Source organism: Natator depressus, chromosome 1, assembly GCF_965152275.1.
Source record: "Natator depressus isolate rNatDep1 chromosome 1, rNatDep2.hap1, whole genome shotgun sequence".
In the NCBI taxonomy this organism is placed as follows: Eukaryota; Metazoa; Chordata; order Testudines; family Cheloniidae; genus Natator; species Natator depressus.
Window position 1 is genome coordinate 336,334,252 of NC_134234.1, and position 576,716 is coordinate 336,910,967.

The window sequence follows — 576,716 nt, forward strand, 5'->3', positions numbered from 1 at the left end:
GATGAAGTTTCCTCAGTTTTGGAGGTGTTTAAATCCACAGTTTTGGTTCAGCCTGTAATAAAAATGGGTGCAGAGCTCACATCTAGATTTAAACTGGTGCTCAGTTACTGAGATGATGAACTCTGACAAAGAAAGAAAGAAAGAAAGAAAGAAAGAAAGAAAGAAAGAAAGAAAGAAAGAAAGAAAGAAAGAAAGAAAGAAAGAAAGAACTGCAGGATTGTCTGGAACTAGCGGTTTTGGTTCTGGCTCATCTCTAGTGATGAGCCAAGAATGCAGCTTCTCTTTCAGACATCAGGTTGAGTTTGCTGTATAGAAAAAAGCAGGTAGGGTCTTGCAAACAGAGCTGACTTGCTATGGAAGCCACTGAGTGGGAATTAATATGAAATCCCACAGAGTTACTTTTCGGAATACCAGCACTCAGAGTGATTTCCCACACAAGTACCTTTAGTTCTGCTTCTTCTTTCATAAACTTCAGACATGCACTAAAATAGCCACTTAACCCCCAACTGGGACAGCGCCTGCCTAAAAAGCGTTTACAGAAAGAGGTGCAGTTCCATGAGCACCTCATTGGGGTCTAGTCTGACTTTGGTGTATAACTCCCATTAATATTAGTAGAGGCTACACGTGGGAGGGGAAACAAAGTTCATCGCTTCTGTGTTTTCATCCCCTAGCTGGCAAAAAAGAAAATTCAGTGGTAAAGTGGGGGTGGTGTAGTCAAGCTACTGGCACCAGATCTTTTCATGTTCTAACATCCATAATTCTCTGATTAACTGGTGTTGACAGAAGCAGCACAAACAGTGCAGTTAGTGGACTATAAGCCATTTGTATAGAGCAAAAGAGTTCATTGAAGGCCAACATTATACTTCTGTTTATAAAATCAGACTGTAAAATCTTTTCCATGTCTAAGACCAAAATTTGCCTCCAATGTATTAAATCCCTGCACTAAAAAGCATCTGAACTGTCTCTCATTTACCCTTCCATTATTCCATCACAATCAGGGTAAGACAGAGGCACTGTAGGTCCACGCCTAGGATGCAGTTCCTGGAGTCACAGGCAACTACAATGTCATCGGGCTGTGGCATGGACGTGGGCCCAGGGAAGACCCCATGTGGGTTGAGCCTAGGGCCCCAGATTGCTTTAATTTGTATTCTCTTTATTCCACGGATCCTATACCCAGAACCCTAGACAAGCATATGTCACATATTTTAGCAACTGCAGATCCCAAATTATGTTTGTTTGTTTGTTTGTTTTTACTACTACACAGTTGTCTTGGGGCTTGCCTACACAGGGAATTAGGCCAGAATAGCTCCTCATGTGGACACTGTTCTGGAAAAAGAATCACTTTAATATAGTAAGTTTTATTCCAGAATACAGAGTCAACACAGGGAGCTAGGGGGAGTTATTCTGGAACAGCTATTGTAGAGTAGCTTATTCCAGGCAATTTCATTGTGTAGACAATCCTTTGGAGAAGGTTTTATGCCTTAAGGCCAAATTCTGCTCAAAGTTACAGCAGTGTAAATCCAGAGCAACTCCATTGTGAAAAAGTACTGGGAGAATTGGTGCATGAGAAGGGGAACTGAATAAACAGAAAGTAAACTCAATCATTTATTTCACCCTCCAAGCAGACTGAAATGCCAAAGGGAAACAAAGAGTATGAATGGTGACAAGTCATTAGATTTGCAATTGTCCCTCCATTGTAATAACCTAATAATGCTATCGGCAGCAAAGATAAGGAAAAAAGCTAACTATAGAGGGGGACTTTTATCTGAATTTTATTTCAGCATTCTTCTTCAGCATCCTCTCCAAGAATCAGATTCACTGCACAAATGGAAAAAAAAGCTTAACTAACACCTGAGACAGTGATTGAACAAATCAGCTGTTAAGACAAAATGAAAAAGGGAAAGGGAAGGCCATATCAGCCAACTAAAATTGAAAGGCCTGAACACATCAATGGAGGGACCTTAATGGACATATACTAGGTGAAAGTTCCAACAACAAGGTCCATGCACCGAATAAGGACTGACCTTCATTAATCCAGATGGAGGCTTGAGATGAAGAGCAAAGAACGGCTGATTTTAAATGTCTGGAGGAACATAGAACTGGAAGAAACCTCCTGGGACATCAAGGCTAGTCTCCTGTTCTCTCAGGCAACCTCATTACATAATCCAATTCATAAATTTATCAAGTTCCATCTTAAAACTAGTTAGGTTGTTTGTCCCCACTACTCTTGGGAGGTAATTCCAGAACCTCACTCCTCTGATGGTTAGAAATCTTCTTCCAGTTTACAGCCTGAATTTATTCACAAACAGTTTTTCCCCATTTGTTCTGGTGCCAACACTGTCCGTTAGTTTAAATAGCTCTTCTCCCTCCTAGGTGTTCGCCCCCTGCTGTATCTGTAGAGAGCAATCTTATCATTCACAATCATATAGGCGTTCACTCAAATACTTTTGACTTAGCACTCAAGTAGGTATGGCCTTTAAATGTCTTTAATAGCCTTTAGCCACTTTTTAGCCTGTTTTTGGATGCTACTTGGCTCCACCACCATCAAGATCATCAAAAATCTCTTTAAAAGGATAGGATTTTTTTTTTAAACCAAACAAATGGGCGGACCAGCATCTTGCTGCACTTAGCAGCTACACATCGGGCCAGTAGGGGAACTGCACTCAGATCCCCAAGAAAGTGCCATCCAGTCCCCCTTCAGTAGAAGAGCAGTGGTATTGGGTGGTTAAAAAAGAGGGATGATCCTCAGGGCTTTTTGTGGGACCCAAAATACTTCTCCGTCCTATCCATGCAGCAAAAATCCCCAAACAAACAAACATTAACTTGGCTACTAGCAACTCCAAATCTGAGATCAGATTCCAATGCAAAATTTTCAGCCTGACCAACCTGACCAACCAAAATTTGACCAACCTGAGTTTGGAAGAGCATAACTGGGCCATTGACTATTGAAGGCTACTGACTTTAATGGGATTACTCATATGTTTAAAGTCAGGAATATGCTTAGGTACCTTGCTGAGTGGGAGACTTAGAGACCAATGGAGACCCAATAGAAATCAGGTTGTAAGCAGAGTCAGGATGAGCTCCACCCTGACACCTGGTGGTGAGGTGTGGCAAGTTGTGGAAAAAAACTTCAGGGGCCAATCTCATTTGCATAGGCACACCCACCCCGCCTAGAATGAGGCCATAGCTGCCCATGTGGTCACTTTGGCTGCTGTGGGATCCCCAGTGTCTCTGTTATTGGGGCAGGAAGAATAAATTGTTACTACCCTGATTATGGGAACTGTGCTTGGAACCGTACTTGGCCTTTTGTTATGATGGAGGGACTCACCACCAACTAAGTAGCACTCACTAGGCAAGGGTCATGGGTTCCAAAACTCTGTGAATTGAGAGAGACTGAGGACAAGTATTAATGCTTGGTGGTATGGGCCCCTTGGTGAGGGCCTTACATGCTAATTGCACTTCCTCCTCTCTCTGCTGTGGAATATCAGAGCTAATTTTGATTCTATTAGGAGTCTAGTTACAGGCTGCTGAGCTCACTTTGGGCTAATAGTGCACCAGCGCTGAGGCTCCCCTACTACGAGCTGAATTCACCAAAAAGCTGAACTGACTAAGAGCTGAAATCACTGAGCGTTGTGTTAAGTAGTGGGGGAGCCTGAAGATATATTGTGGAGCAGTTTGTGGGATGGCAGGAGCGGCTTGTGGGACACAGAGCAGTGTGTGGGACAGCGGGAGCTGCTTGTGGGATGCGGAGTGGAGCAGTTCATGGGGCAGCGGGAGCTGCTTGTGGGATGTGGAGCTGGTGGAGCGGAGCAGAGTGGAGCCCTATGGAGCTGCAGGGCAGTCAGCTTCAGATCATGTAAGGTGCCCCTTATCTCTCTTCCCCCCCCCGCCCCCGCCCCCGCCCCAGGATCTCCACCCAGGTTGGGAGGTAAAGCTCTGCAGATAAATTTTCGAACTCTGGGGCTGCCCTGACCAGGGACAGAGACTTTTGGGTCATTGGACTTTTGGGACTTTGGGTGATTTCGGGTTCCTGGACTCAAGAACCAAAGGGAAAGGACACGACCCAATTTGCTTGGGGTGGGTTTTTGCTCGTGGGTTGTGTTGTGAATCCTGTTGGTGGTGTTTCCCCAATATAATGCCACATTGTTTCTCTCTGTTATTAAAAGGCTTTTTGCCACACTCAGACTCTGTGCTTGCGAGAGGGGAAGTATCGCCTCTTGGAGGCGCCCAGCAGGGGTGGTATATATTTGTCCCAGGTCACTGGGTGGGGGCTCGAGCCAGTTTTGCATTGTGTTATTGGAATGGATCCCCTAGATATTGAACCCGGCCCTTGTTGCTGCCAATTCTGACGGGCAGAAGGGTTACAAGGTAATGGATTGCAATACAGTCTGCAGGGATTTCCAATGAGGAAGCAACCAGAGGCTTAGTTATATCTCCATTCTAGGCTTAAGGCTGTGTGATGAGCTGTGTGAACTCTCTTTGAAATGTTCACTGCACCTTCTCCAAACGTAGCACGGCTTCTACACTAGGGTGTGCTCCCCTATAGTATCTCCATATCCCCCCACTTCCTGCCCCTTGCAATGCAGACTGTATGGTAAAAGCCAGAACGGAGTCCATAAACTTAGGATGGGAAGCTCTGAGGCCAGATTCTCATTTATGAGCCTCCCCTTCGTGCCACTCAGGTGGGACAAAGCTGGATGGAATCTGGCCATAGCTAGCCAGCAAGGAATTTCCCTGAAAGAAGAGGACTCCTCACTAGCACACAGCTGGCAGAGCCAATTCCTTCACCAGGGCCACTCCCTCTTCCAATTTAGGGAGCACAATGGAGTGGGAAAGGGTTGTGTTAGGTCTCTGCTATGCTAATCTTCAGCTGGTGTATGGACCCTACAGGACCTTATGCTGGTGGCCTGAGCTAGAGCCACCTCATGTCAAATATGGGGCCAGCATAGACCAACCAGCCCACAGGATCAGGGAGTGGTGACCAGGCCTCCTTACCATTCCCCCTGAGTGGAGTATCTGGTCCCGACTTTTTAAATCACTGACTTTCTAAACCCCCTGCTCTCCCCACCCTGCCAAAGGCAATCAAGCCAGAGTACCCTGAGCCTGGAGGACCTTCTTTCAAAGAGACAGAAACATACATCAAAAAGTTTTGACAGTTAGCATTACAATGAGCCCATTCCAACTGCAATGACCTCATTGCTGCTCGTTTTTCCTGGCTACCAATTGGTTTATGAACCACTTTTAACATTTAGAAAAGTGTTAATGAATCAAGTGTTTACGTATAATGTACTCCAGGAGCCTGTACATTCCAGCCCTGGCATCCTTTGAATTCACATCCCACATTTCAAATGCCCACCTGGTCCCCAGCCACTGCGAGATGGGTGTTCATTCAGGGCCTGAATTTATTATCCACCAATGTATATTTTGGGTTGTGTTGAGCCTTGACTTATCAGCAACCAGCTACACTGTCAGTTGTGGCATAACTGAGATGGGTGAGGAGGGCAGCGCAGACACTGAAAGGAGAGAAAGTAACTGAAGAACCAAGGAAACATTTGTCCATCCAGAGGGGTGAACATTAAAGCAGGGGCACAAAGTGTTCAACTGGCCAATTCGCCTCACTCTCCCACGGCTTGATCCTTCACAGCCTTATTCGGACAAGCAGCCCTCGCCCAGGTGAGTTGCCCTGTTCGTTATATTGTGTCTATGTACGGACTACTTACTTGAACCAGGCTCAGCAGAACTGAACGTCTGGACTGTAAAGGCCTCTCCATCATCCATATACATTTTTGGGTCTGATCGTATTTGTCCACTTGGGGCCAGATGTGATGCAGAAGCAGGCCTGATCTGGCAACCCTGACTCACACAGCCAGTCCTTACTCACGTGTGTAGTTCCATTGCCTTCAAACTCCAGTAGTCATCCTTCCATGGGAACCCCAGTAGAAAGGCTTCTGTGGTAAGTAATGGAGTTGGACGTACAATGCCATAGAAGCAGCATCTCCTCTCCACTTCCACTCGGGCAGCAGGAAAACCCTCTGTGCATGCTACTGCAGAGTACACCCAGCCAATGGGGCCCAATCCCACCCAGCCAAAGTTCCCACTAGCCTCCCAGTGGCCTGATTGTTAGAACAGGCTGCTAGTTGGCCCATCTCTGCAGACACTTCATTCCCAAAAGTTTTTGTGAGAGGAAATCCCTTCAGTGATGAAGAGATGGAACGTGAAAAAAATGAAGGTGGAGGAATAGGAGAGAGAAGCAGGCAGGGAGGCAAGGGAAGATGAAAAGGAAGTGGGGGAACAACAGAGGGAAAAAGCTGGTGAATAATAGGGTGAATATGGAAAAGAAAAGAATCTCTACTTTTTTTTTTCCTGTCATCCCACTTCTTGTTGCTTGCTCTCTTTCCTTCTCTTTTTTTGAACTACCCTCTTTTCTTCTATTTCAGATGTGTTTATTTGAAATTCTTGCATCCAGAAAGAGGAGAAGGAGAAATGGTATGTACAAACTCTAGGAGGCTTCATTAAGGCTTTATCTGAACTAGGAAATGTGGTGTCAAAATTCTGATGGGCTGCTGTTCAACCACGCTAGCTGCTTATCTCAGTCTTGTTTAATGGCTTGGAGGCTAGCTTGGGTTTAGGTAGCACAGGTTAGCTAAACCCAGCCTAAGACGAAATGTCTTTCTAAGGAACATGCTCCAGCTCAACAAGAGGTTATGGGCTTGGAAGATGAAATTCTGTGGCCTGAGTTATTCAGGAGGTCAGATTACATAATTACGGTAGGCCCTTCTGGCCTTGAAGTCTATTCCTTCAGGTATCCAAACTCAACCAATTTCCCTTGTCAATGCAAAGCCCAACAAAACAGCAAGTCAGCATATTCCTCAGCATTCCAACTCCCGTTGCACCTGCAGGTCTGGGGGATGGACACATGCAGCTGAGAGTACAGATAAAACAGGAACGGCCCACTGTACACAGAACCTCTCGGAAAATTGGAACTCAAGTCCTGCCCCCAGTGAAGTCAATAGCAAAGCTCACCTTGATGTAAGTGGCAGAAAACCTCCTATGTTAGAATTCAAGAGGAATTTTTATTAGCACCTGCCCAGTTATTTACATATATGTATCTATTTCTCCATGAATCCACTGAACTCTTGCTCCAGACTAAAGCACTGGCAGGCAGGAAAGCAGCCTATTCAAACCTACTCAGGCTCCAGTGCCTGGGAATCCACACCAGAAACCCAAAAATGACAGAAACAGTTATATATTATTTCAGTAATGACAGCTAAGCTTTTCAGTACTTGACCCAACAACCTTCACCCCTCCTCCCGCCACCCACCCACCCATCCTGCAGGCACTGAACCCACCCTTTCAACTGGACTCGTAAATTTCCATCATAAAGTTGAGTGGCAGCTGACAGACTGGAGTGGAAGCCTCTCTCACACTCATCTGAGGCACTTTTCCTTTCCCCAAGGCCTTAGCAGGGACCTTTTGTAATTAAAGTATTCTAGGTATTGTAATTGAAGTATTCAAGGTCTCTAGCATTTCCAGTGAATATAGACAGATCATGCTTTCCTTAAGTGTAACACTGAGCTCTTACTGCAGAAAAGCTATTGTTTAATTTGCATGGTTTTAGTTTGTAACCAAGGTTATCCATTGCAAGAGAGGAAAATGAAACAGTTTTGAAGCAAAAATACGTAGTTCTGTGAAAAACAGAAGAGACTTACCTTCGCAACTAGATAGTGCCACTGATCTTGCCAAAACAGAAGAGAAAATCTGGTTTCCAGCTAGAAATCATATTCTGCTTTCATTTATACAGATGCAAATGCAGAAACATTGCCTTGGCTTCCATGGATTTACTCCAGAATTACACCAGCTTAACCAAGAGCAGAATTTAGCTTGTTGTGTTATTATTTTCTAACCCAAACAACCTCGTAGTAAAATAAATTTGCTGAAAGACTTATTATAGGGACCGGGGCACCTGTCAACTAAAAGCTTTTTCTGAACACCCACAAAAAGTGAGTTACATTTTCAAATAAAGTCGACAAAATTGAAGTCTTTGGCTAAAATGCCAAAATATCTTTGATAACAAATGTACACACCTATAAAAACAAAAGTTCAGTCAGAAATTCCAATAAATGGACCTAAGGTTCTTCTAGAGCCATACAGCTGCGAAAACATAAAATATATCTGATAGATTTTTTTGAAGCAACAGCCTATGAAAAGTCTTGTACAAAAATTGGACTTGGCTTTGGTTTTGTTTTTTATTTCAATGCTTTACTTTAAAAAAAAATACAGATTTTTCGACTATCGAGTCCTAACGGCAGGTACTGTTCAAATGGGAACATGTCTTATAAATCACGAGACGTGATCAGTGACCCTTCTGCAGTGCTGCAAATAAGGAGATGAAAAGAAATAAAAGTTGAAAAATAAGTGTGAGTGAGACTGAGCCAAAATCAGATCCTAATCTGGTGTAAATTGCCATCTATCAAAGTGCATGGAGCTGCACAGATTTCCACTGGTTGAGGGATTTGTCTCGGTCTCACAGTGAAACCAGAAAAGATATCTGAGAAAGTCTAAAGGCCATCATGGTACAAACATTTTGAGAAAATAAAAAAGATAAACTGAAATAATTAGGGAAATGGGCTGTCAACATTAAACAAAGCCCTGTCATCCATCCAATGAAATCCAAGTTAAATAATGGATTCCAAAGGAACTTATTAGGAGTAGAAAGATTTTCCTAACATTTATGCTCTCATTTTACTGGACAATGTACGGTCTGAGTTTCTATTAAGCCATTATTACATTTTGCAGATGTCATTTTGACACATTTTTGAACCAGCTTGAAGCCCTTGTTTATTCAGCTTTCCCCTTGGGCACATCAAGAAGTTGTTCTCTTGTAATTCCAGTTCTCCTTCGGCTTGGTGCACCTTTAACAGTCCTTGTTTTGTTATTAACGCAACGACTGACTGACAGGGGTGACTGGGTTTTGAAACAGCGCCACGAAAGCCACTCTCTCAAGGCGGTGGTGACATAAAGGTCCATATAAGGGAAGTTCAAAGGAAACAAAAGACTTTTCAAATGCAAAAATGTGATTGCAAATGTGCTGTGGAAAGAGAAAAGCCACCTTTTTTCCAAGTCAACTCAGCCTAGTCTCCGCTTAGCCTTTATTTGAAAATACTGTAGTAGTAATGGTGGAAGTTCTAGAATAGACAAAAGGTCTGTAGTCACAACTCTGTTATTAAGAACCCTGTTGTCTAGGCCTGCTCTGAGCAGTATAATATGACTAAGCCCGGATCCTCAAACATATTTAGGTGCCCTATTCCCATTTTAAATGAATGGGAGTTAGGCTTCTAAATACCTTTGAGGATCAGGACTCTGGTGCTTAAAATGGTTACAGCCACCAAAAGCCTCTCTAAGCTAGCACTCTCCTCATTGCTCCTATTGGTGGAGCTGTGCCCAGTTTTACTAGGGATGGGAATTTGGTGGGTTTTTTTAGAAAAATGCCTAAATGAGTACAAGGCATTGCAGATGAACCCACCTCTCTGGACCGCTCACCATCACCATTACCTTTGCTGAACAGTCTGTGGCACCAGACGGTCCCCTTCATGCTCTCTCTAGAGTGGGTACCCCAGCCTGTCTTAGATCATCTGAGTGCAGCATGGCTCACCACCTCTGAGTTCTTCAGGTCAGCAGGAGTGAATTCTTGCTGCCAATGCAATTTTAACAGCTGCTGTTTCTTCCTTCAGTGGTGGAAATGGGCGAGCCAGAAGCTGGGAATGGATGACAGGGGATGGATCACTTGATGATTACCTGTTCTGTTCATTCCCTCTGGGGCACCTGGCATTGGCCACTGTCAGAAGACAGGCTACTGGGCTAGATGGACCTTTGGTCTGACCCAATATGGCCGTTCTTATGTTCTTATGGTCTCTAATTCCTGCTCCTGCCTCTCTTTTCACTATTTGTTTCCTAAAAAGACTGCCAGATCCTTCTTTCTCTGCGCTTCTTCCTTCTATAGTACATGCTTTCGTTGCTGTTGACACTTATGGCAATTCACACGGTCATATATCCCACATAGGCTGTCACCATATACATCACAGTTTAGGGCAACTGCATCTGTATTCCTCCACCATGGTCCACCAAGGGCATTTATCCTTCGGCTTCCGGCTCCCCAGTCATCACACCCCTTGAGCAGAGACATAGAATCATAGACTATCAGGGTTGGAAGGAACCTCAGGAAGTCATCTAGTCCAACCCCCTGCTCAAAGCAGGACCAATCCCCAATTTTTGCCCCAGATCCCTAAATGGCCCCCTCAGAGATTGAACTCACAACCCTGGGTTTAGCAGGCCAATGCTCAAACCACTGAGCTATCCCTCCATGCGTCTCTTTCTCTCCTAACTGAGCTTTTTCCAGGCTGCAGAGCTCTGTGGCTGCACTGTGATATCCCCAGCAAGCCAGACTGCCTAAACAGGCCAGCATCTCTGCTTTGCTTTCTCTTTGAAGGCCACAAACACAGTAATTGCCCCTGGTTTTAAGTTACCGCATAGCTTTTTCTTGGTAAGCACATTTATCCTTACGGTAAAAGCATTAGAGAGAAAAAATATTTAAAACAACAAAATAACCAACACACGCGCTAATAAGCTTGCCAGAGATCACTCCCCCATCCCATCCCCACAAGGGCTCTGTTTGATGTCAGTCCTCCCAACCCTTCCCTAAGGATTGGGGTCCTCCCTTTGGACAGAAGGTCCTGTCCATTGGCTGTGTCAGAAAAAAGGCCCTGAGTCAGTTTAAACACAGGCTATTTATCCCAATCCCTTTCTTTGTCTGTTGGCCTCTGGAGAATCCAGTTTGAGCTAGTATAGGCAAGTCTCCACAAGAGGTGGTACCTGAGTGAATTTGCCTAATCACCCCTGGGACATTACACCCCATTTTCTTCATAGACATATTGTTATGATATGAATATGGCATAACTAAGATATGTTTTATGAAAGATGGGTCATGTGAGGTATCACTGAAAAGATTATGATCTACTGTATGTGTTTATCCAATCTGTATGCATCTATCATTTCTGCATCTAAAGTTAGGAATATTGTCTATGTAACAATTACAACTGTGTGGGTACGTGCTTGGAAAATGCCCACCAGACAGTAAGCAATCAGCCTTAATGGGCCATTAGGAAAAGACAATGCATCTTTGAAGATGTGGATTCCCCATCTTCCCAGGAGTTCCTTCCTGTAGACCTTGCAAATAAACCTTGGTTGCCCTGACACTGCAAGGTCATGTGATAATGTCACCTGGTACACAATACCACCTTGGACATTGCTGGTACTTTTCCAGTGGAAACAAAGGCTTCCCGCCTTATCTAAATTCTATTTAAGGCAGGGAAGCAAGACAATCTGGGCTCTCCATTTGCCTCCCCACCCGAGAAGGAAGCTCCTGAAGAAACCAAGGAACTAACCTAGGGGAAGGCATGGGCTGAGTCCAGGCTGAGAACAGGGGTCTAGCCTGTAAAGAGACATAAGTCGCACTCTGAGCTGTAGAAACTCTACAACCTGCCTAAACAACATTTAGGGTGAGAAATTACTATGTGTAACCTGTTTCTTTAGTGTATTAAGCTTAATTGCCTGTTCTGTGTTATTTGCTCAGTAATCCGCTTTGTTCTGTTTGCTATCCATTATAATCACTTAAAATTTACCTTTTGTAGTTAATAAACTTATTTCATGTTTATAACATAACCCAGTTTGTGCAATTCATATCTGGGGGGCGGGGGGCAAGAAGCTGTGCATATCTCTATTCACATTGAGGGAGAGGGCAAATTTTTATGAGCTTGTGCTCTGCAGATCTTTCTATACAGTGCAAGACAATATAATTTTGGGCTTATACCCCAAACAAGGTGTGCACGTGAGTGCTGGGCAATCTCTGAGCTGATTTCTTCCACAACGGGCTGATCTCAGTGTCTCTGTGTCCATTTGCAGCTGGGTGTGTCCCTACCTGTGTACGTGTGCTGGAGAAGGCTTGAGGGCCTGGCACAGCGGAACAGGGAGAGGAAACCCAGGCTGGTGGAATGGGAAGAGCCAGTGGGACCCCAGCATATCAGGTGGCATCCGGGAGGGGTGGGGTCCAACCCATCACAACCGCCCACTGTCCTTAGTTCCTGGAGGGCTGTGGTCACCATCCTCTGTGGAATTACATACAATCCCTGGCTTGCAATGATACATAAAGTGAACTCAGTAAAATCTCCCAAAGATATTGCAGGAAATTGTCAGATCTGTCACAGGGCTGGACCAAACTCCCAGATCCAAGCACCCATAAAATTTTGTGTTGCTTGAGATCCAGCGTGAATTTGGAAGCTCTAATGTCAATATTTAAGGAAAGACTGGGTAATAGTTAGCATTACTGTTGACCTGATGTCAGCCAACTTTCGGTATTAATGTTCACCTGATGTCTGCCAAAATATACATATCCCCCAGACAATACATAAGCTGAAACAGCACAACTCCTTCAATGAGTGTAATTAACCTTTTACTGTTTTTATGATCCCCTCCAACCAATAGCACAGAGAGAAGTTATTCGGTTGACTCCCTGCTGGAGCTGGATGCTTCTCAAAGGGAAGGCACAGAACTGGCTTTAGAGTTTCTGGCTACCTCTGCCACAGTTTTTGGGCCTGATTGTTATTTACACTAAGCTCCCTTTACACTGCTCTGGCAGTGTAAAAAGGCCTTCAAGGGGTTTTCAATATACTGGGATATTCATCTCCTCTAACAAATGGTAAAAAAAAAAGAAGTCACCAGCCACTAAACTGGGATATTTCATGTCCCTCTTTGACTACTGAGCGATATTGGGCCCTAGTAGAAGATAATGGAGAATGAAATAGACTCTTATCACTTCTGTGTGTCGCAGGAGAAAGTTATGGATGTGGAAGTATATTGAACATCCCGCCTTCATTCTGGAATCAAGATAGAAAACCAATGAAGGAAACAGAAAAATTAACATGCTGAAATCTGTTTAGTTTTAAGGACTTCAAACCTCTTTCACAATAGTGTAAATCAGTGTCCCTTCACTGAAGCCAATAGAGTTACACCTGTGTAATATTTGTGAAAGCCAGAGCACAATCAGGCACTTAGAGCAAAATTCTGGCCCTACCACTGAAGTCAATGGGAGTTTTGCTATTGTTTTCCATGGAACCAAGATTTCACCCTGAGCCTCTTTTAAAGTATTTTAAGGTTTAGATTCTTTTTTTTTCCTTTGTACTGATTGTAAAGAAAATGTAATGATAACAGCTTACCTGTTTTTATGTCATCAATTTTATTATGTCATTTTTGAAAATGTGAAGGAAGGTAGGAGCCTTCATCCATTGGCTTAAAATATTTTAAGTTAAAATGACAGCTCTATAATTGCTAAACCAGTCTTCCCATTGGGCCTAGAATGACACCCATCAAAGATGCTCCCTAGTTTACCTTCTGCTCATACGACCTTTCATTCCCTTGGCCATAAATAACATCCCAGTGCATCACCCAGTCCAGAAAGCTTGTGTACAGTGTAGTCCTCATACAAATCACTTCTCCCAGCTCCTGCATGTCCTGGACCTGTTTACAGAGTTCTCTGACTATAAAAGCAACCAGGCAAAAGTGCATGAAATGTCATAGCATTTCTGCCCCTTCTCATTCTTTCAGCATGCAGCTGAACCTAGAGAACACACTCAGTATTATATTTGGGCATCTTGCTTTCTTCCAATATGGATAATATAGTCAAACCCCCCCACTCTCAATCTATCTTTGGCTTTTATACCGCCGCCTATCACCATAGTATCTAAGTGGCTTCCGTGTAACATCAATAGCAATACCAAAGTCCCTAGTGGATTTGATGGAGTCTCTGGCACTTCTCCCTTTTAAGGATAAAATCTCTCCTTGGGATAAGATTTAGGGGAATTTTATTAACTTTCCTCTTTTGGGGGTGGAGGGAGTTGGTAGGTGTTAGGGGTAGAAGGTAGTGTCAGTCTGTGAGTGACATTTTTATGGAAGAAAGGCCTTTCTGAAGAGGAAGATTTTGCAGTATTTCCTAAAGATAGCCCTCTGGCTTGGGTAGGTTAGCCACAACAAATCCTTCACCTTAGCCAGGGGTTAGACTAGATGACTCTTGCGGTCCCTTTTAACCCTATGATTCTATGATTCTAAGATGCTCGGACTCTGGATTCACCTGATCTCCTCTGGGCATTGGTTCCACAGCTGGACCCCTGCCACTGACTGTGTTGTGTACCCAGCCCTCACACACTTCACCCTGGGCCTTGTGATCTGATCCATTGCATAAAATGTCAGAGAGGGCCAGATAATTCTGCACCTTCTGACGTACTGAGTAGTAGCTCGTGCTACAAGTAGTCCCACTGAGCTCAGTGGAGCTACTCAGGCAGTAAGGTCTTTTGCAGCAGAAGAAGAACCTGGCCCAGAAATGGAAACGGTAACCCCAGCTATTACTTTATAGTAAAGTCACTCCTTGTGCGCATGGTGGCCTTAGAATAATTTACTTGGAACTAATATTACACAGACTGAGCAGTACCAAATTGAAATGAATCTCAAAATGTTTCGAAAATATCAAAATGAAACATTTCAATATTTCCAAATTGAAATATTTTTGAATTTCTATTTTGTGGAAAAATTTCAGCTTTTCATTCCATTTTGGGATGAAAAAAGAAGGTGACATTTTCTGCGAGATGGAAGATTCCAAATTTTGATCATCTCTACCTTAGACAGATAATAAGCATCTATAGTAGAACCTTGATTTTATGAACACCAGTCTTATGAACGATCAACGGGGGGAACCGAAAAACAACACACACAACAAAATTCATGTGGAGGAAGAACAAGCCAACGTCCCTTCGCATTCCAATACCTCCAGTGCACTGGAAGTCACTGGTTTGAAGGACAAGAAGAAAGCAGTGAGGTGCACCATACTACTACTTCTGCACCAGACTTACTGTGATTTTGAGAGTTCAATTATATGAACTTTGTGATTTTATGAACTCCTCATTCCCCAGTTAGTTCATAAAAAGGGGTTCTATTGTATATGTTTCAGTCACCAGTTGTCTTTCCAATGGCACCTGATACGCACTTACAAAGGCATCCCATGAGTAAACACTAAAGCACCATCAGGCTTTTCCAACCCTATGACAATCAGTATACAAAGGGTTTGGACATTTGTCACTCAACAAGCTTAAACTCAATAGTTGTTCATTATTACAGTTAATCACCTATCTATGGCTGATTTTCCTAGCATTCAGAAATTGCCATTCCTGTGGGATTCCTGGTTAGGCTGTGCAGGATACACATGCCCTCTTCAAGATGGGCTCACCAATAACAACATCAAAATCCTTCCACTTAATAAAGAAATAATGTAACTTGTCAGAGCATGCTGAACTGGAAGTAGGTGCAACTGTAATACTAGATCCAGGCAAGAGTGGCAAAAATAATTGAAATGTTTACCTCAGGGTGAACCCGCATGGCTTCTCATATAATACAAGCAGCTACATCTCCTTATGCCTTCTCGTGCATGAAGAAAATACTGAAACATTCCAATGAGTCTAGCCCAGCATTAAAGTTATACGGCCAGGGGGAGGTCTCCCCACAGAATGAAAACTATTTGGGCCAAACAATCGACTGGTTAACTTTATTAAGGTCAATGGAGTTATACCAAAAGATAATTTGGCCTAGGAACCTAAGCATATGGCATTCTGTTTTACTAGTAAGAATAACTGCATATTAGTACACTGAATACACTGGGCCCTCACGAAAATGTTTAAAGAGAGATGTGATCAAAGGGCCTGAGCACAGGGCTAGGAGCCAAGAGTTCCTCAGTTCTAATCCTGGGTCCAACATAAAGCCTGTTTCTGGTTTTGACTTAGTAAACTCCTCTGTCACAGCTTCACTATCTGTAAAATGGGAACAATAGCTATCCATCCTGAGCACACAGAGGTGTTGTGGAGGTTAATTAGTTAATGTTTGTAAAGCACTTTGAAGATGGAAAGCATTAAAGGGCCTCAGAATGACTATTGATACATGTAGGACATTCAAACTGGGCAACAGATTCTCAGCTCAGCACGCCCAAGGCTGCTCTGAACTGCACCATAGTCAATATAGAATTGGTCCCAGAGCCAGGGAGCTGCCGCAAGTGCCTTTGTGACCTAAGCCCTCCCAAGGATACTGGGAGCAGTGGAGACTCCATCCCTGTATATTTAAAAGGTTATGGTGTACAGTGTAAATCCAGAGTGACTGATGGTAGCATTTGGCCCTCCATGTTCCACTGGAGTTGAGTATAATGGGATTTCTCTCCCCAGGTCTAGGCTGTGTTTCAGCTACAGCATGTTACTGACTGGCTCCTGGGCCTGAAGATGGAGCAGGGATTTATTTATAAGTAATGGTAGAGTTCAGGAGACTCCCTTTATTCATTAGTCCTAGTTGGATTTGGAAGTCCATTCAGAAAAGGATATGGCTCTGTCTACACTAGCACTTTTGTCAGTAAAGCTTTGGGCAGTCAAGGGCGTGAAAAAGCACACCCCGGACCAACATAAGTTGCACCAACAGAAACGCCGAAGTGGCCAGCGCTAGGCTGGTGGGAGATGCCCTCCTGCCAAAATAGCTACCGCTGCTTATTGGGAGTGATTTAATTATGCTGACAGGCGAGCTCTTTCCCACTGACATAGTGCATCTAGACGGGAGACCTTCCAGTGGCGTGGTGGCAGCAATACAGCTGTGTCGCAGTAAGGTCTGTAATGTAGACATAGTCTAAGACTATCCCTTATAGTTATCCAAGGCAACCTGCGCCTCCCTAGTGGTGTTAACTTTGTGATCAGAAGAGATAAGAAAATCTGGTTTGTCTCTGATTTCTTGGGGAAATCTGACACCAGGGCAGAATTTTCCTCCTGGTTACAATGGAGTGACTCCCACTGAAGCTAATGGGAGTTGCACCACTGTGACTGGGTCCTACAACTTTTCAGCAATTCACTCATTAATTCTAATCATGCCTAGTTCATTAAATGAGTTGACTATAAGTTGAGTGTGCAAAGCAGGGTTTCAGACAGGCCTAAAGAAGTGCTTGTGATGATTTTCAATACAGTGGAGCCTAATCCGAAGCCCAATGAAGTCTATAGAAAGAGTCCCCTTGACATCAGTAAGCTTTGGAACAGACTGTTGGGGTGTAATCAAAACCATCATCCAATCAAGGTTTCAGATAAGTGGAGAACTCCATAAGAACATAAGAATGGCCATACCGAGTCAGATCGATGGTCCATCTAGTCCAGTATCCTGTCTTCCAACAGTGGCCAGTGCCAGATGTTTCAGAGGGAGTGAAAAGAACCGGGCAATTTATTGAGTCATCCACCCACTCTCATCCAGGCCCAGCTTCTAGCAGTCAGAGATTCAGGGACACCCAAAGCATGGGGTTGCATCCCTGACCATCTTGTCTAATAGCCATTGATGGACCTGTCCTCCAGGAACCTATCTAATTCTTTTTTTTAATCCAGTTATACTTTTGGATTTCACAACATCCCCTGGCAATGAGTTCCACAGGTTGATTGTGTGTTGTGTGAAAAGTACTTCCTTATGTTTGTTTTAAACCTGCTGCCTATGAATACCATTGAGTATACCACATCATGTGTTATGTGAAAGGGTAAATAAAACTTGCCTATTCACTTTCTCCATACCATTCATAATTGTATAGACCTCTCTCATATCCCCCTTAATCGTCTCTTTTCCGAGCAGAACCATCCCAGTCTTTTTATTCTCTCATCATACGGAAGCTGTTCTATACCCCTAATCATTTTTGTTGCCCTTCACTGTACCTTTTTCAATTCTGGTTTTGTTTTGTTTTTTGAGATGGGGCGACCAGAATACTACAGAGTGCAATATTAAAGATGTGGGTGTACCATGAATGTGTACAGTGGCATTATAATATTTTCTGTCTTATTATCTATCCCTTTCCTAATGGTTCCCAACATTCTGTTAGCTTTTTTCACTGCTGCTGCACATTGATGGATATTTTCAGAGAACTATCCATGATGACAGCTGCCCAAGCTGGCTTCCCAAGGCTGACTGCTCAGGAGAGAAGGATACCATGGAGCTTCAATCCAGTGGCGCTACAAAGCACTCCAGGAGCAGAGCTGCACCATTGCAAAAGTTAGGAGCTCCGTGGGAACACTCAACCCTGCAGAGTTTAGGAGCTCTACAAGACTAAAGCTCCTGAACTGTCCCCTTCTGCCTCTCTTCCGCTGAGCCAGCCAGCCCTGGGAAAGCCAAAGGACACAACAATTACACAGTTAGGGCTTGATCCAAAGCCCACTGAAGTCAATGGGTGTCTTCTTGTTGACTTTGGATCAAGCTTTTAATTCACTGGAGCAATGCATGATAAAACCTGCAGTGTCTGTGGGCCACAAGCTCATTTAAATTATTAGGGAAGATTCAATTTGCTCCATTTTAGTCAAAGCACAGCCCCTGGGCACCTCGCACACTGCCAACATGGCCCTGCACTCGGCACCCCTGCTCTATCTAGGGCACGCCTCGCCATGCAGTTACACTGCAGCAAACTGCCTGAAAAGTCTGCCTGGTCTTCCTACACGCTACTGTGCAACTTCTGGTCAAGCTGGTAGCTGCGGATGTGCTCTCCACATCTGCACTCTGTTGCTTCCTGTGTTCCTAAGGGACTCTTCTCCCCTCCTTACAAGGTAGCTCACAGAATCCTAACTGGTTATGTGATTGTGACGTTCCCCTCTGGTGTCATCTGGACCAGTGATCTACTAGGTCACTCCAATCCTCGCCTCTGGGAGCCAGCCTTACCCTGCTCTGCTGTGAGAACCCCCACTCCTGGGCTGTTCACGCACAGCCTCTGGCATGTAAGCTGCCCCTTGGATTGTGCAACCGAATGACACGAGCCAATACCTCTGGTCCCAGAGACAACCCTAGGAACCTCCATCTTGCAGTGTCCAGTTATGCCCTCTGGATGCTGCAAGCTTATATGAGTTTATCAATTTAACAAAGAAATTGATATGCACCAGGCTTGTTATCCCAAGGGGAGTCTCTGACATGCTTCAAACCAAATGCTCTGCTCCAGGTAGAATAAACAAACAGATTTATTAACTATAAAGATAGATTTTAAGTGATTATAAGTCAAAACATAACAAGTCAGATTTGGTCAAATGAAATAAAAGCAAAACGCATTCTAAGCTGATCTTAACACTTTCAATGCCCTTACAAATGTAGATGCTTCTCACCACAGGCTGGCTGGGTGCTCTTCAGCCAGGCTCTCCCCTTTGATCAGCACTTCAGTCACTTGGTGTGGTGTCTCTAGATGTAGGTGGAATCGAGAGAGAGCATGGCAAATGTCTCTCCCTTTTATCATGTTCTTTCTTCCCTCTTGGCTTTGCCCCTCCCCCTTCAGAGTCAGGTGAGCATTACCTCATTACAGTTCCAAACTGACAAAGGAAGATGGGTGACTCCCTCGAGAGTCTAACAGATTCTTTTGTTGCTCTGAGGCTGGGCTGGGTTTGTCCAAGACCTGCCCCAATGAGGTGTGAACTGCCTCTCTGCTCTTGGAGAGTTTTTGCCTGCGCTTATTTTAATCCATGAGGATACATTTTCAGCCTCATAACTACATACATGAAATTATAACCTATAACATTACTATAACGTTACTGTAACAATTACTATAACATCACCATAACAACAATGCTCAGTGCATCATGAGCCTTTTGAAGACGCCCAAAATGACAAACTTTTAATTGGATACCACACAATCATTTTATAAAGATGAACATGGAGGTGTAGGGTGTTCCCCCGAGGTATAGAGCGTCACAGTGATGGGAGGGTCTTTCTACTGCATTTGCTTTTTACCACTCGGGTGACCTCATTTCCCTCAACTACCCCATAGCCAGCTCATAGTTGGGCTCAACAGGTAGTGATCAATGGCTCAGTGTCTAGTTGGCAGCCAGTATCAAGCGGAGTGCCCCAGGGGTCCGTCCTGGGGCCGGTTTTGTTCAACAGCTTCATTAATGATCTGGATGATGGGATGGACTGTATCCTCAGCAAGTTTGAGGATGACACTAAGCTGGGGGGAGAAGTAGATATGCTGGAGGGTAGGGATAGGGTCCAGAGTGATCTAGACAAATTGGAGGATTGGGTCAAAAGAAATCTGATGAGATTCAACAAAGACAAGTGCAGAGTCCTGCACTTAGAAAGGAAGAATCCCGTGCACCGCTACAGGCTGGGGACTGACTGGCTAAGCGGCAGTTCTGCAGAAAAGGATCTGGGGATTACAGTGGATGAGTAGTGGATATTAGTCAACAGTGTGCCCTTGTTGCCAAGAAGGCCAATGGTATATTGGGCTGCATTAGTAGAAGCATTGCCAGCAGGCCAAGGGAAGTGATTATTCCCATCTATTCGGCACTGATGAGGCCACATCTAGAGTATTGCATCCAGTTTTGGGCCCCCCACTACAGAAAGGATGTGGACAAATTGGAGAGGTTCAGCGGAGGGCAACGAAAATTATTAGGGGGCTGGGGCACATGACTTACGAGGAGAGGCTGAGGGAACTGGGTTTATTTAGTCTGCAGAAGAGAAGAGTGAGGGGGGATTTGATAGCAGCCTTCAAATACATGAAGGGGGGTTCCAAAGAGGATGGAGCTCGGCTGTTCTCAGTGGTGGCAGATGACAGAACAAGAAACAATGGTCTCAAGTTGCAGTGGGGGAGGTCTAGTTTGAATATTAGGAAACACTATTTCACTAGGAGGGTGGTGAAGCACTGGAATGGGTTACCTAGGGAGGTGGTGGAATTCCCATCCTTAGAGGTTTTTAAGGCCCAGCTTGACAAAACCCTGGCTGGGATGATTTAGTTGGTGTTGGTCCTGCTTTGAGCAGGGGGTTGGACTAGATGACCTCCTGAGGTCTCTTCCAATCCTCATCTTCTATGATTCTACGAAAGCTGAACCTCTTAGATCCATTTTGGCTCTTGTGTGTGCTGCAGCCAAACAACATCTGTGCATCTGAATTGCTCAGAAAGTCCATGAGTCTCAGTATTGCTGCCCTCAGGGAATTCCTGGGGATAGATGAGCTGCAATTTCTCTGCAAAGGACAACAGCAGCACACTGACCTTTCCATAGCTAAATCTCACTGGCATATGAACATGTCTCCTCCGCCCCAATCAGTCTCCTAGTCTTCACTCCTGACTCGTAAAAACCTAAGAATGGCCATACTGGGTCAGACCAAAGGTCCATCTAGCCCAGTATCCTGTCTTGGCCAACTCATTGAAGTCCATGGGAATTGTGCTGGAATAAGGGATCCAGGACTTGATTGATAGTTTTTTAATTGCTGTGGGAATGTTTGGAATGAAAGAAACTATAATTAGGTTGGATGAAGGATGCTGTATTATTATTACTATTGCTATTATTACTTTCCAGGTCTTAGTAGGCTTCACGAGAGGACTCAGAGATCCAGAAAGCCTGTCTAGCCTCCAACAGTGTGAAACATGTAGGATCCCTTTGTTGTCTAAATTCTCTTAAGTAGAAATATGTTTTCTAACAGCACAGAAGCTCTGCCCAAGGCTCTTGTAGTACCAGGTTAATCAACCATACATGACAGCAGAATTAAAGGTGCTGGTAGTTTATGTTCTGCATCTAAATGATGTTTCTTTGTGTGTACTTAACAGGCTTTAATTTTATAAAACATGGCGCAACAAGACACCTTGGGGAAGAGCAATTAACTCAGATTATGTTTTCATTTCAGTGACTACCAAATGAGAAACTGAAATACTGATTTATGTAGCCACAAAGTCAAATCACGCTTTTTAATACTTACTGATTTCGGAATGTAGCCCTCTTTAGTCACAACCAGCCCCTTTCCCTCTGATACGTGCAATGACAAAGTTGCTTGAACTGAACTTTCCCTGAAAAACAGACTGGGTTATTTAATAATCAAGGTACAAACAACTAGCCTGCCCCTATTGACATTAATGGCAAAACTCCTATTGACTTCAGCGAGAGCTGGAATAGACCTGCCGGGTACATTTTGCATCTGTGCCTAGCACAGACAGTTGCATTGCAAAGCATTTCAAAGAATAAAGGTATTGATTTACAGTCCAATCCAACTCTCCTTAAAGTCAATGGAAAGAGTCGCATTGAGTTCCAGGGGTAGCTGGATAAGGCCCATTGGGAGCAGAATAAGGCCCCAAAAGAGCCAAGGAACTCACGCATACTTTTTGAGTCTAATTTCCCACTAACACAGACAAATGCTGCTACAGCCCCTGAATCATTATTCATTCATAGGGCTTGATTCTGCCACCTTGACTCACACTGAGCAGTATCTTATTACATGTCTCATCCCCTTGGAATCAATGTGTCTGTGTGCATGTGTGCGTAATCAGTAGAGCTGTTAGGAATTTTCTGTTGGAATTGATTTTCTGATGGGAAATGTCCTCTTTGTAGTATATTGTGGTCCCGTCTCTTTAAAATTGGTCATGCATAATCACCAGGAGGCCTCCCAGGTGAGGCAGACATACCTACTTTCTCAAGGTTCAAAGCCGGTAGATGCCATCTCGCCATGTAACTTTATGTCCCTGGCCTCATTTAGGGTTCTCAGCAGCCTGACCACTTTGGAAAACCTGAGCCTTTTCGCAAAATCAAAATTTTCCATGGGAAAATTTCAACCTTGCCAAAAAAAATTTAATTTCCTGTCAGGAAAATTGAAATGACGCGTCTTGTCAATTTCACCTGACAGCCTGACAAGAGTTTTCCAGGAGGGCTACTGGAGGCTGAGTGCCCTGGCACTCCACCTTCCCAGCTGCCCAGCTGCTTCTGCCTCTCTGAGAGCCAGGCTACAGAGGGGGCAGAGCACACAGCCTCTGGCAGTCTGCATGCAGGTGGAACGTGACATTGGCAAGATCTTTCCAGGCAGGCAGCTACCAAGTGTTTTGAGTCTCCTTGAAATGGAATTTTCTGGAAATTCCTTCCCCTGAAAATTTTCACACTTTTGACTTTTCATCCCGCCTTGGGTGACTTTTTTTTTTTTTTGGCCAAAATGGTGAAACATTTCACAGGAAGGGAGTTCTGTTTTCCAGCCGCTTTAGTAATAAGATGCTATTCAGTGTGATGAAGGCTGGCACCAGTGGGTTGTTAAGCAATTTAATATATTTAAATGCAATTTCTTTATTCTGTGAAAAGTTCATAAAAATTAAATTTGGGAGCCACCAAATGAAACTGGAAATATTCTTTCATGACATTTTTCACAGAGACTTAATTCTTGTGTAGATCTACTCTGAAAAAACACTCCTTTATTCAGTAAACCTGTTGCAGATGTGTTGTCATTGTCTTTTTCTGCCTGCTTCACTGAATAAAATACTTTTTTATTAACTCTGCAGACCCAATCATAGAATATCAGGGTTGGAAGGGATCTCAAGAGGTCATCTAGTCCAACCCCCTGCTCAAAGCAGGACCAATCCCCAATTTTTGCCCCAGATCCCTAAATGGCCCCCTCAAGGATTGAACTCACAACCCTGGGTTTAGCAGGCCAATGCTCAAACCACTGAGCTATCCCTCCCCCCAATAAAACTCAGCAGAATGAGTTGGATTCTATTCTGCCTCACGTATCATCAACAGAATTGATAACTAAATTCCAGTTGTAGAACTCCACTTTTAGTGACATCTGAACCAGAAAGAACCCAGCTTGATTTTCAGATTCCAATCTGAGTCTACCAGTCAAGTATTTAGAAAAATCGCCTTGATATTGAGCAGTTTTAATCCTGAGACATTGGGAGGCAATAGAAATGGGATCCCATCAAGCTGTTTTTAAAAGTCACCTTTCAGAGTAGATCTGCACTTCAGAAGGCTACATTCTGCTGTTGGCTACAACTGTGCAGCCCCATGGGAGATATTCTCCCTTTGCATGGAAAATGAAGAGTTTGTTGGCTCTTCCAGCTCAGATCAACCAAGTGTGAAAGAGGGCTGCATCCCAAACACCTAGTACCATGTAACAGGATACTAACAGTCAAGCAACTAACCCATCAGATAGCCGGACTTTCTCTCTGGAGGTTGGGAATCAAGATTCCTGTGGCCCTTTGTCACCATTGCTACCAGGAGAGCCAAAAAGAGCCTTCCACACTTGCCAAGACAGTAGCAGTGTTGCTGCTCTTGTCTCCAATGGAAGTCACTCACAGCGTATCCTACACACAGTCTGGGAATTAAAAGATAAGAAGTGTTTCCTTGAATAAATAAACTCTGAGTTGTCTTTGAAAATAAAGCCTGGCATTTCTGAGCCTACTGCTGGTGGTGGCATTCTTGCTTATACAAGGCTAAATTGTCACAGTCCTGACTCAGCTATGCATAGGAATAGGTAACAGGTCCAGCCTTAGGGAAAGTGGTGCCCTGGGTGAACTTGTATTTTGGCGCCCTTCCTTTGAGTTTGAGAACAGCAGCATGGGGTGCAGGACGCAAAGATCACCTCCTGACCCTGGAGCCCAGCCAGGCTGCACAGGGAGGAGTTTCTGAGCCCAGGGGCTTCCCCGTCCATACACCCCCTCACCACCTAGCAAGAGGAGAACTGGGGGCAACCACCGCCCCGTGCCTGCAGGAAGGGGGGGGACCCAGGACCTGGGCCATTGGCTCCGCAGGGTGAGCCCTGCTGCCTGCACCTCCCAATCAGGCTAGCGGCTCCTGGCAGTATTACCAGCCCCCGGCTGGTTGGCCAGGAGCTCCAGCCCTGGGCTTCCATGCACTTTCCCCTGCTCTGACAGCCCAGGCCTACCAGCTTGCTGCACTCGGATGGTGCCCCCTGACTATAGTGCCCTGGGCAGTCGCCCATGTCGCTCACCTGTAACAAGGGCTACATGGCTGATCAAATGGACAAGAAGAGGCAGCAAGTGTGAGGAGCTCTACCTTTGCCCCACTGGCCAGAGTCTCTGGTAAGGGACAAGGAGGACAGTAAGGTGCTCCGTGGAGAGGGGCTAAATTAACTTACTCATTCCCTGAGCAAAAAGGGGAGCAGAGGGAAATCTAGGCTCTAACCATTCTGCTCCCTTGTCCCCTCCTAGGGTCTGTGCAGCTACATGCAACACCCTACTCAGAGAAGCAGATTGTAAAACTACAGGCCAATCAAAAGTGAAACAATGTATTATACAAAAAGAAAAGGATTACTTGTGGCACCTTAGAGACTAACCAATTTATCTGAGTATAAGCTTTCGTGAGCTACAGCTCACTTCATCGGATGTAGCTCACGAAAGCTTATGCTCAAATAAATGGGATAGTCTCTAAGGTGCCACAAGTACTTCTTTTCTTTTTGCAAATACAGACTAACACGGCTGTTACTCTGAAACCTGTCAATGTATTATACCAACCGCTTGTGAGCTCTGTTTAAGGAGTGTAGGGTTTACATTGCCCTGTGACGGGGCGTGCCTGGCCTTTGCTGTTCCCTACAGCAGGCTCCACAGTCCTGCTACACCCTGCCCCACGAACCAGCATAGTGACAGAAAAAAGAAGCAGTGAAGGGAGGTCCTCCAGGCCTGAGAGGCCTTATGGAAGCAACCAATCAGAGCCCAGCAGGCTCAGATAAAAGGAGCTGCAGGGTCTTAGCAAGTCAGTTCCTCTCTGGGACCAGAGGGGGTGAGGAAGGGGGCTCGTCTCTTGCCAAAGCTGCTTGAGGGATAACCAGAGTTTGGCTCTGGCTGTGTTTGCTTAAGCTGGGGTTGCCTGGAGAGAGAGAGAGAGAGGGAGGACCTAAGATCCTTAACCCTGAGATAAGGGTGAAGCTACATGGGGCCAGGTAGGAAGAAGCCCAGGGAAGAAGCAACAGTGAACTGAAATCAAGCAGTGCGTAGCTGCTGTTCTTAGGGTCCCTGGGCTGGAATCTGAGGTAGTGTGCAGGCCTGGGTTCCCTTACTGACCACAGTGGCATAAGCCCCAAGAAGAAGACAGAGCTTGTTTGAGAGCCTGAACAAAGGGGGTGAATTTAAAGGGCCTAGAGCCAGAGCTGAAGACCCTAGAGAGGGTAATGGGACTACAAATTTGTTGAACTCTTTATGACCCCCAAAGAGATTCATTTGGACTTTGTGACTTGGCTGGAACGCCAAGCCATGGAAAACCCACCATGGAGAGGACCTGCAGGGGCCTCTAGGGGTGAGAAAAGGACTGCTGTACCACACCCAGCTGCTCGGAGGCGCTGAAGTGATGAGTGTCCACCCATTACACTCCCTCCAATAGCTATTTAGCCATTTCCCTTAAAATATCTCACTTGTGGAACAGCTCAGACCTCCAAAATGCAAGGGCCTGGGTTCTGATCTGTTATGCCTCATTCACACCACGTCCAACTGTCAGTAGTAAAATATTATTTAAAAGAGTCTCCATGCTGATTTGATAACATCACTTAGTATTTGTTTAGAGCAGTGTACGCCCAAAGCTCTGTGTAAACACTAACTAATAACCATTTAACAAACGGAGGGAAAGCATTGAATTGCTGCACAAATGTTCATGATTTTAGAGCCAGATCTTCAGCTGGTGTAAATCCTCACATCTCCATTGGTGCTACATCAATTTACATCATCTGAGAATTTTGTTTTTTAAGCCTAAAGGGCTTGATTCTCAGTTATTTTAGGGCACCCTTTATCCTTCCAGTGTGATGGAAAGAGGCCTTAGTGTAGACAATCAGACTTTTTCTGCACCCCCACTTGAGCCTTGAACTCCTGGCCTTCCCCAGCGCATCAATCACCATTTCAAATCCCACCTTAACCTCTTCCTAGATGTCCATTCTCATACAAATCTATAGAAGCTAATGGGAGTTTTCCAACTGATTTCAGTGGGACCGGGACCCAGCTCTTAAGGTTTAATTGGCAGCACTTGTGTAAACTTTCTTTAATGATGTTTACAACCCAGTCATAAAAACCTGCTCTCATCAAAAGCTAGAGATGAGCCCAAAGCAAAATCCTCGACTGGAAAATTTCCTAGAGCCAGTTGGAGCCGCAAGGCCCAGCCCTGAGCATGGGAAAGTGCAAAGTTGCTCCTGTTCAGGAGAAGCTCTGAGAAGAAATTGTCTCTCAGAGAATCACAGTTCCTACCATACTCTCTCTTTGCTTCAGAGGGGAAGTCATTTACTGCACCCGGCACCTTGTTCCCTGCCTCATTGTGAGAACAGTGGGGGTGGAGCCTTTGCTTAGCCAACTTTCCACCCTTTTCTCTGCCCTCCCCTTCCACCTGCTTGCAGGGAAGGGAGTGTCAGGGATGCAGCCTTTGCTCTCCCCTGACCCTCGATTTGGAATGCAGGGAGCCTCCACCTGGTCATGTGGGATAAGGTCATGTTAGGGCAAGTCACAGTCTGGCCATTCGCTTTGGAGGGGAGGGGAATTCACAGTTCACAATTCACAATTCCAGCACTGAGTATCCAAAGAGTGCAATTATCCACACAGTGCAAATGGCCCAGATCCACGTAAAAGGCTGAACCAAAATCCCAAGGTCAAATTTTAGAGTGTTTGAACTCTAGATCCTGATTCAAATTGTATAGCTTGAGTTTATCACTGTCAGTAATAAGGTAGAGCCCAATCGTGCTCTGACCCTGTCTCCACCTCTGCTATTTCATTGGCTGCCAGGGGATTTCCTGGGTCTAATTGTTGGCAGTTAAAAAAAGTTAACAAAAAGTTGTTACAAGCAGGAGGGTGAAAAATTGCTTTCCTTAATCTCTGAGGACAGGACAAGAAGCAATGGGCTTAAATTGCAGCAAGGGCAGTTTATGTTGGACACTAGGAAAAACTTCCTGTCAGGGTGGTTAAGCACTGGAATAAATTGCCTCGGGAGGTTGTGGAATCTCCATCATTGGGGATTTTTAAGAACAGGTTAGACAAATATCTGTCAGGAATGGTCTAGTTATTTTCTAGTCCTGACTTGAGTGCAGGGGACTGGACTAGATGACCTATTGAGGTCCCTTCTAGTCCTGCACTTCTATGATTCTATGGCAGATTTTGGCCAATACAGTCTCGACTCAGGAATAAATTATTGTTACCAAATGGTTCAAAAGGGAATTATTACATTTAAACTGATTTCTCCTCTGTTACATTCCATCCAAGGGGAAACTGTCTGGATGCAGAACATCTCACTGCATCGGAGGAGTTTAACTGAAGTGACATCTTCTGAACCACACAGACAAAGAATGCAGTGTGTTCCCAATTAAGCAAAGAAAGGACCATGTTGAAGAAAGTAATCTTGTTACAGGGGGCAGATCAAATAGTAATGGTGAGCATGGCACAGTCATTGCCCACAAAACCACAATCCATAGTACTCGCCTTGTGAGAAGACCGCCAACAGACTTCCATTTATATGCACCATATGCTGCATCTCCACTTAGCATCTGGGTTTTGTATTGTTTATCAGTTTTAAATTCCTGCCATTCCTGAACAGTGGTGGGGTGTTTCGTCTGTGGTCTATCAGTAGAAAAGATTCAGGAGAAGATCTTCAGAAATGGGTGCCTAATGTTACGTTCCTGGGGTGTGATTACCACAAGAATTCAGCGCTGGTCTAACTCTGCACCCACGGAAGTCAGTGGGCGTTTTGCCGTTGACTTCAATGGGAGCACAGCTCAGCCAGCACTCAGTGATTTTAAAATGTAGGTCAGTGGTTCTCAAAGCCAGTCCGCCGCTTGTTCAGGGAAAGCCCCTGGCGGGCTGGGACAGTTTGTTTATCTGCCTCTTCCGCAGGTTTGGCCGATTGCGGCTCCCACTGGTCGCGGTTCACCACTCCAGGCCAATGGGGGCTGCGGGAAGCAGCGCGGGCCGAGGGATGTGCTGGCTGCCCTTCCCGCAGCCCCTGTTGACCTGGAGTGGCGAACTGCGGCCAGTGGGAGACGTGATCGGCCGAACCTGCGGATGCTGCAGGTAAACAAACCAGCCCGGCCCACCAGTGGCTTTCCCTGAACAAGCGGCAGACCGGCTTTGAGAACCACTGGTGTAGGTGGTAGGCTGAGAGGAGAATATGGACCCTCGGGCTCTCCCTAGAAAATTCAACTCAGCCAAGACTTAGGTGATTTCTGTGGGAGCTGCTGGATGCTCCGTTTTTGAAAATCAGTCCGTTTATCTATTTTTAGAAGATTTTTAGAAGTGCTCAGCACCAAGAAGCTCTCATGGAGAATAATACTGAGGACTTCTGAAAATCTGGCATTATTAAGTAAATATGGATTTAGGCACCTCACTGTCGATCCCCTTGTTTTTTTTAAAATCCTGACTTAGGTGCCAGCAACAAGACACTCACTTGAGACATCCAGGTGGAAGGAATAATGGCTGATCCAGCCGTGCCACCCTTATTCAGTGCCTAAACCAAAGCCTACTGGAGTAAACAGGAGTCTTTCCATTGACTTCAGTAGGCATTTGATCAGGCTTTCAGCCAACATCCCATTGAATTGATGTCAAAGTAAGGGCTGCAGCACTGGGCACTTAAGACCCTGCTCAGTGCTACTCTCTAGGGGCAGGTCTACACTAGAGCTGGGATCGACGCTCTGAGATCGATCTACCGGTGGTCGATTTAGCGGGCCTAGTAAAGACCTTCCAAATCGACTGCAGATCACTCTCCAGTCGATCCCTGTACTCTACCCCCGAGGAGAAGAGTAGTGTAGACCTCGCGGTAACTCAACCTAAGGTATGTCGAATCCAGCTACACTATTCATGTAGCTGGAGTTGCATAGCGTAGGTCGATTTACCACAGTAGTGTAGACATAGCCTAGGGCTCTGATTCAACAAGGTATTTAAATACTGCCCTAACATACATGAATATTCCCACTGACTCTAAATCAACGGCACGACTCGTGCTTGTAGTTCGGCACATGCTCAAGTACGTTGCTGAATTGGGCCATGTGTTTTTAATGACATGAAGCCAAAGTGGCCTTTGCCAATCTGAAACAGAGATGGTCACAACTGGAATCATTTATCCAACACTCCCTCCTTCCCCTGAGTTTTGGGGTGTTTCAATAAAACAGGACGTTGATCTCAACACCCTTTGGGTTCAATTCTAGCTTTTCAAAATGAAACCCAAGTGACAAGTGTTGAGATATGTTTGTAGAAGATTATAATTTAGAGACGCTCCCTCATAAAGAACAGTATTATGAACATAAGAGTTTGGAGATGTGCCCTGAAGGCAGGGGTTGGGAACACCGCATGGCTGTGTGCAGCAGTTCACCAGAGATGCTCCCCAGTTTCTTTTATTAAAGTTTTATTCCTTTCTCATTCACTGGTTTGATACTTAATGAACCCCAAGATCGTTATGACAAGGTTATGAAAAAACAATATAACCCATTGATTTGCCCATCTCTCTGCCAACCCCAGGCCTGTGAATGGTAGATGGGAATTAGAGCAGCCCAAACTCACCTCAGCCAAATGAAACTGAATGGGATATTGTGGTCACTGACTAGTCCGCAGGTGATCTAGGTCTCGGTGCCCTTGTACCCCTGCCCTAATTGGGGCCACAGAGGGCTGAGGAAATATTCAAAAGCTGCTCTCTCAATATGACAAAATGAGTAAAATCATTGGTGGTTATTTTCACAGGCAACATCAGCATGTTCTCCTGAAGGGGAGAGGACAGTGGCCTTCCTAAGACCTGCCGCTACCAAATCGGCAATGAATGAGTTAAACGGCAGGAGAATTTAGATGAGTCACAGCACTCAGAAATGATTTGCCATCCTGTGTCGTGTCTTCTTCCAGCAGACGTTAGCTGCAAGGCTGACTCAAAGACTCAAAGTGACACAGGTGTGGGCAGTTTCGTAACAGCTTCATCCTGCCCTGGACTAGATGCTCGCTCAAGGTCCCTTCCAGTCTTCTATGATTCCATGAAAACTGGACACACGGCTGTAAGAGCAATGATTCCAGTCTGGGGCAGCACAAATGTTGGTCGGGGTGAGTACTGCAGACATCAAGGAGATGGGAAGATTTCTCCCAAGGAAGCTGTCATTAAAAAGCAGTGTGTCTGCACACCGCAAGGACAATGTCATTACATAGCACAGTGCTCTGGTTATGTCTGTGTCTGCCCTAGGGTCTGGCTGGGGTTCCCCTATTCATACCTCTTGCCAATGTTCTTTCTACGCTTATGCTAGGGGCACTGGAATGGAGGGGTGTAAGGGGCGATGGCCCTCCCACTTTCGCTACCGGCCTGGCCCCCTGCCCCGCCCCGCAAGGCCCTGTCCCCCGGCCAGGCCAGGAGCTGGAGCCCAGCCTGGGTAAGAGCAGCCTGGGGAACCCGGGCAGCTGTGAGGAGCCTCCGATCCTCCTCCTACCCAGCATGGGGGCCCTGAGAGCAGCCCCCGGCCCATGTCACCACCCCCTGTGTCCCTGGCCCAGGGAAGATGGAGGGTCCACGGCACCCCACAGCTGCCTGGGCGGCTCTTACCAGGGCCCGGTTGTGGCTCTTCAGCCCCTGAGGCCCCACCCCCAGGCCAGGCCAGAAGCCAGATCCAGATTGGGGTAAGAGCCATGAGGGTCGCTGTGAGGAGCCACAGACCCTCCACCTGCCCTGGGCAGGGGATCCGGGGACAAGGACATGAGCCAGGGGCTGCTCTCAGTCCCCACCGCCCCAACCCAGGCAGGTGAAGGGGCCCAGGCTCCCCAACCCAGCTCTGGCTTCCAGCTTGACCAGGAGTGGGGCCTCGGGGGGAAGAGGAGGGGCAGAAGCGGGGTCATGCAGGGGGCAGGGCCTCATGCCCCCGACCCACTTTTAGGAAGAATTCTTCGCCCCTGGTTTATGCCCATATGTGGGTCTTATTTTAGTTGTATGTGTCCTGTTTTGCCTGTCCAATGTAAGACTGGCTTACTAAGTTTGTCTTTACTCATTTTATAGACCTGCCTGGTAGCATGAAGAGCTAAGTACTGCCCTGATTTACAATCCCACGAGAAAGCCATATTTACCCCCATAGTGTTAGCTTGATCTGCTGTGTTCTCCTGAACACAGAAGATCCTGGACACTGGGATATAGTGAAATGCCAGAACCAAACGCTTCAACCTTCCGCTCGTCTGAGGTCTTTCTTTGATTACAGAAAGTTGTAAATAGACCTGCTCCCTCCACAATATACAGAGTAATATAAACTAATTAGCTGCTCCGTGAAAGATTATGGATCAGGTCATCAGCTGATGTAAATACTGCACCCATATGCACCAGCTGAGGATCTATCCCATATCACTAAGGAACAAGTAGGACAATTTTTGTTTCACTTCTGTTTCAGCATGTAGTTTGGAAATGTCATTTGTGTCTCCTGCATCAGTCTGATACATACTAGACAGCATGTTGTCGATGTCACAGCCCTACTATGCAGCTGTTTAAGCATAACACTATAAGAGGATCTGATTCTGCACTGCTTAGGGTAGCCACTTACACGGTGCACTGTGGTTGTAAACTGCCGTCGTTCTGACTCGGGAGTTTGTGACACCTACTTTGCACTGGTGTAAGTGACTACACGAAGTGAAGTTTCGGGACCTATGGGACTAAACCTGGGCTGCTAGTGTACGGCAAGCCAGGGTGTGAATCGACAGCAAACCGCTGTTTGAAACGTGAGTATGGCAAAGCACACTATGGAACTTTTAATGCGCCCTAGCGGGGTCCACCCAGGACGTTACTGCACGGCAAGCTAGCGCACTGTAGATTCACATCCTGGCTTGGCACACACGAACATCCTGGGTGGACAAGCCCTTCGTAAAAGGATTCCAGTTGATGACAGCAAGCTTTTGATCATAGAATATCAGGGTTGGAAGGGACCTCATCCCCTGCTCAAAGCAGGACAAACCCCTAATTTTTGCCCCAGATCCCTAAATGGCCCCCTCAAGGATTGAACTCACAACCCTAGCTTTAGCAGGCCAATGCTCAAACCACCGAGTGATCCCTTCCCCCAGGCTCTAGAGGTTTGATTTTTCAGAGGTGCTGAGCTCATGCAGCTCATATTGACTCGAGCTGAAAGTGGGAGTGTTCATCAGCTCTGAAAAGGCCCTCCGTTGCTATTCTCTATTACCAGGGGCTTGGTTAATAAACAGAGGGCTCAGTTCGCCACTCCCAGAAGCCCTGAGATGCAAGTCATGGTGCCAATGAGCTGAGCATTATGGTTCAAATTTCCAAGCAAAAGTGTTAAACTCTGGCCACTTGATCCCATCCCAGGAAGAGACACGACTTGCCAGGATGCTGCTGTACTGCTTTGTTCATACAGAGAGACACAAGAGAATCCTAAAACATGTCCCGTGTTCATTTAACTCCCGTGATCTCACAGTCAGTGGGGTAGAGGGAGGGAGGAAAAGGGGTCTAGTGGTTAGAGCTGCTAGTCAGAACTCGTATGCTGTGTTGTCAGTCCTCCCACTGATGCATTGTGTGACCTTAGCTAAGTCATGTAAATTCTCTACAGGGCTGAGAACTTCTCCAGACTCTTATCCAAGGTCTAGTAGCCAGAGTGAGGGTTTTGGAAGGATTGGAGGGTTGGGGGGAATTCACACTTCCCTTGACTCCTCTGCTCAGTTGAGTAAAACAAGGGCACAATCTAGACCTTTCAGTGTGATTTTTTCCCCCTCAGAACGGCTTGGTACTGACATATTTCTCATTGAAGGCAATGGTAAAACTCACTTTAACTTCAGTGGGAGCAGAGTTAAGCCACTGCTGGGTGGTTTCAGAAATCCCCCACTTAATATTTGTAAAGTGCTTTGAGATACTCAGGTGAAAAGGCACTGAGAAAGTGAAAGGAATGAATAATCATTGGGGATTGTTAGGTACTCTGGGTCAAAGAACCCCCTCCATGTTGAGAAGCGCTTCCATTCCAAAAGCCAGTTCCTTTAACCCCACTGGCCTGGTGTGTCAAAAAATACAAGCCCCTATAGAAATGATTATGGCTTACTTTGTGATTGATACAGTAGGCAGTCACACCTCAGGTACTCAGTTGGGCCCAATAGAGTCTTTACTCAGGCAAATCTCCCATTAAGTCAGCAGCAAAACTCCCATTGACATCAACAGGTTTTGGATCAGATCCTAGCTGAGGACAGGTATTTTTAAAGCTAACCTGGAGTCAATTTCATACTCAAATGTTTGATCAATTTCATCCTAATTTAGATGTTAGGGGGACGGATTTTCATTTGCGGTAGTGTATGACAGTCACGTCCAGAAACTTCATTTTCCAGGCTATGCCCTAATGTGAGATTAATTTCTGAAAATATCCATAGAATTTCAGCTGCGAAACACAAAAAGGAAAATAAATATGTAACTGGCTCTTCTGTAATTCACAGGAAAAATACTTCTCACCATCTCCTGACAGTATATATATTTTAGGTTGAGCTCGTACTGTAAGTCAAGCAGTTATTTGCATTGGAGATTCTTATTGGCCTCCCGTGTGCTAGACCAAAGACTAGACTAAGCCAAAAGAGACGCTTCCCAAAATGGAAGCTGCTGCTAACCTGCATTTTAAAAATAGGTGTGTATCTTTCCTAATAGAGCCTGCAAAAAACATACCATTAGACAGTTACTTCCCTGCTCCCAGGTCTGGCCATATGTGTCTCTGTGCATTACATTTGCATGTGTTTTCTTAAACTTTGCATTCATTTTAACTAAGAACGGGCCTGATTCTGATCTCTCACGCAGTGGTGTAACTCCATTGAGTTCACACTAGTTCATCTTGATTTCCAAAGGGGGGAGATCAGTATCAGGCCCCAAACTTTATAATAGTGAGGCAATAGTTGCTCCCTGGTTAATTTTGAAGCTAGTTTCTCATGAGGACCCCTGATTTTCAAAAATCCCCTGCACTCCCATGCACACACAGATCTGGTAGGAGAGTAGGGCCTGATCCAGTACAATCTTCCATTGACTATAATGAGAAAGGATCAAGCCCATAGTGAATAATGGAGGATTATACTAAGGAACTAGTTGGATCCCTTAACTGTGTCATTTCTAATATATTCATACAGCATCTAGCACAATAGGGATCTGACCTGGTTGGCCCCTAGGTGCTACTGCAATGCAAATGCTAAGTATTTATAAGAATTCATGTTTTAAAGGTATGAGATATTGTAAAGAGGGTGGGATATGTTTTTGTGGAAAGGAGCTGACCATGCTTTTAATGATTCAGGAGGGCAATATTTGTATAGCATCATTTACTCAGAAGGAGCCCAAAGTGCTTTTCAGTTGTAGGCCCCAGTCCTGCCACGGGATGTGTGCGCACAGTCGCCTGAGTCCACATCTCCCACTCTCTCCAGGGAAGCGCCACCTGGATGAAAGGAGACTCTCCACTTGCATCACATGATGGGCTCGGGGCCATGGTGCCTAATCCAGTTGAGTCAATGGGAGTTTTGCCATTGACTTCAGAAAAAGCAGCCTTGCAGAATCGGTATGCGTTTGTCCATTTGCCCAGGGATGAGTATTCTGGGGCCTGAGGGACAAAAGATCTTGAAGCTACTTCATGCACAGAAATGTCTATTGACTCTGGATTAGACCCTAGTCAGGCAAACTCTCAATAACCTACCTGAGTACGGAGCCAAGCGATATTAGCGCTTAGTTGGGCCGTAAGAAAGGACAATGTGGATATTCCCTGATGAATAGAGACATATAACTAAGGTCACATTTCAATGTCCTTTAGTCTCCCAGCTCGTGACCCCCAGGGAAAAAAGGAGCATGTCTCATTGAGGTGCCCTATTATCTGTCTCCACTCACTGGAATCAGAGTAGCCAGGTGGCTTGGCTATCAAACAATCCCATCTTTCATTGCACCAGCTTCTGTTGCATCCTCCCCTCCCCGCCCCCTCCATCCACTTGAAAACTGACCACAAAAATGTGAAGAGGAAATGTTTAAAAGTCTGTGCCGCGGTGACGAAGAATAACAAAGCAAAAGTATTGTCTGTCTGTGAAGGGTGGAAATTGAATTTGGAAAAAAAGAAAACCTTGGACATTCCTTCTGCAAGCCGAATGGACTGAAAAATAAAATTGAATAAACTCTGAGTGATTAATTCATCTTGACTGCTTACAGCAGCCTCCCGCTAATGTTTAAAGTGCAGCTCTACCCAAAAAAAGAGACTCGGGGAAAACCAGCAGCTGCTTACTTAGCTTGTTCTTTACTTGCATTGCACTGGTGCCTCAAGTGTCCTGTTCGTCCTGTTGCTGTACAAACCCATAGTACAGTGGCTACCCCCCAAGGAGTTTACCATTGAAATAGACATGACAGACTGACGGTGGGAGAAATACAGCTGAAGTGGCTTCCCCATGTTTTCACAGCAGGTCTGTGTGCAGCTACAAACAGAACCTCAATCGCTTGTGCCCCAAGCCACTGCCAGATCCACTCGACTATGGTTCAACCCTGGATCTGGCCCCAAAACTGGGTCGCCAGAATGTTTCAAAGGGTCACATGGCAGCTCGTGTGGCTCTTGTCCCTTGGGGCTGGCTGGGCTCGCCTCCCTGCTCCAGGCACTGCAATTTATGGGGTGCCAGCAGCACTCAGGTTTGGCCTAGAGCTCATGATGAGAGGAGTCTGGGTAGGCCAAATTTGGGTGAGTTGCACTGCAAGCCCATGAGCCAGGTCACAGTTTCAGTCAACTCTACTCAAACCTGAGCAGTGCTGCAAACCTGGAGGTTTCAATGCCCAGAGCAGAGACTCAAGCCCAGCCAGCCCCACAGCACAGGAGCTGCAGGAGCCGCCACTGTGGGGTGAGTGCCAGGCAGGACTCAACCTCCAGGGGGCAGGACCCGACTGAAACCACCCCAGGGCCTCCACCTCAGACTATTTACTGAGATGCCATAACATTGACAAATGATTGAGAACCACTCCACTAGCCCACAATGCCTCCCTGGTGGCCAGAGTTATAGTTGCCAGCTTTATTAATTAACAACAAGATTTTATTGCCATCAGCCTCGCAGGATCAGCACATCCAAGAGAGAGCAAGCTGGATTCTTTTCCTTCTTCCACACCACCTCCAGAAGTGATCCAAGCACACTGAAGTCCAGGAAAGATACTCATTGACTTCTGGGGGTGATTGATCAAAACCTGGGGGCCCCATTCTCTCACCCTTACTCCCATCAGGTAGTACCTTACTACCTGAATAGACTCATTCATGCCAATAGTCCCCCTGTTTTACATGTGCTTATGGTTACCATTACTGCTAACCCTGCAGAATCAATGTAGCCATAGGAGAGTGATTTCCATGGGGTTTTGCTGCTTGCTGGGTAAGGTACTACTCAGCAGGAGTAAAAGTGGCAGAACCCTTGGTAAATATAGTAAAAGCTGTGTTATCCGGCACTTTACCAACCGGAAAGCTCTATAAACCAGCATTTCTGATCTTCATTGAAAGTCCAGTTTATAGTCTGGTTGGTGCGGGGCCAGCAGACTCTCTTCCTGGCTCCACGTGGCTCCCCAGAAGCGGTGACATGTCCCTGCTGCTCCTAAGCAGAGGAACGGCCATGAGGGGTTTGGAGTGCAGGAGGGGGTGTGGGGCATGGGCTCTGGGTGCGAAGGGACTCTGGGTGCGGAAGGGAACTCAGGGCAGTGGGTTGGGGCACGGGACGGAGTGTGGGGTGACAGATCTGGGTGGCACTCACCTCAGGTGGCTCCCCACGAGTGGCAACATGTCGCTGCTGCTCCTAGGCAGAGGCACAGCTAGGCAGCTCTGCACGCTGCCCCACCCCGCTCTGCCCTGCCCTAAGCACTGGCTCCACAGCTCCCATTGGCTGGGAACCACGGCCAATTGGAGCCACGGGTGTGGCGCCTGCACACAGAACCGCCTAGCCGTGCTTCCACCTAGGAGCAGCAGGGACATGTCGCCGCATGCGGGGAGCCACCTGAGGTAAGCATTGCCCAGAGCTGGCACCCTGCACCTCCTCCGCACCCCAACTCCCTGCCCTGAGCCCCCTCCCTCACCCAAACTCCCTCCCTCTTAGTTAACCAGAATTTTTTACTTACCGGCACCCACCATTCCCCCAACATGCTAGATTCCAAAGCTTTTATTGTATTGTATTGTATTGTTTAACTTTTGGCGGGAGTGATTGCCTGGTAAGAGGAGGTAAATGTACCTTACTCCTCTACTTGGCCTAAGACAAGAATCAGTCTAGGATATTTGACCAGAACCGATATGAAGAGAAGAGTGCTGCCTCTAGAGAGACCATCATCACATCCTATACCAAAAACAAAAAATTGTTTTTTCACTGAAAAATGTATTTTTCCAGGCCCCACGCTATTTCCTGAATTTTGGTCAGACTCCTTCACAACCTTCCCCCTGCACAATCTCCAGCCAGCATAACAGCCCCTCAAGGGCGATTATGAATCGGTGTGTGCTAGAACAGCCCTGAGGCTGCTCTTAATTTATTCTGGGAGGAGGTCATACTGGGCTCCAGCAGCCCCATTTATCAGGGGAGTACAAAAGCATTTGGGACTCCCAGCCTCCTCAGCTAAGCCATGAAGGGGTCTGGCACAGCTCAAAGTGTGTGCGTGCACCCACATGAACACCTGTGAGTGTGTACCACAGCTCCAGGGGAGCAAATCGAGCCTTGTTACTCATCTAATTCCATGCCGCAGTTAGTCCTTTATTCAGAGTTTTATTTTAATTTTAAATGTGGTGTGGTTACAAACTCATTCCCTTGTATAATTATTCTGTCCAAGTTAATTACAAGATGCTTTAATTAATTATATTTAATGATTAACGTACAAAAATATAAGGAATGAACATAGCTTAGAGAACATTTGCTCTTAAGATAGGTCTAAACTAGTTTCACTTATCGGCGAAAGGCTGAGAAATGAGAAAGAGAGAACACCGTTGGGCTTTGTCGAGAAAACAATTATGTCCAAACAAGAATGTATTTTCCTTCGGAGTTCAATCACCACCTTTCATTTTCTCTCCCACCCAAGCTTTGATTACTTTTAATGGGACTCTGCTTGTGATTTACACTGTTGTTCGTTTGTATAGTAATTAAGTTGAGTTGGTATATATTACTTCAGAGTATATATGATGAAGTCATGCTGCAATTATATGGCCTACTTAAGAGCTCTTGATTAAGAGCTGGCCTGGTACTCAGGAGACCTGGGGTTCTGCCACAGGCTTCCTTTATGACCTCAGGCAAGTCACTTAATCTCCCCATGCCTGTAAAATGGGGATAATATTTCCTTCTCCCCTCATACACACATTTTGTCCACACTACAGCAGCTACAGTGCTGCAGCTGCACTGCTGTTCTTCATCTATGGAAGGAGTTTTTCCATCCATGTAGGTTGACGGAAGAATTCTTCCATTGACCTAGTTGCATCTACAATGGGAGTTAAGGTCAATCTAACTATGTTGCACGGGATGTGAAATTTTTCACAGCCCTGAGCAATGTAGCCAGGTGGATCTAATATTTAGATGTAGACCACACTTTAGTCCGTTCAGGTCTATCTCTCACTATGGCTGTGTCTTCACTACAAAATTAACTCACATTATCTACACTCAAGTCAACTCCTCTTGACTTAGCCTAGCTTGAGTGAGAGCAGCCACACTGCAAAATAACGCTCGATCTGCACAGAAGGGTGAAAGCACCACCACACTCAAATTAAAGATGTTTGTGTGCGAACTGGAACAGGGGCAATACTCGAGTTATAACCCGAGTTAACTCTGGGGTGAAGATAAGCCCTAAAGGTATGTCTTCATTGCGGAGTTAGCCTAGACTCTTACTCAGGTGTTGCCACACACACAAACCCCTCACCTGAGTTTGGTGGTGTTTTCAGGCTGTGACCCGGCTGGGGGCATGGATTAGAACCCCAGTTTCCCTTTCACTCAGGCTGGTAACTCACCCAGTTTGCAGTGAGGACACGGGCTAGATCACTCAAGTGCTGAGAGTTCTCCAGGGCCTTCTCACAATTCCTGCGGTGTGCCCAGAAGGACAGACAAATTCTCCCACAATTCACAGGGAAGAAATCATAGAGCGGCTCAGCTTACTGCCACACAAAGAGCCATGGGATGTGCTCCCTGAAGTCCTAGCCACATGCACGAGGATCTGGTGTGCAGTACCAGTGACTCGAGTGTAGCTTTGCAGTCTGGCTGCTCACACCCAGGCTCGGCTAACCTGGGCTCTCAGACCTGAATGCCGATCCTCCAAGCTAAAGCTGCAGTGAAGACGTACCCTAAGTGGGACCCTGATTTTGACAGGACTCTCCAGATGCTATGGGGATACTACTACTAACAAGAAACACACATTCATATTCAGTGAAAATTAGCTTATATCTGAGGGGAAATTGGCCTCTACTAAGCCAAAGATGTTTTTCAAAGTCAACGTTCAAAAGCTGAAAGTTGAACTTTTGTTTCATTTCAGTAGCTGTATTGTAACATTTTGCCATGTATCTACCTCTGAGGGCCATGAAACTGCTCACAATGCAAAAGGCAAACATTTTGCAGAAGAAAAACTGTTCGTGGCTCTAAATTATAAGCGCACTTGTGTTGTGGAGGATGTAATCAAAATGGGGGTCCCATTGTCTGAACAGTAGTATTATTATTGTTATGATCCGGGCAAAATCTAGTCAGGGAGTGGGCTAAAACCCCATTGAGATTGATGGGTGTGAACCACCCTTCAATTAACAGAATTGGAAGCAAAAGCCCCACCTAAGACAAAAAAGTGTCTGTGTGAACCCGCCCAGGAGCTTTTGGCTGTGTATTGCTTTGAGTAGGTGTGGGCTGGAAGCGAGAGAGAGATCTCCCAGAAACTGTGGTCTGACAAGAACAGATGGAGTAAGAGAGGCAGTCTGATGAAGCAGCTAAACAAAGGACATGGCTGGCCCTGGAAGAAGCATAGGGAGGGGCGTGGGGGGGGTCAGGTGTGCAGACTGAATGGAGTGCTATTGAGCAAAGGAAGGTGTTTCTTGCTATTTGATTCCTTCTGCAGGAAACGCAGGACTTTGTACATTCTTCATAAATAAACAAAATTGCATCGAAGAAATACCTGACCATCGCTGATTTTGACTCCCAAAGGGAACACCCACCGGGCTCCAAATTTTGACTAGCTGCTTGTAGCAAAAAGGGACAACATATTACCATAGTGGCCATGGACCAGGACCCTATTATGCTAGGCTCTGTACAAACACAGTATAAAAAGACGACCCATTATTTGATCCAGCCACTAACTGCTGACGTATTTCAAAGTGCTGAGGGATCCAAATATGTGAGTCTCTGACGCTGCCATTTTACGTTAAAAGAACATGCCAGAATCATGTACAAATTCTTATTTACATGAGCACAATCAGCTGCTGAGAACATGATGGCCACCTTTCATTCAGTGGAGTGGTGAACACCAGAGAGGAATGGAAGCTATTCTCCCACAAGGTCAGGATGGTGTCATCACACCCATCTCAAAGCAGCCTCAAGGTAGGTCATCGAAACACATTGTTTCCACTAAAAACACTGACTCTGCGGTAGCATTTAATACCTTTCACTGGCTACTTAATAGAGTTTTCCTCTCTTGAGACCCATTTCACCACTGAAGGATCTGAGTAAGTGATCACAAAAGTATTACAGAAAGCTAGGGAGAGCTACAGGGGAGGTTGGGCAGAACAGAAAGGGTAAAACCTACACAGTGCTCCAGAAATAAAGATGAGCAAAGTGAACTTGTTGAAGGTAAAATAATTAAATAAATTAATGGTTTTTAAATGAGTTTAAACCCCTGGATCTTTCAGAAGTAGAAGCCTAAAGTTAGGCTCCTAAATCCATATCCTAAACCAGGGCATTTAGGCACAGATCTTCAAAGGTATTGAGACACCCATCCCCCATGGGACTTAGGCACCTAAATATCACTGAAGATCTGGGCCCTAAATCTGTATTGAGGCCAAACCGGAATGGCACTGTGCTCCCAAGTGCGAGATCTCAATGCCACTCACTCAAATTTGGAGGGGGTGGAAGTAGGGGCTCATGGACCAGGCTGGTCAGGCTGCTGGTGGGTGTGGCGGGGCTCCAGACCAAGGAAGAGGAGGATTGAGCTGGGGATAGGGAGGGAAATCTATGCCAGCCCTGCAACACACACACACACACACACACACACACACACACACACTTTAAAGGATGCGCCACCATGCTGAGCCACTTCAATGAATGCTCTGATTTCCAAAACTGTTGAGCACCCAACACTTCCCATTGACTTCAGACCAACTGGAACATCAGACCACTGATTCAGTTGTCTCAACATGGATTTAGCAGCCTAAATTAAGGCTCCTATTTTTTTAAAAACATTGGTCTCTATAAATAATGTTAATTATACCTTTCATTTCTGGAGCCCCTTCCATGAAAGAGTGTCACAAAATCCTCTGGGATTGTCGTTATTGCTGTTCTATAGCTGGGGAAACTGAGGCACAGAGACACTCTGGGCAAAATTTCCAAATTTGGTTTGCCAATGGTAGGCACCTAAATAAAAGACCTGGTTTTCAGAGGTGGTGAGCATCTGAGATTTTTGCCTCAAGTGTTCTAGTTAAAAATAATGTAAGTGGTTTACTGTCTGTGGCAATAATGCTATATTCATTCTGTCAATACGTTACACATCAAATTCCATTTGCATCGCTTACTTTAACTGCCAGCCCAGTCTCATGAAAGCAGAGCTATGCTCTTTCTGACCCCCACGTCCTCCTGACCGGTAACAAGGATTCTGCAGCTGGAAGCTGGCTGACAGTTTTGTTGACAATGCGTGAGGCGGAATGGAATCCAGCTCACACTCCCATAGCTACTTTGACTCCACAACATTGCCAAGAGAACAAACTACAGAGAACATATAACTCAAAGGCACTTAGGGATGTGCTAATGTAACCCATGTGTCAGAGTGTGTTCAGTATCCTTCTCTGAGCCCAATCCACAGAGGACGTGAGTCTGTCACAGCCCCAGCTAGAGAGTCTAGATCAGGGATCGGCAACCTTTGGCATGCGTCCCATCAGGGAAATCCGCTGGCAGGCCGAGACGGTTTGTTTATCTGCAGCGTCTGCAGATTCAGCCGATCGCAGCTCCCACTGGTTGTGCTTTGCCGTTCCAGGCCAATGGGGGCTGCAGGAAGAGGCACAGGCCAAGGGATGAGGGGGGAGGGATAGCTCAGTGGTTTGAGAATTGGCCTCCTAAACCCAGGGTTATGAGTTCAATCCTTGAGGGGGCCATTTAGGGATCTGGGGCAAAAACTGGTGATTGGTCCTGCTTTGAGCAGTGGTTTGGACTAGATGACCTCCTGAGGTCCCTTCCAACCCTGATATTCTATGATCATAGTGTCCTGACCAATGCTATATGTGCACTTCCTTGGATCTTATGTATTCTGCACTTTGAGGAGTCATTTACACCGCTGCAGAGTGAAGGTAGGAGTTAACTGCTGTGGCAGCATTTTACACCTACGTTGCACTTACATTGCATGGTGTAAATGACAGCACAAGACGCAGGGCAATAGAGGATCAAGCCCAATGTCCCTAGGATAACTAGCAAATATCGCTCCTTTGGGTGGGAAACAGAAGAAAGGATTTCAGTCATCACAAATCAAATGGATGGGGGCATTCTCCTATCCCATCCATGTCAGCAATAGCTTGAGAAGAAAGGGACACACCTCAAAATCTCAGCCGACGTTCCACATCCTGCCAAAAACCAACTCGCGCCAAATTCTCTCAGCGGATGTGTGCAAGCCTCTGGAAATCAATGCAAGCCACATATTTGGAGGGCAGCATATTGCCCCCGGTGTCCAGTCCAAAATGAGGGACATGAAACTGATAGAGAGAGAGGGAAAGAGAGCAATAAAAATTGGTCCCATGCAGTGATTGGAACCAAAAACGCTAGTGTTGCGTTGAAGAATCCTCCTGCAAGGCAGAAGTGAAAACAAGAAAGATGGAGGAGTGCGATCTGCATTCATAAAAGGGAGGAGAGCAGAAACAGAGAGTTTGACAGAAGCTGGGAAGAGCGGGGGGTTGTTGGTTTTTTTAATTATTATTAACGAATCCTAAACTTGGGGCAGGGGAGAATCAAAGGGAATAAAGATGGGCTGTCAATCTCCATAGATATATATATTAAAAATAAAACTTTGCTTACTACTAATCCCACTGAAGCCTCTAAACTGGTGTTGTCTCAGCAAAACATATTCTATGAAGAACTTTGAAAGTAATTTTAGCACCTCTGAAGTGCTTTGTCTTTCATTGGCTCATCCGGTATTAAATCATCTGGCAACCAAAAAAAGCATTTAAAGTTAACTTAAGCACAGAACAAATTCCTCTAGAAAACTCTTGTCATTCAGCCCGGTTTACCCAAGTCTGTTAGCACTGATTAGGCTCGGATTTGTTTTGTTTTGTTTTTTTAATTAAAGGGAGTGCAACTAACTTCTTTGGACTTAGGCACATACGTAAAACTGAGAAGCCAGATGCTTGAGATGTTAAGGACAGAGTTAGGGTTAGCCTGGTGGCAGAGCTGTTAATCTGTACACAATCAGATTTTAAGTCTTAAACCCCTCTTCCCCTGGCCGATCGAAGTTAAGAGCATCATGCAGGTGATACTTTCAACTGCAGGGAAGCAAGGAACATCCATCCTAACGGTGAAAGCCCCTGGCTTGGTGCTTTGAAACTGGTTGGGATAAAATATTAAACGCAGTTGGAGCTCAGAAATGGACTAGATGACCTAACAGATCTTTTCTATCTGACTTCTATGACTCTATGACTGGACCTCCCACGTGTCCCTAGTACACCCTGCCAGTGGCATGTCAGGTCTGCTCCTACTTCAAAACACTGAAGTTCTGCTCACCCTTTGATGTTATAAGGGTGCTGCAAGAGCTCCTCTTCAACTCGCTGCGGGGGTCCAACAGCTCCTCGGCATACATCCACCTCCAGCTAGCCCACTGCTTCTGAAGCATGGTTGGACAGCAATGCAGCTCCTCGCCAGGCAGACTGGCAGGCACTGTGAGTTCTCATGATGGGCCAGCATGGCTCCTCCTCAGGTCCACCTTGTTCTATCTGGTCCCCAAGTCTGCTTGGCTCCCATTGCTTTTCCAACTACATTCTTCACCCTTCCTCCAAAGTCCCCAGCAATTTTTTCTGCTGCCCCAAACCTCTGCCAGTGCTCCCTGTTCCCTCACCACTTGGCATCCTCTTCACCTGCCTGCTGGCCTCATCGTCTACTGCCTCTTTTCCCCACAAACCCAACTTCCTCCGTCCTCTTTCCCTGCCCATTTCTGACCTGATTTCCTGCTCCTACCTCTGCTATGCTAGTCCTGTTTATCTCCTCCTAGCCTCAGTCTTGGGAAGCCAACACACCTCAACACATACCTAGTCACTTGTGTGATTCTGTATGTAGGGAGAAATTCCATCCCATCCCCTGAAAGGGGACCTGATTACACCCTAAAACATATTTGAATTCCATTATCTTACCATTCATTAGCTACAAGTACCATTAATGAGCACACAGGCTCATTCAACTGCACATCTACCAATGTGATATATGCCATCATGCGCCAGCAATGACCCTCTGCCACGTACATTGGTCACCGTAAAAGAATAAATGGACACAAATCAGATATCAAGAATTATAATATTCAAAAACCAGTCGGAGAACACTTCAATCTCTTTGGTCACTCAATTACAGACTTAAAGTTGCAATTCTTCAACAAAGAAACTTCAAAAACAGACTCCAAAGAGAGACTGCTGAATTGGAATTAATTTGCAAACTGGATACAATTAACTTAGGCTTGAATAAAGATTGGGAGTGGATGGGTCATTACACAAAGTAAAACTATTTCCCCATGTTTATTTCCCCCCCCCATCCCCCACCGTTCCTCAGACATTCTTGTCAACTGCTGGAAATGGCCCACCTTGATTATCACTACAAAAGGTTCCCCCTCACCCCTGCCACTCTCCTGCTGGTAATAGCTCACCTTAAGTGATCACTCTCATTATAGTATGTATGGTAACACCCATTGTTTCATGTTCTCCGTGTATATAAATCTCCCCATTGTATTTTCCACTGAATGCATCCGATGAAGTGAGCTGTAGCTCACAAAAGCTTATGCTCAAATAAATTTGTTAGTCTCTAAGGTGCCACAAGTCCTCCTGTTCTTTTTATTAATGAGCATATTATTCAGTCTCTTTATTAACCTAGCAGCAGTATTTGATGCAATGACCACCTGATGCAGCTGTCTGATTCTGCGTGCCTGGTTGTTGTTGTTTATTACTATTATTATTATTTTGTAACTGAGAAAAATCCTAGACTAATACAGTGAGGGAAATGGAAATATGGCAAGGAAAAGATTTAGCACATCAGCCATACAAGCAAAGACAAGTTTTGCAAAGAGGCTGAGCTATACTGGACTTACAGGAAAATGAAAGCACGGGGATCTAGCTTGCTAGCTAAATATTTTTAACACGTTCTCTACTCGTGTTTCTGAGATATGTTTGAGTTGGAAACAGTACAGAGAAGGGCAACAAAAATGATTAGGAGTATGGACCAGCTTCCATCTGAGGAGAGATTAATAAGACTGGGACTGTTCAGCTTAGACAAGAGATGACGAAGGGGGGATCTGGTAGGAGTCTATAAAATCATGACTGGTGTGGGGCAAATGAAAAAGGAAGTGCTATTTACCCCCTCACATAACAGAGGAACTAGGGGTCACCCAATGAAATTAATAGGCAGCAGGTTTAAAACTCACAGAAGGAAGTACTTCTGCACACAACACACAGTCAATCTGTGGAACTTGTTGCCAGGAGATGTTGTGAAGGCCAAAAGTATAACTAGGTTTAAAAAAAATTAGATACATTCATGGAGCACAGGTCCATCAATGGCTATTAACCAAGATGGTCAGGGATGCAACCTAATGCTCTGGGGTTTCCCTAAACCTCTGACTGCAAGAAGCTGGGACTGGACAACAGGGGATGGATCACTTGATAATTCCCCTGTTCTGTTCATTCTCTCTAAAGCACCTGACACTGGCCACTGTTGGCAGACAGGATACTGGGTTAGATGGACCATTGGTCTGACCCAGTATGGCCTTTCTTAGGTTCTTATGAGTCCAGGGATCAAGTCTTAGAACTCGATACTGTAAATGCCCCATGTGTAAAATTGCTTTTTACCCCAGTGGGAACTCCATATGCTGAGAGACACAAGACTGGGCTCTTAGTGAGAAATTTTGATTTCTAAATCTTGTAAGAATATATAGAATGGTCAACTATGAAAGCCATTGCTGCCATTCAGCCTAGGGACTGATCCAATGCCCTGTGGCATCAATGGAAAAATTCCCATTGGCTTCAGGTCTTCAGTGGGCCAGGCCTATGGTGATCATATTGTTTTTATAGATCTCTCTGGCTATTATATCCTCCAGTCACCATATGTACCCTTGAATATTTGGTTAAAATATTTACAACATTATTGAGGAGGACTACTCCCATTTTCACTTGCAGTAGCTAACAACTCTGCATAGGATCATGTGGCCTATACTGCTATTAATCTGTGAATTTCATTTCATGTGTGAGTTGTTGTTTCTTGCTCTGTGTTGAAATAGCAGTAATAGTAATTGCAAATAGTTGTCTAGGCCTAATATTTGCTAGTATAAACCAGGCCCCCTGATCAGTCTTGCCCATTAAACCATCTTAGAGCATTTTGCACAAGAGTTGCCATATTTCCTGGCCAAATTCCAGCTTGGATACTTTACACTCTGACCTACCTAAATTCTCCTTGTAGTTTCAGTGAGGAAAGTTGTTGCACTCTTCACTTCCTGGGGTCTGTCATGTCTGAGGATACAAAATGACCTCCACGGTCCACTCCACGAGTGTCTGCATTTCAGAGGTCCTATTTCTCGTCCATTTCAGAAGTACCTACCTGATGGGTACTCATGAATGTTTTGGGATCCTTCTGGATAATTGTATACGGTGTCTATATTATCGTTAGCCTCTGATGAAGTTTTAAGTGCTTTGCATGTATGCAAATGCATTTTAAAAGGTTTGTGTGAGGGCCATTTTACTAATAATTCATTATTCGTGGCTGTGCAGGGGCAGATGAAGCATCGTCATACTAGAGACCTGGATTTAGGAGTTCAGGACCAGGCTTGGGGAGATCAGAGGCAACTCAGTTGGAGAGGTAGAGTCTGCTAATACATCTACTTTTCGGGTCCCCTGACCTATCACTTCAGGAAGCAGCACTAAGTTATCTATTATAATTCGTGCTGTATATAAGGATAGGTAAACACTGGAAGCCTACCTGCCTGTCTGCAATGCACCTCTTCTCCACCAGCCAGGACAGCAAAGTCCCACATCTAACTATCTAATCCATCTCTGTCACTGCACTGCTGAGTCAGCTTGCCATACATGCTTCATCACTAGAGCAAATGTTTGTTGTGTAACACTTTCAATAGCATTTGGAAAATGATCAAAACAATTATAACATCATTAGAGATCATTGTGCCTGAACTTGCCCTCCTGACTGAGGACCGGGTCCCATGAATGGAATTTTGCTTGAATATGGACAGCTGGATCCAGCCCATTCTTTGTAAATACCTGACGCAGCTCAGCTCTCCTCCATCCTTGTTTACATTAGTGTCTGTTTTTGATCCCGTCTGAACATTTCTGAAGTGGATAAAATCTGCCAACCTAAGCACAGCATGCCAAATTCAGAATAGGGTAACCAACGCCAAGTGACTGACGTGCTGATTTTGAAAGCTATTTCAGTATTGCTGTGCTCAGTGTCACAACGCCTAGCTGACGTAGGAGCCTAAATCTCATTTTCAAGAGGGATTTAGGCCCTCCTCTAGTCAAACACCTGCAATATGCAAACACCAAACTGCACTGACAACCTGTTCCACCAGCCATGCGCAGAACTTACACTGGGAATTTCCATGCATGGCGATGAGGCTGGGATCAAGGCCTCATGTCGTCGGACTGCCCAAGTGGGGTTGTCCTGCCGCATGCCTAGTTTTTCTTCTTTTATTTAAGCTATTACCTTTCGGAAAACTGGTGAGTCACTGCGCTTTGTAACAATTCATATTACACCGCAGCTTTCCTTCCAGGGTATGTACTGGAGGTGTTGTTTGATTTAGTTTGGTTCGGTTTGGGGTTCTCTCGCATGAGATGGAGGTTGGAAAAAAAAAATGGAACTACTACATCTAAATCAATAAGAACTGTTGGAAAATTCCCAGTAACTTGCTATCCTACAACCAAAGCTGCCTGGGGTAAATTAAGTCACACTCTGCCATTTAATGAAAATGCTAATGATTTCTCATTTGGAATATATTTTAGCTTCTAGTTTGAACAAGATACATCTCTCCTCCAATCAATTCCACACCGTTTTTCTGCACACCCCTCAAGGGCAGAATTTAAAAATGATCACCCGGCTCTACCCAAAAGGAAAAAGGAATAGAAAGCACACCTTCTGCTGTATGTTGGGGGGGATGGTGTTGGGGGGGGACGGACCATAACAATGAACCTGTTTGTGTCTGATATGAATCAGCATAAAGTCAATGTGGTTGCATTGATTTGCACCATGCAAGGTTCTGGCCTGCAATGTGCAAGTCTCTTGTGACCAGTTTCTGGAGCTCCCTTCCTGAAGAATTAAAAGAAGAAATGAGAAAGAGAAAAGGAGAAAGTCAATATTTCCAAAATGGAACAGCCTGTCTGTCCAGCCTTGTCAAAATTACTTAAAGGCTGTCATTTTAGCACTTCATACTTCCTCCTTCTCCCTAGACACGCTGTGCTGGTGTTTCACTTGTAACAATAAGTGAATTCAATAGCACGTCGACAGATTTGCATGCTCTGGCTCCCCAGCTTTTGGCTCCTTTGTTGTATTTGTATATGTCTACGCCTGTAACAACAACCAATAGTTTAAAAATAAAAGGAACTTCCAAACTGGTTTCAAAAGCAAACAACCATGCTTAGAGCCAGTGTGCTTGAAACTGCTAGACAACTGGGTTGAGGGTGCAGACACGTGAAAGGGGATTTAGAAGACAAACACCTTTCCCTGAAACAAGAGCTGTTCGGAGGGAAGGAAAGAAACATATGCGCTTTGGATGGAGTGGATTTCTTGTAATGCTCAAAAGTGCATCCTCAGACTCAGTGTTGTTTTAACCAACTTACTAATTCTGTAGCATTTTCCTTATGCACTAGATTTTAGATTAGCCTAGCATGAGTTGCTAAAAAGCTTTGACTTAAAAGAAACTTCTGACTGGAAAATCGTATACAATCAAGGCCTGATCTTCATCTGGTGTAAACTGGCATAACTCCATTGATCACAATGGAGCAATGCTGACTTCTACCCGCTGAAGATCTAAACTGTGGGTTCTCAGCATGGGGGCACCAACTCCCAGAGGGTTTGTGATCAGGTCCAAGTGGGTCACAACCATTTTCCCTTTCTTCTGATTAAATGGGAGTAGGCTTGCAGAGCTATGGGAAGGGAGTCGTGAATTTTTTTCTCTCAATAAGGGCTCACGGTATGGAAAAAGTTCAGAACTATTGATCCAGCCCAACATGCTTGTTCTCTTCTGTAGTATCTCCTGACTGGCAAACTGAGGCATAGAAGCACTTGGCCACGGACACATAAGTCAGCAATGGAGCTGACAATAGCACCCAGGAATCTTGATTTCAAGTCCCCTGCTCTAGCCACCGGGCTATCTTGTTTCCCACTAAACAAACTCTCCCTCTAGGTTAGTTTAGGACATTGGTCCCACATTTTGATGGGCTGAAATTGGCCAAGAGCTTCCAAAAGCAGAGTACAAAGTCACACCACCCTCTACACTGGCCCACCATCATAGCACACTATTGATGGTACTGAATATGCAGTAGATGATCAAAGCACAGGGGAGGAGATCTCCATCCCATGTAGGCCAGCAGCACCCCGGGGGCCATCATCATACTTTGTACTCTCATGTGGTCTTGCTTATTCTATGCCAGCACTCTGCAAACAGGCATTGCCAGGCTCTGGATCATGATGGCTGCAACCAGCTTTTCCAATACATAGCTGTCTATGGACTAAGAAGCTGCACCTTACCTAGGGATAAGAACTAGCTGATTTACCTTCTCAGCTTTTACCTGTGCCACCCTCTTTCCCTTACAGTCAGGGTTTGTTTTTCCCATGAACAATCAATATATGCAAAGCCTCCTCTTTGCCTTTCATCCACATAAGGAACATCAAGCACCATGCACATTACTGAGATCTGGTATCTGTCTGCAGCTATGTGCCTACCTCTTGAAGCAAGTGCAACAGTTATGTATGGGCTCCATCTACTTGAGCTGACAATGGGATGGATCTTGTCTCCAACGCCATTTTTGTCACAAGTTTGTATTCTCACAATGCATGTTTGTTGTATGTTCTACCCATTTGAGACTCATGTCTCAAATGACTGGAGTTCTCCGGAGCTAGAGAGGGGAGTTAACCAAAACCCTGTATTCAAACACTTTGAATGTTAGGGGAGTTCAGATCTGGATCTGGACTTGAACTTCACAGTGTTGGCCCATTTCTGCCAGGAACCCAGAATAATATATAGTGTTACCTGTCATTTTGCCATCAACAAGAGCCCAGGGGCTCCATGTAATCATGGAAATAGATGTTGAGGCTCTCGTGTTTTGGCATTGGTGTACCAAGCAGCTCGAGTGATCCAGTGTGGCACCACCATGGTAGGCTTCTCTCAGTAAGGGGCTCCCACACTTGAAATATTCTGAGGCCACCCATTTGAGGTGCCTGGTGACTGAACACCTGTGACCCCAAAGAGGAACTAACAAGGATTCAAGGCCTGAATTTCTTACTCAGTCTTCACTCAATCCTTAATGAAGCAAAGTTCCTATTTAACACGCACTGAATGTGCAGCAGCAGTCAAAAAAAGCTAACTGAACGTTGGGAACCATTAGGAAAGGGATAGATCATAAGGCAGAAAATATCATGCTGCTGCATAAATGATTGATGCTCCCACACCTTGAATACTGTGTGCAGTTACGGTTGCCCCATCTCAAAAAAGAGATATTAGAATTGGAAAAGGGACAGAGAAGGGCAACAAAAATGATTAGGGGTATGGAACCGCTTCTGTATGAGGAGAGATTTAAAAGACTGGGACTGTTGAGCTTGGAAAAGAGACGACTAAGGGGGGATAGGACAGAGGTGTATAAAATCACGACTGGTGTGGAGAAAGTAAATAAGGAAGTACTGTTTACCCCTTCACATAACACACAAACCTGCGGTCACCCAATGAAATTAGTAGGTTTTAAACAAAAGGAATTATTTCTTCACGCAATGCACAGTCAGCCTGTAGAACTTGTTGCTAGGGGATGTTGTGAAGGCCAAAAGTATAACTGGGTTCAAAAAAGAATTAGATAAGTTCATGGAGGTTAGGTCCTTCAATGGCTATTAGCCAAGATGATCAGGGGTGCAACCCCATGCTCTCAGTGTCTCCAAACCTCTGACTGCTAGCAGCTGGGATTGGACAACAGGGGATAGATCACTCATTAATTGCCCAGTTCTTTTCATTCCCTCTTGAAGCATCTGACTCCGGCCACTGTGGGAAGACAGGATACTGGGCTAGATGGACCATTGTTCTGACTCAGTATGGTCATTCTTACATTGACTTCAGCAGGAATTTTGCCTAGATAAAGACTGGAAGCCCAGGTCTGCAACCCTTAAATCAGCTGAGTAATGCCTTGCTCCATGAGCAGCCCTACTGATTTGGGTTAAATCTTCTTATAGGGTGATGATGAAGATGATTTATCAATACAGCTCTGTGGCCCATACAAACACATTGGATGAAATAAATGGGATTACTGGTTTGCAGAAGGAGAGGCAACTCATCCTGGGGAACTATGTCAAAAATTGGTCTTTAGGATTTGGTCCAACATGCCTTCATAACATCTCATGACATCTCATGATCTTTCACTTGTGTAACCCTTGTCCTCCCATTGTTTATCCTTTTTTCTTGCTGGGTTTGTCTCATTTAAACTCCAAACTCCTCGGGGCAGGGGCCTGTCACATAATTTGCTTGTAAAAGACCTGACACACCTACAAAGCTGTATTAATAATGAGCAACAGTATTAAGCAACCTGCAAGCAGATTTGACCCACCGTGAGAGATGTGTTAGGCAAGCACTGTGCATATGACCACAGTGAGCACTCGTGCGTGGAATCAAGAGATTTCAGACGTGTTTGTCTAAGGTGGGAGACCAACCAGCACATGTCCCAGGAATTCTCTTGTGGCTACATGCCTGTTTGTTCTGGGGAAGTGTCTATGTAATTCACCTCTTGTTTTGATTAACTTCTAACAATAAACTAATAGTTTTTCCCCCCCTTTTGTTACCAGTCTCTGGAACTCCCTTTCCAAGGAATTGGAAGGAGGGGGGGGGAAATCTAGAGTGTCCATGGCTGATTCTCTGCCACCTCACACCTGGCATAGTCTTTTACACAAGTGTGTGTAAAACACTACCATCCTGATCTGCATTCATCTTGCACAAGTAAAAATGACCACAGAAGGAGAAAAGCAGTGAAGAATCAGGCACCATACCTTGAACCTGTCTGACCAAAAACACATTGGCTTCCTCTGCCACCATGCAAGTGTAACACCAACAGACCCCGGTAGTCAACGGGCAGGACCGAACCAGGGAACCTCTGGAGCTTAGTGCATGAGCCTCTACTGCATGAGCTAAAAGCTAACTGCCTGTTAGCTAAATATGTAGTCTTGGTGCCACTAGATGGGACAGAACAGCACACCCAGAAGGTGTGTGGATTACACAAGGATTATTTGAGGGGCCTGCTCAGGTCAGGTTTAATAATCCACATTTATTTGCCTTTCCATTTCTCCAAAGGAGCCAACTGCAATAAAAATAGGGCCAGTACAATTTTCCTCCCCCGACTTGACTCTCTGCTAAATAGGTCAGGGCGTGGAACCAGATTGCCAAACCTTTTTGCCTATCACAAAGGGCGTGAAAACGTATTTTGCTGGAAAGCACCTCCAAAAAAACAAACTAAAACGCCCCATCACACTGTGTGATTCTTCGGACATCTCGCAGTCTAAGGAAGAGGGAGTCCCTTATGGAGATACAGCGATAGTCACAAAAAAAGATTTCCTGGGAATAAAACTGAAGCCTATTAAAAAAAAATCTTTATGTTAAAATATTCCACATGGTCCTCTGGTGGGCGGTCCTCCCCACCTATGGAACGACTGTAAGTAGGGACAATCTGTCAAGGCAGAATGAGAACTATCACGGGTACTTACCAAGCAACCAAAAAAAATAAATAAAAAGGACAGAATCAACACACCCCATTAAAAAAAAAAATTCAAAATGGTAGAAGAGGGAGGTGAAGATGAGTTTCAGTGCATAAAAAATTCATGTCGATTGCAGAGTAAATTCTAACAAAACATTGCAAGGTTTTTCAAGCACCCCTGGGAATTACACTGCAGTTCTGGGGGCGCATAAAGACTCGTGTATCATCCAGCTGGGCAGGTTTCACCTGCTGTTATTCAATGAGAAAAGGCACACTAACCACAACACATTGCTCCTACCTCCTCCTCCCACCCCTGACTTGTTTGTGTGTTTCATCCACCTCTTGTGCCTTGTTGTTAATTCGGGCTTTGCTCCTGTAATCCGATGCATGCGGCTGGACCTTTAGTCCCACAAGGCATGCCATTCAACTTGGAGAGGTCGGTGTGGGTCACCCTGCAGGACCCTTAAATTGTGAACTTTTTAGGACAAGGACTTTTCCCGTACATTGGCTCTTATCCTTGACTGGGGTCTCTAGGTATTACTGTGATAAATATAGTGGATCTGATCTCACAGGTACAGACAAATCCATGTATTGCCAGTTGCAGCAAGTGAGTATTATTAAATAATAATAATTCTGTATTGCAGTTGTGCTTCAGAGCCCCCGTCCTAAACCAGGACTCCGTTGTGCTGGGAGCTGTACAAACACGGAACAATATGAGTTTATAGACTCTTTTCAAGGGGTGAAGAGCAGGATGGGTGCGTAGAGAAAGGAAGTGGAAGCCCGTGCTTCTGGCTTTTTATCCCAGCTCTGCCACACCAATCTGCAGTTTGACTTTGAACGAGTCACATAACCTGTTTCTGCCTCACTTTTTTGTAATCGATCCATAAAATGGGTTTCAACCCATTTTCCCCACAGGAGTGGTTGCAAAGCTGTATTAATATGAGCTAGCCATGCATTTGCAGATGAATCTAACTATCCAGATAATTATACCACACTCATCACTGTAGTAGCTGAACACTTAGGTACCTATAATAAAAGAGTACTCTGAGAACAAAGCTTTGCACTTGTTGTTCTTTGTTCACTGTATAATAATATATTTGTGGTGGGTTGCATGAAAGTGAGAGTTTCGCTGGGTGTGACATGAAGGAGTGCCTGGGTACTGCTAGGCAATGCACCAGAGCAGTGATTTCTTGTATTTCCCTGAATCAGGACTCTACATTTTTACCATGTGTTAATTACACCTTCCCTGGGCAACCAACTCTTCCCTCCAGCCCCTGCCAGCGGGGCCGGCTCCAGGTTTTTTGCTGCCCCAAGCAAAACATTTGCCGCCCCAAGCTCCAAGAGTGCAACTGCTCAAGCAAAACAACAAAAAAAGGGCGGCTGGAATGCCCCAGAATCGTGCCTCCCCGAGCTTGTGCTTGCTTTGCTGGTGCCTAGAGTTGGTCCTGCCTGCCTGCTTTCCACACATGAACCCTCTACAAGCTGACACAAGCTCCTATCACTTCTTATTATAATCTATCTGCAAGATCTGCACTCCCACTTTTCATGTTCAAAAAACGAGGTAGGAAAGCCACCATGCAAATCAGTGGAACAATCCTATGCCTACAAATCAGGCCCAGGATGTTTGGAATTAGACATCCCACATTACAGACATTGACTAAGCAACAGTGAACCCTGTATTCTGAAGGCTACCTATTCCCCTCAGCCTGCAGAGGAATTCCTACTCACCCCATTGTGACTGAAGCCAGGAACAGGCCCTGACTCTTCCTGCTATGATTTCAGCTCTGTAGTTGCAGAGAGGGTTTACTTCAGATTTTAAAAGGGGGAAATGATCATGAAACAACAGCCTCCATTCTGGTTTTTGTTGCGAGTGGTGCCATCAGAGAATAGTATGGAGTCCCACCCTGGTTGGGGGTTGGATTAGGTGGCCTCCTAGATCTATTGTCCATGAGAACGGGAACATGATCAGATGAATCAAAGAATCTTAGGACATATATACACTTACCTGGTACTGACGCTGTGGCGATCGATGCACTGGGGGTCGATTTAGCGGGTCTAAGGAAGGCCTACTAAATCGACCGCAGATCGCTCTCCTGTCAACTCCGGTACTCCACCGGAATGAGAAGAGTAAGGGAAGTCGATGGGAGAGCGTCTCTCATTGACATAACGTGGTTTAGACACCGCAGTAAATTGACCTAAGCTACGTCGACTCCAGCTACGTTATTCACGTAGCTGGAGTTGCATAACTTAGATCGACTTACCCCCGTAGTGTAGACAAGGCCTCTGAGATGGGAAAAGACCTTTTAGGTGAACTAGTCCAGTGGCTCTCAAGTTTCCAGACTACTATACCCCTTTCAGGAGTCCGATTTGTCTTGCATACCTCTAGGTTTCACCTCACTTAAACTATTTGTTTACAAAATCATACTATTACTGAAAAATTGCTTATTTTCTCATTTTTACCATATAATTATAAAATAATATAAATATTGTACTTACATTTCAGTGTATAGTATATAGAGCAGTATAAACATGTCATTGTCTGTATGAAATTTTAGTTTGAACTGACTTAGCTAGTGGTTTTTATGTACCCTTTTGTAAAACTAGGCAAATATCTAGATGAGTTCACGTATCCCCTGGAATACCTCTGCATGAGAACCTCTGAACTAGTCCATCACCCTGCCAATGTAGGATTGTTCATTGCAGTACACTTCCTAGTATACTGTCCACTCCTGTTTTAAATATGCCAAGTGGTTGTGTTTCCAAAACTTCCCTGCAAAGATTTTTTTCTCAGCCCAGTAGGTCTCACTGGTAGGAAGATTTTGCTGATATATTGTTTAATCTTGGCCTTAATTTTGCCTGATCAATCCTACTTTGTACCCATCGCCATGGCATGGGTGTGTGGTATCCCTTTACTCCTGGTTTTATACTTTGTGCTACCCTAAATAATCCCTTCTCCTTGCTATTTACAGAGTCAAATATCTGTAGATTATTATCATGTCTCTCCCTACCATCAGTTGTGTCTTGGCCAAGCTAGATGTATTTAGCTCTTTTTCATCTTTCCTGATAAGTCATTCCCTCCAACCCCATCTTACTGTTGTGTAACTCTGAGTATTAGAGGCATCCCTGGGCCCAGGCAGCAGAAGTTATGAGTCTGTGACAGACTTACTTATACAGCTTTAGTTCAAGAAGGTGAAGAAGCAGATGCTTCTCATGCTGAAGGTCCCCCTGGTTCAGTTTCCCATGTATCAGCAAAGATGATGGTTGTCATAACTGCTCTTGTCTGAGCTGGCTTCATGTGTGTTCCAGACAACTGTGGTAGGAGACAGGATGGACATGCGTGAGAGGCAACATTCCAAGTTTTGTGGAGGCAATTTAGCAAAACTGGGAGCTCAAAAATCCCTACAAATCAGTGGGTGCCAAGTCAGAGAAGCCTGTATGACACCCTCTGTTACTGCCATACCTGGAGCAAACATTTTGGATTAATCAAGCCTTCAGAATTTGATCTATGCCATAATCAGATCTATTCAATGGCTTGCAGACTTCTGGAGTTCTTTTCTTGAATGCCTCAGGAAGGCTTCAGTGTGGGTGGGTTTTCATGGAATTTTCAAAGCAGATGTGTAGTCACGTCCAAGCCTCCTGTGCATTCTGGATACTGAGTTCTCCAAATGGGCACAGCAAGGGCATGGTTAGGGGGCTGTATGCTCTATGAGCACTCTCTGGTTCCTGCATGCTCAAGGGGGTGCTTCTGCCTTAGCCATATCAGAGTGCAACTAAGCAAGGAAGCGACTGAGCTGGCTATGCATTGGTTGAGCTGGCCACACCCCCAGGAATCCTACTCTAAACACCTAAACATATAAGAAAGTATAGGTGGGACAGAGATTCAGACAGCCAGTAGGAGCAAGCAGTGGCTAAAGGGTTGGGTGGGGGGGCAAAGCAGAGGGCAAGAGAGATGCAGAGAACAGGATGGGGCAGACAGAGGATATTTGAGGGGGGTGCAGCAAGAGTACTGCAATTCAGGGGGACAGGTGCTGCATAACAACTTTGTGAGGGAGGTACACCACAAGATAAATGCCGAAAAGGAGGAGGGCAAAACTGGCCCTGAATCAAGATTAAGAAATCATCCAGATCACATCAAACAGGGTCCATGCACCAAGGACATTCCATGAGGCATAGGTTATCCAGAGGTATAGGCCATCAAGGACTTCTTTGGTGAGCTAATTGGGGAGCCGGAGGAGATATCATACAAAAGTCACACCCTCTGAGTCCCTGTCAGGGTCACCAGAGCACTGGGTAGTTAGGCACTGCTCGTCTTTTCGAAAGGTGTAACACACTGGCATCAATCAGTCTGCTTATCCTCACCGCTTCAAGGCTTATCTCAACATCAAGGTGATGAGAGCAATGCAGTGTCATCTCATCTATGTAAAGAAACAAACAATTGAATAGGCCACTTTCCCTCAGCGGTAGACATAGCATATTGGACACATATAATCCTGAGGTGGAAAACACTGCCTATGGAAATGGAAAAGATGCATGCTCTATGAACACGTCTTTGTGAGAGGCCAGAAGATGGTTGTGAATTCATCTGCATATGATAATGAACCATTTACATACGCTTATGAGAGGTTTATAATGGGAGATTAAAAGGAAAATCCAATAGAGATCAAGAGAAGAATGAGACCCGGTTGTATAATGTCACCAATTTTATTCAACATTTATAGTGAGTGATTAAATTAATCAAAGAAACAAAAGAAGGTATTAAGATGAATGTAAAATGGGTGAATAACGTTCTCTGGGCAGATAGCACAGTGCTGTTGGCTGATTCAGAAGAAGATCTGATGAAGTTAGTGGAGATTATATATGAATATGACGAGGACTATGGTCTAGAGTTGAATGTGGACAAGACAAAACTACGGTAGGATGCAAGGATTCTGGGAAAACATGCAAGATTCAAACGAATGACACACCCATACAGCAAGTAAGAAATTATTGCTACTTTGGAAGCATCATTATAGAAGATGGAAGATAGGATACTGAAGTCAGCACCAGAATAGCAAGAGTGAGAGACACATTCTGGAAGAATAAACATCTTATGAGAAGGGAAATAAATCTGAAGACTAAATTTGACTTTGTAAAAGGAAAAAGAAAAGGAGTACTTGTGGCACCTTAGAGACTAACCAGTTTATTTGAGCATGAGCTTTCGTGAGCTACAGCTCAGGGTGGGAGGAAGTTTTGTTTCATGGTCTCTGTGTGTATATAATGTCTTCTGCAGTTTCCACAATATGCTATGCATCCGATGAAGTGAGCTGTAGCTCACGAAAGCTCATGCTCAAATAAACTGGTTAGTCTCTAAGGTGCCACAAGTACTCCTTTTCTTTTTTCTTTTTACGAATACAGACTAACACGGCTGTTACTCTGAAACCTGACTTTGTAAAAGCTTACAGTTTGGTCTGTGTTAAATTAGGTCTGGAAATATGGACATTTAAACAATAAATAATAAAGAAACTACAGTCCTTTGAATTATGGTGTTACAGAAGATTTCTGAAAATATCATGGCTAGATCACGTGACCAACTAAAAAGTATTGGAAATTATTGGAAATCAACAAACACTATTAGAGATTGTATGAAAAGAAAGATTTGATTTGCAGGATACATTTTAAGAGGTTCAGTGGGAAATGCATGTTGACTGGCACTGGAAGGGAAGGTTGACAGAAGAAGAACAAATGACAGGAAAAGAAGATCTTTGATGGATCCTGGGTGGATTTAAAAAACTATTCATCCTCCAAGAGATTAGCAGAGGACCATATAGAATGGGCTACCATAGTTGCAAACCTCCAGTAATGGAGATGCCACATAAAAAGAAAAGAGAGGTTTGGGAGTGGACCCACACAGCACTGTACACAAGAAGAATTTGTATAGTCCCCTTCTTCAGAGCAATCAGGCAACAGTTCAGATCAGCCCTGTAAAGAGAGCCAAGGTCAAATTAGTCCTCACTGCGTATCCCAAATGGTGATTGGGCGGTTGGCAGTCTAGCAATTGCCAATGGCTGAGCAGCCTGCCCAGCAGATGAAATATATCAGCCGAGTGTTTGGGGCTCATTAACCTTCTCAATGACTGTACATTTTCACCATACGGATTGTTGGCCGGGCAGGTGTGTGCAGTCCAACAGGGAAGGGTCTTGCTCAGCTTTCCATAACAGATTGTGGATGTTTGCCCCAGAGGAGACGTGGGGGTTTGCCATGTAACTCACATGTAGTTGATGATTTAGAGGTTACCATGAGCCTCCATTGTTTTTGTAGCAAGACACCAGACGACACATCCCATCCACTTCTGCTCTACTCTGTATAGGTTCTTACATGGCACTGATCACCTTGGTACGTGAGCACCTTCCAGATGTGCCATAAGCAACATGACTAAAGACCTGAAGAACTCCTTGGAGTTTGAAAGCTTGTACCTTCCACCAACACAAGTTGGTCCAGTAAATGATATTACCTTATCCACCCTGTCTCTCTCATGACTAATATCTATCATATATTGTGGCATCACTTAGCCAGAGGCCAGAAGCCAGCAAGCCAAAGAAAAGAAGCAACAGTGGTGTACTCTGCTCACAAAGTCTCCATTTTTGGTTGGTTTGCATGTAGAGAATGAGAAGGCATTGTCGCTCCCCAGCTATTCCCCGGGCCTCTCCCATTGTAACATTGGCTTGTCGTCACTGTCATCTAACTTGACTGTTAAAATACAATCAAGTTTATTAAGGAAAACAAATGTAAAGTTCTTCTGTCCCAACCCATCACACGCCTGCTAGTGTGGCTGTGGGCTATCAAAGATTTAATATGGTGCCCTTATGCTGGTACAGCTCAGGGGGAAATGCTTTAACAGAACAGCCTTCAGAGTCTTAAGGCAAGGCAAATATTATTGCGCTTCCCCATCAAGCAGCTTCCCTTCCGTCAGAGCAACCACTTTGGGACTTTCATCTCGGCATGCTCTTGGCATTTATTGTTTTAGAGCTTTTTCATATAGAGAAATTATTATTTTTGTTCTTGCTCTGAGATCACGCCATATTGGTAGCTAAATAAATCACATTTGTGGAGAAAATAGCCAGTTCTTCAGGGGAGTCGGGGGGGAAGCAAATGCTTTAGCAAAATGCACATTTCATCCAACATCTGATCCTGGGTAGTCCAGCTACATACTCCACCTAGAAAATCCACTCAGCTGATTAGCTAGCTAGCTAGATGGATGGATGTGCATTGTGGTGGATTCTCACCAGCCCCAGAGAGTTTAACAGTCACTCTGGTGGCTTGGCCTTCCAACCGTGGCCCAAATCCCACAGCTCTACATGTCACCAAGCCATTGTCTGGTGGTCCAGGAAGCCCTGGCCACCACAGAAAGAGTGGGGTGCAGGTGGAGGGGCGGGAAGGGTTCTAGAGAGAATGTAGGAGTACTTATAAGAGCAGTGGATCAGAATTTACCCATCTACTCCCAAAGTCTTTAGTCCTGTTTCCCCCACAGGTTCTCTTATCTTTCAGGCAAGTTCAAAGTTTGTTAGGCAAGTAGGCAAGCACCAACCTGTGCCCAGTTCTCCACAAACTCAGTACCATTTTTCCACAAGGTGGTTGCTTCTTTCCTCCTGCCCCTTTCTGAGGCTGGTTTTCCCCTTGGCATTCCTTCACCTTCTCAGTATTCTTGGGTTTTGCCTCACCTCCTCTTTCTCTGGAAAGAGCTGGGTCTGGCCTATGTAGACCCCAAGCCCCTCCCAGTCCCAGCATGCCTCTGAGAGGAGTATTTAATTGGAGACAGCTGCTCAGGGGGTTGATTGTTTTGTTTCTTTTTCTCCCCATGTGACAGTTCACCCTGTCACAACTGAATTGTCTCTTTAGACTGGCCTCACACTTGGTAAGACAACTCACATCTTTTTATGTATTTATACCTGCTCCTGTATTTTCCACTCCATGCATCTGATGAAGTGGGTTCTAGCCCACGAAAGCTTATGCCCAAATAAATGTGTTAGTCTCTAAGGTGTCACAAGGACTCCTCGTTGTTTTTGTTGTTACAAACTAACACAGTTACCCCTCTGAAACCAGCCAAACCCAAGTCCCTGTTTGCTGCTGAGGGCAGCCGTGCTTTCCTGAAGTGTGACTGTCTCTTGCCCAGGTGAGTCAGAATTCCCTCTTCCAGGAGCCCTTCACCCCTAAACCGCTGCCTGAGAGCAAATGAAGTTCTGCCAAACCAGTGGTTAAAGTGGACTGAAGCAGAAGGCGGAGCTGTGGAGGAACCATAGGCGCCGACTCCATGGGGGGGAGCACCCACGGGGAAAAAATAGTGGGTGCCCAGCACCCACCGGCAGCCCTTCCCCTCCCCTCCAGTGCCTCCCTCCCTGCAGCAGCCCCGCCGATCAGCTCTTCCCCCTCCCTCCCAGTGCCTCCTGCCCTCCGCCATCAGCTGTTCAGGAAGGGAAGGAGCGGGGGCAGGAAGAGACAGGGAGGGGGTGGGAAGAGTCAGGGCAGAGGCTTGGGGGAAGGTCTGGAGTGGAGGCAGGGCCGGGGTGGAGCAGGGGTGGAGCACCCCCCAGAAACGGAGGAAGTCTGTGCCTCTGAGTGGAACACTGCTCACTGAAGATGGAGGGAGGCCCCCAGCCCACTTCCTTTTACTTTTTGACTTAAATGTTTTCCCCTAGCCACCACAAAGGGAGAGGGGAGGAGATGGGGCCATGACCCCACCCACCCTGATCTGTGCACCCACCAGTAAAGCAAGCCAAACACAGACTGTGAAGGATGCTGGGCCATCCTAGTAGATGGTGCAGAGGGTTCTTCTTGGACCCTATGGTGCTTCCCAGATGCACAGTCCCATCTGGAGCATCCCCTGGGACAAGGTGGCTCCACGCAACCTCCCAAATGCAAAGTCGTGCCTGAATGGCACAGATAAGCCCTCATTTCATCAAGACAAACTCCAACTGATGCCAATAGGTATTTTGCCTGAGCAAGGTCTGAATGGAGAGGACTTCTGGATCGGACCCATGCTGATTACCGGTTTCTCCAGTAGCAGAAAGCTGCATTCAGTGGCATACTTTAAGGGGTGTTTTTGGTTCTCATAGTTCTGTTCACTTAGCAAATTAGCACAGTGTCATCTTATGTAAATAAGAGATCCAATTTCCTTCTGTACATTGAAACTTTTCCTCTGTCTTCACTAGCTAATGTGCAATACTTTTCCTATTGGACTGAGTTTTCATTATTTGCTGCAAGCTTTTGAAGTTACTATATGTATGTACTGGCCAGTAAGCCACATGTATATCAAATATGTGTATGTTTTACTACATATGGAGATCAAAGCATGGCTTTTTCAGATGACTTTTGCTTCAGGATAAGGAAAACAACAAAGAAAGAAAGAACATGTATAAAGTCTGTGTGACAGAGAAGAGAGAGTACACAGTGACTCAGCCCTTAACAATCTGCATCTGCTCTGAAACACAAAATGGCAGCTGCTTCACAGTTTTCTCTAAAGAGAGACAAGATGTCTCTGAAGTTTAAAGGTGCTGTATGTAGAAAAGAGAACGACAGCATTTCCTTTCAGTTACAGATGCATACGCCACAAAGCCTGCTTTTCTGTGGGTCAGTCTAGTATACCAATTATAAAAACAACAAGGAGTCCAGTGGCACCTTAAAGACTAACAGATTTATCTGAGCATACGCTTTCGTGGGTAAAAACCCCACTTGTTGTTGTTGTGGGTACAGACTAACACGGCTACCCCCTGCTACTTATACCAATTACAGTAACTCATTTACAGCACCAACAGAAGAGCTGGTGGTCCAGGGCTGAGCAACTGAGCAAGAGAGAAACAACATGAGGAGGAGAAGAAACAGTGGTGACTCAAGGCAGCAAGGAAGTGAGAGCAGAGTAGGAGGAGGAGAACGGTTGTGGGCAGTTCCTGCGAACTCCTGAAATCAAGGCACTGAGACCAGGTAGTAATATACAGAATTAGGTGCCTTCTTGATGCCTCTTCCCAGCTTCAGTATTCTGACAGCCCTGACTAAAGCCTCAGTATGCACTGAGTTCAATGTCAAACCTGGAGCAGACTGTCCGAGGCAGCTTCTTACGTTTGTTCCAAAGTCCTGGTAAGAGATAGAGAGGGGATGTCTGCCGGATGTGACAGGGAAATCAACTTACAGGTGACTCCTTTGTATTCAGTTCATTTCCACATTGCTAAATTAGGGGTTCACTTATTTACAAGTATCTATCTAAGGATTTTAAATGTACCAACACCAGGAGAGCTGAACACAGTATCAGACACTACTGTAGTGATAGCCACTAAGTCGACAGGTAAATAGATAGACACACCCTGGAATGAAGGATTTACAACAAGGTACATTTGGCCGAGTGCATGCCAGATCGGACACATCACACGTTTAAGGTGGAACACAGGACATCAGACTGTAAGGGACCTCCTGGGTCATCCAGTCCAGCTAGCGTAGGCAACCCCATCATATAATCCTATTTATAAACTTATCTCGCTCCATCTTAAATCTAAAACTTAAAACTTCCTGTCTTTAAATAAAGTGAAGTAGCTTGACTGCATTATGGACTCCCTAATGGTTACAGGAATTTATGTCGGTAAGGGCCCAATCCTGCCAGAGGCTGAGAACCCTTAACTCAATTCAAGTCAATAGGAGCTGAGAGCCCTCAGGATCAGTCCCTAGAACTACATCTGGAAGGATTGGCTGGGAATCAATGCAAGTATCCATAGAGGAAGGAAGGTAAGCGAATTATGACTTACCTCAGTCATATCATACCATGACTCAAGATGTATTTAAATAATAAATAAGCAGTAAGATTCCTTCTGTCAACACATTTCAATTTAGAACTTCAGTTTTGGCAAACAGCTTCATAAAAAAGCTTCTTACAATACCCCAGATGGTGTGAACACAGCTAACTCACGGTCACTCTTCTGGATCCAAGAACACCCTTGCCAACTTAACCTGGGAAATACTTCGTGTAATTTGTTTAAACTTTGAGACTCTTGGGAGGTTTGTCTACCCTTGATTTTTATTTAAAGCAACTATACCGTGCTTCTGTGCTGCACTAAGTCCGTGTCAAAGTGCCCTTTTGTAAAGCCAACACCATATGCCAACATCATTTTTAACAAAGACAGCTTTATAGGAAGCATAGAGTTTCGGAGGAGAAACAGTGCAAATAGGTGGCTGTCACGCTCCTGGTAAATATATTGCTTTATTTGATTTCTCCTCCCCCTCCAGTCCCAGTCTATGGGTCTGATCCTGGTCTAATTAAAGTGAGTGGTAAAACGCTCATTGATTTCAATGAGAGCAGAGTGTTTGCCAGCTCATTTAGGTTCAGAGAAGTACCTGAACATTCAAGTTAGAGAGGGCTCAAGCTTCAAAATTCAGCTGCAGATGTGGCTCCAGATTTCATTTTGGGTGGGTTAGGAGCAAAGATTTTATTTTGGCTTCTTATAGAGATAAGAGTCATTTGCAAAATTTGGATCCAGACCTGGGTTCAGATTTCTAACGCCCTTAAAGTTCAGGGGCGTTTGGATCAAGGGCCATAGGTCAAGCCCCATCTCTAGTTCAGACATTTCTCAAGACCTTATCTCCAGCTCCAAATATTCTGGAGTCTGCAAAAGTGTGTGGGAAACCTTACTAGGCCAGGCTGTCCTTGCGGTATTTCTGCACTTCCTGCTTGCTGTCCTAGCTGGAAGCAGGAAATGCTTGTGTGGGAGGAGTGAAAATGAAAACGTTAATATACTTTACAAAACCTCAAAGTAGTTTTGGTTCAAGGAAGGGGGGGGGGGGAGCAAAACTTTGGTTTGGTTCTTTTTGCATATCCAGGATCATTCTTCTTTCTTGGCAGTGATCTTTTGTGTCTGCGGATGCATACCCCTTATGAAAGAGCCTAGCTTGACAACCTTGGAGACTGGAGCCAGCTAGAATGAAACTCAATAAAGACAAATGCAAAGTACTCCACTGAGGAAGAAACAAGCAATTGCACACATACAAAATGGGAAATGACTGCCTAGGAAGAAGTACTGTGGAATGGGATCTGGGGGTCATAGTGGATCAAGAGCTAAATATGAGTCAACAGTGTAACACTGTTGCAAAAAAAGCAGACATCATTCTGGGATGTATTAGCAGGAGCGTTGTAAGGAAAACACAAGAAGTAATTCTTCCGCTGTACTCCACGCTGATTAGGCCTCAGTTGGAGTATTGTGTCCAGTTCTGGGCACCACATTTCAGGAAAAAATGTGGACAAATTGGAGGACATCCAGAGGAGTGCGACAAAAATGATTAAAGGTCTAGAAAACCTGACCTATGAGGAAAGACTGAAAAAACTGGGTTTGTTTAGTCTGGAGAAGAGAAGACTGAGAAGGGACATCATAACAGTTTTCAACTACATAAAAGGTTGTTACAAGGAGGATGGAGAAAAATTGTTCTTGTTAACCTCTGAGGGTAGGATGAGAAGCAATAGACTTAAATTGCAGCAAGGGAGGTTTAAGTTGGACATTAGGAAAAACTTCCTAAGCACTGGAACAAATTGCCTAGGGAGGTTGTGGAATCTCCATAATGAGGGTGGGGGGTTTAAGAGCAGATTAGACAAACACCTGTCAAGGATCAGCTAGATAATACTTAGTTCTGCCTTGAGTGCAGGGGAGTGGACCAGAAGACCTCTGAAGGTTCCTTCCAGTTCTACGAGTCTATGAATCATAGAATATCAGAGTTGGAAGGGACCTCAGGAGGTCATCTAGTCCAACCCCCTGCTCAAAGCAGGACCAGTCCCCAGTGTTTGCCCCGGATCCCTAAATGGCCCCCTCAAGGATTGAACATGCAACCCTGGGTTTAGCAGGCCAATGCTCAAACCACTGAGCTATCCCTCCCCCCGTATCCTAAGTATGATTCTACTTAGTCACAGCAAAGGCAGCATCAGTGCAAATTTCCCCATACTGTCCTGCCAATGCGTTTCAATCCTCTAGGGGTGAGATAGCACCAAGTCCCCATGCCCTTTCGATCTTTGACCTTTTTCTGAGCTTGTCAGAAACCAGTGTCTGGGAAGCAGTGCTGACAAGGAGTTCTGGGTTTTATCCCCACCTCTGCTACTGTACAACCTTGCGCAAAACACCTAGGCCCAAACCCTCAAAGGTATTTAAGCTTTGAACTTCCTTTGACTTCAGTAGGTGGTAGTTACCTTTGAGAACCTGGGCCATAATCTCCCTCTGCCTAAATTTGCCCATTTGAAGATAACACCTACCTACCTCCAAGTGATGTTGTCATGCTTAACTAATATTAACACCTTAGTTCATTAATGTGCTTTGCGACTTCCAGATGAAAGCTGCTATAGCTTTGCAACATATCTGCGGTAGAGAGTTTTTTATGATGAGTCCTCCAGAGAGAGACCACCAATGCCCATTTCACATAGGCCTCAGAACAACAACTAGATGAGAAGCAATATTGGTTGTTTGTCACCATGGGCTGGATTTAAATCAGGGACCCCAGGAGTGGTTCCCAAGCAGCACAGCTAGGCCGCACCACCTGCAAGGGGAGGAACAGCACCCTCTCACAGCCTCGGCCACACGCCTTCAGTGGCCAGCAGCAGGTCACAAGCCCCACGTGGAGGACACAGGAGCAGTGCCGTGAGATCAGGAAGTGGCGGGGGTCTCAGCATGCAGGGTGGCAGGCCAGATAAAATGATCTGGCAGGCTGGATGTAGACTCTGGGACACCAGTGGCCCATCCCTTTCTTTTGGTCTGGTGGTTGGGGGGCCCCTGTGAGAGGGGGGCCCTCTGCAAGTGCACTGAGTGCATATTGATTAATCTGGGCCTACCTACTCACCCACGGGTTTCAAAGAAGAAGATGGAGTGTTCATTTGCGCAGTGCCAACCTGCATACGAGGTACCAGGAGAGTCGTGTTAACAGAGGTGAGCCCCAAGAGGGGCTCATGGCATGAAAAAGTTTGGGAACCACTAGGTAAGAGACTTTATAGCCTTTGGCCAGTTATCTAAGCCATCCAGCCTCTGCACCTCACAGGGGTTATTTGGATGTTCTGCCAGGTAGGATATCATTGAAGTCGGTGTTTTGACTTTGTCCCTTAGTAAAGAAAAAATAATCTACATGTTACATTTATTTTAAGCTTCCCTTTGGAGCTTTAGGGTCAAATTCTACCTGTTGCTGCCAATGGCTACATACCAGTAAAAGCAGGGCCAGCCACAGACGATGCTGGACGCCTGGATACCACCTTCTGTCACTCACAGAAAGACCTCCTCACAGCGCCACCATAATGTCCCTTGCGCAGCACTTGCCAAACGAAGCACTACAGAAATTCACAAGAGTGCTCCAAAACACAGCACATTACAACAGTGAATAGAGCACTGGACAGAGGCATGCGAGACCTGGGGTTTATTCCCAGCTCTGCCCTTGGTTTGCTGGGTGACCTTTTGGCAAGTCACGTCACTTCCCTGTACCTCAGTCTGCCCCATCTGTAAAATGGACATATTGATACTGACCTCCTTTGTAAAGTGTATTGAGCTCTATAGGTGAAAAGGGCTACGTATTATTGTCATAGAGTTTGGGGCTATTTTAGTAAAATGCTACAGTATATTCCATATTGGGAGGAACATAATGGAGCATGGCCAACAGGCCAGGAGACATGGCCCACATATTTCTGCATGTACACATATGCAGCCACCCTCACCACCTTATCAGTGCATCTGTATATCTAGTTTCAGAGTAGCAGCCATGTTAGCCTGTAAAAAAGAAAAGGAGGACTTGTGGCACCTTAGAGACTAACAAATTTATAAGAGCATAAGCTTTCGTGGGCTACAGCTGCAGCTACAGCTCACGAAAGCTTATGCTCTAATAAATTTGTTAGTCTCTAAGGTGCCACAAGTCCTCCTTTTCTTTCTGTATATCTATCAATTGATCTATGTATTTTATATTTAGTTCCTATCTGTTTATTTATATTAGCATGACAGCTAAGCTCCTGCCTATGCTCAGCTTCCCATGTATATAAGGCCTGGTCTACACAAAAATTTGGCCTGCACAGTTATGTCAGTGAGGAGCATGAAAAAAAAAATCAAGCTGCTAACCAACGTAGCTATGCCAACAAGAGCCCTAATCTACCTGCAGTTACACCAACAAAACATTCCTTTTGCCGGAAGAGTTTGTTTTGTTCATTGGAACCAGCATAAACTGAACCAACAAAAGCACTCTTTTGCCACTAGGAAGGATTACTGGTACAGTTACATCACCAAGGCCTTCCTCATACCCTGAGCAGGACGAGAACGCCCAAGGAATGTAGGGTTGATCTCAGACAGAAATATTTGTAGGACGATTCTGAAGTGTACTAGTGCCCCCAGATAGTGGGGGGATTGGGTTTTATGGCTAGTTCCGCACAGCCAGAATTTGACTGGGTGGAGTCACTGATCTTTTTTCCCCCAACCTCTATTTTTAAACCCGCACTTATTTTTCATGCATGTTGCCCTATCTGTCTCAGGTGTTAAATACAGGGAAGTAAAGTCGAACTGTGTTTTTTTTCTCTCTGTGTGCTGGAACATTTTAAACACTTACAGTCCCGAGGTCAGTGTGCTGGAAGTGTCAGCTTTCTGCTGAGGAGGAAGCCTGTGTACGTGTGCCCGTGGTAGGCCTTGCGAATCACTCTCCAGGGCGACGTACCTGAGAGTCTCAAATTCGGCCTGAAGGCGAGGAGAAACGCAGTTCGAACACCATTTATCACCCCTGTCTTTCAACAGCTCTCACAGAGTCATCCAATATCTGCTCGAGTGCTCAGCGGCTCCTGTCCACATTTGAAAGAAAGGTCACGCGGAGTGCTTCGGCAGAACCAGTCACAGATGTGGAAGGAGGGGGCGTTTTCAACCTTCAGCAGGTTTTTGGAGGCCTGCTCCAGGGGGTGAAATGATTTTTTTTGTGGGGGAAGGAAGGAGTGAGTATTTTCCGTGGTCTTTGTGCGGAAATGATTGTCCAATTTTAAAGGAATTCATGAATGGTGAAGATTATTATTAATAATTAGAGGAGCCCCCAAAAGATCAGGTTCATCTTGTGTTAGGGGCAGCACAAACACATGCTAAGAGACTCTCTCAGCCATGGAGAATTCACAGTCTCAGTAAACAAGGCAGCCAAAGGTGAAGTGAATAGCTGGAGCTCTCTGGCTCAGCCAGGATTAGAAATCAGGTCTCCTGACTCTCCAACAACTGCCTACCCACGAGACCACACAGCCTCTGTTAGCATTGGAATAATTTGCCAAGTGTCATGGGGGATTCGCCATCACAGACAATGTATTTTCTAAAAGATCTGCCCTAGGAATTATTTTGGGGACAGACTAGATGATCACAGTGGTCCCTTCTGGCTAGGGCCCTACCAAATTCACGGCCATGAAAAACACATCACGGACTGTGAAATCTGGTCTCCCCCCATAAAATGTGTTCTTTTCTGTGCTTTTACCCTATACTATACAGATTTCACGGGGGAGACTAGTGTTTCTCAAACTGGGGGTCCTGACCCAAAAGGGAGTTGCAGGGGGGTCGCAAAGTTATTTTAGGGCAGTCACGGTATTGCCACCTTTACTTCTGCACTGCCGCCTTCAGAGCCGGCTGGCTGGAGAGTGGTGGCTGCTGACTGAGGGCCGAGCTCTGCAGGCAGCAGTGCAGAAGTAAGGGTGGCAGTACCGTACCTGGCCATCCTTACTTCTGCGCTGCTGCTGGCAGAAGCTCTGCCTTCAGAGCTGGGCTCCCGGCCAGCAGCTGCTGCTCTCCAGCCAGCAGCCTTGCAGAAGTAATAGTGACAGTACCTCAATCCCCCCTACAATAACCTTGCGACCCACACACACACACCTCCTTTTTGGGTCAGGACCCTTACAATTACAGCGCCATGAAATTTCAGTTTTAAATAGCTGAAATCGGGAAATTTACAATTTTTAAAACCCTATGACCGAAAAATTGACCAAAATGGACCGTGAATTTGGTAGGGCCCCTATTTCTGGCATTGGAATCTATGAATCAGTAGAGCTATTAGAATTAGTAGTAGTAGGGTTGTTATTTATTTATTTATTTATTCTATTCAATTTACACAGTACCTTAAAGCCAAGGAGCTCAGATGGCTTTACAAACATTAATGAGGTAAGCCTCATAATAGCTTGATGATACTATGCTTAGAAGTGTATTAGATGCAAATGTAGTACTGGAATAAGGGTTTTACACTAAAACACAGCTCCACACTTAGACCACACAGGAACCAAAGAAGTATTTGTCATGATAGATCAAACCTTTGATCCATCGAGTTGAGCATCCTGTTTCCAAGTCTCACCAGTACCCAATGCTTCCAAATAAGCTAATATATCATTGTTACAGCCACCCCAACAAAAAAACTCAGAACCAACAAACAAAAATGCATAATTTACAAATGTGCGACATTCACAGATCTTAATGCCAAAAAGAGCCATTTTGATCATCTAGTCTGACCTCCCGCATCAGAGCATAATTTTTGAGCCAGTGATTCCGCCATTGAGCCCAATAGCTTGTAGTTTAATTAGAGCATCTCTCTTAGAAAGACATCCAGTATTGATTTCATATTAGTGTTGCTTCCTAGCACCAACAGGTAGACAAAACCCTGAAGCATGAGGTTTGAGTAGCATTGTCTTCATTTTGAATAGCTGCAAAGGTTACTGATGATCATAAATCTTTTCAAACTAGGTCATAAATATTCCCCATGGCTCCAGAGAATACACTCAGCTATCACACAGCTGGGCGAGACGTAAGAACTAGTATAGAATAGAATACCCATTGGATAAATCTTCTATTAGCCCTAGCCAGTTGACCACCAGTTTAACTCCCCGCTAAGGCTATTTTGGCAAGATAGCCTAGGAGTTCTACATGCTAAAAATCTAGTGGAAAGTGGTGAATTATTACTTGACAGCTTAATTGATAACTATGTAGCTGGAGCCCTTTAGATTTATGTGACCAGTCGAGACCAACTCTTTACTCGGGGTGTGCGTGCTGTTTTACACTGTTATTATTATAGTTCGTCACTGATTGATCATGAATGTGAAGTCTCCTTCCTGGGTGGCGGTCAAAATGTCACTGTTCCATTCACCAAAAAAAATAAAGCTTTCTTGATACTGGGCATGTTCCTGGGGCCTTTCCCTTTACAGCTACATATTAATTTAACCTCTTGACACCTCTATCATCATCCCTGATTAACAGCTGAAGTAAACTGAGGCACGGAGTGTTTAAGGATGGGATTTTCGAAGGCACTCAGTGTTGGCCTACCGAAGGAGAGCTTTACTATTGATTTCCAGGCAAGCAGAGTTAGGCCAAAGCTGAGCAATTTTGAAAATCTTCCCCTCTTGCTTTAAGCACAGAAGAAACCCATTTCCATGACTAGAATAAAACTCACATCAGTTGACACCCAACCCTGCGCCTTTAATCGCAACACCATCGTTCATGTCCCATATTATCTTACACATTCTTCATTTCCATCTTCACAATATCAGCAAAGGAAGTGACTCATTGTGTTTGCTGGAGCTGTATTTATAGGCAAGCACCTTGTTTACGTGATTTAGAAGGGCTATCAATCCTTTGTCTTCAGAAAGCACCCTCCCATAAACGGAGTTCCGATCTGGATTCAAGACACATGTTTTTCCCCCACCACTGTGCAGTCTTGCAATGTTGTCTAGGTGCATTAAGAGGTATTTAAGCAGGACTCTGAAGTAGCTGTATTCCACTGGCACTGGTCAGACACCAGAGTAGATGGACCATTGGTCTGTACTACTGTGGCAATTATTATATTCCTATGCTTATAATTCTGAAGCTTCCAATGCATTATAACTTGCCACCCTGACATGCTATTATTAATAATCATAATCTTTAATATTTGGCACATCTATAATGTTTTTCCTCTGTAGGGATTTGCAAACGTGCATCATCTTATTATCCTCTTTTTTCAAATGGGGAAATTGATGCGCAAAAATATTAAGCCCAAAAATTTAAAAAAACCTGGGTGCCTAAAGTTAAGTCCTTACATCTATTTTCAGCCCTCCCCAAATCAGGTTTCTAAGACCAAACTGGGCAACCAAAAAAGGGAGATGCCCAGAAGTAGAGGCCACTTCTGAAAATCTGAACCTAAAAGACTGCGATTGCACTGTGAATCAGTGGCAGAGGAGGGAATAGAACCCGAGAGTCCTCCAGTCACTTGCTCTAACTACGCCTAAGACTCCTTCGTGTGGTACAATGTCAGAATGAGAGGCAAATAATGAAATTGTTTATGGACATTTCTAAGGCATTTAACATCATCATAGCATCTGAGTGCCCTTTAATTAGCCACATCGATACTAGATTAGATAAATATTAAAATAATTTGAGCCTACAACTGCTGCTGATTCCAGAAAGGCTTTTGAAACCACATCCAGCGCAAAAGTTTAATCATGTAAATTCTTTGATCGTAAAGGGAAAGGGCTAACCAAGAAGCATGTCAAAATGACTTGAAATACTAGCTGGTGCCAGTAAAGATGGGGAAGTTCAGACTTGAAGAGTCAGGACTCTGGGAGTCTGCTGCAACTGAATTGTAAGGAATAGCCCTTTAAGAGAGCAAAGGTCAAGCGACTCCTCCCTCCCCCTTTGCCAGCTGTACTTCATCCCAGAGAAAGAGGAGCTCCCTGAGATGAGCAGATTCACCAACAGACTTGCCTGCAGATCTAGTGCATAAGATAAACCTGGCAATGGGGTGGATGGCCGACAAAATCATCTACAGACTAGGGGCCTGATCCAACTCGCCCTGTGACCAATGGGAGTCTTTCCATTGGCTTTAACGGGAGCTCAGTCAGGCCCTATAAACTGGACATGGACTGAGGATAGGAAGGAGACCTGGCACTTGAAAAGTGACCCTCTTATCAGGCCCAGTTTTCAAACTGTGGCCTACCTCTGTGCAACATTGCACTGACGCAGCCCGGTGTGTGAGCAGTTTCCAGCCCAGGTGGTAGAATTTATCCCTGCCAGACACACTGCGAGTCACACATGGAGACCAGGTTAAGGTCTCTTTAAAAATTTTCCACCTCTCATCTCCCAGCTGCTCCTAAACTTTGGGGAAAGTAACGGGGCTGTCACTCCACCCATTGGTCAAAGGGGACCTAAAGAAAAGCCTCACCTCTGCTGAAATGAGTCCCTAACCTCTGCCTTCAACATAATATTAAGTAACATCAGCTTTAGGGATAGATAATATAGACTCAGACTGTACAATTTAGAATGAAGGAGTAAAAGCTTACATTGGGACCAGACGTATCCACATACAGGTGATTCTTGCATCACTCAGACCAATGCCTGGTGGAATGCAATGTTCAGATGGGATCTACAGTATACACAATGGGCATCCAAATAGCTGGGTGTTTACCTTTGCATAGGGATACAGGCCTGTACATGATGGGGGAAGAGGTGGTACCAAATGAGCCAGCCAGCAAGGTGCACACATTTGGAAAGCTAATGGAGATGGGTAATCAGTCTTTGTAGCTAAGTGCCTTGGCATAATGGAACTCATCATCATCATCACCTCTACCATGGTTTACATATGATTCAGGAGTCCAATCCTGGAACCAGGTTGAGGCGATCATATGACCCTTCAAGAACACAGTTTTTCAAAACCCTAAGTGTCTCGCCCTGGAACAAGGCAGAAGCAGACTATGACTTTGGTGGGTGTAAATCAGGACACGACTTGGCTCTTTGAACTCAGTTCCAACCTCAGTCTGACATGTGTCACTCTGTTGAAAACAGTAATAGCGGGCAGAATTAAGCCTATTTTGTCTATCCAAAACATAAAAGATTTAGTCCAGATTCTAATCTCACACCAGTCCAATTCAGGAGTAACTCCACTGAAGTCAGAGCGATTACATCGGCACAACAATGGCATGAGGGGAGGATCAGGCAGGCCCCTTCTCTTTTCACCGCTTTATTTATTGCAGAACATGCATCCTATCAGCACTTCAGGGAAACAATCCACCACCAGCACCGAATCCCTGAGCATTGAAGAAGTCAGGACATGATCATGTTCCATGCTTCAGGCTCCTTCTACGAGATTCTTTTTAGAAAAGTCGAGGGCTGCAAGGCAAGTGGTGACATTTATTGATCATCTATGACAAGTCATCCATTCCGCCGAGGACCAAAAAGGGCTGTCAGCACATGAAATTCAAAGCCCGGCCCTCGCTTAGGGTCAGATCTAAAGCCCTTTGAATTGAATGGGAGTCTTTGCACCGATTTCAATAGGCTTTGGATCTGGCCCAAACAACAGAGGCTGAGAAGGCAGTGAATTTTTTAGAAGCAGTTGCTTCGGGAGAATTGGCATAAGCAGACTCAGTTGAACCGATTCAGCTTCTCTGAAAACAGCCCATTCCTGCTGCTGAACGCACTGATAGAAGCTGCCGCTGTTGAGCTGAATACAAAGAGCAGTGTCAGCCAGTCAGCATTTGAGCAAGGGAAAATGTAGGCTGGATATCACAGCAAAAATCTTAACAGTGAGACACATTCAGCTGGGGCATAGGCTCCAGAGATAGGTGGTCGAAGCCCCATTTTGGGGACATTTAAAACAGGGCTGGACAAAACACCGTAGGAAAGAATCCTGCATTGGGCTGTCACAGGGGGAGTGGGAATAAATTACCTCATGGGTCTGTGCCATTGCTGTGGGTCTAATTCCACCCTGAGGACCGGTATGATCTCAGTGGGAGTTGGGTTCATGTGTCTGATGGCAAAATCCAGCCCTAGGATTCTATGACCAGTACCGTTGCCCTAGGAGTGTATATTGGTTTTGATCCATTGACGTAACTTCTATTGGCAGCTCCTATTGGGAGCTGCCCACACAATGTTTAGCTAGGCAAATGTGCCCATATTTCTAATCCGTATTCAGACACAGAGTTGGTCAAACTCAGCAGTACGTAGATGTTCTAAATTCAGTGCAGCCGGGTTGTGATCCAATGGACTCTTTCCATTTACTTTAATGGGACATTGGGTCAGGTTCCTAACGTGCCATTCCTCCTGCAGAAGAACCCTGTAGGGTGTGTGGGGTGAGGGGCGGAACATATATGTGTCTAACAGCCAGAAATCAGAACAGAGGCAAAGGAATCGGCGTATTAGCTCTCGAAAGGAAACGTATAATGAGACAATGCAATGTATTTCAAGAACAATGAGACGCAGGCCTGAGATGCAAAGTTTTGATCTAATGCCTGACAGAGGTGTTCAGAGACCCATCATTACAAATGATTAGGCTGCAAGTAATCTTAAATAGATCTTAAATTAGAAGAGGAGGGTTGTGTCTAGCACCCGAGGGGGGGGTAGAGAAAACTCCATGATGTGAGAAAGATCAAAACTCCCACTCAGTTTTTCCTCCTCATTCCAAAAGAACCCCACAACTTAACGGAACTAACCTCTTCCAGTCTGACGTGGGTGCACACTGTGGTCCTGATCCAGAAAAGCACTTAAGCACATGCTTAACTGTAAGCATGGGAGTAGTCCCACTGAAGTCTCTGGAGCTACTTGTGTGCTTAAAATAAAGCACGTGCTCAAGTGCTTTAGTAGATCAGGCTCTCTATTAGTGAACACTCAGTCACAGGGAACTCCCAAGGGAGGACTTTAAAGACCTATTGCTCCCTCCCCTGCCCTCCCCTCCTCCCAACCCAAAAATACCCTAGACACTTGCTATATCTCTTAGAACAGTCAGTAAGCCATTCAAGCCAAATTTCTTTACACAATGGAGGACTGACATATGAAACTTGCTGCAAAAGTCAGCAAGACAAGTAAGTACTATGTGTTTTCAGTTTAATGGGTGGGAGTTGGAAATTCTGGAAACAGTGACTCAGGGCAGAGAGACTGAACTCAAGTCCTGGGGTTAGAAAGATAAAAATTCAAGTCAATTTTGTATTTTAAGAAGTGACAATAAAGACAGGTGTCCTCAATGGACTCTACCTGGCCCTTACATGGCCCAGTGCGAAAGGGCTGCTCTGCCTTGCAAAGATAACAGCAATTCACACTGTGATATCAAATGAAAGACTTACGTATGCAGAGCAGACCCAGTTCCCCAAATAAATATAGCTATTCAAATCTCACAGGAGAACAAAACGTTCACCCCATTTCTGATGACCCATCTGGAAAAGTCCCTAAATAAGGATAGAATCAAAAGGGTTCTATAGACATTAAAATGGTTTCTTTTTAAACTACTCTGAACACCTTTAGAGTCTTACAGAGTAACCATCCTATAGAGAATTATATCCCCATAAAAGAATATATATATATGGTATAAAAATCTTACAGAAAGGTTACCATTTTTTATTAAGTTCTACAGGATTTTTCATACATAAAGACATCCTAGCTGCCTCTGTTCATGAAAGATCCCATGGCACATTTCAGAAATTCATCATTTGTAAGACCTTCTCTCCTCATTTTAGGTTCTACCTTGAGCAGTGGTTTTCAACCTGTGGTCCATGGACCTCTGGGGGTCCGCAGACTATGTCTAAAGGGTCCATGAAAGGTTGTAATTACCACAGAACAGTGGTTTTCAACTTGGGGAATCGTGGACTATGTTTAAGATTTCCAAAGGGATCCACACCTCTATTTGAATTTTTTTAAGGATCCACAAATGAAAAAAAGGTTGAAAACCACAGACCTAGAGTCATGGACAAATTCCCAGTTATGATCCTGTCTACCTGAATTAACCCCTTCTCTTCTTCACTTCTTGTCCCAAACTGTTATACAAAACTATTACTCTACAGATTCTGCATTCCACCCTAACGGTGGGTTAAAAGATATATCACATGATATATATGGTGTTGTGAAGCTTAGTTCATGTTTTTGAAGTGTTTTGAGATCTTCAGACAAAATTACAAAGTATTGTTTTTATTAGCGATAACTCCAAACTGCAGAGTTCAGATAAGGATCCCAACCACCAAAATCCAGCAATGATTGAATGTGCGATTTCTCTTTGGCCATATTATAGATGGGCCCAAACTGTGAAGTTCAGATCTGGATTCATATCCCAGTTTACCCAAAATTCAGTGGTTCAGACCCATGCCTAATCACTATTGTTTCCTCAGAGTAGCTAAATATATTTTATAATTTATCAAGAAATCTATAAATCTACCCCAGAGCGACTTCTCCGGAAGTAAATTCATTTTGATAGTTTCTGAATGCAGGAAGGGATTAACTTCTTTAGCAATGTGTTTGCACTTTTGAAAGATACTGACACCTTTGCTCCTTAAAATGGGTTGTTGCTGGTTTGGGGCCAGGTGGTGGTGGTCAGTCCTTGTGCTAAGGAAAAAACATTCTCAAGGAGGAACTAAAAATAGCTGAGATACCACAGCATTTACAGCCGTTAATATGTGTTTCTCCTGGCATCTTAACTACTTGTAAGCAATGCTTAGCTCTTAAACTAAGCCCTCACTTGATTGACTGAAGTTGTGGCAAGGTGTAACTGAAAGCAGCATTTGAAATGGAGGGTCTGAGCCTCAACTGATGTAAAGTGGCATCAGTCCATTGACTTCAGTGATCTATGAAGTCAATGGAGCTATTGTGAGTTCCACCTGCTGATGATTTGGCGCTTAGTGAAAGAACAAGTTATGGGTCCAACCAGCGTGAGAAGATGGTAATACTTCTAATGTAGGAACCGTTAAGCAAGTAGTTCAATTATAAGATTAATGGTAAACATTAGGGATGGATGAACTAAAAAGGTTCTGGGATTTGTCTTAAATAAGCTACAAGTTCAGCTACTTATCCCAACTAACATCAAAATTGGTCTATAAGTCTCCTGAGAACAAGATTTCTCTTGCTTCCTTCTTCCAATGGAGAACAGGCATTCGTGCAGTATTTTAGCACTTCTGGAATCAGCTGCAACCCAGAAGAACAACAGGCAGAGTGAAAATGTGAAATAATGGGATCAATAACAGTTGACCAGATGTTTTTGCACCTCAGAAAATATTCAACTCAAGCATTAGGCCAAAGCCTGTGAGAGACTCTTATTTTATAGAAAGCAGTTTGACCGTGTCTAGTTGCTATCCTGAAGGCTATGCACAAAGCCCACAAAACAAATTTAAACTTAAAAAGCACAGCATATGCATATAATATAGAGTGGGCCAAAATGTGTCCAGGAAGCCCTATTCATTTCAATGGAGTTGCAATGGAATTATGTGGGCTATTGTTGTATAGATATGTTGTGTGTGTGTTTGTGTGTACAGCTAGTTTTGATACACATGGAGAGCATGTATCTATGACAGTAGGTCCTTGGTTACTTTTTCTATGTGCATTGTGTATTTACACACACACACACACAATACGTCCTTCTCTGATGGTGGATGCACTCTCCATATATATTAAAGACATAAAAATGCTTATAAATAACATAATGAAGGTTGAAAAGTCAAGCACTCAACAGATAGGAAATGCCAGAATTAAAGTTGCCTGTGGAACCTTAATTCAGCCCCTTCGTGCATAAGGATACAGTGTTCAATTACGTGATCATATACTATTTTTCCCCCTGCCTCGTTCAGGTCACAGGATGGAAGGGGCTCAGTATAATGAGAAGTTATTCTATATGTTGTTGCATCATAGAATCATAGAACTGGAAGGAACTTCAAGAGGTCATCTAGTCCAGTCCCCTGCACTCATGGCAGGACTAATTATCTAGACCATTCCTGACAGGTGTTTGTCTAACCTGCTCATAAAAATCCCCAATGATGGAGATTCCACAACCTCCCTAGGCAATTTATTCCAGTGCTTAACCACCCTAACAGTTAGGAAGTTTTTCCTAATGTCCAACCTACACCGCCCTTGCTGCAATTTAAGCCCATTGCTTCTTGTCCTATCCTCAGAGGTTAAGGAGAACAATTTTTCTTCCTCCTCCTTGTAACAACCTTTTACATACTTGAAAACTATTATGTCCCCTCTCATTCTTCTCTTTTCCAGACTAAACAAACACAATTTTGTCAACCTTCCCTCATAGGTCATGTTTTCTAGACCTTTAATCATTGTTGTTGCTCTTCTCTAGACTCTCTCCAATTTGTCCAAATTCTTCCTGAAATGTGGCACCCAGAACTGGACACATTACTCCAGTTGAGGCCTAATCAGCACGGAGTAGAGCAGAAGAATTACTTCTCGTGTCTTACTTACAACACTCCTGCTAATCCTCATTATTCAGGGTATGGCCCCATCCTTTATTTATTGCATGCTTTTTAAACCCCGCTCTGAAGATAGAATTATTCATTTCTTCCTGGGTGTTTCCATGGCACTTGTCACTGTAGCATCTGACTGCTTCACAAACATTAACACCCTGCGAGATGAGGGGATGGTATTATCCTCATTTTACAGGTGGGGAGCAGGTGCACAGAGAGTTTAAGGTCAAAAGTATCCACTACTTTTGGATGCCCAAGTTGAGATGCCTAGGACCTGATTTTACAGAGTATTCAGCATTACATAGTACTTTATATGTTCAAAGCATGGCTCCCATTGACTTCAGGTGCAGTTGTGAGCACTCAGCACTTCTGCAGATCAGACCCCAGGATCTCAGGTTGGGCATCCAGAAAATGAGGAACATACAATTAGTGACCACCTGTGAAAAGTCTGCTTGAAGTGACTTGCCTGGTACCACATAGGAGCTCTGTGACAAGAGGCAGGGATACAATCTCCAGGGGTGCATTCAACTGTCCTAACCATGAGACCATCCTTTTGCTGCCTGCAATCCCCTGCCTCATTCAGTGCAGCCAGAATGTTTTACTGAGGTCCTGGCTGCACTTTTCCTCCTGCTGATCCATTCAGACCCCATTCATGGCCCCACAAAGTCCTGGGAGCCTCCTCCTGGCTCAGGTCAAGATGGCCATCCACCACTTTAGGAGGAGGAAGCTGGACAGGGTGGTCGGAGCCTATTTCTGGTCCCTTGTCTGCTCACTTCTATGGGCAGAGTCCTACAGACTCTCTGGATGCCTTTGAGGAGACGTGGGCACCGTCCAGGATTCTCTGCTCGGTGTCCCCCTCTGCCTCCCTCATTTTTAACCTTTGACCTCACTCCTGATCTTGTTTTTTCATTTGTTGTCCCCAGAAATCAGTGATAGCCTGGGTCTAGAAGTTCCTCCCCTTAGCTGAGGGGGTTAGGCCTTTAGTTTTGGGCAGACCTCGACCTGCTTGTCTCCAGTTCTACAAATAGCACACACCTTCCAGCATCTGCAACAAATAAGGCAGGATTCCACAGGCAACAGGTTTGTTCTTTACACCACCCTGATTTATCCCCAGAATGGGTCCATCCTGTGCACTGAATGCATATGGGGTCTTGTGGGGAAAAAAGTTGTCTTATCATGTAATTAAAGACTGTATCACAAGCACACACAAAAGGGGAGCAAATTAAGGTTGCAACCTTAATTCTGGCATTTCCCAACTTAGCTTTGCATCTTTAAAATTGTTCTTGCATCATAGCTTTATCATGCATACGCACACACACATCTGTGGACTAATCCTGCACCACTAAAGGCAACAAAAGTTTTGCCACTAATTTGAATATGAGCAGAAGCAGGTCAATAAAGCAGGTATTGTGGGAGATGATACTATCACCATTTACCATTACTCAAAGCCAACAATGGGCTTTGGGCCAGGCCCTAAGTAAAGCAAAACTGTTAATGTAGGCTCAAACCCAGAAGTCATTACTCATGCAAAGCTCCTGAGTTTTGCCTGAGTAAGGACTGAGGGATTTGAGCCTCCATAATACCTTCCACGCTGAGTCTTAGGCCACATGTTTTTACAAATAGAATAGTAAACTGGAGAAAGAGTATCTTTACTCTCTGACACACACAAATGATTTCTCATGTATCTGGTAGAGCTGCCGTGTTATTTCAAAAATGAAGCAAGGCCAATTCAAAATTCAGAAGGGATCAGTTTTACTTAGAAATATTGTAGCAATAGATTGGTTAACAGTCCTTGGCCTGTTTTCGTGTATCAAACTAGCTTTGGTATTGCCTTCTTACCTGTGTTATAGAAAAGAAAGTCTAAAATGGATAAATTCTAGAATGTGTATTCTAGAGAACAGAACGTCTCATCACCATGCAGAATAAAGATAATGGGTAAAATCCTGGCCCTGATGAGTCAATAGCAAAACTCCCATTGAGTTCAATGAGGTCCGGATTTTACCCACTTCTATACCCATACCCAATGTGTTTAACATGGTACATGTAATGCTAAAGCATCCGATCTTTCAAGCCTTGACTTCAGTTGGCGTTCCAAGCAAAGAGTGTTTGTGGGATCAGACCTCAAATGACAATATGTTCAAGAAAGAATTGCAGCCAATGTTTTATTACAGTTCCATTAGATAGATAGATAGATAGATAGATAGATAGATAGATAGATAGATAGATAGATAGATAGATAGATAGATAGATAGATAGATAGTGAAGTGGTACAGGATGCAAGTCACAAGCAGAATTTTTCTCCCTGTTCCTCGTGAAAGACTTTTGGTCGTAAGGCCTAATCCAGCTTCCATTAAAGACAATGGAAAGACACCAACTGAGTAGGCATTAGTGAAATAGTCTTAAATCCATGTTCTGATCTCATTTAGACTGGTGTCAGTCAGATCAGAATCAATACTTTAGTCTTTACCTCCAATCCATTGATGAGTCAAAGGAGGGAAAGGTGGAAGTGTTAAGAATTTTTTAAAAGGCAAAAAAATCTCAAGCTTAATATTGCCAAAGATGATGACTTCCTTTGATTAGTCAGACTAATTGAGACTAGCTTTATCGTTAGCAGATGATTAATTAGGAGTCAATGAGATCTCTATTTGCATCACAGTAATCCTCCACTCCATTTTATTTCAACATTTAGTCTTTATGTTTTAAATATTCATTGAGAAAGCAGGTGATTAACATAAATTTGTTTTGATTTTATGTTTACACATTTTTATCAACAGCATAAAAAGGGAACCAGCCAGTGTTACAAAATTGATACTGTATGTGCCATATACATCCCGTTAATTCCTCAGTTGTGATGTAGTCTTATTTTGGCTATATTTATTTGGAAGCAAGGGGAGGAAGAAGCTGAAGCAAAGACAAAACAACAAATCAAAGGCTTCTTTGGCCCACTTTATTTTCATCTTGAAAGTTACCAGCAGGAACCATGGGCCCAATCCTGCAATGCTTTGCTCACATGAGAAATTCCTACTCATGTGAGTAAGCCTATTGCAGTCAATGAACTTGCACCCGTTGCCCTGCACCTTGTATAGTCATGTACCCAGTGCAACACATGCATGAAATATTACCAGATCAGAATGGTATTTTATAGCCCCTTTGCATTGGAGTGAATGGCTACACACAATTCAGAGCAAAGATGAAGCAAGCCCAATGGGTTTAATTCTGATCTCATGTAAATTGGCGTAAATCTTTCAGACCAGTATCACTGAGCGCACAGTTTGGCCCAATGGGACTACTTGAATGAGTAAGCAGTATTCACGTAAGTGGCTGCGAGATGGGGCCTCCACTTTGTAGGTAAAAGGAATTCAGCTATTTCATTGGCCTCAGATGTTGCCACCCTCAGAGCATAATAATTACTTTGTAGGTCATCTTTGTTGAGAGTTGAATATTATTTTTGTTTAATGACAACTATGCGGTCAACAAGCCTGACAGTGTTGCCAACCCTTGTGATTGTCTCACAAGACTCATGATGTTCGGTGCTTTTCTTAAAAGCCCCACTTCCTGGAGTCATGTAATTATGTAAGAATTTCAACTTTCTTTTTAAAGTTTCTTGCCCCCATGTCTGTGGAGAAACACTAGGAAAACGTGAACCCTAAAGACTCAAACACCAGAAAGCAAGTTAAAAGACCCCCCAAATGTATTGATTTATTTTAAATCTCAATATTTTAAAGTTAATCTCCTGAGTTTGGGGGCCTGGCCCATGATTTCTGATGGCTACAGGCAACGTACCCTCTAATTTTTGACAGGCCGTGTGCGCAAAAAATTTCTTCTGTGCAAATTGTTGTGCTTCTGTGCAAATTTTTGTGCACGCGGTGTTTCGCCGTGTGCGCGGAGTTTAGGATCTGTGTGCGTGCGCACACGCACACAGCTTAGAGGGAACAGTGGCTACGGGTTGGAAATATAGATTTCATCATCATCCTTTGTATGCTGTTAGATTCCTGCTTCCGCAGTAAGCTCCATCCACTTCTCTAGGCTCAGCAGGAACGCAGGCTCCGTTTGCATAGAGCTCATTCTAGGATCTGGACTTTAGACTGTAAAAAATGTCTCACTGAATAAAGAGGTGGTTTAGGGCAGCAATCACTAGTACGAAACATGAGGAAAGATAATCACCATACAGGATTCTTTCCAAAGGTCTCGAGGCCTTTTTTTTTAAAGGCCTAAAAGCAGAGATAGGTACCTCTCTGCTAGTGGTATCTTTGAAAACCTCCCCACTAAATTCCTAACTGTACATTTGTTATCATGGTTAGCACAGGGGCTTGAACCTGCAATCTCGGCAGCATAAGCTTCTAGAGCACGAGTGAAAGGAATGATTCGCCTAGCTGGGAGCTGCAGCAGATTCAGATGCTTTGCAAATGAGGGGATCTGTAACAGACACTGAACAGTGGGTCACACTAACATGCACTTCATTTATTTTATTTTATTTTTAAACCACCGCAAACATTGCACTGGCCGTCGAAAGGAGCTGAAAAAGATACACGTCGCCCATACCCAGGAAAGCTATTTAATAAATATCATCAAAACAAAAATGAAAAGAATCCCCCCTCCACACACCGCCAAGCACAAAACGCCTGTAAGTCAACAGAATTTAATCTAGTTTATTCTCCAAAAAAAAAAAAAAAGAGGGAAAAAATATGAAAAACAAAACAAAACCAAAAAAAAAAAAAAAACAGGTCTTAACACTAGCAGTAAATAAATTTATACAACCATTCAGTCTGTATAATAGGATGAAATAAATCTACATCTTTCTTAATTTGGTGCTTTGAATTATACATACAAACAACAATTACAGGAACTTGTTCACAATGCATATAGGCCTGAAGAATGGCTATCTGAAAACCCTCACTGGCAATATATGTTAACACTGATTGCCCCAAAACCATTATTACTTCCTCTGTAAAAGGCCCGGTGCCTTGAATGAATGATCTGCCTACAGCTTTTAGTTAGTTAATTAGTTAATGCATCAAACAACTTGAGCCAGCCAGAGAGAGAGAGAGAGAGAAGACACGACTGGCGGTTTGTCCATTCGTTCATTAGACCTGGTTCTTCTCGGTCGGCATTTTTATTCTCCTCCCCATCCGCCTTTAAAAAAAATTTCCTCTGAGTCCTTCATGCCTGTCTTTACAGCTTACCCAGATGCAATAAAGTCTTCCTCAAATGTACAGTATTCCTTACAATATAAGTTATATGCAATGTTCAGCTTTTTTTTTTCACAGCACTAGAGACCCTGTTAAATAGGGAATATGAGTCTGAATGGCTTATTCACAGATGGAGTCCAGATTCAGAGGTTGAGAATACAGACACCATAGTGAGTTCCTTTAAAAAGTGGCAAACATCACTTTTTTTTTCCTTTTTTTTTCTTTTATGCCTTCAAATAACTTTTTTTTTTTTTAATTTTTATCCATTTGTTTCGGGCTTCAAATGGATAACTGCACGCCTGCAAAAATGCAAGTATATAAAGTAAATCTCATTTTGAGACCGTAAGCATTCAGCAGGGGGAGTCTGTCTCTAACCCATGGCAGTGACCATGCTGGAAGGATGATGAGGTCCGAAAGAGAGGCTGGATGGCGGGTGCATCGGTGTCGGCGTAGTCAGCATGTGGCTAGAGTGACTAAAAGGTGAAATGTGGCTGATGGAGGACATGTGTCTGGAGAGGGCGGCGGGGTTAAAGGAGCTGCTCTTGGGGAAATCTTCCAGGCTGTCGTGGACCTTTTTGCACTTTTTGGATTTGCTAGACATTTTTCGGTTTCTGGTCTGAATTCCTTCTTTCTTCATAGTCAGGGGTCTGTTAATCTAAACAAAAATCAATTATTTTTTTATTGTCTTTTTTGCTGCTGTCCCTCCTCCCCAGATCACCGTGGAACTCATCACCAACACATCATTAAGACCTTGGAAACGGCCAACCAAATTCCAGATCCGAACGAGTCTTTTGGGGGCATGTGGAAAAAAAAGCTGGTAGGGTTTCATGGTTGCCCAGACTAATGTATGTAACTTCCAGTGACCAAAAGGGTTAGGTTACCATGTTCCAGGACACTAGGTAACCGGAGTGCATCTGCAAAACAAGCTAGTGAATATCAGCTCATATATTCCTTAAAGGCACTATCTCAACCCTCAAGGCCTCTCATTAAGGAAAGTTTAAAATCATTAAAGCTAATACCCAGTGAAATAGTTAAATCTCAGTCTCGTCTGCAAAGGACCCAAAATACTCTTGTTGCCATCACAGAACTGGAAAAATACTGCAAAACGTGAGCAAAAAGTATTATTGGTATTTTTTTTTTTAATAAATTTGCTTTGGACATGGTTAGTCCTTTTTGTGTGTGTTCCTTTTCTGCAGACATTTGCTTGCTCTTAGTTGTACTGGCAGGAAGCAAATTTAAAATTCACACACACAAATATTTGCAGAAAACCCAAACATTACATTCTCATGCATGAATATTTGCACCAGCAGCGAAATTCACACATCCAATCAGGGAAGAGAATCAATACCATGTGACTTATCGAACCAACCACAACTAAGCTCAGGTAGGAAATGCTGAATATCTAATTCTCACAGGCTGAAATTCATCTATATTCAGAGGCCAGTATCAGACACATGTCCCACTTAAGTCCCACTTACGGCTTAAGGGCTTAGCTGGGACTTAAGTGATGCAAAGGCCTTTTGCTGACTTCTCTGCACAGGGATGAATTTCACCCACAGCAAACTATGCTCCATCCAGAGAGTTCGCCAAAATATTAACCAGATCATTCTGAATATTAGTATTAACAATATATTTGAGGGAATCACAATATGCTGGTAGATATCGTGCAAGTGGGGAAAGAGGCTAAATATATCTGATAAATTATCCCCTGCAAATTATTCTCTCACCTCTAGTAAATGATGATAAATAAAGGTGTAAAAAGATCATTCCTGCACCACTGTGACCATTATTTATGACTACAGGAAAATTTACCTTCTTGTTTGTAGGCTATTGCATGATGCTCTCCACCATAGCATATGAGTTATTAATTAATGTATGCAATAGCCCACTCAGGTAGGGCAAGTATTATCTCCATTCTCTAGAGGGGGAGCTGAAGCCAGATCAGACAGGAAGCCTATGGAAAAGCCAGGAAAAGGACCCAGCTTTCATGGGTCCCAGTCTAGCACCTTTAACTACAAGACCAGCCTGCTTCTCAATTGCCTTTTGTAACTCAGAGGATTGGAACCTCTGAGAGATGAAGCTTTTCACCTGTGGAATTCTGGCTCAAATCCAGCCCAGACAAGTAGTAATCAAAAGTTGCTATCATCCAAGTCTATTTGATGGCCTATTTTAAATGAGTCAGTGGTGTCACCCCAGTTCCTAGCAGAGAAGTATTCCCATTAGATTGCTAATGAGGCTGCCAATTGAAAATGGAAAGGCCTGGGACTGAACGAGCCCAGAACGTGAGCTACCGAGTTAGTTCTAAGGACACTCCAGTTTGAAGGGTACTGGGGACATTTGCACCATTCCTGACCACACCGTGCGTATTCGGTAGCTACACAGACCACTGCCGTCAGGGTGGTCAATTCTGCGCCTTCCACCAGCACTGGGTGGGGGATTATGTGGCCCCATTTCTCCGAGCAGAGTGAGTGCTCTCGTGAGTTCCGCACAGCAAGATCACGTGCAGTATGCGCCGGGTGCAAGCGTTATACACAGGTGCCCGTGGTGATCCGGCAGGGGAGACCTGAGGCTGAATTTTGGTGTGATCCCAAGGGCAGGATAAAAAGAGATTTTGGTTTTCCACTGACTTTAAAACGTAGTCGCAGTATAATTAAAAGCTCGCCATAGGAACTGAACCCAGGGATCTTTTCTGCTTCCACTGCACATAAACATGAGGTCCAGAGGTTAAGACACGGCTCCCTTTTTGGCAAAATTACCTCTGCAGTAAAAATGCTAAACCCGTGCTAAATAAGAGATTATTTAGAGTAGAATTATAATAGAAATGGGCCACACACTTGTATATGAAAATCATTCATTTCAGATGGATTCCATTAATTATGGGCAGTCCCAAGGAAATACATTCTCTGCTTTACTGTATGCAGCATACAGACTATACTGTTCTTGGGACACACCGCTCCGCTGCCCTGTAGCTTCCAGCTATTGCAAAATAAGGGTCAGAACTTGCACCTATTGAAGTCAGTGGCAGCTCACACATTTCAAAGGGTGCACACTTGAGCGTTCTGAGTCCGATCCTGTGAGATGCAAGGTGCTGAGCATCCTCCACTCCCTTTGAAGTCAATCGGGCCTGATCCTACTTCTAGGGAATATTGCATGTAAGTTCAATGCAGAAAGATCAGCCTCAAAAGCCCCAAATTCAACACATCAACTAGATGGGATAGTCAGAGATGACCCGTGCCTGCCGATAGTGAGGGGGCAAACTGTGGGCAGCCGGCTTCAGCACTGTTACTGAGCATGCTCAGTCTGTGTGAGCATGCTCAGTACAAGCCAAGCAGCAAATCTGGGGGGGAAGGGGGGAAGCGACTCCCCACCCCACCCCACCCCACCCGCCCCCCAGCATCGCCTCTGGGTAGTCTTATACATTATAGGTCTGATCTTGCTCGGACTAAAGACAGTGGGATTTTTGCCATTGACCTCAATGGTGCTCTGTGTCTGCAGCAGATTTAGTCATTATAATGTTCAATTAGTCGCCAGGAGCCCCTGTATCTGAGAAAGCACTTGAGGATCCTAGAAGGCGCCCTATAAATGTGAAATATTAGTAATTATTAATACGATTGTTAATGGGTCCTATTAAAATCAAAAGGACATTTGCCAGTGACTTCAATAGAAGCAGGAATGAGTCCCAAGACTATTATTACTAATATCCTCCAGGCAACTGGGTTTGCTTTACCAGCAGGAATCTAGTGGAATACTAAAAATAGATTAACATAACAGGGAGGGTCAGGGAATAGTGACAATATTATTCCCTTGCTGTATTAGCCAGAACCCAGCCCTGCTGTTATTTCAGCCATAGAATTGGTCTCACTGGGAGTTTTCCCTACAGATCAGTTGCAGGAGTGGGCTCTAAAAAGACATAACCGTTTAAAAGTTTGAATAAAACTCATTAATAAAAACACGAAAATGCAAGAACAATCAAAAACGTATTTCATATATTTGATCCATTATATTCAGTGACTATTCCTCACAGTGCCCATACTAAAAGATGTTGAATGCTTCTTTGGAGGGACAGGAGGCCTTAAATTGCTATTGATCACCACAGCTTACTAGAGACTCTTAGCACCGGTTAAGAAGGAACTTATCTGACGAGACCCGGAGACGTACAGACTTCTGTCCCACTGCTCACTAGAAAATGCACATGGCCTGTGTAAACTGGTGTTCCTCCATCAACTTCAGTGATGTCCCTTTTCAGCACCTGAGGATCTCTACGCTTTCTTGTAAATATATTGGCCTCTAGAGGAAGCCTGTCCACCTGCCATAACTGGCCCCCTTGGTAGCAAAGCATTGACTGAAGGATTAGTCTGATGCTATTCACAAGACAGTTAACACAATCTTATCGATCCTGCCTCCCAGAAAGACAGCAAAGGAGGTGGCCTCCACATGAAGGCGACTCAACAAAACTCCCAATGCTTTACAGCACATCATGGAAACCAGTCACCACATGGGATGCTGCCTTCCTGCCCTCTCCCTCACCACACTCCCAGGTATCTGCTTTCACAGCCTGCCTTCTCCCAGTTATGTTCCTTCTGGTTTGTTTTCTTTGTTGGTATTTGCCTATCTCCCTAACCTCTACAACATGCTAGGGCCTTTGCAGTCAGAGGCTCTTACATTGACTGGGCAGGAGAAAGGTGTTAATAAATAAAACCTTGATCTTCCACCTCGCAGTCAAAGATCTTTAGATCTGGAGGGGAGGTGGTATTTTCAAGTGAAAAACAGTGCTGGGAGTTGCTACCTTCCCTCTCCCATCAGGGCTAAAGACAGAGCTGCAACTGGACATCATCCACTAGGAAAGAGGATCTTATTCATTAAGGGCCAGATTTTGAAACTCTTGCTGATCAGTATCTTACTCCACCAGCGGTCCCATTTAAGCTAATGGATCCACTCAGAGCAAGATGCCACTCGACTTGAGTACCAGAATCTGGCCCATGTACTACACCCGCCACCTGGGTTGTTGTCACCAGCTGAAGATGTTTTTAAAGAATGTGAAAGTGGTTCTAATCTGCTCGGCATGAGCGATGTGCCCCATGTCGCAAATTTCACAGCTGAATCTGGACTTCCCCAAAATTTGGATCTGGGGGAGGGAAGGGGTCTGGATCAGGTCCACAACACACAGGATACATAGTCATAAAAAAATGAATGGGTGGGTGAACCTGCAAAAGCCAGACAGGTTTGGATAGGAACCCGAGTGTTCAGATACACGGGACGGAACTGGAAATTTTGCAAGAACAAGTTGTTTCCTGAGATCCCTGCTACTTTATGGTCCCTCTTGGACTGGAAATACCATGGGACAGTTCAGTGCTTTCACTCCAGATTTCTGGAGCCAGTTGCAATTGGAGGCAATGGCCCCTTTTTCAGTGACTTCAATAGGAAGAGGGTGGTGCCCTGAGTTCACTCCTTGTGACCGAAAATGAAAACTAATGGGGAAAGTTAACCAAACGTTGTTCCGTACTCAATAAGGGATGTATGGCTAGGCTTGGGCAAAGATTTTGGTCATTTTTTGTTTTACCCAAACTGGTTCTCTCATCCCTAGAGACAAAACAGAGTGAAGATGAAATGGAACTGATGGCCCAGCTAATGCCCTCAGCTACACTGAGGTCTGCTCAGAGGGCAGAACATAGCTCAGTATTTCTAAATGAAACATAAAGCAAACAACCACGCCAAAAAAACGTGACATCAAAGCAAATCAATTGCAAGTCTTTGCCCTCTTTCTTGTGTTGTTATTATTAATTATCATTATGATTATTATGCCATGTATGGAATGAATGTAACAGTGTGACTCTTAAGAGTCTATTATTATTATTATTATTATTACTAAATAATAATAATAATAATTGGTATAACTCTTTCCAGATCCCTTTAGCTCTTTCCTTAGGGCATGTGTCACTGGTTTAGGTGAGCTGGCTTTGCATGGAGCTATTAGATTAAATCTACCAGACATTTCATTTCATTTCCCTTTCCTTCCACAAGCAGTGCTTTAAAATTCACAGCACAGGTTTAGCAGACTCTTCATCCCACTAACTAAATCAAATCCTCTTCATTTTAGGAATTGCGTGTGCCATCCTGGGCAATTACAGCTACCTTTCTCAGTGGGGGCGGTTGGGGAGAATGAAGCAAGGAGGGGCAAAAGAAATAATGGCTGGTGTGTTATTTTTTTCCAGAGTTCATATTTTCTCAAGGAACCGGCCTTAGCATCTAAAGCGTATCAGTTTGCAACATGGCACGTTGTCTTTTCCAGGGTGCAAAGTCCAACACAAAGTAGATAATATCGCTCTCTGTGGATAACCTCCTCCTTTCTTGGCTTGCACATGGTAAAGGTATATCGTTACTGATCTGTGGTCCTGTCTTATAACGCTTCAAACCGGGTCCTATTACATCAATTCTGTTTTAATCAAAATCATTAAGGGGATGGGGAGCGTTTCCTCATCCTGGCTCGTGGTCTGATCCCGGCAGGTCCCAAAGGGATAAGTGGGTGTTCAGAACCTCTCAGGATTGGGGCCCTTTAAGTTCGGGAGAATTTTTAATGTACATGGCTGAAACAGAAGCTTCCTTACGAGAGTTCCAGTTACACTTACATTGTGCAGCTTGTAATAGAGCCCGCAGGCGTTACAGACGGGATCACCATTGGCATTTCTCCTCCACAGAGTGGTGGTGGTGGTCTGACAGTTTGCACAGGATGTGCCCGCCCGTCTTGCTGCAGACTGAGGTAGGGTGGGAGAAAAAAAAGCCCCCATATTAAAAAGATTCAATCAGCAAAACCACTGAGCCAACAAACAGAAACTGGACAAAACTACTGCACGTTGCTAAATGACTCGTGAGAACAAATAGTAATTCTGAAAATCCCCAAGATGCATTCATCCCAAATTATATAGGAATGGCACCGGGGGCCTAAGGTAAGGGCCAAACCTCCAGAAGAAACCATCCAAACCAGCAGCTCTGGCAGATCACGTTTCAGAGGGGAATACATTACTTAAATGCCATCAGGCTTTCCCATTTTAAAACTTTCAGGCGCCCGTGGGTCTGATTCTGCATTTAGGGCCCAAACTAACAACCACTGAAGTCAATGGAAGGTCTTGCGTTGACTTCAGTGGGTATAGGATCAGGCCCTAAAGCGTATTCAAAACTCGGACGTCACTGGGCGTTTTGGATGTGCAAAGAAAGCAGGATCAGACCCCAAATAAGGCTCAGTCCTGTAGACTTCACTCACATTGATGCACAGGCCCCAGCTTGTAACTAATATTGCAGCTAAGGGTGGCAGCAGCTGACTTATCAATCACATCATTTTAAGCCAAACCTTTCAGTTTATTTGAGTATTTATACATCTGAAATAAGACTTCACGGTTTTATAGAAACCATATAAGAAAAGGGGGAAAAAAGAACCATTTTCATTACCAGTAAAATAAAAATTTAGCAGGACAGTTGGGAATGTACTCCCTCTTTTATACATATGTTATCATTAACACTCACAACTTTTACAATTTTACTCCACTCTATCCATCTGTGATGGATAAACTGAGCTCCTTGCACTTTGTCATGTGTTAGGCTTTCAAATAAGATCTTTAAAGCCAAAGTCCTGTCTGCCCCTCATGAACATTAAATGGTTATTGGGCTCTGATTCCACACCTATTCATTGACTTCAAAGGGACTGCTCATGAACTGAAAGTTAAGCGTGTGCTTAAGTGCTTTGCTGGAGCTAGGCACCGCTCAGCACCTTGAGGGACTGAGGTTTAATTCTCTTCTTTGTGCCACTAATCTAACCATTTACCCCCACTACCCACTCCAGCTGCCTATTGCAGTACGTACAACATTCAAAAACCACTAAGTCTCTGGACACTGTACAACAAATCTAAAACACAAACGTGGACATTAGGGGTAGTGTTCACTTTAACTGTGAATTTCCTGGCTTTTGGAGGTCATGTTACAACTTAAATAATAATTAAATGTAGTGTGGGGAGTCGAAGCCAGGGGGGAGTGGGCTGTTTTATTGGGCATTACATGTCCTTTATTTATTGGTTGGTTAGGATTTTCATTATTTAGACAAAAGAAGTGTGAAATATAAAGTAAATACATACACACATAATAACCTGCTTAGAACACTCACCATGATCGAATACAAAGGGGCTGCCACGATCTAGGTCAATGGGAGTTTAGGGTATGTAAGCAGTGCAAGGATCAGCTCCTAGCTGTGTATACAAAGTAGGCAAGATGTGCAGCAATTTGTCTGTAGTTCAAGTCATTGAATTTGGTTTTAACTGTTAGTCTGCATGTGATGGGCTATAACTGGAAAAACACTGTGGGTGAAATCCTGGTCCCATTAACTTCAAGGAGTCTTGAGGTCCTGAACCTGGATTTTGCTCAATGGAAACTCCCACAGACTAAAGAATCAAGCTCTAAGGACCTCATCCCAAGCACTGAAAAGATTCCAGTTGGCTTCAGTGGGCTGTGGATTGGGCTCTAAATGTGCTAAAACTAACCTGCAAACACTACATTTTCTGCCTAGTCCAGGCCACCAAAATAAAAAAAAAAGAGTGAAGCCAAGGTGGGATGCAAATACGGCTAGTGATCATGATGAAGGAAAGTAGTAGTTTTGTTCTGATCTCATTAAGGAAAACGAAGATTAATTAAAAGATCTGACTGGCACACTTTTAAACGGGGGAGCCCATGCAGAGTAGTAGTATGTTACGTAACATGTGAAGTAAACAATCAGTTGCAGTCTAGGATCTTGTGTACACTACGGGGGGGAGATCGATCTAAGTTACGCAACTTCAGCTACGTGAATAACATAGCTGAAGTCGATGTACTTAGATCTAGTCACCGCGGGGTCCACCCTATGCAATGTAGACTGGAGACGTCATTCAGGTGGAGTACAGGAGTCGACGGGAGAGCGATCTGTGGTTGATTTAGCGGGCCTTCACTAGACTCGCTAAATCAACCACCAATGCATAGATTGCAGCGTGTCGAACCCCCAGTAAGCATAGACAAGGCCTAGGATTATTTTCTAAATTTGGCAATTCTTTTTAGCCCATCATAACGGATTTTTCAATGCAAAAATTGCAAAGAAGTTAAATGTTAACACTCCAAATTGTTTAAAAAATTATGATAGGGGTCTGCATGTTCTGAAGTGAGTCTACTCAGATTTACAAAAATATGAACGGCAGGCACATACTTGCTAGGCAAAGGGAAAAGTGCGTGTGTGTGCGTGTGTTGATTTCTGATCCTGCAGTCCTCTCTCGGGCAAATCTAAAGCCTCAGTCCTGCAGATACGGAAACTAGCTTAACTTCAAGCATATGAGGAACCCCACTGAAATCAATTCAAGTTAAGCGTGTGTGTCAGCATTTGTAGGATCAGAGTCAAAAACTGACGTGGGGACTGATGCTTCAGTTTCTGCATAGGTTCGTTTCTCATTCACTCCAATGGCCGTTCCATGAGTGGAGTAGGAGCAGCACCAGGCTCTAGGCTTTCAGTGGGAGTTTTACCCACGTCAGGCGTGAAGTATTGGGCCTCTGGGGATTTCTAAAACCAGTGATATTTGACTCAGCCCACGCAAGAGGAAACGTCTCCCTTGGAGACATTTTGCGGTTTTGTGCCCTGTGCCACTGATATTCACAATCAGTCATTCCACTCGACACAAAAATCCTCATGATAAATGTAATTTAAGGGCAAAAAAAAAAGCATTATTCTTGCACAATTATCACTTTCTGAAAAGAAACAGTAAAAAACAATAGAAGTAAGGGTCTTCTCCTACTCCCGTTGATGTCAATGAGAAAACTTCCACTGATTTCAATGGAAACGAGGAAGCCCAAAATTAGTTGTACATATTACAACTGGAGTGTGAGATTACCATGTAATGTCCTGCAGATACAAATCCTCCCTGGCATAATGCACAACAACAATACTTTGCACTTATAGAGCATCTCCTGGTGGAGGATCTCAAAGCGCTTTTCCATTCACTAGTGAATCAAGCTTCTCAGCTACCCTCAAACTAAGGAAATCTGTTTTTAGGCGCTACGACCCCCAAGGGTTATTAGTCTGATCCAACTCTTATAAATGAAGTCTGCATTGATTTGAGTCAGAGCTGGGTGGGGGTGTCCTATCTTTGGCTTCAATGGGCTGTAGATCAGACCCTCTGCATAGGTCTGTAGATCAGACCCTCTGAAACTAGCCCAAGGTCATACAGGAAGCTTGCGGGAGAGAGAGAAATACATCCTAGATCCTGTGCCTTAACCACACACCCAGGCTGTCTCTCTCACTCTCCTTTTGAAAGTTAGAACAGATCAAGTTGAGACACAGATGCCAGTTTTTAATACATAACGAAATGCAAATATAAGTCACAGCTCTGTTGACATCTGCCTTCTTGGGGAAATTTGGCAAAAGCAATGTGGTATCAAATGGAGGCAGAGCGCTTGCTTTGTTCAGTTTATATAGAAAAGGGAAAGGCAAAAATCTAGAAATCTAACATTTATATGTCACCAGTTAGTACAGACCGTGTTCAAACTGCAGGGACTTTTTCTTTTTTGGAGGGGTGCGGGGAAGGCGTTACTTCATTTTAAGGGCACAACACAGGATATATATATATATATATATATATATATATATATATATATATATATATATATATATATATATATATTTGTAAGTGCAGGTTTGGGGTGATTCAGAGCATTCTTTGATGGTGCAATCACACTTGCTTTGAGAGAACACCTTTCAGCTGCCTGGGGGTTTGTTTTGGGTCTTTTCAACCCCCTTCTCCTTCTAATACATTCAAACTCCTTAGTGTTTGGGTTGTGGAAGCAGAGCTGTTGTTTATGAGCTATCTCCAGTGCTCAGATATCCGGCAGCTTTTTCCTAGGAAGTTAGCTTTACACATGAAGAGAGAAAGAAAAAAAAAATAATAAAGACAGAAAAATGTGTGTGTGTTTAAGACAGGGGAATGGAGAGGGGGAGGGGCGTGGAGGCTAGAGCTTCCCAGAATCAAAAGCCCACAAGCACTTCCCTCCCTGGAAAGTTTTTTCCTTTTTCTAATAAGGGCAGGAGGGGTGAGACTCCGTTAAGTTGGACCAACTGTTTCTTTTAAGGGAAAAGTTCATTGTGAGTAGCGGTGCACTGTTGCCTGTACTGTGCAGCGTTTGACAGGGAGAGGAGGATGGACCGGGGAACTTACCCCTCTGTCTCCAAACCTACATGTCCAGGCGAAGACAACTGCATTTCTCCTTGCAGTGTTATCTTTCCTCTGGCCATGTAGAACTTGATCCCAAAAAACACGTAGCAGTTGCATATGTGAATAGTCCTATTCACTGCAATGGGACGAGTCACAGGCATAAAGTTAAGCAAGCGCCTCAGGCCTTGTCTACACTACGGGGGGGGGGGGAGATCGAGCTAAGTTACGCAACTTCAGCTCTGTGAGTAACGTAGCTGAAGTCGACGTACTTAGATCTACTCACCGAGGGGTCCACCCTACACGATGTCGACTGGAGACGCTCTCCCGTCGACTCCCCTTGCGTTTCTCGTTCAGGTGGAGTACCGGAGTCGACGGGAGAGCGATCTGTGGTCGATTTAGCAGGTCTTCACTAGACCTTCTAAATTGACCCTGATGCATCGATCACCGCACATCGAACCCCCGGTAAGTGTAGACAAGGCCTTAGCATTTGCAGGGCTGGGGCCTTAGGTGCATGCGTATCTCTACTCATGTGAGTAATCCCACTGGAATCAATAGGACTAGTCACTTGAGCAAAACTACACACATGCCCTGCAAAGACCTTTTGGCTTACTTACTGTGCATGAAGTTAAGCATGATTTGCAGGATCTGGGCTTTAAGGGGAGTTATATTATTCTGTCTGTTAACTCTGCTGTTAAGTACCATGGGGCGGGAATCACACTTTCCTCTGTGTTTTGAACAGCAGCCAGCATACTGTCAGCATTTTTAATAATAATAATGAGACTAAATGTTCCTTTATTCTAAACATGCACTCACTTCTCAGGGAGGGAACATAATTTTGTCCCACTTACCCCCCACCCCCACCCCCTTGTTGCTTGCATGATTATTTGCTAAGTACATTAGCCATGCCTTCCAGACTTTTTGTGGCTCCATGGGAAATTCACAAATAGATCATTGGGGATGCTAAACGTAGGATGTGTATTACAGTTACAAAACCTGAAACCATTATTTAGTGTAATGAGGCATTTATTTAGGTGCTCCTCTGAGGGGGCTGAGGTACATGCTTAACTTTACACACACCATTCACTCCAATGCGATTACTCACATGTTCTGATATGCTACTGCCCTATACCCTGCATCCTCATTTACACCCGTGGGTGTAAACCTCCTACCGGACCGGAACAGTAGCATTTTACACCTACATTGCACTGATGCAAATGACTATGCAAGGGTGCTGGAGGATGGGGCCCAAATTTAAGCATGGGTGCAGTTTTTTGCAGGATTGGGGCCTAATTCTTGTGGTGGATTCTCCATCACTGATAATTTTTAAATCAAGAGCGGATGTTTTTTCTATAAGATTTGCCCCGGGACTTCTTTTGGGGATGTTCACTGGCCTGTGTTTTCCAGGAGGTCAGACTAGATGATCACTGTGGTCCCCTCTGACCTTAGACTCTATGAATCTATGATCTATCAGGGCCAATTACCAAGGCGATCTGTCGTCCAATCAGCGTAAATTGACCATAGTGGGTGACATGCTCCATCCTAAATACCGCAATAAATAAACTTGGACACTCTTTTGAGGTCAGAAAGGGAGGGAAGGAAAGGATAAGTCCCTGTGTTCCTTTAAAACCCAGCTGTCCCTGTAATCCCGCGTGGGTGGAGGAGAAAGAAACGCACAAATTCCCCCCGCCCCCCATGAGGGTTTCAAATTTAAAAAAAAAAACAAAAAACGGGTTTCAAAATCTCCCTCTTTCAAGGTGAGGCCTCTCAGACCTTGTGCTCTGCCACACTTCCCCTCCAGCCGCTCTTCCCCACCCAAGACCCTTGTAAGAAATTCAGCATCCCTTAAAGTAATTCCTACAGATAGAGATTTGTAAAGGCACAAATATTAAAAAAAAAAAAAGGTACGTAACTTGGCAGGCACAGTGTAATGTGGGGGATGGGCTGAGAGTCTCTCTATAGCTCGTACTTTAAAACCCCTCTTCAGTACAGACTGACATGTCTGTGGGCTCTCCTGCCCTTTCCCTGCAGAAAGCTCGCCATCCTGGGCTGAGGAAATCAAACACAACAACGACAGAAAGTTAGTGCTGTCTGGCTTGACGCTCTGGAAAGGGACTTACCAGCCTTCTCTTGGGCTTAATCAGGGGCCGGTTCTGCCCGTTCATTTTGTGATAGAGTCCACAGGCGTTACACAGATAATGCCCGGTGCCATCTCTCCTCCACAGGGGGGTTGAGGTAGCGCCACAGTTTACACACTCCCTGCCTTCTGGAAACAAGAGGGCACATAGTTCACTTATGGAAAGCAAAGGGGGAGGGCGGGGGGGGACAAGTGTGAAAGGCCTTTGATCTAGCTCAGCCCCCTCTCCCCCAAGCATCGCCTTCCCCCCAAGCCCTCTGCAAAGCCAGGTTGTGGGCAGGGCTGTTTGTTTATTATTTCACACACACGTTGTTGTTCTGGTGCTCAAACAAACTACAACCCCAAAGCTTTAGGGGCCCGATCCTTCCCCACCCTCCCCATCAGTGGAGGCAGGATCAGCCCCTTGCTCGTTTCCTCTGAGCTGCTGGAAACTGTACACTAGCCTGCGCAGAAATCATTACAGTTAGCAAGGGAAATACATCGCGGCCTGATCCTTCAGGACTGGCTAGCACCAGCTGCAATGAGTTACATGGGACTGCTTCTCCCACCAGTAAGGACACACACTAATATCCACAGGCAATCAAGCCACGGGGGCCCAGCCTGGAACCCTTACTCATAGTAGTAGCCCTTACTTAGGGAGTGGTTCCATTGAAGTTAATGAAGCTAGTCCTGCCCGCAAAGTGCTACTTTGAATAAAGGCTCCATAGAATTCCTAACTCCCTTGCCTCAGCGGGCAGGTCAGAAGTCTTTGGTATCGTCCAATGAGTTACAGCATCAGCCAAATCGCATCGATTTGCCTTGACACCACCAATCGATCTTTAAAGTCTGAATGAAAGCCCTAGCCCAGCCCTTGCGCTGCCTATGAAGAGTTCCTAGAGGGCTGTGTTTTCTATTAAGTCAGGCAGCAAAGCAAAAGCATCAGCAACCGGTTCAGTGAAGGGAGAGATTTGGTCGATTTCTGGTGTATTCAATTAACAGGGAGAGTATTTCACTCGACTGGTGGAAAACAAACCAAAAACAAACTCAGATTTGGTGCCTCACCCACACAGGTGCATTGTCACTCTCCTCTGTTGATGAGGCTTTTAATTAAGTCTTCCAACAGAGATACTTAAGGGACCCTGCGACGCACATATGGGGCCAGTGCTGTGGATCTAAAATATTTTGTTTTCTCTCCTTATCAACCTGCTTCCCAATTCCTTTCTTTCTGAAGCAGGGAAGGAAAAGAGGTTGTTGGCTGTCTACTATTTTAAGTTGGATCCTGTATTATTGCCATTTGTTTAACCTAAATAGGCAGTACCTTTACCATTGCCCTGGCCTGTAGTCTGCATTGCGTCCTTTTTCCCCACCGAGCTAAAGACAGGCTGAAATTGTGACAACAAACAGTAGGCTTTGGTTCAGGCAAACCATTTTTAAATCTAGCTGCACATCCCCAGAGCTTTCAATAATAAAATACCCTGGTGCTTATGCTTATTAGTTTGGTTAAAGATGATCACCTACAAACTAATAAATGTGCTCAGGGAGCAAACACTGGGAGGATCAAAGCTGATCACTGCACATAGAAGGGTTATGGCCCAAAGTTTACTTTTAGGTATTTGGGAACAGGAAATATATGGGTTCTTGCTACAGTCACAGGAGTGGTTTTTGTGCTACAGTGCTTTGTTGAACCAACCCAGCCCCTACCAGTACAGGACCCATCCTCCCGCACTGAAACAATTCATTTCCCTTCTTTCTTTGAAAGAAAAGAAGAGCTCGTTTGTAAACCTCCCAGCTGCTTGCGAGCTGAGCCCCGGCCTGCTTTAATAAGCCTTCGATTTCAAAACGAAACGCTTCGGATTCATCATAAAGGAGGGGCCCGATCATGCCATCCGAACAACAGACCCAGAAAGGGGCAGGTGCCAGACCGCCCTTGGTGTGTGTGAAGGGGGTTCTGCCCCCAGGAAAAGGGCTGCCGGTCCCCATAGCATTTGCATATGTGACTAGTCCTATGCACTGCAACGGGATGAGTCTGACCGAGAGCTCAGCTCAGGCAAGCCCCCAGCCAGGGCGCTCCTGTTCCAATCTAGCCGCACCTAACACGCCCCGGGGGAATTAACTCGCGCTCGTGCCTGGCTACACCGCGTTCGAGGGCCCTGTCGCCACGTTCCAGGCAAACAATCCGAGCGTGGCTCGAGCCCGCGGGCCCATGCCCGGTCCCCGCCGTTGCGCTCCGCGGTTTGCTGGCGGAGAGGCCCCGCTGCGGGGGGAGTTGGAAGCGGGGCCTGCGGGAGCCAGGCGGGTGGCTCGCTCTGTGTAGGCAGCCGGGTGACGAGAACCACAGCCTTAAACATGGCACCAGCCCCATGCAAAGGGCTCCCCTCTCCCTCCCTAACACGCTGCTCTCAGGACACTCACTCCCGGCCTCCGCTGAGCAGCCAGGCTGGTCGGGGGGCCGCTGGCGCAGCGGGGAGATGCTGCCGGTTTATTTGATTCGCACCGGGGCCCATTACAATCCGTGCATTAAAGAAGAAGAAAGAAAGAAAGAAAGAAAGAAAGAAAGAAAGAAAGAAAGAAAGAAAGAAAGAAAGAAAGAAGCATCCGCACCCTAACCACAAACTTCAACCGTTTTTCCAAAACGCGGCCGCCTGGTCTGGTTTGTAGAGCATTTGCAAACAGCAAAACCCCACAAAGGTAGCAGCCGTTTCTCCCTCCTTCACCTGCGACACCTCCAGTCCCTTTGCCCACCCACCTCCCCGGCTTCCCAGCTAGCTGAGGTTGAAATGGCAACCCCACCACAAAGCCCGCGCTGCTTTTGGTGATGCAGACCGCAGCTGTCTTTCTAGAAGTAACAGAGAGTGGCAGCAGGAAAACAAAAACAAGCCAACAAAAAAAAGGGGGGGGGGAGCTTTGGAAATGACTGGCCGGGCGCACACACCGGGCAGGCTGTTTGGGGCACGGCTGCTGTTGCAAACGCCACCTCTCCACCATCTCCTGGGCACCCTCTTTGCTAAGCTGCCGGTCCGGGTTTTAGGGCTGGGGGCTCGCCTTTCAGAAAAGGCAGGAGGCGCACGGGCTGTCTAAAATCAAGACAAGAATGCCCCGGACTTGGTTCCCCACACAGTCCATTCGTTTTCCTTCCCCCTTGATAAACTGATCAGTTTGTTCCCCTTAACACTGGACATCACCAGTAAGTCCCTCTTGCTGTTCTATTCTCTTTCCCTCTCTTTTGTTTCACTCCATCTCTCTCTCACACACACACACACCCCCGTCTGCTTTCATGTACAGAACATGCAGGTCTGGGGTTTTTTGTCACTTCTAACCGCATCCGGACCCTATTAAAGTTCCTGGCGTTGGATAAACAATGCAACTGTCGCGTGCAGCAGTCTGAAAATAATTGGATTAGCTCGAACATATCAGCTAAATAGAGACAGTCCCTGCCCAGACAGTCAGAGTAAATGTCACCCTGGAAAAACCCTGAAAACTGATCGCGTTCATGCCAGGCAGCCTCCACGGAAGGGGGAGTGGAGGGAGTTTTGACTAATCGTGCCCTGCTGCACACAGAGGGAGAGAGCATGGGATATATTGGTTTTAAAAGTCCAGCTCGTGAAATCTTTGGGAGTGAGACCCCCCAGCCGGACAGCCTAAACAAAACTCCCTTTGCAGAATGCTTTCCCAACGAGGCTGCAAACTGGCTTCTGGGCTGGGGGGACGAGACGGGGAAGCGGGCTCTTGGGGGTGGATAAATCCTAGCTGGTCTGTTTGCCTCTTTGCCCAGTAAGTCACTGAACCGATAGGTACACGTCGGTTTCCTGAGGGTGCTGGGTTCTGTGACAGCTCCCCGGGGGAAAAAAATAAAGCTGAAGTCCCCTGTTGTCCCCGCCGCTTCAAGCACACCAGTTACAGAGGCCCTGGTTTTAGCAGCTTTGGGGTGGATTGGGGGCCGCAAAAGGGACTGGTACAATTCCTTCTGGTTCTCTTCCTTGGGACCAGAACATCCCCCAAGATTCGTGTCGACAAACTGGTAGGCGGATTCGCTGCCCTAGAAGTAATCTGGGGATGCAAACTTCGGCTGGGACTTTTTACAGCCTTTACCCTGACTGTGTGGCAGGGCAGCTGTGACGTCCTTTTCCCCCACCCCCCTTCACACACACCCCCCCCTTTGTTTTATTACAAAGTCCTCTTGCACATGGCTTCCCACTCCCACCCCCACCCCCTCAGTGTTGCTTGTGATGGGAGGGGGGGCTGATCTGGCCCGCAGGGAGGCCAAAATAAAATGTCCCAAAATTGAAAACACCTTCTCCAGGGTCTGAGCTTTAGAGAAGGAGCGTGTCTGTAGGCCTGCGTACGGGGCTGATCCTTGATCAGGTAGGTTCAGGGCCTCTCCTAATTTCCCCTCCCTATCCCAGGGGTTAATAACCCAAGAACCCTACCTGTACTGGAGCGCGCTTTTGGTCTCGATTTGCACCCAAACCCGGTAGGCGACCCCCCTAGGAGGCTGCTCGGAGGGAAGAGTCCAGAGCCATATTCTGGGACGTAGGGCGGGTAGGTGGTGATGGGGTGGTGAGCGGAAGAGGAGGCCCCGCCTAGCGATGCCATGCTGCTGCGGGCGTGAGAGGACTCCAGCTTCATGGTGTCCGCCAGGGACACCTGGTACTTGATGCATTCCTTCTCGTCCTGCCGGTTGGAGCCGGTGGATCCCGGGGTGGAGATGGAGGGATCCGGGGAGACATCTTTGGGAGGGGTCGGAGGGAAGGTGAAAAGGTGCGGGCTGGAGTGGCCGGCGGATAAAGTGGAGGAGGAAGCCGGCGGGTAGACGGAGAGGGGTCCCGGGGAGCTGTGATGGATGGAGGTCTTGGAGAAGGGACTCAGGTTCCAAGGAGACGCGCTGTGGTGGCTCCCCAGGGCTTTGCTCCCGTCCAGCCAAGGGAGAGATCCGTGGAGAAGCGGTGGGCGACACACCTGGCTCCCTGCTAGGAGAGAACAGAAGCAGGCCAGGTTACACTCCCTCCGGGATCGGCCAGCACATGCAGGACCCCCAAACTAGCTCTCCTTGTCACCCACCTAAGCCCTACTGGTGATAACCTCAAGAAACTTAGCCCACACAGTGCTCTGCTCCCGGGGGTCAAACCAGGAGAGAAAAGGGCAGCAGCCAGGGCACCAAGAGCTATGAACCTGCGGGGCTGAGCAAAACTGAGCGTAGGGCCCGGATCCCGCAAAAACTTACTCTGTGGCTTAACTGTAACCCCCCAGGCTAGTCCCTTTGGCATCAGCCCTATGCCTAGAAGTAAAAGCTATTGCCGGATCGAGGCCCAGAGTGGTGCTCAGGTGTGGTTGGCTGGAGGGCAAAAGGGAGTCAAGTCTTCGGATTTGTCAAGCCCTTAGTAAATTTCCCTCTCCAATCAATCGTACAAGGCCTCGCCAGTGAAGATCCCACACGAAACTGCAAACCCTCCGAGGAGAATCCATTCCGGCTAGTTTTGAGCTATTATTGGGTTCTTCATTCACTGCACTTAAGTAACCATGAACTAGGAGGCACGGAGATATTTTGTCCACAAGAAGAGAGCCAGGAGAAGACAGTGATGTGTTAATAACCTTTTCTCTTTTCACCATTAGTCTGTTTTCACACATGGGTTTGTGTGTGTTTGACTCAGACAGCTTTATAAGGACAATATCACACACACACAAAGTGTCAGTGGTCTCAAAAGATCTTTACATTAGATATGTTCAAACCTTATCTTAAAATATACAGCTAGGCTTCCTAACATTGCACTGGATTTTTGCAAAAAGAACAGGAGGACTTGTGGCACCTTAGAGACTAACCAATTTATCTGAGCATAAGCTTTCCTGAGCTACAGCTCACTTCATCGGATGCATGCAGTGGAAAATACAGTGGGGAGATGAGCTGTAGCTCACGAAATCTTATGCTCAGATAAATTGGTTAGTCTCTAAGGTGCCACAAGTCCTCCTGTTCTTTTTGCGGATACAGACTAACACGGCTGCTACTCTGGATTTTTGCAGTTTCCTTTGACCATTTTATCCTTTTATGTGATTGCAAAAAAAAAACCCGCTTAATGAAATTTACATTATTATTTTTTTAAAAATAGGACGGAAAACTTATTGAACCCCAGGACAGCAGCCAGGTTATGCTTCTTGTGATATTTCTAACGATATATTGATCTCTACGGAGGCATTCAAATCTATAGCTAGCTATTGTGATCATTGTAAATATAAAAAGCTACAGAGATCGAAATAGATACAGATATTTAGAGACAAAGATCGCTAGCTAGGGTGATATATGTGCTCTCTCTATATATATATATATGATCTCTGTGCATGTGTCCCAGGGTTCTTATCATGTTAGCCATTTGTGAACAATACTGAAAGTCAATGAGCTAAAGGAAGGGGAGGTGGGTTATATGAACAGGAAGGGTCAACATTCATTATCTTATCCAGGAAGTAACATAGTAAATAATATTCGGGCTACACCCGAGAGACCGCATTTCCACTTTCTGCTGATAAATTGGGGGGGGGGGGAGGGAATAAAAGCTGCTGATCCTTAGCAATAATTATCTAAAAGAGTCTAAAAGCGGAACAATGCATTTACTGAACAGCGATCAATGCTCACTCAACAAGTGGCTGAGGTCCTGTGCGCTGATCAGTGAATCCGGATTAGCGCCGATGCCCAAACGGTCATCCCTTTTTCCATTCAATTTTGTTTTATTTTAGGGTGGGTTTTTTTTTCTAATTTATTTCAGACCTAGGGTTCCTGCAGAGTGCGCCACAACTGGGATCGCTCCCAGGTTTACCAGGTTATGCCCTGCCTTTTAATCCTAAAGAAAACTCCAGCGCTACGAGCTGAATCGCTTTAATTATTCTTTTTAAACTGGGGGGGGGAGGGCAGGAAAAGATTCATCTTGAAATGTATTTAGGCCCCGTAAAAACAGTACATGTGTCTCCTCGGGATAGCTGTGTGTGAGGCTATGTGTTTGAATTATGATATAGATAGTAAATTCCCATTAAATTCACATTATATATAGCTACATACATAATTACATGTATGTGATGGATCATAACGCAACACGTGATGTATAAGTACACGTACAATAATGTATAAAACACACTATAATGTGGCACAAGACCAGGAAGCCAGGCTTTCCTATCAAATCTATTATTTTCCCATCAAGGGTGAATTTAACATCCCCGCCGTGAACACACCCATCCCCCCTCCCCTGACAGTAACTGATAATGCTACAAAGAATTCTACTGGAAAGGCAAAATAACACTGAAAACCAGATCCCCCCGGAGTTTACTTGCTGGGGCGGTGGGAAAGACTTGCATCCAGTACTTTTTTCCTTAGCACTTATTTGGGACAAGCCAACTCAGAAATTCAGTAGTGGCATCGTTTTGCCGGCGATGGCTGGGGTTTGTATTGTATTCGTCGGCTGGAGGAATACATCGGCTGCTTAGGATTTATCTATACTCTACAGCTAGTCACAGGCCCACACCGAAAGGCCATGCACGCGTTTTACGCCACATGAGGACATTTGCGCAGGTTACAGGTTCCTGGGCTTCCTTCAAGGCGCCCTTGTTAGTTGCTAACAGCTACCGCTTGCCTGCTCCTCTCGCTTATAATGAGCGGTGTATCAGAAGATACACACAAACGCTGTCCTGTTTCCGGCACGAAAGCCTGGCCGCTGCCAACCTGCGCGCAGCTCGCTGGGGGCCCCACGCCAGGGCCAGGGAGGGGAGAACTCACCGTGATGGGCCGGCGGGTACCTCTGCACCGTGGCTCGGACCGAGTTGCCGTAATAGGAAGGGACGTGATTGCCTTGTCCGTCGATGTTAAAAAGTACATCCACCTCCTCGGCCAGCGGGTACTGAGTTGGATCCATATAGGAATGGCCGAGCCCTGGGTGGTGTGAGTCCGGATGCTGCCCATTCAGCACCGCGGGGTGATGGTGGCTCACCCACCGCGGCTGGTCGGTAGTCACCTCCATCGCGCTCTCTGGGTGCGGGGCTGTCTCTCCTCCTCCTCCCCAAACTGGGCAGACTTGCCGCGGGAGGGTAGGCGGCGGGTTGATATATAACAGAGAGATGTTGTCGGGTTTAAAAAAATAAAAATAAAATGATAATAATAAGCGATTCCAAAAAGATGACAAGAAGAGTAGGGAAAACAAACAAAAAAATCTAAGAAGCGAGATCCCAACGGTATCTTCCGCTCTTTGCAGAGGTTTCTCTTCTTTGATCACCTGCAGTGAGAGAGAGGAAAGGGGGAACGAGCAAGAGAGAGAGCGAAACGTGTTTGAGTACTTCTGGGCTTCATCACCAGACTTTTAGGCAAGCGAAAACAAGCCCCTCCACAAACAGCGATCTTTGAAAGTCCACCTATTGTCCTAAGCACTCGACCCACCTATCCGACTGGGACACACGCGCTCTCTTTCTCTTTCGATCTCTGTGCAGCGGGGGAATGAAATCGACCAGAGTTACAGGCGCAGGCGTTGCTGGGGGCGCCTGCAGCGGCGGCTGCCCTTTCCCTCTTCTTTCTGTCTTTCTGTCTTTCCTTTTTTTTTTTTTTGGTAAATGTTTGGTCAGTTTCACCAGCGATGCGCCTACTTAGAAGCGGGTGCAAATTGCTGCCTCGGAGAGCCCGAAGCGTTTTTCAGGGCTTTTATTCATTATTGTGCAATCGAAAGAAAGAAAGAAAGAAAGAAAGAAAGAAAGAAAGAAAGAAAGAAAGAAAGAAAGAAAAAGAAATTCAGCACAAACCTTGGTGGAGAAGGAGTATGTGACCCAGGAGAGATGAAGTTGAAACTGCTTGATGAGATCAGATTGTGCTCTCTCTCTCTCTCTCTCTCTCTCTGTCCTTCCCCCCCCCTTTTTTTTTTTTTTTTTTTTTTTTTTTTTTTTTTTTTACAGGGAAGGCATTCTTTCTGAAAGGAGCAGGGTGGCGCCAGCCGGCTCAATGCTCACAGACAGCTGTGGCGAGACGCAACTTAAGGAGGTTCTACTGTCATCAGCCGGGGTGGGAGGAGCCTGTCATGGGATAAGGAGGGGACAGGGCACGAAACACAAGGAAACGGCAACCCAGATTTACTCCGTTCTACTTTCGCCCCCCCCCCTCCCGCCCCCAATATTCCTTCCCCCCCGGGACCGGAAAGTCTTTGAAAGCATCGCCTCGTTAGGCTGGAAACGCGGAGAAAGCGTTAACACCACTTTTTAAGGGGGAGACTATTCTAATGCACGTTACACAGAAATGTTATTAAGGGCGCATCCAATTGGCACGTGTGTCTCATTATATTATGTTATTAATTATTATTATTTTCTTTCATTCCGATGCGCCATCCCTACTCTTACTTACTTACTTTGTTCCGGAGATACACAGAAACTGAAGACACAACCCGGCCGTCAAGACATTATTTTCTATGGTGACTTCAGGCCACTATCGGAAGAGTTTCAGAGAGCAGGTGAAGGATACGTGGGGAACTCTACATTCTTTGTCAAAGCGGCAAAGAGTCCTGCGGCACCTTATAGACTAACAGAGGTATTGGAGCATAAGCTTTGGTGGGTGAATACCCACTTCCTGGGATGCATGGAGTGGAAATTTCCAGAGGCAGGTATAAATATGCAAGCAAGAATCAGGCTAGGGATAACAAGGTTAGTTCAATCAGGGAGGCTGAGGCCCTCTTCTAGCAGTTGAGGTGTGAACACCAAGGGAAGAGAAACTGCTTTTGTAGCTGGCTAGCCATTCACAGTCAAATTTCAGAGTAGCAGCCGTGTTAATCTGTATCCGCAAAAAGAACAGGAGTACCTGTGGCACCTTAGAGACTAACCAATTTATTTGAGTATAAGCTTTCCTGAGCTACAGCTCACTTCATCGGATGCATGTCTCAGATACTAATGTATCATTTTAAAGCATTACCCCTTCCAGGTCAATTAGTTAATTCCAAGTAGGACTAATCTGGGGGGACAGTTGTACTTTAGAACGTGTGTGAGAGAGTATTTGTTCCTGAAATGTGTCAACGTGCTGGAACAACGTGAAGAAACATTATTTCAGAAATACCCATTCTTTTGGAGTTGTTCCTTTATTACACCCGATTCCATTCAGCTGAGAAGAAAAAGAGATCCAGGAAACAAAGCTCAAGCAGAACGTAGTTTAACGTACAGTACCATTAAAATAGTGAAGCGGGCGCGGGGGACGGCGGAGGTTGTTTGGGGGTGTGGGGTGTTGGAGTTTTTTTGTTCGTTTTTTGGTTTTGTGGTTTTCTTGTTTGTTTGTTTGCTTTTGCTCTGTTTGTTTGTTTTCTGATCGTGAAACCAAGCTACAGAGTTGCAGCTGAACGTGCCTGCTGCGATCTCCTTTCTGGGTCTCAAACTCCACCGGCGAGAAAGAGAAAGTCCCTGCTTTCTCAGCCCTCATCTGACCACTTTCATTTCCACCGCCGGCACAAATAATAATGGAAACATTAATGCCCCATTACGACCCATGTGGCCTGAGCATGCAAACGAAGTGCCCAGAGCCAGCTCAGTGGGCGAAAGAGGGCTCGGGACGAGCCAGCCAGGGACTGGCTCCTGTGAGCGGGGGGTGTACCAATCAGGAAGGAGCAGGAAGAGGGCGCTTGTGAAAGCCTGTCCTGATTGGCTGGGAGCTTTCGAACCGGCGAGGGCCGTTCGGTCTATTGAGCCAGTGCATCCCCTAGTGGTTCAGAGGCAGGCGCTGGCTTTTTCAAACGTGCAACAAGTTACATGGCTGCCCCGGAGGAGATTGCAAAATAGCAAAGTGTCAAGTAAATAAATAATTAAATTAAAGCGTGCACGGATCGGGGAGAAAGGGGGAGAGGGGGGGAACTTCAAAGGCGTGGGCGAAATAAACAGCCAGGCAACAATATATACGTGGATCTATACATGGGCAGCAGATTGATCATGCACTGTAGCCCCATTGTGTGAATACACGCCCCAGCACTTCAGTGAGGAGCGTTTAATTAATGCGAAAGGCGACCGACGCAGTCCACTCCCCAGCGCTACGGGCTAAGTGGAAAACGGCGTCCTTTGAAAAACGTTTCAGCCTCGGGCCTTGTCCCAGCGGGCCAACACCTTATTGACTGGGTCCACAGCAGCACCAAAAGAGGTATACAATCGTTCCGCATATGTCAGTCCTCCAAAGCTTTAATTAGTCAATCTTATATGCAAACTGGAAATTGTTCCGCACACAGCCGACAGAGAGAGAGAGAGATTTTATGATGAAATAGTCATGACAGTTAAATACATTTATTATGCACATGTTTGCACGTATGCAAATTGAATTGTTTGTATTACAAAAATGATATATTCTAATTTGTAGATCTCTTCGTAGCGGATAAATTGCTACCTACATTCAGTTACTTTTCTGAGTTGGGCAGTTCTGAGGTGTAGAGACAGAGAAAACATACCGCCGAACTGTTGTGCTTGCAGGAGTAAACGGATAAATATCGGTTTATCCATCCCGGTTAGAACATGAACTCTGGGGATGCAAGACATTTAAAAGGTGGGGGGGGGCACGGATATAAACAAGTCCAAGGGCTTTTAACTAATGCAGTAAAAGGAGATGAGCGAATCACTCAATAGCTCATCTCCCGGGCTCTCATTCGGATCTGCTGAGTGTACAGCTCCGAGCACCGTGCTACCGGTTTGCCCAAGCAGGCAGGTTTGATTTCTGGGTGCGCTGGCATGGCTTGTTTGTTGCCCACAGGGCGCTGAGCAGTCAGGTAGGCACCCGGGGGCTGAGTCGCTCGAAGGGGATGCTCTGCGTAATGGAGCCGGGGCTGCAAGGAGGGGTATTCAGTGTCTGCTTCCCAGCTTCTCCCCCCGCCTCCCTTGGACTCCTGGATTGACAGTGTGTAATTGGGAAATGGGAGGTTGCTCTTTTGATCCTCTCTGCATTGCCCTTCGCTGGCCAGCCTAGCCGACGCCACAGGGCATTGACGTCAGGAGCCGAGCTCAGAGCCATGCTGCCGAGGGGAAGCCATGCAGCGTGCCAGGGAGCCCATTAGCGGGGCAAGAGGCAGGCAGGCAAGGGGCTGCAGAGAGAGACAGAGAGAGAGGCGCTTCTCGGGGCTGGAGGGGGGCTTACACACACACACGCCAAGAACCGGGCGCTCAAGGAGCGCCGTGCACTAATTAATCTGAGACGCATTAGGTTTGGACCAACTCTTCAATGCTTATAGAGAGTAACGGTGTCAGTGTGTCCACACGATTCCCTTTTCCTCCTCCTCTCTCTCTATCCCCGCTTCTTCTCCCCCCACCCCACCCCGGACTGGGATGGAGGGGGCACAGGGGCAGGATCCCCCCCCCCAGCCTGTAACATTTGCTGGCCTCTCTGGTTCCCTTGCTGTACCTTAGCTTGTTCTCTGCGTTAGCAATTTCACCATCGGAGAGTGGATGCTGCAAAAAGCGTGGTCTCTCTCTCCCAAGACACACAGCAGTCTCCTATAGGTAAGAGGGATTCTACTTGGATGTTCCTTTTTTATTTAATGTCATTATGTATTGCTTAAAGCGATCATAGGAGGGGGAATCCTGCCGGGCTCCATCAATTTCAAGGGAAATTCTCTTTTTTAGCGGAGGAGGCGGGCAGAGGGCCATTTCAAAGGCAGCCCCTTCTCCCCCCTCTGACTGTCCAACGTTGCAGTGGGTCTCATGATGAGACAAGGAACACTTTATGAAGACCCCCCCCCCTTATACAGACCGAAAGCCCCGGAGGGAAACAGGAGATTTCTAGAGCAGATTGCGTTGGACATTTAAAAACCCCTCCCCCCAAAAAAAGTGAATTAAGATGATCATCGTAATAAGATCAGTGTTTTCAAAGCGCAGATGTTAAGATGCCGTGACAGGTTAGGTGAGATAAAATTGTATTTGGAAAGAGTTATAGCCAAGCCCACATAAACTCGCAGGCGTGCAGAGAGACAGTAAAAAGGAATATTCATGTAGAAGTCCTGAAGTTGCTAATCCCAGCAAAGAAAACTTGTGTTTCTGGGAGCCTTGGGCGATCATTAAACTTGTTTACATAAGTGATTTGGAGGAGAAATGGAGAAGAAATGTTTCAATTTGCTGCAAAAACATAAAGATGTGCATTAGGGCAAATATGGATCATATCCGGCACGAGGGTAGAACTGGAAATATGCACTTTATGGAACAATCTGACACTGATTAGGGCATGGACTGGAATGGCCTAACAGGTCTAACTACTATAGCTCTTCGACTGGACTCTGCTTTGTAAAGGACCCTGGACTAATTCCACCTGCATCCCCAACCCTTGTGTTACAAATCTGTCACAGCCTTCTCTTTAACGTCGAATTTTCTGTGCAACTCTTGAGACAGAGGAGGGGGGGACGACGAAAAAATGTGATCAAAAGAATCCCGGAGATTTGGGGCTTGTGGATTGAAAGCAAACACCTCGGATGACGTGTATTGGTCGTTACTATGCAGAAAATACTAGCGAAGTATTTCTTCATTAGTCCTAAATACTCGTCAAACAGTCCCGGGATAGAGTTTAAGAGCAGCCTAAATACCAAAATAACAGCAGTGATAATGGCATGGCAATCTATTTACCTATTTATCTATTTGGTGGCTCCCTGAATCTGAACACCAGCCTTATAATTCCTGGGGAGCTGAAGAGAGTTAGGGATCCCTATGCGTCTATCTGGACAATACAGGCGGCTCATCTCAGCCCGGGCTGTTCCTTCCCCCTCCTTGCCCAGCTGAGCACGGTGTAGTTGACATAATTCCTCCCACCCCAGCAGGGGCTTTAATTGACAGCTCGGTTCAAACAGGGACCCATTGTTGGAGCAATTAGCAAAAAAACAATAGGGGTTGCGGCGGGGGGGGGGCAGTTAATTCGATTTGAAGGTGAGGGACGTGGCACTGAGATCATGCAGGGCGGTCTGTAGATCTTTTCCAGCTGAGAGAGCGAGAAGGAGCCAGAAGTCACAGCGGCTTGGGGCAGGCAGGAACTGGAGAGGGGAGGGAAGGAGGCAGTTTTTGGAGGGGAGGGGGTGGGAAGAAGGGCTCCCTGGCTGGAAAAGGTCCGTCACACACAAAACAGGCAAACAGTGATCACAACCCCTACACTCCCCTCGGGAAGGTTTCTCTAGTACCCCCCATGCTTCCCAGCCAACCGGGGATGCCCGCCCCAAAGCCACCCGCGGTCTCTGAAGGTTGCCGGACCGCTGCAACGGGCATGGAGCTAGCTGAACTAAGCCAGGCCAGTCCCGGTACCCGTGTGAACGGCTTGGCTGAGAAGGGGAGTGGGATCCAGTCGTTAACAGCTGGGGAGCCACTTTCCCGAAAAGTCTCTCTCCCTGTCGAAGCCTCTGCGGCGTGGGTTCGTTCGGTGCCCATCATTATTACCAGCACCTGGTCCGAATTTCTACGTCTCCTTGGGACGGGGAAAGGAAGAAGCAGCCCCCCTCCCCCCACCCCCCAGCCCCTTTAGACTACAGTTGACTGAAAGCGGATTAAATTACGTATGCCGGGTTGGGATTTTTACAGGGAACGAGAGGAGTACAGGTAAAGCTGTCTAAACAGCCTGGGGCTACCGATCGGAGGGTTATGCAAAGGACACGGCCCAGGGCAGAGCTCCGAAGACTTTTTGCCGTGTAAAACAACTTGTGCTCCGTCAAGGGGGATGGGGGGGGGCGGGAAAAGGGGGGAGCGGGGAGCCCCATATTCCAGCCGCCGCCGGGGGTGGGGAAGTGTAAACAGCCTAATGTCAATTCGGCGTTGTCACCCCCTAGGATGAAGACAACAGAAGCCACAACCGCTTAAAGCCAAACAAATCGACCCCCTAAAGCCCGGTGTGTGAGAAGGAGATGGATGGGGACGAGGCCGGATTTGCAGAACTGTTCTGAGTTTAAACAAAGAACGAGAGAGGCGAAAGCTCCCCCCCCCCCCGCACACGCCACCCCCACCCCCTCTTGCAATGAATCAGCCAGAAACGATCTGTTCTCCCCAACCCCTTTATCCGTGAAAAGGGAACCACAAGCAGGAAGCGCTGCTCGGTTCGGATTTTTCTTTGGTTTTATTTTTTTATTTTATTTTTAAAGCAAGCCTGCCCTAATGGACACGGAGGTGCTGCCTCGCGCCCTTGGCTCTGAAAGGAGCCCGATGGGGTTTTTTCGAATAATTTCACCTCTCTCCCTCTTTTGCAAATCAGGAGGAAACACAAAGGCGCAGACACGCACCAGACTGAAAGAGAGAAAAGATCAACGACTGATTACCCCGTTTCCAATGATCTTTCCTCTTCCCCTCTCTTACCCTAATCCCCCCCCCCTAAAAAAAAAAGAAAAAAAATCAGACGAATTGTAGCTAGAGAGGTGGGTGGGTGGAGAAAGGGGGAAACCCCTCATCTGCCCTAAGCAAACAAATTCCAAGAATGAAAATTGGGGGAGAGGTTGGGCCTTTTCTTGCGGGGGGGGGAACACCCCTCCCCCTTTGAAGCTGAGGAGAAGGGCTACTGCCCCAGGACACAAGGTCCGAGAAAGGATCAAAACCGGCTCCGCGAGTCCCAGAGGCGCCCTCTCTGCCCCTTGCACATTCCCAAACTGCACGGCAGAGACAGAGAGAGAGGAGCTCGGGGAAAGAAGAGGTGTCCTGTCCTGTCAGGGTTATTGGTACCCCCGGCTCCTCTCTAGGCCGGGTGATGACACCCACATAGAGCAGGGCTTGTTGTCCATGCAGGTCAGTTTCAAGCTCCGATCTGGTAAGTTCCACTTCCTTTTTTTCTTCAGCATCAGACACATACACACAAAAAAATATTATAATAATATTAGATAACACCCCCCCGCATCTTTCAAACGTAGCTGCTTCGAGATTTAACTCGAATCGGCCCGTATTTTGGAAAGATGTCTGGAGAGAGAGAGGAAAAAAATCCGAGGGTACAGCAAGATAATTCACTGCCACTGAGGACAGGTCCCAGAGAGTCTTACGGCAAATAAAGCGACCTTCTCTCTTCGAATCATCACTTGGACGTTGAAAAAAAATCTGTTTCCCCCCCCCCCCAACCTCATCCGATTGATCTTAATGCCGAGAGTTGAAGAAGTTAATTTATAAACCAGTCCTGCTTAAACCCGCCGATCCTTGCTCTGGTGCTATTGCTGGGCTACATTCGCCTTGAAAGGAGTGAACGCTCACCTCTAGGTAGGAATTCCTAGCTTCTTTTCAAGCAGCCAAAAATATTCTCTGCCCCCTCCACCCTGAAGGAAGTCTACGTGGGTAAGGGTGCATTTAGCGCCTATCCATCCTTCATCGCTTAGGACAATTTTGACCGGTAGATTCAAAGGCGAATTTAAACGAATCTTGAGGGCAGCTGGTAAACCAGCTGGTTTTTAATCCCAAACGACACTTTATTTACCCGGGGAGTCCCACAAAATGGCTACGAATGAAACTATAACCAGGTTTAAAGCCTTTAAAAAAAAACAACATTTGTCAGCCTCGCCTCTGGCCAGAGGCCCGTAACAAAGTAAAACACAATGAAAATACACCAAGGGAAGACGCCAGGGCAGGGGGAGATACGAATGAATTAACAGCAAAATTTCCTTGTGGGGGTGAAAACATTTCTCTTTTCCCTTTACTGAGCAGAGCGTTCTGAATAACAATGGAAGTGACCTTCTTCTAAGGAATGTCTCATTCTCGCTACTGGAAGGGAATCAAGATCTGTGTGTATCCCCTAAACTAAATGATGCATTCCCTAAAATAAATCCCGCTGTTCCTTCATGCATATATATTCTGTACCCTGGGTGTGTATTTTCGTGTGACATACAAAAAACTTCAGACACCGCACGACACACGATGCATACACATCATACACTTCTCCAGATATATACACATCGATGCAGCGAATGGGTTCATATTTTTTTTCATGCAAACAGAAGCCGAAATCTGGTTTAATTTGTCCTTTGCTGAATGTAACCTCGCTGCGGGTGGATCGTTTTATTTCCCCCACCTCACGAAGGTAGATCGAGTCAGGGGAATCGAAGGAAAACGAGACATTTACACCAGCTGTTTTGTCGTGTGATATTCCATCGCTTTCCCTGTTCGGTGGGACGCTGGATCTAAAGGGGATTGTCAGACTGAAGACACATTATCTGCCCTCACAGTAGGGCTTTTCCTCTCTAAAATCTCCCAGACAGAAGCGGGCGTTTGCCAGATAAATCCGTAGTTTTCGAGGCCGGTCATTGCTGCGAAGTGATCTCTGACTGGTGGCTAAACAGCGACTCTCCTAAGCTCTCTTCGGGCCTTTTAGGGGCTCTTGAGAACATCTGATTTTAATTGGATCGATTCTGTCCCCCTACCACACAACTTAACACAGAGACTGAAATACGAACACACAGTCTACAAGCAGGTACACGCTAACACAACACAAAGCTGACACAAGTTAACACAATCCACCTATTGAACTACACGCTAACGCGCAAGCTAACACAGCCTGGGAACCGAAAACCCCATGGGAACCGAAAGACACACAAGCTCACACACTACACAGATGACAACACACACTAACCACAAACTCATACAACACAGAGAGGGAAATATACCTAACAATGCCCAGGCTCGCACAACGCACGGATGGAAACAAACTTAATATACTAAGTAACGCAGTGAAACACATTAACACAAATCCTAACTAACAACACACACACACAAAGGCATAAACCTCGAAATACACAAACTTCACATTCTCTCGGGGACATACAAATACAGGTCTACAACTTGAAATACACACACACACCCCACGCCAAATGACACGAGCCTTACATAAAAGACCCGGGCTACCTAGCTTTACAACTGCCGCCCATAAATAATGAAGAAAACAAGTATATCCAATGAGTATTAATTATCCGGTTACAGTAAAACCCATCACCTAATGCTCCCGCTCCTATTTATGGACAAATGAAGGTAAGAGGAGCTGACATTTTTGAATGAGCTCAATTATAGCTAATGCTCGTTTCTTAACACTCAAATACATTTCCAAGGCACCCAATTACTAGTTTAAATACCCTACACGATCTAGCGGATGGCAAGTTTGGGGGGTGGGGGGAGGAAGGAGGGATCCAGACACGCCTTAGGATGTAGTGAAATCATCATTCTCCATTATACAGGTACCAGTCCCTTCAAGAAACCTGTCTTAAAACAGCCGGACACGTCCAGCCAGACCATTTCCCGTTCTTTAGAAACCAGATTACATAGACAGCCGGCTCTAAATGGATCAAGGCTGCGCTCAGAATACAGCCAAGGAGATTGCTGGGTGTCTGCAGAAGTGTGCTCTGATGCAGTCTGGTAGAAAGCAGTGTCGGATTGTATGTATACGCACATGCAGATGTGTGACAGAGTAGGTTATATGTTTCTGTTCCTGGCACACGTATATGTAGGTGCATTTGTATTTGCTACCGAATATATGCAAGTGTGTGAGAGAGAAAGAGAGAGAGAGAGAGATTAGATATAAAAAGAATAATCTATATTTAGGGGGGAGCGGGTATACACCGATTCGCTCGTTAATTAATTACATTCTAGCAGACAGATCTGTCTAATATCATTACCCACACAACTATAACACACAACACAGTAGACACGCCTAAACCCTTCTTCTCTCATCCCCTCCGTCTACACACGCAGACGTGCGGTGCCATCTGTGAAAGCAGCCCCTGTCCCCGGCTACCCAGCGCCCATAGGCAAAGCAGTTGTTGTCAACCTCTTCCAATGCTTTCCCCCCACGCCCCACCCCTCAGCTCTAGCTTTCAGAGGTAACAAGCTCTCGGGCAAGCTGGGTCTTCCCCCAAGGTCACTGAGAAAAATCCAAATAGCTCCGGCGACTGAAGACAAATAAGAGTGGGGTCGTGTTACATTTCAGCCAGCGTCTGCTGCCCGCTTTGAGCCGAGATCCCTTCTAATTCTCTCCACGTGGAGACGGGAAAGAGTGAGAGTGGGGGGGGGAGGAGGGGGGAGATTCTCAATATTCACTGACCTGGGCAGCTGCTTCTTATTTTGTCCTGATCTGCTGGCGATCTAAAGGCGGCAATGACAGACAGACTCGACTGCTCCGGCAGCTGCTGAGGCCGATGGCATCTCTCGAGCTTCCAGCGAGAAGTAAAACGTGGGTGATCCACATCCTCCGAATACCCACCCAAATCTCTGACCTCCTCCTCTCCTCCTCCTGGCTGTCTAGAAGATCAGAGCTCTTCCGGGTTGGAAAAGGGCAGAGAAAGAGTGAGAGAAATATGATGGGCATGCCATTACACACCCAGCCTGCGAATCACATGGGACGGGGGGAAGGGAGGGTGGGGGGAAGAGGCAGGTACTGGGGCTGGAAGTCGATTGGAACGGGATGTAACTCGTGCCAGGCACGATGGTCGTTGCCTATAACGCCTGTAAAGGTGTTTTGTTTTGTTTTAAGGATACAGTCGGTATAAATGCGACCGGGGTTCGTTCCATTGAGATCAAAAGCTTTCGAGGAAAAGCGGTAACACCGCGTTGATTCCTGTTTGTTTGTTTGTTTTTGGCTTTTGTGAGGCACTTTAGCGCGTGAGTCAAACATCTGGAGAACAAATAAACACGCACAGATCTGGAGAGAAAACTCTTGTGTCGCAGAGAACTAGAGAGAAAACACAAACCCTCTAACACGCTCATACATGGAGATCTGCCGAGAAAACACACACACACACAGACACACACACAGAGCTCTGTGGAGACAACTCCCACCCAGACACAAAGACCCGAAGACAAAACACACACTTTCACGCAAAGTCACAAACACACAACTCTGCAGAGAAAACTCTCACTCACACGATGGCGGATTTTTAATTAGACCTGGATCCCACAGGCAGTGAAGACTGTTCACAGCAGGAAAGAGACTTGCTCAAGTTCTTGCTCCCGGGAGGTGAGATCCACCAGCCGTCGTCAAAAATCCGGTGGTGACCTTCCTAAAACGCAACAGGGCCGGATTCAGCCCCGTCCCCAGCAGAGAAGGGCTGACAGTTTCTGAGTCGGGCCCTGCACCCAGGAAATTAAACTGTGTGCGCTTTAAAAGATGCAAAAAATCACCTATTTTCCCTTCCCCGGAATGATACAGTCAAATGCCGTCGCTGGTGATTTTTAAACACCGTGTGTGTGTGTGTGTGTGTGTGTGTGTGTGTGTGTGTGTGTTGTTAAATACACCTCTGTTCTTGAGCCAGTTAGTTTGTACAAGACCAAAAACAAAACGAAATTAAAAAGCTCTTGATCTGAATGCAGCTATGAAAGGGGGACGCAGGGAAAGCACCGTTTGCGTGAATCGTGCCTAGGAAAGCACCCCACTTCTAAGCCGGTGGCCGCATTTCAAACGTAACCGTGGGCTCTCCGTGCCCAGAGAGCAGCAAGGAGCTAACGCAGAGGGGCAGCCTGGCTGTGAAATCTTCCTTCACTGATGCAGTTGTTGGACAGCAATAACCCACGGCAAGAGCCCACTTCCATGCCCTCCTAGTTCGGGGAGATACGGAACGTGCTAATGTTAACCCTAAACCTTCTGACAGTCAGGAACCAGCACGTGTCTGTTTCAATCTGGCGCTTCCCGAAAGATCCTGGGTAGAATCGTTTCTATTTCGCCGAACTGGGGGGGTGAGAGGGGGGGAGGAGAATCATTTACACCTTGGTAGTCAGTGCACAGCTTTGGTGACAGGAAGACAAACGGCGGGTCTGCCCGGGAGATCCAGCTGTAACGCTTTCGATCGCGTAGCTGGAGCGTAGTTTAAATCGAGACTGAAGTGAGGGTCCAAATCGGATTGAGAACGGAGACCACCGGGCCATTTTCCTGGGGCACGTTTTATGGCGCTACCGTCCAAACCTCACATTGGGGGGCGGGGGGGGGCGGGGAGAAAGAGGAAATAAACCAAACTAAAATCAAGCCACCGATTTCTGCTCCCTGATGCAACTGATCTGGCAGGGCAGCGGCATAGGACCGAAGGGAAGGTTAATTCTCCCGTCAGAGTATTCGTACAGCAGAGAGCTAAACCCCTGCCCGAGATGCTTTTCTTTTGTTGGTGGAAGGAGCTCTATTCATGGACGAAAAGCCTCGGGCATGTCCAGAAAGACAGAATGCCGGACTGACACGTTTCCTAAGGAATCACCTGGAACTGTTGCCCCTAAAACGGAAGCCCAGGGCAGCTAGACTGTATTTTTTGCCATGATGTATATTTCACTCTTAGTACCAGAGAATAGAAGACTGGGGGGGGGGGGGAAGGGGGAAAACCCTCCACTTGAGTTTCGATGTCATCTCTTCCTTCTATACTTCACTAAATGACCCGGTGCCTACAAGGGAGATGTGGTCCCCTGTATAGCGCGCAGCGATCACATCATGCTGTGGGCAGGGCCCCTGGTGCATATATCCCGTGGCAATCTGTTCATTGATTTCAACGGGCTTTGGATCAAGCCTTGGGGCACCGGACAGAAAATGCACCTTCCCTGCCCTGCGGTTGGCTCATCAGCCAAGCGAAGGGTGCCCGGCCTGGACGCCGGCAGGGGGGAGTCAGAGAAGGGGGGTTGGTTTGGTTTGGTTTTAGCCCCGCTGAAACTAGTCTCAATAAATCAGCGAGTAAATTGATCATTTGCGGGGGGAAAAATCCACTCCTAGCTCTGGGTTATTTTTTTCTGCTGACGCTGGCAATCTGCGATCTCCCTTTCTAAAGTGACTCTTTGTAAGGTGACGAGTAACCTGATCGCTCCCCCAATTCTAACTTTAGCGAACGCATTCACTGAAGGCGATAAATTAAAGATAATTAGGACGGCAGAGGGGAGTCGCTTCTCAATTAAATGCAAATAAAAACAGGCAAGCGATGCCGCCGACAGTTTTAATTCGGATCCAGTCGAAACGGACGGAGAGCAGGTAGACTTAATACAGACAAACATGGGCTCGCTATTCACGATCGTGTTAAAACCACGAGGCGCGCGAGTTTAAAAAAGCTTGTATTGAGCCCACAGGAAGAGCCTAGGCTAAATTAGGGAATAATAATAAAGAGCGAAGTGGGAATAAAACCTTAAAATAATTGTTTCCTCCATTATTAACCAATAGGATTATTAGCTGCGGTATATGTGGGTTATATTGTGGTTGGTTAAATGGTTGTAAGTTCAGCCATTAACGCTGGTGCCTACAGAAGCTCATCCCAAACTAAGTTGTCTGCTTGGAAATATGTAGGCGCAATAAACATGACGCTGCAGTATTGTGGGTCTATCCAGGATTGCAGATATTACTGGGGGAGGGGAGGGAAGGGGGAATATTGAGTTTCATTGGATCTAGCTGGATCCAACTTCCCCTGGGCAAGTGAGCAACCTGCGAAATTGCGAAAGACAATCCAGACACCTTCTCTTTTGTTTCAAGATTCAGCCCGTATCAAGCCCTGTTCTGCAGCAGGGACTGGTAGCTGGGCGCGCGCGCGCGCGCTCGCGCGCACACACACAGAGATTAACCCCACACCGTTAAATTCATTTCCAGAGATGATGGCTGGCTCTTCAAAGGTTAAACATCACTAATGAGGTTTTAAATGGCACGCAGGGTTTATCACAAATATCTCAGCCCTCGCTGCCTGCAGTTTCCATCCCAAACTACAGTAGAGCAATATTCAGATAGCGAAGGGTTTTTAAAAATACGACTTGTATTTTCAAAATAAGCCAGCCTTCAGCGATGCTAAATTTGCAGCGTGTGTGAAAATTTGCAGCGCACACAAAGACACGCCTGACATACAGGTGTAGACACACGTTTTATATTTGGAGCCATCGAAATCAAGGACCCAAATAAACAACATCTATCCAGGACCCAGCAAAAGAAGGATTTGCAGGCGGTTCCTCCATAAATATCATCTACCTGGTGTGGTTATCGATAGCCCCACCGCCCTAAGGAATGGGGTGGTTAGCAAAGAGCAGGAATGTTTTATTCTCTATCATGCAAGCTCCTTCTCCTGCTCTTTTTTAAAATGGATCTTCCTCGCTCGCCCCGCCCCAAAAAATCAATAACAGCCCCACTGAAAGAAATACCCTCCTCGGATATATATATATATTTTTAAAACATCATTAGAATCTTTATTTTTCAAGCTAAATAGCTTCATCTAATGTTTCCAAGCCAGCCGCTTCGGCTTTGATGCTGTGCTCTGTGCGGGCAAACTGCATTCCCTTTAAAACGATTTCCAGTCGCTCCAGCTTTGTACATTCATATGATCGACCTAATGACATGGTGGGGAGGGTGGCGGAGAGGGGAAAGCTTTGGAACTGAAAATTCAAAGTTCATTCCCTCCACCCCGAATCAAGGATTTGGGAAGTAAAGTAAGAACTAGAGTCCAACAAATAACCCCGATTGCAAATTCCTATCAATTATAGATGTGATGAGAAAGAAAAAAAAAAGATAGAAAATATATAAAGCACGTGGAAGTGCAGAATTTTAATTAAATCTTACTGCGGCTAGAATAACACAGAAGTGATTTTTCATTCGGAGCTCGCCTCTTGCTTGTGTTTTATAGCGTTTTCTTGCCTCTGACTTTATTTTAAAATATTAGACGAGGTGCAGAATTATAAATGACTCTTTCCTTATCTGTGCTGCTCACATATCCAGGATCAGAGGAGCTGATTAAGAAAGAAGTCAGAGGCACCGTTGGATTCATAATGATTCGGAATAATGAATCCTTATCTCTGCTTTCCAGATTATCAGCCTTTCAGCTCCCAATGTTTTGTAACATGGGATAATTTATTGCATCTAATACATCACAATGAATCTGATGGCAGAAAGCGATGGGCAATGTTGTGAAAGGGGGGCTTTTTTTTTATCCTGGGGGCAGTGCCTTTTTTAACAGTTTTTAATTGGGAAAATATAAGGTAGATCTGATAAAGAAGAAGAAGAAGGAGAAGGGTGGACGCTGCGCTTTAATTAGTGTGTCAATTTCAGGCTGAAATTAACAAAATCGACCTCCAACTAGGGCTTCCTTATTTTCTCATAAGCAGCGAGATCCTAATTTTACAGGGTTTATTTTTTATGAAAAAAGGAGACAATTAATCATAGACATTGAATAAAGCACGGAGCCGAGTTGAGATAAAACGTAATTTGCATCTTTCTTTAAGAGGGAGCGGCCAATAATATTAAATTCTCTCTCCGCCCCCCCCCTTCTCACGCGCATAAGAAAAAAAAATCGATGAGACATTTCTGTTATCAATCGCCTTGCTTGTTAAAAAAAAAAAAGCAAGGGGGAAAAAGCATTTTTCATAAAGTGGAGAAACACCTCCGGTTGCTTTGTGCGCAAATGAACACTTAATTGTGTTGGTTTCTCATTGCAGAAATTAAGGGAGGGGGGTGTTGTTCACCTGAAATTATTTCTGTGTGTGTCTGTGTGTGTGTTTCAGAAGAGGGCAGGATCTGATGACATTTTGCTGCAGCTGGATGTGCTCGTTTTAATCCTGTAAAGAACTCGCCGTTCAAATATCTGCCTCTTACCCTCCCCATGGATACGATGGGATGCAGATAGGATTTCCTGCACTCTGCCACAACTCACCTCCTTGTGCCAGGGGCTGGGGAGCGCAGTGCAACAAGAACTCACAAGAAAAGTGCATCTCGATTTAATTTGGCTTTGTTCTAGCGAAGGCACCATTCAAACTACTCTCAATGGGGCACCTACATAACGTTGCTCTGCTAGACCTGAGGTTAGACGATCATTTGACCTTAATTGGTGGGAGCGGATCAGAGAAAATGGTGTCTAAAAATCTACTCCCGTTCATAGCCCATTTAATATGAGGTGGGTGTTTTTCGGTGGCTACCTTTATCATCTTTTTATACCCCGGGGTAGTTGATTTATACATTAGCTTTAATATTTGGAAAACACAGCTGCTTTGGTGCTCAGCCTCTGCAGCTAGGTCTAAATTTACCTGCGTTGCTCTGACCCCTTCAGTGTCTAAACATTACCCCGGCGGAATACGGTCCTTTTCCCGGGGAAACGCTTCTAAAAGGGGGTCGAATGATCACTCCCTTCCCCTTCCCATCCCCTCTCTTAAGGGAAAGGGTCGTATGTCTTTGATGGGTTTAGATGGACAGGGCTCCGCCCGCTACACCGGGTCACAGCGAATATACACCTGAGAAATCTATAATCGTCGTTTTGTATCTGGTGTTATTTTCCCAGCTCCCTTCAAACGGGAATCTCTGTTTCGCTACTGTACAGGGCATTTCGTGCAATGTTTGTCAAGGGATTTCAGGTCTCGGTTATATCAATCATTTCCCAGCCCCCCATGTGCAGATGGTTTGATAGGAATATATATATATATTCCTATCTAGAAACCGGTTCTGCCCTAGATGAAACCGAATAGTGGAGTTTATTGGACCACCTCCCATACCCAGATGAACATTCAATTCCCCAGCATTATCTCCGCACTTAAACTCGCTTTCCCCGCCGCTATGCCAAGAATAATTTGCATAATATTTGCAGTTGTAATTAGCTGATGAACATCTTCCAGCCTCCCCCTTTGTTTTCTCTGCGTTTGGTCTTCCATTGATGCCACTTTTGATCTTGAATATTACAGTATCCCGATAGAGTATTTTACATCTGATCTGCAGCGCATGAAAGTCTCGCAAGCTGCGGGGCTGGGGGGGACGGGGGGGGGGGACGGAAGACAAGCTGGGGATGGGGGGGTCGGGGGGGCGCAGCTTTTAACTAATCGCAGTTTCCAAAGGTGGCTTGAGAAGCAGGACTCTGTAGGTGCGGCGCAAAGGAGATAAATGTCGGGTCCCATCCCTTTCAAATAACACGGGGCTTGATCAGGTTAAACAAATGGCAGGTATTTGTGCATCCGACACGAGAACGGCAGTTGGCGATGGCTACAAATCTAGTCCTCGCGCCTCAGTTTCCCTTTCCCTGCAAATGCGGCCCTGGGAGAGCCTGGGAGTGGAGGCATGGCCCGGTCCCATCAGCGGATTTGCGGGAGGGAGGGGAACATACGACAAATCTATTTCGCCCTCATGTGGGTCACCCCCGGCCCCACCCCTTCTCCCACTGGATCTGGTTGCTGGGGCGAGAGGTCCGAGCAGCCTCTGAAAGTTTGGGAGCAGGTGACTTTACCTGGGTGGGGGGCCCACCCCTGGATCAAGCTGCCCCCCGAGGGCAGATCGCGACTGCGCCCCGAATCCCCCAAACAAGCGGGGGGTGCTGGAGCGAGCTGCCCGGACGAGGGCCAGGCAGAAGCCTGGGGCAGGCACTTGGAGAGGTGCCGGCTCCGTGGGGCGGGAGGCCAGGGGGTCCTCGGGCCGGGGATGTGATTAGCGGGAAGGGTTATTAAACCGCGCCATGAATGAGTGCCTGTGGAAGGGGCCGGGAGCCGGGCCGGGGGGGGAGCGGAGACTGGGTTTCCATGCCGAGCTCGGGAACAAATAGCTAACATTTAACGTTTACACCCTGCCTGGCGACGAGCTGGCGCTCCACGGACGCCTGATCCGGGCTAAAAGGTCCGGCGAGCCTTTGGAGAGGCCAAGTTTCCAGCTATCAGGTTCTCCTGATCTCGCTCCCCCTTTCACAGGGCTTCGGTTTCAGGCCGGGCTCGTCCCGCGGCCGCCTTACCGCTGCGCGCTCCGAAGTGCGGGTCAGGGAGGCAGGGATCGGGTGGCAGAGGGGTCAGCGCGATCCGGTTAACCGGGCGCGGGGCGGGTGGCTTTAAACTTGGGTGGGACCCAGCCGGGCGGAGCGGGAGGGAGCAAAGGGCCGGCTGGAGGGGAACTAAAGCGGGGAGACCCCAGGACCAGGGACAGACATGGGGCAGCTTCACCCAGGCCTGGCTCAGGCAAACCTCCCCTGGCCTCTGAACTGGTTGCAAAGGCAGGGGAGATGGGAGAGCTCCCCCTGGGGCCCCTGCAGCCAGGGCCAAGGGCTGGGACGGGTCGGTGTAGACAGTGTGGGAGTGGGTGTGATGTAGGGGGGAGGGTGTCCTTTGTGGCTGCATGTGAGGGAGGGATGGGTGTGGATGGTGCAGGGTGGGTGCGGTGTGTTATTTAGGTGTGCGCACGGGTGGTGGGTGGGTGCTGTCGGTGTGCATAGGCCTGATGTGTTAGGTAGGTCTGCAGAAGTGTGGGGGGTGTGATAGAGGGGTGGGAGTAGTGGTTTGTGTGATGTGTGGGATGTATGTATGTGTGGAGTGTGTGTTATAGAGGGGGTGTTATTAAGATGCATGTGTGTTATAGAGGTGTGCATGTGTGTGTGTGTGGGTGTTATAGAGGGGTGTCTGTGTGTGGTGTGTGTATGTGGTGTGGTATATAGGTGTGTGCATGTGTGCGGGGGGGTGCTATAGAGGGGTGGCTGTGTGTGGTGTGTGTATGTGGTGTGGTATATAGGTGTGTGTATATGTGTAGTGTGTTATACAGGTGCATATGTGTGGTGGGTGGGTGTTATATGGGGGGTGTGCAGTGTGTGTATGTGTGGTGTGTTCTATAGGGATGTGTGTGGTGTGGCATTTAGGGGTGTGTATATGTGTAGTGTGTGTTATGCAGGTACCTGTGTGTTATATAAGTGTGGGGGTGTGCTATAAAGGCTGTGCATGTCGTATAGGTGGGTGCACTATACAGGAGTGTGCGTTACATAGCTGTGTGTGTTATAGAGGGATGTGCGGGAGTTATAAAGGCCTGTGTGTGTTACATAGGAGTTTGTGAGTTATATGGGGTATGTGTGCTATACAGGAGTACGTATAGTGTGTGTGAAAGAGGTCTATGTATCGACTGAGGATGTGTGAGTGTGTGTAGGGAGCAGGTTTGTGGGTCAGGTGTGTTTGTGTAGGTATAGTGTGTGATGTGTGTCAGTAGGACATGTGTGTATGTGGCAGAGGGGTATGTATAGCTTTATAGTGTGTGAGTGTGTAGGGAAGATGTGTTGTGTGAGGGAGGCTTTCAGGTGGGGGAGAAGGATCGGGAGAGATGCCCAGGTATATTGTACAAGGGTGTTCGGTTGTGAGTGTGTGTGAGAATGAGGGGTATGTGTAGGGGCAAGGCGTGGGAGAGAGGGGTGGCTACTCTCTGTACAGGTGTGTGAGAGAGAGGTGTGGATGGGTGTGCGGGGGTTCCAGTGAAGGAGTATGAATCTGTGTGTGCGAACAGGTGGAAACCGCTGGGGTGTTTGTGGGGGATGGGTCGGTATTGGGGGTGTGCACAGGGGTCAGTGTGGGTTGGGCGTTGTGAGTAGGCTGAGATGTGTGCAGCCTGTGAGCTGTGTGTGTACAGAAGGTGAGTCTAGAGTGTGCGTTGTGAAGTGGGATGTGTGCATAGGGGTTGAGTGTAGGCCGGGAGCTCTGTTAGCGTTTATGTTTTGAATTGGTACTTCGGAGATGTGAACTTTCTGTTCCCCCACATGGCGAGTGTCTAATCCTCCAAACTCAAAGCAGGCTTGAACCACTCTCTCCCCATATATAGAGGCCTGACTGGATTTAATTTTTATAACAAGGATCACTGGATTTTTAAAATGTATTTCATTTAAGAGAAAGTTTCCTATTATTGAGCTGGTCAAGGAACAGCATTCAAACTTCTCTGCTCAGATTCCTCACTCCTCCTTCCAAATAAATGCTTTATACCACTCACCTTCTTCTTCCAATGTTAGGAGAAAAATCCATACGGATCCCTGGTAATGTAAACCTTAGACAGGATCCAGGAAAGGACTCGCCCTAAGAAAGTGAATGGACACAGAGAGCCTTGTAATTTCTGGATAGCTTTCCAATATCTCAATCCAAATGTTGTTAAAAAGTTTTTAATGGCCAGGCCCCAAACTTTTGTGTTTCATGAACTAGAATTAGAAAAGTGAGCCAAGATTTGTCAAAAATCACCAAGAGATGTCATGCCATTGAAATGGTCCGATTCTGCGTGTATACATTGGTAGAGGGGATCAATTCCTTATATTGGCCTCCTATGGGTGCTGCACAGAAATGACTTCATTTCATATAAGCTACTGGACTCTCAAAAGGGAATTAACGTGTTTGTGCTGCAATGAGCACTTGACAACGCCCCAGATAAAGCACAATCAGGGGAGTTTACACATTAGGTGCAGCAGAAGTGAGAACGTGAATAGAGAGGAAAAGGAGAGAGAGCGTGTGTGTGTCAGTTAGGAGATTTAAGGAATAAACACACTGAATCATTTCTGATTGTTTTCATTTGCACAATGTTTTTCTGATAATGAGTACAATGCTTCTCTCTAGTGTGTGTGTATGTGTATTTGTGCGTTTATATGCCTATGCATATATATAGACGTGCAAAAGTGTGTGCATTTATATGTATGGGGTGAGAGTAAGGTGTGAGGTTTGTGTATATGGTGTGAAGTTGTGAGGTATGTGTGTATGCAGTGTGTGAATTAATAAACTGGTGTGTGGGGGTGTATATGTGTGTGAACATATAGGTGTGTATGCACATTTCCGTGTTTCAATCTATAGCTACGTATATATTATGTAGATTATTTTCGTGTGTGTGTCTATATATATATACACATCTCCACTAAGGTTGTGTTTCCGGAGAAATTCTCAAATAGAGCAGTGTAATTTCTCCGCTGCTTTTGATTGACATGCTGTCCCTGGGATCATGTGTTAATCCCTTCTTCACTCAAGCCTTTTCATAACTCATTTCTCTCTGCTAGATGGAGACTCTGATGGTTACCGAGGCAACGATGATAGCACTAAGCCATTTCCCTCTCTGCAAGGAGACCATTATTCCGCATGCATAGGCCATTTGCAACAAAGGTCGCCACAAAGTCATCCACAACCCAGCACACGTTTATTAAACTTTTATTCTTTTTTTTCCTCCCCCCAACAGAGAAACTCCTTGGCACATGTACATTTTGGGGGGTGGGGAGGGGTAAATCATTGTCATATCGCTAATAATAACTGTAGCAGATATTATTGTACCCAAACGGCAATATCATACAAATCAGGAGCTTCGAGTTCCTGCTCCAGAAAGATCATGTTTAGATGGGTAGGTTTTGCAGCAATGATTTCTATTTGTCTTTTGTTCTCTCAAATAGCAACTTTTATAGCTGTTGGCGAAAACACCCCCCCACACACACACACCTGGGAGAGCTAGGATGTGAAGGGTTAATATAAAAACCACATGGAGATTCAAACCTCTGTTGATCTGTTTGTTACATATCTTCCTATCTATTATAGAAAGAGCTCGCTCTATCTGTCTGTCGCTCTTTCTACAGGTTTCAGAGTAACGGCCGTGTTAGTCTGTATTCGCAAAAAGAAAAGGAGGACTTGTGGCACCTTAGAGACTAACCAATTTATTTGAGCATAAGCTTTCATGAGCTACATCCGATGAAGTGAGCTGTAGCTCACGAAAGCTCATGCTCAAATAAATTGGTTAGTCTCTAAGGTGCCACAAGTCCTCCTGCTCTTTCTACAATCATCTTTCCTGCAACATGTTTTTCTTTTAATTAAATACAAATTCCACCTTGGACCCATACCTGTGCTTCCTGGAGCAGGATATAAATAGCTGGGGATGATTCTTCTCTCAATCTTACTAATTGCATAACAGTGTTGACGTCTACTCTGCTTATAAAAGAACAGCATGTTAATATAGTACCTGGAAGAGGCCCACTGGGAGCTGATGCACTTCACTTTTGTCCAGCAAGGCATTCAGATATTTCCATTTTATATATGATGTCAAACTATTCTCTTCTATCGCTTGCTAGTTCTTTGCGGCCTTCCAGTTCGACTTAGAGAGACGCTCTTTAGCTCTTAGATAGCCCTTTCACTCTGTAGATCTCAAAGCACTTAATAAAGGCATGTATCAGAGGGGTAGCCGTGTTAGTCTGTATCCACAAAAACAACGAGGAGCCCGGTGGCAATTTTCCCTCCCTTGGTATTGACACCTCCTCATCAGTTATTGGGAGTGGACCACATCCACCCTGATTGAATTGGCCTTGTCATCACTGGTTCTCCACTTGTGAGGTAACTCCCTTCTCTTCATGTGCCAGGATATTTATGCCTGTAGCTGTAATTTTCACTCCATACATCTGAAGAAGTGGGTTTTTTACCCACAAAAGCTTATGCCCGAATAAATCTGTTAGTCTTTAAGGTGCCACCGGACTCCTCGTTGTTGTTTTTTAAATAAAGGCAAGTTAAAATTATTAGTCCTATTTCTCAGATGGGGAAACAGAGGGACGGAGAGTTACCAAAGCGGTAGGGCCTAGACCCTAGATCTTGAGTCTCAAGCTAGCTGCCCGAGCCACTTGCCCAGGCTGCCAACAGGAAGGGATGCTATTGAAAACCCTACTTTGGAAGTGTGGAAGTGGTGGTTTTATGTACACATATAATGTCACCATTTTTATGACTTTCTTCCAAGAAAGTCTTGTCCCTAATCTCAAATTCAGCCAATAGAAGGAGCAAGTGGTAATACAGTCCATAGCGTACCATTCAGGCAGATTTTTCTATAGTTCACAAAGTTGATGGCTTTGTTCAGACAAGCTGGTGACAGTTTTCTGCCCACTCGTAATTGCTAGACATACTTCTGCGTCCCTATGCACCTGATGTGATGTCTTCACCTCTGCCTCCTTTATTTCACTGGATAGTCATCAAGGTTTATCAACAGAGACCAACCTCTAAAATGTCAGGCTGATTTCTCTCACCACTGGCCATCAGCTTTACATATCAGTGACCATAAGGCCTTAGATGGCAGGTACACACCAACTCTCTCTAGCTCTCTTTTAAGATTATTATAAAGTTAGACCTGCAAAGATTTTATCCATCTCATGACTTTTCCCCCCCAGAACAAAGAGCTCTTCACTGGCTTCAGTAGTTTTCTATGTAGCGCCATCCTTGAAATAATCCACGGACACTTTTAGTGGCTTAGGAAGACAACATGGTCATTCCAATAGCTACCTTGAAATGAGCCACCTGTTCAAAGGCAGGACGTAAGTGTGAGGATGTGCAACTGCAGAGAGTCCTCAGACATCACGCACTGAATAGGAAGAACATGCGCCCCATTTGCACTCCCCGCTGAATTCCTAAAATAACTCCTCTTCTTTCTGTCCAGATGGCCACAATACCGGTCTAGGACCTTCTCCTCTCTCATTCTGATTCCTGCACCTCCCTCCCACAAGGCCCCACTCCCACTCAGCTTCATACACAACACAGCTGCTAAGGCCATCTGCCTGGCCCATCACTTTGACCACACCATTCCCCTATTCTAATCCCTCCGCCAGCTGCCCTGGTTTCACAAGCCAGAAGGAATGACCAGATCATCTAATCTGACCTCCTGTCTAGCACAGGCCACCAACACTCCCTCAGATCCCCTAAACCCAAATGCAACAAAATGAGACCAAAGCATTACAGCCCACAAGAGTCTAAGCTATTGTTTGCCGCAGGCAGTGAATAGGCAGGACCGAGGTGCACAAGTGTCTGAGGGCCCCTCAACGACAAGGAAATTGGTTACGGGAGATATACCCAGCGGATCCCAGCAAGTGGCCCACAACCCATCCTGCAGAGGAAGGCAAAACTCCCCCAAGGTCACAAGGTGTCAACACATCCAGACTGAGATTTTTGTCCTCACCTTCAAAGCCCTGCACAGTTTGGCCCCACTTGCCTTGTCCCGCCTACTCTCCAGCAATGATGACACTCTCATGGGCCTGTTCGTCAACTTCTCATACAAACACCTCTGCGCTTTCTTCTGTGGCACCCTGTGCGGTTAGATCACGTTCCCTGGGCTGCGGTGAATGGTCACGATCCTCTCCTCCCAGTCTCTGCTGGGCTTCCTATGAGAAAGCGGCCAAATAATGGCGGCTTGAAGGGCCGGCGGGATTAGTTAATTTGTCTATTTATAATGATCAGAAAGGCAAAGGTATACAGGTACATCCTTCCAAGTGTGTGCAGTTATTGTAGCCACCTCCCCTGACTCCTCATATATCATTAGGTATCTTTGACACTGATACCAAAGCATGTGGGACCACTCACGTATTACAACTTCCTGATCCAAGGCCGCATGTCATCAGAGAGGTGGGCCCTGTTCCCATGGGTTTTTTCATTGTCTTTGGTGAGAGTCAAATCTGGCCTGTAACATCACATTCTAGTGGGAGCAGCTCCCAGGAAGACACCCATATGGTTTGGAAAGCAGTTTCTAGGTTACCCAGCACATACGCTGAACCCAAATCCTAAACCCAAACGACCTGAGGATCACAATCATCAGGGGCTGTCTGCTTCCAACTGGTTTGGGTTGTAAACAGAATGACATAGTAAAACAAAAAGGATAACTCATAATACTTTTTACTTACATGCCAGCCACGAAACCCGACCCCATTTCTTTTTCCTCTTCTTGTTTTTAGTTTGCTTTTGACTTTTTAGTCCAGAAAATCGACAGTTTTATAACAGCAAAGTCTGCTTTCCCTGCTGCCACCGTAGGCCCTGACTCAGCAAAGCACTGAAACAAAGTGCTTAACTTTAAGCACGTGCTTACGTCCCATTCACTTCACGTTAAGTAAGTGCTTAAAGTACTTTCCCGAATCCAGGCATTGCAGAGGAGAGTCACTTCAAGAGTGAGGTGAAACAGGTTTTAACCAGGCAATATATTTATTTGCAAAGGAAAGTCTGTTCTGCAAGATCTAAATCGTGCCCTGGCATAAAGAAATCCCGGAGACAAACAGAAGCTTGGATTAAATCTTAAGATTTGCTGCGTACCTGAAGAATTTCCACTCCACTAAGGCTAATTTAGGATTCCCCCCCACCTTCTTCTGGAGAGGGGGAGAGGGATGATCCATTTTATATGTGGGACCTGGCAGCCTGATTTGCAGCTTGGGGTCAGAGGGTTCCTGCGCTGTGATTGATCCAGTTGTCTGGAAAAGCAGCTTCCCATGGTTCGAGATGCTGCTGTTCAAGAGTGGGCCTCTCAGCCCCTCTCGGGCTGCGGTGACACGAGTGAAGTGAGAGTCGCTGCTGGCAATGTGGGGGGGGGGTGAGAGGGGGGAAGCCTGTTATTTTAAACTGTGGAGGCCACCCTGGGGAGTTGTGCTGCTTCTCTGGCTAGTAAAAATGGTCTGAAAATGATGCCTCTGCATAGAACAGCCGGGAAAATGCAGCCATCCCCTGGAGAGTCCGGCTGTAGCCCCACAGTGACGTCTCCGGGCTCGAAAACAAAATCTGGGGCCTGACTCCCTCTCCCTCCGGCTTGATTGCCCAGTAGGGTCATGTCAGGCGTGCAGAGATCGAGGCTCCAAAGGGGGAAGGGGGGAAAGTTCCTCCTAAGATCTTGAGCCATTAAAAAGAGAAAGTTTCCTGGCGGTGGAGCACGGTCACCGGATAGCCTAGAGCAAGTTAGCCCTGGAGTCACGGAGAGCTGGGAATAAAGATAGCATGAGCAGGTGAGGGGAGAACAAAGAATGAAAGTTGCCCCTTCTAAATCTAGGGGAGGCGACTGTGCTAGGGGAGAAATCCCAGGCGGCAAGAACCTTGTAGCTGTAGGGCCCACCAGAGGGAAGACAGGGAAGGTGGTGGTGGGGAGGGGGGGGTAAAATCCAGGCCCTATGAAAGTCAATAGCAAAATTCATATTGACCTCCCTGGGGCTGGTATTTCACTTTGGGTGCCAACTCTGCCCAACCGCTACTGCATGATGACTTGAGATTTCCAGGTGTGAGGGGTCTACTCCTTAGTAAGTGTCATCATGTGCCAGTTCGGTCCTCGCCTCGTAACACTCATGCGTTACTCTGTCCCAGGACTCAGAACAAGCCCGCACTCCAGTACACGCTTACTTGGGCTACTAGTTCAAAGCTGGGAACATTTTCTCAGTTTGGGTTTTTATGAACAAGTATCCATCATTCCTTACATTATTTATTATGATTAAAACAGGATCTTCTAGCTCCAAACACCAATAGCTGAGGCCCATAAAATGCAGTGATATCATTCGTGAAATAAGCCAGGGAAGCTCCTGGGGGTTTGGAGAGAATATATGGCAGGTATCTACAAACCCCTTGCACTAATTGATGGGTTCTCTATATATCATCCTAGATAACGGGCTCTTGTGCAGTAAATGCTGATGTTTAGAACATCCTGATAGTGTTTTGTTAACAAGAAGATAACGGAAGAGCAAGATACGTTTGTTTAGCTGCCTATAGATAAACCCAATAGCGTCTTTGTTAAGTTTTCATGACTGATGGCAAGCACTAAATGCGATAAATAATACCCCAGATCCTGATTGGTGCTACTGTAATACAAATAATAAATAACAGTGTCGAGTCAGAGAACTGATCTTTTAGTACTTGGGACTGGGGGGGAGTTTTTGATTCCTTGTATTGAAGGCTAGTGATTTTATCTATAACAACCCAAAGTTTCTACACCCATACTGATCTTATAAAGATTTTACATACATACACATTTTATATGTAATATACACACTGCATTTCAAATATACTATACATATGGCATATTTATCCATTTATAGCCTAAGACTTTAATAATCCAATTGTTACTGGTGTGTGTTTGTCTGTGTGTGTGGGGGAGGAACCTGTCACAAATATTTGCCTGCCTTTTATAAATGACTCTCTGCTAATACACCAGGAGAAGTAATGTAAAACTTTAAACTAGAGAAAGTGTCTCCCCAAACACACAGAAGAAGATCGTTTACCTCCTTGCAGGCAGACAAGTCTAAACATTAATGTTTCCCCCTAAAGGGAGAAAGCTGAGTCAATGAATAGCTGAAACTCCCTTCTCCGATTTTCTTTAGCTAGGGTGCTTATTATTTCTCAAACCACAATTTGCTAATTGCCAGGTCTGTTGTATGGGACCTGTTACCAAATGAGTGTTATTATTTAAAGGGTCAAATTGTTCTCTGACTCATTTCCAGTGCAAGGCTGGGGAGTTGCAGGTTTTTCTGACTGTGTCTGTTTTACCTTCAAACACTTCCACCATCTCCTTTCTACAGGGTAAATAAGCAGCTGTTCTCTGACTTGATTGGGACTAAACAGGGAGAGGGAAAAAAAAGCTGATTACAAGCGACCAGCAGGGGGAGGCATGGCCAGAAAAGACCTGTCCTGAGCCCCCAAGGTTGCAAACACAGCAAGCTTCCGAAGTCAGGCTATGAAGCAACAAAACTCCTTTCATGTGTTGCAGGGGGCTGTAATTATGACATTCACGACAATGGGATCTTTTGCAACAAATCAGTCATTTGCACTTATTTTATGTGTTTATGTTAGATCTGTTGAATGAGTGGAAGGGGAAAGTTCACTCCATCCAGGGCATTCATACTTACTCTCCACACCAACTGCCATCAGGAGGGATATTAAAGGCCCTAGAAAGCCAGGAGCTAGCAAATTCCCAGGCAGAGAATGACAGGAGATTTACCAAATAGAATACAGGGGAAAATAAGTAGTGGCAAACAGCCCGGATTAAAATGTGCTTTCATCATCTTTCTTTTCCAGGACCAAGGTTGGAGGTGATCAGTAATTTCATTTTATCAGTTTAGTGGTTTAAGACAGACCCTAGTTAGCCAGCCCCCCATAAGTCTAGGCAGCCCCCTCCTATTTGGGTACCCAGGGTTGCATCATGAGAAAGTTGGAGCAGGACACTGGATTTGTGACCGGCTCCTACTTAAGTACCATAGGGTTGGCTGTGTCAGTGTTTGGCCTGGCTGCCAACAGACTCTGCTAGCGGGAAACCCACTTTGATTATGGGACTCTTTCTTTTTTTTCAGGTGGCAAAAAAGTGTGGCTACCTCCCATGTGTTCCTTTGCTCTGTTTGCAAGAGAACGGGTGGCACGAGCTGACTTTACATTCCAGCTGTTGAATTACTGGCAGAGGCAAAAGTTAAGATTTCCACATTTCGTGTAAAAGAGGCTTCACCCTAAGATGAACTGGGTTCTTTAGGGTTTTTACACCAGTTGTTAGTCTATTTTTTTTCTTTTTACAGAGGAGTGAAGGACCAGGTCTCTCAGGGGGAGAGAAAAGGGCAGAAAATGACAGCAAAGACACCCAAACCCCTGGGTTCTGAATTGTTTGCTTTAAGCACAGGGGTTATCACTGCTCCCCTCTCCCCAAGGAGATGCTGAAGGGAAGATGCACCCTGTCAGCTCTCACCTCATTATTGAAGCATTCTTCTTCATATATAGCCAAAGCATTAAACATAAAGCACTCTGCCAACCCCTCAAGCCAGTTAGGCAAAGCTCATTCAGTGTGTAATAATGATAAAGATCTCACATTGGGATCCACCTGGATGAAAGGTGTTATATCAGAGTATTTTACATCTCGAGTCTGGGTGTATATTTTTTACACACACACACATGTGCTTCCATGCAAAAGTAAAATAGGATTCATGCAAACACCGGCGTTGAGAAAACAAGTTCTCTGAAGTGGAGTTGGATGGAAAATTTGGAGCTAAAGAAGCAGGGAAATTTCTAAACTCAGATTTAAAAAAGAAAAGAAAAGGAAGGTTTTCTGTTCAGCTGGTCAGAACATAATTGTGGAAGAATGCCCTCATCTTCTGACCAGCTCCACTTAGAAGTCGGTTGTAGGACTGAGAACAAACCTGCCTCTTGTATTGATGCCTTAAATCTCCGGGCTATCTGAGGTCTGCTGGACACTTCAAATTTTGGTCGACATAACTATGGCCCTCAGGATGTGAAAAATCCACACCCCTGAGTGCCATAGCTAGCTGAACTAATCCCCCGTGTAGACACAGCGAGGTGGATGGCAGAATGCTTCCATTGACCTAGCTACCATCACGTGGGAAGGTGGGGGTGGAAAAACTACATTGGTGGAAAAACTCCTTTGGTCACTGTAGGCTGTGTCTACATTATGGGGTTATGCTGCAATAGCTGCAGTGTCATCACTGTGCTACTACAGTCCCCGTACCGTAATCAGGGCCTTAAATTTAAGATTATTTCAATCTCCGGCCTCTCTCATACTGGAGAGACTAAGAGAGGAGATCACAAATTAATCCAGACTCTGGGCCATTCAAATTTAAACTCAAAACCTGAAAACAACTGAACTGGTCTTTTCCCCTCCACCCCTCTCAAATCTTGGCTTGTTTTATAGATCTCATGGAGACTTTTTAAAAACCCAACCAAGCTTGAGGACTGTATGTGCCCTACTGTATTTTAAGGCATAGAAAATAAAAATCCTAATCTCTCTTGCACTGCCAAGACGCAATAACGATAAAGATTTCATAGGCTAAAGCACTCGAGGGAAAAATTAAGGTTGACCTTTCAACTCTGCATTTCTTCACCTCCGAGTGTTTGATTCCTCCTCTCCCCACCAGGGAATTTACTTTCAAAATAAAATCAGGAAGAGGGGGGTGAAGTCATGAAACTTGTAAATTCCATGACCTGGAACGATTTGGCTTGATGATACTTTAATCCAGTGGGGCCGAGAATCTTTGTAGGTCATTCACTGGGTCCTGCAAGCAGTCCCTGACCCACAGGTACTGCTGCCTATTTGGCCACTTACTGTCCCTCCCCCCTCCTCTAAGGCCTGTTGGAGGGGATCAGCTTAGGAGCTGCTCTGTGCCTACACCCACTCTAGCCCAGCCTCTAAAAGCTCAGCAGAGGATCTCACCCCATTTCTGAAAGTCCAAGCAGGTTCCAGAGCCTTGTCTTGGCTGCTATTGTCATTCTACAAAGGCTCCCTCCTCCCATTACCGCCACTTGGCCTTGTCAAGACTAAGTGTTGCTTTTTAAAAAACCTCACTAGCTAACATTTTAATTAAGCGCTTTTTAACATCTAATCATAGACATATAGGGCTGGAAGGGACCTTGAGAGGTCATTTAGTCCAACCTTGTGCGCTGAGGCAGGACCCAGTAAACCTAGACCATCCCTGACAGGTCTAACCCATCTAACCCATTCTTAAAATCCTCCAATGATGGGGATTCCACAATCATAGAATTGTAGGGCTGGAGGGGACCTCCAGAGGTCTTCTAGTCCAGCCCCCTGCACTCAAGGCAGGACCGAATACTATCTAGACCTCCCAATCTTTCTTGGAGGCCTAGTCCAGTGCTTAACTTCTCTCATAGTTAGACCGTTTCCCCTCATGTCTAACCTAAATCTCCCTTGCTGCAGATTAAGCCCATTATTTCTTGTCCTACCTTCAGTGGACATGGAGAACAATTGATCATTGTCCTCTTTATAACAGGCCTTAACATATTTGAAGACTTATGTCCCCAATCAGTCAGGTTTTCTCAATACTAAGCATGCCCAACTTTTTGACCTTTTCTCATAGGTCAGGTTTTTAAATCTTTTACCATTTTTGTTGCTCTCCTCTGGACTCTCTCCAGTTTGTCCATGTGCTTCTTAAAGTGGGGCGCCAAGCACTGGACACGATACGCCAGCTGAGGCCAAGGGACAGTTACCTCCCATGTCTTGCATACAACGCTCCTCTTAATGCACCCCAGAATTATATTAGCCTTTTTCACAACTGCATCACATTGGCGACACATTCGATTTGTGATCCACTATAACACCAGATGATCCATTAGCACCTAACGGAGTTAACACTTTTACAACATGTTGGTTGGCCATGGCCAACCCTGGGAGAGACGGGGAGGCTGCTCAGACGTTCTCAGGCAGGATGGTGATAGTGTTACTGTATTTTTGAAAATAAATCTTGCTAGAGCATGGGACCTTTGTGAGAGAGGGAGCAGGAAGCAGCAGCCACTCAAACAGGATTATGGTCTTATCACACTAAAATTTGGTGTAAGGTTTGGCTGTCTTGGCTGTCTCTGCTCGTTGGTTGACTTTCAATGCTCCAGAACCTGGCCATTTTGTTACTGAACAATCATCCACAAAGCGAGAGTCAGGCCGAGGCCGCTAGTGAAATGTAAATGTAACTCTAACCACCGGGTCTGCGTGAGAAAACTTTGAACAAACATCAAAACAAGTGAATATGTCATGTTCTAACTGGGCTTGTTCATTAGCTCTCATTGAGAGCTACAAAACAAATCACGGGTCACAATCAATTCAGCTATTGTTCATACAAGCACAATGATTCTGACTTCAGAGAAATTTTGTTCAAGGCATATGACACAAAAACAATTAAAGGAATTTTGATGCCGCTTAAAAACTCATCTCTGGGCAGAGATTAAAGAGACAAACTGAAAACAGCCGTGTGTGTCTGTGTATAATAATGGTGGCCAGAACTCAAATTAAAATGATACCTTTACTTCCAAAAGCTATTAAATATAATTATATTAATTTAACATATTTTTGGTCTGGGAATACGTTAAACTGGAGTTCAGGTTGAATGTAAATATAAGTAATTTAAGGGTAAAAAAATCAGGAATGTTGCAATTTTCCCATACACATGTATTATAAACCTGAGGAAATTTAGAGTTAAGGTGAGACTTAGAAAAGAAATCCAAACATGGTAGATATGGACATGAAAAGTGGAAATGCAGCCAAATGATCTTTACCCGTGTCCTGATGGGAAAAAAATGGAGGGAAAAATCAAATGTACTTTTAAAAATCAGTTTAATATGATCTGGGACCACAAACACTGAAATGCTACTTAATTGTATGGCTATTGAATGACATCACTTCCAGCAGAGGTTGGTAGCAGCTAATCAGGGAGCCTGCACCTCCATGTGAATCATTAGATTGAGGCTTTGCCCACCCACAAACTTGCAATGGTTTTAGTTAATCTGACGCAACCCCCTGTGTGGGCCCTTATTTTGATTTGCGTGGTTTATTTTAAATCTGCTCCAGTCAACTTAAACTAACCTGAATCACATCTTAAAGTAAGCCTGCACAACTCTGTATGTTGGCAAGTCCTGCATACAATCTGGTCATCTGGGGAAGTTCTAGTGATGACATCTCACTGTGTCACAGAGCTTTGGATGGATCCTTGAAGGGATTCCTGAGGGCTGCACTGATAAAGCTGAGACCTTGATGTTCAGTTAATAAGAAGATGCCTACATAGGTAACACCGGATTTACCAAGCAGGAACATACAGTTAAAATCATCAACCGACATCACAACTAAAGCATGGTTAACTGCAAATACGGATATGAAGGGCCAAAAAAGCAGAACCCAGGTTTTGGATGGTTAACATTTCAGAGATTTATTATGATTTTGGATGTGGTTGAACTGCAAACAAAAGGCCACTATTTTGACCTAAAGCTTTCCCAGGGCTAGAATAATCTGGTTAGCTTAGCAACCAGTCTGGAAATCAGAAGATCTGAATTGTAGTCTCGACTTTGATACCTGGGACAACTCACGTTACCACTTCTGCCTCGTTTTCTCCATTTGTAATACAAGTATTAAACAAATTAGTCCTTGGTCATATAAAGCAAGCAACTGTAATGGAGTCCCATGCTCTCTACAGGTGGAACTGATGAGAACTATCATAGCTTTAGCGTTCTTAAGCCATTAAACTAACACAATGGGTGGCAGCAGATCCTTGCCTTGCTGAGGATATAGCAGCTCTCACTGCCCTTAACCATCAGTTAATTTGTTGGAATAAGTTGGTAGCAAGCATAAAGAATTACTCAATGGAGCCCCAGTTCTGTGGAGATAACTGGGTGTGGGATGCAGTATGATAGCAGATAAGTAATGTCCTTTTCTTCAAAAAGGCATGACTCATCATAGAGCCCACTCCAGGAAACTGAAAGGCTCCGAAGGTGTCTCTCCAGAAGATGACTAATCGTAGTCAGTTGTGTTTCACACAAAGGAAACCTGCAGGTCTCAGACTAGTAAACGTGCTACTGGCAATCTCTCACAGCAGCAGCAAAGAAATAAAGTTTTGATAATGATAAGGACACGTCATAGCAGACAGTCATCCCAGAAAATTAAAATAGCTAGGGGGAGAAAAAGTTATGAGCACACAACTCAAACAGCTTGTGCAACATATGAAGCCAAATCTGGATTCATGCCAGAATTCCAAGCAATAACACTCTAAGTGTGTAACTTCACCACCAACATACACAATCCAAAAGCTGCAGAGAGACCAAAGAGAAATAATGCAATCAGCCAGCCATTTAACCACAGCTCTGGTAAAGACAGACCTGTTGTACCAATGTCAAGTGAAATGAAAAGTTGGATGGACATCAAGATCTGCAGCCAGCTGTAGATAAAAGCCTGGGGACCTTTGGTAGCCTCAAACTTGCAAACCAAGGTCTTGCAATGATGGGCATTCAGGTGTGGAAAAAAATTGGCAGGATGATGAAGTCATTAAAGTGGAGCTCTGTCACCACATTGGGAAGGAATCTTGTCCGAGTCCATAGTGTCATGTTATCCTTGCAAAATGTAGTGGAGGATAGATCAGTCACTAGACCATGAGGTTCCCTTGCTCTACAAATAGAAGCCACAGACACTGGAAAGAAAAAATTTGCATGCAAGAAACCTGAGCTGACAGGGATCAAATGGCTCAGAAAGAGGCCTCAGTAGCTTAGATAGACCACAATGATACTCTATAACACAAGGAGCTTCTGGACTTGAAAAGTGGGATTTGAAACACAAAAAGCCCCTCATGAACCTGCCCTGCCCTCAAACACGGGCAGCAAAAAAATAAAATAGAACCTATATTAACTCTGATGAATTAAGAGCCACATTTTCAGAGGTGCTGGGGCACCTGCAGCTCCCACCCACTTGAGCTGGAGTTGTGGATACTGAGCTCTGCTGAAGAGAATCAGGTCCTATATCTGCAACTTAGACAGTTGAAGGGGAACACCACTTGGGAATGATTTGCTTCAGCAATCTCCGACCCACAGGGTCTGTTAGCAGTTGGCCCATCTTCTGTGACCCCAAACAAACTAACAAGAGATTTTGATGGATCCATAACAGGCCTTGTCCATAGTCATTGTCACTGGGTAGTTTACCATGGGCATCATGGCAGACTTGAGTAATCAGAAGTGATTGAAAGGACAGCCATGGCTTTGTGAATTGACTTGAGGAGGGTGTTTCCCTGAAAACCAAGCAGCAGGGAAGAAAGTAACTGAGAAGGAGAAATGGACAGCGGAGACCACAATTATTGCCTGGGTGGAGGAGCTGGTTCAATGTCATGATCACACTGAAAATGTGGAAGTCATTCGTGGGCTTCTCCATCCTAGGCAGGATGTGGCTATGGTCACTAGAAGTTAGAACCTTTCTAAATTGTAAATTGTCCACTGAGCGAGAGCTTCTTTATGGGAGTCCATCAGCAGACGTAGCTCACGAATCTGAGTGGACTGTGGCTGGGCTCCACAAATGTCTCCTACGGAGCGTTATGGATATCAAACAATAAGGAGGACAGTAAGCCCAACATTCAGTGACGAATGACTGAAACATGCTGGGTCTGGCAAATTCTTTTTAGTAAGGTCATGATCAACCTGGAAAGAAGGAAAGCTGATTTTGAGACAACAGCATCCAGGAGGACGGGTGCCAGCCTTGACATGTCACAATTCAAACATAGCAGGAGTCGGCCTGAAATGGAGCAGCGAGTCCTACCATAGTCAATGCCCAGCTGGGTTGCTGGATGCTGAAGCAAAGACTTGTCCATTGAGATCTTCTGGGTTGACTTGGCATTGGGCTTAGTAGAAGCTTCAGGGGAGCATTGGCTGTTTTTACTATGCTCTCACCTAAATACCTAGCAACTCAAAGTGCTATCGCGTAGATTACACAGCCAACAGAGCCACAAAAGGCAGTGATCATGCTCATCTGTGAGGGATATATTCTGACAGACATCACAGAAGCAATTGAAGGCAACGAGCGGCTTCTCGGACATGCCTCAAAAAACAAAACAAACAAAAACCAGCGGTGGAAGATAAAAAAATCACCAACAAAAATAAGATCTCATTGTGGAGCTTAGTCCTACCTGCCTTATTCCACCCAAAGTATCTGAATAAACAGATCTGAAGCAGCAGGACTGATGGACACAAATCCTGAGGAAATATGGTGGAAGATGTCCAGGTATAATCTGAAGAGACACAGGATTCACTGTGGCTCACCAGCAGTGTAAGTGGTTTCCAATACCATCAGCAGTGAAAATGGAACTAACAAAGGTAGGTGCATCCACTGTTGAGCCGGTTCAGAGAGACAGTTCTAAAGCCTGGAGAGTTATATACACAATGCGGAGGCCAGGAGGGATGGGCATATATAACCAAATATTATACCCAAAGGAGGCTTTGGGCATCCATCCCAAATTTGAGATCAGGGCTTGAATGAGCAAGGCACTGTACAAACACATAGTAAGAGCCAGTCCCCAGCCCTGAGAAGTTTATAATCTTAATAGACAAATCACAGAGTGGGGGAAAGGAAGTGTTATCCGCTGTGATGTGGTGTCCAACCCACACAAGGCCTGAAGGGGTTAAGGTGGCCAGGTGGGTTAATTAACTGCCCAGGCTGCACCTGGAGGAAGAGCCAAGGAGCAGGGATTAATTAGATGAGGTTCAGCTGGATGGGAACAGGAGGGAACTGTATAAAGTCCAGAAGCTGAGAGCAGCTAGGGGCTGCAGGGAAGGAGTCTGCAGTCACTCCCTGAGAAAACGGGTGTTTTTGGGACCACAGAGGGTAGTTTACAGTTACTCCCTGGGAAGAGGTATTTCAGGCTGGCAAACCCAGAGAAAGGAGAGAGCCAGAAAGGCTCATGGGAAAAGCAGCAAGTTATAGAATAGGGCAGATCTTGTCTGCTGCTGAGAGGGTCCCTGAGCTGGAACCCGAAGTAGAGGCGGGCCCAGGTTCCCCACCAGTCATGGAGGAAGTGACATAGACCGGGCAGAGAGCAGACTGCCTGGGACAGTTTGCCCCAAAAGGCTTTGTTACCCCAGAAGAGGAGGACGCACAGTGACCTGGCCGGAGGGTCAAGTTGCTAAGGAGCTCCTGAAGTTGCAAAGATGGGTGGAGAGACTGCCAGAGGACGGCACAGCACCTCTGGAAGGAGCTAATCCCCAGACCCGCCAGGAGGAAGCACCCTAGCCTAGTGGGCTCCATGACATCCCCATGCTATAGATGGGGAAACTGGGGAACGGAGATATTAAGTGCCACGTTAACTGTAAATCTGTAACAGAGGCAAGGATGAAGTCGGATTTGCTGAGTGCTATCCTTCCGCCTCTGTAGTCACTACTAAGAGAGAACAGTCACCAGCAGTTACCACATTTAGTATTAAGATAGAGCTTGTCAGTAAATGACTGAAAAGGAAATTTGGATTAAAAAATGGAAATAATTTTGTGCAACCCCCTTTCCACTGCTGTTTTCTTTCCAGCTCTCGTATCAGGAAATATTGTGGTGGTGCCTCTGCATTATTTGGCTCCCACAGATAATGCAAACACTGAACTGAAAAACCTAAGAGTTTAATAAAACAAATAGTGATTGGCCCTGAACATATGGCAGGATGACCCTGGCAACACACCCGCTCACAAGAATCAGTTTAGTTTTCTTATTAGCAGAGCCACTGCAGTTAAGAGTTGTGTATCCAAGACCTCTTGCACCAATCCACTACCAGCACTGCTGGAGTGCTCAGATTACAACAGTGTGGTGGTCCAATGACATGCCATCACACATCTCGCTACAAGAACAGTAAACAACGACTGAGGCTTAACACATCTTGATCTGATATGTTGTCAAAACTACATTTTAAAGGGACATTGCCAGGCAACGGTTTTTATTTCATAAAACAAATCCCCACACGTTTTAGATTATTAGAACTGAAGTTTAAAAATCAAATTCAATTTTCACTAGTCATACTGGTTATTTTTTGTAGCCTTCCCCCAGTTTAGGCAACACAATAGGCTTGATTCATTTTAATTTTTTATTTTTTTTTCTTCGAGTCAGTTTCTGCTGATTTTGCTTTCACGTTTCCACATAATAGCACAACACTGGGAAATGCTTCAACTGACAACATAGCAGGGAAATCTTTACTCATCAGTAACAACTTTCAATCTGAATTTTTAAAAGTATCATGGAAATTTTTCTGCTTACATTTTCCCAATAGCTTTGTTTTACAAAGCCTGTACGGTGGGCAAAATTTTGACATCCCATTAACTCTTGAGCAATGCTTCACTGCTAACATCCCTGAGCACAATCATTATTTGTATCAGGTACAAACACAGGTACAAATCCACAATATCTCTGTGCCCACTGTAGTCTTGTGTTTATGCATCAGCCATGACAAAAATGAAATAATATTTTACATACATTTCCGGGGACCATAGAACTCCATATTACCAGGCTTAAAAATCAATGTTCTAGGAAAAGCAAAATGAATCCTGGGGGATTTAAAGTAATTGTAAAAGTAATCACCTTCATGTACAAAAAGCCCAGTCCTCAGCAGGTGTAAACAAATATAGGTCCATGGACTCCAATGGATCTATGTCAATTTACACCAACTGCGGATCTGGCCCAAACACTGCATCCCAGGAACAGTTCTATGAAGAATCACAGCTGCACCTTGGCTTGTCCCAAGTGAAAGAGCCGAACGGCCAGTTGAAATATTTCACATTTAAATGAAATGCCTCTGCTTACATCCATCAGGTACAAGCTGTTTGGCTGTCTTAAATCTCCCATTACAGCATCCTCTGCTGTACTCCACACATGGATTAATAGATGCTTTATACTTTTTAGGTTACAGCTGATCCAAGATTCCAAAAGAAGAGAGAGAGAGTTTCCTAAATAGAATGACTGACACGATTGTGAAGAGAGACTTTATTCAGAACATTATCTAATTCATTCTACAGTCAAGGAAACTCAGGTACTTTGAGACAAATTTCTAAAGAAAACTGGTATGAACTAAAGAGATTGGGCATAAAACTATTTGTATTGAAAACTTAGCCAGCATGCCTTTAGAGAACTTCATTCATTAACATTCTTTCTGGCAAGGTTTCCATATATCAGTGTTCATTTTATACTTTAATTTGGTTAGTAGGTCTTTGTTTAATCGTCCTATTGAAAGGAGAACAAAGAAGGTTTAGGCAATAGAGTGAAGTAATGCACGATATTTTATCTCTGGAAAGCCTAGGACAAAGTCACAGGCTCTGATACCCTCAATTTTTTTTCTCCTTCCAGGACATTGGGAATCGCAAATCAGCTGAGGAGCATAAAGATCCTCACTGTACTTAACTGCAGACACCTTCGGAAGAGAAACACCTTGTCAACCATGGAAATTATGCTTTGCGTGCTACATATACTTCTGAAGTTAGATTATCTGGGTAAAAGAACATCTCCATAAATCCCCTTCAATAAAATTGCTAGGCAAGACATTTTCTTCATACAGGCTTTTCCATAAGATCTTGCTACTAGGTCACCGATTTTTCTGGGTGCAAAATGTGATTATACAGGTAACGAGTTTGGTTAATTACAAACACACTGGGAGCTAGTTTTTTAGGATTCTGCACTAGCTTTCCGGCACATCCTACGTTACTGATGAACACACTACACACCTGAAACATTTAAGTTTGACTTCATTCAGTTAGAGATCCAAAAAGTGGGTCTTTAAAGCACAAAAGGGCAGGTTTTGAGCTGCTGTAAAATGAAATAGGCTCCCTGACTTAAGTGGAGCTATGCAGATTTACACCATATTAGCACCTGGCCCAGTACTGATAGTGAGATTCAATAGGTTTTTTCCTACTACCTAACTTTTATAAAGTTTTCCTTAATTTTACTATTAGTATCCCCTGCAGTGGCTTAAATCTACTACTTGTTCTGATTTACTGATTAAAAATAATATCCCATCTTGTTTTTTACATATATGTAGAGTTATCTCTCCTTTATTTATTGAAAATTAGTTCTTTCCTCATAGGTCTTTACTTCCCAAACCTTTGGCTATGTTTATTATTGTACTCTGAACAGTTTAATTTACAAGACAGAAACTTGTCCTGTAAAGACAAAGACCAGCAAACTTTCCTCTTTGATAAAGCCTTGCCAACATAACAGGCATGACATTCACCACATGGACACCGCTCCATCAAAAGAAATAAAATTGAAAGCCCCAAAACCACCAACAAAATAAGAATAAAAAATCAAACCACAAAACACAGCAGAAAAGACTCCCAAACAAACATACAGATCAAACACCCAACTAAAAAAAATAACTAACCTCACACCATCAGAGTTTCTATAACCTGAAAAGGGATAATAGCTAGAAATTCCATGAGGTCTATTTGAAACCTTGCTATTGTGAATCTCTTACATGGAAGGAATTAAAATAATCAACTGAGGGGTCGACTACAAAATGCTAATGTAGGTAATTTTAAAATGGCCACTCAACAGCAGTCAGATGGTAGCCACTTTTGGACCCTGATTATTCTCTTACACCCAGTACTAATGCCCTTGACTTCTGATCTATTCCAGTGCAAGTGAAAGGAGAATCAGGCTGTTCATTTCTACTGTCCAAGGCTGGATTCAACCTTGTGACCTGGTGAAAGGCTTCATCTCCCCTTCCTAATCCCATGAGCCATTCAAGCCTTCTGATAATCATTCTTTGGTTATGTTACTGCAAAGATAATTTATAAAAAAATGAACTGAGTTTATGAAAACAACCCTGAAATAGCAAAGGACAAACACACAAATTCCTGAAATGCAGAAGTGGCAAATGTGAGACTTTTCCATTTGTATCTCAGTTGCATAATTTAATCGTTTAAATGTGGGAAGTTCTGATTCACTGAACACAGGGGGAAATTGATAAACAAGTTACCAAAAGCTAAGTTCTTTATTGTGCAACCAAAGCAAAGAGGACCAAAGACAGTATACCTATGTGTACCTATGATACAGGAAAAACAAGAATAAGTTTTAAAACGTCGAATCATTCAAAATTAGAAATTAAAACCAAGAACAGTCTTGGCTAATGTGTTGACTGGTAATTAGGGATAGAATATAAATGAGGTGGCATTGAACAAAGAAGGTAACAGTGCACTTTTAATAAACCAATTTCATCCATATCTCCACTGATTTGCAATTTAACAGTCATATCAGGAAAACCTAATTTCTTTAACTAGACAAGATGTGTTAAAAAACATGACTAATTCATTCTCATTAATATCAATTTAGATAGCATTTTAAAAAAGTAATTCGTAATATCTGTGCAACAGGTTAAATGTTTGCATTCTAAAACTCAAGATGCTTATTACTGTACAGTTCAAAGTAGGAGCACCCCAAAATTAAATAATGAAGGCTGGATTTACCCTATAGCTTTTGAAACATAAGGCATGATACTTAAAATCTAATGCTATATACTTGATTTACCTCTCAGACACACTGTACTAAAATATCTAATACTGTCACATTTTTGTGGCATTCTAGAGAATTATTCCTTTGTTTAAAATGGAGAATAAAACATACATTTCCATAGCATACTTTATTTGTCTTTGCAAGGTAATACTGATTAAAAGATACACTAAAAGAAAACATCACAACAAACACAAAATGGCATAGTACGCTTTCTAGTCTTTATGGAATACGAACGACACTTCCTTTTTCTAAATGCAAGCGCAATCATTTTGACAAACACACAAACACTTGCAAATAAAAGGATCAGCTCCAGCTACAAATTAAAACTCAGTTGTTACCATTAAAACTGCTAGAGCCCATTGCCTTAGGTCCCGATTGAGAAAGGCACTTCAGTACCTGTCTCACTATGCATAAGAACAGTTCCATTCCATGCACTGGGATTACTCCCTTCTTAGGGTACGTCTACACTACCCCGATCGCTCTGTCGTCGATTCCTGTACTCCACCACGGCGAAAGGCGGAAGTGGAGTCAATGGGGGAGCGGCGGCAGTCGACCCCGCGCCGTGAGGAAAGTCGACCTAAGATATGTCGACTTCAGCTATGCTATTCTCGTAGCTGAAGTTGCGTATCTTAGGTCGATTCACCCCCCCACCCACACAGTGTAGACCAGGCCATAGAGTTACACGTATCCTTAAGTACCTTCCTTAATCAGGGCCTTAAGCAGAATGTTGGTTGGTTTCATTAGTGGGCCACCTGGAAAGCTCCTTTTGGGGTGGGTCTATCACAATCCTTTGAAGCCACAGTAATGGCCATAAATCAAATAGAATTTTCATACCTGCTAGGATTAGACACTCAAAAAACCCCAAACCGATAAACCTTAAAAAAACAAAAACAAAAACCCAAACTTTATAAATATCAGGTATTTACACGAGAGAACATCTTTTAATGAGAAGTGTTTTTACATGCTGATGAAATATACAAGCAATGAAAAGGTACACTGACAATAACTAAAAACAAAAAGTATAAAATATATTACAGGTCCACTGAAAACAATTCACATGGAAGAAAAAAAAAACCCTGACACAATAGAAACTTTCTTTTAAAAAATAGAAGATATTTCACAAAAGCTTGAACATGTTTATTTTATGTTAGTACTAAAAATCAAGGAAAAAAGCTTCATATATTCTTATCACAAAAATATTTACCAGCCCACTTTTTTTATTTTCATGTTATGCTTATCTGGCTATGCAGGGATAGAGCTTTGAAAACTGTATTCTGACTACAGAAATCATTCCAGTAGGTCTCCTTAGATTACAGTTACTGCAATTTACATGTTTGTCCTCTCTTTTAACACCTTAATGCAAAGGCTCAGGAGAGAATAAAAACAAATCAAAAAGGACAGAGGAGATATCTTTATTTACAACATTTGTCATTGTTGCTGCCGATCTGCAAGAGCAGGAGCTGTATCGTTAACTATTTAACCCTCGGTATCACTCTATGTGAGTTTCCTTCAGTAAGTGAAAGCCAGTGACAGAACATACTAAAATCTAAACCACTGGGGCCCACATAGTTTGGAAAAAACAACAGTCTAGAGTGGACAGTGTATTTTTGTTCCTGATTCATTCAGGAGTCAATCCATAAAACCTGATGACGGATGATGAGGCAGAAGCACAACGGAGCCGTCTGCCACGGAGTCAGGGCAGAAGTGCTGAAGTGACTGTACGACTTAAATCCACTGCGAAGACTTCAGTGGGCTCTGTGCTTCCGCTTCTTATGTTTTTTATCTTTCTTTTTGCTGGCACACTTAGAACAGAACCATTGCATTTCTTCTGGGGGTGCAGCCGTAATTCCAACACAAAGCCTATAAATTTGACAAAAAACCCACAAGGTCTCAGTAAATCAACGTGTTACTTTTCTTTCTTATCCAAACAGGATGAACTTTTCAGAGGGGAAACAGAATCTGACTACATTTTTTAGCCCCAAACCCCACAGATTGGAAATTTAAACCCTCTTGTTTTGAAACAATGAATTTCTTAGACTGCCACTTATATAAGAAATGGTTTGTTTTTTTTGTAAAATAATATGAGAAGTCTACTGCTTTTGGGTGTAATACCCAGATTTAAAACAATGCCACATCATCATTTAAATTATTTGTGGAAAAGCCTTTCGATTTTGTTTAGCTGTCTGAAAAAAATACCTAGAAAGTGATTCACTTTTTTTAAAAAAGAGAATGTGCTTCAAAATGTTTTTTTTTTTTTTTCATATAATGAGCCCATAACTTGAAACTTTATAGCTATGTTCATGGTGTTTACAGTCCTGTTGTTCTTAGAGTACGTACCAGTATCTGATGTAATAATAGTTTCAAAACTATTATTATTGGTTTTAGCAGAATATTTTCCTATAAGTTCTAATGGAAACAAACGAAGAAACATGGGCACCCTTGCAACTTAAAATTTACTTTTGCAAACTTCCAAAGTAACAAAGATAAAAGTAAAATCTTCCGAATTACTAGTTTAAATAAAAAGGAACTGTCCAAATAGTATTCTAGCTTTTTGTGAATAACCACGTGGTTTCTAGGACAGCAGCAAGGTGTGAAAAAATGGCACAGAAGAAGAGGATACAACAACCTACCAGTGATACCAATCATCACAGTCATCACAGCCTATCATTGGACTGCCATCATCAGCTTTGTTGCAGCCAGGACAGATCCAGATCTGGTTACCCCATTCATCTCGGATCTGGTATAAAAAGGGAAGAAAAAGTTGATTCTTTTTAATGTCAAGTAAGCAAACATACCTGATTTTCTCAAAGTTACATTTCCTGTTTATCAGTCAAAGCTATCTAATGTTCACTCTACTCCTGGAAAGTATACCTAAGAATACTCTAACCACAAGTGCTTGGCAATATCATTCTAATTGATTTTGCTATACTGGATTCAGATGGTAAAAACAAACACTGTTTTACACTGCTCTGTAAACCAGTAAAGCCAGTTAAACCACTTGACCCAAGAGAATAGCAATCACCATGGTTTAACAGTACAGATTCTTAGTTGCTGATACCCTCCCAGTGATCTGGGGACTGATTTCTTTTTTAATTTTACACTGCTTATGGATAGAACAATGGTAGCCCCTTGAATAAGATAATAGTCTTACATGTATGTAATAAATACAGTGCAACATGCATATACTGCCTTATTACTTATTAGCCAAACTCAACTACCTGATAAGATCAAGGATATAAAAAAGTTGTTACTGAGTAACTTTCCATTCCTTTTATGACATTGATGTCACAGTACAATTTACTAAAGGGTAAATGCAATGAGAGAGGCAGATCATTTACAATATTAAGCAATTGCTTACTAAATTCATCTCATTCAATACCTTATGATGGATTTTGGGGGGGTATTATTTCCAGTTTAAACCACATTACAATTTTTAAATTTCAAGATTGTTTCATTAAATAGGTCTTTTGTATTGTTTGGTAAAATCTAAACGTTCACAACTGTCAGAGGATCTACACTGATTTAACCACTTCTGTGACTTAAAAGTATTTAGAACAGGGTTTCATGTATTTTGCTTTCAATATTTCCTAGAACACATGGTCATATATCCTGTATAGTACAGAGAATAACTTTTCTTGCTACCTGTGAGAGGCTTATAAGGATGACATTAAAAGTAAGGTTAAAAACAATAAAGGGTATTAAAAAGAAAAACTAAACACATTTTGGTCTGTAGATCACCATCCAAGGAAATCAGTGAAAAAGCACAAGGACTGCATTCAGTTTATAATTCATGACTGACATCTCTTAGCTTCTTGGAAAGGCCTGTAGTTTTTTTTCATTCAAAACTAGATTGCAATAAGCACAGGAAAATATGATGCAGGGCACTATTCTACATTGACAGGGAGATGGAATTGGGTTTGTATTGAATTGGGAGATGATCTTGGATTGTAATGATCATTCAGATCTACGTATCAAATCTTACTCTGCAAAGTCATTTCGTGTTTGCGCAAAAATGTTTGCTCCTCATGTAAACTGACAGTTTGGACTTTTGGATGTTAGGGTCACACAAAATATTTTCTCTGAAGGAATCAAAGCTAAGAATAATCACACACTGTCACTCGGCTGCAAACAAACAATGCTACGACCTACGGTAGTGAAGATTACAACCAATTATAACCTGTCCTGACCATTCTTGGCAATAAAATGCCTAGCAAAATTAGCACTGCCCTTCCAAGATAGGCACTAATTCTTTGTAGGTGTCTAATCTGGGAAGTTCACTGTTTTCTTATACGAATCACCATTGCAATCACCTAGGCTGACCTCCTGTATAATACAGGCCATAAGATTTCTCTGATTTAATTTCTGGTTGAACTAGGGCACACCTTTTAGGAAAACATCCAATATTGATTTAAAAATTGCCAGTGATGGAGAAAGCACCACAACCGTTGATAAATTATTCCAATGGTTAAATACTCTCACTGTTAATAATTTGTACCTTATTTCTAGTCTGAATTTGTCTATCGTCAACCTCTATCCACTGGATCTTGTCATATTTTTGTCTGCTACATTGAAGAGTCCTCTATTATCATGTCCATATAGGTACTTATAGATTGTGATCAACCTCCTCTTTGTTAAATTGAACAGATTAATCCCCTTGAGTCTTGCACTATAAAGTTTGTTGTCTAATCCTTTAATCATTCTCCTGGCTCTTCTCTGAACCCTCTCCAATTATCAACATCTTTCTTGAACTGTGGACACCAGAACTGGACACGCTATTCCAGTAGCCTAATACAGAGGTAATATAATCTCCCTACTCCTACCTGATATTCCCATTTATACATTCAAGGATCACTTTAGCTCTTTTAGCCACAGCATTGCACTGGGTTCTTATGTTCAGCAGATTATTCACCATGACTCCAAGTCCTTTTCAGAGTCACTGCTTCCCACGATAGAGTCCTCCATCATGTAAGTTCGACCTACACTCTTTGTTCCTAGATATATGACTTTATATTTGGCTGTATTAAAACACGTATTGCTTGCTTGCTTGTGTCCAGCTTACTATGTGATCCAGATCACGCAGTATCAGTAACCTGTCCTCTTCATTATTTACAACTCCCCCAATCTGTCTCATCTGCAAATTTTATTAGTAATGATTTTATGTTTTCTTCCAGGTCATTGATAAAAGTGATCAGCAGTGCAGTGGTTTTCAAACTTTTTTTCTGGGGACCCAGTTGAAGAAAATTGTTCATGCCCGTGACCCGGTGGAGCTGGGGATGAGGGGTTTGGGGTGTGTGAAGGGCTCAGGGCTGGGGGCAGAGGGTTGGAGTGAAGGGGTGAGGGCTGCGGGGTGGAGCCAGGAATAAGGGGTTCAGGGTATGGGGCGGGCTTATGGCTAGGGCAGGGGGTCAGGGTGCAGGAGGGGGGTCAGGGCTCTGGGCTGGGGGATGCAGGTTCTGGGGTGGCGCCAGGGATGAGGGGCTTGGGGTGCAGGAGGGGGCTCTGGGTTTGGGGAGGCTCTGGGCTGGGGCAGAGGATTGGGGCACGGGCTTACCTCAGGCAGCTCCCGGTCAGCGGCGCAGCAGGGGTGCTCAGGCAGACTTCCTGCCTGTTCTGGCACCACGGACCGCACTGCACCCCAGAAGCAGCCAGCAGCAGGTCCGGCTCCTAGGCGGAGGCGTGCAAGTGGCTCCACGTGGCTCTTGGCTGCAAGCACCACCCCCTACCCACAGCTCTCATTGGTCAGAGCCCATGGCCCCCCCGCCTAGGAGCCGGACCTGCTGCTGGCTGCTTCCGGGGCGCAGTGCGGTGTCAGAGCAGGTAGGGACTAGCCTGCCTTAGCCGGGCAGCACCACCAATGGGACTTTTAATGACCCAGTCGGCGGTGCCGACCAGAGCCACCGCGACCTAGTGCCTTACATTCCGCAACCAAGTACTGGGTTGCGACCTGCAGTTTGAAAACCACTGCAATAGTGTATAGCCAAGAACCGATCCCTGCGGGACCTCACTAGAAACATGCCCACTTAATGATTCTCTGTTTACAATTACATTTTGAGACCTATCAATTAGCTATTTTTGAATCCATTTAATGTGTGTCATTTTGCATCGTTTTAGTTTCTTAATCAAAATGTCATGCAATACCAAGTCAAACGCTATACAGAAGTCTGTGTATGTTACATCAGAACTATTACCTTTATCAACCAAGTCTGTAATCTCATCATAAAAGATATCAAATTAGTTTGACAAGATCCATTTCCCACAAGAGTATGTTGACTGGCATTAATCATATTATCCTCATCCTTTTTTACTTCTTTATTAAACTGAGTCACGTATCAGCTGTTCCATTATTTTGCTTCTTACAGTCTTCTGGAATTTCCCCAGTGTTCCAGGACTTTACTGAAAATCAACATTAACAGGAATGGCTCCTTGGCCAGCTCTTTAAAATTCTTGAATACAAGTTATCTGGACCTGCTGATTTCAAAATATTTAACTTTAGTAGCTCCGTTTAACATCCTCCTTAGTTACTGTTGCAATGGAAAGTATTTCATCATCTGATATGACTACACTATCTGGCTTTTCCCAAACAGAGAACAGAAATATTTATTCAACACCTCTGCCTTTTCTGCATTATTATTTACAATTCTGCCATTTCCATCTATTAATGGACCATTACCATTGTTAGGATTTCTTTTGTTCCTGGCCATTGTTTTTTCCTTGAGTCCTTTTGCTTCCCTTATAAATTTTCTACAATTCCTAGCTTCTGATTTATATTCATTACTATCAACTTTTCATTTCTTCCATTTGTTATATAAATATTTTTTAATATCTGATTTCACTACCCCCTAAGCCAGGCTAGTTTTTTAACATTCTTTCTTGATAGTGGCTTTTGAGCATCTAGTAAAATGTTCTTAAGCAGTTGCCAATTATTAAAATTTTTCTGATTGTAATGGGAACACTCTAAGGCACATCCAAGTTTTAACCCCACCTGAGATATGGCAAGCTCACAGCACATGGTGGATTGGCTACAAGCTGTATGCAGGAAGCGTGCAGTGCTTCAGAGTTGCACAAGTATCTGCAACCTTGGTACACTGATAAAAAAAATTAGTAAATAATAGCGTACTGCACAAATTGGAAATTACTGCTAAGTGCTAATTCTAAACTTTTCCTATGTGAGGGGTTCTTTTCCTCATTGAAGGCTACATCTATGGCAAGCATTACAAAAGAATCTGAAAGATCTCAAGGAGAAAAATATTCATGCTCAGACAACTAGAAAATACCCAAATGGAACTGTAGTAGACTTTCCAGAAGAAAGACAACCGTTGGCTGAGAATAAGCATAAGACATTTATGTACAAGCAATTTTTTGAATAAGTTATCAACCCCTGAAAATAGGTGCATGTAGAGAAGGGGCTGTATACATGTGACTAACACATGACACTGTATTGGCACGGCACCTTTACTTTGAAAATGAAAAGTCACCATGAAGAAGAATTCTCAAAAGATTGATCTCAATAGCATAAAGACACACACTGAAGTATATCACATACCACGTAGGTACTGACAGTCTCTGTCACCACACTTCTGACTGGTGCTTTGGAGCCTCCTGCCGCAGAGACCGCAGGAGAAGATGGTGGAATTAGAGCAGGCGAGATGGTAGCTTGTGGAGGAGGAGGAGCTGGAGCAGGAGGAGGGGTCACCAGGACAGGAGCTGGTACTGGGGATGGCACGGGTGGTGGTGTTTTGGGCCGACTTACAGGAGTAGATGGTTTAGCCTCTGGGGCTGACACCACTTTGCTGATGACTCTGCCAGACAAAAAGACAGACACAGAAGAGTTGATGTAAAACAGTAAAATGTTATTGGCTAAATATAAGAAAATACAAAATGGACAATTCACTTTGCCTTTCAGAAAGCAAAAAGGTTGCTTCCACACAGCATTAGAACAGTTTTCATTGCACATCGCTCCCTATCAAACAGGTTGAAATAGCCATTACAAATTGAACTCCAGTGCATGACACAGCCACAACTGCTCTATAGCTCACTGTATATAAATACTCTCTATGGCTTTACAGAAACTAAACTCGCTACAGAAATTGAGATTCCCAGTTAGTGGGAAATATTAGAAAGGGAAGTTACTCAGCTGTGGGCAGCACTGATTTTAATCTTCAAGCTGAGGGGGCAATACCATTCTCTAGGAGTCTACCTTAGAGGTTCTACAAATATTTGAAAATTTGTTACTTCTTTCTTCAAATGTTTATAGAATGAGTGGTGGTTTTAGTCAAGATAAACAAATGAGAGACAGACAATATTATTAGCAGCTAGCATTAACTGCTACCTTCTTTAGTAGTTGAAGTAGTAGACAGGATGTGGCTCTAATAAATATACACTAGACAACAATCATGCAGAGGCAGGAGGATGGAGTAGATAATCTGATTATTATTAAGTAAAACTTGGAGTGCACGGCACTTTACAGAAAGACTAAAGACAAGGTTGCTGCTGTAAGAATCTTACAACCTACGTTAGAAACAAAGTAATGTTGAAACAGAAAGATGGTATCATGAAAGAGAGGGGGTGGTTCACGCAAAAAAGGGTTACAAGACTGCTTGTTTTCACAAGGGCACATCTTGTTGGAACATTTAATTAATTTTTACTTTGCCAAGTTAGTTTGGGAATGTGGGCCACTGTTGGAGAGACTGTGCAAAGAAGTAGGTTTTGAATAAAGGAAGTCACATGGCATACAGGATCAAGGTGAGCATTTCAGGTATAGATGGAAGCAAGGAAAATGGAATGGAGATGCTTGTGAGTGAATACAAGAGGGTCACATAAAGGGAAGTAGAATCAGAGCAGGGCAGTGGCTGGAGACAAGAGACAAACGGTGAAATTCTGGCCCTATTGAAAGTCAAGGGGAGTTTTGTCATTGACATCAACGGACTTACAAGTTCAACAAAAATGCAGACGAGTCAGAGCTGAGTAGAGCCTCAAACTCATCCGGGGGAGCAACTCCCGCTCTAATTTCCACAGTAATAGTGATAGGAAATTATGATAGATCATCACCTGATCACCAGCACAAACAGAGACAAAAAGTAGCAAGAAAATATCTCTTTCTAGGAAATAAGTTGTTAAAAAATACTTACCATCCTACACTTAAAGATTTTCATTAAAAGGGGATAAAGCATTCTTTAATGTCACAACTGATTCCTGTTGACAAGAATGCCCGAAGAGTACACTGCAGCTATTCTCCTGTGATACTCAAAATGCAGTGTGGCTAGGACTGGGGCCATGTCTGCATTCAGCACATAATCTAAGTTAAATTGTACAAAAGATTTGAAACTGTAAAATATTTAATGCTATGCTGAGGTATTAAAATAAAAAGATGTATTGTACTTCTATTGAGATAGCCTATTTGCACTCCTAACTTAGGACCATGACAAGAATCATAGTAAAAATATATATAGCTCACAAAACAAGTTTTGATATAATTAATCACCATACCAACTATATTACCATTCAACAAGGTTCAACAAGGACAAGTGCAGAGTCCTGCACTTAGGAAGGAAGAATCCCATGCACCGCTACAGGCTGGGGACTGACTGGCTAAGCAGCAGTTCTGCAGAAACGGACCTGGGGAATTACAGTGGACCAGAAGCTTGATATGAGTCAGCAGTGTGCCCTTGTTGCCAAGAAGGCCAATGGCATATTGGACTGTATTAGGAGGAGCATTGCCAGCAGATCAAGGGAAGTGATTATTCCCCTCTATTCAGCACTAGTGAGGCCACACCTGGAGTACTGTGTCCAGTTTTGGTCCCCCCACTACAGAAGGGATGTGGACAAATTGGAGAGAGTCCAGCGGAGGGCAAAAAAAATGATTAGGGGGCTGGGGCACATGACTTACGAGGAGAGTCTCAGGGAACTGGGGTTATTTAGTCTGCAGAAGAGAAGAGTGAGGGGGATTTGATAGCAGCCTTCAACTACCTGAAGGAGGGTTCCAAAGAGGCTGTTCTCAGTGGTGGCAGAGGACAGAACAAGGAGTAAGGGTCTCAAGTTGCAGTGGGGGGAAGTCTAGATTGGATATTAGGAAACACTATTTCACTAGGAGGGTGGTGAAGCACTGGAATGGGTTCCCTAGGGAGGTGGTGGAATTTCCAACCTTAGAGGTTTTTAAGGCCTGGCTTGACAAAGCCGTGGCTGGGATGAGTTAGTTGGTATTGAACCTGCTTTGAGCAGGGGATTGGACTAGATGACCTCCTGAGGTCTCTTCCAACCCTGATATTCTATGATTCTATTTCTGCCTGTCAAGGCCTAAACGTGAGAGGAAATAAAAAGAAGACAACCAAAGAGGAGAAACATTAGAAAACTAGCAATGGGGTAATGACGTGGGATTAATTCCTCCAGCATCAGTAACACTGTTTACAGCTTCAGCCTCATGACTGCATTTCCGATGTAAACAACCTGACAATAATAAAAATGAGATGAGAGACAAAAGGCAAACCAACGCGGAAGATAAATTATTGGCACAAGCAAAAGTCCTTTGGATAGTCCAGTGGAACATCTTTATCCTTCCTTTTGTAGGTCTTTTTTTACGGTCCTATTACAAGCCCTTCAGGGCACCACCTTTGCTCTCATCTGTTCTATATAAGTTTTTATACAAGGCTCATCAACATAGTATCTAAGACTCCTCCAGGAGTGCATTAGCAGTGTGACTGCACATCTGTCCTCTGTTGTTTGTTCTCTCATCTCTCCCTTAAGGGAGAAGCACATGCAGTGGAGCGTCTTATTTTGATAAGGTTTTTATTATTATTATTATAAATATATCTGTTGCTATGTGTTTATATTAGAGAAGGCAAGGTCAAAGAAATTCACCTTACACTTGGAGTGGAAAGTGGTGAGGTTGTTGTGATGGTTCTTAGGTCTTGGGGGAGTTCATTCCACAGTCTCATACCACCCCTGGAGAAAGTTCTGTCTTTGGCCTCAGCCTATGGCTAGTCCAGACAAGAAAATAGGTTGCATTTGAAAATGTGTGAGCTAACATGAACACAGCTTTGCACCTAGCACAGACAGAGTTTAGCAACTTTTAATAAATGCGTGAGCTGGTCATGGTCAGCCTTACTTAACATTGAGTTAGCTCACATGTTTCCAAACAATGTAGTTCCCTAGTGTACACAAAGCCAGGCCATGACTCTGAATGGGGCTGTAGGAACGCCTATAACAAAACTAAGTAATAATAATACTGCAGAAACTCAGTACATGGGTATGTGAGGAACAAACCAACACAACTTAAAATATTCACTGATGAGTGCCAAATATTAATCAATTTACTTCTTTGTTTGAAGTGTGCCATTAGAACACGTACATAGTACAAGACTGGCCTATTTGTCTTGGCACAAGTGCCCAGGTATTACAACGGAGAGCTGCATTCTGAAGCACACTAGGGCTTACCACTCCCTTGGGCTAATGAAGTTCAGAGGCAGAAGAGAAATTAATCATTTAGGCTTATGCCACTTGAAGAGATCATAAGGTAATTTCAGATAGGGTGGAGATCCTTGTCCTCCTATATGAAGACAGGGGCTGCATAAGTGGCAATATGTAGGTAGGGAGGACCCAGGGTAAAATGGCAGCCCCAAGACCTAATAATTAATATTACTTCAGACTTATATAGAAACATGAACACAAAGATCTCAAAACACTTTATGAATGAGGGAAAGAATTATCAGCCCCATTTTAACGGTGAGGAAGAGGTTTGCCTAGGGTCACACAGCAAATTAGCGGCACAGGCCGGAATCAAAGCCAGTCCTCCTGGTAGTCAGTTCTGTGCTCTTAGACACTAGATCACACATTAGGCCATCATAATTTGGAAGAAGATAATATTTCACTTTAACATGTTTACCACATAATTCCAAATAAAGTAGGACTTAGTAAACTAAAATGTATCCTTAGTTTCACTTACTCCCACAAAACTGGGGCAGGATTAAATGACTTAAATGATTCTTAGCGGGACTCAGACAAAAACTAACATCAGCCAAGTGAACAAAAAATGCCTAGAGCCTTGAGATCAGAGTTATGTTTCTCTGTGGGCTGCTCTCCTGGCAACATGTCATCACAATTATTTTCTATATTGAAAGATAAATATCAATTGTTAAAGGTCTTATGCAAATGGCTGCCCCAGAATTAAGAAGTGTGAGAAAACCCTTTGACTAGATGTGGTAATGGGAGTCTACATCAATCACATAAATATAAAATAAAAACTATTACCACTCCCTTCCCCAAAGAAAGCAGAATTATTGTAGAGACTCTGTAGTACAGCTGGTTTTACCGCAAATTTAAATAGCCTTTCAACTCTCTTTTATGCTAACAGGAAATATATTTCTTACAAAATATCATAATGCATTTATAATGGAATGGAATATACGTATTTATAACTCTAATACTATAATGTACTTAAAATATACAGTGGAATCCTTTTATAAAGGTAGATTGGTCAATCCCCACTTTGATCATTGCTTTGGACTGATCACTGCATTCAGATCACAAAACTAAACTTCCCAAACCAGACACGCGCACAGAATCAAAGTGTTGATCTTGCAAATGCAGAGCAAGTTCTACCAGGCTTTTTAATGCCAAGGCAGGTTGGTCAGGTTATAATTGGCTCTAACTATCACGAGTTATAACATGCTGCATCTGGAGCAGAGTAAAACTCAAAGGTGTGAAATAATTTCCTCTCTCTAGAAGTAATTGATTTGATTTCAATCTGTTCCTTACAGGTGAAAGACCTATTGACTGATTAGTATAAACACAGGGCAAACCAAAAGGAAATGGCTTTTAAAAGTATGATTTGAACCACAGATTGCTCCAAGTACCAATCACAAAAAATGTCATTGTACTGAGAGGTATAATAGTCTAGTCAGAAATCACAGTCTGATGGTCTTTGTTTTTATAGAGGGTACGGTTTCAAACATGCTGTCCCCCCAAAAGCCCGGTCTAAACTATGGGTAATATTTTCAAAAATATTAGCGACTTAGAAACTTAAGTCCCATTTTCAAAGTGACTTAGGAACATAAGGTCTTGCCTATAAGGGAAAGTTGGGCCACTTTTACTATACCTGTATAGTATCCTATATATAGATACATCTAACAAAGTTCCTTCCTAGAGAAATGCACATCTATATTTTGAGAGCTTGGACACAAAAAACTGTAGAATAAAAGTGTTTTCAAATAAGCAAATAGTTCCACTTGTCTATTCTCTCCGTGTATCTCTACACTGCAATTAAACACCCGCGGCTGGCCTGCATCAGCTGACTTGGGCTCGTGGGGCTCAGACTACAAGGCTGTTCAATTGTGGTGCAGACGTTTGAGCTTGTGCTGGAGTGCAGGTTTGGGACCCCGCAAGGTGCGGCATCTACACTGCAACTAAACAGCTCCGTAGCCCAAGCCCTGCGAGCCCAAGTCAGCTGACTCCAATCCCTATTGCTTTCCCTTATTTTAGCAAATATGCCCAGATACTATGCTGATGAACATCTTACAAGTTTGTGGATGGGAACAGTTCTGCTCCACCATCTATAGTGGGAATCAAGATAGGGCTTTAAGTACCCACAGCTATCAAAAAGTGATCCTACTGCAGTGCAGGGCTTGTCTACCTTTACAGTGCAGCTGCGCTGCTGTAGTGTTTAGTGAAGATGCTACGTATGTCACTGGGAGAGCTTGTCCTGCTGGCCTAGATAGTCCATCTTCCTGAGAGGTGGTAGCTATGTCAACGAGAGATGCTCTCCTGTAAACATAGCGCGGTCTACACCAGGGCTTAAGTTGATATAACTGCGTCGCTCGGGGTATGGATTTTCTGCATGCCTGAGCGACATAGTTATATGGACATAAGTCTGGAATGTAGACCAGGGTGCAGAAAGGCCTCCTCTTGAATAATGAATATTATTTCCACCTTGTCACTGGCTCCCACCTATGCAAAAACTGAGTGATGTGGTCTGTCCGAAACCCTGATTTTCTGCCCGATGATATACTGAGCTACCAGATGAACCACTTGCCTTACAACTTTACTTAGACTGCAAACTTTTTGGAGCAGGCATCACCTTTTTGTTCTGTGTTTGTACAGTGCCTAACACAACGGCCCTGGACCATGTCTGGGTTCCTAGGCACTAAATAATAATAATAATACCTCAAATCTTTGCCTCTATGCAAGCTACTTATTTTTGTTTTAATTTCATTTTGAAACAAGTGAGAGTTTGGTAACAACAACAACAACAAAAAAAGGTATCTTTAAGAGAAAAACTGAGATATCAAAGTTCTTTTCTTTCGCATCAATTTTGTAGTAAAGCCAAGCCTTTTTTGTGTGTGTGTAATGAAGAAGCACCTGCCTTCAATTCTGTTGTGTACATTTGATCAGTTTCTGTTTTGCCAGAAAGGGAGATTGCGTATGCACATTTCCACATGCAATGCTGCTGAAGCAGATATGCGCCTAAATCTGCCTGAAGTTTTTTTCCCCTTTTTAATTGAGGTACACAACACACACATTTTAAACTCTTGCGCAACAAACAGCAAAATCAAAAAATCTCACATACAGTAAGTGGTTTGTTTTTTAATGACTCAAACACTTTTATGGATTCACATTTGGAATCATCACTGAGTGTGATCCAAGTGCAAACTGAAAATAATTTTGCATGAACCTTCCAACTACCAAAACCACGGTGAATAATTGGTGGGGTGGCTTCTGTAATTAAAGGAGAGGCTAGGACTAAGCTTGAGGTTTGAACTAACTCTCACGCTCAAGGGAAAAAAATTCTAGGTCAGCTTAAAAGCACACTGGAAAAACAATGTGATACCCATTCTGGCACTGGGGTCTTATTACCTTCAGAAGCATAGATACTTGCACACAAAGGCCCCAATCCTACAATTAGGTAAACCCTTGTGGAGCCAGAACAAAATCAACTGGACTCTATATGGATGCCAGGGTCCACGGATGGGAGTTTGAGTGCAGGACTGGGGCCAAATATATTATCCCTTTGCCAAATGTTCCTTTGAGTATATGAACCGCACCCTAGACAATGTCTTCAATAAAGAGCACACCCATTTGGTATTTAAAAAGGCATTAGCTCACTGGAGAAGTCCTCCAGCTCTTTATTATAATTTAAATGTAGCGATTCCAGGGAAGAACACACATAAATAGTTAGGCTTGGTCTACTCTTAAAAGTTAGAAGGGGTGTGAAAAATGTTTCTGCCGACGTAGCTACTGTCATTTGGGGAATTGGTGCTCCTAAACAGATGGAATACCTCCTTCTGTCAATGTAGGCTATGGGGATATGCCTGCATAGCTACAGTGATATAGCTATGCCGGTATAGTCTCCGTAGTGTAGACAGACCCTTAGCAAAACTGTAAAGTTCACTGGAGTTCCTAAATCCTACATTACACTTATTACTTGGCTGGAAATTAGATTGTTTTTCACTTCTCTCCCTCCTCTCTCTCAGGTGGTCCATTAATTATATCAGGAATTGATTTAACCAGTATATGTTCTTTCTGGTTTTGTAGAACAAGTTGACTGAGCAACACAAAGCGTTAATTCTAGTATCACACTGTTAACATTTAGCCTTTCACTGCTAAGTGATACATTGTAAAATAATTGGGATACCCATTAGTACTGTAATAAACATAGACATTCACTGCCAGGACTCTATTGTCTGATTTTCCAAACAGTGGTTTACCCTTCTACATTTTTCTCCCTGAAGTATCACTTTTTTCCTCCTATTTAATTCCACCATAAGTTCTCCTCCAGAGCTTTCTGTTGAATAAGCAATGTCTCACAGGGTAACCAACACCGCCCACAGCTGTGTCCCACAATAGCCCCATGCTGCTTGCATTACATCTTTTGGAGGATTTGGTCACGGTGCCTTAACTGCTACAAACACTGGACTCATTCATAAAAACGTGCAGAAGGAGGGGCTTCCAGCAGGATTCCTTTACCTGTTTCCCCACCACAAAACAGTGAAATAAATGGAATGGGTCATGAGCTGCTTGGCCTGTAATGCAAACCTAAAGCTTGACAAGTCAATAAAGAGCCAATCCTTCCCTCCCCAGCCACACAGAGAGCCAAGGTTAAAGGCAAACACAATTTGGATATACCTACACAGGGAGTTTAATGATCCCCATTATTCAGCTATTGTGGGCAAACACTATGAAGCCAGTAATCTAAATTATCAACGTCTGAATAACTTGCCACTAAATGGCACACCAAGTTCAAAAGTTCCTTCACAATGGCTTACTTATTTATCATTAAAAGGAGAACCACCATCCTTAAACAGCCTACAAATTTCCATTAAAGAAGATACCATGTAAAAATTGTAAGTATTGTACAAAATTGTATGGGGCAAATTGTAGTCTCACTGCAGTCTGTGGCAAACTCTTATGTATATATAGGTACTTGTACAACTCCCATCGCTGTAATGTTTGAGCACCTCACATTTAAAAAAAACGTTTGTATTACAGTAGAAACTAGAAGCCTCAACTGAGATCAGGGCCCAATGAGCAAGGCATTACACTGAGACAGTCTCTGTTCTCAAGAACTTCCAATGCAGGCAAGAGGGGAAAACATCTGTAGCCTTATTTCTAGGTTTCTCTTTTGGTTCTCTGATTTCTCTCAATTCTGCTACTTTTTGTGCAACTTTTCCTAGAGATTTTGACTTCACTGGGAATTCCTGTGAGCTCAGCTGTTTTGTAAGTCAGGCTTACACTTAGGAGCCTAATTGTATACACCCCATTTTTGGAAATCTTGGCCTATGGTAATTTTGGTACTTGTCTGTATGCTGCGTGACAAAAGATGAAGCCATATGAAAATACAAAAGCTACATAAATATATAACATGAAGGTATTCTAGTGCAGTATTAATATGCTATTACATATGTACTTTAAATAATTTACAAGTGAATAGGTATACAGGAAAAAAAAACCCTCTATCTTTGCTTAAAAATAATTTCTGCAATAATCTAGATGTGCTGCAGGTAGCCACAGTAGGTTTCCACTTGTTGATCCTTGTAGTTCCTCACCAGAATGTTTTTCCATCCATGCTATCTCATTCCTATGCCTTTTCAGGCAGATGCCATTTGTGCCAGTTTACATAAACGTGAGTGTGTTATGTGAGCTTCTCATGGACGGTGTTGGACTGACAGCTATGGAAACTGAACAGTAACGGACTCGAAAATACGAATACAGGCTTTCCCTCTTTGTTCCACCAGCATGCTTCTAGGTCACCACAGCTCCGTAGAGAGATTACATCTAGTGGTGAATGGATAATTCAGTCTCTACTGCCATTCAGTCCTTAGCCTCTATTGAGATTTCCTACCAGGGGTATCAATCAGTGCCAACTATCGTAGTGGTTTTGGTGTTATTGACATTTATCCACTACGCTAAGCAGTGGAATGAGCCCACCAACACATTTTAGCTAGGTCACTGAATGTCTCTCCCACAGTATTTGGGATGAAACTTCAGTGAAGTCAACGAAATACAAGGAACAAAAATTTCCTCTTTCCATCCATCAATTCTTTTAAGATTTTAGTTCAATAAATAATACCCTTAGATGATATACACACACATTTATATTCTAAAAAAAAGTCACATCTACCCACTTCAAAAAATTCAAGATAAATGGCAATTTAATTAGACTGGGCAAATCAAATTACAAGTTAAATCAGTGCTAAAACAGCTATCCTCCACTCACTACTAACATCAAGGTCCCCTATTGAAAGTAGAGCTAAAATACAATACTGTAAGCCTGGAGTAAGAAGCCTGACATTTTAAGATACAGATTAAAGACGTGATTTCACAAAAATATATGCCTTACTTCTAAACCACAGAAGCCCCGCACTGAAGCTAGATTTTGGTATTTTTGTTTTTTTTATTTGGTTGTAAATATAAAATGAATTTATCACAAATATCAGGAATTACAGTACATAGTTAATTTGAAGTTCATGTCCGTTGCATCAGTAAATGGCAGGCCAATGCATTATCAGTAGATTAGCATTCTTAAACACCATAGGTGTGAAATATGATTATGTTTGGGAAAAAATAACTGGACAATGGACAAACAAGCCACCACATGATGATTCAACAAAACAGCTAATTACAGGAAATTTTAAATTCAGGAAGGGTCCACACCAGCTTTCTCTACATGACTAATCTTAAATGCCTTCCTACACTGAGTCAATTAGCGATCTTATGCCTTGATAACACTGCAGGAAAACAACAACAACAACAACAACTTTCCAACTTATCATTCAAATCATCTCTAAAAGGTGGTCATAAATATTTTAAAACCCAAGCAAACTAATAAGACCTAGGCCCATTAAGGATAAGATCTTTTACAGCAAATTAAATAAAACAATTTATTGAAGTCTGTACTCAAGATAAACTAGATTTACTAGCTGACCTTTTATTCATTTAAAGAACAAAATTAGCTCTAATTGCATTAGAATGGAATCCACTAAATTTCTTTTAATGTGGCATCCATGCAAGTATTGCTGTAATTGTTTACTACTAAAATGGAAATGTTTTGATTATAATCTACTTTCCACTTGTTTTATTGTGCAGTTAAAGCACTTGCAAAAACCTACTGTGTAGCAGTCTTTCCTTCTGTTCTATTTATCCTTCAGTGATGGCTACATTTTAATTTCTACTACTCTGACTTTATACACTATACTTATTTAGGACACTATGAAGACCCATATTCTTGGGATTGACAACATATGCTTATGTAGGCAAAACATGAAATGCAGAGATCACTTTATATCTAGGACCAGCTAATATTAGCATTCACAGAAATATAAAGAATTAAAATTCACCGTCACAATTAACTCTGACTTGCACCTTGACTGTCAATCTCAGCAGAGACTAAGGACTGAAGCGGTAGAGAGAATGAGCTAACTTCTCACCCATACAGGTAGTGCCTCTAAATCAGGATTAAGGCACATGAGTGAAAGCTTGCACTGCTGCTGTCTTGCTGTACTTGTTCTGTGCATGGAGTTTCTATTCCAGCAGTTGACTCAGCAGCCATGCCAGAAGCTCTCTTTACATTAGAGCCTGGCCTCACCCCATCACCCTCAGTGGGGACTAATACTGCAGTGCCTCCACTCAGGGCATGTCTACATGAACACTTACTGTGCGGCAAGCTGGTGTAAATCTACAGTTAGCTCCAGCTAACTACCCGTGTGGACACTGGTGTTGTGCACTAAATGTTCCCTAGAGTGCATGTGCATCAGCAGGGTCCACATGGACAGTTAGTGAGCAACTCGCTGCAGTGCTGTAGATTTACACCCCAGCTTGCTATGCTGTAAACATTTGGGTAGACATGCACTCAGTATGTGAGCTCCGGGATGGGATTAAGATGGGACTGGTTTTAGTGTGCCACCTTCCACAGGCCTATACCTTCTGCACCTTCAGTCTCAGAATGAACATAGCATCTTACTGCTTCTTGCTGGGAACAAACAGTACCAGTGCTCCAGGATTTGTACTGGCTGCCCACTGGCCTCTGGACAGACTTTAAGGATGTTTGTTAATGCCTAGGACTGCTCACCTGAGGGACCGCCTCTCTCCCTGCGACATACTGTCAAAGATGCGGTCAACAAAGGTGCTGAAGAGGCATCCCCTTGTTATAAAAGAAGGGGTGGTTGGCAGGGTATTCTCTGTGGGGCCTCCAAGACTATGGAACATGCTTCCCCTTGTTCCACAATAGCCCACATTTGGTGGTTGGGGTCTTTGGAGAAAGTGGAGAGTATTCTTCTGAGACGCTGAAAGGCATCGTTGGCTGGCTGGCTAGCCAAGTACCTGTGGAATGCTGCTGAGGTTTAATTTAATGGTGTGTACTATATGATTAACTACATTGAGGTGCATAGACCTCGAATAGGCATCATTATTTAAAAAAAAAAATCTTAATAAAAACCAACATGTCCAGTGGCATACTTCATACGCCTTATTTCTTTATGGCCCTATCTCTTTCTGAAATTACACCCCTTCAAGACAGTATTTTATATAAAACTCCCTTAAACACATACCAACTGTTAACTGTTACAGTGCTAAACTGCATATATATCTCAGCAATATAAACTGTAAAAACCAAGACAGTGAGCAGCTAAAATAATTCAAGACCTCGTCTACTTATCACTCACCAGTTCCCCTTCTCAACCTGAAATAAGTCCCTTCCACAGTGTGGCTCATGGTGTCCCCTTCTAGTTGCTGGAGTACATAGAGGTTGATGTGCCTGCTACAGCCTTTGAGCTAACAGAGCAGAGTGTTTTAGCTCAGGCCGTAGAGACTTATGGCTTTAGATCCACAGGTCCAATCTCTGCTACTAGGTGACTGAACATAGAACTAAAAACATGGTCTGAATTAAGGTTAAATATTGTTGTTCAGGTGGAGGGAAGTGATATTATTTGTATTGGAGTAACTCCTAGAAGTCCCAGTCATGGACTGGGGCTTCACTGTGTTAAAATGTGGAAGAATATATAACAAAAGACAGTCCCATGCCCCAAAGAGTTTACATGTGTACTGTGGAAGGGAGATTGATGACACTGAAAAGGGATAATAGTGAGTGGAACGCAGATGCAATGCTAAATTTTTTTTTACTTAAACTCTAGTGTGGTTTACATTGGTGGGACATGCAGTCTATAACAACCTTGACTGATTAAACTTAGTATATGTATGAGGAAATTGCCCAGGCTTTTAAATACATTTGTACCAGCAATGATAGTTACTCACAAGGTTAGCTATCAATACTAATACTGTATGTACCCCAAACAGGGTTGGGAAGGAATTTCCCCCCGATCAGATTGGCAGAGACCCTTGGGGCTTTTTGCCTTCCTGTGCAGCATGGGGAAAGGGTCACTTGCAATTTAAACTAATGTAAATGGTGAATTCTCTGTAACTTGAAGTCCTAATGATCTGAGGACTTCAGTAGTTCAGCCAGAGGTTAGGGGTCTTTTAAAGGAGTGGGTGGGTGAGGTTCCGTAGCCTGCAATGTGCAGGAGGTAAGACTAGATGATCATGATGGTCCCTTCTGACCTTAAAGTCTATGAGTCTAAAAGCATCCTCCTTGTATCTATAAGGAAAGTGCATTGTTAGACTTCAAAGGGACATTCTGTCCAACTGTCCTCAGTCAAGTCATACTTAAGGGGACAGAGAATAATTTTGAAAATATAATACCTGTCATAAAATGATATGACACATGTGAACATTATGAAGGGCAAAAAGGCAGAAAAGATTCAGGAGCATTAAAAGTAGAGGGAAAAATATACTATTTATAACTTTTTAGGTCCCATAGGAACGGAAAGTACTTAATTCACAAAAATTCCCACAGCAACTTCATAACAATATAGCTCCCAGCTAACATAACCCCTCGTTCCAGCATTAGAAAAAGCTTTTGTCTAGGTTTTTCTGGTTGAGAGGAAAACACTGTCAGGCTTAACTCAGTCTTTCAAGACTGCAACAGGTAAGCTCCCAAGTTAAAATGAATCTTTCGGGGCTGGAGCAAATTTTTCAAGTTGGGTAGGCCCCTCGCTAAACAAGGCATCCAGACTGCAGGTCTCTGACTAACCCAAGCTTCCAGGATCCATCGATTCTTTCGAACTATGACAAAGCTTTTTAGTTCCTTTCCCCCACGCCATTGAGTCAGCAATCATCTCGGAGATAGACCTCTCCATCACAATGCCATTTTGTAAATGGATGACAGGTAAGATGACACACTGAATACTGTGTTCAGTACTAGATATCCCATCTGAAATCAGATGTGTCAGAAAAGGTCAAGTAAAGGACAAAGAAAATGACAGGAGGCATGGAAAGACTGCCATACAATAGTAATAATAATAATTGATAATAATACAACTTAGCTCATACATCAAGAGAGATAAAAAAAGATTAGACTAGTTTGGCAATGATTCAAAGAAGAAGCAACATGTCAGAGGTACATAAAATAACGAATGGTAGGGAGAAGATCTGTTGGACGCGAATATTTACCATATCTTAATGTAAGAAATCTGTGTAACTAAAAGGCAATACATTTTGAAAACTGATTAAAGGAAATACTTTCACACAATACATAGCTTTGGAACTTGATGCCTCTTCTTCCCCCCCCTTTCCCCGCTTGTGTTCTACACCCACCTGTTGCATCTTGTCCTTATTTAGATCATATGCTTTTTGGGGCAAGGATTGTCTTATTTATTTATGTTTGTACAACACCCAGCACAAAAGGACTATTGGGTCCTTTTGTATTACTGTACAAGTAATAATAATTAGTGAGCTAATGAACAAAACCAGGATTTAAAAAGGATTAGACACCTACATGAATAACCACTACCAACAGTTTATACTAGCTAAGATAAAAATGTATAAAGGGATGTCAACCATCATGTTTCAATGCACAAAGCTGCTAACTGCCTGGGGCTCTGAAATTTCTCCCTGAGGTATGGTATGGATTATGAAGATTTTCATTGGCTACCGTTGAAGATTGGACATTACTCTAAATTGACCAGTGATTTAAGATTATGTTCCTAGAAGAACATTAGTGGGGAATGCAGCAGGACAGATAATGGAGAAATTCAGAGGGCTTTCCTTGGAAATGCTGAGGTGTTCCGTTCAGAGGTTAAGAAATAAATTGGGTGAGATTTCTTTAATGGCAAGTATTTTGATTTATACTTTGTAATATCGGGAGAAGGTTTCACAGATGCACACCTTTATCAGCCAATATTTTTTAAAGTTTCCTTTATGAAAACAGGATTTATTGGAAGTTGTAAGCAATGAATCTCTGATAAGCATGCACCCCTTTCCACTCGATTTCTCTGTACTTACATCTTGTCTTGGCCAGCACCCACTCTCAGCGTCAGTCTGGGAATAACTGGTGATGGAGCTGGAACAACGGGTTCCACTTTTATCTGTTCAAAGGAATACATTCAATAATAAATACGCTACTTCTCTAAACAGAGATTTAACACTTCTTTACTAATTATACTGGAGATGAGTTAAATTGACAACAGGAAGTTTAGATTATCACTCTTTCCCATACTACATGCCGCAGCATGTAAGGACACTTTGTTGGGAGATCCCTGCAATATCTCATCACAAATCAGTTATGGACTGAAAAGTCAACTTGGAAGTTCATTGTGTTTGTAAACGTATGTGCAGTATGTTAATTACTGCTTTAATATTCTTGTAGAGTTATGAAAAGATTAAGCTGGTCTCAACACAGTGAGGTTATGTCTGCATTGTGCTGCAGTATGGACTACAGGGGTGTGAATTGCAGAGCACACCAAAGTGTTGCAATCTAACTGGCTGTTGCTGGTGTGAACTGGAAGGTACCTTGTTTGCATTAATGCTTTTAAACTATACTATATTAATGCGAACTAGTTATCTTTCAGTTTGCACCAGCAGTGTCCACATGAGGCAGTTACTGTAACACTTTGATGCGCACTGCAATTCATACCATAGCCCACACTATGATGCACTGTAGACAATCCCGGAGACTGATATGATATGACACATGTGAACTGTGGGTCAGACTCTAACACTGTACAAATATTCTAATTGTACTCAATAGGCACACCCAATTATTACGAATCCATCTTGGTATCTGGGCACACTTCACACAGTTTAGATTAAAGCAAATATTTCCCAAATACAGCAAGCAAACATACTGTGACCCCTTGCAGAATCAAAACGTTGAACACAGAGAAGGGAAAAAACCTAAGCCCCTTACCTGCAAACACTTAATTATATGGTTTCAACGGGATTAATGACATGTGCAAAGTTAAGCACATGCGTAAGTGTTTGCAACCTTGGGACCACAGTCAGGATGCTCTGCAATATTGTGAAGAATGGGGCTGAGTTACTAAGGACTAGTGTCTGTTGTGCATCCTAAATTCCAAAACAATACCAGTTAATGGTGCTCAGCGCCCCAGAGGATCAGCTTTTCAACTCAGTTTTTAGAGGGGGAGCTATAGCAACCCCTATATTTAGGCTGGCCAACACTTCCCACAATAAAATATTCTTGTGATTTTTCTTGAAGAGTTCTCACTTTAAATGCATACTTAAATCCATCACTGTTCAACAAAGCACTTTAACACGAGCTTAAGCACTGTGTTGATTCGGGGCATTGAAATCTAAATGAGAAAAAAACAGTTCACACAACAATTCACTGCACAACCAGCTGGACTGATTTAAAGAAAAAGCGATAATTCTTGAGGGAAGAAGCATGGTTTAAAGGAGGTGGTTTAAGGAGGGAAGAGGGGACTAACTGTCAACATGATAAGAGGGCAGTTTTGAAAAAGGCAAAGGCCAGAGTAGAAGGACTTGGAAGGGCAATTAGGTGTAATAATTATATATTTCCATATGTAGAGATGCAGAGATGCGTGACTGAGAAAGCTGCACTGTATATAAAAAGCTGCAACTTCCACCAAAACAAAAACAAATGAAAAAAACCCACTACTACAAACCCAACTAAAATCTGACTCTACATTTCATTTTTTTACACAGATAACCAAGCTGTACAATAGAACTCTCCATGGACTAGCTTCAGACTAGATGACCCTTGCGGTCCCTCCTAATCCTACGATCTTATGCTTCTACCTCAGACTTCTCTCTACTCCTTTGTTTATATATCACAGACTTCTCTCTACTCCTTTGTTTATATATCTCCTTTCTGCCATTCCTCACAAGTTGGTACAAGGCATTTTCTTCTCTGCAGTTCCTGCTGTGTGGAATGGCCTTGCTCTCTCTCTTTCTCTCTCTCTCCCCCTTGTGTCTCTCTTAATTGCTTTCTATCTGTCTCCGTTAAATGCAGTTTGGTCCAGTGGGCAGGGAACTGGACTGGACTCAAGAGACTTGGGTACTGTTCCTGGTTCAGCCACAGATCTGCTGTGTGACCTTGTATAAATCATTGCAATTCCCCATGCCTATCATTTGTCTGTCTTGACTACTTAGAGTGTAACCTATTTGGGGCAGGGACTGTCTGTGTGTGTGCACAGCACCCAGCACAAGAGGGTCCAAATCTTGGTTGGGGTCTCTGGGTGCTACTATAACAAATAAATAAGGGTCAAATCATGGCCTGGATTGTGTGGCAGCACAATCGGGAATACAGAGCCCCTTATTCCTTTGTGCCAGCTACCAGCATCACAGGTAGCTGTGGGGGAGGGGAAGTAGACTCCACAGAGCTCCCCTCCATACCACATAGATCTGTCGGTGTGCAGGATCTATACACAATGCAAGTTACTCCCCCTGGAGCAGTGGGGAAACTAAATCACAATCTCCCTTTTGGGTTACTCCAGGGGCAGCATAACAATGCTCGTGGCAGATCACATAGTCACAATCTAGTCCTAAATAATCATCATCATCATTCCCCCCTCTCCCTCTTAGGACTTGTGACTGAATGCCTTTACTCATTAAGCATGCCAAGTCTTCGTGCTACTTCTTTTTTTGTCCTATATGCAATATACCGTGGACTGCCCTGAATTTATCTGCTAACCATTTTGGCATACAGTTGCAGGAAATAGTTTTGATTTTTATGTATACATATAAATCAAAACTAAGGTATGAAATCACACTTACTTAACAAAAACTGGTTATAACAAAACATAAGTACTCTAAATTAGAAATGCTAATCCCTGCCATATATTGTCTAGTGCTAACACTATTTTTCTAAACACACTAACATTCACTAACTCCTTTATTACATTATCTAACACATTTGACATTTTAAAAAAATAATCAAGTTTATAATATGGAGAGACTTCCTACGAACACCACTCATCTTTCAGGTCATTCTTATTTCTCTTAAATTGACACGTCATGGAATGTTAAGTGTCCAGGCAGTAACTTGATCATTTGCACTTACAGCACAACTGCTGGTTAAGTAAGCCATTGTGTGATCCAAAAGCTAAATTAAGGAAACATGTGATTTTAGGGGTTAAAATGAAAGAGCAGCATTCTGGAGTAATACTGGGAATTGGGGCCAGCAGAAGAGTATTTACAGTGGATTACTAAGCTTCCCAAATCACCAAAGAGGTAAAGTCCAGCAATATAAGACTCCTTTGTAGCTAACTAAAAATACATTGTCAGTGGATTTGTCCAGTTTTATGTATAAGCAATACTTCTTTCACCTGAACTAATACTAGTAGTCATATAAGCCCCTTATTGCCATGTGCTGCATTTTTTTTGCTAATCTTCAAGGATTTAGCTTCTTTGCCACATACCTCAGGGCACCAACTGATAAAGCTCTCACTCTCCATTTTTCCAGGACACCAGCAGTGCGGCCTTGCAAAAAATGAAAATCGCTCAAGAGATTTAAAGGGGAAATTTATTTTTAAAATCCTGACTTGCAGCAAAGAGGTGGATTTAAAAAAAGCTTATCTATCAAGAATCAGTTTAAATTTTAATTCTATCTAGGGAGTCTTTCATGCATTCTAGCTTTAAAGTTTATCTTTTGACAGGGACTTTTTGCCAAGGTAATGGGCAGCTTTGTCAATTTAATCTGACCAAGTTTTTATTACTGTTGAACTCCTTTCCTTAAAATATATACATTATATTTGAGACTATAACAAATCTTTAATAGTTCAGACTCCTTTGTGTATACATTCTATTGCTCTAAAGTAAATTAAGAACAGAAATAAGCAGAAAACATAAAAATAGTTATGTACTTATTAGGCCATGTAATGTGTGAAGAAAGGCCAACATCTTTTTTGTCTGCATTTTACTCGTTGTTAAAATCTTTGGGGCCAAAATGTCCCAGATTTACAGAGGAAGAGGTGTCATGCATACAGACTAAAGAAACCATGAAACGTATTCTATGTATGTTGCAGTGGCCCAATGGTCAGATAAATCAATATGGACAGGTAGAACAAAACCTTGACCATCATCAAGTCCTCCATAACGCAGGGGACTGGACTAGATGACCTCTCGAGGTCCCTTCCAGTCCTATGATTCTATGAGGGAAGTTAATTCTCCAGAATGTCTAGAGTCTAAACTGAGAAGCTAGGTTTGCCAACTTTTGCAAGATTTATTGCTCAAACACTAGAAAGAAGACAACAGACTGTAATCTCTTGCAATGGTGGACTCCCAAGATCAGGCATTTATGTGTACTTGCCGCAAAGCTGGGCTGGATAGAAAGTGGCTTTAATGGAGTAGTTCCCTGCATTTCTATGATTCTATAGCCTTTCCTAAGTCAATAGGAGCTGTGGGTGCTCAATCACTTTGAAATCAGGCGCTAGCGACTAAAGTAAAACACTCAAAATGAGGCCACTTTTGAATATTTAGGCCATAATGACTATGTTTTGAAAAAAAAAATATTACCGTACTTGATCAGGGGTGTCCCTAGCCTCTGTTTGTCAGAGGGTGGAGATGGATGGCAGGAGAGAGATCACTTGATCATTACCTGTTAGGTTCACTCCCTCTGGGGCACCTGGCATTTGCCACTGTCGGCAGACAGGATACTGGGCTGAATAGACCTTTGGTCTGATCCAGTATGGCAATTCTTATGTTCTTCTGCTCTAATGGGGGAAACACGTTTGATGTCTTGCTAACAGAGAAACTTGTGGCCATACTGTACAATTGAGAAGATAGGAGGAAGGAACCTGAGGCTTATTTAGAAATATTTTTTGCCTTCAGAAGAACAACTAGAACTTGGATAGGTAAGTAATGACTAAATCCACAATTCAAGCTAACACTGCTTATCATTATACCTTATATCTACCAATTTTTCCAGTAAGCTGTGGAATTCTACTAACTCCAAAAAACAGTTAAATTTTATAAAACTGAATTTAGAGCTCACGAGAAAGCTGTTGTATTGATGGCCCTACAATCAGAAGTCTATTCATCTATGGAACAAATGTGCAGCAATGACTATTGTAAGCTTCTTTACACAGTGCTGTAAATCTGTCTAAATTCTGACCTAGAGGAGTCACCTTTATCAGTAAAGGCCAGTTGGTCAATGTTGGAACCCTGGTAGCTCAGGTCAGATGTAAACTGGCCTCAGACAATCCCAAGCTTCAGTTTTGAAAAACTGAATTCAAACAAACATTTGGCAAATCTAAAACTACAGTGGCTCTGTCCAGTACTGTTGGACAAACCCAGAAACGTACATCATACCCACTTTTAACTTGGGTGACTTGTCATAAAATAAAGCCAGGTTATCTATAAGCATTTTTCCATTGAATTTTCCTGGAAAACAAAATGTTGTGATGAGAAAGTGTGGGAGCAAATGTAAATAATTTTTCTAACATGTAACATGCTGTTAATATCTAAACAGCTTACTTTGTCATGTTTGTGTTTTTCTTTTTCTCTGTCTTTCTTTTCTTTCTCCTTTCTCTCCTTTTCCTTCTCCTTCTTTTCCTTTTCTTTGTCCTTCTCCCTTTCCTTCTTTTTCTTCTTCTCTTTTTTGTCTTTCTTCTTCTCTTTAGGTTTTTCTTTTTCCTCAAACAGTTTTTCGGGAAGCATTGTGGACAAGGAAGTCAACATGGTAGGAAGTCTCATGGCGGTATGGGTGCTAAACAAAGGCAAAGGAATTTCTTTGGGAGGCAACACAAGAGGTGCCGAGGGACCCTTTATCTTATCTTCCTTACCTTTATCTTTAATTTTCTCTTTGTCTTTCTTATCTTTATCTTTCTTTCCTTTTTCTTTATCTTTCTTCTTATCTTTATGCTTCTCTCTCTCTTTTTTGGTATTGCCATCTTTCAACTTCATTTTTGTATCGACATCATCAAAGTCCTTCATTTTGAACTTATAGGGATCGACGTCATCATCTTTGAGTAGGTCTTTCCATTGAAACTTTGCTTCCTTGGTTCCTGTGTCTTTATCCTTCTCCTTGTTTTTATCCTTATCTTTGCTTTTCTCTTTATTTTTCTCTTTGTCTTTTTGTTTTTCTTTCTTTTTCATTTTTGTCTTCAGCTCTTTTTTCAGCTTCTTTTTCACTTCTACTGATGAAGCCAGCTTGGTTTTCTCCTCATAGACTTTGAGCAGAGGTTCCGGTGTTGGTGGTGAAGCAGAAGGAGAGGAGAAATAAGGAAAGTTTGGAGGCGGATTAGAAGGTGACCCCATCTTTGCTTTTCGAATGACCTCATCAATTGAGTCATCCATTGTCCATGAAATGTCTGAGCTTGAAGTCCCACCTGAGGGTGGCAGTGGGATGGCTCCTACCTTATTTAGACTGTTAGCAGAAATAGAAGCTTTAGGAGTTGGAGTCTCTGAAACAGAAAGTCTTTTAGGGCTGGTAAAAATTTCCCCCTCTGATTCTGAACCAGAGGAAAACTCAAATGGATCAGGTTCTCGTTCTGCACATGCACGGGCAATCACAGCATCAATTGAATCATCAATGGTCTTGTCCATCACTGCCACTTTCTTAGATGGATTTTCACTATTTTGTTTCCCAGGCTCAGGTGGTGTTTGCCCTTGTTTTACTTGGATGTTCTCTTTTCCCATCTTTTCACTTAATGCAGCCAATGGGGTCCTACTTGGGGTTTCAGGCTTGACTGCCACTTGGGAAACGTGAGCTGGAACCTTTGGACTTTTAGGACTTTTTGGACTTTTGGCACGACCTGGTGATTTTTTCTCTTTGGATCCAGTTTTTGGTGAACGTATGGGACTTCCAATAACTACTGGCACTGGAGTAGCTTTAGGCAGTTTAGTCTTCTGTCCTGGAGAACCAGTTTTGGCCTTTGTTTTAGGTGCAAATGGTTTTGATTCTAATGTTTTAGGAGCTGGCATCTGTGATTTTGCAATGGGAGCCAACATTGGTGGTTCTGGTGAAGGAGGGGGTAAATCTGTACTATCTTGAACATGAACTGGAGAAAGCATTGGTGGCACCTTTTGAGTGTTTATTGAACTGAGAGGTTCACGTGGTTCCAATGCTCCTTCAATGGTGTCCCCTTTAGTGATAGCTAGTTTTGGTCGTTTCATAGCAGGCATTTCCTCAGCTTCAGGACTTTCTAAGGGTCTCTTGCTCAAGAAGTTTTCATCATTAACTGCCTCATCCTCTTCCATCTCTCCTTCCTCTTCCAAGGGAACCTGCATGGCTTCTGCTGATGTACCTCCATCAGTGGGTACCTGTTCCTCTTCCTCCTCTGTTATAAGAAATAAAAAAAAGTTACTGGGATACTTTAAAAATATGTTAAAATATGTTATACAGGAACAAATAAATGATTGGAAATGAATAAGCATCAAAACAGTATTCAAACTGTATTTGGCTCAACGTTATCATCATTTGCTAGCTGTTCCGTGACCTACATGAAGCAAACGGAGCAATTACATTTAGTGACTGGTAGACATCTGTCTGCAACACAAAATCCATCCTCACAACTGATACAAACTGGAACCTTTGCTGGAAGTCTCAAACCAAGGATCAAATGGGCTTGAAGGTATGTCTCACCCATAGAGAAAGACCCTCCAGAACAGGTTTGAGGCACGTTGACAGGGCAGTGAAGGGAATTTCCACTGCTGCTGTATTTTGCTTCACCTGTTCTATGAATAGGACTTGGTCAATTTGTCAGGACTTTGGACATTTAGTGAGTGCTAAAAGCTCATCCAAAAATATAGCTGCCACTTCACCCACAAGTGAAATGATATTGGTATCACTGAATGATATTGCATCCAAATATTTTGTATACCATAAGAAGAAAGTTTTCAATCACATATTAGTTTTTCTCACCCTCTCAGAATCTCACTATAACCCATTGGAGTTGCTTGGGTTACAAACACACACAAGCACCTGGCTGATTCATTTAAAAAAAAAAGGGGGGGGGGGAGTGGAATAGTAACAAGGTTTTCTATTATAATAAAACAAATCACAAAGTGTACAGCCAATTAAATAAAATCCAGTACATTTTAAATGTATCCCTTATTTGTATGCCCACAGATTTTTGATGGTCAGTTAACTTACAGGAGTAATATATGATTTTCTTTCATGCTTTTCAATAAACTATTTGTATACTTCTTGTTCACCATGCATATAGCTCCCGACATGAGACCTTTTGTCCACTTAAACATACTTTCTCCATGTTTTTCTTGCAACAGCATAGCCTAATGATTAAAACAGAGGACTAAGTTCTACCCATAATATTTGTTGTCTGCCAAGAAGGGTTTGTGTACATGGGGAAATTTTACCAGCATAACTATAGTGATGTGATCATACTGCTACCAGTACAATAGCCCATGTGGACACTCTTAAATAAGTAAATTTTCCCCATGTACACAAGCACTACTTCACTTAACCTCCATGCCTCAGTTTACCCAGCTGCAAAAATGGTACATTTATCTTTTCTCACAGCGGTATGGTGAGGTTTATATTATTTTTGGAAGGTGTTTTAAGACTCTTGGATGTAGGACACAGTACAAATTGTTTATTATAGTGAAGTATAAAAAAATCTGCCTTTTTTAAATGAGCAGGTTGTCTTTTTAATAAATATTTAAAAACTGAAATAAAATGCTGGAGTTGTTTAAAGCCATTTAATAAGATGCTCTTTAAAAAAAAAATCCTTTTGGAAGAGTTTATTTTCAGGTTTTCTGAGCTGATGTTTCTTTACTGCAATGTGTCAATACCCTGATTTAGGAGAGTTGAGTCAAGAGTCCTGGGCTAAAGCTTGAATCTTGCCAGCATCACAAATTAAGTAAAATAAGCTGGCAATTCTGGCTTTTGCCAGGGCCCAGAGGATTTACAGCAGCCAGCCCAGAGTGGAAACTTTGCTTGAGTATAAAGCCTTCCATGAAAAACAGAAAGTGTCAGGGAGTTAGGTTTGCTTGGCTGGGCATTCACATCCTATTTTTTAAATATTAGAGGGGAAAACTGACAGATCACTGTTGACTGAGTCTGCACTGGCTACAAATAGATCTAAATGATGGTTTATGTTTCAGGATCATCAAATCAGTTTCAATCTCTGTCTGCCTTGCTGTATGAATAAGCTCTGCCCTTATGTTCCAAACTGGCATGAGATGAAGGAGGAATAAATATTAGATGATTATACAGCATCGATGGCAACCACGCTGTTGGGTGCTGTGTCTATTTCCTCCCAGGCCCATTATGCCTGGGTCCCCATCAGCAGTTTATTTTTGTTTTAAATACCCTAAGTAAAAAGAAAACAAGATGAAGTTCAACAGCAACATTGCACTTTAAAGTCAAAACTATCTACTTATCAAGGTTACAAGAGTGAAAACACAACACAGCCAAATCCAAAATGATACGAGAGGCAAGGAATGTTACCGTTCTCCTTTTAGGGTTGACACAAAATGTTTTATATGGATAAAATTAGGTATGTGGAAGTATATTTTGCACTAATTGAAAACAAGAAAAAAAGCTGCAGCAACCAACATTGCTCATAGGTTGAAAAGGGTTTTGAAAGATATTTATATTTACTAGGAAAACCAATCATTCCCGTGCCAAAGATTTCCACTCAGTATCCCAATTAAACAGCCGATATAGCATGCCCTAACAGAGAATGGTGGAATATTTGACACTGACAGAACTTCTTTCATCCCAGGCACCTCTCACATTATATCCATACAGCAACATGGAACTATAACAGCTTCTGAAATTAAGGGGAATAGCCAACGCTGCATACGGTTCTGCATAACAGTTTAGGGAATGGAGGCAGGAATTTTGTACAATTACAAAGAGCAAACCCCTACTCCTACAAGACACATAAAGTCCATATGCAGCCAAAGAAGCTTCCATTTCTGAAATCCTGTCTGGAAAGCCAATAAATGGAACTCAGATGGAGATGAAGGTCTGAGATAACCTACCCATCTTAGGGTCTTTTATTAGCATCTATCAGAGCAGTACCTAAACATTTCCAACCTGTTTACATATTCAATCTGAGTCCTTCAGTCCATCACAGCAGATATCTGGGGTCTAGTTCCAGCTCCACCACATACTTTCTACATGACCTTGGGTGACTCACTTAACCCCTTGGAACTTTAGTTGCCTTATCTGTAAAATAGGGTGACAATATTTTATCGCCACTGGGATTTGAGTGAGGTCTCAGTAAATGAGGGTTGGGAAGTGCAGAGACTATTAAAGCTCAGTTTGTAAAAGCGAGACTAGAACTGAGTGCCTCTTGGCTCCTATTTTCATGCACATTGTTGTAAACCATGAAGCCATGGTAAGAGAACAACCCACCATCCTTTTTATAAGAACTGTGACTGCCTGGAAAATTGTATGGGCAAGTTCAGAACAATTCAGGGGACTATGGAGGTTCATAAGCATTTAACTAATGACTCGGGCTGGTTGGGAATTTTTCTGACAAAACATTTCTCATTGGAAAATACTGGTTTGTTGGAACAATGTTTTTATGGAAATGGCCTGTTTCAACAAAACTTGTCAGGAAGGTTTCTCAGGTACAGTATGGAATTTCTGGTTAGAACCAAATAGAGAGACAGCAATCCCCACCCTACAACAGCCAACAGACAAATGTTTATGGCAGTCGCCTGGGATGTGAGAGGTCCAGATTCAAGTCCCTGCTCTGCTTGATTTGGAGTACAGATTTGAACCTGGGTCTCCCACATCAATGCCTTAACTACTGAACTATTGGCTATTCTGGGATGGGTCAGTCTCTCTTTTTGTGAACATTTTCAAAAGCTCTCAAGTTTTTATTCTATGATGGAACAAAAATATGTCAAAACCTCAAATTTTATTTTGTAAAATGGAAGTGGGGTTTTACGGCCAGCCCTACTACTGACACACACAGTGCTCTTTGGACCTGCTCAGGTGGCAATTTGGAAACACCCATATTTCAGTCAAATGAAACCCAAATTTCACTTGGAACAAGGCCATGTACTGATCCTCCATGAGGGCTATTTTCCTGCCAGTGGGCAGCTTTCATACCTGAGCCATTTTAGCTGTGGTCTGGGTGGAAAAAAAGGCACGATTTTTTAATAGAGAAAGTCTGATCTCTCAACTGTCCTCTCAGTCAGAAACTATCGGACCATTTTCGTTCAAACAAATGCGCACTGGGGCAAAGATCAAGTATGGAAAAATGTCACTCTGAAAAGGTAATTTGCTTGACAATATTATGAGTATTTGAAAATGGGGGGGGGATGGATTATAATGCAACTATTTTTCACCCTTAGCTATATCAGTCACTACCAGGCACCATTCAGTGTGCAATCCATTGTAAACTGAACTGCTTTTAACTCTCTTTTGCTGTGATCTCCTTCTATCTACAACCACCTTATGAACGCTGCTGCTCCTGAGTCAGCATCTACAGGTCAAATGGATATCACCTCAGCCATCTGCCCTAATAACTCTCTCCTGCAATGAAAGGAGACTAGAGCTGTTTGGGAGGTTTTTCAAGATTACAGATATTTTTGTAAGTCAAGAGAGTGCTGAATCAATATTAATACATGCATTACTAAGGCTATACTGAGAAATTGTTTATTATACTAGCTGTTCACCTCTATAGTATCTTGGTTCAAATGTAGCTCAGTGCTCTCAGTCTGACTGTGAATGTGAATTTCTCCACCACCCATGTCAAACAATCAGACAGCAGTCAGCCCACTACTCTTGTGAAGTCCACTATTAAAGGACAGCAATTCTGAATGTAGTGTATTAGAAGAGAGATGAGGGAAGCTTGTACACTGCCTGATCCTACCTAATGTGGACAGTCTCTCAGATTCGTGAAAGGAAGGATGGATTATCTTTAGGTTAAGGAACAAGCACGGGAGCCAGGGGATCTGAGGTCTATTTTGGCTCTGCCACAGAACTGCTCTCTGACCTTGAGCAAGTCACCATCTTTATGTACCTTGGTTTCCGCATTTGTAAAATAAGGATAATTTCACCTACCTCCCAGTCATGTTGTAAGGCTTAGCATAAATGTAGTATTTGAGATCCTTGGATAGAAGGTACTAGAGAAGTGTCAGTACAAGCAGTAAGAAAGCGTCAACATTTTTAAATGATGGTCTAATTTGCTGAATGTTGGAATTTTTTATTTAAGCTGAACAGTTTTAAATCAGCAAAAGATTAAAGCTGCTGAACTTTATTTAACAAACGCATTTAAAGAGGCACAACGTTTCTTCCTTTGTGCACCATGTTTCTGTACAGCAACATGGACTGCTAGGGTATGTCTACAGAACAGCTGGGGGGAATGCTTCCCAGCGCGGGTACACAGACATGCATTAGCTCAGCTCAAGCTAAAAATAACAGCATGGCAGGAGCAGCCTGGGTGGTGGCTTGGGGTAGTTGCCCAAGTACAAACCCTCCTGACCCCCTCTGGCAGCTAGCTTGTGCTGCTGCAGCCACACTGGTATTTTCAGCACTTAGCTTGAGCAGAGCTAGCATGTGTCTCCCTCCCTCCCAGCTGCTGTGTTGACATACTCTTAAAGGCCAAGTGGTTTCTGAATACATATCTTGTTAATTTGGCTGTGGCTCAGCAGTAGGACAGCAGCTCTCAGCACTTCTATGATGAGTTTCCAAGTTCATGGTGACGTTAGGACTATTTGTCCTTAAAGTTGACACAAAGGCACAGTAGCACAGAAACTGTCTTGATTTCTGAGACAGGGCTAGTGGTAGGGCTAGTTGCACTACTCTTTCAGCAACCCCTAGCTGCCTAATACAGAGAAGGCTGAGTTTTATTCTTTCAGGTGACGGTAAGATGAAAAGGTGGCAGGCAGCTATCAAATGGGGAGGCAGGAGATTGAGGGGAGAATGCACTAAACTCTGGAATTAAGAGGGATGCAACAGCCTACATTCATACTTCAAGTAGGGAAAATAATGACATACATATACAATTACCATACTTTTGGACATAACCAGCTATTATACTTAGGATCTCCAGAGCTCAGAGCACAAGCTCACAAGCTGAAGGCAGGAGAGTCTAGCGGACATACTACTGGACCGGGAAACAAGACTCTGTTCAGCTCCTGGCTCAGTTACATACTTACTATGTGACAGTGGGTAAGTCACGTAACCTGTCTCAGTTCCCATTTATCAAATGGAGAATCAAACATCATTCAATTATTGTGAGATGCTCATATACTGTGGTGATAAAAGTCAAATATGTACCTATGTAGAACAAAGGTCCCTCAGCTGAGAGCTGTGGCAGAATCATATCCTCTGATATTGGCACAGAGGTGGACAGACAATACACACTGAACAGAACATACCAACAATGCTTTTACTATTATGAACAAAAACAAACTGATACAATGTTACTGTTAAGATATTGAATGCAAAAAGGCCAGGCAGTTAGTTTCCATATAAACTAACACTGCTTATTTGCATGAATTTTGTCTTATTATATTTAGTGATAGCTTTAACCTCCGAAATACACCATACCAGACCCAGTAAGATAAATTATTAAAATATGTTAAAGAGATCAGATAGTTTCTATGAGATCGGTAAATGCTTGTCTTTTTTATATTTAAAATCTTACCCACAACATTTTAGCAGAGTTTGCACTCTTTTCTTTCCTAAAAGAGTGCAAAGATGCTAAATAAAGGCACATTTATTTAACATCCTGGACTGTTCACTGCAGGTATTTCCCACTGTGTAGTGCACTGGGGGAGCACCCAAGTGTTGAGATTGCAAATGTCAGAGTCTGGCAATAAGGCTGGCAGACTTGTTGAGCCCTTTCTGTTCCTTCCTTCAACGGGCTACATAGGAGGACCAGCTGGCTGTGTGCAGAGAGAGTCTCAAGGCTGAAGAAACATTCAGCTCTATTCAGAGTTACATTTTGATTAGCATGGTAGACAGCAGACCCTACATGTCTGGTATGCTATTTTCACTTGTACATTTCTTAATTTTAAGTGAATGTGGTATTCATGAACGGAGGTAATTTAGCAGACCTGAAACAGAAATACTCACTCTCTATTTCCTAATCATTTTCCTCTAACCTGACAAAGCACACATTCCTCACTGAGGACCAGCTCCAGGTCAAGATTTAAATTTTATATTCTGAACCAATTTCAAGCTAGCCAAGAGCAAGAAAGAAACTGGCAATTTTTCCTAACATGTGAAAAATGTTTTTTCATGCCCTGACTCAATAATGGCTGAACAATTTTCTTCAAACTCAAAAACACACACACTCACCTATTGCCCAAGATAGAGCATGAGATTAAGCCAAAAGATAATTTTGGGGAAAAGTTTTAAGCTATTGAAGACAAGGACTTAGAATGAATCATAACTATAACATCCCAGCCACTATATTATCTAAATCAAAGTACTAGACATTTGTTAAAAGTTGAATGTTGTTTTCTTATGGCACAATAGCTTTTCTCTCTCTAACTTGTAATAACTATGGCATTTCCCTAGAAAATGTGCTTGTACTCACTAAAAGAAATTGATAGAAGAGTAGCAAAATAATATCCTGACTTCCTAAAAGCATATTAAATCTAAACCTCCCTCACCAAGATTCTTACTGTGAAATATGAATTTAAAATGATGCCATGTTTACTCCTGTGTATTTAGTACATTTCACTACTTATCAAAAGTACCAAGTGACCAGAATTAGAGACCGAAGCCAACAATTTATCTACAAAATAGATACAGTGTTGGTAGACTTCCCTCACACCACACCACTAGTGTTCCTCAATCTGTCATTCTCGGGACCACCTTTGGGGGCAGGGAAGAAGGGAAGTTTGTTTTCTTTGAGACTTGAGGTTTGTGTTGAGCCTGCCAATAAGTTCCCTCCATCTGTGATAAGTCGTTATAATGTAGACATCTGTCCACTGGATTGAAACCACACATATATATACTGAAATCAAGATTTTTCAAGAGTGGCTAGTGATTCTGGGTGCCTAACTTAAACACCTTAAAGGAACCTGATTTTCAGAAAGCAGGTGCTCAACACTTTCTGTAAATCAGCCCTTGTTTAAGTTGTATCAGTTAAATAACCAAAAAATTGGGGCATCCAAAAACAATAGTCATATTTGAAAATCTTGGCCCAAATGTTTAGATGCTAACTTTCTGTCACTAGTATTAATCTGGGCTGGACTGGAAGCTGTTCAACAGAGCTGACAGGCTTCATGTTCCTTTGTCAATCCTCTACCCGTAGCACTCAAGATGTCAAAGTACTTCCAGGTGGTGTAAGGAGCCCCTTCTGTCACAGTGGTGAAACATCCATTGGTCTTCAAACATTGATGCTGACTGTAGCCCACTCCATGACTTATGAATTTCCAGACCAATTAAGATAAAAAACAACATCACTTTTCACCCTGCATGCCTTCTTTGTGCTCTCTGTCAGTTCTCTGTAAGTGTCTTTGGTATAAACGGAAGGAATAGATTTTTGTTGGTAAATGTCAATTTCACTGTACAGACAAACCAATTCCATCAATAATAAATGAAATGTACAAATAGGCAAAGAAAGAAAAATGCTGCTTGAGAATTTATTGGAATTCCATTTAAGGATATTTACACTGTATATTTTGACATATGAAGTTGACTATTTGTGTTTTAACCGTTATAAAGATGTAACTTTTTGAATGTCAACGTCTACTGTCATTAAATAATTATTTTCTGACCCCTCTCATAATTTCTTGCAACTGTGAACATTTAAATTGACAAAAGTTGAAAAAAAATACTTAAAACACTGATATATGTTGAAATTATTTTAAAAAATTGAATCTGCCAAGCCTAGGAATAAAGTCAAGCACAATCAAATTTGTGGAGACCAAAGCAGGAGTAGCAGCAAATACACAGTAAGCCAGAAATAAATTGAAATGGCTAAGAGTTTAGAGCATTGGGAGCTTTCAGCTGTAAGTATAATACGTGCACATAGTTTTTTTGAATGCCCACTAGTGGTGGTTCTAATTACAATATTTCACACAACAGGAAATGTTTGTCAGACTACATTACCCAGACTTCTTAAATGACACACCCAATTTCCTGGTAAGGAGTGAAAAACAAAGTATGGCAGATTGTTATCAGTGAAGTTCACAATCTCTATCTAACCTTACAAAATAAACATCCTACGTTTGTGCAATATACTGCAGGCAAAAATATGAGAATCTGTACTAAAAAATAAAATGGTCCCAGAGAGGAAAGAATTTACTTTTACTTTGCCCCCATAACATAGGCCTTATATACACATATTATATATATATATATAAAATATTATGAGTCCCATAGCTGCTATGGATTGGAAGAGAAAGGACCCATAAAAAGATGTCTATCTTAAGAAGTGACCCACAAAATAAAAAGCTTGGGAACAGTCTCCCTATAGACAACACAATATTGTACTACGGTCTTTATTGTTGGTTTTTTTGGTCTGTTTGGCATCATTCCAAATAATTTTTGATAATGTTTCTTCCCTGCGATATCCAAGCTACAGTGTACTCTGAAAGTCCCCTTGTTCGGAGGCAATTTCTAAAATACACAGCATTGGAGCCAAAGGCCTCAGTGACAAATTACAAATACAAACAGATTTTGCACGCTTTTTGTAATAGCTTAATTCCCTCGCTTCATTGTCCTACCTATGCTCCAATAGAAAGACACTCTGCACACAACTCAGTACAGTACATGCACATGGGTGTACATTTTCTTTCTTTAAAGAACATATTTGACTGTTTTAAAATGAAATTATTAGCAAAGACAAGCTAATTAGGCAATGACAATTCAGATAGTACAACCAATCAATAACAGAGTACATTAGCAGGACCGACAGAGGTGTGAAGCTGATGTGTTATAAATCGCTATATACTGACCTGTAAAAATGCAGTGTTTCCTTAACATTCTGCACAATAAAAAACTAAAATGCTATATAAGCAAGCCAACCTGAAATGACACCTAGTATTATAAATGGCCTAATCTATATGTTAATACTGTTGTATCACATAACTGCAGCAAGACTAAGATAACAATATGACTTTGGGGTTTCTATGGCTACATCCTGGGCTAACGTGCCTGAAAGGCCTTGCTGCTGACACCACACAAGCTTTCTGAGTGCTTCTCTTTGGTTATTTATGATATGATTTATGATAACGACAACATCTCCTATTTTCTCCCCTCGTCAGATACAATAAATTGCCATCGTTAATCACCGCTCTTGGTTAAGCTATGATTACAATAGTATAATAGGGCCTAGCTATGGTAATATTGTGTATTAAGGTGGTGTTTTTTTTCCCTTTATAGAAATATGCACAAGTAGATCTCTTTAGACAATGTCAATATCTGGAGTATTTTAATAATCTTCCTGTAAGTATTTCTGGAAGAGAATTCTATTACATCTAAGATTCTGTACTGTTCCTCTTGCAAAGATCAAATTTATGATCTAAAGACTTGAAACCCACAGAGTTTCTATTTGTATCTTACAATTCTCAAAAGTAATACCAGGGTTTTATATGTATTTTTCTTGACAAAGTGAAGCAGATGGTCAACCTTTTCACCTACGTTTCTAATCTTATTGGATAAACTTTTAAAATGAGGAATAAGTATCACAGATCTTACTAAAAACAAACACTGAATTCATATACACCTTTTAAAAGAGCTTTATACATAAATTCCTTTACATAGCTCTATGCCATTACAGCTGAAAATACAATATTTTATGTCAGACTCTTATTACTATCCAGTATTAAAGATATCCATTCATTAACATTATAATATTTCATATGTAAACTACTTATTCTTGCTAGCCCAGAATCAAACTAGCTATTTACTACACTATTCTAGCAGTAGCTAAGCTAGCCAAATAATTCTTATCTGACATTCTTGACTTTCCTAGGTTTCATTCACAAACCTAACCTTCCTGTAGGCATTCAGGTACTCTGAATATTGAAGAGACAAACTATTATTGAATATCGGAGTAGAGCTAAGAAGCCCCAGTCAGGATCAGGGCTCGATTGTGTTAGACACTATACAAATGCATGCAAAGTCTGTCCTGAAGAGTTTACAACCTGTTAAGACAAACAGAGGGTAGGAAAGATGATATAGTCCGAGGCATCCGCTTATTATATTAATGAACATATTTGCACGTGTTTTCTTTATTTTGCTATTACAAATATTTGAAGTAAGAGTCAGCTATGCCCAATCTGTCCTTCAACCTAGCCATCATTATTTAGCTGATTTCCTATAGGTGCTGTGGCAGACGTGGGTCTTAAGGAGAGATATGAAGAAGGAGACGCTGGCAGCATTATCATGATTATAAGAACAGCCATACCGCGTCAGATCAATAGTCCATCTAGCCCAGTATCCTGTCTCTGACAGTGGCCAGTGCCAGAAGCTTCAGAGGAAATGAACAGACAGGATAATTTATTGAGTGATCCATCCCACTGTCCAGTCCCAGCTTCTGGCAGTTCGAGGTTAAGGGACACCCAGACCATGCGGTTATGTCCCCAACCACCTTGGTTAACAGCCATTGATGAACCTGTCCTCCATGAACTTATCTAATTGTTTTTTGAACCAGTTATACTTTTTGCCTCACAACATCCCATGGCAATGAGTTCTACATGTTGACTGTGTGTTGTGTGAAGAAATAGTTCCTTTTGCTTACTTTGCCTGTGTTTCAAAATGCTGTTGTCAGCACCACTGGCAAAGTGCTACAAGAGCATGGGGTGATCATGCTGAGTAATAATTCTACGGGCAGTTTCTTGCTTGAGTCAGTAGCAAAATACAGCATATTCTGAGATGAACTATCCCAGCCCTTTTAATCTCTCCTCATGTGGAAGCTGTTCCATACCCGTAACCATTTTTGTCGCCCTTCTCTACACCTTTTCCAATTCGAATACTTTTTTTTGAAGAGGCAACTAGAACTACACACAGTATTAAAGGTGTGGGCATATCATGGATTTATATAGTGGAATTATGATATTTTCTGTTTCATTATCTATCCCTTTCCTAATGGTTCCTAACTCTGTTAGCTTTTTCGACTGCCCTTGCACACTGCACAGATGTTTTCAGAGAACTATCCACAATAATTCCAACATCTCTTCCATACTAGTAACAGTTAATTTAGACCCCATTACTTTGCATGTATAGCTGGGATTATGTTTTCCAGTGTGCATTATTTTGCACTTATGAACACTGAATTTCATCTGCCATTTTGTCACCAGTCACTCAGTTTAATGCGATTCCTTCATAACTCTTCATAGTCAGCTTTGCACTTAACAATCTTAAGTAATTTTGCATTGTTTGCAAATTTTGCCACCCCACCATTCACCCCTTTTTCCAGATCAGTTATGAACAGCACAGATCAGTTCAAAAAGGTGTTCCACATTTTAGGGGGAGCATGGAAGATATCGGAGTCTGAAACCACTGACCTATTTCTACACTGTTATTAATAGCTAACTTCAAAGTTCAGATACCATGGTGAAAGGTGTGGTATGAGAACCTAGATCTAGAGATAGCATATTAGGAAGCACACTTCTACCAGATGCTCTTGGAAATTGGTAATGAAGGACAAGATATTTACACTTGCATAAGGTTTCCTCCCACTAAGGTTAATATTCAAGTACCTTGAGTTTACTTATCCAAGCACAGGCTTAGATAATGCAGTTTCTGAACACTGAATCAGAAGAAGGTATTTAAACCTCAGTTAGATAATTAAAGCAACAGTTAGACCTGCACTTCACTCACCCTGAGAGATTATAAATAAAACATTGCAATACACTGAACAGTTTCTTTTCGACCTAGACCTTAATGTATTGTAAAAAGTCAAGCATATCAACTCTTCAGTGAGATGGAAAGAAGTGTCCTTATCACCGTCAAAGATTTTGGCTTGGGTTCAACAATTCTCACTTTCAAGTTAATCATCTATATGTCCTTCTCCCTACTGTTTGTTACCCTCACTTGCTGTGTCACATGGAAAACTAGAAGGAAGTTGTTTGGGGGCAAGGACAACATCTATATTTGTTCTTTAAAGCACTTAGCTCACTTTTGGGCACTGGAAGAAACAAGGAAGTCCACATGCCGAGAGACATTGCCAGTCCTCCAGGATTGTCCTGGACTCTCCAGGAATTAAAGATTAATTTTTAATTAAAGATTATATCATGTGAGGAAACCTCCAGGAATACGTCCAACCAAAATTGGCAACACTAGTCTCCATCAGACAATCAAATGAAACAATGAATAACGTAGTACTGTCCAGACAGATCTCAAGCACACTTCATAAAGCCTAGCAAGTCAGACAGGGGAGACTATTTTTAATATAGGAATTGAATAAGACACAAAAATTAAGGACTTGATCCTCAGCTAGTGAAAACTGGCAAAGCTCCATTGACTGTATGGACTGAGACAAGTGAAGCTTCAGTACCTTTTCAGATTGCCACAGTTGGAAACAAGTCATGGCAATTTCAAAAACTGTTGCCATTGACCAGAAATGCTCATTTCATTCTCCCTTATAAAGCAAGCAAACAAGTCACTATTCTCCCCAGAGGGAAAGCAGTCTATTATCTAAACCATATCCAGCAGGGTTTATTGTGTACTCCAGCTGTTGGCAATAGGTACACTGAGTAATTTCTTTAAAGACATCAGCAGCCCATCGACAACACTTAGGGATTTTTTGTGTGCCATCCAAGTCAATGTCCTTAATCAGCCAAATGTCAACACAGAATGATACATGCAACTCCAGTTTGTGACTACAATTCAATAGCCACCATACCTTTTGTGTATACATGTAGATGATATACACCACAGAAGTCAGTATTCTGAACCAAAAGTGATGTGTCCCTACTATGAATAGGAAAACACTTTCATCCATTGGGATGTATCCGAAGATGCAATATGTGCCCATGAACAAAAGCAATCTTCTTGATCTGGCATAGAAGGAAATAACTGGTGATAAAGGTTTAATAAAACTTGACAAAATTAAACTGGTCTGTTTTCGGATGGGAATTTCCTTCTCAGCACTTTCAAATAGGGCTTGGCTGACTAAGCGGGAGAAAAACTTCAATAAAGGAAAGGGTTTATTTCAGAAGGGTTTTCTTAAAGCTACAAATCCTATTAGCACTTCTCTCCCTGTCTTTTGGTCTGCCCTCTGCCTTCCTCCCTCCACCATGTGTCTCTTTCTAACCCTTCCCTGCAAAGGGCCTGCAGGAAAACAATCAGGCAGTGATTGCCTATACATATACACAGTAGCACTTCTCAGGCGGCACTCAACAGCCATTTGAAACTGGATAGGATAGCCCTATTCTAAGCCAGTTTCAAAATGCTGCTGTCAGCACCACTGGCAAAGTGCTACAAGAGCATGGGGCGATCATGCTGAGTAATAATTCTGCGGGCAGCTTCTCACTTGAGTGAGTAGCAAAATACAGGAGGGCATGGGAAAATTTAAACCACATCCAATTTAAAACCTCTGCTTCTTAGATTGACCTCATAATTTTTCAGAGATGTCTACTACAATCTACTGCTTCTATTTCCAGGACCTCATGGATCACAGCAACACCCTCAAATAAATCTCACTTCCAAGTGAGTTCAAAGGCTGAAAATCGAGCGATCAGTGCAGTCTGTTAGACACACTCGGAGCTGTAGAGCTGTTACCAAGCACAAAAAAAAGGTTAAAGGCCTTTGCAAGCCCACTGTTTTAGTAGCTATATTCACAAAACTATGCAAATAAAAAATTCTTATACTGCTGCACCTACCGGAACACATTTTTACATCACAACTAAGCTAACCATCAAACAGTGGAGTAACTGGAGAAAACAGACTCAAAGATGTGGGAATCCTACCAGGAGAGAGAAGGGATGACAGCTGTCCGAAGCAGGGTGGTATGAGGACACATAACATAAGGCTACTGCATAAATGTTGTGTAATGAAGTAAAAACAAATTTTTAATATAGTGTCTTCTGGCCATGTACCTGGGAACAGAGATCCACAGAAATTAATTATCTCTGTGAAAGTCTCCCATATCCAAATTTCAATCTATCCTCTCATTCCAGAACCATAAAACCCCACACACCCTCGGTGAATAACTGCAACTGCTACAAGCCTCTCATAAACAATGTCTGAGGTTGCACTTTCTACTCACTCACTCTTACACACGTAGCACTCAACAGTTACTTTTAGCCAGCCGTCTTCATTTTGATGCAGTGTCTGCCCCCAGTGTGCAGAATGACCTTGACAAAATTCTGAAAAAAGTCTCAGGACCTGGGGCTCTAAAGCTGTTTTAGAATTAGGTTTGAATAATTGTCCCACAATATGAGTTTCTTGATTAATTGCTTAAGATAAGGTCTCCTTTCCCTTGCTGGCCTCCAGTGGCTCCCCCTACTTCCCATAATCACTTTTGTCTCGTTCTTCTGTACATTGGGAACTGCTAAGAGAAAAATCAGAGATACACCAATTCCATTACTTGAGGATTAGCCAAGAGATAACCCTATGTATTCCATTACTGACCATTTGAGTAATTATTCAATCAGTTTAGTCCATGTGAACGATGCACTAATTGTTTTCTAAGGCTTGCTCAAGCTGTATATCAAACTAAGTGAAGTTAGTTATGTCCTTTAACAACAAAACTATGTTCAGGTTGCAAAAGAAAGATGAGAAGCTGCTTGCATTGAATTCTGTTTTTGTTTTTTTTAAAAACTAATGAGGCTGCTGAAGATCTGGCTGCATAACGAGAAAGGTGGGGATCTATTCTGACCAGGTAGCTACTCAAACCAATCAGATTGTGAGAATAATGTAGACAGAAAATTGGCAGAATGTGGCCTTTGCCATCTAAATTATACAAAATTGGTATTCAGCCACCAGCATTTTTGGCAGCAAATCAGGACACACATCCAGTGTGCAGTGGAAGGAGGGTCAGGGAGAGGAAAAAAACAAAACAGAATACGAACAAGTGGCAGGTTTAACCTAAACAAGAAACTTGCACACATTTATAAAACACAAAAGTTAGACTGTTCTGTGCCCCAAATTAATGCTGCATTTTCTTCTAGTAAAACAGCTTTCTTTTCTTAAACACACGGGAACATTCAGAAAAATAGGAAAATAATAAATTGATTGGTCAATAATTGACCTTCACTGAGTAATTAAGTAAATCTGACTTATGGCCCAGTCTTTTCTTTTAAATCCTCCTCTACTATCCAGAGATTTCATTTCCCTACATAATCTTCCATTGTCTTGGTTCTGAGTATCATCTACTGACTACGTACAGAATACCATTTACTGATTGCGTCAGAGAGATTCTGCTCCGATTGAAGTCAATGAGAACTTTGGGCCAAAGACCTCAATGGAAGAAGTACTGGTCCTTGTTTGTGGCCAGAGTTTATTTCCATCTTGATGCGCAAGTCTCACATATACAAGTTTCAGTCTATCCTCTCATTCCACACAAATAACAGCCTTATATTTTCAAAACCCCCATAACTCTGACTGCTTCAATAGAATTCATATGATACCTTGAATCAGCAGTTTAAGGCATTGTTTTCTCATAATAATCAGTGCTGTTGCTGTAGACAGAAACAACCAAGGGCTTTTCTGGAACCCCAATGGGTAGCATGGATATTCTAACAGTTTTGAAAACAAGTTAATATAATTTTGCAATTTAAACCATGTTAAATTGTTTTCTAAACTCAATGAAATTTTTGCTAATGCAGATTTCACACTGGCTTCTAGAAACCCAGTTTTTGTTTGTTTGTATACTGCATGAATGGGGGATTTATCTATGGGAGAGCGCATGAGCGACTGGTATTCTCAGGATTCGGTTAGGATGAAGAGTGAATCTTCTCAGGCGTAGCAAGGGAGAGCCTTCCAAGTTAGGATTAAAGCCATTGGTGGGGAAGCTTGTGTTTTAATGGATCAGCTGTCACAGAGAACACTCAGCCAAACTCCTTGCTGCCTTACAATTTGTTTGTGAACAGGACTTGAAATTCATTGGGGAGGGGATTATCCTCCCGTGGTGGCACGTAATTTTTAAGAACACCCACCCTATTTACCTAGTTACATGCCAAACTGTATGCAGCCGTTTGACCCAAATCCTATTAGCAACAATCTGTCATTACCTCCTTTACCCCTAAATGAACTATATTCTGGGATGTGTCACAGAGAAATAAATTAAAATGCAGGAGATAAAATGTATTCAAAATCTCTTCCACAATTCAGATTGTAAATTCCTGGGGCAGGGACCTGAGTTGTGTTTGTTAAAAAGCTGTGTGCTGCACTGAGACCCACGTGATTAATAAACCACAAATGTAAATGTTGATGATTTTCTTTCCCATTCCTTTGTTTCTTCCTCTTGTTCTGACTCCTGACATTTTTGCTCACCTTTATATTTACTTATTTCTTTTGTTTATTCCACTCTCTGTGACAGTAACATTTTTTCTTGTTCAGGCTGCTGCTGAGGATATTTCATGAGCTACTGAACGAGGGAAAGAGTGGACAGCCAGAGAAGAGAACAGAGTGTAGAGTAAGGGACAGGAAATATTGAACAAGAAGGTCATGATGCACTGGATCTAAAAAAAGAATAAGGGAAAGAAGAGGAAACACAGAGAAGGAATGGTAAGTAAATATTAAGAAGGTAAGCAAAAGCTGGGAGTGGCAGATGAGAGGAAGAAAGAAGAAAAAATAAGGAAAGCAAAAGACACAGATCAGAGCCCTGCCACATTCAATGCACAAAGGGCAAACCCAATGAGGCAGGAGCCCTTATCTCTGAGTGAGCACCTAGAGCAAAACAGTGGGTAAGAATGGGATACCCTTGCTTACATTGAATCTGAATCTTTCCCATACTATCAAATGCTGCTTAGGGTACGAACCAGTCTCTGCCATCCCTAGCTATGATGGGCTGCTCTTTCTATGTCCTCTACATTAAGTCCTATGTTGTCCCTTTCTAAGGACTTGTCTTCACTACGGGGGTAAGTCGACCTAAATTAGGCTATTCTAGCTATGTGAATAACGTACCTGGAGTCGACGTAGCTTAGGTCGACTTACCCTGGGGTCTTTGCTGTACTGTGTCAATGGGAGACGCTCTCTGGTTGACTTCCCTTACTCTTCATGGAGAGGTGGAGTACTGTGGTTGACCAGAGAGCGCTCTGCTGTTGATTTAACAGGTCTTCACTTGACCCACTAAATCGAGCTCGATTGCAGCAGCGTTGATCCTCCTGTAGTAGAGACAAGCCCTAAGTGCTGTGGGACCGAGGGACTGCTTTGGACAGCCCTTTTTACATGCTCCTCCAGCTGTCCAACAGCACACCTGCCATAGTGGACACTAAGCCTTCATTCTTAACACATGTCCCAGATATTTCTGTCTTTTCTGGATAACTTTGGAGATAAGGAGTTGTTGAAATCTCCGATAAATCTCGGCATTTGTTATAAATTCATTCCATTTTGTACCTGGTATCTTCCTGAGTCATTTGCTTTGCATGGTGTTTAGTCATCTGTTTGTGGATTTCCAGCTTTCGTCCACACGTTAAGGTGTAAATAACATCTGACTTGAAGATTCGTAGTTTGGTCTTTATCTTGTAGATTTTTGACGACCAAATTTTGCTTAAGCTAGTGAAAGCAGCAGTTGCTTGCAATTTGTTATATTATTTCCTTCTGGAGATCCCCACTATCTTACATACTACTGCCAAAGTATGTGAACTGACTCAACTTTTGTATTCCTTTGCCTTCTAACGTAATGCTTGAGTTGGGAGTTGCTCACACAAGTAGCATCTTATTCCACAAGTTGATCTCTTGACTTCAGTAGGCCTGCTTATCATGTAAGGTACTATTCAACAAGAGCGAGGATATCATAATCTGGAGGAATGAGTTCTAGTGCCATCCAGTAAGAGTTGCACACAGAACTTTGTTTTCCACTCTTTTAATAAACCTAGACAGCATTATCTTAGAAGATATACATTTACTCTCCCTTTCCACTGCATGGTGGACTTTCCTCCTGTTCTCATTTACACATATATCTGTGAGTACACTGATACAGTCCTCTTTCTGGCAAAAGAAGCCACCAGTCCCCTACTCTACAGGGGAGAGAAGAGTCTCCCCTATGTTGGTTCTTACTAAAAACAACTCTGATAGGAGCTAACTTTTTCCCCCAGTGACAGCAGCAGATCATCTCTGTACCCTGAACCTGATCCAACAGAGCTCAGTCTTCAATTTACCTTCCAACTCTTTGGCTTCCTACCCCCTTCCACCATATTGCTCTGTAATGGGAAGGTGGAAAGAGAGGGAGTTTCCTGAGCTGGAAGTTAGGGGAAGGAAGATTCAGTAGGGAGCAGAAATTACTGACTTAGTACGATGTAACAGCTTCTCTCCAAGAGGACTGCCACCAACATGTGTGAGAAAGAGACCTCCCACCGCCTTTCTCAAAGGACGTGATAAAGGCTCCTTGACCAATAAGTTCAGACCCATATAGGTGTAAGCTGTGTTTAAGTGCTTGACAAGTGTTCAGGAGGCAGTCGGTTCCCCCCCCCCTTTTTTTTTTAAACTGGTTCACCTATTCTTGGTTTCTGAGCTATGGAAACGCAGTATGAAAAATGCTGTTAAGAAAGGTCATCTGTGACTGCTGCAATTTTTATACAGGTTTCGTTATAGAGAGAAGTGAAAGGGAACTGGGAAGAGGGAAGAAATACATTTTCGTAGGGTATTACTGCCATTTTTAATGTGTAGCAGAGAATTTCAACGATCTTGTCCTTTATCTCTCAGGCTGGTTCACATCAGAGTAGCAAAAAATATCCATCACTTATTTTTTTCAACTTCCTCAATTACTATGGGTAAGATGGTCACTAAAAAGCTGTATGTATGTAGAAGAATTACACACATTTTGCAAATGAAGAGCATCAAGATACCTTCATTAGGCTAAAAATAGACATTCATTCTTGCCCTGAAATAATATCCTCACCACGCAATTATTTTGCCTAAGTTCCATTACCAAGAAGTACCAGAACCAGATGTATTAGAACAGCATGAAGAATTTTTCTGACGAAACTCTCACCAGCACAATGCATTTGCACAGTCCTTCAATCCACAGATTTCAAAGTAATTTGCAAAGGTGAACAAATATTGTCCCCATTTTACAGATAGTGAAATTGAGGCTCAGGAAAGGTAAATGACTTGACCAGGGATGCATAGCAAATCAGTGGCAGAGCTAGAAATAAAATCCAGATTTCCTGACTCCCAGCCCTATGCCTTGCCCACTGGAGCACACGCTCATCTATTTACGTTTTGGCTAATAAGGTGTAGTTAGTTTACAAGCGAATGTACTATATATTAATTGATCTTTGACTATGAGTGGTAAATATGCCCAATGGCCTGTGATAGGACGCTAGATAGAGTGGGATCTGAGTTACTACAGAGAATTCTTTTTTGGGTGTCCGGCTGGTGACTCTTGCCCACGTGCTCAGGGTTTAGCTGATCGTCATATTTGGGGCCGGGAAGGAATTTTCTTCCAGGGCAGATTGGCAGAGGCCCTGGGGGTTTTCGCCTTCCTCTGCAGCGTGGGGCAAGGATCACTTGCTGGAGGATTCTCTGCACCTTGAAGTCTTTAAACCACGATTTGAGTACTTCAATAGCTTAGACATAGGTTGGGGGTTTGTTACAGGAGTGGGTGGGTGAGATTCTGTGGCCTGCGTTGTGCAGGAGGTCAGACTAGATAATAATGGTCCTTTCTGACCTTAAGGTCTATGATTCTAGGATATATAGGGACTGCATCTTGCACAGGCAGGGGAAGAAGTAGATATAACAGATCTTTCCCATTTGCCACTTCTGTGATTTGTAGGGATATCTGAAAAAATCTAGCTTTGGGGATATGGATGCTCACCACTGTCATCATGCATTTCTCTTCCGTAGAAGCATATGTTTTTCCTGCCCAAGAGGAAGCCATAAGTAGCGTGTTTTTGTTTGTTTGTGGAGAGTGAACTTTAAGTCCTTTGATTTATAAGCTTCTTGAACAATCTCTTAGCCAGATTTTTGTGTGATTTGGAAATGACCAGCACTCTCACTAGTACACTTTGGGTGAAGTATCACTTCGAGAGGTGTTTTCCTGAATTTTACAATTCTTTTGCTTTAAGGTTTAATAGCTGTAACATCAAATTTTTGTACCACTTCATTTTTTTTTCTTGCTGAGGATTAGGAAGGAGAGAGGGAAGAATTATCTCTGGAGAACTATAAAAGATAGAATTGATTTTTGGTAAGAACTCTGTGGAAGTTCTTAATACCACCTTATCTTTGTGAATAGCACAGAACTGTTCCTCCATTGAGTGAGAGCCTATCTCAGAAACTATCCTCACCAATGTTATCTCTATCAGAAAAGTAGCTTTGAGGGATGGAAAATAATATACGTTCCTCATTGGTTCAAATGGAGTTGTGTCAAAACCTTGTAATACAGAGTTTAGGTTCCACATTGGGTACTTTCATAAGGTAGATGGATTCAACAAATTTGTTGCTGTGAGAAACTATCATGAAGCAGAGATTAATTGTTTCTATGCTGAGTTATGGAATTTAATCAATGCCACTTATACGTCAATGTACTGACACAAACCCATTGAAATGTCATCTTGCAAAACACCCGAAGCACGCAAGATCTTAGCTGTTACCGTTTTTGTTAACATACAAGTTTTTTAAAATTACCCAAATCCTGAAATAAAAATCCAGCATGTTGAAAAGAGCTACTCTGAATAAGTAGTACAAACCAGTATGCTGCCTTCAAGGAATCATTCAACAGCCGTCAACCTCGAACCGTCCATTTGGGGTGGAAAACAAGTCCCTGGTATATAAGGTCTTTCTTTTATGACAGTCTCATTGAAATGTGTATCAACCTCTGAAAAGCATTTTCTTGCCATTGTGGGGTTATTTGTATGACTAACTCCTTCCTTTTTATTTTCAGGGTTACCTTGGCAACTAACAGAAGGAACATATAACAAAAATATCTTGCAGCTCCTCAATAAAGAATCTACTGCTTTTGCTGTGCCATCTCTCTCAAGAAAGAGAAGAACTTTTTGGTCATCTGTTGAGGCAAATAATTCTATTCTTAGGACTTCCAGGATTTCTGCTATCTGATCGAATATTTAAACTGAGTCTGCATTCCCTCTGGTGTATTGACTAACAGCTTAGCCAGTCCACTTTGGTGTTCAATGAGCTCTTGTGTTCTGTTACAGAAAAAGCATGATTTTCTGTCCTGCTGAAAAGTGATACTTTTTCCTAGTGCTGAGATTTGAACCCCCTCTAACCAGTTCAAATCGGACATAGTTATGTTTTCACAGTATCAGTAATATGCTCTTATCCAGATATGCAAAAGCTTACTGTACCTGGGGCAATACAGAAATAACAGTTAATACAGAATATAGCAGGAAGTCTCCTTAGCTGAAAAAAAATAAAGCTAAGAACATGGTACACCTGCCTTCTCTTCCTCAGATTCTGCCATTTGAAATAGTCCTCCTATATCTCTCTGTGATCTTATTTCAGCTCTCGACTAGATACTAATGCCTGGCTCTGGCACTGACCTGCTCTGTGGCCTCCAACAAGTCACTTAGCCACTATACTTCAGTTTCACCATGTTAAATGGGGATAATCAGTCTTACTACTTTTTTTTTTTTTTTAAGTGCTTTGAGATCCCAGTGTGAAAAGCACTGGTTGTTATTTATTATTGCAGTTAATCACCTGTCCAAAAGAAGCTATGCAAATGAAGTGTGCATTATTAATTAATTCTCTTGCGTAGGACTTTATAACATTACTCTTCCATATGCCACAAATTTCTCAAAGGATCAGCACTCATGTCAATATATCCTGGAGAGCAGAGGTCTAAGAGGAAATTGGGGAAACAATTCAAAATGACTACAATTTGTTTCAACTTAATTTCTTCCTCAGATTTCCTGTATTTTTGTTTTGGTTATACAGCTTTATAGGTTTAAAAAATCATCATTAAACATTGGTTGCTGACATTTTCTTTCATTCAAAGCTACAGGGCCCTGATTCTGTTCTCAGTATCAGTATCAGGTAAAACCTGTGAGAGCAGATTTAGATGCTAAGTGTCAAAAGACATTTGAAACAAAATGAATAAAAAGTGGGAGAAAGAGGATGCTCAGAATTGATTTTTCTAACAAGGCATTTACAGGCACTCAAAACATGATCTCCACTTAAAACATAAAATAGTCATTGTGCTGATTTGTTACAGTACGACTTGCTAAAGTATTAGATTCCACATTATCTGAAACTAGGTAGTTATCCGAAGTCTCATCTTCTTAATGGAATGGAATGTACAAAAGCTGAGCATTCAGTTTAACACACGATATATTATCTATACAAATTGGTACTTATTCAACAGACAAACTTAAAAAACAAATTATGGTAGTCTACCAATTTGTTACTCTCTTCCAGAAAACACTATATACAACTCGATAGCTTATAGAGCTTTTTAATTACTTTTTTTTTTGGATTAATGTGTCTGTGTTCGTTACAGACTGTGAGGCCCTGTCTACATTGTGCCAAAAGCAAGTTAGAAAGCTCCTGTCCAAACAGAACTCTTGCTAGCTAGTTGATAACTTGGTTTCTCTGATCTGTGTGTACAGGGATGTTATAAAACATTTTACAAAAATATCCTACAGAATAGGGTCTAATAACGCAATGTTGTAAAACCATTTGTGAGCACAGTGGCCAGAAAAGTCATGTCAGAAACCTGATAAAATGTCAAAATAGGACTCTTGCTACAACAGTTTTAACCAAAGGACCTCAGAAAAAATATTATGGAACTAACTTCTATAAGTGGTCTTGTGGACAAAGGTCTTGCAGCCAGCACTCCTGTATTTTAGTCTCTCCTCTGTCACAAACGCCTTTTGACCTTGGAAAAGTTAGTTTGCAGTTCTGCCTCAGTTTTCTTATCTGTAAAACTGGGCTAACTCCTTCCTCGTAGGGGTTTACAGACACACCTCATCACACTAATTTGTTAAGAGCTTTGAAATCCTCTGATAGAAGTACAAATTATTTTATAATTACACAGCCATATTGTGTTATCTATCTATATTTACTCTACTTTAAATACTTATTCATTTTTAATTTCAGATAATTTAGAATTAACATTTGTTAATCAAAGTATTGTTTTATATCAGGCCTTTGTCTAAATGGTTATACAGTCATTGTACACGTTAACTGAATTAAGAGTGAGATTTTCAAAAGTATTTAGGTAATTTAGGAGCAAACATCCCATTAACTTTCAAAGGAAAGCTATTCCCAAATCACATAAATGCTTGTGAAAACGCCACCCTAAACTGATCAACCTCAAATTAAAAACTGTTAAAAGTCCTAACTGTGATGTGAATTATGTAATAAAAATGGTCAAAAACAGAGTTATTTCTGTTGCTTTTAATTGGAATATAAAAGGGACCCGATGTATATAGTATTGTATATGCTATTATCAATCTAGTACACTGTACAGTGTACCAAGTAAAAAATATTCAAGCCTGTAGTTCAGTGACAGATATGTGGATGCTGCTGAGAAGTGTGTGTTATAAACAAAGGCATTTCTCTTGAAAGTTCAATAAGGTTGAAAGCCAAAACAAGTGATACAGCATCAGGGATTTATCATCTAATAATAAAAGAGTGTTTGTTCCTTTGGAGCTGCTTCTAACAAGTGGAGTTTCATGCTGAAAGAGCAGGCTCAGTAGGCATGCAGCTTTTCAATTGCACTCCTTATTTTATGCTTAATATTAAAGAAAGCAATTTAACTTTTGAGTACAAGAAAATTATCTTGAAACTGAAGCCCTGTTTAAGCTTAAGGCCAAGCTAGAAAAGAACATATACAAATATTTAAAAGTCTTCAGTTATTTCTACAGCTAGAGCACTTGTGACAATTTAGGTTGCCTATGGATTTTAATCATAACCCCCCCATTTTCAGTAGCTTATAGATTTCCTCTATTAGGCTGAAATTTATCCGGTGTGGTTTACCAGAGGGTGATTTTTTAATTTAAGTTTGTGCATCATAGTTCAGTCCTGTTTCAAATGAGGGGAAAATAAAACATAACCCAAGATATTTTTGAACGTATTACAAGTGAATTGCCACAATGGGTGGAAGTAGAAAGATTAAATCTGGGCTAGCAATAGTTCTCACTGAGAAGTGCCTTTGAATGGTTTGGCAAAAGCTGGGCATTGGTTTAGCTGCATTTGTGTAGGTGCTGTAATATTTAAAAAAAAAAAAATGAAAGTGGTATCTTAATGGTAGCCAAAGCCAGGTTGGATAGGGAAATAACATCTATAAGGAAGCAGTGTTACACCTAATGTGTGTATAGCTAATTTAACTGCATATGCAGATGTGCAAACAAGTTTAGCTCCATAGGCCCTTGCCTCATTCATTGTCCAGAAAAGCACACAATGAATAAAGCTGGACTCCACAGAAGCATTCACTCAGGGCACATTAGTTTATGCAGCTAAACTTCATGTCAAGACAAAGTTTCTCCACAATACTGAAAATTTCTGATCAGTGGATAGAGCTTTCAGTGATGCAAGGTACACACTCAGTAAGATAAAAAAGAGAGACCACTCTGCTGGCGTGCAGCCAGATTATGGAATGTCTTTCTCTTTTAAAATAACCTAGGACATTTAATCAAAAATTGCATTAAAAGAAAGTTAGGATTGAAGAGGCATATGTCTTCTCCTTGTATATTTTACAGTCTTATTTATGTGATCTCACGGTATCTTTTACACACAACATAGAGTTTTTGTCAACAACTCTAAGGTGTGCAGTGAATGAAGAAAGGACGTTCTTGCCTAATTTACTGTGCATCTTGTATGTGTATTACTTCCATGGATTCTGTCTGGCGCACACACAGTGTAGAACAGGATGTTACAAGTGAATCTAGGTTAAGGAATAAGTCTGATATATCTGATGCCATAGCCTCTGACCCATTCAAATCTATCCTGTATAACTATTTTTGTTGTGACATCTACAAAACTAGCTGACCAGCAATGGCAAGGACCATCTAGCAAAATTTAAATACTATTATCAAGATGCAGCCAATCACTACTCTGACCACCTTATTTATATGCTGTGCCATTTCCCATTTCCTTTGTAGAGCACTGAAAACCAAATAATAGTATCATATTGTATTGGAGAAGTAAACAATGATCACGTACTTAAAAACCATCATAAAGCATATGCACAAGAAGCATAAGTGTATGATTTTACATCCAACTTCAACGGTGGCATTTCCTGACTTTGGGGTAGTTAAAAGGTGCGGCTCCCAGAAGCAGCAGTATGTCTCCCCTCTGGCTCTTTTTTGTAGGGGCAGGCCCCACCCCAAGAGCCATCCCTGCAGCTCCCATTGGCCAAGAACCATGGCCAATGGGAGCTGCAGGGGCGGTGCCTGAGGATGGGGCAGCGCGCAGAGCCGCCTGGGTGCGCCTCCACGTAGGAGCCAGAGGGGGGACATGCCGCTATTTCCAGGAGTTGCTTGAGGTAAGTGCTACCGGAAGCCTAAACCCCTGACCCCCCTCCCAACCCCTGATCCCCCTCCTGCACCCCAAACCTCTCATCCCCAGCCCCACCCCAGAGTCTGAACCCTCACACAGAGTCCTAACCCCCCTCTCCGCACCCCTACCCCCTGCCCCAGCCCTGATCCCCCTCCTGCACTCCGAACCCCTCTTACCCAGCCCGGAGCCCCCTCTTGCACCGCAAACTCCTCATCCCCAGCCCCACCCCGGATCTTGAACCCCCAGCTGGAGCCCTCACTCCCTCCCGCACCCCAACCCCCTACTCCTTCCCGCACCCTGAACTCCTCATTTCTGGCCCCACCCAAGAGCCCACACCCCGAGCTGCAGCCCTCACCCCCCCACACCCCAACCCCCTGCCCTAGCTCCCACACACACCCTGAACTCGACATTTCTGGCCCCAAACCAGAGCCCGCCATACAATTTCCATACCCAGAGGTGGCCCTCGGGCCAAAAAGTTTGCTGACCCCTGGTCTAGAGGCCCCAAATGAAATGGGTGCATCATTGTGCTAGGCATTGTGTACATAGATTTAGTAAGAGACAGTCCTTGCCCAGAAGTGCTTACAATTTAAGTAGACCAGACATACAAAGGGTAGGAGAAAGGAAGAATTATTATGCTCATTATACAGACAGAGAATTGAGACACAGAGTAAGTGACCTTCCCAAGGAAGTCTGACCCAGATATTCTGAATCCATCCAGTTCTTTAGCCACAAAGCTATTCTGCATCTTGCATACAAAGCAAAAATTGACAGAGCAATTCTAATGCTATATTAAACAGATGTGTTATTAATTGAGGGCTAACATCAAAGTAATAAAATATCCATATTTATGGTGATAGGCATATTTATGGTTATGCATCCGATGAAGTGAGCTGTAGCTCACGAAAGCTTATGCTCAAATAAATTTGTTAGTCTCTAAGGTGCCACAAGTCCTCCTTTTCTTTTTGCGGATACAGACTAACACGGCTGCTACTCTGAAACCAGGCAGTAATTGTGATTCTCCTGACTCTTGGGAAAAAAGACTCTTTATCCTCCCCTTTCCATTGCCATACTTTGTGGTCTACATCTCTTATAACTGTGGCCCCAACTCTTCTCATTCCATGGGGCAATTGGGTGGCTCTCAAGGGATCCCCATTGTTGTATGGGCACTTCCATGGTGGACTGAGAATTTTGTCCCTGAATAACACCCAGAAAAAAATCATACATGCAAGACACATGACTATACTGCATCTCCTCTACTTCTGAGTCCCTGGAAACCAAAATTCCAGTATATACAGTTCTCTCTAGCACACAGAAATAAAGATTATTTGTCTTTAAGGTATTTTATAGAAGGATCTCAAAGCATTTTACCATCCTGCATCAGTTAAACCCAACACCCTATCAGTTAGGTATTACTCGTTTTACTTGTATATAAACTAAAGTACAGAGGTTCAATGACTTGTCCAAACTCACTCAGGGGGTCAACTGTGGATCTGTCAAGAGACCCCAAGGAGTATTGATTTAATTCCCTATTACAACAACAAAGCTGCACCAAGGGACCCAGGCAGAATGTCCTCAGGAACTTGACCACATTTTTTAGAAAAGAATCACCATGAAAACACTGGTTTCAGAGTAGCAGCCGTGTTAGTCTGTATCCACAGAAAGAAAAGGAGGACTTGTGGCACCTTAAAGACTAACAAATTTAAATCTCCCCACTGTATTTTCCACTGAATGCATCCGATGAAGTGAGCTGTAGCTCACGAAAGCTTATGCTCAAATAAATGTTAGTCTCTAAGGTGCCACAAGTCCTCCTTTTCTTTTCATGAAAAACACTGACACTGGAAAGCTGTGTGTGATCGAAGTCCTCCCTCCAGTCTGTAGTTGCACCGGCTTGGGTTGACATAATTCAATGTGCAGGTTAAGGTTATTAATTCAGTGAAATGGATCACTTATGGACCATCACAGAATTCGCCACATCACAATGGACTCTTCCAACTCTGAAGCTTGGTATTAGTAAAGTATTTACATTTTAAATACTGCCTTCCATGGACCAGCGATGTATTTCAGGCTAGTTCTGAGGGACAAGTGCAGAGCCAACTCACACAGCATACCAGTGTCTTCCACACTGTGGAAGCTACTAGAGAGTAAATGCTTACTGTTTAATTTGGTTATTTGGAATATTCCTCTGTCAGAAAGTTTATACCTTCCTTCCAGCAGATGGAGTCTGAAAAAACCGAAGGCTAGCAGCCAACAAACCTCATGTTTAGGAACGGTGTCCTCACCACTGTTGATTTTTTCTCATCTCCATCTACAGGAAAGGAAATGTGAAGCTCCCAGTTTGGGCTGGCACAAGATTACTACTAAGAATGGGCCTCAATTAAAATAAAAGATTTTCTTCAGAGCTAAATGGGATGTGTATTCACTGATGAGATGAATTCCTTTAGTGGGTGTTTGTTTAGGAAAGTTTTAGGGTATATACAAAGGATCTGGATAGACTCACACATCATATCTTAATTGCCATGCCAAGATTTTATTTAAGATGGTTTCTACATACCTTTAAACTTTTAATTTAGCACATTAAAAACAATTAAGAGGTCAGTTCCTTAGAAACAGATGTCATGTTAAACAAGGGTATTTGGCCATTTATATGGGTCACAACAAAGATAATGACCTGAACTTCCACCATCAACAATGAAAGGGAGTGGGGTGGTGAGGGGAACAGTGAGAAAGTTGCAGGCAGTTTTCATATCAAAATTCTAAATGACCTACATACTTGACACTTGTGTTTGTTATTGTTTGATAGACAGAAAATCAGACTCAACAAGCAAAGCTCACAGGGATTCAAATAACTGCTGAAAAACCTCATGAAATACAGGCCTGAGTCAGAGCGGCTCCACTAGAAGACACTGGTATGCAGTAGGAGAAAAGGCCTGTGGTGGCCAGGACCCAAAGAGCATGCAAAGCCAACACTTCACTGCAAACAGTTTGCCAAACATGCAACTGAAAAACAGAAGTACCATGATGGCCCTTTAATGTCCGTTGCACTAAAAGTCCTCTTGACCAGGGCTATTACAAAACATACAATTTGTACATCCTCCAGCCAGCCCCTCCACCCATAAAATGTTTTTATCTTCTCTTTTCTCCTGTCTCCCCCCCTTGCCACAGCCTGGTGCCAGGCTCAGAACAGTAAACAAAACACATCTCGTAACAACTGATATTGTCAGACACGTAGCCATTGATGACATTCAGCTATGAATGCCTTCTCCTTTTACTGTATGGAATGAAGAGTGGTCAGGTGGCTTTATTGTTTTTACCAAGTTACATCTTCAAGTCTGTCATTAGCTATAGAAGAAGCCTTTATGGAGCGGTTGTACTGTCCCACTTCCTGGCTTCTGTCAAGCTTAACAAAACCAAGTACTAAACACATTTTATGCTGTGGAGTATCAAATGTTCTTCGCTATCAGGCGAAATGGAACTCTGTTCATTTTCATTATTGCTTCATATGAAAATGTTAGCTCTATTCATATTCCATATTCAAGATGTTTAACCTGGGTTCGCTGTATGAAAAGTCAATCATGTGTGCATAAATTCAGTATTTTCCCCATTTATTTCAATACAATGAATATCTTACAGACAGCAATGTTTGTATATTGATTCAAAAATATTATCTTTTTCTTTTGCCCAAGTTATTTCGTGTGTATTTGAGGTGAAGTCAGGTATATTTGGGTTAAATAATAGTTTTATCATCATTCACAGTCTATTATGTTTAGCACAAGAAAGAAAGCCGGCACAACCGAAGGGAAAAAAAAAATCCACCTCAAAGTCATGCCGGGGGGGGGGGGGGGGTATTTTGCTGATAAACAGGAAACACTTTATTTCTAAAGTTAACATTCTTAAATAAGAAAACAAACACTTCAGCTAAATTTGTGGGTTTTAAACAAACTGTGGCAAACACTAAGGGAACTAAATAGAAACCATCTTTCAAGCTGGTAAAACTGGGACAATGTGAACACAAGGTATTAAATGAGCCATGACTAAGAAAGTACGTATCAGCCAAGTTTAACACCATTTTAAAAATACCAGCCACGGGAAAGGGAGTAACCTACACTGGTTACTGAGAACCTACAATCACATTACTAAGTTTTGACACAAACTCACAAAATTATTTATATTGCAGTACCGCACAGGTGCCCTAACTAGAGTCCCATTGTTCTAGGGCTATATAACTAAGGCCATGTTTACACTACCACTACGTCTCCCGCAACATAGCTACTGCTGCTTGTGGAGGTGCTTTTATTATGCCAACGGCATAGAGCAGCTACACAAGTGATCTTACAGCGGCACAGCTGCATCGGTGCGGTTGTAAGCTTGCTAAAGCAGACATGGCTTAAGTCAAAAAGAGTCCCCTGCCCCAGAGAAATCACGATCTAGGATTATGATAAAATGCAACAGATAAACAGATCATTAGGAGTGGGGCAAACTATGGCAAAGATGATAAATTACGTAAATTAGGAATCTCAGCAAAATGAATCAAATCACTTTACAGTTACTGCTGATGTTCAGTTCTAATCTTTTCTGTCTTTTATTTTTGTTCACAGAAATGTGATTTTTCTTCAGGGCAGGGACCGTCTCTTGCTATGTGATTGTACAACACACAGCGTTACAGGGAGCCAGTACTGACTGAGACCTATAGGTGCTAATGTAATACAAATAGTTCAAGTACAGCGAGTGTCAGTTTTCAAACTAAACGACTGTTTTTGTGGGTTTGTGTTATAAATGTCATGGAGATCTAGATGGAGTTTTTCCGGGTATGAGATCTTGTTCTGAGAAGTAAAAACAGGAGAATAGAACGTCTTTCCTGGACGTTTTTTTTTCAGGTGTTTTGTTGACCAAACAGTTTGTGTTATCAGATTTTCACATTTCTTTTTTTTAATTGGCTAAATACACATCTCGGAACATAAATTATATGTACTCCGTGGTGTGTGTTTACTCAACAGATTAACTAATCTAATGTAAAGAAATTTTTGGTACACACATTAATATGGTAAATGCATGGATAGCAAATAACCTACAATAGTTTTTGCAGAACTGTTACAGCGGAGCCTGTAATGACACAGTTGGTAACTGGCAAGGGCTTTTCACATATAAATATATTTTTTTGTGTGAACAAAATTAACATTTACAGTCACTGTAACACAACCCAGCGCATGTGTTACCATGTGATAAACACACGCCTAAGTGATTGATGTCCATCTGACTTCAGGACCTCCTGCCTAACAGTGTGCCTACTGTAGGCATGTTATTGTACTGTAACAAATGCTTTGTATGCAGGGGTGTTACAAAGATCAATTAAAGTGCTTTGAAGCTGAAAAGTGCTAAGCAAGTGCTAAGTATTATGTCCTGTTTTATCTCATCATGTGTACTGAGTAGGTGACACAAACATATGAAATTTGTTTCTTTTTTTCCTTTTAAAGAAAGATAACATTGTGTAGGAAAACAATATTTAAAAGTCGATGGAGATTTTAGCCCCAGAATACCTAAAATGATGAGGCAACATAAATGAATAGTTTGACAATTTTCAGATTTTAAGTGCAGATCATGACATACAGAATATGCACATCAGAGCATCGTGAATGGGTATACCATTCACTCTTAAGAACCTCAAAAGGTAAAAAGTCACACACAAAAAATCCACTTTAAAATACTAATCCCAAATTGGCAATTTAGATGGTTCGTTTCAGCTTGGAACATTAAGGGGAAGTTACATATTCTTGAAAAGAGAGGTGTTCTAAAGGAAGCAGGAAGCATTATTTATGTTTTCTGTTCTGTTTAGGCTCTTATACCTATGCTGAGAAAACCTCAATAAAGCAACAGGAATATTGCACTATCATATTGCTTACCTATGGTGGGGGGAAGATAAGAGTTTATCATGGAGCTAAACCAAGTTAAAAAAATCCCTGCTTCAAAGTAAAACTAATTATGTATTTTACTAATTACATTTTTAAAAGATACACAAGGCATTACCAACGAACCTTACAAAACGGAAAACAAAGCTATGTCTAAGGCTGCTCTGGCCTGGAAAAGAGCTCCTGAGAATTATCCAGGGATTCCAACTTCCCTCAAACATAGCGCCACTAATATTCTCCAGATTTGCTGGCCCAGCTTCGAACCATCTCAAGAAAATGTTTACATTAAAGTTGGGTTCAGCTAGAAGGTCAGCTAACTTTAAGGCTTTAGAAATCAGCAGCAGTCTCGTCTCCCCAAAGGGGGTGGAGGATGGGGAAAAATTAAAAAAAGAAAATCATTAACTTGCAACATCAATGAAACCTAATTTCACTATTTCAATTGCTACCAGAGGCGGGGTGTATTTTTTAACCCCCTTCGGTAAAACCACCAGCTTTACATCCCAAAATTTTCATCTGCATTTCAAAAGCTCCTTTTAGGCTCAGACACAACATCTTATGTTTTAAATCCATAATGAAAATAATAAGTACTATCTCACACAATTAGCTGCGATTTTTATCAGGTTTCTGGCTTTGAAATTGCACACATATATGAAGTAAACAAGATAAGGAATTTATATTGTACATATTCAGACTTTATTCTTCAAAAATTGCTTCGGTGAACACCAAGTAGATGGCAGGAGATTATTTTCCATTTCATTATGTACCACACAAGAATCAATACAATCTGGTTTTATTTGGGTCAGACTGCTAAAACTACATCTTATCATTTACATCTTGCAACTGATAAATGACTGCAATAAAAGTGGGGTATTCTACAGGAAGAAAGTGTGAGTGCAGCTCATCTAATTGTTTAAAGTAGCTAAAGTAATCTGGGGAAGAAACAATATTTTCCAGTCTGAAATAAATATTTTAAAGGATTTAGCTAATGTAACTGCCTGGAAAAGATGCAACAAAATTAAGTTCAGCAAAAAGGGCATCAAACAAAATCAAATTGTTTTTTCAGATGACTGATATCTGAAATATGTCAGAGGCAAGTAAAATTGATAATCAAACCACATTTATGGTTAAAAAAAAAACCAAAGACCTTATTCAAAAAAGTGCTACTATTGTTCTATTCTTTAAAAAATAGATTTAAAAATAGCTTTGCATGTTTGCAGCCAACTGTGAGCCTGAACAGCAGAAGAATTCCCATTTGCTTTTAAATGAGGTTAAATGTACACTGCTGGAGCGCAACAAGTAAGGCAACTGAATAGGGAATATCAAATGCAACATCTGAAATATTTCTTTTACAAATAAAATATTTTTAGCAACTAAGGAGTACATTATGCATGCAGCTCAGTGTAAAAACTGTAATGACAATGTACCTGAAAAACATTTGCTCAGCAGAAGTTGTTACGCATTAAAGTTGATCCAATCTTTTGAAAGTTTCAAATAGACTTACTAAGATGATATTGTAATGAGGACAGAGTAATGTCTGCATCATATTCAGGTTCTTGTAGATGTTTTCTTAAATTTATACTTTTAACGGACATGACTGTACTTTACCAGAAAATGTGTGTGTATATATGTTTAAACTACACATGTAAAATTAGGAATAAGCTCCAGCTCAGTAAACTTAGAATTAATCTGTGTACTGCCATAGTCTGAAAAAGTTAAAATCTCAGTTCCAACAAACGGCATCAAGCTTATAAGGTGCATTTAATGCTGAAGACGTGCAAATTTTTAACGTGAAAAGTACCAATTACGAATGGTCTAAATAATCTTTTAAGAAACCTGTTTTCCTGCTAAGTGAATGCACTGCAATGAAATGATTTCCAAAGCTTTCACTCATTTTGACACAAAGGATACAGGAGACTGTTTAGACTCCTAATAAGACAGGAGTCTTTAAAGCTACGCAGCACTATTAAACGGTGGATGGCGGCAGCCAAGAAAACAATTCCTTTGAGAGGAAAATAACCAGCATGTGCCCTCATGTAGAAATCACATACCAGAGGAAAAGAACTTTTTTTGAGTTGTGTGTGATGTGACTCTAAGATGCTTATTGTGCATTAAAAAACTGAGTTTATCTATGCTTCTGTGATTCATTTGTAATTACAAGACTGGCATTAATATCAGCAGCCCAAACTGACTGCCACCTGCCATTTTACAGCCCACTTTAAAAAAATGTATTTGGCAATATAGTATTTGAATCACTTGGCATTTACTGGCATATGTTGTTGAAATGATTTATTAACATCTTATCTTCAAAAAGTTACATGAAAAGATTTTTTAAAATTTGGAGTTGAGCTAGGAGTTGAGCTTTAATTCTATTAGTAATTTTATGTATTTTTCCATTTTAACAGGAAAAGTAGGACACCATCAGAGTGCCCCTTATAGATGCATACGAAATTGCAGTAATCTAAAATCCTGTGATCTATACCATGACCATTATAAGGGAAAGAACATGGCATGGAAATTAACACATCGCTACTATATTTTTCCAATTCAGCAAATTTACAGCTGAAAACAATTCCATGTAACCCAATTTAATTACATTAAAAATGATGTAACTTATTTTATTAAAACAGAATTGATTGCTCTACAAAGAATTTAGATCCAACAATGAACCTTTGGTGTTACTTTAAAAGGTGTTCAAAAACCAATGAACATACAATGAAAGCTCTAAACCAGAAAGTAATTAGCTCACATACAAAATATTAAATCTGTTTCACAAATTATGTAAATCATATAAAAATGAGGTATAATACCAATGGCAAACTTTATAGTGCCAAAATGGAATAATCTGTATGTATACCTGCCTTCAAATGAGCTAAAGCAATTATACTGTAAAATCATTAGCTCAAGATATAGTTTAAAGTCTAGCTTTAATAACTTAATGCTACATGTATTTTCCAGACACAGAAAAAGCATTATGTACATTTACATTTCCTTCTAAATTTAGAGGTTATGCTGCATTAAATGCAGCAACAAATATAAAGTGCTCAAAAAAAGGGAAAGCTGAAAATGTTTATTACATAAAATATGCATGTAACTAAACCACCACTTCCTTGGGAGCTTCATTTCCTCATAAAAACAAGAACTTATTATGCTTTTTGAAACACTAGTGTGTTTACTCTAACTGCCATAGTCAAGAAATTTGTTTAAATAAACAACTCTCCTACATAACAAGGAAACAGAATACAATTTCACATGATCCTGCTGATACTTAAAAAATAGACGTTATCCGGCCTGGTAGCTCTGTGTATACTGTGGCCAAAGAGTCTTACAGCTATGAAACCAGGATGGGAGGGAATGACAACTACTCACTGCACAAGTGCCTTCGTTCTGCAAGGAGTGTATTACTGACCTCCAAAACCCACACAGAGGATGGCTTGGAAGCTTTAGGTATGGAATACTCAGACACTTTGAACTGACAGGTTCAAATCCCACCAGGGATGACACAGCTCTTCTGCCTTTTAAGATAGATATAGTGAGTTCCATGTGGTTTACAGTGGGAGAGGAAAGGGGAATTTGATAAAACCTAAAAAAAGGAGGTCTTCCTTGTTCTGCCTGGCTATTAAAGATCTATTGTGATTTTTGTAAAGTTATGGAGTTTGCTCCAGTGTCCCTTATGCTACAGTTGTGAGGAGAGTACGTTTAGAGTTTTGCGCTCCATCCACCTGTTCCATTCCACCATAGAGGTGACTGCATTTTACGCCTAAGTAGTACCATGCATACACAGCTTGTAGTGATTTGGGATTCCTTCAGGAACAAAGGCACAGGAAACTGCATGTGTTTTATATGTGAGACAGAGAGCACACATACATGATGGTGTGGGATAAGGCTTTCCTGGCATGAGTGTGGGATGACCACACTCTTTAAATGATGAAGCTAGGAGTGTGTTATGGATTATTATAGATTTTTATATATATGGTTTAGTTTTAAAAATTATTGGGACTTTATTTTTCTACCTGTACAGCCAAATTCCCACACTACTGGCCTCTGAGGGAGAGAAAAACTCCAACTAATCAATTTTTAAAGCCTCAACAAGTTACCTAAAATAGCTTGTTTGCACATCAGAATTTAAGTCAGATATTTTCGGAGCTACAAGAGCTCAAAGACAGTGCTATGTATCCTACTGGAAGCCAGGAATCTCCCTAACTAATGATATAAAGATTCCTTTTTCCAGTGCTGAAGGGTCATGAAATATTGGACCTTTAACTCAACACTAGTGAAGATATTATTGCCCATCTTGGGCCCCAAGTCAAAGTCGGGGTGGGTGGGGGGGCGGAAGTGAAGGGAGAAGGAATTCCACAAATAGAGCACGTGGGATAGAAGGAAACATTTGTCTGACAGGTGGATTTTTTTAAAAAGCATCTGTTTGACACTATTCAGTGGTTGAATGTTAGAAAAGGTCCTGGTGGATACAGATTAGGAGGCAGGTAAAATGTTCCAATGTGCATGATAAACATCACTTATATGGAAATACCACCACATATATGCTGTAAATACCCCCCCCACACACACACACTTATCTATGGTTATGCATATTGATTTGATATCAGAGTTTCAAGCACATGAGTACAGTGACCACGGCCATATATTGGGGAGAAGTATTTGGGGTGCAAGGCAATCTGAGTGGGAGCAATTATGATCCAAATTTAAAATGCTATGAGACTTTCAGAGCTAGATTTGGGCTGACCTTTGGTCAGATCCAATAATAGCAATCCACACTACTGTGAGGGGGGCATGGCTATGAATGATCACCAAATTAAAGCTCTAATAAGTTTCTTTGACTTGTAAAAAGGACTTCCTTTGTAGAATTCATCAGCAGAGTAATATACAGCAGGGATCCTCAAAAGATTTTCATAGCAAAGACATTGTAAGAGGCACTGTCTACTGGACCACCTACTGTCTTATTTGTGATGGCACAGACCCTCTAGCCTCTCATTAGCAATCAAACAACAGCCTTGTGGCAACTACAGTGATTGAGATGATGGAAGTATTTAATATATTTTTCATTTAAAAAATTAATTTTACAGCAAAAAGCAAACCACAGACCACAATTTGGAACCACTGATATACAGTAATATATGTTAAAAAGATGACACTCAGGTACTGTAATTAGTTTTGTCTGCCTGGCACTCTAAAAATAAGGAATAAAGCTTCTGCATGCACACTGCATATTTAATTTAACAGAATAATTCAAAATTAGATCTTTGCCATCAAAACAGGTACAACAAAGCCAATTCTCTGACAATATATTTTATCTGGGTATTTTTGACTTATTGTTTGAATCTGTATGTGTGCCAAATGCCACATTACTTACTAACGACTTAATCTGTTTCCTTTGAAACTCATCATCAAATACTCATTTTGTATAGTTAATGGCAGGGACTTTGCAATGTGTTTTCTTTTAAAAATGTAAATCCAGTGTCTTGGGACGGCAGTGTTTTTTTGTTTTTTTTTAAACTATGAAGTCCGGTTCCCTTCGTAAAAAACAAGCAATGTTAAGTGTAACATATAAAGCAAAAAGATGCTACTGATCTGAAAATTCCTCAGAGCCAGATTTCTCTTTACAGAGAATTTCTCTGATATTGTTTTACATATTTTCTGAAAGAAAAATAAATAAAATTATTTCCTTTGTAACTCCTGATTAAGCAGTCCAAATATCCTCTTCATGTTTAGCTTTGAGGAACTTATATTTTTGAGGGGGGAAAACTGGACAAACAGCCTATGAAATATCCTTAAAAAAATAGCTAAAAGAATATAATGTCACTTGTGTATCAGTTCCAACTACCACCTATGACACATTCTAAGGATACAATTAGGATGACCAGATGTCCTGATTTTATAGGGACAGTCCCAATATTCGGGACTTTGGCTTATATAGGTGCCTATCCTTCCATACCCCATCCTGATTTTTCATACTTGCTATCTGGTCACCCTAGTTACAGTATATCTTGACCAATGATATCCAGTCTGGATTTAGTGGAAAAAGTTTCCATTTCTAGCTATATTAATGGTGTCAATGATAAACAGGGAGGAATCCAGTGCATCTACAGTAGAACTGAAACTATGAAAGGGAATGGGCTTTTCTTTCTTAAATGTGGAAACGCTTCAGAAAGGGTGGCATAAAAATAAGTTTACTAGCAGAATGATCTGCATTCTGGAGCACAGAGAATCTAAAATCAGACTGCAAATTTTACTTATCTATGCAGTGAACAAAAGGACATCTTGGTAAAGTTCAATGAAAAGAACTCTCAGTCATCAAATAAGCCACTAATGCTGGGGCTATGTAACAAAAACAATATTAAAACTTCTGATTAACACAGTTAATATTACACTGCAGCACATACATCTGCAGCATCAGAGACCTCTGCAAAATTAGACGAAGAATGACGTAGGGCAAAGCATCAGCATGGACTAAGTTTTTTAGGTTTGTATCACCATACTGATGAGATTAAAACATTAAACGTTTTAGCCAATTCCTCACTTTCTTTTTTCCTGTGTGCCATTTAGTTGCTACTCAGATTTACAATGGAGCGCAAGTGCAAAAATACAGCACCGGAAATACATCACATCAATGGGACGTTTTCTCTCAATGGTCCTGCAAAACCACTTCTAGCTGTATGTAGAGAGAAGGCATGCCTGGAATGAAGAAGCCAAGGAATAGCTATTTTAAGCACCATGTTCCTCTTCTATGCAAACTAAAATCATTATCAAGTCAAAGACCTTTGCCATCTGGGGACTCAGAGTGTAAGTGTATAGGTCCAAAACCAACAACAGCATAGTCATAGACCTATTGTGCTAACATTGCTGAACAGGGGACCTGGAAGGAACCTTTGCCCATCTGCCCATGAAGTTGCAGGGTTTATTTTATCCTATCTCCTGCCTATAACTTGGACCAGAAGTGGAGGGGAGAGAACGCAGTCTAACACCTACACGTCAACACCCATATGTGCTTCTGCTTATGTTGTTTTCCATGTGCATTGAGTTCAGGGAAGAACGCATGACCTTTGTTTGGAAAACTGTGCATAAATAATTCAGGTAATTTATCACATGCGGTATGCACAGAAAACCAAATTTTTTTTTAAAATGTTCTGCTAGTGCAAGTTTGAAGAAGAAACAATGGAGGAACCTGAAGGAAAGATCTAGATACAAGTAACAACTTTTAAGGTAGGTCCATTTTTAAGCCTGATGATCTTGACAGTATCCTTTTAAAATTCACATTCATCTTCCAAGTGAAGAAGTTCTGGCAATCTGGAATCAACAAGCTATATTGTAACTGGGTACTTGTGTGTTCTTAAAATAAACATTTCTTCCCTTTGTGTGGAAATGTCATTCCTTTCAATTCACATCTTTAGAAACAAAAGCGTTTGGAAAAGTATACACAAAAACCTAGAGAACCCTATACAAGTTTGCACAACTCATGTAAGATATACAAAGGAAATGAACCTGCAATGCTATTGCTGTAATGCAAACATTCACTGTCTACTATCACAATTTAATTCATATTACAGCTTTCTTTAGACCTAGACCTTTCATTTAAAGATGGTGGATATAACACATTAAACAGAAAACATTAACTAATTTTGTTTTTGTAGATAATCTTGCTACCTAAAGTCATAATATCAATTGAATTTTGTTAGTGGTATATTAATATAAACCATGGTTGGGAGAGAGGGGAGGAGAAACAAAACATATATATTTAAACATAACTGTGAACCAAAACCGCAGACTGGAACACCTTTGAACCCTGAAGTGTTTGAAATCTAGATCCAAATTTGTGGGGTTGAGGTTATCTCCAATATTCAATCTAAAAAACTAAAGTAATAAAACTCTATGGTCAAGCAATTACACAAAAAAGTTCTGGAAATAAATGGTTCTCAGAGAAAAAAAGATTGTTTAAGTCCCACTGTTCATTTGTAGCGTATCACTGTATATAAGTAGTTATACAGGCAACATTTCCCTATATGATCTATTCCAATATGCTACTTTCACCATATGCACAGTTCTCACACTGACATCGATGGACCTTCAGTACATGCACAGAGAACAGAATATCAGGATCAGGCTCCACCCTATGATTACAGCACAGAATTTTCCTGTGAGGCAATTAATATGCTCAGTAAATAAATTACAATAGCTACAAGAAACCATCTTAATTTCCTGTCTTTTGTGTTTAAGTTTTCAACCAAAGCATTATATTAATATTGATTTTTTTTCCATTGGATTTCTCTGGGTTTAAGAAAGGCAACAAACTGCAATTGATCACCCATTCAAACATACACAGTTTATTTGAATGTGCAATGTGAGATTCAAATAAAGGCCCTGAATGTGTCTGAATGTTCTCACATATATACAAGATCCCACACTGAAACAAACACAGCTGGGTTTAATTTCAATGTGTTGAACTCTCTAGATATATGCACCACCATGCCCGTGGGCAAAGATCTGGAGTTCTACACCTTGATACATGAACAACTATTGGGCAAAGGGAAATATGTGTAGTATGTGCTTTGTAAACATTTAGAGTTCTTGAGAAACTTCTTAACATGGAAAAATGCCACTTTTCATGGCCAGACAAGAAGTGACCAATCAATTTATCAAGCTTTCCAAGAGGGAGTCACTTCTGAGTTGAGAATAAGGAAATGAAGCCCAAATACTCTGTTTTTGGCTTCTAAGGAAGTATAAGTTCCTGAAATCAACTTACAATGAAAGGGTTTTCTCAACTGTAACTATAAGGCTGCACTGCTTAGGGGTAGTGGGACTGAGAACAAGGCTGCCGTGGCATCACAAACAATCCCCTCACTCATAAATCAATCTTACTGCAAAGCTTTTGGGGTTTTCTAACTTCATGTCATATGCCTGGTACCATTACAGGAAATAAAATTTGCATCAGTATAGTTTTTCTATTATCCAGATATCATGACAAGCTCCAAAGCCCAGTAAGGACTTCATTTAGATGATAATGGGATATACCTACCTAGGTATTTTTACTGTGCCATTCATTATGGTAATAGGGCAATAAAATATACTCCTCACAAAAATTTGCCATCATCCACCATTATGACTATAACGCTATAAGTGGCTGTCACACCTTGAAAATTGCCAATAAATATTTATGCAAGTTAAAATACCCTGACTAAGCAGAACTCCAATTATCTGAGAGGTAACATGGTTTACTTTAAAAGACCAATTAGGAAGCAGGGAGCCAAGAAATCTTGAGTTCTAATCCAAGCTCTGCCACTGATTTGCTGTGTGCCTCTATTTTAGTTTCCCCACCTGTATATTGGGAATAATACTTACTGAGCACACAGGTCTGCTGTGATAATGAATATTTGTGAAGCACTTTGTAAGTGAAGTATTATGTGCTTGACATTACTTTACATTACCCCAAATACATTTAACACTGCACAGTATGCTGAAGTCTAATGGACTAATGCACAAGCTGGCAAATGCAGGGTACCTTAAATATTATTGGGAACACAAGATATTTGACTAGAGGCCGTGATTCTGAGGTGTGATAGCTATAATTAAAATTTTTAAGAAGGATGTTCCTGCTGCTCACAAATGAACACAATTCAAAGGTTTATGCTGGCTTTGCCAGGAAACCAAGTTGTCCCAATCTCATTACTAGGGCTGGTCAAAAATGTTCTGTCAAAACTGTTGACAAAAAATTGGGTGTTTGGCAAAATGAAATTCTCCCCTTCCCTGTATGGGAAAAATAAGGAGAGTGTAAAAAGAAGCATCCTTCTGATTTAAAGTAAATCTCACACAATGCTGGAAATTTATGTTTGAATTGCCTTGAAAACAACTAGAAAATTATAATGAAATATATATATTCATTATAGCAGAAAATGGATTTTTTTCCCTGTGGAAAATATCAACTTTTCCTTGGAAAAACTGAAAAGTTTCTTTTATTTTTTTGGACAAAATGCTGATGTTCTCCAAGGAAACTAGACACCATGAAAAAGTTCATTTATTTGAAAACACTATTTTCTGTTGAAAAACAGTTTAATGGAAAATTATCGGCCAGCCCTAATACACACACACGCAACCACCCCACCTACAATTATCATATTATCCCTTCTCAATTTTGTCTATTAGACTAACTTCTTCTGTCTCTTACTATGAGCCTGTAAAATGCCTTGCACAATGGGGCTCAGATTTCTGTTGGGGCATTTAATCATTCCCATAATACGAATAATAATTATGAAGGCTGAGAAAGTATTGGGATTCTGTAGGCTGAAAATTGCCATTTGACTTTTCTACCACTCACACAAATTACATTAGAATTGTATATGATGAATAAACAAATATACTTAATCCTCTATTTTTTTCTACAGTAAAAAAGAGGGGATCTACCTGAGTGAGGAAATTTATGAAACAGTAACACTTGCACCACTGACACTTAATTCTCATTAAATATCTAATTTTCTATGAAGAAATACCTTTTCTTTTACTATCTACAAACAAATACAGTTACTTTTCTTTTATTTTACTGTCACATCATGAAAAATCTCACAGAATGTAATTTGTGATCACATTAATGCACTAGTATCTCAGTGCCCAAACTCTTCTTTGCCAGATTTTCTTGGCCAATTTAAAAAGCCTAGGAAACCCGAACTCCTAAAGAACTTATTTGTCATCATCTTGCTGATATAATCAGATAGGTATTGAAGATTCAGTCTCACAAATGTATTTAGGGCCACATTATACTATTCAGTAGTAAAACGCAAGGACAGGAGCTAGTGGCCCAAACTCTGCAAGGAAGGCAGCATTTCAGTGGATGAATCCATGCCCCATAGATTCCTGGGATTTGCAAAGAAAACTAGCCCCTTTCCAGCAGAGTGCTGGGTCCTCTGCTATACCGCCTGGTCTCCCTCTCTCGCCCCGCTGCACGACTCCATTTGGCTGTTCCCGCTGTGCCTGGGCAATGCAAGGGATGTGCAGGCACAGAGAGGAAGATAATCCTGTTAAGAGTAATTTTAACTTCCACTGGATAGTCACACTTGTAAGAAAGTGACATACCATGAAGAGTGATTGCTCCTTGGCCCAATCCTTTCTGCCCCTAGAAACTCAAGGAGCCCCTACAGCACAGTGTTGCCATGAAGGAGATTGTGGGAGCTTGGGGAAGATGCTGTTTGGCTCTGCTCCCTCCCCCTTCTGCTGCTTTTCCATCCCATTTCACTTTCATTTGTTCCCCTCTGTGCCTGAGTGGAGGGGAGTGGAGGAGCCTGAACCTAAGTTTAGGTCACTACTTCAAAGAGCAACCACAAAATAAACAGTTATCAAACACAGCTCTAATACATTTCAAGCTGTGAAAATAATTAGTTCATGCTACGACAGTTACAAAGAATCATGAGAGAATAACTGGCTAAATATATTGATGCAATACATGGTGCTCAAATAAATGTAATCAGGGAAAATGCACTATTTATAGTCCTTAATCTAGCATCATTTCAACAGCAGAAAAGGCAAAATTGTGTGCCTGTTACGAACATTTTTAAGTGTAAGGAGGAAATAAGCTCCATTTAACTATTTATGTTGTCATGTTCTTCCACGATTAAGTAATTTTTGTTAGATAAAACCCCCCTATTATCACAGGGTTATTTAAATATCTGTCACTTAAGCAAATCGAAGCAAAACAACTAAACTCAGAAATTCATAGGCTATTGATTTACCTTGATAATTTTTTGAATAGATTTGTTAGACTGTAAGCTTTTTCGAGGCAGAATCCAAGTCTGCATGTACATCAGCTAGTAGAGTGAGGCCCTGATCCTGACTGCAGCCTTTAGGTACTTCTGTAATAGAATAATCTTCAGAAAGGAAAGTAAAAATAACTGGAAAGATTTCAATTACCTTCCAGTTTGTTGTTCAATACTCATGAGGCCAAAGGCCCCTAAAGTACTGCTAGGAACATTAAGTCAACACCAACAATATTTCAGTTTGGACAGAAACAGTTATGCCTCTTAAGCTACTTGTTATCACTGCTATTTTAGTGTGATTTACTCTAACAGGCTAGAAAAATCATTTGTTGCAGATAAAGTGTTTGTTTTAACTAACAAAGGCATTAAAAAAGTCTCCCTAGTGAAGCTCTAAGCCCACCTGGCTTGTGTGTACATGCTGTGTGCATATGCAGGGGCCCATTTTTCCCCCTACTGGAAAAGCACATTTCTGAATATGTTTCAAATAATCTTTAAAGTGTACTTCTGCACAGAGAAATCACTAAGATAGCATTCCAGCCACTAGTGCGTCTTTAAAGATCCGCTAGCAATTAGGTATCAGGAAACTCTCAGGATTTGTCAGTAGCTTAATTTTAAGACTAGAGATGGACTCGAACCAAAACCACGGATCCGAACACTTAAGCTTTGGGGAGACTTTAGATCCAGTCCCAAACTTTTTGTCTCAGGCCCATCTATTTAAAGGGAAACAGAGCTGGGGTTACAAAGGTCAGCCTTTCCAAATTGTTTATTGTATTGCAAGGCTAGAAAGCTTATGACTGCTACACCTTCAGTCTTAAACCCAAAAATGAAATTATTAAAGAACTGCAAAACTAATAGCACTCTATCAGTCAGTGGGAAAGCAGTGTCCACTGCACTTGGACTAACTCATTCTGGCTCTCTTAAGGTAGGGTGCTGACATCATGGTTCTGCTGAGTTCTCTCTATATGAAGCAGCACTGATATTAACTCTAGAGAAAATTATCCAAGAGACTGGGATTAGGAGCACAACACAATGATAAAAGGGAATAGGGATGGGAGAGGAGCAAGAAGTTAGAGGAAATGAGTGGGAGAGAAAAACAAAAACAGATATACTGAGTGGGTGATGGAACTTACTGAAGTGGCTTCAGAGAAAAGTGATCACCATTTTTTCCCAGGAGCACCTTTAATCATCCTTGATGCAATTTCACTAAAGCAAATTCTATTTAATTTCATTGTGCCTGACCAAGCAATGCAATTCCTACTAACTGGACACTTTCTAGCCTTCATCAAGCTTTTGCAATAGCACTCATTCCCTTGAATTTATCAGTGCATTTATCACAGCATTTCCAAAAGCGCCAGCTCCATGAGGCAGAACATGGAGCTCAATACTTTATTTGTATTCAGCAGATCAACCTTTGCATTCTGTACTGTTACTCTGATAATTTTCCCTGTTTCCAAGAGAACTCCTATTGCCTTGCAACGTAATCACCCCCTCAACTGAACAGAGCACTTTCCTTCACATAAGCTCAGATCACTTGCATATTTATAGAGATTTTTTATAACTGAGTCAAGCCAGTCTTAAATTTGAGCCTGAAAGATCCTTGATGTGCAGTAACAGGGTTTTTTTTTTTTTTTTGTTACAGAATCAGTCAGGATTCTAGATACTCAGGTAACTAGATACTAAAATTTAAACTCAAACAATTAATTTTATGGAACCTTAGGAGAAAAAAAACTTATATTGTCACTTGAACAAAACAATCACATGAGATCAATTTAAGAACCACTAAATATTACAAATGAAGAAACAGAATATTTTGTTGTGGTGCAATGTTATAGCTTCATCTTGAACGATACACTAATCAACGAAAAAGAAAACCACACAATCAAGTTTTCCCTCCTCCAATTGTTTTGTAATGGATGATCACTTGCTAACAAAGGACCATTGGATTCATGGCTAAGGAGATTATAAACTCTGTTTCTGTTACTAAACTACATTTCTATAATGAAACCTACAAAATTCTACAAAGCATGATTTTAAGAAAGTCGGTGTGACAATTCTTTTATAGACAACAACTTATTACTACCAAATCATTTTGTAAGGTTGGTGGCCACATGTGGTCATTATTTCTAAAAATGAAGTTTTGCGTTTACCCCTTTATTCCATAAAATAATATAATGAGAGACTGGGGAAAATGTATTCTGCATATATTCAACACAGCAAATTAAGTAGTGAAGACATAAGCTTATCTTCCGATTGGATTCAAATCAGCTCAAAATGTTCTCCATATTTTCAGCCCAGCTGACATGGGAATTAATTAAAAGTATTATATTCTTTCAGTGTTTTAGCACAAACTATCAAAATTAATCCAGTCTGACTGCAAAAACTAGCTAAATTATATTCTAAATAAAACAACCTATAAAAGAGCCTTCCCAAAGCAAACTACATCTCACATGCACGAGTAAAATATAACTGGTTCCACACTCAAAAGATCATGGGAAAAATGTTGATGACCAGCAATAACTGACCATCTAAACAAAGTTGCAATGCAATACTGTGTTCCACTCAAGCCCAGTTTCAAAGGAAAGTCGTTCTCAATGGTTGGCTGGTCAAACACAACATTAAATAGCAAGCACTAAAAAGTTAATTGAATGTTTGCCAGGAGACATATGACCCATTTTTATACTGGATAATTAATTTCTTTGTTTTTATAAGAATTTTAAAGAGTGACCAACAGGCACCCTGAGGGTAATTAGCTTCATTCAAGGGAGACTCCTGACTTCTTGTGACACAGGCCTTGCTTCTATTTGGAAATACTCCAAGAATATACTTACAAAGGTATATGTTTTAGCATTTTATTTATTGCTAAATCTATTTTATATCATGTTATCTTAAATCACCAATACGTTAATAATAATCCTTTGCATTTACACAGGAAGAATAGATCTTTCAATCCAAGGATCTTAACATGCTTAAAAATGAATTCATCCTCTACACCTGTCATACTGGTAAACATCCCTGTTTTAGAGACAAGGAAATTGAGGCACAATGACATTAAGTGACTTGGGCAGAGTCACTCAGGAAGTCTGTGTCAGAACAAGTAGTCTTGTCTCTCACTTCCAGTTCAGTACTTAAAACTCAAGACCTGTCCTCCTGCATTGTGATAGTCTTCAAATCCAATTACCTATTATAATAATGCAGCTTGCTGTTGACGTCAGCCACTCATTAAGATAAACTACACTACTTTTTTTTCTTTACACATTTTCTGAGGTTGCTATCAACCCGTGTCAAGATTAAGTTTTAAGTATACTTAAACTGTCAAGAACACCAGCTTCATGCTCTGAATCTGAAAAGAGATATGAACTATTAGCATCTCAGAACAGATGCCAAGGCACTAAAGTATCTGTAGACTTCTGTTTTATGGCTTGCAATACTACTATTTCAAAACAAAAACTTTGAATCATCTACTACCACCATGTACTAACTGTACTAAACAGAATACTAAATTCAGTAGTAATTAAAGAAATTAAACTTATTAAGAAGAAAACATCTGCTGATCAGTACGGGTTTTGAACAACTTTTATTGTTTCAGAAGACAAATGCTGTATTAAATGGCAATAAATGTCTAACATATGCAAGAGATTTATAGTAAATCATCAATACTGAGCCTTTCTGGTACAAAAAAAATTCACTCTCTTCAATCACTCCCTTGGATAATCTTATAAACAGTGAGAACTACATTTAAAGAAAACCAAACCAGACACAAAAATATATCAGTTATGGACACAGCATGTAATTTCCATAATCTTAACCACCACTAGCATCCACCACTGGAATGCTGAACCCTTACACCTGAACTCTTAAATAAAACAGACTAAGATTTAAATAATTTTAAAAGTAAAGCTATCAAAACTGCTGTACAAACAGACTATAAAATGACTCTTGTCAGCATAGGTCTTGAAACCTTAAAAAGGGAGCTTACTTGAGCAATAAGAACTAGCAAATGCCAAATCTGGTGAATACAAGGGCGAAGGCAAGAGCACAAATCTTGGTTTACCCATAGCCTCCTGTGCTACCTTTAGGACTGGTTTCTGCAAACCTCACACAGCTCCACTCCGAATGAATTGAGTGGAGTTTTGTCTGCATGAGCAGGCCCAAAGAAAGTTTTGTGGCAACTGCACTATTACTAGAACATTTTTAAAGAAGCATTTCTTAACTGCCTGCATACCTACAGCGGTGGACTGCTTTTAAAATCACAATATACAAAATACAAATCAAATCACAAGGTGCATCATACATCTGGGTACAATGAAACTCAAGGGCAATCTAAATATCTGTGAACAGCTACAACAACAAAGTTATATAATGTTTAATGAAGTTGAAAGGAAAAGCCCTCTCAGTACCTTAATCTGACCATTATGAACTCAAGCATTCAGTAGGGAGGGGGAAATGTGCTATTTCCTGGCAGAGTCAAACAAAATACACAGACCATATTCCTGGTTATCATACTAATCTTTAGATTGGTACTAAACTCCTTGATTTTGAAACCAGCTCTCAGTGACAAAATATGTGTCTTGCTATATGACGCAACCACAAACTCTGTAAACAAACCACAAAAACAACAACATATTTGATGTAAACGTTGCCTTAAAATACTGGAATGAACAGGTTAATGTAGATATGCACCATGGCCCTCTACTGAACAGCATCAGAGGGGCTTATTTTTGCACCACTGACCCTATATACTAAGAGCTGATGGATATTACGCTTAGTTCAAGTGGTGGGGCCTATACTTTTAGACTTCACAACATCCCATGGCAATAAGTTCCACAGGTTGTCTGTATGTTGTGTGAAGAATACTTTCTTATGTTTAAAACCTGCGGCCTATTAATCTTATCAGGTGACCCCTGGTTCTTGTGTTATGTCAAGGGGTAAATAACACTTCAGTACTCACTTTCTCCACACCATTCATCATTTTATAGACCTCTATCATGTCCCCCCCCTTAGCTGTCTCTTTTCTAGGATGAGCAGTCCCAGTCTTTTTAATCTCATCTCATATGGAAGCTGTTCCATACCCCTAATAATTTTTGTTGCCGTCCTCTGCACCTTTTCCAATTCTAATATATCTTTTTTGAGATGAGGTCACCAGAACTGCACACAGTATTCAAGGTGTGGGCATACAATGGATTTATATAGCGGCATTATGGTATTTTCAGTCTTCTTATCTATCCCTTTCCTAAGTTCCTAACTTTGTTAGTTTTTTTGACTGCCACTGCACATTGAGCGGATGTTTTCACAGAACTATCCACAATGACTCAAAGATCTCTTTCTTGAGTGGTAACTGCTAATTTAGACCCCATCATTTTACATGTATAGTTGGGATTATGTTTTCCCAATCTGCATTACTTTGCATTTATCAATATTAAATTTCATCTGCCATTTTGTTGCCCAGTCACCCAGTTTTGTGAGATCCCTTTGTAACTCTTCACCGTCTCTTTGGACTTAACTATCTTGAATAATTTTGTATCATGTGCAAACTTTGCCACTTCACTGTTTATCCCCTTTTCCAGATTATTTATGAATATGTTGAACAGCATTGGTCCCAGTAGAAATCCTTGGTGGACCCAGCTATTTACCTCTCTCCATTGTGAAAGCTGACCATTTATTCCTACTCACTGTTTCCTATCTTTTACCCAGTTACTGATCTGTGAGAAAACTTCTATCTTATACCATGACTCCTTACTTTTCTCAAGAGGCTTTGGTATGGAGCCTTATCAAAGGTTTCCGGAAAATCCAAGTACACTATAACGACTGGATTACCCTTGTCTCCATGCTTGACGACTCCCTCAAAGATCTCTAATAGATGGGTGAGGCATGATTTCCCTTTACAAAAGTTGTGTTAATTCTTCTCCAACATACTGTGATCATTTGTGTGTCTGATAATTCTGTTCTTTCCTGTAGTTTCAACCAATTTGCCTGGTACTGAATTTACGCTTACGGGCCTATAATTGCTAGGATCACCTCTGGAGACTTTTAAAAAAAATTGGCATTACATTAGCTATCCTCCAGCCATCTCGTACAGAGGTTGATTTAAATGATAGGTCACATACCACAGTTAGTAGTTCTGCAATTTCATATCTGAGTTCCTTCAGAACTCTTGGGTGAATACCAATTGGTCCTGGTGACTTATTAGTGTTTAATTTAGTAATCTGTTCCAAAACCACCTCTACTGACATCTCAATCTGGGTCAGTTCCTCAGATTTGTCACCTAACAAGAATGGCTCAGGTGTAGGAATTTCCCTCACATTCTTTGCAGTGAAGACTGATGCAAAGAATTCATTTAACTTCTCTTCAACGGCCTTGTTTTCCTTGAATTCTTCTTTAGCACCTGGATCATTCAGTGGCCCCACTGATTGTTTGGCAGCCTTCCTACTTCTGTTGTACTTAAAATAATTATTGCTGCTAGTTTTTGTGCCTTTTGTTAGTTGCTCTTCAAACTCTTTTTTAGCCTGCCTTATTATACTTTTACTCTTGACTTGCCAGAGTTTATGTTCTTTTCTATTTTTCTCAATAGGATTTGACTTCCAATTTTTAAAGGTTGCCTTTTTGCCTCTAACCACCTCTTCTACTCTGCTGTTAGCCATGTGGCACTATTTTGATCCTCTTACTGTTTTTTTTATTTCGGGTCTGCACTTAGTTTGAGCTTCTATTATGGTGTGGTTAAGCAGTTTCCATGCAGCTTGCAGGCATTTCACTCTTGTGATTGTTCCTTTTAACTCCTGTTTAACTAGCTTCCCCATATTTGTGTAGTTCCCCTTTCTGAAGTTAAATGTGGTGTGTTTCTTTGGTATTTCCCCCCCCTACAAGGACGTTAAATTTAATTACATTATGGTTGTTATTACTGTGTGATTCAGCTATATTCACCTCTTGGATCAGATCCTGTGCCCCACTAAGGATTAAATCAAAAAATTGCCTCTCCTCTTGTGGGTTTCCAGGACTAGCTGTTCCAAAGAGGGGTCATTAACAGTGTCTAGAAATTTTACCTCTGCATCCTGCCCTGAAGTGACATTTACCTAGTCAATATAGGACTAGTTGAGATTCCCCATTATTACTGGGTTTTCTGTTTTTTTGTAGCATAATTTCTCCTGAGACTTCACAATCATTGTCACCATCCTAGTTAGGTGGTTGGTAGTATACTCCTACTTCTATACTTTTATTATTTAAGCATGAAATTTCTATCCATAGCAATTCTACGGCACAGTTTAATTTATTTAATATTTTTACTATATGGTTGCAAGTGGCCACAGTGTGCAGCGCAATGAAAAGAGGGAAATCTTTGGTGGCCATAGATTTATTTCTTTACCTCTTGGGTTTAGCTCACATCAGATACCACTATCAGATCCTTCTTCTAATTCCCCATCTATGTCTACTTTGGAGTGGTAGTAATGGTGAGGTGAGTTGCTAGGAAAATTTATGCTAATCATCCATCTCTGACTGGATGCTTTCTGCCAAGGGGTACGTCTTCACTACAGAGTTAACTTGGGTGACTGGCACCTGGGTCCGAGAATTCAGGTTAGTTTAGCTCAAGTGTGAGCAGCTAAACTGCAAAGCCCTACCCAATTTACTATTGTCACTGGCTGCTGCACTCAGTGTTGCTAAGACTTCTGGGAGCACATCCCATGGTTCTTTGTGCAGCAGTAAGTTGAGCCACTATGATTCTTTCCCAGTGAATTGTGAAAGAACTTGTCTATTCTTCTGAGCACAGAGGGGGAATTGTGGGAAGGCACTGAAGGAGGACTGTCAGCACTACAGTGGTTTAGCCAGCATCTTCACTGCAAAGTGAATACATTACAAACCAAGTGGAAGCCTTGCTCACGCTTTAGCCTATTCTTGCCTGAGAATCCGGTTTCTTATTCACAATGCATGCAGCCTGACCCAGCAATAGGAACCCTTTTTCTTTGCTCTTTCCTGGATTTGTCTTTGTTTACAACAAGATAACAATAAAGAGGAAACTGCAACTCTCTCCTTTAGAGGCAGAAAGATACATGTGAACATTTAGGGATGAGTGGGGGTGAACAGAAAGCAAGTGGCAGAGAGCCTCTGTGAGAGGGGCCTAGGATATTGTACCAAAGTGCTCAGCCATGATATGCTCTAGTGCCTGTCAATTTGACAAGAAGAAGGAGCAATCCACCAGCCACAAGCTGATGTCCGGAGGTTGTACTAAGTTGAACACTGTATGTTACCTTCTGTTCTAAAATAAAGTATACACTTATTGATCAAATATGAATTATGTAGCAGCAAAAGGTTTTCATAGCTGTATTCTATACATATACTGTACTACCATGTAACACTGCTGTAGTCGAGTTAAAGCTGATATTCCATTTATACTGGCAATTTTCCACTAACAACAAAGTCAAGTCCAGTAGATGCAACATTTTCAAAATGCATGTAAACTATTTAGATGAATTCTTTTTATTGACAATCCCAGGGGAATGGAGAGAAAATGATTTGTTTTACCCTCAGAGCTCAAAGCTCTCTTGGGAGGTAATTCAATTGAAATTTCACATTCAGTCTAGCCAGGCACTGATAAACAGATGCTTAAATTAGCTGCATTACACCATAAGCAAATATCTTAAGAGGGGAAAAAAGTTTCCAATAAACAATACGGGGGGATGGGGAAGCTTCCTGATATTTTTAGACAAAATGTTTTTCATACCTCTTTCAACACTCTACTACAGCTAACATGCTATTAGGTACAGAAACATCCAACAAACCATGTAGAGTATATATGCACACCTACAAACATACACACTTCTGGCATTTCACTAAACTATCTGATAAAGATTTAACGGGACAGTCACCTTAAAATCTAGTAACTTTCAAAAAAAAGTGTAGAAAAATTTCTACACATTTTCTACTCAATTACATTAGCAATGTAATTTCTAATACTACTTTTGCTTGTGAGACTGTCTACAAATATTGGAGGTTTATATTTTTTCAAATGGGTTTCCTTGCCCCTGTAGCTGTCTGACGGCAGGTCTACACTACAGCCAGGATAAACGCTCTCAGATCGATCCACCGGTGGTCGATTTAGCGGGTCTAGTGAAGACCCGCCAAATCGACAACAGATCGCTCTCCAGTCAACCCCTGTACTCTAGCCCCGATGAGAAGAGTAAGGGAAGTTAACGGGAGACTTTCTCCCATCGACCCCCTGCAGTGTAGACCCCATGGTAACTTGACCTAAGGTATGTTGACTCCAGCTATGTTATTCACGTAGCTGGAGTTGTGTAGTGTAGGTTGACTTATCATGGTAGTGTAGACATAGCCTGACACACCATACAAACAGGGGGAATAGTAAAACTGACTGTATCAGTGCTGTTATGCATCTTATGTCACCCTTGGCAGCCTAACACCTCCCTGTTCCTGCCAAAATGTCACACATCCAAACAGGACTGCATGGATTCTTCCACAGTACCACTTACACCAAACTCTGCCACAGGGAGTTATGGTACCTGCCTTGCAGGCTGTCAGGTGGCCTCTTTGCCTCCCCACTGCTGAATTTTAGACAGATGAGAAGCCAGCAAGAGTGGGACAGGAGCTAGACAACGTGGGAAGAAAGCACTTGCTCCAACAACCCCAGACACATTACCCAACCCAATTGCTCATCCAGATTCCCCAAGCTATGCTCCAGCTACCTCTCTCACCCTCCCTAGATATTCCTTAACATTTGTATAGAGGGGCCCTCCATCTGCTTCTGTGGAGTATTAAAGAAGGGGACACAATATACCAAACTCTCAACCAAACTTGCTCCCACTGGCCGAGAAACTGAGGGAGGAATCAGAAACTGCAGTGTACACCAACTGAAGAACAGTATCAAAGGCAAAAAACAGGAAAACTGAAAAGCAGAGAAATGGTCCTCTTGTACTTTTGTTTCTTTTAAAGTTGACTATCATTTTAACTAGCCAGTAGATGTTCTGTCAGCCTGCTGGCCCCTGCAGATCTCCACCACAGAAGTCAAAGCAAGCATGCAACTCCTACAATGGGGAACAGCACAAAGTACCACATAGCACCTACAATTACAAATAAATTGGGCACCAGTTACTAAGCTCAATACAGGACTAACTGGATGAAATTCTCTTGCCTGTGTTTTACAAGAGGTCAGATTAGATGATCTTTTGGTCTCTTTTGGCCCTAAATCTTTGGCCCTATTAATCTATGAATACGAAATCTTGGGGTTCAGTACAGCTTTAAATCTTGTACAAAGTAGCAATAAAACCCATATTAAATAGCTGACTGGTGGAGAATGACTAAGGGTTTGTCTACACTTACCGTGGCTCGAGGCTGCGGCAATCGATCCACTTGGGGTCAATTTAGCAGGTCTCGTGAAGACCGCTAAATCAACCACCGATCGCTCTCCTGTCAACTCCAGTACTCCACTGGAACGAGAAGCATAAGGTGAGTCCCAGCGCAGTGTAGACACCGCAATAAGTCGACCTAAGGTACATTGACTCCTGCTACATTATTCACGTACCTGGAGTTGTGTAACTTAGGTCGACTTAACCCCATAGTGCAGACCTGCCTCAAAATACAAGAATTGAAGTTCCTCTACTTTAGTGGAGCTTTTATTCCTTTTAATTTGTTTCATTCCGTTTTTCAGTCTGTAAGTATCAAGCAAATTTAAATATGCAATCTACAGCTTGTTGTGGGTTTTTTTGGGGGGAGGAATTTACATATATTTTTGCTTCGTTGGTTTTTAGATAGGTTGTTGTGTCCTCCTCCCTCTCAGTTCAAATACAATTCTCATTAACTTATCCACACTAACTAAAAGGTATCTAATTCTCACTCTCAGATAACAGGTATTCTCTACTGGGGCCACGCTATGAGCATGAAATTTCTGGGAATTTCCGAAGCCTTAGAATTCACAAGCCATTAACTTTCTTGTCAATAAGGGCCATGGACCTGTCTTTGATGAAATAGGTATTGTATACATATTTATACTTTGGAGCATACGCAGCTCAATGGATGGACACCTAAAAGCAATGCCTGTGGCACAGAGTCTTACAAAAAATTTTTGTCTATAGAGAATAATTTCTTATCTCAGCTTCTTTTACATTAAATTAGAGGACTCTAATTATTTCAAAACACTACACTTTAAAAATAGGGTTATATCCCTTGCGGACTAAAAGGATGCTCTTTATTTGGTCCTTAATCACCTGCTATCTATATCCTAGCAGAAGCTACTAAGCAGCATTTGATCAGATGAAAAATGTTTTCAAGAGATAATAATACAATGATACAAGATTTTATATCGTGACTCAAACATTACCATAGGGGTGGGAGTTTCTTAAAAATAAGCTGTGTCCGTATATCTATATCTGTGTGTGAGAGAGTGTGTGTGTGTGTGTGTGTGTGTGAGAGAGTGTGTGTGTGTGTGTGTGTGTGAGAGTGTGTGTGTGTTCTATATGTTCTATACATATATAATTCTGCCTAAATTTACCAAGAGTGAACAGCAAATCTGGATGCCCAACATCAGACATCTTTCTGGGACCTTGATTTCAAAAAGCATTTAGCACTCCTATCTAAAACATCAGGTTCCTTTAAGGCAGTGGTTTTCAACCTCATTTGCAGACCCCTAAAAATTTTTGAATGGAGGTGCAGACCCCTTTGGAAATCTTATACATAGTCTGCGGACCCCCAGAGGTCCACGCACCACAAGTGAAAACCACTGCTCTATGGTAGTGACCTTTTGCAAAACCCTTAGACACAGCCTGAGGACGCCCAGGGGTCCATGGACAAAAGGTTGAAAATCGCTGCTTTAAGGTGTCACAAGGTAGGCACCCAAAGTGATTACTCACTTGTCAAAATGTAGGCCTTAGCCTTTATTTCCTTGAAACATTGACTATCACCATAAATGCAAGTATCAGAACAAGCAAAATATTTCAATGTCATCTTTGGTCGGAACAAGCGAACAATGAAAGCTTGTAAGTTTTATTAGTTGACAGTAATACATCTACGATAAAAGCAAATACACAAATATATTAAACTGGCATCATAAAGTACACGTGTCACCCCTAAAATATATTTTCCTTCAAATCACATTACTTCTCATTACAATAGCTCAGACAAGGCTCTTAACAGTCTAGTGAAACAAATACAGCCCCTTCTGATTGTAGGACTTGAAAATTCAAGTCTTCATACAAGAATAACCTATTTCAAGTTGAATGGTACTAGGAAGCAGCTGCTATGAAAGAATGGCAGCCCAGTTAGAACATAAAGTTTCACTTAAAACCAGCAGTGTGCAAGCCACAGTCAGTAGCACAGAGAGACCCACTTCACAGGAAAAGCTTGATAGACATAGTGACAGACCTAATGCTATAGTTCAAGTTCATTTGACCCTTAGGTTACTACCACACTGCAGGCTGCTGCTGTGGTGCCTCTCTCTTTTTTTTAAACCCAATGAATCAAAGATAAAACAGGATACCTGCAGTTCCAGCTTCATTTACTTATAGGGCTGAGGCTATACAATAACCGCAATAGACCAAATACTATCAAGACAATGACTTGAATTAATTTCTACTCCAGTTCCTATATAACAAAGAGCCAGGCCTTCAAAAAACAATACCTTTCTAGTCTTAATATGCATTCCCACAGGGAACATATTGTATTTTTAAATAGCTCCATGAATTGGAATAAAGCCCTTATGATAATTTTTAACTAAAGCAATAATTTTTAAATTGATTCTTATACTCAATGAGATTTCTTGGTGTTAACTAATGACATTTTTTTCTCACCATGTACTTAAGTACATATCATTTTTGTGGCGGTGACGGGCTATTTAATATGGGCTTTGAAGTTGTGAATGCACTAGAAGCAAATTCTGGGTCCAGAGAAGTCAATGGTAGTTCTAAAAGTAATCTAAATGGGTCTGAGATTCAACCATTAGAGAACCCACAGGAATTGTTTAAGAACAATGGAGAAATCCAACCAAAATAAGTATTCAATGAAAAAGTCCAACAAAAGCTGTCCAGTAATCCCTGTGGTTTTCCATTTAAAAGGCTCAGGAAAATTTCAACTTTTGTGTTTGAGAAAATATAGCAGTTACACACTGAACAACTTAACACAGGAGCTATTTAGCGGCAGGAGCAGAACTCAGGCGACCAAAGTTGTCACAATATCTGGTCAGTTTAATGTTTAGTTTAGAGAGGAGAGAAATAAATAGGGACTTGATGGAGGTACCCGAAATAATGAGGGGACAATCAAAATTCTACGGCAGAAAATTTAAAACTGATAAAGACATGTTCTTCCACAACGCACAATTAATCTGTGGTACTCATCACCATAAAATATCACTGAGGTGAAGCATGCAATAGTATTAAAAAAAGAATTTGATATTGTCATGGCTAATGAGACCATCCAGTTATATTTAGCTAAGGTTTTTTTGTTTTGTTTTGTTTTAGGGAGGGATATAAATCCTCATGCTTCAGGGCATAAGCTTAACAGCTGGGGCTAGGAAGAAACTTTCCTTGTGGGCAGGTTATTCCATAGTTGTTCATGGAGGGACTTCTTGCACCTTTCTTGAAAGCATCTGGAACTGACGACTGTCAGACACAGGATACTGGACTGGATCCTTTATTAGGATTCTGTTCTGGTATGGCAATGTCTGTATTCCTGGGTTCTTAAAGGGATTTAGATATCTTTGTAATTCTGACACGCTGCCAACTCTGTTATTCTCACTTTTGTTGTAAAAGGATCGTAAGAGAATGAATTCTAAAGAAATATTTGTGATCTTATGAGTCACCACTTGTCAAGCAACTTCCTTCTCCTCTTAAATCCATTCTTAAAACCTTTTTGCAGCCCTCCAAAATTGATTTACCATGCCTACTTCTATTGCATTACTCTGTATTGTACTTGTCTAAATTGTAAGCTCTTTGGGCCAGGGACCCATCTATGTTGGCACAGAGTACTACATGCAGGATAAACTAACATTTTCATAGCAGATTCTAATATTATTTAAAGGTGTAAGGTCCATATTCTCCCCATAGATTACTTTTAGAGCAAAATCTCAAAGCAACAAAGCCATTTTTAGGTGTGATTCTATACTTGAGAAATATTTTCATTTGAAATTGGGTGACAGAGTGATGGTGAGGCGTCAAGCAACATGCATAGGAGCAGGAAGTATATATTCAAGAGGGTCTGCCTGGCAAGAGCATTAACATATATACACATATTAAATATACATAAGTTTCATTAAGCTTGAATGATCCTTCTTGTGGGAGAAAATACTTTTAACTAATATGCATTTGTAAACTTCTTTATTTACCAATACCTTTTGTTTGTTTAGGCAATCAGTTATTTAAGGAACAGCAATTTTAACTCAATTTTTTGGAACAATCAGAGTATTTTAAAATCCATTAAGAGTTGAAACTGTTCAGGATGGTGGGCCATCACATTTTCCCATGCTGTAATGTGTACCTGTTAAGTCAAAACACATCTAGCCTGATGTCAACTGGACAAAAGTTGTCTTGGAATTGCAAGGCTTAACACACAAACTCCTGTATTTGTACTCCAAGTATGAATGTCCACAGGTCTTTCAAATGTAACAATACAGGACAATTTCCTCTCCCCAGCCTGGCTGATTTACGGATTTTGAGTTTTTTAATTTTACAAGGTCATATTATCATGAGTTGTTCTAACCATTTGAGTGGCAGCAATTCACTCACTATATTACTTGGAACAACTTTTGACCAATCAAGATACAGGCACTTTTAAAAACCCAATTTTATATCTCTTTTACTGAAACCTGTAAGAACACTAGCACACTTTTGCATCACAAGATAAAAATCAACCATGAAGAAAAAGAATAGAAAGCAATTTATTTTTTTATATACTGTCCTTCATGCAGAGCATCACAAAATGCTTCCACTGTATAATCATAAGCTCCAGGGAAAAAGGAGGTCATAAGGTGAGATTCAGAGAGAGGATGAGGCTCAGTGGGATGGAGAGAGGTAGAGGGTTCCAGCTAGCTGGGGCAAAACAAGTGGCATATTGTGGAATCAAAGGGTGGGAAAGACAGGAGGGCTAGAGGTCTGATCCTGAAATCCTTCTGCACGTGAAACTTACACTGAAGTTAATGGGGCTTGTGTGTGCACAACTAACAGCTGCAGGATCAGGGAGTAAGTAAGTGGCTACAAGGTTAGAGTGGAAGAGAAAGAGGAGAATTTTGAATTAGAGTATGATATGGAAGGAAGCCAGTGAAGGTGACAGAGGATGGGAGGGTGAAACAGAAGAACATTCTGAACCCCCAAAGTCATCATTGCAAGAGCAGACATAGGAAGGGAGTACTGAACAAATAAGGACAGAGTGAATTTTGACCAGGTTCTGGGGTACCGAAGAATGAAATCCGAAGAGTCTAAGTAAATTGTATCCTCATTAAGATGCAAACCGTAGAAAAGAGTAATCTCATCTTGGTGCATTGGCAGTTATGCATGTAAATCCCAATGCACTGAGCAAGATACGTCCAAAGAATGTAGTTGCCACCATCAAATATATTTAGCTTTGTGTACAATAGTGCAGTGTTACTACTATGACCACCAGCACAACTCTGCATAACGGAACAATCAAGTGGGCAATGTATCTGGCTCCTGCCAAACAGGCATAAAATAGAGTCCCACACATTCCCATAATTTACAAACACCAATATATTAAAAGTAGTATCAAACTTGGATCAAAAACAAACACAACTTTTGTCCGCCTGAGGCTCTCCTTTCTGAACCCAGGGCAGCAAAGAGACATCTGAAATGACAGCCCCACCTGCACAGTGCAACGTGAACCTAAAGTCACTTTCTCTGGTGGAAAGTAAAGTTTATTTTAATAAGATAGGCCCATGGCATGCCCTTTTAGGAGATCAGTACTGTAACAATGACAGGGTTACTTAGCAACCTCTTCTTCCTTTCTCTGCCTCATCTTGGCTAGAATTTGTCCACAGTTATTCAGGCAGCAGCAGAACACAGAAATCTACAAACACTAGAACGCTAGGCCAGTTATCTAGATCCAAAAAAAATTAATTTTAACTATTAGTAGCAATTATGAGGCATCTCCTTTGAAAGGCCATAATTAGGGATGATAGACAAACAGTGGATGTGGCAGAAAAAGATAGTACAGGTTCTTTGATAGTACAAAGCAAACAACCAAGGCAGTATGATAGTACTAGTTTCAGTCCTTTTGGAGTTCATCAGTTGTGAGTGATTGAATTCTGTCTTATGACTGATAAATGCATATTTTGATTTGTTTCCCCTTGAAAGCCAAGTACTCTTTTATTGGCAGGCTGATTAAAGCGGAATTAAAATGTTCTCCAAGGAAAGAGGTGAAAACTTGTCACCTTTTCTGCAATGCTCTTTTTTTCCCCTTAGTAGATAAGGGTTTTTCTGAGTCACAGACACCAGATACTTTGGGGTAAATTAACCAAACTAGTAACATTTTAAAAGGACGATTGTTCTATTTTTAATGCTCTCATTTTCTGAATATTGGATAAGGGCTGCATTACAAAAGATAACTTTTGCATACAGTCTGATCTGGGTTTTTTTCCTTTTTAATTTCACATTAGATTTCAGCTCCGGCCCAGCAAGCCCCATCATGACTCCTTGCTCCATAGAGGTTTCCTTACTGTAGCGATCTCTGCAGGGTTTTGTCACAGCAGAGTTCAACTACACCAACAAACAGGCAGCCAGCAACCCAGAGCCCCAAGTCAAGGTGCAACTAAGCAGGAAATAAATATAAATATTTAAAAACAGAGAAACTATTAAAACAGGCTTTTTTAAAAATGAAACATTTACATGATATAAAGCTACTAGACTAAAATGAACATGGTCTTCGTGAATCTGCTATATCAGAAGTTTAAGTTTCTATCAATTTAAAATTTTAACTGAAGAGACTAAGTACAAAACCCTGGAGAGAAAAACAGTAGAAAGTAATATAATTATGAGAGCAACATCAGCTATTGCGAGTGATATTGTTATTCTCCATCAAGGAAGCAATAACTTTGATGAATAATCCCCTTAATGAACCACCAAGATGGGGTTCTGCCTCCCTAATTAAATTAAATTAAAAGTGTCAGGTATCAAACCTCAGTGGTAAAGATGAACAGAAGCCTTCTAACATAGTATTAACAACCCTGATTTTGAATTTCTGCGAATTAAAAAACCATGTATCTTTGTGCACTCATTAAAACCACGGGGGGGAAAGACATCTATAGACAAAAACCATAGGGTCTGACTTACAGATGCACAAATAAGCAAGCTGTGAGTAAAGGTTGAAACTTTGTCCTTAATTTAGTCCCAGCACAGAGCAATCTTGGCACATGCTGCATGGTTTAAAAGATCAACTTTTTTAAACAGAGAAAGCAGAATGAGTAACATAGGGCTATTCAGTCTTACCTATAAATTATCTTTACTTAATATAAAACAGATATTCAAAATTGCTTTAATAGTTTTTATGGGTTAATTTCATTGCTCTCCATTTGATACAATAAAAGAATACAAAACCGAAGGAAAATAATCCCTTATAATTTGCATTTTAAAATGCCTATTCATAACATACATATTTAAACAGATACATCATAACAGATGGAGCCATTAAGTTACATAAGTATTAGAAGGATTATGAAACACATTGATTTGATTGCATAAATATATATATATCTAGGGGAATTCAGAACACAAATGCAACTGGCTTTAGCAACTCTACAAAAACAAAAATCAAAGAAAATTATGTGTCAAGGAAAATAAAAATAAAAATTCTAAAAATTGTCATCCTGTAAAAAAAAAACAAAAAACCCAAAGTAATTTTGCAGACATATGGGGCAATCACACCATGAGTACCTATACCTATATTTTTGAAAGTCTGTCCTACGAATTTGTTGAGTTTTTATGTTTTGTTTAATACAAGAAGGATCTAATCCAATTTAAAAAATAAATGCATATAACTTTAAAAATAAAAAATTATAGGTCTGTAATTATAACAGCACAGGCACCATTATTAACAAATATTTAGAGAACACACACACTTTAATATGACAGAATCTCACAAGCTTTAAAAATTCATTAGGCTCTTGTAATAAATATTTTCAATATATTTTACTGTAACTGTATTGATCCTAATGCACTTTACTTATCTATAGAGATAAAACTTATCTTGACCTTGTCAAATACAAACAGTCTGGACTAAAAACCTGTGATAGCCTCTCCTGGGGAAAATACACAGAGATAACAGCTACAGAGATGACACCGGAACAGTACGTCAGTACTAATGTTTCTGATTAAATGAGAATTTACTTTAATACTAGCTTACCAATTTGATAAAAGGAAACGCTAGTAAATAGGAGGATGTATGAAAAAGCTTTGAAGAACAAAGCTGTATATTTAACTAGAGTATACTTGGGGATTATATTAGTTCCCTTTAGAAAACCTACAAGACCAGATCTTTGTAACCTCATGCACAGTTATGTTGAGTATGTAATTTTATTTTGCAGGAAGTTTCCCCTTTTGGTACAGGTAAAACCCAATTACACTTAACTGTACTGGTACAAGGTAACTCAAAAACAAAGCTTCTCTTCAACTTTTGTCTCTATTGAAAGGTTTTTAGTTTTCATCCACAGCTCTGATGAGAACTTTAAACAGGGCATATTGGTATCCCGGCACATACAGGCAATCTATGGGCAGATCCTGCAAAGGTTCTGAGTGTCCTCAACTCCCACAGTCCCTATAGTGGAGGGCACTCATGAACTTGCAGGATCAGGCCCTATTTCTGGATTTTCCCTAGAAGCCCTGAAAGGTGACAGCCCCACCACACGCTTTTGTTTTCAAACCTCCTGTGTCATTCCTTTCCTTGAAAGCCTGCCCCCCCATTCCATTTAGTCCATGACGACAAAATTAACATTTTTAACTATTTAAAAAAATTGAAACCATCTTTTTCTAAGCACACACTGAGACCACCCGGCAACATCTTTCAAGCCTTTGCTTTTTTTTAAATCTTGGTGGTTATATGAAAAAGAGCCCTGCTATCTGAAGACTGTGTACATCAATTTCTAATGTGAACTTCTCTGGGCATTCATAGAACCCAACTATTTTATAGGCAAAAATCTAAGATACTTGAAGCAACTTTGGAGCCCATTCTCCTAATTAATCCTGTATGTAGTTACCAATTCAAGAGTCAGCTGTAGCAGAAACACAATTAACAGATCTCTGACTTCCAAAGATCTTTACTTAGCATCCAGTCAGAGCCTCTTGAAGGTAATAAAAGTAGTTTTAAAATTTACTGTTACCTTGGGAAAACATTTTCTTTTTGTGTGTGGCCCTAGTATATCAGAAAAGTTTACAGGTTCTTAGATGTTATATATGAACTATTTCTAGGTTATAATTACTTTGCATTTATGCTTGATCATGGTGTAATTAATATTTCAATATGCTAAACAGCACCAATGTTGTATAACGTCTCTCACACAAATGCATCAGAAACAAATTAGAGAAAAAAATCAGCCAACAAAATCAATAAATATTATGGTTTACATATATATTTTAACAACCTGCAAGTACTGATCATCCACCAATGTTATCCTGTGCATTTGAATACAAAGGTAAAATTACTATGGCACATTAACTCTTATTTCTTGAGCTACAAGCAGGAATTTTAAAGATTTCCTATTTGTTCAGAATGAAACCCACAATATTGTTTTTATATTTCCACCTTTAAATATTATTTAGCTTTGATAGATAGAAAATAAAATGTTCTACATTTTGATAGGCAACAATATTTTGCATTGACTGAAGGCAAACAGAGACAAAAATAATACTATCCACAGCAATGGCACAAAGAATAAGGCTCCATTGCTAATTATACACGGAACTGAATTCAATTACATGGAGAACATTAAACACTTTCCAAACTAAAAATGAAGAAAACTGAAGACAAGACTTTCAAGCGCCTTTAGTGTTACAACAGTGCCCTCTACTGATGCTCTAAAATACTGCTCAGCTTCTGCAGAAAAAAAGAAATAGGACATGCAACCAACCGTCTATATTTTGGGATCTTTGCTGCTTAAAATAGAGCACCTTCACAATACCTAATTAAGGTGATGTTCCTTAGGATGAACAAGCAAGCACAGCATTATTATATGCATGCATTTTGCAAAGAAATTAGTTAAAATCTTTAAAAATATTTCTGCAGTTCAAAGAAATGTAAACAATTCAGAACTTCAGACATTTATTTTTAGTTTGCTCCCACAGAACCATCAGTTAGGATATTCCTAAAGAACAATCTTTTAGGATACTTACATTAAGCAATGCTTTAGCTGAGATCTAACTTTGGCTGACTGTGCATTATTATAGAAACAACTAGATGGGAGCATGTCAAAAATAAAGCTTTCAGAATACACAGGCTATAAAACGAGCTAAACTAATCCAGTCCCAAATTCAACATGTTGCTGTATGCATCAAGACACAAATTGTCATATAGTACATTACTCCAAATAGTAAAATTGCCTACTATGTACTCATTTAATAATCAGGATAGTGCTGGTTGAAATTTCCTAAATTTTAATTTTTTGACAAATTATTCAACATCAAAAACTGTCAAGAAAAATTTTGAATATACATTTTTCAATTATAACTTCTTTGACAACTTCCCTACACATTTTTACCAGTTTTTTTGACCAGCTCTATATTAAGATTTTATCTTTTTTTTTTTAAATCAAATTCAAGTTAACTCTGCCTAAGATAGTATACGTAAAGTTCATGTTCACAAATAGGTTTAGTTGTTATAGAACTAATACAAAATAACATTCCCTATAAGAAAACTCTTTTCAGTATGTATAAAAGTGGCTCCTCCTTTTAGAACTGATCTTTGCAGACAAAGTATATGCCAATTCTCCCCCAGATTAAAGAGGAATCTCAGCTTTCATGCTTTTTGCTTGGAGAAGAGACTTGAAAACAAATCAATGCAAACTGATCACCGGGATTAAAAGCTTAGCACTGGCTTCTCCTAAAAGTCACAAGTTATTCGACAATCCCCTGTCACAGCCACCCAAGGCTGGCCTTTAGGGTCCAGAAAAACCATAGCCATAGGCCCCCCAGATTTTGGGGAATACCTCAGATTCTTACATCATGCACGCAGCAACAATGTGAAAGCAAGCACTGAGGGCATAAGCAAGCTCCCTACCAGCACCTGCCTGCAACTGAGCCAACTTCTGTGTTCAACTAACTCTGTGACATCTGGACACAAGAAGGAGCAAGCCCAACAGCTTGAGGCGCCACATCATCTAAATCAGAGTTTCTCAGCCTTTTCAGGTTGGAGACCACTTATTCAAAGTCAAACATTTTCGTGAACCCCTTGTATTTTCTATAAAGAAGTAAAAAGTGTACCAATCATAACAATCCACCACTATAATGATTTGTATGTGTGTTTTGAGAGGATGACAGAAAACGCCCCTTGACATTGAAGGATAAGGGTGCGCAGGGAGTGGCCGCCGGGGGACAAGATTTTCTTTGCCTTAGATCTAAATGACTATGCTAAGGAATGAGGAAAAGGGACCAATGCCAGCTTTGAGACTGATTTCATCCTCAATGATCTCTGTCAAGTCTCAGTACAACATTTTCAATTATGGGTGCCTCAAATTAGGCACTTACATCCAGAGGTGCCGAGCATCCACCGCTCCCATAACGTCAGTGGGAGCTATGAGTTCTCAGCAACCACTACACATCAGGCCATCTTATTTAGGTGTCAAAATATGGTTATGATGTTGTGCATCCAACTTTAGCCTTAACTTCATCGTGCCTCATCTATAATCTTGGGATAAAACTTTACCCTCATGTGCCCTGAAAACCAAGATGTTATCCATTAATGCAGAGAAGGGGTGGGATCACAGTGGACAAACATTAATCTTTTTGAGGAGGGGGCTGGTGGCACAATATTTAGCAGGCCAGACAAAGGCCAGCCCCGCCTATTTTGACAGATATTCCATGCTATAGGTCGTACGTTAGGGATTCCAACAATTATTATTATTATTTTTTTTTAACTGCGATGTAATTTCTCTCACACAGAGAGGCTGTCCCAATGAGTTGCTGTATTGTTTCTGGTGCAGCACTGGCTCTTGCTGCTAGGCACTGTAGCACAAGTAACTCCCACCTTACCAGGTATTTTTTAAAAAAGCACCCAATCACTGTTGTGTCGAGGTGTTAAACTTCATTTAAGCAACCCTGGTGGCAGAGCAAAAACCTCACCAACAATACAATGTCAAGGATGTGTAACATTAGCTTGCACATATGGCATACATTTAACAAATTGGCAATTGAAAATAGTCCACATGAATGGTGGACGAGTTAATGTTGGTATTGACTCATACGTTTTCTATTTCCTGACTGTTTAAATCTGCAGCCTTAACCTAATGTAGGGAGATATAGATTACCTTTCTGGCTCTTTGAAAGAGAGAGAGAGAGAGAGAGAGAGAGAGAGACATTATCTGTATACTACGGTGTTGTGCAACTCTATATTTTTATATTAGACACCACTATAAACACATATTATCCTAGCTGCAGTTCTACAGTTGCCCAATTGTGTTTTGCACAACTCTGTAATACCACAGGTTATTGTACAACTTAAGATAGGTAACTTTACTTCTGAAAGCAACTGTTTAAAGCCATTATAACTTCATAATTTCTTCCATCCCTGATTCTGAAGAGCACTTTAGCATGTACTTAACTTGACTTCAATGGAACTCAAACCTGTGCTTTCCGATTTCCTGAGTAGGGGCCATAGGGACTATCCTTCACTGAGGACTAGCCACCTGGGAACACTGAAGTTCTGAAGGTCAGATGCTTTTGAGTTACATATACACACATGCATGTACACCCACAAATGTCTGAAAACCATTTTCCTCCCCTCTCAAAAACTGCTGAATCAATTTCATTCAGATTTCAGAGAGATATTAATGAGATAAAAAATGTGAAGTTTCAGCCAAATCATTTTTTCTCTCCCGAAAACTGAAAGAAAGTAGTTGTTAAAATGCACACGGTAACCTTAAATAAAGCATAGAGAGAATGTTAAATATGTTCCTAACTTACTACAGGCCTATCACTTAGCTACTGTTGTGGAAGACCTCTGTAAATTCACTCTCACGATTCCCCCTCTAAAACAACTGTATCCTCCTCATTTTGAAGCATTTATGGCAGATCCTCCAGATGCCAGCCAGGGTGCAGAAAGATGATGACGCTGGCTGCTTCTCCATTCAACTGACCTAGAAGGGTAGATCATCTCCTATCAGCCGCCAGACTATTTACCATCGGGGGTTTGGTCCTGCTGACTGCATCACTATAAAAACTTGCATGGCTAGAACTTGGGACCATGAGGATCCCGGGCCACTGATGCGTCCACGTAACCACAGGAGACTTAGGCTGGGCTGCCACAGGAGAACCCTGTGAGGTTGGGCTCAGCAGGAAGTACCACCCAGCAGGACAGGAGCTGTCTGAGCAGCAACACAGACTGCCTCCCTGTCTCTGCTTCAGCCTCCATGTGCAAGAGACCCCAGACTCCGGCTTCCCACTCCTCCCCTCTCCTGATGCCTGGCCTTCTGGTACTCAACCCAGCCTGACTCCCTCTCTGACCACTAGGTCTCACTGCCCATGTCCTGGTTGTGACAATCATCTAGCATCAGCACTGTCTTTAGCAGAGGAGGAAGCTCTGTATTGAACTCTGTGACAGCAGTATTTCCTCCACTCCTGCAGGTGAGTGGTCTCCCTTTAAACTCCATTACTGCTCTCCTCTCCTCTCCTCTCCCAAGTCCTTCTGCCAGTCAGAATAGCCAGGAGGAAGGAGGAGTGGAACTAGAGAACCAGGAGAAGAGAGAAAACTAAAGTAACAGGGTAGGGAAATGTACAGAGCGACCTGCCATTTTTCACAAGCAGCTACTACTACTGCCTGTGCAAATTGGGAAAATCTATCATCATATACCTGCATCAATTTAGGTTATTGTATGTACAAAAAGTTGCACACAAGATTGTGGATGTTATCTGAGGTCTTTTTTTTCCATTTCTTTTTTCTTTTTTTTTTTTAAAGGTCTGGCTCTAAATTTTCAAGATCACATAAGCAGCAAAGGAAAAACTTAGCTAAAGACTTAATTTGCTCTTGAACAGTCGACCCCAATTCATTTGAAGGGGAAGAGATGATCAAATAGATAGTAACTTTACCAATAGCGCTCAAATAACAAAGATGTACAGGGCAGGTCTGTGTCAGTGTTCCTCTTTATGGCACAGCAGTGTTGCCAACTCTCATGGTTTCATTGCAAGTCTTGCAATATTTGGTGTTTTTCTTAAAGCTCTAGCTCACGAGTCACAAGAATTTCAAACTTCTTATTTTTAAATGAAAGTTTCTAGCACTCATTGTGGATAAAAGCTGGAATACATGACCAAAGCATAACCTGAGGCTCAAAAATGTGGAGGCAAAGAGGAACCCCAAATTATTTTCAAAAATATCATAATTGGGGTGGGGGAGCAACTCAATTTTTGAATGATTGGGGCTAACAATGCTCTAGATGCAGAATTTTGTGAAAAAGATTTCTGTGTTGATGTTAGTAGTGAATTTAGACTAAAGTAATTAGCACAGATATTTTTCTACAGTGCATTTGCTTGTGGCGTTTAGCTGTGTATTCATACAAACCTAATGTCAGTTTTCTATAGCTGTATTTTCAATATAAAAATCAGTAGACAGGGTCTTAGATATGATTTGATAGATTTATGTTTGCTGACTGTAAAAAATTTTCAAAACATCATTATTATTTTAAAGGCATTATCACCAGAACACTAATGAAGGAAAACTTCCATTAATTTTTATCGGAGTTACCCAAACTAAATAAATGTGAGGGATGCATTTCAACTGAGGGGAGAGAGGACAACAGTCCATTCTTTAAAGACATATATTAGTCTACAGACATGCATTAATTGGGATATTTATTTTGTGGGATTATATTGAACTCACAAAACCCAAGAAAGGCACAATGAAAAGGAACAAGCTCTTCAGTTGTAAGAGGAACTTTGATTTTTGCATCTTAACATGTCACCTGAGTATTCCTTAAACTAGGGGAGAGAGTACACGTTTTTTCCAAGTGAATTGGCTAATTGCACATGGGACTCTCCCACACCCTGGAAAAGTTCCCATTTCAGACTTCAACTCCCTCAGCATAGGTTGGTAGGGCACCACACCCAAATGACTATATCAGGTGCTCAGTCAACCCTTCAGCTTGATTTCTGAGAGAGGAGAAAACAAGACAGAATCAGAATCATGGTGGAGAACAAAGTATTTTAAGGGGGAAAATAGGATGTGTTCACACCAGACTTGGTTACAGACAGGTTCCTCCATGGGGAATAATCCTGCTTTTTGGTTTCTCTTGCTTGTCCTTTTATTTACTCATTTTGTTATTTCTTCCTCTAGATTTGTGCACAATAAAAAAGGACTGCCTATCCAATGCTACAGACACTCCTGCTATGAATTAAAAAACAAATAAACAGCCAGCAGAACACAAAATTTCACTCCAAGTCAGATAAGCCTGTAACCCGCATAAATAAATGCGATTTAAAGAGTGCCTTGTAGGTCAGCAAACCAAGGGTATTTCAGACTGGGAGGAAAAAGTTGTTCCAGTTTGTTAGCTTTGTTTGGTAGATTTGCCAAACTTTATGTATACAGCTAAGGAGTTAGATTTATGTTTCGGAAACATTAGTACAGTACGTAGTGAAGATTATCCATACAATTGCACATAATACAAAAGATCTGCATTAGTTCCACAAAGACAAGCTAAACAGGTGAACAAAAATCTACCCATTACACAGGTCTTCTCATAATGCTGCTACTCCAGAAAAGTGCATAAAGAGGTATGATAAGTTTCTCTAAACCTGATAAGTTTCTGCAGAAGGTTCATAGAAGCATACACATTAAAAATGAAATGGATCTCAGAAGGTCATGTCCAACCTCCTGCACTATTTCCCCCGTGTTATCTGATCTCCTTTTGAACATTTCTATTGATGGTGCCTCTGTGACCTCTCTGTAGCATATGGTTCCACTGCAAAATTGCTCTTACCATTAGATATAGATTAATGTGTGTTCTGAGAATGGTAAACCAAGTCAGTGGATATGAAAAACCCAGTCTACTTCATTCCTTAAATGATTGTCACTCAATCTCCTTTTTTTCCAGTATGCTTAGGTTTTCGTTTGTTTTGTTGTTAAATAAATGTGATCTCAAATATTTTTAAGGCATTCTCCTCTGCAACTCCTGTTCCAAGAACACCCAAGGTCTGATTCTTGCTCTGCTCTTTTGTGGGAAATTGATTAGGAGGACTGTGAAAACTATGGTCAGCGGTTTGTAAGCACTGATCCTCATGGTCGAGTAGAGGACAATCACTAGTAATTCCGACTCCTTGGCAGATCTTTAACTTGCTACAAAAGAAAACTGTAGTTTACCATTGGCTTAACAGCAAATTCCCCCATTGACCTAGCTACCACCTCTCAGGGAGGTGCATTACCTACGCTGACAGAAGAACCTATGCCATTGACATAGGCAGCGTCTTCACTGATGTGCTACAGTGGTGCAGCGTTTAAAGCCCTGAGGATATTCCTGTACTCCTCACAGAGTCCAAACAGGAATAGGGTAAAAAAACAACAAAAAACCCCCACCGTCCATCTTCAGCTGAACAGGAAACACCGTGTCAGAAGACAGATGCCACAAAAGTAGTAAAGGATTGGGGAAAAAATGCCAACGAGATTCAATTTCATTTCCTACCTTACGTGGATGAAAGATTGAAGCTTCCAGGACTCTTGCACTGGAAGGCTGAAAACCACTTGGAAACTGCTCTGGAAAGAGAACCATTTGGCTGTAGTTGTGGTAATGGATTGCAGCCACACCCCCACAGTAGCTATCATCAACAGCTGGTCCTAGCCACATGCACAATGGTAGTCTTCCAGAAAGTTGGAACAAAGTGGAAGTCATTATCAACATTCATGGGAGAAACATAGTTTCTCGAGGCTACGGTGCATTGCCTCTAAAGCATATGGTCACAAGCTGTTTAGCTCCCTCCCAAATTTATTTGTGCTTATTAGTCACGGTATTTTTGAAGTGAGCCAATAGCATTCCTGTTGGCCAGGCAGAGGAACAGAAAAGTTTCGTTCATTTCAGGCCCGTAAGTCATGGCCTTGAGAAGATGAATCTATAGCATGGGCCTGGGGATATACACTACAACCAAACAGCACTCTAGCTATCCATCTATCTTAGGTTTTTATACTGCTCTTTTGAGCTAGTCAGTTAGACTACCTACACCTAGTTTCTACCTATATCCGCTTACATTTGCTTAAGATGATCTTTACATTTCAAAGCTTTCCAACAGCAGGAACAAATCTACTAGTCTTGGTCACGTAGTTTCAGCACGTTGCGTTTTTATTTCACGTTTGCTATGGTGTGTGTTCTGCCATTGTAAATAGTATTAACAAATGCTAGAATTATAAACATTGTGGTAGTAGTTCAGGATACACATATTGAAGACACATTGTCCAAGAAAACCAGTATATTATGGAAGGAGTTGTTCTGACATCAGAACGGAGGGCATTTGAATCACTTACAGTCTTACTGCTTGGGGTAATACTTGTCTAAAGTCTATGGTGAGAGTTGATTAAATATTCAGGCTACTTCATATAGGAAGTAACTAAATGAATACTATCAGGGAGTCTAAAAGAAGCCTGTGCCAGGAAATAATCTTCCAAACAAGAAAGTGATTCTAGTAATAATTACCCTAATAAGCAACTACAATCCCTAATAAAACAATGGAATATTAGGAGAAAAAACAAACAAACGTTTAGAAGATGAGCAATAAAAAGGTGCGGGGGTGGGGGGGGTAGGGATAGATGGAACAAATATCAGGCAAACTGGATAGCTTTTTTTTTTTTGGACAGAATTACAAAGATAGTAGATTAATGGAAATGTAACAGACCTTTTAATAAAAAATTCAGAAAGATCAGCATTTGAAAGTTTCACAGAATCTTATTTGCAAATGTAATTCAAATTGCCTTGGATAAAATACAGTGAAACTTGGTGAAAAGCAATATGATGAAAAAGGTAACAAGAAACATCAGTGAACAAGTGGAGGGAAAGTGTCTAATAAGGTGCATAGGGATTAAGGTTACGCCTGTTCTTAACTTGATTAATGTCCTGGAAGGAGAGTTGATCACATTAAAAAAACCTGGTGAGGACATTATACTGAGTGATGGTGCAAATACTAGTGAGAACAGAGGACCTACAGACACTAGAAATACAGTTAGGAAGTAACAAAAAGATTAAATTTTGAAAAATGCAAACTAATCCTCTGGTGGGAGAAAAATATCAAATGGATTCAATGGATCCTTTCAATTAGGAAGCAGAATCTGAAAGACTTAACAGTGATGACAGAGCAAACTGGACATAAATTTGCAGTGAAATGGCAGCAAAAAATGGTCAATACAATTTTCGACTGGATTGCATGGCAGAAGAACAGCCCTTCTTATGTATAGTTACACCACCATACACTGAATACTGTATTTAGTTTTGGACACCTCAATCCTAAAGACAGGACAAACTGGAAGTTCAACAAAGAGCAAGAGAAATTATAAATATGCTGAAGGGACTGGTTTATGAGCAAAGATTAAAATGGCTAAAATTTAGCTAAGTAATTACATTTAAGAGTTGGGATTAGGAGGCATGTGTATATATGTAAAGTTTTCAGAAGTGCCAAGTGACTTAGCCCTGGTCTACACTGGGGGCGGGGGGATCGATCCAAGTTACGCAACTTCAGCTACATGAATAACGTAGCTGAAATCGACGTACTTAGATCTACTCACTGTGGTGTCTTCATCGCGGTGAGTCGACTGCTGCTACTCCCCCGTCGACTCCACCTGCGCCTCTCACAGCAGTGGAGTACAAGAGTCCCCCTGAGCGCTCTCCCGTGTCGATTTATTGCGTTTAGACTAGGCGCGATAAATCGATCCCCGCTGGATCGATGGCTGCCCGCCGATCCGGCGGGTAGTACAGACAAACCCTTCGTTACCTAAGTCCCATTTTCAAAAGTAACGAAGGGCTTGTCTACACTAGAGAGCCTTTGGCTGCATTACTATGCTGGCAGAGCCACCTAGTGGAGACGCAGCATAAGCCAACACGAGATCTGCCAGCATAGCTACCCCATCTCCTCAAGAAACATTAGCTAAGCTAATAGAAGCACTCTTCTGTTGGCATAGTTGCACCTAGAATGGGATTTTGCCGGCATGGCTACACTGACTAGGAGGGGTGATTTTTTTCACGTTCCTGGCCAACATAGCTATGACGTCAAAACTCTGTAGTGCACACCAAGTCTTCCTGAAAGTCAACTGGATTTTGGCTCCTAAAGCCTGGTCTGCACTTAAAACGTATACCAGCATAGCTATGTTGGTTAGAGGGGTGGGGTTTTTTTGTTTTACTGACATAGCTATGCTGGTATAAACAGTAGACACACTCACACCAGCATAGAAGTGCTTTTGTTGATAAAACTTAAGTGACCCAGGGAACTGATGTATGCTATACCGGCAAAATAACTTTTATGCTGGTATAAACTGTGTCTACACTATGAGGGCTTGCCAGTATAGCTATGCCAGCAAAACATTTTTAGTACAGACAAAACCTACAAGTCACTTTGGAAAGTGTGTCCTATGTCACTTATGCGCTTTTGAAAATTTTACTCTATACCTACAAAATCTGAACAGCATAAACACCAAGCAGGGATTTAAATTATTTATTGTGATTCAAAGGAATGTAACTAGGGGTAAATGGATGAAAAATCAAGGCTGTTACGAAATGCTTCCTGACAAAGTTGTATTAGATTGTTTAAAAGTTTCCACAATGGCAGTGGTAGAAACTAGGACTGTCAATTAATTACAGTTAACTCACGCGATTAACTCAAAAAAAATCAATCACGATTAAAAAATTAATCACGAATAATCGCACTGTTAAACAGAATACCAACTGAAATTTATTAAATGTTTTTGGATGTTTTCTACATTTTCCAATATATCGATTTCAATTACAACACAGAATACGAAGTGTACAGTGCTCACTTTATATTATTTTTTATTCAAATATTTGCACTGAAAAAAATAGTATTTTTCAGTTCACCTCATACAAGTACTGTAGTGCAATCTCTTTATCATAAAAGTGCAACTTACAAATGTAGTTTTTTTTGTTACATAAACTGCATGCAAAAATAAAACAATGTAAAACTTTAGAGCCTAGAAGTCCACTCAGTCCTACTACTTCTTCAGCCAATCGCTTAGACAAACAAGTTTGTTTACATTTACGGGAGATAATGCTGCCCTCTTCTTAATTACAATGTTGTAATTCTTTATTGTAATTGAAATCAATTTGAAAATGTAGAACACATCCAAAATATTTAAATAAATGGTATTCTACTATTGTTTAACGCGATTAATTGCAATTCATTTTTTTAATCGCAATTAATTTTTTTAATCGCTTGACAGCCCTCGTAGAAACCCCATCACTTGGGACATTTAAAACTAGATTGGCTCAGAACTCAAAAATATACTGTAAGGAACAACTCTACACAAACAGACGATAGACTAGATGACCCAATTGTCCTATTGTAGCTAACTTCTGAGATTTTATAATTTAAAGTTAAAGGGAATTTTCCGTCATAGAAACTGTCAAGGTTAACTTGGTTCAGTGTTTCTCTGTTAGGGAGGTAGAAATATATATGCTTGCTTTTGCATTAAAAGTGAAGCAATGTTTTAAGAAAAGATGGAAATGATACTACCCGACCACCTACTATTTAATCTGCTTTGTCTCTCCAACCTGTGAGCAATGTGGTGCGGACACTACAGTTAAGGCTGAGATGCTACTTCTATTTTAGACCTCTATCTTTAGATGTTTATAACTTTCTCAGGAAAAAAAATAAAGCTTACCTTTTGGAGCTAAAATTTCGTGACTTGCCTCTGCCCAGAAGTGCAATTTGTGCGTGAAAGAACTGGCATAAAAATGAAGCCATGCGAGTTAAATGGGCATAATATTTTTCCCCACATTTCTCTGATGCTTTTAATTGCATTTTGCTAAACCAAAACTGCTTTAAAACATGAAAATTGCCTTGCATGTAGTTGTGAATGTGAACTGGTGCCATTGTGGTATTTGAAAGAATCATGTTTAAAAACAAAGAATTGTTGCTGCTTGAAACCGCATGCTCAACATTCATAAACTTTAACTTCCCTTAAGTTAAGACTTGCACTGAAGTGTGTTGCTGTGAATCTTTGCAATATATGGTATTTGAGGAAAGTGAGACGGTTTGGACCTGAATCTTTCAGAACTGGAGGGGTTTGGTTTTTTTTAAGCTAATGTACAGAACACTTTATACACTTTAAAGAGTTTGAAACTCTCTCTTCCTCACTGCTCAGCGGTGACCATCAGTTTTTCAACTTGTCCCTTGTTGCAGTGGTACATAAAACAAGTAAAAGCCAGCAGTGTAAAACCAGCGATGGAGCATGTGTAAAAGTGCAACTTGAAATGAGTAAGTTATGTGATTCTCAAAAAGTTGCAACTCAAGAAGTATCATCTTGATTCTTGAAGACCATGGCTGTGTTAGTGTGAATATACTTAATTTCATCCGGTCTCAAAAACTAAGTACGGCAGAGCCAGATACCTACTGAGTTGGGGCATCTGGCAGTGGTTCTCACAACAGTTTTTTTGGTGGCCTCAGAGTGTGGCCACCAACTCTTGATGGTGGCCGCTCTGACAATTTTTCCTAAAATACTTAATTAACTTTAGGAAAAGCAAATAAATAAGCACATGCACATGTCCACATCATTGTAATTTATTTATGTAGGATTTTTTTTTTTGTAGACTAATAAAAATAATGTACAGTTGTCTCTATTCTTTACTGAACCTAAACCGAATAGAAATACATATAAGGTGCTTTGCATGTTCTTATCTTTTTTCTTGTTGTGTTTTTTGCTTTTCTGGTTGCTTTTTTTAAAGACTTCCTAGTTACTAAGTCTACTGTGCAAAGTGATATTAACAAACATACAAATATCACTTTTCACAGCAGACTTACTCAGCCTTGGCAAGCCTGAGGACAAATTAAGTCCTGGATGGGGAGGTGGATATGGAGGCAGCAGGGTCCAGGAGCACTGGGGGAGGGAACGAGGACCAGGGATGATTTGGGGGGAAAGGGGAAAGTGACCTTGGGGCCAGATCCCACCACTGTACAGCTAGGGAACAGAGCCTGCCACCCGCCACCCCAGGGCTGGGCTGGAGCCTGACCCCACCAGTGGTGGGAAGGTGGGGAACTCACTGGCTGTCTGTTCCTCCAGCTTTTGTGTCTCCACAGGTGGGCGGGGCCCAATTACTGCTGGTGGCCCTGAAGGAGGGGGCCGCTGCTTTGCGGGCCCCTACCACCACCAATCACTGCCCAGGAGGCTGTGGCCGGAAGAAAAGTCTATGGTGGCCGCATGCAGCCACAGTGTCCGCATTTGACAAACACTGATCTAGAGGGCACAAAAAAGGAATCTGTGGAATGCTTATTTTCTGTGGAAAAAATTGTCATTCACAGGCCTCATTACTGACAGAAACAGCCTTTAGCACAGGCAGCCCTGCTCCTTTTGGCTACAGATGTCCTCGTTCAAGTTAATGGCAGAACAGATTAATTGCTAACAAGAATAATCCTTCCCTTGATTGGGTTTTTTCCTCCCCTAGAACATTAGTAAGAGCAACAGCAACTAGCAACACAGCGGCCTTTCTTTAATGTTTCAGGACATGGACCCCACTGGGGAAAAGCGGCTGGTCTCCATGGTCGTATTTGTGACAGCAGTTTCATACACTGCTTCAATCTCTGTCTTCATTCCTCATAAAAGAAACAGAGAAGTTTCCTACTTCTTAACAGAAATTGCTGCCAGCCATTGTCAACTACTAATACTTCCAAGAGAAGTAACATCACTACAGTTACTTGTGATCTTCACTGTGCAGAGCAGTCTGAAATGTCATGCACCTGTGTGTTGGGTGTTTTTCTTATCGTTATTGTCACAATGGCACTTCCATTCTAAACACCTTAGTTTGGGAGATAATCAGCCATTACCTTTGGAGATAAATCATGGTTGTCCTCAAACCAAAGGTGAAATTTTGTGGAATGAAGAAAACCTGTTCAACTATATAACACAAACATTGAAATAAATAAGCATATTTTTATTAAATACAATTTATTTTTTTAAAATAAACCACCATATTAATGCAGCATTGAGATTGAGTAGCAATAAAGTTAGAACATTTAGGTAAAATGCTCACTTTAATCTTAATTCGTCCCATTCATGCATATGCATTTCTTAGTCACCAAACATGAAGCAATGCAAAATGCTACATGAATCTAAGATTACAGAGAAAGTGCAGTTCTTTTCTAATATACTGTTTACCAAATAGTATCAGATTACTTAGCTGTATAATCTTACAACATAGGAAAAGAGACCCTACTATAAATAATGCATACCCACAAGAAACTGAGTAAAAGTTTGAGAGAAACAACCCTAAATTTCTTAAATTTTATGGAATTAAAATTTCAACCATGATGCAGCATAAACACAGCAAAGATACTCTGTTGTATAAGAATTTGAGTCAAAGTAGATCTAGAAGATTAAAGAAACTGAAATCCTTGACAAGTAAAGGATAACCATGAAATTATTCTAATGTGCTCTGGAATAGCAGAACACGGAAAAAAATCTAGTGCAAATCTTTATGAATAGTGCATTTATAATTTTCCATCCATTATGATGTAAATATATTACATTTGGTATCTAATGTCGGAAAGGTATAAGCTGCAAACTGTATTAATTTCACTGTTTTGTGAGTCACAATGTTTGGTGATCAAAACTAACCTAAATTTCCTTTGCTAGATACTGGAATGGCCAACGTGGAAGAGGAAGCAGACAGTTATTGAGTGCACCACAGTATTATTGTATTACAGTATAAGTATTTCTGATGGTTAAAGTGTCCTCACCATTTTAATGTGTCCAATGTATTTTACCTCTTTAAACAAAATTAAAGGTAGCTTGGAGCAAAGATGCATCACATTCAGAAATATGTCTGCTAATAAATTAGACTATAGCAGAAACCTCTTCAGGTATTTAACTCTGAGAAATGAAAAAGCATTCATTTATTTTCCATATGGTCAGGAAACTAGAGATTCTGGAAGGTTGAAAAAAAATGTATAGATTAGAATGATACACAAGTACTTCTAGGCAGATTGCTTTGAAAGAAGAAAAAAGAAACCAGTTCTTTCAGGTGGGATGGCAGAATACAGAAGTCTTGCAGTCCTGACTTCCTTTCCTCTGGATGAAAGCTTAGAGCAATGAACACTCAGGAGATTAGTGCACATGCTGGGTAACTCCAAATGTTTTAGCAGAATACATGGCCCTTTGAGTTTTTGTACATGTGTCACGTATAATGTGCTTTTATTGATATAATAAGAAAGTTGCTGAATTGTCCTCAAGCTGGAAGGGGTTTTCCATTTAGATAAGCCCAGTAGCTACCACATACTATGACTTGTCAGTATAAAAGCACATGGGTATCATTGCATTGCAAAACTAGTCCAAATGCTAACCGTTTTACTGGGGACTATAGATCTAAATTCAATTTTACAAAGTTGATACTGTAAGTTATTCAACCTCAACGTGTATCCCTCTGATCACGGATAATCCTCTCCTGGCTTCACCTTCCAGGTCTTCCCATACCACGCCTCCTTCTCGCATGCTAAACTACTCTATAAATATGTATGCATCTACCTTGGAATTTGTACTGCACTCATCATCAGGACATTTGAGCACTTCATATGAATATACTGATAAAAATACTGTATGGGAACTGGTATCTGCACAGTACCAGAAAATAACCTTTGGATGTATGTTAGTGAAAGGAAGAAAGCTGTGTTTAGGTAAAAGAATCAACATTTATGTTGTTTATTTGCTGTTCTCTTTTCAGAACATGAGCAGCATCTGTGTACCAGGTACAGTTCTCTTGTTCTCAAATATGTGACTTGCCTGTAGGTTGGATTTCTCTGCCTGAGCTGTGTTCCCACTCAAGAGAATATACAACAGAATCTTCCATTTATAGAGCTATTTTTATCCCAAATGCTTTATAAATACAGGACAAATGCTACTCTGGGAGACGCATACATTATTCGCTTTAAGTCAAAAGGCCTGTTGCACACATTTGATGGGCCGAACATGGCCCCCAACTAAGAATTACTTCAGTTACTGCTGAAATGCAGTCACCTCAGTGGGAGGATGCAGTGGCTGTTTAACAGCGCACAACAATACTGGATAGTTTAAAAAAATACTCTATGAATTTGAAACTGGTAGGGATATTTTGGCAGGCAGAATTCTTTACTTAATCTTCCTGGATAAATTCCAGTTTAACACATTACTCCTGAAAAATGTGTCATGGCGCCTTTAGTAACCACAAGAGGTAAGAACTTAAGGTTTTCATTTAGTTTAAAACAGTCAGTTAACCGCACACCTTGCTTCTCACAGAGAAGAGTACTACCCACTAATCAACACTACCTCCTGCAGCACTAATTCTTCACTGCAGGTCTTCTGTACAAGAATTGCCCTGTCTTATCCTGCTTAACTCATAATCTGACAAGATCTAGGCTGAAGGTGGGACAGCTACAGAGCAAGGAGCATAGAGATAAAGCCTCCAAAGTAAAGGCTAAACTGATAAAATACTGCAGTTAAAAGTTTATTTGCACTGATCAGAAGTTCGGTTTAAATTTAATAGAGTCGGAAGGTTTATGCCAAATTTCTGTTTACATTCTTTTTACACTACACAATGGAGGCATTTTAATTGTTTTGTTTTGTTTAGGGCTGTCAAGAGATTAAAAAATGGTGATTAATCACGCGATTAAAAAACAATAGTAGAATACCATTTATTTAAATATTTTTGGATGTTTTCTACATTTTCAAATATATTGATTTCAATTATAACACAGAATACAAAGTGTACAATGCTCACTTTATATTTATTTTTTATTACAAGTATTTACACTGTAAAAAAACAGAAATAGTATTTTTCAATTCACCTAATACAAGTACTGTAGTGAAATCTCTATCATGAAAGTTGAACTTACAAATGTAGAATTATGTAAAAAAAAAAAAAAAACTGCATTCAAAAATAAAACAATGTAAAATTATAGAGCCTGCAAGTCCACTCAGTTCTACTTCTTGTTAAGCCAATCGCTCAGACAAACAAGTTTGTTTACATTTGCAGGAGATAATACTGCCGGTTCTTGTTTACAACGTTGCCTGACAGTGAGAACAGGCATTCTCATGGCACTGTTGTAGCTGGAATCGCAAGATATTTACGTGCCAGATGCACTAAAGATTCATATGTCCCTTCATGCTTCAACCATCATTCCAGGGGATAAGGCGTCCATGCTGATGAGAGGTTCTGCTCAATAATAATCCAAAACAGTGCGGACCGACACATGTTCATTTTCATTATCTGAGTCAGATGCCACCAGCAGAAGGTTGAGTTTCTTTTTAGGTGGTTTGGGTTCTGTAGTTTCCGCATCAGAGTACTGCTCTTTTAAGACTTCTGAAAGCATGCTCTACACCTTGTCCCGCTCAGATTTTGGAAGGCACTTCAGATTCTTAAACCTTGCCTCAAGTGCTGTAGCTATCTTTAGAAATCTCACATCAGTACTTTGTTTTTTGTGAAATCTGCAGTGAAAGTGTTCTTAAAATGAACATGTGCTAGATCACCATCCGATACTACTATAACATGAAATATATGGCAGAATGCAGGTAAAACAGAGCAGGGGACGTACAATTATCCCCCAAGGATGTCGGTCACAAATTTAATGAACGCATTTTTTTTTAACGAACGTCATCAGCATGGAAGCATGTCCTCTGGAATGATGGCCAAAGCATGAAGGGGCATATGAATGTTTAGCATATCTGGCACATAAATACCTTGCAATGCTGGCTACAAAAGAGCCATGCAAATGCCTGTTCTCACTTTCTGGTGACATTGTAAATAAGAAGAGGGCAGCATTATCACCTGTAAATGTAAACAAACTTATTTGTCTTTAGCGATTGGCTGAACAAGAAGTAGGACTGAGTGGACTTGTAGGCTCTGAAGTTTTACATTGTTTTGTTTTTGAGTGCAGTTATGTAACAAAAAAACCCGACATTTGTAAATTGCACTTTCACGACAAAGAGATTACATGACAGTACTTGTATGAGGTGAACTGAAAAATACTATTTCATTTGTTTATAATTTTTACAGTGCAAATATTCGTAATAAGAAATAATATCTACTTTGATTTCAATTACAACACAGAATATATGAAAATGTAGAAAAACATCCAAAATACTTAATAAATTTCAGTTGGTATTCTATTGTTAACAGTGCATTTAAAACTGCGATTAATCGACAGCCCTAGTTTTTTTTGTTCGTTTTTTTAACAGAGTGGTGCCAACCAGTTTTTAGGTGACCGAGCTGTTAGGATAGCAAAGTACTCTTTTCGGTTAGAATATAGTAACAGAGCTCTTCCTCAGACAAACTCAAGTTTTATTAAGTACAGACTGTTCTATGTCAGGAACTCTTGGCCATTTTCTTCCCCCTCCCACCCCACCAATAAATAAATATAGTGATTGATGCATACAACAAGGGAGGGCATTAGTTCACCTATCTGAGATTTTAATGTCCCTTTAAGAGAAGTTACCTCCTTAGGGCTCTACTCATGCTTTTTTGGAGGGGGCTGGTGTGGATATGTGTGGAGGGGTCTCTCTTTAAATAGGAGAAAAAATAGGATTCCCCTGAGTTTTTGGAGAAATATAGGGGTTCATCCTGAATCACAGTAGGTCTTAAATATTTAGCAGAAATGAATCAGTAAAATAATGTAGTTTGATAAGGAGAGGGCTCTGAACTGCAAGGTAAAACATTAAGGGCGTCTCTTCAAATCTTTCATTTACACACACTTGTAGTTTAATTTTTCCCAGGAATCATCTACATTTCAACTGATGGGCCGGCCAGAGGATCAACCCATTGTGCTTAGGTACTGTCTATGTTGGGCGTCAGCATGAACCACGTTATCTACCACACAGGCTGCAATTTCTAGGTACAGCTAAGCAAGTTAAGAATTACATGGTAGCAAGACAGCGACAGAATTTAAACTTTAAAATTTGAAACGCCTTCATTTGTCAGCTTGCCATAGCGTCAATGAAATTTAACAAAACTGCGTAGAGGCTCTTAAAACTATTAAGGCTGCAATTTTCAAAGGAGCCAAAAGGAGTCAGATGTCCTAATCCTAATGAATTACAGTGGGAGGTAAATGCCTTACTCCCTGAGGCTCCTTTGAAAATCCCAGTACAAGTGCATTAAACAGACTGATAACAGGTGCTCCCATACAGATTCATATTTAAATCTTCTTATAAAACTACACTTTTAACCTGTTATATACTACTATAAATATATACATACATACACATACAAAAGAGAGAAAAGGGCAAGCAAAGTAATTTTCAAAAGCATTGTGATTGTGTACTATAGTGCTCTGAACATGCAAAACTCTAAGTAGTAGTATTACAAATATGGATTTTTACCAGTTCTCAAATCTATAAATTCTCTCAAAATACAAGAAAAAAAAATCAAATCAAGTCAAAAATCACTTTCAGTGGGTCTGTGGCTTTAAAATTTTTGGAACAGAAATAAAGCCTCTTTAATGAATGCTTTAAAGTTTCTCATGCAAAACCAAGTGTATCCTTGTTTCATATTCAATTTGCAATAGGATACCCCAGCAACTTAGCTATGAGAGCTTTTTTGGCTGGTCACTAGACGCCTGCTGAGATGGGCTCCATACATAGGTAACATTCTACTGGAGACCAAATCCTCAGAGCTGCATCTCACTCTCCTTTAAAGTTAATATGAACACACTGGACTCAAGAGGAAATGAAAAGTGAGTTTTTCTCCCTTCCTACGGCACTGGGACTTCCTGAGTTTCACTGATTGGTCAAGAACTATTATTTCCTCTATGCTATTCCCAATTGTGTCTGTCAGACATAATCAGTGTTGCACAGACACAAGTAAAAAGTGTTAATGTTTAAATATGCCAGGAGCATATGAATATGTAAAAAAAAACCCTTGAAAAAAAGGTACACATTTTAAGATAAAATAGCTACAGGAACACTGATGTGCATGGCTTTATATATTTAAAATTGCAAAAGGCAAAGTTCATTTGCTACTGTGAATGTCCATAAAACCCATAAAAGACGATAAGAAGAACTACAATTATTCATTATTCTGAATGGGATAAATGGATTATGTGGCACTTCCATTAAATAACACTTCTCAGTCACAAAAAAGCAGTGCCATCCCCATAGTTACAAATACTTTTATAATATTTGAACAGCACCTTTCATCCCTGTGATATGAATATACAGATATTGCTCCATCCGCTATTAAAATGCACTCCCCTCTAGAATGAAAAAGTAGCAGCCATTTACCACCAGTGTATTTAAGAAGGAAAGAGCAAAAAAGTTTGCCAAGGAAAATGGAGGTTATGTAGAGTGTAACAAGCTGTATTTTGCCCATGACAGTGGAGCTACAATGACTCTCACATGAGCTGCCATAGAACCATTAAAAACAAAGCGGCCAAACCGTGGCTTACCTTCTCATACAAAACGACACTTCATAGTGTCTTCACCTAAACCCAGGTATCAGTCTGATTCTAAGAGAAAGATTTGTAAATTACTGCAACAACAAATGGAGGCCCTATGTTTCTCAGGGCTTGTCTACATTACTGTGCGGGGTCGATCTAAGATATGCAACTTCAGCTACGTGAACAGTGTAGCTGAAGTCGACGTACTTAGATCTACTTACCGTGGTGACTTCACTTCGACAGCTGACGCTCTCCCATCGACTCCACTTGCGCTCCTCATTCTGGTGGAGTACCAGAGTCAACGGGAGAGCGCTCAGCAGTCGATTTATCACGTCTATACTAGTCTAGACAGCTAGTGTAGACAAACCCTGAGTCTTGATCTAAGTACCAACCATGCCCAACCTGCTTAGATCTGATATCACACTGCAAAGTGGTATGTCTGTAGGTATGCTATAGCTATGGAAAAGTCAAATTATTTGAGCTTTTAATCAAAATATAGATATAAATGTGTACCTATTAAATCGAGCAACAGTCTCAGTTATAAAACATCTAATCTCAATCAGAAGAAACAAACCAATTCAGCTATTTAGTTTCAGGTACTAGAAACCTATAAGTGGGCCTAATAGCAGAAACTTCAAAAATGAACCATTCAGAAACAATACTGAATTATGAACTTTGATGTGAACTTCAGTCATCCAAAATCTCCTGTTATCTGAAATAGGGTCATTTCTCCCACGGCCTATTAAATCTGAAAATTCCCTATTATTCAAAGTGAATCTACAACACCTTTCTCATACTGCATTGAGATAATTAAGGAGAAACTGTCTATGCATTAACTTTAGTTAATCCATTCTCATAGATATTAAGGTCAGAAGGGACCATTATGATCATCTAGTCCGACCTCCTGCACAATGCAGGCCACAGAATCTCACCCACCCACTTCTGCGATAAACCTCTCACCTATGTCTGAGCTATTGAAGTCCTCAAATCGTGGTTTAAAGACTTCAAGGAGCAGAGAATCCTCCAGCAAGTGACCCGTGCCCCATGCTACAGAGGAAGGCAAAAAACCTCTAGGGCCTCTTCTAATCTGCCCTGGAGGAAAATTCCTTCCCAACCCCAAATATGGCGATCAGCTGAACCCTGAGCATATGGGCAAAATTCACCAGCCAGATTCACCATTCTGACTTATCCAACACACTAAGATTCTCTTTATTTGCACAAAGATGAAAACTGGAAGGTTGAGGTTACTCAAAGTGAAGACATGGAGAGGACACTGAAGTTATAGCCAAACTAGCAAATTACAACGCTATTACACGCACCTTATCTGTGTGTGGCAAGAGGGAAATAGCTCAAATGTCTAAAACAGGACTTCTTTAGCTCAGAGTTTAAAATTTGTCACTGATTTGCTTGTAGAGGCATGTCACAAGTCTTTTAACCACTTTAACCTTGTCTACACTGGAAAAAATGAGGCTCAGAATTCACCACTGACATTAGCACCAGTGGAAGCTGTGGTTTAGATATAGATCAAGATTGGACAACATGATGATATGAACACCTAAGCCTACTAGAAGTCTGTCCACTCCACCTAATTGTTAAGAGTTCCCATGCAAATAGCACAGCCCTTGCTGCAGCAACATGAGGATGTTTCACGTAACAAGGGAATCCTAGCTCCACACTTCTCAAAATCAGGTACATTTATGTGATACTGATCTCCACCCCACAAAAAGAGGGTAATCCTTCAGCATGTACAAAATATTAAATTTGTGGATTAGCAAGAGTATGGAAAACAATTCTATCATTAGTAGACCCAGAGTAAAGGCTTGTGTCATGTGGGCAGTTTTTTAAAAGATCACCATGATAATGCTGAAGTCTTTTAGCATTACATTAACACACATGCCCTGAAAAAGAATAAAATCTGCCAATTTCTGTTCAGAAACAACCCAGCTACAGAGAGGTGCAATTATTTAACAAAGAAGAGGTATTTTTCTCACAGTGGCTATAAATCTGTAGTTAGCAGCAATTCCTGACCTTTTACCCACTGGCTGAAGCATCAGCTACATTTTCAGAGAATTAAATATTTTAGAAGGGGAAAAAAGGGAGAGAAAATTGAGAGCATTAGGAGTGAAAAGGAAAAGGTCCAGCATGCTGCAATGACTCTGAAATATAACGAAATTACAAGGTTAGTACTTAAAATAGGTTAACTGTACCTTTCATTTATCCTGTTTTAAACTGTGGCTAAATTTTCCATTTTTTCCCCCCTGGAGTCACCAAAAATATTCCGTGCAGGATGGCGGAAAAAAGCCCAAGAAGCTTGAGAACAGTAACATACAACTACCAGACAATAATCTAATTTGAAACTTATGCTTTCTAAGCCACAAAGGTGTCCGATGCTCCAGATAAAATAAAGTCCTCAAGTATAGCAGCAGTACATGGTGTAGAACGCATTGGGGGCTCTAAACAAAGTCAGACATTGTCAGCAAAAGGAAAAACTGATATCACATGACAAGTCAAGGCAAGTGACAAAAGTTTTACTGAAAAACAACCACTAGGAAATTAAAATAATGACAGTGTTCTGTGTTTAAAGTATCCAAGACAATGGGAGCCTTTTATTGTAAAGTCTTATTTTCTCCCCAAAGAATAATTTCATTATAGCCAAAATTGCAATTTGGACATTGGACAATGCATTCAAACAATTTAGGATTTTCATTCCAATTCAGTGTCAATTAACTCACTGTAAGAAGGTGGCATGACATGTGAATCATTACTTTTACAGTACGCAATTTTAATTTTGAATCCTCAAGATACGTAAACAAGTTGTAAGTTATTGAAATAGGTCTGGAAAAAACAAAGTCTTTGAGAAAAAAATTTCATCTACACACTGAAGCTTTAAAGGGGTATAGTCCTTTATAAAAAAAAAACCCACATTTCCGTCTGAAAACTGTTTACTTACTATTATTACAAGTAACACATAAGGTTACTATGACTGAAAAAATTAAAAGTATTTTCTCTATTTTTCACTTTGCTTTGGACAGGACACCAATTTTTGTATACTTAGTTTCATGATTTATTCTGTAGAGATAGTGTTCTCTTTTGTTTGCACAGGTCTTTCACAACAGAGGCAAATTTTTTTTTAAATTAATAAACCCATTTTTATAACACAGAAGTTGACAGAAAAATTCAGAGGCAGTGAAGAACCTGAAACTAGTTTTAATTCAGTTTTTTAAAACTGATTTAAAGTTGGTTTCTCTATCATCCTAAGTATTTTCTGATACTGTACTTCAGTTTTACCTAGATTTGCTGAGGAAAAGAACATGAATAACATTTCTGAAAAATCACAAGTACAGATGAAGACTTTTTCAAATCTATCTATGCCATTCAAAGAGCCTACTTACCCTTGCAAACGCACCTCAAGTTTGACTCACATAATCCTCATTACAAACGTCCCTTCAAAGGCAGAGGGAGATTTTTAAAGGCACAAAATGCAGACAGGCACCTAATTCCCATTGACTTCCTGTGGGAGTTACTTACCTTAACTGCTAGGTGTGCCTTTGAAACCCCCCCACCTCCAAGTCTACACAGCCCAACTGTGTGATTGCGTTTGTGCTATGGGTGAAGTTTTCTTGCAGTACCCACTAAACTGAATTTTTGCCTATGATGCTTACAAAATGAAGATCCTTAGATGAAAGTCTATTTGGCCTCAATCTAAATTTCTGGGGGTTTTTTATATCTTTCTGTTTTTTCTTGCATTATTTCCATTGGAACCATGTTTTGGATTATGACAGTGATTCTTAAGGAAAGATAAAGATATACAGTTGTAATTATGAAGACAACTTTATTATTCCAGAGAGGAGTTATTTTTATGGTTTTCTAATGGTAAGAATTAAACCACACATTTTCTGTACTTTTTTGTTGCCATCTCATATTCTCCTTTTCCTTTGAACCTGCCTCTCCTATTGGCTCTTTCCCAATGGCTTTCCTCTGTTTGCTTCTTAAGCTTGGCTGCCTTTCTCATTTTGTCTGTTTCTCCTGTTGCTTCTTCCTTGCTAGACTGATGCATACATGGAGACTCATTCGCACAAAAGCAATCAGTGTCTGACACTTAGAGTGCATGGACTGCTAAAGCAACTTGACACAGAGCTTGCAATACTCAGCAACCAGGCATGGCTAGTTGCCAGGAGCAAAGTGTTCCAAGTTGATCCTCTACCAGTGGTTTATGCTTCAAATTGGTTGATTACACAGTACCTGTCTGTTGATATGTGGTGGTGTTTTGCATAGCCTAATATACTGGAATAGCTCTGCTAAAAATGTCATTGTTGCTTTTAAACCACCAGTGCAATTTACTGTGGGGGTATACAATAAAGCTATACTCCGTAAGATTAAATGGGAGGGAGTGGAAGAGAGTAGAAAGGCTGCAAACAACGTAAGAACAATGACTGAGAAACTCAGTTTATCAAATGGCAAAGTCAGTATCCAGATATTCCTTTTTAAGCATCCATAGATCCCACCACACGCTGTTTAAAAAGTCACTGGCTTTGTTTAACCCTTGAGGAAACTAGGGATTGACGTTACAGTGGTTTGAGATCCAAGACTTGCTATATTCAGTTCTGGACAAGAGCCAAAAAAAGCATTGCTAGACTGAGAAGCCAGTGACAGTTTCAAAATCTGATATATCAAATCACTGGAGCTAGACACTAATGCTTTATACCACTGTAAAGCTTAATGCTTTATACAATTACATTTCTAGCACTAGTAGGCCCATGATATCATCAGACCTGAAAAATCATGTTATTTTGATTTCCACTTTGCTTTTCCATACCTCTCTTCAATTCCAATATGATTTTTAGCAACTAATATCTTACAAACAAAGAGAGATAGTTTAATAAATTATATAATTTGACAGCTGGGTTTCCATGTTTTCACGTGCAATAAGCAGAGGTTTCTGGTGGTTATTAGGGTCTAATATCACATCAGATTTAAAGCAGGAGAAAAGCAAGACTGTAATCAGAATGACATTTTTAAGCTCTGACCTGCCAAGGCAAGACATATCAGACAAAGTCACAAATAAATCAGGACAAGTAAATTGTGTCCAGAACTGGTCCTGGATCAATGATTAGAAACATGAAGCTAGCTCTTAAATATGCACTATCAAGGCTGAAAGGCCCCAAAACTTAACCCCCACTACAAATTACATTTGTTTTAAAATAACCTCTCATGGCAGGGCCTGAGGAACAAGATGCAGAGGACAGAGAAACATTCCAAAGCAAGAGCTAAAGCGCTCTCTCTCTCTCCCCACCCAGGGGAACCACAAAGAACCACGGAGACTACAATTGTACCCAGTGGACAGAACTACCTGAATCCTCCCCTCATGCCCCTCTGGAGCAACCAGGCACAATCAGGCTTTCAGAAAGCAACAAATGAACTGGTCACCATTAAGGCTGCGTGGTCATTAAAGAACTAACAAGGTGTCCCGAAAAACTAGGGCTGATGCAAATATAGTAGAACGTTAAAAACTTATGCATACCTAAGAATATACTGTATACATATTTTCCTCCCTCTCATCCCAATGCAAGAGCTATACAGAGTGCATTACTGTGTGCGCCTTAAAAAATCTGAGGGGGGAAAAGGGGAGGGGAGGAAAGAAGAGATGGCATAATACCAAGTCATAGTTTTTAAAGGAATACATATTGTATAACAATCATATTAATTTAGAATTGGGTTCTAAGTGGCTAAGAGACAGGGTTACTATGGCACATGTAGCATCAGTCTTTGGGACAGGTGAACTTTTTAAAATTTTGGGGAACTACACTGTAGTGTCTAATACAACTGGGGTCTGGCCTATAGGTGCTACCACAATACAAATACTAATTTTTTATTATTATTCCCTTTGGTTGAGTATCTAGATTTTTTTAAGTGCCTAATTTCTCTTTATACTCTATTACTTTAACTGAAACACCAACTTCATAGAAATTGGTTGATATTATTGCAAAAGTTTACGTTCTTCTACATTAAAGCATGAGAAATAAAGCATGACCATCATGTTTTGCAACCAATTTATTTTTTTTTTAATTAATCTATTTTACAAGTTCACCATGACATTACAGTGACAACAGCACTAAAACAACTCTGTAAAAACAAAAGAGGGAATAACTAAAAATAGGCAGAATGTGAACATCATGACACTGGCATAAAATTTTCCCCAAAGTTTTAGTTGTAAAAACCACCACTAAAACTCCAACATCAAACATGGTAAGGATGAATCAGATTGTATTATAAAAATGTGTATTAATACATAGATCCATATAATTTATACACTTGACATATATGCCAAGTCTTCCAGTCAAAGTTAATGAAACATAGTACTCTAGATTTAATACAAGGAGCCACATTCTGCTTTCAGTTAAAACACTTACAGGAGAATTTGGCCCAAAGTACTAACCTCACAGCTAACGCTAAATGGCAGAGACAGGTCACGAAAATCTGGGTGCCTTTTCACTGCTCGGCACATTACTATTAAGCACAGTCGTAAAGAGTGAATGTTCCAATTCCAGCATGTCCAACAGTTGAGGCATATGTGAATAGAACAGAATAAAATTTTGTCTTAATGACTTTTGGTAATAAGATTGACAAAACGGTTAAGTAATCAGGCAAACTATCCGAACAGACTGAATACCTTGTATGTCAGATCACTGATTCTAAAGAAAGTGGCAATATGTTATTTACAGGCACAGAAAACAATTGCAACTTGAGTTTTACGAAGTGAACTAGCAACACCTACTGGTCATGGTGCATATTAAACACAGTTTTTGATGCAAATGTTCTCTAAAAACGTATGTGAAAAATTTCAGCTTTGTATTATGACAGATGTGACTAATTACAATGACATAATACTTAGTGGTATTGTTAATATCTGAATATCCATAAAAATAATTTAATCAAAACCGGAATGAGCTCAGCCCTAGGCCTTAATATCAAACTAAATGTAACCTTACAGTTTTCAAATACTGCCTTAAAATCAGTAATATTCAAGTTTCATATGATTCACAGTAAATATGCACATCACCTCACTTCATCATTGCATGTAGCTATATCTCGGTCGCTACATGAAATCACTCAACACATTAAACCATTAAATGTAACTGTCAACACAGACAGAAGTTTTACACTTCCATAAAATCGACTGACAACGTAGTCAGCTGCTATATCATGTGATTCTTAAGAGAAGGTTTCTGAGGGATAGTTCCATAACATTTCAGAGAGAAAATTATCTCCAAATTGTATTTGCTAATAAAGTAGTGCCAGATGTTGAGAACCAATCCTCCTGATCCATTTCATGTATCCCAAAAATATTGGTCTGAAAATAGTTATGAACTTTTTTTTTTTTTTATATAACATATATGTAATCCCACTGAATTCAAAATTCCAAATTTACCATATTAGGAAAATGCCCTAAACTATACTTAAGTATCGTACAGCAACTATAACAGAGTTATTTTCAAGGTAATACTTGTTTAAATTTGTATCAAGTCCTTTATTGAATTAAAAAAACCTGTGCTTGTGGTCCCTCTGATACACTAGCCTTGGGCATTAGAAGTTTTCCTGGTTCCTGTCCAACTCGGGAAATAGTATCTTCTTGCTTCAGGTGTTAAAAGGATTCCTACAATATTTATAAGGACTGCTCTAATCTAACTCCTGGATCTAACTTGCAAGAGAAAAAAATGTAGAAATTACTTACAAAGAAAAGCACAATTGCCGCCATATAAATATTTAGTCTCACTTTGTATTTAGCTATAATGCCATATTGAGTTTGTAATATTCATCACGTTTTTTCCTATATACGGATATTCTGCTACAGCTTCATTGAGTTCTCTCTTGGACTTGATGTCTCTACTACATTTTAAAGCCAACATTTACAAAAGGGGCTAGTGATTCTGGGTGCCTAATTTGAGACACTTTAAAGTACCCTAATCTTAACGGTAGATGTGAAGAACCATCTGAAAAATCAGGCACCTTTAAAGTATCTCAAGTTGAACCACAAATTGAGGTACACAAAATCACTTTTTGCTTTCGAAGATCTTGACATAATTGTATAGGATGTCCTTACAATTATTTTTTAGCTATGCTATGGTTACCTCTTGCTTTGTATTCTTCTGCTCTCTCTGAAGAGTTCTTTTTAAAAAATGTTTTAAAAAGCAAACCTTTTATCAAGCCTCCCAATGAAGAGATATTAATCTCTTTAAGCCTTGAAAAATATTTCTTGGTACTATTTAAATTTTACTTTTTTCACGTTAAGTCAAGTTAAATGTTACTTCGTCACGTGTGTGTCAATAATTGCTAAAAACCTCTGTCTTTTAGGAAATGAAAGTAAATGTGAAGGCTGCAGACCTGAAAAATATATTTTTAGGGCATTCTTCTGATTTTAGAAAACTGTTCCTTACAGACACTTTGCATAGTTTACAATATATAGTTTAATTGTAGCACATTATGGTTAAATCAGGAGAAAATATACCTGCTATCCAAATACTAAAATTATTTTATTTATTATTTGTATTATTCTAGCGCTTAGGAACCCCAGTGACGGACCAGGACCCTGTTGTGCTAGGCACTGGAAATATCAGTAATAGAACAACAATTGTGCACATCATTTGTGGCAGTAGAGCAACAGGATTTATTCATGTCGAAAATAAAGGGAAATCATTTTCTGTTCACTTTTATGTTGTAGGGGTTTTCCGCCTGCATTTCAACATTTAGTGTCTCAGGCCTTATACACTAAGTTCTTCAATGAGCCATTACGTAGAATACACATTATATCCCATGTTATTTACTTCAGAAGAAGTAAATGACACATTAGAATTCTGTCTGTTAACTGTACCATACATTCTTCACAGCAAGCATTTTGTTCTATTTAGTGTATTTTTTCCTAATCCACAGCATTACATACACTTAGAAAATACTGTTGTTATTTGTAACTGTCATTAAAGGACAGCCAATTTACGTTACACCTGTGATTTTGTTTTAACCTTTTATTGTTGGTTAACATCCAAGATTCTTGTACATAAAGAGATTACAAAAAAAATTCCTTCCCCTTTCAATTATTGTTATAATTAACACAAGATTACTGTAGCTGACAGAAAAAAATGTGTGTCTATTTCACAGCACTTTCTGTATAGGCATTTTCACTTTCCTCTACCATTTTTATGGATCATTCATTCGACAGGGGAGAGGAAGACATTTAAAAATAGGAAAGTGTGACTGTAAAACGATAAAAATTAGTAGAGACACTCAGATGCAGGTGTAGTACCTGAAACTACTTTTACTTCAGTTTTTTAAATTAACTTCATTTCAAGTTGGCAACAGCTTTTTAAACATTAGCTTGAAGGGAGAAAGAACGGTTTTGTCACCTGACAGAGATGTTGTGAGGCTTAATTCATTAACTTATTTAATGACCTGAGATCCTCAGATAGAGAATATTACAGAAATGTGAAGTGTTTTAACACTGAATTCCTCTGATGCAAAGTGCAGTAAAAGTGGAAAACAGAAATATAACTTTAGCCACGCTACTGCTCTCTTTATTTTGCATGATGATTTAATATTATCATGATTGTACTTCACTATTTGTGCAGTGCCCTAATGGGTGCTTTACAAAACCACTGTTATTGGTGGCACAAGTTGGGCAGCTTAAATAAAATGTAAACACTCAAAAACAAATGAAAACGAAAAAAGGAAAAAAATTGTTAATTTCGCACCTTCTTGAGATGAGACAATAGGTGGCATGTAATCAGGAATGTACTCTTTCCTCTCTTCTGCATCTTTGCTTCCAGGCTGGGGAAACTGTAGGACATTGTTCTTGCTGACAGGAAATGAAGGGATTTGATGTGGGAAAGTGACAGGTTCAATATTGTGTATGTAATCTTCCAGCTCATGCAGGTTAACCCCCATAAGTGTGAAGGCTTCACTTACATCATCCAAAATTGGATCTGTACGGCCATCTGTAAACAAAAAGGAATTTTAGTAAGAATCTATTCTGAAGACCTTTGACTTTGTTTTGTAATGAACAATATAAGCACATTCAGTACACAGGAAATTTCCTTTTGTCAGAAGTAAAAAACTGATCATTTAAACTTTTATTAACCCAACAGCAGCTTACATGTGGCTAAATGCAACGTATTTGGCTACAACTAAATATATTACTTATTCACAGCAGTACAGGAATGCCTTTTGTTTAAACGGAACCTTTAGTGCTTTATAAACTAGAACTACAGCATTCACTTCACCCACCGGGCAAAAGCACTTTGTGGGGGGAGGGAAGGGACTCAGCATTAGCTCAAAAGCATGCAATGCTTCACAACAGTTTAGGTCAGAAGAGAAGAATACCGTATTCCACACATACTGAAGGAGAAATTTCGGTTAGGAGAAAGTAATTCCCCACAAAGCAATTTCTGCAGGACACCATGGCTAACACTTCTTTCTTGCAAAAAGCATTCTGAGAGTTTTACTGGCCAAGTGGTCAGGACCTTGGTTTAATACAACATCCAAAGATAGCAACCCAGTGTCCTACTACTGCTATGCCAATACCTACCATCTACTGACTCACCAACACCGCTTCCAATATCTATTGTCTTTTGCCTCTAGACTTCTCCCACGAGTATTAACCCAGCATGCCACCCCTCACTTCACTTATGAAATTAAAAAACAAAGGACAGTGCCCTTCAAAATGGTGCTAGAATGTATACTAATCTCTTTCATTAACATCTCGGTAACACTGACTGGTCCACATATTGATAGGAACATAGGAATTACCATATTGGATCAGATCCAAAGTCCATCTCATCCAGCATCCTGTCTCAGCGGCCAGCAGCAGATGCTTCAAAAGAATGGGTAAGAACCGTGCAGTAGGCAGGTGTGGGATAGTCTGTCTCTCATTATAGGTCTCATGCTAATCTCTAACAGTCAACTATCAAACACCAAAGCACGAGGTTTAATGTACCTTTCAAAATTTTTGTTAACAAGCACATCCATAATTACAAGAAAGCTATCTACATATAAATGTTCATAAATGATCTTAAAGAGCAATTTTCTTCAAAGTTACTGTATAAAACTGGCACTTTCTCACTGAAAAAATATGCTTATCAGGTGTATTCAGAATCATAGCTACTACTGGTGGTAATGTAAATATTGGTTTGTTGTGGGAGGGGTTTGGTTTGTTTGTTTGTTCTTTTTTATTGTTTTTTTTAAAATGACTTTTTACTCCTGTTTCAAATAACAATCTCTGTATTACAGCTTTCCCCATCTATAAAATGGATGTACTAGGTTTTTTCCTCTCTCATCTTTTGACTTGTTTATTCAGAATGAAAGCTGTTTAGGACAAGGGCTTTCCCTTACTATGTGTTTGTACAATGCCTAGCACAATGGGACCCTAATCTCCGCTGGAGCCTTTAAATGCTACTGTAATAAAAGTAGACAACCACAACCTCCATTTGCTCAGCTTTGAACTCCTGAGGCAGAGTTTACTGAGCCTGACAGTAAGAAAAAACACCTTTTTACTTGTTTCCTGAGCAAATCTGACCTAGCAAATTATTGACACAATAAACATGAAATCTTGCAATGCCATTTTTTATTCACTCTTCAGACATGAAACATGTTAATGTCAAGTAGGGAAAGGTAGATGTAACTTTACCAAATGATTTACTGAGCTCAAAGTGTCAAAATCTAATGGATAAAGTGGAAGAGAGGCAGTCACAGCTAAAGTGACAGGTGATGGACATTGCTGGGAGTGAGTCATGAACCTACACACAGGCGGGTCAAGACTTTGGTTGCTCTGCATTGACCTGGAGTGACACCATAGTCCAGCAGCATCTTGATCAACTCTGCTGCTTTATTCAGGGACAGCCCAGACAAACTCAATCCGAGAAGGGGGCTAGACAAGGTGCCCTAAAAACTGCTATTTCCAAACAGCCCTGATCGGTTTACCACAGCTGAGGGTGTTCCATCATGTGGTCAAAATTCAAACAAACCTCAAAAAGTTTCTTTTTGTCTCAATGTTGAGACATGGAATGTCCACACACTCCTTGATCATCCAAACCAAACTGATTGTCCTGTCAGATGAACTGTTCTGGTAGCTCAAGAACTTGAAAAATATCATATTGACATTGTGGCGCTTAGCGAGATACGACTTGCTGAATAGGGTCAACTGACTGAGGAGAGAGATGGGTACACTTGCTTAGGGAAGGGATGCCCACAAAATGAGCCGCATGACCCAGGAGTCGGCTTTGCTATCAGAAAGAATCTCATCTTTAGTTTGGACAGTCTGCCCATCGGTATAAATGACAGACTGATGAAGCTCCAATTATCCCCGAGAGGTGGACGTTACGTTTCACTGATCATAGCTTAATGCATGGACAATGACTAACTCTGATGAAGGTAAGGAGGAATTTTATTCTGAACTAAATGGCCCTGATCCGATTGACTCCCCATGAAGACAAGTTGATTATTTTGGGTGACTTTAATGCTCACGTTGGCCGTGATGATTCTACATGGCGTGGTGTACTTGGCAAACATGGCGTCAGCAAGATGAACAGCAATGGCCTACTTCTGCTGACAACATGCGCTGAGCACCCTCTAGTTATTACAAACACTTCCGACTTCCCAACAAATACAAAATGATCTGGACACATCCTACTGTCATTGGTATCTGATTGACTATGTGCTGTTCGGACAGCGGGACATCCGAGATGTGCACATAACTCAGATATTATGCAGAGCTGATTGTTGGACTAATCACCGTCATGTTCGATCATAGCTTTGCCTCTCTGTTTTGTTCAAAATGAGTAAAAAGCTATCAGTTAAGCATGTAAATATTGCCTGGCTGAACGATCTGTCAATTGTCAAACAATTTTCAACACAGCTAACTACTGTTTTAGAAACTCTTCCACTAATCAGTGATGACTTATCTGCCAAATGGGTATCCTTGTGTGACACAATCTATAACACCACTGTGGATTGTGCTAAGTATACAAAATGTCATCATGCAGAATAGTTTGACAATCATAATTCTGAAATATTGACTCTTCTTGATGCCAATTAGCAAGCATATTCTATGCTCTTAACTGAACCACTCTCTGGGTCAAAAAGGGTCAGATATAGGGTAGGTTGCAGTATGCACCAACGCAAACTCCGCCAAATGCAAAATATGTGGTTTGACTGTAAAGCAGAGGAACTACAGGCCCTTCCTGATCAACCTGATTCCAAAGATTTCTATGATGCCGTTAAAGCTGTGTATGGCCCTACCCACCTCCCGGCATCACTAACAAGTGCTGTTGGTGAATTTCTCATCACAGATCGTACTGCTGTCCACCAATCGTGGCATCAATATTTTAGTGAACTACTTAATCATTCACCTGCTGTTTCTGATGAGTCGCTGGATAATACCCGTAAACTGTTCACATCTACTGCACTTGCAGATCTACCTGCACAGGCTGAGGTGTTGAAGGCTGTTCAAGTAATGAAAAATAATAAATCCCCTGATCCCGATGCCATTCCAGCTGAGGTTTTCAAACACGGAGGAAATCTTCTGATTGACAAGCTCTTTGAATATTTTTTACATGTCTGGCTTCAAGAAATTATACCACAACAACTGAAAGATGCCAACATCGTCAGTATTTACAAGCATAAAGCCTCAAACAGTGACTGTGGTAACCACAATGGTATCTCTCTGTGGCTGGCAAGATTAGAATCATAGAATCATAGAATATCAGGGTTGGAAGGGACCCCAGAAGGTCATCTAGTCCAACCCCCTGCTCGAAGCAGGACCAATTCCCAGTTAAATCATCCCAGCCAGGGCTTTGTCAAGCCTGACCTTAAAAACCTCTAAGGAAGGAGATTCTACCACCTCCCTAGGTAACTCATTCCAGTGTTTCACCACCCTCTTAGTGAAAAAGTTTTTCCTAATATCCAATCTAAACCTCCCCCATTGCAACTTGAGACCATTACTCCTCGTTCTGTCATCTGCTACCATTGAGAACAGTCTAGAGCCATCCTCTTTGGAACCCCCTTTCAGGTAGTTGAAAGCAGCTATCAAATCCCCCCTCATTCTTCTCTTCTGCAGACTAAACAATCCCAGCTCCCTCAGCCTCTCCTCATAAGTCATGTGCTCTAGACCCCTAATCATTTTTGTTGCCCTTCGCTGGACTCTCTCCAATTTATCCACATCCTTCTTGTAGTGTGGGGCCCAAAACTGGACACAGTACTCCAGATGAGGCCTCACCAGTGTCGAATAGAGGGGAACGATCACATCCCTCGATCTGCTCGCTATGCCCCTACTTATACATCCCAAAATGCCATTGGCCTTCTTGGCAACAAGGGCACACTGTTGACTCATATCCAGCTTCTCGTCCACTGTCACCCCTAGGTCCTTTTCCGCAGAACTGCTGCCTAGCCATTCGGTCCCTAGTCTGTAGCGGTGCATTGGATTCTTCCATCCTAAGTGCAGGACCCTGCACTTATCCTTATTGAACCTCATCAGATTTCTTTTGGCCCAATCCTCCAATTTGTCTAGGTCCTTCTGTATCCTATCCCTCCCCTCCAGCGTATCTACCACTCCTCCCAGTTTAGTATCATCTGCAAATTTGCTGAGAGTGCAATCCACACCATCCTCCAGATCATTTATGAAGATATTGAACAAAACCGGCCCCAGGACCGACCCCTGGGGCACTCCACTTGACACCGGCTGCCAACTAGACATGGAGCCATTTATCACTACACGTTGAGCCCGACAATCTAGCCAGCTTTCTACCCACCTTATAGTGCATTCATCTAGCCCATACTTCCTTAACTTGCTGACAAGAATACTGTGGGAGACCGTGTCAAAAGCTTTGCTAAAGTCAAGAAACAATACATCCACTGCTTTCCCTTCATCCACAGAACCAGTAATCTCATCATAAAAGGCGATTAGATTAGTCAGGCATGACCTTCCCTTGGTGAATCCATGCTGACTGTTCCTGATTCTTGAATGGATCCTCTTGAACCAACTCCTGACCCACATCATTGCTAATGTTCTATCTGAGTCAAACTGCAGCTTTTTGTGCTCAGCAGAGCATTGAAGACACAATTTTCATCATTCAACAATTACAGGAAAAATGTCGCAAACAGCACCCACCTTTGTACATCATGTTTCTCGGCCTAACTAAGATATTCAATACAGTCAACCATGCTGCCCTCTGGCAATCGCTCGCTAAATTTGGGTGTCCAGGCAAATTTATTAACATCATTCAACAATTCCATGAAGGCACAGCTGGAAGAGTTAGTGCTGATGGTAAACTAACAGACCCATTTCCAATCACAAATGGGATGAAGCAGGGATGTGACCTTGCGCCTAGCTTTTTTGGTCTATTCTTTGCTGAGATGCTAGAGGAAGCCCTTCGTGGTGCTTCAAATGGCATCTTTATACACTTCCGCACTGGTAAGCTCTTTTTTCTTTCCCGTCTACAGTTGTAGAAGCACTGATCCAGGAACTGTTCTTTGCTGCTGACTCAGCATCGATGAAGAACTATAAGCAGAACTATAAGATCGTACAAACCACTTTGCTGTGACAGCTCCTAACTTTGGCTTCACCATCAGCTGAACGAAAACCAAGCATATGTATCAGCCATCTCCTCAACAACTTTACCAAGACCTGTCAATAAGCCTGTGAGGTATTGTACTCCAAGCCATCAAAGAGTTAACTTATCTTGGCAGCATGTTGAACAACAAAGCAAAAATCAACCACAAAGAAGATGGGTGAATTAAGAAAGCCAGCACCGCATATGGTCGCCTCTATCACCAAATCTGGAAGCAACATAAAATCTGTCAACGGACAAAAATCAAAATCCATAATGGCTGTTGTCCTCACAACATTGCTTGACAGCTGCAAAACATGGAACTGTTATCAATGACACATTACAAAGCTTCACAGCTTCCATTTGTGCCACTTATGTCAATTGCTTGACATCAAACAGCAGGACTGGGTTTCCAACACTGAAGTCCAAGTGAAAGCTGGTTCAGTCAGCATCAAGTCTCATTTGATCTGCACCTAACTGAGATGGACTGGCCACATAATTTGAATGCCTGAGACCCATTTATCAAAACAAGTCTTATATTCTGAATTAAAATCCAGCAATTGTAAGCATGGAGGGCGGATGAAATGCTTCAAGGACACTCTGAAAGAAAATCTGAGCAAAATGAACATTTCTGACTCAATCTTTGAGCAACTGGCCATTGATCATATTGCATGGTGCCACACCAAACGGGTGGGTGTCCACGACTTTGAGAAGCACTGTGTGGAGCAGCTGGAAGCATAGCACCAGGCATGGAAACAACATGCAGCTCAATCAACACAACTAGGCAAAGGGCTCTGCGGCCACCGAATAAACATTGTTCTTCCCAAATTGGTTTATAGAGTCACTCAAAGACCCATTAGTACAAACTACGATTGTCATTGTCATCCTCGAAATTCGGGTGACCAACATCAGTTACAGCAAAAACGTAAAAAGACAGCTATCACGCAGGGCAGAGACGGTGCTTCTTCCTAGGACTCTAGGCCCGATTTAGCAAGGTACTTTTGAAGTCGATGAGACTACTCACATGCCTAAACTTAAGTGCCTTGGCTGAACTGGGGATGAACAGCAAAACCAACAAGACTTATGTCAAGTTCAGTCTGTTGCTGTTTGGGCAGAGAAAGGGATTTAAGGGCTTGTCTATGTGGGAAAATTGACAGCAGCACTACAGTGGTACAGTATAATTATATGGAAGCAGAGTAATTATACCAAAAGTCACTTTTATGCCAGAAAAGAGTGTCCCCACAGAGAGTTATACCAGCCTAGCTAAGGTGGTATAATTATACAGCGATAGCTCTGATGGTCAATTTTCCCATGTAGAGAAGCCATAAGCATTCACAAGGAAGGAGAATCCAACAGAGTTGGGGAAGAGTGAAGTAACAGATACTATTCTCCCTTCAAAGCAACCAAAAGGCTCTTTGCCTGGGATGGAGACAAGGAGAATGGCAATTTTCAGAGGCTTACAGTACTCAGCCAATCTGGATGCATTTTTATGGAACCAGCAAAAAGAATTTCTCTGATGCCAGGACCAAATTGTCTGCCAAATTTTAAGTTCCTGCTCCAAACCCTGAAAGTATTAGAGCTCTTCAAAATACAGTTAGGAAAAAATTTCAACACTGGAAAAACGACCTGTATTTCCCTAACCTCATTCTCAGTAACGTGTACTGTTACTGCTGAAACTTCCTCAAAAATTCAGCCTGAGGCAATGAACACGTATAGAAAATGTTAACCTGAAATGGTTAAAGTTTTGCGAAGTTTTGAATAACTGGTAATTGGAGAAAGCTTTTAGATTTATTCAATGCTTATTACAATGAGCAATAGCCATTCAATGATTTGTAACCAAAAAAGACATATAGGAAAATTATTAATGAGTGGCTACATATACTGCTGGGCAAACCACAATAAATAGTACATAATATAGATCATATATCAATAACGCATACTGTTCTCCATCCAGCTAGAGCTACTACATATAATATGCCTACATGAATTCTGCAAGGTAGATTGCAGCTTCCTGCTGATGCACAGCATTCTTCTACACAGAACTTAAGATAAATATTCCAATCGTGGAGGTCCACTTTTCCAGTAGTTAAAAAATGGAATTAGGAATCAGAGCTTCTCTTCCAGGCTCTACCTAGTTGTTCTTTTCCAGTCTGGGCAAGTTACTTAATGTTGCTGTCCATCAGTTTCCCCACAGTTAATTATTGTTCCTACTGGTGAAACAACTTGGAAACGCACTTCTCCATTCTCACATGTACTGCCTCCTCTGCACTGATACCTAGATACTATAGAGATTGGTGCATTAGAAATACCAAAAAGCTTGTCTAGAGTCAAGTATTTGCATCAGTATAATTACATTGATATAGTAGACAGTGCACCAGTGCAAAATGGGGCTTTTGCTGGTTCAATTCATACTTGTAATTTACTGGGAAAAGTCGCACCCATTCAGTGCATCTACACTGGGGGATTGTATCAGTGTAGCTACACCAATGAAAAACAATCGCAACACCATAGATTGGGCTTTATACAGATACGACCTCCTCTACATTATCATTTCTACTAGAAGTCTGCTCCATTTCATGGTGACTGATAAACATCAAGCAGCAGGAAGAATGGTCCCTCTTACTGGCAGCCAGTAATAAATTAGATGTCCTGAAAGTAATAAAATCTGACAGATGTAAGGACGTACAAAGGTATTTATTTAGTAAGGGCTTGTCTATACTTACAATGCTGCAGCTGCACTGGTGTAGCACGTAGTGAAGATTTTACCTATGCCAATAGAAGAGTTTCTCCCGTCGGTGTACGTACTCCAGCTACCCGAGGGGCAGTAGCTATGTCAATGGGAGAAGTCCTACCATCAACATAGCACTTTCTACACCGGGGGTTAAGTCAGTATAACTACTTCGCTCAGGGGTGTGGGTATTCCACATCCCTGAACAACATAGTGTTACCAACATAAGTTTGTAGTGTAGACCAGAGCTAAGAGGAGGTATATCAACAGCAGAGCAATCTTTTCTGGTCCAGTTCACCAAGAGTATATAACATGTGGCCATACTTTTCAAGATCTAATAATTTTAGGATTTCTCACTTCTCTTTATCAAGATGTGCCTATCAGGCTGCATTTCCCATGCATTTTTAATACAAGTCATTCACTTCTGCAAAAATGCAATCTTAAGAACATGGGAATGATCACTTTAGATCAAACTAATGTATTCCTGTTCATCTGGTATCCTGGCTCCAGCAATGAACATATTTCAAAAGAAGGTGGAAATCCACCCAACAACACACCTGGTCATTGTGTACGGTGCTGAACCTGTGAGAAAAGGGAGTTTTGAAAAACAACTCCTTCTACAGATGATGCACTGACAACTTGGAGCAGGTAGCTTAACACCACATTACACTATTTGTTTTAACAACAAATACTCAAAACTGCCCTCATTTATTAAGCTGCTGCTATGCCCCCTTACTCAGCCTGTTATCACTCTCTCCACTGCCCCAGTTTCCCCTTCTGGGCACCTCAAGTACTTGCAAAGGCTTTCACATGTCCAAAAATAACCCTTCTCTGTGTCTGGTTTATTAACAGAGTTCAAAAGGAAAATAAAACTTCCAGCTGGGGCTTTACTTTAGCCAACTTGTTCTCCACACGTCAGCCTCTCTAGCCAGAATTGGCTCCTGTCTTGATGACCTGGCCCTCTGCACACATCTCTCTAGAATCCTACCCCTTCCAGGGTACCACTGTCCTTATCAACCATCAAAAAGTATCTTCACCTCAGTTTCAAACTGGGCTCAGCCCCTGCTTCTTGAGGGTCCGTCTTCTCACCTCAAGTTTCATTTTAGCCCAGCTAAATAGCCCTTCCTGAGCGTCTCTCCCTGCCCTTTATTAAGCAGCAACTCCCAAAGCTTCCTGGAATCTTTTCTCTCTCTGGAGACAGGGCCAGCTCTAAGTTTTTTGCCACCCCAAGATAAAAAAAAAAGGAAAAAAAAAAAAAGAAAAAGAAAAAAGGATGTCCGGAATGCCGCCCTTGGAAATGTGCCACCCCAAGCATGTGCTTGCCTTGCTGGTGCCCACAGCCGGTCCTGCCTGGAGAGGACCCAAGGCTTCTTCTCCCCTCAGCCTTCTGGCCTCTGACATCTACCCACCTTCCACAAGGTTTAGCCACGCAACCCTTCTGTCATGTGGTATTACTCATTCCCTCACCTGGAGAAATGAGTTAAGTTTGTCACAGGTGAGGCTAGGACCCAACACCCCTTAAAAAAGACCAGCCTCCCTCTGACACACACAACTTACTCTAGTTCACACATCACAGGGTTTGGGCCACATTCTACTCTGTCACACTGGAGTAAAGCCACCATAACTCTACTGATACCAGTTAAGTCACTCCTGATTTTTTTTTTTTTTTTTTTAACAGTGTCACAGAAAAATTAAAGCCATTTAAGGTTTAAGTTACGACACAGAAGAAAGTACTTGGCCCATGCACAGTACATTTAAACTGAAATCCCTTGCTGAATGTGAAAAGTACCAGCTATAACAGGCCACGATGTACATATGTGCAGAGCTAACATAGCTGGGCCGCAGAAAATTTTGTTAGGGGGCACAGCAAATGTACCAGCGCACCACAGGCACCCATATCTCATTCACTGTGCATTTTATTCCTATGGACTTCCAGGTGAGGTGAACATTATTTTTCACATATCATATAAAACAACACCCTTTTTTCCACTATCTTGAAACACTGTCATTTTTCTATATTTTTATTAATTTCATTGTCATAATGGCCCAATATTTTTTAAAAACTTTTAAATTTACATGGAGGGTTTCTGTTTTTCAGGGGATGGTATTTGTAGCTATTTTTGAATTCTATATAAACATCCAAAAATCAGGGGTTTTGGGGGTGCTCTCTCTCTTTGTATATACACATAGTATTGCTTCAAACAGTACTATGTTAAAGCCGACTAGGGAACCTTTAGTGAGCACAAACAGGGTCTATATGGACGAATTAATATGCAACACGTTTGCATGCTTTAGAAATCACACCCTCCCAACCCACATTACTGCTTCTTGTAGACAAGCCCTTAGATACAAACTAGGGAGCGGGGACATTGTCTATATAAACAAACTGCACTGGGAAAAGGGTGACTTCAACATGACTGAGTAACCGTTTCCAGTATTCTTCCAGTGTTTATTGGATAAACACCAATTTTTATTTTATTTTTGTATTGCGGGTGTTTTATCACTGAAAACCTAAAATAAGAAGCCCTATTTATATGGAAAGGGGGTTTTTTGTTTGTTTTTTTGATAGGGTTCTCAAACATTTTCACAGTATGGAGCACATGAAGTCTGCAACCTGTATGCCATCTTTGACTTGGACCTCTCTTTCAGTCCTCACATTTAGGTTTTGTCTAAATCTTGCCAATTCTTTCTGCATAACATCGTTAAGATACAGCCTTACTTACCCATCAAACTCTGATACAAAGTCCCATCTTGCATCTTGATTACTGCAACACCTCTCTAGCCTTGACAAATGCAATCTTTCCTCACTCGTATCCATTCAGAATGCTTCTGCAAAGATCATTTTCCTAGCCCATTGCTCTCTCCATGTCACCCCTCTCTTTGCAACTCTCCACTGGCTCCCCCTTTTCTATTATCACAAACATAAGCTGCTTGTCTTTGCTTCAAGGCCTTTTACAGTCAATCCCCACTCTGTCATCTCATTCACTATTGAGATGTTGAAGCTTGCCTCCAATCAGCACACGATGCCAGCCTCCATCACCCATATGTTACATTTTCAAGCAAGCACCTTCATGCTTTCACCCATGTTACCCCTCATACTTGGGAGGCACATCCCATAAACAATTGCAAAGCTACCTTCAAATCCTTCCTCAAAACTCTCCATTGCTATAATACCTACAAAAGACCTGATAACAGGCTGCACTGCCTATCACCACTATTGTCTCAGTGTTTCCATGTATTCCCCCATCTGTCATCTCTTGTTTTATGCTTAGATTGTAAGCTCCTTGTTGCAGGGACCATCCCTTAATTTTGTGTGTGTACAGGACCTAGCATAATGGGGCCCTGGTCCATGACAAGATCTCCCAGGCACTATGGTAATACACATAATCAGTCATAACAATCATCTTAAAATTGCCACAGATTGCCTTGTGAATCATCTTGTCAGAAACCAGGGCCTGCTAGCTGACCTGCAGCTGAACACCCTGAACAATCAGACTCCTGATTTGCTGAGAGGCATCGCAAGTGTTCTCTGAGGCCAGTGGCTGCTCAGTGCTTACACCCACAGCTGCAATCACTCCTGTTCCTGCCTTGTTCCTGAGTCCTGCTCCAGTCCACTCCAGCCCTGCTTCTTCCTTACTTGGTTCCTAACTCCGGCTCTGACTCTTGATTCTGTTCCTGGCCTCTGACTTCTGCTCTGACTGCTGGGCCTGATCACCACTGCTCCAAACACTAGACCTGACCACCCATGTGCCCCAGTTCGTAGTACATCTCCCCTCCCATGTGAAATCACAGTATCTCTGACAACTACAGCTATACCTAGAAAAGTAACATTAGAAAAGTATTGAGTGTATTTATAAATGTCTTTTAATGTGATATAGCAAACGGAAGCAAGGAAGATAATCTAGCACAGTTAGAAAAGCCATCATTTTGCTTGTTAACTGAGAAAATGTGGACCCTATTATGCCATTTTTACAGCTGTTATTTAGAGTAGAATCACAGTATGCAATTTATTGTGTCTCAGTTACTGAAGCTCAAATCTGTTCAGTTTACAAGTGCAAAGATTCCAACCCCCCCCCCCCCCCAAATAAACACCCCAACTGCCAACCCTGCTAAGTCAAACTGATCCGAGGGTAAAACTGGTTAGTTTCTAGCTAACAATCAACAACAAAGCCTCTACAACTGGAACTTAGTTAACAATTCTATTGATTATGCAAGAACCACAAAAGAATCTAGCTTATTCTTCCAGACATTAATTGGTTTTGTACAGTAAAAGGTTTTAGGCAGTGACAAGCAAACCCACCTCTAAATACACTTGGCATGGAGATCTGTTGAGTAATAGGATGTGCTTTTGACAGTCACATTTGAAAAAAATCAGTGTGAGGTTGAGAATATAAGAGACATTATACCACAGATGTAATGTCTAACTCCTCATGCAACAGCATATGCCTCCATAACGAAGAGATTATGCTCCCTTCCCCTTCATCAATTCAAGAAAATATGCCCCTTTCGCAAATCACAGTAAATGCTTCACACCCCTCATACCGTCTTATTTAGGCTGCATATTATAGTGCCCTCAACTCCCAATCACATACATATATATCCCCCCTTTGGCTTCACAAATCTCACAATAGCTGTGGAAAATACAGGCTAAACCCTGGAAAGTAATTCTGTTTTCAACTCTCCGAGGTTCTCAAACTTCTCTCAGTGGCAACTCTGGTCCACCTGAGAGGAGGATATCATTGTCCCTCAATAATACATCTCCACCCCAAGTTCACATGGATCAGACTAATGATAGCAGGTCCAACCCAACTTCTACGGGTAACCCAATCCTCTCTTTTATTCCACAATCTGATGCTCCCTAGTCTCCTAGATTCTACCCTATCATAAATATTTCTACAGCACCATTCATCTTAGCATTTAGATGAATTGAAACTTACAGGTATGACAGCTGCCCTGGTAAAGTCCCTGCACTGGTGGCACATATGGGTTACATTAGCACTATCTCCTGACCCCCCGAAAAAATCTAGATTCACACTTCCTCTCATGAGTACTGGGAGGCTCACTCCAGCCCCTGCAGGTAGCCAAAAAACATGTGGTTCTCAGGCTCCTCTGCAACCAAAAGTCCTCAGATTCAAAAAACTCAGAGCATGACAATAGCCATACTCCCCACATCCTCCTGGACTTACAGCGAGGTTGGTATCCCTGTAAGAAACAGTGGTACTCCCCTCCCCTCAACTCCGATTAGTATTTTTGTCAGCCCCCAAGTAACCATGGATCTTTACCCAGCATCTCCAGACTCAGCTACAGCTGTGCCACCCAGAACTCGCAGTGGCATCTCTGGCCTGCAGAATCTCCCCATATCCACTGAGCTTACACTATGGTGACACCTCAGCCCTGCAGTTCCCATGGCTCCCAACCTCCCTGCACTCACAGAGCTTGCAGTAGCAACCCCACCACTCCCCTTGTCTCCCCACATTCAGAGTGAGCAGTGACAGCTCTACCCTCGCCATGCTGATGACACCCCCGTCCTCTAGACTCTCAGAGCAGACAATGGCAGCCCTAGCTCTCCACTGACCCTGCATTCAGAGCTCACCAGGGTGGTATCTCCCCCCCCCCCACGCCCACCCCATGCTCACTGTGCCCCCAGCACTCAGCTGGCAGTGGCAACCCCACGCCACCCCATCCCTCCCACACTCAGAGTGGGCAGTAGCAGCCCCACAGCACCCCATCACCCCTACACTCACAGAGCAAGGAGTTGCAGTCCCATCCCCACAGCTCCCCCACGACCGCTACACTCACAGGACAGGCAGCAGCAACCTTGGACCACCAGCACCCCATCCATCTTCTCCCCTGCATTCACTGATCTTACAATAGTAGACCCCCCCTCTCCCCTCGCACTGCCAGAGAGAGCAGTGTCAGCCTCAGCCCCCCTCCCCCCAACTCCATGGCTCCCATCCCCCCCGCACGGACAAAGCTGGCAGTGGCCCCCCATCTCCAGGAATCCCATCCCCCCCCACACGGACACAGCGGGCAGTGCCCCCCCCCCATCTCCAGGGCTCCCATCCCCCCCCACACAGACAGAGTGGGCAGTGGCCCCCCCATCTCCCCGGCCCCCATCCCCCATCCCCGCACGGACACCGCGGGCCCCCCCATCTCCAGGGCTCCCACCCTGCACGGACACCGCGGGCCCCCCGGCCCGCCGCACTCACAGAGCTCGCAGTAGCGGTGGCAGCCCCGGCCCAGCCCCTGCAGGTAGCGCTGCAGCACGTCGGTGAGGAGGTCGCAGGCCGAGATTTGCACCGAGTCCCAGCCCAGCGCCTGGCAGACCTGAGCCACCGACACCCGCAGCAGACACCGCGAGTAGCTCTCGCACATCCCGGCCGGCTCAGCGCGGCCTGGGCCCGGAGCCCGCCATGGCCCGGGGGTGGGGGCGGGGGATGGGGGTGAGGCTCACGCGCAGGCCGTGGCGCCCGCCGCCGCCAACGCCGCCATCTTGGGGTCGCGCCGAGTCCCAGCCGGCCGGGACCAGACCGCGCCGCTCCAGCGCCGAGCGCGTCGATGGGGCGGGCGGTCTATCGATTGCTCCGGCCTCCAGCGGGGCCTAGCGGGCCTGGCTCTGGAGGGGAAAGAGAGGAGCTAGGGGGGAGAGACAGGAGACTGGGGAGGTCAGCAGTGGGGAGGAGCTGGGGGAAAGGGGAGAGAAAAGTGGGGTCGCGGGAAAGGTTTAGAAACATGAGGGGAGGGGAATTAACAGCCTGAGATTAAACTGGGAAAATACCCTTTATTTGGGAGTGATCAGACAGTGGGTTTGTGGGGGGAGAGCCCTGGGGAGCCCTGGTACAAGAGGCCCCTGGAGAAGACAATGGAGAGCGAAGTTTGCCATACCAAAGAAGGCTGCAGAAAGGGCTGGCGCACCTGGAGGATGTCAGTGCAACCTTCACATGGCGCGAGGAGCTGTCGTGCCAACCCCAACTGTTAAAAAAACGGTCTTCAGTCAGGTCCTCAGAATCATGGCCTTTTTAAAAAGAAGGCATTTGGGGTTTGTTTCTGTTTGCCTTATGGATTGGGGGCCTGTAGGGTGCACGCCAGCTTTTTTCTGCCACCGGGCGAGCTAGCAATTTTATTCTTCTGACGTGAACACAGATTTTCAGATAATCAGTTGACATCAGGAGCTGCTGGGTTAAGAAAAGCAGGAAGTATCATGGGACTTGTAATAACCACTAAAGGTGTCAGTGCTGAAGGACTGCCTTGCTCCATAGAGGTTTCAGAGTAGCAGCCGTGGTGGTCTGTATTTGCAAAAAGAAAAGGAGGACTTGTGGCATCTTAGAGACTAACAAATTTATTTGAGCATAAGCTTTTGTGAGCTACAGACACTGAATGCATCTGATGAAGTGAGCTGTAGCTCACGAAAGCTTATGCTCAAATAAATTGGTTAGTCTGTAAGGTGCCACAAGTACTCCTTTTCTTTTTGCTACATACAGTTTTGGTGCAGCTGCACCCAGGATAGTGTATTCAGTTCCACGCACCACATCACTATAATTGTATTAACAAACTGGAAAGAGTTCAGAGAAGAGTGATGATATAATTAGGGCTTCTGTTTTTTTCAGTTCAATTTATTTAATTTTGGGGAGGTTATTTTTAGCAATTTTTGCATTTTATGTAGGTGTCCAACGTGTACTGTATATATTACTCACTACTGTAGAATATACTATAATGAGTAATCATTGTTATGTTTCCTAGTGTGCTTTAACATAGTACTGTTTCAAACACCATAATATTAAAGCATGCCATTAGGGTCTAGATGGACCAATTAGTGTGCTACAGATATCATACCCCTATACTCAGCATTACAACTCTGGGTCAATTAAACCATAGATACAAGTAACCATTCCCAGTGTTTTCTTGGTATTTATTGGATAAACACTGGTTTCATTTTTTTTTTATTGGCGTGGTGTTTTATTGGTTAAAACCTAAAATCAGAAGCAGTAAATATAATCAAGGGCCTTCATTGAAAGGAAAGAGTAAAACAATTATATATGAAAAGAATGGCTAAATCTTGCATAGGAGAGGTGAAAGGGACATCTAGGGAATCATTTGCAGGTAGCAGAGTAACAGCCGTGTTAGTCTGTATTCGTAAAAAGAAAAAAGAAAAGGAGTACTTGTGGCACCTTAGAGACTAACCAGTTTATTTGAGCATGAGCTTTCGTGAGCTACAGCTCACTTCATCGGATGCATAGCATATTGTGGAAACTGCAGAAGACATTATATACACACAGAGACCATGAAACAAAACTTCCTCCCACCCCACTGTCCTGCTCGTAACAGCTTATCTAAAGTGATCATCAAGGAGGGCCATTTCCAGCACAAATCCAGGTTTTCTCACCCTTCCCCCCCCCCCACAGACACACATACAAACTCACTCTCCTGCTGGTAATAGCCCATCCCTCTTTGAAACCTCTCTTTATAATGCGCATGATAATCAAGGTGGGTCATTTCCAGCACTAATCCAGGTTTTCTCACCACCGCCCCCCCCCACACACACCCCCCTCCAAAAACCACACACACAAACTCACTCTCCTGCTGGCAATAGCTCATCTTACAATGTGCACAGCAATAATCCAAGTTTAACCAGAACGTCTTGGGGGGGGTTTGTAGGAAAAAAACAAGGGGAGATAGGCTACCTTGCATAATGACTTAGCCACTCCCAGTCTCTATTCAAGCCCAAATTAATAGTATCCAATTTGCAAATGAATTCCAATTCAGCAGTTTCTCGCTGGAGTCTGGATTTGAAGTTTTTTTGCTTTAAGATAGCGACCCTCATGTCTGTGATTGCGTGACCAGAGAGATTGAAGTGTTCTCCGACTGGTTTATGAATGTTATAATTCTTAACATCTGATTTGTGTCCATTTATTCTTTTACGTAGAGACTGTCCAGTTTGACCAATGTACATGGCAGAGGGGCATTGCTGGCACATGATGGCATATATCACATTGGTGGATGTGCAGGTGAACGAGCCTCTGATAGTGTGGCTGATGTTGTTAGGCCCTGTGATGGTGTTCCCTGAATAGATATGTGGGCACAGTTGGCAACGGGCTTTGTTGCAAGGATAGGTTCCTGGGTTAGTGGTCTGGAAAATGAGAGATTTCCTCCCCCATGTTTTGAGTAAAAAACAAACATATGAAATACTTTGATTTGGAAATGCTGTTGTGGTGTTTGATGGGAGTTGTGGTTTAGATGCTTTGTAATCCATTCTGCTCTATAGGCTGGGCTCCCTTATCAGACCACGTCTCCCATGATGCACCATGGTGTCATCTCTTGGAAAGAAGAGGCAGTGTGCATCCTGGGAGATGCTGAGCTGGAGAGCCAGACCTACAGAGAAAGGGACCACGTGGAATCTGAATTCCCGTGTGGCAGTCTGGAGACATTTCAGAATCAAAATACTTTTATTTTTATTTATTTAAAAAAACCCTGAAATTTTCTATAGAAAGCAGATGCATTTTGCAAAAAACAATTAGGTTTTGTCAAAAATCAAATTTTTCATGAAAATAAGATTTGACAACTTTTTTCACCCATCCTAATTCTACACTCAGTGGGGTTCTATGAGAGAATAGAGGCCTAGTCCTGAGAAACTAGTTACAGGATTGGGGCGTATATAATTCCTCTCGCCCCTTGGTTTCAATAACCTTCAAATATTTATGGACTGTTATTGTGTCCCTTCCCTCCTTCCTTTACATTTTTCCTTTCAGATGAAGCCCTCTGATCATTTTTGTTACTATTCTTTGAACACTCCCCAGTTTATCAATATTATTTTGGTGATGCAATTTCTGGAATGGAATGCAACATCCCAGCTACAGTTGCCCCAAAGCCATTCATACCAAGGATACCTGGTGCGCTGTAACTTTGAATACACAGCTTAAAATTGCATTAGCCTGTTTTGCAGCAAACCCCTGTGCTCACATTTTGTAGGACTGGGGCCTTAGAGTGGTACATAGGAATTATGGGCCAAAATCGAGACAAAGAAACTTAGATTAAATATTGGGAAGAACCTCTTGAGAGTGAGATGTACTAGGCTGGGACTCATCTCTCAAGGAAGTGGTAGGAGCCCCATTCTGTGTTGAAATCTGGGAAGGGTTTTGTAGGAAAACCCTTTTTCTCCCCCTTCATGTATAATCTCTCTGTATGTTTCTGCCATACGCACACACCTTCTAACAGGTCTCCTGAGGCGATGAGATGGGCTTGTCCTAGTGTAGTCTCGATCTTGCTTTTTTATTCTGCTACTCTTATACTGGATACTTTCCCAATTTTGTTCCTCTTCCTTTTGTTTCTCTCTTCCATACCACAGGAACAGCAATCCGTGCAGAGGGAGATCCCCATCCACTCTGCTTTCCTGCCTGCACTTCTGTCCAACCCAGGAAGTGGCCTTTCCTCCAAATATCAAACCCAGGAAACAACCACTTACTTTGCCCTGAAAGGAACGTGGGACATCCACAGATCCTTATCTCAGACAAAAACTCCTTAAGTTCCTTGCAGTTCAACTACCACCTGCCCCTTTTCTGTGCATGTTGCAAGATGGAGACCATAAATTATATATAGAGAGAACATAATTACCGAAATTGGAATTTGACCAGGACACTACGTTTAAACACTTCTAACAAGAAGTGGTATCAGATCTTTAAATAGTGGAAGTACGCTGGTCTTCAGTTTTGTCTAAGGACAAGTCTATGCTACAAAATTAAGTTGACCTATGTTACGTCGACATACAGCCACCACAAAGTTGAATCGGTTTTACACGTCCTCCCTACATTCCTTGGGTCCTCAACCAGGAGCACTTCCACCAATTTAACTGCCTGTGTGGAGCACTGGGGGGATGGTTTCTGAAAGGCAGCAACACAGTGTATACTGACACTGGGTTGACCTAACCACATTGACTTAAGAGCTATGCCTCTCGCGAAGACGGAGTTAAATCAGTGTAGTGGATAAGTTACATCGGTGGGAAACTACATTTTAGTGTAGATCGGGGTGGCCAACCAAGATGGGGCTCTTTAGAAGTTAATATTCAGCTCCTTGTATAGGCACCAACTCCGGGGCTGGAGCTGCAGGCGTCAACTTTCCAATGTGCTGGGGGTGCTCACTGCTCAACCCCTGGCTATGCCATAGGCCCTTCCGCCACTCCACCCCCTTCTCTGAGCCTGCAGTGCCCTCGCTCCTCCCCCCTTTCCTCCAGAGGCTCCTGCATGCCACGAAACAACTGATCGGGAGGTGCAGGGAGGGAGGGGGAGGCGCTGATTGACGGGACTGCCGGTGCGTGGGAGGCGCTGGGAGCCTGGGGAGCGGGGGCTGCTGACATATTACTGTGGCTCTTTAACAATGTACACTGGTAAATTCTGGCTCCTTCTCAGGCTCAGGTTGGCCACCCCTGGTGTAGATGCTTAAGAGTTTGGTCACCATAAGCTGCCTTGCGTCAGCCTAACTCTGTAGAGTAGACCAGGCCCAAGACAGCCCCCTACAACAGCTCTTTGTTACTGCTTTAGTACTGCTGCCATAGAACCCATGACACCTACCTCAACACCACCACTTCTTGGAGCACGCTGGGTTTTTCCTTGGTGGTCTTCTATTGTGAGCACTGACCAGCACTTGTGTGATTTAACAAGATCAGTTAAAGAGAGAACTTCAACGGCAGCACAGGGAATTACATAAAAATTCAGAATGAGCGGAAGATATACCCCAACTTAGTCAATATATGCTTATTGCAAATGCTCTCTTTAGTTTCTTTGCACTGTTCTCTTAGTACTGTGTTCTGGGTGCTGTGAAACACCACAGTAGAAAGAGTTACTGTTAAATGTTCACTGTTCCTGTAAGCAAGGCATCACGTCTTTTTATGACAACAGATCCAACTTATACAGTGGGGGACATGAGGGACAAAAGCAAACCCCCAATTTTATTGGAATGGATAGATAGTGGATGGTTAGAAGTCTTAGAGCCCTATTCCTCCCTATTAAGTGCATAGTGTTCTTCACAGAGCAGCTGAAGTGGTCAGATATAGGGCTGTTTTTTGTCCTTCTTTGCTCACCTGCTCTGCTATGCCCACAGAAATGTACAAACAGCTAGTTTCGGTGGCTGGTGATGGCAGAGCATTCTACAGTTAATCATCAATGAGGATTCCTTCACTTTCCTCATTTGTTCACCAGAGACCGAGTTTATTAACCTTTTGGTGATGCTGCAAGGGTTATTTGCTTACCCAAGTTTTGGTTTAGTGGGATGCGTGGTTAGGAGAAATAGAATGGGCAAGTTTATAGTCCAAAGGGAATCCACCTGAAGACACAAGCTGTGAGAGGTTGGTCCTAGCTGTGCAAGTACAAGAACAGCAACTACTTCCATTTTTAATCTCACTAAGGCCTCATTTTATAAGCACTTTCTAGAGAAAATAGAGTGGAAATTACTGACCACTCGGTTTTTGAGTAAGATGACCTTCAGAACAGCATAAGCCATTTGATCATGCCACAACCTTGCACAATTAAGATTCTTAACCTATCTTAATTCTTGTATTTGTTTATAATAAACATAGTGCAACATTAAAAACAAGTAAAACATTGTTTATTAGAAAAACACCATTCCTTCCAAGTTCCGGCAGCGAAACAGGCACTGGGAGAATTTTCGTATCGGGATTTGTGGAGTCTAAATCTCAACCTAACCATAAACCCTACTCTACGTCCCACTGTATTTTACTACTATTTGAAAAGGCAGGAGACAGAAGTTAAAGAAAAAATTAGAGCGTCAGCTATCAGAATACTCCTGAAATTGATTTGCCAATCATTTAAGCAGCCGCATAGTCCCCCGCCCCCGATAGGTAAAGCAATTGCAGCACATGAAGATTTCTAGACTCTTTCTACTTTTAGGATTGCAGTTTGAAAGCAGTTATGTCTCAGCTAACTAATGACAGGGGCAAGGAAAAGGCAATTAGCCAATGGTTTTGGGGAGGAAAAGAAGAAAGGAGCTAACTACTCATGAGTAAAGTTACACTTGACTGTAAATGGATTGGGGCCTTAGACTGTAAGCCCTTCAGGTCTCTTCCCACATGACTAAAATGCCTAGCGTATTTTGGCTGCTATAGAAACAAACACAGCAAATGCTCTGGGACTTATTAAAGTTGCCAATTATGAGCATCAGTCAAAGTTGCTGTTGGTAACACATCAAACATGGCTACCAGCTTAAGTACAATTTTGAAAAGTTACACAGATCATTTAAAAAAAATATGTGAAATCTGCTCCAAATTAATCAATTGCACTGATCACTGAAACCTGTTCATCTCTGGCTTTCCAATTTCCCACATTGTCCCTCTCTTGTCTATCCGAACATTTCAGTTAAGATCTTCCTCTGCCACTCAGTAGCTGTGACGATGTGACGCAGCAGGGAGGGGGGAGTGTTGACCTGGGAATGTGCCCTGGGGACGGGAGACCTGAGAGCCTGTCACCTGAGCCAGGAGGGGGAGGGGGAGGTAACACCTCTGCCCAGGAATGTGGAGGGAGGCTGCAGCAGGGAACCTGCTCGGTGGGTTTAGTTTTCAGTTTGGGGCTGGGTGGAGGAACACAGGGAACCCCAGGGCTGGGGTCTAAGCTCCCTGCTCCCCCAGAAGGACTTCACTGAGGGGTCCTGGGTGTACCCACAAGCTCTGTTTTGGACTGTGTTCCTGTTGTCCAATAAACCTTCGGTTTTACTGGCTGGCTGAGAGTCTCAGTGAATCCCAGGAAGAGGGGTGCAGGGCCTGGACTCCCCCACACTCCGTGACAACTGGTGGCAGCGGTGGGATCTACTGCACCCCGTGAACGGCGCTTCCTGCAGTAAGTGACTGGGGAACAGTAAAACGAAGGGGGATTGACGGGGACCAGGCGTGCTGAAGATTCAGAGAGAGAGACGGTTTCAGGGGGCGGTTAACCCCTGGGAGTGTGTGACCAGAGAGAAGGACTTTTGCAGTAACAGGGTCCCCCGGGGGATTGCAGCGAGCGGTCCCAGGGGCGGAGGAGTCTGCAACTCGACCCTGGCAAAGAGGTGGTGACCTCAAGAAGGACTGGCACACTAGGGGCTTTTCCTGGAAACCGTGGACAGCTGCCCGGCCTGCGAGTGGCCAGCCGGGAGATGTACGCTAAACGCCTTAAGAGCGACCTGGTGGAGCTGTGCAGGCAGAGGGGGCTGCGCGTCGGGAGGTCCACCAAGGAACAGCTGATTGCCCAGCTGGAGGAGAGGGATCGCTTGGATGACCCGATCCCTGTCCCTGAGGGAAGCCGCCCGGCGGACGCAGCGTGGGCCCTGGGGCCTGACCAGGCTGGGAGGGGTCAGACTGCTGCCCAGGACACCCCGAGACCCTTCCTACCTATGCCTGGGGGAGGGGTTGTGGGAAGCCCAGCGAATACCGAGGGCCCCCTGACCCCAGCAGCCAGCAGGGGATCCTCCCAGCGGAGCTCCCCATCCCTGGAGCGGATGCGGCTGGAATGGGAGAGGGAGAGGAAAATGAGGGAGCTGGAGGATCATGAAAAACAACGTCAACATGAGGAGAAACAACGTCAACATGAGCAGGAGGAGAAGGAGAAACAACGTCAACATGAGCAGGAGGAGAAGGAGAAACAACGTCAACATGAGCAGGAGGAGAAGGAGAGGGAGCGTCAGGAGAAGGAGAGGGAGCGTCAGGAGAAGGAGAGGGAACGTCAGGAGAAGGAGAGGGAGCGTCAACATGAGCAGCAGGAGAAGGAGAAACAAAGACAGCATGAACTGGAGCTGGCCAGGCTGAGGAGCAGTGGGGCCCCGGCTGCGGTGAGTGAGGGGGGACCCAAGACTGCAAGGAGCTTTGATAAGTGCTTCCTGGCCCAGCGGAAGGAGGGGGAGGACATAGATAGCTTCCTGACGGCCTTTGAGAATGCCTGCGAGCTGCACAGGGTTGACCCTGCAGACAGGCTCCAGTTCCTCACCCCCTTACTGGACCCCAAAGCCGTGGAGGTCTACAGCCGGATGACAGGGGCAGAGGCAGGGGACTATGAACTGTTCAAACAGGCTCTGCTCCGTGAGTTTGGGCTGACCCCCGAGATGTACCGGAGAAGGTTCCGGAGTCAGCGTAAAACGCCTGAGGTCACCTACCTACAACTGGTCAACAGGATGCAGGGATATGCCCGCAAGTGGACAGCGGGGGCCCAAACTAAAGAGGACCTGCTTGACCTGTTTGTACTGGAGCACCTGTATGAACAGTGCCCTTCCGACCTGAGGCTGTGGCTGGTGGACAAAAAGCTCGCGAACCCCCAGCATGCAGGGCAGCTGGCCGACGAGTTTGTGAACAGTCGGTCAGGGGGTAGCCGGGAGGAGTCCCAAAAGAACAGGCCCCCCCCGATGCAGAGAGAGAGTCACCATGGGGCCTCCCAGTGGGGAAATAGGGAGAACCCCCTCCAAAGGGGAACGCCTGGTGTCGGGCCCCTCCGACCCGTTCGAGGGGACCAACGTGACCTGAGCTGCTATCACTGTGGCCAGAGAGGCCACGTACGGGCCCAGTGCCCCGGGCTCAGGGACAAACTGAGCAGACCCAACCTACCCAGGGTTAACTGGGTAGGGACTCAGCTGGACGAGGGGCAGGCGACCCAGGAAAGGGGGGCTACCAGTTTGCCACCTGCTCAGGAGGGAAGAGTACCCCCAGCCAGCCCCGCCAGAGGGCTGGAGGCTCTGGACTCAGGGTGCTCGGTTTACAGGGTGGGTGCGGGGCTGTCCCTCCGGAGAGAGTGCCTTGTTCCCCTGGAGGTGGATGGGAGGAAGGTCAATGGATACTGGGATACGGGCGCGGAGGTGACGCTGGCCCGGCCCGAGGTGGTGGCCCCAGATCGGGTGGTGCCCAACACCTACCTGACCCTGACGGGGGTGGGCGGGACCCCATTTAAGGTGCCCGTGGCAAGGGTACACCTGAAATGGGGGGCCAAGGAGGGCCCCAAGGATGTGGGGGTACACCACCATTTGCCCACTGAAGTTTTGATGGGGGGAGACCTAGAGGACTGGCCAAGCGACCCCCAGACCGCCCTGGTTGTGACCCGTAGCCAGAGCCGGCGAGGGGCACTGCGACCTGACCCTGGGGAGGGTACCACACTGGAGGCGCGAGACCCTACTCGGGTGGGGAGGGAGCGCCGAGGGGCACGGCTCAGAGAGGCTGCGGCCTCAGACCTGGCCACGGAGGGGGAACCGGGCCCCATCCCTTCCCCAGCCGCTGAGTTCCAGGCCGAGTTGAGGAAAGATCCCTCCTTGCAGAAGCTCAGGGACCTGGCCGACCTCAGTGAGGGACGGACCATGAGGAGAGGCTGCCAGGAGAGGTTCCTGTGGGAGAAGGGGTTCCTGTACCGAGAATGGGCTCCCCCAGGGGAAGGGGAGTCCTGTGGGATCAGGAGGCAGCTGGTGGTCCCCCAGAAGTACCGCCGCAAGCTCCTGTCCCTGGCCCATGACATCCCCCTCGCAGGGCACCAGGGAATCCGGCGCACCCGGCAGAGGTTGCTACAGAACTTTTACTGGCCCGGGGTCTTTACCACCGTCCGGCAGTATTGCCGATCCTGTGACCCCTGTCAGAGGGTGGGGAAGGCCCGGGACAAGGGGAAAGCGGCGTTGAGACCTTTGCCCATCATAGAGGAGCCTTTCCAGAAGGTGGCCATGGACATCGTGGGGCCTCTCAGCAAGACGACCCGGTCGGGGAAGAAATACATTCTGGTGGTGGTAGATTTCGCCACCCGCTACCCCGAGGCAGTGCCCTTAGCTTCCATTGAAGCAGACACCGTGGCAGATGCGCTCCTGACCATTTTCAGCCGAGTGGGGTTCCCCAGGGAAGTCTTGACAGACCAAGGCTCCAACTTCATGTCGGCCCTGCTCCGGTGCTTGTGGGAGAAATGTGGGGTCCGGCATGACTGGGCCTCAGCGTATCACCCCCAGTCCAATGGGCTGGTGGAGAGGTTTAACGGGACGCTAAAGATGATGCTGAAAACCTTTATGAACCAGCACCCGCAGGATTGGGACAAGTACTTACCTCACCTGCTGTTCGCGTACAGGGAGGTGCCCCAGGAGTCTACCGGATTTTCGCCTTTCGAACTGTTATATGGAAGGAGGGTGAGGGGCCCCCTGGACCTGATGAGAGACGAGTGGGAGGGGAAGGCCACTCCCGATGGAGAGTCAGTGGTGGAGTATGTCCTGACCTTCCGAGAGAGACTGGCTGAACTCATGGGCCTGGCCAGGGAGAATCTGGCCAGAGCCCAGAGGAAGCAGAAGGTCTGGTATGACCGCACGGCGCGGGCCCGTGCCTACGCCACCGGGGATCAGGTGATGGTTCTCATCCCCGTGAGAAAGAACAAACTACAGGCCGCCTGGGAGGGCCCGTTCAAGGTCGTCAAGCAGCTCAATGAGGTAAACTATGTGGTGGAGCTGTCGAACCGGGCCCACCACCGCCGGGTGTACCATGTGAATATGATGAAGCCATATTATGCCAGGGGGAATGTGGTGTTAGCTGTGTGTGGTCAGTGGGAGGAGCAGGGAGATGACCCTTTAGTAGATCTATTCCCTGGGACCAGAGCTGGTTCCCCCCTGGAAACAATCCCCCTCTCGGATCAGCTCACCCCTGCCCAGCAAGCTGAGGTCAGGGGGGTGCTGCATCCGTACCGACAGCTGTTTTCCAACCAGCCTGGACGCACTAATCTGACTGTCCACCGGGTGCAGACAGGGTCGCACCCGCCGATAAGATGCTCCCCCTTCCGAGTCACAGGGAAAACTGCTCAGGACCTGGAAAGAGAGGTCCGGGACATGCTGGCTTTGGGGGTGATCCAGCCATCGGCCAGCCCTTGGGCCTCGCCGGTGGTGCTGGTCCCCAAAAAGGATGGGTCAGTCCGGTTCTGTGTGGACTATCGGAAGCTCAATGCCATCACTGTATCGGATGCCTACCCCATGCCCAGGCCGGACGAGCTCCTAGACAAGCTGGGAGGAGCTCGGTACCTTACCACCATGGACCTTACAAAGGGCTACTGGCAAGTGCCGCTGGATGCAGATGCCCGGCTGAAATCGGCCTTTATCACCCCTCTGGGGCTCTATGAGTTTCTGACCCTGCCTTTCGGCCTCAAGGGAGCGCCGGCCACCTTCCAGCGCCTGGTGGACCAGCTCCTGAGGGGGATGGAGAGTTTTGCCGTGGCGTATATTGACGACATCTGTGTCTTTAGCCAGACCTGGGAGGACCACGTGTCCCAGGTTAGACAAGTGCTGGACCGACTCCAGGGGGCTGGGCTGACTGTCAAAGCGGAGAAGTGCAAGGTGGGGATGGCTGAAGTATCTTACCTGGGCCATCGGGTGGGGAGCGGCCGCCTAAAGCCGGAACCGGCCAAGGTGGAGGTGATCAGAGACTGGCCCGCTCCCCACACCAAAAAGCAGGTCCAAGCCTTTATTGGGATGGCAGGATACTACCGAAGATTTGTGCCCCACTTTAGCGCCATAGCCACCCCCATCACTGAGCTATGCAAGAAGGGGAAGCCAGACAAGGTGGTCTGGACCGAGCAGTGCCAGGAGGCTTTCCGGGCGCTGAAGGAGGCTCTGGTCAGTGGCCCAGTTCTAGCAAACCCAGACTTTGACAAGCCCTTTGTGGTGTTCACCGACGCCTCCGACACGGGACTGGGGGCGGTGCTAATGCAGGAGGATGAAAAGGGGGAGAGACACCCCATCGTGTACCTGAGCAAGAAGTTGCTACCCCGGGAGCAACACTACGCGGCCATCGAGAAGGAGTGCCTGGCCATGGTGTGGGCCCTCAAGAAACTAGAGCCCTATCTCTTCGGGCGACACTTCACCGTCTACACCGACCACTCTCCCCTGACCTGGCTGCACCAGATGAAAGGAGCCAACGCCAAGCTCCTGAGGTGGAGCCTGCTCCTGCAGGATTACGACATGGACGTGGTCCACGTGAAGGGAAGTGCCAACCTGATAGCGGATGCGCTGTCCCGGAGAGGGGGCCCCGAACTTCCCCAGGTCACTGGTCACAGTGACCCCGCTCAGTTCAGTCTCGAAGGGGGGAGAGATGTGACGATGTGACGCAGCAGGGAGGGGGGAGTGTTGACCTGGGAATGTGCCCTGGGGACGGGAGACCTGAGAGCCTGTCACCTGAGCCAGGAGGGGGAGGGGGAGGTAACACCTCTGCCCAGGAATGTGGAGGGAGGCTGCAGCAGGGAACCTGCTCGGTGGGTTTAGTTTTCAGTTTGGGGCTGGGTGGAGGAACACAGGGAACCCCAGGGCTGGGGTCTAAGCTCCCTGCTCCCCCAGAAGGACTTCACTGAGGGGTCCTGGGTGTACCCACAAGCTCTGTTTTGGACTGTGTTCCTGTTGTCCAATAAACCTTCGGTTTTACTGGCTGGCTGAGAGTCTCAGTGAATCCCAGGAAGAGGGGTGCAGGGCCTGGACTCCCCCACACTCCGTGACAGTAGCATCTTGCTCTTCAAGTCTCTTTGGCTTCCTCTCCTGCCTTTTTGCCTCAGCCCTGGTCTACACTGGGCAGCAAGGGGGTGGGGGGGGAGGGGAACGGACGGACGGACCCACCCAAGATATGCAACTTCAGCTATGCAAATAGCGTAGCTGAAGTCGGCATATCTTACGTCGACTTACCTGGCCGTGAGGATGGTGGCGAGTCGACTGCTGCCACTCCCCAGTCGACTCCGCTTCCGCCTCTCGCGAGCTGGAGTTCCGGAGTTGATGGGGAGCGCTTTCGGGGATCATAAATTGATCCCTGATGGATTGATCACGACCCGATCCAGTGGGTAGTGAAGACCTGCCCTCAGATTCAATTCTAATGGTCAAGGCTTTGTTCCTGTCGACAGTTCTGCTGTCATTGCTTTCTGATCTTCTTGCACGGTCACTGCTGTTTCCTTCTCTTTCTTTTCCTTGTTCCTTCTTCCATGCCACCCCACACATATAGACCTCCTTTTCCCAGTACATCAAACTACAATCCTTTCAAAACTCCTTCTTACAAGAACTCTCCTTTCAGAGTGACCCTATTGACTAATCAAATGTAGAAATACATAGCTCAAGACAGTATTTTAAAGTAATTAAAAAACCACCACTGAGATAATACATCTGCCACTCATAACTGTTTTAGAATATAAGATGCAAAGGACAGTATCAGTTATGCATCTTACTGGAAAAAGAACAAAACCCAAAACTTTGTAGAATATAATGCAAAGTGAATTGCATGTTCTCTTACAGCACCAGGCTAGTGAACAGATGCATTACATGGGTTTTACACTTTCTTTTGAAACATGAGGCATTGAATATTCGCTGTGAATGCCAGATTATATAGACAATTTGTTCTCTGAGGCCTTGTCTAAACTAGAGCGGAAATTCGATCTAAGCTACGCAATATGAGTTATGTGAATAGCGTAACTCAAATCAACATAGCTTAGATCTACTTACTGCGGGGTCCACGCTACACGGTGTTGACGGGAGACACTCTCTCTCTTCATTAGACCCACTAAATCGATCGCCGCTCGTGGATCCCCCGGTAAGTGTAGACAAGCCCTGAATAATATTTCCTGTACTTCTCTAAGGAAAACCTACCTACACACTATGTACACCATAAACAGATTAAAAGCAGTAAACAGCTGTTTTCAAAAAGTAAGTGATTCTCTTTGATCTAGATATTCACACATGAAAAAGCAAGAATATTTGTTTCATGTAGGTGGTTTATTGTAAGATAATTTACAAATATTTTCAGGTTTTCACCATGAATTCTTCACAGAATGATGGACAAACAGTTTTATCAATATGGATATAAGCAGGTTAAACCAACTCTCTAGAATAGCTCCTCGTTTCTTTACCTATAAAAATACAAGAAATATTTAAAGTTTACACATATATCAAGAGTATCTTTAAGTGTGCATATTAAATTATCTCCACTGTCTTTTCATGCTGCTCCACAAGCTTTGAACAGTTCTCACTTCAAATGCCCTCTGTCCTCCTAATTCCTCTTTAAACCCACTTCTTTCATGATCCTTTTAATACCAATCTCTGCACTCCTGCATTTTAACTACTGTAAATTCTTCAGGGGGTAGGACAGTGTCTTGTCTGTGTCTTTGTAAAATGTTGTGTATGCTTATGGTGCTATAACATTTAAAACGAATGATTATTTAAGAGAGTTCAGTGGCTCAAGAATATTGGATTAAACCATAAATAGGGGCTGAGTATGTATGGACTACTTTTAATTCCTTCCCTTTCCCCGCACATTAAAGCTCTCTAGAACCATAAGGCACAATATTATAAGCCTGTTACGTATGTGGCAGTGTAGAGCAATACTGATGTTTAAAAACAATTTTCTATGGTACCACTGTGGACAAGATGCTATCTACGCTCTAATTACAGATGGGCCCATGCCAGTCACTCCCCAAACGATTGCTCCAAAGGTTTAGGAGAAGAGGGCATTTAAAATTCAGATTTCAATGTTGCAATTCAGACATATTTCTCATTTAACTGCTTCAAGATCATCAGTGCTGAACCACTTTTTGGAAGAATCTAGTTTCTACTTCATCACTTTACCTCTTGACTTTGGCTGAAACTTGCATTCCGATTATCCCCTGGTAATGTTGTTATGGGAAAAAACAGAACAAGCAGGTTAAGAAGCAACTCATGCAAACTAAGGCAAAGTTATTCTTGTGATTTAACCAAGAATGCGTCACTGAGTAGCCAAATTAAATACAAAATAAAAAGCTCATTAAAAACGCGCACACATGCAGTTGTGGCACAAGCTGTTTTCCGCCATTTCTGTACACACATTAGTTATGAATGCATTGATTTATATCTTTAATTACAACAATAGTCTAATCTGCTGATTAGATGCAATATAAATTAATTCTGGGCAAGTAAACCAATTATATGGGTTATATGGCACAACCACCTCTTATCGCCCATAGTGCACAGTGTTCTGCAGTTCCTAGCAGAGTGGCAAAGTTTGGTATTTGTCAGCAAAACACACAAGATCTAAACTTGTTTTATTTAATTAAAATGCACATTTACATTCAACAAGCTAAAGTTCCATCCAACAGAAGTTATCCCTCACCTTCTAATCTACACAGCAGGCTGATCTATACAGAAGAAAGGCCAATCTGCTATTAAGCCCCCCCCGAAAACAAGAATCTACACTGCACCACAGAGAGAGATTTGGGGCTGTTTGAGCCAAGGGTGGATGAAAAAAGGCCCAGGTAATTACATCTATACAATGGGGAAGACATGGGTGGGGAAGGGCAGCAAAATGATGCAGCTTCATGGCTACTGAAGCTTCTCCACCTGCCAGCAGTGGTTAAGGCAAAATTTGAGCTGAATGCAGGCTTTATGCATCATACCAGTCATTGGAATTTATTAAAGCAGAATAAAGAACGCTTCAAGTATCAATGCATCATTTTTTCCTTTAGTTTTAGAACAGCTGTTCCTCCACCCTACCTATTAATACAATGTAAACAGCAGGACATTTGAACATTAAAACGACCTGAGTAAAAAGCCTTGTTGCACATTTACACATACTTACAGAGCAGCAGCACCAGAAATGATCTCAATAAGCTCCTTGGTGATGACAGCTTGACGGGTACGGTTGAATGTCAAGGTCAGTTTGTCAATAATCTCAGCTACAAATAAAAATGTTTTAAAAAAATTGAAATTTAGATGGTTGAATCTGGAAATGGAAAAAATTAGATACACTTCCTTCTGATTATTTGAGCAGAACACAGTACAACATTGTTAAAATCACACCACCAACAACTGGGTGACCCATTGCAATTTACTAAATATTGTTAACCACCAAGGAACGGAAAAATAAAGGATACTACATGCCAAGATGTATTTTGGTAACTTATTTTGTCAGCTGAAGGTCGGCTTTAATTATAATACCTCAAACTAGCGAATGCAATGTGGTGTAATTTGTTAAAGCAATCAAGTATTTATCGTATGAGACCTCACTACCTGCTATTAAGTCTCCCGTAGCTGTGCTGCAATGTGCTCCCCCATGGGTAGCTATACTGAAACATCTTCTCAAAGGGAAAAGCTGCAGTTGTATAAGCAAGTTACCACTGTTCTGACCAGCAGAAATATCCAGTTGGGAATCTACCTGGTCTCCCATTAATTCCTTCTTGGAGCTGGAGAGGGACCTCCCTCATGTGTTGACGAAAGGAGGCCAGCAAGGAAATGTACCCAAACTCCTGTTCCCCACTCCCTCACATAATAGGGGCTTTCTGAATTCATTGTGCTATTCTCCACACAATGTGACTGCATATTTAAAAACATCCTTTCCTCTAAGTACTAAAACTGAAAGCTATTTGCTTTCCCTCATTAGCAGCAATTGCTCACTTTTTGCTTTGCACTAAGCTTAGGCAATAAACATGGACACAGGAGTCATTTCTGATTGATGCACCAGCATAATGACGAAATGTTTGGGCTGCAAACACAAAGGGAGATGTTTAAATCCAAACAGTAATTTCCCCTTGGAATTTAAAAAAAAAAAAGAAAAGAAAAAAGGATAGAAGCTCTTGATCTTAGGCTGTGCAAAACCATCTTGTTTTACACACACACTTACATTTTGGGTCTAAATTATAGCTGATCAAATAATATTAACCTGAATATTTTAGTTAGCATTTTGGGTTTGTTTTTTTTTTAAATCAAGTCATCCAAAAAGTACCTTTGGCTTCAAGTTCCACCCCCTTTGCCACACTGCAGTACCTTAGTCCAAAAATTTGGTGGTTGTGGCCAGAGTAGGAAAAAAAAATTGATTCAACTCCTAAATTCGATTGCTTGTCCACCAACCTGCTGTGTGACCTTGGGTAAGATATTTAAAAATTTGCTTCAGTTTCCCCATGTATAAAATTGAGGCAACAGTAATTGCAATGGGTTTGAGAGGCTTAATTAAAAGTTTACGGAGCTTTTAGAAATCTCAAATCAACAGACGCTGAAAAAGCGTGAAGTACTCATGGTAGTCACAGGGCCAGCCCAGTACTTTACACTGTTACACAGGAATCCTGCATTCCACTTCTAGCCAGAGCCTCTTGCTTTCCATATCAGGAGAACTGGGTACCAAGAATATGATGTAACTGAACAGCGGCCCCCCTTTTCTTAGGCACTGAGTAAGGCTGGTGTGTGTAGAAGGGCTGTATTGGCTGAAGAGATAGCAACTAGGATTGTGGGACATGAAGAGCAGGGGTATTGGCTAGAGCAGCGAACACTGAAAATGTACAAGAGAGATGGTGAACTTCAGCTTAATCCTGCTAGACACCCCCAAAAATATTCTTACAAGCATTTTTGCTAGCGTTGTCCATAGCAGTCATTCTGGCACTCTGCTCGCTAGTGGTGGATTCCTTCAGAGAGTAGAAGAGGATGTTTGCTAATATAAACTCCTGGTAGTTTCGCAGCACATCAGCATCAATATCATCATAGATACTAATGCTTTCTGTAAGAATAGGTAAGAGTGGAGATTAAAAAACAACAAAAACTACCGACGTGCTTTTGCTTCCTAGCACCCAACCTTGCTCACACGGACATCAAAATTTTAACAACTTCTTGTTTGACATAAAACAAGCAAAATCAAGTCCCTGTCAACAGAGGCCACATCCCAAACTAATGTTAATGTGGTAGACGTTGCAAGACATTTCAGTACGTAACCCTGTTTTGCTTACATTTGCCTGTCTGTGTTATGACAACTAACTGACAGACCATGAAAGACATGGTCTTTTAAAAGAGTTTTATTCACTGAATTGGACTGCATAGTTAATTTTACTACTTACCAGCACCAGCAACTGCATCAAGAGAGTAGAAAGGTTTTTCATCTGTCTTGTAGGAGATGACAGACCTACATGAGACAAATGATTTTTAAAGATCTTTATTTATTATTGTAAAAAAGAAGTCTCCACTGTAATTCTAATCTAAAAATTGGTGAAAAACACTTTTGTTTTCCAAAACCTGAGATTAGCGTTCTGTGGTGCTGTTGTGAACAGTTGACACCTCAAACAACCGAGAACAGGGCACTTCTTATACTACTTTTGTTGTAAAACCATCGACTATAACAGGAATAAAGAACAGAACACAGAATATAGCTCTTGGCAGGTATGTGCTTTCCAGTAATTGTTAAAGCACATCTAAGCTTACCCATGTATTATGATTGTTAGAAATCTTGACCTTTTTAAACCAAAAAAAAAAAAAAAAGAAAAGAAAAAAAAAGCATGTAAGATCCCATGTTTTTCAGATGATTTCACTGGACCAACATAATTCCACTTCCATATATTGTATGAGTCTACATAAAACATTCCATTCCACTACTTTCTGTACACTCTTAAAACAAATGAAAGACATTTGAAGACCAGTCTCAGTTTCTCTTGCCTGAATCGATTGTAGATGACAGATCCTTCATCAAATTCGTATCCAGAGTTTAGCAGCTCTGAGGCAATCAATGAAGCATCTCCAAAGCTGGGGGGTTTTCTTCCCACTTCTTTGAATGTCACCAGGAAATGTTTATTGTGTGTCCTAAAATAAAACCAAGCCTGTGTAAAAACCGAGCCAATGTGCTGTTGTAGAACCCAATTATAGGCCTTGATTTAGGTAAACACTTAAGCCACAACTTTAAGTCCCACTGACTTTAAATGGGACTACTGGTGTGCTTAAGGTTAAGCATCAGTGCTTTTCTGGATTGGGGCCTAGGTGAAAGGAATTTTTAGTTATTTAAAGTTTTGCTCGCTGGAATAGCTTCATGAGACGTACCTCTAACTTTTACAATAGCGAGAGTCTAGTCAGCAATCACACTCTCATTCCAACATAGTTCAATACAGTGCAACAATTAACATAGAACACAATTCAGCAAAAAGAACTTCAGCGTAATTGCAGGAATTTGTTTTACAGAAACTTGATTTTTTTTCATAGCCATTTTAAAATACATTAGCCTACGCATTCCAGGCTGTTTATTAAAGGATAACCTGAAGTTTCTACTATAGAAAATTTAAAGCAGTTGTCACCAACCCATCGATCGTGATTGACTGGTTGATCCTGGAGACTCTCCCAGTCGATCACGATCTTCAGCCACAGCAACACAGCAGGGCTGCCTGCCGCAGCCCCATGCTGCTCCCAGAAGCGGCCAGCACACCCCCATAGGCTCGCACGGGGGAGGGGGGGAGGGGGTCTCTGCGCACTGCTCCTGCCTGCAAGCACCACCCCCGCAGCTCCATTGGTTGGGAACGGGGAACTGTGGCCAATGGGAGGTCCGGGGCGGTGCCTGCAGAGTGGGGCAGCGCACAGAGTCATGTGTCCCCACCAGGAGCCGCAGGGGTGCGTTGGCCCCTTCCGGGAGCAGCATGGCCACGCAGTGCACTACTGGATGGCAGGGTAGCCCGGCTTGTGATGGGGAGGAGGTGCCGATGTGCCTGAGTGGGGCCGAGGTAGGCAGGGAGCCTGCCTTAGCCCCACTGTGCCACCGACCGGGAGCTGCCCAAGGTAAGTGGCCCCCAGTGGGAGCCCGCACCCCCACCCCCAGCCCTGAGCCTGCTCCCGGAGCTAGCACCCCATACCCCTTCCTGCATCCTGAACCCCTGCCCAGCCCTGAACCCCCTCCCAGAGCCACCAGCCCACAACCCCCCTGCCCCGCAGCACTCTGCCCCAGCCCAGAGCCCCCTCCTGCACCCCTACTCCCTCCCAGAGCTTGCACCCCTCACCCCCTCCTGCACCCCAACCCCCTGCCCCAGGCTCAGCCCGGAGCCCTCTCCCACACTGTGAATGCCTCGGCCCCAGTCCAGAGCCCATACCCCAGCCTGAACCTCAACCCCCTGCCCCAGCTTGGTGAAAGTGAGTGAGGGTGGGGCAGAGCGAGTGACTTGGGGGGATGGGAGGAATGGAGTAAGCGGGACGGGGTAGATCCTGAGTTGCCCTTAAATTCAAAAAGTGATCTTGGGCATAAAAAGGTTGGAGACCACTGATTTAAAGCATTACTACTCAAAGATTACCTTTGAAGCAGGCCTCTTAATTTGTCACCCACTCCAACCACCATGACCTCTTTCCCCGCATCTGAGAGGGTGCTAATTTCAGTTTTCATGGCTTTAGCAACAGAGGTATGGATAGCACCACAGAGACCACGATCAGAGGACACACCAATAATGAGGTGTTTCTTCTTGTCTTCAGGGACCTTAATTTCTGCTTTCTCATAGAGAGCTGGGGAAGAAAAAAACAGAGTAGGAAAAGTTGCATTCAAGTGTATTCATATCTAGCAATCTCTTAAGAGACATTTTGACATTGACTAAAAATAATATCACCTATTCTGACTAGAACCATTTCTAAAGGGACCCCATTCACATTTTTGTCTGGATTTTTGTCTGCCTATTAATGATATAATTAAGATACTTTCAGTTTCACTGTTGAGTTGACGCATTAGTCTTGTACATCATTCTAAAGGTGGCTCAGGTGCATGCTCTTCCCCACACTTTGCAATAGCATGTTTACCAGTAAAAGCAAAATTTAAACTGAAGATGTACCAAACAGGCAGACACGAATGCAGAAAAAGGACAAGAGAGGAAGTGGGCCCCAAATTATTAGGTGTTGTTTCCGAGCTAACCCAAAAGACCATTATAAACATAGAAAAGGGAGCAGAAATTCCCTTATGTTTTCTAAAAAGATTTTAAAAGGTAGGACGTAATATTTAAGGGAAGCTAACAGAAAATGAATTTAAAAATATTTGAAGTTCACATCTCCAAGATATGGATTCTCCTTTTGAAAGTCTCCCCCAGAAAGTTTGATAAGCACATAGGGGAGTTAGGAGCACAAGTCTTATTGAAATTCTCCCCCTCTATTCTGATGTCAGATACCACACAGACAGTTTCTCTTACCCAAGGCTCCCACTCCATACACTCTAGCTGGTTTCAGTTCCCTTTCGGCTCTGGCATACTTTGCTGCAGCAACCATCTTCATGGACTTTGTAATTTTCTGGATGTTCTTGATGGACTTTAAACGCCTGGTAACTACAAGCATTTGAGGGTTAAAATTGGGCTAAAGTTTCTAGCAGTCACAAATTAATCAGCTTCTATAAGAGAGAGAGAGAGAGAGGACAACATAAAAAAATCAAATGAGATTACAGATTACATTTAAACTAGCAAAACAATAAGAGCAGTAATTTAGACAGAATGTGAGCTCCACTTTTTGCTATAAATGGAATAGATGGTCAGTTTTCAGAACAGAGAGAGATAAATAGCAGTGTCCCTCAAGGATCTGTACCAGGTCCAATGATGTTCAACATATTCATAAATAATCTGGAAAAAGGGGTAAACAGTGAAGAGGCAAAGTTTGCAGATGCAAAATTACTCAAGGTAGTTCAGTCCAAAGCAGATTGTGAAGAGTTACAAAGGGATCTCTCAAAACTAGGTGACTGGGAAACAAAACGGCAGATGAAATTCAATGTTGATAAATGCAAAGCAATGTATATTGGGGGAAAACATAATCCCAACTACACCTAAAAACAATGGCATCTAAATTAGCTGTTACAACTCAAGAAAGATCTTGGAGTTGTTATGAATAGTTCTCTGAAAACATCCGCTCAATGTGCAGAGGCAGTCAAAAAGGCTAACAGAATGTTAGGAACCATTAGGAGAGGGATAGATAATAAAACCGAAAATATCATAATGCCACTATATAAACCCATGGTACGCTCACACCTTGAATACTGCATTCAGTTTTGGTCACCCCATTTCAAAAAAAAAAAAAAAAAAAAAAAAAAAAAAAAAAGATACATTAGAAATGGAAAGGGACAGAGAAGGGCAACAAAAATGATTAGGGGTATGAAACAGCTTCCACATGAGAGATTAAAAAGAGTGGGACTACGCAGCATGGAAAAGAGGTGTGTAAGGGTGGGTATGAGAGAGGTCTATAAAATCATCAATGGGGTGGAGAAAGTGAATAAGGAAGTGTTATTTACTTCTTCATATAACACAAGAACTAGGGGTCACCCAATCAAATTAATAGGCAGCAGGTATAAAACAAACAAAAGGAAGTACTTCTTCACACAACACACAGTCAACCGATGGAACTCATTGCCAGAGGATGTTGTGAAGGCCAAAACTATAGCTGGATTTAAAAAAGAATTACATAAGTTCATAGAGGCTAGGTCCATAATAGCTATTAGCCAAGGTGGTCAGGGATGCAACCCCATGCTTTGGGTATCCCTAAACCTCTGAGTGCCAGATGCTGGGACTGGATGACTGGGAATGGATCACTTGAAGATTGCCTTGTTCTTTCATTCCCTCTTAAGCATCCAGCACCGGCCACAGGGCTAGATGAACCATTGGTCTCACCCAGTATGGGTATTCGTATGTTCCTAAATACACGTGTATGGCACTAACCTTGTAGTGCAGTGGTTCTCAAACTTGTTCCGCCACTCGTGCAGGGAAAGTCCCTGGCGGGCCAGGCCAGTTGGTTTACCTGCGGCGTCCGCAGGTTTGGCTGATCGCAGCTCCCAGCGGCCGCGGTTCGCTGCTCCAGGCCAATGGGAGCTTCTGGAAGCGGCGGCCAGTATGTCCCTCGGCCCGCGCCGCTTCCCGCAGCTCCCATTGGCCTGGAACAGCAAACCACGGTCACTGGGAGCCGCGATCAGCCGAAGCTGCAGACGCGGCAGGTAAACAAACCGCCAGGGGCTTTCCCTGCACAAGCGGCGGAACAAGTTTGGGAACCACTGCTATAGTGCATTTAATGAAGAACAGACCCTTTCTACAGAGGAGAAATTTTTCATATCTCCAAAAACAGAGACTGATGCAGCCAGGGTTTAAGCTAAAGCTCGATATTCATGTAGGCCTTACATTTCCCCTTCTGTCTCTACCTTTTTCATGAATGCACCTCTCAAGTCATCATGCCTATTCCCTGTAGTAAATGCAGCTCAATATTTTAAAGACACACAGTCTGGTCAAATTTGGTCCCAAGTTTAGATTTTGGCAAAGCAGGCACATTTTTATACAAGGCAGGACTTTTAGAAATGTTACTATGAATAAATAAACCAACGGAAAGAAACGGAAAAGGATTTCAAAATGACAAAGACTAACTAAATTCCTCTGCAGTATTTATGATGGAGATTGGAACACTTTACTAGTGCATGAAAACCTAAAAGAGTGATCTGATAAGACTAGAAACAAGTAAAGCTGACAGGTTTGTTTTTATTGTCCAAAGTGAGAGAAATACACAAAATCTACTAAAAGAAACATAGCAAAAAGTAAATTCGATTTTTAAAATTATTTGTTTTAATAAGCAAAAACGTCAGCAGGGATTCTTTTGAAGTTACGCTTTTAACTTAACAATGGCTTTAAAACAAACCAGTTTCCTTAAAAAACATTTACCTTTTATTGAATGATGTCTTTTTTGAAGGAAGACTGATAAATTATGGGTAAATTCATGCTTATGAAAACAAGAAGCTGACAGCACTGACTAGAAATGGTCACAGGGTAAGCAGCTTCTCTTTACAATTTAATCAGTGGCTGCCGGGTTATTCTGCCAAACACAGATCAGCCAGCAAGTGATTTTGTGATTACAAGTTACAAGGAGCGCTGATCTTCCAGAATCAGGTCGTGGCTGAAACCAGTTTACCCTTGTTTATCAAATCTACATCTACTTGCTCATTTGGAGGGTCGGAGTATGAGTTTATTAATGCATTGTGCCACTTAGTCCCAATATTATTATGATGCTAATTTTGCCATTTTCAAAAAGAAGTTTAGCACTAAATGACTAAAATGAGTAATTACAATATTAAGGTTTGGAAAATAGAATAAAGTTAAAAGCAGGCACAGCAGCCTTCTCTCAATGTCCTTGGTTTTTCTAAATATGCATACGAAAAATAACTTATTTCTTATATTTAGTTCAAAAGTACTCATGCAGTTGCCTTTTTAAATTTCAGTTACATACCCTTATTCTGGTCTACCCACACCACCAATAGTTGCCATTAACGGAGATTTTCTGTTTAAGTACCTTCTGCAAACACAGGACTGTGAAGACCCTCTTATGACTGTCATTTTAGACAATTTGTCACCGAGTCTCCCATCGGGCAGAGCTGGTCTCCTGACCAACACAACTTCAAAACCTCAAAGTCCACATTTTTTAATTTAAAAACAGACATTTTCTTTCATAATCAATTTACTGAACTGAGACCATTACAGTTTGAGTTAATATTGCATTTTAAGAATGCTCCTCTGCAACACATCCCATTCCTCCCATCTCGTACCATATTATAAACAAATGAGAAGTACTTACTGTCCTTTAAAGTGGCCATATTCCTGACTTGGCCCCTGAAAATTAACAGAAACATTGTGCGTTAAGTGCTACTCCAACAAGTCACCACAGTCTCCTATCTTCCAGAGATGAGAGAATTGTATTTACCAATGTAAAAGTGGGTTGTTGCTTCTTAATGAAGCTACTACAGAAAACACACTTCATTCTATGTGGATTCATATCCTGGACCTTATTCATATCTTCTCTTTTTCCTTTCTTCCCATGCAGAGCACATCTTTGTTTAATACTTTATTGCTATGGAATGCTGATTAAATGTATCTTACAGCATTGCACAGTACCCACCATCCTGAAGAAGAGGGTTTTTACCCACAAAAGCTTATGCCCAAATAAATCTGTTAGTCTTTAAGGTGCCACTGGACTCCTTGTGGCTTTTGTGGATACAGACTAACACGGCTACCCCCTGATACTATCCCATAAACAGGGGGTAGAGCAGGGGAGGAAATCTCAGAAAAATGAGTAAACCGACATCCATAACTTCAAAAGACACAAGGGCATCTATGATAATTAATGAGTAACTAGATGGTATCTCCCTTCAGTATCTGACAAGATCACTGTGATGTTCGCAGCAGCTGTCACCTACAAGAGTAGGTTAGCTTTTCTCTTTGTTGCCAGGCATTGTTCATCTAACCCTAAAATTTATAACCCCCCTCTCCTAAAAACTCACTTCTTTCAGCTGGCCTCCCACCACTAACTGTCCACCCGCTCACATGCTTCACCTGATAGACCTGTAATTTAATGCATATAATTTCACATTACAATTTAAAAGAAAAACATCTAAAATAAAATGTCAGACAAATTGGACTAGATTTAGCATTCCCTCTCCGCACCTTCCTTAATCTGCATTTCATCTATCAAGTATACATGATCTTTGGGGCAGTGCACCGGTCTTCCCAGGTAGGTTAAAGCAGCAGCAACGTCCAGATAAGCGATCCTTCATTCACGCTACATTAGGGTGAAACCCTAATGTACGGAGCAGCCCCCCGCCCCAAGCTCTCCGGAACAGCCCTGCGAACCCCTCCCCCTTAACCTTGCGCATTGCCCCTGTCCCCGATCAATCCCCAGCAGCGGGGCCGGGCCTGACCGAGGCTCAGTGCATCGCCCCGATACTCCAGCTCCCCTGGAGGTGACTGCGCTGGGGGGAAAGGAGCCAGGGGAGCTCCCGGGGGCCGGAGCTGGACCACTCCTGGTGCAGCCCTGCCTGCCCTGTTCACTGACCGAGCAGGAGCCAGGTACTGGGGTGTTCGGGTGCCCCCGTAGCCCGGGGCCAGCCCCGCCCGCTACAGAAGCGCCCCCCACAACCCTACACGGACCCCTCCCCCCTTATCCTCAGCCCCCCGCCTTGAACCCCCACCCCCTCCCGGCCGCCCTCCGCTCGTCCCCAGGCCCGATGCTCCCTGGGCCGCCGCCGCGCCTCCCTCGCCGCCTCCCAACCCCGCGGCCCCGCTCCCCCCCGGCACCCGTAGACCCGGCTCGCGCCCCGGCACCCGTTACCATTGCGGCTGACAGATCAGGACCGCGGCCCCCCGGGAGAACATGGCGACGCCGCTCCCCGCTGCTGGCTGCTGCCGCCCGGCTGAAGGTCAGCGCCTCCTCACGGCGCATGCGCCGCGACCGACAGGGGCGGGGCGAAGGGCGTTCTCGTGGCCGGCCAGCGGAAGGCCTTCCGGGGTCGTGTCCTTCCGCTTCCGGTCGGGGCTGAGGGGGACGGGGGGCCGCCGTCGCCATGGGGAAGTCGGATTTCCTGAGCCCCAAGGCCATCGCCAACCGCATCAAGTCCAAGGGGCTGCAGAAGCTGCGCTGGTACTGCCAGATGTGCCAGAAGCAGTGCCGGGATGAGGTGAGCCGGGGCTGCGGGGCCGGGCAGGGGAGCTGGGGCGCAGCGGGCGGGGAGGCCAGACCAGCGGGCTGGGCCTGGGCCGTAGCTAGGGTAGCGGCCCCTGGCAGGGGTAGGGGGCTGTGCCGGGGGGAGGCGGGCTCGGAGACCCATGAGGGCGGAGCAGGGCCAGGGCGCCCCCCCTCCCCCCACGCCTGGGGCGGGCTCGGCTCGTCGCTGTCCTCCGCGAAGCGCTAATGGGAGCTCGGTGCCGTCGAGTACGGGAAGGGGGGCGTCGCTCTGCGCAGCAGCCTCGTGCAAACACAACCCCTGTCGAACGGGGGGTGCTCAAACTCGGGGTCGCAAGGTGGTTACATGCGGGTCGCCAGCTCCCCTTAAATTAAATCCCTTAATTTATAAGGGGGGTTACAGTCAGAGGCTTCCTTTGTGAAAGGGTCACCAGTGTAAAAAAAAAAAAAAGTTTGAAACCCACTGCGGTTGAAAGACTAGTAATAAAGACTTACATGTATCTATAGCAAAGGAAGAGTCTGTTACATAACTAATCTTTTTTCTTTTGCCTAAATCAGTGCTAATCCATATCAGAGGAGGCTATACATTCAAATACAATTCAGTGAACTAAACAAGATCCATTTTAAGTCAATTCGCTGCATTATAATAATCCAAACAAAACAAATTAATAAAGTACACTGGATAAGATTTAATTCTTTTGCTTGACATTTGTTTCACATGCCTTTGAAAAACAACTGTAAGTGTATTAATAGAGTGAAAGGCTGATTTCTGCTGCAGCTTTTGCAAGTATTACTGTCCTCTGATGAGATGCGTTTATTAACTTCTTCTAGTAATAATCTTGACAATTTCACAATAACATACTAGTGCACTAGATTTTCTCTCTTCTTTGGTAGAGGTCATCAGTATCACAAATACTTGGACAAATTCGGGCATTAGTAGTCCTTTCCACTTTCATAGTTGTAGCACTGATCTCTAGCAAATCTGTTAGAACTTGTAATGAGCTTTTTCTTCACTTGTGACACTTTTCAGAGAAGCAGCCGTGTTAGTCTGTATCCGCAAAAAGAAAAGGAGTACTTATGGCACCTTAGAGGCTAACAAGTTTATTTGAGCATAAGCTTTCGTGAGCTACAGCGACACTGACATTCTGCCTGTGTGTTCTGCCCCAAACGTACAAGTCCCATATCACTTTGTTTATTGAACGCAGACCATGTGCTTGATGCTGAACAGAACATAGGATGATAACCCCTGCCCGTACATGCTTTCAGGCTGCTATGGACACTCAGTACCTTATGATCAAGCTCTTGGGTCCCAATGTGACAAATACTTATGCATATACTCAGTAGGACTAATCAGGTGAGGAAGGTAACCACTTTGTTGTTATATCTTCAGAATTGGTACCTAAAGGCTTGATCCTAATGTGCTGAGTGCCCATAACTTACATTGAAATCAAGGGAAAATGCAGGCTCTCGACCTGCCCCTCAGGACCAGACCATAAAAATACATCAGGATAATGAGCATCAGCTGACTGGGAAATAGAATAATCAAATAGCAGTGTAGCATTATTAAAAATAACATCTCTTATGCATGAGGAGAGTTAAAACTAGGTAGGCATCAAAGAAGAATTGTTTTAAGCAATTTAAAAGAGAAGAGCATAGATTCTTGCTATGTTGGAATGGAGAGGGCATTCTGGGCATAAAGGACCATTTGAAAAAAGGGAGTGGCTGGTGTGCAGGCGATGTGTTGGTAAAGCCAAGGGAATCTCCTTTCACTGTAACAGTAATAAGGCTTATGACAAACATTTCACACTCCAGAAGCAGGAGTCATACAGTTGCTGCCTTAGCTCTGTTCTCCCACATTAGCTGCACTATGCAATGATGGTATTACCAGGGGTGAGTCAGTTTTATTTTTTAAAACTCTAACTTAGGTTTTCTTGGTGTTTAAAATGTCAGTTTAGTGACTTCTGTAAGTCAAGATAATGTTTATCTTTTATTTTACAGAATGGCTTCAAATGTCATTGTATGTCCGAATCCCACCAGAGACAGCTGCTACTTGCTTCTGAAGATCCTCAACAATTCATGGATTATTTTTCAGAGTTAGTTTCTCAAACTTCCCCACATAGGCCTTGATCCTGCAATCGAATCTGGGTGGTTGCATCCTTGTGCCCTCTTGGAGTCCCACTGAAGCAGCTGAATTTTGATGAATTTTACTGTAGTCTTACTTGGTAGATATTTTTAAAACAGCAGTATGAAAAGGGAGCAGCGCAGAAGTAAGGGTGGCAATACTGCAGTTCCCCCCCCCCCCGCCTCCTTTTGGGTCAGACCCCTACAGTTGTAACATAGTGGAATTATGTTTTCAGATATTTAAATCTGAAAATTTATGATTTTAAAAATCCTATGATCATGAAATTGACCAAAATGGACCATGAATTTGTAAGGGCCCCGGTTATATAGTAAGAAAATGTCACCTGGTAGAAGTTACTATTATTATTAATTTGTATTATCGCAGTGCCTGGGAGCCATAGTCATGGACCAGGACCCAATTGTGCTAGGTGCTGTGGAAACACAGAACAAAAAGACAGTCCCTGTCCCAAAGAGCTTACAGTCTAAGATAAGAGACGACAGGTAGCTACAGACAGACAGGGAAGTACAAGGAAACAAGGGGACAGTATTTGTCAGCATGATAGGTAGTGCTTTCAGCACATGAGCTGTGTAATTGTCAAGGTTTTTTTAGTCATCATAGCAAAGGAGAGTTTTGAGGAGTGATTTGGAAGTGGATAATAGGGTAGCTTTGCTGATGTTTATGGGAAGTGCCTCCCATTTGTGAAGGGCAGCATGGGAGAAAGCACAGAAGTACTTATTTGAAAACTTAAGTGTGTGATGGAGGTTGGCATCATAGGCTGATTGGAGGTGAGTGTCAAAAGCTCAACAGAGAATGAGAGATGATGGAGATTGATTGTAAAGGGCCTAGAAAGTGACAACAAGTAGTGTATGTTTGATGCAGTGGAGAATGGGAGGTAGTGGAAGGATCCAAACAGAGGTGTGACATGGGCAAAGGGATGGGTTAGGGAAACAGCATTCTGAACGGTTACAAATGGGGGAAGAGTGCCTTTGTCAAGACCAGTGAAAAGGATGTAGCAGTAATGAGATGTGAGATAATGAGAGTTTGAATGAGTGTTTTAGTTGTGTGGGTGGATCGGAAAAGCCATATCTTAGACAAGTTATGTAGAAAGAATCAGCCATATAAGGACATAACCTGGATGTGAGTACACAGAGTGAGCTCCAAATCCAGGATGACATTCAGGTTATGGGCTTGAGTGGCTGGCAGAATGGTGGTGGTGTCCACAGTGATCAAGAAAGGAGGTAGCAGGGAGGGCTTGCAGAGGGGAAGATTATGAGCTCTGTTTTAGCCAAGTTGAGCTTGAGCTGTCAGCTAGGCAGCCAAAGGAATTGTCAGAGAGAGATTTTAGTTGAGACAGAAGGAGGTAGGTCTGGAGCAGAGAGGTAGATCTGTGAGTTGTTGGCATAGAAATGGTAGCTGAATTTGTGTTACTGATGAGATTGTCCAGAGATAAGATAGAGAAGAGGACCAGCGACAGAGCACTGTGGAAAAGTTGGAGGGAGGATGAGGAGGATCCTGTGAAGGATGCACTGAAGGAGCAATAAGTGAGATTGGAGGAGAACCCTGCAAGGATAGAGTCACAGAAACCAAGGAAGGACAAGATTTCAAAAAGAAGAGCGTAGTTGATGTCAAAGGCAGCTGACAGGTCAAGGAGAATAAAGGGTATGTCTACACTGCACACGCCTTACGGTGGCATATAAAGTATATACACTGCACTCCCATCGCCCCCAGCACAGACAGAAATAGCATTGTAGATGGTGAGGAACTGATTAGGTGAGTGGAGTAAAGTCATGCCTGAACCCTTTGGGTATGTACTCTACGTGGCTATCTACACACCCAAGTAGCGCCTCTCCTGTTTTCACTGCTATTTTTAGTAGTATAGTGTCCTGCTGCTAGAGTCTTTCCCTGCCACGGGGAAAGGCTGCAGCCGTGGGGTAAGGCGCTGGCAGGGGGAGGCAGCTGGGAAAGGCTCTGGCAGCTCCCCATTGCCAGAGCCTTTCTTCGTTACAGGGAGCTGTTGGAGCCTTCCACTGACACATGTAGCTACACTCCGCAGTGTACTGCATCGTGTAGTTCCGTATACCTTGCACGCCACCACCTGTGGTGTGCAGAGTAGACATAGCCAAAGTGTATGTGAGTACAGTGACACATTTGCACAATTGTATAAATACAGGCACACACACTATGCATATAGACTTATGTAGGTGTGTAGAGTGATACACATATGATATCATATTTTAAAACTTTCCAGTGAAAGAGGAAATGGATTATCTGAATCTGGTGATATTCTTTTGAACTGAATACACCTCTTTATTTTGTAAATATTTTTCCGTTGTCATTTATAAATGCAAATGCTACGCAACTGTAAAAGCATTATTTAAATAGTCTCCTTTGTATTCCATCAGGGAATTCCGAAATGATTTCTTAGAACTGCTCAGGAGACGCTTTGGTAAATATTTTGATTATTTTTGTTAATAACCCTGTATAGTTCAATAACAAAAATTCACATCAGTTTCTCCCCAGTAATGGACTTGTATTTAACAGTAATATATTTTTGTTTTAGGAACGAAAAGAGTCCACAATAATATTGTATACAATGAATATATCAGCCATCGAGAGCACATCCACATGAATGCCACGCAGTGGGAAACCCTAACTGACTTTACTAAATGGTTAGGGAGAGAAGGTAATTTTATTTCCTATAAGAAATGATTAATTACTGGCAATGCAGTCACTCAGTAATCAATAAAACCTGCTGATTAGTCCAAAATACTGAAAATCCATAAGAAGTATGCATATACATTTATTGTGCTCCCATCAGTGCCACATAAATAGTGATACATGTGATAAATTTCAAACCTTATGCTAACTTCTGAGGCTTTTCCTGCTTCATCTGCGCTCTGCCCACTAATCCGCATCCACTGGAACTACTACTGAACTCGGATCAACTTTCAACAGCTGCCATTTAAAACAGCAACTAACTATTAAAGAAATATTCCCTCCAAATATAGAATTGCTCCACAAATTAAGATGGCTTGAGGCCCTGAGTAGTCAATATTAATTCCTGAACTTCTGAAAGGTTTAAGGCTTGATATCTACAATAATAGATTTTCTGGTAAATGTGCATATAGAGAAAATATGGCCTGGTGTGAAGGTTTGAGTGGCACTCATTGTAATGACCTGTGTGATTAACGTGGCCAAAGCAAACTCATTCTAATAAAATTACAAGTATGAGTAATTAAAACTCATTCTAGTAAAATTTATGCTATGGCACACCATTCTGTATGTGTAGTTATATATGTATGTATTTTTGTTTTGTCCTTGTTGAAAAAAGCATTTCCATTCCCATATTTTATTAAACAAAGGGAGCTTATGTACTTATGTCACTGTTAGCTACACTGACCTATTTCAAAGTAAATCTGATTAGCTGAAAGAAAAGATTATGTTTAAGATAGTTTAAAAGCAGTAATTCAAGAATAGTACATGGAGAAATTGTGTGCTACAGGTAATCAATACATCGATACACTAAATACAGTCTATGATGCATGTCTTGGCATTTACTTATTCCATAAACATAATTTCTTAAATGTAAGCATTTTTTTTTAGTTTGGTTTTGGTAGTAACTGTTGAAACATGATCTATGTTTGTTTTTTAAGGCTTCTGCAAAGTGGATGAGACTCCTAAAGGCTGGTATATCCAGTATATTGATCGGGACCCAGAAACTATCCGTAGACAACAAGAACAAGAGAAGAAGAAGAAACAAGACCTTGATGATGAAGAAAAAACTGCTAAATTCATTGAAGAGCAAGTTAGGAGAGGCTTGGAGGGGAAAGAACAGGTGAGAAGATATTATATATACCAATCTTCACATTCAGAAGTGATCTTATTAAAAATTTAATTTAATCCACATAGGACTGCTCTGTCAAATCTTCCAATGGAATCTCATCTGCAGTTACTTAGCTATGATACAAATGGTCAGTCTTCACGCTCCAGGTTACAGGTCAATCACCAGCTGGGGTTAGGGAGGAATTTTCCCCAGGTAACTAATGCTGGATTGGTAACATGTATCATGGGTTCTTTGCTTTTGTATTTTTTTTTTTTTTTTTTTTTTGTCTCCTCTGAACCATGAGGGTTAGGCCAGGGGTTCTCAACCTTTTTCTTGCTGAGGCCCCCAGGGCCTGGCAGGGCAAGAGCGGGAGCCTGGGTGGGGGGGAACCCTTGAGCATAGGCATAGTTTTACCTCTATTTTGGGGGGGGGGAGGGGGCAAGGGCTGACTGGGCTCGAGCCAGCTCCGCACAGCAAGGTCCAGAGAGGGAGCAGTTATATGGAAGACCAAGATGTTTCATTCATTGGCCAGATTTACATTTCTGGTGTGAGGGGAAACAGAAACAGCTCTTTGGGGCAGGGATTGCCACTTTATGCAGTGCCCAGCACCATGGGACCTGACCTAGATGCTGTTGTGATACAAATATTCTAGTAATCCCAAACTTCTAATGATCTCAGCTACGCTAGAGTTTCTTCAGAAGGTTCAGTTGGAGTCCTACAACCAACCAGCTACAGCAGCATTTTGTAGCCTACCACATTGGATCCTCCATTTGAGTATCAGGTGCTGTGTTCAATCGCACTGGCAAATTAGGTAGGTGGGTGGCTGGCCCTTCTAGTCTCCATTCCCTCCGAAAGGCAAGTTTTGGAATTAGTTCCTATGTCCATACAAGAAGCATTCTACCTTTAATGAGGAAAATGTTATTCTTATAGCTCCAGAAACCTTTCTGTTCAAGGTAAGTTCCTCTTTCCACAATTCCTGGAAAATAGTTCTCCCTTCATTTAGCTCTAACCCTTGGAAGATTGTGTCATTACTAGAGCTCTAAAGACATATCTCCAACATATACAATTTTACCCTGTTCATCTTTTTCTATCCAAAATGCCAATCCCTTAGGACCTCAGGTTGCTGCAGGCAAGTCGTAAAAATCCCGCACCAGTTAGCCTCCTGGGCTTCTGGGAGACTATTCACAGAAGTCCCTAGAGGCATTGTGGGGATGGGGGGAATGTATGAGTCTTATCTGAGGAAGACTTGCACAATAAGTTTCCATTCCTCTTCATTCCATTCCTTCCTTTTGATAGGAGGGTGTCTGTGGTGGGGTGTCTGCACCACACTGGCAGAAAAGGGGTTAAGAGCAGCCCTAGGGAGGCTGCGCAGGAGGCAGCCAATCACAGAAGGGCTTATGGGAGCAGCCAGTCAGGGCCGGGCTGGCCCATATAAGAAGGGCTGCAGAACAGAGCAGGGTCAGTCACTCCCTGGAGCTTGAGAAGGGAGGAGGAGTGGCTGCCTTGCAGGCAGAGGACAGCAAGCACCCTGGACCACGTAGTGCTGCAGGCAGAGACCCAGAGAACTAAAGGCAGCTCCTGGCAGGCTGCAGGGATCTGCAGATTGAGGCCCTGATGCAAGGGCAAAGAGGGTGCTGGAGTCACTGAAGGAAGTGGCTAGATGGTGGACTGCAGGTCCCCCCGAAAGGAGGGGAACATGGAGTGTGTCACAGCCGGAGGGCAGTGTCACTGAAGAGGACGCTGCGGTCATGGGAGTGACGTGGGACCAGGAACAGAGGTGACAGCAGTCGAGACACCACCAGAAGAGGGTACAGCACTAATTCCCTGGACAGCTAGCAGGCACTGCAGTGGTGAGGCACGCCCCGTCACGGTGTCCTATCAAGGTCCCTCACCAAAGGCTCTTAAGCAAAGTAAGCTGTCATGGGATAAGAGGGAAGGTCCTCTCCTGGATTTGTAACTGGTTAATAGATAGGAAACAAAGGGTAGGAATAAATGGTCAGTTTTCAGAATGGAGAGCGGTAAACAGTGGTGTCCCCCAGGGTTCTGTACTGCGACCAGTTCTATTCAACATATTCATAAATGATCTGGAAAAACAGGTAAACAGTGAGGTGGCAAAATTTGCAGATGATACAAAACTACTCAAGAAAGTTAAGTCCCAGGCAAACTGCGAAGAGCTACAAAAGGATCTCTCAAAACCGTGCGACTGAGCAGCAAAATGGCAGATGAAATTCAATGTTGATAAATGCAAAGCAATGCACATTGGAAAACATAATCCCAACTATACATATAAAATGATGGGATCTAAATTAGCTTTTACCACTCAAGAAAGAGATCTTGGAGTCCTTGTGGATAGTTTTCTGAAAACATCCACTCAGTGTGCAGCGGCAGTCAAAAAAGAGAACAGAATGTTGGGAATCGTTAAGAAAGGGATAGATAATAAGACAGAAAATATCATATTGCCTTTGTATATATCCATGGTACGCCTACATCTTGAATACGGCATGCATATGTGGTCGCCCCAGCTCAAAAAAGATATATTAGAATTGGAAAAGGTTCAGAAAAGGGCAACAAAAATGATTAGGGGTATGGAATGGCTTCTGTATGAGGAGAGATTAATAAGACTAGGACTTTTCAGCTTGGAAAAGAGACGACTAAGGGGGATATGATAGAGGTCTATAAAATCATGACTGGTGTGGAGAAAGTAAATAAGGAAGTGTTATTTACTCCTCATTACTCAAGAACGAGGGGTCACCAAATGAAATTAATAGGCAGCAGGTTTAAAATAGACAAAAGGAAGTATTTCTTCACACAACGCACAGTCAATCTTTGGAACTCTTTGTCAAAGGATGTTGTGAAGTCCAAGACTATACCAGGGTTCAAAAAAGAACTAGATAAATTCATGGAGGATAGGTCCATCAATGGCTCTTAGCCAGGATGGGCAGGGACGGTGTCCCTGGCCTCTGTTTGCCAGAAGCTGGGAGTGGGCGACAGGGGGTGGATCACTTGATGATTACCTGTTCATTCCCTTGAGGGCACCTGGTATTGGCCACTGTCGGAAGACAAGATACTGGGCTAGATGGACCTTTGGTCTGACCCCATATGGCTGTTCTTATGTCACTGGGTTGGTTCCCAGGTAACTCCTTAGTTTATAAATATCTCACTTTCTATTGGGGATTTTCTATTTCTGCCTATTATTGTACTGTAATAATTGAACTTCTGATGGTTTGAGTTGAAGGACAGAGCTCAGCCATGGAGCCTCCAGCAACAGCATCTGAATTCCACTTGTGGGAGGCATTAGCCCACGAGTACTGGAAGGAAGTTGCTAACCGAAGGAAAATTATCATGTAAACATTTCTCATTCTCAAGAGATTAGCTACTAAAATCTTCTTTGAATTTAAATGGGAGGGAAAAGCAAGATAGTGATCAAAGTGACAGGACTTTTAAGGCCCGATCTTACGTGACCTTCTAATTCCAAAATAACAAATGTTTTAGATCATCAAAAGTTTGGGAAACCAAATTCCAGAGATGAAAAGTAATTTTCTTTAGTACAGTGCTGTATTCTAGAGGACTTTTTCTTTGGTGTGGTTCCAGGACTCATTAACCTATTGATGCATGGGATTGAAACTTGCAGTTTTAATTCCAGGTATCCATAGGTAAATTTTAAGCAGCATTAAAATAAGTATTTTTCCTAGTTTTAATATTCGAGTATACTGGCTTATTGTATGGGGGAAGCAGTAGATATGATATATTTTGATTTAGTAAGGCTTTTAACACAGTCCCACATGACATTCTCATAAGCAAACTGGGGAAATGTGATCTAGATGAAATTACTATAAAGTGGGTGCACAACTGATTGAAAGACTGTACTCCAGTGGTCCCAAAATGTGGGGCACCTCCCCCCCAGTGGGCATGGAGGAATGTTCGGGGGGGCGGGGCTTGGATTAGCCCCCATGGGGGTTAGGAAGGGAGCAGCACCATGCCCCAGACCAGCTCTGCCCTCAGCCTTGCTCCTCCACCAGGTTCCATTCAGCCCCCAGTCCTGCTCTGCCTCCAGGCTGAGCTCCACCTTTCACTCGCTCTCCACCCCCAGCGCAGTTCTACCCTCATTCCCTCTCTGCCCTCGACCAGTGCCGTCTCTAACCTCAGCCCCAGTTCACCTTCAGCACACACTCCACTGCTGAGGAAGCCATGGCTATGCAGTAATGGAGGGGGGACCCGGACACATTCCGGTTTTGGTAAGGTGGTGGTGGAGGGCGGGGGTGTGTGACTGAAAACATTTGAGCGCCATTGCTGTACTCAAAGCATAGTTATCAGTGGTTTGCTGTGAAACTGGGGGTGTGTATCTAGTGGGGTCCCACAGGGGTCTGTCCTGGGTCTGGTACTATTCAATATTTTCATTAATGACTTGGATAATGGAGTGTAAAGTATGCTTATAAAATTTACAGTTGACACCAGGCTGGGAAGGGTTGAAGTACTTTGGAGGGCAGGATTAGAATTCAAAATGACCATGGCAAATCAGAGAATTGATCTGTAATCAGCAAGATGAAATTCAATAAAGACAAAGGCAAAGTACTACACTTAGGAAGGAAAAATCAAATGTACAAGTACAAAATGGGGAATAACTGGCTAAATGGTAGTACTGCAGAAAAGGATCTGGCAATAAAAGGGATCACAAATGGAATATGAGTCAACAATATGATGCACTTGAGAAAAAGATAAATATAATTCTGGGGTGTATTAACAGGGATGTTATATAGAAGACACAATCATTCACTCGATTTGGCACTGGGGAGGCCTCAGCTGGAATATTGTGTTCAGTTTTGGTTGATTTGGAAGATTTAGATTAGATATTAGGAAAACCTTTCTAATTACAAGAACAGTTAAGTACTGGACTAGATTACCAAGGGAGGTTATGGAAACCCGATCATGGGAGAGCATGGTCAGGGATGGCCTCGGTTCTTGCCTCATCACAGGGGGATGGACTAGATGGCTTCTTGAGGTCCTTTCCGTCCCTGCGTTGCTATGATTCATTGAACCTGCAGTGCCTCAAAATAGGGAAGAGTCTCATCATTTCTGTATCATTTGGAAAGCCTGTCTCTCTGTATAGCCGTGTTGGCTCAGGAAGAAATAGGGCTATTAATAAAAGGCAACTTTCCTTTCCTATTGGAGCCAGTCTGTTTCAGATGATAGCTGTATAGAGAATCTTAATTGGAGAATTCTGCACAGGGGTCTATAACAAGATGTCTTCTAGTCCTGATCCTCCTAACTGGTCAGGCCAGAGTGGCTAGTTTGGTAACCTTATAATAGTTGTAAAAATTGAGCTAATTAAAGATCCCCAGCAATGATATCACGTCAGTTGTTTATTCAACCCTTGAAGTTTGTTTTATTTTTCTTTGGCAGGAAAGGCCTGTCTATACTGAACTAAACAGAGAAAATGATGAAGAGAAAGGTAACTGGACTTTTAATATGCATGTTTAGAATTTATGGAGGATATTTGTGATCTAGGATTAAAGCAGTGGACTGAGCATTGAGGCTTAGCATTGGTAAAGTGCTTTAAGATCACAGATGAAAATCACTATAGAAGAGCAAAGTATTCTTCTTGTATTGTATAAAGCAGTTCATTTTAAAGGATGAGCCAAAACATTTGAATAGTAAATCTTTCTGTATTTGTGTTGCTTCTAATTTGCAATTCTTCACTGTAACACCCTTAAATACAGTTAAATGTGAAGGATAGAAATAGAGTAACATCTCTTTATTTTTTTAGTTGCATTTAATTTAAACAAAGGAGCAAGTACTTCAGTAGCAGCATCGTCTAAAACAAGGTGAGGAAAAGACACCAAGCATCCCATTCTGTTTGTGTCCTATCTTATTGTTTGTATTATGGTAGCACCCACAATGCGCTAAGTGTTGTTCACATGTACAGCGAGACAGTTCTTGCCCTAAAGAGCATGCAGTCTATTTCCTGGTCCTGCTGTGTTATACAGAAGGCCAGACTAGATTATCTAGTGGTCCCTTCTGGCTTTAAACTCTATGAATCTATTGGCCTGGTAGGTGGAGCCCCAGGGAAATCAGTGGGCTTCCTCGCATCCACTGACTAGGAGCCAGATGCAGGATCAGCTCCTAAGAAGACAAGCAACATATGAAAAGTCAGAAAAAGGGCTAAAATACACAATCAAAAGTATTTAAATGAGCATCCGATATCCCAGCTGCCTTTCTACTTATCCACTACTAGTTGGCTAATTTAGTCTTGTAAACCCATGTTTGACTACTGTGACCAATTGCCTTCAGTGCATTTTCCTGATCAGCATTCAGGAAGGTGAATCCAAATAAATCTTTTTAAACTTCATTGAGTTTCGGTGTAACCACAAGCAGTGCAAGACAAAGGGATCAATAATATAAGCAATGTTGATAAGAAGTTACAGCAGTCTGTGAAAACATTTGGCTAGCAAGAAACCATCCTTTCTCATAGGACAATATTGTAATTAAACATATTACAGGTAAAATGAAAGCTCTCTTTTCATCACAGGGGAAGCTTCTAGATAAGATATCTGATGTGAGATATGCGAGATAGAAAATTAGACTATAAACTGGTTCAATATAATAGAGGGATTTTAAGCTTTGAGGTATATTATAAATTACACCTAAAGATTCCACTCCCAGGTAGTGCTCAAGGTGATTACAGGATTTAAAATACAAACTTCCCTGAATAGATCTCCTGCAAGTAAGAAGTACTGTTCTGAGTGTTCTCCAACTATTTGCTGGAATTAGTCTGTCTAGACCTCTGTGGAACTAGTAGGCCAAGTGACCTAAATTTCTCATGCCAAGTTAGAGATGCTCCCAGGCACAAGATTTCTGTAACATTAATGCAGAAGTAAAAGAGACTTGTAGAGAGTGTATCTAGACCATGATAACCTGCACTATTTTATTTTTAATTATCCTTAGCACTTATATAACACTTTACATCTACAAAACACTATTTGAACACAAGACAATAAACATTGTTACCAAAGCAAACAAACTGACTTCCTGCAAAATCAGAAATGATCTTTCGTAAAATCGGTCAAAAAAACGAAAAATTGCAGATTCAAAATAAACAAGAACAAATCCATATCCAGGAATAGGATCTTGATCACTCCGCTCACTGTCTGTAAACGCAGCAGCAAGAACATATGGCCCAATTCAATCTGAGAGGTTTTGTTAATGAACAGGCTTTTGTCCACCTGTTGTACCTCTGCCCACAGATAAATTTCTCCGTAGTGTGTACTAAAATGGTTGAAGCATCCATCTAAGTCTTGGACCAGTGGGTTGGTTTGACCATCAGATTGTTTGCCTCTTGGAGTTCCTGCAATCCAAACGCAAAAGTTGGTATAATTCGTGCCCCACAGATTATAATCCAATGCCTCGATCCTGCAAATTGATCTGCTCCTGTGTCCATACAGGTCCCCATTGAAATCTGGTGCAGGATTCATGTAGATTAAGTGGCAGGATTGAGGTCTAAAAGATCAGCTGCACCTCTGCACAGCCTGTTCTCCGGGGGCATCTCTGTAAAGGTGTCAGTTTAAGACTTCCTGATAACCTGAAACTTCTATGCTTAAGCTTTGTACCGTTTGCTTTTTTAAAACATTATCTTAATCTAAACCCTCTTCCAGCAGTGTCCTTGGACCAAGTGCATTGAAGATGGTGGGAGGAGCAGGATCAGTTAAACGGAAAGAATCTGCTCACAGCTCAGGCCAATCAAAAGAGAAAAAGAAGAAATCTGCACTGGATGAGATCATGGAGGTACAGTGAGAATGTTACCTAGAGATCCATGCCTTTGTAATCCAAGTCTAAATCACTTAAGTGCAGTCTACTTGGGGCTACCTTTGAAAAGAACTTGAAGCTCCAGGTTGGGTGGAATTCAGCAGCTCACCACTTTACACGATCATCGTGGCTTATCCCACATAATACCAATGCCTCCTATTCTACCCATGCTCTGTTTAATTCTGGATGCAGATCAAGGGGTCTGGATTTTTCAAGTGACCTAGCTTAGTACATCTTTTATAAGAAAAGTTTTTTTTTTTTTTTATTCTAGTCAAAATTTTATAAATGTCTAAAGAGAATTGCCTTTCATCTTAATGAGAAAGAGTCCCATTCAATTAGATCACATAATGGCAGAGAGCTAAAAAGCGACAAATTTTAAAAGTGCTTATATACTAATGCTAGAAGTCTAAATACTAAGATGGGTGAACTTAAGTTCCTGGTATTAAATGAGGATATTGATATAATAGGCATCTCATAAACATGGTGGAATGGTGATCATCAATGGGGGACACAAATATTTTGTACCCTTGTATTAAGGAATGACAGAATAGGTCATGCTGGTTGGGGAGTGGCACTATATGGGAAAGAAAGCATAGAGTTAAATATAGTACAAATCTTAAATGAACCAAACTGTACTATAGAATCTCTATGGACAGAAATTCCAAGGTTGAATAATAAGAATGTAGCAATGGGGATATATTTCTGACCAGGATGGTGATGGTGACTGTGAAATGCTCAGGGAGATCAGAGAGGTTATGCAAATAGAAAACTCAATAGTAATGGGGGATTTCAACTATCCCCATATTAACTGGGTACATGTCACCTCAGGATGGAATGCAGAGATAAAATTTCTGGACATCATAAATGACTGCTTCTTGGAACAGCTAGTCCTGAAACCCACAAGAGGAGAGGCAATTCTTGATTTAGTACTAAGTGGAGCACAGGTTCTGATCCGAGAGGTGGATACAGCTGAACCAATTGGTAACAGCAACCATAATATAATTATATTTAACATCCCTGTATGTGTGTGTGTCGGGGGACGGGGAGGGGGTGTGCACGAAATACCAAAGAAGCCCACTACAGAAGCATTTAATTTCAGAAAGGGGAATTACACAAAAATGAGGAAGCTAATTAAACAGAAATTTTAAAGTACAGTTTCAAAAGTGAAATGCCTACAAACCGCATGGAAACTTAAAAAACCCCCACCATAATAAAGGTTCAACTTAAATATATACTCCAAATTAAGAAAATGTAGTAAGAGGACCAAAACAGTGCCACCACAGCTAAACAACAAAGTAGAAGAAGTTAAATTCTACTGAGAAAAATAGGAAGGAGTATAAACTCTGGCAAGTCAAATGTAAAAGTATAATTAGGTGGGCCAAAAAAGAATTTGAAGAGCAACTAGCCAAAGACTCAAAAACTAACAGCAAAAAAGTTAAGTACATCAGAAGAGTGGGGCCACTGGATGATCAAGGTGCTAAAGGAGCACTCAAGGAAGATCAGGCCATTACGGAGAAACTAAATGAATTTTTTTCATCAGTCTTCACCGCAGAAGAAGGATGTAAGGGAGATTCCCACACCTGAGCCATTCTTTTTCGGGGACAAATCCCAGATTGTAGTGTCATTAGAGAAGGTTTTGGAAGAAATTGATGATAACTTATTGCTATTTAATTTAAGACCAGATGGTATAATACCTACTGCGCTAGATGGACTATTGGTGTAGTAAACACCTTCACTATTCTGTTTTGGTCTGATACCTAAGTGCATGGAACTTGTTCAGGTTTTTAGGGGGAGGTGGGAACCTTGCATTGATATGAAAGGCCAAAAAAAATTTGACTTTTTTTCTTCTGTAGTTTGAAGAAGAAAAGAAAAAAACAGCCCGAACAGATTACTGGTTGCAGCCTGTAAGTATCTGAATAACTACATAGTTATCAGGCCAAATTCTGCCTTTGGGAACATGCACACAGCCCCTGCTGGTTTGCAACATGTATAGATCCAAGAGCAGAATATGACCAAAAGTACATTTTTATTTTCCAAACAGAGATATTATCATTAGTTAATTTCTCTCAGTTTGCAAATAGCTCACTTTTCCTGGCTGCTGTGCAATATTTACTATGCTGAAACATTATACTTCAAATATTTAAGCTCCTTTATATAGTGATGGCTTACTTTGTAGTTAAAGGACAGTTGCATCTAGAGGTTATCTACATGCACTTTTAACAGGGTGTCTTTTCCCCACTCTAGTGGTCAGACCATATAGAGATTTAGTAGTAAGCTACAGCCTTTGAACTAACACAACTATATCTTCCAGCTCAGGGAGATGAGGCTCAGGCTGTCAGATCGAAATGTCCTGGTCAGGCCTTGCTACCAGTGATCCAGGAGGGCTGCCTTGTAACACACTGAATTCAAATTTAAGTATATTTTGAGTCAGTGAGGGCAGGAGATGCCTTTGTGGTGGGGTTCCTGCCACAATGAAAGTTCTATAATGTCTTGTCTTAGAAGTGGCATTGCCTGCTGACACTACACAGCATAACATCAGTGTCTGCTTGTGGGGACAACTGGAGTTAAAAGCTACTTGTGATGTAAACACTGAGTTGAGAGTAAGTTGTTTTTGTTTGTGTATTTAGCTTTTTCTCTTTCCTTTTTCCCCTTCTCCAGGAAATTGTTGTAAAAATTGTAACAAAAAAGCTTGGTGAGAAGTATCATAAGAAGAAAGCAGTTGTTAAGGTGAATCTACAGCATTTTATCTGATAAAAGTTTGTGAATAAAGTGATTGGACACAACCTAGTCCACAGCAACTAGAAAACATCTGTTTATTTGGTTGCTTATGGTGGTAGTGGTTGAACCCCAACTATCAGAATGAGGGCTTCCCTTTAACTTTCTCAGAGTTTACCAGATTCTCAGTTCCTTCTGGGCAGTGAGTGACTTGGGATTTATTGCAAATCAAAATAGACGCTTGTGGGCATCCACTCATCTCTTCATTCTTGATGACCATTTTTCCCTATTAAGTTTACTCTTGTTACTGTTTTCTTCAGACTCTGATTTCATCGATGAGTCTTTTTAGACCATACAGTCATCTTAAAGCTGTGTTGCTGGGGAGTGACCAAGAGCAGTGCATGGTATTTCAGTCCTTGAGACTGTGTCAGTAATCTCTGTCTAGCATTGAAGTGTAAAAATCCCAGATGACCCTCCTTCAAAGATCCCCTGGATTCACAAGTTCTTCAGTCTGGTGGGCCTTGCCTAATGGTCTGAAGTATCTCATCATCCTCTGAAGTAGCTAGCACTGGCCACTGTCAGAGACAGGATACTGCACTAGATAAACCATGGATCTGATCTAGCATGACAAAACCGATGGCCTACATTTTCAAAACTGAATAGTGATTTTGGATGCCCAATCTGAGACTCTTTAAAGTGGTCTGATTTTCAGAAGATCATTGTGCAGCATTTTCTAAAAATCAGGTCCATTTCAGACTTCTCAAGTTGGGCACCTGAAAACACTTGCCACTTTTGAAAATTTAGACCTATGTTCCTGAATCTACTTGCTATTAAGACTACTTTAAAAAAAAAAAAAGGGGGCAGAAAATCAAAGAATGATTGTGTTTTGTAATTACCCCGATGTATTTGCATCATTCATGTTACATGGCCATTTGCTTTTAATCCTCTTACCTGTATTTTTTTAATAAGAAAATAATCAAGTTATAGGTATCTTTCCCTTTTTAAAATAAATATATTTAATTTTCCATGACAGGAGGTAATTGACAAGTACACAGCAGTTGTAAAGATGATTGATTCTGGAGACAAACTGAAACTTGACCAGACACATCTAGAGACAGTAATACCGGCACCAGGTAAATTTATTTGCAGACTAGGTAGCAAAGCTGCATCTGATGGACTGACTTTCATTCTTTTGAGCTATAACTCATCAATTGTCACCTGAGGGTTATGATGACAAGTGTCATTTTACTACTTTTGTTCCTGGCCAGCATTTCTTATCCACATTGTATTAAGATATTCCTGTCATGCACCAAGTATCCTCTGGTTGCTGTTGGTGCAAATATTGCATTTATTCTTTTTGGTGATTTCACAGAGCTTTCCAAGAGGAATTATGCTCCTTCTAAGAAGGATAGGAAGCATTTTTTGGTTTGACTAGATGAAAGCATCTCTCTTCAGCTGCCAGGAAGTATCTGTAGGAGTCTGGCAAAGAGCTTTACTGATTGTCCTCAATGATTCTTAGCATGCATTTTCCCTCCATATAATACATATTATAAATGTAAGTGTATTGTTGAGGTATTTGTCACCTTAAAGTTTCCTCCATTGTCTGGAGTTTGTGATTGTAAGATTATTTCTGGATATTGGGTTTTTGGCATTGATTTATTTATTTAGGAATAGTTTTATGATGGATGAGGGAGAAATTACAAGGATTTTGAAAAAACAAAATAAAAATGAAGACGTAAATATTGTAAGGTAATTGAAGCTTGTCATAAAGTGCTGGATTGTGGTGGTTCCTTCACAGGCTCTCCCCAAGATGGAGAGGATTCAAGGAAACTCTCCCCTCCTCTTGTGTACCTGCGCAGAGAGGGGCCCACAGTCAGTGCTGGGCTCCTGATATTCAAGGACCAGGAAAGTCTGTCAGCAACAGTGAGGTACCCCAGAAGGGGAGTGATTCTAGAAGGAAGGTGATTCCTGCCCAAACAGCAGGCCTAGCTGGAGAAGGAGGGTGAATGCTGCATCCTTTCAGAGGGTGTCAGAGCTCCCATTGCTACATACCTCATGTGCACTTCTAGTGAATTATGACAAGCTTCTCTGTGCTGCTTTTCAGCCTACTTAGATAAACAGGCATCAGCAGCTTCCTAAAAGCAAAACAACCTTCATCTGTATCACTCAGGCATTTTAGGATCAAGCAGTCCCTGAAGAAAAGCTGAGCATTGCTTCCAAGGGAACAATGTCTTCTATAGTTCTTGTAGATACAGACTTCCCAAAGTGACTCTGGCCTGTGTTTTCAGGAGAGAGGGGCTTGATCAAAAGACACTAAGAGTTCCCTATGGGTAAAGTTCTTCCTGTTTACTGTTTCAGGAAAGAAAGTTCTGGTTTTAAATGGAGGTTACAGAGGAAATGAAGGCATCTTGGAATCTATAAATGAGAAGAACTTCTCAGCAGCCATAATCATTGAATCTGTATGTACATTTTCAATATATGTAATAATCTTTCATTCATAGCACTTTCCATCAGTAGATCTCAAAGCCCTTTACAAAGGGTGAATATCATTATTGCCCCTTTGCAAATGGGGAATCTGGGACACAGATTGGTGCTCAGGGTCACCCAGCCGGCCAATAGGAATAGAACCCAAATCCTTTTAGGTTCTAATCCACTGCCCTATCTACTGGGCCTCCTTACCTTTAAAAGACAATGGGATACCGAATTTACAAATTGAACTTTAAAGATAAATTTGTAAAATATTTAATAGGTTTAATTTAAATGTGGTCTGTTAATGATACAATAACTTTTCAACTGAGAAAGCAATACACTTAAAATGTATGTATGAAATAAGAGAATTATCTTACTGTATTTATCAAGCTGGCTTTGTAGTTTGATGGATTTTGAATCCTTGTTGTTCATGCTACTTATAGTTAAGACTGTGTTTGCATTTTTGTTACAAACCACCTTTCTCAATGGAAAATATTCTCTGGGCTGAGCCTTAGTGTAAAAGGCCTTTTTTCTTTTGTATGAGTCCTATAAATCTCTAAAGAGAGATTTAAGGTTAAAGTCTGGCCCCACTGAAGTCAGTAAGAGTAGCTGTTGATTTCATGGGGCCAGAATTTCACTCAATGACTCTGTTTTGATGTCAGAGGGTAGTGGTTACTAAGTAAGTTATAGACCTTTTTTTCTAGAGGTGTTTACATTGCTTTTTGTTTCAGAGCTCCTGCCAGCATCAGCACAGAAATAAGGATGGCAGGGTTTGGTATTGCCACCTTTCTGTGCTGCTGCGTGCAGAGCTGGGCCCTCAGTCAGCAGCCACCTCTCTCCAGCCGCCCAGCTCTGCAGGCAGCAGCTCAGAGGTAAGGGTGACATGGTACGGTATTGCCACCCTTACTTCTGTGCTGCTGCTGGCAGGGCGCTGCCTTCAGAGCTGGGCACCCAGCCAGCAGCCACCGCTCTCTGGCTGCCCAGCTCTGAAGGCAGCTCAGAAGTAAGGGTGGCAATACTGCGACCCCTCCCCCCCGCAACTCCCTTTTGGATCAGGACCCCCCAATTTGAGAAATGCTGGTCTCCCCTGTGAATTCTGTATGGTACAGGGTAAAAGCACACAAAAGACCAGATTTCACGGGGGGAGACCAGATTTCACAGCACGTGACACGTTTTTCATGGCCGTGAATTTGGTAGGGCCCTACATATAACTTTCGTGTGCAGTTACTGCTCTTGAACAGACAACCAGCGTAACTGCCCGTGCATTTGGTCACTTTAACATATAACATAGGACCTGACATATTGGATCAAACCCTTGGTTCATCTAGTCCAGTATCCTGTCTCCAACTGGCCAGCGCCAGATGCTTCAGAGGAAAGGTACAAGAAGCTTACAGTTGCCAGATGTGGAATAATCTTCTCCCCCAGGCAGATCTCATTCTAATTCCTAATGGTTAGAGAGTGAAGCATGTAATTGTATATCCCTTCCAAAATTTACCATTAACTATTAAAACTGTGAATATTTCTGCCCATATAAATGTCCAGTTCCTCTTTAAATCTTGCTAACTAGTAAGTAATTCCATAATAATAATAATGTGCAGTCTTCTCAAAATCTGACCTTTCACATTATGCATTGTCCACAGTCGCTGAAGGATGAAAGTTGTACATTAGTTAAAAATCAATAAACAAATGAACACAGCAATGTGTAAAAATGCCAAAGTTTCTTTCATTTTCTGTGTGCTATTCACTTAATAGCTAAGTGTGGACAGGTTTGATTTGATTCAGTTCAGCTATATTGTAATTTTTAACTATTTATTATGAGATTCAACAAGCAGAGTTCTCCCCTCCCCCCACCCTAATCTTTCTTGCAATTTATTCATCTGCAGGGGCCTTTAAAAGGACGGAGAATTGAAGGCATCCAATATGAAGACATTTCCAAACTCCTTTGAGACTCAAAGCAATGGGTCAAGCTGACTCCTGGAAACATCAAATTGGTGTCCACTATGCAGACACACGAGACTCTACTATGTCAGAGTTTTTAATTTGTGTATATAGAAAAAACAACCTAGATTTATGTAAAGACCACTATAAATCTGTTAACATTTGTGAAAATCTTGTCTAATCTTTGATTCTGTATCAAAGTTGTATTATGTTGTAATATTTTAATTTGTTTTTCTTTTCTAAGATTAGGGGATACCTGTGTGCCAGAATATTTTACTTACTGAACTACGTTAAACGTTTTATGAAATATCACCAGCTAGAAAGGGCCACTTGAGGCAGGTACTGTACGTAACGTAGCCTATAGTTTGTATAACATACTTCTGGATCTGCCGCCAAAACAAAATTCTGGCTTTAGAACAAGCAAAGAGATTAAAAGAAAAGCAGGAAGGCAGCAGTGCTGTAGGGGATTATTTTTTCTGGGTTTTGATGATGTACATAAGAATGGTTTGGTTTATTAGTTTTAAAGTGAGTGCAATAAATTACAGCAAAACCTGCTTAATCAGTACTCTGCTAAACCGCACACCCAGTCAGGACCTGATCCTGGCATCCTCTGTGTTCCCATTAACTATCATGGTTGTACTTGCCTCTGTAGTGACTCCAAGATTTAACCCTTAATTGGCATGATTTATGGGGCAGTGCAGTTCTGTGAATGTGAGCAGTAAAGAAATGGCACACCTAGTTGTCTGCTCGGTTAATAGAAATGAACTGATGGTTGTGCTGGCATAGATTCCCCAGGGCCTAGTCCTTTGTTCACTTTAATGCTGCTTTCCTGCTCTATTGTGGATCCTAAATGAGTCACTTTTCTTTGAATAGTTTTTAAAACGTGTAGCATTCTGTACAACACTTTTTTATTTTTAAAGCAATTTGTGGAATAAAAGCACATCTCTCTCAGCACAATGTATCCCTTAAAAGCCTCTGGATAATCAGTATTGTTGTCAACTGGTGCTCCCTAGTGGAATCAAGCCAAGAGTCCAGATGCATGTCTTGCTTTATTTGCTGAAATAGCTAAACTGCATAAACTACCATGGGAAGAGGATGAAACATTACATTTGGGCTGATATGACTCTGATTAAATCTCATGTGTTCTTGGAACATGATATAGAAATGATCTTGACCCAGCTAAAATAGTTAGGGAGAGCAAATCCACCTATTGGGTACAATTGGGTTTTTAGATGCACTTGAGTCTGTGCTGATCCTCTCTTAGTAGTAGTTCTTTTGTAACACCTAGTCAAGACTGAGGCTCTGTTCTGCCAGGCACTGTACAGACCTAGGAAGACACAGCCCCCTAACTAGAAGAGCTTAAAATCAACTGAAGACAAGGAGGGAGGGAGGTGAGCAATAGGGGGTGAATGGGGAGGGTGGATGAGGGTAACTGGTAATAGTTACGTGGCTTTGTTTTGTCATAACTTGATGGAGCTGAATCATTGAAGTGACTGGAGATACCGGAGGGAGAGAGGTGGTGGACGGGAGGGAGAGAGGCATTTACATGAGTTTGGCTCAGGCTGGAGGGGAGGTTTTGGGGGTGGGGAGAGGCTGTGTAATTGGGTGAGAGGATGGAGGTGAGGAGCTAAAGGTGTGAATGTGGCTGGGCAGAAGGATGGGGATGCAGTGGGGGAATAATAAGAAGTAGAGCAGCAATCTGTTTCCTAATGATGTTACAGACAGAAAAAAGGGGGGGGGGGGCTGGTGCCCAGAGCACATCTCATTGGTTTGGAGGGGGATGGGGCAATAGTACCAGATTCTCCTTGGCTTGTGCTGGAGCTGCTGCTGGTAGCATATTCTGGGGGGTCAGAGGCTGCCGGGGCTCTCCTCTGGGAGAGTCTTAGTTTTTAGCGGAGAACACTGGGGACAGTGTCCAGAGGGGGTTGGGGTAGATTGGCTGGAGAGTCCAGTGTTAGTCTTGATTTTAAAAAAATACAATAAAAAATCTCTAACCTTCTGCTCTTTTCTTGCCTCAGTAGTTTTAGGCTGAGCAAGTTTCCTTGAGAAGAATCTGACTGTGGTGTTCCTGATTAACAGGCAAATCTCCTTCCTCTGGTCTAATGGTTGGACAGCGCAGGATGCTATGCCCATGCGTGCACTAGCTGTGCCTCAGTCTGAGCAAGCTGCAAGTTCATGTCACCGTGTTAGTAAAAGAGGCACAGGCACTGTCTGGCCTGCTGTTGAATTTGTGGTCTCAAGGGGACCCCTGCCGGTGAAATAGTAGATTGCAGGATTTTTTCATATGCCCACCGCACTGAATTGTTTCTGAGATCGCATTTCATTGCAGATAAAATGGCTCCTTTTGACTCCCGGAACAGATGTGATGCGCTGCAGAGCAGTAACAAAGTGGCTTTAAAAAAACCATCCGTTGCAGCTGAGTTTGTTTTAGGAAAGTTTTCCCACTTGTTCAAAACTCTCGATTCCTCCCAGCATGGCGGAGAGGAGGTGGCATCCCTGTTGTAGAGCCAGAGGAAGCTAAAGTACAGAAAGAAAAATGACTTGCTCAAGGCCACGTGCTAGAATGGAGTAAAGCAAGGAGTAATTTCAAGATAACCTGGCCAAGACTGGGAAGAGGTGGAGAGACGGGGACCTGAAGTTGGGCTTCAGGCATCTAATTACGTGAACCGATTTCAAAAGCACTGAGCTTTCTCATTAACCTCGATGGAAGCTATTGGAGGCTCAGCACTTTTGCGGATCAGGTCATCTGTTTAGGTGCTTAAATACCAACTCAGGAACCTAACTTTGGGTACCCATTTTAAATAATCTTGCACTCCCTACCCTCATTCCTTGAGCCCAAATGGTCCACTCCTGCATTTGGAGGCTGGACTTGCACATTTACTTAATAATATTATACATGTTTAAGAGGATTTTCAAAGCTGGCTTTTGAAATACTTGATGCCGTTACAGCATTTCCATTTACTGAATTGTGGCATTTCTCTTTTGTGTTGGGCGCTCCCCTCTTGCTACCTTCTAGAAGGAAGTCCAGTTTATATTTCTGTGCAACCTGACATCTTCACTGTGAATTTTAATTGGTTAATATTGCAGAGCAGGTGTGAATTTAGGTTTGTTTCTGTAGTTCCTATATTTTGTATGCATTAAATAAAACTGGTTTTGCCTATGCTGATTTCCGTGTTGAAATGAAAGCCCAGCCATTGCACTTCATGTACCCGGTTCCATTGCCCAGGGGTAGTTTATTTCTTTAGTCAGGAAGCACATTGAGAAGTGGCTGTGCTTCAGTTAACGGGAAAGGATGACTATGGTGATAGGAGTCCCATTGATAGAAGCGAAGCTTTCTGGGTTGGTGATTTTCTGTAGTTGGAGCACAAACCTTCTCCCTCACCGTTACCTGATTTATATTCTTGTGTAAGTTTTATATGAAAATTGATATTGACATATAATTCTCCAATGGTGGCTACGTTGGTGTGTTTAGCTGATGTGAAGTGGGAAGCACTAAATATTGTTCTGCATTTGATTGCCTTTAACTATGAGACAGAGAATACCGTTGCGTCACTTTTACAGGCCTTCTGAAATATTCAGGCCTTAGTTGAAATATTCAATCCAGTGATAGCAACCCAAATCAGACCTTGCAGGGAGGAGACAATACTCGATTCCAACAAGTAGATTTATTATAACAAACTTTTAAACATGTTTATATTCATTACATACAGAAAAGCTACCCGCTGTGTTTTACCACAGCGTGCTTCACTTTGAAACACTTTCATTGAGCGGTGGCCCCTTAAGTTAGATACCTGCTAGCCACCTTTCATTACATCCACCTGCTGTGTTACCCTGAGAACACCTAGGAGTCTGAACATTTGTCTGGGTGTGGAGGGGCGGGGGGAGATTTTTTTTTCTTTACGGATTGGTTGAGCTTGTAGCCTTTCAGGGGTTCTTCAGAAAGCTGTACAGGTGGGCAACAAGATAATCTTTATAGTGGCCATCAATGAAACCCTTCCCGCTGTTGTGGACAAACCAGCAGTGCACATTGGTTCCAAACACTTGGTCTGTCCTGTAGTCCTTCTGCAACCCGCTGCAATAAAGAGAGCAACAAAGATGATGGGTGGTGATGGGACAAGTAGAAAAGATAATGCAGCAATCGGGCCTAAACAGCAATAGTCTGACTTTAGCAGGAGTTGCCTGCGTGTGCCTATGGGCTGATCAACCGGTCTTGAATGACAGAAGATTTCTACCTCCATAAAAGCCTAACACAAACCCTACGGCAAGCTGTAGTAACCAAAGCTGTGTGATTGTACCTGCTTCCCTGGGAGATGCCTTCCAGCTGCCATTTGGGGCTGAGCATGGAGGCAACAGATGTTTCTGATGCCACCTCACCCACTTAAAAGAATGAGAAAAATCAAATGAACTGTGGCTTCTGGAAGTGAAGCTGCAGTAAGCCATGCTGCTCACGGGTAGCCAGAGTGCGACAGCATTACATTCGGTACTACCTCTCTCCACAAGTAGCTCCGCTGACTCCAGAGGGACTATTTGCAGAGTATGATGCTACATGAGTGTCAGAATCAGGCCCTGACAAAGTAGACCACCTGTGCGGAGGAGCACTGTCTATGCTGGCTGGAAGATACTCAACCTGAAGGATCCTACGGAGCAAGGTTTCCATATTTGCTTCCCCTCTGCTATATGCTACATGGAGAGAGTCCTTGCTGTCCTTTTATGTTTCATTCTCATGAAAAATAAGCTTCAAACCCCAGTGTAATGTATGTGCGGCTAACAAAGCTTCAGAAGCGTTGAGTGGCAAGAGCAGGGAGAATGTAGGAAAACAACTGGCCAGGTGTGTTCTACCATTAGGTGAAGTCCATATCTTTGACAGTGGAGTAAGGACCCAGTTATGCCACCTTGGCGCACATTGAATAGTACTTTACTACACCCACAGTCCAGCTGATTACAACAAATAAGGTTGGCACAACTGGGTGCTAAATGAATAAGCTAGGGCCAAAAGTTGTGTGTCTCTGCATAGGACAACTCTGCCATCACCTGTATGGGGCGGAGATCTCTGCATCCAACTGCCTAGGATGGTAACAGTATGGACCTAGCCAGTGGATTTCCATGTGGTGTTGGATCTCCTAGGATCTGGCCCTTTGTTGTGTGTTCCTGCTCTGTAGGGACTGTGTTCCATTTTGCTTCCCTTGCTGGATTTGGGATACCTTGTTCAGAGCACATTTATTCTCACTTGCAAGCGAGGTATAAAGCTGTACTAATTGGGAGAACTGTAGGTATTTCTGACTCCTGAAGAGACATGCTACTGTCTTGTTTCCCAGGGGGAGGTAAAGGATGTAACTGACACGCTTTGCGATGTGTGTAAGTTTGTGCCAGTGCCGCTTTCCTCTGTTTGAAAAAAAGTGCACCACATGCAGGGTTTCCACAGGAAGCTCCGGAGAGCAAAGTGCAGGGGCCGCCTTGCCTGGGAAAAACCCCCACAAAGCCAAGTCGTCTTGATCTGCAAGCTGAAACCTGCAGGTTTCCCACCATGCTTCCTCCTAAAAGCTGGGGAGAGGTTTCCTGCTAAGTTGGCGAAGCCTAAAAGCAGCAGATTCATAAGGAAATCCTGCTCTATTTTTACTGTTGAGAAGTCCCGGGCCTCTCTACTTGCAACACAGGCTACTGAGGAGTCATGCTGCCATTCGCTCCCCCACTGGGCTAATCTCCTCCTGAGACCAGCATTACTTTCTGAACTAATATTGAGGGTGAAATCCACAGCATAGAGTAGCTGCTCCTGGCCTCCCACCCAGCCCCTTCTCCTGCCACAGCCATGTATTCGCAGCAACACAGAGGGGTTTCCATGGACCCCTAGTGCAGAGAGTACACCAGATAGCGGACTGCCCAACCAAGACATAGGCAATGGGGATTCCGTAGTTGTAACAAAGGGCAGAATTTAGCCAGGGGGGTTTTTATTACTAGTGGTGGTCCACAAACAGGAAAAAACCCAGCTTGACTTTCAGTACTGTGTTGGGTCTGCTGTGCTGACAGTTAGGAAAAAAAACAAAATATGCTTTACTTGTAAGCAGAGAAAATTGGGGTGGAGGGTGGGGATCACAGAGCGAAGAAGTCATTGTTAGAGAATGACTATGTAATTAAAGAAAAAAGAAAAGGAGTACTTGTGGCACCTTAGAGACTAACCAATTTATTTGAGCATAAGCTTTCATGAGCTACAGCTCACTTCATCGGATGCATACTGTGGAAAATACAGAAGATGTTTTTATACACACAGACCATGAAAAAATGCATGTTTATCACTACAAAAGATTTTCTCTTCCCCCACCCCACTCTCCTGTTGGTAGTAGCTTATCTAAAGTGATCACTCTCCTTACAATGTGTATGATAATCAAGGTGGGCCATTTCCAGCACAAATCCAGGGTTTAACAAGAATGTCTGAAGAATGGGGGGGGGGGGAGAGGAATAAACAAGGGGAAGTAGGTTACTTTTTATAATGAATCAACCATTCCCAGTCTCTATTCAAGCCTAAGTTAATTGTATCCAATTTGCAAATTAATTCCAATTCAGCAGTCTCTCGTTGGAGTCTGTTTTCGAAGTTTTTTTGTTGAAGGATAGTCACTTTGAGATCAGAAAGCGAGTGACCAGAGAGATTGAAGTGTTCTCCGACTGGTTTATGAATGTTATAATTCTTGACATCTGATTTGTGTCCATTTATTCTTTTACGTAGAGACTGTCCAGTTTGGCCAATGTACATGGCAGAGGGGCATTGCTGGCACATGATGGCATATATCACATTGGTGGATGTGCAGGTGAACGAGCCTCTGATAATGTGGCTGATGTGATTAGGCCCTATGATGGTGTCCCCTGAATAGATATGTGGGCACAGTTGGCAACGGGCTTTGTTGCAAGGATAGGTTCCTGGGTTAGTGGTTCTGTTGTGTGGTGTGTGGTTGCTGGTGAGTATTCGCTTCAGGTTGGGAGGCTGTCTGTAGGCAAGAACTGGCCTGTCTCCCAAGATTTGTGAGAGTGTTGGGTCGTCCTTCAGGATAGGTTGTAGATCCTGATTATCATACACATTGTAAGGAGAGTGATCACTTTAGATAAGCTATTACCAGCAGGAGAGTGGGGTGGGGGGAGAGAAAACCTTTTGTAGTGATAAACACCCATTTTTTCATGGTCTGTGTGTATAAAAACATCTTCTGTATTTTCCACAGTATGCATCCGATGAAGTGAGCTGTAGCTCACGAAAGCTTATGCTCAAATAAATTGGTTAGCCTCTAAGGTGCCACAAGTACTCCTTTTCTTTTTGTGAATACAGACTAACATGGCTGTTACTCTGAAATATGTAATTAAAGATATTTTCATTGACTACATTCAGAAGGGAGGTTACCAAACATTTTAGAGCTTCATCTTTTTCTTGGCTGAGTTTGCTCAGAATTCCTACCTTGTGACAGTAAGTTTGTGTCCTTTCACTTCCATGGTTGCTTCTGGTTTCTCTGGATCCCGACCGGGTCTTTCATTGTAGATGTGCACGGTTGGTTCAGACATGAATTGGCCTAGCCAAAGAGAAGGTTAAAACTGCTTGCATGTCACGGCCTTCAGCTATCAGATTATAAAAATCACAATCCCAAGCATGCAAATTGGTCTCTGTAATGCCTTAGGACCTTCTACCTTGTGGAGGTTGGCACTCTGCTTTAGAGCCAGCTGACTGTTTCCGCTTAAGCAGAGCGGGGCTGGGAAGATCAGTCAGGCAAGCTCATGCTGACTAGTTCTGTTCTGCTGTGGAACTTTCCTAGGGATTCCTGAATTTTAAAAGGGTGAGGGTGGTTTTGTTTTGTTTTTAAAGGTGACCTGCACAGGAAAGAACCATCCATCTCAGGGTATCCCCCATTACTGTGGTATGGAAAGGGTTGTCAGGTAAATTAGATTTGTAGAGGGCAAGATCTCCAGGAGATATCAGGAGTCTTCTACTCTTCTCCCTTCCCTGAGAAAGGGGACTCTCCTGGGGAAAAACATAGATGTGAGGTGTGGGGGAGGTGGGGAGGGAGAGTCATTAATTCTTTCTTTTTCTCCTCTCCCCTAACCAATTGGCTATGGTGGGGAGGCTTGGTCACAGAGCAGATGCCCTGCAAGTGGTCAGACTCCAGATCAGCCTGACTTATTCTATAAATTCATTCCACAGTTGAACCCCAGGGACTGAGAATGATTTCTCTTTGGTTTTCACATGCTTCATGCTGGGTTTGGTAAGTTGCATAGTCACACAGAAGCACCGAACTGGAGTTGTGACCGTCTGCTGATATACAAAGTCTAAGTCTATCCACCGGTGTCTTATATTAAGTGGCAGCATGTAAATAATTAAATCACCTTGGAACTAACATACCTAACTGCTCTATTACTTTCCTTTTTTCTGTCCTCTGTTCGGATCATAATGTCTTTGGGGAAGGGGCCTTATCTTATTTCATGCGCTGTGACTATTAATGCATTATCATAAAACTGAGCTTTGAGCTCTGGAAGTCAAGTAGATATGAAAGGGCACCTGCTGAACACACTGTTGGTCTTGCCATAAATGAGGACAGAATTTGGCTAAAATACAGGGGGCCAATCCTCTGCACCTGTAAATCAGCTTAGCTCCATTGACTTTAATGGAGCTACCCCAACGAACACCAGTGGAGGATTTGGCCCAGTGGTTGATAAAGAAAGATTTATCATGGGAAAGCCAATTAATTATTTTGATGGAAAGTTAAACAACACTATGCTAGATATGGGATTTTTTTCTCCTCTTGTTGATGATTTCCTTCTTCCCCAGCACACAGAGTTCTAGCCAAAACCAATAGAGTCGTATCCCTCCTCCTAAAACCCGACCATAGGGCTTTACCTATCAGACCATGTGCGCTGGGTGAGAACCGGTTTGTAGGGGGAATGTAGATCCCTAAGAAATCAACGTTGACCGGGTGATTCTTCCACACCCGGTGAAGCAAAACCATGAAGGACATTTCCGTGTCCATGGCGATAGTGACAGTGCGCTCTTTCTTCACAGACACAAGCAGCCTAGCGGAAGCATAAAACAGAAATGAGAGCCACGTCCCTGGTTCTGCTGAGGCACTTCGCTTGTTGTGTACAATGGGTACTGCATTCTTCACACGTCAATCAGTCCCGGTTTTTAATGAGGATTTACAGAGCTTTTGTTACCACCCAACAAATCCGTGCAAGGGTATGATCATCCTCCCCTTTTTCGCATTTGGAAACTGAGGCAGAGAAGTTCACTAACTTGCCCAGCTCTACATAGCAAAGTCAGTGGCAGAGTCAAGATTAGAACACACAAGTTCCTATTGCCTAACACCAGGCTCATTCACTATGGCAATGTAGGGTCAATACAAAAAAGATCAAGGTGCCTTTATTATTCATAATCATAAACTGTTCATAATGGCTTCATTGTTGAGACCACTGCTTATCACGCTGATTTCTTGGTGCTGTCCCCATTAGTTGGTTGTATCCATCCATTTCCCCTTATGTTATACTTAGACTGTAAGTTGTTTGGGGGCAGGGACTGTCCTTTTGTTTTGTGGTTGTACAGCACCTATCACACTGGGGGCTTGATCCCTGATTGGCCCCTGAATTCTGCTACAGAACAAATAAGAAATATTAGCGTCTATAGCCACAGGGATGACTGAGCTACTCAGACACATGCAGCTGCTCAATGGGTGAACCAGGACTTTGTTCTCTTCATTTTGAGGAAGGATTAGAAAGCCAAGCCAGGCTCATTTCCCCACGGAAGTTCAGGTGTAATTCTTGCCCTCGGATCCACAGGGATCAACACATTCCAAATAGTTTCCACAAAGTACAATGGAAATGCGCCTCCTCTTACCTTTTCCGAATGATGCTTCCTGTGTCGGACCAGGACAGAGCGGTGCTGTAAGAGCCGTCTTTCAGGATGATTGTCTCTGTGCTGATCTCTACTTTCAAGCCTTTGTTTTTGAAATAGAATCCAATTTTGCCAAAATAGGTGCTCAGTTTTTTATTCTCTTGCTTCTTGGCCCCAGTGAGTTGCCCGTTGATCACGATCCCTATGAAAAGTAGAGTATGTGGTGTTTCCCATGAGTTTTTGACATGTAATCCAGAGACTTAGTCAAGTAATAGGAGACAAACAAATCATAAGACCTAAAGCACTCTGAGCAGAGAAGGCCACTTCCCAATGCACAGTTTTGGGACTTAGTTATTTATTTAATTTCCTGCTTGGCCCCAAAGACGACATTTCTTTTCTTCCTTTCTCTCTCTTCTGCTGCTTTCTTCTTTGTGCTCAACTGAAAGTGCAAATGGAAGAAATGCAGCCCCACAGTGGCAGGTTTCCAGTGGAATGGATAAGATATTGTTGGTGCATCTGCAGAAGTCTATCCATGTATAGCCTATAGATCAGTGTTAACGGAACACATTAATACCATTAATTCTAGTGTCTGCAAGTGATCCAAAGTGTGTGCTTGTGTAATCACTGCAATTTACCTGCTGATCACGACCTTGTAGGCATGTTGTGATGCTCGTTTGAATTTCCTAAGATCGTAGCAGCCAGGGTTGTAAGAAGGTGTGAGCTTTTTCTATTTTACATCTAAGTACATTTCATCTAACTGCCCAGGCTCACCCATTGCTCAGTCCAGTGCCAGCTGACAGTCTAGGGACTGTACTGAGTTGCTGATGGAAAGCTACTAATAAGCTACCTGTTCAAAACCACAATCCAGACAGAGAACAGCAATGACTGCCAGCATTGACAGGCAAAGAGCAATACTGGGAAGCCAAGTATGTAGGAAGAAGTTGCTCTGAAGATTGCTTAATATCCGTGTTACGTAGAGAACATTACAAGCATCATGCCAGTGTCCAGGGAACTGATACCATGCTCCGACTTAGTGTTCACATTATTGAGATTAAGCCCAGCAAGCCTGTTCTGCAACTTGTGTGTGCTCTAATGCTGATTTCATTTACATCTACATAAATCAGAGGTAGCTGCATTGAAGTCCATCTCAGGTCAGAGGAAAATTGGCTTGATTAGAACCGACAGCAGTCAGTAAAGCAAGAATCATCACAATGAACCTGGTACATATTCCTTTCCCCAAACCAAGGCCTTTCAGATTCTTTGGGCTGCATGGTGCTATATAAATGGAAGCTATTCATATTCTCTTACCAGAATCAGGATCTGAAACCAAGTTCAGGATCTTTCCAGGCTCTGAGTCAATATTGAAGCAGATGTTCTCCTGGCTCTTTAGCAGATGGATGATGAAATGTGGGTCATTGTCAACTAAGGTACAGAAATAAGTGGGGAATAAAAAAACAAAATGAAAGTAGGGGTGTGACTACGTGTATGAGATCTGAACAGTGTTTCCTCACTGCTTTATACGTTTAGTTCTACCTATGCACATAGATAGGCACAGCTACGTCTATTTGCCGATTTCAAAGTGCTTCCACTCTACAATGTTAACCAATGATCCCACAACACTCCTGGGGAAGGAATAAGTAGCATTATCCACTTTTGGTAGATGGGGAAATTCCCAAGCAATCCTTACAGAGGCCTGTTACATTTTTTTTAAATGAACCAAAAATCCCCATAGGTCTGTGATGGGGTGTATAAACCCTGCACTGGCAATGAAGGGGTTAAAGAGCAGCTGTGGGCAAGGTTGGCGCCGCCCTGCTGGCCCTGTCAGTCATGTCGGGAGCATAATAAAGGCTTAAAAGCAGGACGTTCCCAGCAGTTGCTGGCCAGCCCTGGGAGACAGCAGATGGCGACTCTACAGCTCCCAGGGGAGACTCCTGGAAGCCTTCCTGGCCTCAGCGTGTAACTCATTGCGTTGAGTTACAGGGTTAACTGATTGAGCTGCCTGCTGGAAAACACCATGTGCTACATCATGACTGTGAGAGTCTGAGCTACCTTCTTTTAAAAAGCTTGTATCCAGCAGGTAATACTAGAGATGGGGCTGATCCAGAAGCCCAGAGCTGAACCTCCTCACTCTTCCCCCCCAAACAACTGGGGGCAAAGTTCAGATCTAAATCCGAACTTCAGAGCTGGGACCCATGTCTACATCCTATGTCCTTATTCTGAATAATGGCTTGATCCCCACCCCTCCCCTTGCCATTGAAGCCAATGGGAATGTTGCCATTGACATCAACAAGAGCAGGATCAAGCCCCTAAATACAGAATAATGCAAAGAATTGCCAGTGCAGAGAACACCCCTGAGTCGGGAGCTGGACTATCTTGCTCATTTTTTTCCTTTCCAAAACAGTAAGTTTAACTATTTCAAAGTCTAAAATTAACCCTTGGCCTTGCCCCTGAGCACGCCTTCAAAGGGGGGCGGGCGGTTACTGTTGCATATGTCTGCATTGTTATTAAGCGATTGCAGACGACGGCTCTCCCAGATCGTTTGTGTAAATTAGACATTAAATCATGGCAGAGACCCAAATGTTAACAAGACCCAGCAGCCTTCAGAGAATCCAGAGATCCTTATCTACCACACAACATTCATGCTGTCATTTACAATGGGAATTAACTCTGGAAATAATGTTGCATTAGCTTTGCTACTACAGATGAGCCAGAAAGAGAGTCCTTTGGACAGACTGTGACTCCCAGTAGCAGATGGCAGGGAAGACCTATTAGATCATCTAATCCATCCTCATGATTATCCCCTAGAGTATATTTTCTAGGGCTTTGTCCATTCACGCTTTAAATCACGTAAGTGATGCACCATGCTTCTAAAGAACTACTACTTACTTGAGTGCCATGCATATTTTGGGTGTAACTTTGGGGTGTCTGTAATGACCCCCTGCATGGGTTATGAATACGGTTTCAACTTGAGAGCACTGGCCTCTACCACTTTGGCTACAGGAATAGCTGCGTTAACTGGTAGCAATCGTTGACTGTTATTCTCCAGTGAAGCCACAAGATGAGCATGTGATGTCTGTTTTACCAAAGCAAAATGTACACAATACTCCCATTCCAAAAGCAAACTCAGGGCAGCTGAGAGATCTCTCTGTACAGAGTTAGGGTGAAGTACCTTTATTCATCAGCTTCAAATTCGTTGATTCCAAGGCCAGAAGGGACCACTGTGATCAGCTAGTCTGACCTCCTGTATCGCATAGAATCATAGAATATCAGGGTTGGAAGGGACCTCAGGAGGTCATCTAGTCCAACCCCCTGCTCAAAGCAGGACCAATCCCCAACTAAATCATCCCAGCCAGGGCTTTGTCAAACCTGACCTTAGAAACCTCTAAGGAAGGAGATTCCACCACCTCCCTAGGTAACCCATTGCAGTGTTTCACCACCCTCTAAGTGAACAAGTTTTTCCTAATATCCACTCTAAACCTCCCCCACTGCAACTTGAGACCATTACTCCTCGTTCTGTCATCTGCCACCTCTGAGAACAGTCTAGAGCCATCCTCTTTGGAACCCCCTTTCAGGTAGTTGAAAGCAGCTATCAAATCCCCCCTCATTCTTCTCAGCACCATGTCATTTAGACTTGGGCCTAAACTGCAAAAACAGCCTCTCATTTCGGATTTTTTTGGTGCCCAGTTTGGGTCATTTAGAGCTGGATTTTTCAGAGGGGTTGAGCATGCACAGTGGCTGCTAACTTGAAAATCTCTGAAAATCAGGCTCTACTGAATCCAGCATGGCGACATCCAGAATTACTGGATGCTTTAGACCAGGGATCGGCAACCTTTGGCACGCGGCCCATCAGGGAAATCCGCTGACAGGCCGGGACCGTTTGTTTACCTGCAGCGTCCGCAGGTTCAGCTGATCGCAGATCCCACTGGCCGCGATTCACCATTCCAGGCCAATGTGGGCTGCGGGAAGCGGCATGGGCCATGTGCCAAAGGTTGCCGATCCCTGCTTTAGAATATGTGGGCCCAAATCTTTGCGACACAGGCGCTGAGAACAATTGCAAGGCAGCATCAAAGTGAAGAAACGAGGCTTTGAAATTCCCCTTCTGTAGCAGCTATGCAACAAATATTCTGTGTTTCTTTGCCTTTGCCTTTTGCAAGTTCAGATTCAGGGCCAAATCTGTATCCAGACTTGACTGCTGAGGCCCCCTCTTGAGAGCATGGGGGGATTTTGCACTGCTCTCAAACTGGAATGTGGACTCTACCAGTGGAGGCCAGTGACCTCTGAAAGTGGGTGGGGGAAATTGCACGTCAAAACCAACGCAATGCAGTGACTGTCCCTAGTTGAATGGCGAGCAGGCAGTGCTGTCTCCATCCATTTGGATAAACGGGCCATTTGGCTTCTTCCGCCATTGCTCTCTTCCCCCTACCCACACACACACACACACACCTTTGTATACAAGAGCTGTACTAAGCAAAGCAAAAGGGAGTGAAGCAGATAGACAGCCCATTGTCTTTTACCTGCAGTTATGCGAGGATCAGAAGATACAGTTGGAGCCCTGAGAGCACTTAATAGACGCTCTGCTGTAGCTGTGGGTTTCGCCCAAGGTGGGATGGACTGATCAAGGCCATTGGAGACTACACCTAAAGTACCTGTTTGTGAAGAGGTTACATGAAATTGAAAATTAGTAAAAATGGCTGCACTGATAAAGGATCATCGTAATTTTCACTTTAGCACACAATGATCGGGATTCTGATCCAATTTACTGCAGGAGAATTATGCCAGATTTACATGGCTGTATCTCAGAACAGAATCTGACTGATTTACGATTAAGGGCTTGTAGAACTGATCAATGAAATTGTTTTTAATTGTTCACTTTATTAATAAACTTCATAAGTAAAGTATTATGAATGAAACTACATTCATTCATAAAACCAGGTACTCCAATAACTGGCTAATTGAGTTTCACTTTTAATCCAATTGCTGCTTAAATCACTGGAACTTGCACTGCTTCAACATTGTAACTTCTGGTTTCAGAGTAGCAGCCGTGTTAGTCTGTATTCGCAAAAAGAAAAAGAGTACTCGTGGCACTTTAGAGACTAACAAATTTATTTGAGCATAAGCTTTCATGAGCTACATCCGATGAAGTGAGCTGTAGCTCACGAAAGCTTATGCTCAAATAAATTTGTTCGTCTCTAAGGTACCACAAGTCCTCCTTTTCTTCTTGTAACTTCTGTTCACTGTTTGCCATTCCTTACACTTGTCCATGTTGTAACCCAAACTCCATTTTAACTTGTCCCAAACTCCATTTTAAAATGCTCACTTCATTTTTGCAAAACCCTGCTGTAACCTTATTAGTGTAGTTTAGATGTGTGAATGAGGTATATATGGATGATGGAATCAACCTCCAGCCCCAGCCAGTCCTGATGAAATAAAGTGTAAACACCAACGGCTGAAGATGCAGACAACAGCCCTGACAAAGCAAGACGAATCCACCCTCAAAAGAAAAGAACAAAAGTCCAACTGAAGAAACATCAAAGCCAGGTCCAAGGCTGAAAGTCATGTCTGCAATTGACGAGTGACCAATCACACCGAACCCAGAGGCAGTGTGACACAGCAAGACCTATAGACTCTGGATTCAAACTAAAGCCTACAAAAAGGGTGGGTGAGATGGAAGACTTTGGAGGGTAACATTCTGCTGCCAACATGGAAGCACATCGGTGCATGTCCAACAGAGACCCAGCTCTTCCTTGTGCCCGGCTTTCCTGGCCAGTTAGCCGCCACAAGCTACGAACCCAAGCCACGAACTCAAGCTACATTCAGGACTGGTAACTATACAGCAGCTGCAGAACAGCTGATGTGTGTGTGTGTGTGTGTGTGTGTGTGTGTGTGTGTGTACATAGGTATTAGATATTAGTTATTGGTCTTAAATCAAATTGTGTTATTATAATAAACGTGACATCTTGCCTCGTCCCCTGAAACGATGCTGTGCAGTTTTGCCTGTATAACAGGCTTGCCTACCTGAACATTTAGTCCATGGCAAGCTGGGGTGTGAATCTATCCCACACTAGGCTGCCGCACAGGGTGTACATGTGAACCCTGCTGACGTGCACTAACAGTTCCTTAATGTGCTTTGATCTAGTCCCATTTCGACGCGGGCTAGATCAAAGTACACTAAGGAACTGTTAGGGTACGTTAGGGGGTCTGCACAGACACTTAGGCTATGCGCTGGCGACCCATAGCTAACACGATGAAGGTGTGATTTCTCCTGCTTGTGTACGTATACTTGCTCTAGCTCTCCGCGAGCCAGTGGGAGCATGAACAGCAGTGTAGCCGGGGTAATACGGGCAGCAGCAGAGGCCTGGCTTAGCTGGGCCAAGTACAAATGCCCCTGGAGCCACTGGGTACACGCCTGGCAGGGTTGAGCCACCGGGCAGCTGCTGCCGCTACCCAGGCTCCCGCAGCTACACTGCGAAGTGCCTGGCGGTGCCAGTGCCCGTGCGGGGTAGATTCACACCCCACTTTGCTGTGGATTAAATGTCCAAGCAGACAAGCCCTTAACGCGCTCCATGTGAGCCTATTTTTGAAATTTAGGGCCTGATCCTTTAACCTTTACTCACATGAATAGGCCTGGATTAGGCGAAGACCTTCAGCATGTGCTGGGGTTAAGCGCTTTCTTTAGCCTTTAGGCATGCGAGAAATAAGAACTGAGGTTATTTTGTACAGGCTCACCCTAATTCAGAGCTTACTCGGTTGTTACTCAGGCAAAACTCCCACTGAGTGGGAGTTTGGCTTGAGAGAAAGAATGAGTTAAAAACTGTACCGGGTCTTCAGAATTTTCCCCACATTCAGGCTGCTGTGTATTAGGCAATGGAAAAATCCAGCATCCAGTCTGGTCTCACAATGCCATAATACTAAATACGTAATTAACCAGTTCTTTTAAAAAAATGAGTGAATTCAATGCTGGCGAATGACCGCGAAGCTAGTCCGGGACAGGACTACCTAAGGCAGAAGCCAGTCTAAACCTGGGTTGATTCTGGCTTATTCAAGGTATAAATGGGTCCCTTGTTGCTCAACGAGAGTTTTGCCACTGATTTCAATGGCAACAGGATCTGACCCTTAATGTCTAATGTAATTGGGAAATATGTAAGCACGCTGAAAGAACAATGGCCCCCATGTTAATATCAATTAAATCATCCATACCTACTAAGTAAAGCAAACCGTGGCCTGGAGTAATCAGCTGATGCAATGTATACGGAATGCCCATTGTAATAGGTTTAGCAAATGGACATGGGTATGGCCGCGCAGACGTGTTTAGTAGAAGTGGTGAGCTATAGCACATGGTATAAATAAATATCTTTTCATTCTCCATGGATCTCAGTTGAGGAGTTACAATGTAAAAGAAAAACAAATTAACCAACTGTAACATCTTGCAGACTTAAAAACCGCCTTTGATTGCAGGAGGATGAGGACATTTTTGATATCTTTCCAGTGAGAACGCAGGACTGGTGGGCCTGGAGTTTCTGCATAGTTATAAAAAGTTCTAAAGTGAAAGGCAAAATTGACCGTGCTGTTGCAGCTACATACGTTGTTTCCCTCTCATCTCAATCTAGCAGAATATCTCCTGTTTATTAACAAATGATAAATCACCATTCGCTATAGCCTCAGGGAGTAAAATTTGGTTTTCAGTGCCTCATTTTCACCACAGTTCAGACAGACCACCGAACAGCCAGAGTGAAACATAATCATACAAATATCTAGCTCTTTTCATCTTCATAGCTCACAATGCTTTACAAATGGGGTGGGGGGAGTGTCATTATCCCCATTTTACAGATGAGGAAACTGAGGCACGGGGAGAGGAAGTGATTTGCCCAAGGTTACTTAGCAGGTCAGTAGCAAAGACAGGAATTAAAATCCTGCATCCCAGTTGAGTGCCCTATGCTGATAACAGCTATTAATATAGTCTGTACTGGATTTGTCATCAGTTGGCTTTGCAGTGATGACTGTACTCCTCATTTTTTTTTTAATAAATTAAGAGCCTGACCAGTGCCCACTGAAGGCAGTGGAAAGGCACCCATTGACATCAACGGGCATTGATAGGTCAGGCCCTAACAGGACAAACAAGCCCTGCCCCCCTTTGGCCCAATAGAAGGCTGCTGTAAAATGGGGGCTGGAGAGTAAAGCAGAAAAGAGAGCACTCTGGAAGACTAATGAGCAAAGAGAGTTTCAGTTCCAGTGGTCTTGTGACCTATCCACACCCATCTCGGAGGTCCTCCAGAGACCACAAACAGCCACGCCATGACTCAATCAGCTCCTCTATATAAGGGGAGCACAGGGAATAGACCAGGGGTTCTCAAACTGGGGGCCAGGACCCGTCAGGGGGTTGCGAGGTTATTACGTGGGGGGGTCACAAGCTGTCAGCCGCCTCCCCAAACTCCACTTTGCCTCCAGCATTTATAATGGTGTTAAATATATAAAAAAAGTGGTTTTAATGTATAAGGGGGGTCACGCAGAGAGGCTTGCTATGTGAAAGGGGTCACCAATACAAAAGTTTGAGAACCAGTGGAATAGACGTATCTGTCCCTACAACAAATAAAGCTGTTGTCATTGTAGGTTTACAGAAATGCTCAAAATGGGCAAATGTGGTGCAGTCAGTCCCCACCGAGGGTAACACCGACAAAAAAGGCATGTTGAAAATTTGACTCTACAAGGAGCTGATGGTTGAACTGCCCATTTAATTCAGGGCCTTTCCCTTAAAATACAGACCCCAGCATGAGCACTAACGTCGGCCATCTTAGTGCACCTTGTTAGTCTGCATAAGTGACAATGAACAGCTTATTTCCACTGCAAGGTGGTTTGTTAAACGCCAAAATGGGACAGATGGAGACACCCACCTGGGCAACAGCCTCTTTTTGGATCTTGTGGCGAATCTGCCAGCATTCTCTCATTCCTTTCAGGATTCTCTATCAACATGGCCGTGAAAGGGGTCACGATGTGATGGTCGAGTGACATCTGTAAGATCGATCTGGTGATGTTCCTTTTCAAAGCAGCAGTGGGGGCCAGGTTTCTGTGTTGAAAAATAAATAGACCCCCTTGTTACCAGCTGTGCCGGGCAGCTGCTGCTTAAATCAAGCTGGTGATCCTTGTTATTCCTAAACAGGGGAATCAGAAAGGTAGGAACCAGCTAGGACCTAGGGAATGTGAATGGCAAAGATTAAAGTCCCGATCCAAAGCCCACTGAAGTCAATAGTGAGACTCCCATTGACTTCAATGGACCTTGGATTGGACCCAAAGAGCCTGATCCAATTCCCACTGATTTCAATGGGGATCTTCAATGGGAGATGGATCAAGACCTATAAGAACAAGGGGCCAAATCCTTTTACTCAGTCTTTGTTCATTAACTTCACTCATTCAGTCCCCAACCCACATTCAGACCACTGACCTGTTGCTAGAACAAGCTGAACCAAAACCTTATGCCTGCAATTAGAGAGGAGAGGGAAGGAGTGAGCCAAGGGTGCGAAGGTGGCACGCTCTTTGGTTTAGATTTATATTCCTCATTTGTACAATAAAATGTACAAATTCCTCTGATCCTGAGAGGTGCCAATAATCCTCATCTCCCAGTGACGTCTGCCAGTCCCTTTCCAGGTCAGCTAGGTCCCTATCAAAAGTCCCTATCTGGCATTTCTCCCCACCTCTCAGCTAGGAGCTGGTTGATGGTCAGATAGGCCCACAGCTTCTCGGTGAATTTGGGGTCGGCATGTGGCTCTTTCTTCAGGAAATCCTCCAGTCCCTCAACATCTGCCAGGGTCTCCAGGACTAGCTCGGCGTTCGACTAAGCGAGGAATGAAAGATACCAAGATCACAGAGTGAGCCGGTGAAATGAAGCCACCACATCACGCCACCCCCACGGCCTCGGATCAGGACCCAGGCAGACTTTTAAAAAAACGGGGCCCCCTTGTTAGGAATCTGATCCCCCACATATTTAGAAAGTGATTCTGCTAACAGGGCTGTGTTGGCCAGCATGAGTAGGGCTGGGTGAAGGGGGTCTATTGCACCTCCCCCCCTCCCCCAGTGACTGTGTCACAGCAGATTGAAAAAGCCGGGAGAGCTCTCCCTGCACGTACCAAGGAAGAAGGGGAGCTGTAGGTGCTACTTGGGGTGGGAGTGAGGAAGGGGGTGGAGAGCTCTTATCAGAGGAGAGGGAGCTGTGCTGAGCAGTACACCGCTTACAGGACAAATCCTGCTCTCTACTCTGTGCTTACCCCGGAGCCGGGGGGTACTGCACCGGACCCGGGGGAATTCTGCCGAGTGAGCAGGGCAGGCTCTGGAGAGCCTGTGAAGTGCGAGACGATCCCTTGCACCTGGCGGATCCCATCTCCGGTGGGGGCATCAGGGAGGCTCTTTGTGCACGCTCACAAAGCCGGGATAGTGCATCCGCCGGCCATTGCCTCCCACAGAGGGGGAGCAGCAGCTGCTGTGGAATGGCTCCACTGAGCCTCCACCAGATGCGGAGGAGGATTGCGCAGTGAAGGGGCTGAAAGCAAGGATGCGGCCTACAGTGAAGTATTGTTCTGGTATACGGTGACCTGGTTGAAAAGGGATCCTGGAGGCTCAGGGAAGCAGCTGGCATGTCCCACCTCCGGCTCCTATGTGTAGGGGTAGCCAGGGGGCTCCGCACGTTGCACCCTCCCCAAGTGCCACCCCCGCAGCTTCCATTGGCCGGGAACCAATGGGAGCTGCGGGGGTGGTGCCTGCAGATGGGGCAGCGTGCAGCAAAGCCGCCTGGCCGTGCCTCCATGTAGGAGCCAGAGGTGGGGACATGTGGCTGCTTCCGGGAGCTGCCTGAGGTAAGCGCCATCCAGAGCCTGCACCCCGACCCCTTCCTGCACCCCCACCCCCTGCCCCAGCCCTGATCCCCCTCCTGCCCTCTGAACCCCTCGGTCCCAGCCCAGAGCACCCTCCTGCACCCCACACCCCTCATCCCCAACCCCACGCCAGAGCCCACACCCTCAGCCAGAGCCCTCACCCCCCCAGTGTCCCAATCCCCTGCCCCAGCTCTGATCCCCTCCCACCCTCCAAATCCCTCAGTCCCAGCCCAGAGCACCCTCCTGCACCCCACACCCCTCATCCCGAGCCCCACCCCAGAGCCCACACCTCCGAACCCCTCGGTCCCAGCCTGGAGCACCCTCCTAGACCCCAACCCTTCATCCTCAGCCGCACCCCAGAGCCCGCACCCCCAGTCAGAGCCCTCACCCCCCCTTCACGCCAACCCCCTGCTCCAGCCCAGAGCCCCCTCCCATACTCCGAAGCTCTCAGCCCCAGCCCGGAGACCCCTCCTGCACCCGAAATCCCTCATCTCCAGCCCCACACCAGAGCCCGCACTCCCTCTCACATCCCAACCCACTGCCTCAACCTGGAGCCCCCCCCAGCACCCTGAACTCCTCATTTCTGGCCCCACCCTGGAGCCCGCACCCCCAGCCAGAGCCCTCACCTGCTCCAGCCCCCCAGCCCCCTGAGCCAGCCCGGTGAAAATGAGCGAGTGAGTGAGGGTGGGGAGAGCAAGTGACAGAGGGAGGGGGGTTGGAGTGAGGGGGGACAGGGCCTCAGAGAAGGGGCAGGGCATGGGCCAGTTCTCAGAGGAGGACGGGACAGGGGGCAGGGCAAGGGCATTCGGTTTTGTGCGAGTGGAAAGTTGGCAACCCTATTCTGGTACAATGTGTGACTATTAGGAGATTCTACTGAAGACAGGAATAGTGATAGGAAAGTCACTCCCCACAGCCATTGGCATAAACCTGCACAGAGGCTGGGGTACTGCCGACAGTACGACCTATTCTACCCCTCATGGGGAGAAGGCCGTGCCCCTGCGAGCCGCGAGAACGGGTGTTCTCCAGGGAGCCTGACTCACTGACGTGGCTGTGATAATACTCTGCAGGTGCTGCACATTGTCGGAGTCAACCTTTCCCGCCACCACAATCTCCGACCCTCCAAAGTAGTTATCGAAACTGTTCTGGGTGACATCTGACACTGATCCCCGAGGATAGTTGAACTCCACTTTCTTGAGGAGCGGGGTAGAGACCTGATTGTAGAATTTCTGCAGTTGGAAAAGACACGGGGGAGGGAGGGTGGTAAGTCTGTTGTATTTGACTCAACCCTCGCTGACATGCTAACACAACAGCAAAAGGTACAGGTGACAGAATCTGGAATCCAACAGGGCAAGACTGAGCTGTTTATTTTCCAGGAAATGCAATTCCCCTTTTGATTAGACCTTGAAATGTCTGTGTATTTACAAACACAGCTCCCAGGAAAGTCAATGGAAAGACTCAGACCCACAGTCTGTAATGACAAACACCTAGTTTCTTCCAGGACCCAGAGGCAGAAGGAAGTGTGAATACTGGTGCATATGGGCCCAAATCCTAAAGCAGGTGTGAAGTCAACGAATAAGGACTTGATGATTTGGCCCTTTATTATTTATTGCTTATAGATGTGAGCCCAGGCTTCAAGCACTTTCCAACTCTATTGATCAGAATTTAGCCTTCATGACTAGACTCTTCCTCTATAGAGTGGGCTGAAGTAAAATCCTGGATCTGGACAGCCCTGAACACAGCTCCAGAAACCCTACTTTGCAGTTCAGAGTTTATCTCTATGGGCTAGTCTTCACTACGATGCTGCTGCAATCAATGCAGCAGGGATTGATTTAGCCAGTCTAGTGCAAACCCGCTAAATCGATGGCAGAGTGGTCTCCGGTCGACCCCGGTACTCCACCTTTCTGAGAAGAGTAAGGTAAGTTGACCAGGAGAGTGTCTCCCATCAACGCAGTGCAGTGAAGACACTGGGGTACGTCGACCTAAGATACGTTATTCACATGGCTGGAGTAGCGTAACTTAGGTCGATTTACCACTGTAATGAAGACTAGCCCTTTGTTGTAGAAGGTCTTGGGTTTATAGACATGATCGTTACCCTGTTGAACTCTCAGGGCTAGTCTCTGCTCTCAGTGGGACCTGTGTGAACCAGGAGTAAATCCATCGCCTTTGAATGAGTTATTCCAGATTCACAGCGGGGAGCAGAATCTGACCCTCACAGTTTAAGAGGTGGATAGAAGGAAATGCACCTTCATTTGGGAAGAGGTCTCCTGATTTCCAAAAATCCTCTGTGCCATTCCATGGTTTTCATGAGCAAGCCTCTCCAGGAAATCATAGTCTACATCGAATCCAATCCCGAGAGAGAACAAAGAGACATCTTCTGGTATGTTCTGTTTCACGTTCTTCTGGATTTTAGTCAACTTCAGCTCACCTTCAGGGGAGAGAGTGACTTTCAGTCATCTTCTGAATGGAGAACAAACCCTTCAACCCAATTAAAAATGATTCATAAGAATCCTCAGCTAGGATCTAATCCCATATTCCTTGAATATCCCAAACTCTCAGTGTCTGTAGTGGGAATGTTGGTTTGCTATTGTAACATATGGAGATGAATAGGGCTGTTTTCATCTCACAGAACTATTGTTTTAGGCTCTCTGCAGACTCAGCAAGACACCACTAATGGTTTACACTTCAGTTCATGATTTTAAGGTTCTCTTTGCAACCATGAGGACTAGAAACGTAACTTTTTTTTTTAAATAGAAACTTCAGTTGTAGAGCAGCCAGGGGTGACTTTTGAGGCAATTTCTGCAGTTGGGGCCTGATGCAAACCCCACTGAACTTAATTTTCTTTCTGATTTATTCTTCATATTGGGGGCAATTCCTAGGATGGAGCAGCTTCTTGGGGACCAGCCATCACAGTGTGGGCTGAGATCTCTGGAAGAGGGGATTGCCTGTGTGATGGTTGTGACCGCCTCTGTTCCAAGACTGGAGTATGTATGTAAATAAAGCACATTACCCTTAGGATATACCCAGTCTCCATGTCACTCATTTCTCATCCACTAGGAAGCCAACCTGAAAAGCCCCAGAATTCCGCTACCACTTGGCAGAGGGACAACATAATGTCTGAAGCAGGACACTCTGGCATTGGAAGAAGGGACAATAGTATTTTCTTAACTTACTTGTAGAGTGTCCATGTGCTGGTTGTGTTTCTTAAGCCCATTCAACTGGCCTTTCATGTCACCTAATGCAAGATCCTTACCTACCGTAGGGTCGCCATCTGACACCAATATGATCATGGAAACGGAGTTAGGGTCCAACATTCCCAAGTTGCTGGCTTCCTTTAGAATGAATATTGCTCGAAGAAGAGCTTCGTTGATGTTTGTACCTGGTAAAGAAGTGATAAAATGAGCATGTTTGCTACGCAGCGTTCCTTCTTGAAATAAAGTCTTAGTGCTGAGAAAATAATACATAGGAACACAGGACTGGAAGGGACCTGAGTACCTGAGTCCAGTCCCCTGCTAATGCCGGCAACCCTGTCATAGAATCCCATTCTATAACTCATCAAGTTCATCTTCAGACTAGTTGGGTTGTTTGCCCCCAATGCTCCTATTGGGAGATTGTCCCCGAACTTTACTCCTTTGATATTAGAAACCCTCTTCTCATATCCAGCCTAAATTTATTCATGGCCAGTTTATCCCCATTGATTCTACCCCTCTCACGTATTCAAAGACAGGAATCATATCCCCTCTGAGCCTTCATTTTTCTAGCCTCAACAGGCCAAACTCTTTGAATCACTTCCTGTAAGAATGACCCTCCATTTCCCTGATCACCCTAGCAGCCCTTCTGTGCACCTGTTCCAGTTTGAATGAGCCTTTCTTGAACATAGGTGATCAGAATTGTGCAGAGTATCCAGCTGAGGTCTTACCACTGCCTTGCCCAATGGCATTAATACGTCCACAGATCCACATTTTAGGATCGCACTTGTGTTAGCCCCCATGGACAAAGACCTCAAGGACAGTTAAAGGCCTCCCCAGAAATAGATGCTGAGTGGTGTGATGCATGGCCTTTTAATTAAACGCTGCTGGACTTCCTCGCTTTAAGTATATCAGGTCAGATTTTGCTTGTTTATAGTGGAGTTACTCGTTGAAATCGACGGAGTTGTCCCAGATTTACACGAGTATAAGTGAAAGCAGACTGTGGTCCATTCAGTGGGCCTCATTCACTACTGTATTACTCTGTTTTAAGCTAGGGTTCACCTAGGATTTAAAAATCCCCACCATACTTGGGAGAATTTAACCAAAAATCCCAAACCTTTGGACAAATGCCTATTAAAGGGCCAGATTCTGATACTGGTTAAAATACATTTTGCTTTGCACTCCTCTAGCTCCTTTCCCTACAAGAAATTCAAATATGCATGAATGAAGCCTCAACGCCCCTGTGAAGTTGGGAAGTACTATTATCCCCCTTTAACAGCAGGGGGATGGAGGCACAGAGAAGTTAACTGATTTGCTCAGAGTCACATGACGAAATCCAGGGCAGAGCTGGGAAGAGACCCAGCTCTTTTGACTGTCTGTCATTGGTTTTAAAGCCAGACAGGGACAATTAGATCATCTCGTTTGACTCCTGTATAACACAGATGTTGGAATTTCACTCAGTTACCCCTGTACTGTGCTTGATAACTTGTATTTAGCATATGTTCCAGAAAGGCAGCCAAGCTTGATCTGAAGACATCAAGAAATGGAAAATCCACTACTTCCCTAGGTAGTTTGTTCCAATGGGTAATCCCCCTCCCTGTTTGAGCCATATTTCTAATCTGAATTTGTCTGGCTTCAGCTACCACCCAGTGGTTCTTGTTAGGTCTTTCTCCTGGATTAGATTAGAGAGCCCTGTACTGCCTGGTATTTTCTCCCTGTGAAGGTAAGTATACACTGTAACAGAGTCATCTCTCAAACTTCTTTTTGATCAGCTAAACAGCCTGAGCTCTTTCCACCTCTCACAGTAAGGCATGTTCTCCAGCCCTCAGATCAGTTTAGTGGCTCTTCTCTGCACTCTCTCCAATTTCTAACAACTTTTAAAAACTGTAGACACCAGAACTGGACGCAGCATTCCCATATCGGTCTCACCAGTGCCATGCACGTAGGCAAAATCACTTCCCCGCCCTTGAGCTTCAGCCACAAAATCATCTGTCCTATGCTCAGTGTCTACACAGTGCTCTGAAGCTATGACATTAAGCACCTCTCACACTCCTTCTACTCCAGTGTAACACCATTAACCTCAGTGGAGTCACTCTTGATTTACACCATTGTAAATGAGAGGGGAATTGGGCCCAGCAAATCGGGCTGCATAACGGTTTAGTGGCCTCCAAGTTAGCTGCAGCCTGTGGAGGCCCTGGAGACATGCTGCTAGGACCAGGGACCAGATCCTCAAAGGTAATGGGCGTGTGATGGGGTGTCCACCCCACACAGGGTTGAAAGGGGGTTAAGGTGTCCAGATAGGCCAGTTAACTACCCAGGGTGCACCTGGAGGAGGAGCCAGGGAGCAAAGAACTGATTGATTAGGAACAGGCCCTCCTGGGCAGGAACAGGTGGGGCCAGTCTAAACCCAGGCAGCTGGCTGCAGATGGGGGCTGTTGCTGGGAAGGGCTGCAGGGAAGTAGGCTGCAGTCACTCCCTGAGTGGAGGGAGTTTGAAGCTGGCAAATCCAGAGAAGGGGAGGAGCCAGATAGGTAGGAAGAAGCCCAGGGAAACAGCAGCAAGGGGTAGGACTGTACAGGGACCATATAACAAGCAGCCATGGTTGGGCTCATAGGTGCCAACTTCTCCTGGTGCCGGTGGGTGCTCGACCCCCACTCCTGACCCCGGCCCGCCCCGACTCTGCCCCTGCCCCGCCCCCATTCCAACCCCTTCAGCAAAAACCCGCCCCAACCCCGCCCCTCCCTGCCCCTATTGGACTCCTTCCCCAAATCCCCGCCCTGGCCCTGCCTCTTCCCCACCTCCTCCCCTGAGTGTGCCGCATTCCCACTCCTCCCCGCTCCCTTCCACAGCTTGTTACACCGCAAAAGAGCTGTTTCACGGTGGCAAGCGCTGGGAGGCGAAGCCGGGACGCGGCGCGCTCAGGGGAGGAGGCAGAGGCAGAGGTGAGCTGGGGTGGGGGGGCGGGGTGGGGAGCTTGGCTGCCGGTGGGTGCAGAGCACCCACCAATTTTTCCCCATGGGTGCTCCAGCCCCGGAGCACCCATGGAGTTGGCGCCTATGCCTGGGCTGGAACCCAGTGTACAGGGCGGGCCTGGGTTCCCCTCCCAGCTACTGGGAAGTGGCAAGGGCATTAGAGACACCAGCCAAACAGCCAGTCTGGAAAGACTTTGATTTCCCCAGAAGAGGAGGACCTTAGTGACCTGGCTGGAGGGCCCAGCCATGAAGAGGACCCTGCGGTTCCTGAGGCTGAGAGTAGGACTGCAAAGCAAAACAAGATGGGAGAAGATACCACCGGAGGGAGTGTGCAAGCGGGCAGAGCTAATTTCCAGGATGGCCAGCAGGAGGTGCCGCTCACAGTGAGTGAACCCCGTGACAGGGAGTTTGGTGCCAACATACCTGTAAGGATCTGGACCCAAGTCCAGAGGTGCTGGAGGCACAGAGAGGTAGCGTGGTGGCACCATTGCCCTGGTCTCTTACTGATACATGGGATCTGTGGGACAGGCCCCACAGAAGGAACACCCTGCCTTTCCCAACAGAATGACCAGGGGGCTCTGCAAGGGTGTCTTCATTTTGCCCCCCTCCCTAGGTCCCTTTTCCTTGTGCATCTTGCCGCACGAGTGGGAAATCTGGCCTTTTGTGAACAGGACTCTGTCTATCTGTCTGAGGCATTTATCCCCATGGTACCTAAGTGACGAGAGTACCTCATTATCAAATCCACGTACCCCCATTGGGATGGATCTCCTGGATGTATTTCTTAGCATCCTCTGTCTGCGGTGCTGTGGCTGCAACTAAATCATCTCTCCAAGTGCGAACATTGTGGTTGAAGTCAACAATAGAAAAGTGGTCATCAGGCCGGAGATCACCCAATATGGTCTTCATCGCCTCTACCGTCTGAGACAGGAAGGGGTCACAAGAATAGGCACATTTAGCTCTTTCCATTATTCAAAGCACCCTATGAACGCTAGCTAATGAGTAAGAAAGTAGGTGAACAACAACACAAGTGATGGGCCCAAACTGGAACCTTTTATGAGGCTGTCTCTCAGCCTGCTTCCTCGGCACTGTGGAAATCCAGGTAAAATGGGACCTGGCTTGACAGAATCCAGATAAGGAGTCTGCAAAACCCAAACTTGTCCTCCTCAACCCATCCCCACTGAATACTAATCATGAGAGGGAGAAGCCATGAGCAGAGAGGACCTTGCTCTGGAAGTTGTGTAGCATTGGTATTGGCACAACACTCAGGAGACAAGAGTGCTATTTCTAGCCCTGTCATGACCTGCAGTGTGAGGCTGAGCAAGTCCACATCCCCTCTCTGTATCTCCATGGCCCCATCTATAAATTCACCCTCCTTTGCAAAGTGCTTTGAGATCTACTATTTCAGAACTCAGTATGATTCAAATGACCTTGTTTCTTTCTTAAAACATTTTAAGGACAGTAAATATGGTGGGTCAAATCCTGAAGTCCTCTACTCAGGCAAATGCCCAGTGACTTTAGTGATGCTTTTGACAAAGGACCTAAAGATCCGACCTAGTGATTTTCAGTTCGGGCAAGAGCAAGGTATGTGGCAGTCAAGCAAGCAATAGCTACACGTACGGGAGAACACGAAGGCAGGACCTTCTGTCTGCACAGATCAGGAACTTACTTGTTTCATTTTCAATCCCCACATTGAGCCGCTCACATCGATAACGAATAAAATGTTTTTGGGCAGTGGATCCAGATTGTCAGGAGCAAAGTAGTGAATAAAATAGCCATTAAAAATCTGCAAAATACAAACAGTGGTAACCTGAGTTCCTGTAAAGATTCCACATGGCCCAAGACGGTAAATGGAGTGAAAGGTTTCAGCCCTCTTTACAGGCCACGTTCTATTTTCACATAACTCTGCTTGTGTATTGCACTGATCACCATAATGCAGTGTCTGAGCGCCACTGGCTTTAAGGGAGAGCAGAAATTGGCTCTAAGGACTTGCTTTGGGAACACCTCTGCACTGGCACGGGGGGTGGATGAGATGGTGTAAAAGAGCTATTTCATCTCTAATGACTCAACCCTGCAACCCTACTCCAGGCCAACATGATGCTAATGAAGTGCCAGTTTGCCTTCTCACAACTTCTGACCCTGTTCCTTTCGAGTCAGTTAATCAGTACCCCAGTAGGGTGTTGGGGAGCACTGAAATGTGAGAGATGCTGGCTTTTGGACAGGACAGGGAGCTGGCCCTGACCACTTGTTGTTTAGGTAACTGTATTCTGCCTGCCTAAAATCCCCCTGCTACTTCAATTGGATGCAGGATTCTTGATCACTTCTGTTGTTCAACCATGCTGTGCTTTGTTCCCGCCTTAATGCAACGCAGAAAAAGCACCAGAGATGGGGATCGTGGATGGTCTGCTCTGCTGTGGCAACTACTTCTGATGTTCCATTTCAGGTAAGGCCAGTTCTTGAATTACACTCAGGCTTGGGGGCTAGGGCTGGGCCCCCTCTGGCTTTTAGGGGCTACCTCACTTGTCTTATGGCCCCCTTACTTCTCACTATGATCTAAATTAAAGCTCTTGACATTCAGGGCCCCCTAGACTTTCAGCGCTGTGTATGAGAGCAACATATGGTAACAGAATAAACTTACTTCCAGTTCTCCAGCTTTGGTTTCTCGGTGCACATCATACGCCACCACAAAATTCCCATCTACTGCCGTGGCAGAACAGGTGGGGCATTTTCGTTGCTGAGCCACTGTTGGTTTGAAGGACACGTGGGCCTAGAGGTGAGATGTGAACAAGGGGAGACTCCATTACAAAGTCAACCACACATCCCGCGACAATGGCATCATTTTGAGAGATTAGGAATGAGTCCTGGCAAGAAGCAAGGGACTAGACTTTTGTATCCAGAGGACAAACAATTTCATTGAGCACCTTTGTAATTTTCCAAGTAAAACGGAGTAAAAGTGGAGAGGGATTTTTGTTGCTTCAAAGCAAAGATTGCTCTTTGGTTTTCTTCGCTCATTTTCTTCACTAATAGCAGCTCTGTGTGCAAACACACAGAGTCATATGCCTGTATTACAGACAGACCTGGACAAACCGTTTGTCACGAGCAATTCATTGGATGAATTTAGCTCTTGTTTCCTGTTTGCAAGGAAAAAAAATATTTGCATGACACCCAAGATTTTTCACAATAGCCATGATTTCCATGCATTTGTTATTTGTAATGGTTTGTCTGAACAAATTGACAACCTATAGATTCCCTATAAATTGAGGGCTATGAATATTAGTAATTAGTTATCCGTGATTTGTTGCCTATGTCACATGGTATTGTTTCTCTTTCCTGATTGGATTAATTCAACTTTTTTAAAGTGGAAACTAACGAATGACCTATTGTCAATAGTGAACATCATGTTAACTCAGAAGTAGCCATGTTTGCCCATGACTATAGTTAGACTGTACACTCTTCGAGGCAGGGACCATCTTTTTGTTCTGTGCCCTGGTCCTTGCGTGGGATCCCTCAGGATTATCTTGTATTATCTGTTATTATTATTATTATTATTTATTATTATTACCACAGATAAAAGCTCCAAAAATAGCCACAGAACCTGATCATTGACATGAACAGTTGAGAGAATGAACATGGCCAAATCGAATTGTGGGCTGGATTTTGCCAACGGGTTTGCAAATACATTTTCATGCTATTCAGTTTGCTCCAATTACAACCCTGGATGCCCCAGCCCAAACCTTTGGCTAAGTGGGTTTATGGATAAACAAGATGTGAAGCTGCTCATTGATATCAGGGGTCTGACCTGCAATTAACCTGGGATTTCAGTATAACCTCAGTTATAGACTGTATTTGTGTGTGTATTTGACCCGCATGAATATGAGGGACTGTAGTTGTACTGTCTATTTTATTTATTTAAAAGTCATCCATCAGCTTGGTATCTAAAGGCCAAACCAGATATCTGTGTAAGGCCAAACACAGTGAGAGTAACAGCTCAGCAAGTTCCCCCCACCCAACACACAGACCTGCCAAAACTCCATAGTCTTGATCTATATCATCTGTTATTTTACTCAAGACCTGGGCCTTTTTTCTATCGATCCCTTTATGTATGTTCAAATATTGATGCCCATCAACACAGAATTTGAGCACTCTTCAGAGGATAAAGCCAGTTATACCAATTTGTTCGGTGTTTTGTGATGAGAACATAAAGTATGTCCACAGACGTCTACTGAGTCTCAAGAGGTCAAAGGCTAGGGTGTCAAATCATTGAATCAACTAGCCCTCAACAACATGGCTTGTCCACACATGAAGGTTATTCTGGAATAAGGTATGGTGTGATTTTAAAGCAGAATAGCTATTCTGGAAAAACTCTACATGTGTACACTCCAGAGTAAGAGTGCCTTTTTCTGATTTTAGTTTAATTCACTTCCATCTTGAAGCTAATTGGGAAAAAGGCACTCTTACTCTGGAATAAGAGAGTCCACACATGTAGTTATTCAGGAATAGCCACTCCAGAATAACTGCATGTGTAATCAAGCCCTAACACAGCATCTGATTATTTCTGAGTTCCTAATGCAAAGTATTGATCAGCTATGGGTTATATGTCATTCATTATCTATCTATCTGTTTTATACTGCTGCCATCCCCATAATCTGAGCACCTTGCATATAAAATCAACAGCAAAGTTACAAGTGGTCTTCATGGAGTATCTGGCACCTGGCATCTGTTCAGACGTGGTGTAGGGTGCGATCATCAAATGTCTGCATTCTGAATGACAGATCTCCTCTTTCCGAGTGCTTTCTGTATGGTGAGCGTGTATTACTTTGCCAGATCCCAGTGGGTACTGGGAGACTCTTATCCCCTGTGGGAGAAAATGTTGTCCACCTACAGTTTTTTGGTGTCAGCTACTGTTTTGACCATTACCTTTTTCTCTCCCTTAGAGATGGTGGTGATTCCCACAAAGTGATCTCCTAGCGAGTTAGGAACATGCACATAACGAAGTCCCTGAGGCTCAATAATGCGGACATCCACCTAGAGGCAAGAGGGGAGGACAGTAAGCATGGAGCCTCGTTAGAAATGCCCCAGTGTCTCATGAGCACTTCTGCGCTCCCCAAAGCACACTTGCGACAACACCCGGCCTCAGAGGGCGGCCACAGGAACAGAGCCAATTTGACTATTGCCAGGGGTCCAAGCAATGGTTTGAGCATATCAAAACAGCAGGGGGAGCTCTCACGCCACACAGGAGGAGGGGAGGTGGAAGGAAATACCGATCCCCTGCCCCATGCCCGGGAATGGAGTGGGAGCGCTTTGTCTGCTGTTAGCAGAGGAGAGAGGAGGGAAGCTCCCTTCTTTTCCCCCTCCTCCTCGCTTTAATCCTTGGATCCAAGTTGCAGGTAGTGCAGACTGGACAGTGTGTTGTTTCACGCTCTGGTCTCCAGGAACAGTCCTAGGTGGGTTGCTGGCCAGGGCAGAAGACACTCCCCCACACCCACCTCACACCTCTGAGCAGAACAAAGGCTGGCCAGTCAGCAAAACAAAACTAAATAAAGCCAAAAGGCTGGGCAATCAGGAAAACCCTGAGTGGCACAGTGCCCCCTGGAAGCTGGCACCCTGATTGCCCGCCCCTAGCACCAGCCTGGCTTGTCCCATTGCCAAGGGAAGACTGACTGGCAAGTAGTCTCCCCAGCTCCTACGAGTTGTCTGTTCCTGCTGTCGGAGGTAGGGGGAGATTGGATAGTGAGCTGCTTTTCCCTTCTGGAGGTGTGTGGGGAGACTGGAAAGGGAATTGCTTTCCCCTCTAGTCCCAGCCCTGGAACTAGAAAGTCGGTGGAGCCCTCCTTGGTTCTGCTACTGGGTGGGAGATCAGGCAGCAAGTCAGCTCTGCAGCGGGGAAACAGGATTTAAGGAAGCAATCAATGGGAACATGTCCAAGCCCTCAGTCAGCACGAAGCAGCCCACACTCCGCAACTCGGGAGCATGAGCAGTGAACATTCGCTTAGGGCCTGAGCCAAAGCCCATTGAAGTCAATGAAAATTTATTTTATGCAAAAATCCTGCCTGCTTTTGTAGGCTACTTCACTCTGGAATTAGGGATGGGGATATTTTGAAAGGTGTTATACAAATTAGGGGCAAATCCTGCCTCTCTTACTCACATGAGTCACCCCTACAGACTTCAGTGGGACGACTCATGAGGGAAAAGAGCAGGATGTAGCCCTGAAGTTGTATATAAGTGTGCAGTAGAGTGCATCGCACAAACTGTCACTTGCACTCGTATTTTCTGCGAAAACCAACCAACTACGTGCCACTTGCAGTGACCTGGGTGAGAAGCAACACAGAACATTGTAGTCCTTGACTCTCCTGTACCTCTAGGTGCTTTGCAAGTCTTCCAGGCTGCAGAGAGATAACATACTCGTACGATCCCAGCTTCCTCCGTATCACTTCTTGGTAATGAATTTCAAACTGGACCTTCATTCCTCCGGGCACGTTCAGTTCAGCTTTAAAGTTTTCCATGTCAAGGGCACTGCTCCTGGAGGTGTTGTCAAAACACAAAGCTGTATCTCTGTGTGGCAAGCACCCGAATATGAAAACTCACCCAGTATCTGCTTCAAGAATAACACCTGCTTTTCGCTAAAGGCCCGAGTTAATAAATTGCAGGGAGACCTAATAGCTGATTTGGCCTTAAATTTGGCCTCTAAAAGGGAACCACACTTACATATCAACTCAATGAGGCTTTGTCAATTTGAGGGTGGAAACACAAGGTAAGCTTTGGACAAGTTAACTATTGTTCTTGCTGTAGATGAGCATAAACACCTGTCAGGGATGGTCTAGGTATATTTGGTCCTGCTTCAGCATGGGGCAGGGTTACCAATTTGGGGAAGTTTTACCAATTCCTGGAAGTTTCATCACCTGACATGATCTTTAATTGAAGATAAATCTTCCATTCCTGGAGACTCCAGGACAATCCTGGAGGATTGCCAATTCTAGCATGGGGGCATGGACTAGATGACCTCTCTAAGTCCCTTCCAGGCCTACCTTTCTATGATAAACCAAAGTGGAGATTCAAAGCAATGGAATAGAGCTGGTCAGCAATCAGAATGTCTGTTCCGCAGCAAATTCCAAAACTTCCTGCCCAATGAAATGTCCAAAATAATTTAATTTCAAGTCAATTAAAAATATTATTCTGATCTCAACTTTTTGATTTTCTATTATTATAAATTATAATATAACTGTTGAAGTGAAAACTTGTTTCAAAACAAAAAATCAAATTGTTCAGTTTCAATAGGGAATATTTCAGCTTTATCGAAGAGCTTTGTTTCAATTTTTTTCTGAAAGAAAATCTGTCGGAATTTGACACATGCCCACAGAAAGTATCGATTTTGACAAAATGGCATTTTTTACCACAGTCAAAATCAAAACCCAGATCTGAACTTCCACCCTGAATTCTAAGACATTCCAAATCCAGATCAGGATCTAGCTTTGAATTTTGCACTTTGACTCCACCTCTAACATTTGCAGATTGCTGGTTTCTGTTTAAAAAACAAAAACAAATTAAAAGTAGTGGTTGGAGTAGAAGTCTGAAACAGGACTCCTGGGTTCCACTTCTGATTCTGCTACTAAGCTTGGGCTTGTCACATGATGGTGAAGTTCACCCTTGTGCAGAGAGCCAGTATAAGTTCCGTGTTCTGATTAAGTCCAATGTAAATCTCAAAATAGAGCGGAAGTGGGATTTAAGTGGTGCATGGGCATCATGCTGACCCTATATTTGTAGCGTCTTAGCTGTTTCTGGTAAGCATTTCATAAAATAATTACTTAATATATAGGCCATGATCTGGCAAAACACTTAAGTTCTGACTTCAGTGAGACTATTCATGGGCTTAAAGTTAAGCATGTGCTTTGCTGGATCAGGGCCTAAATAAAGACACGGTACTCATGTTCATGAGATTTCCACCAGATATCCTATTTTGGTGTCAGGACACAGACCAGTCCCACAGTCTGGGAGTTAAAGATGCTAATAAAAGGAAAAGGAAGTACAGTAGCATAATAAAGAGGAGAAATCTTTGTACCTTACTATTCCAGCAGCTTTGCCTTTGGCCCTGGCCTGAGCATATTGTTGTCTGGCTGCAGATTTTTCTCTAATTGAACTAGTAAACGTTATGCCATTTATGTTCCTAAGAGAGAAAAACACAGACAGATCATCACAGAGACTATTGTGGAGTTTCTTTATTTTAATGAGAAATCAAGTTGAATCAAACCTGTTCCTAATCCAGTGGGCTCTTTTACTTTAAAAAAAAAAAACAAAGCTTGGAAAAATATTATTTTATATACAATAAAAGTTATGGACACTTTCCTTGTTATCCTTCCACCACCTTCTTATTTGATTATTGAAATTGTCATGCACAGTAGATACAGCTCCCCAGTACTTACATAGTAAAGTTGTGAATGAAGGCTCCTTTGGGAATCTGCACATCAAACACCACATTTTGGGAATGCTTAGCTTTATTTTCCACTTTGCTTTGGATCATGGTGTTGACCAAACGGGATGTTATGGTGGACTGAACTTTGTAGCTATAAATACTTATCTTGTCATCACCTGCTACCTGCAATGGAGAAGAGAACTTTGAAAATTTGGGAGAGAGATACACTGGGTATGTTTTGCATGGAGGGATGGTTCAATCCATACTGACAATTACAGTGTCTGTATTTAGCTACAGTTCATTACAAAATGGCGCCCTCAATAGATCTTCAACTCTTGTAGATCTCAGGCATTTGGGAAGAGGTCATCTAACAAGAGAGTACTGTAATATACTCGCCTAGTACATGAGCTCGTATGGCATGCCAGTTTTCTACTTTCTAGTATCTAAAGTTCTTTTGCTTAAGAGGGAGATGGCTGAATTTCTGGTGCAGTAGGTTCTCAGGTTCAGTCCCAGCTAGTAATTGTTGTGTCCATGGCTTTGTCTACACACTAAACTGGGTTTCCTTAAACTGGTGCAGACCCGTGTGGAGACTCTTAGGTCAGTTCACCTCAGCTTTAGCCTGTTAACTAATCAAACCAAAATAAGCCTGGTTTAAACAGGACTAAGAGCCTTGCAGCCTTTTGCTCTGGTTTAACTGAACTGGTTTAGAATCGCTCCTTTAATGTAAAACAATTCAGCTTTGAGTGAGGACAAGCCCTGTGTGTATTTCACTAACTCTACATGTAGGAAAGATTGGGATTTATAGGCCTCCTGGAAAAAGTGTGTTTTAGAGAAAGACTTAAATAAGAGAGGAAGGAGGCAACTTGGCAGACCAGGTCAGATGTAAGATCCACCATAACAGTTCGTTGAGAGGGAGAACAGCATGATTTGCCATGAGGTTTATAAAAATATTGCCTTTTGGGAAGAAGGGAGAGCACGTTTTCCGTTCATTTTTGTTCTTATTCCGACATCAGTACAATATATATCACTACGAAATCTTGTACCAATCCCCCGAACAGCATTGTGCAAGCAGTCAGCTGTTTGAAGAAAACAGGTTAATACCCGGTCAGTGAAACAAGCAAGGCATTGAACAAACAGCAGGATTGATTTCCAGATAATGGTTAACTGGAAAATCATTTTGTCATCATTTTTTTCCCCAGAAAAAAACTCACCAACTCTTCAGAGTCCTCATAGTTTAATGTGCTCCTCTGGGAAGAAAAGAAATAGAGAATGAGACTTCAGCAAGCCTGAGAATTACAGGGCTAGTGGTCATGAATTAGCTATTGAAGGGATCAAACAGCATATTGCCCATATATTGTTTCACAAGATGATCAGAATCAATGAAAGTCACTGGGTTTATTTCTTCGTGTCCGTCTCTTTGCTTTATTTCTTGCACTTAAGGGGTGGATTTTCAAAAGTCCCTGAGGCCCAGATCCTCAAAAGGTGTGTAACTCCCATTGATTTCAAGTACCTTTGACAGGTTTCAGAGTAGCAGTCCTGTTAGTCTGTATCCGCAAAAAGAAAAGGAAGACTTGTGGCACCTTAGAGACTAACCAATTTATTTGAGCATAAGCTTTCGTGAGCTACAGCTCACTTCATCGGATGCATTCAGTGGAAAATACAATGGGGAGATTTATATACACAGAGAACATGAAACAATGGGTGTTACCAAACACACTTTAACGAGAGTGATCAGGTAAGGTGAGCTATTACCAGCAGGAGAGCGGGGAGGGTGGGATGGGGACGGACCTTTGTAGTGATAATCAAGGTGGGCCATGTCCAGCAGTTCCTCAGACTTTCTTGTCCACTGCTGGAAATGGCCTACCTTGATTATCACTACAAAAGTTTCCCCCCTGCCGCCTGCTGGTAATAGCTCACCTTTCCTGATCACTCTCGTTTCAGTGTGTATGGTGAAAAGAAGAGGAGGACTTGTGGCACCTTAGAGACTAACAAATTTATTTGAGCACAAGCTTTGCATGGTAACACCCATTGTTTCATGTTCTCTGTGTATATAAATCTCCCCACTGTATTTTCCACTGCATGCATCCGATGAAGTGAGCTGTAGCTCACGAAAGCTTATGCTCAAATAAATTGGTTAGTCTCTAAGGTGCCACAAGTAATCCTTTTCTTTTTGCAAGTACCTTTGAGTATCTAAGCCTAAGTGAAGCATAAGTCCAATTGGACATCACTGACAATCTGGCTCTGAAACCTAGGGACTTTTGAAAACAAAAGTAGGGCTGATTGAAAAATGTCCATTGAAATGGTTTTCTGATGGAAGTTTGGGATTTTGACAAAATGATTTGTGTGTGCGTGAGTGTGTGTGCATGCATGTGTGTGTGTGTGTATGAAAAGGGTCTGCTTTCTGTGGAAAATTTTGAGTTTTTGTACAAAAAGTTCTGGTCAAAACCCAAATCTTTTGCCCCAAACCAAAACTTTTTCGGGGGGATGGGGAGGGGGGACGGGGGGATGAAAACTTAAGGTTTTCTGCCAAAAATTTTCAGGCTTCATTGATTTTTCCGATGAAAAGTTAAAATTTTCCATGGAAATTTTAAACAAAATGGATGTGTTTGTTGCTGTTTTCATCCATAAAAATCTGCAGAAAAAATAGTTCTGACCAGCACGACTATTTAAGCCATACAAGGCTTAAAAATAGTAATTAATGAGCTATTTTTTTACTGCCATATGAATATCCCTGTTTGGAATTTATGTCAAGCAGTAGCTACATCTTGTGGCCCGCTCCTGACGCTCTAACAAATTAAACCCATATGAGTGACACTGGCTCCTTAAATGTGACAAAAACCCAAATTGAGGTAGACAGCAAAAACCATAGAAGAAACTTATAATGATGGGTGGTTCTTTTCCTAACGTCTGGTATCAATTTAGGTCAGTAAATTTGAACTAAGAATTTATTCATGGGTAACTGCAGGATTATGTGTGATGCAGGTAAATCTGGGTGTATACGGGAGGTGACATTCCTCATAAATAGATCCTCTAAAGAGTTATAACTGAGCATAAACATGGCCCAAGTTTGTGTTTGGAAATGCAATGATTTAGGTTTAGGTACACTTAATCATGCCTCAGTGTCGGGAGGCTGGACTAGATGACTTCTTGAAGCTATCTTCCAGCCCTACGTTTCTGTGATTCTAGGAGGAGACAGAGATGGGCCCAAGTTGAACTATTCAGATCCAGATTTTAAATCTCCCAAAGTTTGGTGGTGGCTGCACCTGGATTTATCCCATTTAAAGCTAAGGAGCATGTGCAAAATTTCAAGCTGGGTTGAATTTGGAACACCTCCAAGGATTCATAGTGTCAGGAGCCGAGTGTTCAGCTGTTCACTGGATCTAGTGTTTGGTTTGTTCATGTTTCTCGTACCAATAGGTCAACACCAGAATTTTTATCTAACCCCTCCAAACGTTGGTAGCTGGGATCAGACAGACCCTAGATCCAAACCAACCCTGGTTTTGATTGTGCAAAGCAGAACCCTGGCCAACAAAGTCTTGCAAAAGCAAAACCCAGTGTACTCAGTCCATCTGTAGTTACAAGGATCTGGCCAGTAAGAAGGCTCCATAGTCCCAGATCCAGCAAAAGGCTCATAGCCAAGATTTTCCAAAGTGACTAGAGATTGGTAGGGCATGAATTTTTGGTTGCCTCACACCTTAAAGGACACTGAGTTTTCAGACAGCTCTGAGCTCCTACCCTCTGAAAATCAGACAATGTCTCAGGTGAGGCATCAATGATAATCTAAGACATGGAAGACCTGGGTTAACGTCCCTGTTCTACCACAGACTTCTTGTCTGAGCCTATTCAAGTCACCAAGCCATTCTGTGTCTTGGGTCCCCATCTGAAAACTAAGGATGAAAGCATTGCTCTACCTCACCGGGGTGTTGTGAGGCTAAATACATTAAAGACTGGAAAGTGCGCAGGTACCCAGGAATGGGGGCCAGATAAGTACTTACAACAGACAGAATAGGGGAATATATAAAAGCCCGTTCCAGCTGACCTCAAGATACTTTATTAGACCATCTGTTTTGGACCTAGAGATCTTTGATCTGATGGTGGCAATTCTGTCCCCTCAAAATAAACCAGACTGTGATCTCTAAGGGAATTTAATTTTATTACTGACGTGAATTTTCTGCTGGTGAAAGATGCAGCTGGAATGCAGAACAGAAGCAGCATGGACTTCCTCATACTGCCTCTCTGTTGTGTCTCAAACCCTGACCTGGGGTAACCATCTCTGGTGCAGAAAGGGGACTCAGGTTTCCATGACTCACGCTAGTCTTTGCCCTCACTGCTGAGACGGCCAACAAAGGGCCTACTGTGACAATGCGGGAGGCGTGGGAGGTAGAAATTTGCCCACTAGGAAATGGACTCCCCCCTAGAGCTGGTTGAAATTTGTCATTCAATATAAATAAAGACGTTTTTATCAAAGGGAAAGTTTCACAGAAATCATTTTGAGTTTCCATTGCTCAGGTTTTCTTTAATGCAACTTGTGTTTTTTGATGCTCATTTTATCTGTGGTTTTGAGGAGTTTATTTCCTCTGCCAATTTTCACTTATCCTAGGCCTAGTCTACACATAAGTGATGTATCGCTTTAACTCAGGGGCGGGCAAACTTTTTGGCCTGAGGGCCACATCAGGTTTCTGAAATTATATGGAGCGCTGGTTAGGGGAGGCTGTGCCTCCCCAAACAGCCAGGCGTGGCCTGGCCCCCATCCCCTACCTGCCCCCCCGCCCCGCTTCTCGCGCCCTAACGGCCCTCCCGGGACTCCTGCCCCATCCAACCCCCCATGTTCCCTGTCCCCTGACGGCTCCCCCAGGATCCCTGCCCCATCCATCCCTCCCTGACCCCTGACTGCCCCTGGAACTCCTGCCCCTGACTGCCCCCCACCGCCCCATCCAACTCCCCCTCTCCTTCCTGACTGCCCCCCCGGGACCCCTGCTCCCATTCAACCCCCCTGTTCCTGCCCTCTGACTGCCCCGACCCCTATCCACATCCCCGTCCCCTGACCACCACCCCGAACTCCCCTGCCCTCTATCCAACCCCCCCGCTCCCTGCCCCCTTACCTCGCTGCCTGGAGCTCTGGTGGCTGTCGGCGCTGCAGCCGCGCCGCCCAGAGCACCAGGACTGGCAGCCACGCCACCCGGCTGGAGCCAGCCACACCACCGCGCAGCACAGAGCACCGGGTCAGGCCACGGCTCTGCAGCTGCGCTGCTCAGCAAGAGCTCGCCGCCCCGCCACCCAGAGCATTGCACCCGTGGCACCGTGAGCTGAGGCTGCCGGGGAGGGGGAGCAGTGGGGGAGGGGCCGGGGGCGAGCCTCCCGGGCCAAGAGCTCAGGGGCCGGGCAGGCAGGTCCCGTGGGTCGGATGTGGGCCGTAGTTTGCCCACCTCTGCTTTAACTACACTGTTATACTTAAAGTGTTACAACCCATTTCGCCCAGTGTGCATGTTGTTATACTTGGATGAAGGTGTTCATATTGGTATCGCGTTTTTTCATATGGGAAGGGGAATAAGCTAGACTGGTATCAGGCTCCTTTATATTGGTACAACAGCATCCATACTCTGGATTGTGCAGGTATAGCTGTATCGGTTAAAAAAGATCACACCCCTAATTGACATAGTTATACTGGTAAAAACCTGTGTGCAGACCAGGCCCATGTCACTTGGGTCCTGATCCTGAAAGTGTGCATAAGCCTGATTCTCATTTACACTAAAACCCCTTTACACCACTCTGGCAGCGTGAGGGGGTCTTAAGATGGGAATTTACACTCAGTTTAAGGCCCGGAGCAGTGTAAAAGAGCCTTAGGGCTTGTCTACACACCGCCGCAGTGTGGACTACGGGGATGTGAATTGCAGAGCGCACTAACTTCCCTATGACAGGTTTCAGAGTAGCAGCCGTGTTAGTCTGTATTCGCAAAAAGAAAAGGAGGACTTGTGGCACCTTAGAGACTAACCAATTTATTTGAGCATAAGCTTTCGTGAGCTACAGCTCACTTCATCGGATTCACTTCATCACTTCCCTATGTAGACCTTGCTGGCACACACTAAAAGGTACCCACTACACCTTAACATAGCCCTGTTTGAAACGGGACTACATCAACGCAAACTAAGTTCCTTTTCGTTCACACCAACACGGTCTACATGGAGCAGTTCAAGCACAATGCATTCACATGCTCTCCAATATGCAGCCCTGTCGTCTGCCCTGCAGCACTGTGGAGATAAGCTGTTAGTGTAAATGAGCCTCAGAGCCAGATGCCTGTCAACTTTATACACCAGGAGTATTCCCATTTAACTCAATGGGACCTTTCACAGGCACGACATTAAACCTGGCCCCAATCCTGCAAACACGTATCCACATGCTTCACTTTGGTCCCATGAGCAATCTTATTGACGTTAATGGGATTACGCATGGTCGCGAAGTTAAGCACATTCGTAAGTGTTTGCAGGATTAGGGCCAGGTGGCTTTTCCCCCCTCCAAAATAAAAATCAAATGTTAATTTTTTTGAAAACTTTAAATTTTTAAATCAAAAAGTCTTTTGATAAGCTTTTGATATAAAAATCATTCCACAGAAAACTTTTAAAAACCCATCTATTCCAATAACTGACAGAACGAAATGATCAGCAATATAGTCACCAAAAAGAAAAGAAAAGAAAAGAAATAAAAGAAACTTTTTTGACAAGTTCTACTGATCCACCAAGTACTTTTCACGTACAGCACTGAGCAACGATCACCTGTGATTGGTTTCCCATTGACCTAACCTGGAACCAGTAGCCAATCAGCAGGGCTGGAAGAGACCATACCACATTACCAATTCCTGAGCCCTAGCTTTTCCTGGGCATTTTGGCGCCAATTCTGCAATCAGGTTTCACCTGGGCACACCCCTCCTCTTCATGGATCTCCTTTGAAGTCAAAGGGACTTTTCACATGCATGAAGTTAAATGTGTGTAGTGTTCTGATTAATTATTTGTACTGCGGTTGCTCCTGGGGACTCCAATCAGGTCCTGGCCCCATGTGCCAAGCGCTGTACAAACAAAGCGTTCTTGCCCAAAGCAGCACCCACCAGGCTCATGCATGCATGGATCCACCCGAGTACCCCTGATTGCAGAATTGTGGCCTTTGTAATGGAATAGAACATCAGTCATTTGCTTCAAAATATTTTTATTTTCAGTCCTCTCTCTCTCTCTCTCTTCACCTTCTCTCCTCCCCCTTTCTAAATTTTATGGTTACTGTACCTGGTACCTGCCATTTCTAGTCATGGGCTTTGACAGAAATCCATCGAGCTCCAGGTCAAACAAGTTCTCCAGATCCTAAAGGAGACACAAGGAAACAGTAAAGTGTTCACCTCATGGCAGATTTCACTTTCAGAGCTCTCTGTTTCAGAACTGGCAACACACTCATTGAAGATATGATAACAGAACAGATGCAGGAAACAAATCCATAGCATTTGCTCATAACTTCAGCGTTTGTTGTAGATAGATTTTAGTTTGTCATCTTGGGGCTTGATTCATCCCTTCAGTTTTGTGCTAGTGTGAATTTAGTTCCTGCTAGGCGCAAGTGGGGAGCTGAGAGGAATTACGATTCTGCGCGTCACAGTTCCTTCCCAGGGCAACAGATCTATAGCCACTCCCCTTGCACAGTGATGAATCTCCAGGCTCCATCTACCCCATTATTTAATATGATCACTCTTGGCCTCCACATGGGGCTATAACTTCTGAAGCAAGGACATATCTCAGGGGGCCTGAAATATCCATAAAGTACAGTAGGCAGATTTACAACACAGTGGGCCCAATCCTGGCCTCCAGTGTGGACTGACACAGATTCTGTCCTCATTTACACCAGGGTCCAGAGTAACACCATTGAAGCCAGTGAAGTTATTCTGGTTTTACATCAGTGTCACTGAGAGCAAAATTTGGCTCCTTGACATTAGAAGGAGCTACTCCAGATTTACACAAGCAAGAAGGAAATAGGCCTAGTATTTTGTACCCAATACAGAACAATCAGGATAAACAATCTCATCATGTCATTAAAAACATTGTACCACAAAAGAGAAAACATATCCGTCTAACTAATTATTATTAACATTGGAGAGGGACACTAAACATCACAGAGCTTCAGACCATCCCTGCCTCCTGCACCATAATGTTTCAAGTGTGCCCAATAAATAATAGAGTTTGGGTGAGAACTGTAACAATCGGACCCGGATCTGAACTCCCCTGAGAATCTGAAAGCATTTGGGTCCAGAGATTTAGTTCAGCTCAAGTCTAGAATTATGACTTTATTTAGAAATGTATTAAGGAACTGCTCATTGGCCCTGGTCCATTAACATCAATGGGAGTGTGATAGAAGGCGGCGATAGAAAATAGGCCTGATTCTGCAGTCCCTAATATGTCTATTATTAAGCACCGACACTGTGCTCTGCTGTATATAAGACACACATTCCCTCTCTGGAGGAGCATACATTTTAAGGCCTCGACTCTGCAATCAGACCTGTGCAGGCAAAGACCTTAGCCCATGTGAAGACTCCCAAAGCTGGAGAGGATCTGTGCTGCTACACTGAGCCAGTTTCAGGATCGGGGCCTGCAAGACAGGCAAAGCTCAGACGAGAACGGGAATTCTGCCTGAGTAAGGCATACAGGGTCTAGCCAATAGCTACCCCTAATTTAATATAGGCATATTAAAGAGCAATACTGGGAATGGAAGACAAGAAGCTGTTATCCGGACGATACATGATTATAGCAGAAGGAAAAAGAAATTAAGAGGTAGCAGCAAAACTATTAAGAGAAGCAACAGACCTGATCCTGCGCTCATCAGTAGGAGCTCGGATATTGACTTCAGCGAGTGTAACAGGATCAGATCCCCTGTGGAATTACTTACATCTGGGATTTCGTCGATGACGAGATCAAAACTTCGTATTTCAGAAACAGCGAATAAAAGCAGAAAGCAAATCAGCTGCTTCATTGTCTCCCTGCTTGCTTCCCAAGAGCTGCTTGCATAGGGGCTGGATAGCGGATCTCTTCTTCTGAGCCAAGTTCAAGGAAAAGACTGGAACTTATGCAGTATTTTGAACAAAATTTTGAAATGCTGACTTTGTTCAGGCCCCGGGTAAATATTTACCCTGTAACGCAACCCAGAGCTGAGGGGGCATGGGCGAGGGTTGTGCAAATATGGGTCACGCTGCCATACCCCTGATAACGGCTCAGCACCGGATAGGCTCCATTCTTGCCTTTGGATATTCCTGGAGGGTTTAATTAATTTGCTGCTAGATGCAGGTTTTGGAGAATTGAAAATGGGAAAGATCAAAGTGAAAGCTGACTCGAAATAAATCTGTTTACGGTAAACAAGGCAATAGCCAGTTCTCAAAGATACTGATGGAATAATACTCTGCCCGTCTATGAGGATTCCCAAACCACTTCACAGTGAAGGGCAGGTATCATGGGGCTTGATTCTGAGTTTCACTAATGCCCCTTCACTCTACTCTGGCAATGGAAAGGGGCCAGGTTAGGGCCATATTTTTAAAGGTATTTACGCACCTCAAGGTGCAGATAGACAGCTAGTGGGATTTTCAAAAGTACCTAAAATCAATGGGAGTTAGGCACCTAGGTGCTTTTGAAAATTCCCCAGGCTTCTATCTGCATCTTGAGGCACCTAAATACTTTTAAAAATCAGTCCCTGAGTTGCTTTCTTCCAGGCCCACATTTGGTCTAAGAGCAGGAATGGAGGCATCTGAAATGCATGTGAAGAATTATCGGGGTGTACAGCCCTCACCCTTTCACATGCAAACACTGCTCCTAGTGCAGGACCTATCCGGCTGCGGCAGGGGATGGAACAAACCCAACATATGAACAGGCCCACGCACGTCATGTATTGTAGACACCACATGCTTGCCGCAGGGCCCTGTACTGGGCATTGTGGGATAGAGGTGCAGCACTCCCACAGGCCCTGCAGTGCTTCCCTAACATACTCTGTGAGTGCTCTGGGCACCGGAAACAGCAGGACTGGTGCAGATGTAATGAGCACAGGGGGTGCTGTGGGGGCATTATGTATCATGATTACACTCCCCTTTTCCCTGTGTAACCCATGTGAGGGTGTGTTACAGGCTCATGCCAATCCACAATGGATATGAGCTGTTATAGCCTCCTTAACTGACTGTTCAGTTCATGCTTTTTGCACTAGAGCTCCTCAGTTCAGTCCCTGGGGTCTGCCAAAATAATAGCCATCACACCTGCAGCTCTGCTCAACTCTCTGCTGAAGCACAGGCCCGATGTTCCGTCCTTTCCAGGCCTCTCCCCAACCCCAAAATACTTAATTACACAGCTAAACCTCAGAGCTGTGGGCTGCAAACCCCTGAATGTTCGTAGTAATAGCAGCTGCCAGCCATCCTGAGAAAGAAAGCTCCACCTGGCTTCTTAGTGAATAAATATTTAATACACACACAAACGTTTACAGACAGCATTCAGAAAATTTCTGAATAACTTCTTAAACAAAACTATTGGACATTAAACTGGTTTTTGTTCCTTCCACCGACTTCCCAGCTTTGTTGCTGTTACATAATTCAGTGCAAAGTTTCAACACTTTTATATTTTAGGACACACAGACAGACATATTGCACTCTGATCTGCTTAACAATGATTTCTCAGTCTCTTTAGTGTGGCCTAAAAAATAAGCATGTATGTCCCCTGGATCCTCCAAAGCCTGAAGAGCATAGCTGTCTCTGAACTGCCCTCCAAACATGTCCACAAGCAACAGCCCAAAGATCCTTGCAGCTAACAGCAGTTGCCTGTCAGGAGGGAGGGATAGCTCAATGGTTTGAGTATCAGCCTGCTAAACCCAGGCTTGTGAGTTCAATCCTTGAGGGGGCCATTTAGGGGTCTGGGGTGAAAAAATTGGGGATTGGTCCTGCTTTGAGGGGGATTTAGGTGACCTTCTGAGGTCCCTTCCAACCCTGATATTCTATGATTTCCAGTGCCCGGACTAAGAAACAACTGTCTTTTGGGTTTCTAGCAAAATAAGGAATCCATGGCCTGTATCCGAAGTGGTAGAGTATCAGGATACAACAGACACGTCTATTGCTTCTGCATCAGTCACCCGCTAACTCCACAGAGCTGTCTTCAACTTCCATATTTAGAACCTTTTCTCCCTGAGCTTTGAACAACTCAGCTCTCAGATTGTGAATGTGTGGAACCTGCAAGACTCCTTGCTGTGAAATGGAGCCCCCTCCAGGCTCACAGCTTGGGCTGTCACCCCAGGGTAGGTGGGGGCTCCAGCTGTGAGTCCCATGTGGCTGTCAGTGCCCCACACTCAGCTGTCAGTTCCCCACAATGCTCCACTTCAGTCCGTGCAAGTGTTCCTGGTGAGGACACACACTGGAAGAAGGAGGGTAGTGTGGACACCAACATCAGTTGAATTACTGTGGTGGCTGTAGATTGACCTAAATTAAGTTGACCTAATATTGTAGTGTAGACAAGCCCTAAGAGAAGTGAAAAAACAGTAAGGTGAGTTGATGTGACCCTGCATGGTTGCAGGCCCCCTATATAGTGAGGAATAGGAACCCTAGCGGAAACAAGAGTTGGGGGAAAAGTTTTGGTCAAACCTTTTTTTCAGATAAAAATGCACATTTGGCAACACAAACATTTTGTGACTTCATGTCACTTTCACCTAATTGTTTAGGAAAAAACCACTCAGAAATAATCAAAATGTTTCATTTCAACATTTGCAGAATAAAATGGTTTGATTTTTTAGTTTGAAACAAAGTTTTCTTTCAAAATTTCCTTTAATTGTAGTTTAAAAAATGCAAAAACCATTTAGAAATGGTCAAAATCCAAATGAAACATTTTGATTCTGTCAAAATGTTTTGTTCAGCCTAAACCAATTTTTTGCGTTTACTTTTAAAAATTGCCAACAAACGGAAAAATTTGTTATTCAGACAGCTCTAGTGTAGACAAGGCTCTATTAGCTTCCTGCATTTTGACCACCGTGCCACCCACAGTTTGGACTGGAGTTATGGATGTTCAGAGTTAGGGATGATCTAAGAAAATCAGGCAAATGTCATTCTAAGTGACCTGTCTCAGGTTGCACAGAAAGGCAGTCAGAGATGCCAGATCAGACTCTAACCCCTAACAGTTGTGTATTTGAAAACTGGTTTGGAATTGTAAGCTGTCATGTTAATTTGTAAGGGATTTCCTGATTCTGCTTGCAGGCTAGGGGGTTCTGCAGGGAAGCAGGAGATCTGGGCCAAGCAGCTACAGCAGTCACTCTGCAGCCAGATGGCCTAGAACAAGGCAGGGAGAGTTGTACATCTCTGCTTTAGAGAACTGTCTAGTTTGTCTCTCTGTTGTGGGGTTCTTAGGTGTTATTCTGGATTCTCAGAAATAAAGTAGTGTTACATTGTAACCTTCCAGCAAGGGCATTTTATGTTTTTATCTAATTTCTCTGTGTGTATGCCCTGAACTTGTAAACTAAGGCCTGGTCTATACACAGCTTTGTATGGGTATAACTATTTCAGCTAGGGCTGTGATTTCTTACCAATATAATTATACCTACACAAGCTTTAGTAAGGACACACTTGTACTGGTACAAAAGTGTAGCTTATTTCCCTTCCTGTATGAAAATAAACTATACCAGCATAATCACCGGGATAATTGCATCCACACCTGGAGCACTGTGCTGCTTGAACTATACTGGGGCAGTTAAAGTGGTACAACTCTTATGTGTAGACAAGACCCTGGTCCTGTAAGCTTGTTCAGCCGGTTTCTTTGAAAACTCAGGGAGGCCCTCTGCATAAATCACCATTTAACAGTGTGCAGCATTGGGGCCTAAAGGATTTTCCTTTAAAAACTGACTTCCTGCCTTTCTGTGTTTTACTTTTCCGCCTGTATAAGGCGTTCCCCCCCAAACCATTGTGGGTTAATTCTTATGTGGAAATACCAAACCCATGTGATGTGTAACCACTAGATGGCATGAACTGCTCAAAGATCATTTCCGAAAGAGCCTGGAAATGCTCAGACAAACAGAGCCCAGGGCACTCTGAGAATCTCCATCACTGGAGATTTTTAAGAGCAGGTTAGACAAACACTTGTCAGGGATGGTCTAATATTTAGTCCCGCCATGAGTGCAGGGGACTGGAGTAGGTGACCTCTGGAGGTCCCTTCCAGTCCTATGAGTCTATGAATGTATTAAACAGAGCTAGATAAACTTTCCAGTGGTGAGAAAAATCTCATAATATACGTAGTTGCTAATTAGATTGTACAAGTCACTACTAAATACTAGCCCTGCTCACCCTCCCTGGGTAAGACTGCAAGACGCACTCCATTCTAGCGGCTAAATTCTATCAGCAAATGCTCATGGACAGCTCCTGGTGAAGTCAATGTGAGTCACGGGTTGTCACAGGATGACTAGCACCTTTAAGAGGTAGTGGGGCCAGCCCCACCTGTGCCTTGCTCAGCTCCCTAAGTGGGGAAAGTTATTGCAGCCACAGGCAGGTAGGTCATATAACTAAATCGGTTCCAGGCCTAGTGATGACAGAGAAGCCTGTGATGACAGTGATGACAGAGAGCCAGGGAGGAGACAGTGAGTAGATCATTTGAAAGAGGCTTGCCTGCCGAGGGGGTGAGGAGAAGATTAAAAGGATTGAAAGGGGCCAGCTCCGACACTGGCCAAGAAGGAGAGCAGTGAGACTCCTGACCTACGTGGGGAAGCCTACGAGAAGTATCTTAGGCTGTGCCTGCACTGCAGACCGTTTGCCGCGGTGTTTTGCTACGCACTACAGTGAAAAACAGGCTGCTTCCCTTCTGTGGTATGTAGCTACGCATGTCAGTGAAAGGCTCTGGCAAGGCGGGGAAAAGCTGTGGGGAAAGTCTCCAGCAGCAGGGAGCTGCCAGAGCCTTTCTCCACTGCCAGAGTCTTTCCCCACTGCCAAAGTCTTTCTCTCCTGCTGGAGCCTTTCCCTGCAGTGGAATAGAGAGCCATGTAGGGGACTTACCCACAGGTGTAATTTGACTCACCTAAGCAGTGCCTCACTGTCTACATCGCCATTTATACCATGCTAGGAGGGTGTGTGGTGTATGTATTCTATACACCACCAGAAGGAGTGTGCAATGCATAGGCGCCAATTCTGTAGGTGCTCCAGCCCCGGAGCACTCATGGGAAAAAACCAGTGGGTCCTCAGCATCCACTGTCAGCCCCACTGATCAGCGACTCCCCCTCCCTCGCAGCGCCTCCTGCCCACCATGTATCAGCTGTTTAGCGGTGTGCAGGAGATGCTGGGGGGGGAGGGGAAGGAGTGAGAGCAGGATGCGCTCAGGGGAGGGGGTGGAATGGAGGCTGGGAGAGGCGGGGTGGGGATGGAGCAGGGGTGGGAAGAGGCGGGGTGGGGATGGGGCTTTGGGGGAAGGGTGGAGTTGGGTCGGGGTGGGGCTCCAGCACCCCTGGGGAAAGTGGAACGTCGGCGCGTATGGTGCAGTGTAGACGTACCCTTACAGAGGCCCTAGAAGGAGGGCTGTAGCACTCCTGGCTCAGGGAGGGGGAATCTACCTGAATTAGCACACGAGGACGGTTGTGAGAACTTTGAATCAAGGGGAAACAAGGGGTGGACTTGAGAGGCTAATCGTTAATAGAGAAGCTGTCAGAGACTTAGTAAATGAGACCCCTTCCCAGGGGGAATCTCATTTTAAAGTATTCTGGCCTGGGAGTGACATCCTACAAGAGTCAGACAGGGGAGCAGAGAGCAGCACACCTGCAGGGCTATGCCATGGCACAAGGCGGGCACCCTACGAGATGGTTGCCTGGCACACTGGTGCTTACATCAGGGCAGACTCTTGCTATAAACACATTATCTTGGCTTGCAGCTGCCTTGAAATCTTCAAAATTTCTTTTTTGAAAGGGGTGCTGATGGGTAATTAGGAATTATTTTGCTCACTACAAACGTAAGGCATGATATGAAATGTTCACATTTCCCGTTGTAACCTGTATTTATCTCACAAGGATTTGAAAGGATACAGGAAAGAATGGAATGCATCCGTAGGCCAGCACAAACCTGTTACTTAACTGACTATAGCACAGACATTCCCACTGCCGCAAAATGGGGAGGAACTTCAAAGCCTCCTGATGTGCAAATAAATACATTGCAGTGGCTTCCAAATTCTCATCTTCTGCACAGCCACCCTTAAGTGAACTGCAGTAGGATATGCAGTGGTGAGGCGAATAACAGGGGCTGCGTTTTCAGCCTGCGATGGCTTGCTGTATAGCACTGTGGCCCACTATGGGTTGAAGGAGGGCATGTACTGCAACCCAAATAAAACAAAGACCTGAAAGTTTATAGTCCCACAGTTCTGGGTTGTAAAGCACAAAGAGAAAGCAATTCAGGGCATCCATCAGAAATTATTAATCATTCTAATTCTAATAACAATACCCAGAGTAGGTCATACTTTCCACAGTATGCATCCGATGAAGTGAGCTGTAGCTCACGAAAGCTTATGCTCAGATAAATTGGTTAGTCTCTAAGGTGCCACAAGTACTCCTTTTCTTTTTGCGAATACAGACTAACACGGCTGTTACTCTGAAACCAGAGTAGGTCAGAAACATTCAGATGAAACATTTTTTCACTGGAGTTTCCTGATTTGTTGAAATTGGAGTGTTCTGTGGGGATGGTTCAATTTCAGCATATATTCAACAGACCTGGCCTCCCACACAGGTTTCAAAACCTAACTGGTTTCCTGCCAGCTCACCCACCCGGTTCCTTAACAGCCCAGCTGCCAGACTGTCTCAGCGAACCCCAGGGCCTCCAGGATCCATGACTCCAAGACAGCGAGCCAGGGAAGGTGTCATGGTGCAAGGGGTCCCTTTTCATTCTGAATTAGAATGGAGGCAAATTTTGAAATATCGAAATCCTCCAGAAAATGGAATTATCTTTTTCCTCCCAGTGACAATAATAGTAACAAAGAACTACTTAAATTTCCTATAATCATTTTTAGGAACATAAGCATTGCCAGACTGGATCAGACCTAAAGTCCACATAGTCCAATATCTGGTCTTCAACAGCGGCCATATCCAATGCATCATAGGGGATTGGCTTAATCCCAGAAGCATGAGGTTTAATATTATTTTTAATATTAAAAATATCCAATTAATATCCAATTTTTTAAATCCTATTTAATCATGATAACTCTGGATGTTCTATAGATATTCAAATGTCCAATCCCGCTATGAACCTTGCTACTTTCTAGGCCCCAATGATTTCATGTGCCAATGAGTTCCACACTCTAATTATGTGTTGTGTGAAAAAAATATTTCCTTTTCTCTTTTTTGAATTTGAATTCTGGAAATTCCTTTCCATGAAAAAATTGGTGGTTTTGAATTTTGCCCCTATTTGGGACAAAATTTTTTTCAAAAATGAGACGTTTTTCACAGGAGGAGGATTTCCATTTTCCAGCCAGCGCTAATCAGATTTCCCCCATGAATTCTGACCACTGTCTATACAAATAAGTACTGTACTTAATATGGCTCCCACCACTGTAGCATCTGGGAACCTCACAATCATGAATGAATTTAAATTGATAACCCACCCCTGTGTTATACTTTATCACTGTCCCCAGCTGACAAACGGAGAATTGCGGTACAATGTAGATTAAATTACTCATCCAAAGGGTGTGTCTACCCTGCAATCCTAGGGTGTGATTGCCCCTCAGATGGATATGCCTGAGTTCACTTTGATCTAGTTAGCTTGCATAATGGAGCAGTGAAACCATAGCAGCCCGGACTATACAAGCCCACCTGGAGCCCTGGAAAATGACTCATGCAGCTAGCTCATGCTGACCCCACTGCAGCTGTTGCTTCACCATTCCAGTACCTGAGCTAGCTAGATTAAAACCAGTAGGAGTATGTCTACATGAGCTGCACTCACATACTGTGATGGCAGTGTAGACAAACCCTTAATCACAGAGGAAGGCTGTAGTAAAGCAGGAGCTAATCCAGATCGCTGGAGTTCCAGGTAATCACTTAACCACTGCCATTCTTCCTCTCTTTATACGTGCGCATGAGTGATATGCTCTCCTTTGTCTGCATATGCAGGTTCTACTAACCGCATTGGAGACTGTTTGGGATTCACAGGCTGCAATGCACTTTGGGGTTCTTGTGCATGAAAAGTGCTGTCTAAATAATCCAAGACATTACTTACCATAGACTGCCCGCCCCAACATTTATTTAGCCAGCAGAGTGAAAATCAGGGCCCCCCGTTCGGCCTGTGGGTTTGCCTGCCTGTGTAACTGAAGGCGGAGTATGGCTCAGTGTGTGTGTCTGTATGTAAACACAGACAGTTTCATTGAAATAATGCGATCCCTCCTGGATCAGGGAGCACAGAGGCTTAGTTGTCAGGTCATGCCTTTGCAGAACATTTCTGTTCATACTGGCCACGGACATGCTATGCAATGTAGTGCAGCAAGCCCCCACCCACAGAACTCCTGCTGATTTTGCCACAGGTCCCGTAACGGAAGACAGCACCCAACCTGTCTAATGTGAGTAAGTAAGCACGCCTGAATAATTGCTTATCTCCACCTTGGATGACATCCCGAGCTGGATGCCAAGCACGTTGGCCCCTAGAAAGAGAACAGCATGTTAGAGGGCGGAGGGAAATGTACTCAGCTATGATCCCCTGCCTCGCGTTCGAACATCAGCCCCACTTTGAGCTTGAAGAGCAGATATTGGTGTCATTTAGTGACAGCCTTGGATGCCTTAGCTGAGGACGTGAATACAGACCTAATCACATTAGACGTAGCTATATTCTTTCTGGCTTATTGTCTTCAGTCTGTTGGTTACGCTCCCCCAGCCATCCACCCTTTGGGCCTGATCCTCTGCTCCTTTACCCAGCTGTAAATCAAGAGTAAATCCAGTGACGCACCATAGTGCTTTCTCCCAGGCTGCCCCCCAGGCTTGGGAGGAGCTCTCCGGAAACAAAGTTGGCCACCTTCAAACTTTCCTTTGCTGTGAGGCCTGCAAGTAGCTTGACTGTGGTTATGCATCTGGCGTGCTGAGACCACTGCTGTCATGCTGACAGTACTCTCTCATTGCTTCTTCGTGCTCCCACACCTATTGTCTCTTGTCTTATATTTAAATAGTAACCCTCTTTTTGTTCTGTGTTGTACAGTGCCTAGCCCAGTGGGTCCCAGTCCGTGACAAGGGCTCCAAGGTGCTACCACAAGACAAATACATAAAAATAACAACAAAGTCAAGAAAGACACAGAGGTGTGACACCAGTGCAGTGGGACACTATGTGTGCGGGGGGCTAACAGGGCCTGATTTGGATCTCACGCACACTGCTCTTACACCAGTGTACCTCATCTGACTTTTGTGGCGTTACTCCTCATTTACACTGATGTAAGCGAGTTCAGCATCAGGCCTCTCAGGCACAACTTACACCTTCTTTTTTGGCCTTGCCGGTGTGGGAGCTACCCCAGTGTAGACTCAACTAGGGCTGAGTTTAGCCCTGCACTGCAGAGCCTGGTGCAGGGATGGCGGGAGATGGACGGCACCTCCCCAGACTTCGATGCACAATGCACCCACCATTCCTGTCACTGGCAGGGGTCAGAAGGCAGGTCTAGTTGCTGGACCGACTCAGGAGCTGTCGGTTTAATTTCCAGCTCAGCCACAGACTCCCTGTAGCTTAAGCTACCTTGTGCCTCAGTTCCCCGTCTGTGAAATGAGGATAATACTTTCCTATCTCACAGGGGCGTTGTGAGGATACCGCCCGTAATGGCTGCGAGATGCTCAGGTACTAAGTGACAAGGGCCATGTGTGTACACAGATAAAAAGGTAGGCACAAAACCAGACTTCTTGTAGGTTTTTCCTGAAGATGCACCAGCTATTCCACATGCTGCCATATAATGTCTCTGCATCCTGCTCAGGTCCGCTCTGTACTCGGGAGAGTTTTCTTAGGTCACTTGAGTGATTGTGATCTGATTTTCTGGAGGTGTTGAGTGATGGCAGTCCCGATAGATGTCCATGGCAGTTTTCCTGGATGCACAGAAAATCCTATATATAGCGCAAGTCAATCAATCCCTCTCATCTTGTGGATGCAACAGGGCGCTGTTACACTGCAGTTATGTGCTGACTGAAACCCTTCGAGGGCAGTCCCTTAGCAGGAAGGATGGCCTTGTCATTAAAGCACTGGAGTGGGCCTCTGAATAGCTGGGTTTAATTCCCACCGCTGCCACGAGCTTCCTATGTGACCTTGGGCAAGCCACTTAATCTCTCTGCCTCCGTTCCCCATCTGTAAAATGGGGACAGTAACGCTTCCTTTCTCCCACTGCTTGTCTGTTTTGGTTGTAAGATCTTTGGGGCATGAGCTGTCTCTTACTATGTGTATTTACGTGTCCAGCTCTCAGCACAGCAGGGGCCTACATCGCATCTGGGATCTGTAAGTGCTACTGGAATATAAATAAATCTTCCCCCAAGGTGATAACTCCTGGGCTAAATAAACTCTAGAGCTGAAGGTTTTAAAATCTGGTTGAAGGGAATAATGCCCCGTCCTAGCCAGCTGGCACCACTGACTGTGCACAGAATGTTTCAGACAGCTGAGAGGTGTGTCTGCTCACAGCACTCGCTCCCGCAGGGCTCGGGCTCTGCTGAGGCTGAGATCAACTGGGGTTTTAAAGCAACATGATTTTGGACAGGATGGGACGGGGAGGGGCTCTTTGCCACTGGCACAGGAGAAGAGTCGGGAGGTTGGAAGATGGAAGGGGGAGCAGGGCTCTTGTCACTGGGGAAGATTCGGAATAGCTGGCAGGGGACAGCAGGGCTCTTGTTGTTGGCCAGGGCTCGGGGAGAGGAGTCTAGAATTTCTCAGTGCAGGTGCTGACAGGGAATGAGGCGGTTCCAGGGGCTCGAGGCATGTTCTGCGGACCAGTGCAGATTCTGGCCAGAGCCCAGTGCAGAGCCACTGGAAGGCCTCCTGTGGCAGGTGTCCAGCAGCCCTGGGAGGTGATGGGAGAACAGTAGCTCCTACATACCTATCATGTTCCCTGGGACGGGGGACTGGAGTAACTGGAGTAGGGTGAGGTGCAGCACTTCTGACTGCTCAGGCCATCTCCTGGGTGGCGGTGTTGGAGAAGAGCCTGGAGCTACCAGGGTATGACCTGGGCTGGGGATTGGGGAACTCACCAGTGCGTGGCCTACGGAGTCAGACCCAGGGCTTCAGGCACTTCTTTTACTCTTTGGTAAAGCGATAGCAAGGAATTCCCAGCCCTGGCTGCGAGCCTGGAAAAGGGGCTGGTCCAGAGATGGGGAGGAGGAGGGGAGGCGGGGGAGAGAGACTCCCGTCAGCTTCTCCTGCAGACTCTCCATCCCAGCCTGCTGCAAGAAGCAGCCCCAACACTGAGAGGGCTTTTATTCCATCTGGGGTCGGGGGGGATCCCCTGGCTGCCCCTTTAACCATGATTTTTCTGCTGTGGCTCTGCTGGGGAGTCTCACTCACCTCTGGGCAGCAGGACTCGGAGCTCCTAGCTAGGTATCTGGAAGAGAGGTTGATGGTGGATTCTAACTTTCCCAACCATGTAAGTTTTAAAGCGATGATTATTTTGTAACATCCAGGGTTGTGTATCTGAGTCATACCAAATGAGTTGCCTGAAGGTTTAATTTAAAGTAATCCACCTAGGAGTCCTGTGTGTCTGTGTCCACCAAGGGCAATCAGGTGAGAGCAGCTCCCAGCACCTTTGCCAGAAGACCCAGGTTACAAGGCAGATACTGACTATAAGAAAGATTTTCCTAACTTCTCTCCCATTTGTTATAAAAAACAAAGAAAGGTATGTGATTTCTGTGTTGAAATTCTGTTTCCCTCGGAATTCCCTGGGTGTTCTCCAACCTTCCTGCCCTACTGTCTCTAATTTGTCCTGCCTGTTTTGTTATTGATCTAAAGATGGATTGAAAGAACTGTGTGGCTGGGATCTGGTTCTCTTGTTCACACTCAGGAGCATCATGTAGTTCCACAGGTAAATAATTGTGTGGTAGATTAACCCAGCTATGTTCATTAATGTTCCCATCCCCAGATTAATTGTGGTTTATATTACTGCCACATGTGTATATGGCACTGTGTAAAACCATAAGAAATGGAGAGTAAGATACCAATAGCAACAAATATTTATGCAGTTTCCCCTTCCTTTTATGTTAGAGTTGATGTCGTTAGTTCACGCAAAACTACAGGGTGTGTGTTTGTGTCTTAGCTCCCAATTGCCTTAAATCCCCAATGCAAGTCACCTTTACCGCTTCTCATTACCTCAAACGCTTGTCTCCTAAAGCCTCAGGCGTATTCCTTGTGAGACTGGAGCATGTCGCACACACATATATTGGACCTATCTCACCCCACTGTCAGATCTCCCAGGTAGAGAGCTCTGGCGAAGGTTAGTTACTGGCTTGGAGAATTTACGGGGGAAGTCAGTGCTGGGGGAAGTGGCGATCAGTGATTCAGTCACTGACACTGAGCCAGTAATGAACATGGGGGTAGGGGGCACTGTGCTGCTGGTGTATCATCTGCCCCTGGATGCGGGAGATAAAGCTGAGGTTCTGGCCGGCTGTGCTAATTAAAGATCCGACGGCACAGTTTGCAAGAATAAGGGAGTTAACCCCAGTGTCCTGGCCAAATTCCAAGTTGAGTAATTCTGACAGTCTGAACGTTGGATGAAGCCTTTTTTCCCGGAAACTCTTGTGCAGCGTTGCTGCTTGCCGCGGAGTAGTTGCTTTTCTGACCCACGCTAGACGAAGGGATCCCCATGCACTGTTAGTATTTCAGCTGATAAAGTGCTTTATAACCCTTTGTGATGAAAGAGGCAATATAGGGGCGAGAAAGGATTATGCCACTGGGTTATGGGGTGGCCTATAGTTACTTTTCTTTTTGTGGGGAAAATTTTTCCATGACTTGTGAGGGACAGTTGCAGGTGGGAGGAAGGATGGTCCAGGGTTAGGTTCCCTGGCTTTAATCCCTTATTCCCCTACAGACTTCCAGTGTGGCCCTGGGCAAGTCACTTAGCCTCTGTAAAATGGGAATAATAGCACTTCTCTACCTCACAGGGGTGTAGTGAGGATCAATACATTAAAGGCTGTGAGGTACTATTGTAATGGGGGGCCAGAAAAGTACCATGGCCGCATAGAGAAACTTACCTCTGAAAAGTCCCATTAGCAACTGTGATTTGTTTGTGAAATGCCCCAAAGGAGAGACGAGAAGCCATGCAAAAGTCTAGAGTGGTGGGTCAGGCTGAATATTGTATCTTGCTTCTATTTAGTGAATGACGATGCAAACCACTGAAAACACTGAGTAGGGGAAAGCTGCATTCCCTGCTAGGGAGTTACTGAACTTTGAAGCCAGTTTAAGGGGGTGGGAGTAGATGTTCCCCGGGTCCACTTTCCTTCCCTTTGCCCTCCTGAAGCCACCTCCCCCGCCCCCTCCAGAAATTAATCCCTAAAGTCCTAATCTGGCAAACTCTTAAAACACGTGCTGAACTGTGCACTCGTGAGTGGCCCATCGCGGTCGCTCTCCTGGGGATAGTTAAGCACATGCACAGATCTTGGCAAGTTCATGGCCTTCCTAACTAATGTGGATTTTATCCACAGATCCAGATCGGAAGATGAATTTTAAAAATTCCTATGTCTCTGAAGTGAAGCAAACAGGGACATAGTCCGGGTGGGTAAAGTTAATCATTTCCCAGCTTCAGGGTTATTTTCAGTCCTGGGGAGAAATAGACTTTTGTGACCATTTGGAATGATGTCACTTAAGAAAAGGGTAATCAAATCTCATGTTTCAGGGAGTAAACTAATGACTGCAGGAGGGTCGGGGGCTGGAGGATATCCCAGCCCTCATTTCTCGCACAACATGCTCTGTGACCCTCCTTCTGTGAAGGGACCACTGCTTAAAGGCAGAACACTGGAGCAGCTGGTCTGATCTGGTAGGACAAATCTGACAATTTCGACATCCCTAGATTGATTTCTGTCACGAGAAAGGTTTTTGTCTGGTTCAAAACTACCTCTTGTTCCCCAGCACATGAAGAGGAAGTGAAAGAAATAGCGGGCGTGACCATGACATAAACACAGGATGCTCTAAGAAAGGAGGAAGGGACTCTATAGTTACTACAGTAGATCAAAGAGGCAGGCTGGCTTCTAACTATTCAGCTGCTTTTCCGGTTATGTTGTCTCTGCTATTCTGGGTAGTTCTGATTTACTTTCACAGCAGATAAATAGGGAGAAAGTCACCCAAGTCCTGCATGACTTAGATTCTTCTGACTTGAGGCAGGATGTATTGGCTGCATAGGTGGCATGTAATGGAGGCTGGGGGAGGCTAAGCCTCCCCAAACATTGTGCCACTGTGGCAGGGATGGGGGGAGGCAGTGGCGGATTACTGAACGGGCCCATGGGGCCTGTGCCCAGGGGCCCTGGCCAATTTGGGGCCCCTGGAAAAATCTCTCCCCTGCCACGGCCCCAGAAAGGAGCTAGCGGGGGTATGGCCTTGGAGGGAAGAGGCGGAGTGGGGACAGAACAGGGGCGGGGCCATGGGTGGAATGGGGCGGGGCTGTGGGGGGAAGGGGCGGAATGGGGTGGGGCCATAGGTGGGGTGGTGGCCATGGGGTGGTACCATGGTCCCGCTGGGGCTGAGAGCTGGACCCTGGCTGGGGCTGAACTCTCAGCCCGCCTCCATGGGCCTGACTGAGCTCTCAGCCCCCCGCTCCCTGACCCAGCCAGGGCCATGGGGGCGGGGCTGAAAGCAGCGAGTGGGGTGTGGCCTCGGCCAGAAGAGGTGGGCAGAGAGCTAGCCTTCCCAAGAAGAAGCTTCACTTGCTGCCCATGATTGGCTGTGTGTTATTAGCCTGCTGCACTGGGCGGAATTTCGCCCCCAAACAGCATCTCGCCACTTCCATGAAATCACAGGAATTTTGGCTGAGACTGAATTCCTCTCTGTACCTACAGAATAGGTTCAGCCTGCCAAGCAGCAATGTGTGCTTCTCCTGCTGATGTCACTCATCTCTGACCTGGAGGGGCTATCTCTTGATAGATCTCTTAGTGATAGTTTAGTCTCCCCAGCCCATTCAGTGCTTGGCTCTTCTACTAAGATTGCCAGCAAGGCTATCAGTTCGTATCTATTGCCTCAGTGATGATTTTTCTGGTATGGGACAACTGTTCACTGGGTGCTGGAATAATACCACTAGACTCATTCCAAGTGTGCATCTCAAAGGTTATTAGATGATAGCAGCTTTGGGCCACTACTAGGATGTGTTGGATTTGAACCAACTCTTCAGAGATAGAAGATTTTATCTGACTGTCGATAGGAACATAAGGATTGCTCTGCTGTATGAGAACAATGGTCCATCTAGTCTAATATCCTGTTTTTGAATGTGATTAGTACCAGATACCTCAGAGGTAAGGGCTAGAAATCCCGCAGTAGGAAGTTATGAGATAACCTGCATACATGGAAAGTTTCTTCCTGACCCACAACAGATAGAGGTGGTCTTATGCCCTGAAGCATGAGGGTTTATATCCCTTCCAAAACTTTCTTTTTGACTTAAGTCTCCTGAGTGCCCCACTTTCCCGTATATTACCATTTAGCAAGATGTTGGTCAAAGCAATGGATGAGAAAAGAGTAAAAGTTCTAACACTGGAGACTGTTTCACTTCTCCCCAGTGCTCTTTTTAGCTTTCCAACAGTTGATGTAAACAGAAGTAAATTTTTTCTCTTTGGCAAGAAAATCTGTTATGTTAGTGTCAAATATCAAGGGTAAAAAGTGTCATTGCACTCCTTTTCTGTCTGGAGTTTCACCAGCATTTTAATAAACAGAGTGATTTCTTTGCATTAAGGCTATCCTGGTACTAAGTGATTTTGGGACTGGCTTTGAAGACATCGAGACACCACATCTGTCACTGCTATCCTTAAACCAATGGAGAGGGACTGCCACTTTGCTAGTGAAGGATGTATTTTTATGGATTTTTTTCTCCCCTGTAGATTCTAATTTGGGACTTACACAGCATACAGCTGAGCCAGCGAAGCTGTTGCAGCTGGTGGAGACTGATACAATGGATGCGATTGTGCTGGAGCTGCGGCTGGCACTTTGTTTCACAATCAGCCTGATGGCTGGTTTTAAAAAGCCTTGCTCCATCGCTTACTAGGCAACGATAGCTTCCCAGTGACAGGTGTTAATGTTGATAAAACTTAGCCATAGAGCGGGTTTTCAGGTGATGTAAATCAACATAGCTCCATTCAAACTGATGGTGCTATGCCAGCTGAGAACCTAACACTCTATGTGGCTTTAGGCTTGTCAAATAACTGCTCCGTGCCTCAGTTTCCCCAGCTGTGATCTGGGTACAATAATAAGCACATAATTACCCATGGCCCTTGTGTGTCAGTACACAGTCCCTCCACCCCCGCACCCACCGCATGTAACGTGCTGCTTTGAAAAGCACTCGGCGACACCTTGCCTGGGAAAACCAAATTCCATTCCACAGCTTTGATCTGTGGGTCTGTTCCAATTTTTTTTTTTAAGTTTAATCTTAACAAAAGGGTCGCTTAACCCCGGCTGCGTGAAAACAATTGCACTAACCAATGTCTGGATCAACTCCACTGCATTTTTTTTAAACAACTGACAAATCTTCCTTTCATGAACTTGAAAGGGGCAAGGAACGAGTTACAATATTTACTTAACCCTTTGCAGGTGGTGCGCAGAGTCCCAAGACAGGGCCGATTTCTGCAGAGGCTGGTATGTATCCTGTAAATTCCTGTCATTTATCCACACCGCAGGTACCGCATGAGTAGTGGCAATTGAAGCATGTCCCAACACTGCCCCTCAATCTTCTTCTACCTGTATCTGTAGAAACAAGGATGACTTGTTAGTCTGAGTCCAGCTGGGATCCAGCCTCTCTGCTGTGCTGTCCAGCCAGATAGTCAATCATTGGTAAATATGGTGGTGGTGGCGGCGATGTGGCTACTTATGCACTGAGCCTGGGAGTAACACGTCTCACATACTGTAGGCCACTGACTAGCCATCAGATGGCAACAGCTGTCAATCACTATGATCCTCAGCCAGGTTTGAACCAGCGGCATAGAGGGGAATGGGTCTGTATCCCTGGAATGACCCAGTCTTGTTTCTTACTTTTAATAAGAATTAGACACTAGGTCAAGTTGTTTTGATCCAAGCAACCACCGCCAGTGAAAACGCAGGCGTATATTTACGGCTCTCTTCATACTTCCCAGCACTTGAGATAAGCAGGAATAAAATCCTCTGTTTGGCAAGTTTCAGAGAGGCAGCCGTGTTAGTCTGTATCAGCAGAAAGAACGAGGAGTACTTGTGGCACCTTAGAGACAAACAAATTTATTTGAGCATAAGCTTTCATGGGCTACAGCCCACTTCATCAGATGCATGTATTTTCTACTGCATGCATCTAATGAAGTGGGCTTTAGCCCATGAAGCTTATGTCCAAATAAATTTGTTAGTCTCTAAGGTGCCACAAGTACTCCTCGTTCTTTCTGTTTGGCAAGAAAATCTTTTCTCTCACGACAGAGAAATGCCTTGAAAAAACAGCGCCTCACCCTGCGAAATAGCAGCGCTCTCATCCGCTCCCTCTGAGTGCACCCGCGTTTGTTTTTAAAAAGGAATGGTTTCCTGAATGTCTCTCCTCATCTTCCTAAGGGGCTTTAATAACAAGGAGTGGAGAAAACAAAACAGGGAGTGCACATGGACACAGCTATAGGTCAGAATTTCATGCAGTAAGAAGTTGTGCAAGAACTCTAGGGGATGCAGAAGATTTTCAGAACACCAGCCCAGAGCCTAGCCACCTGGTTTGAAACTACCTCAGCACCTCTCCGCTACTGTTCACACAAAGAGCAACATGCTGCTTGCAGGTCTGGGTGGATGAGTCAGCAGTTTCTCCTCTCCAGCTGGAGGGAGAGAGCTGTGTGTCTGTGTCTGTCTCTCCGACCGTCTGTTCAGCAGGATAGGGATTGCTGATTTTGGTTACACGTATTCCTGGAGGTTTCATGCCTTGACATAATCTTTAATTAAAGATTAATCTTTAATTCCTGGAGACACCAGGACAATCCTGGAGGGTTGGCAACCATACAGCAGGGACCTCTACCATCAGAAGGGGGAAAACCTTGAATGCAGGTTTCCCTTTGTGGTTGACCTGAGACCTGCGGCTGTTCCAAGTTATAAGCAGTAGTCCCCCTGCCCTCAATAGCGTTCGAAGGCATTTGAGGCTTCAGATGAATCCAGGTGAAACTCAGTGGTTTTGACTCAGTTTTGCTGCTGCGTTTGGGGAAGGTTTTGAAGCTGACCTTCAAAGAGAAAGTCAGGACAGTGGTGCAAGCCCAGGAGGTTCGAAACTAAAGAAGATGCTGCACCTTGTGTGGCTCTAAATTATAACAGTTCCCCTCTCTACTCTTTACTTCTGCTTTTGATTGGCCATCTGATTCCTTATTGGAGTCACTTGCAATCCCAATAATAGCCAGTTAAATATTCAGAACATCATGGGCGGCGCGTGACTCCCGCATCTGGGGAGGCTCGGCCTAAGCGTTGTGGCCCCACCCCCTGCTCTGCCCTGAGGCCCGCCCCCTGCTCTGCCCCCATTTGGCCTCCTCCCCCACAGGCCCCGCCCACACTCCCACCCCACCCTGCCCCAGCTCCAGCTCCCACTCGGCCCCCTCCCGCGAGGGGCCCCCCACCTGCTGCTCGTGCCTCTCTGCTCCCTCCCCCAAAGGGGTCCCCCTGCTGGCTACGCATGCCTCTCTGCCCCCTCCCTCTAGGGGCCCCCTGCCGCTCATGACTCTCTACCTCTCAGGGGGTGAAGAGGTGTGAGCAGCAGGTGGGGGAAGGGGGGGTCGCATGGGAAATAGTGGACAAGAGCGAGAGCCGGGTGGGGGGCGTCATGGGGGAGAAGCATGAGAGGAGGGTGGCGGGGGTCCACAGGGGAAGAAGCAAAGCATGGCAGAGTGAGGGCAGGGCCACGGGGGAAGCATGGGAGCAGGGCTCCGGGGCGTGGTGTATGCGGGGCTACGGCCTGGACGCCATTTTGGAGGCGGCACTCCAGGGGAGGCTGAGCCTCCCCTGGCCTATTATACCTGCCACCCATGCAGAACATCGAATGAAAGGACCCACAGAGAACTAGTTGAATTTAGAAATGGGCCTGAACCAAAACTCCAGATCAGAATTTCCCTCACCTGGCACTTTAGGGGAATGAGATTCTAAGGCCCCGTCTATATTAGGCAAATTCACATTGATGTAACTACTTCCATGCATTTACACCAGTGCAACACTTAATGCAGATGCCCTGAGCCACTGCTAAGCAAGGGGTTACACGGATGCAGCGTAAATCAGAACTTTGCCAGACCTGGATTCTGGCAGGTGCTCCCTTCCTTTATAATGATCAAATCTGGAGTGTTCCAAAGTCAGCCCAAAACGGAGTGCCTGGTTCTGACACCTGCACTTCCCCCCTTCTCATATGGACCAGTCTTTTGCTCTGAGAATAGGCCTTTTCATTTCAATGAGACCATGATCACAGAAAGGGATTGCTCATCGGAAGAATGGCAGAAAAGGGACCTACATTTGCTAGTCCACTCAGGTGCATCTGTGGGTTTATTTATGTGATAGCGTTATCTCTTTGGCAGCCTTCCAATGTTGAAGGATCAGCCTTTTACTGATCAAGCCAACATGATGCAGAAATTTTTCTCGTTGGTTACTTAGAGTAGTTACATTAAGCTTAGGTCTTCCAAATATAAAACGTCTTGGATTTATGGGGATACTGCTGTCCAAGTGCGTATTAGCCCTGCGAAGCACTTCGTCCGAGGACTTGCGCATAAAAGTACATTCCCAAGATGCATAATTTGGCAATCAGCTCTCGACTGCTCCAATTCCTATTTCATCCAAGCTGGATGGGGTCCAGAGTGTTCTAAAAAGGACATTTTGCTAGATGAGCCTCAGCCGTGTGCATGTTTTCTATTAAGGCTGTTCCATCTATCATTTGAGAGTTATAGAGCAGATCCTCGACTCAAGTAAATCTGCCTAACTCCACTGAATTCAGTTGAGCTATGCTTGGTTCACACCCGCTGAGGATCTGGCCGTATACATTTTAAGACTTGGTTGCATGCATCCTTACTTGGCTCCAGTGAGAATTTGGCAGCATAGTGTCATGGCTACTGAGGAGGCCTTACATAAAATTTCCACAAGCTAACAAGGAGATTTGTCTAGGACCGCGGTTCTCAATCTTTCCCAGCCCATGACCCCATGTCCCGCCTGGACAAAGTTTTGGGAATCTCCTCCTATCTGGCCGTAAAGAAAGAGAAGGTGGTTATAATCCTCAGAAACCCATTTAGGGGGGAGGGATAGCTCAATGGTTTGAGCATTGGCCTGCTAAACCCAGGGTTGTGAGTTCAATCCTTGAGGGGGCCATTTAGGGATCAGGGCAATAATTGGGGATTGGTCCTGCTTTGAGCAGGGGGTTGGACTAGATGACCTCCTGAGGTCCCTTCCAACCCTGATATTCTATGATTCATTCCTGACCCCCATGAATCCATGATCTAGGACGTGCCTAGATTTCACAAGTACTTTTCATAGCATATGTCTTGGCTCGCTCACGCTGGCACTGGGCAGAATGAATGTGGATTGTGCCCTTGACAGGGCATAGGGAGGTACTGTGCCCTTTGTGTAACCTTTCCCCACTGATCCAAAGCCTTGATGAAAAACCCCACCCTGCCTAGTGTTCACAAATGGGCTCTAACACTCTTCATCTTACAAACTTTTATGAGGCTGTTTGTTTTCACCTCATATTAAATTCTTGTGTGACGCAAAGAAATGCCACAGGGGCGGGTTGTTTGGCTTTTAAAATAGACGGTAATGAGTAACTGTTCAATTCCTACAGGAGACCAGGCCGCGGATGGCTGAATTCACAGTCAAATCCACAATCATTTCCCGCTATGCCTTCACCAGCGTTTCGTGCACCATGGTGAACAGCGGGTCTGAGGCCAAGGAAGGCACCTTTGAGATGCAGATCCCAGCTGCAGCCTTTATCTCCAACTTCACCATGTACGTGGTGCTTTTGTTTCTCCATGAGTTTCCGTCCCTTCTTGTCTTGCTGCGGGATGAGAGGGTGTGTGGTGACTTTTGCTCCCCCTCCTCTGGCTCTGCTGGGCGCAGGCTGGGCCATGAGTCCAACAGCATTGGAGGGATGCCGATACCCCAGAAGAGCAGGGCCCCACTAATGTATTTGATTCCCTCATACTGAAGGCCTGCTGGTAGGTCTGGTTCTGACAAGCATCCCCGAATTAGAACCTCATCTCTGGAGCCTGTCAGAGTGACTGGAAATCTCAGGAGAACAGGCTTTCTTGGAGAGTTTAACAGGGTGGTTTGCCCCATGGCTGGAGAGCTTGGGGCTAAGCCAGCCCTAGAGACAGGATGAGCCACACTTGTCAGGTGCTCCCAGGATAAAAAAAAAAAAGAGCGGGAAGTTGCAGTAAAGGGAGGAAGCCCAGGAAAGTGTTCGGGAGTTTGTAGGTACTCCCGCTGCAAGAAGGCTCCTGCAGTGCCCGGAGTCAGCAGGGGAAAAAAGAAAGCTGAAGAAGCAGGAGAGAGTGGGAGAAAGCCGTCCAGGCAGGGGGGCCTGGGCCAGACCCTGTCTAAGTAGGGCAGTGGCTGTAAAGACCAGCAGGGATGAAGACTGTGTAAATTTGAGTTTTGTGTTATTTTGGGTTGATCAAGACACGGAACTGCTTGGGGCCTAGAGCGCCTGTTTTGTATCAGACAGCTAACTACATGGGACCCCTTGTGGTGATTGTTTGAATCACCTTTGAAATGTGAGTTCTTAAAGGGCCTTGAAGAGGGGGACCAGGCAGGGTGCCACAGAATGACCTTTGCCTAGTGGGGCACTTCGGAGGCTGCCTGTGTTACTGGGAGACTTCAGGTACTTCCAGGTGGGCTGCATGAGAAAAGGCCTGTTCCACTGCTGGATTACCACCCATGGGGTATTCTAAGGAATATTTATTCACTGGTATCCAATGTCCTAAGACCCATTCCTAGTAAGAAGCATTTAATTAGATCTGTAACTTGAAGCCTTTAAATCATGATTTGAGGACTTCAGTAGCTCAGCCAGAGGTTAGGGGTCTATTACAGGAGTGGGTGGCTGAGGTTCTGTGGCCAGCCATGTGCAGGAGGTCAGACCAGATGATCATGATGGTCCCTTCTGATCTTAGTCGTATGAGTCTATGAGATGAAAGTCTGTTTGCAAGCGATAGCAACACAGAGATTGATATACACTGATACAAAGGTAGGATTTGTTGCCACGAATAAAATGCTGGAGGTGGGTATCCCTTGTAAATAGCTTTGTCCCCTGCTTTCCCTGCTGTTGTCCTTTATTCACTTGGAATTACATGTTGAGCTGCAGAAGAGGGATGTTTCAGAGTAACAGCCGTGTTAGTCTGTATTCGCAAAAAGAAAAGGAGTACTTGTGGCACCTTAGAGACTAACCAATTTATTTGAGCATAAGCTGATCTTCTACACTTTCGACAGTATGCATCCGATGAAGTGAGCTGTAGCTCACGAAAGCTTATGCTCAGATAAATTGGTTAGTCTCTAAGGTGCCACAAGTCCTCCTTTTCTTTTTTAGAAGAGGGATGGTAACTGACGTTTGGGGACTGCCCAGATGAGTTAGAGGTTCTATCATTGCCTGCTTGGTAACTGCGGGTGCCATAGTGCTATGCTGCTACAGCCTACAAGCATAAAGGTCTCAACCCTGGTTTCCACCACCTTAGTTACTCCTTGCAGGGTGATTTCAGCTACCCCTTTTGGTCTTGAGTCCCCCCACACAAATCCATCTCCCTGTGGGCTTAACTACCAGGCACTTGGACTTTTCCTATCTGGTTCGTCATCCCCAAAGGAATGAAATCTGCTCCCAGTTATCACTACACTGTGGCACACATACTCCATGCAGTTTGCACAACAGAGACCTGCTGGGGATAAAAATAAACAAAAAGTTTTATTTCATAGAAAAATCATAGCGGCGAAGAGGAAGCAGTAAGGCCTGGTCTACACAACAGAGTTAGGTCAACATAAGGCAGCTTACATTGACCTAACTGTGTAAGCGTCTACACTACAATGTCCTCCCACCAATTTAACTTGCCTGCTACGCCCACCTAATAACTCCACCTCCGCGAGAGGCATCGTGCTTAGATCGATATAGTTAGGTCGATGCAGTGTCCATGCAGACTCTGTGTCGCTTACATCTGCTGTTGCTGTCTTTGACAGCTGGAGTCCCGCTGCCCCGGGCTGACAGCTGCTGGGTGGGATTCTCTGATGCCATAACCTGGTTGGCTTTAGTGGAGTTATGCCCACAGAGCAGCTGGCCCTTTAGCCTATGCCCAGCACAAAAACATGCCCAAGCATTGTCACTGCACTAGGACGAGCCCCACGTCCGGATTTGTCTCCATGGCGGCGGATCTGTAAGGCTGACGTCTCTTAACCCTACAGGATCATTGGAGACAGGATTTACCATGGGGAAGTCACTGCGAAAGAAAAGAAAACCAGCAATGAGGACAAAGAGAGGAATAATAAACATTCTAGTCCCACAGATGGTGGGTGAGTATTGTTTCCCCTGGCTGCCATTTTGGGCAGAGTTCTGATGTTTCTTCTTTATACCATTAAAAGGTATTTCCTTTCTTTCTATTGTGTGGCCTATTTATTTCCCTGTGTTAGGGCCTGTGATATATCTAGTCTAATACAGCCCCCGCTACCATTGGAGCTGAACATCTCACAGCACCCTTTGGAGGCAAGATGGTGCTGTTATTCCCATTTTACAGATGAGGCACAGAGAGGCTAAGTGACTTGCCAAAGGTCACATAGGAAGTCTGTGGCAGAGCAGGGAATTGACATTGGGTCTCCTGAGTCCTAGCCTAGTTTCCTAACCACTGGACCACCCTTATTCTCCCTCTCTCTGCTCTGAACTTCATTCCTTTTTTAATCATCTGTCATACTCCTTTCCAAGCTTAGTAATAAGAGCCTTTTAAAATCTCTCCTCCTGCTGTTTACGTACCTCTGAGTATTTCTGTTGTCCATCTTTGCATCTTCATTTAATGGGAACACTAGCTGCTGACACAAGGGACACAGCCTCAGGAAACCATTAACTTCAGGGTGTGGCTCATGATGTAAAAACAGCTTGTGAAGGTCTCTTTGAATTTCCCTTGCAGGGAGAACAGAGCTGAGACTTTCAAAGCCTCTGGCACTATTCCACGCAAGACCCACGCCATCTTCATGCTGCATTACGAAGAGCTCTTGAAAAGGCACCTGGGAAAGTATGAGTACACTGTCAGCGTCCGGCCCCAGCAGCTCGTGGGCAGGTTACGCGTGGAGGTGAACATCCTGGAGAACTCGGGCTTCAGTTCTCTGGAGGTGCTGCCACTCCAAAACAGCAAGCAGAGAGGCATCAAGAAAGTCATAGGTGAATAGAGTGTGTGGCCTACAGTGGTGATTGCGTCGCTTCTTGTGAACTGGACTGGGCCCGGTTAGTACATGTGTAACGCCGACAGACCCTGGTCGTCGGCAGCCGGGCTCGAACCTGGGACCTAATGTGTGAGCCTCTATTGTCTGAGCTAAAAGATACCTTTCTCTTAGCCAAGCTTGTAGGAGGCTCATCAAGCTTTAGCTGGTCTAGTCACCACTAGAGGGAGACAGAGTGCCACCCCACATGGTTGGGATGGAAGATCTCCAGGGAAATCCCAGACTGATGGTGCTGACTGTTAGAATCATAGAATCATAGAATATCAGGGTTGGAAGGGACCTCAGGAGGTCATCTAGTCCAACCCCCTGCTCAAAGCAGGACCGATCCCCAATTAAATCGTCCCAGCCAGGGCTTTGTCAAGCCTGACCTTAAAAACTTCTAAGGAAGGAGATTCCACCACCTCCCTAGGTAACGCTTTCCAGTGTTTCACCACCCTCCTAGTGAAAAAGTTTTTCCTAATATCCAACCTAAATCTCCCCCACTGCAACTTGCAACACTGCAACTTGTTCAATAGATGACACTCTTCCCTGAGAAGTGGCCATAAATCAGTGCCCCCCGGTTGCATTAGGTGGTACTGAGCTGCAGAGGGAGCCACCTTTTTTGGTGGAGTCATAAAACTGAGGCCTGGACCTTACACAACCATGAAAGACCATAGGGAATGTCTCACAAGGTAGGGAGCGGTCTGAACCCGGGTGGCCTGGCCATATGCCAGTGTGTTTCATATTTCAGTGCCACTTCATTTAGAAACATTATTCCTTACTTCCCCGCTGAGCCACTGTGGTGCAGCGTGGTTGGCACATTCCATCCCAGAAGTGGCTGCAGTTCAGTGCTAGGTAGCTGCTTTCTGCAATTCGACTCTCTAACTATTTGGCAGTCTCCAGCCCTGCTAGGGCAGGGACGCAGTATAATAACAATGACCATTAAAGATTTTCAGGAGCTATAATGGTGGGAATTCAATTCAGTCTGCCTTCAGAGGTCCCTGGCTTTTGTGGCTTTAAGCCAGCATATGCGTACGTGCATGTCTAAACAGAGAAAGAAAACTTTGAATCCTATTAGGGCCTGATCTCCTTATTAGGGAAATTAGGGCCTGATCCAAAGCCCACTAAAGTCAATGGGAGTCTTTCAAATGACTTGGATGAGCTTTGAATCGGGCTTTGAATCAGATGCGACGTTCCTGGCTCCTGGGAACTGCTGAAGTAACTTGTGTTTCCATCCAAGCGGACCAAAGCAGACAGGAAATCCTGCCTTTCGGAACACAGGAAAGGTCGGTCTTTTGCCAAAGCAGCAGAGAGCAGGTGCAGTGCTGGGGGCATGGGGGGGGGAGGGGGTGTCTAGCATTGCCCCATAGGCTGCTCAGAGCTATTGTTTTTTGCAAATGGGCAGCATAGATCATAGGATGCTATGATTTTGCCTGGAAGCCACTGCATGTTAGCAAAAACTCCAGGCTAACGTCAAGTGGGAGATGGTCTTGCACGAGGATATAAGCCTGAAGGATCATGGATCTCAAACCCAGGTCTGGGGGTCCCCAGACCACAGCTGCCTCCTGGCATCTCGCTGGTACCAGCAGGGAGCACGGGCTGGCGGATCCTTGCTCACAAGAGGCACTGCCCCAAAAGCTTCCAATTGGAGGAGATGTCCAGCCTCTCTGATTGGCTCAGACTCACTACTTCAGCCAGAAAGAAGCAGAGGAAGTTGTCTGAACAACTAGGTGAATCCCTGGCTGCTGCTCCTTTGGACCTTTCCAGTTAGCCTGACTCCTAAGCCCTGTTTTGTTCCCAATTCATGCCTTCCTGTCCTGTTCCTGGTTCCTGCTCTCCTGCCTTATTCCAGATCCCAGCTCCTACGCCCCACTCTTGGCTACTGATTCTGGTTCTGCCTCTTGGCTTGATGCCTGCCTCTGGCTCTGACCCTTGGCTCAACCCCCGACTTTGTCTCTGTTGCTGACCTGAATCTTGCTCTGACCACTAGGTCTGACCATCTACATCCCGGTAGGGTCAGATCCTCAGCGGGTGTAAATCAATATGGCTCCAGTGAATTCTGTGGAGCTGCAGTGATTTACACGATGTGAGGATCTGGCCTGAAACGTGTGACTATGGAATAAAACAAAAGTCTCGGTCCTATTCCTATCAAAGCTGAGGCCTGAGGATTGGGCCTGAATGCTGCTGTTGCCCAATGAGTTCAGTGAGCCTTGGATCAGGCTTTGGATCAGGCAAAGCATCTGCAGCCGCTGTCGGTAGGATAAAATGATAAAGGTTGTCAGTCCCCTTGATTTAGCTTAGCTGAGGTGAGGAAGGATGTTTCCCCTTGGGATAGTAGCGTATGGTGAGGTGCATTTCTGGTGTTACGCTTTCCTCCAAAGCATCTGGCATTGATCAAGGCCAGAGAAAGGATAACTGAGCAGACACACCCTTTGTTCCAGCATGCATATTCCTGTATTTAAATGATACATGGAAAAACTCAGTATTGGAGCGGCCTATCCAAATGTGACTCTGTGGGCACCGAATGTTCTGTGCAACATAGCAAGGGGTTTAAAACATTTAATAGGAAAGTTGGACCCATCCAGTTCTATTATTATTAAAGTCTTCTCTAGCCATTAAAGTCTATGTGAGATATCACTTTCAATGTCATGACCAGAGGAGGGGACTGGAACCCAGGATTCCTGGATTTTATTCATACATCTGATACTCACTCAGTTTTGTGGTCTAGATTGTCACCCTTATTCATGTTGCCTCACTCCTCCAGTGGCAATATTGAAACCAGTAAGATTACCTCAGGGATGAGGTGCTGCTCAGTGTAAAGGGGACAATCTGGCCCCCTCTAAACTTGAGCAAGTCATGTAGGCTCTCTGGTTGGCTGTCCCCATCTGTAAAACAGCTATAATGAGGCCTACAGTATTTCTCACATAGGTGTTGATTAAAATTTAAAAAGTGCTTTGAGATCCTTGAAGGAAAGGCCAAATTAGCAGTATAAATGAGAATGAGAGTAATGTTTTTCAGAAGCACCATTTTCCAAAGTGACTTAGGCTTCTAAAAAGAAAAAAGAAAAGGAGTACTTGTGGCACCTTAGAGACTAACCAGTTTATTTGAGCATGAGCTTTCGTGCTCAAATAAACTGGTTAGTCTCTAAGGTGCCACAAGTACTCCTTTTCTTTTTTCTTTTTACGAATACAGACTAACACGGCTGTTACTCTGAAACCTGTCATTAGGCTTCCAAGTCATTTAGGTGCTTTCTGAACATTTTCCCCTGAGACACAGGGGTTCCCGATTTATTCTCAGTGATTCAAACTGCCATAGCTTGCAAACCAAAGAGAAGCTTCCACCTTCCCCCCACCAAATGCTGACCCTGACAATCTAGCGTGGGGTAAAAAATCAAGCTGGGTTCTTTCTGCCTCTGTAACCATGACCAGAAATATTTGAACCCTGCCAGCAATGTCTGGGCATTGAATGTTTGTGAGTGAAATGCCTACCTGCTGTAGTGATTGGCACTATGAGCACGAACAAAATGAATGAACATTTCTCAGATGGATCTAGCAATCAAAATGTATCTGGCCATCGCCCAGTCAGGGATTAGCCTGAGACATCTCTGAAGTGCCGAATGCATCTTTAGGATGCATGTGGAAGAGTCAAATTCCTGTCACCTGGCTAGATGTGCACTGGCTCTGCAGTTCCAGCTGTAACAAGATCCTGGTGTGTCCATAAAGCACTTAAAGCAGGATGCAGATGGGACTTAAAGGCACGCCGAGAGGAGGTGCTCTCTGCTGAGGAAGGACAAGAGTCCCCACTCTCACATTTGTGAAGTAGCACAATAGTCTTAGTTGTTGCAGTGGCAATGCTGAATGTTGTATTTCTGGCTAGGGATCTGAGCCACAAAGGTCAGACTCAGCTCCAGACTTCTCCACAGTTTGATACAGGGCCTAGGTTTGGTTTGTTTTAAAGATAGAGGCCGTTTGGGGGGTTCTGATTAGGTTTCCTCTCTGACTGACAAAGCGAAGCCAGGTCTCTCTAGCATGTTTCCTTTGTAAGCAGGCTCACAAACATACAAACCAGCTGGGTTTATGTTTTTTTTCCAAAAGGAAGCCAGAGGGCACATGAGTTTGGGAAAATGATTTCCTGAGCTGGGCAGGTGTCTGCTCCCTTTCTGCCACTGTAACACAGATAAAACAGCGCAGAGGAAGCTGAGGCCAGGAATTTCTGCTCTTACAGATAACCTCAAAACAAAGCCACTTTCCACATGACGTCTGAGCCCAGAATTCCCTGCTAAGGGCCCATCTACTCATCTGCCACCCTTCTCTCCCTATGAAGTAGTTTGGTGAGAATGTTTTGCCGGTCATGTACAATAACCTCACATTCCCAGGTAAAACCAGACCCTATGGTAGTTACCCCAGTTTCCTTTCCATTTTGCAGCTGGTGCTCAAAATCACAAACTGCAGGGAGGTTTTGCTTTGCCCCCCTCTCCTTCCACCTCCCTAGACACTCCCATTTTAAAGCTCAGGATGAGCTCTGGGCTGGAGTTCTGTATCTGGACTCTCCCAAACTCTGATCAAGTTTGAATTTGGCTTCACCTCTAAACTTCATTGCTTGGGCACTTCACTCTGTAACATCAAATGAAGACAGATGTTCAGGGGTCAATTTTAGCACAGACGGTTTTGCTTTTGTCATCCTGATTTGCACCTACAGTTGAATTCTGGGGGTAAATCTAACAATTTGCCTTCATTCCTAGCTCATTGTGGGTATGAATCAGGCAGATGGAAGCTCAATTACTTGAATCAGGCAAGCCATTCGTTCTGCAGGTCAAATTAGACCAGAGATTCTCAAACTGGGGGTCAAGACCCCTCAGGGGGTCGTGAGGTTTCAGCCTCCACCCCCAAACCCCACTTCGCCTCCAGCATTTATAATAACGTTAAATATAAAAAAAGTGTTTTTAATTTATAAGGGGGGTCGCACTCAGAGACTTGCTATGTGAAAGGGGTCAGCAGTATGAAAGTTTGAGAAGCACTGAATTAGACCTATAAAAACGGAGGGCCGAGCCCTTTTGGATATTTACCCCTAAATATAATCTCAGATTTTCCCCTCTAGTTCAAATGGAGGCCAGGCTAGTAAGGAGCAGGCCGTATTTGCTATACGTCCATTTTATTTGACAAGTCTCCACATCACGACGGGCACTAGCTAGTTTGTTGGAGTTCTCAGTGGAAAGGACAAAGATTGACTGGGCAGAGTCTGAGCCACTTCCTCCACCATTCCTGCCCCTGTTGATGACTCTCTAGGTGTCCTTGGCAAAGTCACCTAACCCCTCTTTCCAGGCCTCTAATGTACGTCATGATCATACAATGAGGATAACACTTACCCACCTTTGTGAAGTGCTTTGAGATGATGAAAGGTGCTGGATAATTGCAAAGCTGTACCTAGCACTTCTTGATCTCAAAGCACTTTACAAAAGTGATTAGATGTCATTATCCTCATTTAACAGATGGGAAAAGTGAGGCACAGAGAGGCTATCTGACTTGCCCAAAGTCATACAGGAAGTTCGTGACAAGGCTGGAACTAGAATCCATATCTCTAGATTCACCAGGTGGTGTACTTACCTGTATCCAGGTAAGAGCCCCCTGAAATTTCTGCTTGAGGGAAGTGCATAGGGGAAGCTTGCATAGCCACTGCCTGTGATACATGATGTGGACAAAGAGGGTGCTTCCATTTCCAGTGTGATCTGGAGCATTTTACTAACACTGAAGTAGGAGAAGAGAGGTGTTTTCACCTCTGTATTTGGCACTGGTATGACCACTGCTGGAATCCTGTGTCCAGTTCTGGTGCCCACAACTGGCACCAAATAAATTGGAAAGGGATCTGGGGAAAGCCATGAGAATGATTAAAGGATTAGAAGACATTCCTTATAGTGAAAGACTCAAAGAGCTCAATTTCTTTAGCTTAACAAAGAGACGATGACTTGATTACAGTCCATGAAGTATTTACATGGGGAACAAATATTTGATAAGGGGCTCTTCAATGTGGCAGAGAAAGATGTAACATGATCCAATGGCTGGAAGTTAAAGCTAGACAAATTCAGACTGGAAATAAGGTGTAAATTTGTAACAGTGAGAGTAATTACCCATTGGAGCAATTTACTCTGGGTTGTGGTAGATTCTCCATCACTGACCATTTTTAAATCAAGATTGGATGTTTTTCTAAAAGATCTGCTCTAGGAATTATTTCAGGGAAGTTCTCTGGCCTGCGTTATACAGGAGGTCAGACTAGATGACCACAATGGTCCCTTCTGGCCGTGTAATCTATGAAATATATCAGCCTACCCTTCAAACTCTGATAAAACCCTGGGAGGCGAAGGTGAAGCTCTCCAAGTAAATCAGAAAATGCAAATATTCTATTAACACAGTGTTATGAATTCTGGACAGTTCCCGCACGTTGTCAGTTAACCAAGATTTTTGAAGAGAGAAAAGATGGATGAAAAGAAGTGTCAATCCCAGCACATCTGGTACATTGTATCTGAGGAGTGTTTGTTACTCTAGGCAATTCATCACATTACAGAGCAGCCTTATAAGTAAAATGGAATCAACACTGAGATAAAATCCAATAGAAGAGATATTCATTTATGACTCCTCTTGCGTTCTTCTGGGGCTGGAGATAGCAGTGATAGCAGATGATAGCAGTGATAGCAGATGACAGGACCAGGAGTAATGGTCTCAAGTTGCAGTGGGGGCGGTTTAGGTTGGATATTAGGAAAAACTTTTTCACTAGGAGGGTGGTGAAACACTGGAATGCGTTACCTAGGGAGGTGGTGGAATCCGCTTCCTTAGAAGTTTTTAAGGTCAGGCTTGACAAAGCCCTGGCTGGGATGATTTAGTTGGGATTGGTCCTGCTCTGGGCAGGGGGTTGGACTAGATGACCTCCAGAGGTCCCTTCCAACCCTGATATTCTATGATGCTATGATTCTAAATCTAGAGTGTACAGTCGTTAAAGTCACGACTCTGGGTAATTCTCTTATAAACCCATTAAGACTAATTGTTAAATAGTCTTAACACTTCCTCATTTGCCTCATAGTGTCCTCTTAGGGTGTGTCTACACTGCAATTAAACACCCATGGCTAGCCCATGTCAGCTGACTTGGGTTCCTGGCCTGCAGGTTGCAGGACTGTAAAACTGACACGAGGGGGAAGGGTCCCAGAGCCTGGGATCCAGCCTGAGCCCGAACGTCTATGCAGCAATTTTTATCTCCACAGCCCAAGCCCAGGAGCCTGAGTCAGCTGACCTAGGCTGGCCGCAGCCGTGCCGCAGGTCTTTTAGTTCAGTGTAGATGTACCCTTAGCACACAAATCCGGTCCAACAGCACAGGTGGACAGGAAGCAGCTTTTTCAAAGAGGAGGTGACCCGGGGCCAGGATTTCACCCCTGGGTGTCTTGAAATGCTTCTGGGTTTGTTTTAGATTCTGGAAACCCTGCATTAGATTCCTGTAAGTGTAGAGGGAGGGCTTGATCCGCAGCTGGTGTCGGTCATTGTCGCCCTATTGATCTCATGGAGCGATGCTGATTTACACCAGCTGATTGTCAGAGAAATTCCTCCTAGACCCTGTTGAAGCTTAAGAGGAAACCCTTCCCTGCCTCCATATACTCTTCCCTTTCCTGCTTCCTCTGGCTGTTCCATGCAGGCCCTGTTGGCCTCCAAGGGGTGAATGAAGGTACCCGTCCATGTTGCTGCTGAATTATATGGAAAGCAATAGGGGCACTCTCTCAGTGGTCTAAGGGAGACCTTCCTCTTCCATGGGATGAGTTCACTGCTTTCCCTGCATGCCGAGGTCTCTCAGTGCTTCCATTTCCAGGAGCGGCCAGTAAGAGAGAAAGGACAATCCCATGGTTAAAGTGCTAGCCTGGGACTTGGGAGATCAGATTCAGTTCTCTGCTCTGTCACAAACTACCTGTGTGAGCCTGGGCAAGACACTTGGTCTCTCTGTGCTTCAGTTTCCCATCTGTAAAATGGGCATAATGCCTTGGGAGGGCGGGGAAGGGTTTAGAATAAACATTGCAAGTGCTCAGATACTATTGTAATGGTGGCCATATAAGTACCTCTGGTTGACATCAATGGACCTATGCCAATTTACATCAGCTGAGAATTTGACCAAGTTTTCAACATGTACTAAAAATGGATGTAGGCACACCCAAATTTTGGGGAACTGCTAGACCAGATCTGAACTCTGGTACAATCTCACTGAAATGCAGCTACCTTTGCATGGAAGAAAGGGAAGCAAAGAACTGCCCCACTCAGCAGGGTTTTAGCCCAGGACCTGGGGACAAACGACTTCTCTTAAAATTTAGTAAGAGTACTTTAACAGCCACTCAGAGAAGACCCAACCTTCAGGTTTAAGATCACTCCCCAAAATAACATCAGGGCCGGGAAGTTAACTAAACCTGTCCATCCTACGATAAGGTTTCAGGGCTGGATGCAGTTACAGTTGCAAAGGAAAAGGGTAGTTCTTATTTTAGTGCAGCTATTTTGCTCTTCCCTGATTTCATAACGTCATGGTGAATCTGTCTGACATAAATAGAAAAGCTGTAATATCACTGGTTGTGTTTTCCTACCAGATGACGTCTCCCCGCCTCCTTCTACTGTGATCGGCCAGACGAAAACATTAGCCAAAGTGACCTTCAGTCCCAGTGTTGTACAACAAGCCCAGATTGCCCGCAACGGCATTCTGGGGGATTTTATCATTCGATATGATGTCAACAGGGAGCTGAGTGTCGGGGATGTGCAGGTACCGTACTCATGCCTGACCTTCCTTGTGCTATTGACTATGCCAGAGGTAGCTGAACAGTGTTGGATGCCCACATTCCATAACAAATTTCACCCAACGGAGGGTCATTTCTGCAGCTTGTAGGAGCCTAACGGCCACACCTAAGTGGTGTAACATTGACCAGATTGCAGCCACCCTGGTACTGCCAACCCCACCGATGATTAATTACCCCTTCCCCAAAAAATCACAAGACTGGCTTAAAAATCATGAGATTTTATCTTTTAAATAACAAATGTTGGGCTCTCTTTTGTTGTCTTTTGGTTTCTCAGCCTCTAGGGTGTCCTTGCTCACAGGCTAGAAGCTTACTTTTTTCAAAAGACATGAAAGCTGAGATTCGAATGCAGTCTGATTCTGGCAGTTGAGCCTTTAAGAAACAACCGCTTTTGGGAGACTTCTGATCCAATTCTCAGAGCTGGCAACACTGACACCCCTTATCTTGAATGTGACTCAGGGGAGGCAACTAGTCCCTTGCATGTGATACTCCATCTTTTGCTGAGTAGCTTTCTTCCAGATCATTGCATGCCTTTGTAGTCTACCAGAGCCACACCTCTATAATCAAGATGAGGGCAGTCATTATACTGCTCATTGGACCGCACGTTGGCTTCTCTTGTCACAGAGTATGTGTTCTTCATACACCACTGATATGCAACAGCAACACAAGGGAACTCTCACTACTACATAAAAACATCGGTCCCTGCAGGGAACTAGCTAAATCCCACATGATAGATAACTAAAACTCAGAGCCCAAGCATGCACTTTATCTTTTAGCGTTAAAGATTCACATGAAAGGGGACAATGGAAAAATTATATGTAAGAAAACAGTCAATCAAAGTCACGCGGCAGCTCTACCCACATACCTAGCAATTTTTCACATGAGCCAAACTGCAGCTATTAGCAAATGACAGATTTCGTGAACGGAACACAGATAGCTATGGTTGATGCTCTAAACAGGCACACAAAGAACAATATCCCTTTTAGCTGCACCAGCTATTCACATAGGCTGAAAAATCACCCCTGTGTGAAGACCCACGTCAGTCCTATTTTGATAGCTTCAGTGGGGAGGTGGCCAGCCACACAGCCTCTGCGCAATGTCTCAGCACGCGGGTGCACTTCAGACAAAGTTCAGTGTATGCATATTTTTGAAGAGATTCACAGATTCCGAGGCCAGAAGGCACCATTGTGATCATCTAGTCTGACCTCCTGCATAACACAGGCCAGAGAACTGCCCCGAAAGAATTCTGAGAGCAGATCTTTTAGCAAAACATCCACTCTTGATTTAAATATTGCCAGTGATGGATAAATTGGGTAAATTGTTCCAGTGATTAATTACCCTCACTGTCAAAAATGTATGCCGCATTTCCATCTGAATTTGTCTAGCTTCAACTTCCAGCAGTTGGATGCTGTTATACCTTTCCCGGCTAGATTGAAGAGCCCATTATTAAATATTTATTCCTCGTGTTGGTACTTAGAGACTGTTAAGTCACCCCTTCACCTTCCCTTTCTTAAGCTAAAGAGATGGTTTTCCTGGAGTCTATCAGTACCAGGCCTGTTTCTAAGCCTTTATTCATTTTCGTGGCTCTTCTCTGAACCCTTTCCAGCTTGTCAACGTCCTCCATGAATTATGGCAAGTGGTTCTGCGTCGCCTATTATGAGGCAACCTCACTGCCTTTCTCCCACCTCTGCTTGGCATCCACGTCCACGCCATCATCCTCTTTCACCTAGACCAGAGGTTCCCAAACTTTTTTTGCGGAGCCCCCACTTCGGAGATTCATGTCCCATGTGTGACCCCCTCACAGGAGCTGGAGAGGGGAAAGGGGGCCTGGTACTCATGGGGGCCAGAAGCAGGGCAGGAGGGGTGCTTGGTACCCCCAGGGGCAGGATGGTACTCACCACCTGGCAGTTGAAGAAGCCTTCCTCTCTCGCAGCTGTTGGATGGTCTTGGCTGCCAGGAAACAGCTCCCTGCCTGTCTTGCTCCCACCTGCCCAGGGGAAGCAAATGGGGCATGCTGAAGGGCTGGGGTCAGCAGGGAAGGTTGCTCCCTGTGAGTACCCGAGCCCCTGCCAGACACAGCCCCCACCTCACTTCGTCCCTTCAGCACAGCCCTGTCCACTTCCCCTGGGCTTTTTCCAGCAGGGGAAACAGACGCCCTGGAGTTGCACTGAAAGGCCGGAGTGCGGGGGGTTCTGGGGGGGCTCTGTCTGGCAAGGGACTCAGCACTGCCGGGGTGCAGCCTTCAGCTCCCCACTCACAGAGTCACTGCCAGCTTCCCCAGCAGAGGCGGTTGCGGGGTGCCGGTTGCGGGGTGCTGCAGCTGTGGCAACAGGGAAGCAAGACACACAGGGAGCCTTGTCCCAGCAGCGGAGACCACCCACACAGCCCCGTCCGCTTCTCCTGTCGGGCAGAGCTGCCTGGCCCTTCAGTGCTGCCCATCCTCAGACAACTCCATTTGTTCAGGAGCCAGTCGAAAGCTGCCTTTGTCTTTAAACCCTGCCTGTCCTTGCCCTTAGTTATCTCCACCATTCCCTGCTTCCTTTAGCCCTACCGCGTCCTCTTTGTGACTCCTGCCAACTGCAACAGCCTTCCTGTCTCCCTCCATGCCACTGTCTCCTTTAAAATCTCAGCTGAAAATTTCTGTTCCCCATTCAACCAGAACCAGTTAATTCTTTTCTGCCTCTGCTCTGATTCCCCGTTGCACCATGAAGCAGCATCTAGCTCTGTTCAGCATTTGGGGACATCATCAGTACGAAAAATGCTATTGAGAATTAAGGACCAGTACTGCTCCCACTGAGGTGTATGGCAAATCTGTTGACTTCCCCGGGGGCAGGACTGTGCCCTCCAGTTGCAAGCAGCAAAGGTGTCCTGGTGATGGGTGTGGTTGACATTATTGTGACCTGCCATGTGTCCTTGACTTTCTCCCCCTCCCTCAGATCCTGAATGGATACTTCGTGCATTACTTCGCCCCCCAGAATCTCCCTCCGCTGCCGAAGAACGTTGTGTTCGTGCTGGACAGCAGTGCCTCCATGGTGGGAGCAAAGCTCAGACAGGTGAGCCAGGTGATGCTATGCGATGCAGAGTGGTTTGCTGTGAGGTTACCATGACGACCACTTAGGCTGGTAGTCTGGCCACCAGGGCTATGGGGAAATTACATGGGAAGCCCCTGGCACCAGGAGGCCCATGAGACATCTCAGCATTTGGAAGGAAGAGTATGGAGACATTACAGAGCTGGGCTCATGCAAACCCTGAGCAAAATCCAGGCCTCACTGAAGCAGGGGCGGATTAACTCACAGGCCCATGGGGCCTGTGCCCAGGGGCCCTGGGCAATTTGGGGCCCCTGTAGGAGCGCCGGAACCTGTATAGAAGTGGGGGGATCACCGCTGCTGGAATCGTAGCCCCGCCCCCTGCTTGTCCTCTTGCCCCTGGAGCTAGGCTGTGGTAGGGTGAGCATATTTCCTACAGGGAAAATGGGACACCACGGGGGGCTTTCCCAAGCCCTGCTCCCCCGCCCTATGGAGCTGGCCTGAGCTGCTCACCTGAGCCCCCCACTTCTCCCACATGGGGCTGGCCTGAGCCCCACTCCACCTGCCCTGGGTGGGGGGCTGGGGTGCCCGAGAGCAGCCCCTGGCCCATGTCCCCATCCCCTGAGGTGCGCCACTCAGGGCAGGTGGAGGGTCTGGGGCTCACCGGGCAGCTCTTGCCATGGCTTGACTCCGGCTTCCAGTCTGACCAGGGGGCGGGGCCTTGGGGAGAAGGGGAGGAGCAGGGGGTGGGGCCCCATGGAAAGGGAGATGGTGGGGGGCCCAAATGTTCTTTGTGCCTAGAGCCACAATAAATCTTAATACATCTCTGCACTAAAGTCAATGGCAACGCTTCTATTGACTTCAGTAGGGCCCGGATTTCACCCCAGTCTCTGAGAGCTGAGTGATGCTCCCACAACTGCCAAGTGGAAGCAACGGCCAGAAAGAGAGGGTGAATGGGGCAAAGTCTATGACACAGCTTGATCTGTAGGACCACAACCCTCCCAAATAGCTGTCTCCTTTCCCCTCATCTCATCTCCTCCCCTTCTAGGCAAGGATTAGCCAGAGAGGCCAATGCTGCTGAAAGCCCCCTGGCCTGTCCAGTAAATGGGGAGCCTGCACCTTTACCTAGCACAGGTTTAACCATGCCCCATCAGGCAATGACACACGTCATGTCCAGATAGGCTAAAATGCCGCTGTGTGGGATCTGCACAAGGGCAAAAGCTGGTACGAATCTGCAGGGGCAGTGCTGGGCTGGAGGCATGGCCAATGTGGCTTGGGGTTGGGACATATTATTAAGACAGGTGAGCGACATATAATCATCTCAGCCCATCAGGTTCCCTTACTAGCTCCACCAGCTGCTGATGAGATGTCTGGGTACAGCCCAGAGCCATCTTCTGGGGTCTGGCTGCCAGCACGGGCACTAACTTAGCAGATGTAAACCTAGTCTTGAGAGTTTGAACCATGATATTTAGACAAAGCCTTGACTACATGCGGCACTTGAAAAGAGGCAGATCTGTACCAGCATGTGCCCCTGAAACCTCTATGGTTCTACGTAACACTGGACTGTCACGGCCCATTGAATCGAGCGTTTCACTGTAACGGCCCCTTCTCTCTCTGCCTCGCCGAGCCCTGATTACTAGAGAAGTGCTCATAGGTGAAACAGCTCCCGCTTGCTGCTTCTGTGGTGATCAGCGAGGACTCCAGAAAGACGCCATGGACCCTATGCTCTGGGAAGACTTGGAGTAGCTTTCTCTCCCCTGCCCGCAGCCTGTGTATTTGTGTTTTAAATTCTGGTCTAACTAGGGGGCTGGGATTTGAGTCTATTTAGTGCAAGGAGCTGACTGGGTTTAGGAGCAGGTCTCCCAGGATTAATCCCAGGCCATGCTGTTTGGAATAATGGCGTGAACAAGAAATGCTAATGCCCCATAATCTTAGACCTCCTCAGGAGAAAAATAAAACCCTTTAGTGGTAAAAGGTTAATCCTTCAATCCAAGACAATACTGGGGCAGTTCACACCGACTCTTGGCAGGCTGGCCATTCAGTGCCTTAATCCCCTGGCTCAGCATTGCATTGCTTGCTAAACACTTTATCCCCCTTTTCCAGCAAGCAGGGCTGGTGGATGGGTTTTGGCTTTATCCACTCAATTTAAGAGACAGCACTGATGTTTTTCAGCCAAGCAACACAGCAGCAGAATTTCAGGAGTCTGTTAGTAAAGCTACTTTCCCCTACATATGTAGTTGGGCCTGTACTCATTCAATAGCCCGTACGTCTTTATTTAGAACCTGCCCTCCTGTGTTCAGTTAGTTAGCTGCATGTTTGCCATACAAGCCTTGGGGGAGGTAATTCAATGTACTAAAAGTCACACTTGATTATAGCTTTCAGGGGAGGTGGTTAGACTTCGTAGAAGTGGTGGCTTCTAAAGGAAGAGATAGGATAATTATATATTATATAAGCAAGTTTATTGTAAAATAGCTAATAGAGAGACAGGGCCTGCCCAGGTACACATGGACAAAGACAAATTGCCAATGGATAACTGGTGAGCTAGGTGTATGTCTGGTAAGTAAGTTAGTGCCAGCGTTGGTAGCCAAATAAATTACCGCATAATGACTGTTCTGAGTGGCTCCCAGAAGATGGGGGGAATTGACAATTGTTACAATGTCTGTGACAGTGTGATTCCAGTATGGTAAGGAAATCCCTCTCTCTGAACGGGTCTACCATAACGCACATTTTTAAACCACCTCAGACTTTGTGTTCTCCAACTCGATAATGTTGTCTTTAGCTCAACACTATAGACTGTTTTGTGGGAGCATCAAAAACCACAAAGGGGGGGAAACACAATGTCATTGATGGCTAATGGCTAAAGACTAGCAAGAGAGGCATGTGCTAATGCACGTTGGAGTAGGGGAAATGCTTCCTCTTGCTCTTCTACAGCAGAGTTCTCAAACTGTGGTTCATGGCATGTTTGGCAATGCACCGAGACCTGGTAGGTCGCATGGTGCTGGCTTTCCTCATTTCCAGCTTCTGAATCCCATGAGAAGATAGCTAAAAATACATTCAGTACTCTTCTGAGATGTCTTTCCATGGGCGGCATGTGACTCCTCCATTTGGGGCGGCTGGGCATCCCCAGACCATGGCCCTGCCTCCCGCGGCCTCCTCCCCCGAAGCCCCACTCAGCCTCCACCCCTGCTCAGCCCCATCCCGCCCACCTCTTCCCTCGAGGCCCACCCACCGCTCGCACCTCTTTGCCTCCTCCCTCATGTCCCGGCCCGCCTGCCAGCGGGCCAGTTGGCCGGCCGCTCACCGCTTGGGCACGCCTCCTCTCCTGGCCCCCATGCGGGCGGAGCGGGAACGGGCAGAGGCGGAGGGTGGGCGGGGCCTCGTGCGGAAGAGAATGAGTGAGAGCAGGGCCTCGGGGCAGAGCGTGGGCGGGGCCACAGACAGGGCTATAGCCAGAACCCCTTTCAGCAGCAGTGCAGTCCAAAGGCGGCGGGCCGGCTGTTTGGGGAGGCTTAGCCTCCCCTGGCCTCTTCTACCCGCTGCCCATGTGTCTTTGCCATGTTAGCAGCAGCTATAGCTGCCATGAGGAAGGGTGAATGTGAATGTGCCGGTCAGGACGATCCCAAATGAGAATGGGAGGCATCTGTGAGACAAACTTTATTACAGCAGCAGACAAATGTAGGGCTGGAAAGGACCTCGATAGGTCATCTGGTCCAGCCACCTGTGCTGTGCCAGGACCAGATATACCTAGAGCAGTGATACTCAGACTGTGGTTTGCGAGCCGCAAGGGTCTCTTTAATGAGTCTCCTGCGGTGCTTTGCAGCACATGATAGTAAACCACCGTGTGATCTAATTACTAACCAGTCTAAGTTATTAACCAATCAGGATGCTTTGACTATGTTATTAACCAATTAAGTTATCAAATTGCACTAAGTTATTAACTCTTATTTGCTGTGAGAATAATATGTATATATATAAACTAAATATTTCCCTGGCATACTGTTTAAATACGAATAGTACTATAGTAAAAGAAACAATGAATTCACACTACTGTGTCTCTTTAGGGTAATGTTGATCGCTAATTTGGCTTCTGAACCGCTGAGGTCTGAGTGTTACTGACCTAGACCATCCCTGACAAGTGTTTGTCTAACTTATTCATAGAAAACCTCCAGTGATGGGGATTCCACAACCTGCCTGGCAATGTATTCCAGTACTTAATCATTCCTTTTGTCAGAAAAAAAAGCTGAATATTGAACCTAAATCTCCTTTGCTGTAGATTAAGCCGACTGCTTCTTGTCTTAACCGTGCTGGACATGAAGAACAATTGATCTCAACCCCTGTAACAGGGTTGATTTATAACAACACTGCACAAGAGATAGTGATTCAGAATAATATAGCAGGCTTTTGAAATCCTCTGCACTACATGGGAGCGGAATCCTGGCCTCATTGAAATCACGGCCCAAACTCCCATTGACTTCAATAGGACCAGGATTTCACCCACAGTGGGCAGCTCTTACAGGTGACCTCATGCTTATGGTCCACTTGTGCGCGTTCTTTTTCTGCTCCTGTGCTCTTCTTTTCACTAAGTGCCAACTAGTCACACTAGTATCACAGTCTTTGAAGAGACAGGACATACAGCTCCAAATCCATTTAGTGCCAGCAGCTTGTCAATGTTTCTGTGAAAGAAACATTTTTCTCCATTGTCTCAGTCCAGCAGGGAAGCTAGGCCTCCATTGCTTCTTTCTGCTGTGGTTCTAACAGCATTTGAAAACGGGTCAGACCCTCATGTCATGTAAATCAGCTTTAGTGGTGCTATGATGCTTTACACCAGATGACGATCTGGTCCTGTGTGTGTCACTCTCCCTACACCATTTGGCAGACAGGGCATTTGTGAGAGGCAAGAAATTCCAGAGTAGGATATATGATTATAAAATACTTTACGCACTAGAGATCTAGCAGGTGTCTATTGTTGTTATGTTGGCAAGGAAAGTGCCTAAATAATTTTGTTCCTTCATTTGCAAGGCGAAATGATAGAACATATGCATGGGAGAGCTGCATTAAGTATGAGTCTGAAGGAAATGGGGTCTATGCAATTCCAGCAAAGAACTGGGAAGCACTAAGTTTCGCACACGGGATCAGCGGCAGCCTGTCCAGTTCAATGTGCTGCTTCTTGCCGTGGCCAAAACTCTGGGCATGGCGACACTGCAAAGTTAAGTCGACCTAAGTTACATCGGCATACAGTCGCCGCAGTAATTACATTGCTCGTGTGGGTCTACATTTGTGTCGGCGGTGCGCCTCCTCACTAGCAGTGCTTGTATCGAGCGTACTGTCAGCATGGGGCATTGTGGGATGGTTCCTGGAAGCCAGTAACAGTTAATGTAAGCAACACAGTGTCTACACTGACACTGTGTCAACCTAACAGCATCGACATTGACTCTACGCCTCTCACAGAGGTGGAGTTATTAAGACAGAGTAGCGGGGCAGTTACGTTACCAGGAGAGAAATTTTAATGTAGACGCTTCCAGAGTTAGGTGCCTTGTGTCGACCTAACTGTGTAGTGTAGACCAAGCCTTAATGATTCAAAAGAAGGCAAAGACTTTCCCCCAAAGTACCTAGACAGTTGTACAGTGGTGTTTTTTCAAGGCTGGGATGGGTTGCATACTAGGTGCAATTCCCTTGTAACCCCAGCATGTCGTCGCTATGATCTGATTCCCCTACCTCCACTGGCTGTGGGTGTTGTGGTAGTGAAGACTGAATTGAAAGCCCCATCTACACCTGCTGTAACAGAATCAGGGGATCCAATTATAACACTTTTGTCCCCTGAGCTGGATACAACATTGTTAGAAGTCGTAGTGTTGGTGGGGTCTGACCCTGTCCCCATAACTGGGATAATCCCTAAAGTGTCCAATATTTTAGCTTAGTTCTGAGAATATGGTGGGTTCCCATCTACACTACAACTTCTAAGTGTGTTGTAACCAGGCCGGGAGACAACAGAGCTGGATCCCCTGACTCAGTTACAATTGTAGTGTGGGCAGGGCTGAAATGTGACTAGCCCCACACCAGTCGTTTTTAAGATAATGCCAGTCACGCAGCATTTCTAAATCTGTTTCCTTGGCAAAGCAGGTTTATCTGGCTCACCAGATTTTATTTTGATTGATGAAAAAGATTTCTCACCCCTTGAACGCTCACACTTACACTAGGATACCCAGTGGGGTTCTTATTTCAAGATGCTGGGGTGTGAGCAAGATCATACTTAGAGGTACTATGCAGCCGCCATATCTATTGTCCCATTCTTAAGCAATAAGACCCTAGAAACTTCTCTGGTTTGGACCTTTCATTTCTAATTTCGAGTCAAATCCCTGAGTAAAGACATCGGGCAAAATTTCCACTGACTTTAATAGAAGTTTTACCTGAGTGAGGACCTCTGGCTTTGGCCCAGTAAAGATCCTTCTCCAAGCACTGACCAAGTATTAGCTGGAAGTACTCAAGGCACTCTGCTCATGCGTGCAAGCTGTATGCTCCTGCATGTAACAGAAGATGCTGGAATCCCCAATCTCACACAATGTGATAGCCAGCCATTTGGAAAAAAGACTCAGAAGGATCAGACTAATCCATTCAGGGTGGTTTTAGTTTTAAAGCTTCTGTTCAGCTCTCTGGCCAAACTTTTAGAAAGTCACAATTAGCTAAGGATGAGATCCCTGTTGAAGGTTCCCAGGGATCGAGGTTTTACTGGATTTGCTGAGTGTTCTCCTTAGGTGGATTTGCTTTTGTCACCGGTCACATTCTTAGAAAAGTCTGAGCACCTTGTATAAACATTTCTCTGCCTCTCCATGCCTTGACACCCAGCCCCCTTTTGAGTAGTTTCAGGTTGATTCTATTGATTGCGTGGATTCTGAATGCCAGCAACCATGAGGACCGTTTGATACCTTCCCTGCCCCACACAAAAAAAATTCCCTGTGTTGCTGAAGAACTGGCTGTGAGCTTTTTGAGTGCTAATCTGAATGGAGGCGGCTCTCCAGAAAAACCTACTTTAAACTGCCAAGGAGCCACTGAGCAAAATCCTAATCCTAATTGCAGCCTTCAGTGATTTCCAAAGGTACTATGTAAACAGCTGCCAGCCTTTCTGGTTTTATCTGGAGATTTAGAAAACGTGTCTACCCGACCATCGGGAGGAACACAGAGAAATTTTATACAATGTGCCCAGCATAGAGTCTGTCAAGATAGATGCCTCCCACTCCGGAATAGAGTACAGTAGAGTCACCTCCATCACTCTCATTAGATGAAAATATGAGTGAATCATTGGAAAAATAGGATCTGCCAGACTGGATCAAACCCAGCTAGTCCGGTGTCCTGTCTCTGGCCGTAACCAGCATGAGATGCTTCAGAGGAAGGTGCAAGAACCTCACAGATGTGGGCTAATGTGTCTTCCACAACAACCAGAAGCCAATAAAATTGAGGCTAAATCAGCCCAGCCAGGGAAGTGAATGCAAGATCCGGAAGTTCAACTCTCAGGACTGTTGGCAAAAGCTCTCCAGCTAATCTCAGTTATGTTGATGAAGGGGAGAGGCCAGACCATAGAGGGCTTTATATGTCAATGTTAACTCTTTGAATCGGGCTCAGAGTACATAGGAAGTAAGGATAATGCAAGTTTTGAAACTGAAATGCTCTCAGGGCCTGACCCAAAGCCCAGTGAAGTCAATGTGGAAGTCTTTTCATAGATTCCAATGAGCTTTGGATCAAGCTTCTAGTTAGTACATCATGAGATGGGATGAGCCCATGTACTACTGAAGAGATATTGACCTCTCTGCAAAATGAGTCTTTTATTGTGCAAAGTCTTTGCCACCCAGTACACTTACACAAGACATCTTCATGTCTTCTGAGCTCTGACTATGCCTAATACCTTATTAGCTAGAGCTATCGTGGAATTGTTTCACTCATCACCCACATGCAGCTACCTCTGGGGTGGGTGGGAGGTGGCAGCTGTTTAACAGAGCGCAGAAGCACTTCATAACAAGTTTACAGTAGGCAGCAAAGAATATCGTCCCTGTAGATTGGCTGAATGTGGGCAGGATATAACGATCCAAATTGCAATCTGCTTGGAGACATTCAGCACATTTGCAGGTGCATCCCTGGGGCTTGATACAGAAGAGACATGGAGTGTGTGTAAGGGAACAAGCAAACTGGAAGATGTTTTTAGTCATGGAACATCTGACTCTGAATAGGCCATGACAGGCAACCGACAGGCCGCAGTTGGAGCCTGCCCTTCCAAGTGGGGGTGGAAATATGTACTACCACTCAGGCAAACCCACACATAGTCTACTAAGGACCGATGCGTCAGGCAGAGCGACAACAGGTGATGGCATCGCACCAGGCGTCGCTAGCGAAGTTCCCAGATCTGGCTCAGTGGGATTTGCATGCTAGAATTACTTGAAAAGTGCCGAAGAAGTAAACATCATCTTTCCTGGTGATGTCCTTGCTTTTCCATTCACGTCTGTTTAAAATGTTTCTCGCTCTGTGGCTGGCAGTAAGGTCCCATATGCCAGCCAGCTACTGCGCTCATAAAAGCCGGCTGGATTCCATGCAGTACATTGCTGCCGGTAAGTGCATTGACAGACTTTTTATTGAAACTGCAGATGTTTGGTAGGGTGGGGAGACAGAGGAAAGACTCCAGTGACAGCTAACGTTTGCAGGTCCACCAGTTTGGAGCCTATTCTGCAATCCTTCCTCAATTAGGACAATGTCATCTAGTGGTTAGGGCACAGGAATGAGCACCAGCGCTGGGTTCTGTTGGGTTCTATAGGGGGCGGAGTGGAGCTGGGCCTAGAGGTGGAGCTGGGCTGGGGACGGGGCTGGGGCGGAGCAGAGGGCGGAGTGGAGCTGGGGCTAGAGGCGGAGCTGGGCTGGGGTGGAGCAGGGGGGCGGAGAGGAGCTGGGGCTACAGGCGGAGCTGGGCTGGGGCGGAGCAGGAGGCGGAGTGGAGCTGGGGCTAGAGGCAGAGCTGGGCTGGGGCGGAGCAGGGGGCGGAGAGGAGCTGGGGCTAGAGGCGGAGCTGGGCTGGGGCGGAGCAGGGGGCGGAGTGGAGCTGGGGATAGAGGCGGAGCTGGGCTGGGGGCGGAGCAGGGGGCACAGTGGAGCTGGGCTGGGGGCAGAGGTGGGCTAGGGGTGGAGCAGGGGGCGGAGAGGAGCTGGGGCTGGAGGCGGAGCTGGGCTGGGGCGGAGCAGGGGGGCGGAGAGGAGCTGGGGATAGAGGCGGAGCTGGGCTGGGGGCAGAGCAGGGGGCACAGTGGAGCTGGGCTGGGGGCAGAGGTGGGCTAGGGGCGGAGCAGGGGCGGAGAGGAGCTGGGGCTAGAGGCGGAGCTGGGCTGGGACGGAGTGGAGCTGGGGATAGAGGCGGAGCTGGGCTGGGGCGGAGCAGGGGGCACAGTGGAGCTGAGCTGGGGGCAGAGGTGGGCTAGGGGTGGAGCAGGGGGCGGAGAGGAGCTGGGGCTAGAGGCGGAGCTGGGCTGGGGCGGAGCAGGGGGCGGAGTGGAGCTGGGGCTAGAGGCGGAGCTGGGCTGGGGGCAGAGCAGGGGGCGGAGTGGAGCTGGGGATAGAGGCGGAGCTGGGCTGGGGCGGAGCAGGGGGCACAGTGGAGCTGGGCTGGGGGCAGAGGTGGGCTGGGGCGGAGCAGGGGGCGGAGAGGAGCTGGGGCTAGAGGCGGAGCTGGGCTGGGGGCAGAGCAGGGGGCGGAGTGGAGCTGGGGATAGAGGCGGAGCTGGGCTGGGGCGGAGCAGGGGGCACAGTGGAGCTGGGCTGGGGGCAGAGGTGGGCTGGGGTGGAGCAGGGGGCGGAGAGGAGCTGGGGCTGGAGGCGGAGCTGGGCTGGGGCGGAGCAGGGGGGCGGAGAGGAGCTGGGGATAGAGGCGGAGCTGGGCTGGGGCGGAGCAGGGGGCGGAGTGGAGCTGGGGCTAGAGGCGGAGCTGGGCTGGGGGCGGAGCAGGGGGCGGAGTGGAGCTGGGGCTAGAGGCGGAGCTGGGCTGGGGCGGAGCAGGGGGCGGAGTGGAGCTGGGGCTAGAGGCGGAGCTGGGCTGGGGGCGGAGTAGGGGGCGGAGTGGAGCTGAGGCTGGGGGCGGACCTGGGCTGGGGCGGAGCAGGGGGCGGAGTGGAGCTGGGCTGGGGGCAGAGGTGGGCTAGGGGTGGAGCAGGGGGCGGAGAGGAGCTGGGGCTGGAGGCGGAGCTGGGCTGGGGCGGAGCAGGGGGGCGGAGAGGAGCTGGGGCTAGAGGCGGAGCTGGGCTGGGGGCGGAGCAGGGGTGGAGTGGAGCTGGGGCTAGAGGTGGAGCTGGGCTGGGGCGGAGCAGGGGGTGGAGTGGAGCTGGGGCTAGAGGCGGAGCTGGGCTGGGGCGGAGCAGGGGGCGGAGTGGAGCTGGGGCTAGAGGCGGAGCTGGGCTGGGGGCGGAGCAGGGGTGGAGTGGAGCTGGGGCGAGAGGCGGAGCTGGGCTGGGGCGGAGCAGGGGGTGGAGTGGAGCTGGGGCTAGAGGCGGAGCTGGGCTGGGGCGGAGCAGGGGGCGGAGTGGAGCTGGGGCTAGAGGCGGAGCTGGGCTGGGGGCGGAGCAGGGGGCGGAGAGGAGCTGGGGCTAGAGGTGGAGCTGGGCTGGGGCGGAGCAGGGGGTGGAGTGGAGCTGGGCTAGAGGCGGAGCTGGGCTGGGGCAGAGCAGGGGGCGGAGTGGAGCTGGGGCTAGAGGCGGAGCTGGGCTGGGGGCGGAGCAGGGGGCGGAGAGGAGCTGGGGCTAGAGGCGGAGCTGGGCTGGGGCAGAGCAGGGGGCGGAGTGGAGCTGGGGCTAGAGGCGGAGCTGGGCTGGGGCGGAGCAGGGGGGCGGAGTGGAGCTGGGGCTAGAGGCGGAGCTGGGCTGGGGGCGGAGTAGGGGGTGGAGTGGAGCTGGGGCTAGAGGTGGAGCTGGGCTGGGGGCGGAGCAGGGGGTGGAGTGGAGCTGGGGCTAGAGGCGGAGCTGGGCTGGGGGCAGAGCACGAGGTGGAGTGGAGCTGGGCTGGGGGCAGAGCAGGGGGCACAGTGGAGCTGCGGCTGGAGGCGGAGCAGGGCTGGGGGCAGAGCAGGGGTGGAATGGAGCTGGGCTGGGGGCGGAGCTGGGCTGGGGCAGAGCAGGGGGCGGAGTGGAGCTGGGGCTAGAGGCGGAGCTGGGCTGGGGGCGGAGCAGGGGGGCGGAGTGGAGCTGGGGCTAGAGGCGGAGCTGGGCTGGGGGCGGAGTAGGGGGTGGAGTGGAGCTGGGGCTAGAGGTGGAGCTGGGCTGGGGGCGGAGCAGGGGGTGGAGTGGAGCTGGGCTAGAGGCGGAGCTGGGCTGGGGGCAGAGCACGAGGTGGAGTGGAGCTGGGCTGGGGGCAGAGCAGGGGGCACAGTGGAGCTGCGGCTGGAGGCGGAGCAGGGCTGGGGGCAGAGCAGGGGCGGAGTGGAGCTGGGCTGGGGGCGGAGCAGGGGGGCGGAGTGGAGCTGGGCTGGGGGCAGAGGTGGGCTAGGGGCGGAGCAGGGGGCGGAGAGGAGCTGCGTCTGGGGGTGGAGTGGAGCTGCGGCTGGGGCCGGAGCTGGGCTGGGAGCAGAGCAGAGCTGCAGCTGGGGCTGGAGCAGTGCTGGGTGATGCTCCCTCCGCGCCCCTCATGGGGGCTGGCCCGGGCTCCGCTGCATGTCCCCTCAAACGTTCCCTCCCTCCCCACCCCCCAGGTGGGCACACCCCACAGCTTGGAGAGCACTGATCTAGAACATAAGCTCTGTGGGGCAGGAATTGTCTATGATGTATGTACAATATCTAGCACCAGAGAAACTTAATCTCTGTATGGGCCTAAGACATCACTGTAGTACAGATAACGGTTGCTGGAGCACCCCCCCAAAAAAATTAGCGGGTGCTTAGCACCCGCAGGCAGCCGGCTTCTTCCTGCCCCCCAGCATCTCCTGCCTGCCAGTGGCCCTGCTGATCAGCTCCTCTCGCTCCCTCCCTGCGCCTCCCGCCCGCCACAGTCAGCTGTTCCACGATGTGCAGGAGGCGCTGGAAGGGGGGGGAGGAGCGGGGATGGGGCGCGCTTGGGGAAGGGGGTGGAACTGGGTGGGAAGAGGTGGCACGGGGCGGAGCGGGGGCAGGAAGAGGTGGGGCTTTGGGGAAGGGGGTGGAGTGGGGGTGAGGCCTAGGATGAGCAGGGGTTGAGCCCCCCCCGACCCCGGGACAGAAGAAACAGGAGCCTATGGCACAGTCTACAGTGTTTACTCACCTCTGACTAGATAATCATGATGGTCCCTTCTGGCCTTAAAGTCTATGAGGCAGTGTTCTCTGGTGGTTAGAGCTCAGGACTGAGTTTGCTCAAAACAAGTGTAATAGTCATGTTGGCCAAAACACTGCGTCTTGAACCCAGGTCTTCCAGAGCTAAAAAAAAGCAAGAGTTCCCACGGCTTGCCCTACTTGGTCTGTAACAGACTCAAATCTTCTGTGGATTGGGCACAGAGTGGGACCTGTCTCACATTCCCCATTGGATTACATAAAAATACAATGTTCTCAAAACTTGCCAAAAATTGTAGTGACCACCAGGCTGGTGGCATTCAGTCAAATGCTGTGAGAAAAGACTGTTTCCTTCATGTAGCGTGTGAAAACGAATGTTGGATAATTGAAATAAAAAGCATAACCTCCCTGGCCTCCATTTGATTCTCGCTGACCCGAGTAGCGGCTAATTGATGTTGAAATCCAGTTGAGTGCATCTGTTCGACCGCCGAACTCCTTTCGACATTGTGACAGCCGTAGATTTGTCTTGTGGGGTGTAGGGGGAAGGGATCAAGTGCTTGGAATATTTTTCAGGCCTGGGGACTGACTGACTGACTGAGTCTTCTGAGGACAAACTGGGAAAGAGACATTAGGCAATGACTCAAGGGCAGAGGGTAACGTCTCTTCCCTTGGCATTGACCTTTTAATTATTAGCTCCATGGAAACTGTTTGTGATGAGGAGGGTTGGAAGATGTGCCTGTTAAAAGATAAGTGATTCCATTTAAAACAAATCCAGTGAGAACAGGAATTTAGGGCTTCGTTCACCACTGTGTTGCTCTGGCTTATAACTATGGAACTCCATTGTTTTCAATGGAGCTACTCCAGTATGACTCCAGTATAACACAGTGGTGATACCTTTAAACCTGAGAGACTTTAACTTGCCCAAGACTTTCTCGCATCGAGTATATTTACAAAAGCATTTACTATTCAAATTTAATCTGGCTGCAGAGTTGATAATTAATGTATATAATACTTAGCATTTATATAGTGTTTTGCATGTTCAAAATACTTTATGCACATTAATTAATCTTCACAACAGCCCTGTAAGTGCGGGTAAGGTTCTATTATCTGTCTAACCTTTGTGGATCTGTGGCCACCATTCCCTGTAATACCCAACTGCCTCACAATCTGTAATATACTTATCCTCACACTGCCTCTCTGAGGTAGGGAAGTGCTGTTATTCAAAGGGGAAACTGAGGCACAGAGTGACGTGACTTGCACAGGGTAATACAGGAAGTCTGTAACAGAGCAGGGAACTGATCCTAGATGGGTGGCAGCTAATGCCCTAATAACTGGACCATCCTTCTCCCAAGCCCCCTTTGCAGATAGGGAAGCTGAGGCCAAAAAGTAACTTTCTCAAGGTTACATAGTGAATCTGTGATGCCCAATTTATTAGTAGGACCTGTAGGGAACCACATTCAGGGCAGCAAGGCTGGCCACCACAGTTATCCTTTAGTGACAGCTCTGTGTTGTGAAGAATAGTTACAGCCAAACTCAAATCAAGGTGAATTAGTGCTGGAAATGGCCCACCTTGATTATCATACACATTGTAAGGAGAGTGATCACTTTAGATAAGCTATTACCAGCAGGAGAGTGGGGTCGGGGGAGAGAAAACCTTTTGTAGTGATAAACACCCATTTTTTCATGGTCTGTGCGTATAAAAACATCTTCTGTATTTTCCACAGTATGCATCCGATGAAGTGAGCTGTAGCTCACGAAAGCTTATGCTCAAATAAATTGGTTAGTCTCTAAGGTGCCACAAGTACTCCTTTTCTTTTTGCGAATACAGACTAACACGGCTGCTACTCTGAGACTAGGTAGAAGTGATCCCTTCCCTCAGGAGGCTATTCTGCAGTCTCATACAAGTCACGGGCAGGAAGATTTTCCTGATACACAGCCAGAACTCTCCCTTTTCTTAGTGTTCTCCCCTAGCTGTATCCCCATGTATCGCACTGTGTAACTCCTCTCCTTCCTTGGTAGATATTTGCGGGCTGTTAGCAGATCCCCCAGTTCTTTAATCACCCCTTAGCCAAGTTATGCATAGTTAGCTCATTCAGGTGAGTCGTGTATGTCTCTGAGTGATTCATCTATTGGTCAGTGATTATTGTGCCTCTCCTGGGTGAGCAGGTCTCTCAGGTATGTGTACATAGCAATTAGACACCCGTGGCTGGCCCATGCCATGGCTTGGGTTGGAGCCTGGGCTCTAGGCCCTGAAGATCCTAGAGCTCGGGCTCCTGCCCAAACCTTGAAGTCCACACAGCAATGAATCAGCCCGCAGCACAAGCCCTGCAAGCCAAAGTCAGCTTGCATGGGCCAGCCACGGGTGCCTAGCTACAGTGTAGACATACCCTAAATGTCTGATTTCCGTGAAGCTGAGGCTAATCAATTTTTGCAGCAGGGCCCGATCCAATGCCTATTGAAGGTGATGGAACGTCTTCCCTTGACTTTGTGGGCTCCGGCTCAGGTGTATGTGTAGGAGTTGTTAAAATATCTGCCCAGGAGGTAAAGTTTGTGAGCATGCTAAGGAAACGGGCCTGTCACTGAGGTAATTGCTGGGAGTTAATGGGAGCTGCAGTGGGCCACGCTGCTGGGGAAGCCTAACAACCGAGCATTGTCTCCTTTTTGAGTGGCTTGACTTTCATTTCACATGTGTGACGGCCACGTTTCCCCCTTGACCCGCTCTGCACAACAACCGAGGGATTGTGGTATAAATGTCATCGGCAGTGCCCTTCCACTCGGAGAAGGTGCCCTGAGGGTCTGACGCTGTGTCATCAGCATCTGGGAATGTCTGTGTCAGCATTTAGGCATGAAACGGTTCTCTCTCACATTATCAGGCTTTTCCTCCTGACCCTGCCGGGCATTCCTGGGGGTTGCGTCACCCCAGCATGCTCTTGTGAACAGATGAGGAAGGGGAGGCTGGGTGTGCACCCTCTGTCTGCCTGTGAAGCACATGCCATTTGCTTGGGAGGGAGCGGTGTGACCTGGTGGTTAAAATGTGGGGCTGGCATGGTTGGCACTCTAGAAAAATGGGAAATTTAGACAGTCGGGATTCCTAGGTTCCTTTCCCAGCTCTGCCAATGACTCGCTGTGTGACTAATTAGGCAGTTAGTTAATCTCACTGTGCCTCAGTTTACTTTGCTGTGACTGATTAATGCTTTTAAAGTGCTTTGAGCTCTTGGACTAAAAGGCACTATGTAAATACAATCATTATTAGAAGTTTTATTTCTAGGAGCACCATTACATGTGCTAAAAGAAAAGGATTACTTGTGGCACCTTAGAGACGAACAAATTTATTCGAGCATAAGCTTTCGTGAGCTACAGCTCACTTCATCGGATGCATTCCACTGAATGCGTCCGATCAAGTGAGCTGTAGCTCATGAAAGCTTATGCTCAAATAAATTTGTTCGTCTCTAAGGTGCCACAAGTCCTCCTTTTCTTTTTGTGAATACAGACTAACACGGCTGCTACTCTGAAACCTGTCATTACATGTGCTGTTTTCTTAATATTCATGCCAGATCAGCATGCTCTGAGATGTCCAATGTGGTCCCATAACTGAACAGTGGGGAGGCTGCAGCAGCCAGCGGCAACTCAGCTGTATTGCTCAACACGGGCAGCTGGATTCCTGCTTCCCCTGATCCCTGTGGCCCTCTGTCTCTATGGAGAGTTTACTCACCTTCATCTCCAGGCTCAAGATGCCTGAGTGCCTCCTGTGATTCCTTGCAAAAATGTTGATGCAAGCATAGCCCACTGCTCAGTGTGTGTTATGTATCCTCCCCGCCCCCAATAATACACAGTGGCTCTTGATTTCAGCCTCCTAGCTACAGAGCCTGACTCTTCAGCTCAAGATGTTGAGATTCATAGAAGTGTAGGACTGGAGGGAACCTCGAGAGATCATCTAGTCAGTCCCCTGCACTCAAGGCAGGGCTACATAATAACTAGACCATTTCTGACAGGTGTTTGTCTAACCTGCTCTAAAATATCCAATGATGGAGATTCCACAACCTCCCTGGGCAATTTATTCCAGTGCTTAACTACTCTGGCAGTTACGAATTTTTTCCTAATGTCTGACCTAAATCTCCCTTGCTGCAATTTAAGGCCCTTGCTTCTTGTCCTATCCTCAGAGGTTAAGGAGAACAATTTTTCTCCCTCCTTCTTGTAACAACCTTTGATGTCATCCAGTTAGTTCTGGGGGTTCCCTGTTCAGTCCCTGGTGTGTCAGCCCCAGTGGCAGCTGTCACAAACACACTTCTTTTAACTCGTTAGAGGCTGCAAAACTAGCGACACAGATTCTAACCTGCTGCACAGCCTCAGTGGCCTGCTTGCTCACTTTCTGCCATGCCGATGCCAATGGCATTTTGGGCTGTATAAGTAGGGGCATTGCCAGCAGATCGAGGGACGTGATCCTTGCCCTCTGTTCGACATTGGTGAGGCCTCATCTGGAGTACTGTGTCCAGTTTTGGGCCCCACACTACAAGAAGGATGTGAAAATATTGGAAAGCATCCAGCGGAAGGCAACAAAAATGATTAAGGGGACTGGAACACATGACTTACGAGGAGAGGCTGAGGGAACTGGGATTGTTTAGTCTGCGGAAGAGAAGAATGAGGGGAATTTGATAGCTGCTTTCAACTACCTGAAAGGGGGTTCCAAAGAGGATGGAGGTAGACTGTTTTCAGTGGTGGCAGATGACAGAACGAGGAGTAATGGTCTCAAGTTGCAGTGGGGGAAGTCTAGGTTGGATATTAGGAAAAACTTTTTCGCTAGGAGGGTGGTGAAGCACTGGAATGGGTTACCTAGGGACGTGGTGGAATCTCCTTCTTTTGAGGTTTTTAAGATCAGGCTTGACAAAGCCCTGGCTGGGATGATTTAGTTGGGGATTGGTCCTGCTTTGAGCAGGGGGTTGGACTAGATGACCTCCTGAGGTCCCTTCCAACCCTGATATTCTATGATTCTATGAATGAGAAACCTGCCCCATAGTATTCAGGAAGCTGCAACCTTCTCCTCGGCTAACTCCCTCCTTAAAATTTACCCGTGTTGTACATTTGTACTTCTGCATATCATTCAAGGGGCAAGACAAGACTTTCGTTAAACTCTATTTTATTGCTACTTCTTCCTCCCAGTCACTCCTTGTCTCCTCCACCTATTGCCTTCAGACCACTCTCCTGGGGCAGAGACAGCCTTCTTTGTTACTTAGCTCTACAGTGCCTCGCATGATAGGACCCTGATCCTTGATCTGGCTTCCTCGGTGCTCCCATGTTAAAAATAAGAATACCAGGCTAAATGCAGGGTGATGCTAACCACCCATTTGGCTAGCAGTCTGGAAAATACCAGCAATCAAAGGGTTAACTGTCCTCATACATGCGTTTCAGTGGAATGACTCATTCTGGGCACTGGCAGCATTTGAAGGGCACAGACCGCATTAGGTGCAGAGAAATGCTGGGATCTCACTGCAGTGCCTCTGACTCCCTGGAGATAAATTCTGACTTTGGCCTTACAAGGTCCAAATGCAGAAAGCTGTCAGTGTGCCCTAAGCACAGAGGCTGCCACAGGGTAGCTACAGAAGCCCTCACTTCTCACTGCAGCCATCAGTCAGTGCAGGGAACGATGGAGTTTTGCCTTTTGGTGCAGTGTATTTAAAGTCTCCGAGGGATGCCAGCAGTAGAAACTTACTGACCAGTTTCCCTTGATAAAAGCTGTGGCCCCTTGACAGCTCCTGACTTGTATACACCCCGTGTAAGGAAAGTCTTAGGGCTCCCAAGGACATGCCTTTCCCAGAGCCCAGGGGGTCTCAACCTGTTTCTTTCTGAGGCCCCCCCAACATGCTATAAAAACTCCACAGCCCAGCTGTGCCACAATAATTGGTTTTCTGCATGTAAAAGCCAGGGCTGGCGTTAGGGGGTAGCAAGCAGGGCAATTGCCTGGAGGACCCCATGCCACAGGGGCCGCCACAAAGCTACATTGCTCAGGCTTCGGCTTCAGCCTTGGGTGGCGGGGCTCAGGGCCCCAGGCTTCAGCCCCATGTGATGGGGCTTTGGCTTTCTGCCCTGGGCCCCACGAGTCTAATACTGTACCTGCTTGGTGGACCCCCTGAAACCTGCTCGCAGCCCATCAGAGGGCCCCGGACTGCTGGTTGAGAACCACTGCTGTAGCCCACACAGGGGAGAGGAACATGGATTGCAATGCACATGTTGCAATTTCATCAGGATAGAGTTTCATGTCCGTGACGGGGGGTGCTTTGCCCTCCTCAGCTGCCATGACAAAGCAGCCTGGTCTCAAAGACAAAAGGAGCCATGCAAATATATAGAACAATCAGGGCAATTCATTCCAGCGCTGCCCTGCCATGTGCAGAGCCTTTTCTGTTCCCATCAGCTTCAGTGTGAGATGAGAGTGCCCAGTATTGTGCAGGATCGGGCCTTTAGTTTATACTGGAGCTGAAGTAAACCCATGGGTAGAGGGAACCACTAAATAAGAACACCCCTCCTTAACCCTTTGCTCATGTCTGGACTCAGACCAAACTGAAGTATGTTACACACACACCTTTACATTAAAAGAACATTATTAAGGTTGCAAAGTCAAGCATTCAAAAGGTAGAAAATGGTAGAATTACAGGTGCCAGCGTAACCTTAATTCAGCCCCCTTTGTGTATATTGACTGTAATACGGTCTTTAATGATGATACATTATGCCTTGTGTGTGGCCGTTATGATATAGTCTTTTTTTCCCCTATTAGTCCCTCTTTTCCAACTTGAATTTGGCTCTTTTTCAGATCTGTCTTCCTTTCCCCACTCTCTTCCTTGCCCCCATCCTACTTGTCCCAGTCACAGTCTCCTTGCTGCCCCAGCCTCCTCGCAGCTCCTTAACCCAAACAACTCTCTTCGCTCCCCCAGGTCTGGCTCTTGCTCCTCTGCATTGAAATCAGGCAGCTTCCTAGTCCTCCTCACTGCATGGGCATAAATGCGGGGCAGTGAGAGCATAGAAGAGATAGGTGCCCTCCTCTCAATTCTGGTGCCCAACCCCAGTCTCGTTCTCGGTTTATATTTAAGCCAAATTTGGGCAGATTTTCACAAGGATGGCGAAAGGCACATCCTGACACAAAAAGCTACCCTCCTGCCCAGTCCCTGCTCCAAAGCCTGGTGGCATGAGAGCTGCTCAAAGGAAAGGTCACCAGAATTGTTTAACAGGGGCAAAACTAAATCTGTTTCTCTAGCCTTGTTCTTGGAAATGGCTGAATTGGTTTAGCTGAAAATTTCCAAGAGATTTCATTTGGAGGCAGACACCCAGCTTGGAAAATTTCAGCCCCAAAAATTACTGTTTAGCAAAGTTATAAGCAACTGAAAATAAGATCTGATAATGGGAAGGGTTGGGCACCCTTAAACAGAGCTACCTATGATAGGACTTGGAAATTCATCCCTAAGCCATAGGCCCGGTTTCTATTCCTTTCTCTTTCTCCTGCCTATGCTGGTGTGACACTCTGTATCTTGGGTGAACACCCTGCACCCCCATGTTCATCCTTATAATATGCTTGTGTGGTATCCAATGCAAAGTTTGTCATGTCGGGTGTCTTCGGAAGGCTCATGATGCACCGAGCATTGTTGTTATAGGTTGTAATTTCATGTGTATAATTATGAGGCTGAAAATGTGTCCTCATGGCTTAAAACAAGCCCAGGCAAAACTCTTCGGGAGCAGAGGGGCAGTTCACACCTCATCAGGGCATGTATGGGACAACCCAGCCCAGCCTCACAGGAGCAAAGGACACTGGCCTAGGCAGCAACAAAGGATCTGTTGGACTCTCAAGTGAGTGACCCCCCTTCTGTTGGACAGTTCAGGACTACAATGAGCTAACGCTCACCTGACTCTGAAGTGGCGGGGGGGAGGGCAAAGCCAAGAGGGAAGAAAGGACATGATAAAAGGGAGAGATATTTGCCATGCGCTCTCTCTCTTCCACCTCCATCTACAGACACCACACCAAACAACTGAAGTGCTGATCAAAGGGGAGAGTCTGGCTGAAGGGCAGCCAGCCAGCCTGTGGTGAGAAACATCTAAGTTTTTAAGGGCACTGAAAGATCAGCTTAGAATGCATTTTCCTTTTATTTCATTTAACCAAATCTGACTTGTTGTGCTTTGACTTATAATCACTTAAAATCTGTCTTTTGAAGTTAATAACTTTGTTTGTTTATTCTACCTGAAGCAGTGCGTTTGGTTTGAAGCATGTCAGAGACTCCCCTTGGGATAACAAGCCTGGTACATATCAATTTCTTTGTTAAATTGACAAACTCATATAAGCTTGCAGTGTCCATAACTGGACGCTACAAGATGGAGGTTCCTAGGGTTGTGTCTGGGACTGGAGATATTGGCTAGTGTCATTCGGTTGCACAATCCAAGCAGAGGCTGGCCAAAAGTGCTCACTCACGTAGCTGGAGCAGTTTACATGCTAGAGGCTGTGCGTGAACAGCCTGGGAGTGGGGGTTCTCACAGCAGAGCAGGGTAAGGCTGGCTCCCAGAGTCAAGGATTGGAGTGACCTAGCAGATCACCAGTCCAGATAACACTAGGGGAACATCACAGTTGGCAATTTACAGACACGGAGGCCTGGTAGCCTGCTAACCTTTCAGCCTCCTTCACCTCCAGCACAAGAGTTTCCTCTCTAGATGTTGACATGGCAACCCACCACACTCCCTACTCCTCTCCATCCACTTATATACCATTTTCTAGGAGCAAATGGCCAACTACTCCCTCGTTGTGACGTAGTAGGATCCACTCGCACCTCCACTGGGTCTCACTGCCTTACTTCTTCCATGTATAAATGAGAAGCAACATGGCCTACTGGACTGACAGCTGGGAACTCCTGAGTACTATTCCCAGTCCTGATGGTGACTTGATGTAGGGTATAGGCCAAATCAAGTAATCTCTCTGAACCTCAGTTTCCCCATCTGTAAAAGGGTGGAAGTAATGCTTACTTACCCCCTCAGGGGTGTTAGCATTAGCTAGTGTCTGCAAAGTGCTTTTAGAATGAAAAGAAGAGATTACACCCTAGAGCAAAACATGGGACTGCCAGTGTCCCCGGTGGTGTGAACTCCCGCTCAGCCTTTATTCTTGTAACACCTGCTATTAGGTTTCCCTCATTGTTCTAAACGCCAAGAAAATGCTTCAGGAAGTAGCAAATGTCTAGTACGTACTGCCAGGGAGAGCTGGTCTCAGAGGTCTGGGAAAGCGTTCAAACTCTTGTGTGCTTTTCAGGACCAAACCCTAAATCTGAACCCCCTATCACTGCTAAAATACAAGGGCACCATCTGATCACTGTCTCTGTCTCTATTAGTATCGTTGTCTCTGAAACAGTTATGCAATGCTTTCCACAGAAATGTAACAACGGATTAAATATCAGTTATTGCCAGATTGGAAAGGGGGAAAGAGAAATCATCAAAATAAAATTGGGGAAGGGTTTATAAATTGGATGCGGATCACTAGGAGCTGCTCAGGGCACCCATCATCTGATCCAAAGCACATTGAAGCTGATGGAAAGAGTCCCACTGATTTCAAATGGACCTTGGATCAGACCCCAGATCACCAGCTGGAGGGATGACTAAGACATTCCATTGCAATGGGTAATTTGTTTGCAATGAAATCGCCAGCTTCAGTGCAGAATCAAGAGGAATTTGGCCACACCACTTGATGGGACATTTGTGCTATTCTCCAGGTTTTCTTTGTATAAAAACCTCAGGTCTAGAAATATTTGATTTCTATCACCCTGGATTACTCCATTTGTCACTCTTTTGGACGAGCACCTTCATGCATTCTGCCAGGCTGCCCCGTATGCCTGTAAATACCTGCAAAGCCACTATCCTCCCCTAAATCTCTCCTTAAAACCTACGCCACGATGCCTACAAAAGACTTGACAATGGTTAGGCCGTGGGTGTGCTGCGGCCACTGCCCCACTACTCATAACTGTTCCCTTGTCCTGCCCCGTCTGTCCCCTGTATCCAAATGGTGTCTCCCATCTTACACTTAGATTGCAAGCTTTTTTGGTAAGGAAGTGTCTTTTCATTATATATTTGTCCAGCACCTAACACAGTGGGGCCCTGGTCGCGAGGTGCTACTGTAATACAATAATAAGCATCTAGGGAGTGAGGCTTATTGTTTCAGATCCTCAAAGGTATTTAGGTGCCCAACTCCCATTGGAATCAATGGGAGTTAGGTGCCTAAATATCATTGAGGATCTGGGCCCTTGTCATTAAAGCAGTGAGAATTTGACTTGTACTTTTCTTTTCTTTTCTTTTCTTTTCTTTTCTTTTCTTTAGACCAAAGATGCTCTCTTCACCATTCTCCGGGACCTAAGGCCAGAGGACCACTTCAATATTGTCGGTTTTTCTGACCGAATCAAGGTCTGGCAAAAGGACCATCTGGAGCCAGTGACTCCAAACAACATAAGAGATGCCAAGAAGTACATCCATAACATCTCACCTACTGGAGGTAGGCTATGGAGACCCAGATGGGATTGACTTGTTCCTTTGATTAATTTACACCATCCTGAGACCTTGCAGATCTCTTCAGGGAACACCAGGTGGAATTATCAAAAGTGCTCTCAGCATTGGCCTCTCTCTGGTGCTGTCTGAGTCAACAGGAACTTTACTGTTCATTTCCCTGGTAGCAGATTTAGCCCAATGCTGAGCATATTTGAAAATCCCACCCTCTGACTTCTCATCACACAAGATTCCCAACTATCTAAGCTAGCCGTTCTCAAACTGTGGCCTACAGAGAGCTGGCTGGTCACATGGTGCCGGCTCCTTCACCTTGTTTCCAGCTGCTAAGCAACTGTTAAGGGGCAGCTGGAGATATATTCAAGAATTTCTTAATGTTAGTTTAGCATGCAAGCAGTTGCAGGAGCTGCCTCAGGGATTGCAAATGGAAGGGAAGGTGTCTTTTTGTTCTGTGTTTGACTTGCTGTTTGACTTCTGTGTTTGTACAGTGCCTAGCATAGAGGGTCTTGGTCCATGACTAGGGATCCTAGCACTACTGTAACAAAATAAATAAATAATAATCCTCTAATTGTAATACAAGAGGAGGTATTTGGCGCAATGATCTCTCTGTTAAGTTGTGGTCCACAGTATAAATATGTTTGGGAACCCTGGTAACCTAATGTACTTCTTGGGGACCCATCATCAGTTTAACGTCTAAGCACCAAATGACCTGCACAAAGCCCTGTAAAATGATCTCAAGAAATTCTGGGAAGACCAGAGACTCCAGCTGGCCAAAGATCTGCAAGGGCTTTCCCTACTTTTCCTTATCAGCCTAAACAATAAGCATTCATTCTAACTGAAGCATTCCAAAGGAAAAATGAGCAAACAGGATGGTCAGTTGCATTGCCTGTACTACTAGCTAAAGAGTTTAGGAAGAGGCAGGGTGGGGAGGGGAACATGCCTAGCTAAACAATTACCAAAGGTGATTACCAAATGAACAAAGCATGTTATCCCAGAGGTGTCAAAGGAGAACCCGTAAGGGCCAGCTGAGCCTGCATTGAGTGGATATGACTAATTACAGCCCAAAACAAAGGGAAATAATTAACGGCATGCCAAACTTTGGAGTTTGGAAAAGAGAGATGTACTGATTGTCCATCTCAGCGAGTGTACCGGTCTGATTTGCTTCTTTAATGTGTCTCATTTAGCAAACAGTTGTTGGGTGGGTGTCTTCACATTCGTATTTGTACACCCACCTACCTTCCCACAAATGGGCCCTTTACCACAAAATGTTTTTTTGGAAAAAAAATCATTGCTTTCAGTCTTCAATGTTATTTTTTTGAGTTATGGTTTAAAAAGGATACTGGTAAGCATGGGGGATTTCTTTCCTCTGGTTTTGAAAAATATGTCAAGCTACAACTTTGGATTTGCATTTTGAGTGCAAGAGATTCGGGATGTTTGGCTCTGGGATTTTGCTTTGGACCCATTATAAAGACCATTTGCAAAATTCCATTTGGGGTTCTGGGTTTAGATTCCCAACTTCTAACATTCAAGAATGGAGCCAGGATTTCGCTTCAGGACTATCTCTAGTATTTTTAGCCTTGTTTTCCACCTCCTCTGTTGCAGTGTCAAATGTTACGTGTGTAGTGGTGCCCACTGACAGAGATACAGACCTGTCAAGAGGTGGCATAACAGAGCCTGCTTACAGGAACAGTACCAGTTTTGAGGGAAAGGGCACATGGCAATGAGTAGAACATATCAGATGTTTGCAAGCTGTTGAGATTTTCTTGTCAGCCATGTGCACTGCATTTAATCAGGAAAATAAGCTCATGACTTTGCTGCGTTCCCAGGTACTAATATTAATGAGGCTGTCCAGACGAGTGCAAAGCTGCTTAACAATTACATCGCTCAGAACGACATTGACGCCAGGAGTGTCTCCCTAATCATCTTCCTGACAGACGGGAGGCCCACAGTCGGGGAGATGCAGTCCTCCAAGATCCTCAGCAACACCAAGGAGGCCATCCGCGAGAAGTTTTGCCTCTTCACCATCGGCATTGGCAACGATGTCGACTATAAGCTGCTGGAGAGGATGTCCCTGGAGAACTGCGGCATGATGCGGCAGATCCAGGAGGACGAGGACGCAGCCGCACAGCTGAAAGGGTTTGTTGAATTTCGCCCTGGACGCACTGGGGCCTTGGATGAGACTGGGTCACTCCTGTGGGCATGGGTGTGGGGAGGAGTGACCTCAGATAAATTCACAGTAGAGACAGGCTCTAGCTGCAGATGGTGGATCTGGATTTCGGCTTTCCCAGGGAAATCTGTTTATAAAGATATGGGCCATTAGCAAAATATGGGTGCCGATACAGGTTCAAAACTCCACCTCCTCCCCAAAAAACTTGGGGCTGTTACAGGTTTGACTGTCGTTGAAAGGTGCAGGTCAGATAAGTGTGAGCAGGGATGGTGTCCCTAGCCTAGGGGTTCTCAGCTCAATTTTCTTTGTGGTCTCAGAGTGCGGCCACCAACTCTTGCTGGTGGCTGCTCTGACAATTTTCCCTAAAATACATAATTAACTTTAGGAAAAACAAACAAGTATGCACATACACGTGTCTAAGTCAGTGTAATTTATTTATGTAGAATTTTTTTTGCAGACTTAATAATAAAACTAATGTACAGTTGTCTCTATTCTTTACTGACCCTAAACTGAATAGAAACACAAATAGGGTGCTTTGCATGTTCTTATCCTTTTTCTTGTTGTGTCTTTTGCTTTTTTTGGTTGCTTTTTAAAAAGACTTCCTAGTTACTAAGCCTGCTGTGCAAAGTGATACTAACAAACATACAAATATCACTTTTCACAGCAGACTTACTCAGCCCAGGCAAACCTGAGGACAAATTAAGCTCTGGGTGGCGAGGTGGATATAGAGGCAGCAAGGAACTGGGGTGATGTGGGGGGGGTGACCTTGGGGCCAGAGCCCGCCACCGTACAGCCCGGGAACAGAGCCTGAAGCCCCGTGGCTGGAGCCTGCCACCTGCCACCACGGGGCTGGAGCCTGACCCCACCAGTGGTGGGAAGGTGGGGAACTCACTGGCTGTCTGTTCCTCCAGCTTTTGGGTCTCCAGAGGTGGGCAGGGCTCAATCACTGCTGGTGGCCCTGGGGGAGGGCGGCCGCTGCTTTGCAGCCCTCCCCCCACCCCCGAAATCACTGCCCAGGAGGCTGTGGCCGCAAGAAAAGTCCACGGTGGCCGTATTTGATAAATGCTGCCCTAGCCTCTGTTTGCCAGAAGCTGGGAGTGGGCAACAGGGGATGGATCACTTGTTGATTACCCATTCTGTTCATTCCCTCTGGGGCACCTGGCATTGGCCACTGTCTGTAGACAGGATACTGGGCTAGATGGACCTTCGGTCTGACCCAGTCTGGCCGTTCTGATAGTCTTATGGCTGTAGAGCTCTTTCCATGACTGGATGGCTACTTGGGAGTTCTTCCCCCCGCTCAAGATACAGTGTACCATAGTACAGCTTTGGTGCCCTTCAGAACAAGACTTTGGTTTAAATTCTTTTGACAGAGATATTACGTGTGTGCCTAAATCTGGATGGCTGGAGAGCTGGGAGACACTTACATCATCTCGCCCCATGGTGCAAGTGGAGAAAGAAGGACTCGTTGCCCGTTTAAATAGATGTTAGACAATATTAAGGTTCTGAGGCACAAACAGCGTCTGCTTTCTGTGAAAAATTTTGATTTGAGGTTTTTATTGAAAAATATTTCACCTCAAACCTAAAACATTTGAATTTGGAAATGCTGCAGCATAGCCTCATGGGAGTCATAGTTTGGTTGCCTCCTGTCCTCATTCACCTCAATGGGCTGGGCTCCCTGACCGGACTACGTCTTCCATGGTACACCATAGCCAGGGATTTTCATATAGCACTACCTCCCCTCTTCAAGAGGGAGACCATGGTGCACCATGGGAGATGTAGCTCAACCTGGAAGCCAAGCCTGTAGAGGAGAATGGGCGCACGAGTCCCCCAGACAACAACCCCCATGAGGCACTGTGGCTGTATGTCCACATTGAAGTTATTCAGGTTTTGACCAGCATTTTTTGGTGTTTGAATTTCTGCCAAATAAATGAAATTTTCCATTGGGGAAAAAACTCCTAGTTCCCCTAGGTATCCATAGGGGTGAGCCTGCACACCTCCAATCATAGTTGTGTTGCTCTGTTACACTATACTTAGCCTGTTTGCCCTCTGGACTTTAATACATTGTGGAAACCCATCCACCAGTGTCTGATCCTGAACCATTGAAAGCGGCAGGAGCTCTATCAGGCCACAAGAGCTCATCAGAGAAAAGACTTCCTTGTAAAGGTAGTGGAGTGTTGTCCAGTGGTTGGAGTAGGTAAAATGGAGTCCAGATTGCTGGGTTGTCCTCTCAGCAAAGCCACTCACCCTCTGTGTGGTTTCAGGCAAGTCCCAGTGTCACTTGTGCTTTGTTGTAGTACTCTGTGAAATGGATTGAATAATAGCACTCTTAGGGTTAACTGATGCTTCCAAAGGACTTTGAGGTCCTTAGACTGAGGGCACTAGAGTGCTCAATATTATTCTAAAAAAGGGAACTGAAAAGCTTTTTATAAAGAGAAAAATAAAAATGTTCAAAGTCCCAGCTCTTTAACAGCCTGTATGTGCAGGCATGAAAAATGAATGTAGCTTGGCCACAAAAATAGAGTTGAAGTCAGTTCTTTGTTCGTTTATCTTTCAATACCTGATTTCACGGTTCTGCGAGTCCTGCCCTGCAAGAGAAGAGGAGGCTGAGACTAGAAAGCTCAAGCCTGGTAGAGAATGCAGTGCTCTCCAGGTGGCTTTAGGTCTCAGTCAGGCCCCCAGTTGTAGCAGGAGAATCATGCAGCCGTAAACTCAGGTCTGGGTCCCTTATAAACGCTTTTCAATCCAACCAAGTGGGAGACATTCCCAGGGATGTGGTAGGTCCTGTAACAAAGCCCTAGATGAAACACAGATATATTACGGGTGTATAATCTCCAGGTCTAGTGGAAGCCATTCTGACTCTCACAGAATCATAAAACAAATTGTGCTGAGATCTTTCCCTTCCAGGCCTCCTGTATCAGAAGAGATCATGTGGAATACAGCCTCTAGATCCTAGCACAGGATCCATGCTCAAAGAACCAGGGAAAGGAAACCTCCTACCAACATGCCTCTGATATTACCTTGGGGGAATATCCCACCCCGAGTGCAAATTCAGCACTCTGTGTGTGTGTGTACCCCTGCGTACAGGTACCTGTGTGCGCGTGTGAGTACCTGGCTGAAAACACTAACCTGTGGGAAATGTCACTTGTTTCAGGTTCTATGACGAGATAGGGACGCCCCTTCTCTCTGACATCCGGGTCGATTATCCCAAAGACAACGTGGAGCAGGTCACCCAGAACCTCTTCCCCAACTACTTCAATGGGTCCGAAATTGTCATTGCCGGGAAGCTCATCGAACGCAACTCGGGCAAGCTCCACGTGGAGGTGACGGCCAGCAACGCCAACAAGTACATCCTCCTGAAAACCGACGTGGCCATAGACGTCCCAAGCAAGAATGACATCAGGGGCTCTCCTGGCATGGAGGATGGCAAGGAGGCTCAGAATTATGCTGAAAGGGCATGGAGCTATCTCACCATCAAGGAGCTGCTGACCTCCTGGTTGAAGAGTGATGACAGTGAGGAGAGGCAACACTTGATGGATAAAGCCAAGTCATTGGCCCTGACCTACAACTTCATCACCCCCTTCACCTCCCTGAAGATGAAGGAGTTACAGGCAGACCGGCCTAAGGAGATTCATGCCAGTCCTTCTACTGAGGGCATTGGGGAAAGAGTGCAGAGTTTGCAAGGACACAAAGTACCACCAGGTACAAACAAAATAATTATAATAATTGGACACATTCCTTCAAAATAGGCACACCTCAAAATTGATTTCATTAGAAAGGATTGTCTAGTGATTAAAGCACAGGACTGGGAGGTAGGAGACTGGGATTATAATCCTGGTTTTGCTAATGCCTCAATGTATGTCCTTGGGCAAGTCATGTAATTACTCTGAGCAGTGTTTTGGGAACATTGTTGTAACATTGCTTAGTCTGTTATTGTACCCGTAACTCTGGCTGCTTTCTCTTCCCCCTCTTCTAGGTGTATCCAAGCAACCAGACAAAGAAAGAATTAAAATATCCAAAACGTCAGGTCAGTGTCTATTTCCCAATTCTCTATACTTCGTAACTGAAGATAAAGAATGGTTGGTTTACAAAGCCACAATTCTTAGTGCCTTTGGCATACACCCTCCTGGAGCAAACCAGCAAAGATCCTATTCATTTGATTACAATACAGTAATTTGGAAGAAAAAAGAAAAAAAGAGAGAGGATCAGGAATTGCTAAAAGTTAGCAAGAGGGCTATTTAGGAAGCACAGCGGGGTGGTATATTAGGAAGACATAGGTGCATTATTTAAAACAGCCAGTTCGTTTTAGGGGTCATAAGGGCTTTATTTCAATATTTTAGCTGGTCACAATAACTTGATTTTCAGAATAATGTTGCTGAAATTTTAAAAGACAGTAAAAAATGTCAAAAAGTTTTCACAATATTTGTAATTGTTTTTTCAACCATCCTTTAAAACATTACATAGACCTAAACCAAGACCCTAGATCTGAACTTCACCAGACACCAAAGAAGATCACGCCTAGCTCTGAAGTTCACAGCTCAGGCCAATCTCTGTAGGGCTGTGTTCCACCAGCTGGCGCTGCAGGAGTGGGTCACTTGCTGTGTGGGAAATCTACCTGCTACTGCATCAAATTAATATTGATGAGCAGGAAGACTTGCCCAGACTCAACTGTTAACGTTCATTGTGCCTGATGGTGATGCTAATCCTATGGCTGGTCAAAAATTGTCCCTCTAAACTGTTTATTGATAGAAAATTGGGTTTTGGACTAAACAAGAAGTGGCTACTTCCCAGGGAAAATTTTGATTTTTCATCGAAAAACTGAACACTCAAAATGTTTTCAGCTGAAAAAAGAAATGTTTCAATTCTGAAGTGCTGCCATGGTACCTTATGGGAGTTGTCGTTTGGCTGCCTCACACACCTATTATTCTCCATGGGCCAGGATCACATCTCCCATGATTGCACCATGACTACGCAGCAGCCCTTCACCAAGAGGGGAGACTGTGGTGCATCATGGGAGATGTAGTTGAGCCAGGGAGCCTGGCCTATATATAGGATAATGGGGGCATGAGGCACCCAAACTACAACTCCCATGAAGTACCATGGCAGCACTTCAGAAATGAAATATTTTAGTTTTTGACTTTTCACCTTAAACGCAACATTTTTTGTGGGGAACCAAAACAAGCTATCCATAAATCCTTTAAAAATGTACCAGTAGATCTTGAAGAAAACAGAGATGAGGCTCTTTGAAACCTGTTTTGTGAGATTCGGCACTTGGATACTGGTGTTCCGTGAACGCCTCTTACCTTTGTTCTCCTTTTCATGTCTTCTCAGCGGATGGAGATCCTCACTTTGTCATTGATTTCCCCTCCAGCAAGCTAGCTGTCTGCTTCAATATTGATGGGCAACCAGGGGACATTCTCAGACTGGTCTCCGATCATAATGAATCTGGTAAGATAATGAGGAATCCTGATGGAGCTACCCCAGCAGCTGCTGCACTGGGGAAATTTGAGCTGCAGGTATCAGTCCTACAGTGAAAATACTTAGCAACAAGGTGCTTTATGCATTAAACTTACCACAAGCCGGAGAGGGAGGAAGGCACTGTCACCATTTTACAGATGGGAAGATGGAGGCACATAAGACCCCAGTGGCTGTCTATGGCTTAGCACCAATCACATGCAGAACCTGCTGAGGGGTGCCCAAACTTTGCCCAACCGAGGGCTCCACTGGCAGGAGGCCAGGAGCTGCAACTACTTCATGTCAAATGGAACAGATTGCCACCACCCCATATATTTAATATGGAGATCGGGACCATGGAAATACAAAGACCCAGAATGCAATGCTCCAGCTTGATCTGAGCAAGCAGCACCTGTTAGGTAAGACACATGTGGTCTGTATGCCGCACTTGACTACAGCTGGAGCAGGCACAGCTAAATAAATGGCCATCTTGAGTTTCAGATGCTAAACTTGTGGCACTTACATGAACCAACAGCCTCCCACTGTTAGAGATTATGCTAGGGCTCTGGGCCGCCCTGTGCTCCATCTGCAGGTTTCACTAACTAACTGAGTTAGTTAGTTTTCACTAACTAACTGATTCTGCTTCCATAGCCCACTGCTTGCAGAGTCTTCTCCAGCAGTGGGGTGGGCAGGTTTTGTATCTGACCTAGTTATTAGCATTTAACTGTATACTGCTTACTTAGGGGGGCTGGCGGCCTTCAGTGCTAAGTCCCTGTCAAACTGCAGTAGAAGGGTCCCTGAGCACTGAGGCAGTTAATGACAGTTTGTTTTAATGGAGGGTCTATAGTAATTGCACTAAAACAGTTTTTGCCTCTGGATCAGTCCTGAGAAAGCTGAATCACAAACGATCAAGTCTCTGCTTTGCATAGACCAGTGTGACCCCCGACTGTCCAAAATTCAGATCTGACCTGGAATTCCTAAGCAAAATGGTTAGTAAGTGGATTATTTGCTAAGCAGGAAAGCCGTGGAGCGGCGGCGGGGGCGTAAAAATGAAAGGCAATACGAAAGTCTGTCTGACAAGGAAAAAACGAAACAAAACAAAGTCACTGGAGAGCTATTTTGTGTGGCACTTTTGTAGCAGTGGCCCAACTTCCCTGTCCCATCTGTGTCCAGCCTCTGCTTTCTTCAGTGTACACCGAACCCCTTGCAGACAGACCACTAGCTTCCTTCATGGCTAGGTTGGCTGATTTTTTGTGGCTTGAGAGGAGAGTGCACTTGAGGGAGAACAGCGTCACCCAGGTTCAAATAAATGGCAGTTAAGTGTATGGAGAAAGGAATGAACGTTTCCCCTGTGACCGCAGCATAGGGAGCTTTTCAACTCTGCACTGATGGCGCGAGGCCAGTTGTGACCCTCCATTGTTACCTTCCGAGGGCGATGTCTGTCATTTTGCAAAGAAATGAAAGTGACGTCACACCGGCCAGTTCCACCAGCCCTCCATCGGTTCTGATCCCACCCAGTCTCAGCTGCACTCCCCCGTCATCTCTTCACCCCACCTTAGCAGGCTGGGTGCGGCAGGGAGGGAGTTACAGAGGAGCCGTCCCATTGCTCACAGGTGGGGAAAGGAGGAGAGGGAGTGGAGCAGCCCTGAGCTGCTGGGCTTTTTCCGCTCCCCCGCCCCGCCAAGAGAACAGTGTGGGCTCCTGAAGGGAGAGGGAGAGAGTGCTGATTGGCAGCTTATACCCCAGGAGGCGGGGCAAACGCAGGCAATCAGAGGGAAGGTTTCCCTTAGCCAGGGGTGAAACGTGCCCCTCAGCAACCAGGCTCAAGTTGTAGAATTTTTATTTGCCGGGTCTGCAACCCCTTTGAGCCATGCACACTGTAAGCACGGCCTCCCACCCCTACCTGTGGCTTCTCTGGTGCAGAATTGAGGCACGCTGGAAGGGCAGAGCGGGAGAAGCGTGTGTAACCCACTGGAGTTACAGGTGCCTCTCAGTGCCCATGCACAGAGACTATGAGTCTGGCACTGTCCCACTGAGGGTTGTTTCGCTCAGGCTGTAGAAGTTGTGCGTTTAGCTCTGGGAGTCCCGGTTCAGTCCCTGGTATGTTGGCCAAGATGGGGTCCATCACACTTCTGCTGCTGTCGCCTGTGAAGGAGTGTTGGACCTTTTCTGGCCTTAGGCAGCAGGGGTTCAGGGCTGTTGGACCAGAACCTCTCACCATTGCCACATTAGGTGTACTGCAGCCTACAGAGAATGACCCACAACCCTGACTCCTAGAGAACAGTGGTATTAGGCCAGATCCAATTCCTCTCTTATCAGAAATAATTCTACCCCATGGTCCTGTGCAGAATGGGATTAGTTAACACTCTGGTTAACACTCTGTGTGATTGAGCAGGGTTCTAGGATGGTGTTTGTCAAAGCAAGCCATCGCCTACCTGCCCTCGGTAGATGATAATGCAGTTTGCAAATACCATGCTAACACAGCGCTCAGGTAAAATATCCTCTCTCACACTGACCTGGGCAATGGTGGCAGGACTCGGCTAATAGACTGGGGCCTGTTTTCAAACTTGGATGTCCAAATATGGTGTTAGGGGCCTAACTTGCGGCAATTAAGTTTGAAAATGTTGGCCCCATTGTTTTAAACAAGATGGTAGCTGGGAGAACTAGGATCCCAGCATGAGTGGTACTTCAGTGTCCACTCAAAATGAGGTTTTCATTATGCATGATCCACCGCAGCAGCTCGGAGCGGTTCATTCACTCACATTTTAAACCACTGTTTTTTCCCTCTAAAAGGTGTAACTGTGAACGGGCAGTTAATTGGAGCCCCGGCTCCTCCCAATGGCCACAAGAAACAACGCACCTACTTCACCACCATCACGATCCTCAGCAATAAGCCAGAGCGATCCTACGTCGAGATCACACCCACCAAGGTCATCCTGGATGATGGGGAGAGACTCATTTTGCCATGTGACCGGAGTGCCACGGTGGGGAGTAGTGGCCTAGAGGTGTCTATCTTTGCCAATTCCAATGTCACCGTGGCAATACACGGCACCATCAGCTTCATCATCCTGATCCACCAGTACAAGAATCCTGCCCCCTACCAGAGGAATCACCTGGGATTCTACATTTCCAACAGTAAAGGGCTCTCCCCTCATTCCCATGGACTGCTAGGTAGGTGTCATGCTCTTTCAGTTGTAACCCGTAGCAAACTGTTCAGATGGGTGATATGGGAGAAGCGACTATCTCAAAGGGGTTTGAGGGACAGAGGCAGGAGGTGGTGAGCCTTGAGGAATGCGATGGGTCAGCCGAGAAGTGGGACTCTTGCCTCGATCCCGTCATGACCAGCTTGTCTGCCATCAATGTTCTCAACGTTCTCACCCCTCTGTTCTCCATGTGACCCATCTCCCACTAGTGTATCTATAGATTGTTATTATACGGCCCCCATTACTATAATACCTGAGCACCTCACAGATGTTAACATATTTATCCTCACAACACCCCTGTGAGGTAGGGAAGTGCTATTTGCCCATTGGGGAACTGAGGCCGAGACAACAAGGGACTTGCCCAAGGTCATACAGGAAGCCTGTGGCAGAGCTGAGAATGGTCTCCTGAGTTCTAGGGTGCTGCCCTAATCACCGCACTCTCTTTCCACCCTTTGTTTGAGCTTTGTGGGTCTAAAACAAGTGATGTTACCCTCCAGCGGGCTTAGCCCCCAGAGAGGAACAGGAGGCTCTCTGCTACCGGCAGCTCAAGAAGCAGTTTCCAAGTTTAACGGGCCAAGGCCTGTATTTCTGGAGGTGAAGAAGGAGCAGAATTCTCGTCCCAGTTCCCTGTGTGTGGGTGAGAGATTAACAAAAGAATTGTAGAACATAGCTTCTTTCCACCATCGCTGGTAAACCCTTCAGGAGCCCCAGAGCCATTGAAACCTGGTAATATGGCTGCTGCTTTGGAGACCCCTTTAAAAGACTCTGTCGCAAAGCAAAGCGGCTGTTTTAGGAGTAAGTTTAATCTTTCCTTGCAGGTCAGTTCTTGTACCATGAAGTCAAACTTACCCAGGACCATCTGAGTGGAAGTCCCCAGCTGGTCAGTCAGAACTCAACAGAAGAGCCGAACCCGAGGCCAGTGAACGTGCTAAAGGTAAAAGGTAGGCTGGTTCCTGTTGTGTGGAAGCAGAGGAAGATCTACAACGGCGAGCAGGAGGTCGATTGCTGGTTTGCCAAGAACAATGCAGACAAACTGATTGATGGAGACTATAAGGATTATCTTGCTGCTCATCCCTTCGACACAGGAACCAGCTTTGGGATGGCTAACAGACTTTAAGGCCGATAACCGGTTGCATCAGCAGATTCAACAACAATAACCCTGCGGGTGGTTCTTACTTTTTTTTAGTGCCAAAGAAACAAATGTTTTCCCTTTGGAAATCAGCTTCCCCGCTTCTGTACTGACAGGTCATGGTGTTGAGTGCAGGGGGGGTGAGGTTTGGGCTAAAGTGCTCCCCTGGTGGGAAGGGAGGGAGAGGAGAGGTATGTCAGATTTAGCAGTACAGAAAGATACAGGTGTAAAAATAAATGCCCAGGTGGATCTGCGCAATACCCACCAGCGTCTGGCTACTCACAGAAGGTAAGACATAAGTCATACAACACAACCTTTCCTTTGATAACATGACATGAGGTACCTGCCATCATAACTATCTGGGACAGACGTGCTTTTAGGGAAAGCATCCCACAAAGGAAAGCCCACGGTCATCAGAGGGTTAATGAACAAATTGAACACAGACCCAGTGAGCCACAGCAGGGCGTTGGTTTCTTGCTTATCCATACACGTGTTGAATGTGGTGTTAAGTGTGACAGCGTGTACCTCTAGCCACCAGAGAGGCTCACTAGTGATATACGCCCTCGTGAGGCGTCTTGCTGATAGCGTATTGGAACATCCTAAAAAGCATTTACAGCCTGGAACAATGACAGTGATGGTGTAACTTCCACCCCTTGTAGCATCTTGACTAAATGTTTCAATCCATGGTCTCTCCTGTCTCGGAAAGGAAGGAGGCTTCAACCCACACCACATCTGCTTGATCATAGCACTAGGCACCCACTCTATTTAATAGAAGCTTTCTTAAATTCTCTGGATAGGAACAGTCAGCCAGGCTCCAAATCCGCTGACCACAAAACGGTCCCAGCTCTTGTACTGAAATACAAATCCCATATAACTGTTACAGTCTGGGCCCATGGCAGAATGTGATCTTTATTCGTTCCCGATCCCCAAACGCTTATAATCTGACACTCCTCGTCTCTGCTTCCGTGCAATGAAGGCAATTGGCAAAACGAGGTTGTGAAATGGGCCGTTAAACAGATACCCACGCTGCAGGGGTGTGTGGAAGCTGAGCAAGCCACTCACGAGGATTTTGCCTAACCAAAATGTAGAGACTGGTCTATTTTAAAGCGAGGCATCATTTAATAATGCTGTGCGTCACCCTCCAGGGAGATCTTTTATTAGAAAAGCCTGCTAGAGAGGACGTCAGCAAACATGAAGACGTGCATGGGAGGCCAGAATTGAACTAAAGTTTACTGTATCTCCCCGGGGGCTCAAAGGGAAGGGGGAAAGGGGTGAAAGCACCTTAAGCAGCCAAATGATATCCAGGTGTTCGGAGAGCACTGAAGAACTGCTTTGGCCTAGGAGAAATAGACTAACTCAGAGCTGATATTTGTATATTTAAACATTATAATCACATCTGGAGTCTAGGACATCTTTCACCCACAGCATCCTTGTGCTCCCTAATGCTGTATTGTGGGGAAGCATTGGGCTAGCAGCATTGCTCAGTTCAATCTCATGTTTTAGTGAATTTTCTTGCTTGTGGCAGAGAACGCTACCATTAGAGCTGCCCACGTAAAGCCCCGCTAAGGTACCTCAAATGCAGCGCTGCTGCCAAAATTCTGCCCGTGCTTTGCAGTGAAATTTGAATCTGAGGGCTATGGCTACGCTACAGACTTCGGCCAGCATAGATCTGTCAGTCAGGGATGTGACACGGGGCAATCCCTGACTGATGTGGCTGCGTTGACAGAAGCCTGTAGCATAGCCAGAGCTATACCAGCAAAACTGGGCGTTTACTAGGGTAGTTTGTTTCATTCCTGGCGGGTGGCTTTACTACACTGGTCCTCTTGCTAAACGACCCTCCCCCAGCCTTAGGGAAGGATCCACAAGGTCCAGGAACTCAAATAATTACAGGGGACATCCAAAAATGTAACAGGGGCAGGTGTGAAGGCAAAGGGTCAAACAAAGGGAACCTGAAGGGGACACCGAGCAGAGAACCCCGGACAGCAACCACTGCTCCTCGAAGGTGTCAAGGGAGCCAGCGGACGCCGCCCAGAGGGATTCTGCCCAGATATGTGAGCAAAGGCCTGGAAATAGGCCCCCCAGTCGCAGGAAACCCTCTCAGCCAACCTCCTCTCCCTGGTCTTATAGATGGCTACTTTGGCTGACAAGGAGGTCCCGTGGCTTTGTGGGGTCATGGATAGGGTGTGAGTATATGAAAAGGTGAGGGGAAAAGTGCAGCCAGAAATGTAAAAGGATGGTCAGGAGGAGCCAGAACAGGGGCTGCAACCGGGCGCACTCCAGGTATACGTGCACCAGGGTCTCCCTCACGCCGCAAAAGGGGCAGGCGCCAGGGACAGGGGTGAACGGCGCCAAATACACACCCGTGCTCAGTATAGCTGTGTCCACACTATAGTACTTTGCCAGTATAGTAATCTGGGACGCCCACAAAGCCCTAGTGCAGACATGGTCTGAGGCTACCGCACTGGGCACGGCTCTCTCAGGAAACAATCCTCTCGAAAGAGCAATTGGCAGACACTGCAGAACCGTGTTGCGTGCTGCCTTTCTCCTGAGCAGTAAGCACAGCACTGGTTAGCAGGCCAAGGCTAAGCTTAGCCAGCACCAGTGTAGCGCCCATGACCAGGAAGTGCTGCGGGGAGGGGAATCTCGCAGAGGGTGGGAAATTGTGCCAGTAAACTGGCTGCTTACCCTGAAAATCGATGGTGATGAACCACGGTTGCCTGACTCTTGCACTGACTTGACTGTTTTAATTGCAGCAAGCGACCTGGATATTGGTCATGTAAGAAACATTCCTGAGCTCATCAGACACCTTTGGACTGTGGTTATTGCCACGGGATTTCCCTGGGTTTGCACTTTCCACCTCCCGTCACCCATATTTCAGCTCTTTAGAGGCATGGTCTTGAGTTTTCTACACAGTGCTGACCTGTTCAAATGCATGTTCCCTTTGAGGACCGCTTAGTTAGGGCAGGTGTAGGGTTTTATTCCATTGTACACCCCCTTCTTCCCCCTTTCTGTACATAAATATGTATTGCTAAAGCTTTGAATGCATTACACGTCTCCCCCACCCCATTAGGGACATGCTATTTCAGTTGACCCCAAAAGGATGAAATCTAACCCTGTAGGTATAGGGAGCACGGACAACAGCACAGTTGAGATTTGGTCAGTGGGGATCCAGTTATCACTTTTCACAATAAATATACTTTACAGTGACCGTGGAGGTGATGTTTTTATTTGGTGTGAAGCAGCAGGCACTTGGTTGAACCTGCCATGAGACGAAGGTCGTGCACGTGTTTTATGTTGCTGGATAGGGGAAGAGCACCCTCAGGAGTCATTCACCTGGAAGAAGCAGCTGCCCCAAGTATCAGGTGGTTGATTATAATGGCCTTCATGACCGCAGTGGAGATGTTTAAAAATCAGTAGCAGGCTCTGGCCCAGAGTCCGATGCAAACAATAGATGTCAGAGTCTTGCCGTGGAGTGGTGGAAGATGGGTCCAGGGATGAGGGAACTAGCCAAAGACATGGGAGAGCTCTTCAAGTCCCAGCTCCACCAGCCTTCCTCAGGCAAGTCCTTTGGGAAGCCGAGACACAAAGATGAGAATAACGGTACTTCCCTGCTTCCCGGAGGTGCTCTAGTCTACACGTTCTTCCACCACACTCATCGCCATAGTATCTCACTGTCTTACAACAGCGCTGCAGGTGATGTGACTAACAGCTATGACAGCCGCCCAGGGAGAGGAGTGGGTACAGTGAGGCAGATTTTTTCAAAGTTGTTTTCTATATAATGATTGAGGTGCTCAGAGATTACAGTAATTTAAGCAGCATAGATTTGAGTGGAGCAGGATGGGACCCTAGGATAGCAGCAATCGCAAATCCTAGATTCTCCTCTGAATCAAGAGCTTCTGAAAGGCACCCCGGTGCCCGGGTAGCTCTCACTTAATATTTCCCTGCCACTGCAGGGACCTCAGGAACTGGTGCACCTCGGTGGCTCCTGTTCTCTGCCTGTGGCACAGAAGAGTCTGGTCTCCTGAGGGCTGCAATACTTGGTCTAAGTAGGGTTACTGACATTGGTGTGCGGGGGCTGCGGGGTGGTGGCGGCGGCCTGTGATATGCAGGTCAGATGGTCTGGTCTGTTAGGCCCTTCTGGCCTTATGCTGTATGACTTCCCTGGAGAACGAAGCCACTCCCTGCAGAACGATTAGCACAGGGCAAGAAGTGCTACAGCTCTGAACTAGAGGAAGTACTGGTAGGTCTGAGGATAGCTCAGCTCCATTCCCAGCTGCTAGTTGTCCCCTCTAAGATGCCAACAAGGGCCGGGGGGGCAGTTGTAGAATGAACACCTACCTGTCATGCTCCAATTGCCTATAGCACAAGCCATCCTGCCTTCACAGGCTATTTATATTACTGTAGGGCCTGTGAGCCTGTGTGATGGACCAGGCCGCCCATTGTGCTAGGCGCTGTACAATCGGAGCACAAAAAACAGCTCAGTGCAAGGAGACAATATTGGCTAACTAGACGAGAGAGAGAGAGGGTGGGGGAACAAGGATGACAGCATAGGGCATGTTGGTGCCACTGTGTTGGGGGGACTGTTATTTAGGCAGGACTCAGCTTAAGGAAAGGGAAGAGGACAGGTCTGGGGGAAGCTCAGGTGAAGAGACACTGAGGGAGGGGGAGGCTTGTAGCAAACAGCCAGTCAACGTTCTGCAGTTCTGGCAGGAAAGTCCTGGGTTTCCTGCTTCTGCCCCTGAGGCTAGAGCCTCTGGCTCCCCAAAGGCCACTTGGTGGGGGCAGGGGGTGAAAGGGAGGCACCTCTGTCCTAGTTCCCCCAGTGACATACCCACCCATCAGCTGCAGGACGTCATTCACCGGTGACACTGCACATCCTGGGAAGTCCCATGGCTGAAGACACGGGCAGGTATCTTACCCGCACGCAGTGTGGACTTTAAGAGAACATTTGGGGGTGGGGGGGGGGGGAGGAAGAGAGCGCAGGGGCACTTGGCCTTTTCTACACTGGGCTGTTTTGACCCATTCTTATTTAATGAGTGTCATGAAACGTTTGTAAGGTCTTGGTTCAGGCCCTTCTGCAGCCCGGAAATTTGGCCTTTTTGCTAACTTACCCACACAACTGCAATTTTCCACTGAGGGGTGTGAAACTTGGATTTTACTCATCTTCGCGAATAGCCGTCCGGCCAAGCCGTTTAGAATGGCCAATTCTTGAGGGTTTGTTCCAAGAGCAGTACAGTTGGGTAGGAAAAAAAATGGGTCATTTGACTCACATTAACAGGAAATTCCAAAAGCCTCCCCTTTCAAGATATTTGGAATACTGTGCACTGTTCGGTGAAGGCTACATGATCCTCAGGATTTGCACCTACAATGTGGTTTTCAAGCAGCAGAGTTTAAAAATTCTTCACACACGCTTGGGGCAAAACGTTTTTAAGGCAGCCTCCAAAATCCTTATTTATACTTCTACAGAAGAGCTTGCAAAAATGAAGGCTTAGTTTGCCACAAGCTGGGGTGTAAATCTACCGCTAGCCTGCCATGCCCGAAGTTCCCATTTGGATCCTGCTGCCGCACTACAGTTCCCAAGTGCCCTTTAATCTACTCTGCTTTGAAATGAGGTCGATTAACACACACCAGGGCACGGTTAGTACATGACCACACGCTCCACACTGCTTGCCCTGAACCAAGTACGCATTTAGACAATCCCTAATTGACCTATAAACCAAGGTGCTAAGAGCTAGATAGCGCCCAGTGAAGGCACTAGGCTCTGCAGGTGGGTGCATTTTGAGAAGCATGTCATCCAATGTGTGTTTGGTGTGATTTGAAGCCCTGTGTCTCCCTTGAAGTCAAGGGGTTTTGGATCACAAATTCTTTTCAGCAGCATAAATATTTCTAGTCTTATACGGCACATTATTATGTGGTCCTGCCTTGAGTGCAGGGGACTGGACTAGATGACTTCTCAAGGTCCCTTCCAGTCCTACACTTCTAGGATGCTCAGATTACTGTAGAATCTGAATGCCTTCCAGTTATGCATTAAGCAACTCGATTCATATCAGTCACGTGGGATTCATTCTCTCCCCCCTCTCCTGGGGGGGAGAATTGTGCATGCGATGGAACGTTTTGGTAGGGTGCACATGCTAATCTGTGTTTATGGCAGGCTGAAGAAGGGTGTCTTGCATTTGGAGCAGAAGGTGGCAAGGTTTGGGGCGGTCCTTAGGTCCTTCCTGAGGGAGTTTGTTCTCCAGATGTTAGACCGACCCTTGGGAAAGCTGTCTCCTGCCCAGATGAACTTTCCTGTTTAAATAAGGCTTTATTTTAGAGATCACTTTAGACACAGATTTTTGAAAAATCTGGCTTTAGAAAACCAGCTTTTCCCCACATCATTAACCCAACTGACTGCCCAGATTTTTAACGAGATTAACGTCTGGGCCAAGACAGGACAGTTCCAGTTCAGATATGGCAACGCAAAGCAAGCGGCAAGTCCCTGCGATTGAGAGTTTAGAAGGGGAGCCATCTCCTTTGTAACATCCACTTTTTGCAAAACATTAAGCCCAGGAATGCATTCCAAAGATGAAGCAACTTTAAGTCAAACTTTTATTACAATCCCTACAAAAGAGTAAAAACGTCAGATGCAGTGGAATGATCAGTCCAACCCCAAAGACATTTTTAAATATGTTTTACAAGTGAGCTATTTACGAGCAAGCTGTGCATGCAGAAAGCGTCACAGTGGAGTTAGTACAAAGTAAATCTTCCATCGTATAAAAAAGATCTAGTATTTTGACTTATGCTACCACCATCCTGACAAACTCTACAGCCAGCTGGCCAGCCAGAGACATCTCTCTCTACGGTCCTAGCCGTGATAGGATTAGGAGTGTCCAGTTTAGAGACAAATACAGGTACAGCCGGAGTTAATGGTGTATGAAGAGCCACCCATCACACTGGGCAGCAAGAATGCAGAAGGTACAGAAACGCCATCAGGAAAATAACTGCAAAGGGCAAATCTGGTTCGACACAGCATGTGATCTCCATTTAACTGTGCAATAAACTAGCATTCCCACCCCAACTTCCAACATCAGATCAAAGTCCAGTTTTCTAAAATAGTCTCTACTGCTGGTTTCTTGGTTGGCACTCTCTCCATTTGGCTCAGTTTGATGTTGCTGTTAAAGTACCCCTTGATAGCCTGGCTGTGTGGCTTTCTGGCTGGTTCCTTGGAGTCCTGAGATGTCTTGGTCACTTTCAGACTGATCAAAATCCAAGTCAGGACAGAGCAACACCTAAAGGAAGAACAAGAACAATTCAACTCTCGACAGAGACTTATTGCTCAGTGACTAAAGAGTCTGTTTGGCTGGAGATCTCATACCTCTTCATGCCTTTTAACTGGACATACCATAGGTAACATCTCCCAGAACAGCACTGCTCTGAAGGATAAAGATAGGTCAGTGAGCAATCAACAAAGCTACCCTAAGTTTAATACAGGAGTTGGCCAAGATGCCTATTCCTCCGCAATCAAGTGACAGACTCAGCAAAATCTAAACTCAAACCCTCCTCAACCAAAACTTTCTTATTACAGAGCGAGGCATTTAGTTACCCCAGCGGGTAGGTGTGTGCAGGGCATCCCATGCTGTTTGCAGCTTGAATAGATGAGTGTTCAAAATCAAGTGAAATCAGATCAGCTGAACAGCAGAAGTCGGATCTGTCAGCTCGCCAGCTGGCTGGCTAAGTGGTTTCTGCTATGCATTATGCCCACCTATGTTAAACTATATTTTATTGTACCCTATCCTCCCTCCCTTGGTTTGCTCAGTCATTTCCCCAACCCACTGTAAAGATCTTGTCTTTAGACTGTAAACTCTTTGAAGCAAAGAAATGTTCTTCACTCTGTTTGTACAGTGCCTAGCACAGTGCCTAGCACAGTGGAGTAAAGGCCTCTAGGTGCTATTGCAATATATTTATGATATATATATCATTCTTTAAAACAGAAAATCAAAGGTAAACAACGTTTATTCAGGGACATACAAGAAAAATGGACTCTACCACCATTAATTCAACGAAGTACAGGAAAATTACAGACGAGCCTGCTTTCTTCTGATCAGCAGACACAAAATCTCATTGGCCTGCCATTGTTGTCTTCCGCACTGGCCAAAGTCACGTATGTTGAGTTACTTAATTAAACCACTAAAATGCAGCCACCTCTGGAGTAGGCTACAACTTTTCAACAGCATCCAGCAACAGTTAAGGGTAGAAGAGAAGGCAAATATTTCAATCAGTTGAGTTTAAGCAGACGACGTAGCTAAACCCCTACGGAAATATGGCTAGGGCTCGGTCGATTCCTGGATATAGCGTGTACATCTGAGATTCTGACAGCTTCAGTTTTACTTCTCTAAAAGACAGCCCCTCCAGTGGCACAGTCCAGCCCACGCTGCACAAGTTGAGAGTTGGCTCAGTGAGACGAGTACCAGCTCCTAAAACACAGCTTCCTGCATCACCTTAATGGAGCTCTCCTATGTAAGTGTTGATCTGGCCTGCCCTGCTCAGCTTGAGAGATCTAACAATATCACAGCCTGAATTTTTATACGGGTTATTAATCATGTCATCTGGATCTCTGGACTGTTTCCTGACACAGTGCATTAGGGATGCAGTATAAAATGTGCTGGCTTTATGAAATGCCCATATCAAGGGAGAATTTGCTCATGCTTTGTTTGGCCAGAGTGTTTTAAATGCAAAAGACAAAAAACTGGCAGAGGACAGACTATTAAGAAGGCCTCGTCCCCGGTCCTGGACCTGGATATCATGGGGGACATAAATTGCATGATCCCGGTGCACTGTCATAACAAAGGAACACGTCTTTCATTCGTTACCATTTAGGCGGCACGGTGGGGCCAGTAACCACAGCAACAGGAGGGCTAAACAGGGAAAACAAACTGCTGCAATGAATCAACATTTTCAAAGGGATTAGAGAGGCCCACACAGTCCAGCCCGATCCACACATTTTATGACGTCTCCAGCAATCCACAGAAAATCCAGCAATGTTTAAGAGATGCTGTCAGGTCACACTTGGCTTTTACAACACACTGAGACCAGTGGAAAGTAAAAGGGAAATGGCTTGTTATTCACGTGCTATTTGTAACCAAGACATTGGTCCCTCTTGGGGTATGTTACACAGCTAAAGCTGTTCCTGGGAATTAGTTTGATAGGCTAGCGCAGGGATCGGCAACCTTTGGCACGTGGCCCGCCAGGGAAATCCGGCGGCGGGCCGGGCCGGTTTGTTTCCCTGCAGCGTCCGCAGGTTCAGCCGATCGCAGCTCCCACTAATGGCGGTTCCCCGTTCCAGGCCGTGAGGGCTGTGGGAAGTGGCGGCCAGCACATCCCTCGGCCCGTGCTGCTTCCCGCAGCCCCCATTGGCCTGGAACAGGGAACTGAGGCCAGTGGGAGCTGCGATCGGCCGAACCTGCTGATGCTGCAGGTAAATAAACCGGCCCACCTGCCAGCGGATTTCCCTGATGGGCCGTGTGCCAAAGGTTGCCGATCCCTGGGCTGGTGTGTAATATAATGGCGGAAACAGCACAGGGTGGGCTTGGAGTGGGCTAGCAAGGTGGGTATATACCCAGGGTCTGGCCCACTCTGCTCCATTTCCCCTGCTATTGTCATCTGCCCTAGCTGGATTCAAGCTGGCTCGCTCAGGCTAACCTGTGCAAGCTTCTGTTGTGTAGACAAACCCTTAAAGAGAGGTGATACTTCAACACAAGCTTGTCCTTGACAGTTGCATTGGTTGTGTTACAGCAGTGGTGAGGGGCCCCACCGTGCTAAGTGCTGGTAAGACAAACAAAGGGTCAGAATTTCTGCTCCAAAGAGCTTTCAGTCTAGACAGTAGAGGCACCAAGCCCTACCAAGTCAGTGGCAAAGCTGGGAACAGCACCATGGTTTCCCAACTCCTCAGTCACCGTGCCATCCTGGTCTTGTACCCCAATGATTCACCAATGTTCTCATGTCTACTCTTACAGTCTGGGCTTGCTTAGTGTGTGCCTCTTTATACTCAAGTGCCAGATAGTTGAGAAGGAAATGAACCCCCCCCCATAAGTGTTCATTCATTTGACTGCTTTCATTCCCTCCCCCCCACAACACAGTTAAATGCTTCTTTTGCATTGTAATTTTAAAAACACCTCTGAGCTACATCCTGCACAGAACACACGTCTCATCAGCTGGATCTGTTGTTTCAGTGTTCCATTTGAGTGCCAATATTTACACAATAGATATGCCCAGGGTAATTTACATATTCTGATACAGGCCTCAAGTCAGAAGCAAGAGACAACTGATTTGTTGATGTTTAAAACTCTGCCATTTCACCTAGTCCAACCTCAAGAGCACCGGGTCACAGATGCAGGCATACTCTGCCAGTCTATTTTGTTGTAGACAGCAGGGTGGATAATGACAGCTGCAGTAACCCTGAACTCAGATTCTTCATATAATTGATCTATCACAAGGATAGAGCATGCAGAAAGAAATGAGCGTGACATGCAGTCATATCCGGTAAGAAGAAGAAAGCTGATAAATCCATTTCGCCCCAAGAGATAGGTGGAATCAGAGCTACTTTAGAACCTGCTCATCTCTAATGTTACAATGCTTTAGACAACACAAAAACTTAGTCTGTTTTAAGAAGTCAAAGTGAATTTTGTGCTTATGAAAGATCGGCCACTCATTCCCCACTCCTCACCCAATGACATACCTCAGCTCTGATCTGAAATACGGCATGCTATGTTAATCAGTGTCTCATTTAAGTGTCTGCCAATTGTGCCGATTTATGTACCCAGTTAAGAAAGGCTGGTGCATTAGAACTAATGGCACAGCTTCCCCACTCCAACCCCAAAGTAACCAGTGCACGTCATCGGGACGATAAGGGTCCTTGCTAGTAGCGGTCACAAAGACAACCTGAAAATGTGAAAATAAGGACAGACAAACGTGTATTCCTGATTTTTAAATCTGCTTTCTGCCACGGGGAAAAGCCACAGACCCAGAGAGATCAAAGGAAACATTAAGGGCTTTGAAAATGCTACTGGTTTTCACGGAGTGGAGAAGAGAATGATGCCATTGACATGGTCTGTGGTTTACTGTCACAACAGACTCCAGCAGAGGCAGGAGAACAAGGAGCCTTAATTTCAGCCTGCATTTACTCAGCTCTTGTGCAATGAAGGTGACCATATTGTCCAAAGGGAGAACGGGACACCCCCAGCCACTTGCCCAAGCTCCCCCCGCAGCAGGGGGCCTTTGCCCGGTCACTGGAAACCTGCCAGCCCTGCACATGCTGGAACACTGCCTCGCCCCCAGCCCAGCCCTGCCTCCCCCGAGCGGGGCTGGCATCTCTACTCGCCCCTCCCCGCAGTACGTTCCTCCGCACTGCATCCCACTGTTTTGGCAAAAGAGGCCATTTGTCCAGTTGATCAAGTCGGCAAGAGCAAACGGGAAAAATGTCCACTTTTGCAAAAAAAAAAAAAAAAAAAGAGGCAGGATGGCCAGGACAGGGCTTTAAAAAGGGATTGTCCCAGCCAAAACAGGACATAGGGTCACCCTATCCTCAACTCAACGTGTAACGATTCAGGCAAACATTAGTGCAGATCAGACTGGAAGTCAGATGGGAACGGAGAGAACTGCACAAGGGGCGATGGGAAAAAGCCTGTCCTGGAAGCTAGATTTGGGGTTTAAGACTAGCCCGGAAGGAAAATTTTAATAGATCCCCATTGAGAGGATGAAAAATCCCCCTGTAAGTGCTAGTTTTGGCCTAAGCCACAGCCCTCGCTCCACCTTACGCAAAGCCCTATGTCACCTCCCTTCACATCTATAGCTCAAGAGTGAGAAAGCGGGCCCCACCTTAAAAGCCCATACACACATGAGATGGAAGATCGGGCTCTGGGCTGGCCAGCTACTCACTGTCCCCCATCAAACAGTGGGATTTCATCTCTGCTAGGTACCTTCTCACAGCGTGGGGCATCCCAAGCAATAAAGCAGCCCTGTACAAAACAGCTGGTGCAGCCATAAGTAGTGCTGGTTTTAAGACTAGGTTAAAACTGGGACCCATTTTCTACTGCGAGCGCATTCCGAGCTCAGGTGAAAAGAATGAAACCCTTTATTGTGAAGATAGGTTGAAATCCAAGTAAGCTACGTGACGGGGAGTTGTCGGCGCCTGCTGCTAGACAGGCCTGATGAACTCTGATAAACTCCAGGCACTTTATCATGAGCAACCCCTGCCAAGCATAGAGACGCTTAGCACCTGAAAGGAGGGAGATTAATAACATAGCAGAGAGGGAGGAAATTCTCCTTATTGAACAATCAGGAGAGCAAATGAGTCAATTAATAGGGATGGATCTCAACCAAATCTCCATTTCCAGCCTTTGATTTTGGATTTCGGCCACACCACCTTTGTGGCCTGGGCAATTAGATTTGCCAGGTGGGTTGTCATTTTATCTACCATTTAAAAGGTGACTTGTGATATTGTTAGGACGTGGATATTGTTAGGATATTGAAAGGATGTGGACAAATTGTAGAGAGTCCAGCAGAGGGCAACTGAAATGATTAGGGGGCTGGGGCACATGACTTATGAGGAGAGGCTGAGGGAACTAGGATTATTTAGTCTGCAGAAGAGAAGAGTGAGGGGGGATTTGATAGCAGCCTTCAACTGACGGGGGGTTCCAAAGAGGATGGAGCTCGGCTGTTCTCAGTGGTGGCAGATGACAGAACAGGGAGCAATGGTCTCAAATTACCGTGGGGGAGGTCTAGGTTGGATATTAGGAAAGACTATTTCACTAGGAAGGTGGTGAAGCACCGGAATGGGTTACCCCTAGGAATCTCCATCCTTAGAGGTTTTTAAGGCCCAGCTTGACAAATCCCTGGCTGGGATGACTTAGTGGGGTTGATCCTGCTTTGAGCAGGGGGTTGAACTAGATGACCCCCTGAGGTCTCTTCCAATCCTAATCTTCTATGATTGTACAGATAGGCGGTCACATGGCAAGTGGCTGTATGGAAGTTTCATGGAGACCAAGAAAGAGGAGACAGAAGTCCCAGATTTTCTGTGAAGATTCCCACTTCTGTACTCTTCATCCCTGTGGGTTGAAAAACAGGAGCTCTGAGTTTGCAATGTGATATGGCCAATGCAATTATGGGTTGAAATTGGTGAGGCATAAGGACACAGAGCAGGAAGGCAACAATCCCCATATAAAGTTCCAGTAAGAGGACACTCCAAGTAGAGGGATGAACCACTCCCTGGCATAACTCCACTTCGCACCAGAGAGGATGGTCCAAGTCAAGCAACAAAAGTTATGATTCTTTCCTCACAAGAGGTGAAACTAAAAGTTTTGCTAAGTAACAACAAAGTGAGAGGAGGGGGAGGAGAGGGAGATGGTAAGTCAAATATTCAAAAGATACAATATTCAAATAATATTCAAATATACAATAAGATGGGAGATGCTAAGGGAAAGCTTCGGCTAAATATCAGAAAAAAGCCTTCCCAACAGGCAGGTCTATTAATGGAAGCCCATCATTTGGAACATTTAAAGCTAGACTGTCAGAACATTAGAAAAATGTGGTATAAAGAGAAATACTGCATTGGCAAGAAGATGGAGTAGAGAATCGTTGATCTTTCCTGACTTCTAGAGATTTGGATAGCAGTCTTCTTTATGGACTAACCTGACCTGAAACAGGTTGTTGTAAAGAGTTTTATGGTGTTCTGTTCATTCCTCAGCACGACAAGACAGATGGCAGGGTATATTTCCATATGCGACTGGCAACAACAGCAGTGTACTGGGTATTGAGTCCTGCTCTGTTCTATCCCAGACGGAATGGCTGCCGTACAGTTGTGTCTGCATATTTAAAAATATCCATGGGACACTCCGTGCTACAGACCTCCACTGTCTACGTGTACTGTTGTTGTTGATGCCACATGAAGGTGAAAGGGGATCTCGGAGGCTCCAATGTTTTGCTGTAAAATAAAGGATTAGTTGTGCTATTTGTGGGAGGGTTAAGATCAGGTCTCAGCTATGCACAGAAGTTAGTTTAAACACAACTTTAAACTGGTGCAACTTCTGTGTTTGGACATGGCTTCAAACTTACAAAAATGGGATAAGTAGCACCCGTGTCCGCCCATTATGAAAGACGTTACGAGTTACAGACATTGAATGTACCTCCACAGCCATCCCTGCTAAATGGGATTAGAGGAGATGGCACTCCTGAGTATCAACCACGACTACGAGGCCAAGATCATGCCATAACCAGAGAAGCGTTAATTGGGTCTGGCTGGTTAGAATTTAGAGTAATTAGCAGTTTTGCGCATGTGGGATCTGTACAGGCTTGTCTACAGTTTTTGGTACCGCTTTTAACTCTAGTGGTTAAACAAAACAAAAAAAGACACACACGGCACCCCTAACCAAGATAGTTAAACTGGTGCAAGAACTGTTCAGACACAGCCTCACCTGGCTGAACTTGCCTTTCAACTCCTATGAACTCTAAAAGGTGTCTGCTCTCAAGAACAGGCTCCCCATTGTTGGAAATCCCCGGAATGCAAGGTTCAGATGTTTTGGAACACACCATAGCTCAGAGAGCTCCCATTCAGAGAACGAGGCTGGCTTTGCTGCACCAGGATGTGCATGACTCATTTCTTGGCTGACCAGCTGTTAACATCTGTCTCTGCTTTGTTGGTCCCATAAGAGGAAGGAATCCACTAACGCCATATCGCCCTTTAGGAGTGGGAGCTTATCAGATACACAAGCTCTACAAGAATTCTGGCTTGAAGTTATGTAAACTGCATCAGTACCAATTAAGAACATTCTTACTTGCCACCTTGCAGTGTGTATTTCAGTGCAGAAGCCACAGCCGGGTAGTAATTGGTTTGGCAGTCCCACCTGCATGATGCAGAAACCAGTTACACTTACTAGAAGATGTGCTCTGACTAAAGCCATGAGGGAAGTAAACTTAACAGGTACTGGAGATGAAAGTTATTCTGTAAGCAGAATGTGAAATACCTTGTATTATTTCTGTTCCTCTTCTTCCCCCCTTTCTCAAGGAGTATTTAATTCCACCAAGCAGCAGCTATTTCAGAAGCTAGCCTGTAACTGCTGAACTCCTTTTCAGTCTAGTGGGTCTTGCCAATGAACAGCAGGAAATCAGAATTTGTACATGCAGCATTTTGAAAATAGGGGTGGGGAGAGGGAAGAACAGAATTAGATCCAGCTAGTTAGATTATGGCCTTTGCCCAAAACCCAAGCACAGACATGGATGTGACTTCTGTCCGGTGAACTCTGTTGTTCTCATTGTTTGTGTTAGCAAACAATGAGAACAAAATCTGCCTGTAACATAATGTTTTTTTCCTTTGGACTTAAAGCGTGAACATCCAACTAACCCAAATATATACTGAGGGTGACTCACACCAGAGTTAACTGGCAGTTTGCTTGCTGAGAAACAAAGACACCTGGCAAACTCTGATTCCCCCACAAGCACGTTTTCCTCCAAAATTCAACAAAAGACGAGACATTAGCAAGAAAAAAAATTCCTTCTGACTACAACTTTAAACATGTTAACTAGACGTGAGGGCCCCAACAGGTGTCGCTTCCGACTCCTTTGGAGTTCTGTTGATTCTCAATGGACTTCATACGACATTCGCTCGATTCACAAATTAAGAATGATTTTTCAAAGCATTAATTCAACCTGGAATCTGGAAAAATATCAAGCCACGCCCTGTCACGGCATTCAGCTGTCATTACTGATCAGGCTAGTCTGTTGATGGTGCATGAAGTAGACTAGAATCCAGCTTGGTTTTCCACAGCTGGAGTGATGTAGGAGTGGCTGAGTGTAATACATGTATGGTGTCAGCGGATAACACTGGTCGCGCCCAAGGACACCTACGGATCAGATACGGGATATTTACTGCTTTCAACAGAATTGTGCCTAGAGGGCCCAACTGCAATCAAGGCCCCATCATGCTAGGCCCCGTACAACCATCTAGGAGTCCTTGTCTAAACAGAGAAGACAGAGTGGGAAGGGAGCTGAAGAAGCAAAGTAACGTTCCAGGTTACAGCTTGGCAGTGGCAGAGTTCGGAATAGAAACCAGGTCTCCAACTCCCTGTCCACCAGCCCATGCTGCCTCTCAACACTGAGAGAGGTGATACCATTTTAAGTCCTTTCCAAACATAGCCATGCTCTAGAACTTTCCTAGGGTCTAGAAACAAGGGCCTGCCCTTCTAGAACTCTTGCCGCCTTTTCTCTCCTTGCATTTCTGGTGCAGAAGCTTTCATGCGCTCACCCACTCCCTAGCGTCAGAGAGCAGACCTGAGGGAGTCAGACACATCCAGTATCTCAAGACTTGTCCATGCTCGCTGGGAGAGCTGCTTCCATGGGGTGAAGTGGCTCAAGATTCGGTTAGTGCTCCCGTTTCTGCAACATTAACAAGGGAGCGCTCAAGGAGAATCCCGGTAAGACTATCCCCCTCCCCAAGGGGAAGGCAGGCACGGCCCTGTGACAGCTGGCTCTAAATTCAGATCACCTACCTCGTGTCATTGCTACCCACTGCAGTCACAATTAGCGGTGTTCATTTGACTTAGGATTGGCTGTCTGTGCACATCTGCCCACAGCACATTCTCTGGGCTTACCTGGGATTCTTCATTCCTCACGGGGTTTTCTATGGACCTGCTGCCTTCAAGGCTGTCCTTCTGCTTATATTTCCTCATGATCAAACTGTCCACGACCCAGAACATAACAGCCTTGGAGGGGAAAAAGGAAAACCATCAAGTTGTTCCAACAGCCCCGACTTTGGATGACCAATCTTTAGTGCAGCCTAAACTGCAAGGCGGTAGCAGCTCTAGGTAGGTGCTACAGCTTTAAAGCCTTACCGTGACCACCAACAGCTCACATACAACCTGATCCTACCAAGCAATTCGCGTCCTCGACCCCACTGACACAAATGGAGTAGAGGACACTCTGCAGTCTACAGGATTAGGCCCCCATGTCTGCAGGAGTTTGACCAAGTGTGTGTTTTGGGAGTTATTTTCTCTCCTCTGCATTGAAGCCTGGTCGGTTTGTCAGAGCAGGCGCTTGCTGGAGGACCCACTGGAAAAGAGATTAAACAGTAGATCAGGGCTGTACTGGGTCAGAGGGATTTCCCACCATGCTCTGCAGCTCTAAATGGCTGAAGCATGATGCATCCAGAGTCAAGGCTCACCCATTCAGCTTCCCAGGCTTCCCACATGCTGGGAAAGTTTGCTCTTGAGCCAAGCAGAAGTGGCAGCAGGGACAAACTATGGCCATTCTGGGCCCGGGGCAAATCCTGCATGGGGCTCCCATGGCCCCACCTCCCACGGGTGGCAGCAGGTTTCCAAGTGAAGATGAATGAGGTTGCTCACCCCCCTTGGAGGTACTGCCTCATGAGTCGGCAGAGTCAAAGGCACACACACTGTTTGTGTTTTCAAGCTTTCCCCACCACCTAGGAGACCAAACACAGCTCCTCTAAAAATGAAAGCCAAGTTTCTGAGCTCACCATGTGGCTGCAGGAGCGGGCATGTTATTTGGCGCAGAGAAGCCAGGACGTGCTTGGCGTTCGCAGTTACTAAACCACGACAGCATGCACGCCCAGGTGGATTCTGGCCACAGTGATTGTGGTGACAGATATTTAGGAGATTAAAACCCTCCTGTAGTTTCTGTATGCGAAACGAGTGCCCAACAGAAAGGCACCAGCTCGGCAGCTGTAGGTATGTGCAGGCTTTTCTCCACCTAGTTAGAAACTGCAGGGGACAGCAGCTTTCCAGGTGGTCTTCTGAAGGGGGAGAAATATTAGTTGCCTTGAGCTCTATTGACTCATGCATTTTGCAATCCTATTCAGATGAGCGTTGCAACGTCCTGCCTCACTGAATGCAACCTCCTCTTGTGCCAGTCTCACTCAGACCACACGACTCTCCACTCTGAATTTCCTCTTTGCCTTCCTCATCAAGTTCAAACAGCTTGTCTCTGCCTGGAAGGGTACTGCATGGCTCCTCTGTTGCCCTACTCTCTACTGGGAGGCAGCACGGCCTAGTGATAGAACACTGACCAGCACTCAGAAGACCTGGGTTCTAATCCCTGCTCTGCCACTAGATGGACTGCTGGGTGACCTTGGGCAAGTCACTTCCCCTCCCTGTGCCCAGTTTCGCCATGTCTAAAAAGTGGGGGTAATGATACGGACACCCTTTGAGATCTACTGATGAAGAGTGCTCTGTAAGAGCTAGGTATTACTGACTGCTTCTAACTGGCTGGCTGCACTTCTCCCAAGCCATCCTACTTCTGTTTTAGCGCCATCTTCCATTGCATCCCTTATGTTTGGGATTCTCCATCTCCTTGTGTGGGGCACCAGAGAATGCACCAACATGCTGGAGGTCAGGAGGAGCGGAAGAGCTCCCATTTTAACCACAGGGTCTTAGCCAAGTTGAGACACATCCCTAGGAAGGGAACTCTCCAGCAATAAATGTAGTTGTTCCTGGGATTTCTTCAAATCCCCTAGGAACTTAGAAGACAGTTTTCAGAGAAAAAGGAAAGGGAGAGAAGTGGGGGTGTAGCTGGATAGGACGGATGTATAGTCCGCCTTGAACTTCTTGCATCCTGAGTTGCGGTGGGTGGAAAGACTTTCCGAATGGAGCAGGACGTCATCTGCCATGGCATGTCGTGTCAGACTGCAGTGGGACATTCCATTTCACAGTTCAAAAAACATTCCTGGTCCCGTCAAAAATGGCCTAATCAAAAGGTTCAAAGCCTGTGAAGGCAGACACGGAAAGGATTTCCAGAGTGATGGTTTAGAGACGATCAACAGTTTGTGGGACAACAGAACATTTGGCTGGACTTCAAGCAAGTCCTATTTTAAAAGAACCTTCTGTAGCATGAGGGCTAATTTTATACAAGATCATCAGAACAAAGTTACCCTATATTTATTTCTAAGTATCTGAATTACCACTTCCTCCCTAAGGAGTTTTACATCAGACTGAGTGGAAGTTTTAGCCAAAAACCTCAATGGACTTTTTTGTTGATTCTTCCCAGTTTTGAAGGCTGTGAACCGTTTGGAAATCTATTTGGACAAAGAGGTTTGCAGACACAGGTCCCGATTCTGATAGCACCAGCCTCTCCCAATGGGTGGGATTCTTGTCTATTTGGTAGCATTTACACCCACAAAGCCTGGGCCTATTTGACTCTGGCTCATCGACCACAGAGTAGGGGGCATGCATCTTGCAGGACAGGGCCTGTTTTGGAGTTATCATTGGTATTTAACATGAGTGACATCACTAGAAAACTACCACTCAACTGTTATCTCTGCCTTTTTGAATCAAATTCCATACACGAGCCAGTTTGGCTATTCTTTAAGAGCATCATTAAAGAGGTGAATGGAAGGCCTGTTGGTTGATAAGGCCGGAGTTCAGAATTCAGTGCTTTTCATGACAGGATGCAACTAACAGCCGAGTTTTGGATGCCTGGGATGTCATGAATAATTGCAAGGGAAGCCCAGATCCTTCATTCATTTCTTGTCAGGTCCAATGGCGGAGGAGGTGATTTTTAAGTACATCAGGACAATCTGTCCAAGTGATCACTTAAGCAACAGACTTTTGTCTGTCTTAATGGATCATAGTGAAACTCTGGAGACCATATTTTGCTTTTTGATTCACTCATAGAACCCAAGTCACCTTATTGTCCTCACCTTCATCCTACCCTGTCCCAGCTCCACCTCTGTCATTTTCATCTTACAGTTTAAGTAGAGTCTTCCAGGCAGGGAATCTGCGTTTCAGAAAGTGCCATGCACATTGCATTAAGTACTTAAAAAAAAACCCCAAAGCAATCACCACCTTTCATCTTGGAAACCCTAAAACCACATCCCCGTGCATTCTATGTGCTGTATTCTAACAAAAATATGCAAAACCAGACAGAATTAATCATTAGCTATGGTAGAGATCTCAGTTTTGTGATGTTCGAGAGGCTTAATTTCAGCACTCCACAACTCGAATTCCTCCAAGTAACAGTGTTGATACAATTTACTAACTAGGAGACACTAGTGTCTCAGCAATAGGTGACTTCTGCGTAGGCTGAGACAGGCAGGGTGTCTAGTGGGTACGGCAATAGCTCGAGAATCCTGAGAGGGAGGTTCTATTCCCAGCTCTGCCAATGACCTGTTGTGTCACTTCTCTGCTTTGTTTTATTTCAAGAGAATAAGGACTGCGTGTACAGCACATCTCTGTTGGGACACCTAGGCCCAACAAACTCAGTGTTTTCAGAGGAGTCTTTGGCTTCACTTACGTTGACTGTAAAAGGCACAATGAACATGACCAGGACGAGCTCCAGCTGAGGATCTGGGATATAGTCCAGTAAAATCTCCTGAAGCTGCAAGGGAAACAAAAATTAAACAATGTTGTTAAAATACATCTTGGTTGCATGCTATTAACCATGAATTGCAGCGACCTTCCCACACTGGCAGATTCATGGCGGAGGCAGCTGCTGCCATTTTTACCCCGCCGCATAAGCTAGAAGAACACAAGCTATTCCACCCCACCCCAGACATTTCTGGCAGCCTGAGGCCAGGCAGATATTTATTCATTTATTAAAGTGCTGGTCTTCCACACTTTAACAGTGCATTATAATGACAGGCAGATTTTCCTTGGATTCTCTCAGCCTGGCTGCAGGACAAGCTTATGGGACACCAGCCTTGCATGAGGTGGCCTGTAAGACATCCAGAAGTGTGCTGCCAGCCTCCAGATTCCAGGTTCACATACCAAGAGTGGAGAAATCTATATCAGCGGTTCAAGTTTAGGAGTTCTCTACTACATGGATTCAGAATACTGGTTCCAACAGGAATGAAATATTGATGTGTCCCAACTTAATGTCTCCCACTTGTTCCATCTCTCTGGACACACACAGCTGCCGTCTACTGATAGTCTTTGTATCATGGCAGCAGCTAGTGGTCAGAACAGATCAGAGCCCTACTGTGCTAGGTGCTGTTCAAAAAATAACGAGACAGCCCTTCCCCTGAAGTAGTTTCAGTCTAAACGAGAGAAGAGAAAAGGAAGTATCATCTCCAATTCACAGATGAGTTAAGGAAACAGAGAGATTAAGTGACTCGCCCAAGGTTACAGAGTATATCTGTGGCAGGGCTGGGAATTGAACCCAGGTTCTCCAGAGTCCCAGGCTACAAGCTCAACCATCCAAGGACAGAACAACCTATTCAATTAGTCTCTCTATTGGTCAGCTTGTGACACATTTCCCTGCCATGAGCCAGTAGGCAGTTCCCCATATGCAGTAACCAGTAATGGGTTATTTGAGGGCTCCTTGTGAGTTATAGTCTAATAAAGAATTAGCGCACACAATGCAATAAAAACACTCACTCTCCCACTCCAGAGGAAAACATAACCAGTCACTTACCTTTGTCCAGCCAGGGATGAACAGGGCAAGGCTTACCACAGTCTTCTCAAAGACCATTATCAGCAAGTAGAGGATGCACTGGCCAATCCAGGCAGCAGCTTGTGGAGGGTCACCTGGAAAAGTAAGTTAAATTTAGCCTATAGAACAGGAGTAGAAAACCACAAAGAGAAATATCAGAGTACCCTAATGTAAAACAATATGGACTGATAACAGGAGTTAAGGAGACTAGCACAGGAGGAGAAGGGGGAAGTGTGTGTACAGTGCCTCAACATCCCAGCTTGTACGCGTATCTCTGACCCCTCCTAGAAAGGATGCTAATCTGCTTGGGTGCTGCAATGATCCAGGTGGAGGACTAGAGGGGAGATAATTCTTCTGACAGCTACTGGAGGTCTTCCTTCGTGGCAAGCTGTAGGAGCTTACGGTTTTGGAGCAGAAAGTTGGTGCTTTCTTCAGACAGGAAATTAAAAATGACTCTGGTCTCTTTTCAGAATGTTTTCGATTGAAAACTGAGCACTATTCACACTCCGGTCAAACAATTTCTTCCAACACGCACTGCTTTACATGTCATCAAATTTCATCTGTCTTGCCCCATCTAAGTTTAGCGAGGTCCTCTGTCCTCTTTAGTTTAAGAGAATCTAAACAACTGTGCCAGTGGCAAGTTTTGCCACCTCTTCCTATCCTTTTCCAAGCTATTGGGAACAAATTATATATGGGCCCAGAAGCAGACTAACAGGATAAATTCCATGGCTTGTGTTTTTCAGGAGGTCAGACCAGAGCCAGTGGTCTCTTCTGGCCTTAAAATCTTTTAAGCGCTGGTCCTAGTACTGATCTTGGATACAATGCACTGCTACGTTGATAACAGATCATTTATTCCTATTCTGTGCTGGGATAACTCCATCCATGTCTGAAATGCAGCCCCTTCCGGTGTGAGCTGTCAAATATGCGGTCACATGCTACATCAGGCGGCAAGCTTAGAACACGGCCTCCAACTGTACATTCACGGGGAGATTTAGGCAGCACCTGGGATTTCCCCCACATTGAATCTGAAAACGCCAGGGGTATCTGGTGATCTAAATGGTCACTGCCTTTTGGGTGATGCTGACAACTGGGGCCTAGTTTTCATAACTAGCACTCCATCCAAGATAGATTTCATTTTACATGGCGTGGATGTATCCGATATCCGTTAGCTGCTGATGAGAGCGGACGGCTAGGGACGTAATACTGAAGGTCTGAGACACAGGGCCTCCATCATCCCAGGTTTTCAAGTAATCCAATCTGAAAATCAATGCTAGTTAAATATGGATGATAGGTACTTAAAGTGAAAATTAAAAGCATCTTTATTATTGTTCGCAACTATAATGGAACCATATCTATTACAGACAGTAGCGTCAGGCCTCAATAAACATCCTGCCAGCTGTTCATTATCTTCCTAGGCTCATTACAATCCGTCAGGGCTGCAAAATTGGGGTTGGCAATATCTGGCTCTCTTGAGACACAGGTCACATTTCCTCCTGACACTCAAATATTAAAGAGCCTCTGGTGGCATCTCTGTTTCCAGTACAGACCAGAGTCCAGAACCGCCGCTGTGCAGGAGAGTCGAAGCAAAGGTCCTCTGAAGCTGGAAGGTGATTCGAGGTTTGATCCAAATGGGTCAGGAGGTCTCTTCTCCTTCCCTTCTCATCAGAGCCCCCAGCCCTTGAGGGAATCCCTTGCTCACTTCACCCCCACCCACTGGGGACGTTTTCACATTCCGGACATCTCCGTTACGGTAGAGAACTCTCCTTGAGTACGCGTCAACTCCAAGAGTCACAAGGGAAGCAATCTAGATCTCTTTCCCCAGCAGACTGGTAGCAAAATAGCACATGCAACCTATTAGTAAGAGGCCAGGGCCAGCTCACGTTCATATTGTGAAGGGTGATTCTGTAAACATGAGGCGGGTCAGACAATACCAGGGCTGTTTCGGCTGGGGATGAACTAAGGGCCTTTGTCAAGCTGACACCTTGCAGGAGCAGTAAGAGAGAAGCACTGAAATGTTTGACCAACGTGTCTGATGCCTCCAAGGCCGAGGAAACATGTCTGAGAGCCAAGGCCTACTAAGCCTGCTACACACTTTTAGGCGAGCGTCACAGATCTATAGCCCCCAGTGCTAAAGGCAACTGGCAACAGAAACACACTGAAATGTTTGACTGACTGATACAAACCAGCACGCCTGTGGGTTCTGGTGTTATTACAATGAACTCTAATCAAGCCAGCACAGGAATTCTGGCTGGCTAAGAACCTGGAGTGGCAAAGGCATCACCTCAGTAGTTCCCTTCGCTATAACTTTTGGAAGGAAGGGAGAAGGGGAAAAGCCAAGAATGGATGACTGCAGATGGGAACTGGGTAAGGCAGGCTGCTGAAATGGGAAAAGGTGGGTGTGTCATGGCAACAGGGACCATGAAGAGGCAAGAGGAGGAAGAGGCAAAGGTAGCAGGACAGGGAAGAAGGGGAGAAGAGAGAACAGAAAAGGCAAGAGGCTTGGGAGGAAATAAGGCCAAGAGGAGGAGAAGTGTGGGAGGAGTAAAAGGGACCCAAGCCAGTCAGCATGGACATTACCTTACAGCAGCTGAAGTCTTGAACAGTGTGTGCACGAGCTAGTTGGGGAGAAGCTTCCTGGTGGTAGTTGGGGCTGGGAGAAGCTGCTCTCCTTGCTGGCTTTGGAAGAGGGTTTCAGTATTTCAAGAGCAGCGCAGATCCAACAGACTCATCAGAACCAAGGGGCTGGGTTTTGCCCATTCCTTGACTTGGGTTTGGTTTTTTGTTATGTACTGACATCTGAGACATTCCCACACAATTCCTTGCATCTGAAGCCTTGGCAGATAATGCTATTCTAGTCCAAAGCCCAAGCATAGACAAAATAGATCCATCACTTCCCTTCTGCCTTTGAACTTGGCTTTCTCTTTTGTTCAGGGCACTCTCAGATGATGTGCACTGACCCCAGAATTGAGGCTGGATCTTGAAACCACAGCAGCCTTCACAAGCCCCCAGCTGCCTGCCCGTTACACTCCACAGCTGACACGGTACTTGGTTGCATCTGCAACCATTTAGCAATGCTCATCTGGAGATCAGATGCTTCATCCTGTGGATGGCTACAACTTTTACAGGCTACCTGTGTGAGGCTGGCAGACCGGGTGCCAGCTCTTGCCAAGACTTTAGGCCTCAGTTGAGTACTGAGGATTTCATTGCTGGAAAGCAGTTCAGCCCACCAGTGCATTAGTATGGTTAAGATGAGTATTGGACTTCTAACAGTGTGTTTAGACTTTATGAAATGCTTGTATGTTGCTACATGTATTAATCCTACTTATAATGTCTATATCCTAGGGCTATTTAAGGCAATACTTCAGTGTTGGCTGTATATAGCTGTAACATGTTTGTTCTGAACTATGTAACTCTCCAAACAAGAAAAATGTTTACCCAGTGCAAAGTGCTAAATCCCTATGAGAGGTATTACCTCTGGCCCATCTGGAAGGGCTATCAAAACTAAATAGGCCATTTAGGGACATCACAATGCAAAGATTTTATTAATTGTCCCTGCACACCCATGAAGAGGCTACCTGCAAAAAGACTCATCCCACCAGCTTGAATTACGGAAGGAGGAAATAAAAATAGCTGACAAGACAAGTTTTCAGCTCTTTGGGTGTTTGGACTCTGAGAGCTTGAGCTACAAAACAGCAGTGGGGGTCAACCTGGGTGGGCCCTAAAGGATACTCAGAGCTGACAGATTGCTACAACTCTGTCACCGTTTGGAACCATAGACTGTAACTCATTTGTGACTATATGTTTGCCTGCTTTAACCTGTAAATAACTCGCTCATTTCTTTTTCCTAGTTAATAAATCCTTAGTTTACTATAGGATTGGCTACAAATATTGTCTTTGGCATAAGCTCTGAGGTACAACTGACCTGGGGTTAAAGTGACTGGTTTCTTGGGACCGGAAACAACCCAAATATTTTATAGAATCATAGAAGTATGGGACTGGAAGGGACCTCCCGAGAGATCATCTAGTCCAGTCCCCTGCACTCAAGACAGGACGATGTAATAATTAAACCATTCCTGACAGGTGTTTGTCTAACCTGTTCTTAAAATCCTCCAATGACTGAAATTCCATAACCTCCCTAGGCAATTTGTTCCAATACTTAATCACCCTGACAGTTAGGCAGTTTTTTTAATGTCCAACCTAAACCTCCCTTGGTGCAATTTAAGCCCATTGCTTCTTGTCCTATTCTAGGAGGTTAATGAGAACAATTTCTCTCACTCCTCCTTGTAACAATCTTCAATGTACTTGAAAACTGTTATCCTGTCCGCCCTCAGTCTTCTCTTCTCCAGACTAAAGAAACCCAGTTTTTTCAATCTCTCCTCATCGCTCGTTTTCCAGATCTCGAAACCATTTTGTGATGTTTGGTGCACAGCAAACAACTATCACTAAGCACAGCTTGCCTGCGTGGCAAGACAGATGGGCATGCCCAAGGGGACTGCCTGTGACTCTACGGTAAGGCTCAGAGTGCTTCAGGAGTTCCCATTTGTTATTGGGTTGGTGAAATCTAATTGTAGAACACACCACCAGTTTGTCTGCCCTGAGGCTGGCCCTCACAGTTGTGAACTACTCCAGACAGCGTGACTGTCTGCTCACTCTTTCCCTACTGTCCAGCAGGAGTCTGACCAGGTCAGTGCAATACCACAGATTGTTATCTTACCACAAGTGACCGTCTTTTCTTTAAATGTAGCTGGTGCCAAGCAGCTTCACAATCTACATTTCATCTTTACTAGCAAGGACAGTAAAGTCACCTCAGTCCCTGGAAAAATCACAGAGCAGGTCCTCAAGGAATCAATTCTGAAGCACTTAGAAGAGAGGAAAGCGATCAGGACAGTCAGCATGGATTCACCTACAGAAAGTCATGCCTGACTAACCTAACTGCCTTCTATGACGAGATAACTGGCTCTGTGGATGAGGGGAAAGCAGTGGACGTGTTGTTCCTTGACTTTAGCAAAGCTTTTGACATGGTCTCCCACAGTATTCTTGCCAGTAAGTTAAAGAAGTATGGGCTGGATGAATGGACGATAAGGTGGATAGAAAGCTGGCTAGATTGTTGGGCTCAACGGGTAGTGATCAATGGCTCCATGTCTAGTTGGCAGCCGGTATCAAGTGGAGTGCCCCAAGGGTCGGTCCTCAGGCCGGTTTTGTTCAATATCTTCATTAATGATCTGGAGGATGGTGTGGATTGCATCCTCAGCAAGTTTGCAGATGACACTAAACTGGGAGGAGAGGTAGATACGCTGGAGGGTAGGGATAGGATACAGAGGGACCTAGATAAATTAGAGGATTGGGCCAAAAGAAATCTGATGAGGTTCAACAAGGACAACTGCAGAGTCCTGCACTTAAGACGGAAGAATCCCATACACCGCTACAGACTAGGGACCGAATGGCTCGGCAGCAGTTCTGCAGAATAGGACCTAGGGGTTACAGTGGACGAGAAGCTGGATATGAGTCAACAGTGTGCCCTTGTTGCCAAGAAGGCCAATGGCATTTTGGGATGTATAAGTAGGGGCATTGCCAGCAGAACGTGATCATTCCCCTCTATTTGACATTGGTGAGGCCTCATCTGGAGTACTGTGTCCAGTTTTGGGCCCCACACTACAAGAAGGATGTGGAAAAATTGGAAAAAGTGTCCAGCGGAGGGCAACAAAAATGATTAGGGGACTGAAACACATGACTTATGAGGAGAGTCTGAGGGAACTGGGATTGTTTAGTCTGCGGAAGAGAAGAATGAGGGGGGATTTGATAGCTGCTTTCAACTACCTGAAAGGGGGTTCCAAAGAGGATGGATCTAGACTGTTCTCAGTGGTAGCAGATGACAGAATGAGGAGTAATGGTCTCAAGTTGCAGTGGGGGAGGTTTAGGTTGGATATTAGGAAAAACTTTTTCACTAGGAGGGTGGTGAAACACTGGAATGCGTTACCTAGGGAGGTGGTGGAATCTCCTTCCTTAGAAGTTTTTAAGGTCAGGCTTGACAAAGTCCTGGCTGGAATGATTTAACTGGGGATTGGTCCTGCTTTGAGCAGGGGGTTGGACTAGATGACCTCCTGAGGTCCCTTCCAACCCTGATATTCTATGATTCTATGACAGGAAAAGAAGTGTTATTTACTCCTTCTCGTAACATAAGAGCTGTGGGGCTCACCAAATGAAATTAATAGGCAGCAGGTTTAAAACAAACAAAGAAAAGGAAGTATTTCTTCACACAACGCAGTGGCAACCTGTGGAACTCTTTGCCAGAGGATGTTGTGAAGGACAAGACAATAACAGGGTTCAAAAAAGAACTAGATAAACTCATGGAGGATAGGTCCATCAATGGCTATTAGCCAGGATGGGCAAGGATGGTGTCCCTAGCCTCTGTTTGCAAGAAGTTGGGAATGGGAGACAGGAGATGGATCACTTGATCATTACCTGTTCGGTTCATTTCCCCTGGGGCACCTGGCATTAGCCACTGTCGGAAGACAGGATACTGGGCTAGATGGACCTTTGGTCTGACCCAGTATGGTTGTTCTTAAGGCAGGTTGGAGTAACAGCCAACCTAAAACTTTGCCCAAAACTCAAACCAAATTCCAGCCTTTTCCTGGCTTTGAAATCTGCTCAGGTTTTTCCTCCCTCATGTTCCATTTGAAAAATTCAGCTAGCTGTTCTTCATGATTTTCTTGTTTGCCAAGCCTATTTATAAAGAAGGCCTTGTCACTCTAAGAGCACTTTATCTCCGTACCTGCGGGAGAGCGATCAAAATACAAATTCAGCATTATGAATTTGTTGCATAGTACTTTCTAGATGCACTGTACAAAGCTGGGTTGAAAGAAAGGAAACTTAAACCCAAATATCTTCAGCAGCAGCAGAAGCAAAACCATACTGGCCAGGTTGGGGTTTGTATAGATTTGTTTTTAAGCCTTACTATCTCACTATCTTACAATCACTGTGACCACCTCAAAGACATTAGTCTTTCATCCTTTAACACACCCCGGAGGCAGGGTAGTGTCCACATTTTACAGATGAATTGAGGCACAGAATAGATTCGGCGACTTCTCCAAAGTCACACAGGAAATCTGGGGCATATTCACAGACGTGTGATGCTGGCAGACCAGGTGCCAGCTCATGCCAGAGTCCCAGGCCAATTCCCGTGTTCATTAATATAGATCAAAGTGATGGTTAAATGTAAAAAGGGTATTTGGTGTTTAAACTTCATGAAAACTGGTGGGATGTTACTTGCATTGTTTTCACTTATCTGTATCCTGTTATAACATAGGAGCAAACATTCACATTGTGTTTATTCCTGTAACTAAATAACCCATGAAAGGAGAAAGAAGCCTTGTAGAATGCAAATGAAGAACTTTAACAGAAAAGTGCTAATTTCAAGGAAAGTGGCCATTTTGGTCAATGATCAGAGGTCAAAGGCTCAAAATGCATTCCTCACTTTCTATCATCAAAGTGAAAGGCCACATGGGTAGTGACACTGCCAGCTTGTTTTCTGTGAGAAGCTCCTTGAATCCATACTTATAAAGATCTTACACTTCTGAAGTGTTTGGACTCTTCCAAGGAAGTGTACCAGATGCAACATGGAGATAACCAGAGACAATCTGGGTACCCAGAAAAAACTTTTGGGAAACTGGCATTATTACATCACTGCCACCATTTGGAATTAAACCTGTGCATATATTTTACCTGCTTTCATCTCTCAATAACTCTCATTTCCTTTTGTTAGCTAAATCAACCTTAAGTTAGTTTACTATAGATTTGGCCACCACTGTTGTCTTTGGTGTAAGATCTAGAGTATCAATTGATTTGGGGTAAGTGACTGGTCTTTTGGGACTAGAAGCGACCTAAATGTGATGTGATTTTGGGTGCAAGTGACCATTTTATCACAAAGTCCAGTTTGTCTGGGTGGCAAGATAGATTGGAGAATCTAAGGGGACTGTCTGTAACTCTATGGTAAGACTGGCATAGTGATCCAGGAGTTCACATTTTCACTGCCTTGGTGAAGTCTAATTACAGAACACACCACCAGGCTTGGGCATCTGCCCTGTTTTCCGACAGGCCGTCCTGAGGTAGGCACTCACAGTCGTGAGCCACTCCAGACAGCATGACACCCAGAAATTGTACCCCGATCTTGCATGTCGAAGTCCTAATACAAACAATGCATTGGACAGGGCCCAACTGCAGTCAGGGTCCCATTGTGCTGTACTGCCTAGTCTCTTCCTCAAAGCGCTTATACCCTGTCGAGTCACCAAGTAGAAGAACTTGCCCAAGGTCAGTGACAGAGGAAGGAATAGAATCCAGCTCTCCCAAATCCCAGATTCATTGCTCTACCCACTGAACCACACTACCTCTCCATCCATCCCCTCTCGTGAAAGTCCTTAAGAGGCAGAGATAAGGAAATTTAGCTACAGATTCAGTCACCACAGGGAAACATATGGTCCCAGAGAATGGATGCTAGTTTTATCCCCCCTCAAAAGCTTCCAGCTATCACTGCAGAACAAAACAGTCTGATATGGTACTTGAATGGGCGGACTGCAGAGCCACACAGAAATTGGGGAAGTCATTTTCCTTCATGTAGAAGAGGAAGAGAATAAGGCGGAGACCAGACTAAGCCTTGTGTTTACTTTGAGGCTGCCTAAACTCTTTAACTAGAGCTGTGCAAAACTCAGCTAGTTTGAGCCACGTGGCCTTGCAAACCTGCTCTTCACTTTGGCATTTCTGAGAGAAACAAACAGATCCAAAAAAACCTCAAAGCAAAACCCAGCAGTCACACTGGAAACAGACAGCACTGCACCTTTTGGTTATGTTGCGATATCAGACACTGGCCTGGACTCCCGAAACTTTCAATAAGCCGGGCCAGAGTTTAAATCAGGCAAGTTTTGCCTGGTTCAGGGTTTCCACTGTGGATGCCTCAAGTCTCTAGCCCGGTGATCTCAATGCAACACTGCCGGCATGGTTACCCTTTACGTGGTTATTCTCCATCACATACCGACTGCACAAGTCAACAGAAGAGCTGTCAAAGAGGCACAGACCCCACTACTGAGATGTTCCAAGCAACAGGTGGGGCTGTTTTGTCCCTTCTCTTCTATGTTCTTCATTTTATTTTCAAAACTGAGGAAAAAAGTTTTAATGCAACAGAGGAAGAATCGGTTCTTCAGCATAAAGAAGTTTCAGGGTTAGACAAGCGTTTGTTTTTATCCTCTGCCCAGAGGCTCTGGGGGTTTTGGAGTTGTGCTTCACAGGAGTTTGGTCTCCTAGGAACAAGAGGCTGCTCAGTGCCAAAATATCTCATTGGCCTGGGGTAAATGTCAAACTGTTTTATGGTTTTTCTTAAGTGGCTGCATGGCTGACTGGCTCTGTCAATGGAATTTAGATCTTCTCATTTTCAGCCGTGAGCTCAAATCTAGCCCGGGGAAGCAATCAGCTGAAGTGATCAGGTGGCCACTGGGCTGCTAGGTGGGGTGACTTGGTCGTCCGAGTCCTATTCGGCAAGGAAGAGTGCCAATACTACAAGAATCATTAAACGGGCATAACAGAACCCCTTCTTTTCTCCTGATCTACAGTGCCACACATTGTGATGGATCTCACCTCTCAGACAACTGGGTCCCAAACTACTCAGGCTTTACAGACTGGCACCCAACACCTTCCTAAGCACACACAGGAGACTCTAGGCACTTAGTTCAGAGCCACGGGTCATTGAGAGCAGATCGTTTTAATCAATGGGCAAGATGCTGCATTCTGCTTTAGCTAAAGGCTCCAGATGCTTTTCACATAGAACACGTTATAATCAGACCTTGAGATTCCACAGCCACGGAAACAGTGCAGCCTCCAAGTTGAACTATAGATGGGGTGGGGAGGAGGGATGGGCGAAATGCACTATATGCCACAGTTGATACCTGAGAATCTAGGAGAAACAATGGATCCATTACAACCCCTAAGATTGCAAGGAACGGTGGCAAACTCAGGATATACACAGAGTGCCCTCATCCCCAGTCACACCTGATTCAGTCTGATCCTATCGGAGCTTACATTACACAGTTCCCTACCTTTGTCGGCCTCGGAGAGTGCAAGCTACAGCATTTGTGTCAGACTACAGGGAAATCTAGATCGCAGCACGTCATTCATATAGCATGGATACTGCTGGGAAAGCCGCCTCCTCTCTCCTGCACACACAAATTCAATAGCAAGGCTGGAACAATGCAGAATCTCACACCTACTGGCCACTGGCAGATGCAAAAAAGTCTTAATAGTGCCAACAGCAAATGGTTAACACTCATGTGTCAAACTTAATGAGTAGATAAATCGTTTCGCAGAAGAATACGAAGAGTGAACAGTAAATCCACTCACTGTGGGGTCTGGGCAGGAAGCTTTTGTGCTGTCAGCTTTTGAGACTTCTTAGTGAGCCAAGAAATCCCCCAAGTGAGTCTTCTTACCCACTTCCACAAGAGCCTGTAGGCTGGTCAACTCCTCATTGAGATCAATACTGATCGGTCCAACAAAATCAGCATGGACACTTTGTATCTGTGACCATCAACGGGAGGAGAGAGAGTGAGCCACAGGGGATCCTCAGACCCATGCACTGCTCCCTCAGAGACAGGCCCAGACAGGCCTCCTCGCAAGTCCCATAAAGCCAGACTCGCCTCCTGGAGACACTGGAAAGAGGTGATCATCTGACCTGAGCAAACATTAAATTCCAATCCTGTGTATAAAAGGCTTCAAAGATATTCTTGCACTGTAGCTAGCAAGTGTTAGAAGAAAGCATACACCATCTTCTCTGCTGTAGCCCCCTGAGTCTTCACTCGCGTCTCTCCATGGTACAGGAATGTCCTCCTCCTCATGTCTCATGTGTTCCAGCTGTGCTGGGGGTGAGAGCCTCCCGGTAGCTTGCAGAGCTTGAATGCCTCATGAGCAGCGCTGCTTTCTCTCACTCCAAGCCATTACCACACAACAGAATTACTTTTAATCCATGTGGCTTCTACTGCACTGAGCTGTCAGCAAACCCCGTACATCCCTGTCTGATAGCTTTATTTGCTGCCTTTATGAAGCCATATGTGAACTGAGCATATACAAAAGGGTTAACTGCAAACCCAATAGCTATATAGAAGCCAGAAGGCAAATGGAAATTGAGAGGGTGATGGTTTGAATACTCTAGAGTAGCGTAGAAAGAGATACCTTTAAATGCAAACGTACTTCCAGCAGAATTATTACTGTAACATTTAATTGAACACAACATGGATGGAGAGCGCTGGCTTGTCAGCTCTGGAGAAGAACATCTTATTTAACCACAGGATCAAGGGCAGCAACGTACAAGCCTCTCGCATAGGCTGCCTCAATGCAACTCATACCCAAGGCGCAGGTGCCACCTGTCAGAGCAGATTTTCATCACCCTTAGCATCTGGCAAGACTGCCAACAAGGGTGCCAGGCAGGCCCAATCCAACATGAATATGGATAGAGTCTGAGGCCCGATTTCAGTGGGCACTGGATCACACTGAGATTGGGCAGGGCCCTTGATCCATTGCTCCAGTTCAGATCCCTCTCTCGAACCATTGGTAACTGAACTGAGAAAAGAGCTGTACTTCAGTTTTCATATCGTACAACTGCAGGAGTTAATACCAGTTTAAGTCCCATGCATTACAGTGATTCTCCAGTGCCCTGCGCCTTGTGGAGGCATCTGCACCCAGGCACAGTGGGTGCCTGCAAATGCAGAATTCCAGTTTCACACCCGCTTTGCCCAGGTGGAAATGCTGCCAGGAGGGGCAAGGCAGTGAGAGATCAGGCCTTTGGTAGTGTTGGACTATTAGGGTTTCCCCCCCCCCCCACTCACTTTCCTCCACATACAGGAGTAGTGAGCTAGAATGCAAAGTCAGCCCCCTTCCCCACAGCATCTGGATATTTTTGGTAAGATTTAAGCACTAACAGACAGCTCTCCCTTGGCTGCCCAGGACGTGGGAACACTTGTTATGGAAATATTGTATAAATACCATGACAACAGGCCCAAAAGCATCCCACACAGGTCCTCAGTTAAACTCAACAGCTGGCACGGAGCATGCTCTCCTACAACTAACTTTGACCAGCCGAATTCAATAGGGTTCTGACCAGAATGTCTTTACATCTCCAGCCAGCAAACTGACCGAATCATCATGCTTAGAACCTCTAGAGTCACTGGAACTACAGGTTCATATCCCAGAAATATCCACTCAAGCCCTCCTTCCTGGAGAGGAAACTGAAGGGCATCTATAGGAGGGGGATGAGGATAAACAGGTGAGAAGGGATGTAAAAAATATTTTCAAACGAAATTGATACGCAACGTACTAACTTACACCTTGAGCACGGCACTTATTCATTGTTCCCTCTCCCCAGTTCTTTGTTAGCACATTGTCTATTTGAGACTATGCTCTTTGAGGTAGGAACCATGATTTCGTGCAAGTCTGAGGCGCCCGGCACAGCATGGCTCCCTATTGCTTGCAAACCCCTGATCGCCCACTTCATTTTAAGTGATCTCCCACAGCATGCATGGGTTCCTTATGCTTAACAATTTGTCCCAACTTGTATTTAGCTCAGGCGAGGTCTACACTAAAAAAGTTAAGAAAAATCCACACCCTTGGGCAATGTAGTTAAGCTGACCTAAGCCCAGGTGTCGACAGCACTAGCTCTACGGAAGAATTGTTCTTTTGACCTAACTCCTGCTTCTTGGGGAGATGGATTAACCACAGCAATGGGAGAACCCCATCCTGTCGCTGCAGGGAGTGTCTACACTGCAGCGCTACCGTGGCAGCATTTCTAGTGAAAACAGAGCTTCAAACACTCTGGTTACCTTCCCCAAGCCTGAAGAAGGCTGAGGTTTTAGCACTAGGCATGGAGAGGACAGGATGTACTTCAACGATATTCCAGGGGGAAACCACAACCGGAATTTGGACAGGACAGGTTGGAGAGAAGGTTGGACAGGTGCTCCTTATGGTGTTGCTTCTCCGTGGAAGAGGAGTGCAGCTGCAGCAATCTGTTTCACTTTACACAAAGCAAGAGCAGCTCTTAAGGATCCAGCAATTTCCCAATAAAGCCCGCAATCCACTGAAATTTGATCCCCAATGTCTCGGGTCATTGTTAGAAGATTTTAGTCCCCTAAGAGTTGTTATTTTCCAAAAGCATGGAGGAGCCAGGAACAGCTAACACAAAAATCAGGCAAGCCAGACAATAGATGGCACCTAGCTGTTCTCCCGGTTAGCCAACTGGCATTCTTCCTCCTAAGCAAAGAAGACTTTGCTCTAGCTGGGCTTAATTTTAAAAAGCAGCTTCTGCTCCCTCCTCCATGCCTGAAGCTGAACAGAAAACACAGGAAGTTTTCACCCATATTAACAAAGCTTTAACTAATCTTAAGAACATAAGAATGGCCATACTGGGATCAGACCAATGGTCCATCTAACCTAGCATCCTGTCTTCCGACAGTGGCCAGTGCCAGGTGCTTCAGAGAGAATGGACAGAACAGGTCATCATCAAGTGATCCATCCCCTGTCACCCATTCCCACCTTCTGGAAAACAGAGACTAGGGACTCGTCAGAATCTTGCAGAGGATTAATGAAGTTTCTTTATAAAGTTTTAACCTCTCTCTCCAGAAGCGTGGCTTGAACTACCAAAACAAGTCGCTCTTTTGCTGTGAAAGCCGTGGATCTTTTTATTAATTTCAGAACCAAATATGTTATAAAGTTTCTCCCCAGTGATGTCGTGCCAAGATCTCAGAGCAAGCCAAACACTGAATAAAGCCTCAATACCCCTATTGGCTCAAGGTCTCTCTCTAGAGAGTGCCCCAATATGAAAAAAATTTGGTAGAGAGGTTGAGCGACTGGTTCAAAGTAACAATGGCAGGACTGGGAGAACAGAACTCCGGCACCCTGGCTTAGTTACCATTAGACAACCTCCAGTCCGGTTTGGAAGCTACAATAATGCTGACAAGTTTGGTGCAGAATCTGGAATCAAGCCAGGGATACGGATTCTTCCCCTACTTTTCTACCATCACACCAGACTCCCACTTGCGGTCTCCAAGAAATTCAAGTGTTTCCCTTGAAGAGCCAAGCACTCACATAGAACTTCACACAGGGGAGAAAATACATTTTCAGTTTAAAATACCAAGAAAGTTTAAAGCATTTGTTTCTCTTATATACACAAGAACGTCACTCTGCCCCTCCGTGCCCCAACCATCCAGGCCACGTCAAAGTACTGCCACTTCTTGGTCTAGTTAGTACATCTAAGATCCATCCTTCTTTCTCCCTACAGACCCCCCCCCAAAAACCACCACCCACCATCCTTTCATCCAGGGTCACATCCCCCAGCCAGATGGCTTCAGCCTCCTCCTTTTTGGCCCTCTAACCACTCATCTGTCAATTGACACAAAAAGACAGCAACCAAGTTTCATTCTTGCCCAGATGACCCTCCCCACTTTGAATTGTTCCACCAAATCAAAGATCAGGCTTCTTGTCTTCAAGGCCCTGCATAATTCTTCGGCCATTTTGTCCTTTGCTTCTCCAGCAGCTACCTCCAAACCTCCCATGCCACTGCCTAGGCAAGAAGTGCCCTGCCTTAGGAAGTTCACAGCACTGCTATACTCTCTCCATGCAAATCCCTCTGGAAGACCTAACTCTCCACAACGTCTGAGGAGAGTGATCTGGGCAAGAATGTAACTTGGCCGCTACCTCTGTGTGTCAATTGGAAGGGCGAAGATGAGTGGTTAGAGGTCCAAAAAGGAGGAGGTTGCAGCCATCTGGCTGGGAACCGTGACCCCAGATGAAAGGTTTTTATGTTGTAGGGAAGAAGGATGGATATTAGATGCACTAACTAGCTACAAGAGGCACAACTGCAGAGTAATCTGGGATTGTGTTTACAAAAGCATGGGCTCTCTAACACAGCTTCCATAAAGAAGGTTGCATTGAGACATACAAATCCCACACTTTACCCCCACCTATGCCTGTTTTTCTAACCGACATCAGATGCTTCTGAAAACTTACACACGTTTCAGGAAGAATCATGACTAAACAAGTCCGTTTAAACTAGCTCTCTCTTGGTTTCTATCGGAAGGAACCTAACCTTGCAGGATTAGTTTATTTGTACAGCACTTTCAAGATGTGAAGCACTAAACAAGGGACTGATCCAAAGTTCAAGTCAATGGGAGTCTTTACACTGATTTCACTTTGGATCAAACTCTAATTGCTTAGATTACCAGATGAAAAGCAATGGGGGGGGGGGCGAAAGGAGTCAATCCTGTTTTCATTAAAGTATCCCCAATAATTAAACCTTTAGGGGGTGGGAAAGTGAGAATGTAGCTTTTACTGATGGAATGGTTCAGGAACAGAAGGAATTCTGTAGGACATGCTGAAGTTTCAGTGGGTCTTTAAGATCACAAAAAAACCCCAATCTTTTCAAAGCAGTAGGGAAGAATTATTTTTTGGTCTTCCTCCTCCGAAAGACAGAAGTACTGTACTCCCTTAACTTCATCTTCTATTTAGAAAGACAAGTGCTACCCTCTAGTGGAAATGTTTAAAAAAACCAGGCTCACAGATCCCAAAGCAGGGGATGAAATAAAGGAAGGATGATGGTAGAATCTCAGAACTTCAAGCTTAATATCAGGAATACACTAAGAATTTCTGAACCCATGATCTAGAAATAGAGTTTTGGGGCTGGATTCTATTCTTTAGGACCTATGCAACCCCAAATGGATGAGACTGCTGGCTGGGCATTTCCAGCTAAGGATCCTTGATTCAAAACACTTCCTCCATCCAAGTGCAAAGCAATCTTGAGTAGTCAACATTTAGAATGTGCTGAAAAGGCTTACGTATTCTCCTAGCGAGGCAGGTTGAATGGGTGCCTCATCAATGAGTTGGAGAGTGAAATTTTTACTTTTGCTGAGTAGGAAAAGTTTGTGGATACTGATCTATTTGTTACCTAATGATTTCATGACATTTTTAATATGAAAGCTAATCTCTAGCACAGGGATTCTCAAACTAGGGGTCAGGACCCCTCAGAGAGTCACGAGTTTATTACCTGGGGAGGGTGGGGGGGGAGGGTCGCGAGTTGTCAGCCTCTACCCCAGACCCCACTTTGCCTCCAGTATTTATAATGGTGTTAAATATATAAAAAAGTGTTTTTAATTTATTGGGGGGCGGGGGTTGCAGTCAGAGGTTTCTTATGTTGAAGGGGTCACCAGTACAAAAGTTTGAGAAACACTGCTATGACTGACAGGTATCTCTGAGAATTAACTATTCATCTGAATCATAGAATCATAGAACTGGAAGGGACCTCGAGAGGTCATCTAGTCCAGACCCCTGCACTCAAGGCAGGACTAAGTATTATATCTAAGTATTAAAGTATCTTCCTTGAATGCACCCAGTGTTAGTTCCATTAGCCTGAATCTTCCAGTAAACATCAGAAGCGTGAACTTGCTGTGTCTTTTGTGCAAAGAGGATATAGAAATATTGGAGGGAAAGGAAGAGGATCGGGTTGTCCTACACCTACCATACTCTCCAAAGGCTAGGCATGGGTACTTCCGATGCTCCACAAGCCAGGAGACAACCTTCACACCGAACCAGATCAGCAGCATCCCCAGTGTGGCATCGAGGATGAAATTCATTAGGTAGCTAAGAGAGGGGGGAGAAAACACCCTGTGTAACACTTGAAGATTCAGGCTCAGCTGGGTTCTTAGCTCCCAGGGAATCAGAATAGATTCTGATAGATACTTTGGAAATCCCCATTCAGATAAGACAAGCTTCATTATATTCAGCAGTCCCAATTCTCCTTCCCTGTATATTGGTGAGACAATGAAATAACTCCATTAAAGCCAACAGTGCTGTTGGCATAGAATCTATATAAGTGAGAAGCCACAAATGAAAGGAGAATTGGGTCCAATGCCTCCCCTGTTCCCCTGCACCTCCCTCTCCTCCCACAACTCATCTGTAAAGTTCTAAGAAGATTCTGTTCATGATATATTACAGGATCAAATTAGCCTGAAAATATCTTCTATGGCATTTAGGAAATCAGTATCCAGTTTTGATTTATTGTATAGTCATGAACGGTGTGAGATTTTCTTTTCAGAACCCCAAAGAGTGCCTTGAGATAAAGCCCAATTAATGAATATTTCAATATCTAATCTTTCCATCTTTTAATCTATAACCACCTTGGGAACACTTTAGCAAATCTTCCCTCCCCATACACACTGGCTTATCACTGCACTGTTACTCAGTGTTAAGAGTAATTCTCTGGGATTTCAGTAGCCTCATACATGTTTTAAAGTTGCACATGTGCTTAAGTTTTTTAGAGGATTGGGGCCTAGGCTTTGTATATTTTCTGCCACAGAGTCCATGGACAAAGCCTTGAGACACGAAGTTACCTTGTTCAGGGCTCAGATTACAAGGATGTAAGTATTTCTATAGTCCCTAACATTAGGGTTATCAACTGTCTAATCACACAAACTCAAACACCCTGCCCCTTCCCTAAGGACCCCCCTTCTCCAAGGCCCTGCCTCGCTCACTCCATCCCCTCTTCCCTCCGTCTCGCTTTCCCCCACACTCACTCACTTTCACTGGGCTGGGGCAGGGGGTTGGGTTACGGGAGGGGGTGCAGGCTCTGGGCTGGGGCCGAGGGGTTCCAAGTGTGGCAGGGGGCTGAGCCTGGGGCAGAAGGTTGGGGTGCAACCTCTGGGAGGGAGTTTGGGTACATGAGGGGGCTCAGGGCTGGGGCCAGGAGTTGGGGTGCAGGAGGAAGTGTGGGGGTGTGGGCTCTGGGAGGGAGTTTGGGTGCAGGAGGGGACTCTGGGCTGGGGTGCAGAGGGGGTAAGGGGTGCAGGCTCTGGCTGGGCAGCACTTACCTCGGGTGGCTTCTGGTTGGCGGTGTAGCGTGGCTAAGGCAGGCTCCCTGCTTGCCCTGGCCTTGCGTGGCTCGCGGAAGCAGCCAGCCAATGGGAACTGCGGGGACGGTGCTTGTAGGCAGGGGCAGCATGTGGAGACCCCCTGCCCCCACCAGGGGCCGCGGGGCATGCTGGCTGCTTCCCGGAGCCGCTGGGCCTAGGGCATGCAGAGAGCCTGCCTTAGCCCCGCTGCACCGCCAGACTTTAAGCGGGCTAAAATCACCCGGACTGGCTTCAGTAACCTCCGGGAGATAGAGCCCAATTCCAGGAGACTCCCAGCGAAGCGGGAGGGTTGGCAACCCTACCGAACATTAACATATATGTTAAGGAAGTGGGGGGAACAGAGCTCTGCTGCGTTTTTTTGTTTAAATTATAAAGAATCACAGACTTTGCAAACAGATACTCTATTAGAATCGTAGGTTCAACTCTGGGCCAACACCATTTAAAGAGATACTACCAATTTTTTTCTGAGGCAAGTGTTTTTTGTTTTTGTTTTTTTAAAGGCTATAGCTGGGTTTTCAGAGATTCTAAAGCCAGACGGGACCATTGCGATCGTCTCGTCTGACCTCCCGTATACCAAAGGCCAGAGAAGTTTCCAAGAATTCTAATGGAGTTAGTCAAAACCACTGAGGGGGAGTTAAGTCTAGTATGAATAAAGGATTTGTGGTAAAAGAAAGGCAAACTCTTTCTTTTGATTTACACCCCTCCCCCAGCCTTCTACAACAGTGTGAATGCAAATGCTAGTGCAGGAGAGCCAGAAAGTGACACTGAATGAAAATCAGATGGAAAAACAAGAGTAACAGATTTCAACACACCTTTACGGCTTTAATAGTATGAAGTACTAATAGCACAGGTAAAGGCAGACATTTTAAACTAGGATTCTCCTCTATAAGGCCTGATTTCAGAACGTCAGACGTGCAACAGACAATTACACATTTAGCTTGCATATGTGCCAAATGCAATTACAATGTGCAAATACATTATCCATCAATATGTATATGGCACTTTACTCTGAGACCTATGGATACTGTACAAGGACTGGAAAGACCTTCCCTCTCCTGCCCCAGACAGGTCACGCAGCAAGTCAGTGTCAGAGCTGGCAACAGAGCCCCTATCTCCAGAATCTCAGCCACTGGACAGCACTGCCTCCCAGACAACTGCATCGGCACTCCAGGAGCGCAGCTGCCCGTTCATTTTTGCACTTCCAGTAGAGTGCCAGATACTCTGGATGCCCCAGATGCCTCCACCCAGATGAGAAACACAGACTGGTAGATCGGAATGAACAGCATTCAGAGGATCTAAGTCAGTGTCTGTTTCTATAGTAGAGACAATAGATGCAAGTGCATTTAGATTCCTCCAGTCCCAACTAGAGGACATTAATGCAAGTGTAACACCGATAGACCCTGGGCGTCGGTGGGAAGGATCGAACCTGGGACCTCTGGAGCTTAGTGCATAAGCCTCTACCTCATGAGCTAAAAGCCAACCAGCTGTTAGCTAAGGCTGTAGAGCAGACTCATTAATCTCTAAGTGGTCTCGGTGCCACTAGATGGGACAGAACACCACACCCGGAAGGTGTGTGGGTTACACAAGCACACTGCTATACTCACAGAGAGCAGGGATCTTCTGCAGTATGACCCGACAGGAAAACATTAGCAAAATGGATGAAGAGGGCACCTATTGCTTGCTTGGAGGTATCATAAAACCTGAAAAGAATAGATGCAACAACCTTTCCTATAGCAGCAGTAGAGTATTAGCTGGCACACGAATCACACTTGCGAAGGTGGGGACCTCAGATCAAGCCTGGCACAAGGAGCTTTTGTAATCCACAGGTGGGATTCCCAGAAGCCCTCACTGAAGTAAATGGGAGCAGAGGTAGGCCGGTGCCGAGTGCTTTTGAAAAACCCACCCCCACAAGGAGCAGCATGTGCGACTCATGGATTTACACCATTACCAAACATTCACTTCAGAGAGTTCACTGGACATGAGCCCCCAGCACATTGAATGCAGCATTAGTGAGGGCGCTATTAGGAAACAGGGTGGGGATGGGGCATGAGCATTCAGCCTACATAAGCCCATTCAGCCTGAGACTGCCAGCAAGAAGGAAGTCAGCGCCAACTGTGATGGTGGTTTTCTCATTTGTATACTGGGAACGGGACCGAATCACCAACTTTGTTCAGAGCCCATGTAAGATGACATGAGACTGTGAAATCTTTTGGTTACTACTGATCTGGGCCGGATTTCAGCTGGTATCTTAGTGATGAGAGGTTCTCCTGCACGGCCATGAGGCCATTCAGTCCTTGATATTAGACCTGCTTATACAGCTCTTAGCTACAAATGCACAGGTGTAACAGGCTTCTTAACTTGGCTCTCACTGCAGCGTAAGGAACGGTATGTTGGGAACTGCATAAAGCTTTCTGGAGCTAATGAGTTGTTAGTGAGCTGGTAATGCCTGGAGACTTCTCAACTAACAGTAAAAGGTACTAAACAGGGCCAAATATGCCGCGGCATCGAGGATTACAGTAGTGCAGTCAATTTCATCCATACTGTGATGGGGACTTTATAGGAAGTAACATCACCGAGAATTTCAGTCTGTTCACGGTTTCCATATTGAACATTTAGGAACAGGAAGGACCTAGAAGCCCATTAATTATCAGAGTAAACATAAAAAGCCATTCGGAGAGACAGAATCTATTCCCCTTAGTTCAGAGCTTTTAAAAAAAGCTATTTCTCACCATATCCTCCAGGGACGCCTCTCTTCTTTTGGTTCCTGAAAGCGCTTTACTGTAAAGACAGACAATTAAAGGGCGGAATTACAAGGAAATGAGACCCTACTGTATAATTGGACTAAGCAGCAAGATTAAAAGGAGGTTGATTAAGACAAACCCTGATATTTCTTTAGAGTCTGTTTTGCCTCTGTTATACTCAGCCCAAGACACACCAAGGCCTTCTCTAGCCTAGGATAAAAGGGTTATCCATACATTTAAGCAACCTAGTGTAGACTTTAACAAATGCGACAATGGTCACATGAGAACCATGGGGAGAGCCTAGAGCAGGGGTGGGCAAACTATGGCCCGGGGGCCACATCCGGCCCTTCAGATGTTTTAATCCGGCCCTCAAGCTCCCGCTGGGAAGCAGAGTCCAGGGGTTTCCCTGCTCCGGCGCTCCAGCCAGGGAACAGGGTCAGGGGCTTGCCCTGCTCCATGCATGCTGTGGCTCCACGCAGCTCCCAGAAACAGTGGCATGCCCCCCCTCCGGCTCCTACACTTTGGGGCAGGGGCAGCATGCAGAGCCCCCTGGCTGCCCCCAGCGCTGCCTCCGCAGCTCCCATTGGCCATGAATCGCGGCCAATGGCAACTGCGAGGGCGACGCCTGTGGATGGGGTAGCACGCAGAGCTGCCTGGCAGTGCCTCCGTGTAGGAGCCGAGGGGGGACATGCCGCTGCTTCTGGGAGCTGCTTGAGGTAAGCGCCACCTGGACCCTGCACCCTTGACCCCCTCTCGTGCCCCGACCCCCTGCCCCAGCCTTCATCCCCCTCCCGCCCTCCAAACCTTGGTCCCAGCCCAGAGCACCCTCCCGCACCCCCAACCTCTCATCCCGCACCCCCACCCAGAGCCGCACCCCAACCCCCAATTTCATGAGCATTCATGGCCCGCCATACAATTTCCATACCCAGATGTGGCCCTCAGGTCAAAAAGTTTACCCACCCCTGGCCTAGAGTCTACCATTTAGATTTGGCCAAGCCGGGAGACTCAGAGCCAAGCCACAGGATCCAGTTGAGCTTTGCAAGCTGGAGCATGAGCAGAGACACGAGAACTGATGATACACCTATAAAACTACCAGACAGTTAACACCAGAAATATGCTCACCAGCTTGGCTCAGGCTCTACCACTCTTGGAGTCAGGCATGCCGCTGGCCCCAGGTGCGTGCTGTTATTAGCTTGCCTACTTTTAAACACAGCACTGCAATTTCAAGGATATGAAGGATGTGAGCGCAGTATTTCTTGCCACAAAAAACGGGACATTAGCAGACAACCCTACAGTGGCAGCTGGCTGCACTGGGTTACCTCGGACGTCTAGGAGTTTATCAGTCTAATCTGAGCTATAGAACTTCTGATTCCCATTCCTAGCTCCTGGTAGTCTCTTTAAGCCTCAGAGATGGTGACCGGATTACCACTGTTACCCTATTAAGTTCCTAAATGTCAGCTAAAGATGGTTTCTAATTGGGAGTGAGAAAAATGATTCAGAAGAGAGACAGACACCTGGCCCACTCCAAAATGAAGTGAATTTTAGCACTATAAATCTCCAAAAAAATGGAAAGTAACGTTTTAAAGCTACAAGCTTGATTTAAGTCATGGGAGCCATCATCAATATGTTATCCAACACGTGCATAATAGGAGTTAACAAATGGTTGACTGCGACTGAGCATGCAGCATGTACAGTGCAGCCAAGTTCATCTTGATAAGAACAATTTCGTTTTTACGTCTCCCAAGTCTGAAAGCGGAGGGGTTTGTATTTAAAACACGTCACTGCCGCAGGACGGAAGCGACATCCTGGACCAAACCAGGGGCATGGCAGAACAGCTCCTGAAGGCCAATAACCATCAAGCTGGGGTTACTAAAATCAGCGCAGAGAAGCATTTACAATCGGTGGGAGCCAAACTTAAGTGAAGACACTCCCACAGCTAGGTCGATGTAAGGCAGCTTACATCGACCTAACCATGTAGTGTAGACCAGGCCCAAGAGCATGTTCAACCTGTCGGTCCACTTGTGAGATAGGTATCCACATCCTGTTTTAAAGAGAGGAAATTAAATCAGAGAGCTTAAGTGACTGGCCCCAGGTCACACCAGTAGTCAGTGTCAGAGCTAGGAATATACTGAATTTCTCCAGACTCCCAGCCTGGTATTGTAACCCCTTGCCAACAGTCCTTCTCTCATGTATAAACAAAGGCCGCAAAGATACACAGATTCTCACTTGAGACTCTCCTGGAAAAGGGAACTAGGTTAAGGGTGGAGTGGATGCAAGATGCAGTTGTAGTACAGATCAGCACTTGTCTGGGCACAGGTAATAGGATTTTGCGTTCATTTCAGAGAGTGCTCATGCACACAGACTACATCACTATGCTTCCCTTGTCAGCCCTGGAGGGAGAGGGAATTACATTAGCATAGGGAGAACCTGCGAAAGCAGCAGGATCAAAGAGAGATGGAGAAAGACTTCCTCAAATACAGATGGATGTTGCAGTTGAGAAGCTGATGTCCGTAGCTGTGCTAAGCTGGCTTCAAACGTGTTACCTCATCTGAGGTGCCTGCTTTCCATAAGGTGGTTCCACTCCAGAAGTGCCTCACACTCACGTACCCCCCAGCGACTGGAGTTTTGAGCCATCTACTTCAACTGCACACCAGAAGTTAGACAGACATACGTGTCTGTCTTCGGGCTGGCTGGCACATACTGCTCTTGTGCTTCCTCCCACAACTCCCAGAGGAGGAGGCCATTCTCAGTGATTTTCCTATTGATGAAGACTGAAAGTTACCGAACAACTGCAGAAATTCATTTCTAGCCCAGCCACTTATCACTGCTCCCATGTTTATCATCGGGGGGGGCTCTGTGCAGATACGTTCCAAGGTAGTAATGGGCTAGAGGCACGTTTGGACTGGAAAAGCTGTTTGTCAAGATTGTTTTGGCTTGTACTGTACATGGCAACACGAGCATTGTAAGGTGGTCTCAGAAAGGGCAAAGTCGATATCCCAAAGAGCTTACAGGAATTGTCCTAGTCCATGTTTGTGCAGTGCTTAGCAGAATGTGTTATGGCCCCTAGGTCCCAATACAAATGGTAACTACCTGACAATCTGAAAGCAGTGAGTATAGCATCAGATCCAAAAACTATGGCCTTCCAACTAAGTCATATGAATCAGGAAGTTTATTCTAAAGAGAAAGTCAGTAATTAAACACAGAAGTTGGTCTGATTTAGTTGGTGTTGGTCCTGCTTTGAGCAGGGGATTGGACTAGATGACCTCCTGAGGTCTCTTCCAACCTTTATCTTCTATGATTCTAAGATGGATCACAGCGGGCCGTTTGTTTTGAAAAGCTTTGCCAGCTTGGAGGGGGACCCCAACACAGTTATTTGGAGTCAGTGATTGTTTTCCTTCCAGGTCAGAAAGTTTCAGACACTACAACTACCAAAAAAAGTGTTGCCCCCCTCTCATCTCATTTCCCACGGGTGTACTCCAGCTGAGCCGTCAGTGATAGATTGATGGATAGTGCCATCTAGTGGGAGGTTGGATGATGCCATGTCACCAGGATACCAACACACGTGAGCATCAGTGAATAAGCGTGATGTATAATCCCATTAGAAGGTTTCAGAGTAACAGCCGTGTTAGTCTGTATTCGCAAAAAGAAAGGGAGTACTTGTGGCACCTTAGAGACTAACCAATTTATTTGAGCATGAGCTTTCGTGAGCTACAGCTCACTTCATCGGATGCTGTAGCTCACGAAAGCTCATGCTCAAATAAATTGGTTAGTCTCTAAGGTGCCAAAAGTAATCCCATTAGAGAAGATATTGCTAGGGGATATACGGTGAACTCTAATAGCTGAACCCTTATCAATGTACTAGACGTGCCGGCTGAAGTAGCTAGGCATGATTATTAATTATATTAGCAATGGTCAAGTATTTACTAAGCTGATGACAGAAGGAGTCTGAACAGGCCTTAAAGTGGGGATAAGACCGGCTACCTTGAAGCCACTGTACTTAGGCTCTGCAATCTACTTGCTTTTCAAAACATTAGAAGATTCAAAATAGGTATGTGCTGAAACCACTGCCTATCATGCCACCGAACACCGTCTCATTTTCTTGTACTCCCCCATCCACCTGTTGTCTCTTCTCTTATACGTTGGTTGTAAACTCTGTAAAATCAGGATGGTAAATACCTTACAGGGTAATCAGATTCAAAAACATAGAGAATCCCTCTAGGCAAAACCTTAAGTTACAAAAAGACACAAAAACAGGAATCTACATTCCATTCAGCACAGCTTATTTTATCAGCTATTTAAAGGAATCAGAATCTAACGCATATCTAGCTAGATTACTTACTAAGTTCTAAGACTCCATTCCTGTTCTGTCCCCGGCAAAAGCATCACCCAGACAGAGAGAGAGAGGGGCTTTGTTTCTCCCTCCACCCAGCTTTTGAAAGTATCTTGTCTCCTCATTGGTCATTGTGGTCAGGTGCCAGCGAGGTTATCCTAGCTTCTTAACCCTTTACAGGTGAAAGGGTTTTTCCTCTGGCCAGGAGGGATTTTAAAGGTGTTTACCCTTCCCTTTATATTTATGACAAGCTCTCATGATTTAAGTCTGATTTTTGAATGCATAGGGGTGATAGTACTTTTAGATAATACACAGGGTACGTACATATTTCATTCTGATTTATAAACAAAAGCCTATTACTCTAAACCCTTGACCAGTTTAGAAAAGCAACAACTAAATAAACTACATATGCCAACAAATCTCAACCTATAAAAGATTTTTTCGCAACAAGCAGCAGCCCTTATCAGGACCATGCATGGAAACACAGGCCTTTCAGTGTAGCTTGAAGATCAACAGGACTGGCGTAGTTTGGACCAACGGTGGGAACAGATTCCAAAGCAGAGGGGTCCCTGACACATAAGCATTACTGGCAAAGCCATCTAAAGTTGAGAGTAAGTGATCCCAACATTCAGATGGTGGAGTCTAACTTAGCTGTTACCACTCAAGAAAGATCTTGGAGTCACTGTGGATACTTATCTGAAAACATCCATTCAATGTGCAGCAGCCATCAAAAAAAGCTAACAGAATGCTAGGAACCATCAGAAAAGGGATAGATAATAAGACAGAAAATATCACATTGCCTCTATATAAATCCATGGTACACCCACATCTTCAAGACTGTGGGCAGATATGATCGCCCCATCCCAAAAAAAATAGATATAATGGAATTGGAACAGGTACAGAGAAGGACAACAAAAATGACTACGGGTCTGGAACAACTTCCATATGAGGAGAGATTAATAAGACTGACTTTGCAGCTTAAAAAAAAACAGACGACTAAGGGGGAATATGCTTTTTTTGCCTCTGTCTTCACGAACAAGGTCAGCTCCCAGACTACTGCACTGGGCAGCACAGCATGGGGAGGAAATGACAAGCCCTCTGTGGAAAAAGAAGTTGTTCAGGACCAGCTTTTCTAAATAGATGTGCACAAGTCCATGGGGCTGGATGCGTTGCATCTGAGAGTGCTAAAGGAGTTGGCAGATGTGATTGCAGAGCCATTGGCCATTATCTTTGAAAACTCATGGCGATCGGGGGAAGTCCCGGACGACTGGAAAAAGGCTAATGTAGTGCCCATCCTTAAAAAAGGGAAGAAGGAGGATCCTGGGAACTACAGGCCAGTCAGCCTCACCTCAGTTCCCAGAAAAATCATGGAGCAGGTCCTCAAGGAATCAATTCTGAAGCACTTAGAGGAGAGGAAAGTGATCAGAAACAGTCAGCATGGATTCACCAAGGGCAAGTCATTCCTGACTAATCTAATTGCCTTCTATGACGAGATAACTGGTTCCGTGGATGAAGGAAAAGCAGTGGACGTGGTGTTCCTTGACTTTAGCAAAGCTTTTGGTGCTGTCTCCCACAGTACTCTCGTCAGCAAGTTAAAGAAGTATGGGCTGGATGAATGCACTATAAGGTGGGTAGAAAATTGGCTAGATTGTCGGGCTCAACGGGTAGTGATCAATGGCTCCATGTCTAGTTGGCAGCCAGTATCAAGCGGAGTGCCTAAGGGTCGGTCCTCAGGCCGGTTTTGTTCAATATCTTCATTAATGATCTGGAGGATGGTGTGGATTGTACCCTCAGCAAGTTTGCAGATGACACTAAACTGGGAGGAGTGGTAGATATGCTGGAGGGTAGGGATAGGATACAGAGGGACCTAGACAAATTGGAGGATTGGGCCAAAAGAAATCTGATGAGGTTCAACAAGAACAAGTGCAGAGTCTTGCACTTAGGACGGAAGAATCCAACGCACGGCTACAGACTAAGGACCGAAAGGCTAGGCAGCAGTTCTGCAGAATAAGACCTAGGGGTTACAGTGAACGAGAAGCTGGATATGAGTCAACAGTGTGCCCTTGTAGCCAAGAAGGCCAATGGCATTTTGGGATGTATAAGTAGGGGCATTGCCAGTAGATCGAGGGACGTGATCGTTCCCCTCTATTCGACATTGGTGAGGCCTCATCTGGAGTACTGTGTCCAGTTTTGGGCCCCACACTACAAGAAGGATGTGGAAAAACTGGAGAAAGTCCAGCGGAGGTCAATAAAAATGATTAGGGGACTGGAACACATGACTTATGAGGAGAGGCTGAGGGAACTGGGATTGTTTAGTCTGCAGAAGAGAAGAACGAGGGGAGATTTGATAGCTGCTTTCAACTACCTGAAAGGGGGTTCCAAAGAGGATGGATCTAGACTATTCTCAGTGGTAACGGATGACAGGACAAGGAGTAATGGTCTCAAGTTGCAGTGGGGGAGATTTAGGTTGGATATTAGGAAAAACTTTTTCACTAGGAGGGTGGTGAAACACTGGAACGCGTTACCTAGGGAGGTGGTGGAATCTCCTTCCTTAGAAGTTTTTAAGGTCAGGCTTGACAAAGCCCCGGCTGGGATGATTTAATTGGGGATCGGTCCTGCTTTGAGCAGGGGGTTGGACTAGATGACCTCCTGAGGTCCCTTCCAACCCTGATATTCTATGATTCTATTCTATGATATGATAGAGGTCTATAAAATCTTGACTAGTGTGAAGAAAGTGAATAAGGAAATGTTACTTACTCCTTCACGTAACACAAGAACTAGGGGTCACCCAATGAAATTAATAGGCAGCAGGTTTAAAGCAAACAAATGGAAGTATTTCTTCACACAACTCAGTCAACCTGTGGAACTTATTGCCAGGGGATGTTGTAAAGACCAAAACAAGAGCAGGGTTCAAAAAAGGACCTCCATGAACTTTTCTAGTTCATCAATGGCTACCAGCCAGGATGGGCAGAGATGCAACCCTATGCTCTGAGTGTCCCTAGCCTCTGTTTGCCAGAAGCTGGGAGTTGACAACATAGGATGGATCACTTGATTGCCTGTTCTGTTCATTTCCTCTGAAACACCTGGCACTGGCCACTGTCAGAAGACCGGATACTGGGCTAGATGGACCATTGGTTGGACCCAGTATGGCCACTCTTATATTCTTAAGTGCTTCTGTTGATAGTGCACAGGATGGAATGCTTCAAGACGGCATCTAGTAGGCAGATCCCAACCCATTTAGGGCTTAATAGGTCCAATCCAAAGCATTATATGCCACCTAAAAACCAGGCAGCAGGTGGAGATCATGGAACTCTGGTGCCAAGCAAGCAGCCACCTTCTGCACCAGCTTCAGGTATCAGGTTGACTTACTGCGTAGCCCCACAGAGACTATGTTACTGCTCTGCGTTCTAGGTCTCAGAGGTATGGATCACAGTAGCTATCCATGTGTCTAGTGGTTTATTTTTTAATTCTGCTAAACTCTTCACCTCAGCGATATCCAGTGGCTGTGAGCTCCACAGGCAAAATATATGCTGCATGAAGTAGAACTGAACCAATAATTAATTCTTCAGTTTGGGAGCCAAACCAGTTTGGTGCTAAACTGATTTATTGTGGTTTCTTACCAAATGAAAACAAAAAAAATTGTTCTGGGTCAAAACAAAATTTTTCAGCTGACCCAAAATGAATTTCTTTGGGTTTTAAGTGGTTCTTTTAATTTTTTTAAAAAATTAAAAAGTCAAAAGCAAGAAAAAAGAAAAAATACTAAAACTTCAAATCATCATGACAAGGACAAAATGAAGCTTCTTGACTTTTTAAATTTATTTTTGGCCTCTCAAACGAGGTTGAGGTCCCACTACAGAATCGGGTCCCAGACCGGTGGGAAGAGTCCTTTTAGGAACCAAGTAGACATGTCGTGTGAGAACACCAATTTGCCCTGGACAAGCTGCACCTTGATGGAGGAAAGCACGATGCCTTGATGCTTAAGGTGCAGCAGGTCACCAAGGATGGACTGTAAAAAGACGACCTTATTGGGGAAATGCCACGCCTCTCCACCAGCAGGCGAACCGCTTCCACTTTGTCAGGCAAGTTGCTCTGATGGAAGGCTTTCTGCTTTCCAAGAGGACTTGCTGTACCTGACTGGAGCAGGCCCTTTCCTCCGGGTTCAGCCAGGCAGCACCAAGCCATGGAGGTGAAGGGAGGGAAGGTTCGGGTGCAGGAGCCGACCGTAGTCTTGCGAGAGAAGATCCGGGCGGCTGGGCAGTGGCCATGTGGGAGCCACAGCCAGATCCATGAGCATGCCAAACCAATGCTGGTGAGGCCACGCCGGGGCGATCATGATGACTCGTGCCTTGTCTGCTTTGACTCTTGCCAGGATCCTGCTGACCAGCGGAATCGGCGGAAATGTGTACATCAGATTCCCTTCCCATGAGAGAAGGAAGCCGTCGGTGAGGGAATCCCTGCCTAGGCCCTGGAGGGAGCAGAACTGCTGGCACTTCCTGTTCTGCCTGTTGGCAAACAGGTCCACTTGGGGAGTTCCCCACCTTTGGAAGAGTACCTGGATGACCTCCGGGTGGAGGGACCATTCATGGTGAGAGAAGGACCTGCTGAGGCGATCCGCCAGCGCATTCTGGACACCGGGGAGGTGCGACACCTCAAGGTGGATGTCCATGCTGGATGACAAAGTCCCACGGTCAGAGGGCTTCCTGACAGAGTTGACGAGCGGGCTCCCCCTTGCTTGTTGATGTAGAACATCAAGGCCACGTTGTCCGTGAGCATCCATACCACTTGACTGGAAAGATGTGGCAGAAAGATTCCACAGGTGGACTGCTCTGAGGTCCCTGACATTTATGTGCAACGTCAGCTCTTCTAGGGACCACGTTCCTTGGGTTTGCAGCTCGCCGAGATGCGCTCCCCAGTGGAGGTCGGAGGCATTCAATATTAGAGATACTGAAGGTCGAGGACTCTCGAACGGAACTCCTTCCAGGACCACGCTCGAGTTGGTCCACACTGCAGGGAGGTAAGTACCTTCGGTGGGATCGTGATGACTTTGTCCAGATGATCCCTGGACTGGAAGAAGACTGTCAGCCACTGTTGGAGAGACCACAACCTGAGCCTCGCATGGCGGACGACATAAGTACATGCCGCCATGTGACCCAACAGCCGGAGGCAGACCTGGGCTGTGGTGAGGGGATATGCAGAGATGCTGGCAACGAGACCTGGACCATCTGCCTAAGTCCTCAGAATGGTGCCAATCACTAGGCGAGCAGCTTGGGTGGTCCCAATAGTGGGGCTGAAGGGACAGGTGCACCTCCATGGGTCTGCACCGCGTCATCAGAGATCAGCATCTGGAGCCCGACAAGTGGTGCCAAGTCCGGAGCCCGGAACCTCGTTGGGCGGGCCACCCTGTGTCCGAGGTGTGGTAGCTCTATGTGGGCGAGCACTGGCGGGACACTCCCTGTGGTGAGGAGCGGTGTTGCACTGATGGGGACTGGCGGAAAGGTCCCAGGGCAGGTTTACCCCTGGAATGGGGCACCGCCGTAGCCAGTGTGGGTGGCACCGGTAGCGCTAGGATGTCTAACCTGCTCGACCTGAGCTGGGGCCCGACTTCCGCTTGGAGGTGAGGAGCTGCCCCTCACGGGTCTTTGCTCCCTCCAGCCCTCTCCTTCCCTTTATGGGATGTAGGAGATCGTCCCCTCCCAGACTTTCTTTGCTTTGACCCCGGTACCGAGGAGGGAGATCGGCATTGGTCCAAATACGGCACCAGCAGAGTGCTCCGCACCAATGGAGCGGTGCTGGGCAGCAGAGTCCGATCTGGATGTCTCCGATGCCAACGCTGACTCCACAAAGAGTGCCCAGAGACGTATGTCCCGCTCCTTTTTTGTCCAAGGTTTGAAGCCTTTACACATACGACACTTGTCGCTGATGTGGGTTTCGCTCAGGCACCTCAGACAACTACTGTGAGGATCGCTGATGGGCATCGGCTTTTTACAGCGGTCACAGGGTTTGAAGCCTGGGGATCAGGGCATGCCCCATCCCTCGGCTGAGTCCCATCCAGGACTAACTAACTACTACACTAACTTAAAAATTGTTAATAGTTTTCCCTATCTACAGGAGAAAAGTTTGCAACAATGGTTGAGAGAGAGAAGGCTTGCCGAAGCAAGATGACATTCCAGCACCATTACTGGCACTAAGAAGGAACTCAGGGTGGGGAGAACCGGTGGCGCCCTTTATACCGCGGCATACAGGCGCCACTCCAGAGGGCGCCACAGCCAGTCCCCTACAGATACCGCTGAGGGAAAAACTTTCAGCACCCGTGCATGTGGCAAGCACACACACGCCTACAATGGAATGGACATGAGCAAACACTCGAAGAACCACCACTATTTGTGCATTTCTCACGGCCACTCCCTTCCACTCAAAGCCAACTTAATGGGTTACCTAGAATGTCCAGCTAGTGCAGCATGCTGCAATTTTTCTTCCAAGAACCACCAACCATGCTACTGATCTGCAATTTGCAATCCTGTCAGCAAGAATCTGGGTCTATTACAAGTAGCCTTCCAAGCCTTGAATGGGCTCACACCCAGTTACCCACAGAATGGCCCTCTCCACTCCCTTCACTTCACAGCACACTTGGAGCAATCCAATGGGATGCTTTGGATTATAAACGTTAGTGTTCCAACTCATGGGAATATGGCTCATGGCTTTCTCCTGATACTGTCCAGGCCTCACCCTGCTCAGCTTTTGAGCACTGATGCAATTAGAGCCTCATGTGGGATGCATAGTTGGGGATCTCATCTCAACACCCTATGCACCAGAGAGAAAGCAAATTTAATACCGATCAACTCTAAACAGACAACAGCAGATAGAATTCGAGTTTAAGTTGAAACTAAATAAATCTCTATTAGATGATCCACGTGGACCAGGACACTGGACGTTAAACTACATTTGCTGGGCTGGAGACCCAACTCCCAGTCTTCTCTCCCCATGATAGCACTCCTTCAAATTGCTCATCATACAGAGTAGTTTGTAAATGCTAGGCCTCATGGTGATTCTAGACTCCAGAGATATTGAATGACCTGCCAGTTCATCTAGTCAAGCTTTCTAGCATTGTAGCATCGGGACCCAGCAAAGCATTAGCACATAAGAACGGTCATACTGGGTCAGACCGAAGGTTCATGTAGCCCAGTATCCTGTCTTCTAATAGTGGCCAATGCCAGGTGCCTCAGAGGGAATGACCAGAGCAGGTAACCAGCAAGTGATCCAACCCCTGTTGCCCATTCCCTTCTGGCAAACAGAGGCTAGGGACACCATCCCTGCCCATCCTGGCTAATAGCCATTGATGGGCCTGTCCTCCATTAATTTATCTAGTGCTTTTCTGAACCCTGTTATAGTCTTGGCCTTCACAACATCCTCTGGCAAAAATTTCCACAGGTTGACTGAGTTGCGTGAAGAAATACTTCCTTTTTTTTTAAACCTGCTGCCTATGAATTTCATTTGGTGACACCTAGTTCTTGTGTTATGAGAAGGAGTAAACAACACTTCCTTATTTACTTGCTCCATACCAGTCACAATTTTATAGACCTCTATCATATCTTCCCCTTAGTCGTCCCTTTTTTTCCCCAACCAGAAAAGTCCCATTCTTATTAATATCTCCTAATACCCCTAATAATTTGTGTTGCCCTTCTCTGTACGTTTTCCAATTCCAATACATATTTTTTGAAATGGGGCGACCGCATCTGTACACAGTATTGAAGATCTGGGCGTACCATGGATTTATATAGAAGTAATAGGATATTTTCTGTCTTATCTATCCCTTTCTTAATGATTCCCAACATTCTTTAAGTGCCATTTCCAGTCTAGTTTGGAAACATTCCAAGCTGCCACCACTTCTCTTTGGAGATTATACAGGATTGACACGTTATTGCAACAGAATGTGTGTAGTGCTTGCTATCAAAGGATGGAAACGGAGCCTTTTTTGCAATAAAATTAAATTTCAAGGCTACTTGTGTCTCTTGTTCTGTGCATGAGAGAAAGGATTATGGGCCAGTTCAAGGCTGTTCAGCTGGAGAAAGGTACTTCAATCCCACATCTAAGATCTGTTAGAGTTGAAGTGCAGAGAAATGTATCAAACTGGAAGGGAGTAGCTGTTTAACAGCACCTGCAGACCACTGAGCAAACTACCCAGCTGACCATTAACCTGGCAGCAGGAGCTTCCGTGATCATTCTCATTGCTGTCCTAATGGAAAATGACACGTTATGTATCTAGAACTGCTCAGGCTAGAAAGACAGTAATTCCGTGTGATAAGATGACAAAGAAGAGGTAAGAAGTTAATGGCGTGGTGCCTTGTTGAGCACGGCTGGTCACGCCTCATTAGATTTAAGAGAGTTATCCGAGACTGTAATTATCAGAGACAGTAAAACTGTTGTATTAAAGATAAAAGCAAGTATTATAGAGAAATAATTAACTGCTTAATAGGGCATTTACTGGGTAGAGCTGTGGCAGGCTGTCTCTGAATTAAAAGCTAGAAAGCCAGCCAAGATTACTGGGGTTTAAGCAGGCAAGCAGTTCAGCAGCTGTGACCTAAAAGGTTATTGGCGATGTTAAATCCACATAAAGATGACTCTGGGTTCCCTGAAAGCTGGAAAACCCTCCGTAAAGAGATGAGTATTTCTTCCAGAGTGCAGTTTCCACAATATATTTCCAGTAAATACAGACTGAGCAGTAACTGGATGATGTTTTGGGAAGAATACAGGGACCTTCTGCAAACTAAATAAAGCCATGACCCACGCCCATCTACTGAATGGACGGTGCAGAATGGACTAGTGGCTTCTAGGCAATAGGACGCTGGACTGGGACTCTGCAGATATGGATTCTAATCCCAGTTGTGCTTGTGGCCTGCTGCGTGACCCTGGGTCAGTCCTTTCATCTCCGACACCTCTCTTCTCATGCTTGTCTATTTAGAGTGGTGCAGGACGAGTTGTGTGTCCATCAGGTGCCTAGTACAATTAGGCTCGACTGAATTCGATATCTGTCCAAATGATTTTAAAAAACTGAAGTTTATTTGATTTAAATTTTCACAGTGGTGGGAATTTATGGAGTAGAGGCACTCAAAAAGCTAGATCTTTATTAATGGTTAAAACAAATTGCCAACATCATATGTTAAAATATACAAATATCCTTAAAATCAACATATCAAACCCGTTTTTACTATTCATTCATTCATCTATTTGTAACAAGCCTAATTCAAAAGTCTAAGTCATAGATTTTGACTAATACAGTCTCAGGATGCATTTTTCTTTACCTATCTGTAAATGTTGATTATTATCGATTGAAATAATTTTCCCCTCAGTTTGTATGCATACAGTCAAATCAACATTTGTGGATAAAAATCTAATCCGCCCAAGCCTATGTATAATGAGTCCCGATCTCATTTGGTGCCTCTAGGTGCTAGTGTAACACAAATAATGCAGATTGCATGTTTCATTTACTAAACGTGCATTTACTGAGTAGAAAAGCAAGTAAGAACCAGACCGAGCTCACATTCCTAATCTCTTTCTAATAGGTGCATAGGTGTGAGGATTTCTGTAGCATGTCTGAGCATGCACGAAAGTTAAGGTGGAGTCCAGCTTCATTCATAACCCCTCTTTCCTTTGCTTATCACTTGGGCACAGAGTGTCTTTGGAGCCCACATTTGTCATGCTTGGTGTCAGCCCGGAGATCAGTTGTTTGGAAAGACCAATCAAAAACTGGTCCAGCAGTTTGGAGTTCTGAAAATATAAACACATGCACAGCTGACTGGGACCTCATGAGCAGAAACTGTACACAACTCAGCCACTAACCAAACTGACTGAATCTGGGATAGTCCCTCCATTATATGGGTCTATGGGCAGAGAACTATTCAGCCATTCAGTTGTACACAGCGCTTGAAAGTGTTCCAGAAGCTTTACAGGACAAATAGAAAGACGTGGGAGCTGCCCCAAAGTGGTCACAATCTAATTTTGAACATGTGACTAGCAAAAGTAACAGTAGGAGGGGAACACAGTAAAGCAATGAACTCACAAGTGGAGTCAGTGCAGAGGTGTGTGTCCCGTTTCACTAATTGTTAATCCAAATTGACTGTAGCGGTTTCATAAATCTTTGAGCAAAGGAACTTTGGTTCTTTAGCTCAAGTAATAGATGCTCATACTTTTAAATCTAGAAGTCTCAAGTTCAATCCTTGATGGCTCACCCAAGATCATTGTCACATGTACACCCTGATGGCCGCTTAGACTTGCTTCTAATGGGCATCCTAGAAAGATGGCATATTAATGGAGAAATCAGAGTTTTGCATCCTGAAAGTTAGTGAGTTTGAATTTTTTTTTCCATTATGTCATAAAATACTGGAGTAACTTAGTCTGCTGGGACATCTGAGATGTAGGGCCATTCAGCGTGAAACATTTGGACTATCAGAACCACTGAATCATTTTCTTCAAACTTGTTTCGGTTTGTAGATCTTAAAGACTCACAACTCAAGCCAAGTTTGAAGACGACTAATATTAGAAGTTAGTGTTTATCCTCACCAAGGCCTAGAAACATGTTTAAAGGAACGGTGACCTTCAGTAGTATTTAAGTCAGGCCAGTTTTGAAACACTTCGTGCACGTTTTAATTAAGTTGTGTTCCTCCCTCTCAGTTTTACAAAACAAATGGATCAAATTTAAAGCAGCCTGTGCAATTAGTGAAAGGCTTTAAAGATCCATTTTCTACCTGTTGAAATCAACCATTCCAATTAAGAAAAAAGTTTCAGAGAGATCTAAAGAGAAGACTGCCCTCTTTAACACTTAACATTAAAATGGGATGGAAACAGGATGCTTAATAGACAGGAGGACAAGTGCCAGTGATAAAACAGACTTTGAAAAGACTGATCCTCTTCATACCTCATTTCAACACTGAAGTGGCTCTACATGATTTGTCTCATACAAAATACTGTAATACACCATTCCAGGTTGGAGGAATACAGGCTGTTTCTAATCTTTCCAATTATTAAAGTGATTTTTCTTAATAATGGCCTGTAGCTGAAATGGGTCTCCAGATTCACATTTCTGCTATGAGTGATGCATAATTTCACTTTAATACCGTTTCTTTAAAATGCATGGATCTGTAGACTGAAGAAAGAGTGAGCTCAGGTCTATAAAAGTAGGTTGTTTGTTCTGGCTGATAGTAAGTAGTCTGTTTGGGTCTTTCTGGGTAAATTAAGCTCTGCAAGTAGGTTTCAAGTGCAGAGGCCTATTATAATAAGAACAATATCAATAAAACACCAAACATCCTCCTAACCACACAGTAAGATTTTTATATTGTGCTTTTCATCTGTAGATACTACAATGGTTTATAAAAAGGTGGCCAAGGATTCTTCACTCCCCCAAATAGGTGAACTCAGAAGCGAGGGGACTGCCCCAAGGTCACACGCAGGTCAGTGGCACAGGTCTGCTGGCAACAGAACCCAGGTTCCCCTCAACTCCCATTCCAGTGCTCTGACCAGCAAGCTGCATTGCCCCAACAGGAATCACGGTTCTCACTGGGTTTCCAGGGACCATCAAGGGCAACATCAGCGACAGCAGGGATCAAAATCAGTTCTTGCCATTAAACCACACACACACACACACCCCCAACCAACGAAAAAACCAACACGTTCCTGGCTTTGAGCTGAAGGCAAACCCTCTGTAAGCAATATAGGGCTTAGGAGTTAACTGAGCAGTCCTGATCCCATCCAGTAGGGGTATGAAGTGAATGAACTAGCCCATTCATTTTTGTCCCCAGAAAAGCCTTCTTCAACTCCTTTCCTAAAGTTCTTGGCTCTTGCCTCTGTTTCATGGACCATAAGTTGCGTAACATGAGGACTCCCTGTTAGCCAAGGTCTGAGATTTTAAAAATCTGATCCGGCTGTAAAAAGAAAGTCCCTAGCCAGATTCCCGGCCTGACCTTCTGACACACACATGCCAGGGCTAGGAAGTTATCACTCTCATTAGAAGGCAGGAATAAAGCAACCACATTCTTTCTCTAACAGCCAAGAGTAATAAGATGAACCCTACCGAGCTCAGAGGAAACAAAGGATATTTCCCCCTTTATGTATAGTATAGTCTTACACTTAAATGTTTCTATATCAATTTACACTGAAATGTTCTTTTTTTAGACACAGGATTCGCCTTCCAAGCCCCAGACAGGATTAAGCAAGTCAACAGGCAGGATATACAGGCCAAAACCTGGGGGGGCCATTATTAGTCTAAACACATGGCTTCCCAGATGGCTTGGTCTGCAAAACAATGGAAGGGGAGAGAGAACAGCTGTCTGAAGCAACTAATGAGCGAAAGGCTCTCAAGATCAATGGCTCCTGAGCTGGAGGGGTTCTGGACATACATCTAAGACCCGGCTAACTGAATAACACCAGTTACACAAAACAGAGTACTGTTCCAGAAAGGGTAAGGGGACATTTATCTGTAGAGAAGAAACCGTGGATATGTCTATGCTGGAAACGCTGCGGCTGTGCCACTGCAGTGTAGACACTTCCTATAGCGACAGAAGGGGTTCTTCCATCACTGTACAAAATCCATCTCTCCTAGAGGTGGTAGCTAGGTCGATGGAAGAATTCTTGCATCCACCTAGTGGTGTTTACATCGGGGTTTAGGTCAGCTTAACTACATCACACTGGGCATGAAATATTTCACAGCCCTGAGCGATGTAGTTAGGTCAACCTAACTTTGAAGTGTTGGCCAGCCCTGAGCCAAAGTTAGGACTGTATCTCTAGCTTCTTTCTAGCAGGCATTGTGGCCCAGTGACTAGAACGCTGGACTAGACTCAGAAGACCCTGGGTTCTAGTCCCAGCTCTGCCAGTGGCCTACTGGGTGACTCTGTGCAAGTCTCTGCCCCTCAATTTCCCCATCTATAAAATGGAGATAGTGCTACTCTTTTGGAGGGCATTGTGAGATCTATTGTGGAAAAGCACTGTACAAGAGCTAGGTATTATATTATATGCTCATTCCCCCCTGAAGCATCTGGAACCAGTCATGGTCTAGATGAACCACTGGTCTGACCCAGTATGGCCATTCTGATGTTTCTTATTATAATGTAATTGAGAGCAAAACCAATAGTGAAAAGCCTGAAGCTGGGAAACTAAGTCACAGGATCATAGCATATGATCTTTCCCCTTTCGGGTTTAATCAGTTCAAGTCCTGCCCACATTCTTGGGAAAGATTCATTACAATATGACCGATTGTCCATGGTCTGTGTAAAGTGAAGTGAGCTTGGCAGCTTGCATTCCAAGTATTCACATCACAGAATGATCATTACACTTGACCTCCTTGCTGACCTTTTCACGAAGAGGCCAGAGATCCAATGGGCCATGGAATTAAACTGGTCAGGGAAGCTAAACTATCCTCTTACCACTAGATGTGCTTCCTCTAGGTCGGGGTTCTCAAATTTCATTGCTCTGCGACCCCCTTCTGACACCAAAAATTACTATACGACCCCAGGAGGGGGTGTGAAGCCAGAACCCACCCGAGCCCTGCCAAAGCCCAAGCCCCACCACCTCGGGCAAGGAGACAAAGCGAAAGCCAAGGGCTTCAGCCCCAGGTGGGGGAGACTAACCTGAGCTCCATCACCCAGGGCTTAAGCCCTTGGGCTTTGGCTTCGGCCTGGGGCTCAGACTTCAGCTTCGGGATATTCCTTCCTGACAAGCAGATTACCATTGGTGATGTTGAAATGCCAATAGTGATCCTGGGTAACCCAGCCAACCCTTGCTTCCTGAGTCATCAGCCATACACCAGCCACCCCAACAGCACCAAGGAAAGATTCAGCTAGTGGCTCAGCAGGTGCAGAATGACAGCTCAATGCACTTTTGGTAGATCGAAGAGGCGCTGGCGTTGTTTACTCACAAGTGGGATCTCAGGGCGGGGGGGGAAGGGGAGACATCTCAGGGGTTGTAGCTGCCTCCTGCATAATGTGTGTGAAGCAAAGGGAGAAAAGTTGCTGCCATGGTGGATGTGGAGCAGCTGTCTGCCGAGTTTGAACATCCCGACCTGAGGAATATCCGAAGAGCTCAACACGAAGCTATATAGCTCAGGGAGGCTTTGAGAGAGCACTTTAAAAAGGAGACACAGTAATGCATTGTGGTTTACCGTGCTCTATGTGGCCCTGCAGTTTTGAGGCCTTTTAGGAATTGCGTGGTGCTTGGTGTACATCTATGAATATAAGCACTATCAATGCACTTGTTAATTTTACAGTGCTTGCTGTACATTTATTATTATTACACTGTTTGTCTATGATCCTATGAGTTGCGTCACACTGTTCAGTAACAAGTGTGTGCTTTCAGAACTGCTAGGCACTCTGCAACATATGCTGTGAACTAATCACAATTCATTAAATTTTCCAAATAATAGAATTGTATTCAGTAACAAAACCAGTGTAAAGAAAAACCTGTGCAATTTAAAACCAAATACACTGAAAAATTCTGTTCCATTAATTTATTAAGTTAAGGGAAAGAACATTCATGCCCATTTTACCTAGACACACTGACCTGGAAAAGCCACGGTTGCAGTATGTGAAGCTGTGGTTGTCCTTAAATTCCTCTGGCGTGGAATGGTAGGGTAGGAATATGGTCCCTGATGCTACATGGAATCATGAGGGGGCCCTAAGAATGCACTGTAATGGAGTTCTCCATGGACTGCAAAGGGAGGCAGGTCTGCGACTGCTGAACCTGTAGGCCCACAAGAGTCAGTGGTGTCTGTATTTTTTGGTTCTTCTCTTGCGTATGTACTTGGTGTGAAAGCTTTTCCATTACAAGCACTGTGCATATTTTACTATATTGAAATTCCATAGGAGTCGTCACATTTTCCCCCAATAATGTGCAATACAAAGTCTAGCTCGGGGGAGGGCAAACTACAGCCCACGGGCTGGATCCGGCCCATCAGGGCTTTCAATGCAGCCCGCGGGATTGCCAGCCCCGTGGTGCAGCAGGGCTAAGGCAGGCTCCCTGCATGCCCTGGCCTTGCGCTGCTCCTGGAAGCGGCTGGCACCATATCCCTGTGGCCCCTGGAGAATGCGGGGCAGAGGGCTCCATGCGCTACCCTCGCCTGCAGGCACCGCCTCCCACAGTTCCCATTGGCCAGGTACGGGGAACTGCGGCCAATGGGAGCTTCGGGGATGGTACCCACAGGCAAGGGCAGCGCATGGAGCCCTCTGCCCCCCCAAGGGCCGCAGGGACGTGGTGCCAGCTGCTTCCAGGAGTGGTGTGGAGCCAGGGCAGGCAGGGAGCCTACCTTAGCCCTGCTGTGCACCACTGCCACCCCAGAGCCACTCGAGATAAGCGGCACCGGGCCAGAGCCTGCACCCTGAACCCCTCCTGCATCCCAACCACCTGCCCTGAGCCCCCTAACCCCCTGTCCTGAGCCCCCTCCTGCACCCCAACCCCCTGCCCCAGCTCTACATTCATGGCCCTTCATGGCCCTGCATACAATTTCCTCACCCAGATGTGGCCCTCAGACCAAAATGTTTGTCCACCCCGGTCTAGCTGCTAACAAAAAAAATAATAATGTGTTGTTCTATTTAAAATGTAGACCCTTTGCATTAAGTAAGAGATCCCTTGACCTGCTAGGAAGCCAGCATTTTGTCAGATGATGAATTTCTTTAACAATTTCCTCCCCAAACGGCTTAATTCCTGGACACAACCACCATATGTGCAACTATGTTTTCCTTTTCCTGAAACCCCTCCAAAAGGGAGCCTCCCTAGCAACAGAAGTATGAGTGAGTCAAATGCCATTTATATAGTAATTTATGAAAACGTCTTTATGAGCTACACAAATTGAAGATGTATGTCCCATTTCCCATATAGAGACCCACTCATCCGGATCAATTTCTTTGTGCAAATCCCTCTCCCAGCTTTTCATCTGGGTTGTTTCCCTAACATCTTTTTCAATCAAATTGTACATATCTTAGAAATTAAACCTTTCATTCTAGCTTGCGCCTGGGTCAAGTCCTCAAATGCGGTTAAAGGTCTAGATAGAGCTGTCTTGTATCCAGATTTCACAATAGAATGTTTGAGTTGTAAACTCTGAAAATATGGGATCATTATTTACCTTATTACATATTTCTTAGTATGATTTCAAATCAGACACCTGGAAACAGCTGTCCTAACTGAGTTATCTCAGCTCTTACTCACATTTCCTAGGAATACATTCCTGATTATTAATGAAAGTAGCTTAGGGTGAGGGCCTTGGCAACGGGAATTTCAAAAAACTTATCCAAAGCTATTAAACTGATCTGGATGAATGGGTAATTTAATTTTATCTTTGGTAACCTAATTTATTTTTTAACCCAACAATCACTATGAATAGCTATACCTGGGCTCCAGTCTTGTTGGAGTTTTACCCAGTGTTTGGATGGTCTACTGTTAACTCAACGGACCACATCTTTTAATGGTGATATGTGATAATAATAATAAGAGGCCAAATTAGGGAAAGCGAGTCCACCCCACTTTGTAGACTTAAAAAGAACTTTAGAACTCAACCTGTGTCTTTTGTGTTTCCATATGAGTTTTAATAGCTCATCCTGTCATGTTTTTAATGTCATGTCAGGGATACCAACAGGGATGTATTGAAACAAAAACAACAACTGTGGGAGGTGTGTCTTTACTGAGGATACCTTACCTAGCCAAGAAATTTCATACAGACGCTCCCTGGGTTACGCAAGACCCGATTTACGCAAATCCGCACTTACGGAAAAAGTTCCATAAGCTACAAATAGGAGGGCTTTGTTGTTGTTTTTGGTTTTTTTGCATAACAGTCAGGTATATGTTTCTGACTTGCGCAAAATTTGAGTTATGCAACACATTCCGGAATGGAATGATTGCGTAAGTCGGGGAGCGTCTGTATTCCATTCTTCCAACTCTTTTACTATGTTATTTAACACTGGAGGGCAATTTGCCTTAAGATTTTTATCTTTCTCCACAATATTTATTTCTAAATATTTTAAAGATTCCTTTACCCACTTAAATTTACATCGTGGACAGCAGTTTGCTTTGACTCCTTCAGGGATGTTAATTGATAACATTTCAGCTTTATTGTAGTTTATTTTGAAGTCCGATACCTGCCCAAATTACAAAGTCATTTGTTGTGTAACTTTGAACAAGGCGTCTGGATTCTGCAAATATAACAAGACATCATCAGCACACAAAGCTATTTTGTGTTCTACTCCAGAAGGCATTTTGATGTTCTTTACCAAGGAGCTGTTTCTCACATTTATTGCAAATGTATTCCCAGGGGAAACAGGAGGGCGGAGGCATGACAGATAACCCTGTCTTATATCCCTAAACAAATTAAAAGGACTGATCACTATTAGTCAAAGCAGACCAACAAGGGTGAGTATGTAGGACCAACCTGCCCCATAAAACGGATTTCCAAAACCAAACCTCACCAAAATCTGTCTAAGGTGCTCCCACTCCAGACCGTTGAAGGTTTCCTCAGTGTCCAAGAAAGCAGTGCACAGAAAGAATTGCTAGAATTAACATTATAGGTCAAATTCAGAGCTCTTTTCATATTATCAAATAGATGCTTGCCAGCAATGAACACAGATTGGTCAGGGTGAACATAGTTGGGAAAAATGACACTCAATCCGTTTGCTAGCACCTCTGTATAAATTTTAGCATGTGCATTAAAGAAATAGGTCTATATGGTGCACTTAAGACCCTTTCCTTCTTTGGCAATGACCACAATTTTTGCCTTTTCCATGACTCTGGACCCTTGCTCCCCTACAATATGCCATTAAACAATTCAGTCACAACAAGGACCAACTCTTGCTTTAGAGCTCTGTAATACTCCCCAGCAAACCTGTCAGGATCTGGAGCGTTACTGGATTTTTAATTCTTAATTACAACTTCAACGGCCTCTTATAGATTTAGGTCTACCTTCCAAAACAGTTCTTTAACCAAACTCTCTTCTTCAAGAGTGCTCGTCTTTTTGAGGTATGATATCTTATGAGGTATGATAAGCATTTCCCCACTCCTCCACCCCACCATTACCACCTTTCCAGGATCCCAGAGAATACTTCTATTGAGCCAATTCTTATTTTCTTCTCTATATTTCTGAAAATATTCTTCCAGCTCTTGAATTCTGAGGGATTCATATAACAAAGGTCTATTAAACCACCAGACCCTTTGTTTTTGCACAGAGTCTCAGTCTTTTAGTCTGATATATGCAGGGGCATGATCAGACCAAGTTGTAACTCCCAGATTAGCTTTTTTCCCCAGATATGGAATTTTTGACCTGGTCTCAGTTTAAAGCCATGCCTCAGAGAGGAGACCAGGGCTATGAGCTCCACCACTATCTAGACCCATTTTGGTATTTATCAGCCCCCTCCCCCACATCATGATTGGGCTTTATCGCCACAAGACCCCTGTGAGGCAGGAAAGCATTATCTGCAGTTTACAGACAGGGACCTGAGGCACAGGTAGGTTCAGTGAGTTGTTCCATCACAAAGCAAGTCTAGCAGATCCCAGAACTAAACCCAAGACCAAGTCCTAGTCCAGCGACTCAGTATTACCAACACCAGAAGTACAAAAACCACAAGTCCTGCACCAAAAAAAATCATGACATTTAAAAGATTTGGGGTTTTATTTGGCTTTTGGGTAACCTCTGGTCACATTTTCAATCCTTCCTCTGTAACCATGAAGGTTAGAATCTTTCTTTTAAACAAAAGCTGAGATTTTCCTATAAGCAAGAGACTCCAGGAGGTGGGGCTTTAGGACCTCAAATGTCCTAAGTTTCATGTTGCAGGATTTGGCAACCCTGGCGCTATGTCTACACTTCAGCTGGGATGTGCAATTCCCAGCAGGTAGACGTATATGCATTAGCTCTGCTGGAGCTAGGTCACTCAAAAGAACAGTCTGGCTGTGGCGGCATGAGCTGGAGGCGAGCCGCCCAAGTACATACCTAAGATATCAGATGGGGCCGGACCTGGGCAGCTAGCACGACCCACTGCGGCCACACTGCTAATTATGGCACGCTAGCTGAAGTGGCGCTAAAGTGTGTATGTCTCCGCAAGCTGCGAATTACACCTCCCAGCTACGCTGCCCTGAGTGACAACTGCTAGACCACCCTTCTGCCCCATTCAGTTCGATAACCTGTAAAGCTAGACAGCACCTCCAGATGTCCCATGTGACAGCTGGGCAAAGGGAGCACTTGTTATTCAGTGTTTCTCCATCAGTCATTCTTTGGACCACTGCATAAGAGATATCCTTTCATGGACTGTCTACCTCCAACCCCTCAAAATGTTTCATTCTGCAGTCCAGCCACTGAGGCTTGAGAAATGGTTTTAAGTGAACAGGTGCTTACATCTTAAGGATTTGATCAATTGGAGTCAGTCAACTGGACACAATCCTCCTCAAATGCAGAAGATGAACAGAAGTGGATGAGTGAAGGAGTCACTAACTGACCTGGGGCTGTAATTCGTTTAAATTTTAAGTTCTGGTTAAACCTGCCTATCAGGAAAAATACAGGGATAAGTTGTGATGTGCAATGTTTCCTCACAAGCTGATGCAGGAAGCCCGGCAGGAGGGGTTTGGGAAAAGGGCTTAAGCAGACGCTTTGTAGTTCACGAGGGAGCAAGAGCAGCTTTAAGGATAATAATCTTGTTTTGATTGTTCTAATTAAGTTCCTAATTACACTCCTTGTTCAGTTAGAAGAAAGCAACACTGTCATTCCTAGTTGTTTGACGCTTTGCAATACTTGCGTTAAAGAAACTAGGAGATTTATGTAGTTTTGGTTCAAGTTAGATCTCTATAATCATCATATTTATGCTCCTCAGAAGCCAGAATCTGCATGCTACAATTTAGGAACCAGCCTGTTTTGCATCTAGTTTACAATAATTTGTTTAAGCCAGCCTTCAAAAGATGTAATCACAAAATTAAAGATCAAAATTGAAAAGCTTGATACAAAGTTATCAGTTTTTTAAAATTAGACCTATTTAGCCAGATCCTACCCTGACTTTTGTGCATGGAACATGTACGGTATGCTCCGTAAATTCCAGTATTTTACGAATAAAAGATCTCCTTTCAGATGTACTTGACAAGAGGAAGGAAAAGTTTCTATCTCAAACCTTTAGAAAAGTCCCTTTGTTGTAACAGCTCCAACAACAGAATGGAAACTGTCAAGCTGAACAACCATTCCTCTTGTAGTAAGTTGATCAGTTGGTTGCACTCGGTTTGTGATGTTTGACAGAACAGACATGAAAAGCCCACCCAAGACACACAAGAAGGATTTGAAGAGTGAAAGACGCAAGTGCACTAATTCAAAGCCTCTCACATCAAACCTTAAGCTCTAGTTCAGTGCTCCTTGTCCCAGTCAGGCTAACATGTCCGTGCCACTGTGCCGTGAGGGGCAGGGGGACCATTGCTACACACAAGCAAGCTCCATATGGGCCAGGGAGGAAGCCGCATTGCAGTAGAAGACCCTCCCTTGCTTCCCAGGTCACCCTCAGCAGCGAGATATCTTCCAGGACGAACTCCTGTGGAAAATGTGGGGACAGTGGTCAGTATAGGGGCCCCCTGCAGCTGTTGGCTCTCCCCCAGGCACAGAAAAGCAGAGGACAGTACGGCCATGAAACAATCAGTCCCCCTTGCCCCTGTGCTTACTCACCATTTTGAGGCTCCTGTGGGTTATGTGCGCTTGCTTTGGGACAGGCAATTTCTGCTATTGTGTAGACTGCGCTTGTCTACTTTAAGTACAGGGGAATCATTGCTCTGTCTGGTGTGAACAATGCTGCCTCTGTTAAGTGTTGCATTTCGCCTTTACAGATGCAACCTTGAGACCTCAGCCGTCCTTGTTATCAACGGCTGAAAGGATGATTTAATTGGGGATTGGTCCTGCTTTGAGCAGGGGGTTGGACTAGATGACCTCCTGAGGTCCCTTCCAACCCTGATATTCTATGATTCTATGACTCCAAAGAATTAGGAAGCGGCCACATAGAAGCAAAGAGGACATGCTGCATGAAGTGATGCAGCAGTCCGTTAATGAAAATCAAAAAGTGCAGGAGTGGCGGGAGAGTGAAAGGAGGGTCCGCCAGCAGAATGCGGATCGCCGGCACCAAAGCACGGAGCTGCTGCTAAGCATTATGGAGCGCCAAGCGGACTCGATACTGGCACTCATAGCCATGCAGGCGAAGGACTTCCACGCCCGCCCCCCCTTGCAGCCCTTGCCCCAAAACTCTTTCCCTTGTGCCCCCATGTCACCTCCAACCCGTTTTCCCCAACATCCGAGTTCTTATTGCCACCAGCTGCCTCCAACACCTGTAGCTTCACCACCCAGTCCTGCAAACTACGACCCTTACCCACTGCACTCAACCCCCATTACCATGCATTTTAGCCAGCCAGAAGGGCAGGACTCATTGCACAGCACTCCAGACAGGAAGGCAGAGTCGAGAACAGGACATACGCAAATCTGTGATTGTACCGTTCCCCACGCCACCCCCTGGCCCTTTCTGTTTCCCAAGCAGTTGCCAGTCTGCCAGTGCATCCCACGTAGATGTTCATGAATCTGCCACATCGGTTCACACGGGTCTGAGTAATCACCCAGTAATAGCCTTTCCTGTAAATCTACTCTCTCCTCTGAATGGCAGGTATTAGGTGAGTATATATGTGCCATCAATAGCACCTGCACACTTTGGAAACATCTTTTTTTCAAATCCTGCAGTTACTGCAAGGATATTTCCCAATTTAGCCGGGGTTGCACTGGAATGTGTCCAGTACTGACACACAGATTTCTGGGTGCATAATCTATGCTTCTTAGCACCACAACTCACTGTGCTGCTCTAGGCTAGCTTTCTCAGGGCATTGTGGGACATATTGCCAGTCCCTTCTGGGATGGTGGGCGGTCTTGGCCTGGGAAATTAATTTCCTAACTCAACCCAACCTGGAGTGCTCTCTCCTGGTCCTGTAAGAGATGGATCCTGCTTATCCTAACAACCAGGACCAACAGCCGATTGTTTCCATAGAGGCCATGTTTCTCATGCCATAGCAGAAGCTGTCTCCTAGAGATGGTAGTGCATATTTCAGCTTGTTCTGTAACTTTAGATACCAGCAGGGTGAAGGATGTGGTATGAACCTGAACAGAACCGAACGAGTTTACAATTAACAATTTACACTTCATTTCAGACAACATTTCTCCTCTCCTCTGGAGTCCTCTTGTTTATCTTGCTCCACTTTATCCAAAGTCACCTTTGTTATGAAAACTTCTTCTCAAAGGCACCTTGAAGACCACTGCTCTAGGACGATAAACACTGCTGCTTGATGCTGTTTTCAGAACAAATTTTTCCCAATATATTGCCTCTATTCTGCATCTCCAGCAAGCTAAGTAACCTTGCTATGAAAGAGGAGCAGAAAGTATTCTGACCCACTCGCGCCCAATACACCATCCTCGTTCTTTACTTGTATTCTACCCTCCTGACAATGCAGCCAAATGCCCTGTTGCAATTACAGATTGTTGCAAACAATCCTTGAAGCTAACAGTTCAGCCTCTTCCCTGATCAGAGTAGACGTAGCGTGTTCCATTTGGACAGACAGGCTCTGTTTCGATTCACTGCTTCTAGTTTATCCATATGCTTCTTTATTTACACAAAATGACTCACCCCTCATCACTGGGAATCCTTCCCATGTTGTTGCCATTAGCAAATTGGCAAGTTCAAAGAAATTTCACGCTATTTGTTCTTTGCTGCTAGCGGGCCAGAGGGACATAACAGTTGATCTAAAGTGCAGGATTTGTGAAAAGCTTTTATAAAACATAACCACTAAACTGTTTCAGTTAAAGCTCTAATTGTAACAGATTTAAGCCATCTCCCTGCACAGTTTGGAAGCCAGATACTGCACCATGTGTTAGCATCAGTTAAATTGGGCAAAAACAGACTAATCCGGTGAACTGTTTTAGTCTATTTTCATTGACCAAACTCAGCAAAATACAGACAGTAAAGAGACAGATTTTCCAGCTTGAATAATTCAATTATTTTAGTAATCCAGGAAAGGAATTTCAGAGGTTTTATTAAAATGTTTATCCTGAAAAACTTCCCCTTAAGATTGCAACCGCTGCGTCCTGGTTTTGAAATTATTCTCTCCAAAAGGTCCAGAGATACAAACAAGCCTCAAAGTTTGGATGCTTCTCCAGATCTTTTCAGGTCTTACTTCGTCATCTCTACTCCTGTTCCAGCAACTACAGACTTAAGATGCCTAGTTCTATTCCTGGCTGGTTGTGCAACTTTGGGCAAGCCATTTAACTGTCCTGTGCCTCAGTTTACCCACCCTAAATCACTGTTGGCAATGCATACCTACCTCATGAGGACATAGTAAGTTTGGTTAATAATGTTTCACTTGTCTAAAGAAGTAGAGCTTTATAACCATTCATGGAGCCTCATATTACCCCAAGGAAGTATTCACCCAGCTATCTTACAGATAAGGAAACTGAGGCACTGAAAGGTTAAACGACTTATCCAAGGAAGTATGTGGCAAAGTCATGAAAAGAACCCAGAAGACTCCCTGCTCTAGCCATAGGCTAAGATGTATTTTGAGATATTTGGAGGACAAGGACTACAGATTGCAAATTAGTCTCCTCCTATTTACCGCACTGATCCCAGCTTACCTCTAAAACCTACAATACCCACTTCCAGATACATACCTTTACTTCCGTCTCCTCCCCCACAAACTAGTCTGTATAGTTATGTAAACAAATCTTTTATTCAATGGCTTCCCAGAGTCAGATGCGCTCAGAAAGCCTCTTTCCAACTAGAGTTGGCAAGTCTGGATGCATTTGATGGGAGAAGTTTGCTTCTGAGATTTTAGAGAAGTTTCAGATACAAGTTTTTTCCTGCTCCTCGCCCTACTCCACCTGTGTTGTTTTTTTTCCCCCCTGCAATACAAGGTTGATGCATGGGGTGGACAGAGCAAGCTTCTATTCCATCCCCCTGTTCCAAAAATCAATTTAATATACAGTCCTCAAATAAAGGACACATCAGATATTAAACTGATAAGACCAGATTTAATTTTTTTATTAAAGTTAATGTTTAAAATCAAATTTACACAAGTTAAGAGGAAAGGTACTGTATATCTGGGGTCAGGCTTGGGTTATGGGGGATTGCAAGTATCAGTTGCAAGGTTCATGAGGTACATACATATCACATAACCAGCATAGATCCAGATTGGGGTGTGGGAGTTTTTAAAGCGTCAGTGGATAAGTGGGCTCAGGTATGCCACCCATGGAATGTATTAAGAGTCCAAGTCAGTATTGGTGTAGAGAATAAGTACATGGGCGGGGTGCGTCCCTCCGTTCATCAGGGAAGGTAGTGGGTTATTTCCCTGGTCTGCATTCTCGGTTACTCTTAGAAACCATAGCCAAATTCAGCGCTTCGTTGTGCTAGGCGCTGTATAACATTGTGACAAATGGTCCCAATTACAAAGAGATTATAGTATAAATAGGTAAGACAGAGGGGAATCAGAACCTCAGAAAGGTGCAGTGACTTACTCAAGATCAGCAAGTTATTGGCCTAGGCAGCCTGACTCCTACTCCGGTGGCCTTAACCAGACCATCCCCCTGGCCTCACTTTTACTCATTAGCACCTTAACAGTAAGCTATCAGTTGCATTAGTCAGGAGCCTCAAATTAAAACTATCCAGTGAATTCTCTCCCCATCCTCCACTAATACCAGGCTCTTGTTCCTCCACTGTTAGCAATAATTTCCAACTCTCTTCATTTGAATTGACTATTTGGTAAACTCTGCTCTGGGGTTTTAAATCTCCAGTGACTTTGCAGCTTAAGTCATCTTTGGTATTAGAGCAATACGTGGAAAACATACAGTTCCAATTAAGCAACATTGTATTTGCTGCCAGTCCATTCTGTTATGTTAGTTTTATCTTCTCACTAGTATAAACCAACAACGAATGACCTTTCCCTCATCACGACAAAGCACTGAACTTGGCTATGGCTTCGAAGAGTAACCGAGAATGCAGACCCGGGAAATAACCCACTTCGATGACTTTGTATTTAATTACAATCAAATTAGGATCTGTGGCAATGATCTTGAGAACAAGTGTCAGGTCCCTTAATATGTATTTACCCAGGATCTATTCTAGCCTCCTCAGCAATGTATATATTATGAGTTTGTGTTTGGAGTTTGGTTTTTTTTTGTTTTTTTAAATTATGCTGAGGAAAAAATGGTGCAAGCAAGATAGGAAATCCCATGTTCAGGCTCACAAGTCAAACCTATTGTGCAGGGTTAGCCACAGTGTAGACTTTCAGTTATAATCCGCTTGTTCCACACAGAACCCTTTAATGTTAAGCAGGGAGGGAGGGTTTTTTTGGTCTTTAACTCAAAGAGATCTATGTTTATACTCTGGCCGCAATGTCTGACTTCTGGAGATAGCTCCCATTACAGACAAATATTAATTCCATTGGGGCTATGCACCATTATCATGCACTATGTGTAATGTTTTACCCCTGTGCAAAGCGGGTGCAAGACACTACCATGTCAGTAGTAAGTGGTTACACACTGTAAAGCCACACATAAAGGTCTCTGGTCTCTACATCCTGATGAAGACAGCCAAAACCCAGCCTTTCACAGTCTTTTTGCACTTGCCATTAACATGTTTTAAAGTTATTTTTATTTGGAAGGCACACAGCTTATCAGCATTCCCAACAGCAGTGCTAACCCCAACCCAAGACCATTAGAAGACAGAAGTAACTTAAACCTACTCCATCATCACCACCCTGACGCTCCAAGATCTACTATAGATTGTCCACTCCTTTGAACACTCACGTTTTAGGTGTGCTAACAGGATCTTGTCTACTTTAACAGCCATTAGGAATAATAGGGGTGTAATCTAATGCATCTAATCATTTCCTTTATTTAAAATATGTTTTCAGCACACCAGAGACCACACTGTATAATATAATCAATTACTGATCTTTGGAGTGTGTATCAGGATTTGAACTTAAATTACATTTTATTAATCCCTGCTCCCATCAGACACCTTTTATAATATACAGAAACAATAGAAATGCCTCTTTGCAAAAGGTCAAACGGAAACATCTTTTAAGGACACCTTTTCTCTTTCCATGTTGGCAACCCAAAAATTGCAGCATTATAGCCCAATAGAGGCTCTTGGACTAAAACATACTCTGATGAGAAAGTAATTCTCATTGTCCAACCAGAAATGCAAGAGGCAGTATAAATAGATTAGATTTTTACCTTTGCTCCCACTGCGTTGGCGATCTGAGATATTCGCAAGCCACAACCCATGGAAGAAAATCTAAATATGCACGAACACAAAGTGAGCTGTAGCTCACGGAAGCTCATGCTCAAATAAATTGGTTAGTCTCTAAGGTGCCACAAGTACTCCTTTTCTTTTTACAAAGTTTACAGCCTCCCTTTCAAAAGCGTGCCCGTTCTCTGCAAGGTACACCTGGCGTCTCACAGCCTAACAACAGGGAACAGCCTTCCCAAAAAATAAAAAATCAGACCAGACATTTAAAGTAGTTTTTAAATGTAAACCCAAGACATGAGAACACAGGAGTTGGACACAACTCACCTTTCCTACATCAAAGACATGGTGAGAGAGTGGGGGGATAGATCACACATCAAAAAACCTGTTAATACGTGACCTTTGCTAAAGTTTTAAGACACTTGATTGAAAGCAGGCTTGGAAGGATTTGATTCTTTTTCCCAGTAAATGTTGATTTCACTGAACACACACAAACCGACAAAAATATTTCCCCCGCGGATCATCAAAATTCACAGAGAGGCAAAGCAAGAAAAATGCTGCTAGAGAACTTACTAGAGTTTGATTTAAAGATATTCCAATTGTATATTTTGACCTAGGACGCGGACACCTTGTCTTTTAAGGTTAAAGTTTTAACTTTTGGAATCTGCTGCCAAGCTTAGACTTTCAGCTTTACAACCCTTTAATGTTAAACAGAAAGGGAGGGGTTTTTTTTGTCTTTAACACAAAGAGGTCTGTGTTTATATGCTGGCTTCATAGGGACTCCTGTGTCCATAGGTGCTGGAACTAGGGGCACGGTTTCCATTCTATATTGGGTTTACAGTTTGCTTCAGTGGCTCTCAGCAGCCCCACTATACCAGGAGTTCTCAAACTGGGGGTCACGAGGTGATTACATAGGGGGTCACGAGCTGTCAGCCTTCACCCCAAACCCCACTTTGCCTCCAGTATTTATAATGGTGTTAAATATGTAAAGAACGGGTTTTTAATTTAAAAGTGGGGTCGCATACAGGGGCTTTATCAGGGGGAGGGATAGCTCAGTGGTTTGAGCATTGGCCTGCTAAACCCAGGGTTGTGAGTTCAATCCTTGAGGGGGCCATTTAGGGATCTGGGGCAAAAATGGGGGATTGGTCCTGCTTTGAGCAGGGGGTTGGACTAGATGACCTCCTGAGGTCCCTTCCAACCCTGATATTCTATGATTCTAGGAAAGGGGTCACCAGTACAAATGTCTGAGAACCCCTGCACTATACAAATTGTTCCCATACCCCTGCCTGGGCCTTTTACGTGTCTGACGCCCTCCCACAAGTGTCTGCAAAGTGTTAAAAAATATATTAAATGGAATTAAAAATTATATTAAATATATTAAATTAAATATTAAACAAAAAAGTTGTAAAAACAGACCTCCCGGTAGCTGCAGAAATGGTACCGAACAGAACACGCGAAGGGCGCCCAGCCCAGCTGTAAGCAAAGCCCGGGCGACTAATTGATCCAGGCGTTGGCGGCTTCTCCCCACCCCACGTGGAGCAGGTGTAGCCCCGGGGAGAGGTTTGGGGGAAGCGGGGGGCGGGTACTCACACATCAGGGTGCTGAAGGCCACCGTGCCCAGCAGGGCTTGGACGAGCACCCCGAGCCTGCCCAGCAGCGCCCCGCTATCGCAGCCGTGGGGCTGGATTTTCACTGGGGTCCCCAGGAGCCCGGTGTCGGTCACGGCGGCGGGCCGGGCGGGGCCCGGAGCGGGCTGCGGGGAGGGGGGGAGAGGCATCCCGGCCGGCTCCGTGCAGCGCCGAGCGCCAGCGCTGCTGCGTCCTGTGGGGGAGGGAGCGGCCCCTGCCCGGGGGCGGATGTAGCTTCCCTGGGGAGGGGGGCGGCAGGGACGGGGCTCAATGGGAGGCGGGCTCCAGTCCGGACACGCCCTGCCTCTCCCCGGCCAGGCTGGGGGTGAGGGGAGAGGGGCTGTTCTGGAGCGGGGGGAGGATCCGGGTGGGTCATTCTGGGGAACGGAGAGGGCCAGGTTGGGGGGTCATTCTGGGAAAGGGAGGGGGGCTGGTTGGACGGGAGGGGGACCATTCTGGGGGAAGGGGGAGGGCCAGGTTGTGGGTGGAGGGATCATTCTGGGGAAGGGGGAGGGCCAGGTTGCAGGGAGGGGGTCATTCTGGGGAAGGGGGAGGGCCTGGTTGCAGGGAGAGGGCCAGGTTGGGGGGGCCAGGTTGCAGGGAGGGGGGCCGGTTGGGAGGAGGGGGTCATTCTGGGGAAGTGGGAGGGCCAGGTTGGGGGTGGAGGGGTCATTCTGGGGAAGGGGGAGGGCCAGGTTGCAGGGAGGGGGCCAGGTTGGGGGGGCCAGGTTGCAGGGAGCGGGGCTGGTTGGGAGGAGGGGGTCATTCTGGGGAAGGGGGAGGGCCCAGTTGCAGGGAGAGGGCCAGGTTGGGGGGGCCAGGTTGCAGGGAGGGGGGCCGGTTGGGAGGAGGGGGTCATTCTAGGGAAGGGGGAGGGCCAGGTTGGGGGTGGAGGTGTCATTCTGGGGAAGGGGGAGGGCCAGGTTGCAGGGAGGGGGCCAGGTTGGGGGGGCCAGGTTGCAGGGAGCAGGGCTGGTTGGGAGGAGGGGGTCATTCTGGGGAAGGGGGAGGGCCCGGTTGCAGGGAGGGGGGCTGGTTGGGAGGAGGGGGTCATTCTGGGGAAGGGGAGGGCCAGCTTGGGGAAGGGGAATCATCTGGGGAAGAAGGAGGTCAGGGCCAGGCTGGGGAAGCTGGTCAGGGAAGGTCATTTTGGGATGCAGGGGAGCTGGTGATGCATAACGGTCTCTTCACCAGGCTGGTGCCTAGTGAAGCAAGAGATCCTTCAAACCCCAGTGATACCCCTGGGTCTCTCTGTTTGTCATCTAGAGCCCCTTTGGGTGTGAGCTGCAACATTTATAAAACCAGGAAAGCTCTTAAACACCGAGATAAAATTCCTTTACCTCAAGCCACCCACAGCAAAGCTGACTGTATGTATATGGATAAAACAAAGGGATTCTCTGGTCCCGTCTACACCATAACCAGCGCTGGGGTTGGGATGTGGCTAAGACAAGACAATTCTCTGGCACAGTTAAAACACAGTAGGGGGTTGTGAAGAGGGGGCAGGACCTTGTACCAGGTTCCTGAACTGTGCTATCTCCTGGGGGCCAGAGAGGAAAGGAATTTTGTCCCCACAGGCTCTGTGGCACTCCAACGGATTTGCACCCCTCAACTGGTGCAAATCAGCCCTAAGCCAAGCAGATCTGGCCCCAGGAAGATCTCCCCTGCATAGAGGCCATAGAATAGTGGTGGAGTCTGAGCAGCCAGCGTAGGGGGAGAAGCTGGGACTTTCCCATGCCCTGGTAATGAACATTGGAGACCATTGACAGCTGCCACATATTACAGTCGACTAGTTGGCTCTGATGTGCCCCAGTGTGACTGAATGGGTGCAGAGTGGGATGCAGGGAACACAAATACCAGTGCCTTTGCACCGGCCTAATCTACACTGATCTCTCCTTTAACAACACTTAACGTCGATCCTATCGACCTTTCAGCTGCAGCCAACCCCAGGCTTTCCAAAACCTTAAAAATAGTGATAAAAATCCACTTGGGGTTTAGTTGATTTGGGTTTGGGTTTCTGAGCCTTTAGGATGCACTAAGGTCACATTAAGCTTGTCCCTAGAGGGCTAGAAACGTGATTTTTTGAAAAAGAAAGCTGATAATTAACTATTTATTCACCCCGACCCACCTCAGTATACAATCAACAGTATACCAGACTGTCCTGATCTGAGAAATGCAGTGCAAAATAAAAGCTGACCTAAAAAGAACCGAGTGTTAAATGAGGAGGCTGACCCTCTCTTGAGTTACTAAAAGCGGGGTTCTTCTATCAGATTCCATTCTAATATTGGGTCTAACACGCCTCAAACTGGGAAATCTAGTTTGTTGGATTTCAATTTCACAATCTAAATGGCACCTTCTCAAATTCATAAAATTGACCCCCTTTCACACTTACAATCTCATAATCACATGACTCCCGGAGCTGGGGCTTTCAGAAAAACCACAACTATTGCAGGTCTCGTGATAAAGTCACAGGAGTTGGCATGGTTCAAAACCAGTGAAAAACAGTTCAGTCCAATTTATACTGCAAGAGTGATTCATGTTTTAACTGTCCTGTTGGAAATATGTCATTAGTACAGTATAGGGGGAACCTAAATCTAAGGTGTTAGCATTAGTCTTTACCCCCCCCCTTCCGCCCTGTACCAGTTTCTCTTTGCTGAGAGCAGCTCCTGACGTTCCTTTGAAGAATTCAGAGCTAGGAGCGATGCCACTGACTTCTGCTTGGGGGTCCCGTGCATTCTGGGGAAATTGAAATATGTCATGCTCAAAGAGAAACCAGCTCTTACCCACCAAAGAAGAGACTTCCAGGCCTTGTTTACACTCGAAAGTTTTCCCAGCAAAAGTTCTGCCGGCGTCCTACTGACAGCTATTTCAGCAGAGAGCATTCACATTTGGCTGCTTTTGCATGGACCATGTGTCCTCCCAGCATTAGCTTGCCTCAGCCAAAGACATATGACACTGTAAGAGGCATCCCAGGGTCCCCTCCCCACCATCTGATGCACTGCCTCCTGGGAAATGTTTGCAATGTATTGTGGGGCTGCTGCCGTGTGTTACAGGACACCGCTGTCAGGGACCTGTGAGAGTTTGGGGTCAAATGCCCACAAATCCCTCTGTTCCATCCCATAATCTACTCTTTTTCATGCCATTTTTCAATCTCCCCACCCAAACGTTAGCAATTATTTAGTATTTGTATTACCATAGCTGAACGAGGAGCACCAGTTATGGACCAGGCCCCCAGTGTGCTAGGCACGGTACAAACACAGGACAGAAAAAAAAAAAACAGTCCCTGACCCGAAAGAGCTGACAATCTAAGCAAAAGACAAGACAATAGATGGGCAGACAGACAGGGGAGTACATGGAAACTATAGGTCAGTACCAGGCAGCAGCAGTGGTCTCAGCCCACGAGCTGCATTGCCACGGTCACAGGTCACCAGAGGTCTCTTGCCCGTTTTAAGGACAGAGCAAGTCACTCTCTTGTATCTGTGGAAGACCAGCACCCACTGGACATCCAGCGAGGATGCAGAGGAGGAGGACGTGAACGAAGCTGACCCGAGCAACTGCCCACGGTGAAGCAGTGGTTTGGGGCCTGTATGAGCATTGGGTAGTGGGACCGGATCATGACGCACACCTGGGACGCTCAGCAGCGGCTCCACAACTTCTGGATACAGAAGGCCACATTCCTGGAGTCGTGCACCAAGCTCACCCCAGCCCCGTTGCCCACAGACCCCAAGATGAGTTCATGCAAGAGCTGGGAGAGGAAGCTGAGAGCTGCGTCATGCCACAAGGGGGAGCCCTGAGATGGCCCTTTCATATGGGGCCGGCTACAGGACTTCGGTCACTCAGCAAGCTGGTTTCGCTGTGCCAGCAGAAGCTGAGGGTTTTGTTGGCAGGAATCCAAACGGAGTGTGGATGCACGCACTGCAGTGCTGACGGAAGGGAAATTTTGCCTGTAAAACTTTCTTGTGTGGACCAGATGGGCTGCTGTCTTTTTCTGCACAGAATGCAGCTTATGTCCCAGTGAGGAGTCCTTCAAAGGCAGAAATCCCCCAACCAAAAACACTGGTTTCTCTGGGGACAGAAAGCTGTAGGCCCCTCAGGGTCTTTGACCCTCAAGGCTTTTCATTAGGCTAGGAGGTGTGGCCTAGGGGTTAGAGCCCATGACAGAGACAGGATTCCTTTTTGCTTTCAGTTTCCTTGCCTGTTTGTTTCTTTTAAATGTCCGTGCTTTGTAATGTCAGCTGCACCGTCCTCTCCATCACTCAAGTCTGTGATCCGGGGTTATGTTTCACTCCTCCCTTTCCTTTGCCCAACACTTCCAGGCTATCCATCGCAACATATATCAGGTCTCTACTTTTCTTTCCTGAAGTACTCTCATTCAGACCTTTCCTGACCCAGTCACTGCAGCAGCCTTCTGTTTGGCTGCCCTGCCATACACATTGCCCATGCAAAAACCAGCAACTAAGATCTTCTTCCTTGCTCATCATTTTGCCCATAATAATAAATAATATACTCCTGCTCGTAGTATACAGTGGCTTTTCATGAGGGGATCTGACAGCACTTTACAAAGGAAGTCCTTGTCATCACCCCCATTTTACAGGTGGAGAAACTGAGGCACAGAGAGGGGAAGTGACTTGCTCAACGTCACCCAGCAGGCCAGAGGCAGAGCTGGAAATAAAACCCAGGTCTCCTGAGTCGCACGCTAGTGTTCTATCCACTATACCACACTCTCCCTATGTTGCCACTGCTTTGAATTTCTCTGCTGCCTCCCCTTCCCTAGAGTTAAGCTGTCCTGCAGTGGCCTGAGAGCATGGGCAGGCTGTTAAGAACCAGGGTACAAACCCCAAATTGGTTGTGAATTCTAGACTGAGATTTCACCAACTAATTATGAAGTGTAAACTCCTCAGGCACTATAACAGTGTAAACACAGAGAGTGCTCTGGGATATTTTAATCTGTCTTGCCACCCAGGGAAGCCTACCTTTGTGATAGATAGTCCCTTACTCCAAGTATCACAACAATATTCAATTCATAGACAACTCTTTCATAGAATATCAGGGTTGGAAGGGACCTCAGGAGATCATCTAGTCCAACCCCCTGCTCAAAGCAGGACCAATCCCCAGTTTTTGCCCCAGATCCCTGAATGGCCCCTTCAAGGATTGAACTCACAACCCTGGGTTTAGGAGGCCAATGCTCAAACCACTGAGCTTTCAATTGCACTTTAGATCTCACACCAAAGACAATGTTTGTAGCCAATCTTATAATAAACAATCTAAAGATTTATTATATAGGAAAAGGAAACAACTTATTTACAATGTTAAAGCAGGTAAACATATACACCCCAATGAGTTCCAATCTTAAATTTCAAAAAGTAATAGAAGCTTCTATGATAAGCAAGCTCTGTATGTCCTTTAGGGCTAACCCAGCCTAAGCACTGGGGATCTTTAGCTTATGCCTAGTAATCCCAGCTCCCCAGAGTTCAAGCAGCATAAAGATACACTTCCTGCTTATTAGAGGCTTTTTATTTCTTTCCTCATTTCTGCTTTGAGATGCAAACTCAGCAGATGGGAGGGATTCACTTGCAAGACTCATCTTCATGTTGCACTCTAGTCTGTCTGGTGTCGATGGGCCTTCCTTTTCAGGCAGGACGTAACACCTTCTGTTGGAGACCAGCATTTCATACCACTTAATGTCTCTCTCCTGTCTGGTGATTTACACAGTTACAGAGGCTTACAATGCAAACTCTCAATATTGCCTTACGATATGGCATACAGAGGCCATAAGTGAGATTAATGCAGGCAGCAACTCACAAGCATACAATAAAGTCTAAACACATTTTTATAATTCGACCTAGTTTAACAATACTAACACACAGGCGAGCCAGACTGATTTCAGCTTCATATTTGTCAATATTTCATTGAGGCCTGGGGATGGTGGCCTGACTTGGCACCTGACCCGCCGGCATCACACAAGCTTCCTGTCTTTGCCTTCAAACCTCTACCCCTTTCAATTATCCACCCTTGTCTAGCCTGGCATTATGCCCCTTTCCACTTCAGTGATGCCTGCCTCATGCACCTGTGACCCACACACCTGCTGGGTGTGGTGCTCTGTCCCATCTAGTGGCACCGAGACCACTTAGTGATTAAAGAGTCTGCTACGGCCTTAGCTAAGAGGCACGTGGCTTTTAGCTCATGCAGTAGAGAATCATGCACTAAGCTCCACAGGCCCCAGGTTCGATCCCACCCGACGACAACAAGTGTCTGTCAGTGTTACACACCCATTTGTCACTTTCTCACACGATCTCCATGCTAGCCCTCTTTGCACAGAATCCCTTTCTGCAGCCAGAGATGACCCATGCCTGCTGATGGGGGCGGGGGCACAACCCTGGAATAGCTCGATCAGACCCCCCTCCCAGAAAGCAGCAGCCCCTCCCTGTAGCTCCCAGCTGTTCCTCCTGCCTCTGCCTCTCCCTGCCTGGTGCAGTTCGCTGGCTCAGCTGCCCCATAGGAGGGGTCCTGGCTGCACGATGTGACTGAGCAATCGGGAGGGATGTGACCCCAAATGCCCCCCCTTCGTCACCTCTTACCGCAACACACCAACAAGGCCTCTTCCCTTTCTGCATTTAGGTCCTACCTGGAGATTCAGGTCTGCTCTGATGCCTAGGGAGGATTCAGCTGATAAATAACGAACAGTAAAAAAGGATTTTTTTAAAAAAGTTGACCTCAATTGCCAAGATGTGGCCAAGCTCCACCTTGAGCACTTGACTTACATGTTGTTCCCTTTCCTTCTAACTTCTGTCTGTCTATCTGTCTTTACAGTGGGAGCCCTGGAGCAAGGATGGTGGCTTTTTAGTTTGAAAAACATTGAGCACATTGTGGGTGTTTCCGAAAAGCAAATAATAAATGATCTCTAGCTAGGGTTGCCAACTTTCTAATCGCACAAAACCGAACACCCTTGCCCAGCCTCCTGCCTCTTCCCCGAGGCCCCGTCCCTGCCCCACTCCTTCCCTGAGGCCCCGCCCCTGCCCCTTCTCCAAGGCCCCACCCCACGCTCACTCCATCCCCCCTCCCTCCATGGCTCGCTTTCCCTCACCCTCGCTCACTTGCTCATTTTCACCGGGCTGGGGCAGGGGATTGAGGTACGGGAGGGGGTGAGGGCTCCAGCTGGGTCTGTGGGCTCTGGGGTGGGCCTATGGATGAGGGGTTTGGGGTGCAGGAAGGGGCTCCAGGCTGGGGGATGGGGCTGAGGAATTTGGAGTGTGAGCCAGGGCTCCGGGCTGAGCCAGGAGGTTGGGATGTGGGACGGGGTACAGGCTCTAGGAGGGAGTTTGAGTGTGGGAGGGGGCTTAGAGCTGGGGCAGGAAGCGGGGGCACTGAAGGGGGTTCAGGGTGCAGGCTCCAGGCAGTGCTGACATCAGACAGGTCCAGGGAAGTGACTGGCATGTCCCTTTGGCTCCTAGGTGTAGGCACGGCCAGGAGGCTCTGTGCACTGCCCCACCTGCAGGTGCTGCCCCCGCAGCTCCCATTGGCCATGGTTACTGACCAATGGGAACTGTGGAGCTGGCACTCGGAGCAGGGGCAGCGCACGGAGCCCCGGTAGGTGCCCCTACACCTAGGAGCTGGAGGGACATGCTAGCTGCTTCCTGGGAGGTGTGCAGAGCCGGGTAAGGAGCCTGCCAGCTCCACACCAACTGGACTTTTAATGGCCCAGTCAGTAGTGATGACTGGAGCCACCAGGTCAAAAACCGGACACCTGGCAACCCTATCTCCAGCTCACACCTTGCTGAAGCGAATGGGATCAAGGAGGAATGAGTGCCAGTTTATCTGGACAAACTGGCCCGCAGTAGGTGAGGGCAGCATCTCTTGCAGCAGACAAAGGGAGAGATGTAAACGTGACCAGCAAAAGTGGGAAAAATGGGTTTGTTCGTAGTGGAAGTCTGATCTGCCCTGGAAGATGTTACTGGGTGTCTATACTAGGCCACAGATTTCTACTGTTTTCATCACTGGTTCAGTTCTGTTGTTGATATCCGTCCTGGGAGTGCTCAGGTATTGGGATTTGCAGCACCTAGGGTCCTTAGCCAAGATCAGGGCCCTATTGTGCTATGAGCCAGACATACACATGGTAACAGACCATCCCTTCCCAAGGGATTGCACAGTCCAAGGCCCCTGTCAGGAATCAGGACCTGCTGCCGAACCTGGGACCAGCTAGTTGACCTACAGTTGAACACTCTGACTGACCAGAACCCCTGGACTGGCAGAGAAGCATCACCAGACCTGATCTTAAGCCCAGCAGCAGGGCCAAGCCAGTGGCGGCTCAGTGCTCAGCTGCAGTCACGCCTGTTCCCATCCTCATTCCCCTGCTTGGTTCTTGACCCCAACTCTGACGCCTACCCTCAGTCTGGGCCAGTCGGCCTGTCCTTCTAGCGCTCTGGTCCCTGACAGATCCTGTAGACACGTATGCCTATATTTTCAGTCCCTGCTAACTTCATTTAGAGTTAGGACTGTTCTGCACTTCTGAAAAATCAGGCCACTTATTTAATTGCCTGAATATGGAATTTTAGGCACCCATGATTGAAAGTAATTTTCTGTGCCTCACTTTCCCCATCTGGAAAATGGGGATAATGACACACACCCGCTTTTCCCAAGCGGTTGGAGATCTCCTCTGGAAGCAGCACAGGAGCATGAGGGCCATAGTTTGTCAGTCCCCTGGTAAAGTACGTGAGGTGATTGGGGATATAAGATCACAACCCTGGGCAAAAGGTTCAAGATTGTCAAGGATGGAAGCCTAACGGTAGACTCCAAAATTCATATTTATTCTTCTACTTGGTGTTTCCAAAGGGCAGAGCACTCAAGAGCTCCTGTGGACCTGGCATTGTTTACACACTTTTGGTGACCAAGAAGACAGTGAGTGAGAAAAACAGTTGTTCATTTGGGGCCTAATAAGAGTTTTCCCATTCACTTCCACTGAAGCAGGATTGGGTCCTGTAACTATGGTTTGGAAATATTTACACCTAAAAAGTGCAGTGTAATTTGAGTGACATCCCTCATTTGCCTACATGCCGTAACCTCATGTTCCATGCAATGGATTGTATGTCTGCGGATCCAACCGCCACTGAATATGCACAGTGGACCCAATTCTGCATCCTCACTCGCACACCCAGCTAGAATTGTATCTGAGTAGCAGCAGTAGAAAGAATAATGCTTAGTACTACAATTGGGCCAAAGGTTTAAGCTTGCCCAGATCTGATCTGAAACATCAGCAGTGGTGGCTGGAGGCATGTGTGCAAAATAAGGGTGTGGCATTGTGATAGATAGAGCATTGTGTTCTCAGTGATCCTGTCACATTATGTATTTTGCTGTTCTGGCCCCATGTTAGTTTTCTTCCAAAGCTTCTGCATTTAGCTTTCACTACAACGGGCTTCCCATATTCTTAGAAGATCATAAGATAATAGCAAGCAATTTCAAAAGCAGCCTCCTTTGTAAATCAGTCTTAGAGCGCTTGGAAAGTTGGGGATTCACCGGGGCCACGGGTGGTTAATGACACTTGCTTGCGTGTCGCCTCTTTTCACACACCTGATTGCACTCATATCTGATACCTGCTTGTTCTTCCTGCCGACATCTCGCGCCTTCGTTCAGCCCAGCCATCTGAGTTACCCTCTCGCTCTCTCAGATTTCAAAACAATCGCATCGGAGCCCAGGTTTTACAGGATTTCCTCAGTTCAAGGCATGTAATTCTGAGAATTTTTTGGCTCTGTGTCAGACAGGATATTAGTAGCCTCGCCAGGGGCTTTAAAGTGTTGACATTCACCACCCCTAGCACGGAAGCCAAGAGAGCACCCTTAGTGAAGCAAATGGTTTTATGTAACTGACTAACATTCTCCTGTTTTCATCCATTTAAAAGCCCCCAGTACTTATTATTTATTATCTATTAGCGGTATTATGGTAGCGCCCAGTCGTGGGCCAGGACACCATTGTACTAGGTGCTGTACAAACACAGAACAAAAAGACAGACCTTGCCCTGAGGATCTTAGGCCCAGCTTTACTGAAAGCAATAGAAGTTAGGAGCCTAAATACCTTTGTGGACCGGAGCCTTAGTGTCTAACAAAACCCATTGTACTCGGCAGTGGCAATCAGAGGTTACCGTAAATAAGAAAATAAAATGCTTTCCCAGTGAAAGACATTGTATGTGACTCTTTTAAAAAGGGCCAGATTTTCAGACGGTGTAAACTGGCACGATTCTACAGATTTCAATGGAGTGATTCTGATTTACACTAGCTTAGGATCTGGCCCAAAGTCTACTGCCAAAAACGAGTGGGGAATTAAATGGCTATTTTACTCACTGAGATCTGAGCTTCTGAATTACCACAGTTGATATCACTAGATAAGGTGGGCCTCAACTTGCAAAATTTGGATCTAGACCAGGCAATAGAAAAATCAAATCTGAATCATGCGGCTTGAGTCTGGCACAAAATAACGCTCAATCCTTTTGCCCTTTCCCTATAAAATGTTATTGTGCTGGAACACAACTGTGAAGAGTCGAGCTGATTAATATGATGCTGACCCTGACTTTGCAGCAAGTCATGGTCAGCTTTGTGTTAGCCAGGCGTGGTTAAACCATGCTTGAAGGGTTAGACCTACCTGCCACGATATTGAACATGACATTGTCCTGATTCAACTGATCATCATTGCATTAGATAACTTGACTCTGCGTACACAGTCACAATAGAATTTTGTGAGGGACATGGGCCCTCAGACCCCACAGTAAATGTAGACCCCAAAGAAAGAGCCAGCAGCCCCTCCCCAAAAGGAGTCCTAAAGAGACCAAGCAAGGCACCAACCACAAAGAAGACCAGATCCTTTCTTCTAGCACAGTGGGGCTGCTCTGAAACCAGCATTATTATTTTTATTGTATTACTGTAATGCATTGGAGCCCCAGTCATGGATCAGGCCCCCCTGGTGCTAGGGGCTGTACAAACACAGAACAAAAAGATGTTCCCTTACAGTCAAAGTATAAGACAAGAGACAACAGGTGGATACAGACAGAGTGACAGGGGAGTACAAGGAAACAAGGAGGCAATGTTGGACAACATGATAGGCAGCGTTCTCAGCACACCAGTGGCTGAATCATTGTCAATTTCTTTGCAGAGAGACAAGATGGGTGAGCTAATATATTTTTGGACCAACTTCTGTTGGTGAGAGAGACAAGCTTTCAAGCTTACACAGAGCTCTTCTTCAGGTCTGGGAAACTAACTCCCCCACTTCCTTCCCCCCCTAAGACTGGAGGGGTGTTAACGGGCCACTTCACTGTGAATGGCCCCTTGAAATGTGGGTTAACTACTTGTGTTAAACAATCTATTCCAATCTTGTATTTAGCTGTGACACGTCGAGGGCGTGTCTTCATGTATAGCACCAGGCAGCTGCCTCGCTGTAACGCTTTAGTGAAGACGTTTAGTGAAGAGTTTCTCCCGTCGGCATATTCCATCTCCCCCAGAGCTCTCCCATTGACATAGCATGGTCTACGCAGGGGGCTAGATAGGTATAACTATGTCGCTCGGGGGGGGAGGTGTTTTTGCTCAGGGTTTAGCTGATTGCCATATTTGGGGTCAGGAAGGAATTTTCCTCCAGGGCAGATTGGAAGAGGCCCTGGAGGTTTTTCACCCTCCTCTGAAGCATGGGGCACGGGTCACTTGCTGGAGGATTCTCTGCTCCTTGAAGTCTTTAAACTACGATTTGAGGACTTCAATAGCACAGATATAGGTGTGAGGTTTTTTTTGTAGGAGTGGTGGGTGAAATTCTGTGGCCTGCGTTGTGCAGGAGGTCAGACTAGATGATCATAATGGTCCCTTCTGACCTAAATATCTATGAATCTATGAACATAGTTATGCCGATATAGGTCTGTAGCATAGACCTGGCCTGAGTTATTAAATGATGCAAATGGGCTAGATTGACAGCCACCTGGCTAGCTGGATCACTAGCTTAGTAGATACATTAGCTAGTAACTGCTTGGAGGTTTTCTGAAGAGCTGTTGTCAGTAGCAGGAATGAAAAGGCTATCCAGGAATTACGTCCAGTATTATAAACACAGTAAATCCTTTTCGCTTGAGGAAAGCGGTCAGCGAGCAGACTCCTTTGCACAGAGCAGGAGCAGCATTACACAGGATATGCTTTCCTCCAGACAAGACCGTTTCCCATGTTCTGGTGACATGCAGCTGTCCCGTTCGCTAGGGCTGTTGCTCTGACAGCCGCACACTCAAAGAATTTGAAGGGGAAAAATCATTCCCTTGTGAATGAGCACACTGGTGCCATGAACAGATTGCACCATGGACACGGACCAAATCATATGCCTAGCACCCAGCCCAAGTAGCCAGTCCAGGTGCACTGCCAAGACAACTTGAGCCAAATGGCTAAGGAACTGGCCCTCTCTCTTTTAATATTATTCCAACCTGTGCAACAGTTCTTCCCAGGCTTTTATGGGCCTGATCCTGCATATCCTTACTCGTGAGTATTCCTAAAAACAGAAATTCTGCAAAATTCTGCCAAGAAACTCCACCTATTCCTATTCCAGTGAGAGATGACAGTAAAATCATGGTTTTCCTTAATTGCATTGGTCAGAAAAGAAAGCTTACATTCATGTGACAATTGTATAATTTTGCATTCATATTGTGATCACAATCAATAGACGTGACACGCAAAGCTGTAAGAAAGTTGTGATTCTTTTGGTTCAAAATTTACGGCCACAGCTTGATAAAGCTGCAGTTTTGGTGCAATCAGTTCGAAATGGCGCACAGAGTCACAGCCCCGCTCAGATCTGGTCTGGCCGCCCCTCCATCCTGACGGGCCGGTGCAGGTGTGTGTAGAAGTGCACTCCAGGCAGAGTTGTGATGGGGTTGCAGGGCAGCGGGACCTTCAGGACAGAGGTGTGGGGGCCCCGAAGGGCAAAGGTGTGTGGAGGTCCTGGGGGGGGTGTGCAGCTGCGGGAGTGCAGGTCCTAAACTCTTCTTTTGTAACTGACTAGATGTCAAGTTTACAGCAGGGTCTTTACCCTCCAGCAGAGGCTAGATTATTCCCCCCTGCACACACACACACACACACGTTCCTGCAATCCCTAGGGCAGTGGGGTGGGAGGTCTCTGAGCCCCTGTGACCTGGAGCTGGCCCCTTGTCATGTGGTATACGCATCCCGTCCTCCTTTGGGGCAGGGCGGGGTTGTGTTACCACCGTGGTTATAGTCTACCAGACTGTCCTTAGGCTGAAAGCGGCATGGCCCAGAGGCCAGAGTCAACATAGCAGCTCTTGGAGTCAGGGCAGGGCAGCCTAATGGCCAGAGTCAATACCGAAGCCCTTGTGTTCAGGGGGTCGTGGCCTAGCGGCCAGAGTCAATACAACAATCCTCAGACACGGGGCAGTGAGAACTAGCAGCCAGTACCCAAGGGGCCACCACAAGGGGGAGTGGTGGCCCAGGTAGGGGGGCCTAGCCCCACCCGACCCCACTGGGCCCCGACCCAGGGCCCTAACAGTGGTGGAGTGGTCTGCCACTGGGCCAGCGGGGAATCCCACCGAAACACGCTGCCCTCACACGGGTGGGAGGTATCACTCGCTCACCCTCCCTGCGTCACTTCCTACGGCGCTTCCTGAAGCTGTAGTCCATGGGACATCAGGGTCTCCAGGCTCCTCAGCGCGAGTAATTCCCTGGGGCTCCTACTCTCAGGATCTCTGGCTCCTGCAGGCCAGGGCTGTGGCATCTCTTCAGCTGGAGTCATTTCCAAAGGTCCTTCCTCTCTGGCGGTCAGCCTAGAATGAGCTGGGCGGCTCTCTTTTATACTAGGGCAGCAGTTGGAGCATGCTCAGCACGGACAGAGGGGCGGGGCCTCTGCCGCCCATAGCGTGAGGTTAACCTTCTCCTGCCCAATGTGGGGTATACACACCCTGCCACACCCCCACTCAGACCTCGGGAGGCCCTGTGCGGAGCTGACATTGCCAGGACTCCGCTGTCCCAGCCCTGTGCCCTGCAGGAGTCATAAGGCCCCACTTCCCCCTGGCCACACTCACTGGGGCCTCCCTGAGCCCATCCTCCAATGCAACTGGGCAGCCGCGGAAGGCAAAGTCCTCAAGGAACATGCAGGACCCTCTGTTTCTGGGTGGGCCTGGCCTGCGCCCTCTGGTGGAGGCGGAACTGCACCTGGCCAAAGCTAGTGGAGCGAATGGGAGGAGCGCCCTGGAGACCCCAGCCCTGGCATACCCTGGTCCCCAGCCCCATTCTCCTCCTGGCCTGCCTGGTCCCAGATCTCTACCATGCTATGGAGTCTTACTAAGGAAACAATCGCAGTACATCTGCAGACTGCAATGATTACATTATGGTGTGGGTGAAACAGAATATTTGCTTTTTTTACAGGACATTATTGTAATATTTTTTTCTCCAGGAGAAATTGCCTGTGGAAATAAGCTCCCCTTGACAAAACTTCTTTTAAGTGACACCTGAAATGGATTCCATTCAATATGCCCCTAGCAATAAAGCCGGCTGATTAAAAGAGTAAAACGATCGTTATTCTTGATAATTACGGTTTTGTTTTTTTACAAAGGATGACGTATTTAACATTCATTTTTGGTTTATATTAATATGCAAGCAGGCAACACAATTGTCTTTCATCCAAGACTTTCTAGTTTAATACGCATGAAGGGGCAGTTACAGAATAAAGCTCGTTTATTTCCAAGAAATGTCTTACTGCAACACTATCAATGATTAAAAGTGAAAGAATTTGCATGATTTTTGTTCACTTTTCACCAGTTTGGGTGAGAAGCCAGGGTACAGAGGGTATCCTTAGCACACTTCATTTGGCTTAGAGCAGGGGTAGTTAACTATTTTTTGTCAAGGCCCAGGCTCCAGAGAAACATTGTTCAAACCGCCGGTGCCCCATGCATCGAACACAGACAGGGCTGTGTAGCGTAGGCAGGGTCTATTGCTTATATTTTTAGTGCATTAAATGAAAAATAAAATCAAACCACTGTATAACCTAAAAATAACCCCCCAGAAAGATGCAATGAATCGGAGACTTTGGGAAAGTACACAGATAAAATGCCAAATAGATGCCAAGATTAGCATTAAAACACTTGCAGGCAGCTGTGCTAAGTTTGAAATTTGTTATGAGTTTACAAAAAGAATTAACTTTGGTTTTGTCAAATACAATTATTGTAGGCATATAACCCCCAATTGTCCCCCCACCTACAGCTCACCTTCCCTAACCCCCTGATTCCCCCCCCCCAAAAAAAACCAACCTCCCCGCTCACCCTGTCCAGAGAGTAGGGTGACCATTATTTCCCTATACTGAAAACGAGACATACAGGGCTGCCCTGAACCCACCTGGAGTTGCTGCTCACCCCCCAAAAAATGTTCCTCTATGCCCCCAGTTGAGCCAAGTAGCAGAGATGGGGCAGGTGGAAAGAGGATTGGGTATGGGCTGGGATCTGGGCAGCAAAGCAGGTGTATGTGTGAGTATGTGTGAGTACTTTGGGGCTTGGAGCCAGCAGGTAAAGCTATTAGACTATGCTTCAATGAGCAGTGTGATGCCCCTTTGGGGGCTGGGATAGCAGAGGGGCAGGAAGGAGGCTCTGGGTCACGGGAGGGACCAAGGACACTCCAGATAACAGCCCTGGGGAAGTGGGGGAAGGCCAGGATGTGTCAGGAGCAGGCAATTGGAGGTGAACTGGGGAGGGAAAGAGTCTGGTTGGGGTGTGGGGAAGGATGAAGAGGGCTCTGGGGACTGGCCCCAAAGGACAGGGGTTGGGGAGGACACAAGGCCAGGGTGGGGGCTCCAGGGACCGACTGGGGGTGAGGGACATGAGGCTGGGGTGGGTGGGGGCTCTGTGGACCACTCAGGGACGAGGGTCATGAGGCCGGGAGGGGGTTCTGGGGACCGCTTGGGGGCCGGGGGCAAGAGGCCAGGGCTAAGGGGAGCTTCCGGGGAGTGCTCGGAGTCAGGGGGCATGAGGCTGAGGACCAGCTGGGTGGTGGGAAGCTGTATTGTGCTTGGTACCCCCAGCACAAGGGAATGCTGTGGGACCCTGTCAGGGACTTACCAGCCGGGTTGCCCAGTAGGGCCCGGGGCCCACGAGTCACGACTCCATGGCCCGGCCAGCCCCGCCATCTCCATGGAAAGTAGAAGAGAGTTTGAATTAGGGCCCCTACAGTGCTGCTCTCTAATTGAGCTGCCGAGTGAGCATGTGACACCCCATCGCTCCCTGACTGGAGGGGCAGGGTGTAGCGGAGACACATTAGGCTGCCCACGGGGGGGACAGGTGTGGAGATCTCCCCCCCTAAACGTCACCGCTTGCCACTCCCCATTCCTGGGCTGCTGCTGGTGGGGCTGAGGCTGGACAAGCGGCCACCCAGGAACACGATTGCACCCTGCAGCCTGGCCCAGCAGCCCGCCCCCTGCTGGGGGGTGTGTGCGCTGAGGCGCAGGCCTGGCTCTGCCCAGCTCCAGCCCCGGCTCTGCTTCAGCCCACGCAGTTCATTGAAAAGCATCTGACAGTCCGGATTTGGCCCGCGGTCTAGCTATTGACAACCCCTGGCTTAGAGGAAGGGTGGTTGCCAAGTTAAAGCACAGGACTGGGACTCAGGTGATGTGAATTCAAATGTTGGTTCTGCCACCCTCTTCCTGTAAGTCATTTAATCTCTCTATGCCTTGCTTTCCCCATCTGTAAACTGGGGTTGATCAAAATTCTTCCTTTAATCATAGGAAATAGCCATAAATACTTGGAAGGCAGTCAGGTACAATGGTGACAGGGGTCATAAGTATTAAGGTGTGAAAACCCACTGATCAATTTCACTCTCTGGTCCCAATCAGTTTCATGTCCTTGTTCTTTCTGTACTTGCTCAATACTGTTTTGTTTGCATAAAACAAAGAGATGTAGATCTCTGGTCTGGCTCAATTCCGATCAGACAGAATTAGTAATTAATTAGTAGTGGTAGTTACTTGTAGAAGCCCCAGCTGAGATGAGAGGGGCTGTGCAAACACACCATAAGAGTCAGCCACTTCCCCCAAAGACTTTACAGTCTAAATAAACCAGACAGATTGTAAGTACTCCGCAGTCTTTAGATCGGCCTCCAAGGTTAGGGGAGGGAGAAGATATAGAGAAGTGTGAAGCAGCTTGCCAAAGGTCACAAAGCAAGTCAGCGGCTGAGCCAAAAACACAACCCAGGTCTCCTGACTCCCAGCCCAATGCCCCATCCACTAGACCACACTGCCTTCTCTTAATTGCCCAGCATACACCCCAGTGCCATCCATTCTGCTTCAGATACCTGGGCACCAAGGAGGCAGCGCTGTGCAGTTATCTAAGATAAGGTGCTGTCCAGGGGTTCTACCCGCTGAGCCAATTGAATTCAGATACATTTGTACAGTGACATGCTTGGGGTGGGGTAGCTTGCTTAGTGCGTCTTGCCTGCTGGCTCATTGGGTGGCATTGATTAAGGCCTTGTCTACATTGGCCAGCATAGCTAGTCTTGAATAACTATTCCACTTATAGCTGAAATATTCTGGAAAACTCCCTGAGTGGATAATCTAATCCAGAATAACAGTGATTTTATGGCACTTTTATTTAAAACTAGAGCATTCACATAGGGAGCTATTCTATAATCGGTATCACAGAGTAGTTATTTTGGAATGGCTATGTTGGGCAATATCCCCTAAGTAGACAAGTCCTAGGTAGAGATTTCTCTTGGTGTTTGTGGATGTATGAAGAGCGCTGAGTTTGTGGCTATTTAGATGATAATAGAGCAGGCTGCAAATTTTCAAAGTTTGCAATTTTCGTTAATTTCTTTCTTGAAATTTCAAATTGTGTCAAAAACTAGTCAGTGAGAAATTCCTACAAAGTTTCATCCCATTTTTCAAACATCCGGAGCTGGAACACTGCATCCAAGCTTTGGGGAAGTTGAGTTCCATGGTCTGATTCATGGACCGTCTCTGCAAGAATCACAAGGGTGTATCAAAATTCCATCAAACCTGAGAGAAGTTTGGAGATAGATCTGAACATCACAGCTCAGCCTTGTAGATATCAGCTATTGGAGGAGAACATCTCAGTGGGGGAAACGTAACATTAGTGAAGTAGCATTATGGATGTTATGTAGTTGGTGGTCTAGTCTTTTATCTTTTGAGCTCTGGGTTCAAATCCTGGTTTAAGATACTGGAGGCTCATTAAGCATCCCCACCACAAATGGATATTAGTGCCCATCAAAAAACAACTCTGTTGTCATTCTCTGTTGAGGAAAAGGTGGTGGAATAATTCCAGATAAGGACTGAACTGTGCTGGGAGAAGCTTGCTCAGCACTTAGCTTTCAACAGTGCCCCTTGTCCTTCAATTTCATGAAGCTCAGACTGACACCCATGCACACAGGATAAAGGAACACCCAAAAAAGTGCAATACAGCACTTCTGAACCTCTAGCTAATCCAAGGTTCCCTGCTCCCTGGGGAATCTTTCTCTGTTCTGTTCTCTTTGCTGAGACTTATCACACCCCTGCTAAAGACAAGATTTTGATACCACTGTAAATATTTATGGAAAAGGTTCCTTAGAGATCAGAGTTCATGTAGTCTGAACCAGAGAGGAGCTTGATTCCTACGTCTCTTGTTGGGAATCTTGAAATGAAACGCTAGTTTGCTGTGACCTGAAGAATTCCCCCTGCTCCTAACCCTCTCTTCCCTTGGAGTACGGAAACCATACATTGCCTCACCATCAGTCCTTGATGTTTTATAAACGTTATGGCTCTGAAATCTTTTAGTTCCTTTAATGGGTTGTTTTTTTTTTACAGCTGCAGCAGATAAGCCATTTGGATTCGGACTGCGGCTTGTCACTGGGAGACAAGACCTCAGATATATCTCCCGGGACACTTTCAAGCAGCAACATTACCTCAGTGTGATAGGCAGGGCCTTTCTCAGGGTCACACTCGGGCAGTTTCAGAGCCTTTCCCCCTTTCAAAGGTCTCTCAGGGTGTTGGTAAGTCTTTGAGGGTGGGGGAAGCTTGTCAGCTGTTTCCCCTCTCAGCTGTTCTGTAACAAGAGACAGCTGTTTTTAAGGCACAGCTGCTTTCCTCCTGGTTGCTACCCCTTGCTGTGCTTTTTAAGCTTTCTTCCTCCAGCTGGCAGAAACTCTGCCCGTGTGTCAGTTTGGCAGGGATTGAGCCCAGAGGAGCTCATTAGCCATCTCCTGATTGGGTTTGTTTAGTTTTGTGGTCGTTGTGGGTTTAATTTCAGGATTTCTTTTGGCCAGCTCTGAGGAACAGAGACCTGTTTATAGAATCATAGAAATGTAGGACTGGAAGGGACCTCAAGAGGTCATCTAGTTCAGTCCCTGGCACTGAGGCAGCACTAAGTATTATCTAGACCATTCCTGACAGGTTTGTCTAAACCACGGGTCGGCAACCTTCGGCACGCAGCCCATCAGGATAATCCACTGGCAGGCCATGAGACATTTTGTTTACGTTGACCGTATGCAGGCACGGCCACCCACAGCTCCCAGTGGCCGCGGTTCACCGTTCCCTGCCAATGGGAGCTCTGGAAAGCAGCGGCCAGCGCGTCCCTGCGGCCCGTGCCACTTCCCGCAGCTCCCATTGGCCGGGAACCGCGAACCGTGGCCACTGGGAGCTGCGGGGGGCCATGCCTGTGGACGGTCAACATAAACAAAATGTCTCGCGGCCCACCAGCGGATTACCTTGATGGGCCGCATGCCGAAGGTTGCCGACCCCTGGTCTAACCTGTTCTTAAAAACCTCCAATGATGGAGATTCCACAACCACCCTAGGCAATTTGTTCCAGTGCTTAACCACCCTGACAGTTAGGAAGCTTTTCCTAATGACCATCCCAAATCTCCGTTGCTACAGTTTAAGCCCATTGCTTCTTGTCCTGTCCTCAGAGGTTAAGGAGAACAATGTATCACCCTCCTCTTTATAACAACCTTTTATGTATGTTATGTCCACCCCTTGATCTTCTCTTCTCCACACCAAACAAACCCATTTTTTTCAGTCTTTCCTCCTAGATCATGTTTTCTAGACCTTTAATCATTTTTGTTGCTCTCCTCTGGACTTTTTCCAGTTTGTTCATATCTGTCCCAAACTGTGGTGCCCAGAACCAGACACAATATGGCATGGAGGGGAGGCAGCTTCAGGGAGGGGAGCACTCCCTAGACTGAGTTATCCCTGCCACATAGTAGCTAAGCGGGCCTGGTCCTGTCTCCCATCCAGATACTGAACCCCCCTGTTGCAGTTTAGTTTATAAGAATAACCAAGAGCTCCAGCAGAGGCACCAGCCTCCCAGTACACGACTGCATTTCATCAGTAGCTCTCAAAGCACTTTACAAAGAAGACAGCATTATGCCCATTTTGCAAGCAGGGAGACTGAGGAACAAAGAAGTGAAGTGCCTTACCCAAGGTCACCCAGCAGGACCAGGCCAGAGCCAAAAATAGAACTCAGCTCTCCTGAGCCCCAGTCTAGTGCTCTATCCACAAGGAACCCAGCCTTGGTTTATTACAGCGTCTGAGGGTTGAACCCGTGGCCTAGGGTTGTGGGTTTTCCCTCCAGACTCTGCCTCTGAGGAGGGGTTTGTTCTACCTGTGGGGAATGTGATGGGGTTTGAAAATGTGCGGTATGCCACCCACATGAGCAAGGCTGTTGTGTTTGGTGCCACACTCGGCCTTGTTGAGCAGGTGGTTGTGGAGGGGATTGTTATGTGGGGTGCCTGTAGTGCCCCTCTTAATGCCTGATGTTAAAGTCACTATCTCTAATGCACCTCTTTAGAGCACCTGTAAAGACCGGGTGAGTTATGATAAGATCACTAGGAGGAATCCTTTGGCTGGAAAATCCCAGAGGTTTGGTCCTTTCAGAGACAGGTTTTTTATGATATTAACTAATGTTTCCAAAGTGTTAAAAGTGTCTCTGAAGTTCAGGCTTGGGGAATGCGATTACACTTTCTTTGTTGCCTCTGAGGACATGGCCTATTTTCGTCGTTTAGTCAATCCGTGCCCTTAGAAGAGGCAGCGTGCCCCTGGGAATGGTGACCTTGTGCCTGGGAATGTGGTTGTTTCTGAGACTAAAGCACAGAGTAAGTGGCTGTGTCAGATATTGGGTCTCAATAGGCTTCAGATGTCTCTGGGGATGTTGTTTCTGGGGAGGTTAATGGCCCCTTTACAAAATGGAGGAGATGGCTTTACTCATTCTGTGGCTTCTTGGCCTGAACCTGACTGCAAAATGGAGGTTGAGCTTGTTGCTATAGAATCTGCAGCCTTGGTGGAGGATTCTGGCTTGCTGGCAAAGCCCCCAGGCAAAAAACAGCCACTCAAGGGAAAGGGGCTCCAGTTTTTGAGGGTGAGAAGAGGGCTAGCTTGGTTAGTGCAGTTGGGGAGCACGCAGCTGAGGTTCTTTGCTTGGGGGCATGGAAAAGTCTCGGGTATTAGTTTTGCCCCCTTGGTCCCAGAAGCCCCCTCCCTTGGTCTCACCCCTCAAGGTCTGTAGTGACTCTGAGTCTGAGAATGTGAGGGATGATGAACTCATTGATCCTTTGGGTCCTTAACTCCCTGACGGGGTATATACTGTGGTTACTATTGATAGGTTTCTGGGTGAGACTAAGGGGAAACGTGGGGTAGAGGTGGCCGATTGGTTTCCTTTCCTTAATCTATTTTGTTGTCTGCTCAGACTTGTGTCTGTGTCTTAGTTTGACAAACAGGAGCGGTACAGATTGACAAAACTGATGGTGAAAGTCCGTGTCTATTTGACTGATGGAAGTGTTGGGGATTAACGGATAGAGGTGAATGTGGTGTTTTTGTTTGAGATTTTGGAAGCTTTTTTTGTGGCTGTCTAGTTTTATTTTTTCTGATGCGTACTGGTCTGATGGATAATTGTGTATGTGGCTCTCTGAATGTGAATGGGTGCAGGGACATTAAAACACAAATGGCTTCTTTTTGAGTACCTGTCCCAGAAAAAGGTGGGTATTTCATTTTTGCAAGAGACGCACCCAGCTGCAGGCAACCAAACCGATTGGCTGTCTGGTCGGAGAGGGGAGGTTTTTCTGAGTCATGAATCCACTGCAAGTGCAGGGCTTGCCATTCTCTTTGCAGACCAGGTGAAGCCTGATTCGGTGGCTGTGTGGGAATTTGTCCCAGACCTTTTATTGATGGTTCAAGCTACTTTTGAGCAACACCATCTTTTCTTGACTCATGTCTACACTCCCACTGTAAGGACCGACAGGGCGTGTGGTTTTTTTTCCCAGTGCTTGGATGCTCTTTTGACAAATTGTTTGACGAGTGATATTTTAATTTTGGGGGATGATCTGAATCGCGCTCTTAATGAGATCTTGGCTAGGAATCATTTGCAACCACATCCACTGGCTGCTCAGCAACTCTTTCCCAGGCTTCTGGCCTGACTGAGGTGTGGCGACATTTTCACCCTTCTGCGACCTTTACACCTGGTTGAAGGCTAGTGCCAGCTCTTTCTCTGTGGCCTCTTGGGACCTTTTTTATATTTCTACTCATCATTTGTCTCATTTGCTTTCTGGTTGTATTGTCCCTACTGGGATCTCAGATCATGGGTTTGTCTTACTTGTGTTGTTTCTTTTCTAGTCAAGACTGTCATCCATACCGGCATTTTAACACTCGCCTTTGACAAGATGTTCCCTTCCATGGCCCTTTCAGTTAGCTGTGAGGAGCCTGCCTTGCCTCAAACGACATTTTCCCCTCCTTGACGCAATGGTGGGAGGTGGGTACAGTTAATATTCAATGTTTTTGTCAGCAATACACGCAGCGGACAACCCTGGGCCTTCACCTGAGTATGGGGGAGTGAGTTAGAGTTGGGGACTGTGGAACTTGAAAAGCCTTTCATGGCAGTAATGACGCCGGGTTGCATAAGAGCTTGAAATATAAAAAACAGCTCTTGAGGGACCTGTTGGATACCAAAGTACAGGGTGGACTGGTTGGGGTCCGATTTCAGGGCCTTTTCTCAAATGGACGCCCCTACTTGGTCTGGAAAAGAAACATTCAGAGTGGAAGATGATTGGCCATTTCAAGACATCATCAGGCCCAGTGCTTTCACGCCCTGGGGGATTAGTAACTTTGCTGTGAATTTTTTCTCAGACCTGTATGCCACAGAGCCTGTGTGTCCGTCTGAGCCTCAGCGGCTTCTTGAGGCTCTTCCTAGGATCTCAGCATTGGATGTGAACAGACATGAACAGAACTTGACACTCTCAGAATTGACTTCTGCCCTAAGTGGCTTTGCTCCAGGGAAGGCATCTGTAGAGTTTTATAAGGCCTTAAAACTTACTGGACCCTTCTTGGGCCTGACTTGCTCCAGGTTTTTCGGAAGAGCATCAAAGAGAAGATATTGCCACTCCGTTGTCATTGAGTGATTATTACACTGTTGCTGAAGAAGAGAGGGAAAGAAATGGAGACCTGTGTCCCTGCTTTGCTCTGACCATAATTTTTTTTCAAAGGCCTTGGCAAATAGTCTGAAAACTGTGATTGGTTCGGTCATGCACCATGATCAGCCCTTTGCATCCCCAACAGCTCCATTGTTTGATAACCTTTTCCTATTACAGGATGTAATTTCAGCCAAAAAAATGTTTGATGTGCATGTTGGGTTGATTTCCCTTGATCAAGGGAAGGCTTTTGATTGGGCAGATCATGGATATTTGTTTCGCACCCTTTGTGTTTTTGGTTTTGGGACCAGGTTTGTCTCCTGCATTCAGTTACTGTATAATGATACATATATCTGTAGAGAGAGAGAGTCATGCTGGAACCAGATGCTATTTTCAGTCGGAATTTGGAGGGAGTTATGGAAAAGCTGGAGATGGGGGTTGCAAAGGTTGAAGTGGTGTTTGATTCAACTATCCTTCTGAGGATATAGTTTATAGCAGGTTATAGTCACTAATAATTTAATTGCCTCTATGTTGTGGCATAAGTGTATTGTTCCCAGATCCCCTTCCACTCCTTTTAGAAAAAGTTCAGAAGGTTCTTTTGGACTTTTTCTGGGATGACCATCACTGGCTGAGGTAGAGTGTTTTATATGTGCCCGTTGCAGAAGGGAATCAAGGTCTCATTGATCTTTTCAGCAGAGTCACTACTATTTGGTTACAGTTCTAGCAGCAACTGTTGTTTGTGAATGAGCTTGTTCCTTGGAAGCCACTGGCCTTTGCCTTTCCTCGGTGGGTAGAGGATTTGGGTTTTGATCGGGAACATTGTTTTGTTGCACTTTCGGTCCCTTGGTTTTGAGGTGCTACCTGTTTTTTATTGAAGCCTTTCTAAAACTTGGAAATTTGTAAAGCAGAGGCCTTGGGATAGGTGGCTGGAGTTCCCGGGCTGCTCGCTAAACCCCTTGTTTATAATCCTGCCATGAGGATTCCTACTCGTGTTTCTAGGAGCCTTGTCTCTTTCTGGATTGCAGCAGGTGTAACAAATCTGATTCATTTTATTGATTTTACCAACTTTTCATGGGTCCCAGCGGATATCTGGCTGTCAAGCTTGGTTTTCATTCCGTTCAAAGCTTAAGCTCAAATAAATTGGTTAGTCTCTAAGGTGCCACAAGTACTCCTTTTCTTATTCTGTTCACTGGGTTTCTGTTTTTTTATCAGAGGTGGAATCATCCCTTCCTAGGGGCAGTATGCCAAGCTAGACAGTTGACTCCTGGAGCCAGGCATTCCTGATTATATTACTGTTTCTATTTTCCAGCTTGTTACTGCTGCTTGCAACTGGGATATTGACAAGCCGGGCAGCTTGCTTGCCTTCAGTGGGCCTTGTGAATTTTCTTTTAACAGCTTCGACCATACGTCATTGTATACCCTTGTGGCAAAAATTCATCATTTTCAAACATTTGTTGATGTATCCCAATACAGTATGGAGAAGACAGCTTCTGATGACAGACTTCACCAGCCAGCCTGGCAAACTGTATACAAGCCTCCAATTGCAAAGAGGATGGGTGGTCTCCTACGGAGAATTCTTCACGGGGCTACTGCCACAAATGGGTCTGGGCATCGTTTGACTCTAGAAGTGTCTGTGTTGTGTTGTGATGCAGAGGAGACACTTTTTCATATGTTTCTTACTTGTTCCGGGTTACAGCCATTATTTGTTTTATGTCAGAGTATTTTTCGCTGACTGTGCCTTGATTTTTCTCCTCCTGTATTTATTTTTCCTGTTAAGTAGCGGTTCACGAATAGATCTGTGGTACGCCCTGCACACTTTATTTTGGGTCAAGCAAAGATGGCCATTTAAAAAAAGTAGACTGTAAATTATTTGGGTGCTGGGGTGGCCTATGGTCTTTGGGTTTTAAGATTTTTAGTGGTTTTACGCCTTCATTTGGAGTTTAGATATTACACTCTGAAGTGATTTGGATTAATTTGTTAGGCAGTGGGCTATTGGAAATGCACTTTGATCTGTTTGGGATAGACAATTATTTCTGAGTTTGTAACTTACTTTCTTGTTTTTACTGTGTTTCTGTGCTGATTTTATTAAAAGTAGTTTAAAAGTCAGAAGTCTCCTTCCCCCCCCCCCCCCCCAGCAGATGTATGCTCTTCATTCAGTATCAGGTTAGCACAGGACAGCATAGTTTATGATGACTATGGCTTAATACAAGAAGTATCCATTGACTGTGTCCACTTCCTGGCTGAAACATGTTTAAAGCTTTTCTACCAAGAAATGCTTCAGAGAGACTAAAGTAAGGTTTAAGAGGGGCAATTAATTAATAAGCACTGGATCTGCAAGAAGAATACAGACACCGGCTGAGGTTTTTGTAGCTATATAATTTGCTGGGTACTGCCCTTCAGGAACATAGCAAGGAGAGGCAGGAGATAGCCCTAAACAATTACATTCAGTGCCAAACAAGGTGGAATGAAGCAAAAGCAGGGCTGACTTGTACTGGACTTTCTAGGATTCCAAGAACAGACCAAGAGTGGTACCCAGATCTCCTGAGTCCCAGTCCAGTGCATTAACAACTAGACTGTTGTTAGTTGTGTGATGTAGGCTCTTTTGGGGGACAGCTGTTGCAAACAGCAAGAGCATTTGCCCTCTGCTTTAATCTCTCTAGCCAGAGCATACTTTTGGTGTGGAGTTGCTTCCTGGGACCTGGGCAGTGGTGGTTGGACTGAGATCCCTGATGTGTGACCACCTTTTTTCAAGGATTGGCATAAATCGGAGGTGCTGACTCTGTGGGTGCTCCGGGGCTGGAACACACATACCGGGGAAAAATGGTGGATGCTGAGCCCCCACCGGCAGCCTCCCCAATCTGTGCCTCTCCCTCCCCCCAGCGCCTCCCACCCACCACAGATCAGCTGTTCCGCGGTGTGCAGGAGGTGCTGGGGGAAGGGGGAGGGGCGAGGGTGGGGCATGCTCAGGGGGGTTGAACAGGGCTAGGGTGACCAGATGTCCTGATTTTATCAGGACAGTCCCAATTTTGGGGTCTTTTTCTTCTATAGGCTCCTATTACCCCCCACCCCCTGTCCCGATTTTTCACATTTGCTGTCTGGTCACCCTAAACGGGGCAAGGCGGAGAAGGGAAGAGGCGGGGCAGGGGTGGGGTGGGAAGAGGCAGGGTGGGGGTGGGGCCTTGTGGGAAGGGGTGGAGTGGGGGAGGGGCCTAGGGAAGAGAGGGGGTAGAGCACACCCCCCCGCCCCCCCCCGGCACAGGAGAAAGTCAGTACCTCTGCTGTAAATAAACAAATTACACTAAAAAAATACCCTAAATCTGCATCGCTGACTTCTCCTCCAACAAGACGTTGACCCTGCAAGGGCCTGAAATCTGCTACTGCTTGTCAGGAGGACATGGTATTATGTAATGTCTCTAACATTCTGCGAGCTGCCGCTCTTCTACTGTTTATTTGCACATTATTAAATCCAATGTTTCTCAAAGGCTTCCGACGCACAGATGGGACGGCTCAGATAAGACCTGATCTGGAGTCAGTGGAAGCCTTTCTCCTGACTTCAGCGAGCTTTGGATCAGGCCCCTCAATCTAAAAAAAATAACCGGACTTGAGTGAGTCATTCACTCTGGCCCAGGCGTGTGTGCAGTACATGTTGAGTGGATATATGCTCCTGCATATCCAGCAGCCAGATGTCTAAACTGGTAGACTTTCTGCCCACAGTTCATCACATGGAAAACAGAGGCCGTAAATGGTATATTTGGACCCAGCAGGGAAGGAGATCGACACAGACACGGAGGGAGCAGACAGAAACAGCTGGCTGCTGTGCTCGCTGTGTTGTTGCACAAAACCAGAAACCACCTCCAAAAAGAGGCTTTGTACAGCAGAGGGGGGCGGACGCTCAAACAGTTAAAGGGACAGGACCTCCACCCTACTTAAAAAAATTTCCCAAATATATATACATAATCGTTTACATGGCTAACATAAACACTATGTAACCTAACCAAAAGTTGAGGGTGGATGACTGCAGACTCTCAGCTTGCAAGGGATTATTCTTCCCTGGCATAGTAACTCACGAAGTAAACAAATTACAAATTCAGCTTCACAACAAGGTTTTGCAGTAGCGTGGGATAACATGGTGATGGTGGTGCAGCATTGTCTTTAACAACAGGAACAGTTGGTGGTAAGGAATCAAATGGCTCTGGTATGGAATCCATTGATCTGGTACCAAAGTTTCTCCGAACAAGTCATCGAATTTAGGAGTTGTAACAGAAGAACGTTCCCTTACAGGAACAGAAAATCCTACTGGAACATCCCTAGGCTCTGGTATTTGTTGAGGCTGCATCTGGTCCATATGCCATTTCCATAAACTACAAACAAATCAGGTCCTGTGCATTTTACAAGTTCTCCAGGTCCCCCTTTCGCCCCACAATCGTAGTTATGAGTCCACACTACGTCCACACTACTTGAAAAGAATGGTAACGAATCTCACAACAGTGAACAATTTGCACAGCTTGTGATTTGGCTGCACATGGGGCAATATAAGGATGTGACAGGTCCCAGCAGGTACGCAAGGATCACTTCAAGGACAGAGTTGCCTGTGACTCCTGGATAGTAGCAAGTTGCATGCGCCTGAAGACAAGTAGGAAATTGTCCAATTTCTGCTGATGACTCAAAATAGACTTGTTAGTTTGTAAGGCATGTTTAACATTGTTTAACATGTTTAACATGTTTAACATGTTTACATTACATGTAAGTGTTTGTACAAAGCATTCCGCTAGTCCGTTTGTAGCAGAATGGTTGGAGTGAGTGTATGTGCTGAATTCCATTCAGAGCTAGGAACCTCTGAAATTCTTCAGAACAGAATTGAGGTCTGTTGTCACTTACCAACTGTAATGGTAACCCAAACTGGCCAAACAGGGTACGAAGATATCCCATGATGTTTGTAGTTGTAGTAGAAATCAGTCTGAAAACTCCTGGCCATTTCGAATGGGCATTGACGACAACTGAAAACATATAACCTTCGAAAGGTCCAGCAAAGTCCACATGAATATGTGTCCAAAGAGGCTGAGGCCACGACCAAGGGTGTAGATGAGCTGGGCCAGGATCTTGCTGAATTTGCTGACACGTAGTACAGCACTTCATCTTCCTCTCAAACTCTTAGTCAATCCTCAGTCAACAGACATGACTCTGGGCTACAACTTTCATCCGTACAATGCCAAAATAACATTTGTGAAGATAATCCAAAACCTGAGACTGAAGTGATTTCGGCATGATCACTTGCATTCCTTGTAAGATCCAACTGTGATTCACAGATAATCATGCTGATGTGACACAAATTGTGTAAACTGGGGATTCTTTTGAGCCAACACTGTACCTTGTAGTACCATTCCCTTCACAAGAGAAAGCACATCATCCTCAGTGGTTTATTTGTTGATGTCTGAGCTGGTGATGGGTAACCTATCCATCAAATTGAGGTAGAACTCTTCAACTGAAGTTCCTTTGGTTTTACCAGAGCTTGGTCATGGCAGGTGTGATAGTCCATCAGCATTGCCGTGATGATTGTTTATGTGGAATTGAATAGTATAGCAATGAGCTGAAAGTAGCAATGCCCATCATTGCATGAGAGCAGCAGCTAATGATGGAATTCCATGTTTCGATCCAAAAACTGAAAGTAATGGGCGATGATCCATCAGCAAGGTAAAATGTCTACCTTACAGATAGGTATGGAGCTTCAAATGCTCAGAGCTTCTCGCTCTATTTGCACATGGTTTTCTCAGGAGTCGTGAGTGTTCGTGAAGTGAAAGTAATTGGTTTCTTCATGCCATTAGGGAAAAGGTAGGAAAGAACTGACTCACTGCATATAGTGAGGCATCACAAGCCAATTGCAATGGTAACAAAGCATCAAAGCGCATAAGAACTTCTGCTGATGCCAGCAGTTTCTTTGCTTCCTTAAATGCTCACTCACACTCTTTAGTCCATTTCCATTTTTTCTTTGCTTGTAAGAATTCGTGTCAAGGTGCCAGTACTGTCACCTGATTAGTCAGAAATTTACCATGGTAGTGAAGCACGCCTAAGAATGAACGTTACTGTGACAGGTTCTCTAGCAGGGCACTTCAAGAACCACCTACTTTTTCTCTGGTGATTTTCTTAAGCACGTGGCATCACTAACATGTCCAAGGCATGCAACTGAAGGGTCTAAAAACTCACATTGGTCTCAAATGTACTTCCGTCCATGGTCTTTCAAACGCTGCAAGACAGCATCCGAATTTTGAAGATGATCCTCTTCATACTTTCCTGTAACAAGCACATCATCCAAACAGCACTGACCTCCGTTCAGTCTCTTCAGAATCTCATCCAGGACTTTCTGGAACAAGGCAGGTGCTGATGTGATACCGAAAGGCACCCTGTTGTAACAAAATAAGCCTTTTTGTGTGTTGATTGTGAGATATTTGTGAGATGCCAGAGGTACGCACTGGGCAAATCCAATTTACTGAAAGACTGTCCATCGCTAAAGGTAGCAAACAAATCTTCAGTATGAGGTAGTGGATACTAGTCTGCACATAAAACTGGATTCAGTGTCACTTTGAAATCTCCAGGAATTTGGACTGAGCCATCCTTGATCATTGGTACGATGGGTGTAGGTCACTCCCTGTGTGAAACCAGTGACAGGACTCCTGTGTTCACTAAATCATCCAAATCAGTTTCTACCAGAGCTTCAGAGCATGAGACACAATTCTGGGCTTGCAATATTTTGGCTGGATGTCAGACTTACCAATGAGCTTCACTGACACATTGCTCATCTGTCCAAGTTCTTTTTCAAAAACTTTGGAGTGTCTGTTCAGTATTTCCTGAAGATTTTGAGGACAGAAACAGCCATCTGCCATGCTGGCTTTACTGTTCTCACAGCAAAACGGAAATCAATGCAAAAGTGAGGGACCAGGGAGGGGCGAGTGTGCAAACATTTAAAGGGACAGGACATCACAATAAACACGAAGGCTAATTTGAGGCCTGCTTGGAAGCTGGGTCCTTTGGGCTAGATTTTCAAAAGCGCTCAGCTGTCATGGTGACGCATATGGCCAGATTTTCAAGATCTTAGCGCCCAACAAAATAATCTCTCTTGAAAATCTGGCTGCTAATTTTGGCACCTAAATGGAAGATGCGCTCTTTCAAAAATCTGGCTTCTAATGTCCTCCAACCGCAGACAGACATGTAGCTCCTTTAAATGAACTGCTGTTGAAGGACCCGTTTAACTTGAGGACATATTCAGTGCTGGGTTAAACTTTGAGTTAATTGTACCTCATTCTTACCCTGTATCAGAATTGATCTGTTAGTCTCTTGGTGAAACAAAATGATCATTTGACAGTTTTACACTGATAGCTTTGCAGTTCAGGTGAACTAAATAACCCCAGAGCTCAGCTGACTGACCAGCTCCTAATCCCAAATTGTATTTCTCTGTTCAGTTACCAGGCATTGGACTATGTTAGTGAAAAGCCGATGGGAATGTTCTTCAGCTGTTCATGGAATATGACTCCCTGGGACACCAGGTTTCCTTCATGGCTCATAAATTTGGGAGTTTCACATCCTGAAATGGTAGAAGAGAAACAATTTGCATTAGCAGGAGTGGCAGCAGCTGTTATGATTAAGGCTGACAAACTCTTCCCATTCTAAGCCCCTGTTTTTGTTTGTCCCAAATTGGCAAAAATCTTCCACATTTGGCGTCTGACCAGACGTGTTCTTAAAGTCCGAGCAAAACTAGCTCAGTCATTTCTCAGCTGGAAGAGGATGGTGGGGAAAAAATCCACTTTTCCCGTTATAAAAACATTCTCCCTTTGGTTTTGTGTTTCCAGCACCTCAGGAGGTGGCCTTTTCCCTGAAGTTAGCTGGACTGGAGCTCCCTCTTGCAGAACTCATAAGGTTGGTGAGATAGAAGGTTCCGCTTGTGTCTAGCCAGATATTTCCGCAGTATAGTATTACTTTTGTTCTCCTGGCTCTTTTGCTTAAAAAAACACACACTAGAGAATTCCATTAAAAATGCTACTTTAAGAGAAAGTAATTAACGTGTACAAGGTGTCAGGGTATGGCGGCGTGGCTTTCGACTGATTAAAACTGTGCCATCGTCATGTTCTCTTTTTTGATGGAATGGGTAGGGAAACGGATGATCTTGCAGATAAGGCATTGGACTGGTACTCAGGAGATATGCGTTTGATTCACAGACTTATTCCATGACCTTATGCAAGACCCTGTGTTGCAGTTTCCCCATCAGTGAATTGGAGATAATAATACTGCCTTATGGGATAGAAGTGCTGTGAGGATAAATTCAATGATATTTGCAAGGTGCTCAAAAGCTGTGGTAAAGGGGCTGTCCTAGAAATACATAGCTATTTCAATAGATCAGCCTGATCGACTCCCAGGGATATGGGGAAGCTGCCTCTGTTCCATACATCTCTTCCCCGAAATCTGCATGAAACACAAAATCATCAGTTTTCAGAGTAGCAGCCGTGTTAGTCTGTATTCGCAAAAAGAAAAGGAGGACTTGTGGCACCTTAGAGACTAACCAATGTATTTGAGCATAAGCTTTCGTGAGCTACAGCTGAGAGAATTACAACAAAACATCAGATGAGTGAGGAAAATTTCAACAGAGTTGAAAAGCTGCCTTGTGAGATATATGCTGCCTGTCTCTGTATCACTGCAGGTGAAAAAGCTGGCAAACTGGCCTGTAGTATATGTGCAAACAGCGCTTAGTATATGTGCATGCAGTATATAATCCACCTGGTATGAAGGAGGCCAGGATAAAGTGAATACCCATTAGTTAAGGCCAGAGAACACTCACCAGAGATTGGATGGCTCAAAGGATTGGTAATGGGGGGAGAAAGTATTTCACCTGTAAGTAACAGGTTCAGTGCCATAGACTCTGATCCTGCAAATGCTTATGAACGTGGTTAATTTTACCACAGCTTGTAGACCTGGTGACTTCAGTGAGACGGCTCATGGTAGTAAATTTAAGCACGCGTGTAAGAGTTTGCCGAATCAAGGTTGTGGGTAGTGACTGAAAGTCACAGGCATCTAAAGGCTCTTTGGTGGCCTTTGTGAAATGTGTTTAGTTCTTATCTTGATGCCCACATCACGAAAGCCACACTACATTAGGCACTGATTGTCCTGCATAGGCGCTGTCTCGCAGAGAGGCTCTTTGGAGGTTTGATCCTACACCACTGGAGTAAATAGGAGCTTTGCCATTGACTTCAATGGGACCGACCCCAAGCTCTGGCATAAGACTCATGTCTCTCTTTGGCTTCTGTGAAGCACCTAATGCATGTTTGAGCACAACAAAACAGTAAGAGGCCAAGGACTGACTGGAGATGGACTATGAATCTCAAGGATGATTCTTCCATTAAAGGCAAAAATTGATCCTGCAACGTTAACCACTGAAAAGTCAGGAAATGCCAAGTTGCCCATGCTACCTTAACTATGTCTTTTAGGTAGGCTGGGCCGTTTACTTTTATTATTATTTATGGTAACTGCAGTGACACCTGGAAGCCCCCGCTGAGATCAGGATCCCATTGCGCTAGGTGCTGTACAGACACCTAGTAAGAGACAGTTCCTGCAGCAAAGAGTTTACAATCTGAATAGACAACGGGTGAGAGGGGAAACAGAAGCACGGAGATGTAGGGTGATTTACCTAAAGTCACACAGCAGACTAGGGGCAGAGTTGGGACTTGATCCCAGGTTTCCTGAGCGTGCCACTAGTGCGTTATCCACTGGGCCACCCTGCCTCTCACACAATGCATTATGTTGTGAACTTTGTGGCATGCCAACTTTAGCACACAGGTCAAAGAGGCCTCAATATTTTTTGTAATAGGGAAGAATCTTTTTCACTCTTCTCTCATTCAAAACTCAGTGAAGTGTTTGTGTTCCATATTTCTATTAAAAAAGCCCCAGATTTATCACTCTGGGGCAGACACCAAGTAGGAAACCTTTTAGGCCTGGAAGGGAATGTTTGGCAAAGTTTAGCTCCCTTGAAAACAGGGATTCAGAATGGAACCATTTTGCAACCTGAATTGTACTGGTCACTGCTGCTCCTGCTAGAATATCTGTGCATGTCAGCTACTTCCTCTTCCATAGGCTGCTCTTAGTTCTGTGTCTGTTACAGGGAGGTGTGTGATATTAGAATTCAGATCCAAAGTGCAGCACTTCCAGAATAAGGGGAGCCCACTCCTGCGGACCTTCATGAAGGGAGAGAGTGCTTCATCTCTATACACGATCATATAGAGCCTAGAGATGTATGTGGCTTCCTAGAATAGCTAGATCATCAAGGCTCCATGGCAGGATAAAATCCTGCCATGGGGGGCATCCTTTTTCTTTTTTTTAATGTAAGAAAAGTCTCTTGCTAAAGCAAAGGGAGTATTTATTTTTGCAACCTGAGAGGGCTGCACTGAACACAGATAGGGGGTTCTTTTTTCTGTGCAGTGAAGGAAGTTGTAACTTCTAATGTACATTGAGCTCCTTAATGCTCCAGCAGGGCCTCTAGGGAACCTTGTTTGAAGACGACCACATAGTAGGTAAGCAAGTCTGTATCCATGTTCACGAGGTCCCGGCAAATGCTCCCGCGCTTTGCCAATCTGGGGCAAACACGCATCGATTTTTCTGGCATGCTATTCAGTCCGTGGGGAGCTGAGCTGAGATAAGCCATCATTCTATTTAGGGATTGACTTGGCTTATGGAGCCGGAGGCCAAAAAGCGACTAAACTGCAGGTAAAACAGGGCTCTTAGCCAGAACGAATCATATAGAAGCGCAATTAAGTGAACGGACAGATACACTCGGTGCCTTTTTCATAAACCACAAAAGCAGTATTTACACTGGGATTTTCCTGTCATTCACCCAGAAGGAAAACGTACCGTGCTTCTCACCAGCAAGAAGTTATAGAAACTTGGCATACATCAGCCCGATTTACAGGTCCTCAGCAGATACGTGTGTCTGAAGCTAGCTCTATACTTAAAAGTCTCAGTGGCATAGCTGTGTCAGTTAGGGGAGTGATTTTTTTTTTTTTTTTTTTACAACATAGTTATATCAGCAAAATCCCTAGTGTCGTTACCGCCATGCTGGCCAAAAAAAAAAAAAAAATGCTTTTGCCAGTGGAGGTTATTTCACTCATCAAACAGCAATAAGCTTGACCAGCAGAAGCGTGTGCGTGGGTAAGGCTTGAAAGGGGGAGTAGAATGTAGCTGTTCAATACAGCTGGGGGAACAGCTTCTCCTCAAAACACTTTTTTGCAAAGGGAAAAGCCTTTTCTTTCCTCCCTGCAAAACAAATTTTTTTCCACAAATGGTCATGTCTTTCAGAAACATTTTTCTTTAAAGACACAAACCCAAACCCAATACAGATCCTTCCCTCCCACCTCTTTCTCTCTCTGTCTCTTAAAAAAAAAAAGAATAAAAGTAAAAAACTGGGGGAAGAATCCATTTTTGGTAATTTGGAGGTTGAGGGCGGGTTCTTGGGTTATTTTCAAACAACAAAACAATTCCCAGAAAAGTGAGGAAACCTTTGATGTTTGTTTTAAATGTACAATGGGAAAACCAGTGTGCATTTTCCCGTCTTCTCTAGCGCTGACATTAAAAAGAGGTAGAGGAAATAGAGGAGGAAAGTGTCTCCAAGCTGTAAGGGGAAGAGATTGCTGGGAACTTGGTCAATTTCTCGCTAATATATCTACAAAGGGCTCGGTCTGTTGCTGGCGTGTACAAGGGTCACCTACAAGTTCAAGGACTGCAATTAATTTCCATGCAGTTTCTTTTACTGCCTTAGCTAGTGAGTGGATTTTCTGCAGTGCTCAAAGGGATGATGCATGTAGGGTTGTCAAAGTCTTGGCTAACACACCAGAGACTGAACTGGGGACCTCAGAGCATGAGCTGCTACAGCTTGAGCTAAAGAACATTTCAGCTGGGGCTGCGACGGACTCTTTCCTTTGGATTGGACATGGAGAAGGACCTGTAACATGCACTTCCCAGTGGGTCACACATGCATATCACCTTGACACCCCTGCCCAAATTGTCCCCACTTGTGAACCTTGGCTTCACAGAAATCACTTTTATGGAAGAAGGGAGGTATGGTGGCATGAAGGCAGCTGACCTCCCTCCATTCCGTGCAGGAGTGGGGATGTGTGTGGATCCTGATGCACCATCTCTCCGCCCCCTTACTAAGGGTATGTGGGGCTGTACAATAGGTGACAGTAGAGAGAAGCCCAGATTTGAACTTTATAACCCCCTAAATGGGATAAAATGAACTTGGGATCTGATCCCTCCTGAAACTGGAGGTTCAACCTGTGGGCCAAAGGCAAACTTCCCTTGAATTTGGAGCTGTGATGTTGGAACAATTTGTATAGTGGGGGCACTGAAAGCCACTGAACAAAACGGTAACACCTGTATATAATGCAAACCACCTCAAACCAGGGGTGCTCCTGCACCCTCAGCACTCCTAGTTCCAGCACTCCTGAGCTGAGGTATCTGGATTTGGTGTTTTGATTCAGCCATTAAGAAAGGCTGGAGCTGTGAACTTTGATCCACTTCTGGATCAAGCCTTTTCGTGTAAATTGTCCCAAGCTCGTAAGAAAGTCTCTGTCTGAAGAGCTCACTTTCTAAAGATACAGGATGGTGCTGAACAGAACTGACCCACAGTGCGGGGATAGCTGGGGTGCTTCACAGAGCGGGTGTGGTTTCAGACATTTTTTGAAGGAGGAATTTGCAAATGTAACCCACTTGTCAATACATGGTATGTGGCAGTCTGTGCAAACACATCCAAGAATGTTGTGGCTTGGGTCCATCTCTCATATGGCCTGGTGTGCTGTCTCATTAAATAACGATCCCAGCCTTTGGCTGTTTTGTCTAAAGTGAGTTTTCTGAAAACTCCCCTTTCTTGGGAAAGAATTTCTTTGATATGAGTTATTTGCAGAGGTTATTTAAAAAAAACAACACATTAATTTATTTACACCAGAAAATCTGTCCCCTGGTTGGGCCCATTCCCATACTCCCTCTCTTCCCCCATCCATCACTTTTAGTGCTCAGCCTAAATACAGACTCTTTCAGTGATGGCTCTCTTACAGCACACAATAAAATTGATTCATGACTCATTTTCCTCTTATTATCTTTCATTTGCTACAGCTCCTGATATTGCTTAAAGTGGACATTAGCCCTCAGTTACCAATACATTATCCTAGCACAATGCATGATCACACTTAGCTGAGAGACCACTTTTTCTCTCGAGTCCCTTGACGCTTTCATCACATTTATTCCCTAATATCATTCCACTGTGCATACTCCCAGAGATCATGTTGCTTTCGTGTGAGTTCACCATATCCACAGGCTACGTTAAGAGACCTTTATACCGAAACAGTTAAAAAAAAATAACCCTCATGAGTAGGGAACTCAGCTAGTTTCAGACAGGACTATGGCAGGTCTATACTTAAAACACTGCACTGGTGCAGCTGTGTCGCTGTAGTGCATAAGTGAAGATGCTCCTATGCTGACAGGCTCTCTCCTATTGGCGTAGTTAATCCACCTCTCCCATCGCTATAGCTCTGTCTACACGGGGGGCGGTTAAGGTCAATATAACTACGTCGCTCAGGGGTGTGAATTTTTCACACCCCTGAGCGACGTAGTTATACCAGCATAGGTCTGTAGTGTGAATCTGGCCTCCGTTAACGTGAACTCCATACTTTTTAGAGTGCGCCAGCAGGGTCCACACGGAGCAGTCGGAGCACAACACATTAGCGTGCTTTACAAATCACACCCCTCTGGTGTGCTTTGCTGTGCCATGTAGACAAGCCCTAAATGGGGTGACTTCAGTGTCACTACTGTGACATTCTATACCTTGGGGGAGCGTCTTGTTACCCCCATATTTCTCATTTTTATATAATCGTGACTTTACATATAAAGCATGCCTTGTAAGGTATCAGGGGAAAGGTTATGATCTGCTGAAAGTCATTTCTCTAACCATATATGTGTATCATTAACGCATATGAAGTTATGAGAATTGTGTTGTACGGTTGTCACTAAAACATACTGTAAATTGGAGATTCAGCCAGATATTAGTTCCCCAGAGGCAACAGCAAGGAAAGTAACCAACACCCGGGCGGGGTGTCAAACAACCCATCAACAGCCATTGTCCGGCAAGGGAGCTACAATGCAATGACTCACCTGCATGAGGTGCTCAATAGTGCCCCTCAGACATGCCTGGACTTGTGTTCTGTAAGCACATGGACTGAGGGAATAAGACAGACACAGTGCCACGTGCTTGGCCTTTCTCCTTCACCCACCTATGCTGCAAGCAACAAGGACACTCTGAAGACTCCAACTGTGGGGACTGATCCAGATTTCAAGGGTGAAATCTGTATACTGTGGACTGCAATATCCAGTGGGGTGAGGAAAACTGCTTAATCTAGATGTTGCCCAGTCTAATAGGGTTGAGAGTTTAGACTGTGTGGTTATATTTTCTTTTCTTTTGGTAACTAACTCTGACTTTTTGTCTATCACTTAAAATCTATCTTCTGTAGTCAATAAACTTCTTTTACTGTTTATCTTTACCAGTGAGTTTGCCTGAAGTTTGTGGCAAGTGTGGTCAGGTTTGCAAAGGCTAGTGTATAACCACTTTCCATTGTTGAAGTGGTGAACCAATTAATAAATTTTCACTGCTCATCTAGAGCAGTGCAAGACGGTATATTCCTGAGGTACAGTGCTGGGGGTTGCGGGTGGGATTCGGCTGGTGCCTTTCTCTGTGTGATTCATGAGTGGCTCTGGGAGCATTCATGCAATCTAGCTGGGTGTGGGGCTCCACATGTGGTTGTGCTGAGTGATAACAGCACCTGGAGGGGTTTGCTGCTGGTCACTAGCAAGGTATTGTGAGAGACAGTCCAGGCTGGAGAGAGTTCAGGGGGCACAGCGGTCCCATGGTCCCAGGCTGCACCCCAGGAATCCCATCACAGCTATGTCTGAGGATCTGTCTCTCTATTCCTCTAATGAAGAAAGCTTGGGACTGTTGTTCCCATGTAGCAAGAGAGCAAAACCATTCTGAATTCCAGCCAAATGGGAACGTTTTGTTTAGAATCAGTATGGGAAGGTTTCAAGCTTTGTTTTGTTTTTTAACTTCTTATGCAGTTGGATGGATAATGCCAGTGCTGAATCTCATGTAGATTTTCAGGTTATTCACATAAGTTCATCCTCCAGGAAAAAATTAGAGGGCAAAAACTCCAGATATTGAATATTTATTCAAAATATAATAATTCCGGTTTTCCACTCCCTTAGGGCTCAGTCCTGGAACGTACTGAGTACGCCAGGCCCACTCCAGCAGAGCACTTCAACTTTATTCATGTGAGTAGTGCCACTGGGTGCCTATTGAAGTCAATGGCAAAACTCCTATTTCACCCATTGATTACAATGGTACTTATGCACATGCTTATATGTTTCAGTGGATTGGGGCCCTATTGATTAGGAAGTGACCATGTTTCATAGTCACATTTGTAGCCGTATTTACACTCTATATTTTTTAAAAACCATCACAGTTGTTGCAAAGGCTGTTGTCAACTATAGCATAGGAAAGAAATAGCCTCCTACCTCTTGTATTTGGGGTCGGTTATTTATTGTCATTCTCTAAAGGATGAATATGTAAAGAAGCTTTGTTTTATTATTTTCAGGTGTTTTAAATCAGCTCAGTTTTGACCAGTTGTTCTAAAGCTTCATACATAATATATATATATTATTGTCTTAAAAATATGACGTACAGAGTTTCTTTGACTCAACTAGCCTCCACCCACCAATTATAAAGCTTCATTAAGCAGGTTATCATTAAAATTACGCAGTGACTACAAATAAAAAACAGGGGTGCTATGGTGGAGGCAGTGTGGTCTAATGGGGATAGCTTTGGGGGGAGGGGATAGCTCAGTGGTTTGAGCATTGGCCTGCTAAACCCAGGGTTGTGAGTTCAATCCTTGAGGGGGCCATTTAGGGATCTGGAACAAAAAAAAATTGTTGATTTTGCCTGCTCTGAGCAGGGGGTTGGACTAGATGATCTCCTGAGGTCCCTCCCAACTCTGATATTCTGTGATTCTATGATAATGGCTAGAGTATTGGACTGGGGTTTCAGGAGACCTGGGCTCTATTCTTGGCTTTGCCACTGGCCTACTGAGGTGACCTTAGGCAAGTCCATTCACCTCTCTTTCCCCAGCTGTAAAATGGGGCTGATGTGACTAGCCTCTCTCATAAAGAGATCTACTGATGAAAAATGCTATATGAGATTAAGTATAGGCACCGAGATCACCTTTCTAAATCCCAGCCCTGGCTGTTCTGAAAGGAAGCAACGGGGTGCCCATTGGATGTAAACTCCCATTAGCTCCTTTGAAAATCATTCTCTGCACGTGGCCGGTTACTTTTCTTTCTGCCATGTCTGCATTGTCTGGCTTTTTCAACGTCTTCTATATTGTATTGTTTAGAGCTGGTCAGAGAAGTTTGACGGAACCATATTCTGTCAGAATATGCATTCTGTCCAAATCGAAATGCTTCGTGAAATGGGATTGATTTTGCTAGAATTATGTTTTAGAAGGACACTGCGTGGGGGCGGGGGGGAGCGGGGGTGGCGTTCCAACCACGTTGAAATGTCCCATTTCAACATTTTAGGAATGACACCTTTTGAGATTTCATTTTGAAATGCTTTTTCATTTTTCATTTTCAATTTTGTATTGTGGGATATATAAACAAAACCCCCTGAAACTGACAAAACTATTTTGATTGTTGTCAAAGTGAAACATTTCAAAGGACCCCGGGTTCATTTTTCCCCCTCAATTTTCCTTTGCAGAGAATTTTGCCATTTTTGATTTTTTCCAACCTCTGTGAAATGAAGCCAAGTTTGGAAATCTGGAAGTCGTTGGTAAAGTGGAATTCCTGCCCTCCACACAGCTGTGGTATTTTTTTCTAGTGAAGAGAAGAAGGATAAACCATCAGGAACCTGATCTTATTCCTGTTAAAGTTATTAGCAAAACTTCCATGGGACCAGGATTGGGCCAACAAGGCTAATATAATGAATAATTTGGATCCCCCTCCCATACCCCAAAGTATCTGAGCTTTACGGCCTAAATTCTGCCCTTTGCATGCATGCAATGGCGATATGAAGTCAATGAGAACTGCATGCACAGATTTGTAGATTCCAAGGCAGAGGGGACTGTTGTTCTCATCTGCTCTAACCTCTTGCACAACACGGGACTTCCTTGAATTAATTCCTGTTTCAACGAGAGCAAATCTGATAGAAAAACATCCAAGCTTAATTTTAAAATTTCTGAGAGCTGAGCGGGCCCGTACGTCTCCCTTAGCAAACCTGCATGGTCTAGTACAGGGGTTCCCAAACATTTTTCTCTGAGGCCCATCCATGCAGCTTCAGTGGGCACTGCAGCCCACTATTAACACGCGTCCGTCAGGCAGAGGGGCACCGCGGGCCGTGCAGGGACCAGGGCCAGCGAGAGGGCAAAAGGGCCAGGCAGGTGTAACACCTCGCCCCCACCGACACCCGCCACCTCAGCAGCCCGCTGAGTGCCTTGCGCTTGTCACCCAGCCAGCACCCTGGCATGCCCCACAGGCACCCCCTGCCCAGGAACAAGGAAAGGGTTTGGGGCAACCAGTGCCGGGCAGAGGCAGGCGTTTAGGCCAGGCCCAACCATTGCCTATGACAGTCCCAATCACAGTGTTGTCCAGGCGGAAACAGCAGCACCGCCTAGGCCTGGTCCATGGGCGGGCTGTGGGGCTGATACTCCAGGGGGCCCGACAGCCACAGATCACGGGGTGTGGTGGCTCAGAGTGGGAACAGCCACAAACCCTCCAGCCTCCTCAAGCTGCCACCTCTCGGGGCTGGCCCCTTTTCCTCACCCACCGCCCGGCAGCTCCGCTTTGCCCTCTGCTACCCGCCGGGGGCACTAGGCTTCTCCAGCCCTGGGTGGGGGCTATCACCGGTCGCCCCTCCACCAATGTATACAGTTTGTGGGGGCAACCCTCCCCCAGGTGGACCGCCAAGAACTGTATCGCGGCCCACAATTTGGGAACCCCATGCCTAGCACATCAACACTTTGTACTCCCAGAGGTATCCACTGAAAAGAGGTATGTCTGCGGGCTGCATGCATTTTCATATGTAGGGGGAAAGCCTGCACTGGGGTTGGGGAACGTCACTAGTTTCAGCTTGCAGTGTTTCCTCCAAGTTGTCCCATCGGGGGTATGACTTGGATTTACATCTGTATGGCATTGATGGCTCATCACAAACTCAAAGATGTCCTCATGGCTTGTCAGACCGCTGGAGGCCAAGGGGAGGGGCAGGGACTGTCTTTTTTGTTTTGTTTTGTTTGTACCACATCTAGCACAATGGGGTCCCATGACTGGGGCTGCTAGGTGATACGATAGTATATATAACTGTCATCTGTACCAAGGAGCAGAGCCTTTGTGGCTCTCAGGGCTACCTAGTTTAGTGCTAGATTAAAGAATTTTGGGCCCTGTACACTATGGAAATTGCAGCCTTTTCACTCAAATTTGGCCCAGCCACTTCCCCCTCATGACAGAGGGGTGGCCAGGCCAAACCTGAGTGGCGCTGTGACCCTGTGTGCCAGGTCACAACACAGGGGCAAGAGACTCAACGAGATGACAGCTGAACTGTGGCTGAGGGTTGGCCAACTATGCTCCCCCACAGCGTGTTTTCCTTGTACCCGGTACAAACTAGCTTGAATGCTCTGGCCTGTGTTATACAGGATGTCAGACCAGATCATCTGATTGTCCATTCTAACCTTCAATTCTGTTAATCTCAATCTACGAAGCACGTCTAGTCCTACTCCGACTCTGCCACTGACCTGCTCTGTGGCTTAAACAAGTCACTGCACCAGAACGCCCTCCACCCGCCCTCCCCATCTCCTTTGTGTCACTCCAGCTTCACAAAGCAGACAGAAAGCTGCCTTGCCTGGGAAATCCCCAGTGGGCATAGAGTTGGCTTTGGGCCACCCTGTCCCAGCTCACTCGCCCGCCCCGGCTGTGCACCCCAGACCTGCGGCTTCAGCCGGGGCCGGGGCCAGAGCTGAGGCTGTGCCCCACTGCCACGGGGCTGTGGGTCCTCACCATGGGGCTCCAGCTGTCCTTCCTTCCCCCTGACCCCCACCTTCTCTCCCCCTGTTATTTTTAGTAAAAGTCAGGACAGAACACGGCTCCTGTGAATTTTTGTTTATTGCCCGCAAGCTGTCCGTGACTTTTACTAAAAATAACCGTTACGAAATCTTAACCTTAGCCGTCACTGATGCTTCAGAGGAAGGCGGTCTGCTGCTAATGAAGCAAACCGGCAATCACAAACTTTGCAGGAGCCTTATGTACAGCAGTGTATGTTTGCCCGTCCATGAGAACCTTTCAGTTCCTTGCCAAGGGCAAAGCTGCACTGTCATTGTAATGTGATAGCGACATTACACTTGTCAGTCGAACACGATATTATAACATTAGCTTCCCTCATCGACACTTCGAACTTCTCGCCTTGCAAACAACAAATGTTTGCCCTGGCGTGGTCTTGTTTGCGTCACTTCCCACTTGCTGTTTAGCCTGCTTTGCTCTCTCTTTGTTTATGCCAATGTAGCGAGCGGTCTCCTGGGAGTCCTGGCTAAGCAGAATATCTAATAGTAACACATTCAATTAATATTATACCATCAGGTCTGATTTATTTACTGAAATGCTATCTGAAGTGCAGCACTTTCCACAGAGCACTTATTTGTGACAGCATCGGCAAATGTTCCTAAGAGGCGCATTATATGGAACGGACGCACATTAAGACGTCAGCTAAGAAAGATCTGTCAGGACACTTCAGTCTTTGCAGTGTAAAACCAGCTCGTGTTTTACCGTATGAAACCGTACAGCAACCTTGGAGTGAAAACTGAAGCTAAGCAAAGAGAAGGCTGCCTCCGCCGAGAGGAACCCCTGTGCCTTCATTGGGCAGCTAGGTCTTGATTTTAAAACCAGTCCTGATGTGTTACATCGTGCCAGTTATTGGAGATTTTATAGGAATAGGGATACTTAATACTTGTAACAAGAGCTGGTCGAAAAGCGTTGTGAGGGTGTGGTTTTTTTTCACAAAAAATGTCCCGCCTGTCCTACAACCATACATTTACTGCAGGCCTGGATTCTAACTCAGACCATCTTCCCTCATGCAATCTGACTTTCCTAACAGAAGGAATCATCTGTTTTGGGGCCATTGCTGAGTCAAGGGAAAGAGCAACAATAAATATTCGGACCATGCCTCACCACTCCTCTTTGTCACATTGGGTCAGTGTTTTCCCAAAGAGCGGGCCACATCCCCTACGGAGAGCGCAGTGGCCTGCCTCTGTGTGGTACGGGGGTTGTGTGCATGGACAGACCTCTCTACAGAGTCTCAGTATTCCCTTCTTTTTTAAATTATGAGCTAACAGTTATGGTGGTGAAGAACACTCTCAATTATTATTTGTATTATCATAGCACCTAGAAGCCCTAGTCATGGACCGGGACCCCAGTGTGCTAGGCGCTGTACAAACACAAAACAACACCAATAAAAGGATGGTCTGCCCCAAGAAGTTTACAGCTTACCATCACAGGTGGATGCCAGACAGATGGGGGAGTATCAGGAAACAAAGAGACAATATTGGTAGCAGATAAGCAGCGGTCTCAGGACATCAGCAGCCTACCTGTTGTTGAGGTTTTCGTAGTCATCACGGCAAAAGGAGAGCTTTGAGAAGGGTTTTGAAAAAGCCTAATGAGTTATTTTTGCAGATGTTTAGAGGGAGAATCTCCCAGGTGTACAGGGCAGCATGGGGAAGAGTACAAAGGTGCTTGCTTGACTTAATAAGTGGGTGATGGTGGCTGGCATCATGGACCAATCAGAGAGGAGTGCTGACAGATTGATAGCGAATGAGAGCTGAGAGAGAGGGTGGGGATAGGCTGTGAAAGGCCTTGAAGGTGAAGACAAGCTGCTTATGATTGATGCAATAGAAAAGGGGGAGCGTTGGAGGAATACAAAGACGGGGGTGAGAGGATCAAAGCAATGGGCTGTGAAAATGACCCGGGCAGCAGCATTTTGAAAGGATGTGATCAGGGCGAGATTGCATTTCTCATGGCCAGAGACACTCATGTTGTAATAATTGAGGTGCAAGATAATGAGAGTGTTAGTGAGAGTCTGAGCTGTGTGGCTGGATAGAAAAGGCCATAGTTGAGAGATGTTATGCAGAAAGAATTGGCAAGATAATTGGATGTGGCACAAGCATAACTGGTACACCAACGTCTGCCTGAATGTGCAGAGAGCCTGAAACAGTAGTTCTGAGACATGAACTGCCCTAGTCACTCCAAATGGTGTTATCTCCGATAGCAATACTTAAACTTGAAATGTCAACATTGGTAACTAGTCCACTGTTCACCCGAGCAGGTAAAAAAGGAGAGGAGGTATCATGCTGGGAAGATCTACAGTGGCCTTTAGGGTGAAATTTACTCCTGTGTAGGGGAGCAACACTATGGCTAGGAATCACTTAAGTGACAGAAGGAGATTTACGTGAACTAAAGTGGTGCATAGGCCCTCTGCATGGGGAAGAATTGCATCCTTGGAACAGCTTCTGGGCACTATTTCAGGGCAGTCAGAATTGGGGCAATGCATTTTCACTTTTTTGGGTGACTCCCTTTCCCATCCTGCAGCTATGTGTGGAGTTAGCTAGATTTTTTTTGCCTTAATTTTTACTTTTTGACCGTGACTTTGTGACTGATGTAGTAGCTGAAGTTGTATGCATGATTTATGAGCCAGTATGAATTTAAAATATGCCAGATGCCTCTGACTTGACCAAATCTTATTGCTGCTCTGTTAACCTCAGCCCAGAGTGGCCTCTGACTTACCCAAACATGTCCTTGACATGTTTATTGGGAGTCAGTAAATTGAACAAAAGACATGCATGTAATGTTAAAGGTAGAGACTTTTAAAGAAGAAGGATGGTCTTGTGGTGAAAGCATATGCCTGGAGTGCAAAAGATCTGGGGTCAATTTCCAGTCCTGTTACAAATTTCCTGTGTAATCGGACAAATAATTTAATTCCTCTGGGACTCACTTCCCCATATGTAAAATGGGGATGATCATACTTCCTTTTGTCATCCTATATCGTCTAAATAGACAATGCAGATAAGCTGTGGGAGGCCAATGATTGCCCCTTTCTATGTGTCTGTGCAGCACCTGGTACATTAGGACCCTGATCTCATTTGGGGCCTCGAGGTGCTACTGTAATATATTTATCTGGCTTTATTCTCCAGGAGTCTGAATAAAATATGGTGGGAAATTATAGACTCAGAGCTTCGTGTTGGGGTTGTCAAAGAAGCCCAAGGGAGTTAGGCACTCAACTCCCATTGAATTTTCCTATCAAAAACCCAGCCTCAAATAGATCCCTGTAACCTCAGAACTAAAAGCTTTTAAAAGATGTTTTGCTGATCTGAATTCTGTAGGGAAATCAATTGGAAAATTGAACTGAGTGATAATCAGTAACTCTGAGGGTGCATTTAATGGGGATATATTTTTAGGAATGGATTGCTTCTTACACAACAGTGATTTTTCAGTATCTCAGACAAGACTGTCTGAAGCTGACACAGTCATAGCTGTGGGAAGGCAAGAACTGGGAACATGGGATTTGTTTATGCGTAACATTATCACTGGGGTTAATAATGCACATTTTATAAGCTACGTCAATGTCTTTAACACTGCCGGGACTCACCTTCATCCTCTCCCACGCAGGAATAAGGCTTGAGCCCGCTCTCTTAGACATCAACACCAATTTTACTGTTGACATCAAGTGGCCAAGGGTCGAACTGTTAGTGTCCTTAGGGAAGTTAAGATGATACTGCCCTTTATCCACCTGTAACGTGATGTCTCTTGATGGGTTGTTGGCGGGATACTGAACCCAGGACCCCTAGCTCAAACACCATGAGAACCGGCTCTCTTAGCTCAAAGCAGTAGCAGACTCATGAACCTTTATGTGTTCCAGGTACTAGACCAGGGGTGGCTCCGGAGTCACAATCGACTCTTCAGAAGTTAATATGCAGATCCTTGTATAGGCCCCGACTCTGGGGCTGGAGCTACACGTGCCAACTTTCCAATGTGCCGGGGGGTGCTCACTGCTCAACCCCTGGCTCTGCCACAGGCCCTGCCACCACTCCACCCCTTCCCATCAGCTCCCCTGAGTTTGCCATGCCCTTGCTCCTCCCCGTCCCCCTCAGAGCCTCCTGCACGCCACAAAACAGCTGATCGGGAGGTGCGGGGAGGGAAGGGGAGGCGCTGATCGGCGGGGCTGCCGGTGAGTGGGAGGCACTGGGAGTAGGAGGGAAACTGATGGGGAGCTGCTGACATATTACTGTGGCTCTTTGGCAATGTACGTTGGTAAATTCTGCCTCCTTCTCAGGTTCAGGCTGGCCACCCCTGGACTAGAGGGTAACAGAGCCTTACTGTGTGAGTGTAGGTTATGGCCATATATACTTTGGCATACGTGCAATGTCCAGTGTTTGTTTGGCACTCTGTTCCCCTCAAATGGGGGCTGGGTGATGATATATATGTGGTTGAGCCCCCTACAGCCACTGCTTTTAGCTTCTGCAGTAGAGGCTCATGCTTTAAGACTCAAAGATCCCTAGTGATTCCCCACTGCCCACGATGCACCCGAAGGCATGGTGTTCCATATGCAAGCTGGAGATCTGTGTGCATGAAACCCTGTCTTGCCCACGTGCCTCAGGCATTGTACGAACGCCATGTGGGCGTGCACATTTTAAAAATGTCTGTGTCCAACTGTATTAATCCCGGGGGTGGGGTGCGGAATGATTTAATGAAATAAGGGCACTTGCAAACAGTAGCTTTGTCGTACAATACGTGCCGATTTTATTGTACTGTACAGTATTGACTACTGTCAGAAGACAGGATACTGGGCTACATGGATCATTGGTCTGACCCAGTATGGCTATTCTTAGCTAACCTCTGCTCCACTACATGGTGCTAGCCAACATTCATGAGAGGCCTGGATTCTTAGGTCAGATTTCTTGTGGCATGTTGGATAAGGGCTATGAATGGGACATGCATCAGTGCCATGCGAAGATAAAGGAGCTGAGGCAAGTATACTAGAAGGCAAGGGAGGCAAAGCATCGCTCTGGTGCTTGGCGAAGACCTGCCACTTCTATAAGAAGCTAGATGCTATCCTTGGTGGTGGTGACCCCACCTCCACCACTAAGAGCCCCGTGGATACTTCGGCAGGGCTGGAGGCGGTGGACAGTGGACTCAACCCCAAGGATGAAGTCATAGACAAGGAGGTCAAGTTGGAGGATGATGTGGAGCACACGGCAGAGTTGTCCAGTGGCACGGTGAGTCAAGACCTCTTTTCCACTCCAGAGAATTCTAGCCAGTCCCAGCAGTCCATCTCTGGCGTCCATGATGCAGGAGAGGAGAGCCGTGGTAAGTGATCTTTTTGAGTTGATGCTGCTCGGTTATATGAGGTAGAGCTGTCCTTTGCTCTGTCTGTTCTAGAAGAGGGTGATGAGATAGAAATGTACAAGACTAGCTGTGTTTGCATGTGCTCCACATTCCCCTGTGCAGCTAAGCAGTGCAGCAGAACAGTGTTAATGCACACTGAGATTTCATGGGAATCCTCAAGGAGATCTCTAGGAAACTTTCCTGGAAGTAGTCGCTAATCCTCTGCCAAAGGTTCCTTGCAGAGCTGTTGTTCCTTCCCCCATTGTAGGAAATTTCCCACACCACTTGGCAATCACTTGTGCAGAGACCAAAGCGGTACACAGGCACGCAGCATAGGGACTAGGTTTGAAGCCGCAGGCGTGCAGATGCACCCTTGCATACCCTCAGGAGTGAGATATCAGCTTCAATGACCCCTGCCTGTGGAAAATGGTGGCAGAATTTACAATATCATCCCTAGTCGCCTGCAGTAATCCCCTCAAAAACCACCTAGACCCTTTGCCCATCTTGAGTGTGCCCCCCCCCACCCACCCTAGGCTGAACTCACCATGTTGAGGGTGTTTGCCAAGATGTGTGCTTGCCAAGGGATAGCGAGAAAGCAATTAGTCTGTTAAAAGAAGTGTATTTTACTGTAATGATTCAATGCTGTGTGTGAACTAACAATCATGCTTCTGTGTATTGTTTCTTGTGCTTCTGCAGATGTGGCCTTTAGGGGAACCCCCCTACACACCGGCAAAGTGTCTCTGCCAGATAAGCAAGCAACCAAGCTGGAGTAAGGAGGACATGTTCAGAGAGGTGCTCCAGTCCTCAGAGGCTGAAAAAAGAGAACACAGGGAGTGGAGAGAGACCCTGAAGGAAGAAGTTAAAATAGAAAGGCAGGACAGAAGGGAAAGTGAGGACCATATTGTAAAGGGCCAGGAGCAGATGATAAAAGTGATGGCGGAATAAAGAGAGATATTGAAGTCCCCAGTCGTGCTCCAGGCAGAACACATGCATGCTCCGTGCCTCTGAAGCCGATACAGAGCTGTTTTCCATGCCCTCCCAAATTCCTCTCACACATTCCTTGCAACTTCCCGGAACGGCTCGGTTCCCCGTTCACTTACACACAGCTATGAGAGCCTACACTGCTCTGCACTCTTACCTCCCTTCCCACCAAGCCTTTTGTGTGTGATGTTAATTGGTATGTAATAAAAAAAAAATTTCTGAAAGCTAACCAATCTTTATTTGTCTCTTACATGTGGTGGTTGCAGATGGTAGTAGTACATAGTGGCAATTTGCTCATTTGCTGACTACAGAACCCAGGCAGGAATCATTACAATTTCCATGCAAGGCAGCAAATTAACAAAGCATGGCAGAGTGCTGTATAGAAAGACACATTACTGGTGCTCATTGTCAGAATGTTGCCTCAAAGCCTCCCTGATTCAAATAGCCCCTTATTTTGCCCCTCTAATAGATACCCCTGGTATCTGGCTGCTCAAATTCAGGAGCCAGGCGATCTGCCTCTGCGTTCCACCCTCAGAGAAAGCTATCCACTATTTCACGTATGTTGCCAAGAGTTACAGTCCTTCATAGCAGGATGCGATTAATGGCTCTGCTGACTTGCGTTACTGCAGCCCCAGCAGTGGACTTCCTGATTCCAAACTGATTTGCAACTGACCGGTAGCTGTCTGGAGTCGCCAGTTTCCACAGAACGATTGCCACGTGCTTCTCCATTTTGGTGGCCTTGCGCTGCAGTGCTGGGGCAAGCTCTGCACGCAGTTTCTGGAAGGTGGCTTTCTGCAGCCACGGTTCATCATCCCAGACCTGCATAACAATGCAATCCCACCATTCTGTGCTTGTTTCCTGAGCCCGCAAGCGATGGCCTGCTTTGTTCAGCTGCCCCATGAACGAGAAGTAATCTGGTGTTGTTTCTTTCCGCAGCAGGTCAGGCAACTCTGATTGCTGTTCAGATTGGGAGCTCGTGATATACCGCATGACCATCCACAACGTGTTCATATCAGTGAACACCACAGTACAGAGCAGGGCAGGATCCATCCTTTCAGATAGAGATGGCGACACACAGGAAACACGGGCCTTTGAAAAATACTGCGAAACACAGTTGAAAGCCCATGGAATGCTGGGACGGAAAGAACTGCATCATGGGACATTAAGCCTGCACCCATGATGCACTGCGATTCACTCCACCTCCCCACAACTCCTAGTTGCAGAAGGTGGCGAGTAGCACAGTGGGATAGCTACCCACAGTGCACTGCTTTCACTGTCGATGCTAGAGCACCAACAGTGGACGCGCTCTACCGACAGAAGGAGCGTTGTGTGAACACACAAAAGTGGTATAATAACCCCGTTTGTTTATTGTTGGCTTAACTTGCGTTGACAAAACTCTGTAGTGTAGACAAGGCCTAACAGAGACGAGGCTTTCAAAGTGGATTACGCTAAACCAGAAAAAATACTCTTATTCGAGAATGAGTGTTCACGTGGAGCGCTATTCTGAAATAGCTCTAAATTCACACCCTACCTTATTCTGGATTAATTTCCAAGTGTAGGCAAGCCCTAAATGATCTTTATACTGGTCTAAGAGCATCCACGCTAGGGCTTTTACTAGTATAAATATTTTAGTAAAACAGCCCTTATTGGCATAGTTATACCCGTGCAATTTACTAGTATAGGCCAAGTCTAAATGTATCAACTTCAGGGGTTTGCATCCATGAAACCTGATCAATTTTTAAATTGATTTGGGTACATGGGTGCAGCTTTTCTAATATAGACCGAGCCTAACAAGTCTGATGAGCTGGTGGGTGGCTGCTGCTGATTATTAAAACTTCACAAGTCTCCTATAAAGTAGCCACTAACAACTTGGGTCAGATGGAAAATGTACCCCCTTGCTTGGCTACAGTGTCACACTCAGTGAACTGCTCTCTTGCTCCCCCCAGTCCAATCCCTCGATCCTTTGCTGCTCTCTGTCTCTCCTCTGGATTGCATGTATGGATGCTTAATTTTTTCTGTCCTCCATCTCTCTTTGGGGTTGTGATGAACTAGTTCATTTGAACGTCGGGGAAGAAGTCCCTCTGCCAACTCGGACTGGTCACCTGGGTAATGTCCCTGACATAAGTATAGAGGAATTAAGTACTAAAAAGCATTACAGCCAAGTAGCAATGGTTGCTGAATTGGTAATATTTGTATGCTCTGAGAGAATAATGGATCTGATCCTGCTCCCACTGAAGTCAATGGGAGTTTTGCAATTGACTTCAACAGGAGCAGGACTGGATCTTAAATTCCACTAATATACCTAGCTCATCAAGAGCTTTTATCAGTATATCTCAAAGGCCCAGATCCTCAAAGGAATTTAGGTATCTAACTTCCATTGAAATTAATTGGACTTAGGCACCTAAACATCTTGGAGGATCTGGGCCAAAGTGCTTTACAAAGCAGGTCAGTATCATTATCCCCTTTTTACAGATGGGAAAACTGAGGCACAGCAAAGTCAAGTGACTTGCCAAAGGTCATGTAGAGGGCCAGTTGCCAAGCCAGGAAGAGAACCCTTGGTTCCTGAGTCCTAGTCCATTACTCTATCCACTAGGTAAGGCTGTCTCTTATAGTAAAGACTGTTTCAGAATAGTGAAAAGGATTTTTACTACAAAAGGACGTTTTTTTTTTTTCTTGACCGGGGAGGTACAATGTCTTAAAAGGCTGCCCACAACACATCTACTTGTCAGGTCAAACCAATCCAAACATACTGAGAAATCAGCTTCGTTTTCAAAAGCTTTCTCAAGAAATTTGTTCTTTATTTTTTAACCCAACAGCTTTTCTAGCGGGACAGAACCCTAATAAAGAAACTATTTATATGTCCTCCCTTTTGATCCCTTGGACTGGGAGAGTTTATCAGTTCTGAGCTCATTACAGCTTTAAATATGTTACCTATTACATTTAATGGCATATTGCGGGCTCATCTACTAGTAACTCATAAGCATTCTTATTAAAAGTGCTTAGCAACCTGGCGCTGAAGCAACACAAATGTCAGCTTCCTCAAATGAAAATAAAAATCAATTATGCTTTTAAGGGCAGAGAGAGATTAAGCTGCATATAATGCACATTTACGGTATTGTGGAAACCAAAGCCTTTAGGTGCGGTTAGCGGCATTTCATTCTTAATCTTCCTCCTTAATACAGCAGGAGCCATTAAAACAATGAAAAGTAAATCCACATGCCTATTTCACCATCTCCTTTAGACAGATTTCTTCAACTGCTTTATTTTATATTTTTTTTAGCAGATCAAAAGAATTAATTATAGGCACCCAGAGTATTATTATTATTTGGGGACGAGGGAAGAGGGACCAGTCTTGTTGGAAGAGTTATACTTTGCAGCAAGCTAAGGGTAAGGAGAGAAATGGAAAAGAATAATTAATTTTCAAGGATCTCATTAAATGGGTGTTGGAGGATTAAACTTTCCCCTCCAGATTTTTGACCAGATCATTGCAAAGAACAAAGAGAGACTGTCCCGGAGAACCAGCTCCAGGAAGTATAACTCTTCCAACAAGACTGGCCCCTCTTCCCTCGAACAGTGTGGTTCAATGCACACTGGGACCGTGCTTTCAGAATTTAGTCCGTGCTGTGAGAATTCTTATAGTGCAATGCACCAATGCATAGACATCCCACACAACGCCTATTATTTGTATTGCACAAGTGCCTAGAGGCCGAGGTCAGGCCCTTTTTGTGCTAGGTGCTGTACAACGTATAATAAGACACCATCCCTGCCCTGACTCGCTTATAATCCAAACAGACATGACAGATGAAGGGGAAAAGGAGAGGTGAAGTGACTTGTCAAACTTCACATAGCAGGTCAGCTAGTTGCGCAGGGACTAGAAGTATGCATTCCTGGGCCTTGGGCTAGTGTTCTGGCTATTAGACAACACTGCTTTCTTTTTGTCAGGGTCCTGGAAGAAAGCCTAAAACCATCACTGATAAAATTAGCAGGTGACACCAAAACTGGGGCCGTGGTAAATAACGAAGAGGACAGGCCACTGATTCAGAGCGATCTGAATTGCTTAGTAAACTAGGCACAAGCCAACAGTATGTGTTTTAATACTGCTAAGTGTACATGCATGCATCTAGCGACAACGAATGTAGGCCATACGTACCAGGTGGTGGACTTTATCATGGGAAGCAATGACTCAGAAAAAGATTTTGCAGTCATAGTGGATAATCAGTTGAACGTGAGCTCCCAATGTGATGCTGTGGCTCAAAGAGATAATGCAACTTGAGGAATCTCTAGGAGGAGTAGAGAAGTTATTTTACCTCTGTATTTGGAATTGGCTGCTGGAATACAACATCCAGTTCTGGTTCCCACAATTCAAGAAGCTCTTGATATATTGGCGAGGGTTCACTGAAGAGCCATGAGAATGATTGAAGGATTAGAAAATATGCCTTATATTGA

At 44.5% G+C, this 576,716-nt stretch overlaps 7 protein-coding genes, 2 long non-coding RNA genes and 1 pseudogene across 23 annotated transcripts; 3 read left to right on the plus strand and 7 right to left on the minus strand.

The window, feature by feature from the left end:
- Positions 1–85,278: 85,278 nt before the first annotated feature.
- GATA3 (GATA binding protein 3) lies at positions 85,279–117,985 on the minus strand. 9 transcript variants are annotated; one of them, XM_074942659.1, is made up of 6 exons: positions 117,731–117,985; positions 106,496–106,988; positions 103,170–103,709; positions 98,747–98,892; positions 92,046–92,171; positions 85,279–86,074 (listed from the first exon to the last, which is right to left on the minus strand). In XM_074942659.1, exons 2-6 carry the CDS (start codon positions 106,734–106,736, stop codon positions 85,790–85,792), a joined length of 1,338 nt encoding a protein of 445 aa, XP_074798760.1. In that variant the 5' UTR covers positions 106,737–106,988; positions 117,731–117,985; the 3' UTR covers positions 85,279–85,789. The 9 variants fall into 9 exon arrangements, with proteins under 9 accessions (XP_074798760.1, XP_074798764.1, XP_074798763.1 ...); XM_074942663.1 differs by lacking the exons at positions 98,747–98,892; positions 117,731–117,985 and adding exons at positions 98,596–98,675; positions 107,506–107,834; XM_074942662.1 differs by lacking the exon at positions 117,731–117,985 and adding an exon at positions 107,506–107,831 and having other exon boundaries at positions 98,747–98,889; positions 103,170–103,706.
- Positions 117,986–127,314: 9,329 nt separating this feature from the next.
- On the minus strand, positions 127,315–132,250 carry LOC141987472 (uncharacterized). The gene is made up of 4 exons (XR_012639546.1): positions 131,991–132,250; positions 131,273–131,474; positions 129,186–129,270; positions 127,315–127,401 (listed from the first exon to the last, which is right to left on the minus strand). It is a non-coding gene; the product is annotated as an uncharacterized LOC141987472 (long non-coding RNA).
- Positions 132,251–142,583: 10,333 nt separating this feature from the next.
- On the plus strand, positions 142,584–145,731 carry LOC141980913 (uncharacterized). Its single transcript, XR_012637629.1, has 3 exons — positions 142,584–142,671; positions 145,229–145,355; positions 145,670–145,731. It is a non-coding gene; the product is annotated as an uncharacterized LOC141980913 (long non-coding RNA).
- A 3,288-nt stretch (positions 145,732–149,019) lies between these two features.
- On the minus strand, positions 149,020–286,210 carry TAF3 (TATA-box binding protein associated factor 3). 2 transcript variants are annotated; one of them, XM_074942670.1, is made up of 7 exons: positions 285,998–286,101; positions 271,428–271,456; positions 176,102–177,906; positions 170,651–170,733; positions 155,373–155,628; positions 150,460–150,566; positions 149,020–149,689 (listed from the first exon to the last, which is right to left on the minus strand). In XM_074942670.1, the coding sequence occupies exons 3-7, from the start codon at positions 177,854–177,856 to the stop codon at positions 149,575–149,577; spliced, it is 2,316 nt and encodes a 771-aa protein (XP_074798771.1). In that variant the 5' UTR covers positions 177,857–177,906; positions 271,428–271,456; positions 285,998–286,101; the 3' UTR covers positions 149,020–149,574. The 2 variants fall into 2 exon arrangements, with proteins under 2 accessions (XP_074798771.1, XP_074798770.1); XM_074942669.1 differs by having other exon boundaries at positions 149,023–149,689; positions 271,214–271,456; positions 285,998–286,210.
- A 14,263-nt stretch (positions 286,211–300,473) lies between these two features.
- On the minus strand, positions 300,474–312,728 carry ATP5F1C (ATP synthase F1 subunit gamma). Of its 5 annotated transcripts, none has more exons than XM_074942673.1 (10): positions 312,582–312,727; positions 311,052–311,086; positions 307,655–307,786; positions 306,779–306,983; positions 305,169–305,312; positions 304,577–304,641; positions 304,087–304,242; positions 302,335–302,431; positions 301,350–301,387; positions 300,475–300,634 (listed from the first exon to the last, which is right to left on the minus strand). In XM_074942673.1, the coding sequence occupies exons 1-9, from the start codon at positions 312,623–312,625 to the stop codon at positions 301,381–301,383; spliced, it is 885 nt and encodes a 294-aa protein (XP_074798774.1). In that variant the 5' UTR covers positions 312,626–312,727; the 3' UTR covers positions 300,475–300,634; positions 301,350–301,380. The 5 variants fall into 5 exon arrangements, with proteins under 5 accessions (XP_074798776.1, XP_074798774.1, XP_074798778.1 ...); XM_074942677.1 differs by having other exon boundaries at positions 307,655–307,848; positions 312,582–312,668; XM_074942675.1 differs by lacking the exon at positions 301,350–301,387 and having other exon boundaries at positions 300,474–300,634; positions 312,582–312,728.
- Positions 312,729–312,769: 41 nt separating this feature from the next.
- KIN (Kin17 DNA and RNA binding protein) lies at positions 312,770–335,190 on the plus strand. Of its 2 annotated transcripts, none has more exons than XM_074942671.1 (13): positions 312,770–312,927; positions 314,931–315,025; positions 317,457–317,500; positions 317,615–317,737; positions 318,708–318,889; positions 324,278–324,326; positions 324,642–324,699; positions 326,527–326,656; positions 328,531–328,581; positions 329,336–329,404; positions 330,426–330,525; positions 331,751–331,851; positions 333,745–335,190. In XM_074942671.1, exons 1-13 carry the CDS (start codon positions 312,814–312,816, stop codon positions 333,805–333,807), a joined length of 1,179 nt encoding a protein of 392 aa, XP_074798772.1. In that variant the 5' UTR covers positions 312,770–312,813; the 3' UTR covers positions 333,808–335,190. The 2 variants fall into 2 exon arrangements, with proteins under 2 accessions (XP_074798772.1, XP_074798773.1); XM_074942672.1 differs by having other exon boundaries at positions 326,530–326,656.
- A 2,435-nt stretch (positions 335,191–337,625) lies between these two features.
- Positions 337,626–378,146, minus strand: ITIH2 (inter-alpha-trypsin inhibitor heavy chain 2). The gene is made up of 21 exons (XM_074952842.1): positions 377,986–378,146; positions 376,344–376,418; positions 370,284–370,319; positions 369,083–369,255; positions 368,722–368,826; positions 367,022–367,184; positions 365,583–365,690; positions 363,304–363,432; positions 362,335–362,451; positions 361,418–361,586; positions 357,762–357,887; positions 356,755–356,936; positions 355,552–355,737; positions 353,339–353,478; positions 352,541–352,713; positions 348,167–348,298; positions 344,961–345,074; positions 343,656–343,854; positions 342,666–342,838; positions 341,235–341,346; positions 337,626–337,871 (listed from the first exon to the last, which is right to left on the minus strand). Exons 1-21 carry the CDS (start codon positions 378,067–378,069, stop codon positions 337,724–337,726), a joined length of 2,844 nt encoding a protein of 947 aa, XP_074808943.1. The 5' UTR covers positions 378,070–378,146; the 3' UTR covers positions 337,626–337,723.
- Positions 378,147–389,378: 11,232 nt separating this feature from the next.
- ITIH5 (inter-alpha-trypsin inhibitor heavy chain 5) lies at positions 389,379–452,292 on the plus strand. The gene is made up of 14 exons (XM_074942678.1): positions 389,379–389,651; positions 394,784–394,828; positions 398,982–399,145; positions 401,582–401,689; positions 402,298–402,548; positions 411,192–411,361; positions 414,329–414,445; positions 437,002–437,173; positions 439,008–439,317; positions 442,500–443,047; positions 443,322–443,372; positions 444,677–444,793; positions 447,593–447,970; positions 448,821–452,292. The coding sequence occupies exons 1-14, from the start codon at positions 389,379–389,381 to the stop codon at positions 449,117–449,119; spliced, it is 3,003 nt and encodes a 1,000-aa protein (XP_074798779.1). The 3' UTR covers positions 449,120–452,292.
- A 3,445-nt stretch (positions 452,293–455,737) lies between these two features.
- LOC141987482 (store-operated calcium entry regulator STIMATE-like) lies at positions 455,738–523,575 on the minus strand. The gene is made up of 8 exons (XM_074952848.1): positions 523,389–523,575; positions 491,199–491,247; positions 490,074–490,169; positions 487,080–487,201; positions 470,525–470,637; positions 469,406–469,489; positions 465,751–465,861; positions 455,738–456,399 (listed from the first exon to the last, which is right to left on the minus strand). The coding sequence occupies exons 1-8, from the start codon at positions 523,573–523,575 to the stop codon at positions 456,286–456,288; spliced, it is 876 nt and encodes a 291-aa protein (XP_074808949.1). The 3' UTR covers positions 455,738–456,285.
- Positions 519,439–519,602, minus strand: LOC141981127 (U2 spliceosomal RNA; annotated as a pseudogene).
- Positions 523,576–576,716: the final 53,141 nt, after the last annotated feature.

Bases quoted from the DNA above. Each gene is read 5' to 3' on its own strand.
- TAF3 (XM_074942669.1), bottom strand. From the start codon at position 286,163: ATGTGCGAGAGCTACTCGCGGTGTCTGCTGCGGGTGTCGGTGGCTCAG. The intron at 150,567-155,372 runs GTATGTGATATA...TTTTTATACCAG, and splicing joins AGACTGTCAGTACCTACGTG to ATCCGAGATGAATGGGGTAA. The intron at 149,690-150,459 runs GTAGGTTGTTGT...TCAAATTTATAG, and splicing joins TGTGATGATTGGTATCACTG to GCTTTGTGTTGGAATTACGG.
- KIN (XM_074942671.1), top strand. From the start codon at position 312,814: ATGGGGAAGTCGGATTTCCTGAGCCCCAAGGCCATCGCCAACCGCATC. The intron at 312,928-314,930 runs GTGAGCCGGGGC...TTTATTTTACAG, and splicing joins AGAAGCAGTGCCGGGATGAG to AATGGCTTCAAATGTCATTG. The intron at 330,526-331,750 runs GTAAATTTATTT...TTACTGTTTCAG, and splicing joins GACAGTAATACCGGCACCAG to GAAAGAAAGTTCTGGTTTTA.
- ITIH2 (XM_074952842.1), bottom strand. From the start codon at position 378,069: ATGAAGCAGCTGATTTGCTTTCTGCTTTTATTCGCTGTTTCTGAAATA. The intron at 363,433-365,582 runs GTAATGGTCAAA...TCTCACCTCTAG, and splicing joins TCTCTAAGGGAGAGAAAAAG to GCCCACGTGTCCTTCAAACC. The intron at 361,587-362,334 runs GTAAGTTCCTGA...TTCCTGTCTCAG, and splicing joins GGGGATTGAAAATGAAACAA to ACGGTAGAGGCGATGAAGAC.
- GATA3 (XM_074942659.1), bottom strand. From the start codon at position 106,736: ATGGAGGTGACTACCGACCAGCCGCGGTGGGTGAGCCACCATCACCCC. The intron at 98,893-103,169 runs GTAGGGTTCTTG...TCTTGTTTCCAG, and splicing joins AAAAGCGCGCTCCAGTACAG to AAGGCAGGGAGTGTGTAAAC. The intron at 86,075-92,045 runs GTAAGTGTAACT...ATTTTTGTTTAG, and splicing joins TCTATTACAAGCTGCACAAT to ATTAACAGACCCCTGACTAT.
- LOC141987482 (XM_074952848.1), bottom strand. From the start codon at position 523,575: ATGCCTCTCCCCCCCTCCCCGCAGCCCGCTCCGGGCCCCGCCCGGCCC. The intron at 491,248-523,388 runs GTGAGTACCCGC...CTGTCTTTACAG, and splicing joins GGCCTTCAGCACCCTGATGT to TAAAGCGCTTTCAGGAACCA. The intron at 465,862-469,405 runs GTAAGTGAAGCC...TTCCCCTCCAAG, and splicing joins TTGTGCCTTTTACAGTCAAC to GCTGTTATGTTCTGGGTCGT.
- ATP5F1C (XM_074942673.1), bottom strand. From the start codon at position 312,625: ATGTTCTCCCGGGGGGCCGCGGTCCTGATCTGTCAGCCGCAATG. The intron at 305,313-306,778 runs GTAATCTTTGAG...GTTTTATTTTAG, and splicing joins TTAAGAGGCCTGCTTCAAAG to GACACACAATAAACATTTCC. The intron at 304,243-304,576 runs GTAAGTAGTAAA...CTATTCTTACAG, and splicing joins TGATGCAGTTGCTGGTGCTG to AAAGCATTAGTATCTATGAT.
- ITIH5 (XM_074942678.1), top strand. From the start codon at position 389,379: ATGGGGAGGAGGAGGGGAGGCGGGGGAGAGAGACTCCCGTCAGCTTCT. The intron at 394,829-398,981 runs GTATGTATCCTG...CAATTCCTACAG, and splicing joins GCCGATTTCTGCAGAGGCTG to GAGACCAGGCCGCGGATGGC. The intron at 402,549-411,191 runs GTGAATAGAGTG...TTTTCCTACCAG, and splicing joins AGGCATCAAGAAAGTCATAG to ATGACGTCTCCCCGCCTCCT.